Below are 554,105 nucleotides of genomic sequence, written 5' to 3'. Positions count from 1 at the left end.
GGAAAATCACACGAATGAAACTAGCAGATGTGGGGGAAAGATGGTATTGGACCCCACAGAAACCTCCACTCCCTCAAGGGATTGCAGAGCTCGGCAGGCAGGAGAGGGCACAGCTCTCTCTCTGACAGTTCTCTGAAGCCTACGCCACTCTCAGAATGTCGCTAAAAGCAAAATCGTCGTAATACAAGTACAAATGTTTTTGTTGTACCAAGGGAAAGCAATTTCATCGAGATAACTTATTTTTTTTTTAAATTTTGATACAAAAAGTTCTTCAGCAGGTTCATGGAAAATGCAATTGACAGGTAAGTGTAGGTTGGCACAACCACATTAATGCATCTGTTAGTCCCATACCCATAAGCATGGTTAAGTCCCTGCCGGCGTTCTTACTAGGATGTGGTAGTCCGGACTTCATGAGTACCCACGGACCTGAAGCTCACCCTACAGACCGGGTCAGCCAGCAGGGAAGATGGAGAGGACCATCAGCAGACCTCGGAGGGGAGAGACGTCTCATACCCCACCACGTACCCGTTTTTATTTGTTAAGTATCGACCATCGTTCCCAAGCAAAGGAGACCGAGGTCCACGCCCAGCCCAGGGGGCCACCTGCACAAGGAACAAGAAGCTTCAAGGCGGCTTGATTCTCCTTTTTTTCTAGGAATCACACCTAGTATCTTGCTTTATAAGAGGTGTGTGTGTCTTCCACACTTTTATTATTTTTTTCAAAGATTTATTCATTTTATTTGAAAGTCAGAGTTAAGAGAGAGGGGAAGAAATGAGAGCGAGGGGAGAGAGAGAGAGAGAAAGAGAGATCAGTCTTCCAATCACTAGTTCACTCTGCAAGTGGCTGCATTGGCCGGGGCTGGGCCAGGCCGAATCCAGGAGCTTCCTGTGGGTGCAGGGGTCCAAACACTTGAGCCATCTCCTACTGCTTTCCCAGGTGCTTATTAGCAAGCTGGATTGGAAGTGCAGCAGCCGGGATTTGAACCAGCGTCCATATGGGATGCCCGCGCCGCAGGCAGCAGTTTAACCTATTGCATCCAAACACCTGCCCCACACTTTTATTTTTATAAAAAACCATGGCCATGCTGGCACTGTGGCGTAGTGGGTAAAGCCACCGCCTGCACTGCCGGCATCCCATCTGGACACCGGTTCGAGTCTCGGCTAGTCCACTTCCAATCCAGCTCTCTGCTGTGGCCTGGGAAAGCAGTGGAAGATGGCCCAAGTCCTTGGGCCCTGCACCTGTCTGGGAGACCCAGAGGAAGCTTCTGGCTCCTGGCTTTGGATCGGCCCAGCTCTGGCTGTTGCGGCCATTTGGGGAGTGAACCAGCGGGTGGAAGACCTCTCTCTCTCTCTCTCTCTCTCTCTCTCTGCCTTTGCCTCTCTGTAACTCTGCCTTTCAAATAAATAAACAAATCTTAAAACAACAGCAACAACAACAACAAACCATGGCTACTGGGCTTCCCTAGAATAAAGAGCTGATAAGATTATCGCATTCCAGGCCTGAGGAGTTGGTATCTTGGGCAGGTCTGTTTTTATTGTTTTTATCACTTAGCCACAAACCCACCCCGGGAAAGTTTATTGTTGGAGTCACAGGACTTTGTGCTAACCCAAACCCTCCAGTCACCACCACCGAGGGAGCCCACTGGGTCCGAGGCTGCACCCGGGGCAGCCTGGCCACCCCCTGAGTTTAGGCGGAGTGTGGACAGCATGCTGCGGCTGTGGAAACACTGGGCGGTGAGTTTATAGGAAACACTGGGCAGTGAGTTTATAAGGGACGAAACGAGCCAGGAGATCTCTGCCCTGGTCCTGTATCTTGGTGCCGAGAAAGGTCAGCCCCTGTGCGGTGGAGACTAATCAGCTCGGCCCTGGCATAGGGAGCGAAGTGATTCTTCATTCTGACAGATCCTAAGACAGTGATATTAACACATGTGGCAAAAGAATGTGCTGGCCCCAAACAGAGTGGCCAGCTCGGAGAATGAAGCTGAGAGAAATTTATCACTTTATCAGCACCATCCAAAAGAGGAAGTGGATCCGGGGAACAGGGTAAAATGATTGCACTAGGGTTTTATGGGCACGTGGGTGGGAGAAACCCCAAACAACTCTGCTTCATCCACCCTGGCCACTTGGTCACCAAGGACCTCCTCACCTTCCCTGACACCAGCAAGTGGCCAGCACAGAAAGTGCCTAAGGAGACAGATCAGAAAAATCACTGCCACGAGTCACCTCCTCTCCCTCACTGCCCGCACCCCTGTAAGTTCTGTCGCCGGCAAATGCCAGCACCGAGAATTCTAGCCATGACTGGCCTGGAAAGGGTAAGAGAATTAATATTTCTTGAAGGACAATCCTTTGTCAGGTATTGCACTGATTTTTCTGTTCATTAATTTCAGTTCATTCTCTAACGCGCCTAAGGCAGGTATCATGATTTCAAGGTCATAAACCAAGACAGCGTGACTCAGAGAAGTCACAGTCGGTTTCTAAATGACAGAACCAGGAGTCTCTTCCAGCTCTCTCTGGCTCCACAGTGGCTCTTTCCATCATCCCTTCTGCCTGGATTCCACCAGCACAGCCTCTTTGTCATTTTCATTCCTGCTTTAATGCACTCTTCCTATGCCTCTGGGGGAAGGCTTAAGCCCTCTGCAGCCCCTGTGTTCCCCTTTGTGGGAAGGAAAAACAAGAGAGAGGGGTGGGGATGGCACAGAGCACAAAGCCCAGAGATAAGAAAAGCCCAGGGGAGAGGGAGATTAGGGCCCCTTAAGACTTGCCTATGGCTGGCGCCGCGGCTCACCAGGCTAATCCTCCGCCTGCGGCGCTGGCACCCCAGGTTCTAGTCCCGGTTGGAGCACCGGTTCTGTCCTGGTTGTTCCTCTTCCAGTCCAGCTCTCTGCTGTGGCCTGGGAGTGCAGGGCCCAGGTCCTTGGGCCCCTGCACCCGCAAGGGAGACCAGGAGGAAGCACCTGGCTCCTGGCTTCGCCATTTGGGGCATGAACCAAACTTTCCTACAAGTTGGGGATCCAACACCCACTTTTTTTTTTTTTAACAGGCAGAGTGGACAGTGAGAGAGAGAGACAGAGAGAAAGGTCTTCCTTTGCCGTTGGTTCATCCTCCAATGGCTGCTGCGGCCGGTGCACTGCGCTGATCTGATGGCAGGAGCCAGGTACTTCTCCTGGCCTCCCATGGGGTGCAGGGCCCAAGCACCTGGGCCATCCTCCACTGCACTCCCTGGCCACAGCAGAGAGCTGGCCTGGAAGAGGGGCAACCGGGACAGAATCCGGCGCCCCGACTGGGACTAGAACCCAGTGTGCTGGCGCTGCAGGCGGAAGATTAACCTAGTGAGCCGTGGCGCCGGCCCAACACCCACTTCTTAAGAAAAATCTACATCCCCAACGAAGGATGGGGGATGGGTGAGGTGGCAGGAGCTGGGGCCCCATGAGGTCTGTCTTTGTAACAGGTGCAAGGTCAAAGTGAAGTCTCCCTGAGAAGGCCAGGCAGAGTCCAGCCCGCAGCACGGCTGGCCTGGGGTCTTTCCCACACTCACACGTGGTGCACTGCAAATACTCCCCCTGCAGCAAACACGAGTGGGCAGCACAAACAACCCTTCCACGTCTTCCTCTGCTCTTTCTCCTACCAAGTCCTCTCCTCGACCAAGGCCCTCCTGAAATGCCCTCTTCTTGTGAGTGAAGGCATCAAAGCCGGAAAGATGAGGGAGGAGCGAGGGAGTGAACTCTGGGGGCACCCAAGTGGCCAGCAAAGAAATCAGCCACATTTCCTCCTGTGGTTCTGTCAGAACAGCACGGGCAGCTGGTCTACCCTGCACGTTAGTTCAAAAAGCGAAAGTGCTGGAAAAATGCAATACGTACACTTAAATCCCTTAAGCAATTGGCCTGCTACCCAAACACACCACAAAGCAGTGCTGCTGGTTTATAGAGAACCTCGTGGCAAAGCAGCCCTGCCCAGCCCAGGCATCTGCGGGGAAATGTGCAGGCAGCTGGGTGAGGTAATTTAATTTTCACCATATTTGTACATGGGGCATTTAAAGAATGTTCCGGAAGGTACCACGCTGTGTCAATATGATGCCATTTTTCCATTCCCTTTGGGGTTCACGGAAACAGAGAGAGAGAGAAACTCGCAAAAAGAAATGTAAAACTATGGGGACCCAGAAACCATTTTGGCATAGGAAGGTGTTTTTCTAATAGAACAAAGAGCACAAGCAAAATTGTGATGAAATCTATAAAAAAAATTCAGTTCTTTGAAACAAAATAGACATAAATGGTGCATGAACGGCCCCGCCCTGCTAGTGTAGGATCCAGATTCATTCAACGGACAAAAGGAAACCCAGGGAACGTGCAGTCAGGACACGGCTCCCAGCCCAAGTCTACACCAGGGATCCGTGGTCAGCGTCTTCACACACTCCACTCAACATCATTCACTCTTCCCAGCCTCGGATCCTCACGTACCCCTCAGTCTTCCGTACCTATCAGATCTTGCTGTCAAAAAGGGGCTGGCAGACTCACGCATGCCAGACTTAGGACTGAAATGGAAACTTGCCTCCCAGAGTCTCTGGCAGAGACAGCTCGTTCCCTGATAACATCCCTGATACCCAACTCCTTCAAATGAACACAACCCTAATTTTTGGCAAGGCATATGATTTCCCAGATGAATGTCTAAAAGCCTGTTGCAAGTCATGGAAATATTGCTGGGACTTGTGACATGCGTAATTGAAAAGTGAGGACACATCCCTTCCTGTCTTTCATTCTGATGCTTAGAACACGGATGTGATGGCTGGCGTTCTAGCAGCCGTCTTGCACCTGACTACATGCACGTGGTGCAACAGAGGAGACACACCTTGGAACCCTGATCCTGTAGGAGCTCGTCAGTGCCTTCCGTGGGCTTTGTTCACACAGAGAAACAAATGTCTACTAGTGTTGTAGCCAGTGTTTAGAAGCCTCTTACTCACATTAAAACCATTAGTGGCCGGCGCCGCGGCTCACTAGGCTAATCCTCCGCCTGCAGCGCAGCACCCCGGGTTCTAGTCGCAGTCAGGGCGCCGGATTCTGTCCCGGTTGCCCCTCTTCCAGGCCAGCTCTCTGCTGTGGCCAGGGAGTGCAGTGGAGGATGGCCCAAGTGCTTGGGCCCTGCACCTCATGCGAGACCAGGAGAAGCACCTGGCTCCTGGCTTGGAATCAGCGCGCTGTGCCGGCCGCAGTGGCCATTGGGGGGTGAACCAATGGAAAAGGAAGACCTTTCTCTCTGTCTCTCTCTCTCACTGTCCACTCTGCCTGTCCAAAAAACAAACAAACAAACAAACAAAAAAAAATAACAAAAAAACCAGTACTAACTGTGTTTAATCTCTATTTTATTAATGGTCTTTGGCTTAGCACAAATGAATTCTAATGGTAACAATTCAAATTTCATTTTTTTTGATGGGAGAATTTTTTTGAGGCAGTACCTATCTTGGGGACAAAATTGACTTATTAAGTATACACTTGATCCTGAAAATCAGAAATAAACCCTGGAGTCTACAAATACCAAACCCATGGTTCTCAAGAAATCGATTCACAACATATTATGAAAAAAATTACATCTGGGTTTCAAATTTTTGTTGTACCCAAATCATCTTTCATTTCCATATCCTCCAAGTATCTTGAAGTACCCTTGTATTTTTGTTTAAGAAAATAAAAACCAAGGCGCCACCCGTGGCCCAGGCGCTCGAGCCCAGTGGGGACACAGGTCTGGAAGGTTCCGGGGGACACGGGGCCCAGCTGGAAGTTGCGGGATCTGACAGTGTGGATGGGCCGAGTGGGTCAGCACGTGCACTGAGTTTTGAGGGTTTTGACCCTCGCAACTGGCTGCACCAAACCCAGGCCAGCAGCGAGATGTGACAATGAAGACGCCAGCCCTGGTAGAGCTCCGTGGAGCCTGGCTTGGGGCCGTCTCCATGCACCTGCCTTGCAGGGACAATCTGCTCTGCCCACGCCTTCCCCGAGGCCAGGGCTGGAACGACCCTGTGTGTGTGGTCACTCCATGGATTCTCCAGCGTGCCAAAGAACCAAGAACGACTCTGGACAGGAGCAAGTGTGGTGAGGGAAGAAGGAGAGGTTTTTGATGACTAAAACGGTTTCCGACACCGCAGGCTCCAGCACTCCTTTCTGACGGCTTTCATAGAAACAATGAGGTGGGGTCATTCAGAAAAATGAATGACAGTGGATGAGGAGACGAAAGAAAGCTCCGTGGGGAGGGGCAGGCTCCTGTTTCATAGAGGAGGGGTCTCAGAAGGCGCATGGGAGAATCGCGGTTAGGAACACACCCAGAACGGATATAAAAATTTGCACCAAAATAAAGCTACCTCTGGATTCCATTTTTCCACAGACTTTTTGAAGACCCCTGGTAGATACCATGCCACCCATAATTAAAGTATGCATCTGGTGCCTTCTATTGGAGACCAGTAATAACGGAAGTTATTTCCACGGTGACTTTTTAACGCTTGACGCTTCATCAGTAGACAGGTAACAGGTGTAGTCGTCGGTAAACAGACACACGTGACACAACTCCACAGCGGTGCTCACTTGTGTGGCCCTGTTATTTCCTTCTCTGTCATCGTATCACAATCATGTTGACTTTTTCTGCTTGGATTTGAGTCCCTGGGATGTTATCCCCTCCAGATATTATCAACAAAAATGTTATAGATTAAATAAAGAGAGAGCGAGTGAGAACAGCCTCTATTTTTCCCCGTTCTCTATAAGGAGCTAGGAGGCACGGGCGCTGCGCCGGCCTCTGATCTGGGCTGTGTGCGCCCGGGACCTCTCTTCTGTGAGTGCTGGCAGGAGACGGTGAGGCCAGAGGGTCCTGGCTGCTGCTGCTCGCCTTGGCCACCGCCCCACAGCCCCTGGTCATCACCGTGACAGCTGTTCTTTCCCGGGGCAGCCGCTGGGGCCAGGGCACACTTTGCCCAACCCCGGTGGATCCAGCCAGCCTCGCAGGCCCTCCCCCACGGGACTACACCACCACCAGATGTGCCTCCCCTCCCCACTGGGCACCTCTCCTGAGTGTCTCCCTTTCAATCATTCAAGCCCCTCCCCTCCGGTCCTTCAGCCACCTGGATAACAATTTAATTCTTAGCAGCATTTCAGATTAAACCCTCTCGGTTTAGATAACCAGTGTAGCCACCCTTGGAATACAATAAAATCTGTGCTATCAAGTTGGGTATTACTTCACCCTGCAATGCATACAAACGTGAAGAAATTCTTTCATGGCAGTTTAGGAATAAGAAGATTCTTCACATTCAGCCTGCAACTCATTCAGATCAGGGAGGACACATACACCATCGCCATGCCTCTTGAGAGGTAGAACATGCCGCTGTTTCCCCAGCCACTGATTGAATTAAACCATAAGGGGGAACCTGCTGTTGGAGGGCGCTGTGTCACTGTTGATCACCCAGTCATAAGGCCTTTTCTGCCACAGAGGGAGCCAAAGTCAAGCCTGCCTACTCATAGATGGAGGAGGAGGTGGAGTGGGGTGGGGGAGGGGGGAAGGCAGCTGGGCTGACTCCCTGCAGCTCCCTCTACCCACCACCTCCTGGGTGGCGCCTGAACCAGAGGCACCTGCAGCTAGCAGTGAGACTGGTGTGCCTTGACAAAAGGTCGTGTGAGAGCCACTGAGGCCTGGACATGGTGTGGTCCGAGAGAGGCAGGAGCAGTACTTGAGATAGGAAAAAAAAAATCACTTTTAGAAAAGCCATTTAGCCTGGATCTAAATGTTTGAGGGGATGTTGGTATGTCCAGGATTACTTTGAACAGCCAATAAAGAATTTCCCTTTCCTTGTGTCACCTTCACCGTGAAGAATTTTAAGCCAAGAAATACGTGTGGGGAGCAGCCCGGACTGGACTGAGTTACTGGAATTAAGACTTATTCTATGCATCTGCTCTCCCACAATATGGCGCTGGGAGAGAAGTAAACAGCTTCCGCACAGCTGCCTCCAGTTCAACCAATAAACTGTAGGACTTGCTCCTGATTGGAGAGCAGCGTACTCGGCGTGTGGGCAGCCGAGTTAGGATTGGCGGAGGAAGACTATAAAGGAGGAGAGAGACGGCATGCACCAGGAACATCTAAGGGGAACATCTAAGGGGAACACCTGTGCAGCCCCCGAGAAGAGCCGGCCGGCGGTGTGCCGCTCCCCTGCGGAAGTGGGGAATGTGGCCAGGGGGAACTGCCCTTCCACGGAGGTGGAAGGGATAGTAGCCAACCCGGGAAGAACCAGCAGCAAACCCGGGGAGGGCCGAGCAGACAGAAAGAACAGCGCAGGGTCCTGTGTCGTTCCTCCACGAAGAGGGGGAGCGACATAATGGTGCCGTGACTCGGATATGAAGCCTAGGCAGGGTTCAGTGTCGCTCCTCCACGAAAACGGGGAGCGACAATACGTTCTTTCACTTCCATCCAGTCTAAGTGTCGAGTGTGGCCATAATTGTCAACGGCGATGGAAAAGCTATGAAAACAAAAAGTGAGAGAACACACTCTCTTGCACTTCCAAGCAGAGCCTTCTACAAGGACATTTGATGTTGTTAAGGCTCATAACGCTGCCCTGAGAGAGCTATTATTAGACCAGGCTTGTAATTTTCTCTCTATATTGAGCATCCAAATCACAGACTACTCGGACTGAGCAGTCACGACTGCCACACAGGTGTGACCACGTCACTGTGCCACCACCATCTGCGGTGATGGAAGACGGATCAGGGAAGCCAGCATCCTAATCACAACAGAGGCCTATAATGTGTAGAAATCCCAAGGATGGGGGAAAGGTGGGGGAGACAGGCTGCTGACAGCCAGCAAGTCCTCCAAGGAGTTCCACATAGCCTTCTTCTTGCATCCAGCATGATTCTATTCCGCGAGAATAGCTCTATACCAACACCGCTTTCTCAACTTTAAAGCACTGGCTCACAGACCTACTCTGGTCAGCAGATAGGGTACTTTCAGTCTGCAAAGAATTGAGAATGGTTGAATCAGGTGCCACTGTTTTTAAATTGGGAGATGTCACATAAATTATTTGTTGTTGAAGAAGTGGAAGATCAGCCCTGCAGAGCCCGCATCTCCGTGTGGCAACACTGGGCCCCGGTCAGGGCTGAGTGCAAGCTGTGCCTCAGGCCTGCCAACCTGGCTTCACTCTGCCAAACTTGCCTGTCGGGGCCGGCGCTGTGGCTCAGAGGGTTAATGCCCTGGCTTTAAGTGCCAGCATCCCATATGGGTGCCGGTTCAAGACCCAGCTGCTCCACTTCCAATCCAGCTCTCTGCTATGGCCTGGGAAAGCAGTGGAGGATGGCCCGAGTCCTTGGGCCCCATACCCGCATGGGAGATCTGGAAGAAGCATCTGGCTCCTGGCTTTGGATTGGTGCAGCTCTAGCCATTGCGACCATCTGGGTCGCATCAGATGGAAGACCTCTCTCTCACTCTCTCTCTGCCTCTCCTCTCCCTGTGTAACTCTGACTTTCAAATAAATAAAGAAATCTTAAAAAAAAAAAAAGTTGTCTGTCAACCTGCATCATTAACTTATCCTTCAATCTTCAGGCTCAAAGGCATGCGAGTTTGTGAATTTCAGGGACCCTGGCTTGAAAGTGGCCTTCGTCCTTACAGCCCCTTAATGAAAGACATGAAAATCATTCCAAGGAATTAAGAATCCCAGCCATTCAGAAAATGAAAATCCATTTGAAGAGAGATATACTATCTTTTCTACAGGATATACTTATTTAAAATACAACATATTCATTAATAAAAGTATAGAAAGGAATCTTCCTAATGAAGGTAGGTTGGAGCTGAACTGCATAGTTCTAGGAGGGAGGGAAAAAATCCAAGGAGAAAAGAAAGAAAACAGTGACCCTAGACAGTCTGCATGTTATTAGGGTCCGAAGAGATGATACATGGAATTTCAGAGAGAGAGAAGAATCAAGCAGATTTAGGATAGGCAGAGAAGGGACAACAGAAGAAAACAAAGAAAAATAAAAAGGAAAGCACCAACAAATAAGAATTTTTTGTTGGTCATATGAACTCTCGGGGGCACTGCCATAATTACTTAATCATTGGGTGATACACTCAGAGCTACTGTTCTATTGAAGCCAGTGGACCTTGCTTTAACATGCAATGGCTCCTAGATGAGGAACAATAGATATATTATCCCAACTTAAGAATCAGTTGATAAAAAGAGTCATAGGCAAGCTATTGGCAGCATAAAGATTTACGACACTGGAGAATTACGTTTCCTTGTGGGGAACCCAGAATTGAGTGTACGGTTTCTTTCTGCCAAGCTGATTGTTTTGTTAGGAAGTACCAGCTAGAACCGGAAATGTATAAGAACAGCACAATTGCCTCTCAACCTAGAACAGGGTCTCCTATATCCACTGAATTTCTAATATTGAGGTATTACAGAGTAGGCTAGTTAAGAAGCCACTAGTTAAGATACCACTTGAGACACACACATCCTGTATCAGAGTGCCTGGGCTGAAGTCCTAACTCCTCTTCCAATTCCAGTTTCCTGATTGTTGGGCAGCAACAGGTGAGAGCTCAAGTGGTTGAGTCCCTGCCACCCACTTGGGAGACCCAGATGTACGTCCAGGTTCCAGGTGCCTTCCCAGTACAGCCCTGGCAACTGCAGGCATGTGGGGGAGTGAACCACAAATGGAAGGTCTCTTTTGTTTCTTTCCCTCTGCCTTTTAAATATAAAGAAGACAGCAAAGAACATTTTTTAAACATATGTATTATGATAAAAACATTGGGGGAGGGCAATCACAGATATCTAAGTTTTAGGACTCAGATTTAAAAAGAATATTGCAAATACGTGCACATGTTTTTCAGCCCCTTGCAGGAGACACGTTTGCACATGGTTCCCACCGTCTTCTCACTCTTGGCTTACTGTTGCTGGGGCAACACTCTTGGCACAGACTTCCAGGTCACAGGGTGGCAGTATCAAAAGCACAGTCACTGGACCAATGAGTCCAGGTGGAAACAAGCTCCATTGGAACACAGCTGCCCTTGAAGGGAGCTGTTGGCCCAGGAGGACTGGCATGAGCGATGGGCCTCACTGTATCCTGGGGGAATTTTTTAACCACATCCCCCCCTCGCTGTACAATGGCCTCAAAGTTGTGCCCTACCTCTGTCCACCTCCAGCAGGCCTGAGCCCCCTGGAGTCTGGCTGACTCTTAAATTGACCATCATTACCATTCATTATACACATCAACACCCTTTGTTAATAATGCTCGCCCCATCCAAAGCTGTATCTGGGGAGAGTCCTGGGGGCAGGGTGGGGGGAGAGAGCAGAGCACACAAGGCTGACTCTCTGCCATGGAGATGCATGAATGCGCCTCTATCTGCCAGCGTGCTCGCCACCACTTCCCTGGTGGTGACGCTGGAGACTTGGGAGTTCACATCCGCCCACAGGCTGAAGGCTGTTTCTCAACCTCCTATGTAAACAATTCATCAAAAAGCTATTGTCATTGCACTGGACAGCCCCAAATCTTGTAAACAAGGCCTTCTTTCACACACCATATGGTTGGAGGTCTCTAATGATTCAGAATCCTCTCTGCTACAACTTGGACTTCTCAGAAGAGCTTAGACAGGATATCCCCTGCTGGAGAAAACCACGACATCGTGTCACCCGGTGGATGCCGGTTTGGTGTCCCCAGAGCCTTAGCAAACCGTGCAATGTGGTGACAGCTCTTCACTGGAAAACCAGCATTGCTTAAACTTCTTGTGGTTTAAAATGTACTACAAGGGGCCCACGCTGTAGCGTAATAGGTTAAGCCTCTGCCTCTGGTGCTAGCATCCCATATGGGTGCCGGTTCAAGTCCCAGCTTCTCCTCTTCTGATCCAGCTCCCTGATAATGTGCCTGGGAAAGCAGCAGAAGATGGCTCAAGTGCTTGGGCCCCTGCACCCACATCGGAGACCTGGAAGAAGTTTCTGGCTCCTGGCTTCGGACTGGCCCAGCTCCAGCCATTGTGGCCATTTGGGGAGTGAACCAGCAGATGAAAGACCTCTCTTGCTGTCTCTCACTGTCTCTCCCTGTCTCTGTGTGTAACTCTGCCTCTCAAATAAATAAACAAAATATTTTTAAAAATGTACTAAAAGTCTCCTTCCAGCAATGCATCAGTCTTCACATAGCACGATACCATGGGTTCCTGTGTCCCTCTCTAGCACAGCTGATGGAACTCAGCTCCCATACACGGCCTCTGTATCAGACACCAGGCCCTCGTCTCCCAGTCCCGCTCCCTGTTCCCTTCGCTTCAAGCCTCTCTGCCCTGCTTCTATAGTTGCAAATCAACCTCTTACTAAAAGGAACTCACTAAATTGAGGGGGTGACGCAGCGGGGTCACTTTTCTTCTTGACAGATAACAAGTTCACGTTCCGTCTTGTCTTGAGGGTCTTCCTAGGAGCCCCAAATCTCGAGAAGAAATAACTACCACTGGCACCTCCAGACTGACTAGAACCCGTTTTGGAATCATCGAAAGTCTGGACAGAACATATCACGGACCAATCCAAGGAGGGACGTAGGTGTTGCAAACCAACCAGACAGAGACCTGCTCATGGGCTGAACGCACAGCTGTCAATAGCAACTTCTGTCTGTAAGACCTTTGCCCTCAGCCCCCTGAAGACTGCAGCAATGGGCTGACCCCTCACTCTGTGCTTTGCAAACAAGTGCTTTCTTCCACCAGCCTGGCATCAGGGACTGGATTTCTGTGCACTGGGCCTGGAGGCTCAGGTTTTGGAATTCTGCAACAGTGAGACCCCCCCAAACCACTGTGGCTCAGGAAGCAAATCCTTCCAGATTTTGCACGGTCCTCATCTGTGTCTCTTCTGCCTACACTTTGAGCTTCTTCCCTCTCTTCCCCTCTGCCTAGACTCCTTGTTTTGTATCTGCATATTTACATCAGAGAGAGTTTTTATGAACTATTTTCTTTAGAGAACCTGACTTTAATACACACTGTTCCTGGCCACTGACCACATTTCTTGTTAATGAGAGTGCTGTGTGCATAGCAACGGATTTTTTTTTTTCCTTCCTTTACTTGTGTTCTCAGGGCCACCATCAGGGTTCTCCAACAGCTGGGGCTGGAGGTTTAAATCTTTTCAGTTGGAATGAATCACTTACAGTTTGGATTTCAAGCTGAAAATGGATTTTCATTTTGTAGTCATTTCCTATATGGAGTCCTGCATTAAATGAATCCCCTGACAGCTTGTGCCGTGACACTTCCTGTGTAACCCAGTTTAATGTCCCCTGGCACTTGCAGCTCAGGGGCATTACTGTCCTGCATTAAATGGATCCCCTGACAGGCTGTGCCATGACACTTCCTGTGTAACCCCATTTAACGTCCCCTGGCATCTGTAGCTCAGGGGCATTACTCATGCCCAATGTATACACATCACACAAACACCAGCAAAGCCAAAGTGAATTTTGTAATATGCTGTACAAAGAGCATGCAGACATTGGAAAGGCTTCCTCTGACGCTCAGAAAGAAGAAATCCATTTCATTTTTATCCAAGGGTGAAGCTGAATATTTTGCCTCAAATGGGGTCTGATTTGGAACCTCTCCAGGTAGAAGAGGGTCATATACCAGGGTGAATGAGAGCATTGATGTGATGGAGTTGGCCCAAGACAGGGAGTCCATGCTGATATCCTGACTTTGTGCTCCTGATGAAGAAAGACACACAAAGTCGTCCAGCCTCAGAATTTGTCACTTGAGGGCTTGGGAAATGGCTGGGCTGAGCTGTCATCTGTGCCCAGACCTCAGGTTCCACTTGGTCTGCTGTTGCAGCTATGATGTAACTGCAGAAGTCCATGTTTTCCTAGATGGATGGCTTCCTCCTTCATTTCCTCATATCATGATTCTTTAAAATGTATCCCACCACCCAGATATCAAGAATCAATGTTTTTTTTCAGTCCTGATGGTGATGTTCTAACTGCATTTTAATCAAATTTTTATTGCGATAACTGTAGATTCAAATGCAATTGAAAGAAATATGAGGTCCTGTGAACTTTCTGTTTTCCCCAAGGGTAACATTTTGCAAAACTGTAGCATAATATCTTTATCAGAATATTGATGTTCAAGCTAAATCAGAATGAGCTAAATCAGAATCCCATTCTACTCGTACTTTGTTTATATTAAGCTCCCCACAATTTGCCAACATAGTTGAGATACTAAAAACTTCCAGTACCACACAGACCCCTTGTGTCAACTTTTTATAACCCACCACCCCTCCTCTGCCCCCACCTAAGTCCCCATACATTACTCCTGGAAAGCACTAGTCTTCCTCCACCCCATTTCTAAAATGTGGTCACTTCAAAATGGGACATAAATGAAAGCATACAGTGTGCAACATTCGAGGACTGCTTTCTTCCCCCTAGCAGAATCCCCTAGAGATTCACACAGTTGTTGTGTGGCTCAACACTTTGCTGCTTTTAATCGCTGAATAATATTCTGTGGTATGTACGAGGTCCTTCCAAAACTTCACGGAAAAGTGGAATTGAAAGCAGGAGTTTATTTTGTAATCTCTCTGTGCCTAGTTTCATCGTATGTTTAGTGTGGCAATAGCACTCACCTTGCAAGTCTATTGCAAGACTTAAAGTCAAGATGAGATTCTTAGCACAGCGGCACGGGATAATTCTGATATCTTAGTTGTAATTAGATGGCTTTATGATCTTTTTTCTTTCATTTTTTTTTATTTTTATTTTTTGACAGCCAGAGTGGACAGTGAGAGAGAGAGAGAGACAGAGAGAAAGGTCTTCCTTTGCCGTTGGTTCACCCTCCAATGGCCGCTGCGGCTGGCGTGTTGTGGCTGGGGCACCACACTGATCCGATGGCAGGAGCCAGGTGCTTCTCCTGGTCTCCCATGGGGTGCAGGGCCCAAGCACTTGGGCCATCCTCCACTGCCTTCCCGGGCCACAGCAGAGAGCTGGCCTGGAAGAGGGGCAACCGGGACAGAATCCTGCACCCCGACTGGGACTAGAACCCGGTGTGCCGGCGCCGCAAGGCGGAGGATTAGCCTATTGAGCCGCGGTGCCGGCCGTTTTCTTTCATATATTTTAATACATGGCCCAGTCAGATATCAACAGAATTGGGAGATTAACTACAGATTATTTAAAATCATTGTCCCTTAATAAGAGCAGATGCTTAGCATAGTTGAAAGCTGCCAGCTAGGACATCTGTGCCCCATTCCAGAGTATCTGGGTGGAAGTCCCAGTTCTGGTTCCTGTCTCCAGCTTCCTGCCAAGGCAGAGCCTGGGAGGCTATGGTCATGGTTCAAGTCGTTGGGACCCTGCCACCTATGTGGTTGACCTGGATTGAGTTTGAGGCTCCTGGCTTCAGCCATTGTGGGCATTTGGGGAGTGAAACCACGGATGGGAGTTCTCTGTCTCTTGAATAAATTTTTTTTAAAAAATGTGTTTTAATATTCTGAGTCAAAAGTTTTCATTCTCTAGCTAACTCAAAACACATTTTATTCGGATTTTAATATATTTCAACCTGTAGTAAGAAATACTGACAGTGATAAAAATTTTATTTGCTAAAACTATGAAATCAGTGTGAAATACTTAACCCTGCTGCCTCCCACTCCTCTAGCCCCTGCTAAGGCCTCTGGCCTCCCCTCCTGGTGAGGCCGCCACTGGAGCAGCTCCTGTCTGTGGCAGCACTCAACTCCCTACCGAGGGCCGGAGCAGATGTGGACAGAGATTGGCCTGGAGCAGAGCCCGGCTGTGGGCAGGCCTCTTTCTAAACCCTCTAAAGAGGCAAGCAGCACTTCTGCTCAGACTTCGGAAATAAAGCGAGAGAGAGAGAGGCCATACCAAGGCAGGAATGACAAAGCAAGCACACAGGACGCCCGAGGATGCGCACTTTGCTCAGCAGAAATAAACACTGGTTCAGAAGCTCCCTTGACCTTCATGGAATCTTGCGACTTTCATGAAAAGTAGGCGAGAGAACCCAATGCACCCAGCCTGTTGGCTAGGAACCCCCTCCCCCCCGCCCCGAGAAGAGGTAATCCCTGTGTTTCCCGGAGCCTGCCTGATCAGTTCTCCGTTCCCAGGCACAGGGTGCTGATAAGAAGCACCCCACTGTCTCAGGGGTACTTATTAAGCTTGGGAAAAGCAGTGGAGGATGGCCCAGGTGCTCGGGCCCCTGCAACCCATATGGGAGACCCGGAAGGAGCTCCTGGCTCTTGCCTTCAGCCACTGAGACCATCTGAGAAGTGGACCAACGGATGGAAGATTTGCATTCTTTCTCTCCCATCCATGCCCTGTGTAACTCTGACTTTCAAATAAATAAATAAATCTTAAAAATGAAAACAAAAAGACAACACATACATTTAGAATCTATCTTGTAAATATCAGGTGGAAAAATGACACAATTTTAGGCCACATGTCTTGACCTTTCTCACTTCATTGTAAAGCTCTAGTTGCAAAATTAACAATGAAATATATGGTTATATTAAAGATTAGTAAGCTGTTAGTGAGTTACAATTAAATTATTTTATTTGGGCAAAGAGTGTAATTTTAGCTAACACAGCATTCCTGTGCTATGCATCAATATTCTCGGTTGAGAACTTTATTTGCAAACGTCTTACCACCCACAAATGCAATGATGTTTAAGACAATTAAACACCACTTGACCTGATGTTTTTACATAGGAAATAGATTAACAGAAGAGGAAAACATGGTTTTAATTTTTGTCGACTTAAATGTCATGTGTTTCATATATACGATGGTGCACTTGGAACTGAACCGACAAAACAATCCAAGATTTATCTTCTTTTAATATTGCACCATCAGTGTGTTTGAGAGGAAATGCCATGAACTGATTCAAGTCATGTAAATAATTTTTTATCATACATTTACAATTTTAAAGTGAATCTTAATGTCTTTCACAAAATAAACAAAGCCATTTCCATCTTTTCAATGAATATATACATATATGTGCTTGAGAAGATTCTGGAGAATTTTATTAGTTATATTGATTATCTTCACACACACACAATGCTCCTCACACGTCTCTCTCTCCACATTCGCTCCACATCATGGGAATGCATTGGCAACCACTGCCATACTCTTCATTTAGCGTTGAGTCCATGCCAGGAAGCCAGTCCATTTAACACATTTTGCTCATGATAAGTTGGACTGAAACTAGGTCAGATGGTACTAATGAGAATGGTTGGCTGAGAATCTAACTGAAAACTGAGTTCTGTCTAAGTCTTTCCAGCTGCTTCCTTCTTTCATCATCTTCTATCCTCACACCTCTCGTTTGGTTCTAGTGCATTTCGCCGTCATTTGATGCAAAGAAGACTTGCAAGGTATCTTTTAATGGGAGGCGTCACCCAGTGGTGAGGCCGGGGTGAGAGAATGTTTTCTTTCGTCCCAACTTTCCAGCTGGATGCTCAGTCAGGGGCAGGAAGAAGACAGCAGCAGCAAAGGTGAAAGGCGCTGACACTGAAACCATTCATCACGCTTTCCCATAAATAAGTGCCTGTTAATAATCTGGCGGGAAAGAAACATGCTGCTCAGGTCACTCCTTGCATTCCCCTCTGCTCCCTTTCTCATCTCCTGTTCCTTCTGCATCTGAACACAGCTCCTTTGCCAGATGTTCTCACTCCTGTCTCCTTGCACCCTGTAGAACTGGATCACCGCAGAGGTGCTGCATTAACCCCTGGAGAAGTCTTCCTGCATGCAGCATTGAAGTGGCCGATTGTTCCTTGGGGGCGGGGGGGTGGCTGCAGGCACTCACATGCCTAATTCCGGGCAGGTGAGCTGATGTGTTCACCCTTTTGTGATGTTTCAACCCCCAGAGGTGAATGAACACATCCACTTCAGCCCCTCTAATCTGTCTTCTTCAGAGTCGTCGCTCTCAGCTCCCTGAACCTCCCCCGAGTGCCCCACGCTGTCAAGCTGCTCCCCACCGTGTTGACCAGAAGGCCCTCTTACCTTCTCACGCCCAGTCGCTGCCTTGGTCTCCATTCGCTCTTCCCTCCTCTCACCTCTCAGTTCCCCAGACAAGCCACGCCCCCTCACCTGGGAGAGTTGGCTGGGGGACTGGAAATGGCCGCTGGCTGGCCAGCCGGGCTTTGCTCTTCCCTGCCCCAAACCTTCCCTAAGACCTTTGTGTGGCTCTTGATCTGGTCCTGTGGGTCTCTGTTCAAATACAATCAATTCAGAGTGGGCTTTCCTTCCTACCTGCTCTTTCTCAAGTAATTTCTCTCTGTCTCTCTCTCTCTCACACACACACACACACACACACACGTGCATACATGGACTGCTGCTGACACCACCATGACAACTCTGTTCCATGACCTCACCGTTGTCTTCTTCATGGCACTTACAAATGTTTTGTTTTGTTGGTTTGTTTGCTTGGGTGGTCTTTGTCTCCTTTATGTGGGCATAAAATACAAGACACCGGAAGACGCTCACACTTGACCACTTCTCAGCACCCTGCCCAGTGCCAGGTGCACTGCAGGTGCTAAAAACACATAGTGAGCTGAGCCGGCTAATCCTCTGCCTGCGGCGCCGACACACCAGGTTCTAGTCCTGGTCGGGGCGCCAGATTCTGTCCCGGTTGCTCCTCTTCCAGTCCAGCTCTCTGCTGTGGCCCAGGAGGGCAGTGGAGATGGCCCAAGTGCTTGGGCCCCTGCACCCGCACGGGAGACCAGGAGGAAGCACCTGGCTCCTGGCTTCGGATCGGCGCAGCGCGATAGCCATAGTGGCCACTTGGGGGGTGAACCAAAGGAAAAAGGAAGACCTCTCTCTCTCTCTCTCTCTCTCTCTCTCTCTCTCTCACTGTCTAACTCTGCCTGTCAACACACAGTGAATATTGAATGAGCTGAGTGAGTTTAGCCTAATTTTGTATTAAAATATTAAGCAAAAATCAAGCTCATTACTTAAACAGAAGAATAGAAAAACCATAGAAGTCCTTTAGAAAGGACAGTTGAATAGCCAGTTGTGTGGTGTTTTCTCAAGCCTTCAGCAGACCTGAGCATCCAACTCTTTCATTCCTCAAGGAAGCAGTGCATGATGGTATTACAGCATCGGAACTGTAAGGGTGCTGAATCCAAGATAAGCGATGGGCCAGTGGAGGGCTGTGGGCTGCACCTCACCCCCAGGACTGTTCGTGAAGCCCTCAGCAAGCAGAACAGAAAGGCTGAGCTGCCCCAGGGAATGGAACTCAACAGGCACGACACGGGCAGCTGCGGGACTCCCTGGCCCTACGCACCAGGACGCTGCACAGGAAGAAAGCAGAACCACAGAGCTCCAGTGTAGGCACCGTGTTTGAGTGCTGAGGACTCACTTCTCCCTGCTAGCCTCTCTCGTCGGAAGACAGCCCCTGTGTCACAGGCACTTGAAGAGCAGTACTGAGGTCACGGGGCTTGAAATACAAATGTATGAGTTAGCGGGGAGGCATCGGGTCAGCACTCCTTGAACACGAGAACCAGAGTCAACGAATTCCGCAGGCCACATCTGGCCACCCAGCCACCTCTTTCTGTGAATAAAGTTTTCCAGAATACAGCTGCTCTTCTATGTGGGTGCATTTGTCTTTAATTGCTATGGCCCTACAGTGGCCCAGGGAATGGCCTTCAAGGCCGAAATTATTTATTATATTAACACAGATGAAAAAACACTCCAACCCCACGTATTAGGTCATGTAAATGAGACTCCATTTTAAAAACATAAAACATCCAATTATTAATCAATGTGCATTGATAAAACAGCACTCAATGCAACAGAATCCTGCCAAAGTCTGCCTGCTCTGGGCTCGATCAGTCTTCCTTTTAGTCTATTCTAAAATAAATGCTTGCTTACAGGCATTCGAACTGCAGGTTGCCATCGCTTCTGCCCTCGCGACACTGGTTCCTTCACCCACTCCCTGTCTGCTGCCCCAGCACGGGGTCTTCCTAGCGCCACACTTGAGCGCTGTGATATTTGGGCAATGTTCTCCCTGGGTCTCAGCCTCCCTGGGAACCCCCAGGGCTCCCCAGGAAGGGGGCTGTGGAATTGCTTACATTCTTGACCATTCTAGAACTGCAGGAACTCCTGAGAGTTTGGGAAGACGATTTAAAGTAACAGTACCCATCTGCTGAAATCAGGCGGACCCCGAGAAGCGACGGCTGTGTGAAGGTGCTGTTGTACCCAGGAACAGTGTGTAAGATTCAGAGCCTAAAACAAGCTGGGAAATGCAACGGATCAAAATGCTAGTTTACGATTTCAGACTCAGAAACGTGGATATTTCATGTCAGTGACAGCAACATGTGGAAGGGCTGGGAAATATTTTCCTTAGGAAATGTGGTTGGTTTTTTTTTTTTTTTTTAGGAGAAGCAGCGTAGGGGTGGGAGCCTAGTGACAGAGAGAGCTCCCATCTGCTTTTCTACTCTCCAAATACTGGCAACAGCTGGGGTTGGGCCAGGCAGGCGCCAGAAATTCAATTTAGGACTCCCACATGAAGGGCAGAGGCCCAACTTCTTGAGTCATTACCTGCTGCCTCCCAAGGTCCAGATTACCAGGCAGCTGGGGTCAGAAGCCAGGTACCCCGATTCGGGGCGTGGACACTGTCATCACTAGGCCACGTGCCTGCCCTGAGAAACATGCCAGTTGGATCATTTTCTGCCAATTCACAGGGATATGCAAGGACAGCCACTCTGATGGTCCTTCCACTCAGCACCGATTTTTCTCTGTAAATTGTAGTTGTGGAAAATCCGTGTTAAATAAGCTGCAGAGGAGATGCATACGGTTTCCTGGCAGAAATTTTGAGCAATGAGATATTCTCCCCTCCTCTTTCCATGTCTAGAACAGTGTCTTGAATGCAGTAAATATCAGTGAGTTATTGGACAAATAAGTTAACATTAAGTCCAAGTCACAATTCTGTACAAACGGGTTTGAAAAGTACATTTCTTAAGACTGGGATTATGATTCTCGAATAATTTTAACTATATTTTTGACTTTTGCTTATTATAGAATTATTGAAAATTAGGCTCCTGCCTAAGGAAATATTTGGGCACCATGTAGGAAAGAATCTCCGACTTGTTTCAAATTTTTGTACATGGTTCCACTGGCAAGTAGTCAGAGAAGGACTCACCTTGCATATTTGTCGTGAATACTTCACTACGTACAAGCCAACATCAATTGGCTTATTAAAATTAATGATGCCAATAATCCTAGACAAATAGATCTGTGGAACAGAATAGGGAGTCCACAAATACATGGCTACAAACACATGTGGTCAACTAATTTTCTACAAAGGTTCAAGACAACTCAATGAAGAGAGGAAAATATTTTTGATAAATGATAGTGGAATGACAGGAATCGTGAAGGGAGAAAATTATTACCAACTCCCCCACTGCAGCCACTCACAAAAACTAACTTAACATGGACTGGAGAGCTAAATAAAAATAAAGCTATAAAGTTCCTATAAGAAGCGTAAGAGAATATCTTTATACCTTGATATTTGTAAAGACTTCTTCGGAAAAAAAAGAGCATTAAATATAAAAGAGAAATGCATCAAACGAAATAGCCTCTAAGAAACTTCAGCTCTTTAAAAAAACTATAAAGAAAACTGGGAGTGGGAGGATTTGGTGCAGTGGTTAAAATGCCACTGGTGATGCCTACCTCCTTTATCAGATCAAAGCTCTCTGCTTTCCATCTAGCTTCCTGCTACTGCACACCCTGAGAGGCAGCAGATCATGGCACAAGTAGTCAGGTCCTTGACACCCACTTGGGGCCCCCAGGTTGAGTTCTTGGCTTCTGGCTTTGCCTTGGCCCAGTCCTGGCTTTTTCAAGCATTTGAAGTATGAACCAGTGGATGGAAACTCTTTCTCTCTCTGTTTCTATGTCTCTCTGCCTTTAAAATAAAAAGTAAAAGTAGATGAAAAGTAATTTTTAAAAAAGAAAATTAAAGGGTAAACTACAGATTGGAAATTTGTACGCAGGCGCTGTATCTGAAAAGGAACACATACATCTACACATATATCCATGTGCATATATATCTAGTTAAGACCTACACACACACACACACACACACACACATAACCCCCATAGTATAACACATAAAATAAGACAACTCAACTTTAAAAATGATCAAAAGTGTTAAGGATATTATTCACGGCAGAATGTGTATAGTCAAAAAGTACATGCAATAAAACTCTACAGAAAAATGAAAACAAACACCAGAGAGATATGGCAGTTACGCAACTACAATGGCTAAATAGAAAGACGGCCAACACAAGAGTTAGCAAAGATGTATGAGAGGAGGGCCGGCGCCGTGGCTCAATAGGCTAATCCTCCACCTTGCGGCGCCGGCACACCGGGTTCTAGTCCCGGTTGGGGCGCCGGATTCTGTCCCGGTCGCCCCTCTTCCAGGCCAGCTCTCTGCTATGGCCAGGGAGTGCAGTGGAGGATGGCCCAGGTGCTTGGGCCCTGCACCCCATGGGAGACCAGGAAAAGCACCTGGCTCCTGGCTCCTGCCAGGATCAGCGCGGTGCGCCGGCTGCAGCGGCGGCCATTGGAGGGTGAACCAACGGCAAAAGGAAGACCTTTCTCTCTGTCTCTCTCTCTCACTGTCCACTCTGCCTGTCAAAAAAAAAAAAAAAAAAAAAAAAAAAAAAAAAAAAAAAGATGTATGAGAGGAAACCAGAGCTCCCATACATAGCTGATGGGAATGTGGATGTTATCAATCTGAAGGCCTATTTGTTAATTTCTCACAAAGGTAAATGCACACCTACCCAGTGGTATGAACATTCCAAATAATTACTGAAGAGCAATGAAAAATGTTTCCATAGAAAGTCTAATGTGTTTATAGCAACTTTACACATAATGACAAAAAACTGAAAACAAATATACAGCAATAGGCTAAATAAAAAGAAAATTATGGCATATTAATACAATATGAAATTACTTCGGAAAGTTCATAGAAAATGAAATCAAAGATAAGTCTATTTTAGTGCAAAATGTCATTGCAAAAAAATCATTGTGTATGTGAGGTCTCCCAAAAGTTTGAAGAAAACACATATTATAAAAAACTACACATGGGGCCGGCGCCGCGGCTCACTAGGCTAATCCTCCGCCTTGCGGCGCCGGCACACCGGGTTCTAGTCCCGGTCGGGGCGCTGGATTCTGTTCCGGTTGCCCCTCTTCCAGGCCAGCTCTCTGCTGTGGCCAGGGAGTGCAGTGGAGGATGGCCCAGGTGCTTGGGCCCTGCATCCCATGGGAGACCAGGAAAAGCACCTGGCTCCTGGCTCCTGCCATCGGATCAGCGCGGTGCGCCGGCCGCAGCGCGCCAGCCGCGGCGGCCATTGGAGGGTGAACCAACAGCAAAGGAAGACCTTTCTCTCTGTCTCTCTCTCTCACTGTCCACTCTGCCTGTCAAAAAAAAAAAACAAAAAAAAACAAAAAAAAACAAAAAAAAACAAAAAAAAAACTACACATGGATTTCAATTTTTGCAACAAAATAATCTTGTTTTTTAACTTTATTTTTATGAATTTCTTGAAGTGACCTTATAGAGTCTTGTTTCATAATAAGAACCAAAAAGACTACTGATACACGTAACATCATAGATCCTGCTCGAAAATATGGTGCCAAAAAGTCAGAAACAAGATAATACATATAGTATATTTTGAATGATCTCATTTGGAAGAACCCCTAGAAGCAAAGCCGATCTGTGGTGACAGAACACAGATCAGCGGCTCCGTGGTGGGAAGTGCGTGGCTGGAGAAGTGCCTGCTCAGTCGGTGAATATGTTCTTATGTTGCTGTCTTGGGTGGTTATCCAGCCATAATCATTTGTCAAAACTCAACAGCTGCTTAAGATGGGTATATCTTAATCACCTGAATTACACATCACAATGTAAAAAAAAAAAATAAACAGAAAAAACTGAAATGCACAGACATACAATTAAGAGACACATCAACACAACAAGCCTATGTAAAAATGCTCAACTTCAAGAGTTATCCAGAAATGCCGATTATGACTACAGAGATGTATCATTTCACACTCATTATAGTTAGACATTCATCTTATTGCCAATCAATTTCACTCAGAGGTTTCAAGCCAAGATAAACAAAAACATGTAAGAGGGGTTATGCAACATCTGTCTTTCTGTGTCTGGCTTATTTTACTTGGTATCACGTCCTCACGTTCCATCTATGTTATCACTAAGAGCATGATCTTCTTACGGCTGAATAATGTTCCATGATTCATCTGTGTATCTAATCGCATACACATCCCTATACATGTGCTCTCATCATTTCTCTACCATTCATCTACTGATGCCACTCAGGTTGTTCCTGTATCTTCACTACTGTGAACAACGCTGCAGTGAAAGTGGGGTGCAGGTGGTCTCTTCATGCTGACTTCACTTCCTTTGGCTGCATGAAGTGGGATTGCTGGATTGTATGCTAGTTCTATCTTGAACTTTTGGAGGCAACTCCCTACTGTTTTGCACATGACTGAATCAGTTTAGTTTCTAACAGTGTCCCGGAGATCCCTTTTCTCCACACCCTTTTAAACACTTGTTATCTTATGTCTCTTTGATGACAGCCACTGTGATTCGACTGCATTTCCTTGATTGTCAGTGATGTTGAGCGTCTTCATACACCTGTTGGCCATTTAAGAATGGTGGTTACCAGGGACTGAGGCATGGAGGGAATATGAAACAACCTCAGAATCTCTGCTGAGCCAAAGAAGTCAGAAACGAGAATAGACATTGTGTGATCCTATTCACATAGGTTAACCTTTACTGTATTTATGGTTTGGTGATAGAAATCACCAAAGTTACAAGAAAGTTATAAGAAAACTTTCTAGGGTGATGGAGATGTCCCGTACCTTGACTGAAATGGCGTGTATAACTGCACGTGTTCATGAAACTCACTGATTTTAGGAACTTGAATTTAAGAATTCGAGACTGGCTTCATTTCACTCTATGTAGATTACATCCTAATTAATACTAATAACAGCAATATCCCAACCAAGTTAACTGAGAAACCATGACCTTTATTGCCGTTTTCCTTTTATGGATAATCTGAGTCATAAACATGTAATCCATTAGAACACTTAATTCATAGTTCACCTGTCATTACCAGCATTGCACAATGAAATAGAAATTTAGAATAGAAATATAGAAGTTTAGAATAGAAACAGAAGTTTAGAAATGGAAGTTTTTAACTTAAGGACCAATTGCATTTTTGGAAGATTTTTCCATAGCCAGGAAATATTTCATGTATATAGCTGAGAAGGACGTGGAAGAGACCAAGCATATCTGAAATGAGCAGTCGTTATTAGCTGAAATGAGAGGTTTAAGCTTTCGGAGCTGAGAGGCAACAGAGAAAGAACACATTTTCCGAAAGTCTTACCTTGAACCTTTGCTCTTTCTACGTTTATCCTGACATGCCAAGGCCCTCTGAGGATTCCGGGAGGGGCCTGGAGGCAACAGGGGCACAGGAGCTGGGAGCTCCCAGGGTCACATCCCCTCTGTTGGAGTCCCTATTGGTGTGTGAGGCTGCCTGGTAACAGAACCACAGCCCTGGTTGCCTGGCTGTATCCTGGCAACCTGTCAACAAAAGGGACGGAGGCTGAGTTCTCCAGGAACTGATGGGAAAAGTTGAGAACAAGGGCCAAAGGAATCAGCAGAAGAGGGAGAGTGCAGTCACCTGGAAGGTGACTCCAGGAGCTTTGCCAACGGACTGAGCACCTGAGGGGAGAGGCAGAGGGATTCAGGGCACAGCCTCTTAGTGTGGAAACGCCATGGGAACACAACCAGCTCTCAGGGAGCTGCAGTGCCAACGTCCACTGAGTAGCTTGTTGTTCTTTGTCTCGGGACGTAAGCGTACAACTACCTAGGAAGAAGAGCTTGTCCTCTCCCAGATCAGGGAGTCGGACATTCCCCTCGGCTCACAAAGGGTGCTCTACGTTTTTGTCTAAATCGCAAGAAACTTGAAGATATGGAAGTTACGCTGAGTTTATCTACCCAACACATCCTAAGGTGCAGAAAACACTTTTAAAAACTACAGTTAACAGTGGACACTATCTGAAGTGATCTTTTTTTTGTGTCTTATATTTAGAAATTCTTTGCAATTTTAAGAAAATTGTGGCATAATCCCACAGTGAAATGACCTGCAAGTGGTACAGTTCATCAAGCAAAAAGCTGACCAACTTTGTGAAAAGCGCACCCTCTATTGCTGGAATGAAAGAGAGGGGCTACAAAGTAGAACAAACCGTACGGTCTCATTCAGCTCTGTGTGTGTGTGTGTGTGTGTGTGTGCGTGGAACTGCAAGGACAGGAATCAACATGCTAGCAGTGGTGACTTATGCTTGGTGAGATCCAGGAACATTTTATTAAATATTCCTTAGGAGTAGGAAAAAGGGTAAATATTCCAAAACCCTGCCTCTCACCCGCAGAAATGGAGTTGAGACAGGGAAGTAAGTCGTGGGACTACTAATTCCGTTGAAGTGACTTCAAACCACACAGTCAGAAGACCCCACTTGACGATGAGTTCCAAACCCTAACTTGGCGCAATGCTCTAAAGATGAGCAGAAACGTCCACAGAAGTTCAGTATCTTGATAGTACTTGTACTATCACATAAAATATTTCTAATTCACATGCTTTTCTTTTGAAACCATACATAAGATACCATATAAAAATAATGATTGTCTAAGGTGACACAGGATGTCAAGTGACTAAATATCAAGATGAGAGCAAGAAAACTTGGCTTTACCTTAATGCATTAATCCTTTACACGAACTACACACTCTATTGGCCCTATTGTGAGCTATTTCTCTAAGGAAATTGCCCAATAAATACACACCATCCCAAATTATATTCAGTCCAGTGACTGGCTATTTGGGCCAGATGGCAGTACAGCCAGGAAATGCTGGCCTAGGACAGAATGACAGCCCTGGAAGACATCGCGAGAGCAGACAAGTCCACACTCAGATGGGGCAAAGACTTTTTTCTCCGGATGGCAGTGACTGCTCTGAGGAGGCCTGAGAGGGACAGGACTCCCAGAAGCAGTCAGCGCGTGGTGGCCAGCCGTGCATTCGCGCTGTCGCACTGTCATCGGCTGGTAGACAGTGGGGCATTCACGGCCTCGCGTTCCCATGGCGCGCGCCCAGCTGCCAGCTGCTTCCCCGCAGTCAGCAGCCCCGCTCTGGAAATCGGCTGCAGACGAGGCTTTGTTTTCTCCCAGATTCGGAACTCTCTTTCAGTTCCCGGGTTTGTGTTTTCAGCCTCAATTCCATCTTGGCAAAAGAGACCTTCCCAAGTTCATTCTCACTCCATTCTCTCTCTCTCTGTGCATCTCACTTTTAAAGGGACCGAAACTTCCAGGCTGTGTGTGTGTGTGAGCAAGCTCAGAAGGCTTCTTGGACATCAAATAGCTCTTACAACACACAGCCTTTTGATGATTTAAGTGTAAAGGAAGCAGAAACATATGGATTCTGTGCCCCATAAATCACACAACAATCTAAGAAATAACCCAGGGGGGATGTGCTCCGCACACTGTCCTGTTTGCACCCCACACGTCGGAAGAATTCTTGGAAGCCGATGAGTCCACAATACATGTTTCTAACATGTACGTATTCACATGTAAGTATTCTAACATGTAAGTGTTCATTCCTGTTTCTGACATGCGCAGGGGAAGCCCTTGATTTACCACAACAGCTAAACCACCCACATCTGTCCAGTGGGCAACCCGCAACCATTGTGAACCTGAAGATAAACACGTTCCTCCCTCTCTTTTGCCTCCAGACTCTCAGCTCCACCTCGGACCAAAAGCACTGACACAAGTGATCTGGTTTCTATTGCATCAGCTTTCCTCACCTAAAAAGAATTGCAAGTCATTTCAAGTCATGTGGTACCAATCACGTTGGTGTTCCCCGTGGGACGGCGCCAGCCTCCAGCCACCAGCCAGATCTGACCCCGTGGCAGCAGCCCCACCACAAGGAATTCTGGCTTATTTTCCCTTCATAAAACCACAGCTGTTGCGCCTGCCCTTGGCGTCCTCATGAAGGGTAAATCACGGTGATGTTTACAGAGCAGATGAAGCGCTTCTCCCTGCTTGTGACCACCCTCGTGTTTGTTCACTGATGCAAACCTCAGACCTGACTCCACTGGCCACTGATAACCTTTTTGAGATGGCTTTAATGGGGTAAGGGCTACATTCTGTGTGCAAGATTTTTTTTTTTTAATAGCAGCAGCAGGAATCCAAACAGGAAGTTTGTGAAGTCTGGCAAAATAAGCCCACAGGGTGCCTTTCTGTCTTCCACACAGCTAGTGTTGACCTCACTCTTATCACTTAGCTCAGAAGCAGCAAGGGCTAGCCACCAGATAGCTCTGATCCCAGATCCTTTACAGCCTGCAAGGGATCTGTGTTGGACAGACAGGGGCATTAAGAGACTTGCTCCCCACTGCGAGATGAATCCAAAGCAAATCTGAGATGGGGCTGAATGTCTCTCCGGAGCCCACTGCCTCCTGCACCTCTTGCTGCCTCACTGCCGTCTAGAACGTCCCAATCTCAGAAGAGAGGATTTTTTTTTTTCAAATCTGCATTTTGTCCTAAGGTCAACCTTTGTATCCTTTGAGTTTTACCTAAGGCACCGAATTTGAAAATGTCTAAACTGAAAACACTGCAAAACGTATCCTGTGGTAGATTAGAAAGGGAGACACAGTTTCGATACAAACTTTCAAAGCTTTAGAAAGAGGGGCTGGTGCTGTGGCGCAGCAAGTTAATCCAGGCTTGTGCTGCTGGCATCCCCTATCAGAGTGCGGAGTCCTGGCTGCTCTGTTTCCGGTCCAGCTCCCTGCCTACGCACCTGGGAAAGCAGCAGAGGATGGTCCAAGTGCATGGGCCCCTGCACCCCAGAGGGGACAGAGATCAGAATGGAGTCGCTGGCTCCTGGCTTTGGCCTGGCCCAGCCCTGGCTGCTGTGGCTATTTGAGAAGTGAACCAACAGATGGAAACTCTCCCTGTCTCTCTCTGCTAGTCAAATAAATAAATAAGTAAACAGATAAATAAAATTGCAAAAATACTTAGAAGGAGCTACTGAGGTTCATGTAACAGAGTCCCGCCCAACAGACCCCACAGCCTGGAGAAGTCCTTTTTTTTTGTTTTTTTGTTTTTTGTTTGTTTGTTTGTTTTTGTTTATTTGTTTGTTTTTGACAGGCAGAGTGGACAGTGAGAGAGAGAGACAGAGAGAAAGGTCTTCCTTTTGCCGTTGGTTCACCCTCCAATGGCCGCCACGGCCGGCATGCTGCAGCAGGCGCACCGCACTGATCCAAAGGCAGGAGCCAGGTGCTTCTCCTGGTCTCCCATGGGGTGCAGGGCCCAAGCACTTGGGCCATCCTCCACTGCACTCCCTGGCCACAGCAGAGAGCTGGCCTGGAAGAGGGGCAACCGGGACAGAATCCAGCGCCCCGACCGGGACTAGAACCCAGTGTGCCGGCGCCGCAAGGCGGAGGATTAGCCTAGTGAGCCGCGGCGCCGGCTCTGGAGAAGTCCTTGTACCTGGGACAAAGCTCCTCCACCTTGGTTTTCACCGTTGGCCCCCAACATGAAATTGTAACACCACAGAGATTCCCTGTCTCTGCTCACACACAGTGGTCCCTTGGTGGGCCACAAAACAATATGGCATCCGAGATTAAGTCACCCATGCCCCATCTCTCACTGCCTCCATGGGAGATGCACGCAGAGGGACATACATCCAAAGAGCTGACTTTGCTGGTTCAGATGATCTCATGGTCAAGTTGAGGCACACAACAGTGACCAGGTGGCTACTTGGTAACCATGATAACACTTCCCAAATTTCCTAGACAAAAAAGCATAGCAAATATTCCCTGAAGTGTGCTTAAAAGGAAAATGAATTTGTTTGAAAAGGGAGAAATAAATGTATTATATTTTCTATGCATTTGGGTGCTTTTATCACAGAGATAGAACACTTAGAGCTGAAGCAGATTTCAAAACAGCATCTAATCCAGCCAGCCTCCTTCAGGCAAAATTTGTTACTGGACTGATTTTTTAAAATTGGAGAGGGCTCTAAGCAGATGACACTAAGTTACTGTTATGTGGTACTCTATTTAAATTCAGAGTTCAATTAAAAATATTGTCATAGAATTCTCCAGCTTTGTCTTTGCCATTATACAAACATTGCTAAACAAACTGAAAGATTCCTTTCTTTTCATTTCACTGGACCAGGGGTGTTTCTTCAGTATTTTATCAAGTGTTCTACTGATAAGAAAATATTTTGTATATACTGTGTAGTAAAGTCTCCTATTCCAAGGACTTGAAATTCTGGGTTTTAAGTATTTGCTGCGGGTCTGCACAACTCATCATGATTCTGGCTTTTCCACCACCCTGGCAGCACCCACCCGGCTCTTGGACCTCTCTTCCCAACACCCCTGAGTCTGGACCGAACACTGCACTTGCAGAGAGCAGGAACTCAGAAGTGTGGGCCCACGAACCTGGGCATGTACTTTTTTTTGTTGTTCAAGGAGATAATAGGGAGGAGTTTTGTTAAGGATGACTAAAAGTCACAAGATGTTAAGGCCAGATTAGCACTTCGCTCAAGTTTTCTGTTTCATAGAATATAAACATTCTGACATTTCCCCCTCTCTTTAAAAGGCTTTGGCACAGGTCCCAAGACTTATGGCATGTGAACCACAAATATTTAATAAATGTTTAGTCATAGCTGATGATCCAAGGATTTCTGAAGCTGGTTTATGTTAGCGTGTTCATGGTTGATAACAATCTAATATTTTGCCTTTTCAAGTTCATTTATGAGGGGCATCTCAACCTCTTAATTAAAGACAGTAAGTTATATGGGAATCTCTTCTCTCTCTCATTCTTTATAGCAGTCTCAGAAGGGCAGGATGTTTCCTCTCTCTGGTAATTTGCTTTCCTGGTTACCCCCTCCTCTCTAACACCTTAACTTCCTCCTGTTCCACTGGTTTCTTTCCTGAACCTTCAAACACACTCAAGAGTCCTCTGGCTTAAAAGTGACCCGTGGCCCCCTCCTTTTCCTGTGAAAGAATGGTCTAAGCCATTGACTCCATCCACCTTCTCTCTCCCTTCACTTTAATTAGTTGATAAATTAGAGAAGTCCCGTCTGCTGTTTCACTTCCCAAATGCTCACAATGGCCAGGCCTGGAACTCAGTCCAAGTCTCCCAGGAAGGTAGTAGGAACCCAACCCTTTTACCTGCTGCATCCTGGGGTGCACACTAGCAGGAAGCTGGAATCAGGAGGCAGAGCTGGGATTTAAACTCAAGCATGGCACCGTCTTAGCTGCCGCTGCAGATGCCACTCTCCCTTCTACTGCCCCTCCTTCTGTCTTTGGCTTCCTGTCCTCTCCACTTTTTTTTTTTTTTTTTTTTTTTTTTTTTGACAGGCAGAGTGGACCGTGAGAGAGAGACAGAGAGAAAGGTCTTCCTTTGCGTTGGTTCACCCTCCAATGGCCGCTGTGGCTGGCACACTGCGCTGATCCGAAGGCAGGAGGCAGGTGCTTCTCCTGGTCTCCCATGGGGTGCAGGACCCAAGCACTTGGGCCATCCTCCACTGCACTCCCGGGCCACAGCAGAGAGCTGGCCTGGAAGAGGGGCAACCGGGACAGAATCCGGCACCCCGACTGGGACTAGAACCCAGAGTGCCAGCGCCGCTGGCGGAGGATTAGCCTAGTGAGCCACAGCGCCGGCCTTCCACTTCTTAAACATCGTCAGTTCCCTCCCCACCAACTCACCCACGGGTCCTCCAGGTTTCCACCACCTCCAGTGACCTTGGTACATGAACTGCTGCTGCCCTCCCACCCACTAGACATTCTCTCCTCCCGTAACTGCCCCATTGGTCGCAGGGGAACTTACCAGCTCCTCAGACGGCATCAGGACCGATGTCGCACAAACGACGCCTCCAGGGAGGAAGGAGCCCAGGTTTCCGGCGTGCTCCGGTCACCACGCAGAGTGCATGGCGGAGAGCTGGCAGCTGCTCAGAAGGGACTCGTCCGAGACTAGGAAGAACGAGCAGAGGCTATCCTCGTCCTGCGCCAAGCCTTGTGCTGCGCCATTTGCAATGAAGTTTCTGTCTCTCTTCACTTCCGAGTTCCCGCAGATCTTTGCTAGAGACACACACGAGGTTATAGCAACCGGATAGCGGGGCTCAGGGAGTCTGAGTTTATTTTCCTGGTGGAGCCTGCTCCTTGGCCTCTGGAGCCCTTCAGCTGACTGACAGAGAGACAGCACCATGTCCTGCTCACCCAGTTGGCTGCCTTTCATTCTGTAGGAACCAGAACTTTTTTTTTTTTAATCCATTTTTATTTATTTACTTTTCACTAGTTTGAAACCTTGGGAGGTACAGCATCACACAGGTTCTGTGTCCAGTGGCTTTCGCAGGAAGGTTGCTTCGGAAGTGGCCCGAACCGCACCACTGCTTCTCTGAGAACCAGTTCTCTTGCCTCGATGACTCTGGCCCTGCTAGGTTTGCCGCCAGGAGTCGCCAGGTTGCTGTTTGCTTTGCTCACATCAGCACGTCTCTTTCCCAAGGGGAATGCAGTTTCATCTCAAGCATAAGCCCCCTCAGCTGTAAGAAGCACTGGATGCTCTTCCAGACAGAGCTGCCTTTTCATAGCCATGTTCCCAGTTGGTCTCCACCAGCTCCGACGTGGCAGAAAGAGCCCAAAACAAAAGGTGACAGGGACGTCACCCCCCCACCCCTACCCGGGTCAGTGATTCCCAGCTGGTGGCCACCGCTCTACCCCCCAGAGACATCAGGCAGTGTCCGGAGAGATTGTGACAGTCACCAGTGTGGTGAGGGAATGGCCATTAGTGGGTTGAGGCCATGGGTGCTGCTAAGCACCCGGAAACGCACCACGTAGCGCTCCACAAACAGAATGGCCTGTTCTGGAACATCAGCAGGGCCACGGCTGAGCCTGCACTCGGGATGCCTGCGTGTGGACTGAGCTACGAGTGAGAACGCTTGCTTTCTAGAAGAGGCCGAGTCAGCAGGTCTTTCCAGACCCCTGGTACCTGACTAAGGGGTCCTGTGATACATGGACCTGCAGGCACAGAGAGGCTAACCAGGTCTTCATTTTTCTACTGACAAGAAGCAAGGACACCTTTGCACCGTACACACGGGCCCTGCCTGGCTCACTTCTCGGTCCGTGTGCTCTTGCTGAGTCACGTGCTCCAAGCAGGTGAGCTGCAGTCATTGGTTCTTAGGTGACTGAGGCTGACGTCACTCGTGCAGGGCAGAAGTCAACCAGAGAAACAGCCAGGGTGGAGGACGAGGCCCAGTCTCTCCCATGAAAACGGCAGTGGAGTGAGTAGGCGGGGATAAAGCTAGGGGCTGTCTGATGTGCGGCCAGTGCAGGCTCAGGTGGGGGCCAGAGTGAGTTATTTTATTTTTTATTTTTTGACAGGCAGAGTGGACCATGAGAGAGAGACAGAGAGAAAGGTCTTCCTTTGCCATTGGTTCACCCTCCAATGGCCCCCGTGGCCGGCGCGCTGCGGCTGGCGCACCGCGCTGATCCGATGGCAGGAGCCAGGTACTTCTCCTGGTCTCCCATGGGGTGCAGGGCCCAAGCACTTGGGCCATCCTCCACTGCACTCCCTGGCCACAGCAGAGAGCTGGCCTGGAAGAGGGGCAACCAGGACAGAATCTGGCGCCCCGACCAGGACTAGAACCCGGTGTGCCGGCGCCACAAGGCGGAGGATTAGCCTAGTGAGCCGCAGCGCCGGCCCAGAGTGAGTTATAAGCAAACAGGGAGAGAGGACAGTTGGGGGGTCAAGGGGCACCCCTTGACCTCAGTGATGACCTCAGTGAGGTGAACTTGACCATAACCAGATTCTACCCTTGCTGGGGCCTCCTTTGTTGCAACCTCTGGGCCCTCGATCTCCCAGCTTTGCTGTCCTGCAAGGCTTCCCCTTCCAGTACCTTCTTCCTCCCCCCCCCCAACCCCCGTGCTCTCTCTCTCCTAGCAGCGGTTCAATAACCAGCCACTGAGTTTTTAACTTGTCGGGGAGTAGGATACGTCTCACACCTCATGGTGTCATCATTAACGGTCTTTTATCTCTCCAGCATGAGGCTCAGATGGAAAATCTTATTTCTGTAACTGCAGAGTCACTGCTGTAAGAAATATTAGTTCTTCTGCAGTCTAAACTCTATTCCACCTGGTTTGAGAAAAGAGGCATAGGAGGGCAGTCCAGAGGGAGAAAATTAGCCTTCCAGCTTCAAGCAGAGCCAATGAAATACAGTCTTTCTCACTCTTTCGCTATTAGTAGTTCCTTGAATGGCAGATATATGCACACATGGTATGTATATTTCTATACATACATACACACACCACACACACTGCACACACATATATTAAAAACTGGAAAATGGAAAGTAAGTTCGACTCCCATCCCTGAATCACAGGGTCCCATTCTACGACCCGACCATCGACTTCTCTGAGCAGTCTCTTGTGGCAAGCTTCCGGAAGCTGGACACTGACAGCTGGACCCCTACGTGTGCCTGCTGCCTCCTGACCTCCAGGCCAATGCCCTGCCCATCCCTCTTTGCAGCCACCGCAGCTTCTATTGCCCAAGACGAGCCGTGACAAAACAGATGACACATCTGTGCTGCTGAAGGAAAATTCGGTGACTCAGATGCACACAGATTGTTCCATGCACCTTCATCCTCATGACCAGGTAACTCTGCCAAGGTTAAGTGGTGACATTCTGATTTACCAGGAGCCTGGATACAGCTCACAGCGGATGAGACACTAAAATTCAAATACCAAGAGGGGGAAAAAAACATATTTTCTTAAGGTTTTCAGTTTGATAATCATACTAAACATTGGCTCTGTTGAGAATACTGGTTTGCTTTTAGTTTAATGAATATTAACTGAAAAAAACAATAATATTTCCTCCCAAATCACCAATTAATCAGCAAATCTTTAAGTTTAAGATCAGGTTCCCCAGCATGTCTGAAATCTCTGTTTAGATCTCAGAGAAAAGTGTCCAAGGGCCTCTCTGTTTTCTCTGGCCAGAGGAAGCTGTACCCAATCCAGACTGTAGGTATAAAATGCAAATTCAGCCCCCAGTGGCTCTGCCATTTACAAGAACCTGCCTTTGAATAAAGGAGGGCTACATTTCCTTGGCTCCTCTGGAACCCTGCAAATAGGAACTCCAGGCCTCCTCAGCTTTTGTCCCACTGGGTTGCCTCAAAGTGGACAATTTTCACAAGTTTGCTTTGGCTCCCATGGCAGGGCTTTTTATTGAAACTCACAGTCGTTCCAATGGGCGGCTGCCTGCCAGCACATCTCTGTAGGGGCCTCCCTGCCAACGCGATGAGAACGACGTGCACCTGCCCTGTGCCAAGTGCTCTAAGGAGGGACCTGGCCCCGACCCTTTGCTCCCCCGAGTCTGACCACGGACACAGCTCCCCGTTCAATGACAGGGCATCCTGTTGGGTGTGTCTGCAGCATTTCTGAAGTCCATCAGCCATTTTTTTTTAAAAAGACTTACTTTGGGGCCAGCACTGTGGCTCAGTGGGTTAAAGCCCCGACCTTCAGTGCCAGAATCCCATAAGGGTGCTGGTTCGAGTCCCAGCTGCTACTCTTCTGATCCGGCTTCCTGCTAATGCACATGGGACAGCAGCAGAGTATGGCCCAAGTGTTTAAGCCCCTGCCCCCATGTGAGAGACCCAGAAAAAGCTCCTAGCTCCTGGCTTCAGCTTGGCCCAGCCCTGATCATTGTGGGCATTTAAGGTGTGAACCAGAGGATGGAAGACCTCTCTCTCTGTGTCTCGACCTCTCTCTGTAACTTTGTCTTTCAAATAAATGAAAAAAATAAATCTTTAGAAAAAACTTATTTTCATCTTTTGAAAGGCATAGTTGGGCCAGTGCCGTGGCTCACTTGGCTAATCCTCCGCCTGCAGCATCAGCACACCAGGTTCTAGTCCCGATCGGGGCGCCGGATTCTGTCCCAGTTGCTCCTCTTCCAGGCCAGCTCTCTGCTGTGGCCCAGGAGTGCAGTGGAGGATGGACCAGAACCTTGGGCCCTGCACTGGCGTGGGAGACCAGGGGGAAGTACCTGGCTTCAGATACCTGGCTTCAGATCGGCGCAGTGCGCCAGCCGCAGCGCACCGGCCGTAGTGGCCATTTTGGGGGTGAACCAACGGAAAAAAGGAAGACCTTTCTCTCTCTCTCTCTCACTGTCTAACTCTACCTGTCAAAAAAGAAAAGAGAAGAGAAGAGAAGAGAAGAGAAGAGAAGAGAAGAGAAGAGAAGAGAAGAGAAGAGAAGAGAAGAGAAGAGAAGAGAAGAAACGCATAGTTAAAAAGACAGAGAAGAGGGAGAGGCAGAGAGGGAGCGATCTTCCATCTGCTGGTTCACTCTCCGCAATGGCCGTTTCTAGCCTAAGCCAGAAACTTCCTCAGGGTCTCCCATGTGGGTGCAGGGATCCAAGCACTTGAGCCATTTTCTGTTGCTTTCTCAGGCACGTTAGCAAGGAGCTGGATTGAAGGTGGAGCAGCCGGGACTCGGAGGTGCCCATATGGGATGCCGGCATCACAGTTGGCCTCTTTACCTACCACTATGCCACAGGGCCGGCCCCCAGTCACCCATTTCTATATTGAAAACTTCTCTGCTTTTTCCCTGCAAAATGTTTCTGTTTTTCTGAGGTTACATCTAACTTGTTCTGTCACATCAAACCAGTAAGCCAACGATGAGCTGGGTGCACTGGGGAAATAAAGTAAGAAACTGAAGGGGAAAAAGTGAGATGGATGCCCCAGACTCACCCTTACAATGCCCCTGAATAACCAAGAGGAAAGCTCTCTCCTTGAGAAGGCTTCAAAGCAACAGTGCAGCTGCATTTATTTCTATTTGTATTTGCAGCTCAACGTCACATGAAAATCACTAGGACGGCCAGCCAAGATTGGCTTCAACTAGAGTTTTGTCCCAAGATTGAGCTGTGCCGTGCACCTTCCCTTATTTTATTATGTTTTTCCTACATGCCATCTTGCCCTTGAGTTGCACTACTTTGCATGATTGAAAGCTTGTTGTAACTTTCCCCTATGAAACTCCCAAGAGGTTGTCATGTACTGGCAGTCAACTTTGGAAAAGCACAATTCTCATGTTTAAAGTTGCAATGAAGTCCCCTAAGCGTCTGTTTTGTAGCAGTGTTTACAAACAGTCTTTTTAGTAGATTCCCCAACAAGGCCAGAGAACGAATGCATAGCAAGGGGAACAGTGTCCGTGAGAACAGATTTTATTAGCCGTTCTAGGGGAAAAGATTTCATACCAACCAGAACTGGAAAGAAACCTGTTATTTTACAGTCTTCACCTTCCCTTCAATTATGCCAGCTTTAGTGTTTTCCCTTGGGTCACATAGTGCTCTGAAAGCTCAAGATTATGAAAACAAGAGACCCTTCCAAAATCACATGGGTAAAACCTCAACCTGCTGTTAAAAATACTCCCAAGGAGGCCTGCCGCTTCCATGGGTTCTGTGAATTCAGTCACAACGGGCAGCTCAGAGCTGCAGAGAGCGTGCTCCTGTGTCAGTCTGTACTTGGAAAAATACCACGGGGTATCAGCATCCGGCGTTCAAGAGAGACAGAAGGCAACTTGCCGAGAATGGCAGAGTATACACCAGGATGTGCCTGGGTCTCAGATGATGGCATTATGAACCTGAAGTCAACTAATCGTGCGACTCCCTCCTTCCAGATTTCTTACTTCAATAGGATATAGCTTATGTCACCACTTGTCATTTTTTTTTCACTGCATGCAACCGAACAACTCTTAGATGTTACACAAACTAAGCTGCTCCATTCAGGAAGAGGCTTACAATCCAGCCAGCCCGGAGGCAAATCGCTTGCTCAATAAGCAGTCACCTGCAGAGCCGCTGGGCCTGGGAAGTGAGGAATCTAGGGCTGCAGAGCTTCTGGGAGCAGAGACCACTCCCCCTTGTGCTGCTGGAGAAACACTACTCTGAGAATTGTAGCAATTTGTTTTTTAACCTCTGCTACAAAAGTAGGGAAAAAGACAATGGAGAGAGGCAAAAGCTCTTCTATTTGCTTATTCTTGCCACCCACTCTCGGAAGTGAGACAAGTGCAGGGCCGGCACTGTGATGTAGAATGGTAAGCCTTCCCCTGCAGTGCCATGCATCCCAGGTGGGTGCCAGTTCAAGTCCTGGCTGCTCCACTTCTGATCCAGCTCCTTGCTAATGTGCCTGGGAAAGGCAGCAGGATGTGGCCCAAGTTGGGCCCTGTACCTATGTGGGAGACCTGGAAGAAGCTCTTGGTTTTGGCTTGACCCAGCCCTGGCCACTGGGGCTATCTGGGGAGTGAACCAGTGGATGGAGGATATTTTACTCTCTCCTTCTCTCTCTGTAACTCTGCCTTCCAAAGAAAGAAAGAAAGTTAAAAAAAAAAAAAAAAAAAAAAAAGAATTCTCCCACGTCTGAGTTCATGAAGTGAAATTAGCCCGTGAGACTCATTAGCACACTAAGACACATTCTGGAGTTTAATACTGAGGATACAGGTTGTAGCATCACAGTAAACAAATGTGCGTTATTTCAGGGAAGCATGGCACTTCTTATCCTAATACTTTGAACCTTTTTGCTTGATCTTAAGTATATTTTTATCCCCAAATGAACCCTGATCTTTCCAGTTCTTTCTAAATCTCTGGTAGTTTTCACTGGTCACCTCAGTTTTCTTACTATACTGGCTTACAATCTTACCTATGTGAAAAACAGCTGTAGCTTACATGAAAAACTCATGCCTCATTTCAACAGCCTGAATGCCAACAGTGCCAGTGAGATACGCAGCTTTGTGGTGTCACACATCAAGCTCCTTGTCACTTAAATCTTGTTTCTCCACCATCACGTGACTTCCATCTGATCATCTGGGGTGGCCATAGGGCTCCCACATCACAGCACTATTCCAACCACCCAGTAAGGGGCAAGAGGAAATGGAGGGGCTATTCCCCCAATAAAGAAGCAGGGCGGGGGCCCTTCAAAACCACGTGCTCAGGTAAAAGTCAAGTTGATCCTTAACTGATGAAGCGAAGGATGCATGAAGAAGACCAGTCCTGGCCACACTTGTCACTCACTTGTCTCACAAGGGCTGTGGTTGACCTTGCACAGCAGTGATGTGAAAAACAAAAACAAACAAAGAACCACCTAGCTCCTATCCTTTAGGAAAAACTGCAAGTGCTCACTTTCCATTGTGATCTAAGATCCTCCCTTTCGAATGAAGTTTTTCCCCCAGCAGAATCCCACAGTGGTTTGATTCTCGCTGCATTCACACTGACCCAATTCCATTTAGTTTAGGACTTTCTTAGACTTTGATCCACAAAAGGCTGATCGATACACTACAAAACAGCACCTTATCCAAGGGTTTGCAGGAGAGCGTCTGGCTTGGGCCTAAACAAGGATGACCCTAAGACATTGCCAAGTCTGAAGACCCGCTCCGCAGGGACCATCAGGTCTCCCTGTGGGAGGAGACCTCTGGCAGAGAGCTAAACTCTGGCAAGAAGGACTGAGGTACATTTGCTTATCCGGAGCACTGAGGGACAGGACACAGCTTCACGTCTGTCTGTCTCTCTCTGATCTAGCCACCAAGACCTCCTATTTGAACTCCAAGAAGACTGTAATTAAAAAAAATAAATAAAAACAAAAACAAATGGACTTCTGAAAGTCCATGGCATTGCCATGCTGGTGCTAAAAGGCGCCGTGGTTGCGTGAGGGGGCAGCTGGTGTTAACTGCAACAGTCAGAGCTCCTGGTTGAGGAATCATTGCCCATGGCGTACGGCATTGCCATTCTGGCTGAGCAACAACAGGTGCGGGGCCAGGAACGCTTCTGGGGTACATTACTGAAAGAGCTGCTGCTTTGCTCATTGCCATTGCCATGATGATCTGGAGCAGGAGAGAGGATCACAGTGGTCCACCGCAGCCATAGTTTTGGCTGCAAGACACAGCAGGAATTTCTAAGGAACTCTGAGGACTACTTGGGAAGAATTCGAGGGATGCTGGCTTTCTTACAATGCAGAGTGCAGCCAGGCGAATATGAATTTGTAAAACCCCACTTTCCCTCTTATTATTATTATTATGAGAATTTATTCTTCCTCATCCAGTTGTTCTGAAAATTCCACATTTTCCAGTGGCCACTGAATGGCTATGGCTCAGGGCATATCTAGTTGACCCCCTTTTCCCTGGTTAACGCTTCTACCCTGAAGAATCACATGTTACTCTCCTCCCCTTCTCATTGGCCAAAGCCAGCCCCAACTGAAGGAGGGTGGGGAATGATACTAGCAATCACACGCCCGGGAAGGGCGGGGACCAGAATACTTCTAAACAGCCAATAGCTCTAGTGCTTGAGTAGTGAATCGCAAATAGCCTATGAAAAGGCTGCAAATATTAGTTATGGTGGTTGCTGGAAGCGAGTCGGAAGTAAGCACTTACACCTAATTTTGGTGAAAACAGCTGCATTAATCACTGTTCTCCACACCTGGTGAAGTCCTCCCTGACTTCCTCAGATGCAGGGTCTGCCCACTTACGTGAGGCCTCGGAGGCAAAACGTCCAAGGGAAACTGTGACTCTGTTGGCTCACACGACACGGAGACATTGGCCGTGCAACAAAAGGATCACATTTGATGTGTAAAAGCAGTTATGTTTCAAAGGCATTTTCCTATTTCCTCTAGAATGACTACTGTGCATGGGGCTGTAACTAGGAAAAATTGTGCCTAGGATATGATCTGGAGGCATTTCATAATCTTGGAAGGTAACCCGTCTTTTCTCCTCTCCACCCCAGTTTCCCAATTCTTCCACAAACTTAATATCCACACCTAAGTTTTTATTTTCCGAGGAGAAATCCTTACTAGGAGCCATTTCTATTTCAAAATTCATAAACAAAACTTAACTCTACTGTGATCCATTCTTTAAGGACCTAACACTTTGCTAATCAGTATGAAAAATAGCTTACTGGGGCCGGGGCTGTGGCGTAGCAGGAAGGCCTGTGGAACCAGCATCCCATACAGCACCAGTTCGAGTCCCAGAGCCTCTGCTTCTGACCCAGCTCTCTGCTGTGGCCTGGGAAAGCAGTGGAAGATGGCCCAAGTCCTCGGGCCCCTGCGCCCCTGTGGGAGACCCGGAAGAAGCTCCTGGCTCCTGGCTTCTGATCGGCACAGCTTTGGCCATTGTGGCCATCTGGGGAGTGAACCAGTGGACGGAAGACTTCTCTTTCTCTCTCTCTCTCTCTCTCTCTCTCTCTCTCTCTGCCTCTGCCTTTCTGTGACTCTGCTTTTCACATAAATAAATAAATCTTTAAAAAATAAATAGCTTACTATAAAGCACTTATGCCTACAAGGAATTGAATGTATAATCCTTCCATTGCTACTTTATAAATTAACAATGGCTTTTTGTGCCTTAACCCAAAGGAAAAATAATTGGAATTTCACTGAACAGGAAAAAAATTTGGGGAAATCTCTGGGGATTCCCTCAAATCATTTCAGGTGTTGATATGACAGTTATAGACGTTCGCGATACTTTCCTGAAATTAAAATAACCTAAATCACACCACCCGATGCTATAAAAAGTGTATTTCAACTGACCCTCTGACAGACTGCCTTTGGGTACAACGAGAGGATTGGATTATCACCTTAATCACTAAATCAAGAATTGTGCATTAAGTACGATTGTTGTTGAATGTTCAGCAAAATGAAAGAGAAGCATACAAATGCTCTACATACAACCCCATCCAGGAACGCCAGCTTCTTTCAGCTCCTCCGGGAAATAGGCACTCCTCCACTTTCCCTATGGAAATTCCTCACCTATTAGGCTTCTTAGGGGCTGCTTCCGCCAAGAAGCCGTTCACGGCTCTGGGAGTGGAAGCTTCAGTTCCTACTGGGTGTCCCTGTGGGTCACTGACTTCCCCAAAGTACCAGTCACTGTGTAGATTGGCGTTCACCACCTATCACAAGGGAAGCTCCGTCAGCACCAACATGCGGCCTCCCAGGGAGCTGTGTCCTCCCACTCCCACGTGCACACTGCAGCCTAACCCTCAGGTCTTCGGAGCTGGGACTCTGGGTAGGTGATCCGGTCATGTGGGCAGAGTGCATGTGAATATGATTAGCACCCTTACCTAATGGGCCTAACAGAGCTCCCTTGCCTCTGCCACCACATGGGCAGACACCGTGAGATGTCAGCCAACCGCCATCCAGAAGAAGGCTCTCCTTAGAGTATGACACAGCTGGCACCCTGCTTCCTGACTTCTCATCGTCTCATTGCTTATAGTCCCCCAGTCCGTGGTGTTTGTTATAACAATCCCAAGAAACAAGGCACTCGGTCATTCTTGCCTACCTAGTATATTACTATATAACCTGATGGAATGATAAAAGGCCACATTTGACTAAATTAATATATTTAGCATTAAATAAACTTACCTTTCCTAACTATACTTACTGGTTTTATCCTTGCCTGATGCTAGGATTGCGAAATTTAACTATCATAGGAAAGCAATAATAAACAGCTATAGAGTTATGTACTTTTTTAATGTACATCTGGGTAGATTAATATTTATCTAGAAATAGAGAAACTATCTCACTATTAGGAAAAATAAAATATGTAAAGAGTCTTAAGCACGGAGAAGCCTAGCAGTTTTCTTTATCAAATATCAAGTGTATCCCAAACATTCATTAGAATGCTTACATTAATTCTAGTGTAATATCTGAATGGGAGAATATGTATTGAAGTGATAATTACAGAAAAATGAGGATTAGGTAGGCTATGTCACAACATGGAAGAATTTTATAATAAAACATTAACTGAGTGCAAACCAAGATACTATACTGCGTGCACATCATTCTTTTTTATTTTTTTTTTCCTTTTTAAGATTTATTCTTTACTTATTTGAAAGGTGGAGCTACAAATGAAGAGGGAAGAGACTCCAAGGGAGAGAACTTCCATCTGCCGGTTCACTCCCCAAACAGCCACAATGGTCAGAGCTGTGCCGGGTCAAAGCCAGGAGCCCAGAGCTTCTTCTGGGTCTCCCACACAGGTTCAAGGGGACAAGCACTTGGGCCATCTTTGGCTGCTTTCCCAGGCACATTAGCAGGGAGTGAGTATGGGATGCTGGCGTTGCAGGCAGAGGCTTAACCCACTATGACACAGCATTAGCCCCAGATATCATTCTTGGAACTCTGTGAAAACATACACATGACAAGAAATAATAACTGCTATACAATGGTAGATTATGGTTATTCTTTCTTGAGCTTACATTTTATTAACATGGCTGTTACTTTTACAATTAAAAGCCAATTAATCTATGACTAAGTAAGAGTTTGCCCAGCCATATGACTGAAAGCTTAAGAGGGCCCTGCTGTGGCATAGCAAGTAAAGCCGCCGCCTGCAGTGCTGGCATCCCACATGGGCACCAGTTTCAGTCCCGGCTGTTCCACTTCCCATTCAGCTCTCTGCTATGGCCTGGGAAAGCAGTATAAGATGGCCCAAGTTTTTGGGACCCTGAACCTGCATGGGAGACCAGGAAGAAGCTCCTGGCTCCTAGCTTCGAATGAGTGCAGCTCCAGCTGTCGTGGCCAACTGGGGAGTGAACCAGCAAATGGAAGACCTCTCTCTCTCTTTCTCTTTCTCTCTCTCTCTCTGCTCTCCTTCTCTCTCTGTGTAACCCCAACTTTCAAATAAATAAATAAAATATTTTTTTTAAAAAAAGCTTAAAAGATAAAATGGAGGCAGGTGTTGTGGCACAGTTGGTTAAGCCACCACATCCCATAATGGAGTGTCCAGTTCAAGTCCCAGTTACTCTGCTTCCAGTCTGACTTCCTGTTAATACACTTGGGAAGCAGCAAATGATGGCCCAAGTACTTGGGTCCCTGCCACCCACATGGAAGAGGCAGATGGAGATCTAGGCTCCCAACTTCATCCTGGCCCAGCCCCAGTTGTTGTGGGCAACTAGGGAGTGAACCAGCAGATGGAGATCTCTCTCAGTCTCTCCTTTCTCTGTCTGCCATTCAAACAAAAACAACAAAATTTTTTTTTTTTAATGCTAAGAATAGGAAGGAGTACTGGCTGAATCAAAGAGGAGATTCTCCTTAGTGGAATGAATTAACAGGGCGTAAACTGCTGGCAGGACAACAAAGGTTTCTTCTGTAGAACTCCTTTTGCCAAGCAGAACTCAGTCAACAGCACCGCTTCCCCAGCAGAGGCGCAGGCACACCTGGGAGGGCACAAAGCTGAGCACAACAGGAAACACTCTTAATTCTTCTGATCTCTGTAAACATAAATGCCACATTTTCATATGAAACACCCCAGGACTGGGTGCCAAACGCAGCAGAAATGTAAAGAGAGAACAAGCAAACCGCTTGGGAGCGTTCCAGAAAGGAAATATCATGTCAGGCCTTGGCTCAAAGCAGAAAGTCTTTTCATGAAAGGAAGTGTTCACAGCATCTATTAAATGCATACGCAATCACAAAAACAAAACAAATCTGCTTAAGATTCACATTTGTAATAAACATTTTCAAGAAAGGAATGTGGAAGAAAAATATATATTGTATTTGTAAAACAAAATCTACACTCTTAAGAAAGTAAAGCTTTGCCTGAAAGAATGGTCATGTTCTAGAACTTTCTCTGTAGCAATGGAAAATAACCATGGGTGGATATTTGGCCTAGCACTTAAGACACCTACATCCCATATCAGAGTGTCAGGGTTCGATTCCAGACCCTGGCTGTTCTCTCCAGCTTCCTGCTGATGCAGAATCTGGGAGGCAACAGATGATGGCGCAAATAATTGAGCTACTGTCACCAGAAGGGAGATATGTATTGAGTTCCTGGCTCCCAGATTTGACCCAATTCAGTGCAGGCCATTGTCAGCACTTGGGGAGTGAGCCAGTGGATGGGAGATAAGGAACAGATAACAAAAAAGATAGGAAAATAGAAGAGATGCTAAAAGAACCACAGAATATCAGCAAGATTCATGACATCACAATAGAAAAGGCATATTCTGTTCTTTGAGAGGATAGACAGGTGAAAATCAAGCACACAGCCTTATAGAATAAAATGTCAAACTTCCCCGAAAACGACTGACTGAAGAAAAACTATATAGCTGGAGTGTATCCCAAAGTGTAGTAACAGAAATTGAATATTTTAAAATCATGACTTGGATATACTAAACTGTTTGGCTACATTAAGAACTTATTTGTCAGGGGTGGCGCTGTGGTGCAGCGGGTTAGAGCCCAGTCTGCAGTGCAGGCATCCCATAAGGGCACTGGTTCAAGTCCTGGCTGCTCCACTTCCAGTCCAGCTCTCTGCTATGCCCTGGGAAAGCAGTGAAAGATGGCCCAAAGCCTTGGGCCCCTGCACCTGTGTGGGAGATTCAGAGGCAGCTCCTGGCTCCTGGCTGCGGATCAGCTCAGCTCTGGCCATTGCAGTCATTTGGGGAGTGAACCAGTGGAATGGAAGACCTCTCTCTCTCTCTCTCTGGTTCTACTTCTCTCTGTAATTGTCTTTCAAATAAATAAAATAATTCTTAAAAAAAAGAACTTATTTGTCAGATACTTGAATACTGAATCAAAAATCTATTAATTTGAACGTGAACACTGGCTTTAAATGAATGGGGAAACATACATTTAAAAGGGTATATTTGAAAAAGCAAGAGTGGTGGGTTACAGAACTCTAAAGCCTCAACTGAAAGTTGCTTTTTCCCTCTGACTTTCAATATTCGTGGCTGTTTCATTCATATAGACACCTACTTTAATGCATATTTAGCAAGTAGGAAGAGAAAAACTACTTCCATTGGGTAGAGAAATAGCTGCACTGGGAGACACACTTTACCAGATCTGTACAACTGGGAGAAAGTCTTCTACCAGTCAACACCGGGCAAGCTGGAGTCACACTGCAAAAGCCACATGGAGCCATGAGTTCTGCATGTGAATTAAATTCCATTAAATGCAATAGTTAATGCATGGGCTCAGTAGTCACATGTGACTGGTGGCTACCATATTACATAGTGCAGATTATAGAACACTTCCAGGAACACAAATGTCCTGCGTGATAATGTTGACCTGGGATGAGTTTGGGAGACACAGATGTTGCAGGAATCTTGGATTTTGTTCTGAGGACAGTAAAACTTTAAATTCTTATTTTTATTTGAGAGGTAGGTAGTCAGAACGGGATAGACAGACGGAGCTTCTATCCACTAGTTCACTCCCCAAGTGTCCACAATAGTCGGGGCTGGGCCAGGCTGAAGACAAGAGCCAGAATCTTGATTCAAGTCTCCCTCATCAGAGAAGGAATCGACTGCATGGGTTATCACTGCTGCCTCCCACGTCTATACTCGCAGGAAACTGGACTCTGAAGCCTGAGCTGGGTATCAGACCAAGGTGTTCCAACGTGGCATGTAAACTACTAAAACTACAAAGCAGCAGCAAGGGGAACTGAACACAGAGGCAAAGTTGCAGTGTAGGGAGAAGCCAGAACCCGAGCAGAACAGAGGGTCGATGGTTACAGAAATGCTTCGAGTATTTTTCAAACACAAACAGTAAATATTCATTGTGAGCTGCTTTGCCCCAAGCCACCCACGCCCTTGGTCACAAACTTTCAGGAACTTCCTGCATACACAACATGGTCCTGGGGTCTTTGGGGAGCAGGAGTCAGTGCCACAATCCACAGGGGAAATGCAGGATAGAGGTGAGAAATTCAAAAGAAGTCGGAACTTCTAATCAGAGGTCACCAGGAAAAAGAAAAATAAGACATCCCATCATCTTAGCCCAACATCCCCACTGGAAGAATCTCCAGACAGGTGTTGAAAGCAACTTTTATTTAAACTACTCAACAGTCACCCCCAGCCATTCCAGAATCATAGGTTACCTGTGCGTGCCAGAAATCATAAATTTCCATTCCCTTGCTTTTATTTCCTGAGAGACAACAAACATTTTGTTAAGGCATTAAGGAAAAAGAATCCAAATGCACTGCCTCCTACTTATCCAGCTCAGAAAAGGCTTAAGTTAAAAGGTCACAGAGGGGACCGGCATTGTGGCATGGTGGGCTAAGCCTCGGCTTGCTGTGCTGGCATCTCATACGGGTGCCGGTTCAAGTCCCAGTTACTCCACTTCCCATCCAGCTCTCTGCTATGGCCGGGGAAAGCAGTGGAAGATGGCCCAAGTGCTTGGGCCCCTGCACACACCTGGGAGACCAGGAAGAAGCTCCTGGTTCCTGGCTTTGGATCAGCACAGCTCCGGCCATTGGGGACACTTGGGGAGTGAACCAGTGGGTGGAAGACCTCTCTCTGTGTCTCTCCCTCTCTCTGTTACAGATGTAGCTCTGCCTCTCAAACAAATAAATGAATTTTTTTTAGATTATTTATTTATTTATTTGAGTGGTAGAGTTACTGACAGTGAGAGGGAGAGAGAGAGAAAGGTCTTCCATCTGTTGGCTCACTCCCCAGTGGCCACAATGGCTGGAGCTGTGCTGATCTGAAGCCAGGAGTCAGGTGCTTCTTCCTGGTCTCCCATGTGGGTGCAGGGGCTCAAGGACTTGGGCCATCTTCTACTGCTTTCCCAGGCCATAGCAGAGAGCTGGATTGGAAAAGGAGCACCCGGGACTGGAACCGGCACCCATACGGGATGCCGGCACTGCAGGTGGACGATTAACCTACTGTGCCACGGCACCAGCCCCAATAAATCTTCTTTTTAAAAAAGACACAGAGATAACTTTTATGAAGCGAAGAAGAGATGGATTGTGCAAATCCCCCTTGCTATATTGTATCTCTGCTGTTCTTGGCTGGGCAGAAATGTAAGGAATAGAAACAGCCTTTCTTGTAGGCGCACCAACCCAGGATGAGATAAAAGTTTGTCACGAGACTGCTGGATTGTCAAGACAAGAAAGGCCTTTTGCTTGCTGGGGAGGTCCACTCGTGACTGAAGGTTTTTAATCTTTGTTTTTCAAAGACCAATAACTGCTCCAGCTTACACAGGAATTTGGTGTTTATTTGTGGATTTTTTAAAAAAGCCATTTGGTTGCCCCTGCAAATAAAAAAGGCTTCCAAAAGTAAAGAATACCAGAATAGGCATGGCATTTCCTCCGCTGAGCATAACGGCTTCTTCAGAGCACACGCAGTGCGTAAACACCGGAGCCTCCCCGCCCCTCCAGTCACATCTGGGAACACGTCCGCCACTTGGGACAACCAGGGACCAACAACCACGCCCAAACTCGGGTGGGCACAGGTGCTTTAGCGCTGCCCCAGACCCCTCCCAGTTCCAGCAAGCGGGCTATTTCTGACTGGCCCCGGAGACTTCCAGTCACGCTGTGCCTTTGGCCTGGGGCAGGGCAAGCCACTGGCACGACAGGCAGGCAGCACAGTCATCGGCAGGGGCCGGCGTTACTGGCAGAGAGCGTGCCTGCTCCTATTGACTCTGCACACGGGGACGGCAGCCCACGATTTATTAAAAGCAATTGTGTGCTTCTTGGTCTAGCCAAACATTTGGTCATGTTACACAACTCCCTGCGACCCAAGGCAGGCGAACTCCTTTGAAGAGAAGCTTTCCCCCACGAGCCCGAGTTATCACGATTCTCTGAGCTCCACAACAAGGACCTTCTGGAATGCTCGCCGGCCACGCTTCACGCTCTGCCCTGGGAGGGGCGCCTCTGCTAAGTGTGTTGTACTTCCTTCAGTTCATTTAAGACCTGGCCCCCACCCCTCATTTCACTCCACATTCTTTCACGGCAAAGCCTTTGTTTATGTTTGTTTTTGTCAGAAATGCTGTTTTACACCAAGTAGCCCTTGCTCTATTTTTGCTAATTAAAAAATCTGTAAATTGAAATTTAGAGACAAGCACAAACTTCCGGCCTCTTATCAAATTGGTTCGGGCAGCCACGCGCCACTGTGATATTCTAGTGGCATGAGAGACGTTAAGTGAATTCTTTATTAGAATAGGGGGAGTAGGCAAGGCAAACCGAGCTTGGGTAGCTTCAGAGTAACTGTGAGAGGTAGCGGCCGAGGGGTCTACTGATCAGCCCAGGCCCTGCCGGCTGCTGTCTGGCTCCGTCATCATCAGGCCATACACCAGACCCCTTTTCCACTTCCTAACACCCGTATGTTAGGATCGTGTTGTTGTTCTGCACATAGGGCATTTTCCCTCTAGAAGGGATGGATCTGGGTTTTCCTCCAACTGGTGCTTTGCGTGTTCAGCTACTGGACACAGCAGCTAACACATGTCCAGGACTTTGTAGGTGAGTGGTTCTCAAATTCTACGTTAGTAAAATCTTCATCAAGTGACCCCTTGCTTGGAAGATCATGAAGTTTGGGAGAAGGGAACACCACCTACGTTTAAATACGCTAAAGAAAGTTCTGGAAAGCTGGAATGATTTGGCCTAACAGAACCTTGTAGGAGGGAGGTCACAGTTCTCAGCCTTGTCAAAAATCAGGTTAAGAGGAAATGCATAAATAAAGTGTCTCCAGCACATATATAACAAAAGGGGATTTTCCTTTTTCCCCATTCTTGAAGGTGGGTAGCATAGGTATTTTTAGTAAAACAGTCAGGAGGCTGTGTTATCAGAACAACACACCAACATCTATCTAAGCAAGAAACTATTTTTTTTTTATTTTTTTTTTATTTTTTGACAGGCAGAGTGGACAGTGAGAGAGAGAGAGAGAGACAGAGAGAGAAAAAGGTCTTCCTTTGCTGTTGGTTCACCCTCCAATGGCCGCCACGGCCGGCGCACCACGCTGATCCAATGGCAGGAGTCAGGTGCTTGTCCTGGTCTCCCATGCGGGTGCAGGGCCCAAGGACTTGGGCCATCCTCCACTGCACTCCCTGACCACAGCAGAGAGCTGGCCTGGAAGAGGGGCAACCGGGACAGAATCCGGCACCCCGACCGGGACTAGAACCCAGTGTGCCGGCGCCGCAAGGCGGAGGATTAGCCTAGTGAGCCGCGGCGCCAGCCTCTAAGCAAGAAACTATTACAATAACCAAAAGACTGAACATATCCACCATTTCAAAGTTTTCTAGTGCCTCCTTGTATCTCTCCCTCCTGCCCCTTCAACACCCCAGACAACCACTGACAACCTTCTGACTCTACAGGTTAGTTTGCATTTTGTGGAACTGAATATAATTGTAGTCACTCCCCGCGTGAATAATCTCTTTTGTTTGGCTTCCTGCATGTAGAATAATGTTTCTAAGTCTCGCCTTGTATCACCAACAGATCAGTTCTTTCCACTCCTGAGTATTATGCTGCTGTATGGACATGCCAAAACTAGTGTTCCTTTCACACGCTGATGGATACCTGGGTTCTTTCCAGTTTTTGGCCATCACCAGGAAAGCTGCGATGAACAGTTGTGTGTAAGCCTTTGAATGGCGTAGGCTTTCCTATCTCTTGGGTAAATGCCTAGGAACGGAAGGCGTATGCTAACCTTTTATCGAAACCCCAACACTGCTTTCCAAAAATAGTTGCATCATTTTATTTTGCCCACAGCAAGGTACGAGAGTTCATGTTTCTCCCCATCCTCGCCAACACTAGGTATGATTAGACCTCAAATTCCGGTTAGTCTAATAACCTTTCTGGAGATTCTTGCTGTGGTTTTGCTGGCATTTCTTTAATGACTGAGAATTTTTCACATGATCAGGTGCTCATTTACTTCTACTCATAAATCTTTTTGGTGAACAGTAAGTTTAAACATCCTTCCCATTTAAAAAATTTGATCGTTTAGGCATCATTGAATTTTGAGATACAAATGAATATATATTTTAGGTACAAGCCCTTTATCAGCTACACATTTTTCAAGTATATTTCCCAGATTTGTCTTCATTTTCATAAAAGTCTTTTGAAAAGTGGGTATTTTTAATTTCTTGGGTATAATTTATCCATTTTTTTGGTGTAGATCCTCTGCTTTTGGTGTGCATTGGTATCTCAGACAGCTTTGCCTAAACTAAAATCAAAAAGGTTTTCCCTCTGTTTTCTTCTGGGAATTTTATGATTCTAGGTTTTACATTGCATTAAACTCTTTAAGTGCTATGAGACAGGGGTTGAAATTTACTTGTGCTGCACAGGGGCATCTACTTGCCCCAGAAGCATCCGAGTTCCTTTTCCCACTAAGTCGCCCTTGCATCTTGTGGGACACGAACAGACCAGCAGAACCACGGGCAGAGTGTTTCTGGACTCCATTCACTTCCGCTGACTCATTTGTCTATCTTTAATATTATATTATATTATATTATATTATATTATATTATATTATATTATATTATATTTTCCTGTTTACCATAGCATTGTAAGTCTCCAAATCAGACAGAGTTGGTTTCCTGTCTTGTTCTTTTTTCAAAACTGTGGTGTTTATTTTAAGTCATTTTTATTTCCATATGATTTTAGAATCAGCTTATTAGTGTCTACAAAACAGCTTGGTGGACTTTTGCTTTGGATTAAGTGGAATCTATAGATTAACTGGGGAGTATTAACATTATAACAATATCCTAACATCTTAACATCTTCTGACCCATAAAAGCTCAATGCTCACCACTCATTTAAGTCTTCTTTAATTTTTCTGAGTGACGTTTTGTAGCTTCCAGTATATAGCTCTTTCATATTTTTTGTCAGAATTGTCCCTAACTATTTCACATTATATAAGGACATTGCAAGTGATATTTGTTACTTTCAGCTGCTGATTGATTATTGCTAGTACATAGGAGTATAGTTGATTTCTTATGCAAATTCAGTATCCTGTAATTTTGTTAAACTCACCTAACAGTTCTGCAAACCTTTTAGTAGCTACCCACATACATCCTGCAAAGATAATCATGCTGTGTATGACAGCATTGTTTCTTCCCTTCCATACTTGAAGCTTCTATTTATTTATAATTTTTGCTTTATTTAGCTGGCTAAATCCTCAACTAGAATGGTGAATGGATGTGAGAAGAATACATATGTTCATCTTAGTCTCTTGATCTCTGGGGAAAAACATTCAGTATTTTATCAAGAAATAAGATATTAGCAGTAGGGATTTTTTTTTTTTTTTGGTAGATCCTCATATCAAGTTGAAGAAGATTCCTATTGAACTTGGTATGATAAAAGATCTTTTCTTCCTGGCTTCGTTTTTAATGATGCATGAATATTGTGTTTTACAAGTACCTTTAGTATATCTACTGAGTTGATCATATACTGCTTGCTTTGTAGATATGGAATTTTAATTTTTTCCTTCTCTGCCTTCTATTGAATAAAGTAGATTTATGTTTCCATTTCAAAACTTTCATTTTATTTATTAGCTACAATTTTTGGTTTTGTTATTTTAGTGAGTTCTTTCAGGTTTTTGTCACAGTTTTTGCACAATTTGATTAAGATGAAACTGTGTGGTTTTGTTCATGTTTCTTGCGGTTGGGTTTACGTTTCTTGGATCTGTAATGTCATAGTTCTCGCTAAATTGGAAAAGTTTTCAGCCATTATTTCTGCAAATATTTTTTTTGTCTGACTCTCCTTCAGAGATTTGAATTATCTATCGGGCTGCTTGACAGTTTTCTATAGCTGTTTTACTATCACCTCATTTCATTTTTTATTTTTTAAACTTATAAAAAGGGAACAAATGTCATGCATTTAAAGCTTTTCCTGGGTTTTGGTAGTGTTTCCATTCCATGCAGTGTCTAATCTGCTCTCCTCTGACTCTCTTCTGGAAGAGCTGTGATTAGTCAATATCAGACATCCAGGATTTTTCAATCCTTGGAGTAGAGAATCTGTGAGGCGATAAAGTCCTTTTCTTGTTGATGCTGGCTTCTTCTCAGGAAATAACTTCTGTAAATAGTCTATAATTCCTCATAGTAAAAGCATACATTCTACTTGATTGGGAACTTTCTGGTTAAAGCTGTTGTATTGAGCTAATTCATCATTAAATACTCCCTTTTTTTCATTTAAAACAATGTACCAGGTTGAAAACATAGTCACCTAAGTTTTATGCTAAGAAAATCCTAGTGCTTTATTTATTTATTTATTTCTATGAGCGGTTCTGTCGAGATTCACTGTTTAATGCTCGTGTGAACTCAGGTCAGCTCCTATGTCAACTTATGCGCTTACTCTCCCCTTTTCCTTTAACATACTAAGGCTGACTAATACTTTTCAGATGTCCTCCAGCAAAGCAGTGCAGAGTATTTCTGGCTGAGAACTCTTCAGATCATAACCATGAACCTGGAAATAAAAACGGCCTTTGATGGGCAAAGCATGGGACTGAGGACTTTGCTCTTCAGACGATCATGGTAACTGGCTTTGACACCGCGTGGATGCGCTGTGTGAAGAACTGGATACGCTAAAGCACCTAAATATCCATCTCCATCTTCAGAACTCTAAGACTGACAGCGGAATTCTTCTGAGGAAATGTTCATGTTTACCTGATACACCCACCAGCAGAGTGCGCTGAAATGGTGATGAAATGGGAATCTTTGTGCGAGTGACCACAAGAGAGAGGTGGGCGTCTCCCCTCCCAACACAGGTCTTGTTTGCTCCCAAATCCCTGCTGATGGCAGATCAAAGGGAGCCTGTTTTAGACATTTCTCATGAATTTGCATTCCGATGTGAGTTTTATTTACTTGTGATTTTTCTGTACGTGAATATTCATTTTGCATTTCTTTCTACCTTGGTCCCAGAATCAAATGCTAGCTAACGGAAAAACATTCTGATTCAGTCTTTTTTTTTTTTTTTTTTTTTTGACAGGCAGAGTGGACAGCGTGAGAGAGAGACAGAGAGAAAGGTCTTCCTTTTCCATTGGTTCACCCCCCAAATGGCCGCTGTGGCCGGCGCACTGCAGTGATCCAAAGCCAGGAGCCAGGTGCTTCTCCTGGTCTCCCATGCGTGTGCAAGGCCCAAGCACTTGGGCCATCCTCCACTGCACTCCCGGGCCACAGCAGAGAGCTGGACTGGAAGAGGAGCAACCGGGACTAGAACCTGGGGTGCAGGAGCTGCAGGTGGAGGATTAGCCTATTGAGCCACGGCGCCGGCCAAGTCTGTTTTTAAATTGCATCTTTAGGGGCTGGCTCTGTGACATAGTAAGCTAAGCTTCCACCTGCGCCACCAGCATCCCATGTGGGCAAAGGCTCATGTTCCGGCTGTTCCTCTCCCCATCCAGGTCTCTGCTATGGTCTAGGAAAGCAGCAGACGATGGCCCAAGTGTTTGGGTCCCTGCACCTGCATGGGAGATCCAGAAGAAGCTCCTGGCTGCTGGCTTTGGATTGGCCCAGCCATTGCAGCCATTTGAGGAGTGAACCAGCAGATGGAAGACCTATCTCTCTACTCTCCCTCTGTCTATAAATCTACCTCTCAAAAAAAAATGAATAAATCTTTAAAAAATGCATCTTTAGTAGTAATAGAGACAGTGTCACTGGCCATAGGGCCCTTGTAGGATTCATAAAGACATGAATAGGAAAACAACAGGAAATAAAGTTATCTTATAAAGGCATGCCTACTGGGTCAAGGCCATATACAAGCAGAAGTCCCTCCTCATTCTGTTGGCTTTGTGGTATCGGTAGTTGAGGGAACGCTGGCTCCCCAGTGCTTCTGTCAATTCTCTTTGGAAAATACATACTGGAATGGCTTTCCTATTATAAAAGGAAATAATCATCCGTACACTCTTATGTCTGTACTGTAACGGGCCAAGGGCCCGGGTGTGTGTGTGTGTGTGTGTGTGGTGTGAGAGAGCTCATCTCAGTTCTGTTTCTCCAGGCATCTTCACCATTACAGGTGCCTTCAATCAGTTTGGATACCACCTACTGCTAGAAACGGGCCATCCAGACTCCACCGTGTGCCAATTCTAACCTTTCAGTTGCCTGCTCACGGGCAGTCCAGGCGTTCTTGCCAGCAGGAACTCTTACTTTGTACACATATCCTACAGTGTCAGCAACATGGAGGCCGACCAACTATAAGCCAACAAATGACAGGATTTTCTTGTAATCCTAACGCATTTTAAGTATCTTTGTTTACAAATGCATTCACACTCTAACGTAATTCTCAAAAATTGTTTCCACTGCCAAATCATATCAGGATTTATGAAAAAACAAAACCCAAAGTGACTACTTGAGTATATAAAATAAGTTTTTAAGGCTTTCTATCACTGGAAATCAAGTGTTCGCAATTCCACCATGAAGATGGTGGTAGCTGGAAAGTTTTCTCCTGATGGAAAAGTGGTTTTTTATTTCCATTAATAGCCTAGATCTAGTTCAATCAATCATCATTCATCAATATATCTGAAGATCAGTGATACACACACGAAGTAAAAAGAAAGGGGGAGGGGCTAAGGAGGAGCCTTAAATATCTCCCTGCTTGAGCTGAGCTTAGAGTTGACCTTACAAAGACACAATGATTGAGTGTGAAGTGTCATCTTCGGTCATATTTCTATTTGCCTACAATTATTGAATTCATGCCAACACCTATTTCTTCTGTAGAATTTGATATTTTCAAATGAATACTACCCAAGTGTATATGGATGCAATGACAGGCTGCCATTGACTTGCTTCACAAGAATCCAGCGGCAGGGAAGAGGAGTGGTGTGTACAGGGGAAATGAGGTTGCCCTGCCTGGTAACTGTGGAGCTCAGAGCAAACACACAGGGGCTTATTGTACCGTTCTGTCTACCTCCATGTACGCTTGAAATTTTCCATAATAGAAAGTTTTTCCCCATTCATTTTCTGTTGTTTACTTTAGGCATAATTATACTTATATTTCTAATTCCATTTTTGAAATGGAAAATAAAAGACCATTGAGGCAGAAGGTAGCCCATTAACATGAAATCAACCTTGCAGTGATGAGACCTTTCCCATGACCACCCTAACCATTATTTGTCACTCACTCACGTTGGTCCTCTTTACAAAAATTGCAGAAATTATTTTGGGAGTCATCGTCTCAGAGTTAACAACATTTACAGTATTTCTGCTCATTAATTCATTCAACAAAACCTGATACAGCATCTCCCAGGTTCCAGGAACAGCGTGATGGACACCAGGGTTATCTTTGTTGAGGGAACATGAACAAGTCTACTTACTTACTCCCTCTAAAACTTTAGTGAGAGAAACAGGCAATTATCAAGCCCATGACAGATTTTACTTATTTTCTTATTTGGAAGATCAAAGTCTCTGGCATCACTTAGTGAAAAATTATTGCATTTTGCTTTCTTATAAGAAAAATACTACTTATAGGAATAATATCATTTCTTATTCTGAGTATTTTAAAATTTATTGACTGCTATAACAAAGACATCATCAAACTGGGATAGATCAATCTGATAAATTTATTAGCTGCAGGAACTGTCCTAGTATCTAAAATATAAAGAAAATAAAAATATAAATTGTAAAATAATACAACGAAAAAATACTCAAAACTTGATGAGTGGCTATTTATCAAATATAAATACTCTGCTTATGGACTAATAAGTCAGCCTGTTCCTGTCTCATGGCTGTTGGCTGAAGGCATAGAACTGTCAATATAGACACAGGATTTCATTGTTCAAGGCAAAGCATACAGCCTGAGCCCGAAATTTATGTTGCTTCTCCCTGCCCCCAAATCCTACCAGCCCAACTCAACATGTTCAGACAGATTTGTTACACAGAGTGAGTTGACATCAAGTTCAAGAACACTGATCTTTGGGAACACACTGCTTTTATCACAAATAGTACGTAAACCCATTTTCTGTCCTGGCGAACATTCTTCCCTGACCTCTCAGAACAGACTGCAAGTTCAAGTATGTGCTGGACTGGAAACTGGGCCTAATGACATCTCAGTCATTCCCAACTCCAGCGTGCTAAGCTCTGTTATCTGCAGTTGCGGTTTTGTTTCAAAGGCTCTAGGCATCCAAGTCCCTAACTCAGTAACAATTTTTAAGCAGCATATAATTCAAAATTATACATAATTTCAAGGTACAATTTTTCACTCACAAACCAGCAATAAATTTTTGGTTCTTGAACTCACATTTTACTTGACGCTAAAAACTTAAAGTGATGGGGCCAGTGGTGTGGTGTAGTGGGTTAAACTGCTGCCTGCATCCCACTGGGGCGCCCGTTTGAGTCCCGGCTGCTCCTCTTTCAATCCAGTTCCCTGTTAATTTGCCTAGGAAAGAAGGAGATGGCGGCTCAAGTCCTTGGGCCCTTGCACCCACATAGGAGACCTGGCAGAAGCTCCTGGCTCCTGGCTTTGGCCAGGCCCAGCCCTAGCTGTTGTGGCCATTTGGGGAGTGAACCAGTGTGATGGAAGATCTCTCTGTCTCTCTGGATCTCTCTGTCTCTGTGAGTCTGTGTTTCAAATAAAATAAAATTTTAAAAAAAAAAAGTGAACCAAGTAAAAGTCAGTGATTCCCCGGTTATTTCAGGTTTAACACTCCGTCACCCTGGGCACCCCCTTCCCTGAAACTCTAGGATCTGTGACATGAGTGAGGAAGGGAAAGAAAGAGGCTCACGGCCTGGGCAGCCCAGGTCCTGGGCTGCCTTTTTGCTCCCTAGGCCCTGCCTGTCACATACACACAGGTCATATGCACGACTCCCTTAGGCCCGTGGTGCAGCCATGGGGACAAAGGGAAGAGCTCACAGTTAACCAATGAAAGTATTAACCTACCACACAAGGCTCATCCAAGGCTGCCTGATGACGAAAGGGGCCGGGGAGGGAGGTGAATAAGAATCCAAGTTCTGTCAAGTTGAAAGCCGCTCATCTGCAGACTCTTTCCCCTTCGGCACAAAGCCCAGCGTGGAGTGTATGTGGTCGCACACGTTTCAGGGTAAAGCAGAATCCAGAAAGCTCACGCCACTAACTATTGCCCACAGTGACCAGGAGGGGGCACCTAGCACAAATGAATGAATAATTGCGCCAACACCAGTTTTTATTTAAGGATTCCCTTTGATTGGACTACTGACATGTCACAAACTCTACAAATCGATTCATTTAATGTGTCCACCGAAAACTCTCTTTGATCCATGGATAATAGCAGTTACACACCCTTCTAGATGACCATCCCCTATGATGCAAGAGCCAACCATGACTGAGATGCTGATTCCCCATACAGAACACAGGAACACGTCCAGATGAACATGAAATAATTACGGAGGAAAGAAGCTATTGGGTTTTTTGTTTTGTTTTTTAAAGATTTCTTTATTTATTTGAAAGTCAAGAGTTACACAGAGAGAGGAGAGGCAGAGAGCGAGAGAGAGGTCTTCTATCCACTGGTTCACTCCCCAGTTGACCACAATGGCCAGAGCTGGGCTGATCCGAAGCCAGGAACCAGGAGCTTCTTCTGGGTCTCCCACATGGGTGCAGGGGCCCAAGGATTTGGGTCATCTTTTACTGCTTTCCCAGGCCACAGCAGAGAGCTGGATCGGAAGTGGAGCAGCCAGGACTCAAACCGGCACCCATATGGGATGCCAGCGCTACAGGCGGTGGCTTTACGTGCTATGCCACAGCACTGGCCCCAGGAGCTATTGTTACAGACAGTATCAACAACTAACACCTTATAGGAACCGAATGCACTGAGGTAATCCTTTTTTTTATTTGACAGGTAGAGTTATAGCGAATGAGAGAGAGAGACAGAGAGAAAGGTCTTCCTTCCGCTGGTTCACTCCCCAAATGGCTGCCACGGCCAGCGCTGCGCCAATTAGAAGCCAGGAGCCAGGTGCTTCCTCCTGGTCTCCCATGCGGGTGCAGGGCCCAAGCACTTGGGCCATCCTCCACTGCCCTCCCGGGCCACAGCAGAGAGCCAGACTGGAAGAGGAGCAACCGGGACAAGAATCCGGTGCCTATATGGGATGCCGGCACCGCAGGTGGAGGACTAATCAAGTGAGCCATGGAGCCGGCCCCTGAAGTACATCTTTTAGAAGAGGAGGAACTCATACATTTATAGAAATCTTTCTGTACAAAAAAGACTTCTGATATTTTCTCTTCTCTCTGGTGCTTACAAATAAATGTACATGGCTTGGTTCAGATTATAAATCAGACTCAGAAAGTCCACCTTTGAGCACTCTAACCATATTGTATCATAAATAAAATGGAAAATTTATTTCCCAGAAAAAAAAATGAAACCTGAATTCTACGTTTTTCCTTCCAGGCCTCGCACAGACATAAACAACAATAAATTGGCCAGCCACGTCCTTCAGGCATATAATTTTCTTTCTTCCTAATGTGGATACTCCCTGGGAAAATACAAATAACTTCTAATTTCAAAGCCCTTCAACACAAAAAGAAAGTAGGCCACTTTGACCAGAGCACAAAATAATCTTTTCCGGGAGGGCTCGAATGAGTACCTCATTATCCAAGGGACAAAAAATACATACCAAGATTTTTTTTGACTACTTTATTTTGTTTCATTCTCAAATAATTTTATAGCCATGGAAAATAACATATTGATGAACTGATTTTTCCCAAACCAAATCATGTCTTTTCATTTTAGTCTGAAAATGACTCCGCGTCTCTGGTATTTTAGAAAGAAGAAAACGGTGGCAGAGAACAGCCAAGAGTCTGGCGTGCAGGGCCCCTGCTGTTTTCTCCTTGAGACACCGAGTCAACCCCACAAAGCCGCCTGCGAATTCTAAACAGGACTGTTCTTCCAGCCGTAAAGAAATCCCTGGATCCAACAGATCGTGGTTTGATTGACATGACTGGAACTGGACCCAGCTCTGTCGGGATCCAATCACTTCCTCTGAGGAAGCCCACGGAGCTCTTGGCAGGAGCTCTCTTCGCATGTCATTAACGATCATACACAACACCATTAGCGGTGACCGCCAGGTGCCATGGGGGCTTCCACTGTCTCCCAGCGTAGTGTTCATTACCCATCTTTCCCAGGAGAAAAGGCTGAGGGGGTTCCAAAAAGAAACCATTCCCAAGTACAATGCAACTAGTGGCAAAGGCAGAATTGGCACCAGTCCCATCTGGCTCCTAAAACTTCTCTGTCTCCATTAGCCACACTACTCAAATGCATAAATTACTGGTGCTATTTTTTTTTTTTTTTTGACAGGCAGAGTGTACAGTGAGAGAGAGAGAGACAGAGAGAAAGGTCTTCCTTTTGCCGTTGGTTCACCCTCCAATGGCCGCCGCGACCGGCGCGCTGCGGCCGGCGCACCGCGCTGATCCGATGGCAGGAGCCAGGAGCCAGGTACTTCTCCTGGTCTCCCATGGGGTGCAGGGCCCAAGCACTTGGGCCATCCTCCACTGCACTCCCTGGCCACAGCAGAGGGCTGGCCTGGAAGAGGGGCAACCGGGACAGAATCCGGCGCCCCGACCGGGACTAGAACCCCGTGTGCCGGCGCCGCAGGCGGAGGATTAGCCTAGTGAGCCGCGGCGCCGGCCCGAATTACTGGTGCTATTAAAACGGCTATTTGAAAGGCAGAGTTACAGAAACAGAGGTCTCTCATCTGCTGGGTCACTCCCCAGATGACCACAAAGGCCAGGCTGGGCCATGCCCCAGCTAGGAGCCTGGAACTCCATCAGGGTCTCCAAATTGGGTGGCAGGGGCCCAAGTGCCCAGACCATCCTCTACTGCTTTCCCAAGTCCATTAGCAGGGAGCTGGATTGGAAGTGGAGCAGCTGGGACTCAAACTGGTGTTCTTTGGGAATGCCAGCGTTTCAGGCAGCCACCTGCCGGGAACAGCCCTGGCCCCCGTACAAATTATTTTTAACAACTGCAACTCTGAAACGTCACTGTCTCTTAATAGCCATAGCAACTTCTTTGCTACTTTTCTGTTTTTCAGTTTTGGATAGACAGTGGTTATAAAGCACTTTAATTTTTTAGTATCCCTAATAAGAATCCAAAATACTATGAATTATTACCATAAAAAGCATACATGGATTCCTAGAATAAGTATGCAGTACACCATACATTTGATGAGTTTCTTGCTAATATTAAGGCATTTTTTATACTTCCATATTTTACTTTGAATCTAAGTAAAACTCTTCTTGTGAGATATATCGCTTACTGATCTAATCATCAAGTTCTGAGAAAGTCATAGAAAGGGATTTCAAAAAGTTTGTGGGAAATGGAATTAGAAGGTGAAGTGAACTTCCCATGAATGTGTGGATGGTGCCCTTCTCCCTACAGTTATCTGTCATAAAATCCAGACTTCAGGGGATAAAGAGATTGTCTCTAAATGTCTATTCTTACACTACATTGAGTCTTTTGAAAGGCAGAGTTATGGAGAGATGGAGAGACAGGGAGAGGTCTTCCATGCACAGGTTCACTCTGCAAATGGCTGCAACAGCCAGGGTCGGGCCAGGCTGAAGCCAGGAGCTTCATCTGGGTCTCCCACTTGAGTGCAAGGGCCTAAGGACTTCAGCCATCTTCTCTGCTTTCCCAGGTGCATTAGCAGGAAGCCCGGTTGGAAGTGGAGCAGCCAGGACTCAAAACAGCCACAATGCCAGCTTTGAATCTCAGAGTTTTTCAAAACTGTTGTCTCGTACTTCATCAAGTTTGAAGTAAGTGACCCAACATACTTCAGAAACGCTAATGCTCATTTTAAAAAGATGAGGTACCTGGCCGGTGCCGCGGCTCACTAGGCTAATCCTCCGCCTTGCGGCGCCGGCACACCGGGTTCTAGTCCCGGTTGGGGCGCCGGATTCTGTCCTGGTTACCCCTCTTCCAGGCCAGCTCTCTGCTGTGGCCAGGGAGTGCAGTGGAGGATGGCCCAAGTGCTTGGGCCCTGCACCCCATGGGAGACCAGGATAAGTACCTGGCTCCTGCCTTCGGATCAGTGCGGTGCGCCGGCCACAGCGCACCGGCTGCGGCGGCCATTGGAGGGTGAACCAACGGCAAAGGAAGACCTTGCTCTCTGTCTCTCTTTCTCACTGTCTACTCTGCCTGTCAAAAAATAAAAATAAAAAAAATTAAAAAAATTAAAAAAAAGATGAGGTACCTAAAATCTCAGAAGCACACACAGTTCTCCTGGGTAGCCGTCAATGTTAAAACAACAGGTGAGGTTTCCCATGTGGTCTCTGACTTCTGGGGCCATTCCTTGCAGGCTCATTCAAGATCATCTGCACATTGGGGAAAACACCTAAAAGATGGGCAAATAGCAGAATTCCGAGGGCTCCACGCCACCTCTGACTACTCCGCCTCTGGCTGTCTCCCTCTCCCCAGTTTGTAGCGGGGGCCCCAGCGCAGCCGTGTGTCTGAAGCTCAAGTTGGGGGCCATCGTCGTGTGATCAGAGTGCTAACGCAGCCAAGCAGAGGCAGAGGCCAGGCATTCCTCGTGCAGGGAACTCCACAGAGTCCAGGGAAGCAGCAGGTGCACAGCCTATTGTTCAAGGCTCTGTGGCACAGTGGGTTGGGCCCTGCCAGCTACACTGGCATCCCATACGAACTCCAGTTTGAATCCCAGTGCTCTTCTTTGGATCCAGCTCCGGATAGCAGAAAGATGCCCCAAGGACTGGGGTCCCTGCACCCACCTGGGAAACCCAGATGCAGATCCAGGCTCCTGGCCATTTGGAGAGTGAACTAACAGATGGAAGATCTCTCTCTTTCTCTATAATTCTGCTTTTTAAACAAATAAATAAACTTAAAAAAAAAAAAACAGAAACATCCTTTCAAAAAAAAAAAAAAAAAGAAAGAAAGACTCTCAGGTCACACATTGGAGTACTTGGGTTCAGTTCCTGACTCCAGGTTTCTGGTAATGCAGACCCTGGGAGGCAGCAGTGATGGCTGGAGTGATGGAGTTTCTGCTGCCCATACAGCAGACCGGGTTTGTGGTTCTAGCTCTCTGCTTCAGCCCAGCTCTGGCTGGGAAAGAAATATATAGATATTAGTCAAAACTGAAATTTAAAAGATTACTTCGGTGCAAGAAAAAAATGGAAATCTATGCATATGACAGTTTTCAAGATTTTCTTGGGAAAATGTATATTAGGAAAAAAAAAAACTGTGCCTTCTAACCTCCTGGTGAGCCTCGTCTTCCATACAGACCTTGATCCAGGTCTGTGGGAAGGGGGTGTAGGGGTGTAACGTGGGATCCTGCACCTTCTCCACCCAATCCATGCACTTGATCTCTTCAAATAGCTCTTCAGAGCCTTCACAGAGGAGTCCCACTGCCTCGTCTGGTCCTGCCCACCCCAGCACTGCCCTCTATGGGACGGCTGTCCCAGGAGTGTGACAAGAGTCAGGGTGGCTGAGACCAGAGGAGGTGTGTGCCCTAGGAAGACTCTGCCCAGCCCCAGGTGGGGGTGGGGAGCAGCAGAGTGCATCCACTAGGCCTCTGTAGGGGGCACTGTTGCAGCCCCCGGTCCTGCCCTCCCTGGCTGTCTGAGGTTGGAAATCAATGTTCGGAGTTGTGACATTCGTAAAAGGAGAATGGCAGCTCCTACCACCTGGAACCCCAGCGAGTGCACACTTAGCATAGTGCTTGGCAAAAATAACTGCTGAGTTGTCTCAGTTTAACCGCCTCCTATTCTCTTTCATTTTTTAAGTGTCTGCTTTTGTTTTCCCAGTGACCAGCCAAACTGGTGACAGATACTCTCTTAGTATTGGCCACGCAATCACAAAAGAACCACCACACTCTAACCTGGGGAACTAGCTAGCTTATTCAAACAGACGAACATAATGATTCTGATTGTCTAGAAAAATTGGTTTCAGGAACAGCCCAGTTTTTATTAATTGGGTAATGCAGTGAAAACTTTAAAAATGATATGAATATCAATGTTTACCAGTTTAAAAATATTTTAAGCAATATTTTTGGGTTCACTATTTTGCAACCCAAAATAAAGGCACTTAAAAGAACAGCTATTTTATTTAGCCTCCCGTGAGAGTTACATTTTGTTGTTGTTGATAATCAGCTGAGTCACACTAAAGCAATAGTGCTGCTAATATGATTGTATACAGCAAAGATCCTAAGTCATTTTATTGCACAGGGTGTTAAGAGAAACAGAAATGAGCCCACACCCCAGCAGACAGAGCAGCATGTGACATGGTAAAACCATTTGTTTGTTTTCTCTTTCTGCCTCCTCATGATGTGCAAACATCACTGTCTTTTAATCACTACATACGATTCAAAGGAAAACAAATCTGGACAATGCAGGAGCAAGTTCAAAGGCATTGATGAATTACTGTTCCCTGGGGACACGCAGCAGCTAGACCCTGCCAAGGCCAGCTCTGACATCTCTCATAGAAGACAACATCACATCATCCATAAAACTGAAAGTTTTGTCATTGAAAGGAAAATCAAGTGAGATTCCAATCTCATTCTTTATGCTAAGAAGTATGCCATATTTTAAAACACACCAATGGAAACCATAAACACACTGAGAAGAAATCATGGGAAAGTATGCTAGAACTCTCAAAATAGGAAAGGCTTTCTTAAGCCTATTGGAAAAAACCAAGGGCCATTTACAAAATAAAAGTAACAAATTCATTCACATAAGGTTTAAGTAAAACTAAATTTCTGCCTGGAATAAAAGTACTATGAACAAATGAGAGCCGTATTTCAACACACCAGACAACTTCAAAACAGCCCATTCCATTAATACAGAATTAACTTGCGTAAATTAAATTGAAAGAGCTAACATTCCAGGAGACAAAAGGATGTGAACACTAAACAGGAATGGAAATATAAATCCTTTTGTACTTAAGAAAAGATGATCAAGTAATCCATAATAAAAGAAATGGAAGTAAAACTTTAAAAATTATGAATTTTCATTTATCTGGTTGATAAAGACCAAAATGCCTAACAATGCTTACTTAAGGATACAGAAAACAGGTGCTCATATACACTGCTGATCTGAGGGCAAACCCAAATACCCCTCTGGAGGACAGTTTGGGGCTAGAAAATTTAAAAATGTATATATCATTTTATTAAAAAATTAATTCTGGGGCTGGTGCTTTGCATCGTGGGTAGGATACCACTTGAGACACTGGCATCTGCTATCAGAGTGGGCAGGTTTAGTCCTGGATCCCATGGTTCCAGTTCCTGCAAAAGTGCACCCGGGAGGCAGTAGGTGATGACTCAGGTAACTGGGTCCCTGCCACTCACGTGGGAGACATGGATTGAGTTCCAAGCTTCTGGATTTGGCCTGATGCAGCCATGGCTGTTATGGCCATCTGGGGAATAAACCAGCAGATGGGAGTTTCTATCACCCATTTTCTGTTTCTGCCTTTCAAATAAACTGTAAAATGTTTTTAAAATTTTATTTCTAAGATGTTATCCTGCATTTGAGTATGAATTCAAAGCTATATATACAATAGCAAAATATTACAAACAACTTAAGTATATGTAACAAGCCTTGTAAAACACACACGCACACACACACACAAAATTCTACTCAGATGATGAACAATGGAGAAACTCAAGAAAACAAGACCACACTGCTCATACTAATGTGTGACGAACTCCAAGACAGGTAATTGAACATAGGGGAGTAAAGCTTAAGACACAACATTACAGTACTATATTTTTGTGTTTCAGGATAAGTATTTCAAAATATTTCTATATGAAGGATCTTGACAAAGTTGTTGGAAAGTGTGTATGATGAAAAAAACCAAACATACAGATTTTAAATGTTTTTGTACCAAAATGAACTTATCTCTTAATTCCATTTTCCATGAACTTTTTGAAGCATCCTTGTACAAATTTGTTAACATATAGATAGAAGCATACACAAGACATCGGTAGCAAATACCCAGGGCCAGCTGGTATCAGAGGGGTAAGGGTAAAATGGAAGCGTTTATCATTATGTACCCATTCACCACACTTTTTGAATATTACGCCATCTGGATGATTTATTTAACTTTTTTTTCTTTTTAAGAAAAGAGGCTTTACGGTTGAACAGATCTGTATCAAGTTCCATTGCTATCACTGTACGGATTACTTAATCTCATATTTCTTTTTTTTTAACTTTTATTTAATGAATATAAATTTCCAAAGTACGACTCATGGGTTACAATGGCTTCCCCCACATACCGTCCCTCCCACCCACCACCCTCCCCTTTCCCACTCCCTCTCCCCTTCCATTCACATCAAGATTCATTTTCGATTATCTTAATATACAGAAGATCAGCTTAGTATACATTAAGTAAGGATTTCAACAGTTTGCTCCCACACAGAAACATAAAGTGAAAAATAATAGATGATTTTTTTTAAATGATGATGAAATCAGATCAGACCTATTGTCATGTTTAATCCCAGTGAGAGTCAAGTTGGGAGTTGATAATTTCTTTTTTTTTTTTTTTTTTTTTTTTACAGAGGATCAGTTTAGTATGCATTAAGTAAAGATTTCAACAGTTTGCACCCCTATAGAAACACAAAGTGAAATATATTGTTTGAGTACTCGTTATAGCATTGAATCTCAATACACAGCACATTAAGGACAGAGATCCTACATGAGGAGTAAGTGCACAGTGACTCCTGTTGTTGACTTTACCAATTGACACTCCTGTCTATGGCATCAGTAGTCTCCCTATGCTTCTATGCGGAGGATAATGCCCCAAGCAGGCATTCGCTGAAGCACAAATCTTAAACAGCAGGAATGGCTCGCAACAGTGTATGTCAGCACATCGAGGCACGTAGGACACTTTGAGCAATGGCTTCCTAGCTGACATGACAGTAGTCTGTGCCACCCTGTACTCCCTCCCCTTTTCCTGTCAATCATATCTGGATGCGCCTGCGCAGAGCTGCCTTCCCGCCTCTCAACCTTTTAGTGGACCTGATGCTCCCTACTGAGAGCTGACATGGAACCCAGTTTTGCCTCCTGTAGTCAAGCCGGGTGGAAAGCTACAAGGGTACATGACCGTCTCCAACAAGCAGGGCTTGGCCCAGTTTCGCCTCTCTGTGCACAGGCTCACGTGCGCAGTCACCACTGATTAAGAGCTGATTGCATCTCCTAGCAGACCTCGGTTGGCTGGGAGCTGACTTCCAGCTCGTGTCTCGAGTGCTGTCTTCTACAACCCAGCCCTTCTTCTAAGTCCTCCCTCTAGGAGGCCAGCCGCTCCCCTGCAGCAAGACAGAGGGCGAGCTCTGTGGATCCTGTGCGCATCAGCCCTTCCCTTCACTCTTGAAAAGCAACATCGGCAGCGCTTTGGGGTTCAAACCATTTTCCTTCCAGGTGTGGCCCTGAGCCCCTCCGGTGCCTGGGATCAGATTCTGCTTAGGGGTCTGAAGGAAATCGCGCGATGGGATGAAACACAAGGCAAATTAGCATCCCAGGTAAGTAACTACAACAGCAGTAATCACTATAGGTCTCTAACATAAAGAACACGCACTCCTATCACTATAGGTCTCTAACATAAAGAACACGCACTCCTATCACTATAGGTCTCTAACATAAAGAACACGCACTCCCGTCAGTTGGGGCACCAGGAGGTCAAGGGAGGCAAATCTTTCCAAATCCTCCCAGGATCACTCCCCCAGTTCTTAGTCTTACTGTTTCCCCAAGTTAGGTTTGCACACAGGAAATCTGACGAGTCTGAATACCACCTATGTTGTAATTGAGCAAGCTGTAGGGTCAGACTCTGTGATTGATTTCTGGCTACATCAGCCCGGCAGCCACAAGAAAGGAGATTCTTTTAAGGCTAAAAAGTCCCTGGTTGCATGACCACACGGAGTAGATAATTTAAAGCCCTGAGTTTTCATGTCTTTTTTTAACCTCTCCAGTGGCAGCATCCAGTTTACCCCTATTCATCATGTCCTCGTGTCCTGGCCTTTAGCACTGAGTCTGGCAAAGCCACGTTTTCTATAGGCACTGCATCCCGAGACTCTCATCTGCAGCAGCCAAAGGTTACAATTATCCCGTCGGTGGGTGGTGAGTAGATCCTCACTTCCTGCAAACCCAAGCAAGTCCATTCGTTACCTCACCTACTCCCTCCAACATGACTGCCACTTGGGATTCAGATTAAATCCAGGAATTAGGTCCTTACAGAATCACAGACAGGGCTGGAGAACCATTCTGCACCACTGCCCGACATCGGAGCTGCTACCTGGACCACGTTTAGGCAAGTTGGGAGTCTGGAAGCCGTGCCTGGAACGGCTGCTCTGGTTCTGTGAAACGTAACCACAGCCTAGAGATTAGAAAGGGCAGCTCTGCGCTCCAGCACCATTCTGTACCTCCCGGGCTCCACGCCACACCCTGGACACCCACAAAGCCACCGCGTGGACCCTCCTGCAGTTCGTGCTCCTCAGCACAATCAGCAGTGATTACAGCAGAATGCGTCTTACTCTGGTTGAGAATTTTGCACGTTCTGTGTGATCCAGACTTTAGCTTTCCCAGCACTGCCATGCAGGAAGGCACACGAGGTGGGGGGACGGGCAGTGGCCCCTACAGTCTCAAAGCAACATTCTCACAAGTCAGAAGCAAATGACCTCACTTACTCTTGAATCTGTAGTCAGTGTGGCTCTCGGATGCCTTCTAGACATAAAATGTCAATAAGCTAACTTGTATTCTGAAATACGTGTCAGCACAAGTTTTTGCAACCGGTTTCCAATGAGTCGGGCCTGTACGGATTCTTGCGTTTCCTTCTCTGTGTGGTCAGCGGCTGAACCCTGTGCAAATTAACTTCTAGGGATTAACGACGGACAGACTGTCAGTATCCCTGAAACTAATGTTTACATTTAGTTAGAGAAGCTCTGGGGTGAAGTTTCATATGTCTCCATGAGAAGAGCAAGGATATATTTCAGATCTTATGGGTGCGACAGGGGAATGGTATCTTCCTGAGTGGTTCTGCATCTCGGTTTGCTTCTTTAAAAATGTGCTGATTTTTAAGTTTCCATTAATTGATGTAAAAGGCAAATTATGTCCTTCTGCAGTGTTTTTTCCCTAAAAATGATTACTACAGTGATTGACAAATGGCCTCACATATCTGCAACCATAAGCTGAGAGCTGACGTTGGTGTTTAATGTTTTAAAGTATGTTCTAACTCTTTTTAATTCTTTATGCTGATGGTTGAGTTTTAAAGAAAGATGGATGGATGGGGCTGGCACTGTGGCACAGCGGGTTAAAGCCCTGGCCTGAAGCACCGGCATCCATATGGGCGCCGGTTCTAGTCCTGGCTGCTCCTCTTCTGATCCAGCTCTCTGCTATGTCCTGGGAAAACAGTAGAAGATGGCCCAAGTCCTTGGGCCCCTGTGCCCACGTGGGAGACCCAGAAGAAACTCCTGGCTCCTGACTACAGATCAGCTCAGCTCCAGCCATTGTGGCCATCTGGGGAGTGAACCAGCGGATGGAAGACCTCTCTCTCTCTGTCTCTACCTCTCTCTGTAACTCTATCTTTTTTTTTTTTTTTTTTTTTTTTTTTTTATCTTTTATTTAATGAATATAAATTTCCAAAGTACGACTCATGGGTTACAATGGCTTCCCCCCCCATACCGTCCCTCCCACCAACAACCCTCCCCTTTCCCACTCCCTCTCCCCTTCCATTCACATCAAGATTCATTTTCGATTATCTTAATATACAGAAGATCAGCTTAGTATACCTTAAGTAAGTATTTCAACAGTTTGCTCCCACACAGAAACATAAAGTGAAAAATAATAGATGATTTTTTTAAAATGATGATGAAATCAGATCAGACCTATTGTCATGTTTAATCCCAGTGAGAGTCAAGTTGGGAATTGAAAATTTCTTTCTTTTTTTTTTTTTTTTTTTTTTTTTTTTTTTACAGAAGATCAGTTTAGTGTACATTAAGTAAAGATTTCAGTCGTTTGCACCCCCATAGAAACACAAAGTGAAATATACTGTTTGAGTACTCGTTATAGCATTAAGCCTCAGTGTACAGCACGTTAAGGACAGAGATCCTACATGAGGAGTAAGTGCACAGTGACTCCTGTTGTTGACTTTACCAATTGACACTCCTGTTTATGGCATCAGTAATCTCCCTATGCACCAGTTATGAGTTTCCAAGGTTATGGAAGCCCCTTGAGTTCTCCGACTCTTATCTTGTTTAGACACGGTCATAGTCAAATGCTCGGGCTGACTTGCCCCAATTGGTAGAGTTGGAAACATACCAGGGCATTCCAATTCAATCCCATCAAGGTGGCATGTGCCAATGCCATCTCACTACTCCAAGTGATCAATTTCAGTTCACAATTGATCATAATGAAAGGACTAAGAGTCAAAGGGAGCACATAAACAAGTCTAGTATCTGCTAACACCAACCGATAGAATAAATAAAGGGGAGAGTGATCCAACATGGGAAGTGAGATACTCAGCAGACTCATAGAATGGCGGATGTCCTAAATAGCACTCTGGCCTCAGAATCAGCCCTAAAGGCACTCGGATCTGGCTGAAAAGCCCATGAGAGTATTTCAGGCATGGAAAGCCAAGACACTCTGGCAAAAAGATCTCTGTGAGTGAGATCCCAGTGGAAAGAACAGGTCTTCAAAGAGGGAGGTGCCTTTCTCTGAAGGGAGGAGAGAACCTCCACTTTGACTATGACCGTGTCTGTAACTCTATCTTTAAAATAAATCTTAAAACAAAAAATGATGGATCGAGCAGTCACATGTGTGGTGGATTGGAATAAAAGGAGGAAACTCGAGCTATCCTAGTTGTTCTCAGAGTCTAATACATGTGCAGTAGTGAAAAAACTACTATAAATTTTTTTATTCGCATGCTTCTACATTTGGTCACATCCCTCCCAACAGCTTGGAGATGAAGCAACACACTCAAAAAAGACCTTTTCAAATTAACTTTTGTACTTAAGATACCCCACTTGCGATGTATCTGCTTCCATTTTTCTTCTGTGTTGCTACAAATTGATTCCACACGTCGCCGCTTTGGAAAGAATAACAAGGGCATTCGATTTTGAGGGAGATTCAAAGCCTGGATCTGGGCACTGTGGCTAAGAACTGTGCCTGGGTGCGCAGCTCTGGTTGGGCAAGGCTCCTGCGGCCCTCTGGTCCCTAAATTCACCTCATTCCAACCAGCTCTGTGGTTGGTTGCCATTCCCCCTGTGTTCTTAAACAACTGACACTCCCCAATCCACACACTTCTCAACAGGACTTGAGTTTGCACTTGCGTATTCAAAAGAATGCAGTTTACCAAATGGTAATTACTATGGCCTAAAAATAAAAGAAGCAGTAAGAGCAGGGGAAAAACAGAGACAACTGGCTAGGAGAAAGGGGAGTAAGCAGCATGGGTTAATACAATTCAGTGTTCAACGTGACGAAAACACACCCCCTGTGCGTCTTGGAGCTGCTAAGTGAACCCATGGATAAATCTCTCCTGCTAGCTGTGGACTTGAACTAACACATTGACTTTCCACCAGGCCGGAGTCCCCACCCAGATGCTCATTCCAGAGTTATAGTTATTGAGTCAAATGCCTTGGCCATTCTGAGAAAATTCCACAAGTAACAATTACTGTACTTGGCAGGAAGCGTGGTATACCCAGCTAGAATTTTATTTTCTATTGATTTAAAAATGCATTTCTAAAATATTTTTCAGATTTATTGCTACTTAGGAAAGTGTGTTATCAAAATATAAAGAGAAGGAAGAGATACAAGAAACAATTGGAGCAAACAGACAGTAATTTTCCACAAAAGTATACTATATAATGGTGATCCAAGTATTTCTGAGTCCTTGCCCCTAAATGGCCTATTCTCAAATAGTAAATACAAGCATTTGGAATCTTGACTAAGTTTCTTGGTGGGGAAAAATGCCTAAAAACACACAGTGTATTTTTTAATATAAGCCACATGCCTTAACATTCTTTGTGTGGATAACTTCTTACTCCTCATCTCTTCTTCATACTCAGATCAGTCCTCTAAGACAGTCCTCTGACTGCACCAATTTGCTCTCATCTTTCTACTTCCTTTTGCTAAAACCAGATCCTGATCAACAAGCAGTGTCCACGGACTGGCCCTGCTGCTGCAGCCCTCTGTCAAGATCACTCCACCTGTGCTTTCTCGTGGGAGGATTATCCCACCTCCCCGTCCTGCACGGAAAAGATAGAACCCGTGAGGACGTTCTCCCAGAGGAAGCAAACAAAGGGATGCAGGAGAATACGGATGTTTGCACATCTCCATTAGTTCTGCAAGCTCCTCTGTGGAGGGGAACAGTCTGTGTGCCCCGCCCACATGCATCAACTCCAACACGCTTTTCTTCTCCACCTGGGTAAGGCAGTCTTCCCAGAAGGGATCCTGAAGACTCCCCCATGTCTAACGCCCATCTGAGTTCCTCCCAGAAAATCGGAAAGACAACCTACCAATGCTCAAATTTTCATCCCCACCCACCCAACATCCCTACTTGTATCACATGAGGATGGAGGTAACACGGCAGACTGCTTGCTATTACTGGGCAGTGGCCACTAAAAGGTCTACACCCACATAACAGAGGCGGTGTGCTACAGGCCAAGCCATCTCAGCTTGGGGGAGTCTGAAAACCTCTCCTCCCCCAACAGGTGCTATAGGTGAATGAGTAGCGAAAAACTCAGTGAGGGTGGACAGTCCTCAACCTAAGCCACTGGAAGACAGTGGCCCCCAGGGTCAGAAAGCTCACGACAGAGCTCTGAACTCCAGGGCCCAAATCAGCCTGGCCTCAAATCTACTCCGGACTTGCCCGGGTCTGGGGTTTACACTCCTTTCCCTATAATGCCCTGGCAGGGGAGCTACGCCCACCTCCTGGTCCACCTTAGCCCAGGTTAGCTTTAGTGCAGAAATCCATGGAGATTCTGGAGGGCTATCATCGGGTGGAAAAGCCTGCGTCATGTCTTCTCAAGTCCAGTAACGTTCAGTAACTCCTTATGATCAATGCTTGCCTCAGGAGCTTGACCCAGGCCATCCTGAGCCTGACTCATCCTCTACTGCCCCCTGGAGGATGACTCACTGCACTCATTCTCTGCAGAGGGAAGCTGAGCTCTCGCCCACACAGGGGTAGGACCTTGATACAGCAATTTCAGCACCCTTCCTTCCTGCCATAGACTCACTCTAGAGAACTGCTCAAGTCCACGTTGGAAAGGAAAGTATTTTGTGGCTTTGAGCCTTCTTAGTCTCAGACATATATGAACATTTTCCTGTTTCCAAGGAGGTCTACTAAAGCTGTTTTAAGTCATTCACACGAACCACACCTAAAATTCCATTTTTTGGGTTCCTGGTGCGGCACCTCCCATGAATTTCTCAAATTCCCGGTAACAAGTGGCCTGGATCAGTAAATCCCAAACCCTTTGACTTCAAGTCTCCCAGGGAAAGCCACGTCCTGAGGACACGGGGTTTTTAGGAGGTGAGCAGGGACGTGAAGTTGACAAGACCAGGCCTACTATGATCTTCTTTGATCCTGGGAAGCATTACAAGAACTGAGAAAAATTCCAAGAAATTGGAAGCCCACTGAGCATGGAATAAAAAGCTCATGACCCGACAGCACCACTGAAATTCTCAGCCTCTCTAACAGGCGTCTCACACAAGGCTGCATCCTGCAGGCCACCATGGCGCATTCTGCCCTCTGGGCTGGCATTGTGCTTGGGGGCATCTCCCCAACACTGCACTGACTTCAGGTATTATTCCAAAAACACTGCTTACTGTGTTGGGACCATTTCCTCCTTTATAACTATGCTAGTCATCATCTAAGAAGCCTGGGATAAATGTCTGATTCTAGATATTATTAAACTTTAGGACCAAAATCTCCAAAAATTAGCCTCTGACATGTCACCCAAATGTAACTTGGGCTCTATATCAACCCAGAAGGATGTCAAAATTCAATAACCCATCAATCACCCTAACAGTGATTCAGCAATTAGAAATTTTATACAGAGTCTAGGAAAAATGCCAAAAAAGAGAATACATACTTAAGACACAGCCAGTTGTTTTTACAAGCTCTGTGGACATGACCCTCAGCACCCATCTCTAGCCAACATGAAACAAATAGTAATACTGAAGACAGATCTCCATCCTCACAAAATGTTATAGTCTAGTATCTTTTCTCTTTTTCTATTTCTTTCTTTTCATTTATTTATTTTTTAATTTGAGAAGCAGAGAGACAAAGGCAGAGAGAAAAGGGAGTGGAGAGAGAGATGTCTCATCCATGGTTCACTCCCCAAATGCTCACAAGGACTAGAGCTGGGCCAGGCAAAGCAGAAACAGTCCAAGGTTCTCACGTGGGTGGCGGGAACTCAATTACTTGAGCTGTCATCATTGCCTCCCAGGGTCTGCACTGGCAGGAAGCTGGAGTCAGGCGCTGGGGCTGGGATTCAAAGTCCCAAGCACTTTGAGATGGGACATGGGCGTCTTAATGGCTAGGCTTAATGCCTGTTCCTGGCATAACCTTTTAGAAATTAAGTTGAGGTGCAATCATGAAAAACATGATGGTATTTTAAAAAAAGGTTCATAGGGAAACAGAAACATAAGTCTATTTTTGGTAAGAATTTTTTTTAATTCCATGCATAGTTTTTCATAATTTGCATTTTCCACAAACTGAAGCTTTCCTTTTTTTAAAAAAAAAAAAAAAAGATGATTATGTATAATGTAATATATTGCAGCAGCATTTTATTTAATGGTCCCTTAGTATTATCAGGAAATTAAGTAAGTTTATTTATTTCCAGAAATAAGTGACTCAAGAATGTCCATTACTGATAAGGAAATGAGTAGATGGTATCCATTTTTTTCTCAGTAACCATTTTCTAGATAACTGATAGAGGGCCACAGGGTAGTAAGACATGCACTGATAAAGCTGTAATTTTATATTATGCAACTACAGTTGCTTATGGGGGGGTTGTTTCTTTTCTTTGAAAGCCTCTGATGGGGGCCGGTGCCGCGGCTCAATAGGCTAATCCTCCGCCTTGCAGCACCGGCACACCGGGTTCTAGTCCCGGTCGGGGTGCCGGATTCTGTCCCGGTTGCCCCTCTTCCAGGCCAGCTCTGCTGTGGCCCAGGAGTGCAGTAGAGGATGGCCCAAGTGCTTGGGCCCTGCACCCCATGGGAGACCAGGAAAAGCACCTGGCTCCTGCCATTGGATCAGCGCGGTGCGCCGGCCGCAGCACACCGGCCGCGGCGGCCATTGGAGGGTGAACCAACAGCAAAGGAAGACCTTTCTCTCTGTCTCTCTCTCTCACTGTCCACTCTGCCTGTCAAAAAAAAAAAAAAAAATCCTCTGATGGGACCACTTAGAAAAACAGTCAACCTACTTGATCGTGTGCACGAGTGTCAACACAAAGCATGTTGCAGCAGTTTGTGGATTTCCTCTGCAGTTGGCTTGCAAGATCACTAAGTGATCATTTTAGCGTTAGACACAGGAGAGTCTCACCATTCGGCCTGCAGTGGGAGCTGCTGTCAGCTGGGGCCCGTTTCTCCCAGAACAAGTCCCAGTCTTTGGACAAGCCCTAACTCCACCCCTAAGTGTGTGCTCCACCGCGGGAACCCAGGGACCCTGGAAGTGGGCGTTCAAGCATCTGGAAGTATTTCTTCTCATCTCCCTAACAATGCACCACCCAGAGACTGCTGAGAGACACGCAGACTATTCTCAACATGGGGCAGGTGGCAAAATAAGCAGTGCCCTAAGAAGATGTGCAGAATCGCTCAGTTAAATGAATTACTCAATTTGCAAATGACATTTCAATGACATAACCCTAAATCCATCTCCTCTACCATAAAACTGCTTTATTTGTGATTCAGTTACATTTATCCTTTTAAAAATAAGAGACATGTAGATTTTTAGGGCATGTAAATGGGAGGACCTGATGAAGGCAGGCTGGTGTGCTCAAGCGTTGGGCCAGATTCCCTGTTCAGCCCTGCCAAGGCCCTGTCATTTCAATGAGGTCGAGGTTCCTATTGCTCCAGCTCGAGAACTCTCTGGAGCAGACACTCTGCTATTCTGGTTGAATTACCCACTTTTCTCCCAATGACTAAATACTTAAGTTCCCGTGTTGAGACAGATGAAGTGACTTTGCACTTGGTCCACCACCGACTGAGAGCGAGTGTAATACATGTTTGTTGAACCCAGGATGGGCTATCTTTATGAGTACCACTTATTAACATGTATTAAGAACAGATATTATACCATGCCCATGGGCCACACATAGAGGAAGCAATCATTCCTGTACATGGAAATAAACAGCATGGGTGAATGTATCGCCAATGAAATCTATATCCCTGGCGAAACTGCAGTGTGGCCGCGAAGACAGAGGGTAGACGCGTAATTACAGACAAGGCCTGCCTGAGTGAGTGCACTATGCTATGTATGGGCAAAGCAGAAGGAACTGACCTTGTCTTGGGGGTAAGGGCAAGGCTCCAGGAAGAAATGACGTTGAAACTGAGACTTGGAGGATGAGACAAAGCTGGCCAGCAAAGAGTAAAGAGTGGCTTTCACAAAGGGAATGGCAGAAGCTAAGGCCCTGTGAGAAGAGGAACTGGCAGTGTGGTTTGGAGACTGCCGGGAGCTGTGGCTGTGGCATATGACCTGCAGAAGTAGGCAAGAGGAGGGCCCACTGAGGGTGGGGAACATTTTTTCTGCCAAGGGCCATTTGGATATTTATAACACCATCCACAGGCTATATAAAATGATCAGCTTAATAATCAGCCTGCTATCGATGTACTGAATTTTGAGTCCTGCCTAAAGTTGCATCCACAGGGCCAGAACAAATGATTTCGCGGGTCTTAAATGGCTCACAAGCCAGCATTCCCACCCTCGCTGCTGTATGAGTTGCTGATGTATGTTAAGGGCAATGAGATTCCCCTAAGTGGTCATGATGACAGAAAAGGCAAGGCTGGCTTTGTGTCTATGAAAAGACCCCCTGGCTGCAGTACGGAGTGTTTGAACCATGGGTGTGGGTGAATGTGGGGAAACTGGTGAGAGAGAGGGCTACTGCCTAAGGCACAGATGCTTGGTGACCTGGACAGGGGTTTTGGAATGGAGACAGGGAGAAGTAGAAGCACCCCAGACACGTAACGGAGGTACAGCGGGCCAGGTGTGGAAATGGAACAAATGGAGGGAGGACAGAGTGACCCAAGGCCTCCAACGGTCACTGGGATTATGGTTATGGAAACACTCAACAGTAAAGGGAATTATGATGGAGAAAAAGAATTAGTTTGGGACTCTTTATGTTAAAGATTTTGAATACAGGTACACACATATTTACATTTAACAATAATTTTAAAAGTATTTAAAATTTCACATTTTATTTAATGTTTAATTTTAAAAGTATTTCTTATTTTTCTATGAATAAATAATGACTACTTCCAAATGCATGAATACTGCCTCTGCCTCCTCCTATAAACCTGTTAGTGACTCTACGACAGGCTAAAATTATCGAAGGAGCCGGCACTGTGCTGTAGTGGTCTAAGCCTCTGCTTGCAGCACTGGCACTCCATATGGATGCCGGTTCATGTCCTGGCTGCTCCTCTTATGATCCAGCTCCCTGCTATGGCCTAGGAAAGCAGTGGAAAACGGCCCAAGTGCTTGGGCCCCTGCATTCATGTGGGACAACTGGAAGCAGCTCCTGATTCCTGGCTTCAGATCAGCCCAGCCCTGGCCATTGTGGCCATTTGGGGGCTGAACCAACAGATGGAAGACCTTTCTCTCTGTCTTTCCCTTTCTCTGTCTGTAAGTCTGTCAAATAAATACATAACAATCTTTAAAAAAATAAAACTATCTAAAATATAACACTTCATAGTTTTTTCTTCTTGAATTTGTTACGTGTCATCATAATTGATAAAGATTAAATAGTAAGTAAATATTTCTGGAAACATTTGGTTATTTCTAATATTTTGAAAATGTGAAAGAACTATTCCTGTTCTATTTAATACATATTTTTTGCAGTCAAAATTACCTTCCCCAATGAATGATCCATTCACAGATGGAATACTGCATGTATCACATCCACTTCTGAGACAAAGATATAGCTGAGGGAGCCCAGGTGATAAGAGCAGAAGAGTCACTCTTTAGCCCAAAGCACTATGAAACAGTAGCACGTGTATCACTTTAAGACACTAAATTTGGGACGGTTTGTTATACAGTAACAGTTAGCAATCATTACAACAGTCAGTAGATACGGAGCTGCTGCTCTTTTTTTTTTTTTTTTTTTTTTTTTTTTTTTTTTTTTTTTTTTGACAGGCAGAGTGGACAGTGAGAGAGAGAGACAGAGAGAAAGGTCTTCCTTTGCTGTTGGTTCACCCTCCAATGGCCGCCGCGGCCGGCGCACCGCGCTGATCCGATGGCAGGAGCCAGGAGCCAGGTGCTTTTCCTGGTCTCCCATGGGGTGCAGGGCCCAAGCACCTGGGCCGTCCTCCACTGCACTCCCTGGCCACAGCAGAGAGCTGGCCTGGAAGAGGGGCAACCGGGACAGAATCCGGCGCCCCGACCGGGACTAGAACCCGGTGTGCCGGCGCCGCAAGGTGGAGGATTAGCCTAGTGAGCCGCAGCGCCGGCCCAGAGCTGCTCTTTCATTACTTTCTTCTACAATTCTTGGTACAGAATCTTTCTTTGTAACTCTTGGTCTTCTCTTATTTACATCCACTAGGTCTCTTTTGCAGTCTCTTATTATTGGTCTTCTTAACTACTAATGAAGAAAAGTTGTTTTTAAATTTATTTTCATTTTGTTTGAAAAAGAAAGCGACATCTTCCAACTGCTGCTTCACTCCCCAGATACCTGCAGCCAGTGCTGAGCCAGGGCAAAGCTAGGAGCCAGGGTAACTCCACGTGAGTCTCCCTCAAGGGTGGCAGAGACTGGAGTACTTGAACTATCACCTGCAGCCTCCCAGGCGGTGCCTTAGCAGGGAGCTGGATCTGAAGCCCAGGAGCTAGGGTTCAAACCAGACACTCGTGAGTGGAAGTGGGCATTCCAAGAAACAGCTTACTTTCTGTGCCAAATACCTGTCCCCCAAGAAAAGTTTTTAAAAAGATATCTGGGGTCAGGCGCCATGGCTCACTTGGCTAACCCTCCACCTGTGGTGCTGGCATCCCATGTGGGCACCTGTTCTAGTCGCGCTGCCCTTCTTCCACTCCAGCTCTCTGCTGAGGCCTGAGAAGGCAGTGGAGGATGGTTCAAGTGCTTGGGCCCTGCACCCGCATGGGAGAGCAGGAAGAAGCTCCTGGCTCCTGGCTTCAGATCGGCCCAGCTCTGGGCCATCTAGGGAGTGAACCAATGGAAGGAAGACCTTTCTCTCTTTTCTTTCCCTCTCACTGTCTGTAACTCTGCCTCTCAAATAAATAAATGAAAATCTTAAAAAAAAAAAAAAAGAATTCTTTGAAAGGCAGAGTGAGAGAATGAGACAGAGTGAGAGAGCGAGAGAGATCTTCCATCTGCTGGTTCACTCTCCAAATAGCCACAGCATCCAGGTCGGGGCCAGGTCAAAACCAGAAGCCAGGAACTGCACCTGGGTCTCCCATACAAGTGACAAGCGCCCAAACACTCGGGTCATCCCCACGGCTTTCCCGAGCATATTAGCAGGGAGCTGGTTCAGAAGTGGAACAGCAGGGGTGTGTGTGGGTGGGGGCACTGAACCAGTCCTGTGATATTGGGTTCCCTCACCACAGTCAGTGGCTTAACCTGCTGTGCACAACACCACGCCACCACAGAAAAGCCTTTAAGAGCATCTACAGGGGCCAGCGTGGCGCAATGGGTTAAGGCTCACGCTGCAACTCTGGCATCCGTATTTGAGTGCTGTTTCCAGTCCCGGCTGCCCAGACTTAAGAATTTGGGCCCCTGCCACCCATATGGAAGACCAAGAACTTGGGGCCCTGCCACCCATGCAGGAGACCAGCGTGCAGTTCCTGGCTGCCGGCTTCCACCTGGCCTAGACCCGGCTTTTGCAGCCATTGCTGGGGTAAACCAGCAAATTGCTCTCTCTGTCTCTCCCTCCCTCTGCCTTTCAATTAAATAAAACAAATCCTTAAGATTATGTAAATTGAGTATCTATAAATCAGTTATATTTCTGTAAACTAGCAAGAAACAATAAAAAGATTAAATAATACCATTTACAGTAACTTTAAATTGCTTAGGAATAAACTTAACAAAAATAGAGAAGCTTTCTATACTGAACACTACAAAACATCCTTGAGAGAAGTTAAAGATGACCTGAACAAGTAGAGTGGCATACAACGCTCGTGAACTGTGTTGTTCATATGATTAAAACATAAATTGTCTCTAAATTGATATATGCATTCAGAGCCTCTATCAGAACTCCAAGCATTTTCAGAAAGAATTCAGGCTGATTCTAACACGTATACAGAAAGGCAAAGGACCCAAACCAGAATGCTTCTGGAAAAAATAAAAAGTTGGAAGACTTTCATGACCTGATTTCAAGACTTGCTATAGAGCTACAATCACCAACAATGTGGAACTGGCCAATAAAAACCAATAGAGCAGAAAAGAATATGCAGAAATAGACCCACACATACAAGGTAAATGGATTTTCAAAACATTTAAGAATATTTATTTATTTACTTGAAAAAAAATTGACCTGTGGGGAGGGAGATATTTCCTGTCCATTGTTTCGCTCTGCAAACACCCATATCCATCAGAGCTGGGGTGGGCTGAAGCCACAGACCTAGAACTCACTCCAGATCTCCCATGTGGGTGGCAGGGACCCAAGTACTTAAGCCATCACCTGCTGCCTCCCAGGATGGGCATTAGCGGGAAGCTGGATCTGAAGCGGAGTCAGGACTTGAACTCAGGCACTTTTTGCTCTGGGATGTACAAGTCCCAAGAGGAATCATACCGACTTCGTCAAATGCCTGCCCCTGGTTTTATTAAAGTGTCAAGCACATCTTTGAGAAAGAACACTCTTTCCAGCAAACACTGCTGGATCAACTACATATTCATGTGGGGAACAAGAAAAGTAAACCTGAACTTGTACTTTACAGCCCACACAAAAGTAGTTTGGAACATTAAGCTGTAACTGGAAAGTTTCCAGGAGAAAATCTTTCTATTGAGCTACAGAAAAACAATTTGTGATGCAAAACGACTAACCAGAAAGGAAAATGCAGTCATAAATTGGGTTTTTATCAAAAACATAAACTTTTGTTCTTCAAAAGACATCACCAAGAAAAATGAAAAAGGTAAATCCACAAATTTGAAAAAAAAATATTCTTAAAACATGTCTCATGTAAGTCTTGTATCCATAATGCATAGAAATCTCTTTTACCTCAATACAAACATAAATAAACACTGGGCAAAAGATTCAAACAGATATTTCACAGATGTGGAACACATGGTAAAAATGTCTCAGACATTAGCATTAAAGAAATGCAAATTAAAATGACAGTAAGATAGCACTTTCCACCCAAGGGTTAGCACTGAAAACACTGGAATGCCAGGGTTTGGCAAGGACCTGTAACAGCTGGAACTCTGGATGGGGCTGACGCAGATGTAAACAAGACACAACTACTTCTCACACTATGTAAGAGTTTCTCCTAAAGACTGTACTTGGTCCTACCCAAAAGTTGCAGGAGTTCTACCTCTATTTACCAGGAAGAAATGAAAACATATCCACAGAGTAACTTCTAGATGAACGCTCACAGCAGCTAAATATATAATAGCCCCAATCCAGGAAAATAAACAAAATGAAGCCAAAAAATGCCACATGAACAAATAAACACATCATAGTATGTTCATAGCATGAAATACCAATCAAGAAAAATCAAAGGACCACTGATTGAGCAATGGCATGGATGAATCTTGCAGACACAGTGCTGAGCAGAACAGATGTGAAAACAGGTCTACTGCATGTAGCCCATTAGGTGGAGGTCTGCAGCAGGCCAGACATGAGACAGTCAACACCATGGTTACCTGGGGGCAAGGGGACAGTGGGCTTCAGGGGGCTTGGCGGAACCGTGTGTGGACTTGGAATTCTGGGGGGACTATTCTGCTTCTTATTGGTGGTACTGTTTACAAAGGCAGGCACATTTCTTAGAATCCATCAGACTACAACTTCAAAGGCCATGCATCTCATTTTATATAAGCTATATCTCTGTAACATTGATTTACTTAAAAACCTGCCTCCCTTAAACTAAGAAAATGGGCACTGTAAGCAGCAAAGAGTATCCCTTTTTCCATGTTCATGGCAAAAGATTCTCTGCACATTGTGTGTGTCTATAGTCTTCCTCAACTTGGAAATTCATTCCAAGGCTTGGGTACCAACTGGTGACCGCGGCTACCATCATCTAACACCAGCATGTTTTTCTGCCAGATGCTTACAAACATTTTGTCTCTGCAACGACACTGCAAGATAGTTTTCATTCTGTTTTTGGTGGAGAAACTTGAGTAGGAGAATTGTTAAGTGATTCATCCAAAATTGTACCATCAGAAGTTAACAGCCAAAGACAGTCCATCTGTTTGCCTTACCCATATTATTTCTGTGACTTGTCATCTTCCCAGCTAACTTATCAATCACACTTACCCCAAAGCCATCTACCCACAGGCACTCGGTGAACCCTCCTTGCTAGCCCAGACTTTAATTGGCCTGTCCCAAATTTCCTTGTCATCTTTAGTGAGTCACTCAGCTTATTTTTTCCAGTAATCAAAGAAAGAAAAGAAGGCTCACCTTCTTTCTCCTCCATAGGCAAGACTTTGACACAGTGGTTTCTAACAGGATAGACCTGGCTTCACGGTGGAGTTCTGCCAACTTCTAACGGACCCTGCTGCTTAACCTTCCCAGGCGCCAGTTTGTTCTGCATGAAATCAAAGTATTGAGAACCACCACTCAGGGCGACTGTGAGAAAACATGAGCTCATGCATGCAAGCTGTCTGCGTCATGCAGCGAACATGGGAAATGACCAGTAAAAATGACGATTATTAATGAAAAGGCAGGTATTGTCCTGCGAGGGTGATGACGTTGCTTGCTTTTGTTCGTATTGCTAATTTATATCCTTTCTCTACCAGGGGTCCATTTAACAAATTTGAAAAGGCCCTCTGTATTCATCACAATTACTCAGGCACCAGAAATTCCTTTGCCATGCAGCATGTTGAGGCTATAATTCAATATTTTGTAATTGAATATTTTATTTCATATTTCCATTTAGTCAGTGCATTTGGTACTTTCCCAAACGCTACTGTGCTTGTATTAACCATTTGCAAAAGCGTAAGTAAAGCACTGAGAACCAAGCCGAAAGGCATGTCAGTGGCAGGCAAGCCTCCTGCTCCCCTAACAGCCTGCCATTCCTTTAGGAGACAGAGTTCCTACTTTTTTCGCCCTCTCTCTACCTTCTAGAAAAGATTACCATAAGCAATGAAACAAACAGTTGAAATGTAACAAAATAGGTAGAAGCCAGAGAAATCCATGCTCACTACAACCATAACAATGCTATAACTACCCGGGCCTGCTTTAAAAGACTTTCTTAGCCCTGCAATTCTTCCCAGGATAAGTTGTCATCTTCACACTGCTACATAATCAAGAAGGTGATGACAAAATGAGTCGTATTCTAATCCTAACCGAAGGAGAAAGAGCCGTGATTCTCAAAGCTGAATGTCAGACAAATAGAAAACAGGTTTTCAAGTTCATAATCCTCTCCAAAGCTTCCTTCCTCTCTGCCTCACTCCAAGTACACATCAGACCCGCAAATGTCCTGAGATCTATTTCACAGAAGAGACAGGAAGCAAAATCAAGCTGCAGAGAACTGCCTTTGGGTTGTCAGTCACGTCAGCTTGTTCCTTCTGATCCCAAGAGAAGGCAGTGCACCCTGGATGGAGTTCAGGCAGGGCGTGGCTGCCTCATGCCAAGACCGCAGCCAGAGGCAGGAGATGCCTGATTCGAGCAGAAACGCCCTCCGGAGCTACAGGGGAACTTCAAATGGTTCATGGTACAATGCAATTAAAAGATATTCTTATTAGCCGGCGCCGTGGCTCAATAGGCTAATCCTCCACCTGCGGCGCCGGCACACTGGGTTCTAGTCCCGGTTGGGGCACCGGATTCTGTCCCGGTTGCCCCTCTTCCAGGCCAGCTCTCTGCTATGGCCAGGGAGTGCAGTGGAGGATGGCCCAGGTGCTTGGGCCCTGCACCCCATGGGAGACCAGGAAAAGCACCTGGATCCTGGCTCCTGCCATCGGATCAGCGCGGTGCGCCGGCTGCAGCGGCGGCCATTGGAGGGTGATCCAACGGCAAAGGAAGACCTTTCTCTCTGTCTCTCTCTCTCACTGTCCACTCTGCCTGTCAAAAAAAAAAAAAAAAAAAGATATTCTTATTTTGTTCAAAAGTTTTTGAAATGCCTGCATAGCCTTCCACAATAAGCATTTTCCCTGAATGTTTTGAAGACTCCTCATATATGAGGATTTCACTTTTATTTGTTTGCATCAAAATAAATCTATGTTTTAATTCCATTTTCCCATGAACGTTGGAAATACTCTGGTCTATTCCACCATCTGAGAGGATCACGCCCAGGTTACATGAAGTTAACTTTCAGGGCACTGAATAGGGCAACTAAACCCAGAAAGAGGCAAGCAGCAGCAAGTAAGCCCATATGCAGACCTGGGAACGACTTCATTCTTGCACTGGACAACAGAAACGACCCTAGTGCACCCCATGGCAAGAACAACAGGTGCCTTTTTGGTCACTGGACTGTTGATCAGGTCCAATCAAACCACGTGAACTTCACTTGCAGGCGGTTTTGCCAACTGGCTGACCCGTTATTTTTGTGGTCAACATAACTAAATTATTTTCAACTCTGATTCACTGCATTTCAAAAGATCCATTCTCCCATCATAACATCACTTTTTCTTGTTTCCACTTTGCTACAGTGACTAACGTTCTTACCTTAATCACAATTAAATATGGGTTAAAACACTGTCCCATTCTTGGAGCTAAATTCCACTCTTCTATTTCCAACGTGGCCGAAGAAGATGCATACTCAAACCCAATATACTAAAATATTATTATTTCTGAAATTGTTCTAACCAGTGTGTTTACAGATTTTTTTTGTCGGTTCCTTTCTGACACACAGGCAAGTGTGTACCAACTGTCTACTTGTTATATTTAGGAGAACACCTGGAAGTAGCACGTGACAGAAGCCAAAGTGGGCAGAGAGGAACAGAAGCACACTGTTAACTTTAAGGCTTATTCACTCCCCTGCTCCCCTCTACTCTGAGAAAAATGACTTCGGGTTTGTATGTTCATCAAATTCTCTTCTGAGTCGCTTCTGAAAGTGTGTTCAGCATCTTCATTCGACTCTCACTTCTCTTGCGAGAGATGCTATACTTTCTCTGTTCTCACCTCCCCACCTCTAACTTTCCACCATCCACATGCTGTTCTCCGCCATGTATTCAGGCTACCAAATGGCACCTAAGCATCAGTCTCTACCAAAGATCGGTGCAAACGTCCCGAGCCCACAGCCAAGGAATTGGTGCTCAAACCGAGTCTTCTATGACATCGCTGCTCCAGCTTCGGCCATTCAGAGGTCCTGCTTTGCACTCTGGACTTGCTGCATAACTCCGCTTCCCACTCAGATGAAACAGCCCTCAAATATATATGCATCTAGCAACTGCTAGGAGCACAATATTATGACATGTTCATTCTTGGCGAAGACAGGCCACATATTGTAGTTTAAAGATTTGCTATCCATGGGCTAGAACCTCAAAAAAAAAAAAAAAAAGCATCATTCCATCTCTCTATACTACAAGGTTGCCACAAAAACAATGCCTCATGGCCCAGAGAAGACTCTGCCTTGGGTCAGATCCAGGCTGAAGGCTGGAGCTGCTTCCCCACTGTTGCTAGGATTGCAGTACTGGGGAGGAACTTGGTCTCTCCATCTTTCTGAAGAACAGTTTTGCCATCGACCCGAGAGCACAACGTGTGACCGGATTGTCTCCCACAGGGCTTGCAAACACTTTCTGTTGTCCCCAATGTGGTAGCCACATGGTTGCTTCCCAGCTGCCTGGGTCTTGGCCAGAGAGAGTTCTGAGGAAATGGAAGAGAGAGAAAATCAAGTGAGCTTTTCATTAGGATGTGTGACAAAGGGTTATGTGTTTTCTCACTGAGTATTTGTGATTAACAGAAAATGTGGCACATCCTTACTGTTGTAGGGAGCTATTTATACTCTGATAAGACATTTGTAAGGCTGTTCAAACAAATTTGAAAAAAACATGACCAAGCTCATTCAGCTCTATAATTTTAGTGCTCATGTGTGTAAATCATCATTAGGCATACTGCCCCTTAGAGCATAAATGTGTTCAAGAAATGTCGGTAAAACAAATGTATACTGAATTTTATTTGCATATAAAATGCCTCCAATGTCTTTTAAAGTCCAACTAAAGAAATTCTTTGATTAAAAATTAATAACCATAATGAAACAGAGGAGTGGACGGATTGAAAGTAGCTGGAATAGCTTGCCTATTCACAAGAAATCAGAAATTTTTAAAACTAGGAAAAATACTTTAGATTTGGGTCACTCCTTAAATCTCACGGATGACTCAGAACCAGAGAGAGTGAATCAGCTGTCCAAAGATACATTGCTTTTTTTTTTCCCCCTCCTAATGAGAGCACCAGGATAGAAAACAAGGGTGTTTTGACTTCTACCCTCCCATTAGGGGCTGCTTTGGTCTGCCACTCGGAGAGCATGACCCCCACAGCCGAGGTATTCCCTCAGGAACCTGTGGTCACCTAATGGCAGCTTTGGGTTCCCTCTTGGGTCCTTGGGTGCATACAGAGGCTTTTTCAGATGAGAGATAATTACACCCTGCCCCTTCCTGCCGCTCCTGTAATCTGGCCTGTCCATCCAATGATATACACCTGTTTCTTCTTTTCCACTCCGTCTTGCTTGGTGCCTTTGGAGAAACTGAGTAGCTATTTTAAGCCTAACAGCGTCTGCAAAATGACAGCTGAGGCTGTCTGAAGCCATCCTACAGAGACTTCCCCACAGGGACGTGATGTTGATGGGATCTGCTCTTGGACTGTTTTAAATCTTCACTATAGAAGCCACAGGTTTGCTAATCCACCGGCAAGCTTCCACGCGCTCTCTCTTGGTGATCAAGGATGTGTGTGGTCGCAGGCGAAGCAAATCTAACCGAAAAAGAGCGAAACCTCGCTCCCTGGACTTAGAATCGTGTGGCCGAGCCTTGGAGGGAACCAGCCACAACGGCTCACAGCTTCAGTCAGGGCTCTCAGGTGGCAGACAACCAAACTAACTCCGCTCATGCATTGGGACAATGGAAGAAAGCGCCAAAACCCAGGACACCGGCCTAAATCAGCGTGTGCGCCATAACCTGCCGCTTTTCCCGTAGCCAGAGGAGCAGCTCTTGGCCCTGGTGCCACTAGGTTCAGGTTCTCAGGGCCACTGCTGGGGGGTGGGTGGGTACGGTTCCCAGAGGAAAACACGTGTTCTTACAAGAAAAGGGAAATGGCTGAGTCGGCAGTCCAATCCACGGACGCCCCAAAACGTGGTCGCCAAGTATGCAAGACCCAGCATAACAGAGACAGGTGAATATGCGTGCACCTGTGTCCACAGCAGCTCCGTGAAGAGAGCGCTGAGCAGGCTGGTTCTCTCCAAGGCCGGTTTGGGGCGGTAGTTTTACACTGTGCCCTTCTGTACCAGTTTCTTTGAAACTGCGCGGGCCGGCCCCTGGGGGGTGTGAACGCCGGCTGGAGCGCCAAGCCTCACTTCTCAGGGTAAGCGAGGCCCCCTGCCACTCCTGCTGGCTGCTCTGGGCTGCCATCAGAACTCCACGCAACCCCTCCACGGGGCCTGGAGGACCAGTCCCTCTCCGGGGGACGCCTACACCCACTCCCAGGAAGCACCAGTGGCGACTCAAGTGTCCAGAATCCCACGTCAAGCCTTATCAGGGCTCGGGGGGGGGGGGGGGGTGCAGCCTGCGGCTCTCCCCTTCCGGAGCCTTCCCGGCAGGCCCCACGGAGAAAAGCCGGCGCTCACGCCAGCTCCAAGCGCACCCCCGGCCCTCATTTTTTGGCGGGGAGTTGGGGTTCTGCATAGTCTTGGCGCTGCCAGGCTTTGTTCCCTGTTAAAAAAAAAAATCTCGCTTTGGGTTATTAAAATAGTCGCCGTAGGAAACAGATTTGTCACCCGTTTCTCATGTTACCCACACTCCGAAAAACAGAATTCGATATCCAGGGGTGGATTGGAAGAGGGCGCCGCCCACCAGGGCAGGCGAGTGCGCGCGGGGCGGCCGGGCCGGACCCCGCTCCGGACGCGCGCGAGTTCCCGGCGGCCGCCCGCGCTCTCCCCGCCTCGCCAGGCCCGGTGACCTCATAGCATTTTTCTCCGTGCATACTTTGGCGGCGGCCCACCGCCTGGCTGCCGTCGCCTGTCTGAGCCTTTCAGAAATTCCTGCATGTTCGCCCCAGATAGAGCCGGGCGTCCCGGGCCGCGCGCGGCGCTCCGTGCTCTCCCCGAGCGCGCGCGCCCTGCAACGTGTCTGGGGGCGGGCGCGCGGGCGCGCGGGGCGGGCGGGGAGCTGTCCGCCGCGCACGTTTCCAATCGCATTACGTGAACAAATCGCCGAGGGCCGGCCGCGCCAGGACGGCTTGTGTAACTTTGCAAACGTGCCAGAAAGTTTAAAATCTCCCCTCCTTCCTCCGCTGCAGACGCTGCGCGCTCCCCGCCGCCTTCCAGAGGGACCGGTGGAGGCGAGAGCCACGCGCGCCACGTCCGGGCGGCCGCCTCGACTGCTCCAGGGGCCGCGGCGTCCCTTCGGCGCGGCTCGGTCGGGGACCGAGGGGCCCGCGCTGCGCCCCCCTCCCTGTGGAAGAGCGCCCCTCCCGCACGTGATCTGAGCCCCCATTTTTTTTTTCTTTTTTTTTTTAGTTTTATTTTCCGTTTTCTCCGAGCCGCGTCCTGGGGACGACCCCGTGCAGGGAGCGATGCTCTGCTCCTGGACGGTGCTCCTGCTCGGGCCGCTGCAGCTCTGCGCGCTCGTGTGCGGCGCCCCGCAGGCTGCGGGCCAGCAGCAGCCCCCGCGCGAGCCGCCGGCCGCCCCGGGCGCCTGGCGCCAGAGGATCCAATGGGAGAACAACGGGCAGGTGTTCAGCCTGCTGAGCCTGGGCGCCCAGTACCAGCCTCAGCGCCGTCGCGACGCGGGCGCCGCCGCCCCGGGGGCCCAGCGCGCCGCCGGCCCGCAGCAGCGCACGCCGGTGCTGCTGCTGCGAGACAACCGCACGGCCGCCGCCAGCCGCCCCCGGCCCGCCGGCCGCCACTGGTTCCAAGCCGGCTACGCGTCGCCTGGGGCCCGCGACGCCGGCGCCTCGCGCGCTGGCAACCGGACGGCGCAGGGCGAGCCCCCGGCGCTCAGTAACCTGCGGCCGCCCAGCCACGTGGACCGCATGGTGGGCGACGACCCGTACAACCCCTACAAGTACTCGGACGACAACCCCTATTACAACTACTACGACACGTACGAGAGGCCCCGGCCAGGGAGCAGGTACCGGCCCGGCTACGGCACCGGCTACTTCCAGTACGGTAAGCGCCCGCGCGCCCCGGCCCCGCGCCGTGCCCTCGACGTGGCTGCTGGGTGCGGCGGGCCCGGGGCCGCGCGGATGCGGTCCTCCGCCTCGCGCCTGGCCCCTGTGGCATCCTTTCCGCCTCGCTTCCCAGCCCCGCGCGCGCGCCCCCTCGGCCGCGCCCTGCAGCCCCCGCGGGCGCACGGCGTGGAGTAAGGCACCTGCGAGCACCCGAGCCGCCCCGGGGGTCCGCCGGCCTGCCTCACCGCGGCGTTTCTGTCGCCTGCTGGCGTCTAGGTCTCCCGGACCTGGTGCCCGACCCCTACTACATCCAGGCGTCCACGTACGTGCAGAAGATGTCCATGTACAACCTGAGATGCGCCGCCGAGGAGAACTGCCTGGCCAGGTACGGGCTGGGCTGGGGTCTCGGCGGCCCTGCCCCCCACGCCGGGGTTCCCCGCTGCTGCCGGGTCCCCACGGGGTCTGTTCCTGCAGACAGGACGCGACCTCTTGGGCAGATGCTGGCCTCCTGCACGGAGAGTTAAAGCTTTGATTTCTTTGCGTCCTGCCTTTCCAACCGCAGCGAGAACGCTTATCTGGGAGACTGGAAGCCCCATGTTACTTTTGTTTTCTCTCCGAGATCCTTAAACCTGGGAGCCGACTGTTTCCGATAAGCTAGTGTAAAACGACTCTGTGCTAATGCAGGAAACAGGACGGTAAACCAAGAGCTTGGGAATGCGCGCTTGAGAGAGTGGGGGCGAAATCTGCCACTGTGGCATCTCCTCATTGGTAAGGGCTGACTTTCCCTCTTTTGTCTGAGGCCACGGTTAACTTGGTTGTTTTGCTGTTCCTGCAGCCAAAAGGAGACCGTGAAGCAAGAGCTTTGTTTTCCCATCAGTTCTAAAATAAAACAGCCTTTTCTGGATGGGGCTTCTCGGCCTGTGTTGCTGAAAAGCCAGCAGAGGGAGCAATGCACGTTTCTGTGGGTGCCGTGCGAAAGTGCAGTGGAAAAGAAAGCCGTGGAGAGAGCTGAGCAGATGCACACGAAAGACAGCAGTGGGAACACCGTGGCCTGTGTGCATTTCCTCCACGTTGGCCCTTTGTGGTCTGGGGCTAAAGCCAGGGAAGAAGTTCAAGTTCATGTCCATTGCTGGGTCTTGCATCACTCACATCACCGAGCTCCTTAGGGTGTCACTTCAGTGCAGTCCCCTGGTTAAAAGTTACCACATTTAGTGATCCGAACTTGAACATTTCTTTTTTTAGTTATTTCACCGTTTTAGATCTCAGTTAACAATTTAAAAGAAATGTGTGGTTGCAGTTTGAATCGTTAGTTAGGTCTGGGTTTGGGTTTTCGTTTGGCAGACTTTGCGCTTCCGTGTCCCTTCTTCATGTTGGTAACCGATTTTACGTATACAGTTCACGTCGCACGTAGAGGCTTTTAGTGCTCCTTTTGTTATGTTTTCACTTTTTTAAAGTTCTGCCTGGATTTCTATCTTGTGTTTCATTCTCAAGTCGGCCTCTCAGAGCCCATGGGCGAGGTTTGTTGGGGGCAGGGAGGCTGTCACAGCGGGCAGTGGGCTTTGTTTGTGGTTCTGTGTCTGTAGCTCATAGGCTGTGACCCTGACCCCATATCTGCTTTCAAAATCGCAGTTCAGCGTACAGGGCAGACGTCCGAGACTATGACCACAGGGTGCTGCTCAGGTTCCCCCAACGAGTGAAAAACCAGGGCACGTCCGATTTCCTACCAAGCCGACCGAGATACTCCTGGGAGTGGCACAGCTGTCACCAGTAAGTGGACGGGCCTCCTGGGTCCTCTGGGGTTGCGTGTCCCTTTCTCAGGTGATTCTTGATGGGACAGACACGAGTCTTCTGTCTCACCCAGAGGGAGGACACTGCTGTCATGTAAATGTAGAATTTTGTTCTCTTTTAAATTTGACACAGCCAGAGGAGTTAATCCACCAGCTAGCTTTTCTTTTTTCTGTAGAACCAGAAAGCCCAAGCCCAGCCTCTCCACACTGGATAGGAGATGGCAGGTGCCTGCAGAACAGTTTGCTCTCGAACACACAGGAGTGCTTCCTTAAAACTGTCTACAGCAAAAATCACCTGCAGTTAGCACTAAAGAACGTTTTTTTTTAAATGAGTTATTTGGGGCCAGCACTGTGACACTGTAAGTTAAGCCGCTTCGGGCTTATGGACACTGGTTCAAATCCTCACTGCTCCACTTCTGATCCAGCTCCCTGCTAGGGTGCCTGGGAAAGCAGCAGAGGATGGCCAGAGTACTTGGGCCTTTGCATCCATGTGGAAGACCCAGAAGAAGCTCCTGGCTTTGGATCAGCGTACCAGTGGATTGGAAAACCTCTCTCTCTTCATCTCTCCCCTTCTCTGTGTAAAACTCTGCCTGTCAAATAAATAAACATATAAAAGATTTTTAAAATATTTATTTATATAATTGACAGGCAGAGTTAGGGAGAAGAAAGAGAGAGAGAATGAACGAACAGGAAGAGAGATATCTTCCATCTGCTAGGTCATACACCAAATGGCTTTAACAGCTAGGACTGGGCCAGGCCAAAGCCAGGAGCCTGGAACTGCATCTGGGACTCCCATGTGGGTGCAGGAACCCAGGCATTTGTGCCATCTTCCACTGCTTTCCCAGGTGCATTAGCAGGGAGCTGGAGCGGAAGTGGAGCAGCTGGGACTTGAACTGGTGCTTGTGTGGGATGCCGGCACTGCAGGTGATGGCTTAACCTGCTGCACCACAATGTCTGCCTCTTGGATGGCATTTAATAACAGCACATTTTGCAATCAAAAAGATGCAGAGACCGTTTTCAAAGATGTTGGTGATGTACTCTGATCCAAGAAGGAGCCTTCTTCTCTTTTGTAGAAAGTCTGTGTCCAACCCAGGGTGGTTCCTGTTCCGTCCTCAGTTTAAAGCTTTTCACATGCGGTCATGCAGTCATTGGCCCTGGAAATCCTGATGTGTGGCCTTCAGCTTCCTCTCTGAAAGTCAAGCCATCCCTCATCGTTTTCGTGCCAGGTGTGAGATGAACCACTCAGCACCTTCTACTTGATGAAATGAGCAAAGTAGCCCAGAGCCACCTAACTTGCGATCACATAAGGATATTTTATTTCTGAATATGTGCTCGTGCGATTGTAATAGCAGTGGTGCAGAAAACGTGCCATTGTTTCTCCTTTGCATTTCAGTAAGGACTTTAAATATCCAAGGGCTGTGTTTTATAAAATCTCAGCGACGGTCATGTGCTTCTTCGGTGGAGTGGAACATCAGTGGTGCAGCCAAGGCAGACCTAGTACAGGACACGCGCCAAGCTTCTCTGAAGCCCAGATAATTTATTGTCTGTCCTGTTAGCATTCAAAGATTAAACAGGGAGTAATGGAAAAGCAAGATACTCATGCTAACAAGTCTTTTCCCTGAGTAGTTAAGAAAGCTCACAATTCTGAAAGATATTTGCCCTTACGAGAAAAGTCCAGTGCAACACTCTAGGAAAACAAACTTCATCTCAGTTTTAATAAGAAACTTGGGAGGCAGCAGCGAAGTCCAATCCTTTGCTCACTGTTCCATCTCTGTGTGTCACTGACCCCGTCTCTTTGCTGTGTGGGACATTAGGCATTACCACAGCATGGATGAGTTCAGCCACTATGACCTGCTGGATGCCAACACCCAGAGGAGGGTGGCTGAAGGTCACAAAGCCAGCTTCTGTCTGGAGGACACCTCCTGTGACTATGGCTACCACCGGCGATTTGCATGTACTGCCCACACACAGGTAGGTGGGCCTCAGAGAGGGAGGCCAGTGCCTGCATTCTGTCACCTCTCTTTTATCCATTGTTTCATCTTCCACACTGCAAGCTGGACAGTAATTGGCAAAAGGGAAGCCGTGGGATGGGGACCCCGCTTACTTCTGAATTGTCTCCAGCTGTACATGGAGCTCTTGTTAATCACAGGAGATCAGTGTGGACTTTTGTTACGTTCCGCGATGCACAGCGGATGCTTGCCCTAAAAATGGGCGAGGTTTACAACATCTGCACTCAATCCATACTGAAATAGCTTGGGAAGTCACTGTAGCAGGCACACCCGTGTTTGTGCACCTGCAAAACCTTCCTCACTCCGTCTATTACGTTAAACATGCGGTAGTGCTTTGAGGTTAACAAGAGGAAATTTGTAGGGTTCCGAAAAGGTGCTTCAAAGAATTGTCTCTTTCAATAATGCAAATAAGAAGGATACAGTTTCTTCCTGCACACATATATTTAAACTACAGTATAATTGATGGCAGATGTTCTTTGGATGGCTATTTTAAAATACCGCTGAACTAAGCAGTTTCTGTGTCTTATAATTGGAAAATGTGTGTCCGTTAAGAGCCGTGTCAATATTTCCATATGCAACCCTAATTTGTTGAAGGACGTTATAATTTTACTGCAGCCCAAGTCTTGGCTAGAGGCAGTGAATGTATATGAGCCAGGGTGCAGAGGGATCTGCAGCTGTCATCTTGGGAAGCCATTTCCAGGCCTGTGGCAAGAGGCTTCTGGGTGACCTAAATATTGCCATCACTTCTTTCCCTAAGCTGGGAGCAGCACAGTAATGGGGAGGCGTGACACTCTCCAGCTCTGGAGCTGTACTTGTTCTGTAGGCAACAGGAGATGTCCCTGACCACGTCACATGCATTTGTGTGTAATTTCTTTTTCCTTCAGTGGTCTCTGGGGGTCCCCGACCACGTAGGGACCTGGAGTTTATTTTCCCCACTGAGAAAAGCAGGCACTGTGGACAGCTCTCTCTTTGCAGAGAGCGGCCTCTGGGACTTAGGTATAGTTGTCCTGCTCCTTCATTTTCTATGGTACCTTTCTCATCAGTGAGCCTCCATGTAAACCCTGTTGGACCTCTGTTCTCCAGGTTTTGCATTGTTAAGTGACTTGTGCTTCACCCACCCCCACCGGACCCTGTCTCTTGAACATGGACTCAAAGAAAAACACTGTCAGCTTAGATTAGTTTTACTATAATGCTGCTTAAATTTGTCTTTAAGTGTAAAGCGAGGTCTCATTTCTTTAAACTTTTATCTAACTCCTGTGTTCTTGGCCAACAACGTAAACTACTAAGTGTATACAAAACTAAACACAGTCACATCAGCCCTGTTAATATAATAAAAAGCTGTGTTTAGCTACAACTTCATAGCTGATTTAGAGAGCCGTGGTTAAGGTTCTGCATGTAATCTAGCTTCATATTTTTGACTTGGCCACATGAAATTCCCGTTTGCTTATTGGCCCCGGATCTCTCGCTTTCTGGTTTGCTGGTTCCGGTAATCAAAGCTTAGAGTTAATTCTGCCTGCCAGGGACTCCTAGAGGGCTGGTTTCAACATTCTTTCAAGCTCTCTAATTTGAAGATAGCATTATTTACACCTGCCTAAAAGCCTTATGCCAGCTCATCAGTCTTTTACAATGCCATGAGTGAACAGTGGGAGTAGCAGTAGAAATAGTTTAAGCGTACAGAATACCAGACTCAGCACCGTGTGCTGGAATCAGACGCTAAATTCTTCACTATGTACCGACTGCTCAGCAGGCTGGTAATGGCGGCACTGACAGTGGGATGTGTTTCTCACGGCCATGGCACTGACCTGTCGGGGTCGGCACAGGGCTTTCCCAACTCATCTCCCATCAGGATATAGCCAGGCCCACATTGGCACAGTGGGCAAAGATGCATTTGCTATCTCTGCTGACCAAGCTGGGCTTCGGCACCACAGTGTCCCTTCAGTGTGACAAGTTTGCTCAGTGATGGTGTGATTGACAGTGCAGAGAGGTGCAGCCCGTGTAGTACACCAAGAGTACAGGGGGTGGACCCTAACTGCCTACACCTGAAGCCAGCTCACCTACTTGTTAGCTGTGTATCCTTTGGTGAGTTATTTGACCCTAGTGTGCGTCAGTTTGCTTATCTACAAAACAGAGCCAAGGCCTCCTGTACTATTATGAATTGGATTTGTATATTTAGCATGTACAGAATTCTTCCCGGCTTAGTCACTGTTAGCTATGCAGTGATGCAATGTGCACTTGGCATCGGGAGCTCTGGTTAGATAGGTCCCTAGCATGATTGGAATGTGGGGCAGAAATGGGTAAGAGTCGTGCACGAGATCACTGGTGTTAGAGTAACAGCAACCAAGTTTTCAAGAGGGGCGGGGGGACGATTCTCTGGCAGGGGGACCTGGTGCCAAGTTACTAAGTGGCTTTTATTCCTGAACTGGCAATGTTCCAGAAGGTTCGTAGAGGCCCCCTTGTTCCCGGAAGGATGTGTTTATCCCTGGTGACTTCCGGCGCCTCTGGGAATCAGGGGTGCCACTGCTTACATGAGTGAGTCTTGCATCTCTTTTAGCTGGAGGTGAGGCAGATGAAAAGTAAGTATCGTTTTAGGTGAAACCCTTGTATGTAGGACTAAATTAAAACGCGATTTGCGGACGTGAACACATCCTCCACTGTTGTTGGACCACATGACGTCATTGAACGTTCTTATCCTGCTTGTTCAGGGGCTAAGTCCCGGCTGCTACGACACCTACGCTGCAGACATTGACTGCCAGTGGATCGATATCACAGACGTCCAGCCCGGCAACTACATTCTGAAGGTAGGACCTTTACCAACAGGCTGCAGGTTTCCATGGCAAACCGACAGACGCAGCTTCGCGTGTTAAATATCACAGACTTGGAAGTATTTATGCCTCCCCTAGAACTATTTGCAAACACTCCAGAATTGTGAGAAACATTTCCTGTTTCCCAGAACTTCAAGGGAGAACCTACAGAAGTCTCCTTCTGTCTTCTGTGTTAAACTCCTTCTCCCGAGTTTAACCTCACACTCACACTCCCCTCCCTGTTGGATTCAGTGGGGTCGCTTGTTAATAATTCCCCCATGATAGCCCTGTGGGAATAGACGGAGACTGGCAGGTCTTTAATGCCACTGCTGCTTCTGTTGTGCAGGTTAGCGTCAACCCCAGCTACCTGGTGCCCGAGTCGGACTACACCAACAACGTCGTGCGCTGCGACATCCGCTACACGGGCCACCACGCGTATGCCTCGGGCTGCACAATTTCACCGTAAGTCTTGTTTGCTCGGCATGGACATTTTAGCATGAAGATGCTTTAATGAAAGCCATGAAACCTAGACAGGTTCCCCAGCTTGCCCCTCTGTCCCACCCCGTCTCCTGGTGCTCCGTGGTTCCTGCCCGAGTTACACCTTCCCAGTAGGGAGAATGGATAGAGTGAGACAGACAACTCCACAGCTCTGCTTGGACACTGAGAGGCACCAGTGCCCCTGGCTCAGCAGGACGGAGGGGCAGAGCTAGCCTCAGCACGCACAGTCACCAAAGATTTCTCTTTCATCCCAAACCCCCGACAGTGATTTGCCGCACATGAACCTGCAGTGTGTGGACTTTGCCAGGTGCGCCTGAACTGCCTCGTGCAGGGTTTGCTCTCCAGCTGGGCACTACACCAGCCCGTGCCCTGGGGCCCAGGGTCCCATGCTCTCAGAGGGGCACCTTTCCTAACCCAACCAAAGTGCAGAGCCTGGGCTTCCCAAGTGTGACCGCAGCACTGCCCATGGGGAAGCCTCTGCCAGCCCGGGGCTGGTCCCGAGAAAATGCAGTGAGATGTGCTCTGTGGAAATGCACATGGCACAGAATGCCTGGCTTCTTTATGGACCACGTTATGTGGAGCTGGCCATGGCACACTAGCAATCCCCAGCACATCGGTGCAGTTTTAGGTAAGATAAATGGATTTGTTGTTTCTGGGTAATTCTCACAGTTCCTTCATGGACTCACTCAGTCTCCATCTGTCTGCTCACTCCTGCTCTCAGTTTTGTGCTACTTGTTTTTTGAGTTTTTTTTTTAAAGATTTTATTTATTTGAGAGCTAGAGCTACAGAGGAGCGGGGGAGAGGCAGAGGGAAAGTTTTTCCATCCTCGGGTTCACTTCCCAAATGGCCGCAAGGGTTGGAGCTGGGTCGATCCGAAGCCAGGAGCCAGGAACTTCTTCTGGGTCTCCCACCTGGTGCAGGGGCCCACGCACTTGGGCCATCTTCCACTGCTTTCCCAGGCCATAAGCAGAGAGCTGGATCGGAAGAGGAACAGCCAGAACAGTAACCTGTGTCCATATGGGATGCCGGTGCCACAGGTGGAGGTGTAACCTACAATGCCACAGCACCGGCCTCTTCAGTATTAGAACTACTGAGAGTGATGCAGAGATAACTGTGACTCCTGTGCTGCTGGCTCGGAGCCTCACTACAGTAATTCCAGTACCTCTCACATCTCCTTTGTGTCATGTTGGTTTCCTGCTCCACTCCCTGAGGGCTGAGACCTGGCCAGGTACCAGTGTGGCTCCTTGGAGAGCTCACTCTGCACTTAGTTATTAGGGAAGCTACCCTCTGTCTCCAGCAGTTTGGAATGTAAAAGATACACACACACACGCGTGCGCACACACACTCACAAGTATAACACACTAAAGTACAATGAGACCAGATGCACCTCTGCTGTACTGGGCTAAGTGACTTCCAGCTGTGATGCCAACCTCCCACAGGGAACAGGTCCAGAGAGGTGACTGTATGTCATTCTGCCTTTCAAATGAATAAATCATTTTTAAAAAGATTTTATTTATTTACTTGAGAGGCAGAGTTACAGAGGGAGAGACAGAGAGAAAGGTCTTCCATCCTCTGGTTCACTCCCCAAACGGTTACAAGGGCCAGAGTTGGGCCAGTTCAAAGCCAGGAGCCAGGATCTTCTTCTAGGTTTCCCACATGGGAGCATGGGCCCACGCACTTGGGCCATCTTCTGCTGCTCTCCCAGGTACATTAGCAGGGAGCTGGATCAGAAGTGGAGCAGCTGGGACTTGAACTGGAGCCCATATGGGATGCTGGCACAGCAGGTGGAGACTTGGCCTACTGCCCCAGTCCCCACAGTGCCTTCTTGTCATCAGTAGAATCCAGTGAATTGGATATTGCCAGTACTTTGAAAAAATAAGTTATGTTGTTATCCAGCATTATGATGATTCTACAAGGGGGATTCCTTCTATGACCACACACACGGAGTTGATATTTTCAACCGCACTTAAGCTGCAAGAGTGGTTGAGGCAGAGTGTTAACAAGAACATTAATTATATGAAAACAGGAGGAAGTGACATCACCCACACTTAGATTCACAAGATAATAAAATCAGGCTTCTGGGAATGCAAAGTCAAAGGAATCGCACAGAACCCTTGACGACAGAGGGAGACACCAACACTTGTCTCTTATTTTGACTTCCCTGGGGGCCTTCCTCACTGGGGATAGAGCTCAGGTGGAGGAGAGGTTTCTCCAGGCTGAGATTCAGGAGTGACTTAAGGATGGAGTCTGAACTGGGCCTTGAAGGCCGAGGACTGCGCTGGGGGTGGGTGGGGGGTGGGGGAGGATAAAGCAAGGCATGCCGGGAGGGGCAGGCTCCCAGCAGCAGGAGCTGGCAGCCGGGTGTTTGGAGAAGTTCAGTTCAGCCTAAGTTTTGTAGAGTTGGGCAAAACACAATGAAGAAATAAGCTGGGACCGAATCAGAGAGGGCCAACAGGTGTGAACTCTGTCCTGGAGGCAGCGAGTGATGGTGTGACCTGAGGCCATGCTGTCCACCTGACCACGCACAGGCCAGTGCGAGCTCCGCCTGCATCAGCCAGTGTGGAGGCAGCGACATGTCTGATCCCGGCACTAATAATACTCATTTTCGCAACTGTCACTCTCAGTTCACTGGTTGTTTTCCGTGCTGGTCAGGTATCTGATGGCTTTCTGTGGGTGTGGTTAAAACCACACAGGCAGTAGGTGTATTCCTGTACCGTTTCTCCTTGTTTCCCCAGGCCAGCTAGTCCCCATGTAGACTAGGAGAACAGAGATGCCTTCCGGTTCTCAGATGCTACGATGAGATTCGCTCCCCTCCCAGAATTTACTGTTGGGGAGGAGATGGTTTATGCTGTGGACTTAAGTGCATTCTCCCATCTGTAGTCGGGCCACAGTTTAAATCCAACAGCATTTGACAGACTGGCTCAGCTCCAGGTTCTGCCTACTCGGGCATCATTGTTCACCCAAAGCCATGCTGAACAAGGACCGCTGCAAAGCAGCGCGGGCAGCTTGGCTGGGCGCCCTGGGACATGGCACCCTTGCTCCAGGAAATGAGCTCAGCAGGTCCGGGCTGCTGGTCCCAGAAGCCCTGCTTTCCTCTCGATTGTTTCAGAGGTCGTTTCTGTGAAAACATCAAGAGCGTGGGCATCAGAGTTGTGTTCTGCTAACATAGCGACTTTCTTCAAATCATTATAAAAATCATGCATCCGCAGATGATCTCACCAGGTGACCGTTCTTAGGGGGAGGCAGATGGCCAGGTGAAGTTGTAAGAGGGGTGACTTTAAGTGTGGCTAGGGTACACATTGGTCATATCCAGTTAACCATCTGTCTAATTTCGTTTCCCTAATCCAGGTACTAGAAAGCCAGCCCCAACTCCCAACGGATAAATCAGTGCCTGGTGTTCTGAAGTGGGGAAAACGTAGATAAGCTTCAGTAGGATGATGTATTTTGAAAAAGGACGGAGATCAACAAGGGAATTTTTGTTGGGACCGCTTGACAACAAAGCACATAACTGGATTTTGAACATTTACATCAACATTATTTGGGAAGCTTCTAATATTATTCACAGTACGTCATGAAATAACACAACGTTTCAATTCTGTAGTTGCATACTTGGCTTTCTGAAAGAACCCCAAATTTCTTACGCTTCTTTTGTAATTATAAATAGTCACGGATGAGCCAAAATTACTTTGAACTGAAAAATGTTCTAAAGTGCTGGGACTTCAGTGGATCAGCCTGTTGACCGGCTGATGTATGTCCTAGCCTAGGTTAATTGAGAAATGATGCTCCTACCGCGTACGTCGACGCATTTGGTGCTGAGGAAGGAAGGAACACATTCCCATCGGTGTCAAGAAATGTTCTATATAGCAGAGAAATGGCAATATATGTATTCAGATAGTTATAGCCCTCTATCAAAGTTACGTTTACATTTTAAAATCCGTAGATAGTGTTCTTTCTGTCGAGTGCACGACCTCATCCTGACGGGGAGTGAACCGAGTAACGGGCCACCTGGCTCCCGTCAGGCGTTAAGTGATGCTGCCCTCACTGTTTCCCATGGGCAGAGGTCCTTGGGGTGGCATCCTTACAGTCACCCTCCTGGGGCCGATGGCACACGGAGAGCTGTGTAACTGGGAAGTCATTGTGATGACAGATGTGATGAATCGAGAGATACAGTGCCTCTCAGCATATCAAAGTCTTCACCGAACGAATCTCCTTGCTCACAGAAAAACCATACAGACGAGCCCCCCACACCACAGCTGTCTCTCAAATGCTTAAAAAATAATAATAATGGAAAACATCTGGGGATTTTCAAGTTTTTTTTTTTAATGTTCAGCTTTTAAAAAGAGAACTGCTAAAAATTATTAAATTATTCAGACTCAATGACAGTGTGTGTGCTGTGCTCTTAAGACGTCAAACCACGTTGTCCAGGAACCAGTCACACCTGTTTGTGTGTGTCTGGAAGATAGTCTGAATTAACAAAGCACGTGGCATTACCTACTAGGGATGATCAGCAAGGGGGAAAAATACTTTCTGTAACACCAAGGACTGTGCTGCATAATGAGACAGTTGTGATTTTGTTTTAAACTGTGAAGCCACGACAGAATCTGGAGATTTTTCTCTTTTGCCTAAATTCAAAAGATGTGTAAAGAATTCTAATCAGACTTTTAAGTGAATGGTGCTGAAGCAAACGTTTTTCCTACGTTAACAGGTCTTAAAGTCTCAAGGTATTTCCAGTGCCAGAACAGGGTAGGCAGAATTCTCAGAGAGACTTGGTATCCCGTCTTATTTGTCGCAAGAGTGGTCGAGTCGACACCAGTGATGAGCAGTGATGTACCCTCACTGGGTGCGTCCGTGGTGAGAACAGCCAGAGATGGACGGTCATGGGGGCAGTCAGCGGGACACCTGGTCCTCCTGGCCGGGGCACGTGCTTCCAGCAGAGAATACAGACAGCTAGTCTCTGAGCTGTGGGATGGCTTCTTTGATGGACCTCTTCGGCTTACATTGCTTCTTAGTTTTAAGATTGTAGAGTGCTCCTTTCAAATGATAATCTTTTCTAATAGAGGTATTTTATGTTATTTGCTTAAAAAAAAAAAAAGCAACCAAAAACTACTGTCAGTATTAATACTGAGCCAGACTGGTGTCTGCAGATATCACATCCATCTTTTCATTAAGATTCTTACCCTGTATTGAAATCTAGCCAACATCACAGCCTTTGGATCCATAGCAGAAGACACATTTATCACCATTCTTTGTACCTCTTATCTGTCCATCCATCATCATTTGAGGGTCTAATATATGCCAGACACACACATGCTAGGCATTGAGACGTAGAAAAGACGTGCTAACTTCTGTCAGTTTTCTTTAAATGTCATTATTACCCATAAAATTCATAGGAGTTTTACAAAAGCACATGTCTTTAACATTTTAGTTATTTTTCATAACCATTCTTCATTTAAAAATAAACATTGATCATCATATGCATCTATGTATTTGTAATAATTAAAAATGTGTTCGAAGGTCCCAAAGTATCTGCCCTTTAAATACAATGTGTACTGTTTCGTTGATCTTGAAAAAGGAGTTTTTCCAATTAGGAAATTAAAGTTTCTTGCGAATAAGCAAGAATAACCTAAGTGAACATTCCTCCTCCTGCCATTAGCCCAAATGTTCCCAGATAATTGGACATGCCGACTTCACATGTAACATTTTGGGGCCTCAAGGAGTCTTCCCTCCGAATAACTGCCAAATGCGGATAACACACAATGGGGCTGATTAATACAGAGCCCACTTCAGCCTAAACAAATTCTAAATAAAACTGCTGAACACAAAAAGTAAAACTGATATATGAAATCCTAAAAGTGAGAAGAGACTGGCTTTTGTACTCAAAGACTGTGGAGACACAGACAAATAGGAAAACAAGTCTGAGTCTCCCATATAGCTTGTTACCCAAACCTAACGAGATCTTGACCTCCGAAGGCTAGGATTCAGCCTCCCAACAATATGGTGACATAGTGAATACACAACTTGCCTATTTCCAGAAAAATCTTTATATTTTTATATAATAATTTTATTTACAATCTCTTCAGTAGGCATTATTTGTAATAACAAAGCTTTTTTTTTTTTTGCTCTTAGAAATCTTATAGGATAATTACACTTAGAAACATTCCCAAATTTCAGAGTCTAGAAGAAATGCAGTTTGTTAAAATTTCCCTATTACTCAGCGCTAATCTTTGGCAGATTACACTAAAATATCAAATTTCTGATCTGGTTGGGAGATACTATGTTTTACAAATAATTTGTTTTCATATTGATAGTATAACTGGTAACTAAAGGATACCCCTTTTCTATTTCATGACTTGAACTCATATTCACAATCAGTATATTCAATCAGATTTAAGTTTCATACCAGCTATTCCATGTCCTGGGCCACTTTTGTACACAAAGTATTTCATTTATCCTTCAATCTAAAATGGTGCTGAATTATTTCAACTTGAATGTAAAATGCATTAAGTCTTAGCTCATGGGAATATAAACATTTAATTAATATATAATTGCTTGCTTAATTGACATGTCATTTGTTATTATAATGTTTTTAATGAAAGTTTTTGTTTCTCCCAAATTTTTCAGGAATCCTATTTGTAGAACATTTGTAACTTTGAAGAGCTTTTATTTTAAATGCCCAGACACTGGCTTTATATTCATCCTTGCATTCTCATATTCTTTTATTATATGCCTATATTATGATTGCAAGACTATATAAAAATGCCTTGAATAAATGATTTCAAGTATCTATCATGGTCCTTTGTTCTTACATACAAATAAATTATCTGATTTCATTTTAGGTTACTATATTCAAGCCATGTAGATGGTTGGTGGTTTTGCTTAATTGCCATTTGTATTAACAAAATGTGTGATAGGATCACATGACAGATACAGTGAAGTAGATGCTGTCATACATGAAATTTTTTTTATTATTTAACAGGTAGAGTTATAGACAGTGAGAGAGACAGACAGAGAGAAAGGTCTTCCTTCCATTGGTTCACTCCCCAAATGGCTGCAACGGCTGGCACTGCACCGATCTGAAGCCAGGAGCCAGGTGCTTCTTCCTGGTCTCCGATGCGGGTGCAGGGCCCAAGCACATCCCCTACTGCAGAGAGCTGGACTGGAAGAGGAGCAACCGGGACTAGAACCAGCGCCCATATGGGATGCCGGAGCTGCAGGCGGATTAACCAAGTGAGCCATGGCACCGGCCCCGTCATGCATGAATTTATCCTCACTTTGGTCACTATCTGCAGCTACTTCCAAGGACACAGAGCAGGTGCTACAAGGTCACACTGCTTTGGTTAGGGTTTCCAAGGAGTCTATAGTGAAAACACTTTGATTTAGGGGACACAGTCAACCCTAGGTACAAATTATTTACATAAGAGAAAATGTTATCATTGTAATTCTCATTGAAATATGCAACAGATTAGCCTGGAAGTTAGCCAAACAGGCTTCCCACTGTGGCCAAGTGGTTTAGGGAGAAGCTTTGAAAAAATTAACTCACAAAAATAATTCACCCTTAAGGGGTGCTTGCAGTTAAAGCTGATGTAGACTTGAAACTGACAAGTTGCAGATTTGTGTCCTGTGACATCAGCGGTACTCAAAACCACTAATTTCTTGTTTTCACTCAACTGCTTAAGGCAAAACATCTGAATATACTTTTATCCCTTTTTAGCTTAAATGAGTACAATATAGTTTATGTACAATTAGGAGAATACTGATTTCCTAAAGCCAGGACAGTTATCTCTTGGTATTCCTGGGGTATTGGCTTCAGGATGCTCCATAAATGTTTAAACCCCTTCCAGGAATTTGTATTTGCCTATAACCTGTGCACATCTTCCTGTATACTTTAACTGTCTCTGCATGACTCATAGCACCTGATAGGATGTACACGATATGGAAACGTGCTACACGGTGTTGTTTAGGGCATGGTGACAGGGACAAAGTGCTACACATGCTCAGTACAGACAACAGTTTTCCATCTGCAGTGGGTTGAATCCTGGAATGCAGAAACATAGGATTCAGAGGGCCAAGGAATTCTAGTTTCACAAGAAACTTGACTCAAACCATGTTCTATTTCAGAAGGAAATACAGGCCCTTCCCATTTGTCCGACAGCTGGAAAGCTTGTAGGTGTCCCTTGTTAAACTCTTTTCTTTCCCGAAAAAGAAGAAGACACAAAAAAATGGAAAAATCTGCCATGTTCATGGATTGGAAGAATCAATATTATCAAAATGTCCATTCTCCTGAAAGCAATTTACAGGTTCAATGTGATACCGCTCAAAATGCCAAAGACATTCTTCACAGACCTAGAAAAAATGATGCTGAAATTCATATGGAGAAACAGGAGACTGCGAATAGCTAAAGCAATCCTTTACAATAAAAACAAAGCTGAAGGCATCACAATTCCAGACTTCAAGACATACTACAGGGCAGTTATAATCAAAACAGCCAGGTACTGATACAAAAACAGATGGGTAGACCAATGGAACAGAACAGAAACAACGGAAATCAAAAATCTATAACCAACTCATATTCAACAAAGGAGCTAAAACTAACCCCTGGAACAGGGACAGCCTCTTCAACAAATGGTGCTGGGAAAACTGGATGTCCACATGTTGGAGTATGAAATAAGACCCCTATCTTACACCTTATACAAAAATCCACTCAACATGGATTAAAGATCTAAATCTATGCCACGACACCATCAAATTAATTGAGAGCATAAGGGAACCCTTCAAGACTGTGGAACAGGCAAAGAATTCCTGGAGAAGACCCCAGGTAGTCAAAGCTAAAATGAACAATTGAGATTACCTCAAATTGACAAGTTTCTTTACAGCAAAAGACAGGAAAGTGAAGAGGCAACCAACATAATGGGAGAAATTATTTGCAAACTATACAACTGATAAAGGATTAACAACTAGAATCTATAAAATGATCAAGAAATTCCACAGCAACAAAACAACCCAATAAAAAGATGGGCCAAGGACCTTAACAGACATTTTTCAAAAGAGAAAATCCAAATGGCCGATAGACACATGACAAAATGCTCAGGATCTCTAGCCATCAGGGAAATGCAAATCAAAACTATAATGAGGTTTCACCTTACCCCAGTTAGAATGGCTCACATATAGAAATCAACTAAGAAGAGATGCTGGTGAGGATGTGGTGAAAAAGGGACACTAATCCACTGTTGGTAGGAATGAAAACTAGTAAAGCCACTATGGAAGACAGTTTGGAGATTCCTCAGAAACCTGAATATAGCCCTACCACATGACCCAGCCATCCCACTCCTTGGAATTTACCCAAAGGGAATTAAACTGCAAAAAAAGAGCTGTCTGCACCTCATTGTTTATTGCAGCTCAATTCACAATAGCTAAGACATGGAATCAACCTAAATGCCCATCAAGAGATGACTAGATAAAGCAATTATGGGATATGTACTCTATAGAATACTATATAGCAATAAAAAAAATGAAATCTGGTCACTTGCAACAAAATGGAGGAATTTGGAAAATATCATGCTGAGTGAAATAAGCCAGTCCCAGAGGGACAAATATCATATGTTCTCCCTGATCGGTGACAATGTAACTAAGCACCTAAAAGGAAACCTGTTGAAGTGAAATGGACACCATGAGAAACAGTGACTTGGTTAGCCCTTGTCTTGGCTGTTGAGGAACAACTTACTATTTTATTCCTTTTAATATTTTTTTGTTCCACTTAATACCACTGGTTGAACTCTTTTTTTTTTTTTTTTTTTTTTTTTTTGGACAGGCGGAGTTAGTGAGAGAGAGAGACATAGAGAAAGGTCTTCCTCCTGTTGGTTCGCCCCCCAAATGGCCACTACAGCTGGTGCACTGTGCCGATCCGAAGCCAGGAGCCAGGTGCCTCCTCCTGGTCTCGCATGCAGGTGCAGGACCCAAGCACTTGGGCCATCCTCCACTGCCTTCCCGGGCCACAGCAGAGAGCTGGACTGGAAGAGGAGCAACCGGGAAAAACCCTGTGTGCTGGCAAGGCAGGCAGAGGATTAGCCTAGTGAGCCGCGGCACCTGCCAGTTGAACTCTTTAATTAACACACAATTATTCTTAGGCATTTAAAACTAACTAAAAAGTGATCTCTGTTAAATATAAGAGTGGGAATAAGAGAGGGAGGAGATATACAGTTTGGCACATGCTCACTCGGACTTACCCTAATGGTAGAGCTAGAAATGTGCCAAGGGATTCCAATTCAATCCCATCAAGGTGGCATGTACCAATGCCATCTTACTTGTTAAAGTGATCAGTTTAAGCACATAATTGATAAAAATAAAAAAAGATAGGTTAAGTGTCAAAGATATTACATAAATAAGACCAGTGTCTGCAAATATTGAAGGATAGAATTAAAAGGGATAGAATGATCCTATGGGGGAAGCAGGATACACAACAGACTCATAGAATGGCAAATGCCCTAAACAGCACTCCGGCCTCAGAATCAGCCCTTAAGACATTCAGATCTGGCTAAAAGGCCCATGAGAGTTTTGCAGGCATGGAAAGCCAAGACACTGTGGGGAAAAAAAAAGAGAGAGAGAGAAAGGGAAAGAAAAAGAAAAAAATGACCTAAATGAAAGATCTCTGTGAGTGAGATCCCAGCAGAAAGAATGGGCCATCAAAGAAAGAGGTACCTTTGTCTGAAGGGAGAAAGGAACTTCCACTTTGATATGGCCTTGTCTAAATAAGATCAGGATTGGTGAACTCAAGAGGCTTCTATAGCCTCAGCAGCTCATGACAAGAGCCTTGGGTGATTACTGACGTCATAAATAAGAGTGTCAATTCTTGGCCGGCGCCGTGGCTCACTAGGCTAATCCTCCACCTAGCGGCGCCGGCACACCGGGTTCTAGTCCCGGTCGGGGCGCCGGATTCTGTCCCGGTTGCCCCTCTTCCAGGCCAGCCCTCTGCTGTGGCCAGGGAATGCAGTGGAGGATGGCCCAGGTGCTTGGGCCCTGCACCCCATGGGAGACCAGGAAAAGCACCTGGCTCCTGGCTCCTGCCATTGGATCAGCGCGGTGCGCCGGCCGCAGCGCGCCAGCCGCAGCGGCCATTGGAGGGTGAAGCAACGGCAAAAGGAAGACCTTTCTCTCTGTCTCTCTCTCTCACTGTCCACTCTGCCTGTAAAAAAAAAAAAAAAAAAAAAAGAGTGTCAATTCTTAAATCAACAATGGGAGTCACTGTGAACCTGCTCCCCATGTAGGATCTCTGTCCTGAATGTGTTATGAGAATTAACAGCAAAACTACTACTCAAACAGTACTCTATATTCTTGTGTGTCTGTGTTGGTGCAGTCTGTTGAAATCTTTACTTAGTATATACTAAGTTGATCTTCTGCATATAAAGATAATTGAAAATGAATCTTGATGAAGAATGGGATGGGAGAGGGAGTGGAAGATGGGATAGTTGCGGGTGGGAGGGAGGTTATGGGGGGAAAAGCCACTATAATTCAAAAATTGTACTTTGTAAATTTATATTTATTAAATAAAAAATTTTTTGAAAATCTTTTCTTTCCCACACTCAATTATTCATAACAGAATGAACCAAAAATGTATTTTATGGTTTCTTCATTTTCTACAAAAAGTTGATGGAAAACGCACCTTTTAATTTCTTTTTTTTTTTTTAACTTTTATTTAATGAATATAAATTTCCAAAGTACGACTTATGGATTACAATGGCTTCCCCCCCATACCGTCCCTCCCACCCACAACCCTCCCCTTTCCCACTCCCTGTCCCCTTCCATTCACATCAAGATTCATTTTCGATTATCTTAATATACAGATCAGCTTAGTATACCTTAAGTAAGGATTTCAACAGTTTGGTCCCACACAGAAACATAAAGTGAAAAATAATAGATGATTTTTTTTAATGATGATGAAATCAGATCAGACCTATTGTCATGTTTAATCCCAGTGAGAGTCAAGTTGGGAATTGATAATTTCTTTCTTTTTTTTTTTTTTTACAGAAGATCAGTTTAGTATGCATTAAGTAAAGATTTCAACAGTTTGCACCCCCATAGAAACACAAAGTGAAATATACTATTTGAGTACTCGTTATAGCATTAAATCTCAATGTACAGCACATTAAGGACAGAGATCCTACATGAGGAGTAAGTGCACAGTGACTCCTGTTGTTGACTTTACAAATTGACACTCCTGTTTATGGCATCAGTAATCTCCCTATGCTCCAGTCATGAGTTTCCAAGGCTATGGAAGCCCTCTGAGTTCTCCGACTCTTATCTTGTTTAGACAAGGTCATAGTCAAAGTGGAGGTTCTCTCCTCCCTTCAGAGAAAGGTACCTCCTTCTTTGAAGACCTATTCTTTCCACTGGGATCTCACTCACAGAGATCTTTTTGCCAGAGTGTCTTGGCTTTCCATGCCTGAAATACTCTCATGGGCTTTTCAGCCAGATCCGAGTGCCTTTAGGGCTGATTCTGAGGCCAGAGTGCTATTTAGGACATCCGCCATTCTATGAGTCTGCTGAGTATCTCACTTCCCATGTTGGATCACTCTCCCCTTTATTTATTCTATCGGTTAGTGTTAGCAGATACTAGGCTTGTTTATGTGCTCCCTTTGACTCTTAGTCCTTTCATTATGATCAATTGTGAACTGAAATTGATCACTTGGAATAGTGAGATGGCATTGGTACATGCCACCTTGATGGGATTGAATTGGAATCCTCTGGTATGTTTCTAACTCTACCATTTGGGGCAAGTCAGCTTGAGCATGTCCCAAATTATACATCTCTTCCCTCTCTTATTCCCACTCTTATGTTTAACAAGGATCAGATTTCAGTTAATTTTCAACACTTAAGAATAACTGTGTGATAATTACAGAATTAAACCAGTCATATTAAGTAGAACAGAAAAAAAAAAGAACTAAGAGGGATAATGTATTAAGTTGTCCATTAGCAGTCAGGGCTATGCTGATCAAGTCACCATTTCTCATAGTGTCCATTTCACTTCAGGAGGTTTCCTTTTTGGTGTTCAGTCAGTTGTCACCGATCAGGGAGAACATATGGTATTTGTCCCTTTGGGACTGGCTTACTTCACTCAGCATGATGTGTTCCAGATTCCTCCATTTTGTTGCAAATGACTGGATTTCATTGTTTCTTACTGCAGTATAGTATTCTAAAGAATACATATCCCATAATTTCTTTATCCAGTCTACCGTTGATGGGCATTTAGGTTGGTTCCAGGTCTTGGCTATTGTGAATTGTGCTGCAATAAACATTAGGGTGCAGACCACTTTTTTGTTTGCCAATTTAAACTCCTTTGGGTAAATTCCAAGGAGTGGGATGGCTGGGTCGAACGGTAGGGTTATCTTCAGGTTTCTGAGGAATCTCCAGACTGATTTCCATAGTGGCTTGACCAGTTTGCATTCCCACCAACAGTGGGTTAGTGTCCCTTTTTCCCCACATCCTCGCCAGCATCTGTTGTTGGTAGATTTCTGTATGTGAGCCATTCTAACCGGGGTGAGGTGAAACCTCATTGTGCTTTTGATTTGCATTTCCCTGATTGCTAGTGACCTTGAACATTTTTTCATGTGCCTGTTGGCCATTTGGATTTCCTCTTTTGAAAAACGTCTATTGAGGTCCTTGGCCCATCTCTTAAGTGGGTTGTTTGTTTTGTTTTTGTGGAGTTTCTTGATCTCTTTGTAGATTCTGGTTATTAACCCTTTATCTGTTGCATAGTTTGCAAATATTTTTTCCCATTCTGTTGGTTGTCTCTTCACTCTCCTGACTGTTTCTTTTGCAGTACAGAAACTTCTCAATTTGATGCAATCCCAATAGTTGATTTTGGCTTTGACTGCCTGTGCCTCCCGGGTCTTTTCCAGAAACTCTTTGCCTGTGCCAATATCTTGAAGGATTTCTCCAATGTTCTCTAATAACTTGATGGTGTCAGGATGTAGATTTAGGTCTTTAATCCACGTTGAGTGGATTTTTGTGTAAGGTGTAAGGTAGGGGCCTTTCTTCATGCTTCTGCACGTGGAAATCCAGTTTTCCCAGCACCATTTATTGAATAGACTGTCCTTGCTCCAGGAATTAGTTTTAGATCCTTGATCAAATATAAGTTGGCTGTAGATGTTTGGGTTGATTTCTGGTGTTTCAATTCTGTTCCATTGGTCTATCCATCTGTTTCTGTACCAGTACCATGCTTTTTGATTACAACTGCCCTGTAGTATGTCCTGAAATCTGGTATTGTGATGCCTCCGGCTTTGTTTTTGTTGTACAAGATTGCTTTAGCTATTCGAGGTCTCTTGTGCCTCCATATGAATTTCAGCATCATTTTTTTCTAGATCTGCGAAGAATGTCTTTGGTATCTCTCTTTTTTTATCTTTTATTTAATGAATATAAATTTCCAAAGTATGACTCCTGGGTTACAATGGCTTCCCCCCCCATACCGTCCCTCCCACCCACAACCCTCCCCTTTCCCACTCCCTCTCCCCTTCCATTCACATCAAGATTCATTTTCGATTATCTTAATATACAGAAGATCAGCTTAGTATACCTTAAGTAAGGATTTCAACAGTTTGGTCCCACACAGAAACATAAAGTGAAAAATAATAGATGATTTTTTTTAATGATGATGAAATCAGATCAGACCTATTGTCATGTTTAATCCCAGTGAGAGTCAAGTTGGGAATTGATAATTTCTTTTTCTTTCTTTTTTTTTTTTTTACAGAAGATCAGTTTAGTGTACATTAAGTAAAGATTTCAATCGTTTGCACCCCCATAGAAACACAAAGTGAAATATACTGTTTGAGTACTCGTTATAGCATTAAGCCTCAGTGTACAGCACATTAAGGACAGAGATCCTACATGAGGAGTAAGTGCACAGTGACTCCTGTTGTTGACTTTACAAATTGACACTCCTGTTTATGGCATCAGTAATCTCCCTATGCACCAGTCATGAGTTTCCAAGGCTATGGAAGCCCTCTGAGTTCTCCGACTCTTATCTTGTTTAGACAAGGTCATAGTCAAAGTGGAGGTTCTCTCCTCCCTTCAGAGAAAGGTACCTCCCTCTTTGAAGACCTGTTCTTTCCACTGGGATCTCACTCACAGAGATCTTTTTGCCAGAGTGTCTTGGCTTTCCATGCCTGAAATACTCTCATGGGCTTTTCAGCCAGATCCGAGTGCCTTTAGGGCTGATTCTGAGGCCAGAGTGCTATTTAGGACATCCGCCATTCTATGAGTCTGCTGAGTATCTCACTTCCCATGTTGGATCACTCTCCCCTTTATTTATTCTATCGGTTAGTGTTAGCAGATACTAGGCTTGTTTATGTGCTCCCTTTGACTCTTAGTCCTTTCATTATGATCAATTGTGAACTGAAATTGATCACTTGGAATAGTGAGATGGCATTGGTACATGCCACCTTGATGGGATTGAATTGGAATCCCCTGGTATGTTTCCAACTCTACCAATTGGGGCAAGTCAGCTTGAGCATGTCCCAAATTATACATCTCTTCCCTCTCTTATTCCCACTTTTATGTTTAACAGGGATCAGATTTCAGTTAATTTTCAACACTTAAGAATAACTGTGTGATAATTACAGAATTAAACCAGTCATATTAAGTAGAACAGACAAAAAAAATACTATGAGGGATAATGTATTAAGTTGTCCATTAGCAGTCAGGGCTATGCTGATCAAGTCACCATTTCTCATAGTGTCCATTTCACTTCAGGAGGTTTCCTTTTTGGTGTTCAGTCAGTTGTCACCGATCAGGGAGAACATATGGTATTTGTCCCTTTGGGACTGGCTTACTTCACTCAGCATGATGTGTTCCAGATTCCTCCATTTTGTTGCAAATGACTGGATTTCATTGTTTCTTACTGCGGTATAGTATTCTAAAGAATACATATCCCATAATTTCTTTATCCAGTCTACCGTTGATGGGCATTTAGGTTGGTTCCAGGTCTTGGCTATTGTGAATTGTGCTGCAATAAACATTAGGGTGCAGACCACTTTTTTGTTTGCCAATTTAAACTCCTTTGGGTAAATTCCAAGGAGTGGGATGGCTGGGTCGAACGGTAGGGTTATCTTCAGGTTTCTGAGGAATCTCCAGACTGATTTCCATAGTGGCTTGACCAGTTTGCATTCCCACCAACAGTGGGTTAGTGTCCCTTTTTCCCCACATCCTCGCCAGCATCTGTTGTTGGTAGATTTCTGTATGTGAGCCATTCTAACCGGGGTGAGGTGAAACCTCATTGTGCTTTTGATTTGCATTTCCCTGATTGCTAGTGACCTTGAACATTTTTTCATGTGCCTGTTGGCCATTTGGATTTCCTCTTTTGAAAAACGTCTATTGAGGTCCTTGGCCCATCTCTTAAGTGGGTTGTTTGTTTTGTTTTTGTGGAGTTTCTTGATCTCTTTGTAGATTCTGGTTATTAACCCTTTATCTGTTGCATAGTTTGCAAATATTTTTTCCCATTCTGTTGGTTGTCTCTTCACTCTCCTGACTGTTTCTTTTGCAGTACAGAAACTTCTCAATTTGATGCAATCCCAATAGTTGATTTTGGCTTTGACTGCCTGTGCCTCCCGGGTCTTTTCCAGAAACTCTTTGCCTGTGCCAATATCTTGAAGGATTTCTCCAATGTTCTCTAATAACTTGATGGTGTCAGGATGTAGATTTAGGTCTTTAATCCACGTTGAGTGGATTTTTGTGTAAGGTGTAAGGTAGGGGCCTTTCTTCATGCTTCTGCACGTGGAAATCCAGTTTTCCCAGCACCATTTATTGAATAGACTGTCCTTGCTCCAGGAATTAGTTTTAGATCCTTGATCAAATATAAGTTGGCTGTAGATGTTTGGGTTGATTTCTGGTGTTTCAATTCTGTTCCATTGGTCTATCCATCTGTTTCTGTACCAGTACCATGCTGTTTTGATTACAACTGCCCTGTAGTATGTCCTGAAGTCTGGTATTGTGATGCCTCCGGCTTTGTTTTTGTTGTACAAGATTGCTTTAGCTATTCGAGGTCTCTTGTGCCTCCATATGAATTTCAGCATCATTTTTTCTAGATCTGCGAAGGATGTCTTTGGTATCTTGATTGGGATTGCATTGAATGTATAAATTGCTTTTGGGAGAATGGACATTTTGATGATGTTGATTCTTCCAATCCATGAGCATGGAAGATTTTTCCATTTTTTGGTATCCTCTTCTATTTCTTTCTTTAAGGTTTTGTAATTTTCATCGTAGAGATCTTTAACGTCCTTGGTTAAGTTTATTCCAAGGTATTTGATTGTTTTTGTAGCTATTGTGAATGGGATTGATCTTAGCAGTTCTTTCTTAGTCATGGCGTTGCTTGTGTATACAAAGACTTGATTTTTGTGCATTGATTTTATATCCTGCCACTTTGCCAAACTCCTCTATGAGTTCCAATAGTCTCTTAGTAGAGTTCTTTGGATCCCCTAAGTAAAGAATCATATCGTCTGCAAAGAGGGATAGTTTGAATTCTTCCTTCTTGATTTGTATTCCTTTGATTTCTTTTTCTTGTCTGATGGCTCTGGCTAAAACTTCCAGGACTATGTTAAATAGAAGTGGTGAGAGTGGGCATCCCTGCCTGGTGCCAGATCTCAGTGGAAATGCTTCCAACTTTTCCCCATTCAATGGATGCTGGCTGTGGGTTTTTTATAAATTGCTTTGATTATATTGAGGAATGTTCCTTCTATACCCAATTTGCTTAGAGTTTTCATCATGAAAGGGTGTTGAATTTTATCGAATGCTTTCTCTGCATCAATTGAGATAATCATATGGTTTTTCTTTTGCAGTCTGTTAATGTGGTGAATCACATTGATTGATTTGCGAATGTTGAACCATCCCTGCATACCAGGGATGAATCCCACTTGGTCTGGGTGGATGATTTTCCTGATGTGTTGTTGTACTCTATTGGCCAGAATTTTATTGAGGATTTTTGCGTCTATGTTCATCAGGGATATTGGTCTGTAATTTTCTTTCAGTGCTGCATCTTTCTCTGGCTTAGGGATTAAGGTGATGCTGGCTTCATAGAAAGAATTTGGGAGGATTCCCTCTTTTTCGATTGTTCTGAATAGTTTGAGAAGAAATGGGATTAGTTCTTCTTTAAATGTCTGGTAGAATTCAGCAGTGAATCCATCTGGTCCTGGGCTTTTCTTTGTTGGGAGGGCCTTTATTACTGTTTCAATTTCTGTTTCAGTTATGGGTCTATTTAGGTTTTCTATGTCTTCATGTTTCAATTTTGGTAGATTGCATGTGTCCAGGAATCTATCCATTTCTGATAGGTTTTCCTGTTTGCTGGCATACAGGTCCTTGTAGTAATTTCTGATGATTCTTTTTATTTCTGTGGTGTCTGTTGTTACGTTTCCTTTTTCATCTCTGATTTTATTGATTTGGGTCTTTTCTCTTCTTTTTTTAGTTAGTTGGGCCAATGGGGTGTCAATTTTGTTTATTTTTTCAAAAAACCAGCTCTTCGCTTGGCTGATTTTTTGTAATTTTTTTTGGATTCAATCCTGTTAATTTCTTCTCTGGTTTTAATTATTTCTCTTCTCCTACTAGATTTGGGTTTGGTTTGCTGCAATTTTTCTAGGTCCTTGAGATGTGCTGAAAGCTCATTTATTTGGTACCTTTCCAATTTCTTGATATAGGCACCTATTGCTATAAATTTGCCTCTCAATACTGCTTTTGCTGTATCCCATAAGTTTTGATATGTTGTGTTGTTGTCTTCATTTACTTCCAGAAATTTTTTGATTTCTCTTTTGATTTCTTGAATGACCCATTGTTCATTCAGGAGCATGTTGTTCAATCTCCATGTGTTTGCATACTTTCTGGGGTTTCCTGAGTTGCTAATTTCCAGCTTCATTCCGCTGTGGTCTGAGAAGCTGCATGGTATGATTCTAATTCTTTTAAATTTGCTGAGACTTGCTTTATGGCCTAGTATGTGATCAATCCTAGAGAAGGTTCCATGCACTGCTGTGAAGAATGTGAAGTCTGTAGATGTAGGATTGAAAGTTCTGTAGATATCTGTTAGATCCATTTGGGCAATAGTGTCAATTAAATCTGCTGTTTCCTTGTTGATCCTCTGTCCGGATGATCTGTCTATTTCTGAGAGTGGAGTATTGAAGTCCCCCAGTACTATTGTATTGGAATCTAAATCTCCCTTTAAGTCCCTTAACATATCTTTTAAATAGACCGGTGCCCTGTAATTAGGTGCATATACATTTATAATAGTTACATCTTCCTGTTGAATTGAACCCTTAATCATTATATAGTGTCCCTCTTTGTCTCTCTTAACAGTTTTTGTTTTAAAGTTTATTTTGTCTGATATTAATATGGCTACACCTGCTTTTTTTTGGTTTCTGTTGGCATGGAATATCTTTTTCCAACCTTTCACTTTCAGTCTGCATGCATCTTTGTTAGAGAGATGTGTTTCTTGTAGGCAACAAATAGTTGGGTTGTGTCTTTGAGCCAATCAGCCAATCGGTGTCTTTTAACTGAAGAATTCAGACCATTAATGTTTAATGTGACTATTGATACATAGTGACTTTGCCCTGCCATTTTCCCGGAGATATTTTCTAGTATATGCTTTGAGCTTCCCATGCTCTTTTACTGGTAGGTGTTCTTCCTTTCCCTTCTTTCATATTGATGGCCGTGTTTCTGTGTTTCTGAGTGTAGCACATCTTTAAGTATCTTTTGTAGGGCCGGACGAGTGGCCACAAAGTCTTTCAATTTCTGTTTGCTATGAAAGGTCTTTATTTCACCTTCATTCACAAATGAGAGCTTGGCAGGATATAATATTCTGGGCTGGCAATTTTTCTCTCTTAGCACCTATGCTATGTCTCGCCATTCCCTCCTAGCCTGTAGTGTTTCTGATGAGAAGTCAGCTGTGAGTCTGATTGGAGATCCTCTGAGAGTAATCTGACGTTTCTCTCTTGCACATTTTAGGATCTTTTCTTTATGTTTCACTGTGGTAAGTTTAATTACCACGTGTCGTGGTGAGGATCTCTTTTGGTCATGTTTATTGGGGGTTCTATGAGCTTCCTGTACTAGGATGTCTCTGTCCTTCTCCAAACCTGGAAAGTTCTCTGCTAGTATCTCACTAAAAAGGCCTTCTAATCCTTTCTCTCTCTCCATGCCTTCAGGAACTCCTAGAACTCGAATGTTGGTTTTTTTAATAGTATCCTGTAGATTCCCAACAATATTTTTTAGATTTCTAATTTCCTCTTCTTATCTTTGGTTTGACTGTATGTTTTCCTGTGCTCTATCTTCTAAGTCCGATATTCTCTCTTCTGCTTCACCCATTCTGTTTTTAAGGCTTTCTAATGTGTTTGTCATTTGATCTATTGAGCTCTTCATTTCATTTTTATTTCTCTTCACTATCAAACTTTCCTGTTCTACTAGTTTCTGAGTTTCATTTTGATTCTTCCTTAAAATTTCATTTTCACGAGAGAGATTTTCAATCCTGTCCAATAAGGATTTCTGTAGTTCAAGGATTTGCTTTTGAAAACTTCTAAATGTTCTTATCATAAATTTTTTGAAATCTGTATCTTGCATTTCTTCTATCTCATCATCTTCATAATCTTGGTTTGGGGTATTTTGTTTATTTGGAGGCATCATAGTGTCATCATTGATCTTGTTCCCTCCATTTCTATGTTTGTTGCTTGGCATAGTTAATTCTTCTTTCGTCACTGTGCGTTTTTTTTTTTTTAATTTTTTTTTATTTTATACTATGTCCATGTTAAGTGGACTGCCTGTTGTTGGAGGAGCCTTGGAGGCTTGAGATGGGTGTGGCCTGAGAGCTCCGCTTGGTTCTTCCTGGTTACGGGTGTGCAACGGTGACACCCTCAGGTTATGCGTGGTAAATCTCTCTTTATTTATTCATTTATTTATTTATTTTATTCAGGGGGTAAGTAATACCGCATGGCACGGCTGTGCAGAATTGATGGTATTTAGCTTCCAGTCTCTGGCTTCTACCCAAAGAGTCTGTGTAGGCTCCTCTGGACTCCCACTGGGTTGCCTAGGCTACTGAATTGTAGTGACTCAGTTCCTTAGCTCTCCCCTGTTGATATGTAAATCCAGAGAGGGGGCCTGCTCTTTGTCTCTTGCGAATTCTTCAAGCCTTGCAGCCTTGCAACCTTTGTAAGGTTGGGGGAGAGAGAACCCCCAAGCTTTTTTTTTCCCTTCTTTCTGGTAGTGAGTCTGTTGCACTTTCCGGCCCCCCTCTAGATTCTGACCCTCGTTTCCCCGCCAATGTCTCGGGTTATTGAGCTCACCTCCCCTTCCAGCGCCGATGTGTGGACTCGGAGCCCTGGACGTCCCAATTCTCCCTGCTGGTGTCTGTGTGACATGCACTCCCCTTCCTGCACTGGCGCGCAGACCCTGCGGCTCCCGCGGCACCCGCGGCTCCCGCGGCTCGGCTTCCGTGCGGTGGGCGACCTTGTTCTCCCAGTAGGTCCTCCGATTCACAGCCACTAGATCCAGAAGAGTTTCCTCTGCAATATTTTCCTGGTTCTTTTTTCTGAGGCCACCATAACTCCCCTTTTATTAAGCTAAATTTTCCCGGACTATCAGTGCGCACCCTCACTATTCCGCCATCTTGGCTCTGCCCCCCCAAAAGAACATTCCTTTTAATTTCATTTTACACAAATTTTTGAAATACGCTTGCATATTTAAAATTATTTTATGCTCTAAAAAACTGCATGCTTAGAAGTTTCAAGGACAGTACAGTGCTTCTCACAGCAGTCAGGGAAAAACAGGTCTAGAAATGAAGGAATCGGAAGGATCCATGCATGTATAGTAGCCCTTCTCTTTCAGCTTCATGTCCCCATGGAAAATTCTAGAAATAAACAATTGACAAGTTTTAGATTGTGTGCTAAGCAGCATAAAGAAATCTTACTGCCTACCCTTAATTCACACAGTGTATTGTCTGTCTGCTTGTTAGCAGCCATGTGGCTATCAGATTGGCTTAACAAGAGTTCTAGACCACAAGAGTAGTGATGCTGGCCATTACGACACACTGAAGAAATGCTGTAAGGTGTCTGTGTCTCTCACAGACACACATACACACACATACACACACACACACACATCCCTAATTGCTTTTGCTAAAATTTCTAGTACAATGCTGAAGACTAGTGGTAAAAGTGGACATCCTTGTCTTGTTCCATATCTGAGGAGAACTGCTTTCAGCTTTCCCCATTAGTATGATACTGGCTGTTGGTTAGGCATATAGAGCCTTTATAATTTTGAGGTATGTTCCTTCCATACATTATTTGTGGAGTTTTTTTTTTTAAATAATGAAGGGGTGTTGAATCTTATCACATGCTTTCTCTGCATCTACTGATCCATGATTTTTGTTCTTCATTTTATTGATGTGATTTATGACAATTTATTGATTGTGAATATTGAATCGCCCCTGCATTTCTGCGATGAATTCGGTTGACTGTGATGTATGAGACACCAACAGAATGGGAAATAATATTTCCAAGCTACCTATCCAACAAACAATTAATACCTAGATTACTAACTCAAAACTCAAAAAAAAATCTATTTAAGAAATGGGCAAAGGACCTTCATAGAAAATTCTGAAAAGAAGTACAAATGGCCAACAAATACATGAAAAAATGCTCAACATCACTAGCCATCAGGGAAATGCAAATCAAAACCACAATATCACCTTTTTTTTGTCAGAATGGCTAACACGGAAAACAGAGAGTAACAAACACTGACGAAGATGTAGAGAAAAGGAACACATACACACTATTTGGAATGTAAATTAGTGCAGCCACTGTGGAAAACAGTGTGGAGATTTCCTTAAAAACTAGAAACAGATTTGCCATATGATCCAGCAATCCCACTACTGGGTATATACCCAAAAGACAGGAACACCTACCAAACAGATACCTCCACCACCATGCTTACAGCAGCACCGTTGGCAACCGCCAAACTTTGCAATCAACTAAGGTCATCAGATGAATGGATAAAGAAAATGTGGAATGTGTACACATTGGAGTGTTATTCAGCTATAAAAAGGAATTAAATTTTATCACTTGAGGTAAAATGGCACAACTGGAGGGCATGATGTTCCATGAAATAAGCCAGCCACAGAAAGACAATACCACATGTTCTCCCTTATATGTGCAAGCTAAAAATTTAAAAATCATTTAAAAAATGCCTATATGTATCAATAGTGCTGCAAATATAGTTGTGTAAAACTTTGTTATAAACCTGTGTCATACCAATGGTTAATCATGCTATACTATTACAGTTTTACTGATCTGTGTGATTACTTTAAAATTTTCTGTATATAGGTGAAATGGTCATTTTTCCATTCAGTTACTGTGTATAGCTGTTGTCTATATTCCCATTAAACTAGGGTCTTACTGCTTTTTACTTGTTACACTTATTTGCTGAAGCATTAGGCCTTTTTACTGTAATGTAAGTTTAAAGGATATTATTTCAGAAACTAAAAAAGAAAGGGAGAGAAATGGAAGGTATGAGCTAGAGAGGGGGAAGTAACCAGGGAAGAAGGAATAGAATATCATCATATTGTTAGAAGTGTATCTATGAACTGTATTGAATTTGTTAAGAACTAATTAAAAATTGAAATATTTTAGTTAAAATGTTTTAGAATTTTGAACGGACATGTCTTAGGCACACATTTTTAAGCAGTGTAGTGCTATTTTTCCATGCACGTACATAGCTTAAACCGATCATATCAGGCAAAATGTTGGGTCTGCATTGTACATTATTGAACCGATGTGTAACTTTTGAGTCTGGCTAATTTGGAGCCTGTATTACCAATCGGTCATTTTCAAACTAATGAGTTACATCGTTTCCACACAGTCAGCAGTAGATTCAATCATTTTAATGTATTAAAGTGATCTTTTTTAAAAAGAGGGATAATTATATGTTTAAAGAAATTTAAAGGCTCTACATTTGGGTTACTGCTATGGCTACGATGTGCAGGAAAACAGCAACCTGGTAGCTGTGACCACTTCATGTGCTTTTGGACTCTGATTTCCAGTGCAGGAATCTGACTTAGAGCTCGCGTACTCCTCAGAGGAACACAGAGGCTCATCACTAACCAAATTCTGGCTGTGTTTTCTATTTCTGTGAGGATAAAAATAATTCTCTTGGTTTCCTTGTTCCTGAGGATGGAACCCTTGTTGCCTTGACATTTCACACCTACACAGTGTGTTCACCAGAAACACAGTGGCTTCAAGCTGGAGCTCAGGCATGAGTGGCGCCAATGACAGCATTTTGTAGACTCAGTCGTGTACCAATGCCTGACCCATAGTTGCTGAAACTGTGGCTGCTCCAGTCACACGGGAGACACAAAGAAACCAGACACACCAGAGGTTGGCTGATGTCATTCGTGCAGAGTCAAATCATGGGGGCCTGTTGTGGTGTAACAGGTTTAAACCACCATTGCGATGCTGGCATCCCACATGGGTGCCTGTTCAAGTCCCAGCTGCTTCACTTCCCACCAAGCTTCCTGCTAAGGTGCCTGGGAAAGCAGCAGAAGATGGCCCAAGTGCTTGGGTCCCTGCACCCATGTGGGAGACCTGGAAGAAGCTCCTGTCTCCTGGCTTTGGCTTGGCCCAACCCCTGGCCCTTGTGGCCATTTGGGGGAAAAGAACCAGCGGATGGAAGACCTCTGTCTCTGTCTCTTCTCTCTCGGTCATTCTGCCTTTCAAACAAATAAAATAAATCTTAAAAGTAAGTCATCTACAGTGCTCATTGTTTGCATTTTCTTTTCTTTTTTCCTTCACTTCTCTCATAGCAGTGTTTGCATTTTTTTCACAATCCATTCTTTTCTCTTCCATTGTTTGTCTTTGTGCATTAGTGAAACACTCATTCTGTTTACTCAGAGGAATACTACTGAGTAATGGAGATGTGGGAAAAAACCACATATTCTCTCTCTGCATGGGTGAGTTTTACAATAGGAGATTCTTTCTACCTCAGTGCCATGACAACAAGCAGCTAGTCTGAGTGCTTAACCTCAAACAGTGGTCTCATTTGAATATGCTAGAAAAATTAAGAAATGTATTTTCCCCATAAGAATATTTTGGGTCTTCCCTCAAAATCAGTGCTTGCATTCTACTGCACTGCCTGTGCTGCACAGGTCACACAATCACAAATTTCTTATGAAAGCTAACATGTTCTTCTTATGGTACTTCTCAAAAAGTTGGTCCTTGCTGTCTTACGGGAGGCTGTATTTACAGAAACCAGGCCTCATACTATAGAGGTAGTTGATTTAATATTTCTAGATTAATCTTAAAACAATGACAGGGCCCGAATGCATCATGATAGGTATTATGTAGTCAATGAGTTTTTATCATGTTCTAGATATAGGGCTTTATGTAATGTACAAATTACCATGTTGTCATCACATAGCCATGAAGGAGGAGTTATTATTTTCTTCACTTTACAGATAGCTAAGAGGCTCTGAGAGTATAAGTTAACTATGAAGATAGAACAGATTCCAAGAAAATCCAACATCTTAGAATTTGTCTAAGTCCAATAAAATAATCAAGTACAAGATACAAAAGGACTTTCCTATGCTAGTAATAAGCTGTTAGGGAATACACTTTTTCTAAGATCCCATTTATAAGAGATCTAGTAATGTTGGCATGGGTTCATAGGAAGAAATCGTAAGATCACCAAATAGAAGAGCAGGGGCAGGTGTGTGGCCCGGTTGCTAAGACATTGCAGCCTGTACCAGAGTAGCTGGGTTAATAACCTGACTCTTGATCCTAACATGAGCTTCTGCTAATACAGCCCCGTGTTGGTTCAGGAGGCAGCAGTGTTGGTTCAGGAGTTTGAGTGCGCGCCGCCCATTGCGGGAGACCCACACCAGGTTCCTGGCTCTCATTTTCTGCTTCAGCTTTAGCCCAGCCCAGATGTTGGGGCATCTGGGGAGTAAACCAGAGGATGGAAGCTCTTTCTCTTTGGCTGTTCTACGAATAAAGTGTTGTCAATAAACCACGAATTAAATATTACCCTTCACACCTATCAAGAAGAAGAGGAGAGACTATGAATTTAATATGCTGCTTGACTACAAATTGCTATCACTTTTTCAAGAAAATCAATTAACAATATGTATCAAAAAGCCTTAAATCATCCCTCTTGGGCATTATGAAGGTACTTCAAAAAGTCTGTGGAAAACAGAATTGAAAAACAATTTGGGGCCAGCATCTGGCAAAGCAGTTCAGCTGCCACTTGTGACATCCTTGTTGGATTTCCTTTGCTCAAGACGGCACTCAGCGTCCGACCTGACTTCCTAATATTATGCACTTCCGAAGGCCGAACGTGACGACCCCAGCGCCTGGGCCCCTGCCACTCACCGGGACCAGCTCCCTGGCTCCCCCCACCGGCTCAGCCCTGCTACTGCAGGCATTTGGGGAGCGAAACGGCAAAAGGAAGATCTGTCTCCATTGCTGTCTCTCTGTTGCTCTGCCTTGCAAATAAATAATTTTTTTATAAAACTCCAAAGTTTATTTTGGTGCAAAAAATCTAAAATTCATATATACAAGGAGTCTTCAACAGTTCATGGAAAACGTATACTATGCAAAAAAACCTCACATGAACTTCAGGAGTTTTTGCATTAAAATCAACATTTTTAATTCTATTTTCCCGTGCACTTTGTGAAATGCTTTTTAGATGATACTTTGAGCAATGTAGCTCAATGAGAAACTCAACAAGTTTGATTTAGGGAGCCACACAACTGTGGGTGCTAGTAGGTCCCTCACATCTGCCTCACCCTGGAGGCCCAGGATATCTGTGGCAGTGACAAGAAGGGGCTCCATTCTATCAGTGGGATCCGCATTGTCCGTGGGATGCATCCACTGTAAAGTTACCCATCAGATTTTCAACTCATTGCAACAGTCGTCAGTAATCATTGCTTAGATCTACCATCAAAATTGGCGATTTTTAAAAATAGCTATCAGATGATTCCATAATGACCTAAATGTTTTTTCACCTTATTTCATTTTTTTTTTTGACAGCCAGAGTGGACAGTGAGAGAGAGAGAGACAGAGAGAAAGGTCTTCCTTTTGCCGTTGGTTCACCCTCCAATGGCCGCCGCGGCCGGCGCGCTGCGGCTGGCACACCGCGCTGATCTGATGGCAGGAGCCAGGTGCTTCTCCTGGTCTCCCATGGGGTGCAGGGCCCAAGCACCTGGGCCATCCTCCACTGCCCTCCCGGGCCACAGCAGAGAGCTGGCCTGGAAGAGGGGCAACCGGGACAGAATCCGGTGCCCCGACTGGGACTAGAACCTGGTGTGCCGGCGCTGCAAGGTGGAGGATTAGCCTAGTGAGCCACAGCCCCGGCCCTCTTATTTCATTTAGACTATTTCATTCATTAATGTACTTCATTCAATTAAATAACTCTTAACATGAAAATCCGATAACACCTTTTTTTCTTTCTGTTAGTAACCTGAGATGGTTTTGGAACCTCATGAAAGATATTCAAGGTGTTCTGCTCTTTCGCCAGAAAACCCAAGGGTTGTTTTTGGAGCTGTTTTTGTCATGTGCATGTGTATTTTTCTCCCATCATTCAAGTGTAATTTTAACCTTACACAAATGTTTTGTTGATGGGAAAATCTTGACCTAGAACATTTTCAAAGAGGCTAGTTACTGGAAAGACAAGAAAGCTGAGGACACTTGGCAAGGTGGTCGTCTTACAGGATTTACAGAACATTCTTCTTCCTCCGATTTTTCCATTTTCAATCTGATTTCTCAATGTCCTGTGCCCTACCTCCCGTTCAAAGCCTCCCTTGATCTGCCCTCAACTGCCCACTTCCCCAGTTTCCTTCCTCACCAGCTTCTGTGGTTCTCTCTTCCAACCACACCTCCCAGATCTTTCCCTTTGCACTGGCCTCCCCAGGAGTGAACAGCTTGCCCGGGAGCACACAGAGCTCTCCCTCCATGTTTGTGGGCATTTTTTTTAATAGATTCACATGTATCCATCTTGTCTTCTTAAGACTTGTAGCAGACAGCTACTGCTTCTTGGCTAATGCCCCATCCTCTCACGTTCTAAAAGAAATTAGTACTCCTTTCCTTTGGGAAAACACCTTGCCCACATGGAATTAATAATCATGATGTCCACCACCAAGCCATGAGTAGCTCCAGGTCCCAATCTACATAAAGTCCATGATGCTTCTTCCTTAAAATTTTAATTATACACAAAATGACTAAAAGTTTGACAATGGCAGCCAGCTGAGTATCTCAATAATTAGTAGCTAATACTTGCAGGAGTCTTCTCAAAGAACCAGAAGAATGTGTATAGAACTGGACTTCCAAATATGTCAAGGTGAGGTCCTAGGATGTATTTACTTATTAAGATTTACTTTTTACTTCATTTGAAAGACAGAGTTACAGACAGAAGTAGAGGGAGAGAGGTCTACCATCCGCTGGTTCATTCCCCAAATGGCTACAACGGCTGGAGCTGAGCCGATCTGAAGCCAGGAGCCAGGAGCCAGGAGTTTCTTCCAGGTCACTAACATGAATGTAGGGGCACAAGGACTCTCTCTGTTACTTTTCCAGGTGCATTAGCAGGGAGCTAGATCAGAAGTAGAGCAGGGGCCAGGGCAGTGGCATAGTGGGTAAAGCCACTGCCTGCAGTGCCAGCATCCCCTATGGGCACCGGTTCAAGTCCCGAATGTTCCACGTCTGATCCAGCTCTCTGCTATGGCCTGGGAAAGCAGCAGAAGATGGCCCGAGTCCTTGGGCCCCTGCACCCACGTGGGAGACCTGGAAGAAGTTCTTCGCTTCAGATCGGCGCAGCTCCCGCCATTTGCGGCCAAATGGGGAGTGAATGAGCCAATCAAAGACCCCTCTCTCTCTCTCTGTGCCTCTCCTTCTCCCTGTAATTCTGACTTTCAAATAAATAAATAAATAAAATCTATAGCATCACGGCGCCAGCCCCAATAAATAACTCTTTAAAAGAAAGAAAAAGGAGGGATGAGATGATATTGAAGATGAATTTTGCAGCAGCAGATCAGCTACATAATTTAAAAAAATAAAATGGGGCCGGTGCTGTGGCTCACTTGGTTAGTCCTCTGCCGGCGGTGCCAGCATTTCATATGAGCGCCAGGTTCTAGTCCCGATTGCTCCTCTTCCAGTCCAACTCTCTGCTGTGGCCTGGGTGGGCAGTGGAGGATGGCCCAAGTGCTTGGGCCCTGCACCTGCATGGGAGACCAGGAAGAAGCACCTGGCTCCTGGCTTCCAATTGGCGCAGCGCAGGTCATGGTGGCCATTTGGGGAGTCAATCAGCGGAAGGAAGACCTTTCTGTCTGTCTCTTTTTCTCACTGACTATAACTCTGTCAAAAAAAAAAAAAAAAAAAAAAAAAAAAAAAGAGGAGCAGCCAAGTCTCGAACTGGCTCTCCTATGAGATGTTGACACTTCTGGCTGGGGCTTTAACCCGCTGAGCCACAGCAACAGCCCCAATTCTGTTGTTGTCTGAGTATTTCTGACTCTCCCTTCTTTCCCACTTATACTCCATCAGTCTTTTTTCTATCCTCAGTTCATATCCAAGAACAAAGATTGAAAAAAATCTTAGCCCTGAGTTGCCAGGGAAGCCTTTACAGGCAGATTTTCTCTGCCTTACCAAGGACAAATGAAACTGGGAATGGGGAAGAGAGAGAAAATAGAGCGGGGAATCAAAGTGGAGGGGAGGAAGGCACAGAGGGAGCAGGGACAATCCTAGGAGAGGTCTGGAGCAGAGGGGAAGTTCTCCGCTTCTTCAACAGCCCTGGGCACCTGTGAGTTCTGCTGAAGCTCCAGGCAAAGGAACATGGACACCTTATGAAGAGGAGGGCATGCACAGATCTGATTCCGTACTCCTCGATGAAGTCAGAACAGACTCACCCAGGAAATCCCCCTACACAAGGGCCATGGTAGACCCGAAGTCGATTTTCTCTTTCCAATGAGTTGCATCTTTCCTATTCCTCTCATTTTTGGCTGAGCTGGTTTCAACACTCACAAGAGTGTGGACTGGAAATGGTCACAGCGGCCACCCCTGTCATTTTCTAACTTGCAAACCTTCCCCACCAAACCCAGACTGGCTGTTGGTCTAAGACACGCATGTCCGTGTTGAGCAGCTTTCTTTGTTTTCTGAGATTTTTAAATGCTCTGTACAGAAATGGACAGAGTTTCATAAATGTCTCTTGGTATTTTTACTGGGATGAAAAATTATTTGCATTGGTTTTATTGGAGTGATGTATTTAATCAAATTGAGTTCCTAAACCTAACAGCTTTAGAAATCGCCCATCTGTTTCTCTCTGTCTCCTAAATAAATAAAAATGTGTAGAATGTGGTGTTCTGCATTATTGTCATTTTCACATCTACGTTTAGACTGAGCTTCACAAAGATGTGGCTGTTAGGGCTGCACACGTATCCTGCAAATTCCAGTGTTGGAATCCTGAAATCCTAACCCCACCTGGTGGTGCTAAGGTGGGGATCTGTGGGGGTGGTCAGGTTGGGAAGGTGGAGCCCTCAGGAAGGGACTAGGGCCCTTAGGAGACCGGCCTGAGGGAGAAGCCGCCCCTTTTTCTGTGTAAGGACTCAGCAAGGAGGCACAGTCTCTCAGGACTGGGCCTTCCGCAGACACTGAGTCTGCCAGCACCTTCACTTTGGACGGCCCGTCCTTGAGCGCTGTAAGGAATACGCCCCTGGCACCCTAAGCCACCTGGTGTAGGGCATTTTGTCACAACAGCAGACAGAGCTGTGGACAGCAGAGCTTACCCAGACTCTCACTCAGCCATCACCACTGACCGACTGTGTGATCTTTACCAGCTCTGTAGACCCACACAGACCCTGGCGACAGAAAAGAAGGAAACCCTAGAACCCGCCACTGGGCAGAGACAGCGTAACTACCCAATGTGGAGAAGGGCAGGAACACAAGGGCAAGCTGTCTTTTCCTTTCAGCACAGAAATAAAGCCTAACAGAGATGACATGAGAGGGCTTCAAAAAGTCTGTGGAAAAGTGGAATTAAAAAAGTTCATTTAGGTGCAAAACAAATTTGCAATCTGTGCTTAGTTCTGTTGCATGAGCATCTTCAAGAGCCCTCTTAAGCCTGGATTCCATGTTTACTTTGGCACAAAAACAGTTGAAATACCATCTCCCATGAACTTCTTCAAGTGCGCTCACACGACCACACGAGGGAAAGGAATTGGAAAGAAGAAATACACCCACAAAAGGCAGTGAAGTAAATAGTGTCTAATGCATGAGTCCATGAGTCCAGACCCGGGGCCAAATCAGGGATATCCACTTTTTTCTACAGATAAAGTTAGCTGAACAGAGCCACTCCCACTTGTTTACATCTTATCTATAGCTGTTTCTGTGTACACACCAGAGACCCTGTGGCCTGCAACGCCCGGAACATTTGCTGTCGCTCCTGGTACAGAAAACATTTGCTGGTCTGTGTTCTAAAGCAATGGAGCATCGTGAAGTACAGCATAATAAGGACCATTGTAGAGAGGCTTCATTAAGAAATACAATTCTTTCAAACTGTAAAAGTCAGTGACATAAAAGTTACCTACAGCAAGGACAATGTGACCAACAGCAGACTTCTCAATAGAAACAAAGTCAGGAAACACTGAGATATTTTTATAGTAATGGAAGAAAATAATTATTGAGGTTTGTTACTCTACTTCACTATTATCATATATAATTTCCACTAAATTAAAGGCATTTTTTTACAAAGGGTTTTCCGCTAAAAGATCATCATTATAGAATGTTGCAAAATATGCATTTTAGAAAGTAGGAAAACATGGGGCCAGCACTGTGGAACACTGGGTTAAGCCACCACCTGCAGAGCTGGCATCCCGTATGGGCACTTGTTGGAGCCCCAGCTGCTCCACTTTCAATTCAGCACTCAGGTAATGTGCCTGGGAAAGCAGCAGAAGATGGCCCAAGTGCTTGGGCCCCTCCTCCCACATGGAAGACTGGGAAGAAAATTCTGGTTTTGGCATGGCCCAGCTCTGGCTGTTGCAGCCATTGGAGAGTCCACCAGCAGACGCAAAATCTGTCTCTCTCTCTCCCTCTAACACTGCCTTTCAAACAAATAAAATCTTAAAAAATAAAACAAAGTAGAATAATAATCCAATAACAGAAATAAATTCAGAGACAAGAACAGATGAAGAAACTGGTATAAATTTGTGAAAATCTTTAAACATATTGACTATGTATAGTATAAGGATAATATAAGGATAATGTCTAATTTGGAGGTGAAATTATAAGGAAGAATTAAAATATTTAAGTCCATGAGAGGGATAAAAAGCTGAGTCCTATACATTTTTGGGGGGTATGCAGAGTTATGAGATTAATTTATATTTTAAGAAAACACATGATTTATAATTAAAGGGTAATTACCAAAAGGAATTTCAAAATAACAGAGAGGGAAAACATTTGAAAAAGAGTAGAAAAATAAAAATAAAACAAACAAACAAACAACCAAAAAAAAAAAAACCAGTAGCTTTGAAATCCCTGTCTTGGAACTTAATGAAACATGATTAAAACAGCTCACAAAACAGAAAATGTACACCTCACTGAGACAAACTGTTAACTAAGTTAAAAAAAGGCAAGAAGTATAAATATGCAAAATAAGTAAAGAGTACAATAGCCCAAACTTGCAAAAGCAGTGTTAATAACCCAGAATTACACTGTGTGGCTCTGCAAATAAAATACAAGTTCAGACAAAAATCTAAATAGATAAATGGGTTATAGAAATTTAGAAAAATTTGTTAAAATGCACCAGACATATTTTTAAAGTTATCCCATTAATCCTTCAAAAATACAAAAAGACAAATCACCAGGCCCTCTTCACGGAGGCTTGCTGGCACATCAGTAAGAGGAGTCGATGTCAGTGTTGCATAGCAAACCACTCTAGGTCTGAAAGTCAATTGCATGGCTAAAACAAAGCTCTAGAAGCTGTTCTGTTAGGGACACAGCAGACAACAGAGTCTGCTTTGAACGCTGTTAGTTTATGTTTTGCTGGAGACACAGCCTTTCCAACAAGGCAGGAGAAAGGAGATAGTAAAATGATTACTACCGTTAGGTGATACAACTTTGAGCCTGGAAAAATCCAGGAGAAACAATGAGTGACTGTCTCGAACAGTGAGAGTTTGCAGGGTGGAAGAGAAAATCAGCGACACACAGAAGTTCTTTGCCGTCTCTCACATCAACAACAGGTTAGAAGGTGAAAGATCAGACTTCATTTGTAATAGGAACAAAATCAAATATTCTCTCTGGAAAAGAATCAAAGCCGAGAGATAAATGAGGATGTGGAAATGATGTGTGAGTCGAGGTAGGCAAAGGGCTAACTCCTTTCACAGATGAAGAGGTCTACCGACCGGTCACCAAAGACCAAGAGCACCAAATATCGACAGCAACAACAGCAGCTCACAGAGAGTAAACCACAAACAGCTATGCTGCCTGCTAATCCTGTGTTTTCTTAATTCAGTGACCTTGCTGTACTTTTCCTGGGGAAACAATTCATATCTTTCTCTCCATAATCAACCGTTCATCTCTCCCAAACTCATTTCCCACTGCTACTACTCAAGTCCAGGCCAACTTACATCTTAGGCTTATGTTAATATCTTCTTAACTAGTGACTAGTAAAAGCTATAGCTTTTCAATTGTATGAGTCATTGATAAACTGAATACACGCATATCACATCATATATACACACACATGCACACACATGCTTACATCATGTATATATACACACACACACACACACACATACTTACTGAAGCATTTACAGAGCAGTTAGTTTAAAAACAAACATACAATGAGCACTTATTATTATCAAGACTGTTCAAACTTGAATATGGAGATAGGCATTTTGTGTAGTGGTTAAGATGCCCCTTGGGACATTTGGATCCCATATCAGGGTGCCTGTGTTTGACTCCCAGTACAACTCCTGATTTCAGCTTCCTGCTAACATGCACCCTAGGAAACAGTAGGTGTTTGGGAGGCCCAGACTGGGTTTCCAGCTTCTAGATTTAGCCTGGCCCGGCCTCAGCTATTTGGGGGCATTTGGAGAATGAACCAGTGGATGGTGCATCTCTCCACTCCCCCACCACCACTGCTTTTCAAATAAATAAAAACAAATAAAAATATTTTTACAAAGCTGGAATATGATAGAGAAGAAAGCAAAGTCCCTGAATTCACTAAGCTTAGGTTCTGAATAGGAGTGACTGAGAGTCCTGGACTGATTGATGTCAGGTGATGTCAATCAAAGGAGAAAAGCAGAGGGAGGGGCATCAGCAGCTGACGTTTGAACAGAGACCTGCAGAGCTGAGAGAAGGAGCTCTAGGAGAACAGAAACTCAAGCAGTCAAGAAAGTAAATTCTGGGAATATTAACAATACAAGTATAGCGCTTAGTAAGATCTGGCCATAGCCCCTTTATCAAGGTGAGACCCGTTAGAAATTCAGCACTCACACCTGTTTCCCATGTGAGCCACACTGGTTCACATGTGAACCCCTAAAGTTCTGTCTGTGATGAGAGCTAAATTAGCCATTGAGTATTCATACCATGTTTAGTTTAAAAATAAACACAAAGAACCCTCTTTCCCCTCATTGACCCTCTAGATTTTGGCTCTCTTTACTGAAAAACATCCTTTTAATTTCATCCTGAAAACAACATGGAGAACGACTTTCTTTCAAAACAAGTTTTCCCTTGAAGAGAAACACATGTTCAGAGTACAAACAACATTCCAGTACCCAACTTAAGGCTACTTAATTTCTGCAGGATGATATCATACTGAGGCTACTGAATACGTTCCTTCCCTACCATTTGTTGTTAAATTCTGCAGTTTTGGCCCATTTGCAGATGCAGACCCATCATTTTATGCAGCTAATTAGAGGACAACAAAAAGTATGTTTGACATACAAATACCTCTCAGTTTACAGGTAATTCCTATCAATAATAAAAAATAATAGACCTACTCAATTCTCAATTTTATAAAATGAAATTCAACAGCTGGTTCCAAGTTGTATTTACAAAGATTTTAGGGAAGACAGCAAAGGTAAGCAAGGCTGCTGGTTTTCTAATTAAAGCCATAAGAGGGGGCTGGCACAGTGGCTCACTTGGTTAATCCTCCGCCGGCATCCCATATGGGCGCCGGGTTCTAGTCTTGGTTGCCCCTCTTCCAGTCCAGCTCTCTACTGTGGCCCGGGAGGGCAGTGGAGGATGGCCCAAGTGCTTGGGCCCCTGTACCCGCATGAGAGACCAGGAAGAGGCACCTGGCTCCCGGCTTCGGATCGGTGCAGCGCTGGCTGTAGCGGCCATTTGGGGAGTGAACCAGCGGAAGGAAGACCTTTCTCTCTGACTCTCTCTCTCTTAGTATTATGTTAAGTAGACAACCAGAAATAGAGAGTCTAGGAACATTTCTGTGATTATACCGTGATATTCCTTAGTTTAAGATTTATTTATCTGAAAGGCAGAGTGACAGAAGCAGAGCAGACACAGAAACATCTCCCACCCACTGCTTCACTCCCTAAATGGCTGAAATAGGTGGGGCTGGTCCAGGCTGAAGCCAGAAACCAGCAACTCCATCCAGGTCTCCCACATGGGCAGCAGGGGCCCAAGGACTTGGGTCATCTTGCGCTGCTTTTCCAGGAACAGTAGCAGGAGGCTGGATTGGAAGCACAGCAACCCAGACTCAAACAAGCACTTTACATGGGGCGCTGGCATTACAAACAGCAGCTCACCCTATGGGGCATGGTGCTGGCCTCTGTATGTTAAGATTTCAATGAATAAAGAAACAATGACCCAAGTGCTTAAAAGCAGCATTACAATAATATTCATTTTGGAAAAACAAATAGAATAATGAGATTCTAATCACATATCAGAAATGTATTTGAACAGCCCTAACAGATAAACACTAACACATAAACCCCCAGAGTCCCAGTGGTTTATCCAAATGCTCACTGTTTCTCCTTCATGTACACCTCAACAGGTGGCTCCACAGGGATGGGAGGATCTGCTCCGCGTAATCCTTCAGACCCAGGCAAACAGAAACTTCCACATCCTCAAATTCCGTTAGGCAAGGTCGCCCAGGATATCCACAGCTAGCTGGAGAATGGGGAGAAATGTGGAAGACTGCCTGGAAGGTTTCGTGCGGCAGGTGAAAGTCATGCCATCATCTGTGCCCATATGCAGCTGGCCGGCATTTCCCAAAGAGGCTGGGGAACGTAATTCAGCCAGGTGCCCAAGGAAACAGATTGAACTAATACTCAGCCAGCGTCTAACAGAGCATTTCTTTCTGGTTCCCAAACACCCTACCAAGCTTTAGAACATACCTTCGGGCCGGCGCCGCGGCTCACTAGGCTAATCCTCCACCTTGCGGTGCCGGCACACCGGGTTCTAGTCCCGGTCGGAGCGCCGGATTCTGTCCCGGTTGCCCCTCTTCCAGGCCAGCTCTCTGCTGTGGCCAGGGAGTGCAGTGGAGGATGGCCCAAGTGCTTGGGCCCTGCACCCGCATGGGAGACCAGGAGAAGCACCTGGCTCCTGCCTTTGGATCAGCACGGTGCGCCGGCCACGGCGGCCATTGGAGGGTGAACCAACGGCAAAGGAAGACCTTTCTCTCTGTCTCTCTCTCTCACTGTCCACTCTGCCTGTCAAAAAAGAAAAAAGAACATACTTTCGTATTCTCCAAGTGAGGCCCTTGGAAACTCTCTCCAGTTACTGTAAACCAGCTCAGAGGCCCAGTAAAAGTGTATGGGAGGCTCAGAGAAGGCGGGGGTGTACATAGTCATGAACGAACACTCTGGCTGGCTTTTGAATCTGGAAGCAACGGCATTTCCTTGATTTAACGTTTGCTCTCTGGAGGAACTCTCCTCACCCTTCTTAGAAGCGCTGGATCCATCCTCTTGGAGGTTCTCTGTCCATGATTACCATAAGTAACATCTGAAATCAGTGGTGCAGAGTGCACCATTTTTTGACAGCTTTTGTGCCATACCTCTTCCCTGAGCAATCTGGGAAGACTTCTTAATGATACAAAGTTCAAAGGCTGCTCAAGTATAGTCTTGCAGTTCCTTGGGCATTACAAATAAATACATTTTTGTTTTTGAGAAAGGGGTCTATTCAATCACATATGCTATTAGCATTTCCCATTTTTTTCATAAATAAATTTCTTATGCTTGTTTTGTTTTTTTCCTCTCATTTGCCACCATGCCTTAAAGCCACAGTGTGTAGGACCAAGTTCCATGCCCTGACTCTCTGCTGGTGCCATATGTCTTATGGGACATTTGTGCATATCTTACCATTTCTGATTGGAAGCAGTGAGGTTTCCACCCTCTTGCTTTTTGCTTGCAAATTAACAAATGATTGCCACAGACCATCTCTCCCTGTTTTTATTTCTATCACCTTGATAAATGCAGAGAGAGAGAGAGAGACAGAAAGAGAAATAGCCGATTCTCAACATCAGTGTTTCATTTTGGAATCTCCTCCTGTAGAGCCATGGCTCAGTAGGTTGTGTCACTGTGTGAAACACATTTCTCATTTTCTAGCCCTGGATAGTAATTTTCACCCCAGTCCTCTTCTAGACCATGTATCTGGGCTGTGTTTTTCCAACTTCACTCCTCTCACATCCCCTCCATTCTCTTTTTTCTTTACTTTTGCTCTCCTCCTCCTCAGCAGCATTTCTCTTCCGGCACAATTTTTCCTTTAGAATATTGCTACATGTACTCTATTTCACAAAAACACACCAGATTCTCATTGTTTATTACAAGAGATGCTCGTTTGGTCACTTAAAATTCAATGTATTAAGTGCATGACAGCCCCTTGCAATCATTTAGACTGATAATTTTTCCTGCATGCTAAATGGGGGCATCTAATCCAACCCAAGGAGTTGGCACCCAGGTGAGAGACAACAGAACAGGAGACAGAAGAAAAGTTATGTCCAGGCTTTCACGTGGCTTAGATGGTTTTCATCCATAACCCACACAAAAAACTGAGTAATTCTTAAGTTACGTGATTCAAACCTAACTTCAAGAAGGTTGAGAAATGTACATTAGTTGTGTACTAACTGGTTTAAATGATTTGCCAATATCAGCCAGAATACACAGAGGTAAATTCTAGATCAAGAGCTAAGTTTAAACAGAAACCTAGTAACATACTAGAAGAAAATAGAGAATTGTATGGGGATGCCGGAACTCTACAGGGTGTGGGAATTCACCCTACTTGGCAAGCTTACAAGTCAGCCTGCCACAGTTTCCTGGACAGCTGGCATGAGACGGAGATGCTGCATCAGACATAAGGAACTTTATTACTCATGGCAGAAACCACAGACTGTGACCATGATGCTTGTGGGGTTCCCGAGGACCACTGCGAGGCTTGATGAATCAGTGGAGTGAGTCACAGGACTTGGAGAGGTTGTGGTACTCACAGAGAGGTTACAAACTTCCGGATGCCCTATCTTCCAGTGCAGTGGGGTGGACACTCTATGGTGTGTGACAGCACAAGCAATGTTGCTGACTTGGGAGGCTCACCTGGACTTCAGTACCCATGTACCCATGGTGTTTTTAGGGGGTCAGTGGCTTGGACATGAATGGCTTGCTTGCCTGACCTGTTCCTGAGACTGTAGTTCCCCAGAGCACAGAGAGATACTCACCATAGACCACTTTGTTCATTAAAGTGTCCGATCAAAATAGAACCAGAGGGCTGAAGGTCTCACACGTATACAAAAACACTCTTATCAGACGAACTTAGTTCAGAATGCATCTCCCAGGAGCTGCCCAAGAACCACTCAGGAGACGGGCGTATCTTGGGAATGTGAAGTTGGAGCAACCCAGGCCTGCCGAGTTAGCCCTTTCCTGTGCACCCATGCTCTCCCAGTCCCAGAGGGCTCTTGTTAAATACCTGCACATACAGTAGACTGCACTGCAGAGAGGAACTCTGAACTCCCCTGATGTCTGTCTTGGTGGAGCCGTCACTCATCCTTCAAGACTGCTCAGTGAAAATACAACCCTGAGCAGGGAGCTGGGAGAAGAGCGAAAATGGCCTTGCATTCTTGGCATAACCAGCGGAACCTGCAGGAACGCTCAAGGTTACGGCATGCTACCTTTTCCTGCAAGGGTAGGCTCTTGTAAGCAAGGTATAAGCACAGATGGAAAAGTTAGGCTGGAAACCTGAAGATAACCCTACCGTTTGACACAGCCATCCCACTCCTTGGAATTTACCCAAAGGATTTTTTTTTTTTTTTTGACAGGCAGAGTGGACAGTGAGAGAGAGACAGAGAGAAAGGTCTTCCTTTGCCGTTGGTTCACCCTCCAATGGCTGCCACTGGCGCGCTGCAGCCGGCGCACCGCGCTATGATGGCAAGAGCCAGGTACTTCCCCTGGTCTCCCATGGGGTGCAGGGCCCAAGCACTTGGGCCATCCTCCACTGCCCTCCCTGGCCACAGCAGAGAGCTGGCCTGGAAGAGGGGCAACTGGGAAAGCATCCGGCACCCTGACTGGGACTAGAACCCGGTGTGCAGGTGCTGCAAGGTGGAGGATTAGCCTAGTGAGCCGCGGCGCCGGCCTACCCAAAGGAATTTAAATTGGCAAACAAAAAAGCGGTCTGCACCCTAATGTTTATTGCAGCACAATTCACAATAGCCAAGACCTGGAACCAACCTAAATGCCCATCAATGGTAGACTGGATAAAGAAATTATAAGATATGTTCTCTTTAGAATACTATATTGCAGTAAAAAACAATGAAATCCAGTCATTTGCAACAAAATGGAGGAATCTGGAAAACATCATGCTGAGTGAAATAAGCCAGTCCCAAAGGGACAAATATCATATGTTCTCCCTGATCGGTGACAACTGACTGAGCACCAAAAAGGAAACCTGTTGAAGTGAAATGGACACTATGAGAAATGGTGACTTGATCAGCATAGCCCTGACTGTTAATGAACAACTTAATACATTATCCCTCTTAGTATTTTTTTTTTGTCTGTTCTACTTAATATGACTGGTTTAATTCTGTAATTAACACACAGTTATTCTTAAGTGTTAAAATTTAACTGAAATCTGATCCCTGTTAAATATAAGAGTGGGAATAAGAGAGGGAAGAGATGTACAATTTGGGACATGCTCAAACTGACTTGCCCCAAATGGTAAATTAGAAACATACCAGGGGATTCCAATTCAATCCCATCAAGGTGGCATGTACCAATGCCATCTCACTAGTCCAAGTGATCAATTTCAGTTCACAATTGATCATAATGAAAGGACTAAGAGTCAAAGGGATCACATAAACAAGTCTAGTGCCTGCTAATACTAACCGATAGAATAAATAAAGGGGAGAGCGATCCAACATGGGAAGCAAGATACACAGCAGACTCATAGAATGGCAGATGTCCTAAACAGCACTCTGACCTCAGAATCAGCCCTAAAGGCATTCTGATCCGGCTGAAAAGCCCATGAGAGTATTTCAGGCATGGAAAGCCAAGACACTCTGGCAAAAAACAAAAAACAAAAAACAAAAAAAAAAAAAAAAAAAAAAAAAAACAACCAAACAAAAAAAACCCAAACAAAACAAAAAAACAAAAAAACTAACCTAAATGAAAGATCTCTGTGAGTGAGATCCCAGTGGAAAGAACAGGTCTTCAAAGAAGGAGGTGCCTTTCTCTGAAGGGAGGAGAGAACTTCCACTTTGACTATGACCTTGTCTAAATAAGATAAGAGTCGGAGAACTCAAAAGGCTTCCATAGCCTTGGAAACTCATGACTGGAGCATAGGGAGATTACTGATGCCATAGACAGGAGTGTCAATTTGTAAAGTCAACAACAGGAGTCACTGTGCACTTACTCCTCATGTAGGATCTCTGTCCTTAATGTGCTGTACATTGAGATTCAATGCTATAACGAGTACTCAAACAGTGTATTTCACTCTGTGTTTCTATGTGGGTGCAAACTGTTGAAATCTTTACTTAATGTATACTAAACTGATCTTCTGTATATATAGAAAATTGAAAATGAATCTTGATATGAATGGAAGGGGAGAGAGAGCGGGAAAGGGGAGGGAGGGAAGTCATGGGGCGGGGGGAGCCAATGTAGTCCATAAGCTGTACTTTGGAAATCTATATTCATTAAATAAAAGTTAAAAAAAAAAAAAAAGAAAAGTTAGGCTGATGAATTTGATTACATAAAACCACTTCTAGGCCAGCGCTGCAGCTCAATAGGCTAATCCTCCACCCAGCGGCACCGGCACACCGGGTTCTAGTCCTGGTCGGGGCACTGGATTCTTTCCCGGTTGCCCCTCTTCCAGGCCAGCTCTCTGCTGTGGCCCGGGAAGGCAGTGGAGGATGGCCCAAGTGTTTGGGCCCTGCACTCCATGGGAGACCAGGAGAAGCACCTGGCCCCTGCCTTCAGATCAGCGTGGTATGCCGGCCGCAGTGCGCCAGCCATGGTGGCCATTGGAGGGTGAACCAACGGCAAAGGAAGACCTTTTTCTCTGTCTCTCTCTCTCACTATCCACTCTGCCTGTCAAATAAATAAATAAATAAATAAATAAAACCACTTCTATAACCCAAGAAGAACTGTAAAAATGAAGCTGGTAATGTAGAACCTAGGAAGCGGGAAAGATTGTTACTCTCACTCTGAGGATTCTAAGTGGACTCACAACAATGTTCTCGCTATTCTCAAAACCATCAGCAATGAGGTTGTGGGGATACCAGGCAGCTAGAGACATAGGGAAGTATAGGCAGCTCCCTGGAGTGACAAGATGTGAGCACAGGCTCGCTTGCGATGGCACAGGAGGGATATGGGATTGCACAAAGGTGAGAAGAGTATTGAGCTGAACTGAATGTGGGCTGACTTGAGCTGCAGTTAGGGGAGTTGTGTCCACTCCTAGGCTCATGGGGATGAGTCTGCTAGGCAGTCAGGACAGGAGACAGAGCAGCTAACAGACACCTCCTCCTGTGCAGGCCTGAACAAGCAGGGGCTGCAGCTGCAGGGAAAACACACATTTCCACCAGAACCCTTCGTCCATACTGGAGAAAAGATCCTTAAGGCACAGGAAGGACATCAACAGTCGTCAAGGAGAAAGCAGGCGAAGACTCACTGTGGCTTGGGACAGGGTAACAGAAAAAGAGCAATCCTGTTTCGCTGGAAGGGGCAGAAAGCTATTCGCGACCAGGCCATAAGATGGTCTAACTGGAAGAGGGGCAAGGAACTCTCCCAGAAGATTCCCCAAGGTAAGGTTCTAGCTGTCACAGGAAGTGACAGGACCACCGAGAAAGCCACAATCTCAAGATCTAGCCACGATTCATTAAGCACCAGTATCACAGGAAAAGTTTGGAATGTCAAAAAGCTCATTTTTTTCCCATAAATCCTTTTGTGAGAAATCTGCTAGTAGATGAAGTGCATCCAAACAAAAGATGATGAGAAACTTTATCAATTAAGCATTTAATATGCTTAATCTAGAATTAAAAGTAAGGTACAGACAGAAGAATAGACGTTGTATGATCACGCTCTATGCTATGTGCTATGTACTGCAATAAGTCAAAGATTGTGAATGGGAGGAGTAGGGAGATGGGAAAAGGAAAGTATATCACACATTAAATGGTATTTAGGCAACAAATGAAAGTTAATGATGCCATTAAAGACAGACAATATAGATAATGAATAAAAACATAGGGGACTGAGGTATCTAAGGAAGAGCACAAGAGGACGACTAGAACAGAAGCAGAAACCTTCCTAAACACCAAACATATCATTGATTTAAAAAGAACACAGAAAATCTATTATTAACAGAAACAGACTAAATATAATAAATATATTTACACACAAGATAATCTGACAGTTAAAAGGAAACATATTCATCTTCTCAGTGGATGCAAAAGGGCTTACTTTGCTTATTAAACGTTCAAACACTCTCAATTTGGTTCATAAAGAAGCAAATCTATACTCTGTTTAAGAGAAACACTTAGAATGATTCAGAAAGGCTAAAAAATTAAGGGACAGTCAAAGGTATCCACAGAAATAGAAACAGTAAGAAAGCAGAGGCATCAACACGGATACCAAATAACATAGCAAGCAAATCATCGTAGGGAGAGATTTTCTACTATTCTCAATTCACTCGCAAAAATTAAATGAAAAAAAAAATAGCAAGGAAGAAAATTAAAAATTAAGACAACTAATTGGGAAACATATTTGTAATACATAAAATACCTAGTATCCCTAGAAGAAGTTGAAAAATCAGAGGAAGAAAGGTTAAAAACAAAAGGCCATCACCAAAGGAAAGATGGGTAAATGACATGAACAAATAATTTTAAAAAACTGATACAAAAGTGATCCTTAAACATGAAGAAAGTATGCACCTACAGCCACAGTAAGAGCAATGCATAGTCAAATTATACTGAGATACAACATGGCTCAACCATCCAATTTGCCAAAAATCCAAATGTAAAATACAGTACTATCATGGGGAATTTATGGGGACAATTGCCTCACTCATGTACTCCTACTGTCGAGGGAATACAAATTAGTACAAGCTACCTGATAGGGAATTTGGCAACTGTTTACAAAACACCACCTTCTGATCTAACATTCCCACTTCTAGGAATTTCTCTCAATGATATGCCCCCAACAATGTGAAAATACATTGTCTTTTCATATTTTCTTTGCAACAGTATTTGTTATGTCAGTATATGGAGGATAACCTATTTACTCACACATAGTGAGTGGCTGAACATTCTGATACATTTACCCAATGGGGGACTACACCTTTTTTTTTTTTTTTTTTTTTTTTTTGTACTCAGGAAGATCTCTATGATCAAATTAGTAGTAATAGGATATATTCTTAAATGATAAAAAAAGTTTACAAAATGTTTAGAGAATGCTTATTTTTGTGTAAGAAGGAAGGGGAAATATGAAAATAGATGTTTATTCATTTGGGCAAATGGAACACAAGACAGAGATACCAGAGATCCACGCAATTGACTATTTAGAGGGGATAGGTGGGAAGGAAGTAGAAAGAACAGAAACAAGGGAAAGGCAGCATTGCCCTCTTCTGAGTTTACTGTCTTAAAAACTCTGAAGTATGAGACATGGTAATGTCTTACATATATAAAGCAAATAAATGCAACTGAAGGAGGAAAAATTATATAAATACCATCAGAAACACTTGAACTATACTGCATTCAAATGAAGTACTACAAGGGAGGAGGGAAAAAATGACAACTATTATTTTTTAAACTGAGCTGTAACTCACATATGAAATATCCACCCTTTTGAAGTGCATAATTCTGTGGATTTTGTATGGTCACAAGATTTTATGATGAATGTTACTTGTTGAGGTGGATTCATTCTGAGGGGAGAAGCGTGGTGGAAGCAAGAGGCGCAGACTCATCACACAGACCCCAGGGAGCCGGGTGAAAGCAGGCCAGAGGCAAGCAGCCTGCAGACTCGTTTATTTCAGTTGGTACCACAGCTTATACAGCCAAGTCAGCCAATCTGGTCAAGGGGTGGTCTATGCCCTAACCAATCACAGCCTGTTGCCAGGCAGTATCTGAAGCCATCCAATCACAGCCTGTTGCCAGGCAGAGTATGTTGCCAGCAGCCATCTTGGCATGGCCTTCTCATTCCACCACAGTTACTACTCAGTTCCAGAACATTTACCTTTCAACAAAAAATGCCAGACCCAACAGCACAAACAATTCCTCTCTTTCCCAGCTCCTCACTACCACTTAATCTACATTAAGTCTCTATGAATTTACCTATTTGGGACATTTTATACACATGGAATCACATTGTTTGTTGTTCTTTATTGTTAGCACAATGTCCTACTCAAGACTCATCCATGTCGTGTTGTCTATCAATACTTCCTTTTTATAACTGAATAATATTTGATATTACTAATATCATAGTTTGATCCATCACCAGTTAAAGGACATCTGGACTGCTTCACCTTTCTAGATTTTATGAATGAGCCCACTATGGACATTCATGTGCAAGTTTTTATGTGAATGTTCTCAATTCTCTTGGGTATATATGAGTGGAAATTCTGGGTCACATATTTGCATATGCCCATGCTGGCATAGTTGGTGGTGTGCTACAGGTCTCTGAACATCTTTTTTACTTTCTTTCTGTTCCTTAATTAAACCAGATAATCTCTTCTATCATCTAAAAGTTTGCCAAATCTCTGCCTGCTTAAATCTACTGTTGTTGCATTTTTCATTTCAGTAATTTTATTTTTCAACTTCAGAATTTCTTTTTGGCTTTTTATAATTTGTCTCATTCCTGATATTCTTGACTTGGTAAGACAGTGTTCTCAGACTTGGTTTCCTTTGGCTCTTTGAATATATGTAAATTAACTTCTTTAATTTGAGTAAGTCCAAACATTGGGCTTCCTCAAAGTTTCTTCTGATTGAAAACCTCCCCTGAGTACAGGGCTCTTTTTGTGAATGTCCCGTTAATTAATAATACAATCTTGCAGTTCTTTAAATGAGATCCCCTCCAACCCTGGGCTTACTGTTATTGATGGTTTTTGTTGGTAAATACATGGTGACTTTTCTGAACTACTTTTGTGAAGTCTATATTCTTTGCTATTGATAGTCATTTAAGTTGGCTTATTTAGTTTAGCAGTATGCAAACTAACACTTGGACAGAAATTTCCTTGGATTTCTGGAATCAATACCTTTTCTGCTGAAGGGCTGTGTGTGTTAGGGTAGCTTTTAACTCTTAGGAAGCTGACAATCCTTCAGGCTTCTCTCATTTCTTGTACGGCACTTCAATTTCAGTTGTTAAGTGAGAGTTTAGAGGCTTCCTGGCACTTTCCTGTCCATTCACACAGTCCTATCAATGTGTGAGATCTTCCTGATTCCAAGAAGTATGTTTGAACTCATCAAAGTCCCTATGGATACTTGATTGTTCAGATTTCCTTGTAAGCTTTCTGGTTAACTTACTTATCCCAACTGTTACTGCTTGAGGCAGCCTGGATGTTAAACATTTGCATCTCATAATTTGGAAAGTTATCTCAGGGAAAAATCTTACTGCCCTGGTTAAGTCTGCCCCAGATTATATGAAAACAGCCTTGCGAGGGGGTTGTGCAATGAATGACCAGACAGGTCAAACAGTAACAACCACCTGTGTCTCTGAGGAGCTCCAGTTCCATCTGCTCTCCTCCAGGGCTGCCAGGCTGCAGGTTTTCCACTGTGGTTGTGAGTGGTTTGTTTCCAAGGCTAACAGGCACCAGGGGAGCAAAGATGGAAACAGGGCTTAAGATGTCACAACAATCAAGATGCAGACATTTTTCCTTAAAAAAAAAACAAACTTTCTGAATTGCTGCAAGTCTTTAAATCTAGAGTGCTGAAAAAATATATTTTGACAGTTTGGACAATTTTCTTATGCTTTTACAGACACATTTTCAGGATGTCCTTCCTCCATCTTTTGTTTGTTTGTTTTGCTGTTCTGACATACCCAGGCAAGTTTCAAACAATTCTGAGATCATACACCTTCACATTAAAGAAGAACTCTAAGCAAATACTAAACTTAGTTTAAAAAGTTAACTTGTTTTACAGAGGCATCACATCACAATTCTAAAACTAATTTCTATATACTTTAGTGTTGAGCAAATACGTAAATCTATTGTGGATATCATGAACCAGCTTTCTCAGAGGTAAAGAATAGATCAGAAGACACAAGCTTAAAGAATCTCCCACGGGTGAAATTAAGCACAATATGAACTTCAAAATAAATACTGAAAAACTTAAAATTTATGACCATGGTAAAGTAACAGGGATTGTGGATTTGACCTTCTATATTAAACAACCAGAAAACTGAACAAAAGACATAAACAATGGTATTCAAGTGATGGGCAACAGGCCATACCTAAGTGAAGGAAAACAATGAGTGCTATACAAACAAGTGCAATCAGTTCACAGCCTGCAGAGATTTCGCACCACACTGAGAGTGGAAGGAAGCCCACGTGATTTACAGAACTGGAGAGACAAGAGTTCAGAGTTCAGTTCAATGTGACTAATTTGTGAGGCAAAATGCTGGAGAATAAGGAGAGGAACACAAAAAGAGAATGTGCTTTGGAACGTGTAACAGGGTCCCCTTGAGTGTTTGGTAGACTGATCTCCGCAATGCACATAAAGAACCTACCCAGGCCAGGGAAGAAAAACAAAGCGCTTACGGACTCAGACATGGATTGCTTTTACCAGCCACACAGATTTCCTAGTAGACAAACTATCAGGAGGAATGCTTACAATGGTAATGCCTCAGTAATGGGGCCAACTGAACCCCAGACCAGGGGTTTTCAACATCAGTATTATTAATCTGGGGCTGGAATTTTTGGTTTTGGTGGTACTCTAGACAGCAGAGCAGTATCCTGGGCCTGTATCTGTGTGTAGCCAGCTCTGTTTCCCCTAGTGACAATGCAGAATAACTCTTGATGCTGCCAAATGTTCACTGTGGGGCAAAACTGCCCTAAGTTCAGAACCACTGTCCTCGACTAAATGGTTGTTTTGGACTCATGCTAACAAACCATGGTGCTGTGAAAGACCACCCTGATTAAGTAACTTCACTGCATCCCAGAAACAAGTCCAACCGTTCTTTGCATACCAAAACCTAGAAACCAAGATATATAACTTTCCTTCTAACTCTTTAACTGGATCAACCCTCCTGCAGTTGGGGTAAGAAGGCTTGGGCAGACTTTTCTGTCTGAAGGGCAGCATCCTCAGGGTCTGTTAGGCACAGAAACATTTCCTTCCACTTTGTCAGTCTGAAATTACATCAACCAAAACAAAAAAGTAAAATTTTGCATTCAACACACAGAATGGCTTTCCTATTGTGTATCTTGAACTCCATTCTTCTAATTATCTAAATTCTTGAACTCCTTTTTTTTTTTTTTTTTTTTTTTTGACAGGCAGTGGACAGTGAGAGAGACAGAGAGGAAAGGTCTTCCTTTTGTGTTGGTTCACCCTCCAATGGCCGCCACGGCTGGCGTACCGCGCTGATCCGAAGGCAGGAGCCAGGTGTTTCTCCTGGTCTTCCATAGGGTGCAGGGCCCAAGGACCTGGGCCATCCTCCACTGCACTCCCTGGCCACAGCAGAGAGCTGGCCTGGAAGAGGGGCAACTGGAACAGAATTCGGCGCCCTGACCAGGACTAGAACCCGGTGTGCCGGTGCCGCTAGGCAGAGGATTAGCCTATTGAACCACGGTGCTGGCCTAAATTCTTGAACTCTTAAAATAGATAGAAATGACTCTAAAGAACTTGTGAAGCCTGGTTAATCAGATGGACTTTTGTGCCATTAACCTGCAGGATATGTTAAATTTACTTATTTTACAGTTTTAATCTATTTATATTTTTTATTTATTTGAAAGGCAGGACCGAGAGAGGCATAGATAGAGATCTTCTGTTCACTGGTTCACTCCCCTAATGTCCACAACAGCTGGTGCTGGGAAAAGCCTAAGAGCCTGGATCTGAATCACAGGGGTGGCAGAGACCCAACAACTTAAGGGATCACCTCTTGCCTCCCAGGGTGCACATGAGCGAAAAGCTGGAATCAGAAACAAGGCCAAGACTTGAACTTGGGTTCTCTGATGTCCAAGTGACATCCTAACTGCTGCAGAAAATGCTCACCACAAAAGATTATATTTAGTTAGCATTACTTAGTTAACCAAGAACCTTCACATTTCTCCTACAGTAGGAAAAAAAAAGTTGAAATTGGAAGGGCTTTTAAAAACCCTGTGCTTCGGGCCAGTGCCATGGCTCACTTGGCTAATCCTCCGGCTGCGGTGCCGGCACCCCGGGTTCTAGTCCCGGTTGGGGTGCCGGGTACTAGTTCCGGTTGCCCCTCTTTCAGTCCAGCTCTCTGCTGTGGTCCAGGAGTGCAGTGGAGGATGGCCCAAGTGCTTGGGCCCCTGCACCTGCATGGGAGACCGGGAGGAAGCACCCGGCTCCTGGCTTCGGATCAGCGCAGCGCCAGCTGTAGCGGTCATTAGGGGAGTAAACCAACGGAAGGAAGACCTTTCTCGCTGTATCTCTCTCACTGTCTATAACTCTACCTGTCTAATAAAAACAAAACAAAACAAAACCCTGTTCTTCGCTTAAATAGCAGCACTATGGTGTATAAAGTAGCCCCTCCTCAGGGAGTCACCTCATGACCTCTCTGCTGAGCCATTGGTAGAGAGACTCTTTCAGTCCTACCTATTTCAGAAGTTCTTACAAATTATAACCTTACAATTCCTCAAAAAAGGTTATAAGTACACTGTCAAATAACTAGATATTATAGATTCTTGATTTAATAGAAATATTTCTAAGCAGTGAAATACACAAGTAAAATGGATTAGTTACGTTGCAATATTTAAAAAATTTGCCTAAATAATAGAAATATAATTAATAAATCCCAAATTGTTATAGAAAACTATATAAAAGTAATATGCCTATTATTTATTATTTGCACATTCATACTTTAGTTTTGTTAACTTTTAACAAGAGTGATGTATTTTAAATAGATCTGATTTCCTCATATTTTCCAATATTATTTTAAATGTATCCCAATATTTATTTTTAAGCCAAAAACGAGTTAAGCCAGTGACATACACTTCATATAAGCACAAATGACAAAATCTGGAGTCACTATAATCCCAAAATTCTTTTATACAGGAAACAGTCTGGGGCATGTTATTAAAAGTTAATCTAAGTATACACCTGATTTATGAAACATAATTTTAATTCAAGAAAGAAAAAGACAAATATATTATATACCTCCAAAGAGGCATTAAAATTCATTTAAATAGGCTAGTTAAAAAAGAATTTTAGAACGAAAGTTCACAAGAAGAGGTACTGATCAATCATCAAATGTAATTTTTTTCCCCTGAAACACAGCGATTTTCGACTGCTGTTCTTTTCGCCTCCTGCTTGCCTCCCACGAAGGATGAAGTGGCAGCTGCAGTGACTGTTTTGTATTTCCCAGTCCTTTGTGTGCACTCTTATTAAACTGACTCTTGATCTGGGGTTCGCTTGGTGGGAAATCTAGAAAGAGAAGGCAAAAATAATTTTAAAATAATACTCAAGAGAAACATACTTTGTCTTCTTCAAAATAAGTTTAAAGGAAGAAATCTTATTTTTCTTAAATGCAACACTTCACAATTTAAAACCAAAACCCAAGAGAAAACAGTTTGAACTCAAGCTGACATATTAACAGTAAATTTTGGGAAATAGAGAAGGATGCTTCAGTAAGTCTGTAGAAAATACTTATTATAAAAATGCTATGCATGGATTATAAAATTTTTTCTAACAAAACAAACATGGTTTAATTCCACTTCTCACAAACTTTCTGTAGTCCATTTGTACTTGTTATCCCTGTTATAGACATTTATTGAGTACTACACTGTGATATTATTCACAATGGCATAAACAAAGAAAACAGTTTACCATCCTGTATTTTCAAAAGAATATCACTAGATTATGATATCTGTGTACAGACAAGGTACAGCCATAAAATTCAGGTCTTTTTGTTTGTTTGTTTTTGACAGGCAGAGTGGACAGTGAGAGAGACAGAGAGAAAGGTCTTCCTTTTCTGTTGGTTCACCCCGCAATGGCCGCTCCAGCAGTACGCTGCGGCCAGAGCACCATGCCAATCCACAGCCAGAGTCCGGTGCTTCCTCCTGGTCTCCCATGCGGGTGCAGGGCCCAAGCACTTGGGTCTTCCTCCACTGCTTTCCCGGGCTACAGCAGAGAGCTGGACTGGAAGAGGAGTGACCGGGACAGAATCTGGCACCCCGACCGGCACTAGAACCTGGGGTGCCGGCGCCGCAGGTGGAAGACTGGCCTAGTGAGCCGTGGTGCCGGCCATAAATTCAGGTCTTAAAATAGAGTATCTGACAATGCTAAGTTTATTTATTTTAAAATTATTAATTGATTTCATTCCCACCTGTTAACTGAACCAGTGGAAGGCCCTACTTGCATTCCACTGCTGTAAGCCAGTGCATAATCCCCAGTACATACTGTGCTAGTCCATGCTGTGGTGCCATAATCCCCATTGGCAGCCAAGCCCACCAAGCAAGATCTGGGCAAGGTGCTGTCCAACCCTATAGTTTTAGGGCCATGGCAATTGGTGTCACAAGCTCCAGTGTCATCCATGCTTATCCAGTAGTACTTAAGAATGTGCCCCTCTGTGCCATCCCAAACCCCAGTGTAACTGACATTCAACTCTGGGGGTCTGAGGGCACACACCTTTGGAAGCCCCTGTTACTAAAGTCACACCACTATTTCCTGGAAATAGTTAAATGTTGCAGATAAGACAACTGCAGTAATCTAGACAACTATAGCACTTCTGGGTTTACCTAGAACCAAATCCAAGGCAAACACCCAATTGACAGACCACTTTCTATTTAAACGGAAATCTTTTCCAATGAAGTTTACTCCATTAAGAATTGGCTGTTACACTAAATGTGTAGACATCAGATCTATAGGGACACAGGAAACTGGTAGCTTTGGGATCGCAAGGAGGGAAGGCCTACACTTCCGGGAATGGAGAGGCCTACTTCCAGGGAAGAAAGTCCTTGTCAAGGTCCCTGCGGGTGCCTAAAGGTCAGAGGAGCAGACCCGCCTCAACCTTTAACCCCCATGTCCTGAATTTATAAAAGGAGCTCTCCCAATCTCTGACATGTGACTTTCCCGGCCGCTGCTCTGTTGGGGCCGTGGAACCTCGCCCAGGAGCAGAACCCCAATAAAAGCCTGTGAATTAATTGATTCGTCTGCCTGGGAAGATCTGTTACGCGCCAGACACCTTGCAGATGGTGCTGAAACCCGGGAGCTGAGGTTGACGCCTCCCCTTTCTGGGTTCGAGGCCCCCTCACTCCTTGAACCTGTCTGGTGCCCCAGGCTGACTACGGACCACGCTCGACCAACTGTAAGTAACTCCTCCCTTGTTCTCCCTCCCTCCTCTGGGTTGGCCCAGTATCTGCGATCCCCAGCTAGCTCTCCGGCCGGACAGAGACCTCCAAATCGTGTGCACGTGGGCTCTGTTCTCTGCTATTTAGCTTCCCAGCGGCTGTTGGAGATGTCCTGCCACTGGCTTGGCCCCGTAGAGGACTGACCTCTAATCCGTCTGCTGAAGTCCGGGACAGGGGACGCCTTGACCAAATTTCAGTAGATCCGGGCTACCGGGGAGACCGATCTGGCCGATCTTGAGGGTGGGATTCAAAATGCCCCCTGGCCTGCCTGCTAAAAAACTTGAAGGAACTGGGACTGGCCCAGGACCTACGGAGTAAACGCCTAATCTTCTACTCCACCCAGGCATGGCCTAATTACCTTGAGAATTTCTGCCGCAGGGAGAGAAAATGGTCAGAGGTCTCATATGTCCAGGCTTTCTGTAACCTCCGCTCCCATCCTACTCCCTTCTCCCTTACTTTCCTCTCTGCCTGCTCCACAGCCCAGGTCTTGCTGGCCACGATCGGGCCCCCACCTCCTAAGGATGCCTCTTCTGTGTTACTGCCAAAGTCTTGACTCACCTGAGTTCCTGGGGACCCCACAGCTAGCCAGGAACCTCCCACCCCCATATGAGCATTCTTCCGCCCTGCCCCACCCCATGTCCTGCCTCTCCCCTCGGCCATTGCTGGAAGCCAGGTAGCCACATGGCCCAACCACCAGTGTCAAGCTCCCCACCCCCATCCTAATGGGATTTGCTGCTCCTGCTTCCCTGGCCGCCCTCTGGCAAAGTTTTAAAAGGACCTGTTCCTGAACACGTGGCTTTCTAGCCTCCTCGTCTGGTCTCCTTCCTTTGAATCTAAGATCACTACCTTTGAAAATACTGCTTTGTAACTTGCTGAACTTATTTTTGTAATTTATTTTAACAGGTTTCCAGGTAATCAGTACTCAATGAACCAACAATGGGTAATTAGTACTTGTTTTAGATGAATGCAATTTTAATTTTAATTTAATTCAGATAGCGATATTTAATATCAGCATCTTAAGTCATTTAGGTGTAACTGCTAATTTATTGTAAACTCTTGTATACTCAGCATGTTAAATTTGTGTTAAAAATGTTATAGAAATGTGCATTTGGTAAGGAAGGTTAAAAGGAAAGAGTTATTTTGAATAAAGAAAGGACAAGGTTTGTAAGATTGACTTCCTCCCTGATGGCTAGTTTACTCTAGACTGGAATGGAAATGATGGAATGTTTCAAGTAAGTTGAAGAGGGTGTATGGAAGTCACAGAAGGTTACGGAAGAAATCTTGGATCTTAATGAGAAAGCCACAGAGGCCTAAAGAGTTAAATGTTCTGTAAAATCCTACAGATGCTTTCAAAAATGCTATGTGAAGTAAGCAAGTACCTCTTGTTGAGTTTACAATAAGTTTATAATTTTAAACGAGACAACTTAAAGTCTTTTGTCATCACCGTTTTACATATCAGATTTGCTGCTCATAAAACTAAAGTGTTGTTGGTTCTGTGTTTAGCTGTCCTCCTACAGGTTCTGATGGACTTTTTCCAGCCACTTCTGTTGTATTCAGTACTTTGGGATGGTGCTGTAAACAGATGAAGCCAATAATCTATTATAGGTACCAACTGAAAGTATGGTTAGCTGAGGTTACTAAGAGCACAAAGTAATTCGAATCAATTGGTAAATTAAAAAACAGTTAAAGAGTTTAAAAAGCTAGTATTGAAACTGCTATTTGTTATCTAATGATTGAAACTGCTTTCTAAATTTTCATTTGATATTGCTATTGTCAGTAAGTGATCTGGGACTTGAGCACCCCCTTCACTTGCATCCTCTGGTCTGCTTTAACAAAAACCAGGAGGAAGAGAAAGCCAGGTATCAGAAATGTGAAGACAGGTGGCAGGCCTATTAACAGCTGTCGTGTACAGTGATCTGCCCTCAAGGAGACCCAACAGGCCAGTCCACTGCAGTGGCTTTCAATGTGGCAAGCCTGGGCTTTAGCAGAAGTCAGCTTATGAAGAGCCCTGGCAGCTCTGCCAGCAAAGAGTTGCATCACTGGAAATGGAACTGCCCGGGAGTCGAAGGACTTCAGGTCAGAGCCACAGACCTTGCTGGCTCTAAGCTGAAAAGCCCTTCACTCAGCCCAGCTTCCAAAGTGACCACCGCAGCTGAGGGGATAGCCAAGTAGGGTCAGCAACATTGCAGGCAGAACTGTAAATTTCCCGTTAGTTGCCACCTGCCTTTACCTGGCCAGCTCTCCTCCCAGGCCAGATAGGTAATGGAAGTCAACAGGGTGCCTTCCCCAAGGAGGTTCACACCTCCCCTAGGTTGTACCCTATGTGAAGAGACAGGTCTGGGCCTCTTAACTTATAAGGCCTAAAGCCCACCAGATTATTATCAAGCCCCTTCTGTCAGGTTCTTTTTGCCTCTCAATCAGAAAACTTAGTTGACTCTACTCCCAACCTGTGTTGTACTGATGGTGTTCTCCCTCACTTAATGTTGTATGATTATTCAGAATTTCTCTACAGACAAACCCCTCTACCTGCGAAAGTTGAGTGGCCTTACTCCTGGTCTCAGCTGGGATCAGATTTAAACCACGTTCATCAAACCATCCTCACAAGGGTCCAGAGACCCCCCTCATTTCCTCTCCTCTATGAAATCCTTTCATTACCTGGTTAATGCCACTCTTAGGATCATTGGTTGCTATTCTCACTCTGACTTGTATACTACAGTGTCTGTTTAAGTGTTTACAGCAGGTGATAATGGAATGAACCAAGGCCTTCAGCAACCAGGTGGTCAACCAGATGCTTCTCCATCCATACATGCCTGCCCCTGTGGAGCCCCAAGATACCCTCAGCAGACCCCTGTAGACGACGTCCCCAGTCAGCAGGAAGTAGCCAGAGACTCACTGTCGCCCCCTTTCCTATCATCAAAAGGTCGGGATGGTAGCTTTGGGATCCGCAAGGAGGGAAGGCCTATACTTCCGGGAATGGAGAGGCCTACTTCCGGGGAAGAAAATCCTTGTCAAGGTCCCTGCAGGTGCCTAAAGGTCAACCAATGAGGAGCAGACCCGCCTCAACCTTTAACCCCCATGCCCTGAATCTATAAAAGGAGCTTTCCCAATCTCTGACATGCGACTTTCCCGGCCCCTGCTCTGTTATTCTGTTGGGACTGGGGAACCTCGCCCGGGAGTGGAACCCCAATAAAAGCCTGTGAATTAATTGATTCGTCTGCCTGGGAAGATTTGTTATGCGCTGGACACCTTGCAGAAACATGAACAGTTCTCCAGAAACAGATCTTGATCTGAAGGCAATCTATGAAATGCCCGAAAAAGAATTCAAAGTAATGATTCTAAGGAAACTCAATGAGATGCAATAAAATAGATAGACAATTCAAAGAAATGAAGAAAACAAGGCATGGCAATAAGGGGAAATTCAACATAGAGATATAAATTATTAAAAAGAGCCAATGAGAAATTTTAGAGCTAAAAACCTGAATCAAAAAATACAATTAAGAACTTCAATAACAGAATCTGACAAAGCAGAATTTCTGACTCTGAAGACAAGTCTTTTGAGGTAACCCATCCTTTCAATGGCTTAATAGCTGAAAATTTCCCAACTCTCAAAGGAGATATAGACAGCCATATCCATGAAGTTTGAATGATCCAATCCATACTTAACCAAAACCAAAACTCCCTAAAACAAAAAGCAAAAAAACCAAAACACATTTTCACCAAGGCATAATACGGTTAAACTTTTAAGTCAAGGAAAAGGTGAAAAGCCTAAAGACAGTGAGAAAAAAGTTAAGGAAAATCTATTAGACAAACAGCAGACTTCTAGGTAGAAACCTTACATGCCAAAAGAAAATGGGGTAATATATTCAAGATGTTTAAAGAAAAATGTGCCACCCAAATTGAAAGAAAAAAAATCTGCCAACCAAAAATACTATATCCAGCAAAATTATCATTTAGACGTGAATGGGAAATAAAGACTGCCCAGACAAACAAAAACTGAGGAACTTCATTACAACCAGACCAAGTTCTACAAGAAATGTTTAAGGTAATCTGTGGTGGAATGAGAAGGTCATGCCAAGATGGCCGCAGGCAACGGCAACTGGCAATGGGCTATGATTGGATGGTTTTGGAAACCACGTGACAGTGGAGCCTGCCTGGCAACAGGCTGTGTTTGGATGGTTTTGGAAACTGCCTGGCAACAGGGTGTAATTGGTTAGGGCATAGACCGCCCTGTGATCGGATTGGCTGCCTTGGTTATATAAGCTATTGTAGCAACTGAAATAAACGAGTCTGCAGGCTGCTTGCCTCAGGCCTGCCTTCACCTGACTCCCGGGGTCTGTGTGGTGACTCCCGGGGTCTGTGTGGTGACTCCACGCCTCTTGCCCCCACCACACTCTTCCTCTCAGAACAAATCCACTTCAACAGGAATCCGATATAAGAAATAAAAGATCCTGTAAGTATCAATATTAACTCTGAATGTAAATGGATTAAATTCCCCAAACAAAAGATACAGGTTAGCTGACTAGATTAAAAACAAGACTCATCTACATGCTACCTACAAGAAACTCACTTCACAAATAAAGATACACCAAGGCTGAAACTGAAGGGTTGGAAAAAGATATTCTACTCAAACAGAAATCATAAGTCAGCAGAATTAAATTATACTTCTTTCAGATAAAACAAATTTAAAATGCTTAGTTATTTTCATCAACCTGAAAGAAAGAGAGGAGAGAAGAATATAGATACATACAGAGAATGAGAGAGCTTACATCTATTGGTTTACTCCTCAAATGGCCCTGATGGACACAGCTGGCCCAGGCTGGTGCTCTGAGCCCAGAACTCTCTCCAGTTGGATTTCCAACATGGGTGGCAGGGCCACAGTCACTTCAGTTACTATCTGTTGCCTCTTAGTATGCATTAGGAGGAAGCTGGATTGGAAGTAGAGTACCTAGAATGCAAACTGGCACTACAATATGGGATGCAGATATCCCAATCAGTGGCCTAATCCACGGTGCAACAATGCTTGACCTCAGATAAAAAAATTTTAAATAAAACAACTGTCAAAAAAAACACAAAGGTCATCACATGCTGATAAAAGGTCGGATTTATCAAAAAGATATATCAATTATAAATATATATATGTACCCAATATCAGACCACTAAAATATATAATGGAAATATTATTAGATCTCAAGGGAGAGACAGATTCCTACATAGTAACAGTTGGAGATTTCAACACTCCACTGTTATCAACAGATGCATTACATAAGGCAAAAAACAGACACATCAGAGTTGAACCGTATTACAGACCAAGCATACCTAATGGAAATTTATAGAGCATTTCATCCAATAGCTGCACAAAAGACTTTCTGATCAGTACATGGAACATTTTCCAGGACAGCCCATATTTTAGGCCACAAACCAAGTCTAAATAAAGTAAAAAAACCAACCAACCAAACAAAAAACACCCTGAAATCATACCACATATCTTCTCAAACAATGGAATAAAACTGGAAATCGACAATAAGAACAACAAGAAAATTTACAAACACATAAAAACATGCTCTTGAATGACCAAATGATCACTGAAGAAATTACAAAGAAAACAAATTCTTGAAATGGAAATGAAAACATTATCAAAATTTATGGGATACAGCAAATGCAGTATTAACAGAAAAGTTTACTGCCACACATGCATACATAATAATAGAAGTATTTCAAATAAACAATCTAATGATGCTCCTTAAGGACTTAGGAGTCAAGAAATAATAAGCATCACTTTCAAAATAAATTCATTTGAAACTACAAGAAATACAAAAGATCAACAAAACAAAAAACTGGATTTTACAAAAAGAAAAAACAAACTTTAAACCAGATTACACAACAAAGCTGGAAAAAATAAATAACATCAGTGATGACAAATGAGACATTACAACTGACACCACAGAAATACAAAGGATCAGAAGAACCTACTATAAATAACTATAGAAAATTAGAAAACTGAAGAAATAGATATTCTTATACACACACAACTTAAGCAAGACTGTATCAAGATTAGAGAGTAACCAAATTGAAGCAGCAATTAAAAGTCTCCTATTAAAGAAATGCCAATGGCTTTAGAGGTTGACATGCACAAAACATTTAAAGAACTATTCAGTACTTCTCAAGCTGTTCCCAAAACAGAAGGATCTGCCAGCTCACCAAAACCAAATGGACATGAGAACAAAAGAAAACTACACCAAATATCCTTGATGAACATGGATGCAATATTCTCAACAAAATATTAGCAAATGAAATCCAACAGCACATCAAAAAGAACACTATGATCACATGGGCTTCATCCCAGGGGTGTGATGATGACTGAACATTCCCAAATCACTAAATGTCATAAATCACATCAACAGAATGAAAAAATGAAAACTACATTAGCACCTTAATAGATGCAAAAAAGGCATTTGGTAAAATTCAACATCTCCCCATGATAAAAATTCTCCCCCAATTAGGTTCAGAAAGAATATATCTCAAAATAACAAAGGTTATGTATGACAGGCCAGCACTCAATAACATACTGAATGGGAAAAAGCTGGAAGCATTTCTCCCCAAATCTGGCACAAGACAAGGGTGACTCCTTTCACCACTCTTATGCAATATACTACTGGAAGTCTTAGCAAGGGCAACTAGGGAAACAAAAGAAACAAAGGGCAAGCAAACTGGAAAGGAGAAAGTCAAAATATCCAAGATTACAGATGACATGGCTTTATTCATGCAAAACCTAAATACCCCACCGAAAGAGGGGAAAAATTTCTACAACAAACATTATAAAACATTATGAAAGAAATCAGAGGACACACAAAAAATGCAGATATTTCATCATTATGGATTAAAGAGTTGATTGCCAAAATATATGTAAAACCAAAGCAATCTACAGATCAAATGTAATTCTCTTCAAAATAGCATATTCTTTACAGAAATAGAAAAAAAAATTCTAAAATCGATTTGGAACCACAAAGGACCCATAATAGCCAAAACAATTTAAGTAAATGCTGCTGCTGCTACTAAAATAAATGAAAAAAGCTGGAAGAATCACAATACTTGATAACAAGGCATATTACAAAGCTACAGTAATTAAAACAGCAGGGTACTAGTATAAAAACTGACATATAGATCAATGCAACAGAATACAGAATGGAGAAATTAATCTAGATACATAGAGTCAACAGATTCTTTTGACAAAGGAGAGTCTCTTTCAATAAACAGCGTCGGCAAAACTGGATACACACATGTATTCAAATGAAATTAGGGTGGGTGTGCGGTCTAGTGGCTGAGCTACCAGTTGGGACATCTGCATCCCTACTGGACTACCTGGGTTTGAGTCCTGGCTACACTTTGAATTTCTGCCTCATGTTAATATGCACCATGGGAGGCAACAGGTAGTGGTTTAAGGGGTCCCTGACATCCACGGGGGGACTCATCATCAATTCTGTTGCTGGCTTTGGCACAAGACAAGGCCCTCTGCAGGGATTTGTTGGACTGAGCCAGTGGCTGGGAGCTCTCTGCTTGTCAGTCTCTCTCATTTATTCTCTCTGTGTCTCAAATAAATAAATTTAAAAAATAAAATTAGATCCCCAACTCTCACCATAAATGAAAGTCAACTCAGATGGAGTTGAAACTATGAAGCTGATAGAAGAAACCATAGGTCAAACATTTCACAACACTGTTGTAGGCTACAATTTTCTGGATACAATTCCAAAAGCACAGGCACCAAAAGCAAAATTAGTTAAATGGGGGTGCATGAATTAAGACGCTTCTACACAACAAAGGAAAAAAGAGTGACAAGACAACTGTCAGAATAGGCAAAAAAATTGTACATTATTTACCCAACAAAGGATTACTATGCAGAAAACATTATGAACTCAAAAATTAAACACCAAAAAACAAAACAAAACAAAACAAAACAAAACTCCAGTAAAAAAAATGGTCAAAAGGTCAGAATAGATATTTCTCAGAAGAAGGAATACAAATGGCCAACAAATATATGAAAAAAAAGGTTCTGTTTCACTAGCTATAAGGGAAATGCAACTCAAAATCAAAATGAGATGTTCTCATCCTTGCTTGAACGGATACTACCAAAAAGACAAAAAATAACAAATGCTGGTGAGGATACCAAGAAAGGGAAACTCTTATGAACCGTTGGCGGGAATATAAATGAGGATAGTCACCATGCAAAACAGCGAGGAGATTCCTACATGCAGCAAAATATATTCACAGCAAATGAAACCACTTTTTCAAGAAGATACCTGCACCATCACTTTCACTGCAGCACTACTTACAACAGCCAAGGTGTCTATCAACCGATGAATGAATACATAAAGTGTGTGAAATATGGTTCAGCCATGGAAAAGAATGAAATCCTGTCATCTGAAGCAAAAAAAGGATGGAACCCAGACAAATACTACATATGTCCCCCATACACGTGGAAAGCTGAAACCACTCATTCTGAAGGCATTGTAGTAAATACTACAGGCTGGGAGAAGGGGCTGGAGGGAGGATTTATAGAGAATGAGTAAGCTCCTACTGTTATATGGTATACCAGAGTGTCTACAGTTCACAAGTAGCTACTGTGTATTCTTGGAGCAAATGTAAGAGAGGAGCTCAATTTATCTGATCACAAAGTAATAACAACTGAGGGGAACGCTAATTATCCTTATTTGATCAATACCTATTGTACATATGCATTAAATTTGTCACAATGTGTGTCATATAGATATACAATTATTGTTACTCAAATTTTTTTAATGTTAAAAAAAGATTTGTCTATTATTGGCTACCTGTGACAAGAGACAGGGGAAAAAAGAAAAGAGTTCAGGAAAGAAGTGGCCAGCTGTAGTAGGTATTTGGAATGCAACATTTAGAGAAGCCATGGTTACTCAATAGTGCAAGGCAGAAAAAGACTTACAGAGTCATAAAGACTCAGCTTTGGAGCAAGATTAACGGTATGACTTTGCCATCCAAACCTGAGAGTCTCAATGCAGCAGCTGCTGAATGAGAATGGAGGTGGGAAAAATCTAACAATACAACTCAACATAAATAAAGCAGGTTCGTGAACCAGCTCAAATAAAGAATTCTCAGTGCTGTTACGAGCTCAATACTGCCCTAACAGAACAGAGGACAGCAATCTACCAAGTTTTTGAGGAAGTATATAGTTAAAGAAGTTACCCCTTGGAGTGGAAAAACTCTCCAAGAGAACAATATCCTCAATGCCTAAGATTTGCACCTGTGACCTGGGGCAAATCTCCCAAAGATCATTCAAGGCCCACTTCAAATACAGTCATGGAACAAAGATTCTCCCAAGAAGGGAATCAAGGACCACAGACAATGAATAGGAAATTCTTCTCAGAGCCAGCATGATCCCTGCGTAGCAGAATTTCATGTACTAATCTGTTGTATGTCTTCCAGTTTTCCCTCAACTGGGTGCCTGCTGTGCCACTGCATACCTGGCAGCACTGGGGCACACAGCTTCCTTGTAACCTAAAGGTCACACGAGTAGGGTCCGATGAAGGCACTGCTTCACCATCACCCTGCACTCTGAGCGGGATGCAGGAGCACAGCGTGACCCTGGCTGGCTTCCGTGGGAAGGGGTAAGTGCACTGTCTGCGTGGGAGGAAAGGTGAGATGAGCATGTGGTGACAGAGTTACATGTTCAAGAAATTCCACTTCTAGATACACGGTTAGGCTGCATTTGTTAGTTCCTCTGTGACCAGATGCAGTCATGAGATTTAGAAAGAAGCACCAAAAGATGGAAAGGAGCCGGGTCCTTGATGACTATGTGCAGCAGAGCCCCTCTTCACAGTGGTCTCTGATGTTAGTAAGAAATAAAACATTCCTTATGTGAAGCCTGTGAAGTCTGGAATTGTGTAACAAGTCAGCATACCCAAATATATTCTACTCTGATTTGTTATGAATTATTGGAAAACACTTACACTCCTCTTAACCCTCAGGATAATATACTTGTTACTGAGTATTTAATGGCATACCAGACTAACATTTAATAATTTGCTTAAACAATGTGCTAATTAATTTATGACAAACATTAAAAATCCTACTGAGGGTCACATGATGACAGTTTCCATTTCTGATGGTATAAATTTCATCAGACCATGAAGCAACCCTAACTTTGCACCCTTCCACTTTGGCACACTGCTCAGTTGCCCACGGATGTTGGGCAGCCAAATACGTACCTGGGGTTCTGCTTTTGGGAGCCTGTTCTCTGTAGCTGCTAAAAGAAGAAAAACACCATTATGACTTCCAAAAGATAGATAAAACTCTCTGATTTTAAGAAGATAAAGTAATAAAATTAAGATAAAACTGATTCAGAGGACCGTATCATACTCCCTCATCTCACAAGCTATCATCAGTAAGATAATCAAGAAAACCTGAGGCTTTTCTTTCACCCCATCGAGATCTGCCAGACTCCAATATTGACACAGACACATGAAGGACTCCTGTCACATTCTCACAGGGACTTCTGTGCATAACTAAAAATCTTTCGTGTTGCTTACCTTGTCTTTGCTCTTACACACTAACCAGATTAAGAATTTCAAAAATCCTCTCACAGGGAGAATGAGTCATAAAACACAAAAATTTAGACATATTTCAGGGAAAGGGAAAAAAACTATTATGTTATTGTCAAATAAAGAAAAAAATGAAACCTTGTTGAGGCAGATTTGAGATGAAAGTAAATATTTTAATTATTTTCAAGGCTCCAACGATGACTTTATGCCTTTTCCATAGTCATCTTTGGAAAATTTCTAAATCACATTTTTGTAAACCACAAAAGACCACCCCTGATCTATAAACACAGAAAAAACAGCTTACTGAATAAAACAGCTGTTACTAAAGAAACTGGATAACCATGCTCTTCACCCTAAAATGTGAAGAAATTCTCCATTTGATTAGAATTATAAATGAACTTGAACTTATCAATTTACACCATAACAGCTGTGAATGTAGCAGCTCACAGCACAGAGGGCGGCACCAACAGCACCGAACACAAAGCAGTGTGGGTAAGCTCGGAGGTCGGGCCAGCAGCCTCACACTCTGAAAGGAAACTGCAGAGTCAAATGATTGATGTTTTCAGTAATGGTCCTGGGTCATCGAGCAAAAATATCATTTTAAAGTTTTTCATCAAAAATTAACTTGCGTTTCAAAATTTTGATAACTGAAGGAATAAAAATTCGGCTTATTATTTGGCTATCACATCTCATTTTCAGAGTGGCTATATACATGCAATACTCACAGGTGTATCTGTTTTATTATCCAACTATCAGGATGGAGAGGAACAAGTCTAAAAATAGGAGGAGTTGTGCAAACTTGAATTAGGCATGAGGCAGTCCCTTCCCTCAGCATTAGGAAATGTAAACGTTTTATAGCTTTCAAAAAATTAAGAATTAATAATAACTTCAGAACAGAAAAACACATTTACCTTCTAGAGCTTTTGGATCCAGATAAAGAGTGGAAAAACACTGACTCCAACTTCCTGGCTTCTGCACTTGGCGTGTTCTTGTCATTTCTCCTATCCCCATGGGCTTCGTGTGTATCCTCCCTGGGCAACACTTTCTGGGCAGGCCTGAGCTCCTTCACGGGAGCATGGCTGCTACCTTCCTTCTTCCGTGTGCGTCGGACCTTCCCAATGAAGAAGTCATCACCACTGTCACTGTCCTCAGACAGGGAAGACTGTCTGTAAAACCTTTCTTCTGTGCTGTCGTCAAAATACTCCTTCTCCTCCTCCTGCGATTCTTCCCCATCACTGGTGTCACCAGGCGGGCTTTCAGACACTTTCTTCTGTTTGGCTGGACGTAACGCTGTCGTTTTCGGGTTGGCAGGTGTCTTCAGGGATTCAAGAGGAACTGAAGAATCCTTTTCTGGAGGCTTTGACGGAGAGTGGGGAACGTCCACTGCTTTGGGTCCACGTTTCATCTTGGCTATTTTTTCTGTTGAGTTAGTTCCTTGTTTCTTTGCCAGGGAACTGGCTTCTTCTTTTTGTTCACTGGTGATAGCTCCTTCTTGCTGTGACTTACTTGCACCATCTTTTGAACACAAAGCATCCTGAGAATGCTTTTCTTCAGAAGCGTTTTTTGATGATTCAACTGTAGCAACTTTTTGTCTCGCATCTTTAAAGGCCTGGACAGCAGCTGCAAGAGTAACAGTACGTGAGTGGTTTTGGATGGAAACACATACAGCATCAGGGTGTCAGGGCAGTACTTTAAAAGGACTTTTATTAAACACGCACATGGGTTAGCATTCACAAAGCACTCTGTTAACGTCTTAAAAACCAAAGTTACAAAATATGCTCAGATGGAGCCATTTGAAACTGCAAAAATGAAAAGAAAAATCATTCTTTTTTCATGTCTTGGACTTAAAAAGTCATTGCATGCAAATAAATAACAAAAAAATGACAATGAATTTCTGTAATAATGATGTATCAAATATTATAAGTTGTGCTTTTAGACAAAAATAAAATAACTTGGAACAAAAGCAAAATAAATTCTAAAAATTTATTTCAAAATACATACACATAAATAAAAATTATGTCATGAAATGTACAATCAGAAGTAATGAGCTATATGAAAATTCAGAAAACCAAATGCATTCAAATTTTATTATGTATATACTATACATAAAATATATACTTATATATTATATTTTACATATGTTAATATCAGAATTTAGGGAAAAAACAAATTTAGTTTTTTGCTGACATGATACAATTTTAGGCACATTCCCAAAGAAATTTTAAAGTAACATTTATAAAGGAAAGTATTTTCAAGAGTTACAAGAACCATATAAATATTTAAAATAAGTCAATATTTACCCAAAACCACAAACCTAAGTGCTTAGTAAACATCACTTCCAGGTCACTTATTTCATACCTTTCAGCACATCGATTTTTTTCTTCAGGAGAGGGTGCACTGCTAGTCTGGCAATTGCCCTTTCAGTCGCAGTAGAATCTGGCTGCATATTGCAAATAAATGAGAATAAAAATAATGCGGCACTATTAGAAGAGATAACAACCACTGTGTTTTCACAAGGGAATTTGCAAATACTCTCATTAGACAAGTTAACTATATAATTCATGTTAAAGATAAGGATCACGCTGACAAAAATATTACTGCTTTTGAGCAACCACAATGATTATATAATCAATTAATAACAGATACTCTTTAGATACTTGGAAGTTTCCAGGATTATGCTATGTATCATCTGTGGGATATATATTTTTAAAAAGAAACACAGCATCAGATTTCAAACAACTTAAATATTTAATTCTGAAGATTAAATTATCCATGCCACTCTCCTTTGCATCGTGTTCTCCCACTGCCGATATTCTCTATCAGTCACAATGGTGTTTAAAAATGTAATAAGATCACACAATTTCCATATCTATTCTTCTTCTTTTCCTAGAAAAAATTTTATTCATTTATTTGAAAGGCAGAGTTACAGAAAGAGATATATAGGAAGAGAGACAGAGAGAGAAACAGATCTAGAGATCTTCCATCCATGAATTCTATCTCAAAATGGTTGCAAGGCTAGGACTTGGGTCTGAACGAAGCCGGAAGCTTCGAACACCATGTGGGTCCCCACATGGTGGCAGGGGCCTGAGTTCTTGGGCCACCTTCTGCTGTCGCCCAGGAACTCTAGCAGGAGCTGACTGGAAGCAGAGCAGCTGGGACTCGAACTGGTGCTCCTACAGGATGCCCGCGTCGCGTTGCTGGCTTAACCTGCTGCACACATGCTGGTCCTGCACCTGTTCTTCTTCTGGCTTTACTGCCTTCTAATGTTTAGGTATCCCATTGCAAGCTCTTCTCTAGTTGGAAAATTCCACTCCCAAACATATACAGCTGATCATCTCACTGTATTCAGGTCTCTGCTCAAATGTTACCTCTCCTAGAACAACACTTTCTTCCGCTCTCCATTTACTTCACATCACTTAGCACTGCATGGTGGAGCATATGTTTTCATCTCTGTTACGGAGGGGTTTGTTTATCTTCTTGCTACAGATTTAGTACCTAGAAGACTGACTGGAAATGGGAAGTACTCAGTAAACACTTGAAGCAAGTGAATCAATTTCACTAGCGTGTGAAGAGCAGAGCTACTAGTATGTCTTACAAGGCTAAAATATTTTCTCTTGCTTTTTACAGAAAAAAAGGTGGGATGCCTGTTATAAATTACATGCAAGTAGAATCCTTGGTTGGGGTAAACTAAAATATTATAAAGGTAAAAAGAAAAAAATTTAAGAAGGACCATGATGCTTACAAATTTAGTATGACAGATTTTTGTTTCTAGATTACGAGGTGATAATAGTAAATGTGTATTCATTTCAAAGGTAATCTTTGGGCCAGTGCTGTGGTGTACAGCTGCTGCCTGCAGTGCCGGCATCTCATATGGGAGCTGGTTCATGTCCTGGCTGCTCCACTTCCGATCCAGCTCTCTGCTAAGGCCTGGGAAAGCAGTGGAAGATGGCTCAAGTGCTTGGGCCCCTGCACTTGTGTGGGAGATCCAGAGGAAGCTCCTGGCTCCAGGCTTTGGATGAGCGCAGCTTCAGTCATTGCAGCCAATTGGGGAGTGAACCAGTGAATGGAAGACTCCCCCTCCTGCCGCCTCTCCTCTCTCTGTGTAACTCTGCCTTTTAAATAAATAAATAAATCTTTAAATAAAAAAGGTAATCCTCAATATATGACTATCCAGATAAAACTGAAATAGCTTTTCATGAGATGAGTTAGTCTTGTATGCTTCAGGTAAGAAGTTCTGGGAATGCTAAACAGACTGTGACACTGAATGTGTTCAAGAACACATAAATGCTGTTCCCAAACTGTTACAATCTTTGCTGAGCTGGGGTATTTTTCTTTCTACAGCTAGCTATCTTTCCATCTTATTTATGAACAGCAGATGTAACATGGTCATATCTAGTACTGACTGGCTACTTACCATTTTGTTAATAACCATTTTATCACTGATTTGGTAATTAATTTCATTCACTAAATACTATTTAAAAAAAAGCTTCAGGGTTAATATCTACAATTCTATAATTATATGGCAATTTAATGTATGATGATGTTCTCATTTCTTATATACTCTTAGGCCTCCTGTCTATGTTTTTAGGTTCAATCTTTGTGAAGGAGTTCTCTGGAAAGAATACTGGGTTAATAAGAAGTGAGATTGATTTTAAAAGGACAACTGTGTTACATAAACCTAGGAATGTGGTTCTCGCTATAGTTGTCATACTGGAGTTGAGCATTTTATGTAGCAGCAATGAGCTCAATGAAGATCAAGAGAGCTTGGATCTACAACATACATAGGAGTATTAAATTTGAGTAGTTATGCAGAATTACATATACCATAGCTTACAGTTGTCTAATTATATGCAATTCATGTAAGACAAATAGGTTAATCCTACTAGTAAATAAAAATAATACATATTCTATTAATAAGCACTTTGTTAACAGGACAGTTACTTTTAAGTAAGATATACTTTATGATGCTGTATACTTCAGCAGCTAATATTTAATAAGCATGTGACTTATTCAGGAAAACAATGAAGTGTGGACATTTGACTTCTTATAATCAGTCTGCATCAGAAAACATATCTTGCGCCTCTGAGGGAGTTTTGAATAGGTATAAATACAAAATTTAATTTGTATCATGAAGGAACAGCCATATCCTCAGGGCAGGCTAAGAAAAACATTGCTTCAAACGTAGAAATACAACTCTGTATAAGTACGATGGGTTGAAAATAGATGGCTTCTCAAGCTCTTACTCATTTAGCTGAGACTCTATTCAACAAAAATGTGTCTGGTAGGTAAGGGCTGTGCCTACTTTGTACAAAAATGATACTTGTGCATATACATTTCAAACCATACTAGTCCTTCTAATCCTCACAAACTGGAAATTTTGAAAGTTGGTTTCCCACAACGTGGCCAAACTTCTGAGAGAATGAACTACTCCTGTTACATAGGGATACGAAAAATGTCAAGAATACCTAGCAATATACCAAAAAACAATACAGATATAATATGGAATATTTGCTGAGTGAAGGTGCACATAGCATTTAAATTTGGGGCAAAATAAACAGAAACATGAGGGGATGAAGTATATCATCTTAATCTAATTTATTCATGACTTTGAAGGGGGAGACTATAATACATTATTGGAACATCTGCTCTGAAACAGCTATTTATTACAGAAACTAAATAAACAAGGGCCAGTGATGGTAAGTAGTAAGTAACCTGCCTAAGGGCAGGAAGCTAGTGACAAGGCCACACTAGCCGAAATGCAGAAAATGCCCGATGTTCAAGCCTCTTCCCTTCGTTAAACAGGAATATGAGCAGAGGGTGAGTTCACCACTGACAAGGAGCACACTATTAACCACTTCTCAGCAATGTATCCAAGTTGTCAACTCAGAAGGAAAACGCAGAAGATGTTCTTAAGGAGTAAATATAATACTATTACTATATTACCAAATAAGTTGTTATAATAATTAGAATCAATGCTTCCACTGAATTGAAAATTATTTACTCAAGGCATTCATAAACATCAAAATTCATTGTACAAGAAAAGTCTGGCCGGCCGCAGCACACCGGCTGCGGCGGCCATTGGAGGGTGACCCAACGGCAAAAGGAAGACCTTTCTCTCTGTCTCTCTCACTGTCTACTCTGCCTGTCAAAAAAAAAAAAAAAAAAAAAAAAAAAAAAGAAAAGTCTGGTCCTTAAAATTCCTTATACTTATCTACTAATTATTTATTAATATTTGTTCCTAATGGCTTTTTAATGATTTGTAAATCTGAACTGCTTACAATCCTGAGAGTAGAAAAAAGTACTATAATGGGGGAAAACTAGTATTAATATACACATGAACAATATGCTTTATAAACACTAAGGATTCAATTTTCTATTCTTAAAAGAACACTGAAAAATGTTATACGTACTTTTTAATTACTTGTTTTAAATAAAGCTTCAGTTAAAAATACCAATTTTGGGGTCCAAGTTGTAGTACTGTGGGTTAAGCCGTTGCCTGCAATGCTGGCATTCCATATGGGCACTGGTTCGAGCCCTAGAGGCTCCACTTCCAACCCAAATCCCTGCTTACGTGTTTGGGAAAGCAGCTGAAGATGGCCTAAGTGCCTGGGCCCCTGCTACCCACATGGGAGCCCCAGATAAAGTCCCAGGGTCCTAGTTTTGGCCTGGCCCAGTCTTGACCACTGTGGCCATTTGCAGAATAAGCCATCAGGATGGAAGACTTCTCTTTCTGTGTCTCTCCCTTTGTCTGTAAACACACTTAAAAAAATTATCAATTATAGCAATATACATAACTTCTTAATTCTTTCTATGTAAAAATCTAACAATTTTAAGCCTTTAACTTTAATCTTAAGAAAGCAGTTTTTATTTCAAGCCTTTAATTTTATTAAGAATTTTACTCCTAAAAAATCATTAACTATTTATTTATTTATCTGACAGGTAGAGTTACAGACAGTGAGAGAGAGAGGCAGAGAGATCAGGACCAGTCTAGGATTCTGAATAACTCCTCTTCCCAACTATTAGAGATAACTGTCTCTAATCTTTGTGATTCATCCCCAAATGTTTTCTCACAGTATAAACTGTGTAAAGCCCCCTTCAAATGTGTCAGTAAAGGAATTACATATAAGCACAAGAGAAAGAGAGGGGCTCAGGTGCAGTCCTTTGGCAGTGTCTGGGCTCTGCCGCATTGAGATGTCTGCATGGAGTTTCAGGCACTGAGTTAAGTACAGAATGAGTAGGGCAGAACCCGTGAGATGGTCTTCAAGTCTTTTTCCCATCTAATTTTTCTCCTGCTCATCACCCTTACCCACTTCCTCACTCTCTGTATTTACTGAGCCCTTTAGATGGAAAGGCATTGTCCTACACATGAGGATACACTGGCCATCTTTTGAGGCTCGCAGTATCACCCTAATGTAAAATGTACAAACTTCACAGAAAGCACACGGAATGCCACGGAGATAGGCAAAAGGAATACAAATATATTGATACATTTTTAAATTTAAATAAATTTATTTTGAAGCTTTTGAAAAAGGCTACCAAGTAGTCTCTTCAAACAAACAGCTTTTACACCTGCATGAAAAAGTCTTCACAATATTGAGAGGTATGAAGGAAACCACAGCTTTCCTTATTTAAAGCTGACATAATGTTTGCCATGGAAGACTGTCAGGAAATTGTGGTTTTCACACACCTCCAGTTTCTTCCATTTCAAATAAATTAAATAAAAAAATGGAAAACACCTCATCTTTTAATGGGAAAATTTTATTTTGGCTTATGTGTATTTATTGTGAGCACAAAAGCTTTTGGTCTTCAATTTTGAACATAATTTTGAGGATGCACCTCTGAATGTACACAGTAGACTAAAAATGACAAAGATCTCTTACATGCGATGTGAATTTTTGAAATCTTTTCTAAAACCAGCTCTAAATGAACTGGTAAAAGTAGAACACTAGCAGCAATACTTTAAAGTCAACTAACACTGCTAAATTAAAAGCTTAAAGTAGATAAATGAAGTGTTTTCTATAGAAGGGAAAAAGAACTATACTTTCCTATATTCTGTCTAATGAATGCTCCTATGTCAGATAAAATTCAAAAAAAAATGAAAAACTGACACATAAAAATGCAAGTTCATATGGAAATCAAATAGGTTTTGTTAAGTTAGGTTTTTTAAATAATTTCTTTCAAGATTTATTTATTTATTGGAAGACCTTTCTGTCTCTCTCACTGTATAATCCTGTCAAAAAAAAAAATTATTTATTTGAAAGGCAGAGCTACAGAGAGGCAGAGAGAGAGAGAGACAGAGTGGTCTTCCACCTGCTGGTTCACTCCCCAGATGGCCGCAACGGCCAGAGCTGAGCTGATCTGAGGCCAGGTGCCAGGAGCTTCCATTAGGTCTCCCATGTGGATGCAGAGGCCTAAGGACTTGGGCCATCTTCTAGCGCTTTTCCAGGCCATAGCAGAGAGCTGGATCGAAGTGGGGCAGCCGGGTCTCGAACGGGCGCCCATATGGAATGCCAGCACTGTAGGTGGCAGCTTTACCCACTATGCCACAGCACTAGGTCTGGTAACTTAGGTTTTGACACCCACACAGGTAAGCACTATATGTGAACATCACTGTGAAGCAAGGTAAGTAAGCCAAAATAAACCACTCTCAAATGAAAAAAATTAACTTAAAAAATAAAGAAAAACACAACACAGAAGTAGCATGACAACTTAATTAAAGAGCTTTTCCTGACACTTACCACTATTTAGATAGTGTAATTTGGTACTGGTGGTAGTGGTAGTGGGAAGCGGGAGGTGGCAGTAGGAGGAGCTGAATGAGTGCCGGGGAAGAATTACAGAAAAGAGTAAGATAGGGTGCTCCATCTGGTTTCTAGAAGAAAAACGGAAAACACTGAGGACTACAACTCAGTCCAGCGTAACCTCTTCTGAGAGATCATGAAGCTTATCACTGTTATTAATGCAAGCAGCACTACTTCCATCAGTCTGATCTGAAAGAATAGGAAATGGACAAGGATTGGGCAAAGCGATCCTCTCAGGACTGTGGTCATTTACATACAACAACGGGCATGGTCATTTGAACCATCTGTGGCTTCCTATTTGAAGGAACATCAAGAATGCATGCATCCATCCTAAGAAAAAACAGAAGGCGTCCTGTCAGCCCTGAATGAATTGGCCCAAAGAATTAAAGTTTTAAGAAAAGTTGTAAGGTCCAGTGATCCATATACATCTAGATTTTACTTAGTTTTAGAGTGACTATTTAATTCTTGGAATTATTTATAGACATGGTGCTTGTTCAAATAATATGGTACAATTATTTGATAGCATGAAGACTGCTAGGAGACAGAAAGAAATAATGTAGACTAGGGCAAAAAATCAGTAAAAGTAAAAACAGGAAACAGAAAAATCAGGTAAAGCCTGCACTCAAGTGACATTGTCTTAGGTAGACAGACATAAACCAAGTGGGCACAACGAAAATGGGGAAACAGTAAATAAGAAGCAGGAGCGACAAACACAAACAACGGAAGCTCTGGAGAAAAGTGCTGACTGTGCCACATGATACAGCATTAAGTCTCAGTCAGCTCTTTCAATTTCTTTGAACTCCATTAGCCTCATCTTTAAAGAGGTAAAAAAAGAATTCTTTCACAAAATGAACACAGACATTAAATGAATTATTCAGGAAAATGATCTGTTAAGAATAGACTGCTATTTGTAACTAACAAGGCTAAGAGACTAATAGTTATATAACACATGAAATACTATATTAACATACTTTAATGACCTTGGAGAGGCGAGATCATAGCAAAGCAAAACTTGTAAATGTTATAAGAACATTTTTCAGTAGCAATCCTGGAGTTCAGTGAGGAAAACAGTAACCGGCTTCTTGATAAGTTTTTTCTTCAGTGAAGAAAGTGACACGGAAAAAGTAAACAATACAAATGAGGTACTTTTCAAAAATCAAACAAAATTATTTTCAGATATACCTTTTTGCAGACTTTTTCAAAGTTGATATCATCACCAAGAGCAGATTTAGTTACTACATCAGGTTTCAATTCCTATAAAACAAAGTAATTTTAGTTAGGAGTCTGATTTTAAACTGTCATTATTATGAATTAAATAAGTTCCTTCCCAAGTTGTGCTCTAAGCAACGAAACCCGGTCATTTGCAACAAGATGGAGGAATTTGGAAAACATCATGCTGAGTGAATTAAGCCAGTCCCAAAGGGACAAATATCATATGTTCTCCCTGATTGGCAACAACTAACTGAGCACCAAAGGAGAAACTTGTTGAAATGAAATGGACACTATGAGAAACAGTGACTTGATCAGCTCTTGTCCTGACAGTTGATGTACAATGTAATACTTTATCTATTTTAGTATTTTTTTTGTTCTAGTACCATTGATTGAACTCTTTAATTAACACACAATTATTCTTAGGTGTTTAAATTTTAACTGAAAGTGATCCCTGTTAGGAATTTGGAAAACATTATGCTGAGTGAAATAAGCCAGTCCCAAAGGGACAAATACCACTTGTTCTCCTTGATAGGTGACAACTAACTGAGCACCAAGAAGGAAACCTGTTAAAGTGAAATGAACACTATGAGAAATGGTGACTTGATCAGCCCTCACCCTGACTGTTGATGAGCAACTTGATATGTTATCCCTCTTAGTATTTTTTGTTTGTTTGTTCTACTTAATACTTTTGGTTGAATACTGTAATCAATACACAATTCTTCTTAAGGGCTGAAACTTAACTGAAAAGTGATCGCTGTTAAATATAAGAGTGGGAATAAGAGAGGGAAGAGATGTGCAATTCGGGACAGGCTCAAGCTGACTTACCTCAAACGGTAGAGTTAGAAACATACCAGGGGATTCCAATTCAATCCCATCAAGGTGGCATGTACCAATGCCATCTCACTAGTCCCAGTGATCAATTTCTGTTCACAATTGATCATAATGATAGGACTAAGAGCCAAAGGGATTACATAAACAAGAATAGTGTCTGCAAATACTAGCTGATAGAATAAAAAAGGGAGAGAACGATCCAACATGGGAAGTGAGATACACAGCAGACCCATAGAATGGCAGATGTCCTAAACAGCACTCTGGCCTCAGAATCAGCCCTTAAGGCATGCAGATCCGGCTGAAAAGCCCATGAGAGTATTTCAGGCATGGAAAGCCAAGACACTCTGGGGGGGGAAAAAAAAACAAACAAACAAACAAACAAACAAAAAACACCTAAATGAAAGATCTCCGCGAATGAGATCCCAGTGGAAAGAACGGGTCATCAAAGAAGGAGGTACCTTTCTCTGAAGGGAGGAGAGAACTTCCACTTTGACCATGGCCTTGGCTAAATATGATCAGAGTCGGTGAACTCAGGGGGCTTCCATAGCCTTGGCAGCTCATGACAAGAGCCTAGGTTGATTACTGATGCCATAAACAAGAGTGTCAATTTGTTAAGTCAACAACAGGAGTCACTGTGCACTTACTCCTCATGTAGGATCTCTGTCCTTAGTGTGCTGTACATTGAGATTTAATGCTATAATTAGTACTCAAACAGTATTTTTCACTTTATGTTTCTGTGTGGGAGCAAACTGTTGAAATCTTTACTTAGTGTATGCTAAACTGATCTTCTGTATATAAAGAGAATTGAAAATGAATCTTGATGTGAATGGAAGGGGAGAGGGAGTAGGAAAGGGGAGGGTTACGGGTGGGAGGGACGTTATGGGGGGGAAGCCCTTGTAAGCCATAAGCTGTACTTTGGAAATTTATATTCATTAAATAAAAGTTAAAAAAAAAAAAAGAAACCTGATATGAAATAAAATTCTAACTTTTGTAAAACTGTAACTTCTACCATTACAAGAAATCACAATACTACTAAAAAGCCACAGTAAATGACTTAAAGAACTAATCTTCCTAAGAACATCAAAGTAAGTACAGAATACTGTTTTCAAGGAACTCAGTACCAGTGACAGTAACCCAAGGACTTTATAACCCAAACAGCTCTTCAAATAACCAAATCTATAGAAAAATAGTTCTGAATTTGAAAATATTCAGAGAATAGTGTATACATGTGCCTCTCTAGAGAAATCCTTTAAATGAAGAGTTTGAACCAGCAAGAGATACCTTTGATAAAAGAACTGATACTGAATATTTATTTGTACAGCAAGCATTAAAATAAATGTGGAAGTATAGAAGAAAGGACAGTACACAACGTTATGTTTTGACTAAACAGAAAAAAATGCAACTGAAAAAAAGGAGAGGAGACGGGGAAAGGCAGAGTACAATCGCTGACTATTGTCTAGGTTTAAGTAAACAGGCAGTAGTCAAATGATACCATTTAAGATGGACAGACTAGAAAATAAAAGATTACATAAGAAAATGGAAAAGTACTTTTGAGGGCACTATAGGAGCTATAAATACAACTGTAACCACGGAACACAAATACAGGCCTTTCTAAACACCAAAAGAGTTTTTTTTTTTTTTTTAAATCACAAAGCTACATCAAGTGGAGAAAAAAACAGTAAATACAGGATTGAATCCTCAGTAATTAGAATATAAAATATAACCAAATTAAGAGCATCAAGAATTTAACTTAATGTCAATTAGTTTAATGTGCTTATTAAAGAAGAACATTTTCAAATCGGATAACAAAGCAAAAACTAATTTTATACTGAACAACATACTCTTATAAATAAGAGATGAATTAAGAACATCGTATTTTAAAATGCTAAGACAGAGGGATTGCAAAGATACTCCAGGCAAGTGGGAATAATTAGAAAGCAAGGAATGAGATCATATATCGCATAAAAAATTAAGGAAGAGAAAAATGTTTAAACAACATAAAGAAAATAACATGACAATCTACATATCAAATGAAACACAGCAACTAATTATATAAGGCAGAAACTACAAAACACTACTAACAAAAGACTCTTCAGAAAGTTTAAAATATTAAAAAAAAATTGTGAGAGGCCAGCATTGTGGCATCATGGGTAACGTGACACTGGCATCTCATACATGTGCGGTTGGAGTTCCAGATGCTCCATCCCTTCCAGCTCCCTGCCACTGTACCTGGGAAAACAGCAGATGGCTCAAGAGGGCTGGCCCCAGCCACCCAAGACCTCAAAGAAGCTCCTGCTTCCTGGCTTCAGATCAGCCCAGCCCTGGCTGTTGCAGCCATTTGGGGAGTGAACCAGCGGACTGAAGATTGATTCATTCTCTCCCTCCCTCCCTATAAACTCTGCTTTCAAATAAATAAATCTTATAAAAAGAACAACCAAAGATGTTTGTACAAGGGCAAAATTGCCTAACACATTTCTCAGAACATATCCCTATTGTTAAGTGATGCATGACTATAGTTAATAAAGTAAATCTGTCTTTTGTATTTATGTAGAATATATACACAAATAGTACAAACTGTATCTTTTCAAATACACAAGACATATTTTCAAAACCTGCAGTCTATTAAAATAATCCAAATCTCATCAGGCTGGGTATATTTAAAAATACCTTATTTATCACTATTTGCTACTAGAAAGGCAAATTCACAACAGCTACAAAATAAACATAAGAATAAATCTAACCAAGGAAATTATAGAGCACTACAAGGAAAACTGTAAAACACTTCTAAAAGAAATTAAAGAGGATGCCAAGAAATGGGGAGACAAGCTGTGCTCACAGATTCCAAGAATTAATACTACTAAAGTATTCTTACTGAGCAGAGTGATCTGCAGATTGCTAACAAACGCAATCAAAATACCAAGACAGGAGCTGGTGCTATGGCATGGCCGCCTAAGGTGCTGCCATCTTATGTGGGCCCCAATTCCTGTCCCTGCTGCTCCTCTTCTCATCCAGCTCTCCGCTAATGGCCTGAGAAGGCAGTGGAAGATGGCCCACGTGTTTCAGCTCCTGATTCTGTGTGGGAGACCTAGAAGCTCATGGCTCTTGGTTTTGGATTGGCCCAGCTCTGGTCGATGTAGCCATTTGAGGAGTGAACCAACAAATGAAGACCTTTCTCTTTCTTTCTCTCTGTAATCCTACCTCTCAAATAAATAAATAATTTTAAAAAAAGGACATTCTTTATAGAAATAGAAAAAACAAAATTCACATGGAACCACAAAAGTCCTAAAATATCCAAGGCAATCCGGCAATCCCATGCAAAAAGAACAAAGCTGGAGGCGTAACAACACTTGATCTTAAAACATAACACACAGCTATAATAACCAAACAGCACAGTAGTGCAAGAAATTATAGCCGAATGGAATAGAATAGAGGACTTGGAAGTTAATCCATGCACTCATATCCAACCAATTTTCAAAACAGGTGTCAAGAATATACACAGCAGAAAGGACAACAGTTTCACTAAATGGTGCCCGAACAACCTGGATTACACACATATGCAAAAACATGTAAAGTATATCCCTATCTCTCACCATATACAAAAATAAACTAAAAATGAATAAAATATCTAAGTGTACAATCTAGAATTATGCAACTGCTAGAAGAAAACATAGGGGAAACATTTTAAGAGATGGGTATAGGCATAAAGAATTTTTAGAAAAATACCGAGTTTATTTTGGGAGATCCAAGATGGCGGATAGGGAGGGAGCTTACTGCTCTAGTCTAAGGGAAGATAGATTAAAAAAAGTGGAAAGAGTACAGTTTCAGGGAAGAGTTCGGGAGAAAATGGCAGAAGAAACTCCATGCAAATTAGAGGGAGACTGTGGACCTATGTGGAGGGTGTAGATGTGTACAACTCAGGACCCCAGGAGCCAAGAGTCTCTGCACCAGTTTTGGAGAATTAGGTGAGACTGGACTGCAGCAGCCTAAGCCACTGGTGATAAAGCTGTGAGAAGAGCCTGGCGCGAGTCTGGCTTAGAGCCCTGTGGAGGACAGTGTACCTGCAAATCTAGAGGATATAAAAAGGGGCAGGTTTCTCTCCCTGACCATGCTGCACCGGCATCCTGAAACAAGCAGAGAGAGGGTGGGTGCCATTTTGGACATACGTAACTTCTGTGCCAGCTCATTTCTGCTGCCCAGCAACCTGACACGTGGAGAGCCTGAGTCTGGTTGGGAGAACTGACAGGGGACTGGGTGCTCGTAACTGTGGGAGCCTTGTGTGCCAGGACTGTAAAAACACTGTGGCTGCATGGGAAGGTACAGGGTATGGCTGGGACTTCGGGCAGTCACTGTGGGCAGCTCTACATGCTTGGGGTTCCCTGATTCCCTGGTGAGGGTCATTGCTGTGGGATCCATGCTTACACTGAGGACCTACACAGACCCTTTGTGTGGTTATTGTGGCAACATGAACGAATATGGTACCCACTGGGGCTAGTGCCTAGGCACTGGTCTCCACTGAGGAGAGGGGGCACGTGTAAGACTACACCAACAGAGCAGAACAAACACCCCTTCTGATTTACCACGCCCAACCTGGGTGTTACCTTGATGAAGGGTGTTACCCTTCAGCCTGGAGCACTGAACAGAGCTCCCTGACCACACCCAGCACACTCCTCTGAATATTCACTGAAAAAGCAGATACTCCTCTGAGCCACAGAGGCACAGTCCACCGATAAAAACCATCACAGAGAAAACACAAAACAAAAAAAGAAACCAACAAGTATCTCCACAAATGCCTAATAATAAATACAGCAACTAAAGAAACAAGAATAAGGAAGACAACATGGTGACTCCAAAAGAACACAACACTTCAATACTAGAATGTGAAGACAAAGGGACTGAAGAAATGCCAGAAAAGGAATTCATAGGATGAATGAGAAGCAAATCCACAAACTAATGAAATACATAAATGACATGAAATAAAATTTCTCCCATGAAATTAAGATTTTTTTTTACTTTATTATTATTATTTTGGTTCACCCTCCAATGGCTGCCGCGGGTGGCGCGCTGAGGCCGGCGCGCCACAGTGATCCGAAGCCAGGAGCCAGGTGCTTATCCTGGTCTCCCATGAGGGTGCAGGGCCCAAGCACTTAGGCCATCCTCCACTGCGCTCCTGGGCCACAGCAGAGAGCTGGCCTGGAAGAGGAGCAACCGGGACAGAATCCGGCCCCCCGACCGGGACTAGAACCCGGTGTGCTGGCGCTGCTAGGCGGAGGATTAGCCTATTGAGCTGTGGCGCCGGCTGACAAAGAACTTCTAAGATCCATCCCATTCACAATAGCTACAAAAATAATCAAATACTTTGGAATAAATTTAACTAAGGATGTCAAAGATCTCTATGATGACAATTACAAAACATTAAAGAAAGAAACAGAAGATACAAAAAAAAGGAAAAATCTTCCATGTTCATGGATTGGAAGAATCAATATCAAAATGTCCATACTACTGAAAGCAATTTACAGATTCAATGTGATACCAATCAGAATACCAAAGACATTCTTCTCAGATATAGAAAAAATGATGCTGAAATTCATACGGAAACATAATAGACCCCAAATAGCTATAGCAATCTTATACAACAGAAACAAAGCTAGAGGCATCACAATACCAGATTTCAAGACATACTACAGGGCAGTTATAATCAAAACAGCCTAATATTGGTACAAAAACAGATGGATAGACCAATGGAACAGAAAAGAAATGCCAGAAATCAATCTGTGTGTCTACAACCAGCTTATCTTTGACTAAGAGCTAAAACAAATTCTTGAAGCAAAGACAGTCTCTTCAACCAATGGTGCTGGGAAAACTGGGTCTCCACATGAAGAAGTATGAAGCAAGACCCCTACCCTCACACGTTACACAAAAATCCACTCAAAATGGTTTAGTAAAGCCCTAACTCTATTACCTGATACCGTCAAATTATTATAGACCATTGGGGGACCCCTGCAAGACACTGGCATAGGCAAAGATCTTAGAAAAGACCCCAGAGGTACAGACAATCAAAGCCAAAATCAACAAATGGTATTATATCAAATTGAGAAGCTCTGTACTACAAAAGAAACAGCAAAGTGGAGAGTCAACAGACAGAATAGGAGGAATTTTCAAACTGTGTAACTGATAAAGGATTAATAACCAAAGTGTATAAAGAGATCAGGAAACTCAGAAACAAGGCGAACAACCCAGGTAGCAAATGGGCAAAGGACTTAAACAGGCATTTTTCAAAGTGGAAATCCAAATGGCCAACAGACACATGAAAAAAATCTCAGGATCACTAGCTGTCAGGTAAATGCAAATGAAAACCACCATGAGGTTTCATCTCACCCCCAAGAGACTGGGAATAGGAGAAGGAGGAAGAGGGGTGGAGGGCAGGTACAGCAGGAAGTATCACCATGTTCCTAAAGTTGTAATTATGAAATGCATGAAGTTCGCATTCCTTAAATAAAAGGCTTCTGGAGGGAAAAAAAGAAAAAATACCAAAAGCACAGGTACCAAACGCAAAAACAGACATACGATATTACATCAAACTAAGAAGATTCTATACGGCAAATTAAACAATTAACACAGTGAAAAGACAACTACAGAGTGGGAGAAATTTTTTTTTTAAGATTTATTTATTGATTCGAAAGTCAGAGTTACACAGGGCGAGAAAGAGGGCCCAAGGACTTGGACCATCTTCTTCTGCTTTCCCAGCCATAATAGAGAGCTGGATAGAAGTGGAGCAGCCTGGCAGGTGCTGCGGCTCACTAGGCTAATCCTCTGCCTGCGGTGCTGGCACCCCGGGTTCTAGTCCCGACTGGGGCGTGGATCTGTTCTGATTGCTCCTCTTCCAGGCCAGCTCTCTGCTGTGGCCCAGGAGGGCAGTGGAGGATGCCCCAAGTCCTTGGGCCCCGTACCCCATGGGAGACCAGGAGGAAACAACTTTAGGAACATGGTAATACTTCCTGCTGACCTCTCTCTCTTGTCTCTCTCTCTCACTGTCCACTCTGCCTGTCAAAAAAAAAAAAAAAAAAAAAAGCCGGCGTCGCGGCTCAATAGGCTAATCCTCCACCTAGCGGCGCCGGCACACCGGGTTCTAGTCCCGGTCGGGGCGCCAGATTCTGTCCCGGTTGGCCCTATTCCAGGCCAGCTCTCTGCTGTGGCCCAGGAGTGCAGTGGAGGATGGCCCAAGTGCTTGGGCCCTGCACCCCATGGGAGACCAGGAGAAGCACCTGGCTCCTGCCTTCGGATTAGTGCGGTGCGCCGGCCGCAGCGCGCCAGCCGTGGTGGCCATTGGAGGGTGAACCAACGGCAAAGGAAGACCTTTCTGTCTCTCTCTCTCTCTCTCACTGTCCACTCTTCCTGTCAAAAAAAAAAAAAAAAAAAAGTGGAGCAGCCAGGAGTTGAACTGGTGCCCATATGGGATGCTGGCACTGCAGGTGGAGGCTCTACCCCCTATGTCACAGTGCCCACCGCAAGAAAATATTTCCTAACAAATCATCTGACAAGGGATTAATATCCAGAATATATAAAGGAACTCAAACAGTTCAACATCAAAAACCAAATGACCTGATTAAAAATGAGCAAATGTTCTTTCTCTCAAGAACATAAACTAATGACAAAGAAATACATGTAAAAAAGGGTCACCATAACTAATCACAATGAAAGTGCAAATCAAAATTCCAAGGAGGTATCTTCTCACTGCAGACAGAATGATTAATGTCAAAAACATGAAAATTAACAAATGTTGGGGAGAATGCACAGGAAATGAAACTCTTATACACTGCTGGCAGAAATGTAAATTAACACAGCAGCTAAGGAAAACAGTTGGGAAGTTTCTTTTCAAGCTGAAAACTGGACCACTATATGTTCTAGCAACTCTACAACTGGAAATGAAGTCACTGTATCGGAGACACTTGGACTCCCATGTTTATTGCAGCATTATTACTTTAGGTAAGGGACAGCATCAGCTGAGGTATCTATAGATTGACGAAAGGATAAAGAAAATGTATTACATATACACATGGACTATTATTCAGCTTTAAATAAAGAATAAAATCCTGGGCAGACAATGTGGCATGGTTGATTAAGTCAACTTGTTCTAAACAAGGACTCGTGTTTGCTTTTCATACTACCAAAGCTACAAATGTACTCAGATAGTTTTCTCATCCTCAGTCTCAGAATCTATACTCCACGGTGTATTCCATTTAGAGGTATTAGGCTAACTTGTTAGCTTGTGAACAGGGTTATATCTGAGACCCTTCACATATCTTGACATACAGTACTGCTAACAGTCCAACAGATTCTGTCTCATACAAAAATGGACACATAATATGTACACATATTTATGTGATACAGTGTGGTAATGTAATGATGCATGTATACTACCTGTAGTGATCAAATGAGATACCAAATACTTGTATTTCTGTACATTTGGAACCTTCAAACTCTTCTATGGTCATTTTCTTACACTACAAAAGGGTGGGACCAATTCCTCCTAACTATATTTTGGTTCCTGTTTTGCAACTTCTTATGTTCTCCCCAACCCCACTCCCCACTCTTCCTCACCTCTAGTGGCTACTCTTCTAGACTACTTCTATGATATCAACTTTTAAAGCTTTCACCTGAAAGAGAACATGTGATGTTTCTTTCTGTGCCTGGTTTATTTCACTTACCATAATGTCTTCCAGTTCCACACACATCGCTGCAAATGACAGTATTTTTTGGAAAGGTTTATTCATTTATTTCAAAGGCACAGGGAGAGAGAGAGGGAGGGGAAGGAGAGAGAGGGAGAAAGAGAGAGAGAGATTTCATTCCCTGGTTCACTCTCCAAATGCCTGAAACAGCCAGAGAGCACAGTCAGGCTGAAACAGGAGCCAGGAACTCCATCTGGAGCTTCCGCATGGGTGGCAGGAGAGCAAGTACTACAGCCATTATCCACTGCCTCCCAGGAGCATTAGAAGAAAACTGGACAAGAACCAGAGTTACTGGACTTTAAGTGGCAATCTGATGCAAGATGTTGCGGTCCCAAGTGGCAGCTTAACCCGCTGTGCACTACACCTACTCAAGGACTTCATTCATTTTTATGGCTGAATAATATTTCACTGTGTATATGTGCCACATTTTCTTTATCCATTCATGCAGCCATGGGGAGTTCAGTTGATTCCATGTCTTAGCTAAAGTAAACAGTGCTGTAATAAATATGGGCGTGTAAGTATCTCTTCAAAATAATGATTGAAAAAGGCTTTTTCCTAAGGAAAATCTCACTGTGATCCCCCTACATCTACTCCTGCATTCTCTACTTCAGTACACACACTCCACCCTCTCCTGCTCTGAGTACTCAGCTGAGGGTCATCTGACACTCTTGAACCTCTTCATTAAGTCTGGTATGCTCCACCCCTTTCTGCTTTCTCTTCTGTATTGTCTGCTGAACTTGTTCCCTCCTTTGGATTACTGTTACCCTGCCGCTGGGATCAGGATTCCATTCTGGACTGCATGCACTGTAACGGCCTAACAGGTTTCCTGCCTCCAGGACCAGTCACTACAAGGCCCATTGTATCACTGTCTTACAGGCAGAATGTGACTTCTTACTGGACCTCAATACTATTAGTTTGCACTAACACAGTGATATACTTCCTCTAGGAGTCTTACACTCCATCCATTAAGCTTTGCATTGAATTGTATGAATACATTTACTATTCACTCAACTCAGCATCTTCAGTAAATTGTTTCTTAAAAGTGTCTAGAGCACCTTCTTCTAACTGGCTGCCCGCCTTTCCCATTCCTTTCCCTGCCAATCAAAATCTATGCTTCAATCTTGGTTGCTAAATACCTCTGAAATGGAGCAGGGCTTCTTAGAGAAAAGGTTGAACACATGTATGAGGAAGGAAAAGTGTTAAGCCATGCAATGCTTTCTTATGCCAAAAGTTACTACTGGGGTTCAACACAGTCTCGAAAATAAAGTCACATCAGCTTGGCAAAAAGGGGCTGCCCACTGGCCAAATTTGGGTGTTAAAATGAATAACAGCAATGAATCATAACCACACTGACCGTATAATTTCTTGTTGGAAGCAGGACCCATCTGAGAAGGAAATGAGGCACTACTAATAAATATGTTGGGGCAAGTGGTGAATCCCAGGGTAGTCTGTGGGAAAGTGGGCTGTATGATCACCCTCATTCCAACACCAAGCAATACTTACTATCTCCAAATGCTCTCTTTTCTGAAACCCATTTCATTGGCTTTTGTCTCCATTTCCCCAAAAATCCCATTCTTTTAAGTCACCGACCATCTCCACATGGCTAAATCTAATGCACAAACCTCAGTATTCCTCTTATTTAATCTATCAGAAACATCTGACTCTTCTTGGCCTATTATCAACTCTTAACATGTCAATTCCTGCTTTCTCCTTGATATACTTTCCCCATTGGAATTATAGGACACCCTTAGTTTTGGTTCCTCCTTACAGATCTCCCCTAGAACTCCAGACTTCCATATCCAACCATCTACCACAGTGTCACTCCTCATTCTTCCTACTCTGCTCTGTTTTTCCCCACAGCATATCATCTCCTGACATGCAAACTTACTTATTATGTTGCCTCTCCAGCTCCATAAAATACAAATTATAAAAGATCAAGAATCTTTGTCCATTGTTTCCCCTCTAGACTAAGTACCTAGAAAATTACAAGGCATTTGTGCTCAATGTGCTCAATAATACTTATTCCAAAAGATGGACACTGGAGATATTTTTACTTGTTGGGTATTTTAAACTGTTATACTGAAAAATCTCAGTTATTCCAGTACTGAGTATTTCATAAAGCAGATTTGTCATTGAATGCTGCTCCTGTTCAGGACCTATGGCAGACAAAGACACAGATGGTAGAGAGGGGGTTGGGTAAGTTAAGGGATAGTGTGGGAGGAAGCGAGAGGGAGAAAGGAGCTCCTACTCATTGGTTCACTCCTCAAATGCCCTTAACAGCCTGTGCTAGGCCAGGCCACAGCCAGGAGCCAGGGACTCCATCTGGATTGCCCACATGTATGGCAAGAACACAAGTACTCGGGCCATCATCTGCTGCCTCCCAGGTATCCTAGTAGGAAGCCGGACAGGAAGTGGAGGAGCCAGAACCCCAATATGAGATGTGGGAGTCCCAAGCAGCAGCTTAACCTGCTGCATCAACACTGGCCAAAATTCAGATTCTTAAACACGAAATGGAAAGTGAGTGAACAGCAAAGAAGCAGCTATTAAGTAGCAGATCAGAAAAAGAACCTAAAAACCTCAGAAACAACTTTAATAGCTTCATTTTGTTTAGAACAAATGAATGGCACTATGCTATAAATTCTTTAAAACCTATTTACAGATATGCATATTTATATCTGAACCACATTACTAAGGGCTTTCTATTTTTTTTTATCTTTTATTTAATGAATATAAATTTCCAAAGTACGACTCATGTGTTACAATGGCTTCCCCCCCCATACCGTCCCTCCCACCCACAACCCTCCCCTTTCCCACTCCCTCTCCCCTTCCATTCACATCAAGATTCATTTTCGATTATCTTAATATACAGAAGATCAGCTTAGTATACCTTAAGTAAGTATTTCAACAGTTTGCTCCCACACAGAAACATAAAGTGAAAAATAATAGATGATTTTTTTTAAATGATGATGAAATCAGATCAGACCTATTGTCATGTTTAATCCCAGTGAGAGTCAAGTTGGGAATTGATAATTTCTTTTTTTTCTTTTTTTTTTTTTTTTTACGAAGATCAGTTTAGTGTACATTAAGTAAAGATTTCAATCGTTTGCACCCCCATAGAAACACAAAGTGAAATATACTGTTTGAGTACTCGTTATAGCATTGAATCTCAATGTACAGCACGTTAAGGACAGAGATCCTACATGAGGAGTAAGTGCACAGTGACTCCTGTTGTTGACTTTACAAATTGACACTCCTGTTTATGGCATCAGTAATCTCCCTATGCACCAGTTATGAGTTTCCAAGGCTATGGAAGCCCCTTGAGTTCTCCGACTCTTATCTTGTTTAGACACGGTCATAGTCAAAGTGGAGGTTCTCTCCTCCCTTCAAGAAAGGCACCTCCCTCTTTGAAGACCTGATCTTTCCACTGGGATCTCACTCACAGAGATCTTTTTGCCAGAGTGTCTTGGCTTTCCATGCCTGAAATACTCTCATGGGACTAAGGGCTTTCTATGTGTAGCACACCAGGCATTATGTAAAAGATAACCAAAACAAGAGAGTTTACTTTTTGAAATAAAACACAAACAATCTGATATGGTAACACAAAGGAAAATCTGTTAAGTTCAAAATTGTATGTGCACAGAAATGAAGTAAGTGGTATAATTTCTGTTTGGTGCAGAAGTTCACAATGGTGAGAATAGTAAGATACCCAAACTACTAGGGGAGTGTTCTCACACTGTGCAAAACTCCCACTCGTATGATCAATCCCAGGCATAATTCCATGTACACATACTTCCTATACTTTGCACAACAAAACCACCATTTCAGAGGTTGGTTAAGACTATGGCAATGATTCACTCGTTTTATAAGAAAATGTGGGAGGTGGTGGTAAATGCTGCCTGGTTATCAGATCAAACCGTAGAAACTGAAATGCAGGAATGCCCAAGGAATACATAAGGGATATAACATTGACCGTAGCATGTGGACAGAAAGGAGGATGGAAGATAAAGTTGCTCAGGATCAGAGGGATCAACAGATTAAAAAAAGCTTTTAGTTCTCCTGAGGAATTAGCCCCAATCTGGCAGACAAGAGGAAGCCAATTTGGGTTCTTGAGCAGGAGAGAGATATAATAAAACAAAGTCAGTTTACTACTAGGACATTTTACTGGTGTCAGGTTTTTGCTGGCAGCCAGTTAAAGAATTACTAAATGTCTACAAATAGTACTGTCTCACTTTAGTTCCAAGTTGAGTTTCATGTCAAAAGTTGAATCTTCACATTCTAGAAACTAAACTGAATGTATTTTCAACTATAGTTGTTTTCATCAATTTGTGAAAACAATCACTCTTAGCAAAAGCTAAAGAAATATTTGTATAATTCAACAGTTCAAGAATATGCATTTCATTCAAAAACAGGCATTAAGCATAAACTCAAATAATTTAGTCAAGTAAAGCTCCAAAACCTCTTTACACTATCAGTCCTATCTCTCACGGCAGCAATGTTTTTAGAAATTAGGGTCAGGGGCTGGTGCTGTGGCGTAACAGGTAAAGCCACTGCCTGCAGTGCCAGCATCCCATGTGGGCACCGGCTCAAGTCCCAGCTGCTCCACTTCTGATCCAGCTCTCTGCTATGGCCTGGGAAAGCAGTAGAAGATGGCCCAAGTCCTTGGGCCCCTGCACCCACGTTGGGGACCTGGAAGAAGCTCCTGGCTCCTGGCTTCAGAAAAGCACAGCTCTGGCCATTGGGGCCATCTGGGGAGTGAACCAGCAGATGGAAGACCTCTCTATCTCTCTCTCTCGCAGTCTCTGCCTCTACCTCTCTGTGACTCTACCTTTGAAATAAATAAATAAAATCTTAAAAAAAAAAAGAAATTAAAATAGTTGCTTAACCAAAGTGATTAAACAGGAACACATTTTTATGCCAAAGAAAAACATCTAAACTGTTCTTAGGACATAAAATTTCTTGCCTCTGTCATGCTCAAAGAGGTAGCAGAGAAAAATGAGATGCAGTAATGACATCAGTCTGAGGAGTCTACTGCACGCTTCTACATTCTAAGGATTTAGTCATGACTGGCTGTTTCATTCTGGAGGTTCCCTTCTAACAAGATGGCTGGCCTTGTGCAGAAGTTTGTTTTTGAAGAGGATTCCAAACAGTTTTTAAAGGGCATAGTTTTGTGGCAAACTTATAAGGAGTAAAAGTCACATTATTTTTATATGTCCTCTCAAGACAGCATGTTAAGAATAAAAATAATCAATGAGAGTGTATTGTTCAGCCTTTTGTTACCACAGTGAAATACCTTAACCAACGAACCTTGTAACGAGAAAAGGTTAACTGAGCTCTGGAGGTTCAAGTCTAAGATGGGTGGCTCCACTGGTTTGTGATGAGAGTGGTGGATGACAGTGGTGGAGTGCACAGAGAGGAAGAATCACAGGGCCAGAGAGGAAAGAGTGAGTGAGCTCACATTTGGGCTTTATAATAACCAGAACAAGAATGACCTTTGGAGGTTACATTCCAAAGACGTAAAGACCCCCGACTAAATCCTACATGCTGAAGTTTCCACCACTCTCAACAGTGGCAACCTCGGGATGAAACCTTTAACACAAGGGCTTCTGGGCACACCTGATCTCCAAACTAAGCAGGAGGTGAGTGGTGTAACGCTTATTATTGGTTATTGAGCACTATATCAAAGAAAGAGAGGGTAAAGTTAGCTTGATATGAACTTCTATTAGTCTTTGGCTCCTATAAATTTCTGAGTTTAGGAAGTTTATATATAAATACACATACATACAAACACATATATAGATTTATGGACAGTGAGTGAACACATGGTTATACACATACATACACATATATATACATCTGTATGTCATATGTAAGTTTAGATCTTCTTAACTCCAAAGAATTCAAAGAGGGGAAGAGAGGAAATAAAATTGTAAGTTTAATAAAAAATTATATACATCTATGGAGCATTTTCTCCTCCACAGTGAATTACCTAGGAAATTCATCAGAAGGCTGCTCTGGAATTAAGTCAGGGGACTTCGAAAAGCTCATGGCCAAATGGAATTAGAAGAGAAGTTTATTCTGGTGCAAAAACATTTTGAAACCAGATATGTAATAGTTTTTCAAAAGCTCATGGGAAATGTGTATGATAAAAAAACTATGCCGAGATTTAATTATTTTGTACCAAAATAAACTTATCTTTGAATTCTATTTTTCCACAAACTTATTAGGTGACCAAGGGAGTGTTTCCCTGTAATCTGAGATCATAGCCAAGACACAGGGATGTACTAAAAGGGAGAGGAGGACGTGTTAAAAGGGAGTGGTTTTAAGTGAAAGAGCCAGGGCACTTTTCACCTGCTTGCCACCACCGCTCTGATTCCATCAGCCTCTCCCCTACAGGCTGAAAGCCTGCAGCAGTCTTTTTCAAGGGCACAAGATTAGTAACGTTGATACTCCTTTCTTACCAGCATTCACATACGTTATGTCTATGGAATCTCTATCATGTTACACTCAAACCCACCTAAAACATAGCACCATATCTGGTGAGGACTGATTTGTTTTTTTGGAAACAAAGTCACTGCTATTAATTCTTGGCCCCAAGGGAGTTAACTATTCTCGTATTTAACTTCCAGACATTACTTCTAAGTACCAAACACACACATCAAATTCTTTGTATATGATCAGGTATTCCCTATAATTATATCAAATTTAAACACAACTTACTTAAGGTAATGCTATTTGACTAAATATTTTCAATTTTGAGTTAACAGTGATCTTTAAAAATCACAATGCAAAAGCACATAATTACTTTATTCCTAACAAACTACAGACTTACTACTTGTGAGAGGGGTTAGCCTACTAAAGTGTTGAGAAGATGTGCTGTCGAATTATATTTGGATCAAATTATAGTCTTGTTATGCTCTAATAGTGAAATTGTGGGAAATAAACAAAAACTTCTTAAACTCTCACTTTCTGTATCAGTAAACTGGGGCTACACAGACCCTTGCAGAGCCACCAAGAAGACTGGAGGTAACATGACGGTGCTCCAAGAAGTCTGCGGGAAAGCAGCATTCAAAGGTAATTCTGCTTTGTATAAGAAATCTTGAAGTCTATGCAGCTTCTGCGTAACAAGCATTTTTAGCAACTTTTCGAAGATTCCCCTGCACCCATGGTCGTGAAAATGGATTTGGACCGCTATACACATCTTTTAATTTAACTCTCTATACTGGACATTTTGAAGCACCCTCAAAAAACAGTAGAGCCTCAGTAACTAATAATTGAAATCATAAAATTGTACATGAGCAATGCTCTTACATGAGAGGATGAGCTACCTTGTGCTATGAATTATATGTACTTTGAAGATGTGAAGTCTACTGCATAAATCAAAAGCCTTGCTGTCTAACTGGAATTCAACTAGAGAACATCAGGGAAACAGGTAAATTAGAAACATCAAAATTGTGATGAAGCTGCCCAGTTTTCAGTGCAGCCTTCCGTAATTACTTACTCAAGTAATCTCCTGCTTTTAAAAATTTTAAAACGTCCATAATAACTTATCCTGTTTTAAAAACTGGGCAAACTAGGTGCTCTCTGATACTACAATCTTTCATGCTGCCTACTGCATTCCTTTCTAGAAAACAAATGGTTACTCAAAAATCCTTTGATAAAAGATAAAAAATGGCTCAGAAATAGCCTCCCCTTCTATTTCAGCCATGACCTTCGACCCTTCACTCTCCATTTACTCTATATTCCAGCTATGGCATTAATTCACTGAGAAAAATGCATGCTGGGTCTCCGTTGTGTGCTACAATTAATGCACCGGGCACTGAGACAAGGAAGACATACAGAAATAACTTTAGTATAATCGAGCACTGAGCGGCACTTCCCAGTCATGCTATGCCCTTACACACATGTATGCTTAGTTTTTGGTGTGCTCTGCTGACCTGCAATACCTGTTCTCAACAAGAATCATATTTATTCTTCCAATTCCAACACAGAGTTCCCCACTCTTTGAAATCTGGTTCCAACATGTCTTAGATTATAACACCAGGATGGTGGTATGCACCATAGAAAGACTTGGAGGCTCGTTTCCAGTAGAAGAGTGTATTAATTGTGAGCAAAAAGAGAAATGTATTCACCTCCACCTACAGACTTTAAATTAAAATGTACTGAATACACCTGAATATACAACATACAATTTGTAATAGCTGTTCTGGAAATTTCTAACCTTTTTGATCTTGCCTCTTATGGTTGCAAAATCTATTAGTAACAAAAAGATAAATAAACATCAAAAAATTGTGATAAGTAGAAGAAAAACTGTTAAGTATAACAAAACCTTCGAGTTGTATTTTAATATATCAAATTTCAACAGAAATCAGGATTTCTTTTCTTTTCTTTTTTTTTTTTTTGGACAGGCAGAGTTACACAGTGAGAAAGAGAGAGAGAGAGAGAGAGGGGTCCTCCTTTTCTGTTGGTTCACCCCCTCAAATGGCCACTACGGCCGGTGCGCTGTGCCGATCTGAAGCCAGAAGCCAGGGGCTTCCTCCTGGTCTCCCATGTGGGTGCAGGGCCCAAGCACCTGGGGCATCCTCCACTGCACTCCCGGGCCACAGGAGAGAGTACAGAAATCAGGAATTTAAAAAGTAAGGCTTACCCTCCCTACTCTACTCATACAAAAAACTGAAATACCTAATGAAGGGTTTGGTTAGTCTTTATAGACAAAAAGGTGAGAATAAAAGCTAACTATACATTTCATTGTAAACTGCTAAGAAGCATTATGAACTTAAGTTATTAACCTCTTTGGAAACATTTTTTATCTCTTAGAAGACTACATAGTTTACAAAATTTGGTTGACAGGTAGAGAATCAGAATAAAATCCTTCTATTCAAGAAGGCAAACATAACTAAATTTCTCTCACAAACACAAAATAGTAATTCTAAACACTAACATTAGTTCTGACACACAGAAAGGCAAAAATACATGATTTCCATTAGCAACAGGAATCTAACAAAGTGAGATGTGTTCAAGTTAACGAAAATAAATGTTTGAAACTAATTTGTCTCCTCTGAATCCCCAACTGAGAAAATATCCGGCTGAAAAATAAAAGAATATCGCATTTTGCAAGACCAGTGATTCACTGATCTTACTGCTGCTTTCCCTAGGCCCCTGGTCTCCCGTGGCGTTTCCAACAAATATGTTGTAATATCTACCTCTTTTCTCAGGCACCACATTATTTCATACTGGAATTATGATACTAGTATTGGTTGTCCAAAATTTTTGAATTAATAGCTGAAAAGTGCTTTGGATACTTGCACAGTTATTAGGAAATATCCTGCCAAGGTTGAAAGTTCAAATTTCCAGAATTACAAAACACACACACACACAAGATCAAATCAAAACAAAACAAAAAGAAATAAAAAATATTATGAGCAAAACGCTCCTGTGATACAGCTTTCCTACTTCCTACTCCCAATCTTGTTGACACACCCTGTAGCCTTTGAAGTAGGCTTGCCCAGATGAAGCTACTCCAGAATCAGGTTTTTTTCTCCAAAATTAGGTGGGTATTATGACTCAGTAAATGGTAATAGCATTTTCATCATTTCTGCCAAGCAAAGACCTGTAACTTGTCCTGTTTTCAAATAGAATCAAGCAGGTCTGAACAGTAGACGGATACCACTTTTACAAGGGTACTTCAGAAAGTCTCTGGGAAAAATGACTTAAAAGGTAAGGTTATTTTGATGCAAAGAATTTTGAAATCCATATGGATTCATCTTTAAACTTTTCTCCACACACTTTTTGAAGTACCCATGTGTTTATCAAATCTACTCTTATTTACAAGAATATTTTAACCCCTATTAGACTTTATCAACTTGGTAAAGAATGAAAATCATGACACTTGCATATAAAAATGCGGTACCACTAAAGGTTCCAGAGCAAGACCTAGTCAAAATCTGGATTTAAAGCTTCAGAAGCCACATGCCACGAATCCAACTGGTATTTCAATGTGATGATCTGTTTTGAAATGTTGTTGCCTGAGTGTGAAGAGAGCACTATATACTGATCTTTAAAAATACCACTAAGATTTCCTGTTTATCCTTTCAGAGGTCATAAGCTGAGGACAGAAGGCTATTAAAACAAGGCATCTTGCTCTGCTTTTAGAAGCAAGAAAATTTCTGCCTGTTAAAATTAAATTAGAAGTTACATGACCTTTGGGCACTGCCAGGATGATGAAGATCCTTTCTATTCTTCTGATCCTGACAGTTAATACTAAACACTGAGAAACAAAATTCTCTGGGCATACATTCTTCCTAGTAACAGTTCAGTAGTATTCCATTTACCTCCAGACCCTCAGAAGTCTTAATATTGTAAACATTCCAACAAAATTTTGCATTAAAAGTCATATAGCCAAGTAGGCAGGCTGTACAGACACACTGCTAAGTGTTGGGACAATGAATTGAGTAAAACAATCCCTTATGTTAAATAAAAGTTCTCTCTGGGACAATGCTGTGGCATAGTAGGGTAAACTTCTGGCTATAGCACCAGCATCCCATACCGGAGCTGGTTCATGTCCTGGCTGCTCCTGTTCCAATCCAGCTATCTTCTTACAGTCTGGGAAAGCAGTGGAAGATGGCCCAAGTGCCTGGGTCCCTGCACCTGTGTGGGAGACCTGGAAGAAGCTCCCAGCTCCTGGATTCAGATCAGCTCAGCTCCAGTGGTTGCAGTCATCGGGGGAGTCAACCAGCAGATGGAAGACCTTTCTCTCTGTCTCTCCCTCTCTCTGTAATTCTGCCTCTCAAATAAATAAATATCTTTAAAAAAAAAAATTCTCTCTTGGGGTCCCAATTGTGACAGAGCAGGTTAGGCAGCCACCTTGGAATTTGGCCTTCCATGTAAGTGCTGGCTCATGTCCTGGCAGGTCCACTTCCAAACTAGCTCCCTCCTAATGCACCTGGGAAAGCAATGAATGACGGGCCTAAGTACTTGGACTCCTGCCACCCACCTGGGAGACCTGGATGGAGCTTATGGCTCCTGCTTCAGCCTAGCTCAGCCCTGGGCCATTGGGACCATATTGGTAGTGAACCAGTGGAAGGAAGATCTCTCTCTCTGTCTCTTTGTGTCTCTCTTTCTCTCTGTAACTCTGCCTCTAAAATAAATAAATAAAACTTAAAAAAGTTCTCAAAAGCAGGAGTGACATGCAAGCAAAGTGCTAATCAATATGATAACAACAATACATCAGGGAAAATGAGCTGTAGAGAATAGATGTTTTCTTTTGAGGTCACAGTGGTGGTACCAAAGAAAAGGTTCTTAGAGTTAGAAACGTAAGAAATTAGGTGGGAAAAAAAGCAAGGATTCATTCAGGTAGGAAGGATGTACTAAGTTTAAAAGAAAAGCACGAAACAGATGGCTATGTTTGAAGCCAGCGTAACTAACATAAAACATGTAGCACATGTAGAAGAAACAGGCACAAGGAACAGGAAGTTAGAGGAGAAATCACACAGCGCCTTATGAGCCATGTTTCAGACTGACAGGAAAGAAACATGGCTCTGGAAACAACTGCAGCCCTTAAAGACACAGTTAAACATCTTTTTTTTTTTTTTTTACAGGTAAGTGTGGGGAGCAACTGGGAGCAACTCGGACTAGACTAAGTTACTGGAATTAAGACTTATTCTATGCATCTGCTCTCCCACAATATGGCGCTGGGAGAGGAGGAAACAGCTTCTACACAGCTGCCTCCAGTTCAACCAATAAGCAGCAGGACCTGCTCCTGATTGGAGGAGAGCAGCGTACTCGGCGTGTGGGTAGCAGAGTTGGGATTGGTGGAAGAGGACTATAAAGGAGGAGAGAGACAACATGCACCGGGAACATCTAAGGGCAACACCTGTGCAGCCCCCGAGAGCGCCGGCCGGTGGTGTGCCGCTCCCCCGCGGAAGTGGGGAAAGTGGCAGGGGGAACCGCCCTTCCACGGAGGTGGAAGGGACGGTAGCCAACCCGGGAAGAACCAGCAGCAAACCCGGGGAGGGCCGAGCAGACGAAAGAACAACGCAGGGTTTAGTGTCGTTCCTCCACGAAGACGGGGAGCGACATAATGGTGCCGTGACTCGGATATGAAGCCTAGGCAGGGTTTAGTGTCGTTCCTCCATGAAGAGGGGGAGCGACAGGTAAGAAACAGGGTTAGAGAGGAAAAAGGAGAAAAAGCATGTCTGACATGCTTATGACACATGAGCTACAACAAAAACTATTTTGATCTTAGAAGTATCATTCTGCAAAGCAATCTAGATCACAGAAAAACTTTAAGTTGATAGATTTATCCATAACCATGCTCTAATAGTGGGTTTACACTTTGGGAATAAAATCGCCAATTTTGCAAACACTACCACCACCTCAATTCACCACCCTCTTCTTGAAACTGTTTCTTCACTTGGATTCCAGATGCCATACTTCTTGTTCTCAGAACTGGTTATAGTTTTTTACTGTCTTTTCTTTCTTTCTCATTTCCCTTAGACTCAGTTTTACAGTGACTCTGGGCCCTCGCATTCAGAGACTAACAGGTAACACGATTACTCACTTCTCAACTGAAGACCGTCAAACAGGGTCACACTACAGAAAAAGCCCTGTCTGAGGGCCCTGGAGATGAAACGGAAGCACAGAAACTGTGAGGGAGCACAAGCTCAAAGGAGTGAGGACGATGGAAAGCTACACAGGCTTCCTCCAGCTTTTCAGAGTTCAGCCTGAGGCCAACAGCGAGGGTCAGGAGCAGTGGCAGAGGTGCTGGAAGACTGAGACCGGGATACCCCGTCCCCTGAGTGAGCAGGGGACACCCAGAAGGGAAGCAGGGTGGGGATCTCTAGACCTGAAGCGCTCCTGCAGGGAACAGGTTCACAGCACCTTACCAAAAGACAAAGGACGTGGCCGGCGCCGCGGCTCACTAGGCTAATCCTCAGCCTTGCGGCGCCGGCACACCAGGTTCTAGTCCCGGTTGGGGCACCGGATTCTGTCCCGGTTGCCCCTCTTCCAGGCCAGCTCTCTGCTGTGGCCCGGGAGTGCAGTGGAGGATGGCCCAAGTGCTTGGGCCCTGCACCCCATGGGAGACCAGGAGAAGCACCTGGCTCCTGCCATCGGATCAGCGTGGTGTGCTGGCCGCGGCGGCCATTGGAGGGTGAACCAACGGCAATGGAAGACCTTTCTCTCTGTCTCTCTCTCTCACTGTCCACTCTGCCTGTCAAAAAAAAAAAAAAAAAAAAAAAAAAACACACACAACAAAGACAAAGGACGTAAACTGAGACAGATTTAAAGCCTAGCCAAGAAAATTAATGAAAAAAAAAAAAAAAAACTTTTTCTAGGGAAAATTTACCACATCCAGAATCTCTACAACTCAATCTTCACAAAGACCAGGGTACAATCCATAATTACCCAACATATGAGAAACAATGGAAAAAGAACCTTTGTCTTCTCCATGGGCAAAAAATGGCTATCATCACCTATTTCAATGATGCTTAAAAAATAAAATTCCTCCTAATGAATGAGAGTCTCACCAAAAAAATAATTCCTGCAGGGAAACAGAGCAAGAATGTCTTAGTGGAACATCAATCACTGTGAGAAAGACCACAGGATGCTCAGTCTCCTCAAAGAATCTTTTCACAGATTCTAAATAATTACAAATGGCAAAAGGTACCTCAACAATGGAGAAATCCAAGGGCACCATTTCGTGCAAGTGACCGAGAGTCGGCATCACAGTGACATGATGCATCATTATTTTTATATTACAGCTTTTCTACAGGTCTGCAATACTTTCCAAAACATTTGTAGGAAAAACATAAAGGCAGTATTATTATTAAAGCTTATGAAACTTAAAAAAAAAAGAAGGGGGGGGAGGGTAAAAGACTATTGCAGATCTAGGAAGGAAGGGTTCAGGCAGCCTTCCTGGGAGCTGAAGGAGCCAGAAGGGGCCTCGGGGCAAGGGAGGTGATGCAGTCTAATCCGCTCGCTACCAGGCCCACCAGAGCCCTCCTGGCAGTCGGCAAAAGGGCCTGAGCTGAAGTATGCCCCTAGTAGATGCTCCAAGGGGCAGGCACATGGCACACTGCGAATCTAGGGATTTCTGAAGCACGGCACTCCAGACATCAGCAAGTAAGGGACCAAACCTAGGGCTATGGGATGGAGAGTTTGGAAAGCTAAACACTCCCCTGCCATGCAGTAAGGACCAGACTTCCTCATCTGGAAGCTCTCTGGGCCACAAGTACATGTCTGATGTGGAAAGAGTAGGCTGGGAATCAGTCCCAGATCTCAACCTGACTCATCCGTGCTTTCTGACTGCTTGTACCTTTCAAATTATTAATAAGGCAGCATTCCAGGTATCACTATCAGTCTGACTTGAAAATATGATCCTTTGTATCGATTCACAAATAAAAAACTGTCAGAAGCAATTATAGTTAAAGATTAGTAATACATTTAACACAACTAATTGGTAGAGTAAGTGAATGAAATGTTAATTTGACACAGCTAATTAACACAGTATACTTAAAGGATATAATAACACATCTTTTATTAATCCTATGGAGATTTTCTTTTCAAGCATTCACAGAAAAAACTTAGCCAAATCACAGAATGTGAAATTATGCACACACACACTCTTCAGTAAATTTTAAAAAGCATATATAAACTGAAATATTGTAAAAAGAAGAAAGAGACACAGGTAACTATGCTTAGCTATGAGGAATTAAAGGATCAGAGAGCAAATCACACATCTGGGCCATTTTTCCTCTAGAGGGCAGGTATCATGCCTGTTAAATGATCTCATCCAGTCTTCAGAAGAGTGAATCTTGTCTTCCTGAGGCAGGACAGTGAAGAGCTAACACCATTAGCTCTATGTTCAGTTCAGGAGTCTCCACTTAATTACTTGTCCTTGGGCAAGCTGCTTAACTTCCCTAAGTTCCAGTTTCCTATTCTATAAGAAGAGATAATGAGGATATTTAGCTCACGAGAATGTGAGTTTAAACACAGAATATGGTATCTGGCCCACAGTAAAGGCTCAGTAAAAGCTACTTATTACCTTCAATATGGAGGAAGGCATTTCTTCCACATTTTGAGTCATTTCAGTGTGTGCTTTAATTTTATAATCTCTTTCTCCAGCTAGGAATCTGCAAATGCTGATAAATTATTTAGCTTTCAAAGAGAAATAAATTGTGTCAGAAACCAGCATTTATATTAATATCAAAGTTACAACTAGGAATACTAAAGGCATCAAAGACTTGGGATTCATACATCACAGTCTATAAAATTAGAACCCATGATTTTATAGTATCATAAAGATCAGGTCATTTTTCTTTCTTGGCCAGGAAAAACAAACTCTCATTTCTAAAAATATCTCAGGTTTTCTTCATGTCATCTTGTAACAAAATACCCTATTATCATAGACAGCAAGTATAGGACAGTATGTCATGAATAAGACTATAAAAATCCAGTGGTATATGAGCCAAAGGAAAAATTCCTCCAGAGAAAAAAATGAATAAGTAGAGCTTTTTCTCCAAATTTAATTAAGACTGTCAGTCGACTGTTTTGTAACTATTTCTTTGATACTCCCACATATATGATAAACACTTCCCTAGAAAACGGTAAATAACCTTTCAGTTAAGAGTAATGCTATATATATTTACTTCTTTTAGCAAAAAAAACAATTTTGTGGGGAAAAAAAAAACCAAACCATCAATATGGAATGAAATTTGCCACTTAAGAAAAGTAAACATACAGTCTTCCTAGTTCCCTTTATATTCTGGTTTTTATATTTAAATTGAATTCCGCTTTAAATGAGATTACAAAAGACGCTGAAGTCATACTACCCAACCTAGACCACTGTAACCACTGTCACAAATTCAAGGAACACATATACTATATATTTTATGAATTCAAAGAATATTCAGACTATATATTTTAGCTTTCTCTGAGGCAATAATTCCACAGCGGCCTTCTATAATCACAGGGAAAAGTATACAAGCAAAAAAACACAAACAAACCAAAAAACAAAAAAAAATAAACAAAGAAATTAGGCTAATGGCACAATAATCTTATAAGCTTATGAACTTTAATCATTAAATGTGATTTCCTTTTGCTCATTAAGAACAGAAAACATGCTTTACATATAGCTTGGACAGGCCTTGCTAATTTACTAAATCAAATTTGTTATTGAGGGTTACAAAAGGGAAGTATTTCAAAGATTAATGAGTACCTTTTATGCTTAAACTCTTCACAAACTACATATAAGCTTATTAGATACACTGCATTCTTTCCATTGTTAAAATAAAACCAGCAATTACATAGTAGCTCATGGCCTCTGAATAATGTTAATACAAAAATGACTTTGAACAATTATAGGGAAAAATTTAGCTAGGTAATGTAATTCCTTAAGGATCTTGGTTAAGAGAAAGTGAAAGAGATGAAAATAAGTAATGCTATCTTCTAAGCTAAAGTCCCTTAAGATTTGATTTCTCATAGGAATATCATGAGGAAAAAGTTACATTAAAAAATTCTAAATATGCTAGCAAAAGGGAAACAAGTAACAATGAAAAATCAAATATACAGCATTTTTTTCTTCATGAATGACTGGATAAAAGGGAGATTATAATTTTGAGAATACAAAAGATGCATCACTAGCAGTACATGAACTTTGGAGTCTTATCAGAGGAGGTGAGACATACAGAAGGAACAAATATAAAACACATTCCACATCCAAAAGGCATTTCATTCATCTATTTTCATTCAAATCAACGGAGATAACTTTGTCCTGTCAATTACTTTATCAACTTCCTGTAAAAGTTAGAAACTAGTATGAGAAGCTTTGATAATCTAGTTCAATTAAAATTGTTAGAGAATTCTCCTCTTTTATCTAACTCAAAACTTCGAAGTTATACCAAAACATAATAGTCAAACATATGTGCAAAATGACCCTGCATTTAAGATAATTGCTGGTACCAAATGTTGTTTTTTAAGTTCTGCAATAAAACAGTCTTCCAGACATTTAATGGTATGTCATTTGGTAAATGAAAGTTTCCACAAAGTAACAGCAGTGAGAAGACCTAAAAATTATGCTAGTGAAGAGTCTGGCTGAAGAAAAGAAAAATTTGGATCTCGTTGGCGCAACACTAATTTTGTTTTATTTTAAGTTACTACAGAACTGAATAAAATGCTGACACCACCACATAAAAATTTATTGAGTTGGCAATAGGCAAAGCATGATGTCAGCCACCAATATCACCCCATCCACATTCCCAAATAACGTGAACATCTTAATTCTTGAACTTAATTTAGACTTCATGCCTAAAGTTACAGTAAAAATAAAAATCTTAGGCATGAGGCGTTATTAAACATAGATGAGTTTAGCTTGGCAGAGTTTTAACTTAAATTGGTCTAGCACTTTAAGAAGTTCAGTTAAAAACATGGAAAAAAAGCAAGCTTAACCATATTACAATTTTCTAAGCATGCTTGCTACATTCTTTACCAGTCGTGGGCAGCTCTCAGGAATATTCAAGTAAGTAATAACATACACACACAGGCAGACACACTTACTTTCATGGCATGGATTTCTTCAAGCAATCGCTGTGCTCGTCTTTGGTTTTTCAAGAGTGCATCTTCGCTACCCCTGCAGGAAATACATTACAATATGTAGCTGGGCAAAGTATCAATTTTAGACTCCAATTGCAATGAAGGTTTTCATCTCATTTAGAAAAGTATAATAAATGTCTAAAGAACAAACACCCCACCATCCTGCACTACCCTCTGCAACTGCACCTCGATTTCCAAAACAAATCCAACTGCCTAGAACTGCAAAAGGTAAGCATTTAGCTGGCACCGCACTGATGGCTATTAGCACTAAAATTCTGCATTCCCTAGCCCCTTAATGGGAAGGTCAGCAACACTTTTTCTCAATGAATCATACACTGTATTTCATATAACATAAGCTTTCATATAACATAAGCAAAATTAAAAGTTGCATGGATATCTTACTAAATGAAAATTTGCTCTCTGAGGATGTTAAATATCTGATTATATCACAGAAAGGGGCTATCTTTCAAAACATTTATGAAGTGACAGGAAATTAATAAGAAACAAAACACATTTAAAGATTTTCTAAAATATCCATACTTAAATGCTAAGAACTATAAATAAAAAACTTTTCCACAGGGGGCCGGTGCCGTGGCTCACTTGGTTAATCCTCCACCTGAGGCACAAGCATCCCATATGGGCACCAGGTTCTAGTCCTGGTTGCTGCTCTTCCAGCCCAGCTCTCTGCTGTGGCCCGGGAAGGCAGTGGAGGATGGCCCAAGTCCTTGGGTCCTGCACCCGCATGGGAGACCAGGAGGAAGCACCTGGCTCCTGGCTTCAGATTGGCGCAGTTCCGGCTGTAGTGGCCATTTGGGGAGTGAACCAATGGAAGGAAGACCTTTCTCTCTGTCTCTCTCTCTCACTGTCTAACTCTATCTGTCAAATAAAAAAAAAAATCTTTTCCACTAATACTACTGATGCTGACAATACAAAAATACTTTTTTCAAAAAATTACATGGAACACAATAGTCTGATAAATAAATACTTCCAAAATGTATTGAATACTTCAAGTTACTTAGCAAGTCAATGAAAAAAGTGCTAAAAAATCTTAAGTGATATTACTCGATTTTTAAAGCTATATCAACATCTTAAAATAACTTCCAACACCATAAAAAATATAAATAATCCCAAAGGAATTTCATTCTGAAAAGACCAAATAGAGAATTTGGAAAAAAAAAAAAAAAAGCAGAATAATTCATCATCAAATATCTTAGGTGAATAAGGTCCAAACCATAAAAGGACATGCTGACACAGCGCATTCTATCTCACTCAGATCATTTCTACATAACACAAAGTGCCCAGTGAGTAAGGTATTTAATTACTCTCCTAGATCCCACCATCGAATTTTGTAAATACTGAATAAGAACAAATTGTGACATTTTATTAGTCACAGGATAGTTATTTTAAATTACTAACTTTTTTGACTTCAGCCTGCCAACACTCCTGACAAGTTTTCGGATAACCAACACTCGGATTCTCTTCACTTCTTTTCTCATCTTCACAACCTTCGAGAAATAAAGCCAGAATTAGAAAGGTACTACATCGAAGAACAAGAACTTTATAATGAGTCTGAACATCACAGATTTAGACTAACACTTTATTCACAGTTTGATGAATTCAAAACTTCTTCCATAAACAGTAAAAGAATAAGTCAACAGTCTAAAAATGTGTCAGAGGGCTTGAGAGGAGTTATGAGTTTTTTAAAAAGCCACAGCGTTCCCAGTAACAGGTATTTTCCTGGCACATGCACACCTCACTGGGCTGCAACATAACAAACTGTGAAGCGCCTGAGATCACAGTGTCACACTCACCTTTGTATCCTTGCTGCTTACAAAGAGCCATTAATGGCACAGACATAATTTACTGAATGAGTGTTTGAATCGACAAAAGGAAATTTGTGAAAGTAATTTCATTTACTTAGGAAGCACTCTGCACTTAATGTTTCTAATAAATTACATCCAGCCTAATTTCAAAAAAAATTCTACAAACATTAGAATAATTATTTGTGTACATGTGTGACTGCAGAGACATACACACTCACTTTAAATCATCTCATTAGAGAACAAATGCAGAACTCTAAAGAATACAAAATGGACTAATAGGCCAAAACATGTAAGTAATCTAGATATAAAGAACGATGTGTTGCAACAGTACAGTATTCAGTACAACGCCATGTCATCACTGAGTTTGTTTTGTCTATCATGGTTAGGAGTCATACATAATATAATTACTTCTGGGATGTCCTTTCCCTCTCCACTCTAGGGACTACACAAAATTCAGTTCCAATTTAGTGTTTCTTATAAAACTGAATGACTTGTTCAGAGATAAACATTCCACTCACTCCACAATATACTTATATGTTGTTATTAAAGTATCTATCTTATTCTGTTGTCACTAATTGCTAATGTGGCTGCCTTTTTTTTTCTTTCTTTCTATAGCTTGTGAGCTCCCACGGATTAGGAGACTTAAAATACTGCATTTATTTGGTGTTTTCTATGTTTACAAGAGTGCCTGGAATTCTTCTTGCTAAACAATAAAAATAGCAACATCATCCTGTTTCTTCAAGGCACTTGAATTTGGCTGTAACACATTTTCTTCCTCTTCTTTAATATATTTCACCTTAATATCATTCACCTCCTTTTTCACTGAAGATATTAGCCACCAGCTTACACTTTCTTTCCATCATGAGTTTTCTCCATCATTCTGGATGGCTTCCATGTCTACTTGGATAATCCATTCAATATTATATCATCACTTCTTGACTTCTTTTCTAATGACCTCATCTGTTCCCTCTCAGCCACTCACTTCCATCGTCACACTGCCGACCTTGTCATCACTCATAAGAAATTCCATTTCTAAAACCATTAATTCAAATATTCCACTCTGTGATCACAGCTTCTCCTAGCAGCTTGACTTCATCAGGCCCACCAGTCCACTGATCCCTATCCTATTTCTTCAATGATCTGTCCTCCTCTTTTTAGTTTTTCTCCTATCCAATTTAGGTAAATAATCAACAGCTACCAACACCTTAAACTTCTATCCCTTGGTCAGTAAAACCTTAATACTGAATCAAAAGAACATTGCTAGTTCTTTATGACCATGCCTCCAATAGCCAAGGGATCCTCTCAAAACAATCTATGTACTATAAACTCAACATATTTAACCTCCAATGGAAATCCACTCCTCCCAGAAATCCTATCCTATTTTGTCCATCAATTTACAATGGTTATTTTAAACTTTTGCCCACTATCCTAAACTTTTGTCTGCTTCACCTCCTCTCTATTCCAGTTTCATGGAGAAAATAAACATCAGCCAGGAACCATCATCTTTTGACTATTATGAGTGCAGATTTACTTGTATCATCCACCCTCTATCAGAAAGGTTACAGTATAAGAAACACTTCTACACATACCTGAGGTTAGGGACACCTCCTCTTCTTCCTTCTTAGAACATTACCAAGATCATCCTTCTACCTCAGCATATTTGCCTCTCTCTCAAACGCATTTATTTCCCACTGATTTCTAAACATGCTTGAGTCATTTTCACCAAAGACAAATGAAAACACCGTCACTACACAGTGTGATACAAGGACTCTGTTTTACAGTCCTCAGAATCAAGCTTTTAGAAAGAGATGCCTAAGCTCACTATTCCATGTCTGCATCTCACACAATTCCAGCTGGATTTCATTCTCATCAGTTCACTACAAGCTGTCACTAAGGACACCAGGGGCTTCCCCAAAATCCTTGAATCCAGTAAGGATTTTTTTTAAGACTTTATTTTACCTGAAATCTTTGTAGCATTTCATACTGCTAACCACTTCTTCCTTGAAACACACTCCTCTTGGTTCCCATGATGGAACAGCCTCCTGGTTTTCCTCTTTAGCCATCATCCTGTCTTAAGATTCAACTACCTCTACCCAGCTTTAAAATTTTGATGAATTCATGGAGCAGTCCCTGAATTCTTGTTTTTTTTTTTTTTTTTTTTTTTTTTAAGATTTATTTATTTATTTGAAAGAGTTACACAGAGAGAGGAGAGGCAGAGAGAGAAAGAGGTCTTCCATCTGCTGGTTCACTCCCTAGTTAGCCACAACGGCCGGAGCTGCGCCGATCCGAGGCCAGGAGCCAAGAGCTTCTTCTGGGTCTCCCATGTGGGTGCAGGGGCCCAAGGACTTGGGCCATCTTGTACTGCCTTCCCAGGCCATAGCAGAGAGCTGGATCAGAGGAGGAGCAGCCGGGACTAGAACGGGCACCCATGTGGGACGCCGGCATTCAGGCCAGGGTGTTAACCTGCTGTGCCACAGCCCCGTACCCCCCAACCCCGAATTCATTTAACAATAAATGCTTTTTAGTCTTAAGTGATCTTATGTGTGCAGACTGTTTTAATTTGCCAACTAAATAAAGATGACTCAAAACATTTTTACCTTTAGCTAACATCTCTCCTTTCAGATCCAGCCCTAAATATGCAAGTAGTTTGCTTAGCATTTCTTTCAGATGTGTACACAATAACCTCAAATTCACAATTGAACCCATGTTCATCACCTGAACTTGAAGCTTTAGATAACTCTTAAATATCTCACAATGAATCCTTAAATCTTAATTTTATCTCCTAATTATCTTTCAAACTCTAACTTTTTTAAAAAAGATTTATTTATTAATTTGAAAGGCAGAGTTAAAGAGAGGCAGAGGCAGATGCAGAGAGAGGTCTTCCATCTAATGGTTCACTCCTCAAATGGCTGCAAAGCTGGAGCTGAGCTGATCTGAAGCCAGGAGGTTCTTCCGGGTCTCTTGGGTGGTTACAGGGCCCCAAACACTCGGACCACCTTCTACTGCTTTCCTAGGCCATAGCAGATAGCTGGATTGGAAGTGGAGCAGCCAGAACTGAAACCAGTGCCCATATGGGCTGCCAGCATTGCAGATGATGGCTCTACCTGTTAAGCCACAGTGCTGGTCCCAATGTTTGTCTTTTCTTTCTTCCCCAGGGCCCCTTTTTGGCCTCTTAGCAATCTTGGATGAATTACTGTTTGGCCGCTGCGGCCGGCGCACCACGCTGATCTGAAGGCAGGAGCCAGGTGCTTCTCCTGGTCTCCCATGGGGTGCAGGGCCCAAGCACCTGGGCCATCCTCCACTGCACTCCCAGGCCATAGCAGAGAGCTGGCCTGGAAGGGGGGCAACCAGGACAGAATCCGGCACCCCGACTGGGACTAGAACTCGGTGTGCCGGCGCCGCTAGGCGGAGGATTAGCCTATTGTCTTCAGTGGTTTCCATCTGCGTTTAGGATGGCCACATGGGGTCTTATTTTAGTCCTCACCATACTCACATTCATGGAAAACATTCATACCTGCCCTCTCCTCAGACAGGGGATGCTCTGCCTTCCCAGGTTAGCTTGTTCACATCTGCTGACCTTAATTTCGGCTCAACTCTCATTCCTCAGGAGTCTTTGCTGGCCTCTCTGATATGGTAACAAATTCCCCATGACAGAGGCCGCGTGTGGCACAGTGAGCTAAGCTGCTGCATGAAATGCAGACATCCCACACTGGAGTGCTGGTTAGAGTCCTGGCTGCTCCTTTTCAGATCTAGGTCCCTGCTAATGTGCCTGGGAAAGCAAGTACATGGGTCCCTGCCACCCAAGTGGAAGACTCACATGGAACTCCGGGATCTTTTTTAGCTTGGACCAACCCTGGCATTTACAGCCATTGTGGAGTGAACCAAAAATCTCTCCCTTTTTCTTGTTGCCCGCCCCCACCCCCATCACTCTCCTCTACAAATAAATAAATCTTAAAAAAAAATTCTTACCATAAGCACTTATGACTACCCCAGTGCCTCTAGGATTTACTGAGTTTTAATTTTATTGTTACCATGATTATACCTACTTTGTCTTGTCAGTAGGCAAATTCCATGAGGGTCAAGTATCTGGCTTTACTTCACAATGCATTTCAAAACCTAAGATACTACATAGCAGACAGTTACGTGTTCAGTAAATACTTGTTAAATAAATGACTAGAAATATCATCAAGCAATACTGACTTATTCATTCCCCACTTTAAATGGATACTGTATTAAAAGATGCAGAGTTAATCAGGTTCTTTCCCACTAGACACATTAGGAATTTTGGAATTTATTTTAAAGTTAGACCCATTTAGAAAAAAAAATACTTTCCATAAGTGAAAAGCCATTTAACAAGGGTTAAGTGAACAAAACTGCTACAATTTATAAGCAGAACTATAATAGGCTTTTGTTATAGTTTTTAAAAATCAGTCATAAACTAATAGCAAGTGCTATATTATACTTCAAGATATTTTAGCAAATGTTTCTAACTGCTGAATTTTGCAGGTGTAGGAGGTGGCAACATATCATATACTAACCATTGTTAACCAAAATGAACTAATAAATTACAGTGGACAAAGTTGGACTTTGGTTACATTCCAATCATGGGAAAGTTAGTCTCCAATTTTAAAGTTCCAACGTAAGAAGTCTTATGTTTGTCATTACTGGATAACGAAATTCCAAAAGCAAAAAGAATGCCTCATACACTGAGACTTATGCCAATATCAAAATATACTTTTCTAACATTAACTTTCTCAATATTTATGTCCAGGCAGTTTTAAAATTGAAAAGTTCAATGTATAAAGAAAAGTATATTCACATCCTGTAAGAATGACATTAAAATTTTAATTTTCTTACAGGTAAGTATGCCAAACTTTCAGTTTTGTTTTCGTAAAGCTGATGACCAGTAGCCTTTTAGCTAGAATTTAAAAGGTTGTCAATTCATTTTCCACCCAGAACTATGAAGATGGTTGACAGACAAGCCAGAAGTCAACAAATAGGCCTAAAACAACCAATACTGTTAGAAACGCACTGCAGTGCTTAAAGGCAATACATTTTGGTAAATTCTCCATCCTAAAGCAAGCAGAATTTTCACTGCTAGAAGTGTTAAAGGGGGATGATGCTGTTTGAGCAGAAAGTAAAGAGGCTAAATTGAAAAAGGAGGAAACAGAGGCATAATAAAGGAAATGAAATATGCTGGCAGATGTCGCTCCCCCTCTTCGTGGAGGAGCAACACTAAGCCCTGCCTAGGCTTCATATCCGAGTCACGGCACCATTATGTCGCTCCCCCTCTTCGTCGAGGAACGACACAGGACCCTGCGCTGTTCTTCTGTCTGCTCGGCCCTCCCCGGGTTTGTTGCTGGTTCTTCCCGGGTTGGCTACCGACCCTTCCACCTCCGTGGAAGGGCAGTTCCCCCTGCCACATTCCCCACTTCCGCAGGGGAGCGGCACACCGCCAGCCGGCTCTCTCGGGGGCTGCACAGGCGCTCCCCTTAGATGTTCCCCTTAGATGTTCCTAGTGCATGCCGTCTCTCTCCTCCTTTATAGTCCTCCTCTGCCAATCCCAACTCGGCTGCCCACACGCCGAGTACGCTGCTCTCCTCCAATCAGGAGCAAGTCCTACAGTTTATTGGCTGAACTGGAGGCAGCTGTGTAGAAGCTGTTTTCTTCTCTCCCAGCGCCATATTGTGGGAGAGCAGATGCATAGAATAAGTCTTAATTCCAGTAACTTAGTCTAGTCCAAATTGCTCCCCACAGATCCCCCTTTCTTTTTATTTTTTGGCGTTGATACGCGCCTGTCTTCGGTGTCCCGCGGCACACACTCTGCTCTGCTTGCTAGAGTTGCCTCAGGTTCTTACAAGTCCTATCAATCAGGCAAACCGAATCCAAGCCTTCTCATTGCCGTATTGTGGGGGAGACTTATTAGTGTTGGTTTGTGCCTATCTTCGGTGACCTGCAGCTCATACTCTGGTCGAGCTGCCTGCTGGTGCTTACCGCCTTACTAATCAGGCAGACCGAATCCAAGCTCTCTCATTGCTGTGTTGTGGGGAGGCCTTATTGATGTTAATTCGTGCCTGTCTTCGGTGACCTGCGGCGCATAAGCTGCTAGCCGCCCGCAGGTGCTCATCGCCTCACTAATCAGGCAGACCGAATCCAAGCCTTCTCATTGCAGTGTTGTGGGGAGGCCTTATTGATGTTAATTCGTGCCTGTCTTCGGTGACCTGCGGCGCATAAGCTGCTAGCCGCCCGCAGGTGCTCATCGCCTCACTAATCAGGCAGACCGAATCCAAGCCTTCTCATTGCAGTATTGTGGGGAGGCCTTTCTATTTCTCTACTTCTCTATCTCCGGGCATTCCTATTTCTCCCATTTTACTTCTGTCTGCCAACATTCCTATTTCTCTCATTTTACTTCTAAACTTCTGTTTCTCTTATCCCCGCGGCTTCCCGGCGCCCGCCCCGAGGCTGCCTCTCGGCGGCTTTCCGGCTCTGAGCCGCTTCAGCCCGCGCCTCTCTCATCTGCGCGGCTCGGCTTTGCGCGCACACTCCGCGGTCTCGCACTTAGCCCAGCGTTCCCTATCTACTTGTGCCCCGCACGCTCTCTCTGCGCGCGGCAGCCTCCACGAGTCACACAGCGTAGCTCACGTCTCCGCCACTAGCATTCAATCCAAGTTCCCCGAGCTAGCCTGGCGAATTCAACCCAGCTCACGTCTCCGCCCCACGATTTGGCTTCCCGTCCTTTGCTCCCCGGGCTAATCAGACGGATCCCAATCTGGCTTACGTTTCTGCTTCTGGTTTCAACTTTTTGCCCCCTATTCCCGGGCTAACTTGAGAATCCCAAAGTGGCTTTCGTCTCCGCCTCGGCCTGCCCCCCGCGGCTTCAATTTCCCTAACATTTTTCTCTACCCGGTATGTTTCCCCAAGCTTTCCTCCAACAATATTCCTCCCTCATTTCTCCTGGCTTCTCCCCACAGTCCGCATCTGAGTCTGTTTGTTCTAGCTTTCACTTTCGCTTTCGACCTTAGAGATTTCTCCCAGCTTTCTCCTGTAGTCCGTATCTGAGTCTATGCCTAGGCTTTCAATAGCTTCTTCCGGCACCTTTTTCGTCCGGCTTTTCCCTAGGCTGTTTGCTAGTCTCTCTCTCCGATATTTTCCCATTTCTTCCCGTTTCTTCCCTCCTAAGTTTCCTATCCGTCCTAGGTTTCCTATCCGAGTCACGGCACCATTATGTCGCTCCCCCTCTTCGTGGAGGAGCAACACTAAGCCCTGCCTAGGCTTCATATCCGAGTCACGGCACCATTATGTCGCTCCCCCTCTTCGTGGAGGAACGACACAGGACCCTGCGCTGTTCTGTCTGCTCGGCCCTCCCCGGGTTTGTTGCTGGTTCTTCCCGGGTTGGCTACCGACCCTTCCACCTCCGTGGAAGGGCAGTTCCCCCTGCCACATTCCCCACTTCCGCAGGGGAGCGGCACACCGCCAGCCGGCTCTCTCGGGGGCTGCACAGGCGCTCCCCTTAGATGTTCCCCTTAGATGTTCCCCTTAGATGTTCCTAGTGCATGCCGTCTCTCTCCTCCTTTATAGTCCTCCTCTGCCAATCCCAACTCGGCTGCCCACACGCCGAGTACGCTGCTCTCCTCCAATCAGGAGCAAGTCCTACAGTTTATTGGCTGAACTGGAGGCAGCTGTGTAGAAGCTGTTTTCTTCTCTCCCAGCGCCATATTGTGGGAGAGCAGATGCATAGAATAAGTCTTAATTCCAGTAACTTAGTCTAGTCCAAATTGCTCCCCACAGGCAGACAAGAAACAAAAAGAAAGGGAAGTAGCAGGAAAGAGTTTGAATACAGAAATTGAAGGAAATATCTGCAGGTTCTTCACTACCAAGAATGATAAATCCAAACAGCACAAGAATGGGATTAAGATCATTTGTAAGAGCTGAAGTAGAAGAATTACTGACTTATACAAAGAGGATATATGAGGGTATTTCAAAAAATTCATGGAAACTGGAATTAAAAGTTTAGTTTATGGGACTGGTACTGTGGCATAGTGGGTAAAGCCAGGAGCTTCTTCTGGGTCTTCCAGGTGGATGGCAGAGGCCCAGAGACTTGGGCCACCTTCTGCTGCATCCCGAGGTACATCAGCAGGGAGCTAAATCAGAAGTAGAGCAGCTGGGAATCAAACTGGTGCTCATATGGGATGTTAGCGCTGCAGGCGGCAGCTTAACCTGCTGTACCACAGTGCCAGACCCCTACACTATTTAAAGCAGCTTCTCATAAATGCTGACAATTAGGTGTCACCTAGAATATAGGCATACAGAAGTCCTCAAATAATTCTGGAAAATCTGAACGGAGTCAATAAGGCAACCTGGATCACCTCTTGGATAAACAATATAAAAATATGATCATGAATCACAGGGATAGGTGCAGCACAGCCCAGCACTGGATCATGCAACTAGAACTCCTTTGGAGTTCCATATTCCAAGCATCCAATATGATGAGCAGACAGGAAAATAAGGTTTTACAATGTGAGCATTACTTCCTACATTATATATTTCTAAATAATTAGCGTTCTTACTTTCGACGCCTCAAGTTATGCTTAACGTGAATGTGTTTCTGAGAGACTGAGTTATACTTGTGAGGTAATAATGATAGCAAGTGTGAGATACACAAAGGTAGTAGCGGACAGCAGTCAACCACTAACAAAATTACATGCTACTTTGACTTGACTCTTGGCTAGTTATTTGCTTGCCACTCACACAGCAACTGCTGGGGCCTGTGTTGTGGCATAGCGGGTAAGGGCACCACCTGTGATGCTGGCATCCCATATGGGCACCGGTTTGAGTCCTGGATTCTCCACTTCCGATCCAGTTCCCTGGGCCTCTGCACTCATGTGGGAGACCTGGAAGAAGCTCTTGGCTTAAGGGTTTGGTCTGGCCCAGGTTTGGCTATTGTGGCCATTTGGGGAGTGAACCAGCAGATGCAATCAATATTTCTCTCTCTGTCTCTCTATAACTTTGATTTTCAAATACATAAAAGTAAACCTTAAAAAAAAAAGCAACTGTCTATAAAAACACTGACTTGGTCATGTATTTGAATTAGTATGTAACCAACACTTGTTGTTCTAAGCAAAATCTCAGTTTATCTCTGTGTTAGAATAATTATTCATCTATCTCACTGGCAAATACACATACAAAAAAATGACAACATATTCTGCTCAGAAGCTGAGAGGAAATCAGCACTCATTTATACATTGCTGATAGAAATGGCAAATTAATATGCTCCTTTTGGAGAAAAATTTAGCAAAGTCTAACAAAACTCCTAGGAATTTACCCAGAAGACATACCTCCAACAATACAGGGCATGCACAAGATTATTCATTGCAGCATTCATACGAAATGTTGTGTAAGAGACAAAACATTATATGTGTACTATATATACATGTATACACATATATATCTGTATACATAATTACATATATACCTTGAAAATATTTGGAGAAAAAAATTAACTCACAGAATGATACATATGACAGAACATATGCAAAGATTAACAATGTACAACATAATATTATATACATTGGATACATATACATTAATGTTATAATTATAAAACATGAGTACAGATAAAAATATACACACCAGCATAACAGTGGACTTAAAGGTGGATGGGAGTAAACATTACAAATGGCAAAACACATTTGCTGGGGCCAGCGCTGTGGCCCAGTGAGTTAGGGCCCTCGTCCACGGTGCCCACATCCTGCTGGCGCACATGGGAGAGCAACAGATGATGGCCTGGGTGCTTGGGCCCTGCATCCATGTGGGAGTCCTGGAGGAAGCTCCTGGCTCCTGGCTTCAGCATGGCCCAGCCCAGGTCATTGCAGCCATCTGTGGAGTGAGTCCAAGGGTGGAGGATCGATCTCTCTCTCTCTCTCCCCCCAACCTGTGTCTCTGTCTCTGTCTCTACCTCTGTCTGTTAACTCTGCCTTTCAAATGAATAAAAATAAATCTTTTAAAAAAAATCACATTCACTAAATATAGGAAGTGTATTACAAGAACATTTGTTAATGTTTGAAATATTTCATAATTCACAAATTAACGATGGCTTTGCAAAGAATCAAACTTGGCCATGTGAATGGTAACTTATTAAACATTTTATTTCTGATCAGTCACAATTTAAAAAGTCTAGAATGCTTCATGATTATATACAACTTAACCATTACTGAGCAGATGCTGCCACCTAGCCAAACTTCCCAGAACAGTTCAACAACCAAACTGGTTCTTTTGTGGACAGACCCTGATTTACTGTTTCATAAAATACTAGGAAGGGGTGGGCACTGTGCTGCACCAAGTTAAGCTGCCACATGGGATGCTTGCATCCCATACTGCACTGCCTGAGTTCCAGCTGCTCCAGTTCTGATCCAGCTTCCTGCTAATGCATGCTGGGAGGTAGCAGATGATGGCCTAAGGGATCGGACCAGTCATCCAGGCAGGAGCCCTGATGCAGTTCTGAGTTCTAAGCTTCAGCCTGGCTCAGACTTGGCTGTTGTAAGCATCTAGGGAGTGAACCAGCGTGTAGAAGATACTTCTGTTTCTCTGACTTTTAGGTACATGAAATTATGTTTTAAAAGTACTATGTACCCAATTATGACACTGGAGTTTCCTAACTTCATAAGCATATGCAAATAATTAGACATATGTCCTTGACATCCTTCTCATTTACAGTATTGGGAAAAATAATTTTTTCTTGCATTTTAATTTCTATCTCGATTGTCATTCCATTTGTACATAAGGGATATGTTCTAAGAATCCTAGTGAATGCCTGAAACTGTGGATAGTACTGATTCCTACGTACACAAGTGGTTTTTTTCAGGTACATGTACATACATATATATGAAAAAGTTCAATTTATAAATTAAACACAGTAAAATATCAATTAAAATAATAAATAAAAAAGAATATATACAATGATGTATTCTGACAAAAGTGTAGCTTTAAGGGCAATTAATATGAAAAATAAGTGTTCCTAGAATGCAATATGATGCCACAAGAGTCAATCTGTTATCCAGAACAGCTGCTAACTGATTGTGGAGTAGGTAGTATACACAGCATGGATAAGTGGTCCTGGGCAACACGGTGCAAGATTTTGACAACCTACTCAGAACAGTGTACAACTGTAAAGTTATGAACTGCTAATTTCTGCAATTTTCCACTTAATACTTTTATAGTGTAGTTAACTGTAGGGAACTAAAAACACAGAAAGCAAAACCACGGATAAGTGGAGGGCAGACTACGGCACTATCTTAAAGAAACACCAAGAAATTATTTTAAAAATTTTCCTTTCACTTTATCTGAAAGGCCAAGAGTCAGAAAGAGAAATCTTCTATCTGCTGGTTCACTCCCCAGCCAATGCTGGCTGTGGGCAGCCACAGGTAGTCACTCCCTTTGTTTACACTTAAACATATGAATGGAGACTTCCCCAGCACAGACAATCAAGCTAGGGAGATTCCAGGAAGAGGTAGGAAGAACCTAAACCTCTCACAAGAGATAATATAGATAATCAGTCACACCTGAAACCTGCATTTATCACCTAAGTGTTTTATTGTAAACTTAAGAGCCTTTTTGATATGTAAATCTTTTGTGCTCCTTATTGTAAACAACTGGTCATGTTTAAATACTACTGGATTTGTTGAATAAAGGAGCCTTGATCAGGACTTGTCTTGGCTCCATTCTTTGCGTCCTTGTCCCTGCATTCCCACTCTCTGTTTCAGGAAAACCCAGTTCACTGTGCCGCAGGCCGGCACAGCTGGCAACAGTCAGGGCACAGGAACCTGGAACTCAATTCAGGTCTCCATGTGGGTAGCAGAGAGCCATGTACTTGAAACATCACCTGCTGTCTCCCAAGGTGCACGTTAGCAGGAAGCTGGATCACAAGAGGAGCCAGGACTCACAGCAGGCATTCCAATACGGGATGCAGGCATCTTGAACAGTGGCTCAAGCACTACACCAATAGCCTGCCCTGAAAGCAATTTTTTTTTTTTTTTTTTTTTTTTGACAAGCAGAGTGGATAGTGAGAGCGAGAGACAGAGAAATAGGTCTTCCTTTGCCGTTGGTTCACCCTCCAATGGCTGCCGTGGCCGGTGCGCTGCGGCCGGTGCACCACGCTGATCCGAAGCTAGGAGCCGGGTACTTGTCCTGGTCTCCCATGGGGTGCAGGGCCCAAGGACCTGGGCCATCCTCCACTGCACTCCCTGGCCACAGCAGAGAACTGACCTGGAAGAGGGCCAACCGGGACAGAATCCGGCACCCCGACCGGGACTAGGACCCGGTGTGATGGCGCCGCAAGGCGGAGGATTAGCCTAGTGAGCCGCGGCACAGGCTTGAAAGCAATTTTCTAAGAAGCTTATGGCTAACTTACTATCAAAGAATCAAACCATATCACTCTTATACAAAGGCCTTTGGCTTGACTATGGAATTAAAGTATGTCATCAGATTACTTTGCTTCCTAATCCTGATTTTACATATCATTGCTGTGCAAAGAAACAGATGGCTACGGCCAGTCCAGATCCAGGTTTGCAAATTGTTTATTCCTAAATGCAATGGCACTGTGGTTTCAACTATGCTTCCTTGCTTTTCCAGTTCTAATGGAAAAGGAGTAAAAAAGTAAACATGTAGGATATAATTTGAACATCAGCTGATGCATTCATTTCCAAGTATATATTGACTTTGTATCTGTAGGCAAGGTACTGTGCTAGGGGTGAGGGAAGATGCTGTAGTAAAACACTTACTCCTTTCAAGATTCACTTGGGTACGGAGGAAGATAAAACATTTGATAAATAACCATAAGGTGAAGTCGAAAGGGAAACTTTTTAAAAAAGATTTATTTATGAATATGAAATACAGAGATACAGAGAGAGAAGGGGAGAGAAGGAGGGAGGGGGGGAAGGAGAGAGGGAGGGAGAAAGAGAGAGACAGAGAGAGAGATCGATCTTCCATCCTCTGGTTCACTCCCAAAATGACTGCAATGGCTAGTGCTGGAGCCAGGAGCCAGTAGCTTCTTCCAGGTCTCCCAGGTGAGTGCAGGAGCCCGGCTTGGGTCATCTTTCACTGCTTTCCCAGGCACATCAGCGGGAGCTGGATAAAAAGTGCAGCACTCAGGACTCCAACCAGCACCCATGTGGGATGCTGTCACTGCAGCTGGAGATTTAACCTTCTACGCCACAGTGCTGGCCCTAAAAGGGGAAGTTTTACTTAACAAGAATAAATGTGTTTTCAGACACCTGAAGCAAGAATAATTTTATATATCAGCCAGGCCTCATCCTTGGGAAGTTTTGTATAATATGATTATTAAGGACAAAAAACATTGAAAGTCAACATAAAATAATGAATGGGTGTCACTGCAGGCAGGCTTTTATTTTCAGAAAAGATATTCTGGGAAGTTAAATGTTTTGTAATTTAACTACCAAAAAGTAGCCCAATATTTTTAAAAGTCTTAATTAAGGCCGGCGCCGCGGCTCACTAGGCTAATCTTCCGCCTTGCGGCGCCGGCACACCGGGTTCTAGTCCCGGTCGGGTTGCCAGATTCTGTCCCGGTTGCCCCTCTTCCAGGCCAGCTCTCTGCTGTGGCCCGGGAGTGCAGTGGAGGATGGCCCAGGTACTTGGGCCCTGCACCTGCATGGGAGACCAGGAGAAGCACCTGGCTCCTGCCATCGGATCAGCGCGGTGCGCCGGCCGCAGCGCACCGGCCAGAGCAGCCATTGGGGGGTGAACCAATGGCAAAGGAAGACCTTTCTCTCTGTCTCACTATCCACTCTGCCTGTCAAAAAAAAGAAAAAAAAAAAAGTCTTAATTAAGGATAATGAAGCACAGATTTCTAAAAAGTAAACCACAGTTCTGAATCCTGATATCCCTAAGATAATACTAGAGATATAGATATAAACCCTCTATGAATCTGATGGAGCCCATGGATTCTCTTTCCCAGAGACAAACACATAAAATAAATTTACCCACAATTCTGGCAGTAACAGAAACTTTGAAATATATCCTGGAATCCCACTTCAGAACTAATTTAAGATTTGAAGAATATAAAGATGATGCGTCTTGTTATTCATTCAACACATAAATATTCGGGATATAATGTGAGCGGAATTCTGTCAGGAGCTGGAGTTAAGAACTCACTCAGACACCTGCACACACAGATCACTACCACAAGTGCTGAAAAGAATTAAATGGTGCAACAACATTTGAAAACAACAGTCGAAAGCGAAGAATTGTTTCTCAAACCTCATGACAAACAGACCAAAGAGAGGAAAAGGAGTTCAAGACCCAAGGAGCAGCAGGTGACAGGATCTGTGGGAGCTATGACTGGAGGCAGAGTGGAAGCGCAGAAGGGGTCAGAGAGCGCGCCTGTGGACCGGCTACACCACACGCAACAGAAGTCAGCACACGGGCTTTAACAGAGGCGACCCGGTCAGACTCAGGTTTAGAAGAGAGCGCCCCAGCAGTGCTTTGGGGATCAGCCTGAAGTCTGAGGAGTCAGTGTAAAGTGGTCGGCAGGGCATCACAGCAGTTCTGGTGAGAGAGAAGTCGGGAGGGGCAGCAAGGAGAGAAGTAGTGGAAATATACAAACGACCCCTTTCAGCTTCATTTCCACTTTGGAGAAGTCAATGCATTTCTTCTGCCCAGTTTCTGCTAATTTCCATTAGCTACTTTCTAGTAATGACATCAGTTTTTTACCTGTAATGTTCATGCACTTTTTATTCCTGGTTGCTTCCATTCTCTTTGGTATTTTTCCAATTTTGAATGTAGATAACTTACATGCTTTTCTCTTCGTAGATTTTTCCTTGTTAATTTTAAATTATAAACCCCACATAACCTCTACATTTTTTTCTATTTTATTTCCTCTATATTAGAATATATCCTACTTCAATGGGGATGTGATAACTTCAACTACCCAGCAAACGTTTATAGGATGTGTATGTTACAGGAAATAGAAACACAGGGAGCCAGAAACAGGTAAATACAAGTTTTCAGAGTAGAAAACACTCTGACTGCACAAAGACACTCACATTACGCACACTAAGGTGGTTTAGCAAAGGCTTCTTGTAGGTCAATTTTTTAAATTTTCATTTTCCTTAAAACGCAGATGGTCAGAGAGACAGACATCTTCCATCTACTGGTTCAGTCCCCAAAAGCTCTCAACAGGCTGTACTTCCACCCAGGTCGCCCACATATGTGGCAGGGACACAAATACTCGAGCCACCGCCTCCTGCCGCTCAGAGTGTGCGTGAGCAGAGCGCAGCAGGCAGGCACTGACCCGGGATACAGGCGTCCCACGAGGCAGCCTAGCTGCTCTTCACGAGGCCTGGGAATGACCTAAGTGCAAAAAGAGAAAAGCTTCCCGTGGCCGATTCCCGGCCGTGAACACCGCCACAGTTATTTTAACATTGGGCAGGGGAACTCCGTAGCATTTCCTGTGAATTACCAACAAAATCAGATTTAAGATCCTTTTCACCTCATAGGCAATATTAACGGAGAACAGTGCACCCGATAGTTCCTGGCAAAAACAAAGAAGGGGTTAACCCATGCTTAGCAATCGGCACTGAGCGCCCTGACTTCGCCTCGGTACAGCCTGGTCTCTGCTCCGCACTGGAGTCAATTCCTTGACCCGCAGTCGGGCAGCGCAGCACTGCGCTTCCTCTCGCCACTCTGTTACGCAGGACCCGCCCGTGCCCAAGCCCCCACTACCCACCCCTCCCGCCTGCACTGGTCCCTACCTGCCTCGGGCTGCGAGACCGAGGACTACCGTCGCCGAGCCTCCTCTGCACGGCTAGGCTTTGGGGGGACAGGGGGGCGCACCTCAAGCCCTATTCTGCATCACAGGTGCGCGCTGCCCAAGCGAGGGACACAGAGAGAGGGCAGCCGGGGAGGGAGAGCAGGTACACACAGCTCTTTTCCGGAGCGCTGCTGTGAACGCGGCCCAGACGCGACATCGCCGCGGGAACAGACGAAGCAGCGAGTGTAGACGTCTCGCCCACGACGCGCGCCCCGAGCCCCTTCCCTCCGACAGCAGAGCGGCGGGCGGCGCGCACCGTGCATTCGGCACACCTCAGCCTTCACGGCCACCTCGCAAGCTCTGCTGCGCAGAGGGCACCGCAGGCGCGGGGCAGTCCGTCATCTGCTCCAAGTCCCGCGGACAGAAGCCCACGAGACAGACCTATCGCCGGGGTTAGTCACCTGGACACCGTGCAGTTCCGGGACCCCTCGGGGCCCCCGAAAAACGCCTCCAGCCTCCATCTCCACCCCCCCCCCCCGGCCCACCTCCAGACCGCGCGTGGCTAGGGCCGAGGAACCCCGCGGGATTTAAGACACGGTCGCTTACCTCGTTATTCAGGTTCAGAGCTCCCGGCTGAGCCATGGTAGCCCCAGGAAGAGGACCGGCGGCCGCCAGCATGCGAGGGCCGTTCGCAAAACTGCGCCTGCGTCGCCACGCCCCCCAACGGCGGCCTCTTTGGCCCAAAACTCGCTCGTGCTCTGCGCGCGCTGAAGCCCGGATGAAAGGCACGCGGCTGTGGGAGGAGCAAGAACGGACCTGAGAGGGAACAACTTCCGGCGCCGAGCCCGACGCGCTGCGTTAGCCGTTCCCGGAAACCAGCGGGAGCTGGCGGCTGGATGTGTGTGGAATCTTGTAGATTATCTTTTTCCTTTTTTAAAAAAAGATTGATTGATTTGAAAGGCATAATTAGAGAGCGGGAGGGAGGGAAAGAGAGAGAAATCTTCCATCTACTGCTTCACGCCCCAAATGGCTGCAAGGGCCGGAGCTGGGCCAGGCTGGAGCCAGGAGCCAGGAGCTGCTGCAGCGTTTCCCGCGTGCGGTCGTGTGCTCCCGCTTTCCCAGGCCCATTAGCAGGGAGCCGGGCGGGACTCCAGCACTGGGCACGTGGGCTGCCGGCACCACAGGTGGTGGCTTAACCCTCCCTCGCCGCGCGGACCCCAACTCGCAGCGTTTTTATCTGCTATTTAATGTGCTGGCCGCTGGAGTACAGGGATACGGGGGCTTGATGCAGACCCTCCGAGTGCCGCGAGACCGCCGCGGGGCAGCCCAAGCTGGTGTGGGGGGGATGCGAGCCAGACGCCACGGGCCGGGGGGCGCTGTGGGCGGCAGAGCTCGCGTGGCCCCCTTGTCCCCCTTCACGCAGAAAATTCAGATTCAGAACCCAGCCCCAGCCAGGCCGTGTTGCCAGCTCACAATACGCCAACTCCTGACTCCGCGTAGAGCAGCTCAGGTGTGTGTGTGCTTTGACAACTGTGGCTCGGCGCGTGCTTTGAGCACAGGTGGACTAACTGCCACATTCTTGCCCTTCTTTTCCCTCTTTGCCATCGCTGGATGATACAGTGAATTGTAATCATCGCGTTTGTGTGCCGCCCCTCGTTAAAGCTGAGCTCCTAGAGTGTAGGAACCGGTTCACTTCAGGTGCGTAGTAGGAGTTCTGCATAGTCGGACACAGTATAGAATGTCGGTGACCGTTAGTGGAGAGCTTGAAGGGAGAAAGATCTGACGCAGGAGGAAGCTATCACTGTGGTCCCTTAAGCTCCAGAAAACATGAATACAGAGTTTGTCAGGGTAGACGTGGTGGTGCACGGAGTTAGGGACGCTTGAGATTGCTGCATCCATGTTGGAGTTGCTGGGATGGGGCCACCCCCACGGTTCTGATACAGCTTCCTGCTGTTGTGCCTGGGGGCTGTCAAATGATGTCCCAGGTACATGGCTTCCTGCCACGCACGTGGGGGATCAGGATGGAGTTCTAGGCTCCTGCGGTTCACCTGGACCAGCCCTGCTTTTGTGAGCATCTGAGGTGTGAACGAGTAGGTCATTCAGTGAATGAAAGGCCTCTCTCTCTCTCTCTCTTCCCCGCTCTCCTTCTCCCTCTCTCTTTCCCTCCCTTAGAATAAGTAAAAACTCTTTAGAAAATTGCCAGTGGTTCTGCTCTTTTTTGTCTTTTAAAGATTTTTTATTTGTTTGAAAGAGTTACAGAGATGAGGGGAGAGACGGAGCGAGAGATCGTCCACCCCCTAGTTTACTCCTCAGATGACCACAGTGGCTGAGTCTGGGCCAGGCTGAAGCCAGGAGCCACGAATTTCTTGCAGGTCTCCCAGGTGGGTAGCAGGGCCCCAAGCATGTGTGCTGTCTGTCATTGCTTTTCCCAGGCTGTTAGCAGGGAGCTGGATCAGAAGTGGAGCTGCTGGTTCTTGCACTGGCACCCATGTGGGATGCTGGCATTGCAGGGGGCAGCTTTACCATCTGTGCTGCAACACCTGTGCCGCCAGTGGCTCTTAGAAGCTTTGCAACCTTTTGACCACCCCTCTTTCTCTCCAGCGCCTCCATTTCAAAGCCAGTTGCATGCATCAGCATTGCTTTCCTCCATTTTTTTAGCTCAGACTAAAAAAATGCTTGTGTTGTATGCTTGCCCTGCCACATCTGTTTTCTTGGGCACTTCTTTTCAAGATCAGGTCAAGTTCCTTTCATCTTTTTAAGAATTCTTTCCATGTCCCCCAACAAAAGTTAACAGATCTAATTTGAAACTCAGTGTATACTGTCAGTTCTTTTCCTTATAAGTTTTGAACAAAATTGAATGCTCTTGTTTGTAGGGACTAATATTTTCCCATCTTCACAATATTAATATGAAGTCACTTGTTCCAGGCATACAAACTCAAAGTCAACCCACCCCTCTGTTTTCATGCTGCCATCTCAAAAATTATTTTTTTGTCTACAGTGTGACTCTGTTCTCCTGCTCTCATTAAGTTATACACATTTCCACATGCTTATCTTAATGAGGCTGTAAGATTCTATAGAAAATAAAACACAAAACTGGACCTGGATCAAGTAAATGTTGTCAGAAAAATGAAACCACAAAGCTCTAATCATCAGATATAACTAGCTGGAGACCATTTAGTCATGTAGTACAGTCCTCCAGTTAGTCAAACTAAGAGCCAGCAGACACATTCAGTAGGGGCTCAAGCTTTAGGTGTCAGCCCTCAGATCCCTTTGGATTTGTCTGCATGGGCTGACAACAGAATATCCCAGACTTGGTAGCTTCCACAGAGGGATTTATCCCCACAGTTCTGCAGGCTAGAAGTCTTAAGATTTAGATGCCATCTGGGTTCTCTTGGTTTCCAGCTGGTTTGCCTTCTTGTGGCTGCATCCTCACACGACTTTTCCTCTGTGCACATGTGGCGGGGAGAGAGCCTCCAGAGTCTTCCTACTCTTAGAAGGGTACCAACCTGTTGGATTAGAGTCTCTTCACTGTGACCTCATTTAACCTCAGTTACCTCTCTAAAGTCTCATCTCCATACACCATTGCATGGAAAGTTAAGGCTTCAACCCATGAATCTGGGAAGAGGGACCTCTGTAACACTCAACTTTCTTCAACAAAATTCTTACCCTGATTACCTCAAAGAAAATAATTTGTTCCCCATCAAATGCTTGAACACTACCATTTTTATAAATTTTCACTATTCATAAGTGGCATTCATACGTTTATAGTTGCAACTGAATAACTATTAGAAATTAGAATGGAATAAAATAAATCCTTATGCTTCTATATATTTCTATATGCATATATATAGAGAGAAATGCTTTTGACAAAATTTGAAAGACAATTTAGTTGTGGAAAGGAAGAATTTTATTTTTAAAAAATATTTATTTTATTTATATGAAAGAGTTACAGAGAGAGGTAGAGACAGAGAGAAAGAGGTCTTCCATCCACTGGTTCACTCCCCAAGAGACTTAAACCGGCTCCCACATGGGATGCCAGAGATGCAGGCCGGGCCTTTAACCTACTGTGCTACAGTGTTGGCCCTGGAAAGAAAGTCTTGTCTTGTCTTTTTTTTTTTTCTTGACAGGCAGAGTTAGACTATGAGAGAGAGAGACAGAGAAAAAGGTCTTCCTTCTGTTGGTTCACCCCCCAAATGGCTGCTACGGCTGGCGCACTGCGCTGATCCGAAGCTAGGAGCCAGGTGCTTTCTCCTGGTACCCCATGTGGGCACAGGGCCCAAGCACTTGGGCCATCCTCCACTGCTTTCCTGGGCTACAGCAGAGAAATGGACTGCAAGAGGAGCAACCGGGACCAAATAAGGCGCCCCAACCGGGACTAGAACCCAGGGTGCCAGCACCGCAGGCAGAGGATTAACCAAGTGAGCCACGGCGCTGGCCAAGGAAAGAAAGTACTTTCAACAAATTGTTGTACCATTGGATAGCTATATGCAAACAAACCACCAGTGACTAAAAACCCCACTTTGGCTCTGATCTCACAAGAAATTCAAAAGCCTTAAAATGGTTCACATACTTAAATGTAAAACTTAAAACTTCTAAATGATAAAAATAGTCAAAAGCTTTGTGACCACTAGGCAAAAAAGATTTGGATATCTGACCAAAAGCAAAATCCATATAGAGATACATTTACAAATTGGATTGATCCAACAATAAAACTTCCGTTCCTCAAAAGATACTGTTAGGAGAAGAGAGGAAACTCACATGGAGAGAAAATTTTGCAACTCAAAAAGAACTGTTATCTAGAGTATTTAAAAACTCTTTAGACTCTGTTGTTTGTAAATAACCAACCCAATAAAAATATCCAAAATGTATGAGCAGATGTTTCCCTTATAATGATATATGGAGAGTAATAACGACATGGAAACATATTCAGCATCACTAGTCCTTAGGGAACTGAAATTTAAAACCACAACATGCTACTGTAACTCATGTATTGGAGTGTCTGAAAGTCAGTATAATCATGCCAAGAGCTAGCTGGGGTGTGGAGCAACTAGAACACTCGAACATTTCTGGTGGGAAAGATGAATGGTACATGGCCGGCGCTGCGGCTCACTAGGCTAATCCTCCACCTAGCGGTGCCGGCACACCGGGTTCTAGTCCCGGTCGGGTTGCCGGATTCTGTCCCGGTTGCCCCTCTTCCAGGCCAGCTCTCTGCTGTGGCCCGGGAAGGCAGTGGAGGATGGCCCAAGTGTTTGGGCCCTGCACCTGCATGGGAGCCCAGTAGAAGCACCTGGCTCCTGCCTTCGGATCCGTGTGGTGCGCTGGCCGCAGCGCGCCAGCCGTGGTGGCCATTGGAGGGTGAACCAACGGCAAAAGGAAGACCTTTCTCTCTGTCTCTCTCACTGTCCATTCTGCCTGTCAAAAAAAAAAAAAAAAAAAAAAGATGAATGGTACAACCACTTTAGAAACAATATGGAACTTTTTAAGAAGTTATTTATCCACCACCCTTATGAGATAAGATTTTCCTCCTAGGTCAGTAGAGAAATAGAAGTATGTGTCTATACAAAGACATCTGCACAAGTGTTCAGTGCAGCTTTACCCTTGATATCTAAAATGCACAGTTCAAAATTCCAAAAATTCCATTCAATAAGCAAATTAAATTACTCTGCTACACACACACACACACACACACACACTACCCAGCAAATTAAAAGGGAATCACAATGCTATAATATGTATGCATAGCAGAACAGTTATGCTGAGAGTCCAGATAAAAAGATGACATACTCTGCTCTATTTACATGAAATTTAATTATTTAAACTTATAGGAAACCCACACTAATGAGTAAGTATACTGACAAAAATAGATCAGTGGTTGTTTCAGAAGGTGGGGACGTAGAGATGAAGGACTGGAGGAAGAAATGGCCAAAATTCTCCAGGAAGCTTTGGAGGTGATTTCACATGTTCTTTATTTTGGTGATGCTCTCACAGTGACTCTGTGTCACAGTATGTTAAACTGCGTGGTTTAAACATGTGTGCAGTTTGCTGTGCCTACTGTACTCAGTAAAGCTGTGAAGTTTAATATGCTTTCCATTTGCTGCAATTGGGCAGCGTAAGGGTCCAGAACGAATGCAGACATTTGAAGTCTGAACCAGAAGTCTTATTCTAATGATACTAAGAAGTGTGGGAACTTAATAAAGCTATGGTCTTTGGGATATGGGTGCAGCAGGCCATCCTTGGGCCACTGGCTATGTGCCCACGGAAGGTAGTCTTTATGAGAGGGTTGATTGTAAACCTGAGTTGGACCTGCCCTAAATGCCTTCTTCCTGAGTCACCACGTGCTGCTCCCTCTCCCTGCTTTCTACCGTTGCCACTAGGAAACTGATGGGATCCATTTGATCTCCATCTGTGAAGCTCCAACATTTTCTTCCAAAATAAACCTCCTTCCGTCAAAAGCAGCTTGTCATAGGTGACTAATACACTATTGAACTTTGCAGTTGTATTTCTTTTTTTTTTTTAAAGATTTTATTTATTTATTTGAGAGGTAGAGTTACAGACAGTGTGAAGGAGAGACAGAGGGAAATGTCTTCCTTTGGCTGGTTTAATCCCTAAATGGCGTCAACAGCCGGAGCTGCACTGATCCGAAGCCAGGAGCCAGGTGCTTCTTCCGGGTCTCCCACGTGGGTGCAGGGGCCCAAGCACTTGGGCCATCTTTCACTGCTTTCCCAGGCCATAGGAGAGAGCTGGATCAGAAGAGGAGCAACCGGGACTAGAACCGGTGCTCATATGGGATGCTGGCGCTTCAGGCCAGGGCTTTAACTCGCTGCGCCACAATGCCAGCTCCTGCAGTTGTATTTCTAGAAAAATGCCAGTTATATAGTACAAGCTAATGGTACATGTACAAAGCTACTCATCATAAAAAAGTTTGCTGTGACCAAAGATTGGAGGACACTTGTCCATCAACACATAACTGATTAAATAAAGAACCTGTTAAACAGAATAGTCAGACACTTATTTACTGGCTTGGAGTCTTTTCATGATATGTTGTATGATGAATCCAATGGCATTACACTATATATTCTATTGTTTTTGGATGAAGAATAATTGTAGACACACTCCATTTAACTTGTTTATACAGCATAGTTGTTCTTGAGAGGGGGAAGTCAGTGGCTAGGGACTTAAGTAAACCCTTCCGTGTTTTCTTTTGTACCTTTTGAATTTTGTATCATGTATTTGTGTTAGCTTTTAAATCAAGTCAAATTTAAAATACATTCTCATGGATTTTTTGCATTTGTGCATAGAATATGTTCTCTCATTTCTATACGTTATATATATACATATATATATATAAAATTTCGGGGAGTATATTTGTTATCCAATTACTTTTCCAAGTTTTTTTAAGGGGAGTAATGTTTTCTCAGTTTGCAATTTTTAAAAAATTATTTGACAGGTAGAATTAGTGAGAGAGAGAGACAGAGAGAAAGGTCTTCCTTCTGTTGGTTCACCCCCCCCCCCCCCCCCCGCAAATGGCCACGAAGGCCAGAGCTGAGCCAATCCGAAGCCAGGAGCCAGGTGCTTCCTCTTGGTCTCCCATGCGGGTGCAGGAGCCAACCACTTGAGCCATCCTCCACTGCCCTCCCAGGCCACAGCAGAGAGCTGGACTGGAGGAGGAGCAACCGGGACTAGAACCCAGAACCCATATGGGATGCCGGCACCGAAGGCAGAGGACTAACCAAGTGAGCCATGGTGCCGGCCCCAGTTTGCAATTTTTTACAAGAAAGATATTTGCCTCTCCTTTTCAGTATCTTTGACATTACATTTCATTGTATTATTATATGTGCCAGAACTGCCAAAATAAATATTAAGTATGAACAGTTAATGAGTATCCCTAGCTTGTTTCTGATTTTAATTGAAGTGATTTTAACATTTTCACCACTTGAAATGATATTTGGTGTTTTTTATGACAGTTTAATCAAACTCATAGGATTTTTTTTTTTTAAATTTGTGGTTTATTATCTGAAAATCATGGAGGGGGGGAGGGGAGGCAGAGGGGAGGGAGAGGGAAATTGAGAGGGAAAGGGAGATCTGCCATCCACTGGTTCAGTCTCCAGAGGATCACAACGACCAGGGCTGAGCCAGGCCAAAGCCAGGAGCTTCATCTGGGTCTCCTATATGGGTGCAGGGACCCAAACACTTGGGCCATCTTCTGCTGCCTTTCTCAGACCATTAGCAGGGAGCTGGATTGGAAGTGGAACAGGCAAAACAGTAATTGGTGCCCATATGGGATGCTAGCATTGCAGGCGGTAGCTTTACCAACTATGCCACAATGCTGGCTTCCAGGTAGTTTATTTGTCTAGAGGTTTTGGTATGGGTAGAAGTGGTTGCTGGACTTTTTCATTTACCTTTTAAATTTCGATATATTTGAGCATACTGTTTTTTTTTTTTTTCCTTTAGGGCGTTTCCCTCCATGTAACTGTGTTTTAATTCTCATTGTTGTTAGAAAGTTATGGAGCCTCACTCAAGAGGTGGTTGTAACTACATTTTTCGCTTTTGCTTGAATTAGTGGATAAAACAGGAGCTATTATTGAGAATCCTGCTATATTTTAAAGCCTGCCATTTACAGTCTTCGCTCAATTCAGAACAGATCGCAGCACAGCTGGATGGAACATCCACAGTCCAGAACCACTGCTGCAGTTAGTATTTCTGGCTCTGCACTTCCAAGCCTGTATCCCCTGGGTGGCAGTGTTGTTCTCCAAATTGCAGATTGCAATTGAAATTGAAGATGTTGAAGAATGCACCCTAAATAAGTGTCATGTGTTAGCACTTTTGAGGTAGAAGGAAAATAGATGGATCTACCATGTCTTATATTTCTTTAATGCTTAGATTAACCCCTTAATGTTTGGGATTTTGATTTTTTTTTTATCTTTTATTTAATGAATATAAATTTCCAAAGTACGACTCATGGGTTACAATGGCTTCCCCCCCCATACCGTCCCTCCCACCAACAACCCTCCCCTTTCCCACTCCCTCTCCCCTTCCGTTCACATCAAGATTCATTTTCGATTATCTTAATATACAGAAGATCAGCTTAGTATACCTTAAGTAAGTATTTCAACAGTTTGCTCCCACACAGAAACATAAAGTGAAAAATAATAGATGATTTTTTTTAAATGATGATGAAATCAGATCAGACCTATTGTCATGTTTAATCCCAGTGAGAGTCAAGTTGGGAATTGAAAATTTCTTTCTTTTTTTTTTTTTTTTTTTTTTACAGAAGATCAGTTTAGTGTACATTAAGTAAAGATTTCAGTCGTTTGCACCCCCATAGAAACACAAAGTGAAATATACTGTTTGAGTACTCATTATAGCATTAAGCCTCAGTGTACAGCACGTTAAGGACCGAGATCCTACATGAGGAGTAAGTGCACAGTGACTCCTGTTGTTGACTTTACCAATTGACACTCCTGTTTATGGCATCAGTAATCTCCCTATGCACCAGTCATGAGTTTCCAAGGCTATGGAAGCCCCTTGAGTTCTCCGACTCTTATCTTGTTTAGACACGGTCATAGTCAAAGTGGAGGTTCTCTCCTCCCTTCAGAGAAAGGCACCTCCCTCTTTGAAGACCTGTTCTTTCCACTGGGATCTCACTCACAGAGATCTTTTTGCCAGAGTGTCTTGGCTTTCCATGCCTGAAATACTCTCATGGGCTTTTCAGCCAGATCCGAGTGCCTTTAGGGCTGATTCTGAGGCCAGAGTGCTATTTAGGACATCCGCCATTCTATGAGTCTGCTGAGTGTCTCACTTCCCATGTTGGATCACTCTCCCCTTTATTTATTCTATCGGTTAGTGTTAGCAGATACTAGACTTGTTTATGTGCTCCCTTTGACTCTTAGTCCTTTCATTATGATCAATTGTGAACTGAAATTGATCACTTGGAGTAGTGAGATGGCATTGGCACATGCCACCTTGATGGGATTGAATTGGAATCCCCTGGTATGTTTCCAACTCTACCAATTGGGGCAAGTCAGCCCGAGCATGTCCCAAATTATACATCTCTTCCCTCTCTTATTCCCACTCTTATGTTTAACAGGGATCACATTTCGGTTAATTTTCAACACTTAAGAATAACTGTGTGATAATTACAGAATTAAACCAGTCATATTAAGTAGAACAGACAAAAAAAAAATACTATGAGGGATAATGTATTAAGTTGTCCATTAGCAGTCAGAGCTATGCTGATCAAGTCACCATTTCTCATAGTGTCCATTTCACTTCAGGAGGTTTCCTTTTTGGTGTTGAGTCAGTTGTCACCGATCAGGGAGAACATATGGTATTTGTCCCTTTGGGACTGGCTTACTTCACTCAGCATGATGTGTTCCAGATTCCTCCATTTTGTTGCAAATGACTGGATTTCGTTGTTTCTTACTGCGGTATAGTACTCTAAAGAATACATATCCCATAATTTCTTTATCCAGTCTACCGTTGATGGGCATTTAGGTTGGTTCCAGGTCTTGGCTATTGTGAATTGTGCTGCAATAAACATTAGGGTGCAGACCGCTTTTTTGTTTAGCAATTTAAACTCCTTTGGGTAAATTCCAAGGAGTGGGATGGCTGGGTCGAACGGTAGGGTTATATTCAGGTTTCTGAGGAATCTCCAGACTGATTTCCATAGTGGCTTGACCAGTTTGCATTCCCACCAACAGTGGGTTAGTGTCCCTTTTTCCCCACATCCTCGCCAGCATCTGTTGTTGGTAGATTTCTGTATGTGAGCCATTCTAACCGGGGTGAGGTGAAACCTCATTGTGGTTTTGATTTGCATTTCCCTGATTGCTAGTGACCTTGAACATTTTTTCATGTGCCTGTTGGCCATTTGGATTTCCTCTTTTGAAAAATGTCTATTGAAGTCCTTGGCCCATCTCTTAAGTGGGTTGTTGGTTTTGTTTTTGTGGAGTTTCTTGATCTCTTTGTAGATTCTGGTTATTAACCCTTTATCTGTTGCATAGTTTGCAAATATTTTTTCCCATTCTGTCGGTTGTCTCTTCACTCTCCTGACTGTTTCTTTTGCAGTACAGAAACTTCTCAATTTGATGCAATCCCAATAGTTGATTTTGGCTTTGACTGTCTGTGCCTCCCGGGTCTTTTCCAGAAATTCTTTGCCTGTGCCAATATCTTGAAGGGTTTCTCCAATGTTCTCTAATAACTTAATGGTGTCAGGACGAAGATTTAGGTCTTTAATCCACGTTGAGTGGATTTTTGTGTAAGGTGTAAGGTAGGGGTCTTGCTTCATGCTTCTGCACGTGGAAATCCAGTTTTCCCAGCACCATTTATTGAATAGACTGTCCTTGCTCCAGGAATTAGTTTTAGATCCTTGATCAAATATAAGTTGGCTGTAGATGTTTGGGTTGATTTCTGGTGTTTCAATTCTGTTCCATTGGTCTATCCATCTGTTTCTGTACCAGTACCATGCTGTTTTGATTACAACTGCCCTGTAGTATGTCCTGAAGTCTGGTATTGTGATGCCTCCGGCTTTGTTTTTGTTGTACAAGATTGCTTTAGCTATTCGAGGTCTCTTGTGCCTCCATATGAATTTCAGCATCATTTTTTCTAGATCTGCGAAGAATGTCTTTGGTATCTTGATTGGGATTGCATTGAATCTATAAATTGCTTTTGGGAGAATGGACATTTTGATGATGTTGATTCTTCCAATCCATGAGCATGGAAGATTTTTCCATTTTTTGGTATCCTCTTCTATTTCTTTCTTTAAGGTTTTGTAATTTTCATCGTAGAGATCTTTAACGTCCTTGGTTAAGTTTATTCCAAGGTATTTGATTGTTTTTGTAGCTATTGTGAATGGGATTGACCTTAGCAGCTCTTTCTCAGTCATGGCATTGCTTGTGTATACAAAGGCTGTTGATTTTTGTGCATTGATTTTATATCCTGCCACTTTGCCAAACTCCTCTATGAGTTCCAATAGTCTCTTAGTAGAGTTCTTTGGATCCTCTAAGTAAAGAATCATATCGTCTGCAAAGAGGGATAGTTTGACTTCTTCCTTCTTGATTTGTATTCCTTTGATTTCTTTTTCTTGTCTGATGGCTCTGGCTAAAACTTCCAGAACTATGTTAAATAGCAGTGGTGAGAGTGGGCATCCCTGCCTGGTGCCAGATTTCAGTGGAAATGCTTCCAACTTTTCCCCATTCAATAGGATGCTGGCTGTGGGTTTTTTATAAATTGCTTTGATTATATTGAGGAATGTTCCTTCTATACCCAATTTGCTTAGAGTTTTCATCATGAAAGGGTGTTGAATTTTATCAAATGCTTTCTCTGCATCAATTGAGATAATCATATGGTTTTTCTTCTGCAGTCTGTTAATGTGGTGAATCACATTGATTGATTTGCGAATGTTGAACCATCCCTGCATACCAGGGATGAATCCCACTTGGTCTGGGTGGATGATTTTCCTGATGTGTTGTTGTATTCTATTGGCCAGAATTTTATTGAGGATTTTTGCGTCTATGTTCATCAGGGATATTGGTCTGTAATTTTCTTTCAGTGCTGCATCTTTCTCTGGCTTAGGGATTAAGGTGATGCTGGCTTCATAGAAAGAATTTGGGAGGATTCCCTCTTTTTCGATTGTTCTGAATAGTTTGAGAAGAAATGGGATTAGTTCTTCTTTAAATGTCTGGTAGAATTCAGCGGTGAATCCATCTGGTCCTGGGCTTTTCTTTGTTGGGAGGGCCTTTATTACTGTTTCAATTTCTGTCTCAGTTATGGGTCTATTTAGGTTTTCGATGTCTTCATGGTTCAATTTAGGTAGGTTGCATGTGTCCAGGAATCTATCCATTTCTGATAGGTTTTCCTGTTTGCTGGCGTACAGGTCCTTGTAGTAATTTCTGATGATTCTTTTTATTTCTGTGGTGTCTGTTGTTACGTTTCCTTTTTCATCTCTGATTTTATTGATTTGGGTCTTTTCTCTTCTTTTTTTAGTTAGTTGGGCCAATGGGGTGTCAATTTTGTTTATTTTTTCAAAAAACCTGCTTCTCGCTTGGCTGATTTTTTGTAATGTTTTTTTGGATTCAATCCTATTAATTTCTTCTCTGGTTTTAATTATTTCTCTTCTCCTACTAGATTTGGGTTTGGTTTGCTGCAGTTTTTCTAGGTCCTTGAGGTGCGCTGAAAGCTCATTTATTTGGTACCTTTCCAATTTCTTGGTATAGGCACCTATTGCTATAAATTTGCCTCTCAATACTGCTTTTGCTGTATCCCATAAGTTTTGATATGTTGTGTTGTTGTCTTCATTTACTTCCAGAAAGTTTTTGATTTCTCTTTTGATTTCTTGAATGACCCAGTGTTCATTCAGGAGCATGTTGTTCAGTCTCCATGTGTTTGCATACTTTCTGGGGTTTCCTGAGTTGCTAATTTCCAGCTTCATCCCGCTGTGGTCTGAGAAGCTGCATGGTATGATTCTAATTCTTTTAAATTTGCTGAGACTTGCTTTATGGCCTAGTATGTGGTCAATCCTAGAGAAGGTTCCATGCGCTGCTGAGAAGAATGTGAAGTCTGTAGATGTAGGGTTGAAAGTTCTGTAGATATCTGTTAGATCCATTTGGGCTATAGTGTCATTTAAATCTGCTGTTTCCTTGTTGATCTTCTGTCCGGATGATCTGTCTATTTCTGAGAGTGGAGTATTGAAGTCCCCCAGTACTATTGTATTGGAATCTAAATCTCCCTTTAAGTCCCTTAACATATCTTTTAAATAGACCGGTGCCCTGTAATTAGGTGCATATACATTTATAATAGTTACATCTTCCTGTTGAATTGAACCCTTAATCATTATATAGTGTCCCTCTTTGTCTCTCTTAACAGTTTTTGTATTAAAGTTTATTTTGTCTGATATTAATATGGCTACACCTGCTTTTTTTTGGTTTCTGTTGGCATGGAATATCTTTTTCCAACCTTTCACTTTCAGTCTGCATGCCTCTTTGTTAGAGAGATGTGTTTCTTGTAGGCAACAAATAGTTGGGTTGTGTTCTGTGAGCCAGTCAGCTAAACGGTGTCTTTTAACTGAAGAATTCAGACCATTAATGTTCAATGTGACTATTGATACGTAGTGACTTTGCCCTGCCATTTTCCCGGAAATATTTTCTAGTATATGCTTTGAGCTTCCCATGCTCTTTTACTGGTAGGTGTTCTTCCCTTCCCTTCTTTCATATTGATGGCCGTGTTTCTGTGTTTCTGAGTGTAGCACATCTTTAAGTATCTTTTGCAGGGCCAGACGAGTGGCCACAAAGTCTTTCAATTTCTGTTTGCTATGAAAGGTCTTTATTTCATCTTCATTCACAAATGAGAGCTTGGCAGGATATAATATTCTGGGCTGGCAATTTTTCTCTCTTAGCACCTGTGCTATGTCTCGCCATTCCCTCCTAGCTTGTAGGGTTTCTGATGAGAAGTCAGCTGTGAGTCTGATTGGAGATCCTCTGAGAGTAATCTGACGTTTCTCTCTTGCACATTTTAGGATCTTTTCTTTATGTTTCACTGTGGTAAGTTTAATTACCACGTGTCGTGGTGAGGATCTCTTTTGGTCATGTTTATTGGGGGTTCTATGAGCTTCCTGTACTAGGATATCTCTGTCCTTCTCCAAACCTGGAAAGTTCTCTGCTAGTATCTCACTAAAAAGGCCTTCCAATCCTTTCTCTCTCTCCATGCCTTCAGGAACTCCTAGAACTCAAATGTTGGTTTTTTTGATAGTATCCTGTAGATTCCCAACAATATTTTTTAGGTTTCTAATTTCCTCTTCTTTTCTTTGGTTTGACTGTATGTTTTCCTGTGCTCTATCTTCTAAGTCCGATATTCTCTCTTCTGCTTCACCCATTCTGTTTTTAAGGCTCTCTAATGTGTTTGTCATTTGATCTATTGAGCTCTTCATTTCATTTTGATTTCTCTTCACTATAACACTTTCCTGTTCTACTAGTTTCTGAGTTTCATTTTGACTCTTCCTTAAAATTTCGTTTTCACGAGAGAGATTTTCAATCTTGTCCATTAAGGATTTCTGTAGTTCAAGGATTTGCTTTTGAAAACTTCTAAATGTTCTTATCATAAATTTTTTGAAATCCGTATCTTGCATTTCTTCTATCTCATCATCTTCATACTCTTGGCTTGGGGTGTTTTGCTTATTTGGAGGCATCATAGTGTCATCGTTGATCTTGCTCCCTCTATTTCTGTGTTTGTTACTCGGCATAGTTAATTCTTCTTGAGTCACTGTGCGTTTTTTTTTTTTTTTTTTTTTTTTTTTTTTTTTTTTTTTATACTGTGTCCGTGTTAAGTGGACTGCCTGCTGTTGGAGGAGCCTTGGAGGCTTGAGATGGGTGCGGCCTGAGAGCTCTGCCTGGTTCTTCCAGGTTAAGGGTGTGCAAAGGTGACACCCTCAGGTTATGCGTGGTAAATCTCTCTCTTTTTATTTATTTATTTATTTTATTTATTCAGGGGGTAAGTAACACCGCAGGGCACGGCTGTGCAGAATTGATGGTATTTAGCTTCCAGTCTTTGGCTCCTCTGGACTCCCACTGGGTTGCCTAGGCTACTGAATTGTAGTGACTCAGTTCCTTAGCTCTCCCCCATTGATATGTAAATCCAGAGCGCAGGCCTGCTCTTTGTCTCTTGGGTATTCTAGCCTTGCAGCCTTGTAACCTTTGCAAGGTTAGGGGGAAGAGAAACCCCGAAGCTTTTTTTTTTCCTTCTTTCCGGTAGTGAGTTTGCTGCACTTTCCGGCCCCCCTCTAGATTCTGACCCCCGTTTCCCCACCAATGTCTCGGGTTATTGAGCTCACCTCCCCTTCCAGCGCCGATGTGTGGAGCGTCCCAAGTCTCCCCGCTGTTGTCTGTGTGGCATGCACTCCCCTTCGGATTTTGATTTTTGAGTTGCTAAGTGATAATAAGCCCTCTAATGGATTTATTTAAGATTCAGTGTTTTTATGTATAACACATTAAAGAATGTAACTAGCCATTGTATAGGGGGGAGATAATTGGTAATTCACTAAGTAAATCTTTATTAAGTCAATCCTCTCATAGATTATATTTTACCTAAATTTGACTTGCATTTTCATGGATTGTCTTGATTAGATGTGTTATTTCATAGCTCTAGGAAATCTAAAGAAAAGTGCTAATGTAGGAGTTTAGATCTTAAAATTTTGATATATCTGGTTTGTCATACAGCTATATTTTACAAAATTTGAGGTGATGGAGCTGCTATCACCTACAGGGCTTTGGCTCTGGCACCAGACTATCTGATGTTAAATTCCAGTTCTGCACCTAAATAGCCCTGTGCCCTTGGGCAAATTATGTAGGTTGTCTTTGCCAAGATTTTTTTTATTTGTAAAATTGGGAATGATGATATGTCTCATAGGACGGTTGTGATGATTAAATGAGAACACGATGTCAACTTCTTGATAAATACTTAACTGTCCATAATTTAGGCTGTTATTATTTTCATTATCACAGTTGATCTTGCCATTAACTTTATGAGATAGACATGGTACAAATTAGAGATTCATGTCTTATGAATAACAAACAGGCCTAAGGTCATGAGTAGTAAGTGGTAAACCAAGTCTCTTGGTATAAAATCACTGGTGGCAGCTTTGTAACAGCTTTATGATATGGGTTTACATATTAAATTAATAATTTGTGACTAAAAAGCCATTTTTTCCCATTCGCTTAATTGTTAATTAATTGTTCAATAAATATTGAGCTAATACACTTTGTAAACTATAAATCTCTTTATATGTATGATTTGTTTCTTTTAATTATTTTCCAGTCAGCCCAAGATAGGCTCAAGATTATTGTCACAAAGTTTATAATAATTTAAAGCTAAGAGTAGAAAATCTCACTTAAACACAGTTCAGATTTCTTCAACATACTGATTGACTTCGATCTATTTTAATAAATGTTTCTGAAAAATCTATTTTGCAATGCATTGTACTAGGTTCAGTAGGAGTTTCAAAAATAATGAAGGCATTGCTAATGTCCTGTGGACTTACCAAGCAGTAACTTTCATAATTCTCACATTAAGACAGACTGCCACAGAGAGAGTACAAAATATCAGTAGAGTTTTACATGTAGTAAGAGAGCAATTTGACTGTAAGTCTTCCTAGAAGAGATTGGATTTGGGTACAGCTTTGAAGGAAAGGTGGCACTCCAGTAACTAGAGTGGAGGGGCCACTGTTGTGGTACAGGGGACAAGCCATGGCCTGTGACATTGGCATCCTGTATCACAGTACCTGTTCATGTCCTAGGTGCTCACTTCCAACCCAGCTTGCTGCTAATGTGCCTGGGAGGGCAGCAGATGAATGCCCAACTACTGGGTTCCCTGCCACCCTTGTGGGAGACTGGGATGATGTTCCTAGCTCCTGGCTTCAGCCTGGCACAGACCTGGCTATTTCAGCCATTTGGGGCATGAAGCAGCAGATAGAAAACCTCTTTCTTTTTCTCTCTCCCTCTCTCTCTCTCCCCTGCTCCCTCTCCCTCTCTCAATCTTGCTCTGCCTTTCAGATAAATAAAATAAATAAACAAATAAATGATCTTAAAAATATAAGAATCTATGGAGTAGAGAGAAAATTCACAGCAGAGGAAATAAGTGAAATATAAGAACTGTATCAAAAGATGATCTATTTGATACACTGAATAGAGTTTCTATAAGAGTTTTAATAAACTCTAAAAATTCCCAAAAATGTTGATAGGCATAAAAATTAAAATGTTTTGCATTTCTTCAGTATACCTTCCATCCATATCCCCACCTAAAAATGGGAAATTTTTTAAAGAGGGAGCAGTGTTTTGAGCCCACCACCGCAATCCCTAAATCATTTCAGTAGACAGGAAGAATGGGTTTCAAATACGTGGGGATTCATGGATCTGTAAATGAGTAATTTAAAAGGGAATTTTGCTTGATGAAAACTTGAGAGACACTAAAGTGAGTGGAGTAAAAACCTGTTCAGAGGAAATATTTTCAATTTGTATGTAACTATCAAGGGGCAAGAGTTTTATAGCAAACATTGTGGGCCACTTATCCATTAAAACCAAGAGAGTGGTAGCTGGTGCAGTTAAAATTGGCAGGTCACTTGGCCTGTCACTGAAGGAATCGAATGCTGTTTCTTTGATAAAAGTAGAGTTTGATGGAGAAGCTTTCTTGCTTTTCCAAATTCATAGTCAGTCACTAGCTCTGCTTCATCACGTTCCAGCTCTCCGTTGGTAACTTTCCCTGTTGCCGCTGCACTGGAGCTCACTTAGAAAGGTCACCAGTGATCTCCCAGGTACTCGGCTGAGAGCTCCAGGTACAATATCTCCATCCCGGTCCTCTGCAGGGTTGATTTGCTTGAATGTGCTGGTTGAGCCCGTGATCCCCTTCTCTCTGAGTTAGAAGCTTTGCCAGACAGTGGGCACTCCGTCCCAGACATTTCCCCCACTTGATGCTAGCCACAGGGATTCAAAGAACGACTCGGCCCAAAATGTCAATCATGCTGAGGCTGGAAATCCTTGATGTGTGTTCAAGCTTCTGAGAACCGACTGTGAACAGTGCGAGGAGCCACTGAGGCCTGGTCTTTGGGAGAGGCCAGTTGCTGAGGCAGTGAGAGCAAAGCCTTCCTGTTCAGGGAATTTAAAATCAATACTGTGCTCACCACAGGTCTGTGTACTTCTGTTATCACCATGAACAAGCCATTTTGACAAAAAAGCATTGATAAAGTTCTCCTCTTGCCTCGAGACTTAACATGGCTGACCACATTGTCAGTGAGTTTTCTTAAACAAAACTCATCGTAATGTCCCTCCCACCCCTAAAATCCTTCACGGAGTTTTTCACTGATTTTCAGAAGCAAAACCAAACCTCTTTGCATGGATCTATGGTTTGGATGTGGTTTGTCCACAAAGATTTGCGTGGACACAGTGTGGTGGTGTTGAGGGGTCAGAACCTTGAATAGTTGTGCCTTATTGGAAGATAATTGGGTCACTGGGGACACACTCCTATAAGGAATTAGCATAGTTCTCCCGAGGGGACAGTCAGTTTCCTTGAGAGTGTCTAATCCTTTTGCATGCAGCTGGTTCCCTACGGTCTTTTCCTCTGCCTTGTTGTGAATCAGCCAGGTGTCTCTCACTGGAATACTGATGACATGACTCTCCAGTCACTGTTGAACCAAGTAAACCTTGAGTTTACAAGGGACTCAGCCTCAGGCACTTTGTTACAGCAATGGGAGGTGGACTAGCTCTTCAGCTTTTTGTCTTTACTGACATCTCCAAATTCAAGGCACTTCAAAATTTTATCAACATTGAAAATTTTGCATCATTTCCTGTGATATCCCTTATTGAATATGCCATTGTAGGTACTAATTCTTGACATGAAACACTTTTTTTTAAAGAGAGAGAGAGAGAGAGAGAGAGAGAGAGAGAAAGAGGTTCACTCTCTAAATGCCTGCAACAGCTGGGGATGGGCCAACCTGAAACAAGAACTAGGAATTCCATCTGGGTCTCCCACATGGGTGGCAGAATCCTCTGCTGGTGAACTAGCCAGAGGCTGGATTAGAAGTAGAAGAGCAGGGACTTGAACCAGTGCTGCCAGATGGGATAGGGGTGTCCCAGTCAGTAGCTTAATCTTCTGCACCACAACACTTGCCCTGGAATGCCTCTTTGATACCTCATTGCTCATCTTTGCCCAGGAGTCCATCCGCCAAGTTTTGTTTTTATTCTTATCCTTTATACCTTAACTCAGGTGTCACTCCACCCCAACCCTACAAACAAGTTGTGGTGACCCTGGGTGAGTTCGTGATACTCCTATATTCATGGCATATTTTCATCATTGATCACTGCAAAGTTTGTTATTTTGCTTATGTACTTCCTCTTTTCACCCCTACTTCTCACAATCCCTATGGTAGCTAATTATTTTATTGTATTTAATATGTATTTTGGGGGGGGCAACAGTTTTGCAAAATGTGGATTTATCTGATTGTGTTTGAAATTGTTCACTGATCATGATGTTGCATGACTATGTTACTGTGTAATTGTGTCATACTTGTAATTGTTCATGTTGTATAGTTTCCATTTTACCTATCTTCTATTTTAGTGTTTGATGCCCATTCCTGCCATCATAAATAATATATACCCATATATATGTCCACTTAGGATATTTGTAAGAATATATTGTAGGGTTTTTTGCCACTAAATGCTTAACAACCTGCTCTTAGTGGATGAAAATTATTTGTGTGTTCATTATAAACTATATAGTACATGATTTATAATTAATATTAAAACAAATAGTACTTTTTATTGTAAATTCATAGACCAAATCTTGGAAGACATTTCATTGATTTTTCCTGAAGTGTTTTATTCATGGCCAAATTATGGTTTCAATTGATGAATGAGCTTACTTTTGCCATGAATATTAACTGATATTTTCATATAGATTAATGAGTAAAGCAGTGAAAATCATGAAGACGTATGTTGAAACTGCGTTTGTTCATGGGTGACCTGAGCAACTTCTTGGCTGATAGTTTTCAAGTACTGGAAGAACATCATACTCTTTATAAGAAAAAAAGATACACTAAACTTCCTTTTTTGTGATTTTAATTTATTCATTTACATTCTACTGGGTTTTACACATTTTTGATTTACATGCAGTAATTGTACATATCTTTAGGATACAGTGTGATATTTCAACACATGTATACAGTGGGTAATGATCAAAGCAGAGTGATTAGCTTTTCAGTTTCCTCATCATTGCTTTATGTTTGAAGGGAATGAGCTTCCCTCTTCCAGTTCTTCATAAAACATATAATAAGTAAACTTTTTTAGAGTTTGCATGAATATTACTTTTTTCCCAAAGAAACCTTTTATTAAATGAGTACAAATTTCTTAAGTACAACTTTAAGAATATAGTAATTCTTCCCACCATGCCTGCCCTCCCACCTCAACTCTGACCCCACCTCCTCCTCCCTCTCCCACTCCCATTCTTCGTTCTCCATTAAGGAAAAATTATTGTTCCTCTATAGTCAAGACAAGGGCTGTTCAACTCATTGCTTCTCAAAGTGTCAATTTCACTTCTACAGATTGCCTTTTAGGTGCTCTGTTAGTTATCACAGATCAGAAAGAACATATGATATTTTTCTCTCTAAGACTGGCTTATTTCGCTAAATATGGTGTTTTCCAGATTCATCAGTTTTGTTGCAAATGACCAGATTTCATTTTTTGTAATGCTGTGCAATATTCCATGTTGCACATACCATATACTTTCTTTATCCAGTCTTTAGTTGATGGGCATTTAGATGGATTCCATGTCTTATCTATTATGAATTGGGCTGCAATAAACATGGGGGTGCAGATAACTCTTTTATTTGTTGATTTCATTTCCCATGGGTAAATTCCCAGTAGTGAGATGGCTGGATTATATGGTAGGTTTATATTCAGATTTCTGAGGTGTCTCCAAACTGATTTCCATAATGGTTTTGCCAGTTTACATTCCCACCAACAGTGGATTAGGGTACCTTTTTCCCCACATCCTTGCCAGCATTTGTTGTTTGTTGATTTCTATATGAAAGCCATTCTTACTGGGGCGAGGCAAGACCTCATTGTGGTATTGATTTGCATTTCTCTGATGCCTAGTGATCATGAGCATTTTTTTATGTGTCTGTTGGCCATTTGGATTTTCTCTTTTGAAAAATGTCTGTTTAAATCCTTTGCCCATTTCTTAACTGGGTTATTCATTTGGTGTTGCTGAGTTTCTTGATCTCTTTAAACATTCTGGTTATTAATCCTTTATCGGTTGCATTGTTTGCAAATAAGTTCTCCCATTCTGTCAGTTGCCTCTTCACTCTCCTGAGTGACTCTTTTGCAGTATAGAAACCTCTCAACTTAATGTAATTCTATTTGTTGATTATGGCTTTGATTGCCTGTGCCTCTGGGGTCATTTCCAGGAATTCTTTGCCTGTGCCGTTGTCTTACAGGGTTTACCCAATGTTCTCTAATAATTTTATGGTGTCAGGTCGGAGATTTGGGTCTTTAATCCTTTTTGAAAGGATTTTTGTGTAAGGAAGGGTCCTGCTTCATACTTCTGCATGTAGAAATCCAGTTTTCCCAGCATCATGTGTTAAAGAGACTGTCCTTGTTCCAGGGATTTATCATAGTTTCTTGGTCAAATTTAATTTTGGTTGTTGATGCTTGGATTGATTTCTGGCATTTCTATTCTGTTCCAATGGCCTATCCATCTGTCTTTGTTCCAGTACCAGGCTATTTTGATTAGAACTGTCTTGCAGTATGTCTTGAAATCTGGTATTGTGATGCCTCCTGCTTTGTTTTTTTGAGGATTTTTGCATCTGTTTTCATCGAGGAAATTGGTTTGTAGTTTTCTTTCTCTGTTACATCTTTTCTGGGTTTAGGAATTAAGCTGATGCTGGCTTCATAGAAAGAATTTGGGAGGATTCCCTCCCTTTTAATTGTTTTGAATAACTTAAGAAGTTTAGTTAGTTCTTTAAATGTTGGTAGAATTTTCAGCGGTGAAACCATCTGGTCCTGGGCTTTTCTTTGTTGGTAGGGTCTTTATTACTGAATCCATTTCCATCTTGGTAATAATATAATGAGTCTGTTGAGGTTTTCTATGTCTTCATAGCTCAATTTACGTAAGTTGTATGTGTCCAGGAATCTCCATTTCTTCTAGATTCCACAGTTGTTGGTATACAGTTCTTTGTAGTAATTTCTGATGATTGTTTTTATTTCTGTGGTGTCTGTTGTCACATTTCCTTCTTCACCTCTAATTTATTTATTTGGGCCGTCTCTCTCCTTTTTTTGTTTAGTTGGGCCAATGGTGTATCAATTTTGTTTATTTTTTCAAAAAACCAGCTCTTCATTTTGCTGATCTTTTGTATTTTTTGTTTTAATTTTGTTGATTTCTTCTCTAATTTTAATTATTTCTTTTCTTTTGCTGGTTTTGGGTTTGGTTTGCTGTTGTTTTTCTCTGTCCTTGGGATGCATTGATAGCTCATATTTGGTGCCTTTCCAATTTCTTGATGTAGGTACCAGTTGCTATAAACTTTCCTCTAACACTGCTTTTGCTGTATCTCATAAGTTTTGTTGTAGTGTCATTTTCATTTGCTTCCAGAAATTTTTTTATTTCTCTTTTGATTTCTTCTGTGACTCGCTGTTCATTCAGGAGCATGTTGTTCAGTCTCCATGTGTTTGCATGTGCTCTAGAGATCCATGAGATGCTGATTTCCAGCTTTATTGTATTGTGGTCCAAGAAGATGCATGGTATGATTTTGATTTTTTTGAATCTGCTGAGACTTGTCTTATGGCCTAGCATGTGGTCAGTCCTAGAGAAGGTTCCATGTACTGGTGAGAAAAATATGTATTCTGCAACTGTGGGATGAATGTTGTATAGATATCTATTAAGTCCATTTGGTCTATAGTGATGACTAAATGCTATTTCCTTGCTGATTTTCTGTCTGGTTAATTGCTTAAAGTGGAGAATTGAAGCCCCCATTGCTACTATGTTTGAGTCTATATCTCCCTTTAGATCCCTTAACATTTCTTTTAAACAACCAGGTGCCCGTAATTAGGTGCCTATATGTTTATATTAATCACCTCTTCCTGTTGCATTGACTTGTTAATCATTACATAATGTTCTTATTTGTCTCTTTTAACAGGTTTTGTGTTAAAGTCTATTTTGTCTGATATTAGGATGGCTATACTAGCTCTTTTTGGTTTCTGTTAGTATGGGATATCTTTTTCCATTCTTTCACTTTCTGTCTGTGTGTATCCTGGTTGGTGAGATGTGTTTCTTGTAGGCAGCAAATAGTTACATTTTGTTTTTTAATCTGTTCAGCAAGTCTTTGTCTTTTAACTGGAGAGTTAAGGCCATTTACATTCCAGGTGACTGCTGATAAGTAACGACCCTGATATTTTCTTGTAAATATTCCTTTTTTTTTTATTTTGGATTTCCTTTGTACTTTTCCTGGGAGATTTCCTTCCTTAACCTTCTTCCATAGTGATGAGCATGTTTCTGTGTTTCTGTGTGTAGCACATCCTTAAGCATCTTCTGTAGGCCTGGTGAGTGGTGACAAATTCTTTCAGCTTCTGTTTGTTATGGAAGGTCTTTATTTCACCTTTGTTCATAAATGATAGCTTTTTAGGGTTTGGTATTCTGGGTTGATAATTTTTTTTTCTGTTAAGACTTGGAATATATTTCACCATTCTCTCTGAGCCTGTAAAGTTGAGAAGTCCGCTGTGAGTCTAATTGGAGATCTTCTGAAAGGAATCTGGCGGTTTCTGTTGTGCACATTTTAGAATCTTTTCTTTATGTTTTACTATGGAGAGTTTGACTACAATGTCTCGTCATGAAATTGGAGTTCTGCGTGCTTCTTGTACTTTGATTTCCCTTTCTCCAAATTGGGGAAATTTTTTGTTATTTTACTAAAATGTCCTTCTGTTCCCTTCTCTCTTTCCACACCCTCAGGAACTCCTAGAACCCATATGCTGGGTCGTTTGATAGTATCCTGTAGATTCTCAACAGTGTTTTTTAGTTTTCTAATTTCTTCTTCTTGTGTTTGGTCTGACTGTGTAATTTCCTGTGCTTTGTCTTCTAAGTCAGATATTCTTTCTTATGCTTCACTGATTCTATTGTTAAGGCTTTCTACTCTATTTTCTAACTTCTACTTAATTCTTCATTTCCAGGTTTCATTTTGATTTCTCTTTAAGATCTCAGTTTTTTGGGAGAAAATTTCTTTCATGTCATGTATGGATTTCATTAGTTTATGTATCTGCTTCTGATTAATTCTAAGTAATCATATGGTCAATTTTTTGAACTCCATTTTTGGCATTTCTTCAATCATATCTTTGCAATCTAGTATTGAATTGCTCTGTCCTTTTGGGAGTGTCACATGGTCTTCTTTATTCTTGTTTCTTGGGTTGGTGCGTTTGTTATTTGGCATTTTTGGAGGTATTCATTGGTTTCTTCTTTTTTTCCCCCTGTGTTGGCGTTTATCTTTGGACTATGTCTGAGTAGATTAGTAGAGTGTCTACTTTCAAGGAATATCTAGAGGTGTGTTGTGGGTGTGGTTAGGGATCTCTGTTCAGTGCTCCAGTGTGAGGGCATGTCTTAGGTGACACACCCAGTTTTAGCATGGTAAATCTCTCTCTCTTTTTCTCTCTCTTTTTTTTTTTAATTAGAGGGGAAGGTTTCTTATCTGTTGATGTAGACTCAACTGAGCTCCTGTCCTCGAATGAGACCAGTGCCTAGCCCTAGCCCCAGTGAGTATACTATTTGTCTACTCTGCCACAAGGATCACACATTAGGATATGTGCAGTCCTCAGTGTAAGCTCAGATTCCCTAGCAGTGTCTTTTGCCAAGTAACTAGGGAGCCCTGATTGTGTGGAGCTTGCCACACTGACTGCCCAAAGTCCAAGCCACACCCTGAGTCCTCTCTCACAGCCTTAGTATTTTCACAGTCTTGGTACACAAGCCTCCCACAGTCATGAGCACCCAGCCACCTGTCTGTTCTCCCTACCAGAGTCAGGAGTCTCTGCTTAGCTGGTTGCTGGGCATGGACACAAGCTGGCAGAGCTGTTATGTATATCCAAAACGATGCCTCCTGTAAGCTTGTTACAGGATGCCTTTGCAGGGTGATTGGGGAGAGAGAAAATGTGCCTCCCCCCTTTTTTCCTCTAGTTTGGTGGGTACACTATCCTCCACGGGGCTCCAAGCCAGATTCCCTCTAGGCTCCTCCTGCAGCTTTTTCACCAGTGGCTTGGACTGCTGCAGTCTGGTCACACCTCACTCTAACGCTGGTGCAGAGGCTCTTGGCTGCTGGGGTCCTAAGTTGTGTGTGTCCTTGCCCTCCACATAGGTGCACTGTGTTCCTCCAATTTATGTAGAGTTTCTTCTGCTGTTTTCTCTCTAACTCTTCCCTGAGATGGCATTCTTTCTGCTTTTTTTAAAACTATCTTCTGCTAGACTCGAGCAGCAAGCTCCCTCCCTACTCTGCCATATTAATCTAATCTATAAGTAAACTTCTTTACTAACATTTTCTTCTTCACTGCCTAAGTCTAGAGTCAATCAATAAAATAATAAAGAGGTCCTTTATTTTGATCTTTGATGATGTCTGTGGTGTAAATGTTCCCACCATTACCTGTTTCAGGCTATGAAAGTTAAGTCACAGAGTGGGAAAAGCAGGAGATGTAATCAACAATGTGCTATTTTGTAGAATATATAATATGATCAAAAAAGACATCATTCTAAGACGTACATACTAATATGATTAGTAAAAGAATTAATTTGATTTTCTTTTTTTTTAAACTTTTATTTAATGAATATAAATTTCCAAAGTACACCTTATGGGTTACAATGGCTTCCCCCCCATAACGTCCCTCCCACCTGCAACCCTCCCCTTTCCCACTCCCTCTCCCCTTCCATTCACATCAAGATTCATTTTCGTTTCTCTTTATATACCGAAGATCAGTTTAGCATACATTAAGTAAAGATTTCAACAGTTTGCTCCCACACAGAAACATAAAGTGAAAACTACTGTTTGAGTACTAGTTATAGCATTAAATCTCAATGTATAGCACACTAAGGACAGAGATCCTACATGAGGAGTAAGTGCACAGTGACTTCTGTTATTGACTTAACAAATTGACACTCTTGTTGATGGCATCAGTGATCACCCTAGGCTCTTGTCATGAGCTGCCAAGGCTATGGAAGCCCCCTGAGTTCACCGACTCTGATCATATTTAGACAAGGCCATGGTCAAAGTGGAAGTTCTCTCTTTTGCAGCAAATGGATGCAACTAGAGACCATTATGCTTAGTTAGTTATGCCAGTCCCAAAAGAACAATTAGCATACATTTTCTCTGATATGTGGTCCTTAATATAGAATACATAGAGTATTAGTTAATATAGAATACAAAAAGCTTACAATGTATAATAATACAACAGACATCTTAAGATTTGATTATTGTTTAGAGCCTTTGTCTATATTCTTGTGGAACAGTGGTTTTTCTAATTTTTACTTGTTGAACAGTATGGCTAGTGGTGCATTAAGCCTTTGATTATACAGTAATTTGAAATTGTGCTATTGCAAAAATTAAAGGAAATTGATACATTTCTAAAGTGTAAAATTTGTATTTATTTATTGTATTTATTTATTCATTGTGCAGAGAGAGAGAGAGGAAAAGACAGATGAACACAAATGGAGAACTCAGATCAATAGGTTCACTCCACAAATGTCAGCAATATTCTGGGCTGCCTTGGGACTGAAACTGGGAGCTAAAAATTAATCCAGGTAGCAGGAAAACATTACTTTAGCCATCATTGATGCCTCCTAGGGTGTGCATTAATAGGGAACTGGAGTCAGGAGCCAGACCTGAGTATTGAACTTTGGTACTTTGATGTGGGAATGCAGGCATCTTACCCAGTTTTTATCTCTAGCCTAAATGCATACTCCAGTTTTTGCTCATAACAGATATATTTTACTACACAAAGTCTAAAGTCTGCCATTCAAGGTCCTTGGCATTTTAGTGCATTTTAACATTGCCATTTCCCTTCATACCAATCCTAATAGTCCTCATGCATGATCTACAACCAATATTTCCTATCATGAACTTTCACTGGTCTGTATTATTTCCCAAATGAAGTCTTAAAATTGTATGACCGTTAATGCACTTGTTAAATGCTTGTGCTCCCTATGAAGCTTTAACATTAGTGTCATCAGGAACTCCCGTCTAGTTTTTCCTCATCATTCTTTCTATCATCTAGTATTGTATCCAGGCTATTAACATAGAATTCTAGGCAAATTTTGCTCTTTGTAATTATGTAATGGGTATATTGTGGAATGAGTTCCTGGTAAAATTGAAGATATTATCAATAGACAATAGCAAAGTCATATTTTTTGTTTATATAAAGAGAACAGATTTTGTGCATCCCATAGGTAAAGTTCTGAGAAGACAACTACAGTTCCCCCACTCCTCTGCTTCCCTGCCAATTCCTTCTCTTCCTCTCCTCTCTTTATCAGTTTTTGCAAAGATATTCTTTTCTTAAAAGATTTATTTATTTTATTCGAAAGTCAGAGTTACACAGAGAGAGAAGGAGAGGCAGAGAAAGAGAGAGAGAAACAAAGAGACACAGAGAGAGAAAGAGAGAGAGAGAGATGTCTTCGATCTGCTGGTTCACTCCCCAACTGGCCACAATGGCTGAAGCTGTGCAAATCTGAAGCCAGGAGCCAGGAGCTTCCTCTGGGTCTCCCACCTGGGTGCAGAGGCCCAAGGACTTGGGCCATCATCAACAGCTTTCCCTAGGTCATAGCAGAGAGCTGGATCGGAAGTGGAGCAGCCAGGTCTCAAACCGTCACCCATATGGGATGCTGGTACTGCAGGCGGTGGCCTTACCCATTACACCACAGCACCGGCCCAAATGAAGATATACTTTTAGTTCACTAAATATCATAAACTTAGTTCACTACTAATTGTAATATTCAACAAGTAAAAGTAGAAAGACCACAGTTCCACAGGACTATAAACTTGAGCTAAAAATGGCAGTTATGTTGCAAAGTGACCATTTCATTCCTATGCATTGTATTCTATATTAGCTGCCACATATCATAGAAAACATATGATATTTGTGTTTTTGAGAGTGGCTTATTTCACTAAGCATGATCATTAGCAGCTTCATCCAGTTTGTTGAAAAAGACAAAATTTCATCTTTTTTATGGCTGAGTAGTATTCCTTAGTAAATATGTATCATATTTTCTTTATCCAGTTGTCTGTTAATGGACATCTGGGTTGCTTCCATGTCTTAGCTATTATGAATTGAGCTGCAATAAACATGGGGGTACAGATAACTCTTTCATATGCTGATTTCATTTCCTTTGAATAAATTCCCAAGAGTGGGATAGCTGGGTCATATAGTAGATCTATTTTCAGATGTCTGAGGAAACTCCATACTGTCTTCCATAATGGTTTTGCATTTTCATTCCCACCAGTAGTGGATTAGGGTACGTATTTCCCCACATCCTCACCACCATACTTTTTTTTAAATTGATTTTTGGATGATAGTCATTTTAATTGGGGTGACGTTAAACCTCATTGTGGCTTTTATTTACATTTACCTGATGGCTAATGGTCCTGAGCATTTATTTTCATGTGTTTGTTGGCCATTTGAATTTTGTCCTTTGAAAAATGTCTGTTAATGTCCTTTTCTCATTTCTTGAGTGGATTATTTCTTTTGTTTTTGAGTTTCTTGAGCTCTTTATGGATTCTGGGTTATTAATCCTTTATCAGTTGTGCAGTTTGCAAATATTTTCTCCCATTCTGTCAGATGCCTCTTCACTCTGCTGAGGGTTTGAGTGTTGACTTTGCAGTGCAGAGGCTTCTTAGCTTGATGTAATCCCATTTGTCTGCTTTTCCTTTGATTATCTGTGCTTCTGGGATCTTTTGCAAGAACTATTTGCTTATACCACTGTCTTGCAGAGTTTCCCCAATGTTCTCTTCTGGTAATTTTGTGGTATCAGGTCATAAATCTATATTTTTGATCCATTTCAAGTTGATATTTTGTAAAAGGTGTTAAGGCAGGGGTCTTGTTTCATTGTTGGCATGTGGAGACCCAATTTTCCCAGCACCTTTTGTTGAAGAGACTGTCCTTTCTCCAGGGATTGAATTTAGTTCCTTTGTCAAAGATTGGTTGGCTGTAGATGCATGGGTTGGTTTCTGGGTTTCTATTCTGTTCCATTGGTCTACATATCTATTTACATATCTTTGTTTTAAGGGAAGGGTTTATTATCAGGTGGAGGAAGCCTGACAAGGCTGGGAGGAGAGGACAGCAGAGTAAGAGAGAGGAATCACGAGAGGAGGCAAGTGTGCAGGGGCCAGGGAAGTAGGAGCAGTGAATCCCATTAGGGTGGAGCTGGAACTGACACCTGTGGTTAGGCCATCTGTTCACCTGGCTTCTAGCAATGGTGGCAGGGCCACCAATGGTGGCTAGAGCCTAGGATGGTGTCTGAGACATAGATTGTGTCACAGATAAGACCTGTGCCTTTTTACTAACATTCTCCCTTTTTGTTTTTTATAAAGCAGGTGTTGTATGGGATTACATTGGCCCCAAAATTCCAGGAGGCATAGAGGGACAATGATCTGTCATTATAGCTACTTCCTTCTGACGTGGAGCGGTGAGTTACTCTCCGCTGGCGGGGGGTGATGTCTTAAGCCTTGATCTGGGTGAGGAGCCAAGTATATCCCTGTAGCAGCATTTGGTTGACAGCCTGGTGGGTGAAGGCTTTGGTTTGTTCCCTTATCATCTCCTGTAAATGCTTAAACAGAAAAGACAGATTAAAGGCCAGAGTGAGACTAGCAGCCAATGGTCCTAGGAGTGGCATTATCCAAGTAATGAGGATTTTATAAAAGAGAGGAAATGAGGGGGTCTCTGGACCCTAGTGAAGACTGTTAGATGGATGTGGTTTTATGTAGCCTGATTGGTTAACATAACAACCACGCTGTTAAGGCCGTCTGTCCCATAGTACCATGCCTGTTAGTGAGGTGATTTGGTTTTGGAGCCCTCAGATGGCATCAGCTGAGGTCTCAGTGGACCTAGTGACCTCCTCTTGTAGCTGGTGGGGTTGTTTTGGACTTAGTTGGTCGAGATAACATTGTGGCCCAAAGCTGTTCCTTAGGTCACTACTGAGGAGAGTCTACATATCTATTTTTGTGCCAGTATCAGGCTGTTTGCATTATGATTACCCTGAGTATATCTTGAAATTTGGTATTACGATGCCTCCAGCTTTGCTTTTGTTGTCTAAGATAGCTGTAGCTATTCGGGGTCTCTTGTGTTTCCATATGAATTTTAGCATCATTTATTCTAGATCTGAAAAGAATGTCATTGGGACTTACTGAGATTACATTAAATCTGTAAATTGCTTTTGGTAGTATGGACATTTTGATGATATTAATTCTTTCAATCCATTTTTCCATTTTTTGTGTCTTGGTCTATTTCTTTAGTGTTTTGTAATTTTCATCATAGAGCTGCTCTTCCACCTCCTTTAAATTTATTCCAAGATATTTATTTTTTTGTAGCTATTGTGAATAGGACTGATCTTCAAGTTCTTTATCAGTCATGGCATTATCTTTGTGTACAAATGCTATTGCTTTTTGTGTGTTGATCTTTTATTCTGCAACTTTACCAAACTGTCTTGTGAGTTCCAATAGTCTCTAAGTGGAGTCTTTTGGTTCCTGATTCTATGTATAGAATCAGGAAATCTTCTAACAAGGATAATCAGACTTCCTCCTTTCTAATTTGTATCCCTTTGATTTATTTTTCATTTCTAATGGCTCTGGCTAGAACTTCGAGGATTATACTGAATAGCAGTGGTGAACCATGGGCCTTTTTGTTTGGTTCCAAATCTTAGTGGGGATGCTTCCAACTTTCCCCATTTAATATGATGCTGGCTATGGGTTTGTTGTATATTGACTTGATTGTGTTGAATAATATTCCTTCTATATTCAGTTTGCTTAAGGTTTTTATCATGAAAGGATGTTGTATTTTATCAAATGCTTTATCTGCATCTATTGAGATAACCATATGGTTTTTATTCCTTAATTTAGTAATGTGATATATCACATTTATTTATTTGCACATGTTGCTGCATCTCTGAATATGTGGGACAAATCCCACATGTTCTGGGTGAATGATCTTTCTAATGTTTTGGATTCTGTTAGGTACTATTTTGTTGAGGATTTTTTGCTTCTGTGTTCATTAGGTGATGCTGGCCTCATAAAAGGAATATTAGAGGATTCCCTCCTTTCAATTATTTTGAATAGTTTGAGAAGAATTGGAATTAGTTATTTAAAAGTCTGGTAGAATTCAGCGACGAAACCATCCAGTCCTGGGCTTTTCTTTGTTGAGAGAGTCTTTATTACTGATTCAATCTCCGTTTTGGTTATTGGTCTTTTTTAGGTTTCCTATATCTTCATGACTCAATTTTGGTAGATTGTATGTGTCCAGGAATCTATCCATTTATTCTGGATTTTCCAATTTGTTGGCATATAGCTGTTTGCAGTAATTCCTGATTGTTCTTTTTATTACTGTGGTATCCTTTTTTATCTCTGATTTTATTGATTTGGGTCTTTGTCAGTTTGAGCCCCAGAGCCTCGATAGGTTGAGTATGGGGGTACCTCACGATCCTAAGTGGGTGCCTATCCCCCTGCCAACCCTCCTGGCCAGACTCAAAGTCAGTCGGAACATGGACTTTTCCCTCTGATAAAATCCCTTTGCCGCATGGGCGAGAGCCGCCACAGCCTCTACTGGCATTAAGATGGCGCCCTTTCCCTGCTGTCACTGGGTGCCTTTGTGGGGAGAAGTGCGCTGCTTTTTCACTGGATTGGGAGGGCCCAGGCCAGACTCAAAGTCAGCTTGTTCTGCTAGGTCCTTCCCCAGACAGTATCAGCAGTGGCACAGGCTGCTGCAGTCTGCTCTCACCTCACTCTCAGAAGCTGGCATCTCCTCCAGACCCCATCTTTGGGAGTTGTGGGCGATGTCCCTGCTGGCTGCTCTGCTGTCCTCACTATCCATGCTGCTCCACAGCGTCTGTCTGCTCTGCAACCTTCTCTCCACCTACCCCTGGGAATTGCTTCTCTCTCTCTCTCTCTCTCTCTCTCTCTCTCTCTCTCTCTCTTTCTCCCCCAACTCCTTTTATCCAGACTTTCTTAATATTAAGACTATTATTAATAATTATAAGATGAACAAAATGCTACATTAGCATAAGCATACAGACACGTTGAGAGACAGATTAAATGAATTCTTATAAAAAGCAGAATGCAGATATTATAAAATGACTCTGAGTTAAACTGGTTTTTTAATTCATCGTTAAAGAGATCTGAAAATAAAAATTCTAAATTGATGTTCTGACACCTTTCCAAGATTGAAGAAGCTAAAATTTGAGTAGACTGCGTGCAGCCTAGAGAATTTTTAATGAGATTTAAAAGCCACAGCATGTGAATAAGAATGCTTCTAGGTCTTGTACTAACATTAGAACTTCTGAGGCCTCTGGCTCCAAGAGAGTCACTTCATCTTTCAGCTCAGAACTGCTCCCTGCAAGGCCAGGGTGCAGATGGATCCTCTGCATAGACTGTGTAATTCAACAAGATAAAAAGTGCAGCAGCTCCTCTCCGCTCCCGCACACTTTACAGGCTTGTGTCAGATTTCTCTTTGACAAATCAGAGGTCTGGTCTCAGTCCAACTCCTTAAATGAGGAAGGTTATCATCATTATGATCTGTTTAAAAGAAGTATTGATCAAGGGTAATTCAATGTGTTCCCTACTTTCTGTTTCTGCTTTGTCTATTTAAAAGACTGAAGTCAAGGGACAGGCATTTCTGCAGTGGTGATGTTATTTGGTACACCTGCAACCCACCTCCGAGGGCAAGGTTTCAGTCCCAGCAGTGCTTCTGACACCAGATTTCTGCTAATGCACACCCTGGGAAGCTGCCGTTGATGACGCAAGTACTTGACTTTCCTATCACTCATGTGGTCGACCTGGCTTTGGCCTGACCCACCTCTGGCTATTACAAGCATTTGGGGAGGGAACCAAAGGATAGGAGAGCTCTTTCTCTGTATCTCTGTCATTCAAATCAAACAAAAACAAATATGTAGAAAAAACGACAAAAGCCCCACAAATCTAGGCCAATGAAACATCAGTATTCAGCACACATTGACTTACCTCTTTGCCCACCAAACTGTTTTTATGTTTTATTGTCTCCCTCCATATCTTACTTCTATTGATTCCATGTTTTCAATCCTCTGAAATATTGATTTCAGACTCCTTCCTTTAGTGTAAAATAGCCTACATAGATAATTCTATAATGGCTGTGGCTGCGGTTAATAGTCTCTTCCATGACTTGTTCTCCTCATGTGGTGTTTTTGGAGAATAATTGATTCTTTTTCTTACAACTAGGGCAGCTTGAAATATATTCAGCCACCCAGAACATAGATATAGTTTAGCTCCCTGCACAGATAGGTTGTCTGCCTTAATAACTTTGGATACTTTAAAGAGATGTAAGTGAAACTGTTGGTGCAACTTGTGTGGTGGCGCCTGTCCTCTTTCCCGCTGACAGCAATGCTGATTCACTGGCAGGAACTTCAGCACCGCTTCAGAGCATACAGATGAAAGCTCGGATGCACTCTGAAGTCAGCGTTTCGGAAGCGCTTACATCCCTAATTATGCCATTAAAATGTTGTACCAACTGTGGACTTGGCTTGGATTATAAAATAAAAAACAAAAATAAAGCAAAAATTGTTGTGTTTAATTACCTTTTTTTGCAACATTTGGGAAAACCTAATTTCCTCTAACATATGAAAACAGTATTTTAAAAAATGATTTACTCTATTTGAAAGGCAGAGTGATGGGGGGAGGGGGACAGTGAAGAACATAGAGAAAGAGAAAGAGAGAGATTGTCCATCTGCTGATTCACTTCCCAAATGGCTGCAAATATTTTAAAAACTTTTTGTTGATTTGCCTATACCCTTTGTCACTTTCCTTCCTATGCAGTTATATGTCCATTCTAAGTAAGTTGGTATGGTTTGGTGGAGGTAATATTATAATGCATCAAATTTATATGATATGCAAATAAAGAGAATATCCATCTCCTTTCCCCCTCCCACTTAATCCTTCCCTGGGACCCATTGGTTCTCATACCTTCCCTAGCCGAAAAGACAGAACTCACTCAGAGCAGAACATAGTCCCAACTGTTGCAGGCATTTGGGAAATGAAACAGCAGATGGGAAATTTTCTCTCTCTCTCTCTCTCTTTCTCTCTCTTTAAATTGTCTTGTTTTGAAATGTGATTAATAGTGCCTCTAAGGTTAGAGAGAAACATCTCAACTAGGTGTTTCTCCCTGAATCTACCATATAATAGAACATGGCCTTAATATCTTTATAGTAGTCATAAATTTATTTTTTCCTGTTGTTATCTTCCATTTAATGCTTTTACTTCTGTGTTGTACAGCTGGAGAGTATTTCAAATTGTGTTTCTGAAAAAAAGTTTTTTAGAGTATGATTGGCATTTAAAAAGCTGTACTTATCAAACTTACAGCACTTGATGGTTTTGAGATAGGTGACCTATGAAATCTTCACCATTACCTAGCCATACGCATATCCATCACTCAAAAGTTTCCTCCCAGGGGCTGGTGCTGTGGCTTAGTAGGCTAAAACTCCAGCTGCGGTGCTGGTATCCTATGTGGGTGCTAATTTGTGTCCTGGCTGCTCCTCTTCCAATCCAGCTCTCTGCTAATAGCCTGGGAAAGCAGTGGAGGATGTGCAGGAACTTGGGCAACCAAGTGGGAATGTGGGAAACCCTGAAGTAGCTCCTGGGTCCTGGCTTCGGATTGGCCCAGCTCCGGCCATTGCATCTACTTGGGGAGTGAACCAGTGAACCAGACCTTTCTCTGTGACTCTGTAACTCTGCCTCTCAAATAAATAAATAAAATATTTTAAAAAGTTTCTTCCCACCTCCTTATTTATATTGTTGTTGTTTTGTGGTACAAACACTATAAACAGAAGGTCTATACCCTCATGGTGTTCTTAAGTATGTGAGAGACTGTCAGCTATAGGCACTGTGATGTGCCATACAGCTCTAGGACTCACTCATCCTGTGTAACAAATGCATTGTCCTCTGACTGATAACTTCCCACTTACACCTTTCCCCCAGGCCCTGGAAACCATCACTGCACTCTTTACTTCATGATTAAGACTATTTTAGATTCATTATGCAAATCCATCATGTAGTATTATCCTGTGTCTGGCTTACCTCATGGTTTACAGGTTCATCTGTGTAGTTGTCTTCCTTTTTAAGGATGTTAGCATTTCCTGACATACACACCACATTGTCTTTATTTGCTCATCCAGCGATAGATGTTTGATTGTTTCCATATCTTGGCTAATGTGAGTAATGCTCCATTGAATTTGCGAGGGTAGATATCTTTTCAAGATCTGATTTCAATTCCTTTGGATTTATACTCAGTATTGGGATTGTTGGATAATATGGTAATTCTATTTTTAATTTTTTAAGGAAACTGCATACTTTTTTTTTTGGTGGTCTAATCATTGTATTCCCACCAACAGTGTACAATGCTTCCTTTTTTTTTTTTTTTTTTTTTTTTTTTTTTTTTTTGACAGGCAGAGTGGACAGTGAGAGAGAGAGACAGAGAGAAAGGTCTTCCTTTGCCGTTGGTTCACCCTCCAATGGCCGCCGCGGCTGGTGTGCTGCAGACAGCACACCGCGCTGATCTGATGGCAGGAGCCAGGAGGAGCCAGGTACTTCTCCTGGTCTCCCATGGGGTGCAGGTCCCAAGCACTTGGGCCATCCTCCACTGCACTCCCGGGCCACAGCAGACAGCTGGCCTGGAAGAGGGGCAACCGGGACAGAATCCGGCACCCCGACCGGGACTAGAACCCGGTGTGCCGGCGTCGCAAGGCGGAGGATTAGCCTAGTGAGCCGCGGCGCCGGCCTGTTTCCCTTTTCTTAACATCCTGATGAAGAATGTTTTTTCAAAAAATATATGTAATGTGCACCTTACTAGGTATGAGATGATATCTCATCATGGTTTCAATTTGCTTTCTTCTGGTTGTTAATGACATTGAACACCTTTAAAAATACTATTTGTGTTTTCTTTGAATAAATGTCTATTCAAATCTTTTACCTTTTTGTTTTCATTTGAGTTATTTGTCCTTTAATTATTGAATTTTAGGAGTCCTTTATATATTTTTTGGAAATGGATTAGAATTAAAGTAAGACCTGAATTCATAAAATTAGTAGAAGGAAGCCGAGTGGAAACATTCCTTGACATGAGCCTTGTCTATAATTTCTTGGATATCATATTAAAGACAAAGCTAATTAAAGCAAAAATATGCAAATGGGAGTACATTAAACTAAAAATTTTCAGCATAGCAAAGGAAACAATCAACAGGATTAAGTTAACCCATGGAAGTGATGAAATATTTGAAAACCATACTTTTTTTTTCTACTTTGTAACAGTTTAAGAAGATTTGGTATTAATTCTTCTTTCAATGTTTGGTAGAATTCTCCTGTGCAGCAATTAGTTCTGGGCTTTTCTTTGTTGGAAAGTTTTGGGTTAAAGATTCAATCTCATTTGTTTTCTGTCTGTTCGGGCTTTCTTTTTATTCTTCATTCTATCTTGATCCATTATGTATTTCTGAGAATTTAACTCTTTCTCCCATGTTGTCTGATTTAATGACATGTTCATAGTAATCTGCTGTGATCTTTTGTTATTTCTGTGGTATCAATTGTAATATCTCCTCTTTTCAATTTATGATTTTATTTATTTTTTCCTTTTTTTATTAGTCTAGCTAAGAGTGTGTCGATTTTATTTATCTTTTTAAAAAACCAGCCGCTGATTTGTTGATTTTTTTTCCAATTTTCTCTTTCATTTATATCTGTTCTATCTTTATTTCCTTTCTTCTGCTTTGTTATCAACTTTTTGAGTTTAAAAATTATTTTATGGTTATATTTTTCACTTTAACTTCTCTTTAAATTATCTTTAAGCACTAAAGATAATTTCAAATCCTATGATGTCATTTTGTTTGTCCTTTAATCCTTGTGCTTCTTGTGATTTGCATGCTAAATCAGATTCTGATTTTTTAGAATAAAAATGCTGCCTTGGTACTGTGTGCTCTTGTGAGTAATTATTGCTTAGATCCATCTTAGTGGTTTGAAAATGATGATTTAAAAAAATATTTACTTATTGATTTTTATTTAAAAGACATGAAGACAAATAGAGACAGGCTGATAGACATGGAGAGAAAGATCTTCCATCTGCTGGTTTTCTCCCCAGATACCTACCATAGCCAGGGCTGGGCCAGACCGAAGCCAAGAGCCTAGGTACTCAATCCATTTAGCCCATGTGAGTGGTAGAGATCCGACTACCTGGGCTATCACCCGCTGCCTCTGAAGGTGCACATTAGCATTAGCAGGAAGCTATAATTGGAGGCGGAGCCAGGACCCAGACCCAGGTACTCTGACACAGAACGAGGGAATCCCAGCAGGCATCTTAATTGATGTGTCAACATCTATCGCCAAATCTCATCTTTTTTTTTTTTTTTTTTTTTTTTTTTTTGACATTTAGGAGTTGTCTTCCTTTTGTAAAGAGGACTGTTCACTTTTAAACTACTTGGTTTCCTTTGGCTACAGTTGATAGTATAGGTGTGTTGAATACTTGACAACCTTTATCAATTTAAAAAATAACTTGACTTCCTAGCATGCTCCAAAATTAACTACCATGATTTCTTTTTCTAAAAAAATGAACACTTTAGCTCTACCTCTCTCTGTAACTCTGTCTTTGAAATAAATAAAATGAATTTTTTTAAAAAAATGGATACCTGTTTTGGAAAACAATTACTAGTATCCAGAAATTAAGTACTTTGATACTAATTTGGAAACAGAAGAAACTGTAAGAGTATCAGTCCCTTTCAGTTGACTAAGAACAAAAGTAATCTATATCATGTGTATCTCTGTCCCACCAGATTAGAGGAGTGAATCAGTGGATGAAAGATCTCTATCTTTCTTTTTCTCCTGCTCCCTGTTGTTCCACCTTGCATATTAATAAGTAAACAAATCATTTTTAAAAAGAGGCCTCATTACTACTTTCCTTTTTCTCCTTTCCTAGATTTAGTTCTGACAAATTGAAAACTTACTGCTCCTTGATGGTTTCATCTTTTCTAGGAGGAAAACAAGGGGATAGGAACCAGAATTCTAGGGAGAAAAGCATGCAGACAGAGAGCTGCAGGACTTCTTTTTTATTTAATAAATGTGAATTTACAAAGTGCAACTTCTGCATTGTTGTGGCTTTTCCCCCCGACCTCCCTCCCGCAGCCCTCCCATCTCCCACTCCCTCTCCCATCCCGCTCTTCATCAGGTTTTTTCAATTAACTTTATTTTTTATTTTTTTTGATTTCAAACTTTTATTTAATGAATATAAATTTCCAAAGTACAGCTTATGGATTACAATGGCTTCCCCCACCCCCATAACGTCCCTCCCACCCGCAACCCTCCCCTTTCCCACTCCCTCTCCCCTTCCATTCACATCAAGATTCATTTTTGATTCTCTTTATATACAGAGGATCAGTTTAGCATACATTAAGTAAAGATTTCAACAGTTTGCTCCCACACAGAAACATAAAGTGAAAAATACTGTTTGAGTACTAGTTATAGCATTAAATCTCAATGTATAGCACACTAAGGACAAAGATCCTACATGAGGAGTAAGTGCACAGTGACTCCTGTTGTTGACTTAACAAATTGACACTCTTGTTTATGGCCTCAGTAATCACCCTAGGCTCTTGTCATGAGCTGCCAAGGCTATGGAAGCCCCCTGAGTTACAGAAGATCAACTTAGTATATATTAAGCAAAGATTTCAACAGACTAGTAGTTTTATCGTTAACTCTCATAGTAAAACACATTAAGGACAGAGATCCTATGTGGGGAGCATGTGCACAGTGACTCCCATTGTTGATTTAACAATTGACACTCTTATTTATGACGTCAGTAATCACCCGAAGCTCTTATCATGAGCTCTCAAGGCTATGGAAGCCCCTTGAGTTCACCAACTCTGAACTTGTTTAGTCAAGGCCGTATCACAGGGGAGGTTCCTTCCTCCCTTCAGAGAAAGGTTCCTCCTTCTTTGATGGCCCGTTCTTTCTGCTGGGGTCTTGTTCACCGAGATCTTTCATTCAGGTTGTTTTTGCCACAGTGTCTTGGCTTTCCATGCCTGTGAGACTCTCATGGGCCTTTTAGCCAGATCTGAATGCCCCAAGGGTTGATTCTGAGGCCGAGTGCTGTTTAGGGCCTTTGCCATGCTATGAGTCTGCTGTGTGGCTGCAGGACTTCTGTTGACCCACTTCTAGGTGGGAATCACACAGCCATCAAGGTGATGCCGAGTTTTTCGTGGAGCCTACAGTTAGTCTGTGATTTGATCAGATTTACTGGTTTCTCAGTAAAGGAACATCCAAAGAGGGAGAACTAACTGCTTTAACATCCAACACAAGTAAAACAAACAGGAATCCCAGGGAAACGTGTTCAAGAGATGACTGCTGATTTAGAACTTGGAGGAGGAGGGAGAAATGTCTGATTTCCATAGGCTCGAGGATGAAAGGAAGAGTATGATCAACGATACACACAAGGGCCCAAGATAATTGCTCTGAAAGTGCTGGGGAGTCCAAGAGGCATCTTCACTGAGCTGTCAACACAAGGCTGCAAAAAAGGACTTCGAAAGAAGAAATTCTGACATGCTGAAATGTTCCCTCTCTAACTGATTCTTGGGCTGACTTTGTTTTTCAGATTTTGAAGAGGTGGTTGATTATGTTTGATTATGTGCTGCTTTAGCAGATGAATTATACTTTTATCGGAATAGAAATCGTGTTTCATTGGAGCTGCTACAATTTTTGCTGTTTCAAGACACAAGAGGCTGTTAATTCTACTAGTGCCTAAATTAGGCAATCATAAATAATAACTTCTTATCAGGAATCCTAGATGGAAGGATAACAGTTGTTATGTTACCAACTACTTGCTGTATTTTTAAGTTAGTTTATTTATTTTAGAGATAAACACCATTAATTTACATTATAATCTAAGGCTTAATGCTCCACTAAGGAGTTTAACAAACAAAAATAAAAAGACTGTAGTTGGGTAGGAATATACGCAAAGGCTAAAAATAATAATCAAATGAAATGTCAATTTCACTTATATATAGTAAAGTTTAATATATCGCAGATCATTAAAACTATAGTAGTATATCAATTTGTTTGACAAAGATTTAAGACAGTGCAGGGCTACAGTTGGACTAGACATGAAAGAGCTTGCTAGAATCTCTGAAAAGTGCCCCAGTCTTATTATCTTGCTTGTAGCTGAAAAAGAACTATATCTTACCCAGCATATATCCAGTCATTAATATCAAAAACACTAATAATGAAGTAAACCAAAACAAAAATTAAAAAAAAAATAACCCTGCAAATTCTTTAGAGACCAAAGAGGGTAAGAGGGTACTTCAAAAGGCTTCTGGAAATGAAATTAAAAGACAGCTTGTTGTGGTGCAAAAAGCTTGAAATTTGTGCATAGTGTTTTGTCATATTAAGCACTTTCCACGGGCTTTTTGAAGACCCTCTCACAGTAGCAAAGCCAAAGCAGTAAGTAGAAATCATGGAGATGTTTTATAAGACATTTTGCTTTATGTGAGTGTGGGGAGCAACTGGGAGCAACTTGGACTAGACTAAGTTACTGGAATTAAGACTTATTCTATGCATCTGCTCTCCCACAATATGGCGCTGAGAGGGAGAAACAGCTTCTACACAGCTGCCTCCAGTTCAACCAATAAACTGTAGGACCTACTCCTGATTGGAGGAGAGCAGCGTACTTGGCGTGTGGGTAGCAGAGTTGGGATTGGCGGAAGAGGACTATAAAGGAGGAGAGAGACAACATGCATCAGGAACATCTATCTGAAGGAACACCTGTGCAGCCCCCGAGAGAGCTGGCCGGCGGTGTGCCGCTCCCCCGCGGAAGTGGGGAAAGTGGCAGGGGGCACCGCCCTTCCACGGAGGTGGAAGGGACGGTAGCCAACCCGGGAAGAACCAGCAGCAAACCCGGGGAGGGCCGAGCAGACAAAAGAACAGCGCAGGGTCCTGTGTCGTTCCTCCACAAAGAGGGGGAGCGACATAATGGTGCCGTAACTCGGATAGGAAACCTAGGAGGGAAGAAGCGGGAAGAAGCAGGAAAATACCAGAGAGAGAGACTAGCAAAGAGCCTAGGGAAAAGCCGGACGGAAAAGGTGCCGGAAGAAGCTATTGAAAGCCTAGGCATAGACTCGGATACGGACTGTGGGAAAGAAGTTAGGATTTAAAGTGAAAGCAAGAAGAAATTTAGACTCAGATACGGACTGCAGGTTGAAAGTGAAAGTGAAACCTAGAAGAAACTTAGACTCAGATACGGACTGTGGGGAGAAGCCAGGAGAAGTGAGAGGGGAATATTGTTGGAAGAAAAGTTAGGAAACATACCGGGTAGAGAAAAATGTTAGGGAAATTGAAGCCGCGGGGGCAGGCCGAGGCGGAGACGTAAGCTACCTTGGGATTCGTTGAGTCAGCCCGGGGAACAAAAGGCGAAAATCTGGAACCAGAGGCAGAGACGTGGGACGCCAGGTTGGAATCTGTCAGATTAGCCCAGGGAGCAAAAGACGGGAAGCCAACCCGGGGGGCGCAGACGTGAGCCAGGTTGAATTCGCCAGGTTAGCCCGGGGAACTTAGATTAAATACCGGTGGCGGAAACGTAAGCTACGCTGTGTGATTCGCAGAAGCTGCCGCGCGCAGAGAGAGCGCAGAGCACTAACGGGGAGAGCGCACGGGGCACTAATAGAACGCGGGGCTGGCGCTAATAGAACGCGGGGCTGGCGCGAAGGGCGTGGAGACTGCGAAGGGCGTGGAGACCGCGGAGCACGTGAAGCCAAGCTGCGCAGAGCCGGGAGCCCGCCGCAGGGCGGGCGCCGGGAAGCTGCGCAGATGAGAGAAGCGCCGGCTGAAGCGGCGCAAAGCCGGGAAGCCGCCATGGGGCGGCGAGGCGCCGAGAAGCAGCCTCAGGGTGTGCGCCGGGAAGCCGCGGAGATAAGAGAAACAGAAGTTTAGAAGTAAAATGAGAGAAATAGGAATGCTGGTAGATAGAAGTAAAATAGGAGAAATAGGAATGCCCGGAGATAGAGAAATAGAGAAAAATAAGGCCTCCCCACAACATGGCAATGAGAGAGCTTGGATTCGGTCTGCCTGATTAGTAAGACGATAAGCACCTGCTGGCGGCTAGCAGCTTACCCGCTGCAGGTCACCAAAGACAGGCACATTATCAACACCAATAAGTCTCCTCACAATACGGCAATGAGAAGGCTTGGATTCGGTCTGCCTGATTGATAGGGCTTGTAAGCACCTGCAGGCAGTTCTAGCAGAGCAGAGCATGCGCTGCAGGGCACCGAACACAGGCACGTATCAGCGCCCAAAAACCTCCTCACAACATGGCGAAGAGAGGACCCGGATTTGGTTTGCCTGATTGGTAGGGCTTGTAAGCACCTGTGGGCAACTCTAGCAAGCAGAGCAGAGTGTGTGCCACGGGGCACGTATCAACGCCAAAAATAAAAAGAAAGGGGGATCTGTGGGGAGCAACTGGGAGCAACTCGGACTAGACTAAGTTACTGGAATTAAGACTTATTCTATGCATCTGCTCTCCCACAATATGGCGCTGAGAGGGAGAAACAGCTTCTACACAGCTGCCTCCAGTTCAACCAATAAACTGTAGGACCTACTCCTGATTGGAGGAGAGCAGCGTACTTGGCGTGTGGGTAGCAGAGTTGGGATTGGCGGAAGAGGACTATAAAGGAGGAGAGAGACAACATGCATCAGGAACATCTATCTGAAGGAACACCTGTGCAGCCCCCGAGAGAGCTGGCCGGCGGTGTGCCGCTCCCCCGCGGAAGGTGGAAGGGACGGTAGCCAACCCGGGAAGAACCAGCAGCAAACCCGGGGAGGGCCGAGCAGACAAAAGAACAGCGCAGGGTCCTGTGTCATTCCTCTACGAAGAGGGGGAGCGACAGTGAGAACACTGTGTCTTTAGAGCAGATACTCTGTTAAATCTACACACTGACAAGTGATTTAAGAAATATCAGCTGTGATAATAAGTTCTAATAAGTGGTAATGTTCTAGCATTAATGATTTTATATACACACAGCCTAGAATAGAATTCTGTATCTAAACAAGTGAAATGGATTCAGGAACTCAGCAGAATGTGGAATCTGTAATGTGTAGTAATTTCATGCCCCAAACAAAGAAACTGCAAGCTAGAATTTTAGATTTTAGCTCATAATTAAGATTTTCTCAAGATATTTTCCTTAACAAAGTAAAAGAAATGTGACTTCTTTTAAAAAAATGTGATTTTTTTGGTTTGTTTTCAGGAAGTGAGGATTTCATTTCCACGTGGTTGTGTTTAACACACACACACACACACACACACAAACCCTCATAGAACTCATCTTTAGTAACAAGTGATCTTACCTAGGTCCGCAAATCAGAGCTTTATTGCTCTCAGACTATTGAAATATGATATTCAACAAAAAATGCATTTTTAAATGAAGAGTTTCCTATGACCATGAATATTTAGTGCCTTTACTAGGTTTTAGTGCATTCTTTAAAAAACTTTTTCTTTATACAAGGGGAACAAATTTCCTGTATTTCATATATACGGTTTTAAGAGCATAGTGATACTTCCCACCCTTCCTCCCACTCCCTCCTCACCCTTCATCTCTCATTTTTTTTAAGTTTTATAATGACATACTTTTAATTTACTTCATAATCACAAGCTGAACCCTGAGCTAAATAAAGAATTCAACAAGTAGGAAGTAGAGAAACTCTGTTCTTCCAGAGTATAGACAAGGGCTATATACAGTATTCAAATCTCAAAATGTAAATTTCTCTCATATAGATTACTCTTTTTTTGTACTCCATATATTAGTTACCACGAATTGTGGAAAATGTATGATATTTGTCCTTTTGGGCCTGGCTTTAGTGCATTCTTAATTGACTCTGTGTTGAGATTTTAAAAAAGGCACGCTTGTGGAATAAAGGAGCCATGTGAGTCCTGTTTGTTTGCTTTGTAGCTTTCTTATGGAAGAGTTTTGTTTTGTTTTGTTTTTCCCTCCATGGCCCTTGCACTGCTGAGCCTGTAATTAGACTAACTCCTCTTTTTGTTTATTTGTTTCTCTTATTTTGTTATCTGCAACACTTTATGTTCTTCCTCCCCAACAGCACCCAGCCTTGAAACTTGGGCCACTAGACTTTGTTACTTCTGTCCTTGTCATTCGGGTCAACCACCCTCATTTCTTAAGTACTTAAGTATTCCTCACTATTACTTTATCCAGTACAACAAATACACAATCAGATGGTTTCTGTAATCATGGAGATTCCAGTAAACAATCTTCCATTCCCTGCCATGGCTGCTTGACTCCTTCCCTTTCCTCCACTGACCTCATGTTTCCTTCTCTCCGAACCAGCCACTCTCAGACACGTTGCTTTCATTTCTTCACCATCACGGAAAGGTGGAAAAAATTCAGTCAAGCACAGGCATGTCTGCAATGTGGATTCTGCCATTCATGTTTCATTATGTTTGCTTTACAATATTATCCATCTATGCGTCTTCTTCCTGAATGTCCCTCTGTCCGTTGTTGACCCATCTTACTTTAGGAGCATTTCAAATGAAACTGCAGATGTCATTAAGCTTCTTCCTTAATATTTCAGAATGAATGTCATTAATTAGAGTTTAATATTTATTTATAATATTTACAGTGGTAATTTTCTCTGATATAATTATTTGTATAATTTTCTATTAAAGTTACAACATGTGTATTTGTACAGTTACAAGTATAATATATATGCAGTGTCATTCTTTCTGTAGCACACATGTATATACACATACTTAATTAGATGCATGCCCTATTTTGCCACTGTTCTATGACCCACTTGAGGTCACACATAATGATTTGCTAATTTATGCTTTCGAAGGCTAGTCTGGGAGCATTTAGAAGGTGGCAAATAAATGTTAATTGAATGAATAAGAGATCTTCTCACAGTAGCAGTAATCTGATAATACAGTTATTCCCACTGAGTCACTGAAATGAAATTAGATTTCTTCCACTCATCAGGCAGGGGATAACGCCAGGCTGTCTGGACGCTTATTCTGAGCTTACAGATAATACAGACTTTTTCTGAAACACTTCTTTCCTTACATTTCATTACATCCTAAAGAAGTGAGAAAAATTGAAATTTACTACAAAAGGCATAATGCTTAACTGCTTCTTCAGAATAATGTGCCTATAGCTATAATCACATTTATTTTCAACTAGGGTTAGATAGAGCTTAATATTTTTACTATTTTAATGTGTGCCAAGAATATTCATGGTTGCGGTGTCTTAGTACAGAAAAGCTTCCAGATTGTGTTGTATTTTAGAGCTTTAACAAAGTTATTTTGTATATGACAGAAAGGTATAACCAAGGAATAAAATGTTCACATCAAATCTTGCTGAGTTAAAGGAATCAGATGTTTAATAAACTGGATGCAAGTGACACGGGTTTTACATGTCTGTGGTGATTTTCCATGGCTGTCTGGAGAGTACGTAATACTGATGACATTGTTGTTAATAAGAAAGTTGGGACCGTATAATGTACTACCCTTCGGACTGTGTAACTGCACGCTTTATCCCTCTCGCTAAGAGCATCAGGCAGCCTGCTTGCTGAGACACGTGTGAGTGCTCTGATGGGACACCAGCCCGCAAGCCACACAAGGAGCACGTGGTGTGAATGTGAAGTTGTACTGTACCAGAATGTCCCTCACAACACAAACGTGATCATAAAACCATCTGTTTCATAATCAGCTGGCAAAGTACATCTGGTGTGGCTACACTGGCTCACCAAATTGTTCCTAAATGTGTTTGAAAAACATCGAGTGAATACCGAGAGTCTTCTAGTTGAGAGTGAAATGCCCTGAGGGTTTCCTTTAGTGCCTTTACTGAGTCCATCCTTGTGTTTCTTAATTAAGCTCCCTCATTAAGCATGCAACTGTTCCCATTAAAAACATATGTTGATCAAACGAGTGACTCAAGGACTCAGGTGAACAGTGGCTTTCAATTTAGTTTGTAAGTTGACTCTAATTTCATCTCCACTGAATTATTTCTTCTATTAAAAGAAAACACAACATCACTAGGGCCCTTATTTCAGTTGTAATTTCAGACACAACGTGACTGTTTAGTCAGAGAAAACGGTGAAGCATAAAGTGGTGGATAAACATGCAGCACTCAGTGGGTTCTCGCAGACATAAACAGTCTGTACGTAAACCTTTACTACCCCTGCCATCAGAGAATTTGTAGCGTCTTTAATAAGATACTGTTTCTGGCTATTCAGAAATTTTCTGTTAAGCAAAAGAAAGTTCTTGTTTGGACTAACTGAAAAAATACAAGGAAAATTTATTCACATTGGGATATTTTTTTAAAAAAGATTTATTTATTTGTTTGAAAGGCAGGGTTACAGAGAGACAGAGGCAGAGAGAAGGGGAGAGAGATGATCCATCTGCTGGTTCACTCCCCAAATGGCTGCAATGGCTGGAGCTGGGCCAGTCCAAAGCCAGGAGCCAGGAGCTTCCTCTGGGTCGTGCATGCAGGTGCACAGGTGCAAGGACTGGGGCCATCTAGTACTGTTCTCCCAGGCCATAGCAGACAGCAGGATCGGAGGTGGAGCAGCTGGGTCTCGAACTGGCATCCATTAGGGATGCTGGCATTGCAGGCACCGGCTTCGCCTGCTACACCACAGCTCCGGCCATATTGGGTATTTTAATTAATTTGTGGACTATGGGTCTTACAACCTTCATCCTGTGAGATATGGCACATTTGCTTCCTTAGGATTTACATTTGTGTGTATCAGCAGTCCAGTCTTTTTCCTTCTGCTGCCCTGGGGAGGTAAAAAGGATTGTTCCCACTGGACTATTGCAGCATCATTAAGCATGATGCTTAAAACACATTTGTCGTGTTACCCTGTGTTGGTGACAGCATATGCAGAGGACAGTGTTCTTGGTAGATACGCTATTATTTAATATTCTGAAACATTTTAGGAGAATTTAATGATATATATTTATCTTTAAAATGTCATTGTTTCAGAAATTTCATTTTTGCAAATATGTATGCATAGTTTTATATAATCAGGTTTTAAAATTGAACTCTAATCTTGTTCATAAATTCTGAAGAATTAGAAACAAAAGAACTACTTCTCAGTAAGGGATAAGATACAAAATTATGTACTATTTACATTCAACATCTTGTTAAAATAAACTCGGCGTTATTAAATGCTTACACATGCCTAAGCACAAATGAAACATTCAGAAACATAAAACACAACGAATAATCTGTCTGTATGCTTTAAACATCTCATCTGTTTTCTTAGTTTGGGCTTAGATTGTGGGAGAACTTTATTTTTCTACATTGTCCCATCATGCTTAAATAGTTTACAGCAAGAACACATGACTCCTGCAAACTGACAGATATTTTACACAAATGAACAATTTCAGTGGTCAATATGTGAAATGATATCAATTCCTTTATCCTGTTATCCCTGCATACCATGATTGCTAACCTTTGCATTTCATATGACTTTATTTTTATAATCAACAATAACATTTAGAAAATCTTGAATGGAAAAAGGAAGTTAAAGTGTTATTTCGGCCGGCGCCGCGGCTCACTAGGCTCATCCTCAGCCTTGCGGCGCCGGCACACTGGGTTCTAGTCCCGGTTGGGGCACCGGATTCTGTCCCGGTTGCCCCTCTTCCAGGCCAGCTCTCTGCTGTGGCCTGGGAGTGCAGTGGAGGATGGCCCAAGTGCTTGGGCCCTACACCCCATGGGAGACCAGGAGAAGCACCTGGCTCCTGCCGTCGGATCAGCGCGGTGCACTGGCGCAGTGCGCCAGCCGTGTCGGCCATTGGAGGGTGAACCAACGGCAAAAGGAAGACCTTTCTCTCTGTCTCTCTCTCTCTCTGTCCACTCTGCCTGTCAAAAAAAAAAAAAGTATTATTTCAAGAGTGTGAAGTTATTTAGGTAATCATTCTCCCAGATTGAAAAATAGTTCTCTTTTTGTACGCTACATAGTTGTTTAGATAAATACAATACATAAAAAACTGTCAGAATGTCTGAAGAGCTTTGTGACATATGAATACTAATGGTTATTTTCAGAATGAGAAACGATGCTAGGATTGTGGGTGATATTCACATTTCACCTGTTATAGATAAAAGTGTAAGCAGCCTATTCAGTAAGACAAAAGTACATGCCTTATCTGTAATAAAAAAAAAAACTGCAGATCATCTCCATTTATTCTGCAATAAATATTAAGTTAAAAAGTAAAGGCGTACTGGAAAAGCAGTGGAAGATGGCCCAAGACTTTGGGCCCATGCACCCATATGGGAGACCTAGAAGAAGCTCCTGGCTTCTGGCTTCGGATTGGCCCAGCTCCAGCAGTTGGGGCCGTTTAGGGAGTGAACCAGTGGAATGGAGACCTCTCTCTCTGTATAACTCTCTGCCTTTCAAATAAATAAGTAAATATTTTTAAACAATGTGAAGGCATAAGCAAAAAAATTTAGTTAAGACTGATAATACTCTGTTGTGAGGACATTTTATTAGGTTACTGAAATGAAATGCTGAGTTCTGAATTGCAGGACTGCCTTGGTTAGACTGGGATGGGTGGAGCTCCCAGAGCTTGAAGGCTGGCCTAGTGGGAGCTGGGCAGTCTAAACAAATCCCCGCTAGCTGTGGGACAATACATAGACTTTGGACTGATCTTGACGTGAAGAGCAGAGACCCTGAATTGTGATTCTGTTTTTCTTCAGAATACCACTGGTGGGGCCATCATTGGTAAAGTCATTATGGAAAACATTGCGGTTCCTCAGAAAACTACAAGTAAGACCACCACATGATTCAGCCATGTCACCCTCCGGCGGCTTCTGCACTCCCATGTTTCTTGCTGTACTGTTCACAGCAGTCAACAAATGGAAACCATCTAAGCAGGATAAGAAAACGTGGTACATGGGACACAATGGGGTACTAGTCAGCCACCAAAAAATGGAAAAGTCACTCACAATAGCATGAGTGGAACTGGAGGTCTTTCTGAAGTGAAATGAACCAAGAACAGAAAGACTCATATCACACCATCTCATATGTGGAATCCAAATGGCCGTTCTCAAATCAGAGGCTGGGGAGAGAAAGTGGGAGGGAGGGATCTGGAGAGGTTATTCAGCAGGTGCTCAACTATGGCTAGATAGGAGGGATAAGTTCTGATGCTCCATTACATCGTGGGTGACTACAGATAACGATAGTGCACTGTGTAGTTTTCTAAAGGAAAAATAGAAGAGAGAAAATATTTTGAATATTTTCACCATAGAGAAATGATAAATGGAGAGTAGATATTTTTACTCTAGACATTACACAGTGGATACATGTATCAGCACATCACATGGAAACCCACAAATGTGTACAATTTTATATGTCAGTTAAAAGTTATTTTAAAAAAGTACAGTGAAGCAATGCTGTTCCAGATGTTCATAATTTAATTTTTAGATATTTATGTGTTTTAAAGAGCACATAGACTTTCTATTCCAAAACAGCTCGATTATGTTTTGGTTGCAACATCAAACTTTCCAAAGAACTTGAATCTCAAATCATACAATCATCTGATGATTGCTTTACAAATACAAGGAATGTTGCTAGGGTTGTGGTGAAAAGAAGTTTAGATTTCCACTGTGTTTAAGTCATTCACTCTTTTGGAAGTGTTGGTAGAACTCATTGTCACTACTCTTAAGGGGCTGATACATTAAAATTCTATAACGGTCAGATGAGGAGACTTTGTTAACGTGACATGTGAGTTGGATAGGAAGGATTCTGAATATTTGTGACAGTTGTGGGAGATCCAATAAACAGAGCACAAAGAAAGACACATAAGTGGGATTTCAAGAGAGACAGGAAAAGAAATTTTACCTTTGCGTACTTTTAATCCAGTGTGATACTAGGCACCGTCTGTCCCTGCTTTATTTAATCCACACAGCCACTCTGTAAGGTGAGTTAGCCTTGCCCAGGTGGTCTTCCTGTGCATATATACTTCCCCTTTTCTCCTGTGTAGTTCTCAACTCAAGTTCCTGGGTGGGGACTGGAAGTAGTTAGTCTAGCAGAGGGTCTTCAGAGCAAAGAAGTGGGAGATAACTCTGAACACCTTTGTTATCTTCAGTGTTTTATTTTATTTCTGGGATAAACTTGAACTTTAGTCCAGAGATATTGTAGTCAAATAGGTAAGATTGTCTGTTTTTGCTAAAGTAATAAGTAATTGGAGTCCCTAGGGAAAAGTTAAACAGTAGGAGAATGGAGAATAAAAGGATCTCATTAACATACTAGAATGTGGCAATAATATTTCTTCGGCATTTCATATGTATCCTCAGGAGCTAATCAGTTATGTCCTGTGAAGCTGTCTGGATGAAGGACATCTCTGCTTTTTCAGAAAATAGAGGGCAGTGATGAAATGCGTGAAAGCTAAATGTAAATGGTGAAACATTTACTACCTGCCTTATTTATTTACAGTGTATTGTTTTCTCAATTTCACCAGCAAAGGAACTGTAACTTGATATAGGCTCCAGGGATAGAGGATCAGATAAAAAAAATTGTTTCAGAATCAGCAGTAGTGTGGTTACAGAACCACATACTGTTCAAATGGCAACCTCTTGTTACTGTATTCACCTCTCCAGAGGATGAAAAGGGAGCAAAGCTTGGATAAAGGATGATAATAGTAGTCACAAATAATAGGATTTTGTATTAATCAAGAACAGTCATCACATTGGTCAAGGAACATCATTCTAAGCACTCAATTTGCTTTATTTCACCCTCAAAACGGCCTTCTAAGGGTGGTGACACTAATGTCTTTAAGAAAAACAAACAACTTTTCCAGTAGTTTCAGAACTGAAGCACAGTGAGCTTCTGAAGTTTACTGAGACTTGTCCCCTGCTGAACCAATGCTGCACTGCTACTGTGAACTGGGACCTTCTGGCCAGAGCCAGACTCTGACGTACCACATTCTAGGATGTCAGAAGAAATCCAGCCCTGCTACCTTTAGGGTGTAAAAGACTGCCTAATTCTGCTTTTCTGCAGCACACAGAGAATAGATGATAATCATAACAAAGGAATATCAATTATACTTAAAGAAAGAAAGAGTATACTTAGAGCATCTGATATTTGACTTTTTGGGCATAAAATCATGAGCATTTGTACTTCTTTTGATATATAATTCTGCTTGTAAATTGAAAAATATTACATTTTTATAGTAATTGGTCAGTAACTATTTTCAGTGTCTCTTATTTAAGTGCCTGATGCTTCTCTGACTGGGAGGAAGAAGAAAAAGGCATATTTCTACTGTCAGACAGAGATTGGCGTTAGGAGTCTGTTCTATTGAGAGGTGATTACACCAAGGCAGCTAACTAACAGCAGGACTCATCCAAAGAAAAAAAGTAATCATAGTTTCAAAAAATCTTTTCACAAAAATAATCTTTTAATTTTAAGTTCATGAAATTTTTGAAGCCTCCCTTATTTCCTCCTTCAGAAATTTGTTATTTTCCTTTAGTTTTTAAATTTGTCCTGTATATGATCACTTATCTGTTTTGTAACAATAAGAAAATATATTTTAAATCACTTAATATATGGAGATCTTTAAGATAAACACCCATTATATTCTTTTTCTTAATCATAAAGAAAATATTTTGAATCACAATCAGAATTTTTGTGCTTTCATTTATAATTATGGTGGCGCATAAAATAACTTCTGTGAAATCATGTGCATGCCAAACTAACTTATCATAATCTAATAAAGACTCTTGAATGAGCCATTATGTCATGGCATATGAACAAGGACTTTTCTTGTTTTTTGCAATAGTACAGACTGGGATTAAGGGAAGGTTTTCTGATCTCTGGGTGAAAGAGGTGGAGATTGAGCAACTACCATTATGTCCAGGATATTTTAATGGTAAGAATAGTGAAACAGTTTTTTGACCCAGGTCCTAACCCAGGTCAAAAAGGGAGGGCTGCTATCACAGTAAAGTTTAGTGAAAGAATGTAATCGCCGTGTGGCAGATACCATGCTAGACACAAAAAACAGTGTTGTGCTAAATCATGCCTGCGTGAGTATCTGATATAAATTTAGCATTCTGGCCAGCATCGCAGCTCACTAGGCTAATCCTCAGCCTTGCAGCGCCGGCACACCGGGTTCTAGTCCCGGTCAGGGCGCCGGATTCTGTCCCGGTTGCCCCTCTTCCAGGCCAGCTCTCTGCTGTGGCCAGGGAGTGCAGTGGAGGATGGCCCAAGTGCTTGGGCCCTGCACCCCATGGGAGACCAGGAGAAGCACCTGGCTCCTGCCATCGGATCAGCGCGGTGCGCCAGCCGCAGCGCGCCAGCCGTGTCGGCCATTGGAGGGTGAACCAATGGCAAAGGAAGACCTTTCTCTCTCTCTCTCTCTCCCTGTCCACTCTGCCTGTCAAAAAATAAAAAAATAAATAAATAAAAATAAAAAAAATTTAGCATTGTTTAAGAGCTAGTTTACTATTTGTTTTTGGAAGTAAAAATATGTATTTTCCCAAAACCGTAATTCCATTCAAATAGATGTAGCTAAGTATAAATTTAAATAGTTTTTCTTATTTGTTCAATAGTACATAATTCAGAAAAATGTATCTACTAATGAGTATTTAATGTTTTGAAAATCTGGCATATAGGAGAGATAGTATACTCCTAATGCAGGAACAGTAGGGAAGGAAGTAGAGCTCAGCTCTTTTTTGCAAATATTGACTTGTTTCTATGTCATTGCACCACTCAAAGTGCCAAGAACCCTAAAGTTTCTATTTGTCTTCATATTGTAAGTTTGTATATTTTTATGTATTAATCAAATAACAATCACAGTGAAGGATAGAAAGCACTGTTTTTGGAGGTTAATAAAATTTGGTAGCAAAACTAGATATAGTGATAGGACATTATAGGCCAATTCCAATGATGAATATACAGAGCAAAAGTCTTCAATAATATATTGTCCAATTGGATTAAAACATTTCACTTATCTCACAATCATACAGTAAAACCAATAAAACTACAGGTAATTTGAATACATAAAACTGGATCAAGTTAATATAGCTATATCCATATGTATATATATATATATGTATATAATTCAATCCAAGAATTAGAGAATGTTTCAAGCATACGTAGAAAATGTTAAAATAGCTCATATTTCATACAGTCATAAAATCAACCTCATTAAATTCCTGCTCATTGGTAGCAGCCTGCTAATCTATACTAGAATAAATTTCTTTCCAGGTTGCTATTAATGTGCTTTTTAGAAGGGTTTCTACAATATTTAGAATTTATTATTTATGAAAAATGATTTTTATTGGGCTGGCACCGCAGCTCACTAGGCTAATCCTCTGCCTGTGGCACTGCTGGCACCCCGGGTTCTAGTCCCGGTTGGGGTGCCGGTTCTGTCCCGGTTGCCCCTCTTCCAGTCCAGCTCTCTGCTGTGGCCCGGGAAGGCAGTGGAGGATGGCCCAGGTGCTTGGGTCCTATACCCGCATGGGAGACCAGGAGGAAGCACCTGCCTCCTGGCTTTGGATCAGTGCAGTGCGCCGGCCGTAGCGGCCATTTGGGTGGTGAACTAACAGAAAAGGAAGACCTTTCTCTCTGTCTCTCTCTCTCACCGTCTAACTCTGCCTGTCAAAAAAAAAAAAAAAAAAAAAAGATTTTTATTTATGAGAGAGAGAGAGTTACAGTGCTCTCATTTGCTGAATCATTCTCTGGATGCCCACAGAGACCATAGCTGGGCAAGACAGAAGCTGAGAGCCAGGAACTCAGTCTGTGTCTCTACTGGATGCAAAATCCCAAGTACTTAAGTCATCTCCTGAGGCCTCCCGGGGTGCACATTTGCAGGAAGCTGCAACCTGGAGCAAGGTGGGACTGTTACCTCAGTGCTCCATTATGGGGTGCAGGTGTCCAAAGTGGCATTTTAACCAGTATGCCAAGCTCCTTCCTCAAGGGTATCTATAATCTTAAATTCCTATATTAGGATGGAAGGTGGACTTAAACTTAGTATGCATATTATCTCGGGATTCTTATATTCAAATCTTAAGTAATAGAATCACAGAATAAAATTAAAGGTAATATAAGGAAGAAAATAATAGAGGTATCAGAAAATAGTAAGCACATAGTAAAGTCAATGCAGTCAAAAGTTTATTTGAATAATTTTAAAAATAGATTGTACTAGTGAAAACACAAGAAAAAATAACAGCTATGAGAAAAGAGACGGAATTCAGATCATGCGGAGTTGGAGAGATCCAGCTTACTGAATTTAAACTGGCGGTGTATTAGTTATTTTTGGTGTATAGTTTTCCCCATGAAAGAAATATATAAATAATTCTTCATGTACTGCATTACCTAGTTTATCTAAATCTCTCCTTTCTTTTTATATTCTTAAATATGTAATTATAAAACTATATAAAATTATAAAATATATAATTATATATAAGTATATAAATATATAAAAATTATAAAAATTCACAAGAACTTTAAAATATTGTGACATACAAAGCAGATGGTGAGTTTTGTTAGTAATTTTTTAATTGATCTTACTCAAATTTGACCAGTACAATCATATAAACACTTTATATTTTGTTGATGGCATTGCTAACTGTTGTTATATTCTTGAAAATCAACTTCGTAGTATTTCTAAAGAATTCTTTCAAAACTCACATTCAAAACTACACAGAATTATTAAGAAATTTTCTTTAAGTAGTGAGATTATGGGATTTGAGATTATGTTAGAAATTTTCTGTAAATGAGCATTTATATAATAATAAGAAAAAATAAACCATCAAGCTGTCAATGTAATCAACATGAAAAAGGCTAAAGAAAAAACTATGAATAACTCCTTAGTTGAAGAAAAGTGCTTAATCAAGTTCAAAATCTATAGATGATGATGAGTTCTTGGAAAACTAGAATTGGAAAAGAAGATTTCCCAAGCTGCTCCACTTCCAATCAAGCTCCCTGCAAATGCCCCTGAGAAAGCAGTACAGGATGGCCCCAGCACTTAGGTCCCTGTCCCCTCATCAGAGGCCCAGATGAAACTCCTGGCTTCTGACTTTCGCCTGGCCCAACCCTGGCCATTGTGGGTGTCTGGGGAGTGAAACAGCAGATGGAAGAACTCCTCTTTCCCTCTCTCTGTGTAAATCTGTCATTTAAATAAATAAATAAATCTTAAAAGGAGAACAGAAAATTTCCCAATATGATTAAAAGATATGCACCAAAAATCTACAGCACACATAATAATGGAAATATAGGGTAGTACAAAATAGCAAGCAAACCCAGGGTGAGGGGAGAGCAAGGCTTGAAAGCAGAAGACAGTTTATTTCCAAATGACCCATAATCATTTACACTGAAAAATATAAAGAGTCAAAGTAACAGTAGAATAAATACAGTACTTTTTAAAAAAGATGTAAACACAGTGTGAGGCATATTGTTACATACTGTTATATCTGCCACATCTTATCTAATAGCGAGAAACAATTGGAAAGTATTACATTGAGAACAAAACAAGAGATGGGTGGTGTTTCAGACACAGGCTAAGGTGCTACCTGGAATGCCCTCCTACCCCATCAGAATCCTGGGTTCCTGCCTGCTCTGCCTTGTGCTCCGGATTCCTGTGGTTTGCACCCTGCGAGGCAGCAGGTTATGGCTCCAGGACTTAGGTCCTTGACACCCACGTGGGAGACCCAGACTGCGTTCTTGACTCCTGGGCTCTGGCATGGCCCAGCCCCAGCTGTGTGGGCATTTGGAGAGCAAACCAGAAAATGGAAGATCTCTGTCAGTTTGCCTCTGTTTCTTTGATTTCCTTTTCTTTCCAATGCATAAAAATTAGAAAAGAAAAATTTTGAGAAGAGAGTAGAAACCAAGATTATATAGTTTCTAAGAATTAATAAGGAAATATAAATTTTATATGGAGAATCTGGAAACTGATTAAATTTTATAAGCTATGAAACATGAAATCAAAGTAAAAGTCTGTGGTCTTATAAGTTGGTGTGAATGTATGGATTACTATAGAGGGAAAAAAAGAGGGAATATGGCAAGCAAGATGAGAAAAATTGAACAGGATCCCTATTTTACTTCATCATGAAAAATAAATTTGAAACAGATTAAAATTCTAAATATGACATATAAAACTATAACATTACTGGAAAGACACATCAGGGAATATTTGGGGATGGGAAAATAATTTGTTAAAGAAAACTCAAAGCAAAACAATAATTTACCACAAAGTAAATCTAAACAGAGGTTAGCAGGAATCAAAGAGTGGTAAAAAGTTTATGTTTAATGAAATACTGCCTATCAGTAAGATGTCCAGAGTTACTTAAACAATAGGCAAGGATTATGAGGACACAGCTTATGGAAGGGAAAAACCAAAGAGCTAATGAGTATTTTTAGCATCAATGGCAACCAGAAAATGCAAATTAAAATGCAACAAATGATCACTGCACATCTGTCTGGTTAACAACAATGAAGAGGTCAAACAAAATCAAAGGGTTGTTAGGATGCATGCAAATGGACTCTACAAATAACTGGTTAAGTTTAAGTGTGTGCAATCGCTTTTGAGAGTGAGAGTGACAGAGAGTGAGAGTGACTGGGCTGTAAGTGGAGGGAGGAAATCTGTGCCTGCTGCACAGAATCGTCACTTTGGTGTTGCACTTCAGTCCCTGAGATGCCCTCTCACAAGCGTGTGACAAGGCTGATGAAGCCTGCTGCTGCTCAGCTGTTGGAGAGGTAGATGTGCCAGGCACATACCTTGGGGTGGAAAGTACAGGACAGCAGGAGTAAACTCAGCTTGTGTAGCCACCTAGATATCAAGAAACACAAGTTGAGTGGAACAAGAGGGGATTTATGGGATACCATTATTTTAAGCAATCACAGATAACACCATGATGGTTCATAGCTAAGTGTGTTTGCAACTAAACTCCCGGAAGTTTGATTGACAGGAATAAGTGAGCGGTGCAGGGAATAATTCATGACGATGTACTATGACAAGAAGCACAAAACTGAGGAGGCCCTATCAGAATCAGTGGACCTCAGGGTGGTCGTGAGTGGTGCACTAAGATGACTGAAATTAGAAATAAACTGAACAAGGTGCGGGGAGGGGACCAAGGGGGCACAACGTGAGAACCATGAACAAATACTTAGAATAAACCATCAGAATGGTACGAATGCGTACGCAGTGGAAACCCCACTTTTGTGATTTGAAGACAGGTAAAGCTTTTGTCTACCATCTCCCTGGGTGGGGTAGAAAAGGGCAGGGGCAGGGCAGTGGACTTCTTACTATGCCTGCTGTGCGTGGTGCTGTGGGACTCTGACAACGATGCTTAGGGCCTTGGGCAGTCCTCTCACCGCTCTGCCAGTCTCTTACTGCCTGGGTCTCACTGGGGGTTTGTTTGATTTCTTATAATCAGACCTAAGTGCCTGAAACTCAGCGCTAATTTGTCTCTCAGGTGCTGTTTGTCACGGTTTGTACAACAAAGCTCTTTGAAGTATAATCTAGTATCTTTGGGTTACCCGTGAAGTAATTTCCACTTAGCCCTCCCCATTACCAGGGTGTGGCTGAGTCTGTACTTCTCAGTCTTATGTTAGCTCTTCCTGTGCTGCCTGCCACAGCCCCACAGTGTGCTGATTGAGACATCATTGTAAAGTGCACATGTTTAAGGGTGGAATTATGTATGTGGTATTTGCTTCTAAATTATGATGCTATTGACCTTTGATATCAAACTGCTTGTGTTTGGAATACTTTAGTGTAATTTCATTTATAGTATTTGCAATTTTTTTTCTGAAAATATAGCTGGAAGTGGAAAGCTACATTCAAAGTGCAAACAAAAGAAGCAAGCCCTCGCCCTGACTATTGATGAACAACTTACTATGTTATCCCTCTTAGTATTTTTTTTTGTTTGTTCTACTTAATACTTTTGGTTGAGTACTGTAATCAATACACAATTCTTCTTAAGTGCTAAAACTTAACTGAAAAGTGATTGCTGTTAAATATAAGAGTGGGAATAAGAGAGGGAAGAAATGTGCAATTCGGGTCATGCTCAAGCTGACTTACCTCAAACAGTAGAGTTAGAAACATACCAGGGGATTCCAATTCAATCCCATCAAGGTGGCATGTACCAATGCCATCTCACTAGTCCCAGTGATCAATTTCTGTTCACAATTGATCAGAATGATAGGACTAAGAACCAAAGGGATCACATAAACAAGACTAGTGTCTGCAAATACTAGCTGATAGAATCAAAAAGGGAGAGAATGATCCAACATGGGAAGTGAGATACACAGCAGACCCATAGAATGGCAAATGTCCTAACAGCACTCTGGCCTCATAATCAGCCCTTAAGGCATGCAGATCTGGCTGAAAAGCCCATGAGAGTATTTCAGGCATGAAAAGCCAAGACACTCTGGGGGGAAAAAAAATCTACATGAAAGATCTCTGCGAGTGAGATCCCAGTGGAAAGAACGGGTCATCAAAGAAGGAGGTACCTTTCTCTGAAGGGAGGAGAGAACTTTCACTCTGACCATGGCCTTGTCTAATGATCAGAGTTGGTGAACCCAGGGGGCTTCCATAGCCTTGGCAGCTCATGACAAGAGCCTAGGGTGATTACTGAGGCCATAAACAAGAGTGTCAATTTGTAAAGTCAACACCAGGAGTCACTGTGCACTTACTCCTCATGTAGGATCTCTGTACTTAGTGTGCTGTACATTGAGATTTAATGCTATAACTAGTACTCAAACAGTATTTTTCACTTTATGTTTCTGTGTGGGATCAAACTGTTGAAATCTTTACTTAATGTATGCTAAACTGATCTTCTGTATATAAAGAGCATTGAAAATGAATCTTGATGTGAATGGAAGGGGAGAGGGAGTGGGAAAGGGGAGGGTTGCGGGTGGGAGGGACGTTATGGGGGGGAAGCCATTGTAATCCATATGCTGTACTTTGGAAATTTATATTCATTAAATAAAAGTTAAAAAAAAATAAGCAAGTCACCTTTTAACAAAAGAAATGCTTTCTTTCCCCCCAGTTAGCACACAACACACACACTCAGACATACACACAGATTCACACAATCCGAGGGGGCTTAGGGTGCTCAAAGTTCAAAACTCTTCTGTGTTCACAAATCTTCATTCTCCTTTTCATCTGTCAAATGGAACTTGCTTTTCCTCTAATTTTCTGCCCTATTACTATGTGGCATTAGGAATAGAATGTATCTACTTTCCATTTTGCTAATTTTTTAAAAACATCATTCCTAATATTTCTGGCTGAAATAAATTTCCAGAAAGGCTTTTAAGAAAGCATTTACAGAGCCTTCCGGGTCCTTGGTATTTATTGCCCTTATGAGTAAAGCACATATCTGAGTGGAAGAAAAATCTATAAATATTCTGCATTATTTAAAATACAGCACATTTCACTTCTTGCCTCGGTTTGTAGAAGTTAACGTTTATAATGTCACATTTAATAAAACATTAGCTTTGAGATATGCCTGACGATATCAGCCTTTAATAATGGAATGAAATTATTGCTTTCTCAGACTTCAATAACAACCTCAAATTAGTTACAGTAATTTAGGTTGGCCTAATTCTGGTGCTTCTTGTGAGACTATAGTCTACTTTCAGTGATCTTAAAGCTACATTACATTTTTTAAACCCTAGTAATTCTTCTAGAATTTTTAATTTATATTTTGCCTTGCCTATATATTATCCTTCCTGTTATTTAATGTATTTTGATAAAATTATTCTGTTGACAAAAACACAACAAAACCTAAAAACTGTTGTATCCTTGTCCAAACAACAGTGTCAAAGTTTTGATGTACGAGTATTATGTTTTGATATACACTTAATGAGTACATTACCATTAAAAGTGATTGTCTGTGTACCGAGCAAAGCATCTTGATTTCAAGTGTAGCACATTTTGAGAATTATTGGACAATGCTATGGATTATGAGGAAATGAAGTGCTCTCTGCCCTTAACCTTTGAACATGTTCCAATGAATGTCTCCATCTTCCATGTGAAATAAAACCGATGCTACTCCAATCTGCTAAAAGGACCAGAGGTGGAATCTTAACTTTCAGTGCGTGGAACCATCCTCTGGTTCACTCCTCATGTAGCCTCAATGGCTACGCGGAGCCAGGACGAAGCCAGGAGCCAGGAGCTTCTTATGAGTCTCCCACGTGGTAGAGGGACACAAACACTTGGGCCATCCTCTGCTGCTTTCCCAGGTGCATTAGCAGGGAGCTGGATCAGAAGGGGGGCGGCCAATATTTGAATTAGCGCCCATACGGGATGCCGGCACTGCAGGTGGCGGCTTTATCCGCCCCCTCCAGTGGCTCTTAATGATCCATTTCTGTCGATGCTGGGAGAGGCAGGTAAATGGGATCCTGTACAAACAACCTAGGCTGTGTCCTCTCATAACTGCTAAATTTACACCCAGATAAGTTCAGAAGTTCTCGGGAGGATAATGATGAACAGCAAATTTGAAAAAAAAAATCTGTAAGTTAGAGTGTCCAGGAAAGCCCACAGGAAGTGCTGTGTATGATTGAAGGAGTTCAGAATGCATTGAGCATCATCAAACTTAGAAAGTACGATGCTAAACTATGCAGTGTTTTGAACTTGTTAAAGATTTTGCTGAGATTTGATTTTATGAGTGTGGTAGTGTCTTTTCTGCTTTAATTATATATGTCAACAATTTAGAAATTAATTTTTAGTAATTATCATATGCATCTGTTTTAATAAAGCTTTCTCGTTCTTTAAAATGAGTGAGTTTGGGGGGTCTGCCTTGCGGCATAGTGGGTAAAGCTGCTGCCTGCAACACTGGCAGCCCACATGGGCAATGGTTCATGTCCCGACAGCTCCACTTCTAATCCATCTCCCTGCTGGTGGTCTAAGAAGGTAGTGGAAGATGGCCTAAGTGCTGGGCTTCTGCCACCCACATGGAAGACCAGCATGAAGCTCTTGGATCCTGGCTCTGGCCTGGCCCAGTCCTGGTTTTGAGGGCAACTGGGGAGTGAACCAATGGATGGAGGATTTCTCTCTCTCCCTCTTTCTCTCTTTCTCTGTAACCCTTACTTTCAAATAAATAAATAAATAAATAAATAAATAAATAGATATTTAAAATTTTTTGGTGAGATTGGATGGAAAAGTTTCCTCTGACCTTTGGTACAGGATGTACATGAGTCTGGCATAAATTGAGTGTAATACTCTGGAGAGTTAGCTGAATTCAAGTTCAAGGTTTAACAGAGGTTTGCTCAATGAAGCAAGCATATTCTTTGTGCAGTTCATGAATTTCATTCTCTGTTTTCACTCTAATTTAAGACAAATGAAATTTTGAAGGGTAAGATGTTCTTTACTCAAGCACTATAAGCTTTAAGAGTGCAAATTCATCAAGGAGACCTCAGAAGGTTTCAGATTTTGCCATTAATCAAGTCAAAAAGTCCTTTTGTAAGTTCAGTTTTCTCAAATATGAAATGCAGGTAATAATAGCACGTACTTAATTTCATTGTTGAAGGGATTAAATGAGATGATTTTCATAAAGTTCTTAGCATAATGCTTGGGATTAGGAAGTATTTCATAAACAGCAGCTATTATTTTATTTGTAAAAAGATTTATTTATTTAAAAGGCAGACAGAGAGATAGAGAAACAGGTATTTCATCCACTGGTTCATTTCTCAATGTTTGTAACAGTCAGGTCTGTGCCAGGCTGAAGCCAAGAGCCAGGAACTCCATCCTGGTCTCCAACATAGGTAGCAGGGGTCCAAGTACTTGGGCCATCATCTGCTGCCTTTTCAGGTTCATTAGCAGGAAGCTGGATCAGAAGTGGAACAGTCAAGATTTGAACCAAAATTCTAATATTGGATTCTGGTATTGCAAATGGTTGCTTAATCTACATTGCCACAAAACCAGCTATAGCAGCAGCTATTATTTTAAATAACAGTATAAAATTAATGATGAAAATGAAAAAAAAATCCAAATTGATTACATGATTGATGAATACATAAAAGTTGTGTATAGATACTTAATTAAGGATTCACGGTTGTGGTTATCATTACTATATTGAAAAATATGCACCAGCAATGAGTCAAAAGCATTATAACTTTTAATCAAGCTCCCTTATAGGGAAGCCAGGAAGCTAGCTATCAGACCTGTGGAAGCTCTCTGTAATGTGTAAAGTGTAATCCTTTACAGAAGATCAGTTTAGTGTACATTAAGTAAAGATTTCAGTCGTTTGCACCCCCATAGAAACACAAAGTGAAATATACTGTTTGAGTACTCGTTATAGCATTAAGCCTCAGTGTACAGCACGTTAAGGACAGGGATCCTACATGAGGAGTAAGTGCACAGTGACTCCTGTTGTTGACTTTACCAATTGACACTCCTGTTTATGGCATCAGTAATCTCCCTATGCACCAGTTATGAGTTTCCAAGGCTATGGAAGCCCCTTGAGTTCTCCGACTCTTATCTTGTTTAGACACGGTCATAGTCAAAGTGGAGGTTCTCTCCTCCCTTCAGAGAAAGGCACCTCCCTCTTTGAAGACCTGTTCTTTCCACTGGGATCTCACTCACAGAGATCTTTTTGCCAGAGTGTCTTGGCTTTCCATGCCTGAAATACTCTCATGGGCTTTTCAGCCAGATCCGAGTGCCTTTAGGGCTGATTCTGAGGCCAGAGTGCTATTTAGGACATCCGCCATTCTATGAGTCTGCTGAGTATCTCACTTCCCATGTTGGATCACTCTCCCCTTTATTTATTCTATCGGTTGGTGTTAGCAGATACTAGACTTGTTTATGTGCTCCCTTTGACTCTTAGTCCTTTCATTATGATCAATTGTGAACTGAAATTGATCACTTGGAGTAGTGAGATGGCATTGGCACATGCCACCTTGATGGGCTTGAATTGGAATCCCCTGGTATGTTTCCAACTCTACCAATTGGGGCAAGTCAGCCAGAGCATGCCCCAAATTATACATCTCTTCCCTCTCTTATTCCCACTCTTATGTTTACTTAATGTACACTAAACTGATCTTCTGTAAAAAAAAAAAAAAGAAAGAAAGAAATTATCAATTCCCAACTTGACTCTCACTGGGATTAAACATGACAATAGGTCTGATCTGATTTCATCATCATTTAAAAAAAATCATCTATTATTTTTCACTTTATGTTTCTGTGTGGGAGCAAACTGTTGAAATCCTTACTTAATGTATACTAAGCTGATCTTCTGTATATTAAGATAATCGAAAATGAATCTTGATGTGAATGGAAGGGGAGAGGGAGTGGGAAAGGGGAGGGTTGTGGGTGGGAGGGTCGGTATGGGGGGGGAAGCCATTGTAACACATGAGTCGTACTTTGGAAATTTATATTCATTAAATAAAAGATAAAAAAAAAGTGTAATCCTTTGACAATTGCTCAGAATAGGAAAAGATGCACTTTCTATTTTGAAATTGATGCCCTGGGTTTCTTCAGGTGACAAGCAAGCGCTATTAGAGCTGCACTGCTCAATTAACTTCTGCTGTAATGTGCTGACTCACTGTATTCAGATCTGCTCATTCTTGACCTTTTCTCTTTGCATACTTGTCTATAATCAGATTTGTTGCCTTTGTACCTCGCCTCAAATTTATACTTGCCCTGAGCTGTCCCAAATCTTAGAGAAAATTATATTTAAAACCCAAAATCTTAGAGAAAATTATATTTAAAATCTAACTCATGTATTTTTTCTGATAAACTGTAAGAAACAAATATGAAGCAATGAAAATAAATAACTGGCAATATAGGTAGTGCATAAGGTACAGGAGTGATGGAAAATGAAGATGTCTCTGTATGGATGATCTTTCAGAGGCTTCCCAGATGGTGGCATCTACTGTACTTTTCTGCTGCTCTACAGAACTGCCTTGATTGTAAAAATGAAAACATCTTGGTAGAGCATTTTATCTTTTTCTTTCTCTTTATGCACTGCCTTTCTTGAATTTATAAAACCTACCTAACTTTTAGAACAGTGGTCTTCAACATGCTAACTGTTTTGTAGAGGAGGAGGAGGAGGAGGGGGAGGGGGAGGGGGAGGGGGAGGGGGAGGGGGAGGGGGAGGAGGAGAAACCCAGAGTCTCCCACAGGACTAGCAGAGGTCCCAGTACTTGGGTCACCATATGCTGCCTCCCAGGCACATTAGCAGGAACCTGAGTAAGAAGCAGAGGTGAAACTCAGTCCCATGCACTCTGACATGGGATGTGGGTGTCCCAAATAGCAACATAATCTGTTGTACGCAATGCTCATTGCACTCTAATATCTCAGTGAGTCCAAGAGTAATTCCAGTGAATAGTGAAAGCAATATTAGAACCAAAACTCTTTATACATTCCTCCATTTAAATTCACTTGTTGAACTCAAAGCAGTCACAGATATTGTGTTAAGTGATGAAAGTAGCATTAGGAATAACACATAGTTGATACTCTCAAAGAGTCCTTACCCAGGATTAGGGATGGATACACAAAAGCAGTGATGGTGTAGTTTGATGAGAGTTATGCCCTGCTCGGCATGGGGAACACAGGGAGGACCACTAGAGCTCTCTGGGCAGCTTCCAGGAGGAGCTGTTGATTGACTGTCAGCTAACTAAATTAAGAGCCATCCAGACACTGAACAGGAGGCAAGAACATTCTAACATGTGCAAATGTGTGAAGGCGGAGATAGGCATAGCAAAAGGTTCAGAGAAATTAAATATTTTTTAAAGATTTATTTTATTTATTTAAAAGACGGAGTTACAAAGAGAGGGCTTTAGATTGTCCCAGCTCCAACCGTTGTGGCCATCTGGGGAGTGAACCAGCAGAAAGAAGACCTCTCTCTCTCTCCTCTCTCTCTTTCTGCCTCTCCTCTCTCTGTGTAACTGTGACTTTAAAATAAATAAATAAATCTTTTTTTAAAAATAAAACAAAATGGCAGGGTCAACACAATTCAGGAAAGAACAGGAACCCACTGTGGTTGCTGGGATCATGTGGTGAGAACTCATCGTGAGTTTGATTGGAAATAACTCAGTTCATCTGTCTTCTGCCTTCATGTCTCTTTACTCAGTGGTCAACTTCCTGAGAGAGAAAATCTGATTGCTCTGCTGTGAGTCATGTTGTTATACCTTGGAGAAGGCCAGCAGGGACAGCATGACTTACGGTTCTAATAGATCCACACAGAATAGGAAGGTGGTTTTCCAACGGAAGAGTGGGATGCTACTAACTAAAATGCAGGGGAGAAATGGTGGGCAGTTAAGAACAATAGTTCTCACGGCCTCTTTCAGTTGAAAACAAAGTGGTCACACCCCTTGCTAATGTAATTTTATATTATTTTATGACATTATTATACATATTTTTAAATCTTTAAGTATTTGGTGATTATTCATAAATAAACCACCACTTTCTGAAGGTTGTTGAATGTGACAGGATCGAAAACCAATGCCTAGCTTGTGTTTCTTTGTTTAAGGCAACATGACCAACTCCGCGTCTTATGGTTTCCGTTGTCCTGTCCAGCGGTCCTACCAATTGGTAGCTGGGAATGGAAATGTAATTTTCACGTGTGTCCCTCTTCATAATCTCCAAAACAATCTTACAAATCAAATGCAAACAAAACTAAAAGAGAACAAAAGCTTTATTTAAAATCACGGTGACAGATGATGTTGTTTGCATAAATTGAATCATTGCTCAAAATATAAATATGAAACCAACTGCTACAAGACAGCTTCTTTCAAGCTTGGCATGCTTACGCTACCATATGCTCAGACACTGCAAAGTGTCCTCTGCTTTTCTTCACTGCAACAGCTCCATAACCGTTCTTTTGAGAGTGCTCAGTGCTCTCCACCTAAGCTTCATTCATCGTGAGAATAGGATTCGTACACTGAGTCTACATCTGTGCTTTTGTCATTAGCCTCAACCATTAAAGTGAACTGTAGAATCTCAATGTGATAGGAGAGACAAATGCGACAGGTGATGAAGAGACAAAGTGACAGTCAGGTATAAGGCAGATATCCAGAATGTGCTCACGTATGAAAGCTTAGACTCTTACAAAAACGAGCATATCAAATATGAAAAATTCTCTTGAGTAGAACTCACATAGTATAAGTGCGCAACACTGCTGCGGGTCATGCGGTTGTGACGCAGGGAAGGATGGAGGCAGAGGATGATGATTGCCTTGGGCAGCACATGTGTTGCAGCTCGGCTCAGCTCTCCTTGCTCTCTCTGACGTAGGTCGGCTTCAGCAGGTGTTACTGAATGCAAACACCACTCACCAAGCTTCCTTTTTCTCTTACAGAGTTATTTTTATCAGGTGAAGAAGAATGAGACATGTCATCTCTTTTATACAATAATTTACTCTTTAGTATTTGTCGATCCAGTGCAGGGAACTATTGCTTTTCCAAATTAAAGAAATAGAGTGATTCCTTTGTAGCAGAAGGTGGTTATATGACATTCACCTGCAGTAGATCTTTTTTCACACGTGGATAGTTCTCAAACAAGTGTTGTTAATAAAAATTATTTTAAATTTGAACTTTGTATAAAGTAGCATCTTGATTGGAGGTAATTGAATACCCAGCTACCCATTAAGAAATATACTGTCTCGTTTTCAGGGTTGTTGATTGGAGAAGAAGAAAACATAATGGCTAATTTTAAACAGTACATTAATTCTAGGTGTCTGTTGATCTTGCCAGAAGTGCCAACAGTTGGTGGTGGTGGTATGGGATAGGTTCCCCCTAATCTCCCCACTGTGAATGGACTTAGAGTCTAAATAAAAATAGTGCATTTACTATGAAATTGTAGTTTCAAGACAAGTCCCCAAGTTATATCCAGCCATACTGCTGTATTTCCACACAGAAATTCTGGAACTGCTGTGAACATTAACTCCTACTCATGTAGGAAGGGAGATAGCTGAGAGGGAGAGGCGCTGAGAATTCCCTACACCTGCCCCAGCTTTGCCTGCCCTGCAGTCCCTTGGGCACCACTCAAATCCAGTGCTTTTCCTAACAGACTGCAGCTGCTGGGGCTTCCCTGCCTCAGAACTGGCCCCGCTAGAACTATCCAACACAGCTGCCGTCTGTGTCTCCCGGGTGACCTTTAGTCATTATAATGCCATTATAATAAAATTACCCCAGCTGACAGCACCACTCTCCTTACTCATCCGATGCATGGCAGTTGCATTTCCAAGAAAGGACAAAGACATGGGCAGTACTCAAAGCCTGCTCTCAAGCTCGACCCTCTGTGAACATTCCATCAGACCTCGGCCCTAGACACCACCCCCATGCCTCCGGAACATATGGAAGAATGGCCCAGAACCTTCTGAAATGCAGCTCATTCTCTTCTGAGCTTCCCACATTCATTTCTGAGTGTGTATTCTTGCTCTAAATAAATCTTGCTTCTCTGCTTTCTCGCCTTAGATTTCTTCCTTAATTGAGAGATGAACCTGGGTCAAACCTAGCCACAGCTACCCAAAAACATCTCATAGACCCTCAAGAAAAGCTGGTTGGAAGGGTTTGAGGCAGGGAAGACCCAGAGAACTAACACATACTTCAAGGTGCTGTGAACTTTGCCCTTTTAGAGTATTGACTTATTTCTACTCTATTTGAAAATGTCTAGTATTGATAAAAGGAATAAAAAGGGAAGAGAATTTGAGATATAGAAATGAGATATAATCTCTACAGTGTAAACAAAATAAACCCAAATAAATTTATTTAGAAGCACCTTAGAAAATATAGGACATTTAGGAAAGCACTTTAATGAAATGGCAGAAAATTACAAGTTTACAAGTTGTCTCTCACATGGACAGGAATTTATACTTCCTGTACTCAGAGCTAATAATCCCAATTTGCCAAAGGTCAGTTTTCAACATGGAAAAACCACATTCATTTAATGATTTTTTTCTCATTCAGCTAGATTAAACATTTACTGAATACAAACTGGATGGATTTGCACAAGGTATTGTCAGGGAGAAAAATGGTGAATAAAACATAAAGGTTGCAGATAAGGCAGGTGCACACATCTTCATGACATTACTGCAATGCACCTCCTGTCTGAGAACTACTCTAGCATAGGAATGAAGAATTGCCTGTGGGAGGTAAGATGGGGAGATGAGTACTGCATTTCCAGGTACTGGAAATACAGACTGAGAAACAGAGTCCAAGACTTTGCTCTCATGAGGCTTACTGTTTCTGGAAGGTACAGAATTAGACAAGTAATGCAAATAATCAATTACACCTGCGATGAGCACAGGATACGAGAAACACAGGTTTTAGGGGAGTTTGGAATCGAGGTCCTCAGCTGTTCCTGATTTCACAACAGGCTTTCCTGGGGAGGAGGAGGAAGGTGAGCAGAGATGTGGACGAGCCAAGGGGACTGGCACGATTGGTTTATGGCACAGCTGAGGAGGCTGGCACACAAGGTAGTGGATGGGTTCAGTGGACATGGCAAGGGAAGGAGGGATTTGCAAGACTGCTGCAGGGCCAGTCTAATTGGAGCTATGGTACACAACTTGAAGAGGAGCAGTGAGGAGTGTGGAAGATGGGGAAGAGGAGCAGTGGGGGAGTGTGGAGAAGCTGAGGACGAGCAGTGGGGAGTGGGGGGAGGTGAGGAGGAGCAGTCTGGAGTGGGGAGGAGGTGAGGAGGAGCAGTGGGGAGTGGGGGAAGGTGAGGAGGAGCAGTGGGGAGTGGGGAGGAGGTGAGGAGGAGCAGTGGGGAGTGGGGGGAGGTGAGGAGCAGTGGGGAGTGGGGGGCAGGCGAGGAGGAGCAGTGGGGAGTGGGGGGCAGGCGAGGAGGAGCAGTGGGGAGTGGGGAGGAGGTGAGGAGGAGCAGTGGGGAGTGGGGGGAGGTGAGGAGCAGTGGGGAGTGGGGGGCAGGCGAGGAGGAGCAGTGGGGAGTGGGGAGGAGGCGAGGAGGAGCAGTGGGGAGTGGGGAGGAGGTGAGGAGGAGCAGTGGGGAGTGGGGGGCAGGTGAGGAGGAGCAGTGAGGGATTGGGGAGGAGGTGAGGAGGAGCAGTGGGGAGTGGGGGGAGGTGAGGAGCAGTGGGGAGTGGGGGGCAGGCGAGGAGGAGCAGTCTGGAGTGGGGAGGAGGTGAGGAGGAGCAGTGGGGAGTGGGGGAAGGTGAGGAGGAGCAGTGGGGAGTGGGGAGGAGGTGAGGAGGAGCAGTGGGGAGTGGGGGGAGGTGAGGAGCAGTGGGGAGTGGGGGGCAGGCGAGGAGGAGCAGTGGGGAGTGGGGGGCAGGCGAGGAGGAGCAGTGGGGAGTGGGGAGGAGGTGAGGAGGAGCAGTGGGGAGTGGGGGGAGGTGAGGAGCAGTGGGGAGTGGGGGGCAGGCGAGGAGGAGCAGTGGGGAGTGGGGGGCAGGCGAGGAGGAGCAGTGGGGAGGAGGTGAGGAGGAGCAGTGGGGAGTGGGGAGGAGGTGAGGAGGAGCAGTGGAGAGTGGGGGGCAGGCGAGGAGGAGCAGTGAGGGATTGGGGAGGAGGTGAGGAGGAGCAGTGGGGAGTGGGGGGAGGTGAGGAGCAGTGGGGAGTGGGGGGCAGGCGAGGAGGAGCAGTGAGGGATTGGGGAGGAGGTGAGGAGGAGCAGAGGGGAGTGGGGAGGAGGTGAGGAGGAGCAGAGGGGAGTGGGGAGGAGGTGAGGAGGAGCAGTGGGGAATGGGGGGAAGGTGAGGAGGAGCAGTGGGGAGTGGGAGGAGGTGAGGAGGAGCAGTGGGGAGTGGGAGGAGGTGAGGAGGAGCAGTGGGGAGTGGGGGGAGGTGAGGAGGAGCAGTGGGGAGTGGGGGGAGGTGAGGAGGAGCAGTGGGGAGTGGGGGGCAGGCGAGGAGGAGCAGTGGGGAGTGGGAGGAGGTGAGGAAGAGCAGTGGGGAGTGGGAGGAGGTGAGGAAGAGCAGTGGGGAGTGGGAGGAGGTGAGGAGGAGCAGTGGGGAGTGGGGGGAGGTGAGGAGGAGCAGTGGGGAGTGGGGGGCAGGCGAGGAGGAGCAGTGGGGAGTGGGAGGAGGTGAGGAAGAGCAGTGGGGAGTGGGAGGAGGTGAGGAGGAGCAGTGGGGAGTGGGGGGAGGTGAGGAGGAGCAGTGGGGAGTGGGAGGAGGTGAGGAAGAGCAGTGGGGAGTGGGAGGAGGTGAGGAGGAGCAGTGGGGAGTGGGAGGAGGTGAGGAGGAGCAGTGGGGAGTGGGAGGAGGTGAGGAGGAGCAGTGGGGAGTAGGAGAAGTTGAGGTCAGATCACAGTGTGGTCTTGATTCTTGCCTTAATAAGTATCAAAGTGCTTGGACCTTATCTCGAGTATTTTTTGGGAACTGTTGAATCTGAGCAGACGGTATAAGCAGAAGCTAGACAAAGAAAGACAACTCTCTTGGGTATGTGCTTGATGCATTTGCACAGGGAGGAATCGGAGTTAGGTAAGTTGCACTGGACGCTGTCCGTGGAGCTGAGAGCAGTCTGATTTTGAGCAGCTCCTGTGTTCGTGGAAGCAGGACTAGAGTCAGAAGTAAGAGCAAAGGAGGTGGCAACGCTGACCGGGAGGCTTTGGATGTGGTGGCTGTTTGGTGCCTGTGTCAGGATTGGAGAACACAAGAGAAAGAGCAAGCTTTTGGTCGACACATGAACTTCAGCTGCTAACCACTTACTTTTAGAGAACAGGGACACTGCATCGATAGAATGAACCCATTTGTGTGACAGATTAAATTTAATACAAATCAACAAACAAATGGAGTTTTTCTTTTAAATGTGCTTGTTTGAGTGGATTATAAATTATCTTCATGTAGAAACTGTATTAAATTTTAAAACTTTTCCCTTATGTTTTTCTCATTTCTCAATACTGTTAGCATTCTAAGGCTGTTGGAGAGGTAGGGAAAAATACTTAGAAAAGGCTGCTTATTTTGTGCTTCTTGCCACATAGCCTGCAGCCTCCCGGCTGCCTTCTGGGGAGCCCTGGCAGCCGGTTGGACCCTATGAGTCGTGGGCCGGGCCAAACCAGGTAACTCAGCATATCCCTTAACGAGGCATCTTCAGAAATTTGCAGATGCTTCTTTATTGTCTTTCCAGAAACTTGATTTGCAACCCCAGCCAATCTCTAAGTGATTATTTAATTCATTTTTAAAAGAAGAAAGGGTGGAGCAATCCCACTCTTCGCTAGGGTAAGCAGCCAGGTTGAACCAATTCCAATCCCTTCCGACTTCCAGGACTCACACAGCACGTCTGGCGAGTCCACAGTTGCTTTTTATTTGCTTGTTCTTGGAAATCTTGTTCTGCTTACCCAGCTCTGGGAATGGAGTCAACATGTTCACCCACTCGGAATTCGCATTTCATCTCTACTTGTGGAAATGGCTTGGTGGATGGGAACATTTTTGCTGGCTGGAGTTCGAGCCATAATGTTGCAACTATCCTAGAAAACACACTTGATTGTGATCTTTTGGTGCTAGGGAAAGTAAATGATTGGAAGCAGGGGGTAGATTGGTGTGTTCTCACTTGCAAGACCTCTGTCTGTCCCCCAGAAGAGCAAATGACTCTAGATACGGTGGGAGTAGCTTTGGGAGTGGGGCGTTGACTGAAACAGAGCTGCCTTTGCAGCTGCTTAGATTCCGAGGACATCATCCTTTCAGAGAAAAAGCACAACTGCTTGCTACCATGACTTGAAGCTCAGTGCTCAGTTTTACACTCCAGTAAACCTGCTTTTAAATTGAGGTGTCCACCCTCTGATGCACTGGCACCAGCAGCGTAAAGGCAGCCAACTAAATAAGACCAAGTCTGTGTTACTGTCTCTGCTGTTTATCTGGAGACGGCACGGATGGAATCACGCATATTGGTGGACACCAGGATGAGGTCAGCAGGACAACTTGTCTAATTGTTCCTGTGCATGAACTTAACCTGTGCCCTGCTCTCGCCTGCCAGACACCAAACCTCTTCTGTGAATTCAGTGTAACGACCATGCACCACCAGACTGAGGACGTCCCTCATGTGGTAGACTTGTGGTAGACATGGGGTTTTCCATTCATGCAAGTGCCTCAAACCCTTCTGATGACAAGCTGAAAAATGAAAGGGCTCAAAATAGGAAACTTACAGGAGAATTTTTTAGACTGGAAAGCAGCTGAAAGATCATTTCTCAAGACATAGTAGTTTTAAGTAATCTTCAGGGAATGTGAATTGGATTGGAATTTGGGAAAAAGTAACATGATGTATTAAGTCAGTAAGGGGTTCGGAGGCTGAGCACACACAAACTCTGTGCTTCTCCCAGCATCAGAGTTGGCTTATTTTGCTCTCTACAATGCGACACAGAAAGGTGTGTATTATGTAAAAAACGGGTTTCTCAATTGGCACTGGCAGATCTTGATAAAAGAATATGCCCAATTTGGTTTGTTTTACCATGATGTGAGGCTCTGCTTCTTTGACAATGTCATGCTTTCCTATCTTACCAAAATATACTTTCTGTCTGATGTCCTATAATCTAAAACATACTAAAACATATAATCCAAAGTGGAAGACTGAAAAAAAATTCTTAGATTTTACCTTTTGTTTCTGCCACAAACAACGTGGGAAGAACTGCACTGAGAAATGTGTTTGTGCCGAGTGTCCTATAATGACATGTTAGGCCGAGAGCATTTGGTGAGTGCTTCCTGTCTAATAAGAGATATCAAAAGAGGAAAAAATTCACCCGAAAAGCTGGCTGAAAATTTCTTATCTCTTTTTTAAAATGGCACCCTCCAGTTTTGTCGCTCCCCCTCTTCGTGGAGGAACGACACAGGACCCTGCGCTGTTCTTTCTGTCTGCTCGGCCCTCCCCGGGTTTGCTGCTGGTTCTTCCCGGGTTGGCTACTATCCCTTCCACCTCCGTGGAAGGGCAGTTCCCCCTGGCCGCATTCCCCACTTCCGCAGGGGAGCGGCACACCGCCGGCCGGTTCTCTCGGGGGCTGCACGGGTTCCCTTAGATGTTCCCCATAGATGTTCCTGGTGCATGCCGTCTCTCTCCTCCTTTATAGTCCTTCTCTGCCAATCCCAACTCGGCTGAGTACGCTGCTCTCCAATCAGGAGCAAGTCCTACAGTTAATTGGTTGAACTGGAGGCAGCTGTGCGGAAGCTGTTTACTTCTCTCCCAGCGCCATATTGTGGGAGAGCAGATGCATAGAATAAGTCCTAATTCGAGTAACTTAGTCTGGTCCGGATTGCTCCCCACAGATCCCCCTTTCTTTTTATTTTTTAGCGTTGATACGCGCCTGTCCTCGGTGTCCCGCGGCACACACTCTGCTCTACTTGCTAGAGCCGCCACAGGCTCTTACAAGTCCTATCAATCAGGAAAACCGAATCCGGGTCCTCTCTTCGCCATTGTGAGGAGGTTTTTAGGCGCTGATGCATGCCTGTGTTCGGTGCCCTGCAGCGCATGCTCTGCTCTGCCCGCAGGGGCTTACAAAACCTATCAGGCAAACCGAATCCAAGCCTTCTCATTGCCTTATTGTGGGGGAGACTTATTAGTGTTGGTTCGTGCCTATCTTCGGTGACCTGCAGCTCATACTCTGGTCGAGCTTTGCTGGCGCTTACCGCCTTAAATCAGGCAGACCGAATCCAAGCCTTCTAATTGGCATGTTGAGGGGAGGCCTTATTTTTCTCTATTTCTCTATCTCCGGGCATTCCTACCTCTCCCATTTCACTTCTATCTTCCAGCATTCCCATTTCTCTTTTACTTCACTTCCAAACTTCTGTTTCTCTTATCCCTGCGGCTTTCCGGCACCTCGCCCCGCCGGCGGGTTCCCGGCTCTGCGCCGCTTCAGCCCGCGCGCCTCTCTGCGCGGCTTCCCGGCTTTGCGCGGTCCGCGGTCTCCACGCTTAACCCTTTCGCGTCTGAACCACGGCCTACGCCAGCGTTCCCTATCTATTCACGCCCCGTGCTCTCTCTGCACGCGGCGGCTTCCGCGAGTAACACGGCGTAGCTTGCGTCTCCGCCACTAGGATTCAATCTAAGTTCCCCGGGCTAGCCTGGCGAATTCAACCCAGCGTACGTCTCCGCCCCACGGTTTGGCTTCCCGTCCTTTGCTCCCCGGGCTAATCAGACGGATCCCAATCTGGCTTACGTCTCAGCTTCTGGTTTCAACTTTTCGCCCCCTATTCCCGGGCTAACTTGAGAACCCCAAAGTGGCTTTCGTTTCCGCCTCGGCCTGCCCCCCGCGGCTTCAATTTCCCTAACATTTTTCTCTACCCGGTATGTTTCCCCAAGCTTTCCTCCAACGATATTCCTCCCTCATTTCTCCTGGCCTCTCCCCACAGTCCGCGTCCGAGTCTGTTTGTTCTAGCTTTCACTTTCGCTTTCGACCTTAGAGATTTCTCCCAGCTTCCCCCCGTAGTCCGAATCCGAGTCTATGCCTAGGCTTTCAATAGCTTCTTCCGGCTCCTTTTTCGTCCGGCTTTTCCCTAGGCTGTTTGCTAGTTTCTCTCTCCGGTATTTTCCCATTTCTTCCCGTTTCTTCCCTCCTAAGTTTCATATCCGTCCTAGGTTTCCTATCCGAGTCACGGCACCATTATGTCGCTCCCCCTCTTCGTGGAGGAACGACACAGGACCCTGCGCTGTTCTTTCTGTCTGCTCGGCCCTCCCCGGGTTTGCTGCTGGTTCTTCCCGGGTTGGCTACTATCCCTTCCACCTCCGTGGAAGGGCAGTTCCCCCTGGCCGCATTCCCCACTTCCGCAGGGGAGCGGCACACCGCCGGCCGGTTCTCTCGGGGGCTGCACGGGTTCCCTTAGATGTTCCCCATAGATGTTCCTGGTGCATGCCGTCTCTCTCCTCCTTTATAGTCCTTCTCTGCCAATCCCAACTCGGCTGAGTACGCTGCTCTCCAATCAGGAGCAAGTCCTACAGTTAATTGGTTGAACTGGAGGCAGCTGTGCGGAAGCTGTTTACTTCTCTCCCAGCGCCATATTGTGGGAGAGCAGATGCATAGAATAAGTCCTAATTCGAGTAACTTAGTCTGGTCCGGATTGCTCCCCACACAGTTTAGTAGAATTCAAATAAAATTTTTATTTCTATGCATTTCCTTCTTTTCACAGGTGCCTCTTAGTCTTGAGACAGTTTTTGTACTGTGCAATTCAGAAAATCATGCAGCAAGGCTTCTTTATGAAGGCAAATTGCTGCCATGGCTTGCCAGGCAATAGATTAAAAAGGACTTTATATTTGAAAGATCATATAGCATATAAAGCCACAAGTGATTAACAGTTAAGCCTTCAAAATAAAATATCCATAGGTATTAACATGCTAATAAAAGTGAGAAATCATTCACTACTTGGAAAGTTGACTGTCTCTGTCTCTTTCTTGGAGTAAGGCTAATTCTAAAGGGTTGTAGTCTTCCTGCTGTGTGCACATAATTAGCAGTAATGGGAATTAGACGAGCACTCTTAGTGCAAGCTCATCCTTGTTTTAAGTTGTGCTTGTCAAGAGGGGCTCTAAAGTGAAATGTGCTGTTAATGCTTCAGTGCCTTACGGACATATGGCAGGCTTTTAGCAAAGTGGCACCCTGGGAGGGTATTTGCTTATTTTTCCTAAGTGGTGCTGAGACTCACAGCACCCTCTCTCTCCCAGTGCCTACTGGAAGGTACTAAGAAAAACGAGTGACTGGATTTATGTCCTAACAGAGATTTCTCATTCATCATCAATTAGCATAGTATGAACCTTCTTAATTGAGGGTTAGTTCGTGCACTATCGATCCATAGGATTCCTGTGCTATGTAGGAAGAAGAGTGTGACTGAAACTTTTGTGACTTGTTCAGCTATGTTTCAGTGTTGTTTTGTTTAATGTTTATCATGTACTTTTGAGGCAAGAATTATACCCAGTTCTTAAATGAGGAAACAAAATGGTTTTGCAATAATAACACCAGTGAGTGACAGACTTGTCATTCAACCCCAGATCTGTGAAAATACACTCTGTTCACTCTGTGTGCTGCTCAGAGCTCTTAACTGTTCTTACTTTGTGCATCTCCTCACCTGGAGGAAACAAAAGTTTGTGAGCCCTATGCCATGATTCTCCCACGTGTTACAAAACAGTCATCCTCTGAAAAAGAATTGCACTGTGCTAATTGTGCAGTTACCAGTTGATTGTCTGTTTTCTCTGAAAGCTCAATGAGGATATTGGATCGGGTGTAAAGCCTGTTCCTGGCAAATCCTACTATTTTTTTTGACTTCAGTATCCATGTCCAGTTTCCTTACTTGAAGTGTTTGCTGGTTTTTAAAATATTTTCTCTGTGTGCTTTTATATTTGTGTATTTCAAAGTACTATTTAAAACCTTTTTAAACTTATTTGAAAGAGAGAGAGAGAGAGATCCATCTTCCATTTGCTAGTTCATTCTGCACCTGTCCTCAGCTGTCTAGACTGGGCCAAGTCAGTGCCAGGATCCAGGAACTCAGTCCTGGTCACCCACATGAATGGCAGGGAACACCTACCTGAATCATTGCCTGCTGCCTGTCAGGGTGACAATCAGTAGGAAAATGGAATTGGAAGTAGACCTGTAGCCCAAATTTAGGCACACCAACATAGCATGTAGGCGTCTCAAGTAGCATTTTAACCACTACACCAAGCACCTGCCCCAAGTGTTGGCTTCTTTTTTGACAGGCAGAGTGGACAGTGAGAGAGAGAGACAGAGAGAAATGTCTTCCTTTACCGTTGGTTCACCCTCCAATGGCCGCCGCGGCCAGCGCTCTGTGGCTGGCGCATCATGCTGATCCGAAGGCAGGAGCCAGGTGCTTCTCCTGGTCTCCCATGCGGGTGCAGGGACCAAGGACTTGGGCCATCCTCCACTGCACTCCCGGGCCATAGCAGAGAGCTGGCCTGGAAGAGGGGCAACTGGGACAGAATCCGGTGCCCTGACCAGGACTAGAACCCAGTGTGCCGGCGCCGCAAGGCGGAGGATTAGCCTAGTGAGCTGCGGTGCCGACCCAAAGTGTTGGCTTTTAAGCACCTCAACATAAATATCTTTATTATATACAAATTAGTAAACTAATATTGCTGGACAGTAGCATCATCTAGGACTGCTCTACTTCTAAAATATCAAATCCTAACAGAAGTACTACAGGATGCTAGTTACCTATTCTCAATGTCCTCTCTTCACCTGCGTAGTGTGCACAGCAATCCAGAAAAAAGACTGTTGTTTTTCTAGCCTTTGTTACAGTTTGTTTTAGTAAAATGGTTCTGTTATGGTCACTAAGATGTAAGCAAAAGCTTGTGTAAAATTTTACTTCAAAGGAATTGAAGGGAGCAATTGTTTTTCTTCTTGTTGTTGGTTTGGAAAAAAAGTGCTACCTCAAACTCTGGAGTCCATTAGCAGGAAGCTATGGGTGGAACAAGACAGGACGGTAAAGAGGCTGTTTCCTGAATCTCTGAAGTGTAAGAATACCGTGGACTGCCTACTGGTAGATTTGCATTCCAGGAGAGAAGGACAAACTTAGATTTTCTTCAGGCCACTAGGAGTTTATTTCCTCAAGTTCAGCCCAAGTTGAACCTGATCCATGAACGCTCGGATTCCATGATGTGCTGCCTATGCCATTCCTAGACAGCTTGGCACCCACGGCTAACCCCAGCAGCAGCTCTTTGCCCGGCTCTGCAGCTGCTGCTTCAAGTAAAACCAAAGACTGTCAGCGCGGCCCTAGCCCAGCAATCTGGGGCTTTCCGTGGATTTGCTGGAGCATTCCTCATACTTGGAAGTTATCCTGTTACCTCACTGTCGTTTGTCTAGGATGATAACCTTTCCATGGCTTGTTGGAAAACTCTGTCTCTTGAATGCCTTATGTCAGTTTACATCATCCGTGAATAGTGGGTGGTTTACTCAGACAGAAGGGCACCTTGACTGAAGACCATTTCCTCCCACCTGGTCGCTTCCTGGTCAGGCTCCCTGGTGTTCAAAATTTATATTTCCTGTATTTACAAAAATATCTTTGACCAGGTCTTTGGCATTTCTAATGTGTCAGTTAAATGGTATGTGGGTCTTACTGATGCTAACAGAAGAGCAGCCTATATGAGAGGCCTTCAGAAAACTCGAGGAAATGCACATTATTTTAAAATTGCATTTTCCTCAAGCATTTTGACATATCTGCACATACCGTCTAGTATTTTTGGAGGGATGATTGTAGTGGTAAGAAAATGTTGAAGGATTTTTCACATATAATGTTCTGCATTTGCACTTCTATATGACAGGCCTTCCCCCGTTTTTTTCCTTAAGAAACTGATACATTTAAATTGGCCCACTGAAATATGACTGCCAACTTTGAAAATGCATACTCCCAATTTGATTTCATTTTGTTATATATAATGTCAGGTTATTCCTATTCAGTTGGAGGGAAAATTAATTTAATTTCGAGTAACACTAATATCTAACACAGTATTACTGAAGACAAAATTCCTATCAAAAGTATCTATCAGTAACTATTTGTGAAACCTCTTGTTTGAAGAAAGGAATCAAGACAGTGGCAGATTCTTTGCAAACTGCTGAAACCTGCGCATCTTTGCTATAAATGATACTTTTTAAAAATAGTGTATGAACAGATAGTATAAATATGGAAATTCTTCCTGAATTTAAGTTATTAAGACTTCATAAAATTTGATAAAAATTTTTGAGAGGTTCAGCCAAATCTCTTAAGCAGTAGACTTATTTATATAATTTTAAAGTTATTTTTCTTCTGCCTTCTCTACTATCAGAGTTTAGTAATAGGTGATTAAGCATACTGTGGAAGATTCCCTAAATAAGATGTTGATTTCATCAACCATTATTAATAGTCATGACAGTATATTTTGATATATACCAGTATTAGTATTCTAGAAATACAGTTCAGATCACATTTCTACAGATGAGAAATAGTAGGCTGCCAGTGGGATTCTTGAGGTCATGCTTGCTGCTAATGCCAAAGCTGGCACTGAAATACAGATCTTTTTTATTTCTAACAGCCATCAGCTTTTTTCCTTTTCCTACTACGCTGATCAAAGTCGTTTAATATAAAACAAAGTAGTTCCAAGGGGGACATTGGGAGGCTGGCCATGAAGGAGGAACAAGTATTTAAAAATAATGAGAATTTATCAAAATCAGTAAAGATATGAAACAGTCTTGTCCATGTGTAAGTCACCATTTTATTTATTATTCATTTATTTTTGAGAGGGAGAGGGAGGGAGAGGGGGAGAGGAAGGGGGGGAGAGGGAGAGAGAGGGGGGAGAGAGAGGGGTGGGGAGAGAGGGGGGAGGGGGAGAGAGTTCTAGGCAGAATACTACAGAAATGGTGGGCAACATGATATATTTGTTTGTAAACATGAAATTAAAGACACTTGCCAATGAGAAGAATTTTACTTTTCTCCAAAACCAATTTGTGATTTTCTGGGTTGATTTCACCCAAATTCCACAACACTTTGTCTGGATATGGCTGGATCATACCAGAAATATCCAGTGCGGTTGTGGCTAACTCAATGCCAGATCTTAATACAGCCTCTGTGTTTGTTTGTGTTTTCTGGACATTATCCATGGACTTCACGGTTTGGAATGAATTTTAGCATGTCACATTTTGTTGTGGGAGAAGAGGGGGGAAGGGGGGAGAGGGAGAGGGAGGGGGAAAGGAGAGGTAGGGAGAGGGAGAAGGAGGGGGGAAGGAGAGGGGGGAGAGGGAGAGGGAGAGAGAGAGAGATGGATGTCTTCCATCTGCTGGTTCACTCCCCAGATGCCTGTAACAGCTAGGAATGGACCAGGATGAGGCTAGGAACCAGGAAATTCACCTAGGTCTCCCCTGTAGGTGGCAGAGACCCACCCAAATACTTGAGCTATCACCTGATGCCTCCCAGGTGTGCATTAGCAGGAAGCTGGAATTGGAAGTGGAGCTGAGATACTCTGATATGGAATGCAGGCATCTCAAGCAGCAGTATGGTAACCACCGTGCCAAATGTCCTTCCTTAAATTGGCATTTTTGCTTCAAGAGTAATTTGATATAGTCAAACTACATACTGCAGGATTCCCATCTACCCCACCACCAGTTTTTTCTGTTTTTGGCATCTTACATTGAATATATTTCAGGAGCCAGTACTGATACATTTGTATGCACTAAAGTCCACAGTCACATGATACCACCTAGGGATGACATAAAGTCATCTTTCCTTGCACTCCTCTGGCAGTGACAGTTTCTCAGACATTTCTGAACCTGGTAACTGTGACACTTTTGAAGAGTGCAGGTTGGTTATTTTGTAGACTGTCACCAGGTTGGGATTTCTGATGTGCTTCTCATTATTGAATGGAGATTATGGTGCATTGGTAGGAAAACCATGAAGTTAAAGTCCATGCTCACCAAGTCATATCAAGATCACAAGCTGTTGGCATGATTGGTTCCTGCTGATGTTCAGCTTGATCACCTGCTTGGGGTGGTGTTTGTCAGGTGTCACCACTGAGAAGTTTGCATGCCGTGCCCTTTGGAAGCTTGTCAGCACATGCAGGCCACATGTGAAGAGTGAGGAGGTACACTCCATTTTAATGGCACAGTGTCTATACAAATTGTTTGGATTTTTATGCACAGGAAATTTATCTATTCTTTTCCATGAATTAATTTAGATCATGTACTTACATCAGCATGGACTTAAGGTTATTTGTTGTACGCTCTGGGTCGTGATGTAACAGAACTTTGCTTGTTGTGTTGTTTAAATTGCTTTAATTTTGACCGCTGGCAGCTCCTGCACTTGGCTTCTGTGTCCCTTCAACATTTTCCCATCATTGCATACTCTGAGGTTGTCTTGTGCATTTCCTGCTCTGGTCTTTGAGTTAGGCATTTCCCAGGCAATCCCTGATTGCCTTTATTGGAGCAACATGCTAGAAACCTCTAGCTGGATGCCAGGTTTGCTGTTTGTTCCCATCATGTTGTTGCATCTGAGCCCTATCAATCCCAAGCAAGGAAGTACAGGCTTATTTAAAAGTATGGCAATGTTTTGTTTATTTTCATTGCTGAAGAACAGTCCTTCGTTAATGTGCTACAAATTATTTATCTAGTGAAATATTGATAGTCATTTGTGTTATTCCTAGTTTCTTTTGTACTAAGAACATTCTAGTATGTATAATCTTATGTATCTTTTGGTAGACACACATACACAACTCTTTGAAGTACATCCCTAAGAGGGAGTTGCTGTTTATATGTTCTGTTTTAGTCTGTATCATAAAAGAATTTTCCAGAATGCTTGTTGCTGACATTTGGCCATTTCTGTCTTTTAAGATTGTCATTCTGACAGCCATGCAGGTGGAAATCATTGTAGTTTGAACTTGCATTCCCTTGGGAACAAATGGGTCACGTATGTTTTTGTTTGTTGACGTTTTAGATATCTCATTATGTGAAGTGCCTATTCATGTTATTTCCCCATTAAAAATGAGCTGTCTTTTTCTTATTGATTTCTAGAAGTTATTTACGTGGTTTGCACATACATCTTTCCCCATCTGTGATCTTGGGAAGCTGGCCCGAGAGTGAGAAATACGAAAAGTTCCTTAGCTAATTAGACCTTCAAAAAAAAAAAAAAAAGTGGAGGGAGCAGAATTTCACAGTGGGTAGACCTGGGGGAGGTTTTGGAGTATGATGCCCACCTGACAAATTTCTGCTAGCTCCCTAGAAAACTGAAGCAAAGATTATGTAGTGGCAGAATGGACTCTGTAATTGTGTTAAATCATTAGGTAGCAAAATCTCAAGATGCTTATGGGCTACTACTTTCTTAGCGTGTCACCCTGAAAATGGGATGAACTTGACTCACTTTCCTTGAAGCTCCGAGAGTCCTTTCTTGAAGGGAATGCTTATCTCTGTATGTGTCACAGGATCCTCCGGAGGTGTGTCTACCACAAATATCTTTTTGTACTCTGTGACTAGGATTATTTTTAATATTCACTTGTATTTTTTGATAAAATATGTTCTTAATTTTTAAAAAAGATTTATTTATTTATTTGAAAGGCGGAGTTACAGAGAGGGAGAGAGAGAGAGAGAAAGAGTAAGTGAGTGAGTGAGCACGCACTTCCATCCACTGGTTCACTCTCCAGTTGGCCCCAATTGCTGGAGCTGTGCCGATCTGAAGCCAGGAGCTTCTTCCAGGTTTCTCATGTGGGTGCAGGGGCCCAAGGAGTTGGGCCATCTTCTACTGCTTTCCTGGGCCATAGCAGAGAGCTGGATCAGAAGTGGAGCAGCCAGGACTTAAACTGTCGCCCATATGGGATTTCGGTATTACAGGTGGAGGCTGTACCTGCTACGCCACAGTGCTGGCCCTGGGTTCTTAAATTTAACAGAATTTAATTTATTAGAACTTTTATTTATTAAAGTTCTATTTGATTTTTTAAGGATAATGGAGGTTTATCTTCATGCTACTTAATGGAGGTATTGTTCCAGCTTTTACATTAAGATCTGCATATCAGCAGGAAATCATGTATGTCAATAGAGGTAAGTAGGAAATAATATCTAACTCTCTACTCCCTATCTATTGCTATTCTATCTCTTGATATGGCTTTAGACATAGGTAGACATCCAGTTAATCCACTCAGCACCTGTTTTTGCTCTACTACTCTTCTGTGACATCCTCGTCATTAATAAAGCCCAGGCCATAGCAGAGAGCTGGATCAGAAGTGGAGCAGCCAGGTCTCGAACCAGTGCCCGTAAGGGATGCCGGCGCTTCAGGCCAGGGTGTTAACCTGCTGTGCCAATTTTTTTGTCCCCCCCCATTGAAATCTTTATAATAAGCCTGTAACCTCTAATATCATCTATGCTTCCTTTATTTACATCTTCCTTTATATCAGTGTATCACTGTTTTATAGAGTGACACATCTTTGATTAGATTTGTTCCTGGCATTTGATAGTTCCAATGCTATTGTAAAAGTAAATTTTCATATTAATTGTTATTAAGAAATATTTTATATTTATTTATTTAAAAGCAGAGAGATGGGCAGGAAATAGAGAAAAATAGAGAATGAGAGGAAGATTTTTCATCCACTGAGTGATTTCCCTGTGGCCATGGATGGGTGAGGCCGAAGCCAGGAGTGAGGAACTCCAGCTGGGTCTTCCAGGAAGATGGCAGTGGTCAAGCACTTGGATCATGATCCACGGCTTTCCCAGGCACGTTAGCAGGGAGCTGGACCAGAAGTGAAGCAGCTGGGATTTGAACTTAGCATGCTGATTTGGGATGCTGGCATCACCAACAGTGGCAACAGTGACCCTGAATGATGTTTAAAATATTAACTTTCTAATCCATAGCTGTTGTAAATTTTATATTTTTTTAAAGATTTATTTATTTATTTTAAAGTCAGAGTTATACAGAGAAAGGAGAGGCAGAGAGAGAGAGGTCTTCCTCTGATGGTTCACTCCCCAGATGGCCACAATGGCTGGAGCTGCACTGATCCAAAGCCAGGAGCCAGGAGCTTCTTCCAGGTCTCCCATGGGCCATCTTCTACTGCTTTCCAAGGCCATCGCAGAGAGTTGGATTGGAAGTGGAGCAGCCGGGTCTCGAATATCAGCGCCCATATGGGATGCTGGCACTTTAGGCCAGGGTGTTAACCTGCTGCACTACAGCACTGGCCTCTGTAAATTTTATATACTTCTAAAAGCTACTTTATAGGTTCTTTTATTTTTATTATTATTTTTTTAATTTGGAAAGGCAGGGAATCAGAGACAGAGATCTTCCATCTACTCATTTACTTCCCAAATGTCACAACAGCCAGGCTGGGCCAGCTTGAGACCTGAAGTCTGAAACTGAGTCTGGGTCTTCCACAGCGATAGCAAGGCCCCTTGTACTCACCTGCTGCCTCCCAGGGTACACACAGCAAGAAGCTAGAGTTGGAAGTGGAGCCAGGACTCTAAACAGAAACTCTGATGTGGGCATCCCATGTGGTGTCTTAACTGTTGAACCAAAATAATATTCCCAGCAAATTATTTAGATTTGTATGTGTATAAATCTTGGGTCTATTTGTGAATAACTGCAGATTTTATTTCTCCATTTATTTTTACTATATTATTGCAAGTTGTAACTTTGACATATAAAGTACTATAATCACACTCAATCTCAATTTCTAGGGAGAACGTTTTCAGTATTTTCCTGTTAAGTACACTGTAGATTTATTTATTTATTTTGCTTTTTAAAGACTCATTTTTTATTTGAAAGAGTTACAGAGAGAGGGAAGGAGAGAGGGAGGGAGATCTCCCATCCACTGGTTCATTCCCCAAGTAGTCAAAATGACCAAGGCTGATCCAGGCCAAAGCCAGGAGCCAGGGGCTAATAGCTTCTCCTATGACTATTTTTGTTTTTTTCTTATTTTTTTTAGAGTCTCCTTGTCATACTAACTGTAGTCTTCTTTTCCTTTTTTTTTTTTTAAAGGTTTTATTTGAGAAGTGGAGTTACAGACAGCGAGACAGAGAGACAGAAAGAAAGGTCTCCCTTCTGTTAATCCACTCCCAGATGGCTGCAGTGGCCAGAGCTGCACCGATCAGGAGCCAGGAGCTTCTTCCCGGTCTTCCATGTAGGTTCAGGGGCCCAGGGACATGGACCATCTTCCATTGCTTTCCCAGGTCATAGCAGAGAGCTAGATTGCAAGAGGGGCAGCTGGGACTAGAACCCGGCACCCATATGGGATGCCAGCACTGCAGGTGGAGGACTAACCTATTGCACTACAGAGCCGGCCCCTGTGGTCTTTCTCTTCATCTGATTTTTTTTTTTTTTGCCATGTGTGAGTATTGAAATAGGATGTCATGTAATCTTCTTACAGTATTAATATTGTGGTATACTGATTCTCAAAGTTGTCATGGTAGTTTTAATATATATATATTAAATATATATTTTAATATATATTTATATATATTATTATATATATATTTATATATATATAAATATAATATATTATATATTTATATATATTATTATTATATATATTTATATATATTAATATATATATTTTAAATATAAATATGTATATATATCTTGCTAAATTTGGTTTGCTAATATTTCTACCTGTGTTGCTGGGGGTGATTTGTTGTATAAAATTCTTTTCCTGACATGGCCTACAGGGATTGACATCACAGTGTTGCCAGTGTTGTAAACTCGGTGGTCCTTTCTGTGTTCTAGAAGTAACTGCATATGACACGCATGATTCTTTCTCAGAAGTTCTGTCACAGTTCCTCAGTGCTGCTATCTGTGCCTGGAACTTTCTCTGTGGGAAAGTGTTTATAGATTGAATTATTTTGTATACACAGGACAGTTCAGATGTTGCACTTTTCCTTAAATCAACCTTTGTAAATTCAACATGTATGAATTTGGTCGTCTCATTCTAAATCATACTTGCTGCCATAAATTCCTGTGTCCACTCACATCATACATTATCCAAAATAACTCTTTGAAGTTTTTAGAATTAGTTGGTACTCTTTTCTAGTCTCCCAAGTCCATATTTTCACATTTTGCACTTTCTGGGTCACTGCATTTGGGATTACTAGAAGGAAAATCAGCATCTCACTCAGAACTTTTTATCCTAAAGAACCCATATCGTGAATTGTGAAAGTTCAGATTCATGATTTACTCCAATATTGAATGGGACAGTAAATCCTCAGTAACATATACAAAAGTACAAGAGAATATGCAATGTATGTGTATAGACATAGGAGGAGAGAAGGAAGCACAAAGCCTCTGAGAAACTAATTCATGTGGGAATAAATGCTTCCCATGAAAATTTCTCATCATTTTAATACCCTTCAACTTTTAATCTAAATTTTAAAAATGTGGGAACAGTATAAATAGATTGATACTGTAGGAATCACCAATGTTTTTGGTTCATTCCTTTTACCTAAGTGTTTTTTAGTATGCCACAAATACCACTAGTGAGTGGGCTGCTTATTAAAGCAAACTCCTCAGTCCATCCTACACCTGCTAAGGTAGTTATCTTGGGGTAAGGCCCAGAAAACTATCCTTTGTAACCTGCTCTCTAGGGGAATCCTAACCACTGGAGCTTGAGAACCACTTCTTTGGATTAACCACTTGCTGATAAAGCCTCAGCAGTGTGGATTTCACCCCAGTTCAAAGCTGCACAAACACATACAAGTACTTAATAAGATTTTCTTCTGCAGAGAAAGAACAGTCTCTAAACTGAGCTGAAATCTAGCCAGCCAGTTCTAGAGAAAGATGAGTGCCTATCACTAGCAGAGACGTTCGTGCAGCTGCGGTTGTGTGATGTCTTCTCAGACATTTCTATAATCCAGTTTAAAGTTGTATATTGAAATTGTCTATCCAGCTCCAGCCTCTATTTGGTTGAGTAAAGTCCTTATTTTAAGTGTTTTTTTTTTTTTTTTTCAGATAAAAGATTGCCTGGATAAACTGTGCTAAACTGAGCCATTAGAAATCAAAGCTGGCAGTGATAGAGGTCCAGATGTTCAAAAGGAAACAAAATTACAGTTTGTCACCTTCCAGTCTGTATCAAACAATGGCCTTTACAGCTGGGGGACGGCTCACACATGGATATTTGGAATGCATCTTCCTAATAAGTAATCAAGCTTCCTTTCGACATATTGGTGTTTGCTGAGTTGTCTGCCAATGTTTCAATATTTTGAATCTGAAACAGTAGCATACATGATACTAGAAGAACACAAACATGCTTTCTGCTTTGTTTCTTAAATAACTCTCTGAAAAGATAGTAGAATTTCTGGTCATAGTTTCACATGATGGGGAATTAGCAGCTACTAACCTGAGTGCTATGTGGAATTGATCAGTGGATCTTTCCTATGTGACCATGTGTGTGGGTTCTCACTCTGCTGTATCATGTCTTGTGCTCCTACACATTGCCCAGGGCAGAACAATGTAATGAATTTATTTATGTTTCCTATTAACTTCTCGAAGTGTAGTTCAAAAAGCTCTTGGAAACTGGAATCAGAAGATGTTTATTTTGGTGCAAAATATGTTTGAAATTAGTAAGCACCTTTCTCATAATAAGGGATCTTCAAACAGTTGGTGGAAATACTTACTTAGTGCACACACCAGCTGGCTGGAGCGCTATGAAGCACTGGATGGTGTGAGGCTGACAAGGAAAGGCCTTGCTCCCGGCTGGGTTTAGCTCAGGCAGGAGGATAAGAGGTTGGCTGCGTGGGTGTGGTTTGTTAAAGACAAATAACTTGACCTGAAATTTATGTAATGCTCCCAAGTGATTTCTCTGCATTTGGTCTAGCAAGTCTTTCATTTTGCTTCTGTGTTAGAATCGGAAAAGCAGAAGTAATTTAATTCTACTACACAAGGAAACATTACTGAATACTAGATTTAAATTGTGTAACATGCAGAAACACACACAATGCCTGTATGTTCCTCTCTATATATCTACTTAGTAGTGCCCTTCTGATTTCAAAATATATTTTTTAAAGATTTATTTTATTGAAAGTGAGAGTTACACAGAGAGAGAAGAGGCAGAGCGAGAGAGGTCTTCCATCTGATGGTTCACTCCCCAGCTGACTGCAACGGCTGAAGCTGCGCCGATCCGAAGCCAGGACCCAGGAGCTTCTTCCAGGTCTCCCATGTGGGAACAGGGGCTCAAGGACTTGGGCCATCTTCTACTGCTTTCCTAGGCCACAGCAGAGAGCTGGACAGGAATTGGAGGAGCCAGCTCTTGAACCAGCGCCCATATGGGATGCCGGCACTTCAGGCCAGGGCGTTAACCTACTGCACCACAGTGCCAGCCCCCTCAAAAATATTTCAAACTGAAGATATAAATCTGGTGTCTTAAAAATGTAGCTGTTCAAGCACTCTGGCCTCAGAATCAGCCTTTAAGGCATTCGGATCTGGCTGAAGAGCCCATGAGAGTATTTTAGGCATGGACCTAAATGAAAGATCTCTGCTAGTGAGATCCCAGTAGAAAGAATGGGCCATCAAAGAAGGAGGTACCTTTCTCTGAAGGGAGGAGAGAACTTCCACTTTGACTATGACCTTGTCTAAATAATATTGAAGTCAGTGAACTCAAGAGGCTTCCATAGCCTTGGCAACTCATGACAAGAGCCTAAGGAGATTACACGCCATAAACCAGAGTGTCAATTTGTTAAGTCAACAACAGGAGTCACTGTGCACTTACTCCTCATGTAGGATCTCTGTCCTTAATGTGTTGTCCAATGTGAATTAATGCTATAACTAGTACTAAAACAGTATTTTATACTTTATGTTCTGTGCGGGTGCAAACTGTTGAAATCTTTATATACACTAAATTGATCTTCTGTATATAAAGATAATTGAAAATGAATCTTGATGTGAAAGGAATGGGAGAGGGAGCGGGAGATGGGAGGGTTGCAGGTAGGAGGGAAGTTATGGTGGGGGGAAAGCCATTGTAATCCATAAACTGTACTTTGGAAATTTATATTTACTAAATAAAAGTTAAAAAATAAACCATCAGATTGAAGATCCTAAAAAAATGTAGCTGTTCATATTACAAAGTGTTGAATATCCTGAGTAAAATAACTTGCTTGGAGAACAACTGCAGGAAACCTTTGCCTTTAGGAGGAGGTATGAGAACTTCATGCTGTAATCACTTTTGATTTCATAAAAAAGGAAGTCAAATTTTAAAATGGTAGATATTTCAGTTTAATTCCCAGTTGTAAATATATGCAGATAAAATCCACAGTGCCGTTTTACTTCACCCTATTTAGAATGGCTATCATCCAAAAATCAAAATACTGATGAGGATGTGGGGGAAAAAGGCACACTAATCCATTGTTGGTGGGAATGTAAAGTAGTACACCATTATGGAATACAGTGTAGAGATTTCTCAGAAATCTAAAAATAGATCTACCATGTGACCCAGGCGTATCATTCTTGGGAATTTACCCAAAGGAAGCAAAATTAGATTATAAAGGCACCCCGGGTTCTAGTCCCAGTTGGGGTGCCAGTTCTGTCCCGGTTGCTCCTCTTCCAGTCCAGCTCTCTGCTGTGGTCTAGGAAGGCAGTGGAGGATGGCCCAAGTGCTTGGGCCCTGCACCAGCGTGGGAGACCAGCAGGAAGCACCTGGCTCTTGGCTTTGGATCGGCGCAGCATGCTGGCCGTAGCAGCCACTTGGGGAGTGAACCAATGGAAGGAAGACCTTTCTCTATGTCTCTCTCTCTCTCACTGTCTAACTCTGCCTGTCAAAAAAATAAATTAGAATGCTAAAAAGAATAAAATAGTAAGCTGTTCCTTGACAGGACAAGGGCTGATCAAGTTATTGCTTCTCCTAGTGTCAGTTTCACCTCTACAGGTTTCCTTTTAGGTGCTCAGCTGGTTGTCACAGATCAAGGAGAGCATATAATATTTTTCCCTTTGGGATTGACTTATTTCACTCAACATGATGTTGTAAATGACCAGATTTCATTTTTTACTGCTGTGTAGTATTCCACAGAGTACATATCCCATAATTTCTTTATCCAGTCTTCTGTTGATGGGTATTTAGGTTGATTCCATGTCTTAGCTAATGTGAATTGAGCTGCGATAAACATGGTGGTGCAGACAGCTCTTTTATTTGCTGATTTAATTCCCCTTGGGTAAATTCTGAGGGGTAGGATGGCTGGGTCATATGGTAGGGCTATATTCAGATTTCTCTGGTATTTCCAAACTGTCTTCCAAAGTGGCTTTACCAGTTTGCATTCCAGCCAACAGTGGATTAGTATACCTTTTCCCCCCACATCCTCACCAGCACTTGTTGTTAACTTCTGTATGAGATCCATTCTAGCCAGGGTGTCGTTTGGATTTGCATTTCTCTGATGGCTAGTGACCATGAACATTTTTTCATGTGTCTATTGGCCGTTTGGATTTCCTCTTTTGAAAAATGTTTAATTCCTTGGCCCATCTCTTAAGTGGGTTGTTTGTTTTGTTGTTGTGGAGTTTCTTGACCTCTTTGGATTCTGGTTATTTATCCTTTATCAGTTGCATAATTTGCAAATAATGTCTCCTTTTCTGTCAGTTGCCTCTTCACTTTCCTGACTGTCTGTATTGCAGTACAGAAGTGCCTCAAGTTGAAGCAATCCCATTTGGGTGCTTGTAACATGCACAAACACACACAATCCCTGCATGTTCCTCTCTGTATCTATTTATTAGTGTCCTCTGTTTTCAAAAATATTTTAAAATGAATATAAAAATCTGGTGTCTTAAAAATGTAGCCATTCATATTACAATGTGTTAAACATCCTGAGTAAAATAACTTGCATGGAGAACAACTGCAGAGAACCTTTGCCTTTAGGAGGTGGTATGAGAAACTCATGCCATAATCACTTTTGATTTCATAAAAAAGAAGTTACATTTTAAAGTGATAGATATTTTTTGAAAATCCTAGTTGAGAGGCTGGTGCTATGGCGCAGTGGGCTAAAGCCATGGCCTGAAGCGCCAGCATCCCACATGGGTGCCTGTTCTAGTCCCGGCTGCTCCTCTTCCAATCCAGCTCTCTGCTATGGCCTTGGAAAGCAATAGAAGATGGCCCAAGTCCTTGGGCTCCTGCACCTACATGGGAGACCTGGAAGAAGCTCTTGGCTTCTGGCTTCGTATTGGTGTAGCTCCGGCCGTGTGGCTATCTGGGGAGTGAACCAGTGGCTGGAAGACCTCTCTCTCTGTCTCTACCTCTCTCTGTAACTGTGTCTTTCAAGTAAATAAATAAATCTTAAAAAAGAAAATCCTAATTGAAAATATATGCAAATAAAATCCACAATGAGGTTTTACTTCACCCTGGTTAGAATGACTATCATCCAAAAATCAAAAAATAGTAAGTGCTGGAAAGGAAAAAAAGGCACCCTAATCTGTTGGTGGGAATGTATAGTAGTACACCATTAAGGAGGACAGCGCAGAGATTTCCCAGAGATCTGAAAATAGATCCAGTCATCCCACTCTTGGGAATTTACCCGAAGGAAATGAAATCAGTATATGAAAGAGTTATTTGTGCCCCTATGTTTATAGCAGCTTAATTCACAGTAGCTAAGATGCAGAATCAACCCAGAAGTGCATCAACTGATGACTAGATAAGGAAAATGTGTCCCATTTACACTATGGAGTACTACTTAGCTGTAAAAGAGAATGAAATCCTGTCTTTTGCAGCAAAATGGCTGGGACTGGGAACCTTTATGCTTAGTTAAATAGGCCTGTCCCCAAAAGGCAAATACCATAGTTTTCTCTGATATGTGGTAGTTAATATAGAGTAAAAATATATAAAAATGGAACTGCTGTCTTATGATTGGACTGTTATTTATAGTCTATGTTCTCATGAAATAGTTCCTTTTTTACTTGTGGAAAATGATGCTTAGTGGTACATTAAGACTATGTAAAGCAAATTGAAAGCATGTTACTGCAACAAAATTAAAGGGGGAATAAAAGAAAGAATGGAGAGATTTTGAGGGAGGAAGAAAGGAGATAAGTATGGTTATCTTAGAATTGTTTCTATGAAATGCATGAAATCTATTCATGTTAGATTAATAAACATTTTCATTGACAAAAATAAAGGCCAAGAAAACTAAACAAAATATCTAATATAAATTTTTTGATTTAAAAATATGTTACTGTCAATGTGAAAAACTTCAGAAAATCTCTTAAATAGTGTAGTAAACTGCAAAGAATATTTGAGAAACTTTTCAGTAAAGTAATATCAGTTTTATTAGAAAATACAATCTATTTTTATTTTCTCATGCGTTTTTTATATTTAAAAGTTACTCAAAAGCAAGAGTACTCTTTTAGATTTTAATTTATTTGAGAGGTAGTGTTACAGAAAGAGAGAGGAAGAGGAAGAGAGAAAGGTCTTTCATCCTCTAGCTGACTCCCCAAATGGTGGCAATGGCTGGAGCTGAGCTGATCCAAAGCTGGGGCCAGGAGCCAAGAGCTTCCTCTGGATTTCTCACGTGGGTACAGTGGTCCAAGCACTTGGGTCATCTTCCATTGTTTTTCCAGGCCATTAGCAGAGAGCTGGATCAGAAGATGAGCAGCCAGCACATGAACTGGCATTCATATGGGATGCTGGTACCACAGGTGAAGGCTTAGACTTCTAAACCACAGCACTGGCCCCGAATTCTTGTTACATAAAGCATATGAATCGATGATAAATGGATGCTTTTAATACTTGTTCTAATTACACAATGATTGTTCAAGGCCTCAGTGAAAAATAGGTATGTTACCCCTATTTAGGTATGCAAAAATAACCAAGTGACCATTGTAGAACTCCCTCATTGCAAATGTTTTTGAATATTGTCTATGAAAGCAGTCAGTTTAGGGTATGATAGAAAATAGTAACCAGTGTGATTGTTTAATATTTGTCCACAAAATCTATATTTTGATGCTATATTAATATATTGTGAATTAAATGTGTTGGATATTTTATAACTCAATGAATCATTTAACCTAGAAAGGAATTAAAGTTACTTATCCTTCCATAATCTTGTTACATACTCTGTGTGTCTTTTCAAAATACGCGAAAGGAGGGGCTATCTCAGCAGATCATAAAAATTTCATCGGGTCCCTAGCAGGACCGTGAGGAGGCATTCACTGTATGCTGTAGTCACTCTCTTCACCGCTGGTCGTGGAGGTGTGGGTGAGGCAGCATTAGGGATGTTCTTTGTCTTGAGGAGGCATGTGTAATTATTATGAGCCTCTTTGATCCATGACTTTCTGCTCAACACTTTAATGACAATTGCCCTCTCTTGGTCCAGGCAGTGGCCTAAAGCAGTCAGATCCCTTTTCTGTACTTCAGGGACCCATTCCTCACCATGCATTATTCATTTCAAGCATGTTAATGTCACTGGGAGACAGAATTTCTGGCTTGTGCAATAAAAGATTTTAAAAGAGGTATGGTTAATTACTTACTGACCATTCCCTGGTGTACTTTTCCATATGGCCTTTTCTGGTATATAAGGGACAAGAAGTCATCAGGGCAAAGTCATTGCAGAACTTTTTATATTAAAACTTTAATGTATCAGTGCCCTGGGCACTGGCTAATTCAAGTTTTTTAGTTACAGAACCTGTGCAAATGATTCAGCATCTAGTGCTTCGCAGCAAACCACTTATTTTAGTTCTACCTCTGTCTCTGAAATTAAACACAGCATGATCTCCCAAGTACTTCAACTGTGTGGGTCAGCGACCTTGAAAAGAAATCTGTAAGCAGATTCCTGTGCCCTCATGGGAAACATCATCAAACTTTAAACCACAGCCATGGGACTGATCTTGCAATGATGAAAATCCAAAGTATGGCTGCTAGAAAGAATGTTGTAACTTTTTTTTTTAACTTTTATTTAATGAATATAAATTTCCAAAGTACGATTTATGGATTACAATGGCTTCCCCCACATACCGTCCCTCCCACCCACTACCCTCCCCTTTCCCACTCCCTCTCCCCTTCCATTCACATCAAGATTCATTTTCGATTATCTTAATATACAGAAGATCAGCTTAGTATACATTAAGTAAGGATTTCAACAGTTTGCTCCCACACAGAAACATAAAGTGAAAAATAATAGATGATTTTTTTTAAACGGTGATGAAATCAGATCAGACCTATTGTCATGTTTAATCCCAGTGAGAGTCAAGTTGGGAGTTGATAATTTTTTTTTTTTTTTACAGAGGATCAGTTTAGTATACATTAAGTAAAGATTTCAATCGTTTGCACCCCCATAGAAACACAAAGTGAAATATATTGGTTGGGTACTCATTATAGCATTAAATCTCAATACACAGCACATTAAGGACAGAGATCCTACATGAGGAGTAAGTGCACAGTGACTCCTGTTGTTGACTTTACCAATTGACACTCCTGTCTATGGCATCAGTAATCTCCCTATGCTCCAGTCATGAGTTTCCAAGGCTATGGAAGCCCTCTGAGTTCTCCGATTCTTATCTTGTTTAGACAAGGTCATAGTCAAAGTGGAGGTTCTCTCCTCCCTTCAGAGAAAGGTTCCTCCTTCCTTGAAGACCTGTTCTTTCCACTGGGATCTCACTCACAGAGGTCTTTTGCCAGAGTGTCTTGGCTTTCCATGCCTGAAATACTCTCATGGGCTTTTCAGCCAGATCCGAATGCCTTTAGGGCTGATTCTGAGGCCAGAGTGCTATTTAGGACATCTGCCATTCTATGAGTCTGCTGAGCACCTCACTTCCCATGTTGGATCACTCTCCCGTTTATTTATTCCATCGGTTAGTGTTAGCAGGTACTAGACTTGTTTATGTGCTCCCTTTGACTCTTAGTCCTTTCATTATGATCAATTGTGAACTGAAATTGATCACTTGGACTAGTGAGATGGCATTGGTACATGCCACCTTGATGGGATTGAATTGGAATCCCCTGGTATGTTTTTAACTCTACCATTTGGGGCAAGTCAGCTTGAGCATGTCCCAAATTATACATCTCTTCCCTCTCTTATTCCCACTCTTATGTTTAACAGGGATCACATTTCAGTTAATTTTCAACACTTAAGAATAACTGTGTATTAATTACAGAATTAAACCAGTAGTATTAAGTAGAACAGACAAAAAAACTACTAAGAGGGATAATGTATTAAGTTGTTCATTAACAGTCAGGGCTATGCTGATCAAGCCACCGTTTCCCATAGTGTCCACCTCACTCCAACAGGTTTCCCTCTTGGTGTTCAGTCAGTTGTCACCGATCAGGGAGAACATATGGTAATTGTCCCTTTGGGATTGGCTTATTTCACTCAGCATGATGTGTTCCAGATTCCTCCATTTTGTTGCAAATGACTGGATTTCGTTGTTTCTTACTGCGGTATAGTATTCTAAAGAGTACATATCCCATAATTTCTTTATCCAGTCTATCGTTGATGGGCATTTAGGTTGGTTCCAGGTCTTAGCTATTGTGAATTGAGCTGCAATAAACATTAGGGTGCAGACTGCTTTTTTGTTTGCCAATTTAAATTCCTTTGGGTAAATTCCAAGGAGTGGGATGGCTGGGTCGAATGGTAGGGTTATCTTCAGGTTTCTGAGGAATCTCCAGACTGACTTCCATAGTGGCTTGACCAGTTTGCATTCCCACCAACAGTGGGTTAGTGTCCCTTTTTCCCCACATCCTCGCCAGCATCTGTTGTTGGTAGATTTCTGCATGTGAGCCATTCTAACCGGGGTGAGGTGAAACCTCATTGTGGTTTTGATTTGCATTTCCCTGATTGCTAATGATCTTGAACATTTTTTCATGTGCCTGTTGGCCATTTGGATTTCCTCTTTTGAAAAATGTCTATTGAGGTCCTTGGCCCATCTCTTAATTGGGTTGTTGGTTTTGTTTTTGTGGAGTTTCTTGATCTCTTTGTAGATTCTGGTTATTAACCCTTTATCTGTTGCATAGTTTGCAAATATTTTTTCCCATTCTGTCGGTTGTCTCTTCACTCTCCTGACTGTTTCTTTTGCAGTACAGAAACTTCTCAATTTGATGCAATCCCAATAGTTGATTTTGGCTTTGACTGCCTGTGCCTCCCGGGTCTTTTCCAGAAATTCTTTGCCTGTGCCAATATCTTGAAGGGTTTCTCCAATGTTCTCTAGTAACTTGATGGTGTCAGGTCATAGATTTAGGTCTTTAATCCATGTTGAGTGGATTTTTGTGTAAGGTGTAAGGTAGGGGTCTTGCTTCATGATTCTGCACGTGGAAATCCAGTTTTCCCAGCACCATTTATTGAATACACTGTCCTTGCTCCAGGAATTGGTTTTAGATCCTTGATCAAATATAAGTTGGCTGTAGATGTTTGGGTTGATTTCTGGTGTTTCAATTCTGTTCCATTGGTCTATCCATCTGTTTCTGTACCAGTACCATGCTGTTTTGATTACAACTGCCCTGTAGTATGTCCTGAAATCTGGTATTGTGATGCCTCCGGCTTTGTTTTTGTTGTACAAGATTGCTTTAGCTATTCGAGGTCTCTTGTGCCTCCATATAAATTTCAGCACCAATTTTTCCAGATCTGAGAAGAAGGTCTTCGGTATCTTGATTGGTATTGCATTGAATTTATAAATTGCTTTTGGGAGAATGGACATTTTGATGATATGGATTCTTCCAATCCATGAGCATGGAAGATTTTTCCATTTCTTGGTATCCTCTTCTATTTCTTTCTTTAAGGTTTTTAATTTTCATCGTAGAGATCTTTAACATCCTTGGTTAAGTTTATTCCAAGGTATTTGATTGTTTTTGAGAATGTTGTAACTTTTATTTCACTTTTAGACTCTAGAGAAATCTAGAAAAAGCAAATGGTGCTATGCCTTTTCTAATTATGAAGAGATATCCTAACATGCTCCTAGAGTGACAAATGCCTGTTTTGATACAAGCCTTGTCACCACTTGCAGAAATTACGGCAGTAAATAATGAGAGTGAGCAATCTAGTTCTGAAACATCCACATCAGAGGAGGTTGGAAGTGAAAATCCCACTGAATGACTGGGCTGTGAACTTGGCATTAAGTTGCACGTGCATCGCACCTGCTTTTCTTGTTTCATTGCTGTGTTCATTTGAGAGTAGACTTGAGTGCCCTTGGAAATCTGGTCTCAAGCTTCTTTCATACTACAACTTGGTCCCAACATTTCATACTCAAATATTAGAACTAGTAATTACTTAAAAGTTATTTTGAGAAATAATTTATTTTAGAGTAAGGAAAGTCAACATGATTTAGTTAAGGTTATAGTTCAGTTTCTGTGCTTTAATTCTGTTAAAACAGTTCTTTATTTTTAAATAAAGAAGTTAATATATATCATTTAGTGTCTCTGAATGAGTATTAAGGGAACTCTGAATGGGTATTAAAACCACAGGTTTACTTTTTCTCTATTGAAATTTAGAGGGCCGGTGCTGCGGCTCACTAGGCTAATCCTCCACCTGCGGCGCCGGCACACCAGTTCTAGTCCAGGTCTGGGCACCGGATTCTGTCCAGGCTGCCCCTCTTCCAGTCCAGCTCTCTGCTGTGGCCCGGGAGTGCAGTGGAGGATGGCCTAAGTGCTTGGGCCCTGCACCCGCATGGGAGACCAGGAGAAGCACCTGGCTCCTGGCTTTGGATCAACATGGTGCGTTGGCCACAGCATGCTGCTGGAGCGGCCATTGGAGGGTGAACCAACGGCAAAGGAAGACCTTTCTCTCTGTCTCTCTCTCACTGTCCACTCTGCCTGTCAAAAAAAAAAAATTAGAAATGTTTGTCCTCACTAGGTTTAAGAACATAATTACTAAGGAAGTGGTAAGCAACATAATGTATTTGTAGAAATCTGGTATCATTTCAATACAAATGTGAGATGCATTTTAGTTGCATAATTTCCTTATGCATTAGTGAAGTTGATTTGCCATTCAAGAGGGAATTAATGCTTGGAAAAAGATTTCATCAGGATTACACTTGTTATTTGGTCTTACATTTTTATGATGCTTAATGATAACATTATCTTAAATGAAAAGAAGACAAACTGCAGCCATTATTTTATAAAAATGTTATTTTGCATATTGTCATTATAGAATGAGAAGTCTGGCAGGAGAAAGGCAGAAAAAAGAAATTCACCATGTTACTAATGAAATAAAAACACTTGCCAAGAAATCCAAGCCAAGTCCAACTCAGCAGTGATTAATTAGCAATTATAATTTTAGAGCTATTAAGACAACAGTGTGAACTGGTTTGCTTTCATTACAGTCCCAAGGAGGGACTGAAGCCCATTCTGTCAGCAGACGCATCACTCCACTGAGTGGTGTTGTGGAGTGCAGATCAGGAGAGCCGGGTCTGTGCTGGAGCTTCACCAGTGATTTTTGCAGAGCTCCTGTTTGTCTAACAAATTCATTAGCTTTGGATAACCTTGGAATTCTTTTTTTTTTTTTTTTTTTTGACAGGCAGAGTGGACAGTGAGAGAGAGAGACAGAGAGAAAGGTCTTCCTTTTGCCGATGGTTCACCCTCCAATGGCCGCCGCGGCCGGCGCGCTGCGGCCGGCGCACCACGCTGATCCAATGGCAGGAGCCAGGAGCCAGGAGCCAGGTGCTTTTCCTGGTCTCCCATGGGGTGCAGGGCCCAAGCACCTGGGCCATCCTCCACTGCACTCCCTGGCCACATCAGAGGGCTGGCCTGGAAGAGGGGCAACCGGGACAGAATCCGGCGCCCCAACCGGGACTAGAACCCGGTGTGCCGGCGCCGCAAGGCAGAGGATTAGCCTAGTGAGCCGCGGCGCCGGCCAACCTTGGAATTCTTGAGAGCCTCTTTCTTGTAGAGATTTTGATGGTCAATGAATTGTTTAAGAGGCTGCTTGGTAAGTTTGAAAAACAATACTTTGCATGTTTTAATGGTTTTGCTAGGAATACAGTCAAGAACTGAGATATGTCATTATTGTGACATTTCAGTAGTTTGACACACACTGGAGGAATTGTTGAAAAGGATCAAAATTTCTGTTTTTTCAATGTTTAAAACTTAACCCAGTATTTTTCACAATTCTCACTTTTTATTCTACCCTTTTACATGTTTTCCCTGTGCATACTTCACTTTCTGGAGTTTCAGCTATCACTCAACGCTTAATATCTCAGAAGTCTGTCTACAGGCAGGCCTGTCTGCTTAGCAGCAAGTTCCACTTCTATCTGCCAAGTGAATCTTTCCAAGTAAGTATCCCACAGGCACCTCAAGCCTGCTAAATCTTCAAAGGAACTCTGTTAACCTTCTGAGTAAACACTCACTCAGAAGCTCGTTCTGCAGGCTAGAAATTTGAAGCACATAGCTGTGTCAAAGCATCTCCAAAGTCGCAGACCTCAGACATGTTTGGAAACCACCACTCTTCTCCCTCTACACCCCTTGCACCTTTGCCCGTGTCCTCATTGACTGGATGACGGTTCCAGCTTAACGGCACTGAAAAGACCCACGAGGAGGCAGGAGGTCGTGGACAAGGTGGATGTTGGAAGACTCAGCTCTGCCCCTTACTAGCTGTGCTTACTGGTTGTAGACTGCTTAAATTTGTTGATGATTAGTCTAGTCAATGTGTTAGGCCAAATAGGTATTTTAAGGTTGTTTTAAATAGTAAAAGTGATGCAAATAAAGTTCTTAGTACAATACGTGCTTTGTGGTGCAGCTGGCCATGGTGGACTGACAGTATGTTCATGATTGTTCCGTGAGTCTGGCAGTGGTAGCTAGAGTTATCTTTAGCTTGAGTGGCCTTTTCAGCATTGCTTAATTTCTCCTTCAGTCTTAGGCCTTGGCAAGTTTCTTTCTAGGTTAAACACCTTCAGAATCTCTAGTCACTCGAAGTTGAGGGAATTAAGGCCCTTATTCATGTGCATGCTAAGCTTCAGGTTCTAAAAGGACTTCACACTACCTCTGGAGACAGATGCACTGCTCACCATTGTGGTAACCACACAACACCATGTCCCTTGGTCTGATTTGTTATGGTTTTCCTGTCTGCATTGCCCTTTGCTTCCCAACAAACCTCCAGGCCTAAGGATTTTATGTGTTGCGAAGCCTTCCCTTAACTCCCACAATGCATGACGTTTAGAAGGAATTGCTTCCTGCTCTGTGATCTTTCATTATTTGTTTACACAACTAATGATAGTAATGATTGATGACTTTTATCATATTACAGTCTTCCAAGGGTTTTAAGTGGGTGAACTTTATTGTTTTTAATTTTGTGTTTATTCATTTGAAAGGGGGAGGATAAGGGGAGAGAGAAGTCGTTCATCTGCTGATTGATTCCACAGATACCAGAGTCTCAGTCTGGATCTCGTATGTGGATGCAAAGGACCCTATATGTGCATCAGTAGGAGACGGGAGTCAGGAGAAGAGCCAGGACTTGAACCCAGGCACTCTGATAGGGGGTGCGGGTGTTCCAAGTGACATTCTAACTGCCCTGGCAAATGCTTACTCCTCTGAACTTTTTATATGGATACTTTATAGGAAAGTACTATGATTATTCAACACTTTACATATAAGAAACCTGGCACAGAGTATGTTTAAGGTCGAAGCTAGTTGGTGGTGGAGTCAGACCTTGAACCAGGGAGTCTGCCTTCTGTGCCTATGAGATTATGACACTCCATGGACTGACATGACCCAGTCTATTCCTTAACTTTTTAAAATTTTTAAAATTTTTTTTTTATTTTTTGACAGGCAGAGTAGACAATGAGAGAGAGAGAGAGAGACAGAGAGAAAGGTCTTCCTTTGCCATTGGTTCACCCTCCAATGGCTGCCGTGGCCGGTGCATCGCACTGATCTGAAGCCAGGAGCCAGGTGCTTCTCCTGGTCTCCCATGCGGGTGCAGGGCCCAAGGACTTGGGCCATCCTCCACTGCACTCCCGGGCCATAGCAGAGAGCTGGCCTGGAAGAGGGGAACCGGGACAGAATCCGGTGCCCCGACCGGGATTAGAACCCGGTGTGCCGGCGTCGCAAGGCGGAGGATTAGCCTAGTGAGCTGCGGCGCCGGCCTATTCCTTAATTTTAATCGAAGACTGCAGCCCTGTGTTGTATATGCATTCATTTTGACAATAACAAGCACACTTAGGGGCAATTAGGATATGTGCCCTGTAGGACCAGTAGATGATAGCTGTTTGCAAATGATTTTCATTGTTAAAGGGCTTCTGAGAGAATAATTATCCATAATACCTCACAGTCAATTTCTATTACTTAGGGAGAGATTATTCATTTTTGTTCCTTGTTTTCTTTTGCCATTTACTGACTTCACTTCTACCCTGTCATTTCTGCTTTTTGTTATTTATTTTCTTATTAGGATGTCCAATAGAAAATGAAGAAAAAGGAGATGAATTTGAATCATTTAGTTTTTCTTTGTTGGCTGTTGGAGTAGGGAAAGGTACACCTATTGTTCAGCACACTATCTGGGACTGTAGGATAAAATATTGTACATATACTTATTTTTCATTATCAATAACCAAAATTGTTTCAAAATTTATGACTCATATACTGAAATCTATGTGCTAGGTTCTCTGGGCTATCTTATAGATACTGTAATATCTACTACCAAACATAGAAAGGGTGAGATTTAGCTTACATTTTTGACTTTTATAGCAATTCAATATGAGAAATTTCCAAAAGTAATTTTTATAAAATATATTAATTAACTTTGCCATGTGCATAAATACATTTCCATAAAAATTCTGGGTTTGGGAAACTTTGCTTCATTTTTCGTTGGCTAAGTATATCCAAACTCCTTTTTTTGGCATTTACAGTCTTCCCCTTTCTTCTTCATACTTTATTTCTATTGCAGGTTCTAAACTCTTCCCTGAGAGCCTCCTTCTGACCCCACTGGGGTGGCTGCCAGGCACAAGGCATGCATATGCCTCAGGTCCTTAGCTGTCATCCCACCTGCTGGGTGCCCTGCCTCTTGTCTCTGTTCTGAGTTTTCTAATTTTGAGGCCCAACGAAGTATAGTATCTTGGCAAGCATGTCTGGAGAATTGCCCTGTTCCTTTCTGCCCCTTTGCTACGAACTCCTGCAATGCTACCAGATACACTGATGAATTGCATTTTATCTCCTTTCCTGTCTGCCATGTCTCACTTACTGGTTTTATATCATAGTGGTAATATAATCTGGCAGTTACCAGTTGTGTTTGAAAGTCAAGAACAGCACTAACATTTTAATAGCCCTAGTTCCAGGAGCTGACCTTACAAAAGAGGTTTCGGGGGTTAGAGAGACTCAGACACTTGCTGTAGGTTTCACAGTTTGTGAGTGCTGGAGCCACTACAGTTCATCATGCTTTGCCTGGACACCAAAGATCATGTCTCATGTGTATCTTGTGGGGTCATTGTGAAGCATCGTGAGATAAAGCTCATCTCCCTACATGCATAAAGGCTACCCCTATCATCTGTTGATAACCATACTGTTCCTTAAGGTATAAAGAAAAAGTACAAAGTACATGAGTGATGAGCAATAAATATACCAAGTTGAGTCTTCATTATTTGCATAAGCTAATTTATGTGTATTGATGGTTAAATGACATGATTAATACCATAATTTTATAACTTACTAATAACTATGTTATTGTAAACAGAAGCAGCACTTTAAAAAAAGATTTATTTATTTATTTGAAAGAGTTAGAGAGGCAGAGGCAGAGAGAGAGAGAGAGAGAGGGCTTCCATCCACTGGTTCACTCCCCAAATGGCTGCAACAGGTGGAGCTTGGCTGATCTGAAGCCAAGAGCTTCTTACAGGTCTCTCATGCAACTGCAGGGTCCCAAGCACTTGGGCCATCTTCCATTGCTTTCCCAGGCCATAGCCAAGAGTTGGATCGGAAGTGGAGCAGCTGGGATATGAACTGGAACCCATATGGGATGCCCACACTGCAGGTGGCAGCTTTACCCGTGGCACTGTGCTGACCCCAGGAGTAGCAATTTTTAACAGTAGTGGTCATTTAGATCATGATCATATTACAGGAAAATTGTTTTATTAAATTTATGTTTTTAAAATATCACAATTATACATATTTATGGGATTTCAATATATGTAAGCAATGTATATTAATCAGATTTTAGTAGTTAGCTCATTGATCACCTCAAGCATTTACTGTTTCTTTGTGGTGAGAACTTTAACTACTCTCTTCTAGTTATTTTGAAATGTGCAATATATTATTGTTAACTATAGTTTCCTTTCTGTGCAATAGAACACTACAATTTGTTCCTATTATCTGTAAAATTGTACTCATGGTATCACCTCACCCCACCTCTGAGATCAGCTTTTGAAACTTTTTGTTGCCAAATTGATTTTATTGGCTTATTCCCCGGTTTTGGACATGAACAGCAAGCAGTCCTGTAGTGCAACTTTTTTTTTCTTGTTGCCTTTCAGGTTTTGGGGATGTTCAGTTTGAAAGGTGGGCTATTATTGATGATTTTCTCCAATTTTCAATAATAACTTCAGCAGTCCATGGTATCTAAATTAATGGGGAAAGGCTTGTAAAATGTTGGCCAGTTATCTCAATATTATTTCTGAATATGAACATATACAGCTATATTTAGATTCCTATATCCAGTGCTTACCTTTGCTGATGGCTTTGTTGATATGATTGACCTTTTAAACAGAGATTGGCAACTGTACGACTAAAATCTTGTCATGTGCAGGCTTTAATTCTGACTTTAAACTTACTGCTGTTTTGAAGGTACCTACTGAAATAATGCTCTGCTTTATGGTAATGTAATGATTCTTGACACCCTTCTTTTCTTTGACAGACAGCCTGGAATATTTTCAGTTTGTCTAATATGTCTAATACAAATCTATTCATGTCTCAGTGGGTGGGCACCGTCAAAGAATGAAATAGTGGTGAATGCCAGCAGTGCTGCTTCTGTTAATAAAGATTTTGGAGAAAAATTGGACTCAAACAGCAGGGGCAGATACTTTTCCTTGTTTCTTTTGAAATCTGCCAAGCTGTTTTCATTGCTACACTTGAGGTTTTGTCAAAAAGTTAAATGCTTAGTTATTCTAACATGAGTTCAATGAGATCTGTTCACTCAGGGCATTCTACCTGGTTATGTTTAACCAGAACTCCTCTTCACTAGCGATCTCTGAAATACAGGGTTTGTTGAGCTGTTATAGATGCTAACCATGAAAGGGACCAAGTCCTGGGTTAAGACTCTGGAGACTACTGATAGCAAAGCAAAGCTGCTTTATTTTTATTTTTATCGGTGAGATAATGTTTGTAAGACCAGGGCTAAGAGAACGCAGATTTGGGAAAGGGAGGCATCAGTTGTTTACCTTGCTGCTGTGGATAAGAAGGGCAGAGTCATACAAAGTGGGGAGTTTTTGAAGAGGAGGGAAATCCATAAGGAGAAGTATTTGCTGCTTCTGGACTGGTTGGGGTTTGGAGTCCAGAAAGTCTGCATGGAAGCAGGACCTACGTCATACAAAGGCCCAAACTGCCACACTAAGAATTCAGACTCATTATGTAGATATTAGAAGGCACTAATGGGTGAATGAGAATGTGAATTAGAGCTGCATTTTTAGAAATAAAATACTGGCAACAGTGTGGGGTGATGGGCACGTGAAGAACCATTGAAGGCTCTCGGGCTGGTTAAGAGGTGTTTGAGCTGACCGCTTGGTGAGGCGTTGTGTTGTGATCCAGACAGCTGGGATAGGAGTGAAGCACTGGCTCTGCTGTACTGTGCTCCACAGTAAGCTACTGTCACATTTATCATGAGTGATGGCACTACCAGGGATCACAGAGAATCTCTGCATTCTTCATAAGATGGCAGATAATCTTGTCTTTCTCATGGGAAGCAAACGGATGAGACAAGCTGATTTTTTTCCTCACAGGCAAAGCTTGAGGTGTATCTTTCTTGGTCTATTTTTGGTTGCTGTGATAGACTACCCAAGACTGGGTCATTTACACAGAAAGAGGTTTATTTTGGCTCAGAGTTCCAGTCCATCTCCTCTGCTTCTAGTGAAGACCTCATGGCAGAAGATGGGTGTAAAAGAGGAGGGAGAGAGGTGACAGGTGATTGCTAACAACCACCCTTGCAGAGCACTTCCATGGTTCTACCTTAACCCTTTCATAAGGACGGAGATCCCAAGATCAGACAGCTCTTAAATCACCTGCTCTCTCTCAGTGCTGTTACATCGACCATTAGATCACCAAAGTTTTGACAAGGACAAATGACTTGCAATCACAGCAGAATCTTTCCACAGAAAGGGTAATTATATGCAGCACAATAAGGGAATATTAGATGTAATGCTTGGGAAATTTCTTTGAGAAGTATTTCTTGCTATTGCCTTTCTATCTGAAAACTGAGATGGTCTTTTCTCTCCGTGCTCTAAATGAACTGAGACCATTAAACCTGCTTGAAATGTTTTAAGAAGGTTGGAATTAAATTGTCACCAAGAATATAAATATCTGTCCAGGAAGGCAGTAAAAACTGAAAACTCACCGCTTTGGGAGAAAGTTAGAGGCAGGCAAAAATAGTCTGTTATATAGCAAGCACTGTCTTGGATAAGAAATAAAGTCATAGTGCAAATTCTTTTGGATTTTCTTCTATTATTTGGTACCCGGAAATTTTCAACACACTCAAAAAAAAAATTCAGTTCTGATGTTGAAGAGAATTTACAATTTTGTCAAAAAGTGTAACATTTCTTATTGTCAGGTATGTGTGTTTTTTCCCTGATTTAAGGTGATATGTTGTTTATTTTGGTAAAACAGAGTATCTAGAAACTTTGAAGTAGCAACCTAATTTGAAAAAAAAAAAGCAATACTTCAAAATTCTATTTTATTTTGATGTGAAATGTTCTTTGCTACATAACAGTCTTAAATTTTCTGTTGTTTCAGTGGAAAATTAAGAGTATATGTTTTTGTGTTTAGTCAAGTATAATGAAGTAGAGGTGTAATTATCACTCATAGTAAATAGTCTATAAATTGGACATTTACCAAATTAGCCTTTTTAAAATAAAATGGAATTAATGTCTTACACAAACTTTGTTATCTCCTGCTGCATGCTTTTTTTTCTGTCTTCATTAAGTTTTGGGTATACTTGCTGTATTTTTTCCAGTCTCCTGCTATAAGGTCAGTTTTTTCTTTTTCTTGGATCATTGAGGACTTCATCCAGTATTGTCAGGTTTGTCTCAATAAATTGTGTGACCTCTACCCCAACAGTGCAATTATTCACTTAAATTAAAAGGCATTTTTATGTATTTTTGAAGATTTATTATTTTTATTTATTTGGAAGGCAGAGAGTACGATTCCATTGACAGGTTCATTCCCCAAATGATCTCCATGATCAAGACTGGGCTGGGCTGAAGCCAGGAGCAAGGAACTCTGTCCTGGTCCCTGACATGGATGTCAGGGGACCAGATGTCTAGATTGTCATCCACCATTTTCCCAGATGAATTAACAGGGAGCTGGATTAGAAGAGTAGCAACCAAGGCCCCAACAGACTCGCTGATGTGGGATACCGGAATCATAAGCAGCAGCTTAATCTGCTATTCCACAATACCAGCCCCAGCATTTTTATTAATATCTTAAATCACTTCAAGTTATACCAGCACAGTCATAAAAATATCGACAGAACATATTTTAAATTTTGCCTTAGTTAACAGCACTGCATTGCTTATATTTCAGCTGTTTCACCAGAGACTTAAAATGCTAAAGAAAAATGAAGTCCTGTTTGTCTAGCTGGGAGATTTTAATTGCTAATGACAAATTTGTTTAATTTGTCTAAATAAGAACCCTTGAATTAGTCTCTTGAATAGCTACATAGTCGGCGGCACTAGGCACTCACTCTGTCGTGGATGTTAGTGTGGTAGAAATACGGTATTTCTTATGTTGTGGGTTGTGTGGAAACTAAGATGACTTTACTGATGAACATAATGCTCTGATAGTTTTGATGTGAAACTGTGCTGAGAATCTTACTGAACATCATACGAGATTAAAAGAAAAAAAAATGTGTGCTTTAAGTGTGGGTATGTAGGGTGTCAATGCACAAAAGAGAAGCTTGGAACTTTTTCTCAATCTATGATCAACACCTCTTTTCAAAGAATTTGTGAAACACAAAAGCATGAAAACAACAGTTCTTTGCATTTTTTTCCCCTCTTCATTATCAATGGCTCTGGGCTGTTCACATTTTTAAGTAAGCGTCTGTGTTAGCCAGATTGCTGTTACTTTAACTGAAATACTTGAGGGGAGCTTCATGGGAAGGAGGTTTACTTCATCGTACCAGGTAAAATGTCACAGTTCAGGATTCAGGAGCACCTTCAGTCTGAGTCTGGCAGAGGCTGGCATTTGCAGTACAGGTGTAGAGGATGGATCCCACGAACAGCCAGAAAAGAAAGATGGGAGCAAGGCTACACTGGGCTTCAGTGACTAGCCTTCTTACACAAACTACCTTCTGGGCCTGGTGCTGTCATGCACTGGGTTAAGGCGTGGCCTACAGCACTGCCATCCCATACGAGAGCTAGTTCTAATACTGGCTGCTCCACTACCAATCCAGCTCCCTGCTAGTGGCCTTGGAAAAGCAGTAGAAGAATGCCCAAGCGCGTGGGCCCCTGCACTCATGTAGGAGACCTGAAAAAGTTCCTACTTTCAGGCTGGCCCATCCTCAGCTGTTGTGGCCTTTGGCTGAGTGAACCAGTGGATGGAAGACCTTTCTCCGTCTGTAACTCTGCCTTTCAAATAAATGAATAAATATTAAAAAAAAACTACCTTTTGAGGGCACATCCCACCAACCTGATCTATCAGATGCTGTAACTAGATCAAGTCTCTTGTTCATCAGCCCTTCATATTCAGATCTCGGAGTTTAAATGTATGCATAGGATTTGGGAGCCAAGTCCCATTGAATCTCTAACAGCCTGTGAATCGGGTAGCGGCTGACACTGTTGGTGTGTGTCATTCAGTTGTGTACCAACAGCACGGTTAGATCATCACCCTCTCCAGGCAGAGCCTGTGCTGTGCTGGTCTTTGAGTTGTCATGCTGGACAGCACCTGCTCTGTGACAAAGGAGAGGCTCTGTTTGTTTGAATCAATGAGAAAGTAATTGAATTAGGAAGTAGTAAATGAGCACATGTTCAGTGGAACTCTGGTCCAGAGAGAATTAAGAAAATAATTGATGTCAAGCAAAATAATGTTACTCACATCAAACATCCAGCCATGTTTTAAAAATGGTCTTTTAATAATCTTCAACTACTTGTGTAATATTTGAATAGCTCAAAGAAGGAAATAATTATATGAAACACTTATCAGGAACTGAACAGTGTTCTACGCTCCTCTCTGTCCCATATTGCCTGTGTACTCACTGAGAGACTGTAGAACTATTATTGTCTGTATTGTACAAGAGAGGGCCAGGGCTGATTGGAGAACAGTGAACCTGGTTAAGGTTGCTCAGCTAGTTATTAGGACAATTGGGAGGCAAATGGGAATTGTTTGATTCTAGGCCCGTGTCTTAATCCATGTGTCCTCTTAGAGCAGGATAAGCACATGGGTGTAATGTACAGGTGTTAGTAGGGAAGAAAAACATACACTGTACTTGACCTGGGATTGAACCTTATAAAGACAGTGGCACAGGTATTCAATAAATGCTTTCTTGCTGGAGTATGATATGAAGATCATTAATAGCCTTGGCCTGTTAAACTATTCTGTGTTCAAGTCTATAAGCTTTCTCATGCCATGACCCCTTTGACGGAAGGTCTGTTCAGATCTTGGGTTATGTTACAGCATGGATTCTGCAGTAAGTTTCTTTTTTTTTTTTTTTTTTGACAGGCAGAGTGGACAGTGAGAGAGAGAGACAGAGAGAAAGGTCTTCCTTTGCCGTTGGTTCACCCTCCAATGGCCGCTGCGGCTGGCACGCTGCGGCCGGCGCACCACGCTGATCCAATGGCAGGAGCCAGGAGCCAGGTGCTTTTTCCTGGTCTCCCGTGGGGTGCAGGGCCCAAGCACTTGGGCCATCCTCCACTGCACTCCCTGGCCACAGCAGAGAGCTGGCCTGGAAGAGGGGCAACTGGGACAGAATCCGGCGCCCCAACCGGGACTAGAACCCGGTGTGCCGGCGCCGCAAGGCGGAGGATTAGCCTAGTGAGCCGTGGCGCCGGCCAGAGTTTTATGTTTCTCTGTATGGTATTCACAGTCAACTAAGTGAGCCACGTGTGTTTTCTAATGATGATGCAATTTAGAGTTAACTTGATCTTTTAAAAAAGTAATTAGGTCAAGAATCAGAATTCCTAGGACTTGGTAGGATTTTTATAACATTATATAAGAAAATGACTTCTTTAAAAGCAATGGTACTTAATGATTTCTTGAAATTTTAACTTGTATGTGTGTTTGGGGTGGGGGGAAGAGAGAGAGAAAGGGAGGTATAGAGAGTTGGAGACAGAGAGAGCCCCCATCTGCTGGTACTTTCCCCATATACCCACAACGTTCAGGGTTGGGTCACAATTAGGGTGGGGAGCCAGGGACACTACTGAGATCTTCCCTATGGGTGGCAGGAGCCCAGTTCGTTGAACCATCACTGCTGCCTCTCAGGGCCTGCATTGGAGGGAAGCTGGAGTCAGCAGCTGGAGCTGGGTGTTGAATACAGGCGCTGTGAGGTGGGATGTGGGTGACAGCATCTAGGCTAACTACCTGCTGTGAAGTTTGAGTTCTTACAAGTCTGATGGAATTTAGGATCTCTTTAAACAAAGAATTCTCCTTAAAAATTTCATTTCAACTAAATATTCTTCAAAGTCATCCAGGGAGCTACTTCTAGCCAGGTGTTAGCAGTTTGCCTTGGCTGTGTTTCTCAGTTTGCACATCACCAACATTTGGAGGGGCTCCTTTGTTGTGCAGACCTGTCCTTTGCACTGTAGGGTGTTAAACGGAATTCCAGACTTGTACGTACTAGATGCTAGTACCCCTTTCTCCCAGATGTGTCCCTCAAAAATGTCTCCAGATGTGCCAGATGTCCCCAAAATGGGAAAACTGCCCGAATGGAGACCAGATGTGTGTTAGTATGTAAGGACATATTTAAGCTAGGTGATACCTGAGATGTGGGAAATAGGAACCGAAGAGAGACAGAACCTAGAATGTAAGTCACGAACTTCCTGTCAAGTAAAGACCAGAAGGCAGTACAGTGTAACATACAATCGAAGTTTTCACAGTACCAGAAGCTTTGGAACACTTAAATCGTTGGATATTGCAGGGTGGAGTTAAGAAGACAGACACATGTAGAAGCAGGCAAGTCGCGTATTTACGTCTAGCCACTTGATGACAGCATCATGTGTCACGCTAAATAAAACCTGTTGACTCGAATTTTATTGCTTTTCCAATTTGTGTGTATTTATTTGTTTTGGTTTTAGAATTAAGGCTGTAAGCATAAGCTCTAAGCGTAAGGAGGTTGTATTTGGTTTTGTGTTGATACATATTTAATAAACATAAATACAAATACTTTGGCAATGCAGGAACACCTAAAGTATTTTTATTCTACTGAAAAGAGTTGCTGCATTTCTGACAGCAGGGAGGCACAGAATTGGGGGTTCCTGAGACAAGGCCAAGGGAGGAGCAGGGGGTCAACAGAAGAATGGTACCTTGAGAGATTTGGGGAAAAGTTGACTTTGGTGCTGAATTTCTACAGCAGCATTCATTCATAACAAATACACAGAAATAAAAATCAACATTCTCAAATTTTAATTAACCTAGAAAATGACAGAGACTACTGGCTGAATAATTCTATATTTTGCTTTTGACAAAAATTGTTTATGAGCACACTATGGTCTGTGTGAAATGTCACATGGAAGGCGTGGCTGTCCATACAGGGTAATTTCTTTTTCTTTTTCTCTTTCGTTTTCTTTCGTTTTCTTTCCCTTTCTTTTCCCTCCCTCCCTCCCTCTCTTCCCGCAGAGTTAGAGAGAGAGAGAGAAAGGTCTTTCTTCCGTTGGTTCACCCCACAAATGGCCGCTATGGCCAGTGCACTGCGCCGATCTGAAGCCCGGAGCCAGGTGCTTCCTCCTAGTCTCCCATGTGGGTGCAGGGCCCAAGGACTTGGGCCATCCTCCACTGCCCTCCCGGGCCACAGCAGAGAACTGGACCGGAAGAGGAGCAACCGGAACAGAATCTGGTACCCCAACCGGGACTAGAACCTGGGGTGCCGGCACCGCAGGCAGAGGATTAGCCTAGTGAGCCGCTGCACCGGCCCATGAAGGATAATTTCAATCTAAATCCTCACTGAGGACATGGGATGGAGGGGTACGATTAGATGAGCAATCAGAAGACTTTGACGATGGACTGGGTCACGTTGCACAGATGCTGTGTGACGCCCTGTGGCTTTCAGGAAGTGGAGCATCTTGTATGCTGCAGAGAAGGCCCCTTTGTCTGTGGGGCTCACATGCTCCTCCTTGTGTTCTTTGCACCTGCGTGGAGATTCTCGGGGACTCCACTTCCTTTGCTGCTGCTTCCTGTCACTCTGGTACCTTGGAGGATGTTTTGGAATAGCAGTTGTTGAAGCAAAGCAGTGAAATACATGGCAATTGGTTATGATTTCAATAATTGAAGTGAAATAGCCAGAAACTCCTTACCATACCTGTTTCTCTCCAACCCCAATTTCTCAAGCTCCGGAATGACTGGAGATTGTGTTATGCCTGAGGCTGTAGGGCATAGGACATCCGTGGAGAGCAATCAGGGACTGAACAAGATTTTCTAGACTCCTGGGGGAAAGCACTTTGTTTTAACCTGAGTGACATGGGATTACTGGCTGCTGTCCTTCCAAGCCCTCATCCAGCAACAGAGCAGACAGGGACAGAGAGACTTGAGCCTTAGTTCCTATCTAGGAAGCAGTAGGAATTTGGGGGACTAACAAGAAGAAACTTGGAAGAAGGAACTTTCTGAAGACACAATTTTGGAGAGCACTGAAAAGTTCTCTCTCCCTTTAGAAGGAGTGGAGCCTTCGGTTATTTCATGTCTCCGTGGCATTGGAGGCTGTCAGAAAATTTATGAGTATGGTCATTTTGAATTTCTAAAAAGGCATGATAAAAATCCAAGCAATGAATTAGACCAAAATGTCACTACATCATTAGGATGACCTTCTGGTAATTAGGATCAGTCCTGTCTTCAAAAAAGCTAGAAAATTCAGGATGTGTTTTGAGATGTAGCCTTTTGGGAAGAAGTATTCTTTGGTACTTCCTTTGGCATAAGTAACACAAAGCCTAGCAAAAGAACACTGTTTATGCAGGAAGCTTTCTCTGTCACTGTATCAGCTCTAATATGTAGTTCTGGTGCTTTGATATTTGAAGAAGGAAATCCTCTAAATGACTTGTATTTTGGAAGCAATCCACTGAAGCGTATAAATGAAGGAGCAGCATTATTTGATAGACAAATTTGAGCCACCATTTATAATGTCAGACTCCAGTGAGATAAAGGAAAAATGCAAGCCGAGTTCCTAACAGGCACAGCTGTCTTGTAAACTGCTGACGCGTTTGATGACACAGCTTGTACTGTGCTTGTTAAGGAGACAGGAGAAGAGAAAACAGGAATTGAGACATTACCTTTTGAAACAGGAACAGAGATGTTACCTTCTGAGACTTGATAAGCTCAGTTGACACCAGGGTTTGGGTGTATTCTTGATTATCTTTGAGAAAGTTGAGCATGATTTGATGTCTTCCAGAAAACTGCTATCCCAGGAGGTACACTGAAGTGGTTTACACGTGGATATATTTTTTTTAAATTGCAAATTGCAGAAACTGTTCGTCTGAAAAGTGATGTAACAGATTGTCTGTTTGCTGTCTCTTAAACGTGTGTATATCATATAAGGAAATAGGCCATCATGCTTATTTCAAAATTGCATTTTAAAATTCTTTTACTTTCTGGATAAATATAGTTCTGTATGGATAATAAGTTATAAAGTTGAATAACTTACAAATTATTTCCCTTAAACTATTTCTTATTAGAAATAGAGGTGATTTCTACACAAAATGTCTTTTAGGTATTGTTTCTCAAGGAAGAATTCTAAAAAGATAATGCTAATGAAAACGGCCATTGCAAGTTGCAATTTCTGGCATCAGAGAAGAATGTTTTTTACGTCTTTGATCTGGACTAGGAGCTGCTGCTTCACTGAGTGCAGAGAACCTGCACTCGGCCTGTGGCTGGTTATGAGTGCTTACGCACTTCTGAGCACTGCAGCTAATGCTCTTGCTATGTGTGTCTTCCGTTTACAGACTGCAGCGACTGTATTGCCACACTCTGTCTTTACACCCAGGACATCTGGAAATATGTTCTGTAGTTGAGTTTTGAGACATGCTTCCTTTCTTCCCCACTCCTCTGCACTTTCGTTCTTTCCTTCTCATTCTAGGAAGGTATTACTTCTCCATCAGGAGCAGAATTAATTTTGTCTTTAATTTTGTGTCTCAGATGAGAATGAAGTTTAATTTCCAGCTGAAACATCTTTCATGGAAACTTAAAATGCTAAGGAAATACGTTAATAATTTCAGCCAGAGAAGGAGTTACTGCTTCTATGACCTTGGTATACATTCCTTGCACAACTGTTTGCTGTAGGTCTGCAGTGTGCACAGGGCACAGTGTACCGTCCCATTCATTTATTGATTAGAAATCACCTCTGCCTTCCCGCAGGAGTACTCAATATTTAGCTCAATTAGAATTATGCAGAAATGTCAAAAGCTATTTTTAGAGCCAAGAATTCTCTCTCCAAGACAGGTAAAAGTTAAGGGGGAGACCAATGTGTAGAAATGCAGAAGATGATTTTCATGGGAAATATCAAGTGGCGTGGGAATGGGCGTTTAACCTCGCCAGTGATGCAGGACCTGGCTTGGATTCCCAGCTCTGGCGCTTGCTCGCAGTTTCCTGCTAATGCAGACATAGGGAGGTAACAAGTAATTGGGTTCCACCACCCACAAAGAGACCAAGATTGAGTTCCTGGTTCCTGCCTTTACCTTGGTCCACTCCTGGTCACTGTGGGCATTTGATGAGTAAACCAGTGGGTTGGGGTGCCTTTGCCTCTTAAATAACAAAAAATTAAGCATGATAGATTATATATTTAAACTCTTTCTCAGCTCAGGGAGCAGCTTATCACTGACTATCCTCTCTTAACAAACCATCCTCATCTTATTATGGCCTGCTTCTTCCAGGCCTGCTTGGTCACTCCTACCCAGAACATGAACTGGATGGCTTTACTCATCTCTTAGACCATTCCTGAGTAGAGTAAAAGCTTTCTAACAATTTTTTAAAAAGATTTATTTATTTCACTTATTTGAAAGGCAGTTAGAGAAAAAGAGATCTTCCACCTGCTGGTTCACTCCCCGTTATTTGTAATAGTAACAGCTGGGGCTGGCTCAGACTGAAGCCAGGATCCAGAAATTCCAACTGTGTATGACACATGGGTAGCAGGGGCCTGGGTACCTTGGTTATTGGCTGCTGCCTTCCCAAGTGCATTAGCAGGGAGCCGTATCAGGAGTGGAGTGGTTGGGACTTGAACCAGCATCTGTTATGGTATGCAGATGTCCCAAGTGGCAGCTTAATCCACTGCACCACAATGCCAGCAGCCCATCGAGTAAAATCTTTATTGATTGCTTTTGTCCTGGCAGTAGGAAGTCTGCAGTCAGTCTTGTTAGCCTGGGTCCTGGGTGGGTTGCACTAGGGTAAGCCGTGACAATTGGGAGGACCCTAAACTGTAAATCACCATATCTACCCCCTTTTTGGGTTCCTTGTGCTGAACTCCAGGCCATGGGTTCACTGATACTCTGCCTTACTTGTCCGCTAGCCAGGGAGCGTACTTGCAGCCGCTTCCTTCCTGGCTGACTTACTCTTTTGAAGGAACAGATAGGTTAGTAAGAACAGCACAACTGCTCATGGAAGAGGGAAGCTCCTGCTGTTTGTTTTCCTTCCAGTGTGCATTCCTCCCTGCAGGGTACCTCCCTGGATGCTAAGTCTAAAAATTAGGCGAGGATAAAATCAATCATAACTGATGCTAGCAATGCCTACTACAGCCCATGAAGGAAGATTAACTTCCACACAAATTACACCTGAACCTGTTGTGTTTTTTTACAAGCATGAGTTATTTAATGTACAAGATATTCTGCTAGTAGAGTACACTGAAAATTCAATGTATGTTTTCAAAAGTTATCTTAAGGAATGACATTGTAACATTTTAAATGTATGAAGCCCTTGTTAAAAAGGAGGTTTACGGGGTCTGGCATTGTGGCACAGTGTTAAGCTGCCACTTGCAGTGCCAGCATCCAGTATGGGTGCTGGTTCAAGTTCTGGCTGCTACTCTATCAATCCAGCTCCCTCTTAATGCACATGGGAAAGCAGTGGAAGATGGCCCAAGTCCTCGTGTCCTTGCACTCATGTGGGAGGCCTGGATAGAGTTCCAGGCTCCTGACTTAAATCTGGCCCAGCCCCAGCTGTCGTAGCCTTTTGGGGAGTAAAAATTTCTCTCTCTTGGCCCCTCTGAAATGCTTTCAACTAAATAAATAAAATTTTTAAAACTGTTTTAAAGGTAAAGATTTATAGTATCTGCTTGAATTGATCTGTTTTTTATTTTCACATGAATAAAGGAAGAGTGGCTAACATATTAGGACATAATGATATTGGGAGATTTTCCAGTTAAATTTGTCAACGGTTATTTGCCTCTTCAGCATGTTGTTTGGCTGCTCGTTCTTCTGTTGGGATGAGCATCCTGTCACACTTGTGAGAGGGCTTATTTCAGTAAGTTGCGTCCGTTTTTTTATCATTTGGTGCAACTGTGATGCCAACTAGGTCAAAACTATTGATTTTTACTATTAGGCAAACCAGACATTTTATAGAGACCTTCCTCCTTTTATTATTCTGCTAAGTTCTATTCCCTTTCAACCACTTGGTAGGTTCTGTGTATTCCCTGTCATCATGGGTGGTAAGCATCAGGTAGGGGGAACAGTTCAGTTACCAAGACTGTAGAAAAAACATCTAAGAGTTTGCTCTTTTTTTCCCTCTAATGATAATTCTGCAATATCATCTCAAGTGTTGGATTCTGTTGCAGAGGAGATGGTAGAATTGTCAGACGAGAAGAACCTAGGTGAAAAAATAAGCAACAACAACCAGAAAGACATTTTCAGTTTATTTATCTGATTTTAGCTACTGTTTATGGCAATAACCATCTGGTGCTCTTGCCCAGTTTTTGGCTTCCTGTGCCATAAATTTCAGGAATATACCATGAAAGAAAGTAATAATACTGAATTATCCTGCATTAAATGACAGTATACACAATGTTGTTGGAAGATATGAGATTAAAGAGATTATAATGCTAAATATAGTAAGTTAACACTTGAATTTTTAAAAATAAATTTGAAATGCTGAGTGATACATGGGGGGAGTGAGGGAGGGAGGGAGGGAGGGAGAGAGAGAGAGAGAGAGAGAGAGAGAGAGAGAGATCTTCCATCTGCTGCTTCATTCCCTGAATGCCTCCTGCAGCCAGGGCTCTACGCTGGTCTGAAGCCAGGGGTCAGAAACCCCTACCGGGTCTCTCACATGGGTGGCAGGAACTCAAATTCATGGACCATCTGTTGCCTCCCAGGCACCCTAGCAGAATGGTGGATTGGAAGTAGAGTAGTCAGGACATGAACCACATTGATAGGGAATATGGGCATCCTGAGTGGCAACTGGAATATAACCAGACTTCTTCCAAGGCAGTAGAATATTCATAATCCATGTCCAGCTCCATTGCTTTCAATGACAAATTCTTCATAGAAATGCTTTGGATCAATCTGTATTCAGTTGAAAGCAATTCCGGAACATTCAGAACATTGCTCTCAAATCTTTCCTGCCAACAAAGCAGCTCATAGAAAAATGCACTATTGATTTAAACCTAAAAAGTTATTAAGTAGAAGCTGTGATTATGTAAAATAATATATTTTTTAAAAATTAATGCAACAAAATGCTAAATTTTAAGTTATTGAAATAGTATTTCAACCTATGACTTACTGAAACGTAGGCCTTCTTTTGACAGGGGACATGGTGTGGAGATGCCTTACAAGAAGAAAGAAATCCAAGCTTGGAATGAAAGCAGCAGATTCACATGAAGTCCCTATGAAATCTCTGTAAGTACACATGGGAGCTCAAGAGTGTGCTGACTTGCTAGGGTGACTGCTTTTAAAGGGCACACACACAGATGGGGACATGATATGAAATACCAAGGAATCTTTCTAGTAACTGCTCATAGAGAACGGTGGCACACAGCAATGATCTAAAACAGTTACCACCCTGTCCCACTGCTTGTTGTTGTGAGAACTTGACTATCATTGACCTGGATCAATTTATAAGATATCCCATGGGTGGTAAGACAAAGGGGTTAGATGTCCAAGCATGCAATGGATAGGTAACATGATTCCTTACACATCCTTCTGAATTCCATAGTTAACTTCTACAACTGGAAACTTCAAAATAAAAACCACCACCTACCATTTCCTGCCTTAACAAATGATACACAGGGTGTAAGGAAGACTGTCAACCATGCTACCTACCCTGCCCCAGGTAGCTGGCAGTCACCCGAAATCCACAGTCACGGTGAAAGTGACTGATAGGTGGACTGATAATTGCAAAGTGAAATTTTCTGCAAGTGGATGATAAGTGGAAGAACGCAGTTGCTAGAAATTGGCACTTGCTTTTTTTCCTAAGCCCTTTAGTGTGCCTCTCAAGAGATGGCTTATTTTGGACATTTCACAAAAGAACTCTAGCAAGAAAAAAAAACTGTAGAAAGCTTGGAATCAATTTGCTGACCTGAAAGCCAGAACAAAAATTATATTTTCAAAAGAATTGGGACTATATCCATTCACATAATCTTCGATCTTTCTGAATGTGAGTTAGCTGAACCAGTTGTGATTGACAAAAAACATGTAAAATGAAAGACAATCCCAGTGAGCTTGAATATCATGTGTGTCACAAACCCCTCAGTGTGAATGAGAAAAAAAATAGACTTAAAATTTATGAACAGAAAAAATTGTTTCTCTTGCCTTCAAGATAAATGTTAATTCATATTTAAAGACGATGGATCTTATGGAGTTCTAGATTTTTAGCTTCCTTGTTGTGTCTTGAACAGTTGTGTTTTATAGAAGTGGTTAACATCAGTTGCGGATGGCCTAGTAGTTACTGCGTTGTAGTGGATAAAGAAGGTTGCAGGGAAATGCTGACAATTGAGGTAACCCTTAAAGAGAATTCAGGAATTAAATTGGAAAAGAAAAAAAAAATGTAGTGGAGAGGAATGTCAACTTACTTTTTGAGACTTTGTGTATTTCTAAAATGTTTTTGCTTCAATTAATTGTGTTTTGAGTGCAATAAATCACATGAATAGCTCAGATTTGTGGGTGAAAACAACATCTTTGCTTGTTTTCCAAGTAATCAACTGGTATCTTTACTTATCATGGTATCCTATGGTAAGAAGAAAGAGACCAAGAGGTATCTTCTTAAAATTTTCCTGTGCACTTCAGGACATTTGCTCCCTTTCATGACTAAGCTGTTTGAACAGTCTGTTGAACCTTAACTTATCCTATTAACTAAGGAGCCTGAAATCCATTACAAGGAGGGCAGGTCACCTTTGTTAAGTCAAAGAGTTTCATAAATTATTTTCATTACAGATTAATGGGCTGTGAAGATCCAAATCCTTTGACGAGTTGAGCATGTTGTAGTCTGTATACCAAGGTGCCGCTGGGAAATTACAAGTTGTTTTCACGCTTCAGCCAGGGGAATCAATTCAGACTCCAGCAAAGAGCCAGCAGCGTCTTCTGACCAGATGTTTGGTGAGCATCCATGCCGAGCATCATTATTTTATTTTTTATAAGAGCATGAATATTATGCTTATAATACCTACAATACTTGTTATAATCTACCTTTTTTGGCCATATTCCACTTGTCATTGCTTAGTAGGTGTGATAAATGCCTTACACACTTTAATTTAGTACTTTTCAGAACTGTGTGAGGAACATGAGAAAAGTAAGGCTTAAAAGCACACTCCAGAATGTACTAGAAGTAACCCAACAGGTAAGTGCAGAAGTCAGAATTCAAACTTGTACCTCTGTTGTGGCACAGAGGGTTAAGCCTCTGCCTGCAAAACCATGTGTCACTTCCTGTCCTGGCTGTTCCACTTCCTATCCAGCTTCCTGCTAATGTACCTGGAAAAGCAGCAGAAGATCACCCAAATAATTGCCACCTGTCCCCATATGGGAGACCTGATGGAATTCCTGGCTCCTGGCTTCAGCTTGACCATCACCAGCCATGATAGCCATCTGGGGAATGAACCAATGGATGGAGGATCTCTCTTTCTCTCTCTGTGTCTCTCCCCTCCAGTCCCCTCGTTCTGCCTTTGAAGTAAATAAAATATTTAAAGAATTCAAACTAGAGCAGTTTGATCAAAACCTGCATTTTAAATCCCTGGTGCGCCGGCGCCGCCGCTCACTAGGCTAATCCTCCACCTTGCGGCGCCGGCACACCGGGTTCTAGTCCCGGTCAGGGCACAGGATTCTGTCCCAGTTGCCCCTCTTCCAGGCCAGCTCTCTGCTGTGGCCAGGGAGTGCAGTGGAGGATGGCCCAAGTGCTTGGGCCCTGCACCCCATGGGAGACCAGGAGAAGCACCTGGCTCCTGCCATCGGATCAGCGCAGTGCGCGGGCCGCAGCGCGCCAGCTACGGCGGCCATTGGAGGGTGAACCAATGGCAAAGGAAGACCTTTCTCTCTGTCTCTCTCTCTCTCTCATTGTCTACTCTGCCTGTCAAAAAAAAAAAAAAAAATCCATGGTGCATCAATTGGATATAGTTATCTTCCCCATGTCACATGGCAAGTACCTTAGCCAAGATGGTTTACTAAACGTGGCAGCTTAATAAACAAAAAATATTTTGGAAATATGAGGGTTGGTTCACAGAATTTATAAGCAGAGCTGAAGGATCTGCAATGGCATAAGATCCATTTCTCTTTTTGTGTTTGTATTATGGTAGATGCTGAAGTTTTACACATACTATTTTATACCTGCAAAAATTCTCCTGATGAGCTGCTGCTATTTCTTTGGACAGCTGTGATAACTAAGACACAGTGAGTGAGCTGACATATCCTAGTGGGTGGTTAATTGATTGCATAGGAAGGACTAGATCATAGCCTTCCAGACATGTATACCATGCTCTCTGAATGCACTTGGGCTCTAAAAAGCCAAACTGTGTCAGAATTTCTATAATTTGTACAGCCTTTATCATTTAAATAATCAGGCAGGCTAATGGAGATATTAATTAATACTTTTTAAAGAGAAAACATGTTTGATATTTGCGATTCTCATATGCCTCAGATTTTCTTTTGAATATTAACATGATTTGAAGCCAAAGAACAACATGTATAATCCATCTACATCTCATTCGAGAGCTATATGCTAGTGGCAAATAAAAGTTTATCTTCAGTAAAATGGATTTTATTAACTCTTAGAAAAGCATTTTAATGAAAGCCTTTTTTAACATAATTTGGAACACTCATGTTTGGTCTTTAGCAGATATACAAGAAAGGCCCTTTGGATTAAAAAAAATACTCAGTATTCTTTCCTGAAATGTTGTGTAGCTATGCTAAAGGTGGAGCTATTGATTAATTTCTGTGATAGAGAACTTTTGTCTTTTACTATGCAAATAATTTCAGACACACAGCTTTCCAAATTGGTTGTGTTATCCACAAGAGGGTGTCATAACATTAGCAACCAACGAGTTGAGCTTGCAAGTGGAATCAACTTGGCAAGTCGAGTTGAAAATGCCAAGTGCCCATGCATAAAGATAATTACTCCTCAACCTGTGGTTTTGCACAAAATATACTAGGGAAAATGTATTGTTCAACTCAATTTGATTAACTTTCTTTGTTGCAGATTTGTATTTATTTATGTTAATACTACAGTGGAATACTCGGTTCATTAAGTTCTAATTTAGCTAAAATAGAGAGGAAAACTGTTTTCCTTGCAAATCACAACAGATTTTCAAGAGGCACAATAGCTGAACTTTTTACGATGTACCTTTTATGGTGTGTCAGCAGAAGCACACTTCAGAACATAAAGCTTTTATCCTGTTTTAAAAGCCTCTATGATAGTTTGATGTTGAAATCAGAGATGGTGATAGCTAGCTAATCCTGCACCTAACTACATTTCAGATCTGCTTGTGGGAAGGTGTGTGTGTGTGTAGTTTAATACTACATTGATTTCTTCTGTCAAAAACCAATATTTAGTCCCAATACCCTGAGACATCTCTGGCTGTAACTCTCATTACCACTGACTTTTAAACACATGTGGAGACTTCGTAATATCCGTTGTAGAGAGAGACTGGATGCATTATGTTGCCCTTAAGAGAGGCTGAACAACACAACAACAAAAGCAACGTATGATGTTCAGCAGAACAGTCACAACTTACAGCACCCTTTGAACACTAACTTATACGAAAGCTAGGATTTCCCTGAATTGAAAATAGTACCACATATACTAAAACTGGAATGATACAGAGAAGATCAGCATGGTCCCTGTGCAAAAATGACATGCAAATTCGTGAAGTGTTCCATTAAAAAAAAGTGTTTGTTATCTCCACTTCTACCAGATCAAGGGTTACTTGAAAGTTTGCTTTTTGTTGCCTTGTTAATTTGGTGGGGGAACAAGTAGCACTTTTATTTTTTTGTGATAGTATTTCTATTTATTTTATTTGACACATATTGTGCATAGGACATGATTTTTGATAGCCATGCACACACACACATATACACATGCATTGTGAAATAGCTAAATCAAACTAATTAACATATCCATTATCTCAAATACCTCTCGTTTTCTGATGTGAGAGCATTTCACAATCTTCTCTCTTGGCAATTTTCACATGTACAGTACATTATTACCTATAGTCACTATGTTGTACAATAATTCTCTTGAACTTAATTCTCCTAAACTGAAACTTTTTGCCCTTTGACTGATGTCACTCAGTGGATTGTTTTCTTTGCTGTTCAAAGCAGACAAAAATTGTTTGAAGTAATCGCCCTTTTTCTCTTTTTGCTTTTGTGTTTTGGGGTCATATCCCCCTCAAAAAATCATTACTAAAAGTGTTACAGGGAGTTTTTGATACCTTCTATATTTTCATTTTAAAACAGAAAATTTATATAAAATCATATTACTGTGTCAGAGGTCAAGAAAGATATATATCAAATTGCAATATATAAAAACCTTTAATAAGTTATATGCATTAGTAGCACACATGTTAATTCTATAGCGTTTTGGAAATAAATCTGGTAAAATCTGCTAAAGTAAACATATACATATTATCAAAACGTGTGTCATTTTCAGAAATTATACTACAGAAATAAAACTAGCATTCTATAGGAGGCTTATACAATGATATTTCCTCCACTATATATATAACTAGACAATTAAAATTCTATTAGTGAGGTGAGAATCCATCAAATAAAACACATGATTGAGTAGCTGTGGGGCCACGTCATGGTACGTTGTTCAGCCAGTGAGAGTGAGCTAAATCTACAATGCTGTACACATTGTCCTGAGCAAATTCACACTTTGCATTGTTGAAAGGTAAAAGTAAGGAATTTATAATAAGATCCCCTTTTACAAATAGTAGAAAAATCTTTTCTGTTTACAATACATATGAACCTGCATATGCCTATATGTTTTTGTATGATTAAGTTGTCGTGGAAGAATACATGTTAATTAAGAAGGGATCTTTGCCGAAGACTTTCACAGCCACATTCCTCAAAAGCCAGATTCTGAATAGATACTGTCATCGGAGCAGTTTTAGGGAGCACATGACTTGGCCTTAGCGTCAGCCATGGAAGGGAGATGAAAGGAGGTGGATTAGGCTGAGGGAGAGGCTGGTCAGAATAAAGGTCTCAGTCATCCCCAGGAGGACCTCTGAAGCTAAAGGATCCCCGCATTGTCATTCCACACTGGAGTAACGGGAGTGTTGCACCCTGTGTTCTCTGCATGCCCTGTTTCTCCCAACTGCACGTTAACTGGTCATTGCTTGAGGACTGCCCCCAGGAAGGAAGTGTGACGGTGTTGTCTGCAGCCCTCTGCAGCAGAGGGGGATCCCGAGACGGGGGGATCCAACAGTCAGCTACCTTCCCAGGAAATGAATGAATAAGCTCTTTAGTCCTGAGAGGAGTGAGGAAATCTACTTGGCACACCATAACAGTCCCTGAAGAACTGGGTGAAGAATTATGTGCTGGAAATGGGGGAAGAGAGGATGAGATAGTCAAATGAAAAAAAGTCACAAGCGATAGAATAAAAGCATTGAACAAGGTGGCTAATATGCATCAATACACAAGTGCCGGGAGAATAGCAATGCTATGAAAAATCATAAAATTATACATGGACAAATCTCTTTGATAATTAATGTGCACATAATCTCAAATACTTGCCATTTCATAACCCAGTTTTCTGGGTCATCCTTACTTTTTAAGGTGCCACCTTTTCTTTTGCAATACCAACACAAACAGAAGTGTTCAGTAAGAGCTGAAAAGTAAGACTAAATATTCTTTTGAAAGTAATAAATGGCAGATGCAGGAAGTACATTATTCCATACACTTTGTATTATTTTGGCTATGGTAACTGCATTTACACTGAGATGCTGTATTTGAAGGAAACATGTCTTGGGTACGCAGATAAGCCTGTAACACGCCATGCTTGAATGTACAATAAGAATGGCTCTGGATTTCTGTAGCTAGACTATGCATACAGCTTTGTAGTTTGATTCACTTATTTAATAGCTATCATATGCCAAGTAATTTATTAGTCTGGGAACAAGAAACAAAGCACAAAGTGATTCAGAGCCTTTATATTGCAGACCAACAAGTCAACAGGCAATCGCACTGATGAGGGCTGTGCTCTAGATGGATACAGTCCTAGGAGAGCTCAAATGGTTGCCCAAACACAAACTATAATGGGGCAAGTTGAGGATGTGGGGTGGATGTGAGGGCAGGTGAACAGTATGGAGGATGAGCCGAGAGTAATAAGGCCACACCCAGGACACTGTAAGTCATGCAATGTGTTGTAATTGAGATGTAAACTCTGGATTGTGACGAAGGCAAGAGGATCATGCAGGAGAATGAGACAGAGACAAGACCTCATTCACAGGAGACAAAGAGAATCTAATAAACAGTTAACAGGACGGGGCAGGAGAGAAAAGGGTGGACATTTGCTCCCTGGGACAACACAGGACCTGGAAGCAGAGAGCGGCATTACAGCAGGCACTGCTGCTGCAGAGGGCACTGTGCCCTTGAAGTGACTGGCAAGAGGGAGCTGGGAGAACAAGTACAGGACCGGGTCACAAGACAGGGGAACCTGCTCTTGAGGCCCCGTAGGTCAGATCTGGAGAGCAGATTGAGCAGTGGGGAGGCAGGGAGACAACACAGGGGCCCTGACAATAACCGGGGCCTGGGAGAGCCATCCTGGTGTTTGTGCTAGGCTGCTGGCAGATGGAGGTAGAGTGGACGCAAACCTACACACCCTGCTGATGGTTTGGACATGCAAGCTGAGGGGGAGAGAATTACTGAGCATGGTTATTAGGTCTCTGAGTACACGAGAGGCATTGTGTGAAGAGGCTTTCTTTCCTTTCCCGACTTCATTTCCATGAACTCCCTCCTCAAGCCCTCACTGATGGCAGTGAACACTTCATCTATGCTTGACCGGCTTTTCTGCTTTTCATAATGTGCTTACCTTGTCTAACTCTCTCAGTCATTACGTGTCTGCCAACTTCCATTCCGGAATTCCCTCTCCTGTTCACACAGTGTGTTGCTTTTTCCTAACTCCCTCTACCTTGGAAGCAGGCCAGTGTCAAATGGAAGTAGCAGGCAACCGATTACATGTTTGCTGTCATTAAAATTGCTTCCGAGTGGTGACAGTGAAATTTCCAGTTACAGTCCCCATCTGTCTCTATGTTGCTTAGGTATTTTCTCCCTAATTCCCCTCCGGCTAGCAAAGCAAATTCAGTCTTTTGCCCCTTCAAGGTATTTAAAAATAAAGTAGCTAGAAATAGTGTGATTCTTCTTCAAACTTTTAAGCTATTCAAATATATTTTGTACTTGTGTATAAATAAAATGTCTGAAACAGGTCTTTCAAACATGTTTTTCTCTTACAGCATTGAATAGACTCTCCCAAACTCATGTCAACAAAAGAGAATATAAAAGATCATGGAAGGCCTTCATTAATTTGTGTGGACATTGCTCAATTATAGAATAACTTTTTTCCAATATGGCCATATGAATCCGGTAGCATGCATATCTCATAGGTGACATACATAGAGTACTAACAACCAAGAAATTGAACCCAGGTACTGCTAACATTTGTAACATTTGCTGTGCCAATTAATATGATGGAAAGTTCATCTAGTAAGATTTTTATATGAGTATATGCCAATCGTGACTTTAGCTGGATTCGTAAATCATAGACTTGAAGATTAAGCGTGAAGTTCACATTCTCTGGTGGAAAGGAAACATGTGGCACTCAGCTCTTCAGTTCAGGAATTCTATGTGGATTTGATCTTCATTCTTTCCCTTGGAAGGCAAAAATCACACAGTGGAAATCCTCAGAACCTGGGATTGAAACCCTAAGTTCTGAGTCTGGTTCAGCCATCAGCTAAGTGTGTGGCTTATGAGGTTCAGCTTCTACCTAAGTAAGGAGGAAGTAACAGTCTCATTTAGAGAGTTATTATAAGAAATATATAATATGTACAAATGTAACTTATCAATTGTACAATGCTAATATATTACAAAATATTAGTATCATTATTGAACTTTAAACAGGGACAAAGCCCCTAATTCTAGTTTCCTTGCATTCACAATTTGCTTTCTTTATTACTGCCTTAATAACTGAGAGATTCTTTTTAAAAGTGGGAAATGCCTGACAAAGTTCAGAAAACAATCTTTGGAATGATACTATTAACAGAGAAGTCAATTTTCTCCCTTAGTGAATATGTAGATAATCCTTGTTTTGCATGCTAGGGCAGAACCATAAAAATGTTCTTTCAAACTTAAACCATGAAAGTGATCCTCATAGTCAATGGGGAAGATTGTAGATGTTGTGTGACCCTTGAACATTTTTATTGAAACATTAAACACTTGGTTACTATTGGTTATAAACTCAAAGAAGAGTGAAAAAATTGTAAATTATAAAACCAATGTTTAGTTAGTCTACTGTTAATAAAACATTTGAGGCGCTGGCACTGTGGCGCAGTGGGTTAGGGCCCTGGCCTGAAGCACTGGCATCCCATATGGGCACTGGTTCTAGTTCTGGCTGCTCCTCTTCTGATCCAGCTCTTTGCTGTGGCCTGGGATAGCAGTGGAAGATGGCCCGGGTCATTGGGCCCCTGCACCCATGTGGGAGACCCGGAAGAAGCTCCTGGCTCCTGGCTTCAGATGGGCGCAGCTCTGGCCGTCGCGGCCATCTGGGGAGTGAACCAGCAGATGGAAGACCTCTCTCTCTGTCTCTACCTTTCTCTGTAACTCTGTCTTTCAAATAAATAAATCTTTTAAAAAATAAAACATTTGAATATTGAAAGTTAAGGTTTTATTTCTCTGAAAAATAAAGTGTGGAGTATTTTGAACAGTGCTTGCTTTTTTCTTCTCATAATGTAACATACCATATGGAGCCAACAGCATCTTTTTATACATTTTGGCGAATTGTCATACTCCTTCCTATATTTGGATCTATTTCCAAAATCTTATCCTTTGTACTTTCAACGTTGTAAAATTTCTCCAAGAATTTCTACAGTGCGAAGCTTTTCATTGCCATTGCTTCTCTGGGATAGCTTCATCCTTTTCATCATAACTGCATGTTTAGGTCAGTAGATTTCTCTAAAAATAGCCAATTTTACCCCTAGTGCTGTTACTTTCCATTTCTTGGCTGCTTATTCATCTTTTGGTTGATTCCCTTTTGGACTATTTTTTTTTTATAAAATTTTACCTGGGCTTAGTACTGGGAAACACAGAGGTAACACAACTATATGTTCCATTTCTTGGAGATAAACTGAAATAACAGATACACAAGGACCAGTCATTTCAGACCCTGAAGGGTCTACTATCTATGGAGTGATCGTGGATCAAAGAACTTTCTTCAAAATCCATTCTTTGTCAAGCTTACTCATGAAAAAGATACTTGGAGAACTGGAATGCAAACTGTGTTGTTAGGGTACTGTTCTTATTAAACTATACTGTAGTAACTCAAGTTATCCATATTGGGTCAGTGCAAGATATGGACTGCCTGTATATTTAATCAGTGACTAAGGAAAGAGCAAATAAAAAGGCAATTAAAGTTCCCTTCCTATTACTCTTATAGCTGGGTATTTGGATCATTTCTTAATGTGAGAATGCATTACAGTGAAATGCAGTATGTGTGTACCATTTGTAAGTGAATAAGATTAAGAGCAGCTTTTACTTACTTGCTGTATTTAAATTTTATTCTTTTTTAAAGTATTTATTTAATTTGAAAGTGTTACAGAGAAGGAGAAGCAGAGGCAGAGACAGAGAGAGAGAGTGAGATCTTCAGTTCACTGGTTCACTCTCCAAATGGCCACATTTGGAGACGGGTCTCCCACATCTGTACAAGGGCCCAAGGATTTGGGGCAACTTTACCTGCTTTCCCAGGCACATTAGCAGAGAGATGGATTGGAAATAGAGCAGCTGGGATTTGAACCAGCACCAGTGTAGGGCACTGGCACTGCACGTGATGGATTTACCTGCTACACTAATGCCATACCCTAAATTTTATTCTTGAATACTTTTATTTCTTGATAAAGTAGCTGAAAAGTAGCTGCAAAAGGCTAATAAGTGAAAGTTTTACTGGTGCTCCTTTACCAAATTACCAGATAGTTTTCATTGACAGCAACTGACATTATTCTTCCAGAGTCCATGCATATACAAGCGAAAATATTCACTAACACACTCATATGATTTTCTCCTTTCTTGACAGAAATTCTCAGCAGTTAAGATTTATTAAGCAGCCACTATGCATTAGACAATGTGTTGAACTTTATATGCATTATCTCATTTAGTTCCCACAGTGAACTTTGAAGTAGGTGATTATTACAATACAAGAAAATTAACCTCCGAGAACTTAACTTCTTTTTCCAAAATTGCACCATCAGTGTGTGGTAGAACAGCTTTTCTCAACTAGATGATCTGTTTTCTCAAAAGCAGGCTCTGAAGGAATGGGTTATACTGCCTAGGATCCATATATAGGTCATGCTATAGCATTTGGGTAGTCTAAATGCTGTTAGTCTAGTGCCAGTTAATGGTACTGGAAATTCTTTCTGCTATTGCAGTCTGTGAAAATATATGATGCTTAAGGCATTTGACAGAGACTAAGGTATCTTCAGAAGCATTAGGAATCCTCTTAGGAAATGTTTGGCTACCATCTTTCCATGCTGGGAAATCAGCCAGCATGCTTGGAAGGAGCCCAACCCTGGCTGCGTGCCTGCATTCTGTTCTCGGGAATGGCCAGGCAGTCCCTGTCTCTGTTGGGCATGGGAACCCTGTGTGGTACTCAGTATGTGTGCATTCACACACAAAGTCATCCAGTATACCTATTAAGTGTCTTAATCTCATACAGTACCGATAAAAAGTTAGGACAACAGGTGACACAGCCCAAAGCCTGTGCACTCTTTTGATTTCATAAATTGAGTGATGCTTTAGAGTTGACACTTAGCAGACTGTTGTAAGCCGAGGTAGTACACTTGCTAGTTCTGGCTAGCTGTTGTGTCTGCTTTCTGGATGTCCCTTCCCTAAACACATCTCTTGGTGAAGTCTTGGATGGTGTGAAGGCAGATTGTCCAATGAAAGCACCTGTGCTGCGTACCTCTCACTGCCTTTTGTCATAGAGGAGGTGCTGAACTTTTCTTTTGCCTTTAATCTGAGTGTGAAAAGCTTGAAGTTGAAGTTCAAATTTTTTAAGTCAAGTTACACACTATCTGTTTAAGGAGGTCTTGGCATGTATTTTAAGTGCTTCTCTTCAGTCCTTTTAAATGAACTGCACAAAATCTGATTGACAATTGAATGTGAAGGATCATGCTTTGTAGAATCTCCTAGTATTAGAGGAATGTGCTATTTTCCTGAAAATCTGAAGGTCTTGGATCTTGGCATTGCTGGGTCTTTTGTTTTCAAGAGTAATAAAACCTACCATGATATCTGGAGTTTGGAGTCATTTCTTTTTGCACATTCAATTTTTGTTTAAAAATCCACCCTCTCTTTGCTTTATTTTAGGTATGTGTTTTGTAAACTGAAAGCTTTTGTCTTGGTTTTAAATGTTAGGCATAGGGTAGAGATATTTCTCATTTATAAAATTGCTTATATTTACTTATTTAATAATGGTATCTTATATTTAAAGTTGAATCAAATAACTCTATATGCAGAGAGCCATACCTTAATGGATGATTTTATTTGCTTCTTTTCTCAGAGGTGTGAGTTCAGCCAATGTAAGCAGTGTGCGCTCTTCTCAGTTTAGTTTAAGTCCCTTCTTCCCTCTGTGTGCAAGCTGGCTTGGGAATAGATACCCTTCTGGATCATACTGGGTTCTTTATCTTGTACTCCAGAAGCAGCAGAAGGGAGCTGTCTCTGTCTCTTGTCTCCCCTGGCCCCAAATAAAAATATTCCAAGTGAAAGAGGTATCAGGGCAGAGAATGTTGTGGTAATGCCTATGACCTTGACTTTCCCTCCAAATTAGAAGCGAAGTCATTAAACATCACGGAGTTTTAAAGAAGTCAAAAGATCTGATTTATACTCACAAAGAAACACATTGGCTGCTTTGTGGAGAAATAATGGCATGTGCTCAAGTGTAGAAGCAGATAGACCTGTTATAAATGTGACATAAAATGTAATAATTCAGGCAGAAGTGAGAGTTTATAGCATAATTGGCAATGATAAAGGTTATAAGCAGTGGTTAAGACTCAGGACCTGCTTTGAGGGAGGTCTTGAGAGAATCTGCTAAGGGACTAGGCTACTGGATGGATGACAGTAGTCAAGAACTGACCCATAGAAACTGGTAGAATGGAGTTTCCCTTACAGAGAGAACATCTCGGGTGAACAGGTAGTCATATGGTTTTGAAGGCATTAATATGCAATGTCAGGGGAAATATCAGTTTTTTTTTGAAAAAACTTATATTTGATCAAGGATCTAAAACTAATTCCTGGAGCAAGGACAGTGTATTCAATAAATGGTGCTGAGAAAATTGGATTTCCACGTGCAGAATCATGAAGCAAGACCCCTACCTTACACCTTACACAAAAATCCACTCAACATGGATTAAAGACCTAAATCTACGACCTGACACCATCAAGTTACTAGAGAACATTGGAGAAACCCTTCAAGATATTGGCACAGGCAAAGAATTTCTGGAAAAGACCCGGGAGGCACAGGCAGTCAAAGCCAAAATCAACTATTGGGATTGCATCAAATTGAGAAGTTTCTGTACTGCAAAAGAAACAGGAGAGTGAAGAGACAACCGACAGAATGGGAAAAAATATTTGCAAACTATGCAACAGATAAAGGGTTAATAACCAGAATCTACAAAGAGATCAAGAAACTCCACAAAAACAAAACAAACAGCCCACTTAAGAGATGGGCCAAGGACCTCAACAGACATTTTTCAAAAGAGGAAATCCAAATGGCCAACAGGCACATGAAAAAATGTTCAAGGTCACTAGCAATCAGGGAAATGCAAATCAAAACCACAATGAGATTTCACCTCACCCCAGTTAGAATGGCTCACATGCAGAAATCTACCAACAACAGATGCTGGCGAGAATGTGGGGAAAAAGGGACACTAACCCACTGTTGGTGGGAATGCAAACTGGTCAAGCCACTATGGAAGTCAGTCTGGAGATTCCTCAGAAACCTGAATATAACCCTACCGTTCGACCCAGCCATCCCACTTCTTGGAATTTACCCAAAGGAATTTAAATTGGCAAACAAAAAAGAGGACTGCACCCTAATGTTTATTGCAGCTCAATTCACAATAGCTAAGACCTGGAACCAACCTAAATGCCCATCAACGATAGACTGGATAAAGAAATTATGGGATATGTACTCTTTAGAATACTATACCGCAGTAAGAAACAACGAAATCCAGTCATTTGCAACAAAATGGAGGAATCTGGAACACATCATGCTGAGTGAAATAAGCCAGTCCCAAAGGGACAAATACCATATGTTCTCCCTGATCGGTGACGACTGACTGAACACCAAGAGGGAAACCTGTTGGAGTGAGGTGGACACTATGGGAAACGGTGACTTGATCAGCATAGCCCTGACTGTTAATGAACAACTTAATACATTATCCCTCTTAGTAGTTTTTTTTATCTGTTCTACTTAATATGACTGGTTTAGTTCTGTAATTGATGCACAGTTATTCTTAAGTGTTAAAAATTAACTGAAATGTGATCCCTGTTGAACATGGGTGTGGGAATGGGAGAGGGAAGAGATGTATAATTTGGGAGATGCTCAGGCTGACTTGCCCCAAGTGGTGGAGTTGGAAGCATACCAGGGAATTCCAATTCAATCCCATTGAGGTGGCATGTACCAATGCCATCTCACTGTTCCAGGTGATCAATTTCAGTTCACAGTTGGTCATGGTGGAGGGACTGGGAGTCAAGGGGAGCACATAGACAAGTCTGGTACCTGCTAACGCTAACCGATGGAGTAAATAAAGGGGAGAGTGATCCAACATGGGAAGTGAGGTGCTCAGCAGACTCATAGAATGGCAGATGTCCTGGATAGCACTCTGGCCTCAGAATCAGCCCTGAGGGCATTCGGAGCTGGCTGAGGGGCTCATGAGAGTATTTCGGGCATGGAAAGCCAAGACACTCTGGCAAAAGATCTCTGCGAGTGAGATCCCAGTGGAAAGAACAGATCTTCAAGGAAGGAGGTACCTTTCTCTGAAGGGAGGAGAGAACCTCCACTTTGACTATGACCTTGTCTAAACAAGATAAGAGTCGGAGAACTCAGAGGGCTTCCATAGCCTTGGAAACTCATGACTGGAGCATAGGGGGATTACTGATGCCATAGACAGGAGTGTTAATTGGTAAAGTCAACAACAGGAGTCACTGTGCACTTACTCCTCATGTGGGATCTCTGTCCTTAATGTGCTGTACATTGAGATTTAATGCTATAACGAGTACTCAAACAATATATTTCACTTTGTGTTTCTATGGGGGTGCAAACTGTTGAAATCCTTACTTAATGCATACTAAACTGATCCTCTGTAAAAAAAAAAAAAAAGAAATTATCAATTCCCAACTTGACTCTCACTGGGATTAAACATGACAATAGGTCTGCTCTGATTTCATCATCATTAAAAAAATCATCTATTATTTTTCACTTTATGTTTCTGTGTGGGAGCAAACTGTTGAAATCCATACTTGATGTATACTAAGCTGATCTTCTGTATATTAAGATAATCGAAAATGAATCTTGATGTGAATGGAAGGGGAGAGGGAGTGGGAAAGGGGAGGGTTGTGGGTGGGAAGGACGGTATGGGGGGGAAGCCATTGTAATCCATAAGTCGTACTTTGGAAATTTATATTCATTTAATAAAAGTTTAAAAAAAATAAAAAAAAATGTAATCTGGAGTTCAAAAATGTGGTTAAGTAAGCTATAGAAATGTGACTTTTCAGCAAATATATATATCTAAATAAAAGTCCCTGGACTGCATGAAACCTTTAGACTGCAAGTAGAGATAATGAAGGGAAGTTTAGATGTGAAGACTGGGCTCTGGGCAGTCCAATATTTAAAGGTCACTAAGACACACTAAGATTCAAAATGGTGACTAAAATACACTGTGGTATGCGTGTACTGGGAGAAAGACCAGACCAGTACTGCCAGCCAGTTGAGTCACAGGAAAGCTGAGAAATGACCTTTGTCTTGATCAACATGACATTCACTGATGACCTTGAAAGAAAGGGGAACAATATGCTGATGTGGTAGTGAGCGCACGCTAGCCTGGGAGATGGCAAGAAAGAGCTGAGTAAAAAGTGGAGAAGAGAGAAAACAGCACTTTTTTTCAAGATGTCTGGTTGTTAGAGGAAGATCAGTAGAGGCTGGCAGCTTTGAATTTCATGGAAGGAGTGCAAGTGCCTTGATGGTACATTTTTAAAGATGGGGAGAAAATAACACGATGTTTGTATCCTCTTAAGAACCAACCAATGGACAGGAAAAGATTGATACAAGACAGAGGATTACTGTAGGGTTGACTCCTCTGTGTCCTTGACCGTGGGGCTAAGTGGGCATTTGAGGGCAATGTGGAAATTTGGTTTTAGTAGGCAATACTGATGCCTCAACCACTGCAGCTGGACAAAGAGCTTAGTAAGTGAACACCCATGCAAGTATAAAATTAATTCAGTGATGGAAAAGGATGACTTTCTCCTGTGATTACTCCTCAGTAAAGTAAGAGGATTATCAACTGATACTGGGAGGGAGAGATTTGGGGATTTGAGGAGAAAGGAGAATCTGTAAAATAATCATCTAGGAAGTGGCTATTGAATGCTTTTGACAGCAACACAGAATAGGAAATATCACTATTTAGACTGTAAGGACGTGAGAACACACACACACGCGCACGAAAATTTTCAATAGATAATATCCATACCTTACTTAATTTCACTTCAAAGCAATTCTATTTTACTCACAAAAGGTAGACAGTGACTCAGTGAATAATTTCATGACACACTAATGGCTTGCAATGTATAGTTTGAAAAACAGTTATCTAGAAAAATTGAAGAGGAAATTTCCTAAGGAAATGTAATAGGATTCCTTTGTAGCAGAACAGGCTCACAGAGGAGAGACTGTGAGATGGATTTGCATAATCAAAGTGAGAATCATTATGCTCCCCCTCCATCATTCCTCCTGGTGAGATCCCTATTTATTCTCAAATGCCCTCTATTCCAGTAATTCAGATCCCAGACACATCACTTGTCCTCCCATACCTTGTTTCTGTAATTCCTTTCATTCAGTTGCCTGCACAATTTGAATGATGCTGCCTCTGACCTCACCACAGCATCTCTTTGTTTCTATTTTCCTTGGACTCCCCGTATCTCAAGTCTTTATTGTTTTTCTCTCCATATTATATTTTGGCTTGCTTTTCTTAGTATGAAAATAATGGCTGTCTATGATAAGAAATTCATTTTGAAAAGACAAAGTAAATATCAAACACAATCTATTTAAGAGATTGTCCACCTTTACTTGTTGGCATAAATGCTTCCCATGTTCTTAATTCACGTGTAATTTTCTCTGTAAGAATACAGAACTGTAATGAATCCATCCTAAAATACTGCTCATTTTTCAGGTAACACATCATGAATTTCTGCCCATATCACAGCCTGACAACATCGCATTTGACAACAGCTGCAGAAAGTGGTTCCAGGTATGGTACTTTAACCTGGCACAGTCACACTGTGCTTCTCTGGTTCTGCAAGGCAGCATCATAATTTGCCAAGGGTCCAAGGCACTGCGCTCTGCAGTGCCTCATTACTGAGTTTGTTCTAAACCTACTCTTGTGTGGGTCCTCCCAGTCCTGACCAGACCGGTGCTTAGGCAGGTCCATTTCCCGGAGACTCAAGGCTCCTCTGACCAGTGACTGGCTGGCAATCTCCCTGACTGCCGCTCTGCGCAGAGCCACACACAACTCTCCTTCCTTCCTTCCTTCCTTCCCTGCGGACCGGAAGTCCCTGAGGTAGGAAGGTTCTCCCTGCTTCTCCAACAGTCTTCATGTTTCCTGTTTCCTCTGAAGTTTCCACATTTAATCCCAACTTTAGTATCTTTGTCTTAAGGGAACCAAAATAATGCAAACATTTGGGTTGGTCCTGGATTCTTATTCTGCACAACCAGCTAAAGCTTCCACTTGCTCAGTTTTAGCGCGGCAGTCTCATGCCAAGTACCCTTGAAGGCACTGCCTTTGGCCACTGAATTACCTTGCCCCTTTCCCCCGTATTTTCTCCCCTCCACCTTATGCCCCCCAGCCCATCTCTCTGACCACCAACAGTGCTCTAGTCTAATCCAATGGCTGGCCACCACGTATTCTCCACTTACCTCACCTCTACCCCTTTAAAGAAAACATTTTCCCAGAGAATTCCTCCTTCATTCTGTATCCTTTGTTGATTTTCTACCCCAATGTTCTGTCCCATGAATTTTAAAGACCACAGAAAGGTGTCTTATGCATGTTTTCACTCATTCGGTAGATTAAAAAGCTGGCTACAGAGCCCACTGTTACAGTGTACAGATTTTGGAATCATACAAACTTTGTAGTTTTTCACTCTTAAAAAAAAAAAAAAACCAAACAAACAAACACTGAGATTGCCTACGTCTGGGAAACACTGAGCTCAACACATAGTTAAGCTTTCCCCATTTGTTCTTCACATGCAAGACGTCCCAGAGCCCTTAAGATGCTAATACATACTGGGACTTTCCAAGGCCAGCACTGATTATCTGATGTAGTTTATCCCAAATTTAATTGCTTACAAAACCTTTTAAAAAACAAACCATCTCCAGACATTGCTGTTCCTTGGAACACACTGGGAAGAGGTATCCGTTGTCACAGAATTGTGCATGTGTGTAGTTTCACAGTGCTACTTCTATTCTTCAGTTCTGTATCATTATAGCTGTTTGTGTATTCATCTTCGACACTTTCCCATCTTAGATTTTTGAAGGAGAGGTTGAAAATAGGAGTCACTTTTTGAACTGAAAATCATGGAATTTTAGTGTTAGTTCATGGTCTGAGATACTGTTTGGCGACTGGAGAAAGTCTGCATCCACAGCAAACGTCTTTTGTTTTGTTTCTGCAATCCTTTTCATACCATCTTATCCTGGAGTATCATTTGGGCTGAGAAAATGAGTGTCTTGATGCTGGCCAAAATCCCTTGTTAACATGGTGCTAAACGGATTTTCTCTAGGAATCTCTTCACTGGGGGACAGTGTAACAGGCGGAGAATACAGAGTTGGAGGCGAGGTGTAAGGGGGCGAGAAAGCAGGAGACAGCTGGCTCTGGGTCTCGGGAACAGTGGGCCGTGGGGAAGGCAGCGTGGGTTTAGTTGTGCTTGGTTTCGTTTCCAAGGGTGTGTTTATCAAAAAGGTACTCGGCCAGGCCGGCCTCCGGGGCCCCCATCCTGACGAGGTTGTGCACGTGGTCCCCCAGTTCCTTGATGGACTTCACCTGCTCATGCAGGTAGTGGGTTTCCAGGAAGTCGCACAGGTGCGGGTCCCCTCTGTCCGAGGCCAGCGAGTGCAGCTCCAGCAGGGCCTGGTTCACCTCCTTCTCCAGCCGCAGGGCGCACTCCATGGCTTGCAGCCCGCCTCCCCAGTCGTCCCGCTCCGGCTTCCTCACGGCCTGCAGGCAGATCCGGCCCCCGCGCTGGTTCTGCAGCCTCATCAGCTTCTCCGCGTGCTCCGTCTCCTCGCGGGACTGGCGGAGGAAGTACCTCGCGAAGTTGTGCAAGGCCACGTCGTCTCGGGAGAAGTAGTAGGCCATGGACAAGTACACGTAGGAGGCGTAGAGCTCCAGGTTGATCTGGCGGTTGACGGCGGCCTCGGAGTCCGGGTGGAAGTTCTGGCGCACCCGCGAGGAGTGCCCGGCCGAGGCCACTGCGGCCAGCGGGCGGCGGGGGGCCACCGGCCGGGGACCCAGGGGCCGCCGTGGGGCCCAGCGCGGCGGGAGCGCGCAGGCACGGCGGGCGGGGCGCAGGGACAGCAGCGAGGGGCCCGCGTGCTTGGAGATGCGCCAGAGCCAGGACAGCATGGCCGCCCAGGGCCCTAGCGCGGCCAGAACGCGGCCCTAGGCGACGGCAGGTGCGTCACACGCCCCTTCGCTTCCAGAGGCGCGGCGCGGGGTTCCAGGCGCCCGCCAGCGGGGCCGGCTGGTTTCCCATTTCACCAGGGACAGACGTGCGTTCCCTGGAGGAGGCCCTGGTGCTCAGAGAGAGGGAGCCTTCAGTCCACATCCTACCCCGCCCGCCCCGAATCATTCCTGTCCCCATCCCCCCGGCTCCGACTTGTTCCTGTCCAGACGGGGGCCCCCATCAGAGCCGCCGCCATCAGTGCAGGTGAGGGCAGAGGCCTGCCTCTGAGAGGGGCGCCTAGGACCACACCAGAGGTACCGTCTTCAAGAGTGGAAGTGAACTTGATGTAGCTTCCCTGTCTTGTAAACGCAGAGATGTACAAACGGTATTTTTTAAAAAGGACAACTCGAACAGAGTAATGTTCAAAATATCATTTAGTCTTTTTTTTAAAAAAAGATTTATCTATTTATGTGAAAGTTACACAGAGAGAAGGAGAGGCAGAGAGAGACAGAAAATATTTATTTATTTGAAAGAGTTACACACACAGAGAGAGAGAGAGGCCTTCCACCTGCTGGTTCACTCCCCAATTGGCCCCAATGGCTGGAGCTACACAGATCCAAAGCCAGGGGCCAGGAGCTTCTTCCAGGTCTCCCACTCGGGTGCAAGGGCCCAAGGGCTTGGGCCATCTTCTGCTTTCCCAGGCCACAGCAGAGAGCTGGACCAGAAGTGGAGCAGCCAGGCCTCGAAGCGGCCTTGTGGGATGTGGATTCTGCAGGCAGCTGCTTTACCCGCTATGCCACAGCCCCTCATTTAGTCTTAAATGCATACAGGGCATTGAGAAAATGAAGATGATCTCACTAAAGAGAGACGTCCCTGATTCTTCCTCTATACAGAGATTAGACACTTAAAATGTTGATGGGGATTCTCACAGATTAAAGAAATACTAATGAAAAATATGTAGTACAGGCACACAGGTGAAAATGTATACATTTTAATAGCTTCCTGGAGGAATGGTTGGCATCACAACACATCCTCAAGGTGTACCATTTGATGGTTTTTGACATAGGCGTCTGTGAGACCAGTGAAGGAGACAGCGAAGACGTCCATCCCCAATCAGAGCTGGTTCCTGCCTCCTCTGTGTTTTGTTTGCCCTCCCTTCCGCCTCTCTGCCCCATCCCATCCCAGGCAACTACTGACTTGCTTTTCCTCCATCTGTAGATTCGTTAGGTTACACTTTGCAAAATTCCACGTGAATAAAATCAGCAGTGCGTATACCTTTTGTCTGGTTTCTCTCACTTAGAGTTATTTTGTGATTCATCTGTGTTATGGCCTGCAGTGATAATGCCTCTTGTTGTTGAGTAGTATTAGGTCGCATGGGTGTAACCTTTTGTTTATCTGTTGATTGGCATTTGATTTGTTCACAGTAGGTGGCTTTGAAGCTGTTGGGGACACTCCTGTAGAAGTATGTGGTCTCCTGCTGAGTGGCTGGACCATAGAGTAAGGCCATGTTTACCTTTTTAGGAAAGTTCTCAAGTGTTTTTGAGAGTGCTTGTGGCATTTTACGTTCCCATCAGTGATGCATGAGAGTTGAAGTCCATTCATGTCCTTGCTCACTCGTGCTGTGATCAGTCACTCAATTGTAACGTGCACATTTTAGCCTCAGTTGTGCTAATAGGTGCGTACTAGTGTTTCATTGTTTTTAATCTGCATTCCTATAGTGATTTATGGTACTGAGTGTGTTTTACATAGTGCCAACTATGTTTCTTTGGTGAAGTGTATTCAAGTCTTCTACCCATTTATGTGTATGAACATTTGTTATCTTACGGTTGTTTGGTTACTTAGGGTTAATATCTATGTCTTTGATATTAGTAGCATTACTCTCAGGTAGTCTGCATTATGTGTATATTATCTTCTCTGTTTTACTCTTCTGTGTTTTCTTGGATAAGTCAGCTTACCTTTCTAAGATAGTTTCCGCGGCTGTAAATTCAGGATAGTATTTACTGCCTATGGGTGATTGAAACAATTGTATAAGGGAATATATGTGGAGAATGTATCACAGTGTTTGAGGCAGAATAAGCACACAGAATATCCCCTAATAGTTTTTATTGGATACTTTTTATTTAATTATTAAAAATGCACCATTTTACATATTCAGTAAGCAGGTATTGCTATCAAATATTGAAAAACCTATTCAGCTTACACAGAATGTTTTAGATGTATTATATTGTTGCTATCATGTATGGGTAGTGAGGTAGAAATTTCTTCATTATATGAGAATGTCAAACTTGTAGTTTTATAGTAAGCTCCATACTCTCAAATAATTTTCTTAAAGTGCACTATAAATGATAGTAGATGCGTAAGTTCTGTTTGCACTTCAGGTCTGCTAATAGAATGTGATTGATATTCACCATGCAGTTTCTCACTAATTTTCACTTTTTTGAACCCATCTTTGCTTTTGTTTTCCCTAAAATTTCTCTTCCTAAAATATAACTCCCTGAAGAAAGGTTATGAAAATGATTGTTAGAGCCACGTTAAGTGTTGACTGCTACAGCTAGTGTTTTAGGAAAATTGATGCTCTTCACATAAATGCCTATCCCAGAAGTAATAAAATGCATAGATATAAAACCAATGCAGCACATGGAATGTGATGCAAAACAGTGCCATAAAACACAGTTCACATTTAAGAATCCAGTTAATTTTCTCAAAAAAATGGTTCCACCTCCCACAGCAAAGTTTGTCACACAATTTTCTAGACCTTGAAAATGTGAAAATGTGTTTGGTGTTATGCTTATCCTGTGGGCATTCTGATATTTGGTGTTTATAGTAAAATTAATGTCTAACAAAATACAGACCTAGACTGTTGTTCCCGGCTGTGCACAACTCATTTCTTCCTTAGCTTTGGTGACTCTGTCTCTTCGTTGGCACACCCTCAACTTTCATGCTTCTTTGGGCTTCGCTCTGCTTCTTTCCTCTTCTCTCATCTTGAAGTCATCTTTCCAACTTGCGTTCAGTCCACATGAGATTCATATCATTCCTTGAAGTGCTATAAAATATATTACTTTTTCTGTAGTGCCTTATATGGTTTCATTCAGAATTAATCACTACCTTTTATTCCTGGTTTCAAAGTGCTGTGTTTATATCCAGTGGATATCATTTCTGGCATTTTTATATATGCGTAAGTGTATGTGTGCATGTGTGTGTGTGCATGTGTGTATCTGTCCTCTAAGCACAGAGCTTATTATTTTATTCATCTTTAAATTCCCAGACCTAGCACCATGCTTGACATACACTGAGAAATAAACACAAATAAAATGCTTTTCAAATACCCAAATGAATTGGGATAGAAATTCTTATTTCATATGGAATATCAAATTAACCTAATACACTTTTATAAAGTTTATGAGAAGTATTTAGATATTAAATTGAGCAGAAAATCTCTGTACTTTGGTGGTTTCAGTCTCCAAAGGAATAAAAATATTTACTATTTTTTCCTTCATAGATATATCAAGCGAGAATTTATTTTACATGTGAAAATACTTTGCCAATTGGAAATTAAAGAACTATGTGAATGTAGATTGCTCTTCTGAAGCCATTTTTGATTTATGCGACCTGTAGATCTCACTGTACTATTTTTCTTTAAAGCGTTTCATTTTAAAATCAGATGCTCTTTAGAATTTACATATGTTACAAAATTAATGCTGAAGTGTTAAATTAATAGATGCGTGCAGCGTAAATAAATAAGGAGAAGAAAAGATGGAAAGTAACTCTGCTTCTTTACATTAGCATTTGTAATGAAGACATTTTTCTCCTTTTCTCATTTCTTGTCATTCTCCTCCATAGGAAAGCCAGTCACAAAGCACCACGCCATTTTGATTACTGATCCTGCTCCCTTCTAGAATAAGTTGCTGTCAGAAGCCCGGGATGGCAGGAAGCTGGGATGGGGTAGGTCCATTGATCACTGTGGATTATGCGCTTGCTGTTAGCAGAGTATTTGAGGGTTTTAAATAAGGAATAGAAGGTTTTATCTTGATAAAGGAAAACTGTATAATGTATGTTTTGTTGTGCTGAGTATTATCATTGGGAGATCTCTCAGGATTCTAAAGGGAGTAATTGGAATCAACTATGGAGTTTTTTTTTAAAACCTTATTCTGGAATCTATTTGAAACTGGGAAACTTTTTAGGTCACTTGATAAATGAATCAGAATCAAACTCCTGAGCACAGTACTTGCTAACTCCACAACTGGAAGTCCAGTGAGCTCTATTTTTATCATTTTATTCATCCAGAGTTGGAGGTTCACGGTGCATTAATGCCATCTTTACCTTGGAAGAGCTACTGAGACAACACTGGACTCCTAAAACCAGACCACTGCTCCAGCCACTGGCTACCTCCTACAGGGCACTCTTTTGCTCATCAGATGTATTAACTCAGTTGCATCATTCTAGAATGGTGTGCTGTGTAATGTTCAGATGAGCTAGGTGTCTGGATTTAGTGTGACAGGGCAGGCAGGTCAGCACACGTCTGGAGCAGGATTGTGAACATACACTGTCACCTGTCCTGGGTGGACGTGAACTGCCTCAGGTGCTCTATTCTGAAGGATATTGCACTTAATAAGTGGTCCCAGATCAAAAGCCACATACAATGAACTTGAGGTTCAGTTGGTTTGCTTTAGTGAAGAAGCCAAGCCCCAAACAACAGCTCTACCTAGGATACTGTTTCCATAAGTCCAGTATGCTTTTCATGATTGTTTTTGTTGTTGCTGTTCAGAGACTAGATTGGTGAATTGGCTCAGTTGAGACTTTGGGGGATGACATTAATCTTTTTGGGGATGACATTAACCTGCCACCCTAACTGGGACATGGTACCCACTGGTTCCAGGAACACTGGTGATGGGAAGTTTCAGGGATTTCTTCTTGCCCTTCATGTGACAGTTCTTACTTTACCTGTCAAGGAATCAATGTGACTGTTCTGGAAATTGTGAGGGTTCTGGGACCTGTCTATCCCAATTATGCATTCAGGAACCGAGATGATGACAGGTGGGTAGATCCTAGGATATCCTGGCCCCACAATGAGATACGCTGGGGTGGGATTTTATTAGTTACATGACTTCCATATGCACTTAATGTAACAGTGGGGCCATGATGGTGTTTTGGGTCTATGAATATGGGTGACAATTACACTCTGTATCCAGCAGTCTTTAATAGTCTGGATAATTTTATTTCCTTTTTTTAACTTTTATTTAATGAATATAGATTTCCAAAGTACACCTTATGGGTTACAATGGCTTCCCCCACCCCCACCCCCGATGACTTCCCTCCCACCCGCAACCCTCCCCTTTCCCGCTCTCTCTCCCCTTCCATTCATATCAAGATTCATTTTCAATTTTCTATATATACAGAAGATCAGTTTAGTATACATTAAGTAAAGATTTCAACAGTTTGCACCCACATAGAAACACAAAGTGAAATATACTGTTTGAGTACTCGTTATAGCATTAAATCTCAATGTACAGCACATTAAGGACAAAGATCCTACATGAGGAGTAAGTGCACAGTGACTCCTGTTGTTGACTTTACAAATTGACACTCCTGTTTGTGGCATCAGTAATCTCCCTATGCTCCAGTCATGAGTTTCCAAGGCTATGGAAGCCCCTTGAGTTCTCCGACTCTTATCTTGTTTAGACACGGTCATAGTCAAAGTGGAGGTTCTCTCCTCCCTTCAGAGAAAGGTACCTCCTTCTTTGAAGACCGGTTCTTTCCACTGGGATCTCACTCACAGAGATCTTTCATTTAGGTTTCTTTTTTTTTTTTTTTTTGCCAGAGTGTTTTGGCTTTCCATGCCTGAAATACTCTCATGGGCTTTTCAGCCGGATCCGAATGCCTTTAGGGCTGATTCTGAGGCCAGAGTGCTGTTTAGGACATCTGCCATTCTATGAGTCTACTGTGTATCTCGCTTCCCGTGTTGGATCGCTCTCCCCTTTATTTATTCTATCAGTTAGTATTAGCAGGTACTAGACTTGTTTATGTGCTCCCTTTGACTCTTAGTCCTTTCATTATGATCGATTGTGAACTGAAATTAATCACTTGGACTAGTGAGATGGCATTGGTACATGCCACCTTGATGGGATTGAATTGGAATCCCCTGGTATGTTTCTAACTCTACCATTTGGGGCAAGTCAGCTTGAACATGTCCCAAATTGTACATCTCTTCCCTCTCTTATTCCCACTCTTATGTTTAACAGGGATCACATTTCAGTTAAATTTCAACACTTAAGAATAACTGTGTATTAATTATAGAATTAAACCAGTCATATTAAGTAGAACAGACAAAAAAAGAATACTAAGAGGGATAATGTACTAAGTTGTTCATTAACAGTCAGGGCTATGCTGATCAAGTCACCGTTTCTCATAGTGTCCATTTCACTTCAACAGGTTTCCTTTTTGGTGTCCAGTCAGTTGTCACTGATCAGGGAGAACATATGATATTTGTCCCTCTGGGACTGGCTTATTTCACTCAGTATGATGTGTTCCAGATTCCTCCATTTTGTTGCAAATGACTGGATTTCATTGTTTTTTTACTGCGGTATAGTATTCTAAAGAGTACATATCCCATAATTTCTTTATCCAGTCTACTGTGAATGGGCATTTAGGTTGGTTCCAGGTCTTGGCTATTGTGAATTGTGCTGCAATAAACATTAGGGTGCAGACTGCTTTTTGTTTGCCAATTTAAATTCCTTTGGGTAAATTCCAAGGAGTGGGATGGCTGGGTTGAACGGTAGGGTTATCTTCAGGTTTCTGAGGAATCTCCAGACTGACTTCCATAGTGGCTTGACCAGTTTGCATTCCCACCAACAGTGGGTTAGTGTCCCTTTTTCCCCACATCCTCGCCAGCATCTGTTGTTGGTAGATTTCTGTATGTGAGCCATTCTAACCGGGGTGAGGTGAAACCTCATTGTGGTTTTGATTTGCATTTCCCTGATTGCTAGTGATCTTGAACATTTTTTCATGTGCCTGTTGGCCATTTGGATTTCCTCTTTTGAAAAATGTCTATTGAGGTCCTTGGCCCATCTCTTAAGTGGGTTGTTGGTTTTGTTTTTGTGGAGTTTCTTGATCTCTTTGTAGATTCTGGTTATCAACCCTTTATCTGTTGCATAGTTTGCAAATATTTTTTCCCATTCTGTCGGTTGTCTCTTCACTCTCCTGACTGTTTCTTTTGCAGTACAGAAACTTCTCAATTTGATGCAATCCCAATAGTTGATTTTGGCTTTGACTGCCTGTGCCTCCCGGGTCTTTTCCAGAAACTCTTTGCCTGTGCCAGTATCTTAAAGGGTTTCTCCAATGTTCTCTAGTAACTTGATGGTGTCAGGTCGTAGATTTAGGTCTTTAATCCATGTTGAGTGGATTTTTGTGTAAGGTGTAAGTTAGGGGTCTTGCTTCATGATTCTGCACATGGAAATCCAGTTTTCCCAGCACCATTTATTGAATAGACTGTCCTTGCTCCAGGAATTGGTTTTAGATCCTTGATCAAATATAAGTTGGCTGTAGATGTTTGGGTTGATTTCTGGTGTTTCAGTTCTGTTCCATTGGTCTATCCATCTGTTTCTGTACCAGTACCATTGCTGTTTTGATTACAACTGCCCTGTAGTATGTCCTGAAATCTGGTATTGTGATGCCTCCGGCTTTGTTTTTGTTGTACAAGATTGCTTTAGCTATTTGAGGTCTCTTGTGCCTCCGTATGAATTTCAGCATCATTTTTTCCTAGATCTGAGAAGAATGTCTTTGGTATCTTGATTGGTATTGCATTGAATCTATAAATTGCTTTTGGGAGAATGGACATTTTGATGATGTTGTTTCTTCCAATCCATGAGCATGGAAGATTTTTCCATTTCTTGGTATCCTCTTCTATTTCTTTCTTTGATTTTGTAATTCTCATTGTAGAGATCTTTAACGTCCTTGGTTAAGTTTATTCCAAGGTATTTGATTGTTTTTGTAGCTAATGTGAATGGGATTGGTCTTGGCAGTTCTTTCTCAGCCGTGGCATTGCTTGTGTATACAAAGGCTGTTGATTTTTGTGTACTGATTTTATATCCTGCCACTTTGCCAAACTCCTCTATGAGTTCTAATAGTCTCTTAGTAGAGTTCTTTGGATCCTCTAAGTAAAGAATCATATTGTCTGCAAAGAGGGATAGTTTGACTTCTTCCTTCTCAATTTGTATTCCTTTAATTTCTTTTTCTTGTCTGATGGCTCTGGCGAAAACTTCCAGAACTATGTTAAATAGCAGTGGTGAGAGTGGGCATCCCTGTCTGGTGCTAGATCTCAGTGGAAATGCTTCCAACTTTTCCCCATTCAATAGGATGCTGGCCGTGGGTTTTTCATAAATTGCTTTGATTATATTGAGGAATGTTCCTTCTATACCCAATTTGCTTAGAGTTTTCATCATGAAAGGGTGTTGAATTTTATCGAATGCTTTCTCTGCATCAATTGAGATAAACATATGGTTTTTCTTCTGCAGTCTGTTAATGTGGTGAATCACATTGATTGATTTGTGAATGTTGAACCATCCCTGCATACCAGGGATAAATCCCACTTGTTCTGGGTGGATCATTTTTCTGATGTGTTGTTGTATTCTATTGGCGAGAATTTTATTGAGGATTTTTGCATCTATGTTCATCAGGGATAGTGGCCTATAATTTTCTTCCAGTGCTGCATCTTTCTCTGGCTTAGGGATTAAGGTGATGCTGGCTTCATAGAAAGAATTTGGGAGGATTCCCTCTTTTTCGATTGTTCTGAATAGTTTGAGAAGAAATGGGATTAGTTCTTCTTTAAATGTCTGGTAGAATTCAGCAGTGAATCCATCTGGTCCTGGGCTTTTCTTTGTTGGGAGGGCCTTTATTACTGTTTCAATTTCTGTTTCAGTTATGGGTCTATTTAGGTTTTCTATGTCTTCATGGTTCAATTTAGGTAGATTGCATGTGTCCAGAAATCTATCCATTTCTGATAGATTTTCCTGTTTGCTGGCATACAAGTCCTTGTAGTAATTTCTGATGATTCTTTTTATTTCTGTGGTTTCTGTTGTTATGTTTCCTTTTTCATCTCTGATTTTATTGATTTGGGTCTTTTCTCTTCTTTTTTTAGTTAGTTGGGCCAATGGGGTGTCAATTTTGTTTATTTTTTCAAAAACCCAGCTTCTCGCTTGGCTGATTTTTTGTAGTGTTTTTTTTTGGATTCAATCCTGTTAATTTCTTTTCTGATTTTAATTATTTTTCTTCTCCTACTAGATTTGGGTCTGGTTTGCTGCACGTTTTCTAGGTCCTTGAGATGCGCTGAAAGCTCATTTATTTGGTACCTTTCCAATTTCTTGATATAGGCACCTATTGCTATAAATTTGCCTCTCAATACTGCTTTTGCTGTATCCCATAAGTTTTGATATGTTGTGTTGTTGTCTTCATTTACTGTCAGAAAGTTTTTGATTTTTCTTTTGATTTCTTGAATGACCCAGTGTTCATTCAGGAGCATGTTGTTCAGTCTCCATGTGTTTGCATACTTTCTAGGGTTTCCTGAGTTGCTAATTTCCAGCTTCATTCCGCTGTGGGCTGAGAAGCTGCATGGTATGATTCTAATTTTTTTAAATTTGCTGAGACTTGCTTTATGGCCTAGTATGTGATCAATCCTAGAGAAGGTTCCATGCACTGTTGAGGAGAATGTAAAGTCTTTAGATGTAGGATTGAAAGTTCTGTAGATATCTGTTAGATCCATTTGGGCAATAGTGTCGATTAAATCTGATGTCTCCTTGTTGATCTTCTGTCCGGATGACCTGTCTATTTCTGAGAGTGGAGTATTGAAGTCCCCCAGTACTATTGTATTGGAATCTAAGTCTCCCTTTAAGTCCCTTAACATATCTTTTAAATAGACCGGTGCCCTGTAATTAGGTGCATATACATTTATAATAGTTAACATCTTCCTGTTGAATTGAACCCTTAATCATTATATAGTGCCCCTCTTTGTCTCTCTTAACCGTTTTTGTATTAAAGTTTATTTTGTCTGATATTAATATGGCTACACCTGCTTTTTTTTGGTTTCTGTTGGCATGGAATATCTTTTTCCAACCTTTCACTTTCAGTCTGCATGCCTCTTTGTTAGAGAGATGTGTTTCTTGTAGGCAACAAATAGTTGGGTTTTGTTCCTTAAGCCAATCAGCCAATCGGTGTCTTTTAACTGAAGAGTTAAGTCCATTAACGTTTAATGTGACTATTGATACATAGTGACTTTGCCCTGCCATTTTCCTGGGATATTTTCTAGTATATGCTTTGAGCTTCCCATGCTCTTTTACTGGTAGGTGTTCTTCCTTTCCCTTCTTTCATATTGATGGCCGTGTTTCTGTGTTTCTGAGTGTAACACATCTTTAAGTATCTTTTGCAGGGCCGGACGATTAGCGGCAAAGTCTTTCAATTTCTGTTTGCTATGAAAGATCTTTATTTCACCTTCATTCACAAATGAGAGCTTAGCAGGATATAATATTCTGGGCTGGCAATTTCTCTCTCTTAGCACCTGTGCTATGTCTCGCCATTCCCTCCTAGCCTGTAGTGTTTCTGATGAGAAGTCTGCTGTGAGTCTGATTGGAGATCCTCTGAGAGTAATCTGACGTTTCTCTCTTGCACATTTTAGGATCTTTTCTTTATGTTTCACTGTGGAGAGTTTAATTACCACGTGTCGTGGTGAGGATCTCTTTTGGTCATGTTTATTGGGGGTTCTATGAGCTTCCTGTACTAGGATGTCTCTGTCCTTCTCCAAACCCGGAAAGTTCTCTGTTAGTATCTCACTAAAAAGGCCTTCTAATCCTTTCTCTCTCTCCATGCCTTCAGGAACTCCTAGAACCCGAATGTTGGTTTTTTTAATAGTATCCTGTAGATTCCCAACAATATTTTTTAGATTTCTAATTTCCTCTTCTTTTCTTTGGTTTGACTGTATCCTTTCCTGTTCTCTGTCTTCTAAGTCCGATATTCTCTCTTCTGCTTCACCCATTCTGTTTTTAAGGCTCTCTAATGTGTTTGTCATTTGATCTATTGAGCTCTTCATTTCATTTTGATTTCTCTTCACTATCACACTTTCCTTTCTACTAGTTTCTGCGTTTCATTTTGATTCTTCCTTAAAATTTCATTTTCATGAGAGAGATTTTCAATCTTGTCCAATAAGGATTTCTGTAGTTCAAGGATTTGCTTTTGAATACTTCTAAATGTTCTTATCATAAATTTTTTGAAATCCGTATCTTGCATTTCTTCTATTTCATCATCTTCATAATCTTGGCTTGGGGTATTTTGTTTATTTGGATGCATCATAGTGTCATCGTTGATCTTGTTCCCTCGATTTTTTTTTATACTATGTCTGTATTAAGTGGACTGCCTGCTGTTGGAGGAGCCTTGGAGGCTTGCAATGGGTGTTTCCTGAGAGCTCTGCTTGGTTCTTCCTGGTTACGGGTGTGCAAAGGTGACACCCTCAGGTTATGCGTGGTAAATCTCTCTTTATTTATTTATTTATTTTATTTTATTTTATTTTTTATTCAGGATGTAAGTAATACTGCATGGCTGAGCAGAATTGATGGTATTTAGCTTCCGATCTCTGGATCTCTGGCTTCTACCCAAAGAGTCTGTGCCAGCTCAGTTTCCTGCGGACTCGCACTGGGTTGCCTATGCTACTGAATTGTAGCCTTAGCTCTCCCCTTTTGTTATGTATATCCCAAGTGGGGCCTGCTCTTTGTCTCTTGCTCGCCTTTGCGAGGTTGTCGGAGAGAGAAACTTGTCTGTACCAGTACCCCTCCACCCTTTTTTTTTTTTCTTTCTCTCCTGTAGTCAGTCTGGTGAACTTTCTCGCTTCAAAGCCTGCTTCCCTCTAAATTCTGTCCGCTGTTTCCCCGCCAGTGTCTCCGGTTTCTGAGCTCACCTCCCCTTCCAGCGCTGATGTGTGGACTCGGAGCCCTGGGCGTCCCTCCTCTCCCTGCTGGTGTCTGTGTCACATCCACTCCCCTTCCCGCACTGGCGCGCAGACCCTGCGGCTCCCGCGGCTCGGCTTCTGCGCAGTGGGCGACCTTGCTCTCCTAGTAGGTCCTCCCGAGTCACAGCCACTAGATCCGGAAGAGTTTCCTCTGCAATTTTTTTCCTGATCCTTTTTCTGAGGCTACCGTAACTCCACTTTTATTAAACTAAATTTTCCCGGACTATCGGTGCGTGCCCTCACTATTCTGCCATCTTGGCTCCGCCCCCCCAATTTTCTTATTTTCTGAATATATGATTACCAAAGCAAATGTCCACACATTTCTTTGGGTGAAAGAATGATGGAATTAAAACTGCACCTACTTGTTATATTACAAGATCCTTCTACAAGGAGGCATAATTTCTCTTTCCGTCAATGGGTTTGGGTTTGAGAACTGGCTCACATCTGGAAACTGGACAGTTGACCATAACTTTCATTAAGGTTGGCTTCATCCTCTCTGTTTCTCTTTTTAGTATCAAGTCTGTCTGTATCAAGTCCTCATTTGTCTTCCTTGTAGTAATACTGTAAGGCAAGTCAGTGCCTCCTAACAGCTGTTTGAATCTTTCTGTCATCATGATGATTCCTCCATGCCTCTGGTGGTTAGATGTAGTTATCTGTTCTTTGCTACACTGGGATCCTGTGCTTCCACTGGTAGTAGGGACCCAGTTCTCTAGCAACACCTTTCATAGTTAGTCTTGGCCTACACTACTGATCTTTTGAATTGTTGGTGGCTCCCCCATATTCACACTTTCTGGGCCTGGTGTACACAGCATCCTACAGCCTTCCCAAGAATGTGGGAACTTGTGGATTATTGGATGTTACATAATAGATCCGTTCTAGCTGCTCCCTTCCTGAACCTTTCCTTAGTATTGAGGAAGAAGAAGTCAGATTCACTTTCTGCACAGACATTTCTATATCTTCCTCATTTAACATGGAGTTCCATTGTTTCCCCAAGATTCTAAATGGCCATCTCCAGTATGCATTAATGTTTGCTCTAAGCTCCCTGTCAGGGCATTCAATCTTGAGTCATCAGGAAGCCCCCATATTAACAAAATTCTGCCTGACCCAATCTGCATTCCAACCTCTTCACACTCCCTATAGCCTAATCCTCCCAGGATTCAGTCCAAGTATTCTCTCTCAGGCTATGCCAGTACATACTGGTTTTATGGCTTCATTAGAATCTAATAATCTCTGTGTTTGGAAATAAGGCTTTTACAGATATAATGAAAGTGAAATGAGGTCCTATTAGATTAGGATATTTAATAACCCAATGATTAGTGGCTTTGTTGGAATACGAAATTTAAGCAGGTACATAGATGTGTGGTACAGAAGGCTCTGTGAGGTTGGGGCAGAGACTGTAGGGCTATATGTAAGGATAAGCCAAGGATCACCAAGCATTGTTGCAACCTCCCAAAGCTAGAAGAGGCAAGATTCTTCCCTAGAGTCTTTGAGGAAAGTATGTCCTTGCTGATTCATTCATTGTGAACTTCTTTAGGATCCAGAACAGTGAGAGAACACATTTCTATTACATTTAAATCTTTGGGTTTCTATTATTTTCTATTATTTTGTTATTAGAACTCTTAAGAAGCTAATAAAGCAGCAGGAAAAGGAGATAAGGACCAGTTTTTGGTGAGGGTGAGCATTGTCCTGCCTGGTACCTGCCTCTGTAAATGTTTCTGCAGAGACCGTAGACAACGGGGAGTATACGCAAGCCACCCAGGTCTCTGGGAAATCTGGCAGTGGGTGAATTTGAGCACACCTCATCCACTTGTTCCCATCCCAGGTCTTAGTCTTTATCTATCAGTGCCCTGATTTTGGTGTGAGCCATGAATTTAGCTTTCAGTGAAATTATCCTACTTTTCCAATCAGATATTGTGCTTTGTCTTCTTCTCAGGCTGCCATATGACTCAACAAAACGTGTTTGAAAATTTCTTCTCTAGGGGTCCAGATGATAAACATTTCAGGCTTTGCTGCAGTTACTCAACTCTGTTGTTGTGCCTTGAAAGCAGCCACAGACTATGTGTAAATGAATAAGTACGGTGATGTTTTAATAAAATTTTATTTACAAAAACAATAGTGGAACAGATTTGGCTCAGAAACTGGAGTTTGCTGACTCCAGCTCTGGGAGATGAAGGCCTCTTTACATGCCGCCATGGAGCATTTGTGATGTTTATATGATTAAGCTGGTAATTAACTCCACTGAGCTTGTCATTTTCTCTTTTTAACACATCCGTAATGTCCAGCCAAAGGCAATCAGTTCCACATTTGCCCCCATAACCCTCAATCAAGAAAGATAATGCACAAGCCAGGGCAACTCCTTCTATTTCTGTGTGTGCAGATTACATAAGTGAAAATCTTAGTAATTGCAGCACTACAGCATTCAAGGTACTGTTGTCCACCACTCATCACCAGTGTTGGGGAGGAGGGCGGTCCATATCAGCAAATGACCCAGTTCCTCAATAGCATCTTAGATATGTGAGTGTTTTGGTTTTGGTTGTATTCCTAAGCAAACCTTGAAAAAAAGGTTCATTCACATGTGAGTTACTAAAGAAATGCTGCTAGGGGAAACCAATAAGAATTCAGAGGAAGCGTGAAAAGGTGCAGCAGTAAGGGGTATGGTTTCATCCAAATCCAATACAGATGAGGCTGATTTTATTGGTGTACCACCTGCGCTGTCACATGGTGCCCCACTCTCAGAAGAGTCCTGTGCTTGGTGTAGTGCTCAGTTTCTGTTCTTAAAAAACTTCGTAGCTTTGTCTTTGAGTTTGTGTTTTGGAAGTGAAGTTTGATGAGACAGCGGCACATGTGCATGAGCAGAGGAGACATGCACAGTTTGCATGCTTGTTATCCCTTGCCCAGCGTTCACATTTCCAGTTGCCCAGCAGCACAGGATTTTGATGGGGGTGTAGCAAGACTCAAAGCAGAAGCAAAGTAAGTGCGTATGCCTGAGTACATGGGGATGCCAACAGGCCTAAGAGGCCATGCTTTCCTTTCAAAACAGAACTTGCTTGGAATGCAGAAAAATATGTCTTAAGCACCCAGTGCCAAAAATGTAAGGGTAAGTGATACACAGATAGAGTGAAAGAAACTTGGAATTTAGGAATGCTGTAGATTCATGACAAAGTAGTAGAGCCACATATAATCATGTAAAGTCAGCACCTCACATCAAATAAAGGAGAAGAATTAATGCCTGCCTTGTAAGAAGATTGGATGTGAATATGGTCTCAAAACAGATTCAGGGAGAAAGACTCTATGCAGAAAAAGTAGTCTTTTTTTCTCTGGGAAACTCGGAAGTAAGAAGATGCACTGACATTTGGAGCAGAAAGAATATAGATGAGACTTCAGTGGTGCTGGATTCCATTATGGACATTACACACATAAATATACACAAACCCATACATGTGCGCATACACATGTGCACGCTTTGTACCTTAGTAGAGAACAGGTTTGAAGTACTGGTAGAGGTTTAAGACTTTTATCTACCTCTACAGAGTTTAATAGTATATATATCCTTGCTTATTGTAGTATGTTGTGTTAAAAATATTATGAAGTAATAGAAGTTCATAAAACCTACGTGTGCTGACTTTTATGCATGCTAGGAGGTGGTGTTTATGTTCTAAAACTCCACAAGGATGCTGCTCCCACCAGTTGGTTTTCCAATTGTCAGTCAAGTTACATAGCACATAGTTCATGGATTGGGCTAAACCAATGGCAATTTAAGACTGTAAGTGTGTTCTTTGTAATCTATTTTGCTTGCTATTTTTTACATCTTTTATTATTAGCTCACAAATAAATATATTCTTAAGTACATTTTGTTGTTAAGGAGGATGAGATACCAAAGATTTTATGTCAGTAAACCTTTTTGATAAACCAGTCATTCAAAGATAAATGTCACAGGAACTAATTGGTAGGTACAGTCTAAAAAAAAAAGATGATCTCAAAGAAAGCAACTATATAATGGAGGTTACCTGAGGCTGGGGAAGGAAGTGGGGCAGGAGGGGGGGAAAAGTTGTGTGACAGGTACTAGTAGTACCTAGATAGGAGGAAGACGTTCTGGGATTCTGGAGCACAGTAGGATGACTGTAGACAATGTACTGGTATTTCCTTATATATGAAACAAAATCTAGAAGATAGGGTTTTGGATATTTTCTCTATAAAAGAAATATTACACTTTTGAAAGGATAAAAATATTTACCCTGATTGGACATTATACAATGCATCCATGTGAGAAAATATATATTGTCTCATAAATATGTATAATTTTTATGTCAAAATTTTTAAATACTTCAAAAAAGGATTTTACACAATGCAGAGATAACATTTTGGTAATTGTTGTTTAATTTTACTGCTTTGGAAGCATTCTCTGATTTAAAACAAGTGCTAATGATGCAGCATTCTCCAAGCCTTCTCCAGTGACCATGAGGAAGCCGAGTGCCTGTATACAGTAAGTATTATTTAAATTTCACTGAAGGCATTCTCTGACTGAATCATCACGAAAACCCTATGTAGCAGGAGTTAGCATTCCCAATTTTACTCTTTATAAATTATAGGGAATATTTAGCTCATATATATTTAACTCATTTTATACTATCTGAATCTAGGAGAATTTTTCTAACAATTCAGTTTAAATAAGTGTAAGAGGGATATTTTAGATGTACAATAACATGCAAATGCCATCTTTACTGATAACAATGATTTCAGGAAATACTATAATGAGAAATGTTATATTTTTCTTATTTCACAAATGAAGAAGCCATGTAATATTGAGCACTGTCAAACATTTATATGTTGACAGTGACAGTGATGCTTCAGAATAGTATTTGCTCATTATATCATCTGATAGTGATATATTTTCCAAAATAATTAATGACTGGCATATTAGAATTCAGTAAAATCGATGGACATTGGTGCTTACTCAGTGACACAGGAAGGGTGATAGCGTTTCTCGCAGAGTCAAACAGAATAAAATACTGTTTTTTTTTTACTAAGGAGGTGGCTACCAACAGAACCATCCTAGCTGAAACTTGAAATATTGATGTAGAATCTGTCAATGTAGGATAAAATGAAAATGTCAAAGGTATCAATGATTTTATTTGTTTAGGGTGTTTACAATTGTCATTTGGATTTTTAGAATAGTCAGCCACTCAATTAACCAGTCTGCTAATACCATATAGAGACCACCATAACTTATACTAGTATGTGAATTCTGTGTGAATCGATTAAGGGGAGAGAAAGCATGAATCCTGTTTTCAAGAATCTTATACAAAACCCATAATTTAGCAGTCTCACTTTGAGAAAATTATCATATGAAAAAATGTGATAAAGTCTTCATAAATAGTTAACCTTATTGCAGGGCTAATACAAAAATTTAAAAACCTGAAGATAAACTGTCAATGGAGCATTGATCAAACATATACAATGGAGTACCATGCGGTCCCTTAATGGAAGGGAAGCAGTTCTCTTTGTGTTGATATTGGAACATGTCCTTAAAGTATTCTCATGGGACAAGCAATGTGTGAGTGTTTGTGAGATCCTGTATTTGGAGGCTACAGAAGGGTCAACATGTGAGTGTATGCATGCACACAAGGAAATAGCACTGAATAAAAACAATGTTAGAAAGTATTGACGCCAAGCTGTCAATCATGGTAACTTCTAAACATTGCAGCTGAATGGTCTGGCGGGAGAGGAAAAGGTGGATTTCTCTTTTGCTACTTTAATGTGTTATATGTTTTTACATAGTGTGATTTATGGCGATTTTGATTAGATTACTTTTCAGTATATTTTAAATTAAAAACATGAAAGAAGCAGCTTTGGAAGAGGCCAGATAATCACAAATGTGGGGAAAGAAATCTCCCTACACAAGCTATTGACTTCAGTTGCCTATCTGTTGAGAGTAGCTGAATGGTGGTGCTGTCAGTGGGAGAAATGTAGGGATGACGAAAGGAAATTGCAATTTCTGGAGATGAAGGGAGAAACTGAAGTAGCAACCCAGGTTAGGAAACACTAGTGGAGAATGGAGATAGAGAAGTATGTGTAAGAGTCCCAGCATGTGTGCTTGCTGAAAGGGAAATGATAATTTGTACTAACTGGAATCCCTAACTGCAACCAAGAGCTGTTGTCTGGTCATGGGTATTGCCATGGTTTTAATATTAAACCACATTAAAGAATATGATTCAATATTTTACCAGATATTAACTGGGTGCACTTAGATATGACTTACTGTGTAGAGAAGAAAACAAAACAAAGGTTTTTCTTTGTATCTTTTTTTTGAGGTAAAAATAATAATACAAATTTCGGTCCAATAGTTTTACAAAAAATTCTTGTTGCCTTTGAGCATGAATAATATTTATGTCCAAACTCTGCAACAAATGAGAGCTTTGTGGCTCATTTAATCATAAGCCCAAAGCTAAATTGTGAACTTATCTTTATGATATAGAAAAATGTTGTTATCAAACTTCTCATTCATTAAATTGATGGCATGCACTCATATATGCTGACTGGAAAACCTAAAATAAATGAAATATAGAGATGTTTTAGGATAGTGTATATAGGACATTTTTGAGATTGCCCCTTATCACCTAATAATTCTTTCTATAACTTTAAGAATTAGTCATTTTTATGTAACTACTTTTTAAATTAACTATTTTCCCCCACCTGCATAAAATGGGATTTTACTGCTTTGCATTTAGTAAGCACCCGTGAGTATTTACAGCTTATAGCCCAATCTAACACAGAAAATATATGGCTGAAGCAAGCATGTTATAAAGGTGTTCTAGTTCTCTTGTTTCTATTGCAGATAAAATAGTTCATTAGGACAAGACCAATCACAAAGATTGTTGGACTTTCTTTGTGATAGAATTCACAATTGCATTGTCTTTGTTATTCCATGAATATTATCTTGAAATCTGCTAAACCTTAATCTCCTTGGTTTAACTAGATTGTAGGGATTTACCTTAGTCTATTTTATGTTGCCATAACAAAATACCACAGACTGGGAAATTTACAAGGACCAGACATTTATTGTCTCACTGTTCTAGTGCCTGGAACATCCAATTTTCAGGTACTGGCATCTGATGAGGGTCCTCTTGCTGTATCTCAGTGTGATGGAAGCACTGTGGTAGATTGACAAAAAGCAAATGAGCAAGAGGACCAAGAGCAGGGTGAACACACTTGGGATGATGGTATTCTTGAAAGTGGGGACATCAAGACATATATACCACTTAATGGTTGCACTTACCAGCCTGTCACAATGGTAGTTAAATTTCAACATGAGTCTTAAGGAGAAAATTCAAATGATAGCATCCCACCCCTGGCCGTCCAAAACTCATGTCCTGCTTACACACCATACTCATTCATTCTGCTCCAGTGACACAGAGAGTCTTAACTTTTTCAGAATCAACTTGAAAGTCCAAAGTTCAGGATCTCATCTAAATCATATATGATGAGACATTATTCTGTCATGATTCATCTTGAAGCAAACTCCTTCTAGCTGTTAGCCTGTAAAATCAAAATAAAATAACTACTTCCAAAATACAATAGTGGGGCAGACACAGGGTGGACATTTCCATTTCAAAAGGAGGAAATAGGTCATAAAAATTGAGTAATTAGACTCTAAAATGTCTAGGACCTAAACAGGACAAACAACATTACATTGTAAGTTTCCAGAATTGTCTTTCGTGCCATGTCCTATCTATATTCTAGACACACTGAGCATGGAATGTGCTCCGAGCCATCCTCACACCCATGACTTTGCTGTACTCAGGTCTCAGGGAAAAAAGTTTTGTGTTTGCATCTCTCCCAAGTTGTCACTGAATGCCGGCAGCTCTGTGGTTGTGAGGGCGCCATGCTTCCACTGGGCCCGATCAGTATGCGTTACAGTTGCCCTGATTCCATAGCCACTTTCTGGATAGTCTCCCAGGCTGTCTCAGGCATCCTTTGAAATCTAAGTGCAGGTGGCCATGTTTCAGTAGTTTGCCAGTTCTGTGCACCCACAGAATTGGCACCATTTGTGTACCAACATGCTAACTAATTATGCCTTTCAGAGCATTGGCTTTAACTGGGTCTTCTTGAGCCACCACTGGGACAGCTGTGAGATGTCGCACTGGAATCAGGGAACAGAGACTTGAAGAGGCCCTCAACAGTGAGCCATTTTTGCCCTCAAGGCGCTCCCTTCCCTCAGCCATCTCTGATATGCCTTCAGGATCATCTGTCCATTGTCTTGAACAGCACCTGGCTTCTTTCTATCCATACTCATCCTCTTACTGAATGGCCAACTGGACTCACCCTTGCTTTTGTCTCCTAAATATGCTTTTTCATTCTTTACATGGCCAGGCTGAGAATTTTCCATATCTTTCTTAAAAGGGAAGCATAATATAAATTTCATCTTTAAATTGTTTCTTTTTTCTTAAATTTTACCATATATACTTTTTTTAAAAAGTTCATTTATTTGAAATGCAGAGATACATAGAGAGAAGAGGAGGCAGAGAAAGAGGGGGGAGGGAGGGGGGGAGAGAGAGAGAGAGCTTGCATTTGTTGGTTCACTCCCCAGATGGCCTTAATGGCTGGAGCTGGGCCGATCCAAAGCCAGGATCCAGGAACTTCTTCAAGTTCTCCCATGAGGGTTCAGGGGCCCAAGTACTTGGACCATCTTCCACTGCCTTCCCAGGCAAATTAACAGGGAACTAAATGGAAAGTGGAGCAGCCAAGACTAGAACATGTGCCAATTTGTGATGCCGGCACTGTAGGCGGTGGCTTGACCTTCTGTGCCGTAGCACAGATCCCTATTTTGCCATATACACTTAAAAAAAGCCATAAAGCACCATGAGTGGTTTTCTGCATGATTTTTCTTATACCACAAATCACAGTGGAGCACTATTGAGCTCTGCCTTCCACAAAATTCTTGGGCACATGCACAATTCAGTAAAGTTTTCTGCTATTTTATGATAAACATAGCTTTTAGTCCAGTTTTCAGTAGCATTTTTCTCACTCCTCTGTGATATCTCAGCAGAATTGCATTTCATCTATATTTCTAAGAGGCTGATGCAACTACTTAAGTAACACTTAAGAAGTTTTAGACTTTTCCTGAAGGTCTCCTATTTTACCTAGCCCTCACCAGAATCACCTTTAATACTTTGTTCAGAGCAATGCAGTTTTTCCAGAATTCATTTAAAAAATGTCCTTGCCGCAGGGCACAGAGGGTCAAGCCACCACCTACGATGCCAGCATCACATATGACCACCAGTTTGAGATCCCACTGCTTTACTTCCACTCCAGCTTCCTGTTAATGCACCTGGTGAAGCAATAAAGCATGGCCCAAGTACTCCAAATGCTTGGGCCCCTACCATCCATGTAGGAGGACCAGATGGGGTTCCTGGCTACTAGTTTTGGCCTGGCCCAGTGCCAGCTATTGCAACTCTTTGGGGAGTAAACCAGCAGATGGAAGATACTCTCTTACATCTTAGTGTTTGTGTGTGTGTGTATATATATATATAAATCTTAGTGTGTGTACATATATACACACACACAAAGTGCCCTTTGTGCTTTGGTAAAAGTATATTTAAGCATTTCTGCAGGATAACGCTGTTTCATTATTCTTCACAGCATTTGTAAGTCTGAATAGACAATGTGTGTGAGCATATGTGAGTATGGAAGCATTTCTATTAGCAATTCTTATGTGAGCCAGTATTGTCATTTATGAATAACCTCTAAATTTGGAATGCTATATTCTGCTTATATATTGAAAATAGGGTATTAAAGTTATTTTCATGTATGTAAAATAATCTGTTTTACAGTATTTGCAACATGAATCTTATGTGATTGCTAGAGATATTTTAAAATGGCATTCTTGAAAGTGATGAATCATTTCAACAGGGTCTTCTGAAAAGCCTTGAGATTTTAGTGCTATGCAGTGTGATTATTTGCAGATATGTGTGTTCATTGGTATCTGTCTTCCATCACATCTGATAGTTTCAATTTAGGGCCAATTGCAGGCGAGAGTCAGGGCAGCGAGACACGCTCTGCAAAGATTTAGTTCTGCAACCATGACATCCTTTGAAATACACACAGGCCACAGGGTTGCCCTGACTCTTCCTATTTCAAAAAAATAAATGGAAAGGACCCAGTGTGATTCTGATTCTTAGATATCATTATTTCTCAAGAAAGAGACACAAAACTGTAACATCCTAATGCAGAAAGTATAAACAAAGCCCTCTAGGTAACTGTGAAGGGGCAGCAGTAGTGATTCGTTTTTGCAGCTGAAGTGTAAATCCAGATGATGATTCTCCAGAGGGTTATATGGAGGATTTCAAGCAGGTTTGAATAGGACTTTTTAGCTTGAGAATAATGAATTGGGCAGCAGCTGTATTGAGCAGCAGTTGTATTTAAGATGCACAGGTCAAAACTACTTGATAGATAATCAATTTTTCTCCTTTTTATTGTAAAAAACAGTAAGCGAATGATAGGTCTTCAATGAATCAACTTTTCCACATTTTTAACATTTTAGTCCATGTCTATTGAATTGTATAACTCCCTTCTGTTGATCCAGAAAAACATTCTTGGTAAACTACAACAGAACTCAGGCTTCAGAATTCGGTTTGTTTTTTAAACTTGGATTTATTAATATGGTAAGAGAAGATTTCACAATCTTATTTCCACATAATGACTGATAACTTTATTGGATCAGTAGAGATTATGTTTGAAGGTGATTTTAAATAGAGTACAAAGTTCAAATTTGTTTCTTACAATGTCAAAAATGGCCCACCTTGGGAGAGAAAGCTAACTTTACATGTAAGAATAAATTATATTTAAAAGTGTTTATTGAAGTCCTCAGTACACTAGGTGCAAACAATGAAATTAACCAGATAGCATGTTGTTAGAGAATATTTGAGTCAATGTCGTGTATAGTAAATGATTGTTGGTTAAGCAGAACTGCACTACCTAAAACATCCTCTTCTAGGAAAAGGGTGTCAGTGCACTACTGAGAGGCGGCCTCCACCTTCACCCCAGACCCCTGCCCCTACATTCACATCCTTGTGTGATCTCCTTCCCTTAAATGGGAGCTGGACTTCTGGATTCACTATTGAATAAAACAGTGCCAGGGTTGTGGAATGCCACTTACAAGATGTGATTTAAAAAAAAAAACACAAAAGACGATGGCCTTCATTTTTGCTGTTTTCTTGCTCTCTCTTGGATCAGGTACTCCGGGTGAAAGCAAGTTGCTATGTTGTGAGGCAGACCTTCGAGGGGAGCTAAGTGGGTGAGCATGGATGCACTTCTCGTGAGGCCTGTCAGTCATCAGACGATTCACCTTGCAAGTGCATCCTTGACCATCTGGCTGAGCTACACTCAAGAGTTCTGGTCCACAGGAACTGGGAGCTAATATTTACTATTTTCAGCTAATAATTTTTTCAGTGATCCATAACTAATATACCATAATTATTACTTTATTAACTAGTATTAGTTCAGCGAACCCCCTATCATTTCATATTTTAAAGGATATAATTTTGACATGCTTTCTTACTAAAAACAACATGAATTGGATTATGTAGATCTTCTACATAGTATTTTGTTTATTTGTATTACATGTCACTGGACTTTATTTAGGGATAAATTATGTTTTAAAAAGGTAGGGAAATCATGTTCTATAGACCATGATTGATTTCTGAATTTAGGCACACTTACAGTTAGGAAGGGAAAGGTGAAAAACATAAAATGGAAATAATAAAATGATAAGATTCATTTATTTTAGAAGTCTATTCTCTGCCGGCGCCACGGCTCAATAGGCTAATCCTCTGCCTGCGGCGCTGGCACCCCGGGTTCTAGTCCCCGTTGGGGAGCCGGATTCTGTACCAGTTGCCTCTCTGCTGTGGCCCGGAAATGCAGTGGAGGATGGCCCAAGTCCTTGGGCCCTGCACCCGCATGGGAGACCAGGAGAAGCACCTGGCTCCTGACTTCGGATCAGCGCGGTGTGCCGGCCGCAGCGCACCGGCCGCGGCGGCCATTGGAGGGTGAACCAACAGCAAAGGAAGACCTTTCTCTCTGTCTCTCTCTCTCACTGTCCACTCTGCCTGTCAAAAAAAAAAGTCTATTCTCCCCTTTGATTGTTTTTATCATCTTTGTATATCTCTCAGTTTAAAACTAATTTTGTATAGTTATTTTTTAAAAGCTTTATTTGTTTGAAATACTTAGTGACAGAGAGACAGAGAAGAGGGATGAGGGAGAAGAGAGGGAAGGACAGAGGACAATGAGAGAGCTCTTTCATCTGGAGGTGGACTCCCCAATGGCCCCAGCAGCAGGGCTGGGCCAGGCTGATGCCAGGAGCTGGGGACTCCAGCTAGGTCTCTCTGTGGGTGGCGAGAACTCCAGTACTGCAGTCACCGTCCACTGCTTCCCAGCTACATCAGCCTGGAGCTGGATCAGAAGCAGAGTAGCTGGGCCTCAGTGTAGCACTCTGAAATGAGGTGGGCAGCTCACCCCACCGCACCACAATGCCTGCCCCCTTGTGTAGCTATTTATATCCTATAGTAGTCTGTGTTGTTTATATACTACATGGGACTTGTCTCAGTGGCTCCTGTATAGCCTTTCTGAGGACAAGTAGATGGGATAGAAATATATTTCCAGATATGTTCTACTTAGGACAGGGATTGTAGGCATGTGAATATTTTACGTAGAATCATTCTGCCCCTAACAAAAACAGAGGAAATCAAGCATTTGTAATACTCCTGAGTGTACATATCAGTTTACAAAATGGAAACAAAAAGCAAAAAACCCGACTATGTTAGTGTGCACAGGCGATCTCAAAGCACTTTTTCAGAATAAATTTCCCATTTCTTACGCAATTCCTAAAGAAGGCAACAACTGTTACCTTAATGAAAAATATGCCCCAAATTTAAATCTCTGTCCATAAAGCAAATTGTCATAACATAGTTCAGGAAGGATCCAGCAACATAAACATTTGCTTGCCTCCCTTCCTCAACATCCAGAAAACACCCAAACCACAGTGCTGGTTTTCTTTGGATCCTGCAGCCGCCACATTCCTAAACAGATCTTTGGTTTTCCAGTGGTTGCCAGTCCTCCCTGGTTAGGTCTCTGTTTCCAAAACTAAAGCAGAGGCTTGCCTTCCTTGAAATGTAGGTCAAAATATAAATCTAGGAATTTAGACATTTTTGTCCTGGGAGAATGTGGGGCATTTTGGACTAAAGAGTAGACAAAGCAAATATTCTTGGTGTTCTGGTTACAGCCCACCCTGAACACGGCAGGTCTGCTAGCCAGCGTTCCAGTGGCTGTCTGTGGCTGTCTGAAAACTGGTCCAACCACTACTGCTGCGTGGTGACTGTCTTAAAGTGATGTTAACTACAAAGCATCCGTCAGCTGCTCTGTCATCACCTTTTTTTTTTTTTTTTTCCAGTACGTTGTTCCGGGTGTTGGGCTAAATTTCATACTCTCCTTCCATTGCTATCAAGGTTTTAGTTCGCAAGGAAGCACTCCTTTGGAAGAGTATCTTGCAACCTTGGCTAATCAAGGTTTTTTGTTTGTTTGTTTGTTTGTTTGTTTGTTTTGACAGGCAGAGTTAGATTATGAGAGAGACAGAGAGAAAGGTCTTCCTTCCGTTGGTTCACCCCCCAAATGGCCACTACGGCTGGCGCGCTGCCGCCGATCCGAAGCCAGGAGCCAGGTGCTTCTCCTGGTCTCCCATGCGGGTGCAGGGCCCAAGCAGTTGGGCCATCCTCCACTGCACTCCCTGGCCACTGAAGAGAGCTGGCCTGGAAGAGGGGCAACCGGGACAGAGTCCGGCGCCCTGACCGGGAAGAGGATTAGCCTAGTGAGCCACGGCGCCAGCCCAGGCTAGTCAAGTTTGCAAGCACACCAGAGTGCTCCACCTGTCTTCCTGCAGGAGAACGGGAGAATCTGAAATGTGTTCTCACTCTTCCTCTCTTCTGGTCGGAGGATGCTCTTGTGAAGAGACAGCTGAATACGTGATTAACTTTCCTTGTGATGTAAAGAAATAATTTGACGTCGTCATCATGCTCTGTGTTGCATTCCTGCCTCCTCGCAGAGCTGCTGCCTCTTTCTCCTGTGTCATCTCACTAAATGACATGCGTCTTGTGGACACGGAGGACAGGGAGGGGCCCACGCTGTCACTGGGAGCCATGATAAGGCTGAACTTGCAGCATTTGTTGCTTTAAAAATATTGCCATTTAAATATATTTTGCTGCTTCAAAAACATTTGTCTTCTTTTTTGAGAAAAATCTGAACTGTTGAAGGGATGTCAGATGTGCGGAGTCACCTTGGTTTTGAGTGAGCTTTGCTCAGTTTAATATCTAAAGTTCAAGAAAGTTCCTTTGACCATTAGTATAATTCATCACTGAATTTGGGATGTTACAGAACTGTTTGATAACCTGAGGCTAGTGTACAGTTCTTCAGGTTCTTTAAGAATACCAAAGGAGTCCAGGTTGACAGAGGTCCTCTGAGACTAGTGGAACCATCTTCTAGGATTGAGCATCTCACAGTTACAGAACTCTGAAGAAGGACTGGGATTTTAGGATTATCTTAGGACATCCTTTGCAATTAGAGAATGGAACATAAACTTAGCAAAGATAAGATGGTTTTCTTGATGGAAGTCCTGTAAAGAATAACCTTTCATAACTCTGGAAACCCTATTATGTGAGTGTTTCTAAATGGAGGGAAGACAGTGCCCAGAGAGTTGCTGGTTTCAGCTTAAAGTTTATAGAAAATATAAAAGTTGATGATATTATTTTATACATCAGGGTCTTTTTAGTTAAGCACATTTTCTGGCAGTGGCATGGATCATGTTTTCTGCACAGATTCTGTGGATACACTTTTCCTCTTAGGAAACTTTGATAACATAGTCTATAAACTAACCTGTAGTGATTTTCTGGGATGTAGTAACAATGGCAATTTGCCAAAAGCACATTTTAATTAAAGAAGCATCAGTCGATGCTTTGTAAAGCAAATATAAGCAAAATACTGCTTCAGGAATCTTGTCTCTCCTCTATTTGGTGATGGTACAAGAAAATATCAACATTCTCAATAGACACCTATAGTTTCGTATGTATGTATTCTTCATTTTAGATTTGTGGAAGTCAAATATATTAATAAATTGATAACAAAAATGAAAGAAAACTTTAACTTGATACTTAGCAGTGACAATAAAATTTTGAGGAATATGTGTGAAAATGGCAAATCACAAGTAGACAAAATGGGATGCTATATCTTGGTCAACAGTTGTTAATGATAAAATCTTGCTTCTGAAAGGGCTCACTGTTATATTTTAAAAAGCATAGTAATTTGGTGTCAAGTCTTCAAGTTTATTGGCTTACAAACTGTATGTGAATATTGATAATGAATATTCACTTTATACATTTTTTCTCTGCCAAATTATTAGGATTATTATGTCTCCCTGGGACAAGAAAAATGTCTATTATAAAATGAAAATGACTAAGCCAGTCACAAGGGTTCTGTGTAGCAAGACAAGCTGAATAAAATTGTGATATCACTTTGTGGTCATAGGTGATGCGTCTTAAGTGGTTTCCTCACTCAGCCAGTCTGAAAAGTGTTTCAAAGAAAATTTGTGGGCGCTGTCACCTTTCTGGAAAGTGTAGGATGTATCAGTTTGCTTATCTCAAGGAAGCCCACTCTCCTCATCTGTGTCTGGCTTGCAAGGAGCATGCTCTTTACAGCTCCCGGACCATGGACAGCAAAGGACGAGGCTTGGCTCTGCTGTTTCCTGCTAAAGGTCATTTGTGAGGCTTGTCATTTCTGTCTCTGGGGATCCTCTTTCTTGGGTGACAGTTCTGTTATGGCAAGTATGCATGTCATGGGTCAAGATTAGAGATATAAATCAAATTGACATAAGCCCAATTCAAAACTGACTCAACAGAAGTTGAATTAAAAAAAGGAGCAGTCTGAGATTGATTGTGACCCTTTGAAGCTGTTTAAACAGAAAGGTTTAGGACTAGTGCAACATTTGGGGATATTTTTAGTGGAGGTTGTGTGACATGCCCATAGATCATGTGTGTTTCTAGGAAACTTAACCACAATTCAAATCCCTCCTCCACTGCAGTTTTCTTTTTAAAATTGCTCATGACAGCTGTTGCAGTGACTTCTTCTTAAATTTACCCTTAGGTATATATTCAGAATATTCAATATCTTGGATGAAAAATTCTACTGTTGATCTTATTTAAAAATATTGACCTTATAATATATCCCTATTTCGTAGATATCTTCTAATGTCATATTTTTAACCTTACATATAATCAGTGTCCAGGAAGAGAAGGTAACCTTTCAAATATAAGGTTTTAACATCTCAAATGTGCCTACACTCCCTGAATAAATCATTCTTCCAGTAGAATCTCTCCAGTGGATAAAGGCATGCTCTTATATTATCGGATATCACTCTAGGCCATTGTAGACTACAATGCTGAGATTGCTGTTTTCCTATAAATGATTAAGTGCTGTGTTAATAGCGATATTTTTAGCTCTCGAGGCCATTTCCTAGAAGCCAGTGATGAATATGGGCTTAGAAAAATTTTGTTCCTCTGGTATATGCTGAATTATAATTTGGAGGATTACTAGTACATGGCCACACTCAACAATTCAGCCTCACTCTTTATCATTAAACTGGGGGAAATCTGGGTTTTCTCACTTACCATACATCAAATACTTTAATGTTCCTAGACAGCAACATTCTGGGGAGAATTTCTATTACCTTTAGTTCTTCAAAAGGTACAGAAGATATGAAGATGGAGAAAAGGTGAGTTCTTGGGGAAAACATCTGTGCACATTTCAAAGGAGACCTTCGCATGCTGCCTGCTGTACTTTGATTTCACTTGAAAAGCCACTGCCTAGGGCTGCTTCTGCCCTGGCTGGATGCCAATTCCTCTTTGTCCCTCTTTTTTTTTTTTTCTTTTTAGGGTGAAAGATCTATTAGATAAGAGGTATGTGATAGTGAAAAGAAGATTGGAGTAAATGTTATGGAAGTCATACCAATTGTAGATGTGAAACTTTGGAAAATTTAGCTTTTCTCAGGTACAGTTTTCTGGTGCAGAGTGGCAGTTAAAATAGCAACTGGTAAAATATTATCAATCTGTGATTTTTAAGTGAGAGAACTGCAAAGCACCACCTGTCACTTTGCCTCCCCTTGACTTGATTCACAGTCAATATTCTACAGAATTATTTTCTTATCACCTCGTTGGCTTTTTTCTTTTCTCTCTCACTCACGGTTCAGGGTTCAGTGACCTGCTCAGACACCTTGGTAGATACTCTGCCTCACCTGCCTCCCCTCAGCCCTCCCCAAGGTACACCTTCAGGAAGAATGCCAGTTCACCCATGGTTCTGCTTGAGACATACTCTGGCTCTGGGAATGTGCCCTGTGCACAGATGGACCAATCAGCAGTGCTGTAGAGTTGACTCCCTTGGGGTCACCTGATCAATGAAGGCTAGGAACCAGTGGAAATACCCCAGATTCCTGACCCAATGTGACACAACTGCAGGGAAGTGTTGTATGTTATCACCCAGAGAATCTCCAGTAGGAAGATGGTCCATTCAACCACAGAGTGTTTATTAGCTTTCTTCCTTTCCTTCCATGCCCAGTAGCCTCACTGCACTTCTTGCAGTGCCATCCAAAATAACTCCTTGCATCAAAACCCTTATCTTGGGCTCTGTGTTTGGGGAAAATGCTGTTGTTCTTGTGATGTGCTTCTCCCTGCTTCTGTGATAGCACCTCTGGTTTGTATTTTATGTCATCCTAGTCTCATGTGTCAATCAGTATCTTCTGTCTTTACCTCTACGTTAGCATTGGGTGTGTAATGGTATTGAAAGAGAGAGAAAAGCAGAAACACTTATTACGTGACTCCTGACTGGGACTTAAAGGACACCTATAATCACTTCCTTCTCATTTATGTTAGACATTTTTCAAAGAAGTGAGTCATTAAAGCTTATGTTGACTTAATAGTAGGGAATTAGAATCTACCTCTTTATGGGAGGAGTCTCAATCATTCTGAATATGTTCTGAAGCAATCATACTTGTGCTTTGATGAAACGCTCAGAGTGAGTGACATATCTCTTGCTATCTTTTAGAGAACTTTTCAAGCAGCAGCTAGGACTTTAAATAAATTCTTTCTTGTCATTTCCTTATCATGGATACAGTCCTGCATGAAGTGTCCCACAAGGTACACAGTCAGTTCCCTTTGTGATAAGGCTTCAGCCCACCTCTATCAATCTCAAGTTGCAACTATTGTTAGAGTGTTTTCTTCCGCATTAGTCTTTTTTTTATTGATGTCCTCTGCAAATTTGCAAACATACAAATACCATGCTTTTTGATATTTTTCCTTACTCCAGTTGGATTTTTTTATTTGAAATGCCTTCCTTATCTTCTCTGCCTGTCAGATCGCATCGAGGATTCAGGTTCGCCTCCTGATTTGGAGCTAAGACAAGAGAGTATGGTGTCCATCGCTCTGTGACTGTGTCTATCTAATTGGACCCAAACAATAGGTTTATACTGAATTAGCAAGTCTAAATCAAAGAAATCTTGGCTTCTAACTTTATAACTCCTGCAGCATACATCTCATATCCTTCACTGCTCCGTACCCGTGACAGTTTGAATTCTGAGGAACAACATGGTGTCATAGAGACGGTAAGCTTAGACATCAGGTCAACCTCAGTTTGGTTTTCTGCAGTGCCATTTATCACCTGTGTGGCCATGGGAACATCATTTAATTACCTAATCTTTGTCATATAGGCACATCAGTGTCTGTCTTTGGCAGTCATTGAGAAGGTTTACTGTAATACCTATGTAACATAGTATTTTATGGGATAGAATTGGAGACTTGATATTCAAGCATGTGAGGATAAGTATCATCTCACTCTTCCTGCTATAAAGTGTCTTCAAATTGAGTATGATCATTTTAGTGGGTTTAACTGCCCTTAAAAAATGAAAAATAATAGAGTGGAATGAGTGGAATTGAAAATATCAAATTTCAATGGACACAGATGGAGTTTATCTTAGTTTTTTTTACATGCATGCATCTGTATCAGGATTAAAAGTGTTGTTTTCTGGTTGAAAGTTGTGGCATTTGAGGGTCATCTGTTATGCATAGACCTTTCCTCATTAATAGTCACAGGACTTTGGGGTTACTTAACTAAGTAGTTAAATTATTTGGATTGCTATTACAGGAGGCTCTGGTCCCCATTAAAAGAACTTATAAGTGTTCATTATTTGGGTTTCTGATACAGCTCTGTCTGATGAACTAGAGTTGTAGGAATGAGGAAATGAAAGTATAGGGACTGAGGGACTGTAGAAATGAGAAAACTGACTGAGTTGTGCAGGAGAATCCCATAGGAGTCCCAAAAGAATTACAGAGCACTGCTAACCCAAAAGAAAGAGAAAAAGCAAAACCAAAATGGAGTTACTTCGCTAAGGCCACTAAGCACCAGGTACTGCCCAGAGCATCTTGTCAGAACAGACACAGGTGGTGAGGCCTGATAAGGACTGGGGACATTACATCATAAGAAGAAGCCAACCAGCTGACTACTGTATTACTTCACCCTCACCACTGCACCACGATTGGTCACACCCAGACACCAACATCTGGTCGATGACACCCAAAAAGATGAGCTTGTAACTGGTGACACAGCAGGCACCTTCACCGCCCACCTACCCTAGGGAGGGGATAAACAGACAAGCCTCGCCACTGCTCTTCCTCCCCTTAGGGGACCATGGCTCAGTGCCAGTGAAACTCTGCCCAAGTCTTCATCGACTGAAGCTCTGCTCACCACTATGCTGGAGCCACCTCGCCTGGATGTCCCCGCTGCTGCCAGAGCTGACATCGGAGCGGACCGGAGCTCTCATCAGGTGACCTCTCCAACCCTTCACCTTGCTGTCCATCTTGGAACTCCGAGTCTGTTGCCCAGAGTGCAGGCATCCCAGGACTCCTGCCTGTAAGTGACTGCTGTGAGATCCGTCTCTCTGAGTGGTAACGGAGACTTTGCACTCTGGACTTTGAAGTTTTCGTGACCGAGATAATGAACCTTGAGAAGGCAGCTTTCATATTACATTCTTAACATGAGTGTTTAGATTGGCTATGGTTTTGTGCTTTTATGCCTTGTATGTGTTATACTTATGACCATTGCTGGATATTTCTGGAAATCGCCTTACTCCTAGATGTGTTATGACCTGTGGATGAATGACATATTGAGTGGTATAGTCCTTTAGGTGTGTGCCTTGAATATATATCTTGAGTGGTGTTGATCATTGAATAATAAATTATGTTGAAAAGACTATCGCGATTCTGTGTGATTCTTCCCTGTGCTCCAATTCATCGCATTAGCCTTGTCGAGCTGTGTTACAAGTAACGCTTGTGACAAGTTGATAAAATGGAGTACTAATCTTTCCTGTAGGGGAGCTAACACACACATCCACATCTGGTCCACACTGTCAATTGCTGAGGCTAAGTACTTGCTGACTGGTTCTTTCATGTCACCTCAGTGCTTTGTAAAAGAGAAGCTGTGTGTGTGCATGTGTGTGGTGTGCACATGTGTGCGTGTGTTTTTCCCTTATTTTATGTACTTGTCGATCTTATGAGAATAGCAAATAATATATGTGTGAGGTAATTGTATACATTATCTCAATATATATGCAATGCATACAGATTTCAAAACATGTACACATCTCTACAATTTTTAATTGAAATGTTAAAAAAAAGAACTATCACACAAACCAAAATGTAAAGCCACCAAAATAAAAAGCTGAAAATTGGAGTTTTTTTTTAAAGATTTAAAAGCAAGGTTTATTAGAGTTAAAGACATCCATCCAGAGTGGCAGTTGAGAGGGTCTGTGTGAGGAGCAAATCCCAAAGGACCCTGTGGGCTGGGGTTTTAAGTACAATTTCCAAGGGGCGGGGGGACTTGACTATCAGATCGCTATTCAGTAAGTAGGAGGGGACAAAACCCATCAGAAGGCCTAACGTACAGTCCTTTGTCCTGTCTGGCTTGCTCAAGATAGAACAAAACACCATCCACAAGGGTGGGATAGGCAACTTGTTTTCACAATAAACTGTGATCAGCACTCCCTGGCTCTTCTCAGGGTAAATTTGGAGATTCCTGAGGAAGGAAGGTGGATATTTTGTTCTTGCTAAATATAGTTTTGGGGGTGCCACTGTATTACTGTTGTGAGCATGAAGATAATGGAATTTACTGCCAGGTTTAATAACAAATATTTACAGAACGCCCACCACGTCTGAACACTGCATTGGGCCTGTACTATTTTTGTGGTCCATCTGAAAACACCAGCTATAAAATTGTCTCCTGGAGCTCAGTGTTAGAACCCATTTGTTAAAATGAAATTTTGTCTCCTTGGGGATATTAGACACACACTTTGATTGCAAAGTAGGTAGATTGTACTTTCCCTAGATTGTGACCTCTGTGAAGACAGAAGCTGTGTTAATCTAAATTCTCATTCCCAGAGTGGTTAATACAACGCTATTTCCTGTATAGGTGCTCAACAGCTGTGGAAAATAATAGTGTAGACAGTGGCTAGGCACTGTTTTAAGACCGTGTTTCTAAAATCCCTTTGTTTCCCCTGCAGCGTTTTAAAACCTCCTCTTAATTTTCAAGTGGGTCTCTGGATGGAAGTTAAGTTGGGAAATCATTTATTTTTTACATGTACGTTTTATGTATAAATTTTTTATTTGATAGTCTCTTTAGATATGTATCATAGTTTTAAAAACTATGAATAAAATTCAGTAGTAATCTCTTTAGCCTCCAGTTTTCAGCTTTTTATTTTGGTGGCTTTACATTTTGGTTCGTGTGATAATTCTTTTTTTTAACATTTCAATTAAAAATTGTAGAGATGTGTACAATGTGTTTTGAAATTTGTATACATTGTATTGTTATGCCCAGTTCAGTTGTCCCCAAAGACCACCGAAGAGCCGATACCGCTGTAAAGCACACGAGAGAGGTTTGTTGCAGGTCTGGCCTGGTCTCTAAATCAACACCAACACAGCGGGTCTGAATTGAGAGCCCCGACCCTTCAGTTGACAGGGTTTTTATAGGGTTTTCAGAGACATTCTATACATCATGGTTCCATTTAGCAAATCATCTCATCCCGCGGGAAATTCAAAGGACATCTCTTAGAATTGATTAGTGCATCCAGTGGCGGGAACGGACCTAGTAAAGGTGGTTGGATGGCTTGGGGGTTGATGCCTTTTGAATTGATTGGCTGAAGCATAGGGTCTGAGCTGATGAGGTATATGTGCCGACCTGCAGGGTCTCAGGAAGCTATCAATCACTTTATCTGCCCTGAGAAGACACCAGGAACTCTGGGTATTTCTCTGTTATCTGTTAATTGGCTGTTGCTAGGAGAGTTTATTGCAAGGGGAGTTCATTTATTTACTTTTAGGAGCTTCTGGCTCAGGGTTCAGGGCCTGGTCAGGCCCAAGTTACAAGATGGAGGCCTAATTTAAAATAGTTACACCTTGATCCAGGCTCAGGTCTCACAGTATATATATTGAGATAATGTATACATTACTTCACACATATATTATTTGCTATTCTCATAAGATCGACAAGTATATAAAATAACAGAAATGTACATTTTTTTTTTAAAGGGAACTGTCGCTACCCGTCTTCATGGAGGAACGACACAGGACCCTGCGCTGTTCTTTTGTCTGCTCGGCCCTCCCCGGGTTTGCTGCTGGTTCTTCCCGGGTTGGCTGCTGTCCCTTCCACCTCCGTGGAAGGGCGGTTCCCCCTGGCCACTTTCCCCACTTCCGCGGGGGAGCGGCACACCGCCGGCCGGCTCTCTTGGGGGCTGCACAGGTGTTCCCCTTAGATGTTCCTCTTAGATGTTCCTGGTGCATGTTGTCTCTCTCCTCCTTTATAGTCCTCTTCACCAATCCCAACTCTGCTACCCACACGCCGAGTACGCTGCTCTCCTCCAATCAGGAGCAGGTCCTGCTGTTTATTGGTTGAACTGGAGGCAGCTGTGTAGAAGCTGTTTCTCCCTTCTCAGCGCCATATTGTGGGAGAGCAGATGCATAGAATAAGTCTTAATTCCAGTAACTTAGTCTAGTCCGAGTTGCTCCCCACAGATCCCCCTTTCTTTTTATTTTTGGTGTTGATACGCGCCTATTTTCGGTGCCCCGCAGCACACACTCTGCTCTGCTTGCTAGAGTTGCCCACAGGTGCTTACAAGCCCTATCAGTCAGGCAAACCGAATCCGGGTCCTCTCTTCGCCATGTTGTGAGGAGGTTTTTAGGCGCTGATGCGTGCCTGTGTTCGGTGCCCTGCAGCGCATGCTCTGCTCTGCTAGAACTGCCTGCAGGTGCTTACAAGCCCTAGCAATCAGGCAAACCGAATCCAAGCCTTCTCATTGCCATCTTGTGGGGAGACTTATTGGTGTTGATAACGTGCCTGTCTTCGGTGACCTGCAGCGGGTAAGCTGCTAGCCGCCAGCAGGTACTTATCGTCTAATCAGGCAGACCGAATCCAAGCTCTCTCATTGCCATGTTGTGGGGAGGCCTTTTTTTTCTCTATTTCTCTATTGCCGGGCATTCCTATCTCTCCTATTTTACTTCTATCTGCCAGCATTCCTATTTCTCTCATTTTACTTCTAAACTTCTGTTTCTCTTATCCCTGTGGCTTCCCGGCGCCTGCCCCGAGGCTGCTTCTCGGCGGCTTCCCGGCTCTGAGCCGCTTCAACCTGCGCTTCTCTCATCTGCACGGCTTCCCGGCGCCCACCCTGCGGCGGGCTCCCGGCTCTGCGCGGCTCGGCTTCGCGCGCACACTCCGCGGTCTCCACGCCCTTCGCGCCCGCACCACGGCCTCGCGCCAGCCCCGCGTTCCCTATCTATTCACGCCCCGTGCTCTCTCTGCACGTGGCGGCTTCCGCGAATCACACAGCGTAGCTTATGTTTCCGCCACCACCGGCATTCTGTCCAAGTTCCCCGGACTAACCTGGCGAATTCCAACCTGGCGGCCCACGTCTCTGCCTCTGGTTCCAGATTTTCGCCTTTTGCTCCCCGGGCTGACTTGAAGAATTCCAAGCTGGCTTACGTCTCCGCCTCGGCCTGCACTCGCGGCTTCATCCTCCCTAACATTTTTCTCTACCCGGTATGTTTCCCTAAGTTTTCTTCCAACAATATTCCTCCCTCATTTCTCCTGGCTTCTCCCCACAGTCCATATCCAAATCTGTTTGTTCTAGCTTTCACTTTCTCTTTTGACTTTAGAGATTTCTCCCAGCTTCCCCCCATAGTCCGTATCTGAGTCTATGCCTAGGCTTTCAATAGCTTCTTCCGGCACCTTTTTCGTCTGGCTTTTCCCTAGGCTGTTTGCTAGTCTCTCTCTCCGATATTTTCCCACTTCTTCCCGTTTCTTCCCTCCTAAGTTTCCTATCCGAGTCACGGCACCATTATGTTGCTCCCCCTCTTCATGGAGGAGCGACACTGAACCCTGCCTAGGCTTCATATCCAAGTCACGGCACCATTATGTCGCTCCCCGTCTTCGTGGAGGAACGACACAGGACCCTGCGCTGTTCTTTTGTCTGCTCGGCCCTCCCCGGGTTTGCTGCTGGTTCTTCCCGGGTTGGCTGCTGTCCCTTCCACCTCCGTGGAAGGGCGGTTCCCCCTGGCCACTTTCCCCACTTCCGCGGGGGAGCGGCACACTGCCGGCCGGCTCTCTTGGGGGCTGCACAGGTGTTCCCCTTAGATGTTCCTCTTAGATGTTCCTGGTGCATGTTGTCTCTCTCCTCCTTTATAGTCCTCTTCACCAATCCCAACTCTGCTACCCACACGCCGAGTACGCTGCTCTCCTCCAATCAGGAGCAGGTCCTGCTGTTTATTGGTTGAACTGGAGGCAGCTGTGTAGAAGCTGTTTCTCCCTTCTCAGCGCCATATTGTGGGAGAGCAGATGCACAGAATAAGTCTTAATTCCAGTAACTTAGTCTAGTCCGAGTTGCTCCCCACAGGGAACCAATTTTTTTTTTTTTTTTGACAGGCAGAGTTAGACAGTAAGAGAGAGAGAGAGAGACAGAGAGAAAGGTCTTCCTTCCATTGGTTCACTCCCAAAATGGCTGCTACTGCCAGCGCGCTGCGACCACCCGAAGCCAGGAGCCAGGTGCTTTCTCCTGGTCTCCCATGCGGGTGCAGGGCCCAAGAACTAGGGCCATCCTCCACTGCCTTCCTGGGCCACAGCAGAGAGCTGGACTGGAAGAGGAGTAACTGGGACTAGTACCCAGAACCCCAACCAGGACTAGAGCCCCGGGGTGCCGGCGCCGCTGGCGGAGGATTAGCCTAGTGATCCGCGGCACCGGCTGGTCACTAGTTTTAAATAGACATTTCTCAAAAGAAAACACAAATGACTAATGGGCAGATGAAAAACTGCTTAAAATAACTAGTCATCAACGATATAAAAACCAAAACCACAATAAAATGTCTCCTCACACCAGTTAGAATGCTTATGATCAAAATCATGGAAAATAACAAGTGCTGATGAGGATGCAGAGAAAAGTGAACACTTGGGCATTGTTGATGGGACTTAGAGCTAGTACAACCACTTGGGAAGACAGAATGCAGGTGCCTTAAAAAGCTAAAACTAGGATGGACTGTGGTACACTCCAGCCATCCCCCTCCTAGGTATATTTTTACAAAGGAAATGAAATCAGTCTCTTGGACAGACTTCTGCATCCCCATGTTTATAGCAGCATTTCTTGCAAAATGAATGTGGGCTTTGTGTAAGAAGAAAAGGACATGGGTCTCCAGTCGAAAAAAAAAAAAAAAGGCTGAGATGCCTCTGAACTTGCTACAGAGTAGAACTCATCGTTTTGCTGAATTTATAACACGTTGAGAGGTGCATGACTTTGAATCAGAAACTATAATTTGCTTTTAGCAGTTGCACATTCCCTGGAGTCTACAAGTATTTGAGGCAAGATAGCAAAAGTTGACACAATTCATGTAATATAGGGAAACTATTGAATACGAGCCATTAAATTTATATTGAATTGTGTCTTACATTTAAAAGTTGTGAATAGTAAAAAGTAAATAAATGTGGCAAGGAAGATATATGTATAAAGGCATATTATGAGTGAATTTTGAGCATTTTTTGTCATTTATAAACAGCCTTTAGCAACATGCCTTCAATGACAAAAATGCAAAATAACTATTTTAAATAATCTTGAGGCAAGAACCACACAGTGTGGTGTGTGTGTGTGTGTGTATATATATATATATAAAAATATGTATATTTTCCCCATCCTCCTACAAATTTATTACTGAGTCAGATATTTTTCAGGTGGTTGAATAGATTTTCATTCCGTTTTTGTTGTTACTGTTTTTTTTCCTAACCATTATTTTTATGAGAGCAAAGATAAAAGTTAGCAACAAGAAATGGTAGAATTTTGCATCCAGAATGGACATTTTTACAGATTGGAAACTAAAAGAAAAATTATATGAACAAGTGGGATATGTGGTGGATATAATTATTTGATAGGTGGTAATAGTCCCTCCTGCACTGTTATCTGAAAACACTTGAAAAGATAATCATTTAATGTGTCAGTGTAGCTGTTATGAATTGTCATGTTTATTTAATTTTTTGAATAATTTTTATTAATATAAGCTGAATAAACTTCATGTATTTCATTTATACAGATCTAGAAGCATAATGATACCACCCTCACTCCCTCCTTTCTTTCTTATTCCTTTAATTTTTGCAGTGACATACATTCAATTTATTTTATGATCATAAGCTTAACTCTTCACTATATAAAGAATTCAACAAATAGTAAGAAGATAAAAACACTTCCTCAACAGTAGAGATAAAAAGGTTGTAAACAATAACCAAATGTCAAGATATCGATTTTGCTCATATGCGTTACATTTGTTTGTACTCGAATAGCTACCACAGGCTGGGACAACATAGGTTTGTCTTTTTGGGACTAGCTTATTGCACTAAGTATATTGGTTTCCTGTTGGATCCATTTTGTTGCAAAATACAGGATTTCATTCTTTTACAGTTGAGTAATTTTCCATAGTGTATATATACCACATTTTCCTTATCCATTCATTGGTCGATGGATGTCCAGATCAGTTCCATATCACAACTGTTGTGAATTGAGCTGCAGTAAACATGGGGGTACAAACCACTCCTTCATGAGCTGTGGATTCAAGGACCAGATCTAGGACATCTTCCAGAAGCTCAACAGCAACACCAGGTGGCTTTGTTGTCTGCTACAGTGCCTTTCTTTGTGCTCGAGGTGACCAAGAACTTCATGGGGGACTCCATCTGGATAGCTGACCCTGGAGGGTATCCACCAGTTCTACATCAACGTGGAACGCGAGGAGTGGAAGCTGGACACACTCTGTGACTTGTACGAAAGCCTGACCATAACCCAGACTGTCTTCTTCGTCAGTACTCGAAGGAAGGTCGGTTGGCTCACTGAGAAGATGCATGCCCGGGACTTCACCGTCTCTGGCACGCAGGGAGATTCGGACCCAAAGGAGTGAGACGTGAGCATGAGGGAGCTCCGTTCCGGCTCCAGCAGAGAACTGATTACCGCTGACCTGCTGCTCAGAGGCGCTGTGCAGCGAGTTTCTTTAGTCATCAACTGTGACCTTCCCACCGACAGGGAAAACTAGGCTCACAGAACTGGCCATGGCGGACGCTTCGGTCCTAAAGGTGTGGCTATTAACATGGTGACAGAAGACAAGCGGGCTCCTCGAGACATCGGGACCTGCTCCAACACCTCCTTTGAGGAGATGCCCCTCAATGTTGCTCACCTCATCTGGGAGGGGGGGGCTGTCCTGCCACCTAGCCCCAGCTAGGTCCTGGGGGGCTGTGGAATCGTGGGGGAGGGGAGGGGAGGGAGCCAAGGGATGGACATCTTGTCATTTTTTTTCTTCTTTGAGTAAATGTCACTTTTTGAGGCAAAAGAAGGAACTGTGACCATTTTAGAAACCCTTTTCTTTGGGGCAGGCTCTTGCCCCAGGCACCGTCTCCTCCCCCCGCCCCCCTTGCAAAAGAAAAAGAAAAAACCCTAATCCATTTCCCTAACCTAGTTACCTCCAGGTCCCAGAGGCTCTCCCACCCCAGCTGAATTCCTCTGACTTCATTCAGAGGCCGAGACAAGTCACTCAAGCTCACCTGCCGGACCAAACATGCAGCCGAGAGTGAGCTTGCCCAGTGATTGAACCCAGCTGGGGGAGCAGGGGAGCGAAAATGGTAGCCTTGATTTGTATGGTATTCATTGACTCAGGAAGCAAACACGAAACTCTGAATACAATGACTTGGAAACTGCCAAGAAAGACTTTGACTTGTCCAGCATGTCAATTTATTATTTTTTTCTGTCCCCGGACAGAGTTTTTTCACCTTATGGCTCAGACTCTTTAGAAATTCAGCCTTTATTGCCAGATGGCTGTCTATATGAATTTTTTTAAAAAGTATGCAAACGTTTATATAAATACACTTTGTCTTTTGTTTTTGGCATGCATCAGTTCAAAAATGCAAGTTTCATACATTAGCTTAATTTAAGCTTTCCACAAATCAAGAATTTCCATTTAAGTATTTCCCACAAGATGTAGTTCACTGAAGGAAAAACTAGATTTTCTTTCTCATTGAAAGTGCCAATTATATGGCTATAATTTAATCTCATGATGCTTTTATTATACTTGAAGGATTATTACAAAGTATAACTTAACACAGTTGACTCAAATGCAAAAAAAATGCTGACTGCATCAACTACTCAGTTCTGTGATTATAGGTGAAGTTAGAGACTGCCTGTAAATGCATCATTATGGCTATATTCAGTAAATCTTCACACACACAGGTGGCAAGCTATAAGAAATAAATTAAATAATGCATAGTACCTCTGACATTGCAATTGTTAGTAAATAAATTACGACTGTTACTGAAATTATTAGTGTAATTATAGATGTTATAAAGATAAGTGCTGGGTAAAAATCTCTGCTTGATCCATCAGCAAACATTTACATTTGTGTCATCTCTTTTTTTCCTCTTCTATCAAAATTCAATTATACTTTGGATTCCTTTGAGGCTTAGTTGAGTGAGCTGTCAAATATGTGCTGAGGAATTAATGCATTACATGATTCACTATTAAGATAAACAGAGTGTTTTGAGGGGCAGGTGGATTTCTAGATATTTGAAACAACATAGAATGTGGTTATCAGAGCAAATTTTTAATGTCTTTAAATCACATAAAAATAACAAATGCTCTCTCATTTCATGCATAACACCCCAAAGAGCAATATATTCTAATCACTCTGCCTTAAAACCATGCAACTGCTGTCCCATTTGGCTGTTCTTGATCGTCTCTGTTCTCTAAAATGTTTTTTTTTTCTTTTATACTCTTCATTTCCTACAATATATGTTCCTTGGTCACTCCTGTTTTTATTTCATTCATGTATGCCACTGTAGTTAACCTGAAGCATAATATAGGGTTTAGGAAAAGGCAGTTTAAAAACTTCTCCTGAAGGCTGGCATAGAATTTCTTTCAACTTAGGAGGAATCGTAGTTAAATATTCCGCAGTTCTATTAAAGTAGGATTCAGTTAGTCATGTACATTTCTATTTTTAGTATTTGATGTATCCTACTCTATTTTGCGTGAGTGGATTGTATTATGAAAGACCTGTAAGTACATTAACATAAAGCAAGGGAAAGCAGAATATTTACGGGCTTGTTTGATAATATTTTCCAGAATGAGGTTAAACATTAGAACAAACAGAAGATTGTTTCATTAGAGAATTATGCAACATTTTGTCTTTTCATTTTTTAAAAATATTTTTATTTGAATGACAGAGTTACAGAGAGAGGTAGAGAGAGAGAGAGAGAGGTCTTCCATCTACTGTTTACTCCCGAAATGGATAAAAAGGCCAGAGCTAAGCATCCAAAGCCAGGAGCCAGGAGTTTCTTCCACGTCTCCCACGTGAGTGCAGGGGCCCAAGGACTTGGGCCATCCTCCACTGCTTTCCCAGGCACATTTAGCAGGGAGCTGTATCAGAAGTGGAGCAGCCGGGACTCGAACCGGCTCCCATGTGGGATGCTGGCACTGCAGGTGGCGGCTTTACCCACTACGCCACAGTACTGGCCCCCAAAATTTTGTCTTTTAAAATGCTGTATTCATTTCTTGTCTTAAATACTAGAACAGTGAATTATATTGTAATTTGTGCTAATTACAATTTGAAAAAGTTGATTATCTGAATTCATTTTTGTAAAAATGCAGTGATTGCTAATATGCTTTAAAATGAGTATCCAGTAAACCTGGAAGTGAGAGAGATCACAAATAGTCAGAAGACACCTCAGAGTGGAATGGGGAGGACAACCAGAGAAGTTTCATCCATAGAAGGGAAGGTGGAAATCCGAAGAAACATTAGTGGAAAGGCTGAAGGGCTGGGAAGGTGTCAGATTTGTAGATTGCAAGTTCTCTATGACTCAGCCAGAAGGAGTGATTCTTTGCAGCAAGGCAGTGTTTCTGAGATCAGTCCGTGGTTCCTCACTCATTTTGAGTGGCTGAGCTGATGAAGATAAACACTTGACAGTAAGCAAACATTTGCCAAGGCGCTCAGGTTCACAGTTGAAATATTTCCAGGGAGGGCAGTTCATGAATCCCGACTAAGAACCTCTTGCATAGGAGAGCAAACTTTCTAAGAACTAAACCCACTGGAAAGTGACATACCCTGCTGAGTGCCCCATTATAGAAAGAAGACATGTAGACTGGAGTGAAGACTTTATCATCTGCCTCAGATCTCACAGAATTACTTGTTTAGTTAATCACTGAGTGAATCTTCTTCAGTCAGTACTGTTGCTTGATAATGTGTGTATGTGCGTTTTACAAAAGGAAATACCTGCTACTCAGTTTGTTGAATCCTCCTTGAAGTATTTCAAACCAGAGTAAATGAATACCTTCAGCAAAGCAAAACTGCATGCAGACAAATGCATTGATAATGAGAGTCCTTATCAAAGTCCTTTTGAAATAATGAGTATCGAATGTGTTACGTCCATCATCACTGCAGACAACAGCATTTTACTGAGCATTTCATTTATTTACATTTTTTCAATTTTTAAAATTTAAAGATAAGTTTCATAAAATCTCTGTATGTGGTGATTTCTCTGAAAATTCTGCTATCTGGCTTACTAGGGAATTTAGGAGACCTTGATGGGTTTGAGGATGATTTCCTAGTGGAGCGGGGATAGGCATTTCAAAGCTTCCAGCTCATGAAGAGAATATGCACTTTTCCCAGATACAGTATGAAAGCCAAACTTCTGCCAGGGCCTTTAAATGATTGAATTGAGTATAGGTTCCCAGACAGTCAGAGAACCATTCACTGCCAATTTACTCTGCATTTTATGAGGGACTATAAGGTAGGGGGTGTGGTCCTTGGCCCAGGAGTGAAAGCATCCCAGTACAAATGCAGATTCATGGTCCTCACCTCAGCCTCCTCAGATTGTCTGGGGATGGGATTGAGACACTGTTTAAAGAGATTCTTACTTAGACTGATGTTTGAGTACTTGACATTAGTGGGCTTTGGGGTCAGGCAACTGTGCATTTTACTCTTGATTGCTTTTTTTAAAGATTTATTTATTTTATTTGAAAGTCAGAGTTACACAGAGAGAGGAGAGGTAGAGAGAGAGAGAGAGGTCTTCCATCCAATGGTTCACTCCCCAATTGGCAGCAATGGCCGGAGCTGCACCGATCCGCAGCCAGGAGCCAGGAGCTCCCTCCAGGTCTCCCACGTGGGTGCAGGGGCCTAAGGACTTGGGTTATCTTCTGCTTTCCCAGGTCATAGCAGAGAGCTGGATCGGAAGTGGAGCAGCTGGGTTTCAAACGGGCACCCATGTGGGATGCCAGCACTTCAGGCCAGGGCGTTAACCCGCTGCACCACAGTGCCGGCCCCTACTCTTGATTTCTTTATTAATTATTTTCTTTTCTATATGAGACTACATTTATCTGTGCCTCAGTTTACTTGTCTATAAAGCAGGGATAATAATATAAAGATAACGATTATCAGAGGATTAGAGATAACATATAACATTAAAAGAGCCGGCGCCGCGGCTCACTAGGCTAATCCTCCACCTTGCGGCGCCGGCACACCGGGTTCTAGTCCCGGTCGGGGAGCCGGATTCTGTCCCGGTTGCCCCTCTTCCAGGCCAGCTCTCTGCTGTGGCCCGGGAGGGCAATGGAGGATGGCCCAAGTGCTTGGGCCCTGCACCCCATGGAAGACCAGGAGAAGCACCTGGCTCCTGCCATCAGATCAGCGCGGTGCGCCGGCCGCAGCGCACCGGCCATTAGGGGGTGAACCAACGGCAAAAGGAAGACCTTTTTCTCTGTCTCTCTCTCTCACTGTCCACTCTGCCTGTCAAAAAAAAGAAAAAAAAACATTAAAAGAATACCACCAGAATATGAGATAGTACCCAGTGAGTAATTTTTTTCATATTGGGGTAATTATATGCATTATAATTAGAATATCTAATCCATTTCAAGATAAGTGACTTGTATATATCTGCTCTCAATTCTCACAGCAACCTTACTTGATACATATTTTTTGAAATTTTTGTTTTTATTATTTATCTGATAGAGAAATGGGAGGAGAAGAGAGAGAGCTCGCACTTCCACTTACTGTCCTATTACTCAAATGCCTGTAATGGTCTGGGCTGGGCCCGGGCTGGAGCCAGAAGCTGGCGCTTGATCCAGGTCTCCCAGTCCTGGCAGGGACCCAGCTGAGCCTCTCAGGGTCTGCGTTTGCAGGGAGCTGGAACCGGGAACTGGACCTGGGAATCGAAGCCAGGCAGTCGAGCGTGGAACACAGGCATCTGAACCACTGGGCCACATTCCTGCTCTGGTGTTGTGATGGAGGAAGACGCTCTGGTCTAGGGTAGTGACTCTGCAGCTAGACAAGCCGCACATTCTGAAGGATTTTAGTGATAAATGTTTGCATTGTTTTTGCAATTTTTAACGAAAGGTAATGGTAGAGTACAATTTGTCATTAATGTTGATCCACAAATTGATGTATCTCCCAGTTCACTCAGTCAGTAGTTTGTTCATTGTTTTACCAGTAAGCAGTTTGGCTTGTTAAAGTCACTTCATTGGGGCTGGTGCTGTGGCACAGCAGGTTAATGCCCTGGCCTGAAGCGCCGGCATCCCATATTGGCACTGGTTCTCCCATGTGGGAGACCCGGAAGAAGCTCCTGGCTCCTGGCTCCGAATCCCGTATGGGCACCGGCACAAGACCCGCCTGCTCTACTTCCAATCCAGCTCTCTGCTACGACCTGGGAAAGCAGTGGAAGATGGCCCTAGTCCTTGGGTCCCTGCACCCCTGTGGGAGACCCAGAAGAAGCTCCTGGCTCCGGATTGGTGCAGCTCCAGCCGTTGCGGCCAACTGGGGAGTGAACCATTGGATGGAAGATCTCTCTCTCTCTGCTTCTCCTTCTCTCTCTGTGTAACTCTGACTTTCAAATAAATAAATTTAAAAAACAAAAAAGTCACTTCAACAGCTTTAAGCTGTTTTTGGTGCTGTTCTAAGTTAAAATACCAGACGTTTCATCAACTGCATCCATTTAATCATTTTTATTTCTGATTTAAATAGGGCAGCTTTTGTGCATTACTTCTTCTGTGTCATGTGAACTGAACCTAGGTTAAATTACATACTTGCGGCCTAACTATCATTTCCAATGTCAATATACTCCAACCTAGAAAGTTCCCAGACTGTCTGGTTCCTTATTGCACACTGAAGGATAATATATTTTCTTGAGAAAAATGTCCTGAAATCATTTCCTTTTAAAGGGAAAATAAAGGCTGAATTGAGTTCAAGGCAAATAAATATGTAAAATATTCTGTCTGGACTGGGTCATGCACTTTTGAAGTGAAATACTTACATGGTATTGCTGTGAATTGAAAATCGGCGTCCTCTGACCTGGCAGGCTGTGAGCGCTTTTAATCAGCACTGCTACCCTCGCGGCGGATAGTGAAGACTCCCGCAGTCGTTATTGTTTTAGATTCCCAACTTTTCTCCTTACCTCTCTGATGGAACTACTGCCAGCTCCGCGGGGGTATACCTTGCATAGCCTCAACTATTCCTCTGATCAAGACGAGAGCATGTATTCATTTCCTTGTTCTGAGTTATGTAGAAAGTTGAAATTTCTGGCTAAGGGATCTTTTGTTAGCCAAGAACTGAGTGAACAAGAGTATTTTATTTTATTTTTTAAAAAAAGATTTATATTTTTATTTGAAAGTCAGAGTTACACACAGAGAGGAGAGGCAGAGAGAGAGAGAGAGAGAGAGAAGGAGGGAGGTGTTCCATCTGCTGGTTCACTCCCAAACTGACAACCACAGCCGGAGCTGTGCCAATCCAGAACCAGGGGCCAGGAGCTTCTTTCCAGGTCTCCCATGTAGGTGCAAGGGTCCAAGGACCTGGGCCATCTTTTACTGTTTTTCAGACCATAGCAGAGAGCTGGATTGGAAGTGGAATAGCCGGGACTTAAACCAGCTCCCCTATGGGATGCTGGCACTGCAGGTGGTGACTTTACCCACTATGCCATAGTGCCAGCCTCAAACAAGGGTATTTTATAACAAATGTATTCTATTAAACCGGACGGTTGAAATGGAAGCACATTTTTAGAACAAATCACTTCATACTATAGTACTATCAATTAGCAAATATTTTCTTCTGTTCTTAGTTGAAACAGCAAGCATATAACTACTGTAATAGTCAAAATGAACATCATTTATGTTTTTTAAAATACTTGATAGACACTCATTAACTTTCTGAAGGTTTACGTTTGTTTTCTGTCACTCCCCGTCTTCGTGGAGGAACGACACAGGACCCTGCGCTGTTCTTTTGTCTGCTCGGCCCTCCCCAGGTTTGCTGCTGGTTCTTCCCGGGTTGGCTACTGACCCTTCCACCTCCGTGGAAGGGCGGTTCCCCCTGCCACATTCCCCACTTCCGCGGGGGAGCGGCACACCGCTGGCCGGCTCTCTCAGGGGCTGCACAGGTGTTCCTTCAGATAGATGTTCCCCTTAGATGTTCCTGGTGCATGCCGTCTCTCTCCTCCCTTATAGTCCTCTTCCGCCAATCCCAACTCTGCTACCCACACGCCGAGTACGCTGCTCTCCTCCAATCAGGAGCAGGATCAGCTCCTGGAGGTCATCACTCAAGTTGGCAAGAGGCAGCTGTGTAGAAGCTGTTTTCTCCTCTCCCAGCGCCATATTGTGGGAGAGCAGATGCATAGAATAAGTCTTAATTCCAGTAACTCAGTCCAGTCCGGGTTGCTCCCCACAGATCCCCCTTTCTTTTTATTTTTTGGCGTTGATACACGCCTGTCTTCGGTGCCCCGTGGCACACACTCTGCTCTGCTTGCTAGAGTTGCCCACAGGTGCTTACAAGTCCTATCAATCAGGCAAACCGAATCCGTGTCCTCTCTTCGCCATGTTGTGAGGAGGTTTTTAGGCGCCGATGCGTGCCTGAGTTCGGTGACCTGCAGCTCATACTCTGGTTGAGCTGCCTGCTGGTGCTTATCGCCTTACTAATCAGGCAGACCGAATCCAAGCCTTCTCATTGCGGTATTGTGGGGAGAGTTATTGGTGTTGATTTGTGCCTGTCTTCGGTGACCTGCGGCGCATAAGCTGCTAGCCGCCCGCAGGTGCTCACCACCTCCCTAATCAGGCAGACTGAATCCAAGCTCTCTCATTGCAGTGCGTGTTGTGGGGAGGCCTTATTTTTCTCTATTTCTTTATCTCCGGGCATTCCTATTTCTCCTATTTTACTTCTATCTACCAGCATTCCTATTTCTCTCATTTTACTTCTAAACTTCTGTTTCTCTTATCCCTGCGGCTTCCCGGCGCCCGCCCCAAGGCTGCTTCTCGGTGGCTTCCCGGCTCTGAGCCGCTTCAGCCTGCGCTTCTCTCATCTGCGCGGCTTCCCGGCTTCACGCGCGCACTCCGCGGTCTCCGCGCCCCTTCGCGTCCGCACCACGGCCTCGCGCCAGCCCCGCGTTCCCTATCTATTCACGCCCCGTGCTCTCTCTGCACGTGGCGGCTTCCGCGAATCACACAGCCCCAGCTCACGTTTCCGCCACTAGTATTCAATCTAAGTTCCCCGGGCTAACCTGGCGAATTCAACCTGGCTCATGTCGCGCCTTTTGGTCTGGCTTCCCGTCCTTTGCTCCCTGGGCTAATCTGACGGATTCCAACCTGGCGGCCCACGTCTCTGCCTCTGGTTCCAGATTTTTGCCTTTTGCCCCCCGGGCTGACTTAAAGAATTCCAAACTGGCTTACGTCTCTGCCTCGGCCTGCCCCCCGAGGCTTCAATTTCCCTAACATTTTTCTCTACCCGGTATGTTTCCCTAAGTTTTCTTCCAACAATATTCCTCCCTCATTTCTCCTGGCTTCTCCCCACAGTCTGTATCCTTCGCTTTCAATCTCCTAACTTCCCTGCCATAGTCCATATCCGAGTCTAAGTTTCTTCTTGCTTTCACTTTAAATCCTAACTTCTTTCCCACAGTTCGTATTCGAGTCTATGCCTAGGCTTTCAATAGCTTCTGCCGGCACCTTTTCCGTCCGGCTTTCCCCTAGGCTCTTTGCTAGTCTCTCTCTCTGGTATTTTCCACTTCTTCCCGTTTCTTCCCTCCTAAGTTTCCTATCCGAGTCACGGCACCATTATGTCGCTCCCCGTCTTCGTGGAGGAACGACACAGGACCCTGCGCTGTTCTTTTGTCTGCTCGGCCCTCCCCAGGTTTGCTGCTGGTTCTTCCCGGGTTGGCTACCGACCCTTCCACCTCCGTGGAAGGGCGGTTCCCCCTGCCACATTCCCCACTTCCGCGGGGGAGCGGTACACCGCCGGCCAGCTCTCTCAGGGGCTGCACAGGTGTTCCTTCAGATAGATGTTCCCCTTAGATGTTCCTGGTGCATGCCGTCTCTCTCCTCCTTTATTGTCCTCTTCCGCCAATCCTAACTCGGCTGCCCACACACCGAGTACGCTGCTCTCCTCCAATCAGGAGCAGGATCAGCTCCTGGAGGTCATCACTCAAGTTGGCAAGAGGCAGCTGTGTAGAAGCTGTTTTCTCCTCTCCCAGCGCCATATTGTGGGAGAGCAGATGCATAGAATAAGTCTTAATTCCAGTAACTCAGTCCAGTCCGGGTTGCTCCCCACAGTTTTCCTCGTATAACCTTTAAGCATAATCTTTTTCTAAATGCAATTTTGATTTTCATTACGAAGAGGATCTTTGTTCTCAATATTTGTCCAAACATACTAATTATCTCTATTTATAAATTAAATATGACTTTCCTTGTTGGCTTTTACTATTTATATTTGGAGTGGATTTTTTCATATTTAACTTTTCAAAGAATGATGTTTATGATATTTTTCAGATGGCATTGATCTACCTGGTAAAAATTAGTTATGTACACATTGTTTCCTATTCTTGTTTTTATCACTGAGCTTAGGAATTGGAATATTCGTATAGAAGTCTCAGACAAGGAGATACATTAATTGAAGTAGCAGGTGGATGTTTGTAGATAAACAGTTGAATTCAGGAAGGGGAGAAAGCAAAAAGAAAAGGTCAAGGAGAGAGAATAGGGGTGAATAGAAAATCAAACTCACGACCTGTTGGAGTCAAGGAGGTGATGTGAAGCTTCTTCTGTGTGCACTGGCAGCTTTACTTTAATCAAGAAGTGATTTCCTTCTATTACTGCCAGTGTCAACCTCATGTAGTGAAGGCTTTTAAAATATGAGCCACGCGTGTGGAGCTCTTCTGTCTCACGTTTTAGGGATGTCATTGCTCCTGGTAATGATCGTCCTGCTTTTGTAATGGAAACTGCCCAAGATTTTCGTTTAACAGGAACTAAATATTTAACAAATATTTATCCAAAGCACACACATGAGTAAGTTTTTCTAAGAAATTATTTATGGCTTGGCTTTTTAAATGAAGATACAGAAGCTCTTATTATTTATTTAATTATGACAATTTTTAAAAAGATTCATTTATTTGTTTGAAAGGCAGAGTAACACAGGGAAAAACATGGATAGATGGAGAGGGACAGAGATAGGGACAGATCTGCAGTCTGCTGGTCCACTCCCCTACTGGCCACCATGGGCAGCAGAAGTGGAACAGTTGGGACTGCAACCAGCACCCATAAGGGATGCTGGCAGTGCAGCCAGCCGCTTAACCCACTGTGCCACAGCACAGGCTGGCAGTTATAAAAATTTACCATGAAATACACATTGGTTTGTTATATTGGCAAATAAATATTACTATCTTGTTCTTTAGTATCTTCTTTAGTATCCACATCTACAAAACAATACCAAATTTCTGAGTGTTTAAAGCAGTTCTAAAAATAAATGTGATGCTTATCCTCTGAAAATCTTGTTTTTCACTTGCCTGTTGAATGGATTATAAAATAGACTTCAAAGCTGTGTTTGGGAAGCATTGTTTTTACCTTTTCTAGGAAGCAACTGTGTGTTAGTAGTGCATAGTGAAAAAGTAAATGAAATTTTGGACAGTAGAGCTTTACATTTGAAATGAATATTTAGAAGCCATTATAGGTAAACATTTTAATCATTTTAACTGGGATACAATTCAGATGTTCAAAATACTTTCTCTGAAGGGAGGAGAGAAGTTCCACTTTGACTATGGCCCCGTCTAAATAAGGTCAGAATTTGTGAACTCAAGAGGCTTCCATAGCCTTGGCAGCTCATGACAAGAGCCTCGGGTGATCACTGACGTCATAAATAAGAGCGTCAATTGTTAACAACAGGAATCACTGTGCACTTACTCCCCATGTAGGGTCTCTGTCCTCAATGTGTTATACTATGAGAATAAACGGTAAAACTAGTCTTCAAACATTACTTTATACTTTGTGTTTCTGTGTGGGTGCAAACTGTTGAAATCTTTACTTAGTGTATACTAAGTTTATCTTCTGTTTATAAAGGTAATTAAAAATGATTCTTAATGAAGAATGGGAAGGAGAGGGAGTAGGAGATGGGATGGTTTGCAGGTCGGAGGGTGGTTATAGGGGGAAAAACCACTATACTCCAAAAGTTGTACTTTGGAAATTTATATTTATTAAATAAAAGTTTTCTAAAAAGAAAAAAAATACTTTTGAAAGGAATCAATATAAGAAAGTACAGATAGACCTAAATTAGCAAATATTTATTAAGTGTCACAATTTCTCTGTTAGATGGAGTGAAAATAATCCCAAGATTGTTTCCTGCTTGGAATTTCAACATAGAGTTGAATAACCAAGACACAAAAAGTGTTTACCAATGGAGGCCTATTAAGTTCAATGCAATAGTCAGTGAGACACCACACGATGGTACTTTCATTGCCAGATGAGGTAAAAATTTTAAGAATTCAGAAGTGGAAAATGTTGCTCTTGAAATGTAGTGGTCCGAGGAAGTTTCACAAAAGAATGGATGGCCAGGCCATTTAGGGAGTTGAGTTTCCCTAGAGGGCGATAGACGGGTGACCCAGCTTTCCCACATTAATTGAAAGGAAATGGCAGCGTTCTGATAGTGCCCCTCATGGAGTTCTCCTGGGCTTATTTCATAGATGTCAGCAGTGGTCAATGAATTCTTGAAGTTCCCTTGCCACAGCCTTTGCAGTGACTGGCTCTCCAGCATGAGTGTCTTAGGCTCAGAAATCAGTTAATCTGACTTTCCAGGAATCCTGGTAGAGGAGAAATTTCTAGAAGTTAGAGATTTAAATGCAGGGAGGGGAAGCTAAAATTTATTTTCTGTTTATTCTTGAGGTTCAAGTAGACATTAAAGTCAATCGGTTTCTTGATAAAAGCCCTGTTTCTTGGAACTGCCCACTTAAGTGCTGACAAGGCTCTCAGACCTAGTTCCTCTGCAGGAAGTGCAGTGGTGTAGGTATCTCGAGAACTCCCGCACTGATGTGAGTGCTGTGAAGACAGTGGACATATCTGAAACTAGTGACTACTCACTATTTCCGAATTGCTTTCTGAGTTTGAAAATGCCATGAGCAGTGACTCTATAATCTTTGGTCTATCTACAGGTCAGAATTTTGCTAATGCTGCTAGAATATATGATAGTCTAGTGTCTGAGTGTACAAACTGTTGGGTTTTAACTATTGGCATGTTTTATGTGTTAGATAGATAAATGTGAAATGATTGCATGTCAGGAAATAATAGAAGTAGTTTAATGTATACATTGCTCAAGCTAGGGAAATTTCCCCCATGTGATTATAAAAGAACATTTTTCAAGTTTTTGTCTTTATCTTTAGTCTCAATAGCTCCAGATGCAATTCAAGTCTGTTATGTTTTTTATTGATTTGAAAAAAAAAACTTTTATAGCTGTTGGAGGCAAATGTGTTTTCTGTGCGTAAGTAAACCTATTTATTTGCTATTTCACATATGTTCTTGTGACATTTGCAGTTATTTTACAGTTAGCTTTGCTTGACTGGCCCTAGAATCTCTGACTACTCATATTCTTGCCAGGGAATGAGCTGCCTTGGGTTGTTGCTCATGGCAATTTCATGGTAAAACACAAACCAGTGTGATGTTTAATGACTGATTATGTACATACTACACATCAGGAAATAAACTACAAGGAATAAGATTGAAATACAAGCATAACCCTAGATAAGAATTTAAAATATTTTGGGATTAAAGCTTAGCTGTTATCCATTGTACTAGTTCCAGCTTGATTTGTAAATAATAGGATATCACCTGAAGAGCATCTCTCCCTACTCCTAAACCCCTTTGTGATTTCAAAATGCCATTAAAATTCCTTCAGTTAAAAAAAAAACATTCAAAATCATCATTTTCGTCTGAATATTTGCCGAATTGCCTTGAAATCCTGTCTTCCCAGTATTGCTTCTTTTTACAGGATCAGAAAGCAACTGGACCATCTGCCCTAGTAATAACCAGCCCCTACACACACATACACAACCTACTCTCTGAACTTCCTTTCCCTTCAACATCTGCCAAGCACACCAACCAAGTCTCCAACTTTCCCGACTCCACATGGGTGTCCTAAAATTCACTTCAGTTCTGACGCCAACTAGAGTTAACACAGGGTTAGGAGTAAGCCCACAAAACAGCCCCGGCTTCAGACATCCCCCTACATTGAGATTCCCATGACCTCCGTCTCAGGTTCAATGCTCTGTTAGAGTGACTCTTGGGACTCAGCGACATATACAAGTATGACCGATTACAGTTCAGCAACAGGCAGATGGAAGACACACATGGTGAAGAGTCTATCGGAAGGGACTCCAGCTTCCATACCCACTCACCCTTCAAGCACCTCCCTGTAATCACCATGTCGGAAGTTCTTGGAACCCAATATTTTAGGAGGGGGTTTCCTGACAGCACAGTTGATTCAAACTCCATCACCCTCCATTTCCTAGGGTGAGCCTCAAAGTTCCGACCATCTAATCAATCTTGCCTTGGTTTTTCTGGTGACTAGCCCCACTCCAAAGCTATTTAAAGGTTCACCAAGACTCATACTGGGGACAAAGATAAGATAGCTATTTCTCATTGTATCACATCTTCCATGATTAAAAGAAAATGTGCAAGGATTGCTTCTGGTCCCATGTGTGCCAACACATCCATAATATACGGGACTTCCTTCTTATTCATCGAGTCACAGCACTGACAACCAAATGCCTCTAGTGTTGATTCTGCCTGTGTTCTCTTTTACTCATTCTCAATACCAGATTTGCAACAGGTTGCAACCCAGCCATCCTTTGTATCTTCCATTAATACATTATTTTGGATAGAGCACTTTCCCAATATGGTTTGAGTGGATTCTAAAATAAACAACATACATATTAAAATTTTTTTATATTTTCTTTTATTTATTTATTTATTTTTTATTTAGTAAATATAAATTTTCAAAGTACAGTTAATGGATTGCAATGGCTTCCCCCCCATAATTTCCCTCCCACTCAAACCCCTCCCACCTCCCACTCCCTCTCCCATTCCATCCACATCAAGATTCATTTTCAATTATCTTTATATACAGAAGATCAATTCAGTATATATTAAGTAAAGATTTCATCAGTTTGAAGTTTTTAATACCTTTTCATGTTAGTAAGCATGAAAAAATCATGCCAACAGACTTATGAAAATTGGATGCCACTTACATGGCAAGCAGAATGCTAGGTTTTATCTTTGCATTCTCGTTCTTGCCGTACTACAGGATTTGTCTCGCTTTACTCATTGTATACTGAAGGTCAAACAGCTTAATTACTTGCCCATAGATACTGAGCTGAGGTTGTGACTATCTGTGATGTACTGTTTCCCATGTCAGAAACTTTCTAAGTGTTCTCCATAAATAATAAGTGAATTTTTACAAAACCAAACACAGTTGGGATCTTTACAGTGATATTTTTTCAGCCTTATTTCATGACTTCTCAAGAACATCTATATCTTCCCCTTTCTCTACTTCATAGACTTTTTTTTTTTATCTTTTATTTAATGAATATAAATTTCCAAAGTACGTCTCATGGGTTACAATGGCTTTCCCCCCCATACCGTCCCTCCCACCCACCACCCTCCCCTTTCCCACTCCCTCTCCCCTTCCATTCACATCAAGATTCATTTTCGATTATCTTAGTATACAGAAGATCAGCTTAGTATACCTTAAGTAAGGATTTCAACAGTTTGTTCCCACACAGAAACATAAAGTGAAAAATAATAGATGATTTTTTTAAATGATGATGAAATCAGATCAGACCTATTGTCATGTTTAATCCCAGTGAGAGTCAAGTTGGGAATTGATAGTTTCTTTTCTTTTTCTTTTTTTTTTTTTTAACAGAAGATCAGTTTAGTGTACATTAAGTAAAGATTTCAACAGTTTGCACCCCCATAGAAACACAAAGTGAAATATACTGTTTGAGTACTCGTTATAGCATTAAGCCTCAGTGTACAGCACATTAAGGACAGAGATCCTACATGAGGAGTAAGTGCACAGTGACTCCTGTTGTTGACTTTACAAATTGACACTCCTGTTTATGGCATCAGTAATCTCCCTATGCACCAGTCATGAGTTTCCAAGGCTATGGAAGCCCCTTGAGTTCTCCGACTCTTATCTTGTTTAGACACGGTCATAGTCAAAGTGGAGGTTCTCTCCTCCCTTCAGAGAAAGGCACCTCCCTCTTTGAAGACCCGTTCTTTCCACTGGGATCTCACTCACAGAGATCTTTTTGCCAGAGTGTCTTGGCTTTCCATGCCTGAAATACTCTCATGGGCTTTTCAGCCAGATCCGAGTGCCTTTAGGGCTGATTCTGAGGCCAGAGTGCTATTTAGGACATCTGCCATTCTATGAGTCTGCTGAGTATCTCACTTCCCATGTTGGATCACTCTCCCCTTTATTTATTCTATCGGTTAGTGTTAGCAGATACTAGACTTGTTTATGTGCTCCCTTTGACTCTTAGTCCTTTCATTATGATCAATTGTGAACTGAAATTGATCACTTGGAATAGTGAGATGGCATTGGCACATGCCACCTTGATGGGATTGAATTGGAATCCCCTAGTATGTTTCCAACTCTACCAATTGGGGCAAGTCAGCCCGAGCATGCCCCAAATTATACATCTCTTCCCTCTCTTATTCCCACTTTTATGTTTAACAGGGATCACATTTCAGTTAATTTTCAACACTTAAGAATAACTGTGTGATAATTACAGAATTAAACCAGTCATATTAAGTAGAACAGACAAAAAAAAATACTATGAGGGATAATGTATTAAGTTGTCCATTAGCAGTCAGGGCTATGCTGATCAAGTCACCATTTCTCATAGTGTCCATTTCACTTCAGGAGGTTTCCTTTTTGGTGTTCAGTCAGTTGTCACCGATCAGGGAGAACATATGGTATTTGTCCCTTTGGGGGAGGCATCACAATACCAGATTTCAGGACATACTACAGGGCAGTTGTAATCAAAACAGCATGGTACTGGTACAGAAACAGATGGATAGACCAATGGAACAGAATTGAAACACCAGAAATCAACCCAAACATCTACAGCCAACTTATATTTGATCAAGGATCTAAAACTAATTCCTGGAGCAAGGACAGTCTATTCAATAAATGGTGCTGGGAAAACTGGATTTCCACGTGCAGAAGCATGAAGCAAGACCCCTACCTTACACCTTACACAAAAATCCACTCAACGTGGATTAAAGACCTAAATCTACGTCCTGACACCATTAAGTTATTAGAGAACATTGGAGAAACCCTTCAAGATATTGGCACAGGCAAAGAATTTTTGGAAAAGACCCGGGAGGCACAGACAGTCAAAGCCAAAATCAACTATTGGGATTGCATCAAATTGAGAAGTTTCTTTACTGCAAAAGAAACAGTCAGGAGAGTGAAGAGACAACCGACAGAATGGGAAAAAATATTTGCAAACTATGCAACAGATAAAGGGTTAATAACCAGAATCTACAAAGAGATCAAGAAACTCCACAAAAACAAAACCAACAACCCACTTAAGAGATGGGCCAAGGACTTCAATAGACATTTTTCAAAAGAGGAAATCCAAATGGCCAACAGGCACATGAAAAAATGTTCAAGGTCACTAGCAATCAGGGAAATGCAAATCAAAAGCACAATGAGGTTTCACCTCACCCCGGTTAGAATGGCTCACATACAGAAATCTACCAACAACAGATGCTGGCGAGGATGTGGGGAAAAAGGGACACTAACCCACTGTTGGTGGGAATGCAAACTGGTTAAGCCACTATGGAAATCAGTCTGGAGATTCCTCAGAAACCTGAATATAACCCTACCGTTCGACCCAGCCATCCCACTCCTTGGAATTTACCCAAAGGAGTTTAAATTGATAAAGAAAAAAGCGGTCTGCACCCTAATGTTTATTGCAGCACAATTCACAATAGCCAAGACCTGGAACCAACCTAAATGCCCATCAATGGTAGACTGGATAAAGAAATTATGGGATATGTATTCTTTAGAATACTATACCGCAGTAAGAAACAACGAAATCCAGTCATTTGCAACAAAATGGAGGAATCTGGAACACTTCATAGACTTTTTTTAAAAAATTTTTTTTTGACAGGCAGAGTGGACAGTGAGAGAGAGAGAGAGAGAAAGGTCTTCCTTTGCCGTTGGTTCACCCTCCAATGGCCACCGCGGCCAGTGCGCTGTGGTCGGTGCACCGCGCTGACCCGATGGCAGGAGCCAGGTACTTCTCCTGGTCTCCCATGCGGGTGCAGGGCCCAAGCACTTGGGCCATCCTCCACTGCACTCCCTGGCCACAGCAGAGAGCTGGCCTGGAAGAGGGGCAACTGGGACCGAATCCGGCACCCCGACCGGGACTGGAACCCGGTGTGCCGGCGCCGCAAGGCGGAGGATTAGCCTAGTGAGCCGCGGCGCCGGCCTAGACTTTTCCTTTATATTTCTGCTTCAGGATTATTTTTTTTTTTATTGTTTTACAAGATGTGGGTCTTACATAGTATTACACTGGAAACTTACATTTATTAGTTATTGTCTCCTAAATTTCAAGAAGGAAAGAACGTTGACACCACATATGCCCCTTTATATCTGAATGCAAAGTGAGAAAATACAGAAGTGAATATATATATATATATGCTTCAATTTTATTTCTTGAGGTTTTATTTCTTATTTAATCAGTATCTTTTCAGTGGTTTTTGTTTTTTTTAGAAAAATTACAGATATGCTGTAATTTTTAAAAATTAAAATCGTTAAAAAAACCATTGCAACATGTTTAATTCCAGTCCTCTATCCAGGTGGGAAAATGTACTCTTTGTGTCTTTTGTTGATCAGTAGTGCCAGAATTTCGACACCAGATGTGCTATTAATTGATGATGGTAGCTACTTGTGCAAGAGGTGTTGGCAAACTGGTTACTGATCAATGTGGTACAATGTTATTGACAAATTTCAGAGTCTGTAGTCTGACATGCATACACTCTGCATATAAATGAAGAAGAATGCTCACGTTTCATACAAAATTCTTTTCTGAGTTGTCCTGTTTTGCATAAATCTGATTAAAATTACATAGCTGTTGCTGTTCAATTGAGAAATTAGTGTTCATAATTCATCTGACTGCATTTTGGTTCCCAGTTTAATCCCAGGAGTAACTGAGGCATCTCATACATTTCTCATCTTTATTGTCTTTTTAAAAATTCTATACAATATTATTGTAATATAATATTCATAAATCTATGGTTATATCACATAATTAAGATATGATAACATGAAGTAGCAAAAGTTTAACAAAAATGCAGAATTTTTGTGGTGTTAAAGAAGATTAATGGTATTTTATCACCTGATTTACTCAGCCATAATTTTGGCATTAATACCATCTCTACAGTTTTTCTCTGTCTCTGTGGAATACTTCATCACCTAACATCTGAGCTCAGAATATCTCGCAGATGAGCGTGACAGAGTGTGCAGTGAGAGGAAATGGATGGAGAGGTGAACGATCGTGCTGCAGTGCCCCCCCCCCCCCCGCCATCCACTCCTTTGGGAGTCTCATCTGCTGCCCTACAACTTGTGCAGAGTGTGAAGTTCTAGGGCCTTTATTTGTGACAGTGTTTAAACCGTAAACATTAAAATATAATCATTTCAAGTTCAGGTGATTGATTTGCACTGAAATGCCAACAGCACTTAGGTCATTGTAAGGTAAAGGATTCCCACCTCCACTGGCTTTTTCCTGGTAGTGCTTTGGGTTCAGTTTCATTAGTCTGTGGTCCAACTGCTGTGTAGGGTCTGTGATCCGGCAGGCTTTTCCTTCAGCGGTGGTGTGTTTCCTCTGCTCAGAGTCGACATATTTCATTATTTGTAGAGCATCTTTACTGTCATTTCACTGTGAGGTTTGGAGGCAATAAAGGAAAAGGCTTAGAATTTTGAACCTAAAAAATTCCTTTTAGGTTTTTTGATAAAAGAAAGATAATGGCAGTTTTGAGGAGTGTTTTTTAGTCCCGCTAAATTAATACATTAATTTTCCCATCTGTCCAATTCTCCATTCATTAATTATTTATTCCATAAGTATTGATTTTTTTACATACATGAAGTAGAAAAATTATGTTTGTGTGTGTATGTATATATATATATAGATATATAAATGGCACTGTTTTAGGAATAGTTAAGGTGGAGAACAAGAGAGAAAGGAGCTGGCTCATGTACCATTAGGAAAGTCATTAAGTATTAATGATTTAATTACAGTTGTAATAGATTCGACAGCATTCAATAAGAAACCTAATCTAATCTGGAGGTGAGCGGAGATTTCTTAAAATAAAATGTGTGTTATCTTCTAAAGGTGAATGGATGGATATTTTAAAGAAGTAATTCAGGGAGAAATAATTTATGCTGAAGAAATAGTATTGAAAGAAGTCCCCATTATCCCTGGGAGTCAGTGCATTCGATATCCTTCTGCCGGGCAACCTGGGCTCCTGACTTGTTTTTCTCTGTTTGTTTAACTGTGTGCTCAAGAAACTGGTGTCGAGATGTTAACAGGCAAGATTCTAATATCTATTCTGCACACTAAGCTCTGTGTTTTCTGAAAGTCACTTCATTTCTTAATGACCTGATGCTCTGTCAAAATGGGTATATTATTCTAATTACTGCAAGAATTTTAGAGAATAATTATAATGAGATAACAACAATAATCAAGAAACATGTAAATGTTTATGTATTTAACTGAAACTCCTTACTACTGGTATTTAACTGTGCAGAAATTACAACCGTGCCAATTGCTCCTTTTAGTGTTATTAAAAAGGCAGAAACATATTTAATTCTAATAACACAAAGGATGATTAGGCAAATTATGTCACATCAATTTAGTAGAAAATTATTTAGCTATTAAAATGAGTAGCTGTGATAACCATATAGGAGCTTGGAAAACCATATTCTAAAAGTAACAAAAATCAGCAGATTTTAAATTTGCTTGATACTAGAATTACAAATATGCAACATATTTTAAATTATTTAAATGCCTTAAAAATTTCTAAAAGTGAAAATAACAGTTGTGTTCTTATGGTGGCTTCTTACTTTCCTTTTTCCAAAAGATTCTTTGAGGTTATTAGCAAAATTTAGAGGGAAAGAGTGACAGTATAGCTATAAAAATTTTCCCCTTTTGTATTTTGAGGATTAATAAAGCACTTGTGAAGATCTTTGGGCTAGACAAAGCAATTTAGAGAGGCAGAATTACAGAGAGGGAGAGACAGAGAAGAAAGTTCTTCCATCCACTGATTCGCTCCCAAAATGGCCGCGATACTCAGAGCTGGGCCAATCCAAAGCCAGAAGCCAGGAGCCAGGAGCTGCTTCCAGGTCTCCCACATGAGTGCAGGGGTCCAAGCACTTGGGGCATCCTCCACTGCTCTCCCAGGCCTTCAGCAGAGAGCTGGATCGGAAGTGGAGCAGCCGGGACATCAACTGGCGCTCTTATTGGATGCTGGCACTGCAGGTGGAGCCTTCACCTACTATGCCAAAGCACCAGCCCTGCTAAAGCAATTTTTAGATCGCAACAGTACTTTATACTTTATGTGTCTGTGTGGTTGCAAACCGTTGAAATCTTTACTTAGTATAGAGTTGATCTTCTCTGTATAAAAAAAGTTAAAAAATCTTAATGAAGAATGGGATGAGAGAGGGAATAGGAGATGGGATGGTTTGTAGGTGGGAGGGTAGTTATGGGGGGGAAGAACCACTATAACCCAAAAGTTGTACTTTCAAAATTTATATTTATTAAATAAAAGTTTTCTATAAAAATAAAAAAATAAAAAACACTTATTGAACTCACATATACAGATTTATACCCAAAACTAGTGTATCTACTACAAACATTGTGATAGCAGATCATCTTAAAAATTTGGTATCTTTTTTCCATAAACATAGACATTTAGTTTCAAATATAGCTAGCATGTGGGTATGGCTTACATAAAATGTATGCATTTGTATAAATACATTTTAACATGTCTTAAGAAAAAAAGAAGATCTTCGTGGACAGCATAATTTTTGTGTTCCAAATACAGAAGATGATGCAAGGTGAGATAAAGTGACCAGATAGTTCTCTGCACGCCCTAAATTCAGTCCTCTGAATATCATCTCTTTGGGCCTTAAGCCTATTTGTCTTTAATAGTTTTCTACTAAAATATAAATGGTCCTGGGATGGTAACTCCTTAAGGCATTATTGGCTCATACCATTGAAGATGCCTGTTGGCTGAACACATAATTCTGCGACAAAAAGATAGGAGAGATCCTAGGGTAGAAATGGAGATGCAGAGCCCGAGGTGGAGCGCAGAGAGTAGGAACTGCGTGGTATGTGGGGCACTGCCCAAGAATTATTATTTTTTTTTTTTTTATTTTTTGACAGGCAGAGTGGACAGTGAGAGAGAGAGACAGAGAGAAAGGTCTTCCTTTGCCGTTGGTTCACCCTCCAATGGCCGCCGCTGCAGCCGGCGCACCGCGCTGATCCTGGCAGGAGCCAGGAGCCAGGTGCTTTTTCCTGGTCTCCCATGGGGTGCAGGGCCCAAGCACCTGGGCCATCCTCCACTGCACTCCCTGGCCATAGCAGAGAGCTGGCCTGGAAGAGGGGCAACCGGGACAGAATCCGGCGCCCCAACCGGGACTAGAACCCGGTGTGCCGGCGCCGCAAGGTGGAGGATTAGCCTATTGAGCCACGGCGCCGGCTCAAGAATTATTAACCCAATTAACAGCTTTGCCTTAGTGTTAGTCCCATATTTGTGTTTGCTTCTAAACATACCGATACCGTTCTGCGTGTCAGTGTGTTAGATATCAATCATGTTGTTTCTTTTCAGTGTACACCTGGGGGACACAGGGAGACATTTATATTTGGAAAGAAGTCTAAATGATATACTGGAGTTGGAGAGAATACCTTTTAGCAGAAAATCAAAATCCTGTGCAAACACCTCTCTGTTGTGGTAATGCTGTGGTTCAGCAGAGATGTCACTGTTGGGTCTCGAATTTGGCTCCAAGTCTTCAAGAAGCAAAAGAAGTAAATGAAGACATGGCTTATTAAGCATTTCTGATTATAAAAGTAAGCAGAAGAGTCATGCTGGTTTGACTAGAGTCAAGGCATGTGATTTATTTCAATTGCAAAACATTTATTCCTGGGAAGGGGAGCTGTTTTATAAAATTTGCGCCCGCACTTTTGTTTTTATACAAAGTGGGTGACCAACTGGAGTGCCCAAGTTCTGCACAATGCAAGGATTTTCCTTCACCACGGACTTGTAAGCCTCCCTTGAGTTACAGTAGTATGACCACTGCTGATTTTTCACTTGCACACACATGGTAAACAGAGGCCTCTCTGAACCAAGTTAAGGCTTTTCTCCTTTGATCAGCTGGTTGTAAAAGACTCCCATGGTCACTGATGTGAAGCGAGGGAGAGTGCCTGCTGCAAGAAGAATGGCAGAGTGCCCTGTGCTACATGCTCATGCACTTTGCCCATGATGTCTTATGCCTGAGCGAGATCCCAGACACACCATGTACTTTGTTGGCTCACTTAATTCATGTAACTTTGTGGGTCTCATAACGGGTTGATATGGTCACGTGCTCACTTAGTGTCCCATGGACAAGCTTTCTTTGTCAGAAATTGTTTTCCAAAAAGCATATAATTTCAGGTACAGATGGCATGACATTGCTGGAGACATCTAATAGTTTGCATTGTGATTCTCCCATTGGAGCGTTCCATAAATTCCATGCAGGATCTTTCCCATAAAACCTCTTCCAACCTGGTGTCTGCACTTTCCTTTGCCCACGCAGCTGAGCTGCTTATGTGGCAGCTTGGTTGTTTGCTGGGGACTTTCTTCTGAGTGTTATACAAAGCCTTTAGGGTCCCATTCTTTCAAAATAAGGGCTCTTTGTTGGCAGAACAGATCTGCCTTTATTGGGAGTGTAACCTTCTTTGGCCTTAGGCTACTCCAACTATTAAGTCTTAACACAGGGTCTTTAACTTTCTTTGCCCTTATGCAAGTGATTAGTGATGCTTTGTGACTTACCAGGGAAGTCTTCTGTGTTCACATTTAAGTATCAGCTGGTGACTAGCCCCCTGTGCTTTTCTTTATCTTCTCTTAGAACTTCAATTGTCCTTAGTAATTATCATCACCATTGCATTATCTTCTCAGGTACCCTTTGCCTCTTATTTCCCAAATACTTGACCACCTGATATATCTTCTTCCATGAGCAAACAATCCCAATTTTGTGCTGGTGAGAGCTGACAGTTTCAACAATAGGATTGGCACTTGTGCCAGGGCCTGTAGTGCTCTCTCACCTGGCAGTAACTGAGGTCCTGATTGCCGGTTGGTGGCAAGTGACCCAGTTTCAAACATTCATTTTGTGCTTTCTTTCTTAGACTGCCCTTATGTCTGCTGTTCTAAGTGTGTTCCTTGAGAAGCATAGTCTGAGATGTAGCTTTAGTACTTTCTCTCCGACTCTGCCTAAGATCAGCTTAGCCTTCCTTTCTCATTCATGGATTTCCATCTTCCTAATTGCAAGATTGTGGTGTTACAAGTTTCTCTGTGAGTACTTTAACCACAGAGAGCTCCCAGACTACTGAGCTGAAACCCAAGGTAGATATTTAAAATATTATAATGGAAACCAATTAGTTGATTAATTGAAAGAACAAATTTTGTCAGTGCAAGCTGACATGTGCATACTTTCCCACCCACAGAATGACAGAACTAGTTGCCTTAATGTAACTACCAACTTCATGGTAATTAGAAACATAAATGCAGGCTCCTGTCATAAAGATTTCAGCAAGCTGTTACAATTCATAGACATTCTCCTATCTTTCTTACCCACTGGGACTTATTATAGGTTCTGTCTGGACATAGGCAGTATGGCCGAGTTGGTTCTATTTATAGGTTAAAAAGTTGTATTCATTAGAAAAAAATGACTGAAAGTGCATGTGGCTATCTCTGGTCCCTAACTGAATGGTTGAGAGAATCACTTACAAGCTTACTTATTTCCCACAAGTAATGTAAGCATTAATTATGATGGTACCCATAAAACATTTGGAGCACTTAAGTGATACATGGTATGATGAGTAAGAATGCTATTTTTGATAGAAGAAGATGTCCTGTTTACCTGGGCCCCTGCTACCCATGTGGGAGACCAGACAGAGGCCTTAGCTCTTGGCTTTGGTCTGGCCCAGCTCCAGCTGTGGCGGCCATTTGGGGAGTGAACCTGTGGATGGAAAATCTCTCTCTCTCCATCTCTCGCTCTCTTTGTCACTCTGCCTTCCAAGGAAAACAAATTTTAAGAAATAAAAAGAGGGGCCAGTGCTGTGGCACAGTGGGTTAACAGCCAGGCCTGAAGTGCCAGCATCCCATATGTGCGCTGGTTCGAGTCCCGGCTGCTCTACTTCCAATCCAGCTCTCTGCTATGGCCTGGGAAAGCAGTAGAGGATGGCCCAAGTCCTTGGGCCCCTGCACGGAAGATCTCTCTCTCTCTCTCTCGCTACCTCTCTACCTCTCCTTTCTCTGTGCAACTCTGACTTTCAAATAAATAAAAATCTTTAAAAAAAAAAAAGAAATAAAAAGAATATACTGTCCTTAACGTCTCTATTCTTCAGGGCTGTGGCTGGTGAATTCAGAGCAAATCAAGAATCAATACTGAGGCCGGCGCTGCGGCTCACTAGGCTAATCCTCCATCTGTGGCGCTGGCACCCGGGTTCTAGTCCCATTGGGGCGCTGGATTCTGTCCCGGTTGCTCCTCTTCCAGTCTAGCTCTCTGCTGTGGCCCGGGAGTGCAGTAGAGGATGGCCCAGGTCCTTGGGCCCTGCACCTGCATGGGAGACCAGGAGGAAGCACCTGGCTCCTGGCTTCGGATAGGTGCACGGTGGCAACGTGCTGGCTGTAGCGGCCACTTGGGGGATGAACCAATGGAAAAAGGAAGACCTTTCTCTGTCTCTCTCTCTCACTGTCTAACTCTGCCTGTCAAAAAAAAAAAATAAAAATAAAAAAAAAGAAAAAGAATTAATGCTGAAAATATAAAAGTGGTTAATCGGAACAGACCATTATACACAGATTTGATGTGGCAATCATTGTGCAATGGAGACACAATTTGTCCTGAGTAATTCCAGGTCCTTTTCATGTAGTTATTCCCCCAATTTGTCACTCAGTGATATTTTTTCAAAAACGTCCTTAAAATTATGTTCCTGGTAGCAGGCATTTTGTATAGCAGTTAAAATGATGATGATCTGTTCCTGATCCTAATTCTGCCCAGTAGGCAATGCACACCCTGGGTGGCTGCAGGTGACGGCTCAGGTAATGAGGTCCCTTGCATCTACATGGGAGACCCAGATTACTTCCAGTCAAAGAAACCTGGGCTTAGGAAGCCCTGAATCGTATAAAAGGATTCTCTCGGCCATCTGTTCAACTTTTGTTCTCAAAGGAGGTGGTACGCTTATTATTTTGCTCAGAAAACAAAACACACACTTTATTTGAGTGGGATGATACCTTTCATCAAGACTTTTTCTATATTTGCCTCCTTGAAAAGATAGCATGAGGCAAAAATTGTCAATGCCTTTCCATCAAATATCTAGAAATACAACCTAGAAGTCCCAGCTCTTTTTCTTTCTTCATCCATTTGCTCAGTTGTTTCTTTGCTTAATCACTGAATTGTTTTGATTGATTTTCAGCAGTCAAGTTACTTTCCTATAAATAAGGTAGTATTTACTTACAGACTAGAAGGCCGTGGCTGACTCTTCCAATTATACACATTGATGGAGTTTGTAAATTCTTCTGTTGTAAAGTTTGGGAACAGACAATGGGACAGTTCATGTTAGTATCCATCTGCTCACACCACAGCAACTTTCAAGTCTGACAATGTGTGTGTTGCTCCACCCACGCCACACACGGTACTGCCAAGACCCCGCCTTCCTTGAGGATAGAGGCTATACCTTCCTAATGTGTGTTTTTTTTTTCATTTTTCACATAGATGCATATGTAAAAATGATTTATTCATCTTGCAAATAAATAGAATAGTTTCTTCCAAAGTATCTTCTGCACAGCACTCGTATCTGAATGGACACTCAGTGCAGATTCCCTTTCTGTAGATTACAAGTGCTGAGATTGTTTTAAATCACTACGAATTAGTATCTATTGACAAAGTATTTTGCTTTTCTTTATCATATAGAATAATTCTGGGGAAAAATCAAAGAAAAGAGAAAATTATCATCATCAGTTATGGAATATTTTAGGAGAAAACTATCTTGCCATATTAATTAAAGATGTAAAACTCTTTTAAAATGCAGAATTTAAATGTGGCATCCATAAAATGATGGTCCCTTTTCATGTTACTCGGTGCTGCCAACTCAAAGTTCACCATTGCGGTGACTCAGCTACTCCTCATTGTAGATCATCACCCAAAACCCTTGCTCTTTGGGATTAGACGGGTCCAGATGACTATTGAAGTATCTTCACACTGGGTCTCCATTTCCTTCCTGTGTTCTCAGATACTCCCCAAATGCTATTATTTTTGTGGGATGGGTGGAGGAAAGTCTTTCTTGCTATAGGCAGGGAAAAATCGAAGGTTTGTCCTTTCAGCTCTCCCTGCTCCTGTCTACCTTGCTGAATTCTCCTTAATGCACCTGTGCTTGATGACGCTCCTTTTCAGAAAGCATGAAGTGAGAGACAATCTCTCCTTCTGTCTGCGTTTTCTGTTCATGAGACCGTCAGCCTTTGTATGACTTTCTCCACATGTGAAAACCTTGCTCATGCTAAGTTGGATCTAGGTGATGGATAGACTAGCATAGCTTATTAATTTGAATAAAGGTAAGCTGGAGACATTCAATAGAAGCCATCTATTGCATGGCATGGGACTTCTCCTTTTAGCTTTATTATACTTGCAGTGAAGCAGCTTTAACTCTTGGACAGCAAGACTCATGCCCCATTGAGTCGCAGAATCATCACTCAAGTAAGTGTTTGGCTTACCAAGGAGAGGGGAGTGATCTTGATTAAAATGAGCAGTGTGCAAGGGAAGTGTACATCTTTCCTATTTCTGGAGCTTCTGACATGGAGTTATTGATTATCCTAACAAAGAGGAAAGTAGCTGAGAATTCATTGTACTCAGAACTCATTACTATCTTTTTATTGAAACTATTTAAATAAATAATTTGAGTCTTGGATTGACTATAAAATTGACATCTGCCATAATTCCCCAGGAAGCAAATCCATCATTAATGTTCCGCTTTATAAATGCATTTTTAATGGTACTATAATAGCATTCTAACTGTTCCAAAGATATTTTGTGGTGAAGCAGCCATCTTTTGGTGAAAGTAGAATGTGAATTCTGAATTCTCAAAGGGTGCCTAATCCAGAAAGCAACACACTCCCCCATCTCAAACTCTGTTTATTGTTTGTCCGCTAATCCCATATCTACAAGGATGCTGATTGGTCCTTCCAGTTTTCCTAAGGAATCAACCCATTCAGGTATTGCTGTTAGCGACTGCATCTTTTACTAAGAATCTCACAGGGAAGATATATAAGGCAGTAAATTTCAGTCCCCACAGGAAACTGTTGAAAAGAATACGCTGTTCCTCCCCACAGTGTTATCAGGGAGACTCTTTGATATCCTCATGCAGTGCTCATATGTTCTCATTACTGCTGCATTTAAGATTTTACCTCCAATGCATTCAAACCCCTTTCTCCTTCCTGAATCTCTGTCCAACTCTTAACTACATTTCTCTTTTCCCAGCTCACTTCATTCAGGCAGACTGATGTTCTTCACACCCACAGAAGCCACACTCCTCAAATATAGGAACTAAATAGAGAAACACAAGGTTATTTTCAAATGCAGTTAGTCTTAAAGTCATGCTACTGTGTGTGGACCAGTATGCCCACTCTAAATCAACCCTGAATGCGCGTTTATGGCTTCAACTGCTAGAAGCACTGAAGACTCAACGTGCACGGAGTTACTCCTACGTGTCAATGATAGATTAGAGAGGAGCACTGGTGAGCATTTTAAAATCCATCAGTATTTCGCGTGAACTTAACTTAATTTTGATTTCTGTTTATTCGAATGTTTGAGACTCTATTATGGGGGAAATACAAAATCACATTTAAAATATACATTATTACTACATAAATGAATTGGAACGATTCAAACAGAGTCATAGCTATCACTAGCTTATTATTACAAGGTAATACCTGAGGACATTAGGAAAATGATCAGAAAGAGTTAGACTCAAATCCTGGTAATATGTTTCCATTGGCACCTACGCTGTGCCTAACAGATGCTGATATGCTACGGCATGATACCGACTATATAACTCCAGCTCTGTGCACTTTGAGTGGGGAGAGATGGGCATTCACTTTATGTACATGATGAGCCCTTAGCAGAGATGAAATTAAAATTTTTAGGACAATGATTATTACATAGTGATGTGATTCTATTTTTTGGAAATAGGTTCTTACTGTATGGTTTTTTTCAGAGAAAGGAATTACTTCAATTTATAAAAAATGGCAACAGCTCCTGGTTTCAGATCGGCACAGCTCCAGCCCTTGCAGCCAACTCGGGAGTGAGCTATTGAATGGAGGACCTCTCTCTCTCTCTCTGCCTCTCCTCTCTGACTTTCAAATAAATAAATAAATCTTTTAAAAAATAGCAACAGAATGACAACAGTTGCTTTTGAAGTCATTTGCTATTTCTAAATGTGCTTCTTGCCTTTACAATGAATTATTCTTCATTACTGCAGTCAGTTAACTCTCTTATATTATTTTAAAGATTGATTTATTTATTTTGAAAATCAGGGTTACACAGAGAAAAGGACACACACACACACACATACACACAGAGAGAGAGAGGGAGGGAGGAAGGTAGGTCTTAAATTCACTGTTTCACTCCCCCGATGGCTACAATAGCTAATGCTGGAGAGGCTGAAGCCAGGAGCTTCATCTGGGTCTCCCACATCAGTGCCAGGGGCCCAAACACTCGGACCATCTTTTGCTGCTTTTCCCAGGCCATTAGGAGAGAGAAGGATTGGAAGTGGAGCTGTTGGACCTGAACTGGTGCCCTTATGAATTGTCAGCATTGTAGGTGATGGTGTTACCCACTATGGCACACCACTGACCCTAACTCCCCTTTATTTTAATGTTCTTTTACTATTTGTATCATTTGCAAAAACTCCTGAAATTGTTGAGCTACTAGATTCTTTATGATACTGTACATTAAGTATTGGTTCTGAATAGTATTTAGTAAATACAGCATCTGTTAGGATGCAGAAAGCACTCATGCACTTAAAGCTCACTGGCTGTCTTCTACACGCCAAGCACTGTTCTAGACTCTGAAAGTACAACACAGCACCTACTATTATAAGCTTATGCTTTAGAATGGATAAAATAATCATGTGAATCCATATTAGGTAGTAAATGGTATGATGGAAATAAAACAGCAAAGGACAAGGTGAAAGGTCTGTTTTTTTAGGTAAGGAGGGAATGACTGCTTAGAAGAGGAGATGCAAGATGAATAGAGACCTCTGAGAAGTGAAAGGGTGCCATCAAGGTGGCATGTACCAATGCTATCTTGCTAGTCCAAGTGATCAGTTCCAGTTCACAACTGATCACACTGATAGGTCTAAGAGTCAAAGGGATCGCATAAACAAGACTAGTGTCTGCTAATACTGATAGAATTAAAAAGGAGAGAACGATCCAACATGGAAAGTGGGATACACAGTAGACTCGTAGAATGGCAGATGTCCTAAATAGCACTCTGGCCTCAGAATCAGCCCTTAAGGCATTTGGATTCAGCTAAAAAGCCCATGAGAGTATAGAGTATTTCATGGAAAGCCAAGACACTGTGGCAAACAAACAAATCAAAACCCTAAATGAAAGATCTTTGCGAGTGAGATCCCAGTGGAAAGAACGGGCCATCAAAGAAGGAGGTACCTTTCTCTGAAGGGAGGAGAGAACTTCCACTTTGACTATGACCTTGTCTAAATAAGATCGGAGTCGGTGAACTAAAAAAGCTCTTGTCATGAGTTGCCAAGGCTATGGAAACCTTTTGAGTTTGCCAACTTCGATCTTATTCCGACAGGGTCATAGTCAAAGTGGAAGTTCTCTCCTCCCTTCAGAGAAAGGTACCTCCTTCTTTGATGGCCCGTTCTTTCCACTGGGATCTCACTCGCAAAGATCTTTCATTTAGGTGTTTTTTTAACAAGAGTGTCAATTTGTTAAGTCAACAATAGGAGTCACTGTGCACTTACTCCTCATGTAAGATCCCTGTCCTTAATGTGTTGTTGAATGTGAATTAATGCTATAACTAGTACTCAAACAGTACTTTACACTTTATGTTCTGTGTGGGTACAAACTGTAGAAATCCTAACTTAGTATATACTAAATTGATCTTCTGTATATAAAGTTAGTTGAAAATGAATCTTGGTATGAATGGAATGGGAGAGGGAGCAGGAGATGGGAGGGTTGCGGGTGGGAGGGAAGTTATGGGAGGGGAGCCACTGTAATCCATAAACTGTACTTTGGAAATTTATATTTATTAAATAAAAGTTAAAAAAAGGAAGTGAAAGAGTGAACCCAGTGACTGCCTTGAAGAAGAGTGTTCCCCACTGGAGGAGGAGCAAGGGTAAAATCCCCAGGGAATGTGCTTTTTGGCTTCTTGGAATGGATGGCGGTTAGAGTTTGGCAAGCAGGGGGTTCACAGAATAGACCCATAAGTTTACAGGGACCAGATCACGTACAGCTGTGTAGGTCAGAGTTTGGATTTTAAGTGTTGAGGGAAGCTGTAGGAAGATTTTGTGCATAGGAATTAAATTACCTTACTTTTTAAATAGACACCTTGGCGTCTCTGTGATCTGTCAGCTGAAGAAGAGTAAGAGTCCATTGCAGTTATCCATGTGAGAACTAATAAGCACCTGGGGGTGGGACAGTATTATCATACAGGGTAGGAATTGGTTACATGCTAGATACACATTGAGGAGAAGGATCAACCGTAAGATGGTAAGCAAGAGACACAGGATTCGGGGAAAACCCTGGGATTTTTGCTCTGGACAAGTGGGTACATAGTAGCGTCTTTTATGACCTGGACATCGCAGTGGATATTGGTATCATTTTATTAAATAGAGAAAAATTTAAAATGAGAACATCTCGGGGCAAATCAAGGAAGAGATTTTGTGTGTTACATGTGTTATGCCTGTTGAATATCAAAGAGGGGATACCAAATTAGCCTTTTGTTCATACAGGGATGGAGCACAGTGGAGAAATTAATGCCAGATATTTTAAAAAAATCAAGTTACCCCTGTATAGATTGCTTCTAACACCACAGGAATGAGTGGCATCACAAACGGAACAAGCACAGGGAGAGAAGAGATGAACAAGGGAGTTTGAACACTAAGCCTGGGGGTCAAGGAGGCCATGTAGAAAGAGAATCCAGGTGGTGTGGAGCCCAGGAGGTCATTTGAAGAAGCTGTTTCAAGAAGGAGAGTAATTGTGCTAAAAGCACCCAGAGATGGAGGAAGATGCTGGGTGTGGGAGTCGTAAGTGACCATGGATTTCACAGCCTGGAGACAAGTGTGAGCTTCCTAAGTGCTCTAAGTGAGGTGGTGACCACGAAGGATTACTTTGGACAGTGGGAGGAGAGGAAGTGCAAAAAGCAGCTGTTAACCATGAGAAGAGTTTTGCTGTGGAGGAAGGAAGAGAAATAAATAAGGAGCTGGTATGGATAAGGAGTCAAGAATGCTTGCTTATTTGCCTTTCTGGAAGAACAGTTTTGTGGCGTGTTTGTAGGGTGATGGCACAGGAGGGGTGATCAGTTGCAGAACAGAAGCCCTTGAAAAGGTGAGAGTCAGAGCCTTTGCAGAAGTGGAGGGGTTGACTTCCAACCCCCGTGGTGGAATTAAGCACTCAGTGTGTGGATAGAGTTGCTGTCAGGTTGGAAGTTTTAGGATTGGAAAGATACAGGAATCCTTTCCTAATTGTTTATATTTCAATATTAGCTGTTGTCACCTCTGCTAAGAGGAGGGAGAATTGAGAAGGTAGAAGAGACAGGAGAAGGCGAGAAATAATCCAACTGAAGAGAGGCTGTGAATTGCTGGGGAAATAGAATGGGATGGAAGAGCAGCATCGAGTGAGGGCAGCATGCTTGAGGAGTGTGGTCATTAACTGAAGTCAGCGTGATTTGTGCTGCCATGGTCAACTATGCAGGCTCAGAGCAAGCACAGGCTCAGATTTAATCTCAGCTGGAGTTTGCCTTGGTGAGTCTGAAATATAAAACAGGTCCAGGGGCGTCGAGGGTGAAGGAGAGCGACTAGAGTGATGGATCGTGGACCTTCGTGTGTGAGGTGAGAACAACGGCAAGAATGCAGTTAAAAGGCAAGAAAATCAGCGGCACTCATAGACATTTGGAGGAACTGTATTTTCTATGCTGGGCTATTTTATTATTATTTATGCGTTGTAAATAATGATGTAGACACTCCATCAAGCAAATAACTGAAGTTCTTCCTGATAATATGTTAATTATAAAGTCCTGGTTATTCTTTTGTTTAACAAGCAAAGATGGGCCAGCGCTGTGGCTTAGAAGGTTAAGCCTCATCTTGCAGTGGCTGCATCCCATATGGGCACTGGTTCCCGTCCAGGCTGCTGTACTTCCAGTACAGCTCCCTGCTAATGCATCTGCGAAAGCAGCGAAGATGGCCCAGGTACTTGGGCCCCTGCACCCATGTGGGAGACCTTGCTCCTGGCTTCAGCCTTGCCCAGCCAAACTTGAAATTACAATGAACTTGAAACTCTTTTCTTACTTCTTTGTTTTTTCATTGCATCTTCTTATTTCTCTCCTTTTCCCTCTCTGCTCCCCTCTCTCTTTGTTGTTAAGGATTTATTTATTTATTTGAGAGGCAGAGTTACAAATAGAGGGAGAGACAAAGAGAGAGATCTTCTGCCTGCTGGTTCACTCCTCAAATGGCCGCAAGGGCTGGAAGCTGGGCCAATCTGAAGCCAGGAGCCAGGAGCTTCTTCTGGGTCTCTCACTTGGATGTAGGGATCCAAGCACTTGAGCCATCTTTCACTGCTTTCCCAGGCCATTTTGTGGGGAGCTGGATCAGAAATGGGGCAACTGGAACTCGAACTGGTGTCCAGGTGGGATGCTGACACTGCAGGCAGAGGCTTAACTATGCCACAGTGATGGCCCCTTGGTTCCCTCTTTTTTTTTTTTTTTTTTTTTTTTTTTACAGGCAGAGTAGACAGTGAGAGAGACAGAGAGAAAGGTCTTCCTTTGCCCTTGGTTCACCCTCTAATGGCCGCCGCGGCTGGTGCACCGCGCTGATCTGAAGGCAGGAGCCAGGTGCTTCTGGTCTCCCATGGGGTGCAGGGCCCAAGCACTTGGCCATCCTCCACTGCACTCCCTGGCCACAGCAGAGAGCTGGCCTGGAAGAGGGGCAATCGGGACAGAATCCGGCGCCCCAACCGGGACTAGAACCCAGTGTGCCGGCGCCACTAGGCGGAGCATTAGCCTATTGAGCTGCAGCGCCGGCGGTTCCCTCTTTTCAACGTGTGCCTCAGTGGTGGCCCAGCCACAGCTGGTGTAACAGATACATCCTAAAATATAGTGTTCGCATATTAAGGAGTTTGTTTTCTCATGCAAAATAAAAAATTTCAGGGTAAATAGTCTAGGGTTTTGGGAGAAGTTTATTTATGAAAGATATACTGAAGGTAAGGAACAAAGAAAGAGAAGCAATTTTTTTTACAGAAACCTGCCTGTTTAAGCTTTAAAAAACAGGCAGAGGTTGGAAGAAGGACAGAAAGTTTGACAATTTCTGAGCTCAGTTAAAAGTCATTTTAAATTAGTCTTCTACATAATGTTTAATGTATGGATATGTATTTTAGCACAGTGTGTCACACTATTATAGTTTGTATTCATATTTATTTATTTTATTCTTTGAGAGGCAGAGAAAAGCAAAGACAGAGAGAGAGTACACTCCCATCTGTTGGTTCACTGCAAATGCCTGCAATAGACAGGGCTGGGCACTGGAAACTCAATCCAGTCCTCTTAAGTGGGTGGCAGAGAGCCAGCCCCTTGACCCATCACCTACTGCCTCCCAGGATCTGCATTAGCAGGAAGCTGGAGTCAGGAGTTGGAGCCATTTCTTGGACCCACACACTCTGGTGTGAGATGCAGGTGTCTTAACTGGTATCCTAACTACTAGACCAAATGCTAGCCCAGTAAATTTCCAATTTTTACTTTTTTGTGTGGGGATTGTGGGAATATCTGCTGTTGGACACGATCTTGTTAAATATTTTAAGACTACACTCCATTTTCTTTCTGGTGTCATTCAAACATTTCGATTGTTTAATAAAAATCAGGTGGCTGGGGCAGGTGCTGCAGTTTAGTATGTTAAACCTCCCCCTCTGGCACTGACATCCCATATGGGTACTGGTGTGTGTCCCAGTTGCTCCATTTTCTTTCCTTTTTTATAGAAAACTTTTATTTAATAAATAAAAATTTCATAGGTACTACTTTTGGATTATAGCAGTTCTTCCCCCCATACTTGCCTTCGCACCTCAGCTGCTCCACTTCTGATCCAGCTCTCTGCTATGGCCTGGAAAAGCAGTAGAAGATGGCCTGAGGAGAAGAGTAAAATTATCATTGGGTGTGAACAACACTTTTTATTTCATTTCCTTGATTGCTAATTATCTTCTATTTATGGACCTTGACTCCTTGTCATTTGTATTTACTGTGCCTTTTCTTTCCTTCTGGGCTGTGCCTCCTTTTACTAGTTAACAATCAGTGTCACAGGTCAGCTCATCACCCTGGTGTCCAGAGACCCAGGATTCTAACACGTGCTCACAAGGTCAGTTGGGCAGTAAGATTGTCTTATGTAACAGAATGTAGATTTGTTGTAAAACTAGATTATTGTAATTCTTGCCAGGGAATTTAGAGTGAAAAAAAACATTTTGATTTTTGTTTTAATCTTGATTCATGGAGGTGACTTGAACTTCTGGAAGGAGCAGCCTGCTGACGTGATCAATTGCTGGCGCTGTGCTGTCACATCTGAGCGGGGTGTAATTTCCTGCGGTTCTACTCCGTTTTGATGAGGCAAAAAGTGTCCCTGCTACATGAAACTCAGGTTTAAAAGATCTAACATCTGTGGAGGAAGATATAAAAACAGTTTTGTGTTTTTTTTTTGGGGGGGAGAGAGAATGTTTTGAAGATGAGGACCTGAATTTATGGCACTCAGCTTAGCTGTGTGACACTGTGCTGCAGCTCCTGCCTCAGCCTAGGGCTCCCGTATGCAAGACTCTGTGTGAGTCTGTGCTCAGTATGGTGCCACACAGCCCTCCGTGTGGAGTTTCCGAAAGTCACACAAATTGGTGTATTTTGTAGCACAAATTGATTAAAAACTTTTGATTCTTTGGAGAGAGGACTACTGCCGTGCTCTTTTATTATTTGGCAAAATAATCATGTTTTGTTCTTTTATTTATTAGGGAAAAACTGATAATGTATCAGTTCATGTTTCTCCTATCTAAAGGCTCATAAATAGGATGAAGGAATAACCACTAAACATTGCATTTTATACAAATGTGTGTTCCTAGCAACTCTGCTTCTCAAAGGAAGATTTTATAAACAGTATCAAAATGAAGTATGCTGTATTCATGCAGAATAAAAACTAAATAGCTATCATATCCAGTTCAATATATTTTTTATAATTGAATCATTTCTTCATCCCTAACAGCAGTCATAAAATTATCCTCAGTGAAGCAGCAGGATTTACCTGTTGTAGTGTTCAATCAGGATAGCATGCTCTATCCCCTGTGCTGCTCAACCATCAGAGATACTCAGGCAGAAGCATCCTTGGAACATGGAGTAATAAATATTTTATAAGCTTCTACACTGGAAAAGTTCACAACCTATGGTCTCTAGTAGCTTGGGAATCTGTGGATTTGTATGCATAATTTTGTATATATACATATTTTCAGTAGAGAAAAATAAAGCTTTCATAAAATCATCAAAAAACCCTTGCCTTTTAAAACATATTAATAGCTACTATGGCTGCAAAACTAAGAAATAATTTCTTTTGGGGTTGTTTGATTCTACACACTAGAATCAAATACACTCTCAGCCAAGCAGCATCTCAGTGGTAGGTATGAGAAAGTGAAGGATGGCACGGCCCTGGCTTCACAGTGTTTCATTTCCAAGGAGGAAGAAGGATATGAAAAAGTAAACAAATAGGAGATCTACATCATATCCATCATATGGCTCAACTGTACCCCTTCCAAATTAATGGGTTAAAGTCCTAACCACCAGCACCCAGAATATAACTATTTGGAGCTCAGGTCTTTAAGAGGTAACCAATTCAGAGTGGGGATATTAGGGTGGTACTCAGTCCAATATGACTGATGTCCTTATACAACGTGAGGGCGTGTGTACATGCAGAATGGACAGCTTGTTAAGACACAGGGATATGATACTCCTCTACAGCTCAAGGAGAGAGGGCTCAGAAGAAACCATCCCTGCCTGTACCCTGAACTTGATTTTCAACCTCTAGAACTATAAGAGAATGAACTGCTGTTGTTTAACCCACCAGTGTGTGGCACTTTCTTGTGGGAGACAGAGCTTCCATCAGGGTTATGTGGGAATGGAAATCACAAAGTAATAAAAGTAGAATAGATGGAAGGAAGGCTCTGAGGTTGTTGGAGGTGATAGTGTTTGACTAGAGAAGCCAGAGAAGATCTGTCTGAAGAAATGATATATTGATATGAATGAATCATGCCAAACGCAAGTAGCCACACGCTTGGCAGACTCCACTGAGTTGTGATACCCTCAAAGAACTGAAAAGAGGCCAATGTGACACATAGAAGAAGAAAACAAGACAGCAGATTCAGACAACGCTGGCGAGGTGAGCTGAAATCTGGTTCTTGGATTTTGGAGATCTGTAAAATGTGAGGACAAAAGGCCAAGTCCAGAGACCATGCTTCTGCTCCTTTCTCACATTTGGAATACGTAGGACAAACCTTCAGGAGTGACACAGTCTCAGACGTGAGGCAGAAACTTTGCTGAGTGGAGCACCTGCAGGCTCCTCCTGAAATGGGAACAATAATAAAAATCATACTGAGAATTTGACAGGTTTCATCAGCCAAATAGCATATTTGCTGTCCATCGCAACTTGATTACCTTTGAAGGAGACAGAAAATAGAGTACCATCTGGAAGCAGCACAGAATAAAAATCGATTCAGGGAAGCACAGAACAGAGTCATGCAAACACTAAATTAGGTACTTCGTGCTGAAAGGCATGTTCCTGAGATTGTGCTTATGATATCACGAAGTAAATAGTTTAAAAAGAAGAAAAAGAAAAACATGACCAAAAAAATGTCCGCCCATCACCTCAACTCCCACATGGACAGAAATAGACAAACAGTGGGGAAAAAAAAAATTTCATACCTAGGAATACCTTTAGGTTTCAAAGCATGTCTCAGAACAGGCATACCAAATGTTGTCAGGTTTTCAAAAGAAGTGAAATTTGTACCGAAATTATATATCAACTATACAAAGGAAATAAGCTATGAAGGTATTCCTTGTCTCCCTTGCTTGTCTCTGAAGTGCATGATAAATATCACCTCTCACTCCTAATCTTCTAATAGCCTACTGAAACTATCTCTGTGGGGAAGCTCTCAACCACTGGACAGAGGGCATTTTAATCTTTTCCCTCTCTGTCCATGTGACATTTCTTGCCGTCAGCCTAAGGCCTCTGTCTACCTAAATAGGGTCAGGGAGAGGATCAACAGCTTATCACAGCAAGAGCAGAAAGAGAAAAAAGATAACCCATTTCTCTTAGAAATAAGACAACAGGCTTGAAAGCCCAGCTTTATTAGAAGAAAATGGTGTTGTAATTTCATTTATCTGCCATTCTGGAAGGAAGATAAAGGCTTAATGGTCTTAATAATTATTTTATTTTAGGCAGGTGCTGTCCAAATAGCAGAATATGGCAAAGTTTCAGTATTGGCAGAAACAGGTACTGAAACACATGGCCTGGTGTCCTGTCTCATGTCAAAGTTCCAGAAAGGAACTATGTTGGAAAGGTTGAAGAAAATTTTTGATTGTAGAAGGCAATTGTCTGTAACCCATAAGTAGCCATATCAAAGTCAACTGACTGATATAAACTGAGGCAAAGGCCACTGGGTTTCCATGTGATATTGTATATAGAAGTCCAGAGGTTTCCACATGCTTTGTGGATTCATGCAAGAGACCTGAGCTGAGAGTCAGGAGACCCGGCCTAGGGAATCTCCATCAGCAAAACGAACAGAAATACCGAAGTAAAAACTTAAGAGAGGGAGGAGAAAGAAGTGTAGGAGTGAGGAAGGGTGGGCAGGGAGTATTGGAAGAATCACTGTGTTCCTAAACTTGCACTTATGAAATGCATGAAGTTTGTATGCCTTAAATAAAAGGTTTCTGGGTTAAAAAAAAAAAAAAAAAACTTAGAGGCTCATAGACTGGGTTAGGGAGTTAATTATGCCACCAGGAGTCTAGGGCATCTAGGAAAGACCTGGGGAACACCTAGACACATCATAAAAAGAGACATGTTATCATCAGTCAGGTAGTAACCAAGACGGATGCTAGCAGCAGAGATCAATAATGTTCCAGAAGATTCTGTGCAAGTGTTGGAACCCTGCCTGCCCTGCCCTCCATCATCATCACCATGGGGGCCACATGCCCGAGCCTCCCCCATATGTGGAATGTGGGAGAGGGTAGAATTTCAAGACAGAGCATTTACCTTAGAGATTCTTTCATTTTTACATTAGACTGGACTACCAGTTTGGAGTTAAATCGTTGGATGTCATCTCTATAAACATTTTTCAGCAATACAGTTTCACAAGGAAAATCCAACCAATTAAGAAAAAGTAGTGCCTCTATTTCCTCTGTCCTCTAAGTAAATTTGTGAACCTAGCAAACAATAGACTAAAAACATCCAAGTTTTAAAACAAGACTCTTTCTTTTGAGAATGTTAATTTAAGTGCTAAAAATGCTAGTGTTCCTTTTTCTAAATGTACTTGGCTAACCTATCTTCAAAACCAATTCACATGAACACATCGTATCTGTAAAATGCCAGGAGGGGAAGGTTACAGCAGGTCTTTACAGCTTGATGGACATGTAAATTTTTTTCAGGGGTTGTTTCCCTAGCATCCATAGTGTTGATAAACAGTTTTTAGCTAGAAGACCTCTCTGCTTCCTTTATCTCAAAGCATCTTTAGTGTTTTTTGAGGATGGGCTGGAATGGGAAAATGATGTTCCCAAATCTACAGCAAAATTCAACACATTAAGTTACCTTTCACTTGGTTAAATGAGATTTAGTCACAAAATCCTCATACAAATTACACCTTTTGTAATAAACCTTAAGTGGACATAGATTGAATTCATTTAGGTGCTTTAAAAGACGTTCCCCGCCGGTGCCGCGGTTGAATAGGCTAATCCTCCACCTTGCGGCGCCTGCACCCCAGGTTCTAGTCCCGGTCAGGGCGCCGGATTCTGTCCCGGTTGCCCCTCTTCCAGGCCAGCTCTCTGCTGTGGCCCTGGAAGGCAGTGGAGGATGGCCCAAGTGCTTGGGCCCTGCACCTGCATGGGAGACCAGAAGAAGCACCTGGCTCCTGGCTTTGGATCAGCGCTGTGTGCTGGCCGAAGCGCGCTGGCTGCAGTGGCCACTGGAAGATGAACGAACGGAAAAAGGAAGACCTTTCTCTGTCTCTCTCTCTCTGCTCACTGTCCACTCTGCCTGTCAAAAAAAAAAAAAAAAAAGTTCCCTTTCTCTAAGTTTGTAAATTTATAAATTTCAATCTTTTCTCTCTGTGTGTGTATGTTTCCCTCTCTCCTTGTCATATATAATCTCTTATTATTTTTCTAATTGGAACCCTGATTTTATCTTGTAGACATAGGAACACTCCCATAGGCAGACAGGGTTGACTTAGACTTCCAATTCTTTTATATCCAATTTTAAAAGAAGTTTTTCATGATGACAAAAGACAACTATAAGAACTTTTATGTATAAATGGCACAGTTTAGTATTAGGAAAATGTATGCTGTGTGCAATGCCACTCGTATAACCACATTTCATATTGGCATTCCTTGTGGTTAAAAGACCTTACAATGAGTAAAAACAAGCACTAAGTATTTGTTCATTTTTCAAAGCAATACCTTCTTTTGAAGTTACACTGTGATGCCTGAATGGATAAGAAACCTCAAGAAGTGACAGACACAGGAATGCCTTCAAAAGCGCTGCTTAGTGTATTCTCCCTTTTAGAGACAGTGCTTTTCTGTAATTTCATTCACTGTTGCACTTACATAAGCTAACTTGGTTCTTGTAGTTCTGATTGTCTTCTTTATTATCAAGCTATCAGACTTATGTTAGTTTTACCTATAAATTTTTTTTAATTTCTTTATATTTTTTATTTAGTAAATATAAATTTTCAAAGTATAGTTAATGGATTACAATGGCTTCCCCCCCCCCATAATTTCCCTCCCACTCACACCTCTCCCATCTCCCACTCCCTCTCCATTCACATCAAGATTCATTTTCAATTCTCTTTATATACAGATCAATCCAGTATATATTAAGTAAACATTTCATCAGTTTGCACCCACACAGAAACACAGAGTGTAAAATACTGTTTCAGTACTAGTTATAGCATTACTTCACATGGACAACACACTAAGGACAGATCCCACATGAGGAGTAAGTACACAGTGACTCCTGTTGTTGACTTAACAATTTGACACTCTTGTTTATGCCGTCAATAATATCCCTAGGCTCTAGTCATGAGTTGCCAAGGCTATGGAAGCCCCCTGAGTTCGCTGACTTCGATCTTATTCCGACAGGGTCATAGTCAAAGTGAAAGTTCTCTCCTCCCTTCAGAGAAAGGTACCTCCTTCTTTGATGGCCCCATTCTTTCCACTGGGATCTCACTTGCAGAGATCTTTCATTTAGGTCTTCTTTTTTTTTTTTTTTTTTTTTTTTTTTTTTTTTTTTGCCAAGTGTCTTGGCTTTCCATGCCTAAAATACTCTCATGGACTCTTCAGCCAGATCCGAATGCCTTAAGGGCTGATTCTGAGGCCAGAGTGCTATTTAGGACATCTGCCATTCTATTAGTCTGCTGTGTATCCCACTTCCCATGATGGATCGTTCTCTCCCTTTTTGATTCTATCAGCTAGTATTAGCAGACACTAAACTTGTTTCTGTGATCCCTTTGACTCTTAGACCTATCAGTGTGATCAATTGTGAACTGAAATTGTTCACTTGGACTAGTGAGATGGCATTGGTACATGCCACCTTGATGGGATTGTATTGGGATCCCCTGGCATGATTCACCTCACCCTGGTTAGAATGGCTCACATTCAGAAATCTACCAACAACAGATGCTGGAGAGGATGTAGGGAAAAAGGGACACTAACCCACTGTTGGTGGGAATGCAAATTGGTTAAGCCACTATGGAAGTCAGTCTGGAGATTCCTCAGAAACCTGAATATAACCCTACCATTCAACCCAGCCATACCACTACTTGGAATTTACCCAAAGGAAATGAAATTGGCAAACAAGCAAGCTGTCTGTACCTTAATGTTTATTGCAGCTCAATTCACAATAGCTAAGACCTGGAACCAACCCAAATGCCCATCAACAGTAGACTGGATAAAGAAATTATGGGACATGTACTCTATAGAATACTATACAGCAGTCAAAAACAACGAAATCCGGTCATTTGCAACGAGATGGAGGAATCTGGAAGACATCATGCTGAGTGAATTAAGCCAGTCCCAAAGGGACAAATATCATATGTTCTCCCTGATCGGCGACAACTAACTGAGCAGCAAAGGGGAAACCTCTTGAAGTGAAATGGACACTATGAGAAACAGTGACTTGATCAGCTCTTGTCCTGACTGTTGATGTACAATGTAATACTTTATCCATTTTAGTATTTTCTCTTTGTTTTGTTCTAGTACTATTGGTTGAATTCTGTGATTAAGACACAATTATTCTTAGGTGTTTAAATTTTAACTGAAAAGTGATCCTTGTTAAATATAAGAGTGGGAATAAGAGAGGGAGGAGATGTACAATTTGGGACATGCTCAATCGGACTTGCCCCAAACTTGGTGGAGTTTTACCTATAAATTTTTAAAATAAGGAGTTTTCAAAATGATTTACTTAAACCAATTAGTATGTAACATGTTGATCATTCAGTTTGATGAAGTAAAGAGGCAACAGACAATGGTCCTGGGTTGTTAGCCAAACAGATCTGACCAGCAGCTTCCTTTGCCCAATGGTCAAAGTGGATTTCACCTCCCAGTCCATTAGTAAGCCCATGAATATGTGGCCAAGTCTTTGAATTTATTCGCGAGACCTCGAAAGGGTTGGCTATAACACAAGTCAAAAGAAACAATGCTTTTCTCACTTAGCCTCTCCATTCCAAGCTTGTCTTTATATAATGCTCAACAGTAAAAGGAACTGAACACTCTAATTCCTAATTCCTGGAGCCTGTGAATGTCATCTTATTTGGGAAAAGTGTCCTCTGCAGATGCAATTGAGGGAAGGACCTGGAAGAGGAGGAAAATGCTGGATTATCCAGGTCAGTGCAGTGACAGCAGCACAGGGAGTGGAGACACACGCAGGACAAGGCCCAGGAGGCCATGTGATCACAGAGGCAGACGGAAGTCACGTGGCTGTAAGCCAAGGAGCTTCCACAGCCACCAGATAATGGACTAAGAAGGAATGTTTTCTCTCCAAGAGCCTACCACAACATAATTCAGGTTTTGGTCTCCAGAGTGGTAAGAAAATAAATTGCCACTCGGTTTCTGGGCATTTGTTTCAGGAAACAACTACAGGTATATTGCCTGAGATTTATTTATAGCTAGGGCAGCCAGCAATGAGGACCCCTCCCTTACATGACCTCCCAGTGCCCTTGGATCAGGGTTGCACTCAGGGAGCCCGGGCTGCCGTCCAAGTCGTTGGCTTGCCGAGGTTTTCTGGCCCCACTCGTATTTCTCTCCTAGGGTTATCACTGGATTCGTGTTCCCTCCTTATTTGGTCTTGTTGGTAAAATAGTAGCAGGTGCTGTTTTCAGTGATTTATCTTCCGGTGACACCTGAAAAGGCAAAGGGAACATCCCCCAGCTTCCTGGAAGACCGGTTCATAAAATCTGTCGGTGAATGTTATTAAATGTATTAATTTGTGCTATTCTGACCTCTTTCCATCTGATTTTACCTTTCATTTCCAACCCCTAATCCCATCAAGTGGACAACTTCAATAACAGGACGTATAACTTCTGATTTGATCTTCTCATAAGTTGATTCCTTTATTTGTTTCAATACATAATAGTGACCCAAATCCTATCCATTAATATGCAGGTAAATAGAAACCAGGATATGAAGTTTTCCAGGGAATCCCATACAAAGTAATTAAGATAAACGTGGTGGTTCTTCCAAGCAGGAAGAACCACAGATAAACGCTATCCAGATGGAAAAGTTCCTGTGGAAAGCTGTTTACGAGACATGGCCTAAGATCCACAGCGAGTGCTCATTTCCTAGAAGCTGTTAACCACACGTTATTCCATTAACAAACCCGGTCATTTATCGCTTGATAAAGGCCCCAGTCACCCCACCACCAAGTACTTCTTCCTCGTATGCCCCGCATGGTGCACATTTTGAAAAGACTATGAACTTACTTACTTCATGGGATACAAGAAAAAGTCTTTGGAACACATCGGATTTCAATTAGTTTGTTTATATTTGGTTTGGGTCGGGAAGAACAGAGCAATTTTCACCAATCTAATCTCATTAATCTCCACGTTATCTGTCTGAGAGAGAAAAGCCACAAAGCAGGCTATTTGTTTTCTGCTCAGTGAATTCTTGTGTCACTCTCCTTGCAGTTTAATGAACAGTGTCTGCAAAACCTCAGAGTGCTTGAAGTGTTTGTTTCAGCAAATACTATGTTCGCAGGAGCACACATCATTACAGAAGTCTTTGCCAGGAAACTTCTCTTGTGATATACCGTCCCTTTTCATCCACCGTGCAGGGGAAGGTCAGATGAAAGCACTTTTGTCATTGCTGCAGTCCTCACCTGGTTATAAAGCACTGAAGTATGGCGAAGAATTTAAATTCTTGAAGAGCCTTTTTAAATGCTAGGTTTATTTCCAGAAAAGCTTGACTTTTTATTTTTCATTAAAGTATAATACAGATATTTTGAACGTAAATATGATATGCAGATCAGAGATATTTCACAAATTGCGTGGATTCATGTTGGAGGTGCCCGACTAAAGAAAGAGACCATTACCAGTCCCCAGAGGCATCGCAGCAGCACAAAGATGCCCACGTGCCCTCCTGACCCCTCCTCCTCGCTCTCTGTAAGCTGAATCCCACCACCACAGGTTAAGTTTTTATAACCCTACATCATACAAGCAGAATAGATAGCATACCCTTTTTTGTGTATGTCTTAGGTTCAACATTCTGTTTGTCAAATCCTCCCATACTGTGTGATGTTAATGGTCACTGACTTATTTGATACCATTCTGCACATATCCATTATGGTATTGATGAACATTGAGGTGGTGCAAATCTGGTACCATTACAAATAGTGTTTGGATTGTGGTGGAATGAGAAGGCCATGCCAAGATGGCCACTGGCAAGCGAGCGTCAGTTACTCAGGAATGGCTTCAAAACCCACCTGGCAACAGAGCCTGTCTGGCACAGGCTGTGATTGGATGGCTTTGGAAACCACATGGCAATGGAGCCTGCCTAGCAACAGGTTATGATTGGATGGCTTCAGATACTGCTTGGCAACAGGCTGTGATTGGTTAGGGCATAGACCGCCCCTTGACCGGATTGGCTACCTTGGCTATATAAGCTGTTGTACCAACTGAAATAAATGAGTCTGCAGGCTGCTCACCCCTGGCCCGCTTTCACCTGACTCCTGGGGTCTGTGTGGTGACTCCGTGCCTCTTGCCCCCACCACGGTCCTCCTCTCAGAATGAATCCACAGAAACATTGGTTCAAATCTGGTGCCATTACAAATAGTGTTTGGATGAAATTCTTGTACATTTTTGGATGAAAATATGTATCTGTTTCTGTTAGATATTTGCCTGGAAATGAAATATCTGGGTTAGGGTTAATGTATGTAAGGATAAAAATGATGCCTTAAAAAAAATGACCTAAATGAAAGATCTCTGCGAGTGAGATCCCAGTGGAAAGAACGGGCCATCAAAGAAGGAGGTACCTTTCTCTGAAGGGAGGAGAGAACTTCCACTCTGACTACAACCTTGCCTAAATATGATCAGAGTCGGTGAACTCAAAAGGCTTCCATAGCCTTGGCAACTCATGACAAGAGCCTAGGGTGATTACTGACACTATAAACAAGAGTGTCAATTTGTTAAGTCAACAACAGGAGTCACTGTGCACTTACTCCTCATGTAGGATCTCTGTCCTTAGTGTGCTGTACATTGAGATTTAATGCTATAACTAGTACTCAAACAGTATTTTTCACTTTGTGTTTCTGTGTGGGTGCAAACTGTTGAAATCTTTACTTAATGTATGCTAAACTGATCTTCTGCATATAAAGAGAATTGAAAATGAATCTTGATGTGAATGGAAGGGGATAGGGAGCGGGAAAGGGGAGGGTTGTGGGTGGGAGGGAAGTCATGGGGGGGGGGAGTCATTGTAATCCATAAGCTGTACTTTGGAAATTTATATTCATTAAATAAAAGTTAAAAAAAATGATGCCTTACAAATTTTATGGTAAGAATGTGATATCCTGGGGATTGGTATTTTAGCATAGCAGGCTAAAACTCTGCCTGCAGAGCTGGCATCACATATGGGTGCCAGTTCATGTTCTGCCTGCTCCTCTTCCAGTCCAGCTCTCTGCTGTGGCCTGCAAAAGCAGTAGAAGATGGCCCAAATGCTTGGGCCCCTGCACCCGCGTGGGAGACCCAGAAGAACTTCCCAGCTCCTGGCTTCAGATCATTTTGGGGAGTGAATCGGAGGATATAAGACCTTTCTCTCTGTCTCTTCCTCTCGCTGTCTGCAATTCTACCTCTCAAATAAATAAAAAAATATTTTTTAAAAAATGGGATACACTGGGACCAGCATTGTGGCTCAGCAGGTAAAGCCGCTGCCTGTGACACTGGCATCCCACATGGGCACTGGTGGCGTCCTGGCCGGTCCACTGCTGGTCCAGCTCCAGCCTGAGGAAAGGAGCAGAAGGTGGTGCTAGTGCATGGGCCCCTGACACCCATGTTGGGGACCTGGAAGAAGCTCCTGGCTTTGACCTGGTTACTGCTGCCATTTGGGGAGTAAACAGACGGACGGAAGATCTCTGTGTCTCCTTCTCTTTGTAACTTAGTCAAATAAATAATCTTAAAAAACAAAAGAAGAATGGGATATGCTACCTTGAGTATCATTGAGGACCTACCACTGGAGTCATAGAGGCAGAGATCCTATACATATTATACATATCATAAAACTGATTTTCCATAAACTTCGTAAAGTGCTCTTTTATATGCAAATTTAGTGAGTCGCAGAAAATTTATAAATTATTTGTACCAGTTTTCACTCTCAGCTGCACTTTAGTATTTCATTTGTTTCACAAACTTGCTGACACTTGCTATTGTCTTCAATTTCAGACATTCTGGTAGAAATACAGTGGTACAGCATTGTGCTTTCACAGGCATTTCCTCCCCAAGTTGAGGCATGTTAATTGGTATTTTAATTGGATATAGATGTGTTTCTGTATCATTGCCTATATTTAGTTATTGTTCAAGTATTTTGCCCATTTTCCCACTGAGTCACAATCTTTTTTTTCTCTTTAATTTACAGGAGTTTTTTTTTTTTTTATAAATGATGAATATAAATACTTTCCAGAAAAAAGTATTATAAATATTTTACCCCACTCTGGGTCCACCTTTTCATTCCCATATAAGAAAAAATTTCCCTCTACCTCCTGAGGATTCAGTAGCTCAGTCTGGGAAATAAACTGGCAACAGGAAGATCAGCAGAGAAGAAAATATAGAAATATATTATGTGTGCAGGAAGAAAACAGGCGAGAAAAGCGAGTACCCCAGAAACTTCTGGGATAAAATAAATAAGCTTGTATATCTTCTACATGGGGGAGCAAAGAGGGAATTCAGACAACTTAGGGGACTGCAAATGGCTGGGGCAAGGTGAATGCGTCTTAGAAGGTTAAATGGCAACCTGTTACAAGTTTTTCTGAGTATGGGGTCAACATCCAGTATCCCCTCCTGTGGTAAGAGTTACTCTCTGGTTTGTAAAATTTAGAGAAGGTGGGAGAATCAATGGCGACTGCGTTTCTTTGGGAGCATCTGTCCCTGAGCGGGTAAGGAGTCCCTCAGAAAGCTTCTCCGTGCACCTGCTGTCCCCAGGAGTCTGCAGTTCAAAGCAATCAGTGAATCAAAGTGGGATATTTTGGTGTAGCATTTCCTAAACTCCTCTTCCTCAGTGCCATCCTTTGATGAACAGAAATTCCTAATTTCACTATAGATGTATTTATAAATTTTCAATCCTTTGATGGACACTATTTAGTGTAGAACTTAAGGAATCTCGGCCTACAAAGAATCATGAAGATGCTCTCCTGTGTGTGTGCTTTCGATGATCAGTGACTTGCCTTTTGCATTTCGACAGCAATCCGCTTGGAATTGATTTTTGTGTGTGGTATGAGATAAAATAAAGATACACTTTTTCCTTTAGGTTATGCAATCTATCAAACTCCATTTATTGGAATTTCATCCTTTGATTCCTACTCTACTTTCAAGATTATTTTTCATGAAAGTTGAGCAAGTGTCACAGTAGAATCTTTAAAACAAACTTATCTATAATCACAACTTCAAATCTTATTTTGGAAACATAAATCAGTTTATATACAATACATTATATTGTTGAGTAAGCATAAACTTTCAGAACGGGAAATGATTTTAAAATGGGGAGATTTGATGTCTTATTTGTTATTTAAAAGATAGCAATGATTTTTGGTAGTGATCACTATTACTGATTTGCCCACAACTCCTTTGTCCTGAGGCACAGTCTATCCTGAGGATATCATGAGAACAGGTGTTTGCATAGGTTTCACAGAGGAGTTCCAGAGGGCAATGCCCTGCCCTTCAACATGCACTCGCGTCTGCTTTCTCTCGTACGTCACCTGTTCAAACAGCCACTGCTTTCACAATACATTCGCATTTCCTCCTTATGAAAATGATGTCTGAATCCCATATCTGAGAGCCTGGCTGGAGACAAACGATTCCTCTGCTCTGATCCAGTTCCCTACAAATGCATCTAGGAAGGCGGCAGATGATTGCTCAGTACTTGGGTTCCTTCCACCTGTGGGAGATCAGGATGGGTTCCTGGCTCATGGTTTCAGCCTGGCACAACCCTTGCTGTTAAGTGAGCCAGTAGATGAAATCAATCTCTCTCAATCTCTCTCTCTCTTTCTCTCTCTCTCTCTCTCTCTCTCTCTCCATTTCAAGTAAGAAAAATAAATCTTTTTTGACAAAATGACCTTTAGCAACATTTGCCCTAGCCCTGTCAGTGAGAATCTAGCCAGCATTTACTAAATATTTATTATGTGCAGAGCATTAGGGACTTACTTTTTTTTTTTTTAACTTGACAGAGTTATAGACAGTGAGTGAGAGAGACAGAGAGAAAAGTCTTCCTTCCGTTGGTTCACTCCCCAAACAGCTGCCACGGCCGGTGCTGCGCTGATCCAAAGCCAGGAACCACACGCTTCCTCCTGGTCTCCTACGTGGGTGTAGGGCCCCAAGCACTTGGGCCATCCTCCACTGCTTCCCCAGGGCATAGCAGAGAGCTGGGCTGGAAGTGGAGTAGCTGGGACATGAACTGCCGTCCATATGGGATGCCAGTGCCGCAGGCAGTGGCTTTACCCACTACGCCATAGCGCCAGCCCCCCACTAAGCAAACTTTAGCTAAGATTCTTTCCTTCCTTTAGGCCCCTTAACTTTGATCTCCCCTCAGCTTATGTCGCTGGAAAGCCCCTTCTGAGAATAGGCGACCAGCCAGCAAGGCTCTCTGCTCTACTTTGGGGTCAAATCACCCTCTCGTTCCACTCCCCAATGCTTCTTTACCCCCTCCCATAAAAGAAAAACCTTTTCTGCCATTTTTGAGATTTTATCTCTTAGGTCAGGCTTTCTTCCTGTTTTCATTGTTCCCTACCCCTTACTGCAAGAATCTTTTAAAATAAAGCTCCCCTTAGCTAAGTCTGAATTTAATCTTTATTTTATAAGTCTTTGTAATGACAAACTTATTTTTATACAGCTTGAAGACAAAAATGCAATATATGGATTTAGTAATAAAATATGTGGACTTGGTTTCCACTACTCTTTCTTGACTTTTGTATGAGCCAAAAATTAGAAAATAAAGACCACTTGAAGCATTGGTTTACTTCATCCTATTTTTGATAAACTCAAATCTTGGCAGCCACTGCTGCCCATTGTAGAGAATGCTTTGGCATTTTAGAACACATACGATTGCTTATTCTTTAGACTGTTCCAAATTAATATTATATGCTGAAATGTAACTGAGAACTTGTGTGGGCTAAGTAAAATAGATTGGCTTGATACTGACTACTGATGACATTCTCTTATTTCAGAGATTTGAATTTGGTAAAAATCCAAGACATTGTTGGAAAGTTGCTAATGTATTAGAAAAAAAGTTTATGAACTCTAAAAAACTTTGGGTATTTTTTTAGTATGAATATGGATCATTTGTGTCTGATATTTGAAACTTCAAAACTGGTAGAGGTTGGCACACTTTCTCCTGTAAAAAAGCAGGAAGTTCAGAGACCCTAAAGACCACACTCAGGGTTAGTGATTCACTAAAGTGATCCACAGAAGTCAGAAAAGCTTTTATATTCATGGTTTCAGTTTATTAGAGCAATGCAATGCAGATTAAAGTCAGCAAAGGCCTAATGTGCATAGGAGGGAGTTCAGGGGAAACCACGACCAAGCGCCTCCCGTTGTGGCCTCCAGAGCAGTTGTATGGATAGTGTCAGGTTACTGCAGCAGCAATGTGTGATGACATGTAGGAAGCAGTACTAGCCAGTGAAACTCTGCTACACACACACACATATATATATATTTAGAGATTTTTTTTATTTATTTGAGAGGCAGAGTTACAGACAGAGAGAGAGGGAGACACAGAGAGGTCTTCCATCCGCTGGTTCACTCTCCAGATCTGAAGCCCAGAGCCAGGAGCTTCTTCTGGGGTGCCCACACGGTTGCAGCACCCCCCCCCCCCCAGTCTTCTACTGCTTTCCCAGGCCATAGCTGAGAGCTGGATTGGAAGCAGTGAGCCGCGCTCACATGGATGCTGGCATCACAGGCGAAGGCTCAGTGTATTATGCCACAGCGCTGGCTCCTCTCCTCCCAATGTCCTCTCGGCACTCAAGAGGTCACACTGAAACCGTGTGATCTAGGGACTTCACCGTAGTCACATTGTCAGTGTAGACTACCTGTCATTCCCAAGGCCCCGTACAGACAAAAGCATTCTCATCTCCGTGCAGGAAATCCCAAAGGCTTAGCGGTTATTCCCAAGAGTGGGTCAAATGTGAGACCCTTCTTGGGAATACATAGAATTTGAACACTCAGAGCTGGGTTGATACTGTTTCTGTGATGGGTCAGCTAGTGAATATCTTTGGCCTTGCTGGCTCCTGACCGCAGTCATAGCTACTCAGTTCTGAGGCTTCTATGCAGACGCAGCTATATACAGTACACAAATGAATGAACAGGATTGTGTCCCAATAAAGTTTTACTTACAAAACCAGGTGTGCAGGAACAGATTTGGCAGGCAGGCAGTAGTTTGCCGACTCCTGGCCTAGAGTATGCATCATTGAATTGTAAGCTGGGTTTGGGGATTGAGATCTATTGCTTGGGTAACCTTGCTTTATCTTCATTTGTTTGCATGAAGATGAAAGATAAAATACTCTAAGGAATTAGATCTATCATAATGAGCTACTAGCAGACTTTAAACAATTTTAGTCTCTCTTGATGAATTTGAAGCCATACATCTGTTATATGCATTCTTAATGACAACCTGTCTCATATTTGTATACGTGTTTATGTTTTTCTATTTAAACTGTGAAATCTAAAATGAGGCTAAAAGGGGAATTACAACATTTCTAGGTGAAAATTCATATTGTTTGTAGTAAAAGAGGATATTGAGGTTTTTAATTAATGTGGGAATACAGATAAACACATCACATAGACTATTTACTTCTTTGAGGAACACTTGTTTTCATTTTCTACCATGAATGAATCAGGATTTCTGGCCCAGTATAAGATATAGAATGTTAAAAATAATAGTTTTCATTGTTGTTTAATTGAGATTTTCAGATTATAAGCCTTCAAAGGAAAACACATCACTTTGTTTTATTTGCTAGATAGAACTGAGAAATCATGCTCTGAAAATACTCAATTGTTTCTAAGTAGAGAAGATGTGGTTTTACAGGTGAGAAGCTGTGTCTGATGGAAACAGACTGAAAGTGTTCAAAAGTCTGGCTTTGGGGAGGATGACCAGAGTTGGAATCTCAGCTCCTAGCCAAATTACACTGTTGTTGGGGTTTGTGAAAGAGTACGTTTAAATCAAGTGTCATGATTGAAAGTCCATGGTGCACATGTCATTATAACTGAGACTGAGTATGTATTATGGAAGAGGTGCCTTGCAAGAGGACCTTGCATGCATTTTCTCGTTTAGTCTTCTGATCGACCCAGTGAAGCAGCCTCTGTCATCATTTCATTTACAATTTAGTTTTACACTTTGGCCGATCAGAAGTTGGGCCAACGGGCTGGTGTTGTGCCATAGTGGGTAAAGCTGCAGGCCTGAGACTCTGGCCTCCCATATGGGCAATGGGCAATGGTTTGAGTACCGGCTGCTCCACTTCCAATCTGCACCCTCGTAAAATCCTGGGAAAGGCAGTAGAAGACGGCCCAAGTGTTTGGGTCCCTGCCACCCATGCAGGAGAACAGCAGATGCTCCTGTAGACATCTGGGGAGAAAACCAGCACATGAAAGATCTCTCCCTCTCTCTCTCTGTAACTCTGACTTTCAAATAATTAAATAAATGAATAAATAAATAAGTATATAAATAAATCTTAAAAAAACAGGCAAACAAAAATAAGTTGAGCCAGTCCATCAGTCTTCTGGTCATAGAGCAGTCAGCTAAGAACTTGATTATCTCTGCCTAACTCCCAAACTTACGCTCCTAAACCACAGTCCCAGAACAGAGAGAGAGAGAACGGGCATACCCATCAGTTGGTTCAGTACCCCAGCGTTCACAATATCTAGGGCTGAGTCAAGGCCAGCGACAGGAGCCAGGTGGCAGGAACCCAATTATCTGAGCCATCATTTCTGTCTTACGGGGTTTACACTGGTACTAGGGATTGAGCTCAGGCACTTTGATATGGAATACGGATATCCCAGTAGCGAGGCTAAGCTTCTGCTCTTAGATCCAGAATTCTTCGTTCCTCACAATTTAGTGGACTAGAGCTGTCACCTCCCTCTGGACTAGTAAGAATTAAAATGTGATTTCTTTATCACTGTTAATTTAGATCTTTATTCTCAGGTGATCCTAATCTTAACTAAGATACATGGCATTACGTATATTAATATGTGCACACCTGCATTCTCACACAAGGCCCTGATGGTTTCCAGAGAGGTCATTCACTCAGCAGGATTGTACTGTTTGTGAAACAGTCTTACATGTGTGTTAGTGGCTCACTTAAACTTTATGGAGAATTTCCTATTCCTGACAAAACTCTGGCACTGCTGGTCTCAGCACGTGTGAAGAGAGTGTGGCAGGTGGTGACTGTGGGAAGCCAGTTTACAGTCCTGACTTTCCAGTAGCCTTGTTCTCATGCTCTCTTGTGAACCTCGGTAGTGCTGTAATGTCTCCTGAGTCACAGTCGGTAAATTTCAATTATTCTTTCAGTTGCTTGAATTGACTTGCATAATGTTTTAAATTGCGTGGGTGAAACAATCATTTGACAGAGATGACTTGGCAGTTCTATAAACGGATACTCAGAAGTCAATGCTTTGGGCAGAAAATGTAATCTAAGCTTTGGGCGGGCAGAAAATATCATAAACAAGCCAGTCCATAGGTGCAAAACATTATATGTTAATACCATCAGACTTATAGAAAAAGGTTAGCACTGTACTGATTAAATTAAACCTGTGAGGCATTCCCAGTACCACCCTTGGGTTACAGTATTGCTTCAGAGAAGATAGGGCTGGAAAAGTGATAGTTGGATTGCTCTGTGTCACTTGCCACCATTGCTTATGCTATATTGTGTATATCCTTAAGCACATGGTGAACTCAACAGAACATGTTCTTTCTTAAAGCAAGCAAATACAATTGAGTGAAATCCAATTTCTGTTAAAACCATGAGAGAAAAGACACACTGGCCCTTAAAAATAACATGCAGATTCATGGAGACTTTTGACAATGAGTGTGTTATTGTTTCTGTTTTAGATCAAGGTTCTTGTCTTTGTAGACTCACTGTTGCGGATATTTCCGTAGCTATTTATATTTGCCTATTTTATATTGACTTACCCATATGCCTCACACATTTTGTTATAGTCACTGCATGTATTTCCATCTCTCTAAATTTAGTAAGAGTGTTCTTTGAAAGGAAAGGTTGTGTTATCTGTATTCTTCAGTCAAAGAGCAGAAATAGCACATGGTGGATGATTACATTGTTGAAGGAAATGGAGAGGTACGTGAGTGGATGAGCGAGCAGATAAATTTCTGAGTGAAGATGGAGAACACTCTGCATTTACCTTCAGCTGTGGGAAAGGTGGTGGTGACCTGGTGGGCTTTTGTCTGTTGACCTCACTGGCAAATCTGAAGAATGTGGAAAAGTGCCCCCCCCCATAACAATGTAAGTTCTGGGATTTTTAAAGTTGTTTATTTGTGTATGGGATAGATATTTATCAAGCTCAAGTTATCTGGAGCTTTCTTTTAGCTAGTTGAATCCTTCTTGAAGCTAAATGAAGGTGATAGTACAAACCCCCTATCTTTATTTAGTACACAGACCACAGCTGCCTTTATGAAAATGTCAGGCGGGGGCCGTGTGTTGGTCTCCTTGATGTAACCTAACCTGCTCCAGCGCATTGGTGGTAGCTGCCTGGACCCAGGTTGGGGAAGATCCTAAAGCCTCTGCCTCTGCTGTGTACCTTTACGTGGTTTTCCTGTTTGCATGGATGCAGGGGAAGCAAGCAGAGGGTACCATCCTTCACAGAAAATGTTTTCAGAATATATCATACGGTATGTTTTTGAATAGTAAAAGCCTCTTTTTCTTTTCTTCCCTGAGCAATGGCTGCTGTTTAATTCTTGAGTTTCCATTGTTGATTCCCAAGGTGAATAGAATTAAGCATCAGTCGTGTCTCTTTCATCTTGCTTGTATTTGCGCATGATATTATCCAGTTATTATAAACCTAAAAAGTTATTTATAAACCTAAAAACTCCTCTGTCTACTCTAGAAAATGAATGGGAAAAATAGTACCTATCTCATAAGAATTTTGTGATAATTAAAATAAAAGTCTAAAGTGCTTCTTAGTAAGATCTCAATAATATTAGCTTTACTTTTATTTCCATAGCAATGTTTGGAGGTTTTAAGGCAAAAAACTGAATCTTTACTACTAAATGCATCTCTGGCTTTTTTTTTTCCCTTTGATGACAATGCCTCTAGAAGCAAGCAATTTCATGCAGAGAATTGCTGGAAGAGCGAACCTCGATATAGACAAAAAATACATTGGAAAATGTCTGTGAGAGATGAGCCTTCTCTACAAGTGTTTTGGAGACGTGAACTAGAAGTTAAGAAATTCCTGAGCTTTGAGGTGATAAATTCACGAGCCTGAATGGGTTTTGTAATATGTTAAAAATTAAAGCAGAGCCAGATCCTGGCTCTACCTGAGTGCTTACGTCGGGTGTGCAGCCAGCAGCCGTGGTCAGGTAGCCGAGCCTTTCTTCATAATCAGGTTAGCGGTGGTGGGAAAAGAGCTGCCTCTGGGTCTTCATCATCGACAGTGGCATTCCAAATCAGTTTAGATGAGTGAGGCTTTTCCTGTAGAAATGGAATAATGGGACACAATATACAGTTGTCTTAACCTTTGATTGATTTGCATTCTTTAATAGATCCTGAAGGCAAATCCTCTGCTAAAGAAAATTTCTCTACCAAAACATGTTTTTGAATATCCAAAATTATGTTCTGTAGAGAACATGTTAGATAAATATGTATTTTCTCTGAAAGGTGATAGTAAGAAATATGGTTAAATGCATTGTGTCATTTGCCTAATGAGATGTTATAAAGCCAGGAAAAGATAATTATTCAGATGAGGCATCAACATGGTAAAACTGTAAACTTAAAATGTTAAATTGAAAAACAGAGTGAAGCAATGAATATTAAACCTGAACATAAGTACATACAATATATGCATAGACAAACATTATGTGCCCGCCTATAAATCTTACTATAGGTACTGTGTTAAAATAGAAGGATATATAATAGTGATTTTTCCCTCAATTTAAAAACACTCCAAAGTCAATGAAGATGATATTTGGTAATTTTTGTTTTATTTAAAAATTATAAGATGAAAGGAAAAGTGGGCCCCATAAACTTCCTGCTACAAGTATATGCTATATAAAAAAATGACTCAAAACTTGAAAACTTCAAAAAGTTAATAGAAATGGAATTAAAGGATGTTTATTTTGGTGCAAACAATGTTTAAATCCATACAGTTCTTCTATAATGTTCATTCTGTTGAACATTTTGCAGATCTCTCATATTTGAATATTGTTTGTGCTTTTATTCTCAAATGTTGATATGCACTTTATTACCTACTGTGTGCCAAGCACTATGCTGAACATGAAGGGTATAAAAATAAAACTATATCATCTTGGCTTTTAATAGAGTGTCTGTTATTCTAAAAATAGTGTGTTCTCAATAGAATGTGAGTTCTCTGTCCCTAATTGAAGTAGAAAGTTTTAGGTTCTGATGTTCACTTTCTGAAACAAATATTCTGGCACACTCAGATATTCATAGCCTACCTGAAATCAAGTGGCAGTATGGCTAGATAGAAGCCTGGAATATAGTGAGTTGTGTGAACAAACAAATCCTTTTTTTTTCAGGAGAAGTAAATTTTTCTTACTCAGGATAACATTGGGTATATGACTGAATATGAACTCAGGGCACTAAAGAGTCAGAAATTAGAAAATTTTTATGAAGAAATATGAAATTAAAGATAAACAAATCCGATTCCTATTTATGCAGTGTGTTAGAACTCCCCAATGGGGCCCGGCACCATGGCTCACTTTGGTAATCCTCCATCCTTATGACACCGGCATCCCATATGGGCACCAGGGATTGCTCCTCTTCCAGTCCAGCTCTCTGCTGTGGCCTGGGGGGCAGTGGAGGATGGCCCAAGTGCTTGGGCCCTGCACCTGCATGGGAGACCGGGAGGAGGTGTCTGGCTCCTGGCTTCAGATTGGTTCAGCACTGGCTGTAGCGGCCATTTGGGGAGTGAACCAACGGAAGGAAGACCTTTCTCTCTCTCTCTCTCTCTCTCTCTCTCTCTCTCTCTTTCACTGTATGTAACTCTACCTGTCAAATAAAAAAAGAACTCTCTAATGAAACAAGAACAGTAAGAAGGATGGGTGGATGGATGGATGGGTGAATGGATGGGTGGGTGGGTGAGTGGAAGGATAGATGGGTGAATGGATGGATGGATGGATAGATAGCTGGATGGACAGATGGATCAATATATGAATGGACAGGCAGCTACATGGATAGATAGACATATAAGTCTGCATAAGGTTTATTATGGGAGTGAGTTCATTTAACTGTGCAAGAAGTCCCACAATCTGTTTTCTGCAAGTTGGAAAATGAGGAAAGGTGCTGTTTGTTCCAGTCCGAGTCTGAAGGCCTGAGAACAAAGAGCTCCAAAGTTTGGGGTGAAAGTTGAATTTCCCAGCCTAAAAGGAGAAAAGAAACCTAAAAGGCAGCGACGGTGGAGGGGAGAGAGGGAGGGAGTGAGGGAGAGGGAGGAGAGAGAGAGAGAGAGAGAGAGAAAGAGAGAGAGAATCAATGAATTTGTAGTGCTTCTGACTTTCTGCTCTGTTCTAGTTCTTAGTGGATTAAATGGTGTCTGCCCACACTGGTGAGAGTATATCATTATTCAGTCTGTTCTAGAAATATCCTTTCTCAGAGACACACCCAGAGATGTGTTGCCAGCTATGTGGGCATGTCCAACCCACTCAATTTGTCACACGAAATTAGCCATCACTCTCAACATAACTGAAGGACAACAATTTTCTCTTGAAATTCTGAAAATTTTGCCTGTCTAATCAAATACAAATTACTGTAATCATATCCTAGATCTTGGGTGAGTTGAATTTCTGGTTTCTCTTGAATTCCCCGAACATGTTGTTCTCCACCTTGCATTTGGCAGTGGAAAGACTTTTGTTCCCTTTTCTTCCTTTTCGCTTCCCACTTCCCCTTCTTCTCCTCTTTTTTTTCCCCCTTATTCTCATCCCAGTTTTAAGAACTAATTGTTTAGTGTTGCTTCAAGAAGATATAATTTGAAAAACAAAGTATTTCTAATTCATGTTTTTGTTTTTCAGCCTCAGTCCTAATTCTGGGCCTTAGTTCTAGGAGAATGTGAGACTAGATATACCAAATGATATTCTCTCTGTGTGTGTGTGTGTGTGATATTTTTAAGAACCCTAAATAGTCATGAGCATAGACACTCCTTGAAATTCATGAAGAGTCTCTTCCAAGACCTTTTGTAGACACTAAAATCTGTGAATACTCAAATGCCATATATAATAAACTAGCATTGGATTTGCATACAGACTGTGCAATCCCTAGTTTATCGATAAAGCCTAACACAACGTAAACCCCATATAAACAGTTGTTATATACACTGGATTATTTAGGGAGTAATGGAAAGAAAAAAGTCTATATGTGTTCACTACAGAAACAATTTTTATTTTCAAATATTTTTGATCCATAGTTGGCTGAATTCATGAGTACAGAACCAGTTATTATGAGAGTTGAATGTTATTATCTGTTACATGTGATTTTTTAACCTATATTGTGTAACTTAATAAAATTTTTCAACTTGTGAACCAATATTATTTGGCAGTGCAGAGAAGTTATAATTTAGAGATATATTAGGTAAATTACTATTTTTGAACTTTTTTGGAATTCTCAAAACTAGCAATGCATATCCAGATGTCAAACAGATAGACAGACGTAAACTGTAGGCTTCAGAGGGTATTTTAGATGATTCGTACTAAAAACACGTGTGCTCTTCCAGTGTGTAGCCCAGTGGCTTTGCAAATGAGAAATTGATTCCAGTGTAGATGGGTCCTGCTCTGTGGGGTAAACTAATCATGATGCTTCTTTGATGTTGCTCTAATGTGGAATTCTCAGACTCTGACCCCCAGAAACAGGGATGGCACAAGCAATGGCTTCCAAGACTCTTTGGGAGCAGAGGCACAAGGCAAGGAATGATAAAGAACTCTTGTTCTAATTTCCCCCTCCATGGGGAAGCCAGTGTGTATGTTCAACAGGACTAACACGGTTGTGTTAAAAACAGTACAGCTTCAAACTGCTTGTTGGTTACACCAGTCTGTCGGTTCTCTTGGCTTACCAGTGTCTGGTCATTTCAGGAGTCTGTGGAGCCTCCACTTCACAGCACAACAGCGTTCAGTTACCCCAGCCAGGGTGGTAGCCTGGCTGCGAGTTTTGTTTCATCCTAGGACTTTCTTCTCACTGTTGGGCCCTGTCGCCAAAGGGAGCTCTTTCTGGTCAGTTATTTCCTGTGAGTTGAGTGCTTCAGTTCCTTGCATTTTTTAAAAAGATTTACTCATTAATTTTTTAAAAACATTTTATTTATTTATTTGAGAGGTAGAATTATAGACAGAGAGAGGGAGGGACAGGTAGAAAGATCTTCCATCCACTGGTCCACTTCCCAAATGGCTGCAACAGCTGGAGCTGGGCCAATCTGAAGCTAGGAGCCAGGAGCTTCTTCCAGGTCTCCCACATGGGTGCAGAAGTCCAAGGACTTGGGACATCCTCCCCTGTTTCCCAGGTGCATTAGCAGGGAGTTGTTGGAGGAGGAGCAGCCAGGACACAAACTGACGCCCATATCGGATTGCCGGCACCACAAGTGGAGGCTTAGCTTACTATGCCACAGCATAGTTTGTTTACTTGAGAGGCAGAGTTATAGATAGAAAGGGAGAGGTAGAGGGAGAGGGAAAGGGGGAAGAAGAGGGAGAGGGGGAGGGACAAAGAGAAAGAGAGAGAGAGATTCTTCCACCAGCTGATTGACTCCTCAAATGGCTGCAACATGGCTAAAGCCAGGAGCCAGGGGCTTCACCAGGGTCTCCTTTATCCTGGGGCCAAAGCACTTGGGCCGTCTTCTGCCACTTTCCCAGGCATGTTAGCAGGGCGCTGGATTGGAAATAGAGCAGCTGTGGATCGAACTGGTGCCCGTATGGAATGCCAGCATCACAGGCAATGACTTGACCAGCTATGCGAAAACAGTGCACTATCTCTTCAGTTTTACTGATTGTCTTGTATTTAACTGCTAACAGAGTGGATACACTTCCTGGAAATTTATATACAATTCTCAGACTGGTTGCAGCTCTTTCCAGTGGACATCTGTTGCTATTTCCTGTGAGAGTCTTCATTGTTTCTCCCACCTTTCTCCTCTACAAATGTTGATAATGCATAGCTGATAACTTTTCTTTCCTTTTTCTAATTGCTACGCTGAGGATTTTATATATGATTTTCTTTTTTTTTTTTTTTTAAATTACTACCTCCTGACTTGTACTATATAGGTATAGGTATAGGTATGGAATAGGCCTTAGGTACCAGAAGTCAGTACACAATGCGATGTGATATCTATATAGTTGAATTTCTATTCACCTGAAAGCACCCTTCCAAAAATATATTGCGGGTGTTCCCTTTACTCTCAGTCTTCAGGAAGGTATGCCTATAACTAGATTCCCAGAACAAGTTATATGGAGCCGAAAGGCTAAAAAACCCACATGTGATTCATTAAGAACTTCTTAAATATCTAGCTGTATTGTCATCCCACTGAGGTAGTTTTATTCACAAGAGAGTATTTCATGGTGGTTTAAAGGTAGAGCACGGGGCAGAGTTGTGGCACAGTAGGTCAAGTGACTGCTCATGACTCTGGCATCCCATATCAGGTCACTGGTTCCAGCCCCAGCTGCTCTGTTTCTGATCTAGCTCCCTGCAAATGCACTTGGAAAGGCAGCAGATGATGGCTCAAGTGCTTGGAACCCTGCAACCCATGTGGGAGGCGCAGATGGAGTTCCTGGCTCCTGGTTTTGGCCTGACCCAGCCCTGCCTGTTGTGCCCATTTGGTGAGGGAACCAATGCATAGAATCTTGCTCTCTCTTTCTCCTCAGTCTCTACTCTGCCTTTCAAATAAATTAATTAATCAATTAAAACAAAAGGTAGGGTAATTGCTCTTCAAATGGCAATACAGCTGAACCTACTATTTTATATAGCAATTTCCAAGATGTAAGTTCTTTTATCTTTTGCTCCTTTATAGGGACTTGCATGATTTGCTTTGCTTCTTGATATATTTCATTCAATCATCTAATGTCTGTGACACACACAAAATGTATACTTCCATAAAAATTTATAGTATTGTTCTGTATTTTTAAGACTTCCATAAATGGAAGCACACTACACATTTTCTTTTCCAGTTGCCTCATTGCCTTGATATTTTATTTTCAAAATTCATTCATTTTTATGTTCATTAAATTTAGCTGTTGTGTAGAATTACAAAAGTTCTATTGTTTATTTATTCATTTTTCTAATAATGGATGTTACATTGTATTTCCTATATTTGCTATCTGATGAACGTACCCATGATTTTCTCTAAGGCATTTACCTGAAAATCTAAGATATGCACATTTTCAAATTTATTACATTTCACTGTCCAGATATTTCATTACTTTGAACTGCAATCAATAAGAATTTTTGGTTACCCATTGTTTCAAATTTGATTGGAGCTGTTATTTCCCATTATAATATGTTTGAAATGCCATCTCACTGGTGCAAGGTGTCTTCCCAGGCAGATGAATCAATTAATTCACAGGCTTTTATTGGGGTTCCGCTCCCGGTCGAGGTTCCACAGCCCCAACAGAGCAACAGTGTGGGGGCCGGGGAAGTCGCGTGTCAGAGATTGGGAGAGCTCCTTTTCTAGATTCAGGGCATGGGGGTTAAAGGTTGAGGCGGGTCTGATCCTCATTGGTTGACCTTTAGGCACCCGCAGGACCTTGACAAGGACTTTTCTTCCCTGGAAGTACAGGGAGGGACTCTCCATTCCCGGAAGTGTAGACCTTCCCTCCTTGCGGATCCCAAAGCTACCATCCCGACCTTTTGATGATAGAAAAGGGGGTGACGATGAGTCTCTCTGGCTACTTCCTGCTGACTGGAGACGTCGTCCACAGGGGCCCGCTGGGGGTATCTTGGGGCTCCGCAGGGTCAGGCATGTATGGATGGAGAAGCATCTGGTTGACTGCCTGGTTGCTCAAGGCCTTGGTTCATTCCATTATCACCTGCTGTAAACACTTAAACAGACAATGTAGTATACAAGTCATGGTGAGAATAGCAACCAATGATCCTAAGAGTGGCATTAACCAAGTAATGAGAGGATTTCATAGAGGAGAGGAAATGAGGTGGTCTCTGGACCCTTGTGAGGATGGTTTGATGGACGTGGTTTAAATCTGATCCCAGCCGAGACCAGGAGAAAGGCCACTCAGCTTTTGCAGGTAGAGGGGTTTGTCTGTAGAGAAATTCTGAATAATCACACAAATTAAGTGGAGGAGAGGATCATCAATACACACAGAGCCACTGATGGTTAGAGTAGAAGTTATTATTACAAAGGAAGGTGCTGTCTAAGCCACAAATAAGTTATCGATTGAGAGACAAATAGAACTTGACAGAAGGGGCTTGATAATAACCTAGTGGGCTTTAGGCCTTCCTCCACCTGCGGCGCTAGCACACCGGGTTTTAGTCCCGATCGGAGCGCCGGATTCTGTCCCGTTTTTTTTTTTTTTTTTTTTTTTTAAGATTCATTTATTTATTTGAAAGTCAGAGTTACACACAGAGAGAAGGAGAGGTAGAGAGAGAGAGGTCTATCCACTGGTTTGCTCTCCAATTGCCCGCAATGGCTGGGACTTCACCAATCTGAAACCAGGAGCCAGGAACAACTTCTGGGTCTCCCACGTGGGTGTAGGGGCCCCAAGGACTTAGGCCATCTTCTACTGCTTTCTCAGGCCATAGCAGAGAGCTGGATGGGAAGTCCAGCAGCCAGGACGGGAACCAGCACTCATACAGGATGCCGGCACTGCAGGTGGTGGCTTTACCAGCTATGCCAGAATGCTGGCCCCTCTCACTGTTGTTTTAATTTGCATTATCCTGTTTAATAATGAGGTTAGTCATCTTTTCTGTATGTTTACTAAAACTCAAATTTCCTCTTTTGTGAAATGCATGCATGTTTATAATTTTTTCATATTTTCTATGTAGTTGCTTGTTTTTTCCTTACAGATTAGCAGGAATTTTTGTTGGTTTTAAAGTTTGTTTTTTTATGTTTCTTGAATATTAAAATATAGTGGATTTTGGTGTAAGCTGAAGACATCAGAAAACATGACTCCCGAAACATTTCAGTACGCAAATCACAAACTAGATACAATTACACCCTTGCTACTCTTGCTTTTAGGTAGGTTTTAGATAAATTGAAATGCAAAATACAAGTCTACCATCTGATGAGTTTTAGCAGATGCAAACTCCTGTGTAACAGAAGCTTCTATCAGATATAGAACTTATCATCATCCCAGAAAGTTTCCTCAGACTCTACACTCACAGAAGTCACCATTTGTTCTGAATTTATTTTCACTATGGTTTTCCAGTTTTAGGACTTCATATAAATGGACCCGTAGAATTTGTACCTAATCGTGAAAAGTTTCTTTCCCTTGCCATCATTTCGAGATTTATTCATGTTGTGTGTTCTGAGAATTAGTTTTATCATCAAGTGTTATTCTTTTGTGTGGATAAATCACAACTTTTTCATCCATCTTCCTGTTGATGGATATCTGTATTTTTTCAAGTCTGGAGTTATAATGATTGAAGGTGTTAAAATGATTTGGTACAGTGCTTTTTTGAAAATATGGTTTCATACCTCTGGAGTAAATACCTAGAAGTGGAATTTATGGGTTACAGGATAGATGTATATTTCATTTATAAAAATCTGTCACGTACTCTCTTAAAGTGTGTGTGTCATTTTGCATTCCCAGCAGCAGTGTGTGAGCATTCCAGTAACTTCACAACCTGGCCACCATTTGGTATTCAGTCCTCTGGTCTTTGTAGTGAATTCACATTCTAGCTTGGATTTTAATTTTCTGATATCTAATTATGTTAAGCAATTCTTTATGTGCTCATGAGCTACTCATAAACTTTTCCTGAATGTAAGATATCGTTTTCTTTTACTTGTTGACTTCCATAGTAACAGAAATGAGTAACAGGGATTATTTCTTTGTCTAGATACCAGTATTTTTGTTAGAGCTTTTCTGAAAGTATTTTCTCAGTGTCTGTGCTTTCTTAGTAGAGCCTTGATGAACAGAATTTCTCAGTATTAATGAGGACAAATTTATCTTTTTATATTATTATTTTTATTATCTAAGGAACATTTCTGAACTCCGATTTATGAGTATATTTTCACATGTCTCCTTCTAAAAGTTTAATGACTATAACTTTTACATTAAGCTTCATAATTTATTTTGGATTAATTTGGGGATAAGGTCTGATGTAGGGCTCACAGATAATTTTTATGTGATGTGTTTGTAGTGTTTGGTATTAGGGTTGGCTGGCCTCATAGAAAGAGTCAGAAAGTGTGTTACTTTATTATCTATCATCTAAAAGACCCTCTGTAGCACTGCTGTCTCCTCACCAAATGCTAGACAGAATTCACTGTGGGGTTACACTGTAGGTTTTCTTTTCTTTTTAAGTGTTTCTTTTTCAGCCATGACATTGTCTGTGTATACAAGGGCTATTGATTTTTGTGTATTGATTTTACATTCTTCCACTTTACCAAACTCTTTTATGAGTTCCAATGGTCTCTTAGTGTAGTCTTTTGGATCCCCTATATGTAGAATCATGTCATCTGCAAATAGGGATAGTTTGACTTCCTGCTTTCCAATTTGTATTCCTTTGACTCCTTTTTCTTGCTTACTGGCTCTGGCTAAAACTTCCAGGACTATATTGAATAGCAGTGGTCAGAGTGGGCTTTGTTGCCTGGATCAGCCCCATTCACAATGGCTCCAAAAAATTAAATACCTTGGAATAAATTTAACCAAAGATGTCAAAGGTCTCTACAATGAAAATTATAAAATACTAAAGAAGGAAATAGAAGAAGACATTAAAAAATGGAAAAATCTTGCATGTTCATAGATTGGAAGAATCAACATTATCAGAATGCCCATACTACCAAAAGCAATTTACAAATTCAATGTGATCCCAATAAAAATATCAACAACATTCTTCACTGATCTAGAAAAAATGATGCTAAAATTCATATGGAAACACAAAAAACCCTGAATAGCTAAAGCAATCTTATACAACATAAACAAAGCCAGCAGTATCACAATACTTGATTTCAAGAAATACTACTGGGAAGTTATAATCAAAATAGCCTGGTATTGGTACAAAAACCGACTTGTAGACCAAATCGAACAGAATAGAAACTCTAGAAATCAATTCATGCATCTACAGCCAATTTATTCTTGATAAAAGAGCTAACATCAATCTCTGGAGAAAGGGCAATCTCTTCAACAAATGGCACTGGGTAAATTGGATCTCTACGTGCAGAAGTATGAACTAGACCCATACCTCACACGTTACACAAAAATTCACTCAAAATGGGTCAAAGACCTAAATTTATAACATGATACCATCAAATCACTAGAGAACATTGGGCACACTCTGCAAGACATTGGCATAGGCAAAGACTTCTTGGAAAAGACCCCAAGCACAGACAATCAAAACCAAAGTTGACAAGTGGGAGTACTTCAAATTGAGAAGCTTTTGCAAAGCAAAAGAAACACTCAGCAAAGTGAAGAGGCAAAGGACAGAATGGGAGAAAATATTTGCAAACTATACAACTGATAAAGGGTTGACATCTATAATCTATAAAGAGCTCAAGAAACTCAACAACAAAACAAACAATCCAGTTAAGAAATAGGCAAAGGACTTGAACAGACATTTTTCAAAAGAGGAAATTCAAATGGCCAACAGAAACTTGGGAAAATGCTCAGGATAACTAGCCATCAGGGAAATGCATATCAAAACCACAGTGAGTTTTCACCTCACTACAGTTAGAATGGTTCTCATACAGAAATCAACAAACAACAAATGCTGGTGAACACATTTTTCAAAAGAGGAAATCCAAATGGCCAACAGGCACATGAAAAAATGTTCAAGGTCACTAGCAATCAGGGAAATGCAAATCAAAACCACAATGAGGTTTCACCTCACCCCGGTTAGAATGGCTCACATACAGAAATCTACCAACAACAGATGCTGGCGAGGATGTGGGGAAAAAGGGACACTAACCCACTGTTGGTGGGAATGCAAACTGGTTAAGCCACTATGGAAATCAGTCTGGAGATTCCTCAGAAACCTGAATATAACCCTACCATTCGACCCAGCCATCCCACTCCTTGGAATTTACCCAAAGGAGTTTAAATTGATAAACAAAAAAGCGGTCTGCACCCTAATGTTTATTGCAGCACAATTCACAATAGCCAAGACCTGGAACCAACCTAAATGCCCATCAACGGTAGACTGGATAAAGAAATTATGGGATATGTATTCTTTAGAGTACTATACCGCAGTAAGAAACAACGAAATCCAGTCATTTGCAACAAAATGGAGGAATCTGGAACACATCATGCTGAGTGAAGTAAGCCAGTCCCAAAGGGACAAATACCATATGTTCTCCCTGATCGGTGACAACTGACTCAACACCAAAAAGGAAACCTCCTGAAGTGAAATGGACACTATGAGAAATGGTGACTTGATCAGCATAGCCCTGACTGCTAATGGACAACTTAATACATTATCCCTCATAGTATTTTTTTTTTGTCTGTTCTACTTAATATGACTGGTTTAATTCTGTAATTATCACACAGTTATTCTTAAGTGTTGAAAATTAACTGAAATGTGATCCCTGTTAAACATAAGAGTGGGAATAAGAGAGGGAAGAGATGTATAATTTGGGGCATGCTCGGGCTGACTTGCCCCAATTGGTAGAGTTGGAAACATACCAGGGGATTCCAATTCAATCCCATCAAGGTGGCATGTGCCAACGCCATCTCACTACTCCAAGTGATCAATTTCAGTTCACAATTGATCATAATGAAAGGACTAAGAGTCAAAGGGAGCACATAAACAAGTCTAGTATCTGCTAACACCAACCGATAGAATAAATAAAGGGGAGAGTGATCCAACATGGGAAGTGAGATACTCAGCAGACTCATAGAATGGCGGATGTCCTAAATAGCACTCTGGCCTCAGAATCAGCCCTAAAGGCACTCGGATCTGGCTGAAAAGCCCATGAGAGTATTTCAGGCATGGAAAGCCAAGACACTCTGGCAAAAAGATCTCTGTGAGTGAGATCCCAGTGGAAAGAACAGGTCTTCAAAGAGGGAGGTGCCTTTCTCTGAAGGGAGGAGAGAACCTCCACTTTGACTATGACCGTGTCTAAACAAGATAAGAGTCGGAGAACTCAAGGGGCTTCCATAGCCTTGGAAACTCATAACTGGTGCATAGGGAGATTACTGATGCCATAAACAGGAGTGTCAATTTGTAAAGTCAACAACAGGAGTCACTGTGCACTTACTCCTCATGTAGGATCTCTGTCCTTAACGTGCTGTACACTGAGGCTTAATGCTATAACGAGTACTCAAACAGTATATTTCACTTTGTGTTTCTATGGGGGTGCAAACGACTGAAATCTTTACTTAATGTACACTAAACTGATCTTCTGTAAAAAAAAAAAAAAAAAAAAAAAAAAAAAAGAAAGAAATTATCAACTCCCAACTTGACTCTCACTGGGATTAAACATGATAATAGGTCTGATCTGATTTCATCATCATTTAAAAAAAATCATCTATTATTTTTCACTTTATGTTTCTGTGTGGGAGCAAACTGTTGAAATCCTTACTTAAGGTATACTAAGCTGATCTTCTGTATATTAAGATAATCGAAAATGAATCTTGATGTGAATGGAAGGGGAGAGGGAGTGGGAAAGGGGAGGGTTGTGGGTGGGAGGGACGGTATGGGGGGGGAAGCCATTGTAACACATGAGTCATACTTTGGAAATTTATATTCATTAAATAAAAGATAAAAAAAAAAGACATGGGGAAAAATGTACCCTGGTTCACTGTTGATGGGGTGTAGACTGGTGCAGCCACTGTGGAAGCCAGTATGGAGATACCTCATAAATCTGAATATAGACCTATCATATGATCCAGCCAGCTCCCTCCTGGGAATTTACTCAAGCCAACAGAAATCACTATGTTATAGAGTTATCTCTACCCTCATGTTTATTGTGGCACAATTCACAATTTATATGGAGTACCAGTCAGCTGTAAAAAAAATGATATCATGTGTTTTGCAGCAAGATGGATGTGGCTGGAAACCATTATACTTAGTGAAATAAGCCATCCCAAAAAGAGAGATATCATATTTTCCCTGATCTGAGGTAACTAACAGAGTACCTGAAATGTAATGTATTGGAGTGAAATTGACATTCTGAGATTCAATGATTGTTTACAGCCCTTGTCTCTTCTGTTGAGCGATGCTGGGTTTTTTTCTTGTCTCTTTGTAGTATTTGTTGAACTCTTACTTAGTGTTAGTAAGGTTAACTATAGGTCATTAAATAAACTGAAAGGGGCTGGCGCCGTGGCTCACTTGGTTAATCCTCCACCTGCGGCACCGGCATCCAATATGGGCACCGGGTTCTAGTCCTGGTTGCTTCTCTTCCAGTCCAGCTCTCTGCTGTGGCCCAGGAGGGCAGTGGAGGATGGCCCAAGTGCTTGTGCCCTGCACCCACATGGGAGACCAGGAAGAGGCACCTGGCTCCTGGCTTCGGAGAAGCATAGTTCTGGCTGTAGTGGCCATTTGGGGAGTGAACCAATGGAAGGAAGACCTTTCACTCTGTCTCTCTCTCTCTCACACTAACTCTGTCTGTCAAATAAAAAATTAAAAATGAAAAATCAACTGAAAATAGATCTTTGTAAAAATTAAAAGTGGGAATGTTAGAAGGAGGAGGTGGAAGGGTTGGACTGTGGACAGGAGGGAGGTTGGGGGAGATGTGTAACTATGTTCCTAAATCTGTATATATGAAACTTATATAACTTAAAGAAAATTTTTAAAAATTTATTTGTATATTTTATTTATTTGAAAGGACAGACATAGGGCAAACACACAAACATACATACACACACAGTGTGTGTGGCAGAGGGATCTCTGATCTACTTCACTGGTTTGCTCCCCAAGTTCCCACAGTAACCAAGCTGGCTAGTCCAAAGCCAGGAGCCCAGAACTCAACTAACAAATCTCTCAGGGAGGCAGAGACCGAAGTACTTAAGCCATCACTGCTATCTCCTGGGCCACACATTATCAGCAAGTTGGATTGGAAGTAGAACCAGGATTCTAACCAAGTACTCTGATATGGGATGCAGGCATCCCAAGCATCATCTTGTTCACTGTGCCAAATGCTTACCCCTACACAAGAGATTTTCATGCTAAGATTTTGATAACAGATTTCATTTATTTAATAGAATACTTAGAATACTTCTCAGTTTCTTTTCTTTCTTCTTTTTCTTTTCTTTCTTTTTTTTTTTCTTTCTGTAAGTTTTGTTTTTCCAGAAAATTGTACACTTAACTAGGTTGTGGAATTTTTAAACATACAATTGTTCATAATATTTGAAAGGTTTATTCAGCATTCTTTTTTAAAGATTTATTTATTTATTTGAAAGTCAGAGTTACACAGAGAGAGATAGGGAGAGGTCTTCCATCCAATGGTTGACGCCCCAGAGGGCTGCAATGGCTGGAGCTGCGCCAATCCGAAGCCAGGAGACAGGAGCTTCCTCCATGTCTCCCATGAGGGTGCTGGGGCCCAAGGACTTGGCCCATATTCTACTGTTCTCCCAGGCCATAGCAGAGAGCTGGATCAGAAGTGGAGCAGCCGGGTCTCAAACTGGTCCCCATACAGGATGGTGGCACTTCAGGCCAGGGCTTTAACCCACTGCGCCACAGCGCCGGCCCCTCCAGTGTTATTCTTATGGTAGTGGCTGAGGGTTATTTTCTTATCCAGGGAGATCATAGCATTCTTATCTGGTAGAGCTAATTAACCCCTTTCATAGAGACTTCCTAGTATATCTTTTATTTTAAAGGTTTTATTTGTTTATTTGAAAGTCAGAGCCACACAGAGAGAGAAGGAGAGGCAGAGAGAGAGAGAGAGAGGTCCTTCATCCATTGGCTCACTCCCCAAGTTGGCTGCAATGGCTGGAGCTGCGCTGATCAGAAGCCAGGAGCCAGGAGCCTCCTCTGGGTCTCCCATGCGGTGCAGGGGCCCAAGGACTTGAGCCATCCTCCACTGCTTTCCAAGGCCATATCAGAGAGCCAGATTGGAAGTGGAGTAGCTGGTCTCGAACTGGCACCCATATGGGAAGCTGGCACTGCAGGCGGTGGCTCAACCTGCTACTATTCTTGCGATTAGGCTAGACATTGTCATTATTCCACATACAACATAAAATTACTACTCTGTTATTTCTGGTGGATGGAATATTGTTTTTAAAGACATTGAATAGGATATATCCCATGAACACCAGGAATTGCTACTATGTATTGAGCAAGAGATGAGAACAAAATGGAACTAATTTAAGAGAAATCTAGGGGAAAGCCTTTAAATGACAAATTTAAATGGCTGGATTTTATCCTGCAGTTTTCTGGAGGATACTAAATGCTGTTAGCATTAAAAAACAGCAGTAAGCCTTTGCTGAAGAGTAATTACGTTGGTAATAGAACAGAAAGTGAGACAGAGTGTTCAGCTAGAAACAGAAAAAGAACAATTAATAGAGTCTAGTATTTCATATTTCATTTTTCTTTACTACAAGTGTAACTCAAGATATTCTATATAACATTCAGGTAAGGACCACTAAGTAGTAATAAGTTAGTATTCACAGTAATCATCTAAACAAGTGTCATCTGTTTTTAGCTTCATGGGTTTTGCTGTTGGTGTCTTACAAAGAGCATTTTGTATAAACCAATGCCACAAAGATTTGTTCCTAGCTTTTCATTCAGATGTCTATATCTATATCGTATCTAGTGTACGTGCATCTAGATGTGTTTAGGCTCTATGCTTATCTCTGTGGCCCATGTTTACCTTAAGCTAATTTCTTTGAGGTCTGTTGTGTGCGTTGATGCCCAGTTGTCTAGCACCATGTGTTGAAAAGACCCTTTCTCCCTTGAACTGAACATTTGTCAAAAATCAATTGAAAAGGTACACAGGAGTCTATTTCTGGAGTCTGTTTACTTTTCCAGTGATGTGCTAATCTGTATTTTTCTCCAGAATCCCACTGCACTGATTAATATAGCTTTGTCTTGATTCTTGAAATCTAGTGGTATAAGTTTATCCACTTTATTTTCCTTCTTCAGAGTTGTCTTGGTGCTTCTACTATATTTATCTTTCCATATAATAACTAGCTTTTAAATTTCTGCTAAAATGCTGCTGATTTTTTAACTGTAATTATTAAATCTATGTAAGGTTCTCTGACATTGCTGCTTCTTCATTATTAAATGTTAAAATCCAGGAACACAGTACATGTGCTTATAATACATTTCATTAACAATATTACTTTTTAGAGTCCTTTAATCAATATTTTATAGTTTTCAGTATGTGAATCTTACACACATTTTATTATTTTTAAATAAATAAAATCAGAATATTCAGATTATTTTAAAAAATAAAAGAGAGTGGAACTCATCTGCTAGGGACAGTGTGTGAAGTAAAGCAGCTCTGAGGGCCCGCCAGGGAAAGCTGAGGTGAAAACCCAGCAGGAACAGTTCACCAAGGCTGCTGGTACCCAGTTGGGAGCTATGCAAACGGACTGGAGTGAGAGTAGACTGGGTGACAGGCAGTGCCAGAACAGCCTCTGACTGTAGTACAACAGGCAGGCTCTGAGGGACAGCAGTGGCACCGAGCTGTGTGCAGCAGGCCGGGAGATTATTAGGACAGTGCCCGTTGAAGACAGCTGATTGCTATTTGTACAAGCTTGAATGTATTTAAAAATGAACTTTCTATTTGAAACAGAAAATAGGCAATATAATTGGTGAATTGTGCCAAACAATTATCCTGCATTACAAAACTGAACAAACTGTCTTACATAATAAAAAGCTAAAAGTATGCCCCCACATAAGGAAAATATTAATTATGATCTTTTGGCTCAAAATTCTTAACTCAGCTCTCCTGTATTTGCTTTTCATCTTGGCACCATTGTCAAATGCCAATTTTCTGGATTCATTTATACTTGATAAACTGTTTTCTAAAATATGTAATAAAGCATTTGTTTGATTCCTCTTCAGTCATATCTTCTAGAGACATAGAAAAATAGTAAAATATCATTTTTGTTTGTGTTTGGCTAACATGATAGCAATTTTAATTCTATTTCAGTGTACAAATGCTTTTTATTAAAATATAGCTTTAGTATAATACATTCATATATGCTAATATTTTGATATTGTCACCGGCTTCTTACGATTTTTCTAAAAGTGGTGCCAACAATAATGGGTTATCTCTAAAGGCATGAAATAGTCCAAAGCCAATAAATTACTAGTTCATAGGGCGAAAGATGGGGATTAAGTGGAACATGGTATAGGAAGGCTAAAAGGCCACCACAAAGCACACCAAACACCAGAGTAAGGGAAAATTTACTGCTGGAGGGAGAGAGTGAAAGCAGGCCTTGTTATAGGCTTGCAGGGATGAGTGGGTAGGAGCAGCGAATACCCTTAGAGTGGGGTGGAGTTGATGCTTGTGGTCCAGCCATTTGGTCACCTGACTCCTAGTAAGCCAGGCTGGGCCCTGGAGAGGCTGAGCTGATTGTACAAGGTGACGACTGAGCCAGAGTACAATAGACTTGATTGATTCAAGACTGACCACAGGTTGGCTGTGTCTGCATTCTGTACATGTGGACTATGACAAAGGGACAGGTAGAAGCTATGGCTGGATTGAAAGTCATAGATTCTAGAATAAGTTAATAATTTTGTTAGAGTATGAGCCCTAGTGTTTCCTAATGGAGTAACTTACTGAACTACTTCATGTCTGTTTTCTATAAAAAATAGAGTAAAAAATAATGCTAGCCTTAGGGGACTGCTATGAGAATTGAATTAGAATTTAAATGAGAATTGTTTAGCCAATTCCTTGCATTGCAGTAAGTACTCACAAAAGTTGGTTACTATTATTGAGAAGAAAAGGAATGTCTTACTTCAGTGCCATACATTTTTGAGCCCCTCCTGGGTGACTCCTTAGGAATATTGAGCTTTAGAGATGTTGAATATTGCATAAGATATTGACAGTGAGAGATCTATGGACAAACATAATTTGAGGCTTTCTCAGAGAAATCATATGCCTACCATACTAATGGATCTTATAACAGCCTTATAATCTCATCAAATTTTGTGTATGCAGAAACACCATGGAACTCAATTATTTTTAATGAAATTTGCAGTTTCTTAGAACATAAATCATGAACAAGCATTTTAAAATTAAGGCTGCCTTGTAGATTGTCAGAATACTACTCCACACTGACTCAGATTTATCAAATCTGTTCATTACATCTTTTTTCTTTTAATTAAAAGGTGGTAGGTAGTTAATCATACTATGAATTGTATACTCTGTCAGTTCTATCAAAGTCTTTCATGTAAGAAACAGAAACAATTTCCTGATTAAAGATTTTGTTTTTATTACATTGGCACCATATCCATTTATCAAATTAAGTATCACAAAGGGAAGAATATTTGGTGGGCTGAATGATTGTCTGAAAACATGATGGATCATGATTTAGCAGCAAGTGAACTCTTAGGAATTACTTTAGTGCTGGTGTCCAAAGACCAGCAAATGAGGGGGATAAATGAAAAGGCCCCACTGATTAAATAAGCATTCAAGAAAACAAAAGTACTAGCATCCCAAGCTTAACTCACTAGGGCATTATGACCACCTGCCCTGCTCTGATTCCATTTGTATGAAATATCCATAGCATTTTCAGTAAATAAATAAATAAACAATCATTAAAAAATAAGAGAAAGTGTCTGCACTCCCTTCCTTCGGTACGCTTCCCAAATGCCCACCACAGCCAGTGGGCCAGGGCAGGACGCTGTAGCGGGAACCCAGGGATTCATTTCAGGTCTTTCATGTGAATGGCAAGAAATGAGTTACTTTGCCATCACTGCTGCCTCTGAGTCTGCTTTAGAAGGATGTTGGAGTCGGGAACTGAAGGCAGTTAGCAAATCCAGGTATTCAAATACTGAATGTGGATGTCCTATTTGGTCTCTTACCACTAGGCCAAATACTTACCCCTTAAAGAAGTTCTATACCAAGTACTTAAGTTCTTCCTCCACATACAGTGTGCATAGAAGGGAGGCTGTTTAAAAACAACCTTTTAAGTACATATTGTGTTTCCTCAGTAAGGTTATACATACCATAAAATCAGCAAGCTCAATGTATCTACAACTTAACTGAGAAAAGTAGTATATTCAAAAATTAGGTGACTTTGGGTAAATGGCTGATGTTCCAAGATTATATGTTCTTAAACTTCTATTTGTCTACCTAGCTAGCTATGTCTAATAGCAGGAAGTATATATCCCAGGCAATGAATTGGTATGAACTAAGCTAGGAATGGTAGGCCTATATATGGTTTCTGTAGGAGTAGTATATAGACTAGTTTAGATGGAATGGACAGTTGGCAGGAATGGGTAGAGAGCTTCAAAGTAGGATGTGGCACATATTGCTAAATGCTTTAAAAAAACAATAAAGACATACAACATAATCCTGCAGAAAAAGTAGAATTATTGCATATTTTTGAGAAAGAATGTAGCATATGCAATGCATTTCTTTTTGTTATACTTCATCTCATAACAGTGTTTAAAATAAACCGGGTGTGAAAGGGAGTAGAGACCACAAAGCTAGCTAAGATTGTTTTATGAGCAGTAGAAATACTGCAGAATGGATAGACGCAAGCAGTGTGGGTTTCCAAAGTGCAGGTATGACCTTCTTCATCATACAATATACAATAGATGCTTGATAATTTCTAATAAAAAAACTTGCATAGTGATTATGTGTTAGGAGGAATGGAGAGGGAAGCCAAAAGCAATTCCAAATTTTTGAGCCTAAGAAATTGGAAATCATATTGACATAAATAGGTTTATCTGTGGGGGAATCTGATTTGGGAAAAGGCTACAAATTCTCTTTTGTATATTTTCAGGTTTGTCTAGAGAAAGGTCAGTGATCAATCCATATTTTGAATTAAATAAAAAATCAACATACACACCAAACAATGGAGAGGATTCTTTGAAAAAAAAAATACTTATCAAACTGGTCTATTTTAGAAATGGCATGTGTTTTAGCTAGAAAAGGCATCACTTACTTCAAGTGATGATAGTTGCCGAACATGCATTGATCGTGTGACTCTTGGTTAGACAGACTATTTTACTTAAGTTCTTAATAAAATGGTAGCAACCAAAGGTTCCAATAATGCTACTTGTTTCATAAGAATTGGGGGTTTGAAGATGTGTAATAGAGCAGCTTTAATAACTGTAAATCAATAGAATGATGCCATTTTAGAAAATAAGATGCTAGTCACTAAGATAGGAGACAGATGTGCAGCAGCCGAACATTAACCAAGCACACATTTGTAAGTAAACAGACGTGACCAGGACAAATGGCTTGGACAAACAAACTTTGTTTGGGGATGTACCTTAACAATTACCTGTTACCCAGCACAACTCAGCATCTGTTTGTGTACCTCTGGAGAGAGGAATTGAGTCATTGCCTAGAGGAGAGAGCCATTCTGATGGAGGAGCTCTCTGAGGACCTCACACATAGAAACAGTAATTCAGTTAGTTCCTTATTAAGTCATTTATAACATCAAGAATGATCTCCCACTGCTAAACAATGTATTGTTCAAGAGTCAGTGTCAGTCTAATTTCCCAAGATTCCAAGTGGCCTGAACTGTAACAAAAATAAAGAAGTGGAAAGCATTTTTGTGTCTGGTTTAGGAATATTAAAGCTCCAAGCACTGGGTTAACTGATTGATGAGCTGATAAATTCATTCTGAGTATAAAGGTACCCCATTATCATTTTCTTTAGATTTTTTTAAAGTATTGTTTTTTAAAAAGACTTTATTTATTTGAAAGAGTGAGAGTGAGAGCAAGACAGAGGGAGAGACAGAGACAGAGACAGACAGAGAAGGGTATCTTCCATCAACTAGTCCATTTCCAAATGACTGCCACAGCCAGGGCTTGCCCAAGGCCAAATCCGGGAGCCAGATATTCCATCTGTGTCTCTCATGCAGATGAGAGGAACAAAACTACTTGAACCTTTACCTGTTGTCTCGCCATGGCATGCATTAACAAGAGGCTGCGTGGCAAATGGAGTGAGGACTCAAACCCAGAAACTCCAATATGGGATGTGGGCATCCCAGGCACCTCTCAAGTTCTGTGCCCAAATCTATACTCTTTTTAAAGAACACATATCTTTCTCTTACTTTTTTCCTAAGGAAATAACTATATAAGCCCATGGAAATAGCAAAATGGTTTATTTTAAGAGTGATAACATTTCATCCACGTACTTCAAGATGTGTTCTATAGTGATAGGTTGACTGAATGAATGGAGAAGGTGACTCTAAATATCATTTGTTTTCTGAAGACAAGAAATGCCTTTCTCTGACACTGGTCATCTGTCCTGAACTCTACACTGTATATTTAAGTGTAACCTACATCCCCACTTGAATGCCTAATAAATGTGTCAAGCTTATGGATAAGACAGAACTCTCAGTTTCCTCCTCCAAACCTGTCCCTCTCCCTTTTGTCCCTGGCTTTTTCAAGTCTAAACCTTTGGAGGCATCATTACTTTATATATTCCTTTCAAATACTTGACTGAATCATCAAATGCCCTGGTTGCTCCTTAGAACTGTGACTTGAATCTGAATAGAATTTTCCATTTTATTGCCATCACAGCAACTTCATATCTCCCTTAAAATACAGCAAAATGTTCTTGTTTCCACTGTTGCCTAAACATTCCATTTCCATATAATAATAAAAAATTTCTCAAATATATTAAACTGAAAAATCACCACTTGCACAACAATCACTCTGAGTCTCCATTTGCAAATAGTGAAAACCAATCCTTGGTCATTCTATCAGCCAGTCTTTGAGACGCACCTTACTCATCTCTACTTCACTGGTATTCATTCCTTTGTGTAGTGCATTCCCATGCTAGATTAAGCTAACCTGTATAACCATTAAAATAGTGTTGAGGTTACAGAACATGGCTTCTAGGCTCTGTCATAGAAGCCACTGCATTTTACACTGTGTCCTTCTAGGATCACTTGCTGTAGAGGAAGACACCTGCCATGCCATCATGATGCTCAAGCAGCCCCATGGAGAGGACTGTGTAATGAACAATGAGACTTTCTGCCCTTAGCCAGCAAGAGGCTTGGTTTTCCTGAGAACAGCCAGCTGAGGCATCCTGGAAGCTTAGCTTCCAAGCTTGGTCAAGCCTTCAAATAAATAAAACTCTCCCAGACATCATGATGGTAATCTCATGAGCAAATCTGAGCCAGAGACATTTAGCGACGCTGCCACCAAATTTCTGACTCATAAAACAATGTGAAACAATCAATGCTGATTGTGGTTTTTAAGCATGTACAAATTTAAGACATAAGCAACAGTTGGTGATTATTTTATGTTTTCAAATATTTCTACCATACTCTTCAAAAAGCATTGAAAACATTTTTTAAAGATTTATTTATTTGAAAAAAAATGGAAGAAGGACTGAGACAGAGGCAGAGACAGAGACAGAGACAGAGGCAGATAGATCTTCTTTCCACTGGTTTACTCCTCAAATAGCTGCAACAGTCATGACAGGCCAGGCAGAAGCCAGGAACTACAAGTTACATCCTAGTCTCTCACATGGGTGGCAGAGGCCCAAGTACTTGGGCTGTCTCCTATTGTTTTCCCAAGCACATCATCAGGAAAATGGATGAGAAGTAGAGCATCCAGGATTTGAGCTGGCACCTTATTTGGGATGCCAGCACTGAAAGCAATGGTTTAGCACACTGTTCTGCAATGTCAGACCCTGACAATTTTTTGATTGAAAATAAATGTACATACTTAATGTGGTAAAGTATGATATGCCATTATGTGGAAACAGTGTGTATTGATTAAACCGGGGTAATTGGTGTTTCCTTCTCTGTCATTGCTTTATGATTGGAGCCTTAGATATCCTTCTAATATTTGAATTATATTCCATTGTGTATTTATGCCACCTTTACTTCATTCATCAATTAATGGAAACCTTGGTTGATGCCATATCTTGGCTATTGTGAATAATGCTGCAATAAACATGATGGTGCAGGCATCTCTTCAATATAATAATTTCAATTCTTTTGCATATATAAGTGGTAGTGGGATTGCATAAAGCCAAAATATATTTGAAAAAATGCTCAGTGTCACTGCCGTCAGGGAAATGCAAATCAAAACAACAATGAGATATCACCTCACTCCAGTGAGAATGGCTATTGTCAAAAAGACAAAAAGTAATTCATGCTGCAGAGGATACAGGGAAAGGGGAACATTTATACACAGTGGATGAGAATGCAAATGAGCACACCTACTGTGGGAACCAGTATGCAGACTCCTTAATAAACTAGAAATAGACCTACCACAGCATATATTATGACAAGCATTGTAAAAGTAAATATGGATAAATTGGGGAATTCGAGGGAGAGTTTAGAGAACCAAGTTCAAGACTACTCAGCCGGGAGCCACTTCCCAGCCATGCTGCAGAACTGGTCCCCTGAGGACAGTATCATGGCTTTCACTGCCATTGATGGATGCTGTTGTTCCAGGAGACTGGTACTGACCTCACTGTGCTCCTCCGCAGGAGCTTGGTGTCCCCACAATTGCATCACAAGCTAAGAGAGCTTCTTGTAGTTCTTGTGACTGCCACTGCTTCGTTGGAAGCGGGACAGATTTTGCTTTGTAGAGTGTGAGGTATAGGCTTTTTTTCCCATCTAAGTTCTCAGGGAGAAAAACGTCTCCCTCACATGCAGTCTGCACGTGTGACAGCGGTCAGGCACTTGTCAGAAGGAGCACATTTGGCGGTGGTGTCTCCTTATTTCAATTAGAATGCTTGCAACTCCTCCCTGAGACGTGCGGACTGCACAGCTGGGCTGTGATCTCTTCGTCTAACTTCATCTTTCACCATTGTCCTCCGTGCTCACTACGCTCTGTTGGAACTCTGATTCTTCCCACATGCAGACCTGTTGCTTATCTCTGTGCCACTGCACTCACTCCTTCCGTTCTGAGCAGAACGCTGTTCCCTGACACTTTTAGCTCCCTCGCTGGATCCTCCTTCATCCTCAGAGTCCACGTTACCTTCCCTGAGAATACCCTGAGAGGTATTTTCTGATCAGCATAGGTACCTTGTGGCCACTCCCCATTCTCTTGCTCATTTTTCTAACTTATGTTATTCTATTTTCTGAAGTTATTCTGTTATTACTCTATTGGTTACTGTCTTAATGTTGGTCATCGATCCTTGGATGTCAGTTTCTCGTGAGTAGAGTTCATTCTTTCTAAATGTTGTGTCCCCAGTGGCTAGCATATTGTCTTGAACCTAATATGCTATCAAGAAGTATTAATTAAATAAATGGTTCATTGGATAAATGAATAAGTAAGAGTAATTATGCCTCCTCTTTACATTGTGATGTTTAAATATATGTAGATAATGAGAAGATAACAGTGGTCCATGTGATCCTTTTGTTGAAAAAGCTCTTTGAAGCAGTAATGAACACTGTTGAATAGACTCATGTGCATCACAGAAATATTTACTCTTGAAATAAACATGCTGTTGTTTCCTTCCCTGGGTCCTGTTTCTGTTTACCTTTCTCATTTCCTTGTCAGACCTGAGATTTTCCAGTCATGTGATGTGGGTGGCATTGACCTCACACAAGCACCTAACCACAGCTGGCTAATCAAAGAGACTACATCGAGGTTGACTAGGGAACCCAGTGGTTTCTCTGGAAGCATGTCCACGATTTTGAGGGGAGACTGAAAGAAGAGAGCATAGATTTGCTCACTGCCTTAGGTTTTAAGTGAAAAAGCGGGTGAATCTTGTTGAAATTGAAGCTGATCTGAGAACACAACACGTCCAGGTTTGGATAAAATCTGTAATATGGAAAAGAGTGGGAGTCAGAACAAAACTGAATGTACTGGAATGATTGGGCAACTATGATGGTGAAATTTATTTACCTGAGCCACTGAATGTGTTGTTACTCAATGCTGTCATCCAAAGGCAATATGCTTGTTACAAAATCAAATGTGAATGAGATTTCCTGTTCATACAGTGTCTTATAAACCCTAGGTTTTTTTTAAAGTTTTTAAAAATTTTTAACAGACATAAACATTATACGTACTTATGGGGTACCAAGTGATGTTTCAGTACGTGTATATTTCGTTTAATGTCTAATCAGGATAAATAGATTTATCTCTTCAAACATTTGTCATTTTTATCGTGAAAACATAGAACAATCTTATCTTTTAGTATTTTTGATAGAAAAATGAATATAATGTTAATGTCCTATATGTTTCTTGGTTAAAAAAAAGCTAAAGGATTTGTTTAGATCACTTTATAAACGAATTGGAACCAGATTTTACATTTATTAGTCATGTGTTAACCTTTCTTCCCTGTGTTAGAAATGAACTTTCATAATTTAGTGGGATAAATGGGAAATAATCTGACAGCTAATTTTATAGTTAAAATAAAGTATCATAGTGGTTGTTTCTGTGAGCTTGGAGACAATTTAAATGAATCATGGTGATTTTATGTTCACAGTAAAGCACAGAGACAGGTTTATTCCTTGATCAAGTTATATTTATTATCACCAAATTCAGTGTGTGTGCCAAAGCAGTCAGCCAAAGAATGGCGATGTTTCAAACGCAAAGACCCAGTCACCCTCACCTTCTAAATTGTTGTATATACACAGACGCAGTTCATCAGACTTTCTGAATTATAATGCTAAGGGAGATTTTCTTTCTTATAACTTCAAAAAGAAATAATTTTGAATAGCTTTGGTTTGATGATGCATTATCACCCTATACAATCACTATGAATGTAGCTTGTATATACACATATGTGTGTACATAATCATTTTATACATACGTGCAAAGGTATTTCATAAAGTTTATGAAAAGTGAAGCAAAGACATTTATTTTGGTGCAAAAAATTGAAATCCATGCTTAAAAGAGATCTGCAAAAAGTTCATGGAAGATAAAATGAAAAAATTAGGCCTGGAGGTAAATTTTTTTGAAGTTTTATTTCTTTGAAAGGCAGAATGAGAGAGAGAGAGAGACAGAGAGACAGAAAGAGACAGAGAAATGGAGAGAGAAAAAGAGAATCTTCCACCTGCTTGTTCACTTCCCACATGGCCACAACAAGCAGGTCTGGGCTCATCTTGATCTCACAAGAGTGGCAGGAGTCCAGCTACCTGGGCCATGTTCTGCTGCCTTCCAAGGTGAACCAGTAGAAATCTGGATTGGAAACAGGATATTTGGGATGTATCCTGGCATTCCTATATATATGGTACCAGTGTCGTAAGTGGTGGTTTAACCTAATGTGCCACAGCAACAGCCCTGCAGTGAAAGTCTTTTCACATCAAAATGAGCATATATTTTAATTCCATTTCTCATGGATTTCTTTAAATGCTCTTGGCATATAAAATACACAGTTACAGGAGGTATAGTATTTCTCTATAATGGCAGATTTATTTGGAACTAAGCTATTTTCTAAATGATTTTCTTCTACAAATGCACATACATTGTCCTTATATAACTGTTCTCCTAGAAATACTCATTTACATAAATCTAATTTTTGATGCAAGTTGGTTGAATAATGAGGCACTGTATTTGAAATACAGAAAAGATACCAAGGTAAACTATAATGAAATAGTTCAATGAAACATTTGACAATTATTCTGCAACAAAATTAGACTGAGAGATAATGTATAAAATAAATTCATTCAAGTAATATTTGGGAAATCTATGGCTAATTTTGAACAAGATAGAAAAATTATAATGATACAAATACTGTGTTTGATTGAAAAAATTTTTGAATGACTGTTAAGGTACAGAAATTGTGGGAGATTTTTATTTTCAAAGTGTTTCCTACAATACTACTACCAGCTTCAAATTTAATTATTGTTGTTAATAGAATTGATAACATTTCCAAGGAAAACTGTACAAAGAAAACTTGTATTTTTACTCCAAAAATTTCTTAACAAGGTTTTAGAGTTCTCCCATACATTAAAAAAAAAAAGTGAATCCATAGGCTGGGGGTTTGGCATAGCTCTTAAGGTGCCACTTGGGATGCCCGTATCCCGTATCAGCATGTCTGGTTTGTTTCTTTCATCTTCTGCTTCCGATCCAGTTTTTTGCTAACGCACAGCCTGAGAGGCAGCATTGACGGCCTAAGTACTTAGCTCTGCGCCACCCACACGGGACATCTAGATGGAGCTGCTGGCTTCTGGCTCTGACCCAGCTGTTGCAGCCATTTGGGGGAGTAAACCAGCAGACGGAGGATTTGTCTGTCTCTCTGCCTTTCAAATAAAATGAAAATAAATAAATAAATAAATGTAGAAACCAATATACCTCACTATTTCTGGAAGGCTATCATTTCATGGTTGGATAGGTTTAATCATATCAGAGTAATCTAGATAGACGGGCTGCATGGATTTGTTATCCACTGACAGCAACCCAGGCCATCCTTGGCTGCACTGAACGTTCCAGCCGCTGTCTTAGCTGTTCCACACTCTTCTGTTGATGTTTTTGAGTCTCTCTAAAGAGAATGCAACTGCTGGTCCCCAGAAATTAATATTTAAAATCTTTAAAATGATTTAATCTACCTCAACTCCATCTTTCAAATCAGTAGTTAGATAATCTGCTTCTAGTGACAATCTGTAGATGAAGAGAAACTTCAAGCTTTTTAGAGAATTTTTAGTGTAGTATAATCAATATTTTTTTAAGAGGAAAAAAAACTCATAGCTGATTTTTTTGAAAAGATTTATTTATTTATTTATTTGAAAGTCTGAGTTACACAGAGAGAGGAGAGGCAGAGAGTGAAGATATCTTCCATCTGCTGGTTCACTCCTCAGTTGGCCGCAATGGCCAGAGCTGTGCCGATCCGAAGCCAGGAGCCAGGAGCTTCTTCCAGGACTCCCACATGGGTGCAGGGACCCAAGAATTTGGACCATCTCCTACTGCTTTCGCAGGCCACAGCAGAGAGCTGGATCAGAAGTGGAGCAGCCGGGACTTGAACTGGCGCCCATATGGGATGCTGGTGCTTCAGGCCAGGGCATTAACCCACTGCGCCACAGTGCCCCTCCCTTTTAAAGATTTATTCTGCTTTCTTATGGTACACATCCTTCCACAGATATTCTATAACCATTTTCATATGCATTTGTTTATACGTGTGAGTATATGAGTATCTGTTAGATAAACCTTATAGTGGAATTTTTAGTTCAAGAAATGTTTGTCAGGAAAAGTTAGGTTCCATTGCAGTAAACATTCCAGAGTCTGCGTCTTAAGACAACAAAAGTTTAATAGTGATTCATGCCAGGCCAGTGTGGTAGCATAGAAAGTTAAGCCTCCGCCTGCAGTGCCAGCATCCCATGAGGGCACCAGTTCAATTTCAGCTGCTCCACTTCTGATGCAGCTCCCTGCTAATATGGCTGGGAAAGCAGCAGAAGATGGCCCAAGTCGTTGGACCCCTGCACCCATGTGGGAGACCTGGAAGAAGCTCCTGGCTCCTGGCATTCTCCTGGCCCAGTTCTAGCTGTTGTTGCCATTTAGAGAGTGAACCAGTGGATGGAAGATTCTGTGTGTGTATGTGTGTGTGTGTGTGTGTGTGTCTGCCTTTCAAATAAGTAAATAAATAAATCTTAAGAAAAAAAAAAGAATGACTCATGTTACTTTTTCATCCACAGTCATTTGAGATGTTTACCTTGTCCAGATTAATAAATTAGACAATAGCTGGAATATTGGTGGTCAAGGTGATATATAGTGTTCTTGATTACTTGCAGATTATATATTTGAGAAATTACCTACCTACTAAAATTTTTTCAACTCCAATTCAGTACTCAATAGTTTTGTGATAATTCTTAATATGTACAGATCAACCAAAAAAAAAAAAGTTGTTCAACAGTGCTCATTTTGAATAAGATTTTCTACATTCTTATTTTAGCTTTCATGCTGTCGAAGATTTAGTTAAAGTTTTTCACATCTAGTGCTTTTTGTTGTTCATGTGCATTTTAAATGGCCCGGGTGGACATTTGGCATAGTAATTAAGAAGCTCCCACATCAGAGTGCACTTGTCACCTGACACTGCTCCTGCACACTCTAGCAAGCAGCAAGGGATGGCTCCGCACTTGGGTCCCTGCCACCCATTTGGGAGACCTGCATTGAATTCCTGGCCTTGCAGGGAATTGAAGAGTGAACCAATGCTTGGAGATCTTGATCTCTCTTGTTTTCTCTCTCGCTGTCTCTGTCTCTCCTCTATGCCTTTCAAATAAATTAAGTAAATTTTAAATTCTCAAAAATTATAAAACACCCCAGACGCCATCTTGAGCTCTGGCCCCCATCACCACCTTGCACAGTTAGCTTCAGTCCTAAGACCCATGGCCCAACCACAGGTGTCAGCTACACCCCACCCTACTGGGGTTTGCTGCTCCTGCTTCCCCGCACCCTGGCAAAGGCATAACAGGGTCTGCTTGCAGCACACCTGCTCTCTTTCTCTTGATCCCTCTCTTATTCTCTCGCCCCCTGAATCCAATAGCACATTAAAAAGATTACACACTACGATCAAGAGAAATTTATTCTAGGAATTCAAGCATGATTCAACATATGCAAATCAATAAACATAGTATATCACGTCAACAGAATGAAGGACAAAAACTATTTGATTTTCTCCATAGATGCAGAAAAATATTTGACAAATCTATGTTGTTACAGCCAAGTGATTTATAAAAATGTACATATTTGAGACACACACACACACACACATGGTGGGATTGGGGGTGAGAAAGAGAAAGAAAGAAGCATGGAGATTGAAAGAGACTGAATTTCTCTTTACTGGTTTGCTAATGGCCAGGACTGTTGTAGGCTCAAATCAGAAGCTGCACACTCAATCCAGGTCTCCCATGCGGTGGTAGAAACTGAGTTACGTGAGCTATCAGCGCTGCCTTCGGCTGTCACACTTCCTCTGTGTTTGCAGGATGCTGGAATGAGGAGCCGGAGATGGAACTCAAGCTAGGTACTCTGGTATTATTCATCCATCCATGGAACAGAATGGAGTCCTGTCATTTGAGGCACTGTGGATGAATGTAGTGAAATGTCAGAAAGATGAATATTCTATATTCTCACTCTTATGGGGAAACTAAAAAGGTTGGTAGTGAAAGTTGACTGAGCCTGGGAAGGCTGGTTAGGGAGAAGAAAATGAGTAGTAGATGAGTATAGGGGTGCAGATGGATAGGAGAAATAACCTGTGTGTTCTATATCTCAGGAGGGTAACTATGGGCAACAGCAATGAACTGCATATTTCAAAATAGTTAGTAGGGGGGATTTGAATCTTACTAATGCATAGAAGAGATCTATAGGTGGGAAAATGTATTCCATGATCTGATTATTACACATTATTTGCAGACTGAAATATCACACCATATCCCATAAATATGGACTAGATAGAAAAATTTTAAAAATTAAATCAAGTATTGTTAGTTGAGGTAAATGTTGTGACTGATAACTGCTAGGAATCTACTACTGTCCTTTTCATAAGAGCAATGGTTTAGCAATGCTAATTCATTGTTGAAGAGAATTATAGAGTCAGTTACTGCTTGCAGTAACTTGCATTTTCCCTTAAAGTCCAGAAGTGACATATCATTTTTTCTTCACACCTTGCATTGTTCAAAGTAAGGAGCAAGTCCGCTTCTGACTTCAAAGGGATAGGGGAGAATATTTTCCCATAGGGCATACAACCATATGTTGGTAAATTGCAATGCACCTACCAAAAGTTGCTTGGAATAACCATATTTCCTCCGAGCACTGATTGTGAGTTCTTGTTTCCCCTCATAGTCATTCTCTGACATTAGTAAGCTGTTAAATTAGGTCAAAAATCAACAAACAACAGATGCTGGTGAGGATGTGGGGAAAAAGGCACACTAATCCACTGTTGGTGGGAATGCAAACTGGTAAAGCCACTATGGAAGACAGTTTGGAGATACTTCAGAAATCTGAATATAGCCCCACCATACAACCCAGCCATCATACGCCTTGGAATTTACCCAAAGGAAATTAAATTGGCAAATAAAAGAACTATCTGTACCTCCATGTTTATTGCAGCTCAATTCACAATAGCTATGACAATAGCTAATCAACCTAAATGCCCATCAACAAAAGACTGGATAAAGAAATTATGGGATATGTACTCTATGGAATACTACACGGCAGCAAAAAAAAAAAAATGAAATCTGGTCATTTGCAACAAAATCGAGGAATCTGGAAAGCATCATGCTGAGTTAAATAAGCCAGTCCCAAAGGGACAAATATCATATGTTTTTTCTGATCAGTGACAACTAACTGAGCACCTAAAAGGAAAACTGTAGAAGTGAAACACACACTATTAGAAGCAATGACTTGATCAGCCCTTGTCCTGACTGTCAAGAAACAGCTTATTATTTTATTCTTTTTAGTATTTTATTTTCCTACTTAATACTGTTGGTTGAACTCTTTACTCAACATAGAATTATTCTTAGCTTTTTAAATCCAATTAAAAATTGATCCCTGTTAAAAATAAGAGTGGGAATAAGAAAGGGAGGAGATGTACAGTTTGGCATATGTTCCCTCAGACGTACCCCTAAGGGTAAGGCTAAAACTTGACATGGGACTCCATATCCCATTAAGTTGGCAGGTACCAATGCCACCGACTAGTTAAAATGATCAGTTTAAGTTTGTAACTGATCATAAAGATAGGATGAAGTGTCAAAGGGATCACATAAATAAGACCAAGTGTCTGTTAGTAATAATTGATAGACTTAAAAGGAGGGGACAGTCCAACATGGGAAGCAGGCCACTCAGCAGACTCATAGAATGACAGATGGCCTAACCAGCACTCTGGCCTCAGAATCAGCCCTTAAGGCATTCAGATCTGGCTAAAGAGCCCATGAGAGTATCTCAGGCATGGAGAGCCAAGACACTGGAAAAAAAAAAAAGAACTATATGAAAGATCTCTGTGAGTGAGATCCCAGTGGAAAGAATGGGCCATCAGAGAAGGAGGTACCTTTCTCTGAAGAAAGGAGAGAACTTCCACTTTATGACCTTGCCTAAATAAGGTTGGAGTTTGTGACCTCAAGAGGCTTCCATAGCCTTGACAGCTCATGACGAGAGCCTAGGGTGATTACTGATGCCATAAATAAGAGTGTCAATTTGTTAAGTCAACAACAGGAGTCACTGTGCACTTACTCCTCATATAGGATCTCTGTCCTTAATGTGCTGTACATTGTGATTTAATGCTATAACTAGTACTCAAACAGTATTTTACATTTTGTGTTTCTGTATGGGTGCAAACTATTGAAAGCTTTACTTAATATATGCTAAATTGATCTTCTGTATATAAAGATAATTGAAAATGAATCTTGATGTGAATAGAAGGGAGAGGGAGCGGGAGAGGGGAGGGTTGCAGGTGGGAGGGAAGTTATGGGGGCAAAGCCATTGTAATCCATATTCTGTACTTTGGAAATTTATATTCATTAAATAAAAGTTTAAAATAAATAAATAAATAGTGTCAATTGTTAAATCAACAACAGGAGTCACTATGCACTTACTCCCCGTGTAGGTCCTCTGTCCTTAATGTGTTGTACTATGAGAATTAACAGTAAAACTAGTCTTCAGACAGTACTTTTTACTTTGTGTGTCTGCGTGGGTGCAAACTGTTAAAATCTCTACTTAGTATGGGGTTGATCTTCTGTATTTAAAGATAATTAAAAATTAATCTTAATGAAGAATGGGATGGGAGAGGGTGTAGGAGGTGGGACAGGAGTGGGGCAGGTAGAGGGGGAAGAACTGCTATAATTCAAAAGTTGTACCTATGAACTTTATATTTATTAAATAAAAGCTTTTTATAAAAAATGAGGATATTAATGCACCTTCCTATGAGGTTATTGTGAGCATTAGATGTTGAGGTGGATTCGTTCTGAGAATAGGAGCATGGTGGGTGCAAGAGGTGTGGCGTCACCACACAGACCCTGGGAGTCAGGTACAAGCAGGCCAGAGGCGAGCAGCCTGCAGACTCATTTATTTCAGTTGGTACAGCGGCTTAAATAGCCAAGGCAGCCAATCAAATCAAGGGGCAGTCTATGCCCTAACGAATCACAGCCTATTGCCAGGCAGTTTCAAATCCATCCAATCACAGCCTGTTGCCAGGCAGGCTGCATTGCCAGGTGGGTTTCGAAGCCATTCCTGAGTAACTGACGCTTGCTTGCCAGAGGCCATCTTGGCATGGCCTTCTCATTCCACCACAATTAGATGCATTAATTCTGGTAAATTATAGGAGTGCCCAATACATGGTAATTATAAATGTTAGAAATTATGAATTTTTATTATCGATAATACAATAAAAGCTTTTCTTATTTTGCTTTACTTGGAAAAAATAAGTGGGAATAACATTTTGACATAAAAAAGTAAAGTAATATGAATACAGCATAGACTTCAATTAAAAAAAAAAAAAGTAGGCCAAGAAATGTCTTTCTTTTTGTGCAGGCTGTGTAACTCCCTATAAGTACACTACTGACTACAGAGAAATACTACTGTGCCTTTGAATTTCCTCTGAGGAATTTTTTTCTCCATTGTCATTTCTTCAGGTTTATTGGTTTGCTTGTATGGCTGTATGGCTATCAAGCATGGGGGATATTAGGAAAAGACAAAAAGAAGACTGTCTGAATTTATATGTATACTTGTTTGTTTTACCTAAGAGAATGGCCTTTTAAAGGGTAGTGAGCATGTTTTGAGTAATACATTTGAGATGTGGTTGTCTGTATGAGTCAGTGAAAGACGGTTACAGAAAAAGATTCTAGCCTTGATGGCTCTTTAATAGATGAAGATAATGTAAATATTCATTTAAGAAACTCTAGTCCAGAGGAGAAAGTGGTTCCAACATCAATGCTTATTCTCTAGACAAGGATCAGAAACCTCCCTTGCTTGTTCATCCTAACAATTACTGGCTGAAATATATCAAACTTCTTTTAGTGTTTGAATGCCTTTATTGTATTTGATATTATAAAAAATGTACTTTATGTGTTTTGAGGCTGTATTATTCACTGTGCAGAATTTAAAAATTCTATATCATTATGGTGCATTTAATCTCTTTACTTCAATGTTATTGTTTTAAGGTCCTTTTTTGTTTGATAGTTTTAGTGTTTTCATGTAATAACTTATTCCATTATTTGAGTTTTAATTTTCCATAAGTTTATCTTTTTAGTGCATCACAAAGTATATATGAATTTGACACTCTTCAGCTTTTCACCAGAACATCAGTTTTGTTTCCATGTCATGTACTTGCTAACACACTGAAGTTAATTCTACCATCATTGCTGGCTTCGTTCCCTCTCTGCTAAGCTACAGAGGATACAGAGAGCCTCGAGAGAAGCTCCCTTCGTTTGGAGCAGTATGGGAGAAAGTGTTCCTCTCTGCCTCCATGCGGCAAGCCTTGCCAAGAAAATTCTTTTTTATACTTAGCAGGGGTGGTTGACTTCAGGGGACCCGAGACGCATCCACCCCTTCCTTAGGTGAACTGGGTGTAGGGTGTAGGTGGCTACTTGGCATCCGCTCTGGTTCTCAGCCAAAGCCAAAGTAGAAAGGTTATCACTGCAGACTCCTTTGGCACGAATTCCTGCAGAATGTGTTGATATCCCTAATTTTTTTATAGTATTGTACTTTTAAAGATTTGCACAGGCTTCTGTATTTCAATTGATATTATTTGCATAAATTGAATTTCAGACTTTTTTTTTCCTATTAAGACTATAACATATATTTTATACACTGTGCCCGAAGAGAGTAGGTCTGATTCCATTAAAAATTACAAACCTCTAGTTCAAGGCCATCCTAAAGATTATGTTAATAGAATGAACTTTAGATTTGTTGAAGTTCAGCTAGAAATTTATAACTGCAGTTTCAAAGAGTCAGTTGGCAATAAAACTTCCTCCTAAATTCTAGAATGGAAAAGATTATTTCCCTCACAAATTAGCTACTCCATGCCAAAGGCCATATAATTTGGTCCAATGGGACTTTCAAACTTGTGATTGCTGTCCCACCTCTTGTGTACCAGCATTACAACACTTTTTTAAAAAAAAATTACTTTATTTGAAAGGCAGAGTTTAAAGAGAGAGACGGAGAGAAAGAGACAGACAGAGACAAAGAGATCTTCTATCTGCTGATTTACTTCCTAAATGGCCGCAATGGCTAGAGCTGAGCCAGTCTGAAGCCAGGAGCCTGGAGCTTCTTTTGGATCTACCATGTGAGTGGCAGAGGCTCAAGGACGTGGGCCATCTTCTGCTGGTCTCCCAGGCACATTAGCAGGCAGCTGGATCAGAAGTGGAACAGCCAGGACTCAAATTTCAGGTGACTGCTTAACCCACTAAGCCACAACACCAACCCCAACAACACATTTTCATACAAGGGTCAAAACAATGAGCTGGGGACTATATTTTAAATGTTTATGCATGCATCTCTCTCTCTCTCTCTCTCTCTCTCTCTCTCTCTCTCCTGCTCCATTCCTTACTTAGATATACTTTAAATGTAATGTCAACTTCTTGCGGTGGTTTTCTCTTTGAATGCTTTTGAGTGATTCGTAGCTGTGAGATAATTTCTAGCAACATTAATATAGAAGTTCGTCCATGGAGGTATATTCAATGAGTAGTAAACACAAAAGGAAAGCTATCTCTTTCTGATGGAGCCGAAAATTTCTTCAATTTTATGTGGCATTAATGTTTACTTTTAAGTCTTGCTGGAATCAACATCTGTTTGCAGATTGTTGGTGTCGCTCCCTTGCCCACAAAGGAACGACATTGCTCGCTGCTTCTCGGCCTTCAGTAGGCTTTATTTAAACAGGATAGAAAGAGAAACCCTTGAGCAAGGGGAGCTCCGAAAGAAAGGGGAAGCTCCCGTTACTATTTCACGAACGGCTTATATAGTATATCATTGCAGAAGCATGTAAGCAAGCTTAGTCCATACTACAGTCCATGCGGCGGTGCTCCAATCAGGTGCCTGATCACGCACAGTCCATGCGCTCCTTGTCCAACCATAAAGGTGATCACGTGCCTTCATCCAATCAAGCTCCTGGTCACGTAGCAGGCGACTCCGGTGCTAACAACAAGCTTCCACCTGGTGTTTTCTCAGCCTTGGTCAGTGGGAAAAGAAGTACGGGAAGCCCCAAGGCCATAGTTGTTTTGACTGTAGCCTGGGGCTATAGAACGGTCCTGATATCACAGCTCAACAGAAACCATAAACATCCACACAGCAGTAACTATTGCAAACGGTCAGCAAGCTAAGCCTTGGCATGTGGGCCCAGGGCCGGCTCATGGGTCCCCACAGTTGGTACCCAGTAAGCATTGCTGTGATTGTACTTGGGCAGCAGAAGAGTTCTGGCATTATTTTTGGAATATGTGGATGAGTGTGGTAGCCTACCACTGTGGGCTGATTTTTTTTTTTTTTTTTTTTTTTTGGACAGGCAGAGTTAGACAGAGAGAGAGAGACAGAGAGAAGAAAGGTCTTCCTTCCATTGGTTCACCCCACAAATGGCTGCCACGGCTGGCGCTGCACCCATCTGAAGCCAGGAGCCAGGTGCTTCTTCCGGGTCTCTCATGCGGGTGCAGGGGCCCAAGCACTTGGGCCATCCTCCACTGCCTTCCCGGGCCACAGCAGAGAGCTGGACTGGAAGAGCAAACGGGACTAGAACCCGGCACCCATATGGGATGCTGGCGCCGCAGGCAGAGGATTAGCCAAGTGAGCCACGGTGCCAGCCCCTGTGGGCTGATCTTGTTTCATTTTCTGTTCTCCAAAGAAGATGAGCTTATCAAACAGATTCCCTGATGTTTCTAAGCTAAAGTAGTTTATATTGCCAAGCTTATATTGATCCTTTGCACTTCTTCCATTTCTGACAATCTTTGTCACTTTTAATGGCTTCTCATAGCCCTGGGGGAGGTGGACACACAACTCTCTTCAACCTGAAAATTGCTAGCTAAGCAGATGGACGGCAAACTGCAGGCTGGATATTAGGTTTTTATGGATTTTTTTTCCCTTTAGTATACACCAAATTGGCCAGAGATCAAGAAAAGGCGCTTCTCAAATTCATGCCTCGACATTTGAATTTGTGGCAGAAGGAAGAGTGAGGCGGCCTCTGTGACACCAAACATGCAGTAATGTTTGTTCTGCTTATTTCCACAGCATGGCTGAGTGGAGAGAGACTTAAGGACTCTGAAAGCTTTCTTTTAAAATTAAAAAAGAAAGTCAAATGGAAAGGTTAATTTTCTCTTCACAAGCTTCCTAACTTCATTCTGACATAACACTGTCTTATCTCTCTAGAAGTTTCCAGACAAAATGTCAGTGAACATTCTTTTCTTTGTTATGCACATCTCCATGGACAATTAGCATTTGGAAACAACTTTAAAATGTTTTTATTTATAAAGGATCTGTAAGTTCATCAACTGTTCTTTTTCCTTTATATTTTCTCACTTGTATTCAATTGGTAGGCGAATTACTTGTCCAAAATTGCTAGATAATTTGTTCAAGGTCACACAAAGAACCTGCAAGGGATTCTGATTAGTAGTGTATTGTCTTCTTTTGTTTTTCACCCCATTACTTTTGATGTTGGATTTTTTTACTTTTGTCAATATTGTTTTAATTGTTAGCAGTAAACATCTCAATCTTGTGGCATAACAGAAAAAACTTAATCTGTGCCTAAAGTGGTCTTGTGTTTGCATTTTATCTCCAGTATTTGCTGTCTGTGTCCCTTAACTAACCCTAGACTCAGATTCCAATGTGTAAAATGGGGATAACAACATTAAAGTTTGATTGTTCTTATTATGTTAGAGAAAATTTATTTTAATGTCCATTAAGTCATAGGCTCCCAATAAATAGTATATTATTCTCATCAATCTATACTCTTCATACTGTTGTATGATACCTCCAGTGAGCTGTATTACCAGTGACATGAGTGAGGAAGATATGTACAGGGCAGAAAAATAATCAAGGGAATGCCTTACCTTCAGAAAGACCTTGGCAAGGGTGTTAAAGTGTCCAGTGAACTCTGTGAGAAGATCCTTTTAGATTCTAGTGAGCGGCTGTGAGTGTGAAGGGTACGGCTGGATAAACAGGATGACGTGACTGATGTAGGTACAGGGGATGTTCAAAGAAGGGTGCTAATCTGGGTCACCAGTTCATTCACAGTGAGTGCTTGGTAAAGCTAGTGCTAGGGTTCTGTACACAGCTCTAATTCTATGAGGAAAGAAGGAAGCTAACGAGGAAACCAATGCAGAAACCACGTTTCTCAAAATGTTTCAACGTGGAATGAAGAGAATGCAAAATACTGGACTACAGAGACCACACCGGCATTCTGAGCTCATTCCTAGTGTAACAGATCCTGGGCTGTTGACAACAAGATCTTTCCATCTAGGGGTGGTGGGAGGGAGGTCTGAGAATCCAGACCTAAAGACAATCCAGCAACAATCTGCCCAGGAGTCAGGAAGGCATCTGAGGCTACAGATGCCAACCCCGTGGAACAGTTCTCTGAGGGTCTGAGGATGACAGGGGCTGATGGAAAGGGGAGGAGACGGGGGCAAAGCATGCTTGTGACAGCTCCTGGCCCCTGGCTGCAGACCAGTGCAGCTCCAGAATGGCGGCCATCTGGGGAGTGAACCAGAGGACGGAAGACTGACCTCTCTCTCTCTCTCTCTCTCTCTAGCTCTGACTTTCCAGTGAATGGATAAATCTTTAAAAAGAAAAAGTAGCCGAGGGAAAATTTACAATTTCAAGTTTTCAAAGTAAATTCTCTAAGAAAAGGGTGGGCAGGAGCTCATGGTCAGGAATACAGCTGCGCAGTTCAGCGAAGCTGAGGGAGCATTCAGGCTGTCTTGCTCAATATATACGGTACAGCTTTTGAGTTTTGTAATGCATATTTGTTTCCAGTGAGTTGGTGACCCTCACAGATGGCTAGAGGGCAATGAATATTCTAATTTCCACAAGAGGTTATAAATACTAAAATATATTGCTATTACACTGTTAAAAATAAGCCTGTGTTACAATTTAAGAAGAAAGAAAGGACAGAAGAATGAGAAAGCTTTTTGTCAAGGGAAAGACAGACTCAGCGTGTGATTGGTAACTGAGGGTCACAGAGTGTTTCAAGCGTGGGAGCCCACAGGTCTCTGCACCATGAGCAGTGGACAGTGAACCATGCACTGTGCAAAAGCAATGGCACTGCCTTTTGTCAGAAATAAAAAGAAGAAAAATTCTTAAAACATAACTGAAATACAATTTAAAAAGAAATATTAAAAATTTACCAAGAAAAATCTTGCGGTGGAGGTTATGGATACCAAAACAAAGGGGATTATTTTGTTGTTACCTTTTACTTAAGGTTTCCTTGTAAATCTTTTTGAATTTCTGATAGTGCTATCTGCATTTAGCATTTGTGAAAAGAAAGAAAAGTTCATGGAAGGAAGGAATTGGGGAACTAAGATAATCTCCATATCAAGATAGGAGAAAGAACGCGATTTCATATTGTGAATTGAAAGTATTATCAGATTTGCATGCATGCAAGGTAACAGGAAAGGAACTATGACAGTCGTGCAGAATTTCACACAACTTTTGTAAAATAAAACGTAACTCCTCGAGAAATGCAAGAAAAATGCACCCCCCCCCCCCCCCCCCCGCACCTTGCAACTGTCTCCTCTACTTCTGAAGAAAGTGTGTAAGTTCACCTCGAGGTCTAGGTCTGCAGCTGCCCCGGTCTCAACAGCTTGGCGCTTCCGTGAGACCACGTGGCTGGAGCTTTCCTGGGCCCGTGTGCCTCCAAGGAGACGCCTCCGAGGAGGAAGTGGGCCGAGCAGATGCCTCCTGCCTTTTACTGTTTCCTGACAAGGCGAAGGCCAAGCTGGGCTGTGCCGCGTACGTACCAGATCGGGGGCTCTCCCCATGCTGCAGGTGGGACTGCGGGCAGCGGCAGCCTTCCGGTCCCTGAACCCCCTGCAAAGACGAAGCACTCTGCACACTCAGCTAGTATTTCCCCCGGTTCAAACCTGAGAGAGGAGCACGCGTCTGTGAAGTGGCTTCTGATTGGCCGTTGGGACTGACTCTCTTTCCCAGGCCAGCAGTGGGGCTGCAGAACCACAAAGCCTCCCGGCGAAGCCAACAGTCGCCTTCCGCTATGGGCTTCTGTCCGCCTTCCGGGGCCACCTGCCTCCCCACCCTCGATGGAACCCCTTAGAAGGGAGCCTCAGTACTGACCTCAAATGTGGCTTGCTGCAGGAATGTGTGGCCGGCATCCACGAGGGGGCGCTCTAGGCCTGAGCTGCATGCCCTGGAGTCCCCTGCGGTGGGTGTGGGGCAAACACCTTTCCTCCATGCGCCTAGGATGAGGAAAGTGACACAGCCTAAATTCCAGTATCATCTCAGAGGCAGTGATAGTGATTGTGATCATTATTAAAAAAAAAAAAAGTATTTATTTATTTATTTGTTTGAAAGGCAGAGTTACAGAGAGGCAGGGGTTGGGGGGTGGGTTCTTCCCCCAAGTGGCTGCAACAGCTGGAGCTGGGGCAGTGTGAAGCCAGGAGCCTAAAGCTTCTTCTGGGTCTCCCATGTAAGTTCAGGGGTGCAAGGGCTTGGGCCATCTTCCATTGCTTTCCCAGGCCATAGCAAAGAGCTATATTGAAATTGGAGCAGCCAGGACTTGAACCAGCACCCATGTGGGATGCCGGCAATGCAGGTGGCGGTTCTACCCGCTACATCACAGAGCTGGCCCCTGTTATCATTATTTTTTAATTTACTGCAAAAAAAATTTACTCAGATATCTCATTGTCCTCAAAGACAAATGTTGAGAATGAGAACACTCACTCAACAGATTTTTTTTGTAATGTATTTTTATTTTCTGGGTGAATGTTGTGTTCCAAGGAACTGATTTTGTAAATATTCTAATGACTTTCTGACAACTTTTTTTAATGTCAAAACAAGAAATATTTTCATTTACTATATTATATTCTTTCCTCCAGAGAACTTATTTTTGTGTAACTTTAGTTTCAGCGAAATTGATTATATTTAAACTGCCTGAAACTCAAGAGATTCATTTTAATTTACCATTTTGGCTATCTCGTTTCATGAATAAGATTTACCTTTACCATTAATGAACTCGTCTTCTGTTGCAAGTAAGGTGTTATTCATGAAACACACTCCAGTGCCGTCAGAACCCCTTCCCTTTGCCGCAGAGGGGAAGAAATTCTGTGGTATTTTTTTTATCGGTTATAATCACCTGTCTGAAATTTCTCAGTTTAGTAGACTGCCAATGTCATTCATCAAGGTAGCTATATGAAAGGTATTTTTCATTTAACATTTTCCCCAATTTTAAAACTAGACCAGTGTTTGAAGTAAAATAAATTCTCAAACTGAAGCACAAACACCATCTCAGTCAGTCCCATCTGCTTGCTGATCCTTTATGCGTTCATTTGGTCAGTCTACAACAGCAACAACACCTCTGTACTTTTCAGTTTCCTTCAGGTCAGTCTACAACAGCAACAACACCTCTGTACTTTTCAGTTTCCTTCACGTAAATTTCTGACATTTGCGCAAGGAAACATTCCAGTTGTGTTCAATTGGTGCCCATTACATTTGATACCTTGTTTCTCTTGTATATATAAGAGCTGTGATTACGTGTTTTTTGTTCAACAAAATTTTTAGGAGGTGTTTTGCTGGAACTGCAGAAAAAGTATTCAAGTTTGGTGTGATGAGCAATAGAAGCTTTATCCATTTGCTAAACTGGAAGGAAATCAGAGCGTCTAGGACTCTATGTTTTCTGAAATTACTACTGCGCATATAGGAGAGAATATGCCACCCACGAACACAAGGGTTTGTTGAACTAAGACGATTCAGAAGCAGCAGATGCAGGAAAGCTCTCTATACTCTCTGTCTGAAAACAGAACATAGACAGAAGATATCCTGGCACCCTTCTGCTGGGGAGAATGGAGGTGAAACGCTCAAGACCATTTCAGACTCCTTATCGGTCTGGAGATGGTACCAGAAGAATGTGCATTAACAAACTTTGCTAACTAGCTTTAGCTGCCACTTTTGCCTTCCCCCAAGTGGTCACACCAGGATTCTCAAAGACATTTCCCTTTGTCTTGTCACCTCTATAAAATGTACCATCCTTTGATGAAGAGGCTACATTAGCAGGAATTCAAAGCACCTCTGAGAATGAGCCATCCTCTCTAAGTCTACCTCTGTTTTTCCCTTGTTAGTCAGTCTGCTTAGAGAGGCTCTTCCCAACTAATTTCCTAGATTTCATTTTGTTCTATAATGTTTCCCCATTGAAATAACACACAATTACACATTTTTACTATTTATACACCACACACACACACACACACTCACCCCAAAGAATTCCCATTTTTTTAAACTATGCTAATGTCTGAGTCACAGCACACAGTGCATTTGAGCTAGTTCTTATGGTAGTTTCTGTGATCACCTTGAATTTGCATGGTGTTTCGATGAATAGAAGACTTTGTTGGCTGAAAAAGAGACATTTCCATGATCTGGTTTTTTTTCCAAATGTGGATAGAACAGGCATCTGATTGTCTGTGTCTTACCTGCCCCCAAACACAAAATATTGAAAAAGAGGTTTTGACTGCATGACTAAAGATAAATGACATAAAGAACATCCTTGCTACATGATAATAGATTATCACTGGTACAGTCACCAAGAATATCATTTAAAATGAAGATAAGAATATACAAGGAACTCAATCCAATGGCAAAAAAATTCTAGAAGTTAATCAATTTAAATATAAACAGACATTTCTCAAAGGGAGACATACAAAGGACCAATAGGTACATGAAAAAATGTTCAACATCACTAATCATCAGGGAAATGGCAAACTAAAACTACACTGAGGCTGTCACCTCACTCCTGATGTACTGGCTATCTTCAATAAACAAGATAACAATTGTTGGTATGGACTTGGAGAAAAGGAATGCCTATCCACTTTTGGTGGGATGTATGCAGGTTTCTCAAATAACTAAAAATAGACCTATATATGATCCAGCAGTCTCACTGCTGGGTATTTCCAAGCAAAATGAAATCACTCTGTCAAAGAGACATCTGCACTCCAATAATTAAACTCAGCACTATGCACAATAACCAAGAAGTGGAAATGGATTAAGTGTCCATTCACTGATGAATGGGTATAGAAAATGCATTATGTGTTCACAATGAGATATTATTGAACCATAAAAAGGACTCTTGTCATTAGCAACAACATGAATGGAAGAGGAGGTCACTGTGTTAATTGATATCAGCCAAACAGAGAAAGACAAATGTTGCATGACCTCACTCATATGTGGAATCTAAGATGAAGATGATCTCATAGAAGTCAAATTATAACTGTGGTTATCAGAAGCTGCAGAAGGAAGGGGAGAGAGAAGAATGGGGAAGGTTAACTAATGGGTACTAGTTACAGGTATGTAGGAGTAAGAAGTCTGGGGTTCTATGCATAGTAGGGCAACTATAGACAATGTTAATGTACTATGTAATTCTGTATAAAAATTTTAAAAAAACCTAGAAGACAGGATTTTGAATGTATTTGTCATAAAGAAGTGTTAAATGTTTGAGAAGCTAGATGGATCAACTCTGATGGGACGTTTAACAATATTTACATTCTCAAAACATCACATGGCACCTCATAAATATGTTCCATTTTTAAAAAGTGTAAATAAAACTTCTTTGTGATTAATGAAAAGTATTTAATTTGGATTCTATGTTGAAAATTAAAGCAAAGATATTTACTGTACGTATAATAAAAACTGGTCCCAATTCTTATGGACTTTACCCTGATTTTACTGACCAATTTGTAAGGTGGATGATAGACTACTAATTCCTGTATTTAATCCTTAACTTCTGTCATGTGATCGGGAGCAAACAGAGTTTTATAAATTTTCCTGAAGTCCACTTCTCATACTTTGATATTTGAATCGTTCTCCTTGGAAACAGCCTTCCTTTTACCACTCTTGTTGATTTCATTTTTAGCTAGGTGGTTTCACTTGCTTAGATCTTTATTTGTTAAGAGTTTTGATAAGACCAATATCACTTCCAACTTTAACTGTATGCAGTCTTTGACAAGAGTTATGACTTTGCATTTTAATTCAATTTTAGAACTTGGTGTTTGGAAGACTCAGTTATCTATGAAAGAATTCCTGAGGAAGAATTCGATGAGATCAGATAATGTACGCATTAGAGATAAGCCACAGAGGTATGTTTGGATGGACATTGCAGTTTTACAGATATCCAGTTAACTGACTGATATTTTCAAGTTCTGCAACTGCAAAGGCTGTGTAATGAACACACCATGTAATTGGCAATCTTAGAACTTTAAAAAAGCCACCAGAACAGTAAATCTACTTCCTGTAGTGATGATAATTAAATAACTGCAGTACAGCATAAATTCTACCAGCAGCTGTCAAGCAAGATTTATTTGGCCTGCTTTATTGCCTTTTATCTGTAATTATGGTTTTAATTAGTTTATAAGGGATGATAGCTCCCATTACTATCATCGCTTCTTTTGAGCTCTTTAGCTTTAAATTGCAATTGTTTACCAAACCAAAATATTCATTTCAGCATGTAAAATATCTAGTGTTGAATGATGTTCTGAAACTTTTAAAAAAGTCTACAATGTGGCCCATTTTGCTTCATTTAAAACCTATCATTAAATTATGACATATTGTATAACATTAACTGCTGGCCATGCTATAACGATTTCGAAAATATACATGGACACGGGCAACTTCAGAAAAACTAGGTGGCAGGGAAGTTGTTTCACTTTAGAAGAAAAAGGACAATACTCAGGAATAAGTAATTTCAATATTAACTGTCTTTTTAAAATCACTGATGTGATATGTAGGTTTTAGAACAAATGGTACTATCTATTTTTCCTAAAACAGTATCTTACCAATGTGATTTCTTCTTCCAGGTGATTTCTTAATACATCTAAACAAATAAAAATTTATTTTAGCACATTTAGGCTAAGTGTTACATCAGATGTGATGGGAAATCAAAGTGCCCATGTAAATGACAGCCAAAATAAAACTAAACAAACATCCTGGATTAGTTATGAAGGCTAGCTCCAGGTCAATACCTGGAATGGCTGCATAGACGGATCTGTCCCTCTGCCCTTTGCTTACGAAAATGCTGGGCTCATTTAGCAGGCAGCGATCACCTGAAAGTCACAGTTTTACCTTGCTTTCCTGAGAAACCTCTCTTATTCACATCTGCTCTCTATGTATAAAGACAGCCGTAAACAGAAGACAAAGTTAGATGTTGATTCTGATGACCAGCGTGTCCGTGAAGTGAAAACTAGTGGCTGTAGGATTCCTCTGTAACACGTTTTTTTTGTTTGTTTGTTTTTTTTTTTTTTTTTTTTTTTTGACAGGCAGAGTGGACAGTGAGAGAGAGAGACAGAGAGAAAGGTCTTCCTTTGCCGTTGGTTCACCCTCCAATGGCCGCTGTGGCTGGCGCGCTGCACTGATCCGATGGCAGGAGCCAGGTGCTTCTCCTGGTCTCCCATGGGGTGCAGGGCCCAAGCACCTGGGCCATCCTCCACTGCACTCCCTGGCCACAGCAGAGAGCTGGCCTGGAAGAGGGGCAACCGGGACAGAATCCGGCGCCCCGACCGGGACTAGAACCCGGTGTGCTGGCGCCGCTAGGCGGAGGATTAGCCTAGTGAGCCGTGGCGCCGGCTCCTCTGTAACACGTTTTAAAAACTTTTTAATAGAAGTGAGACGTCTACTCATCACCTCAAGTTTAGTTTCTCTTTCTCTCTCTCTTGCTTGTTTACTTGCTCTCCCAAACCTGTGTTCCCAGGCACTGTGCTTCCATGTGTCACCTGTTGGACAGAGAACCTTAATGGGATTACCTAAATGTCATACATACATGTCCAGATTGAGGTGACTGAAATCCTTATCCACACCTCAGGGCATGAAAGTCTAGTCTTACAGAAACTTTCCCCCTTCCAGTGTCGTAGAGGACTTCTCGGGAATTCTTGTCCCGCCATGGAGTCCTGGCAGTCACCGGCCACTGCAGACAGAGATGGACCTGTCCCTGCCAGGGTCACAGCTGTCTCCATAGCTGGTTGCCTGCTGCCGTTCTGAGGCAAACTCCTCCCCTTAGCATGGCACATCTTTCTCTTGGGTTGGTGCACAGTTTCTCATTTACTCACAAGGGAAGTGGACATAAGGCCAATCCTTTTAATTCCAATACAGAAAGACTGGGGGAAAAGGAAAGGAGTTCTGGTAAAAATTATGGCTATTTGCAGACACCACTACAATCCAAGCCGAGGAGCCTCCCCAGGGCCACTTTGGCTCAGTTGCTGGCCTGATGCTGCCCAGCAGGAGCGATTTCAACCCCCCAAAGTATTTAGCATCTTGTCAGGAACGTTTTTCTTTTTCTTTTTGGCAGATCATTGACAAACTCTCCACTCTTCTCATTTAAAATCTCACTCCCCTTATGGCTGGTGGGGGTATCAGTGGTCTGTTTTTGTGCTGCCATCAGACCACCCGCTGAAGCTGAGCCATTCAGCATCCTCTGCAGCCACCCGTGAGCCGTCGCCCGGTGCGAGCCCGCGTGGATCACCAGCCGGTGTGTCTTTTCTGTGGGTCTTCCCTGTCTCCGCTCCCAGTTCCCTGCAGGTTCACTTCTTGATGGAGAACATAGACATACAGTTGTCTGAAAAGAAGCAGTAATACCGAGGGGGCTGTCTAAGAAAAGTCCCTGAATGAAACCGGATCTAATCACTGTATAACAAACTGAAATACCCTGAAATTCATATTCCTCTTCATGCTGTTTTTCATTGTAGCACTCATCACTCTCTAGCATAGACTGTGTATTGATTATATTGTTTATTGTCTTTTTCACTCACTGAAGAGTAAGATTTTTAAGGATGGGGATTTTTTGGTTTCCTGTTTTTATGCCAGTACCCATAACAGTGACTGACTCACACTAGATACTCATTAAATATTTGTTGAATGCAGATTGAAAGACATTATCGCTGGTGCAGTGGCTCACTAGGCTAATCCTCGGCCTGTGGCGCCGGCACACCGGGTTCTAGTCCCGGTCGGGGCGCCGGATTCTGTCCCGGTTGCCCCTCTTCCAGGCCAGCTCTCTGCTGTGGCCCGGGAGTGCAGTGGAGGATGGCCCAAGTGCTTGGGCTCTGCACCCCATGGGAGACCAGGAGAAGCACCTGGCTTCTGGCTTCAGATCAGTGCGGTGCACCGGACGCAGTGCGCAGGCCGTGGCAGCCATTGGAGGGTGAACCAATGGTAAAGGAAGACCTTTCTCTCTGTCTCTCTCTCTCACTGTCCACTCTGCCTGTCAAAAAAAAAAAAAAAAAAAAAAGGACATTGTCACAGTTGCAAAAGAATATAACTTGACCTTGTTCTTAATGTGAGTTTAACTCTATTAGAATGCATTCTGATACAGTATAGAAAAAGAAAGGAAACACAGAGAGATTTCAAGCCTGCTCTGAAGGATGAATTATGACTGAGTCGTTCTTGGGCTTCAGACGGGGTAGTCTGCCATGGAACTCTGTGACCTAGAGCCAAGTGATAGCAGCACTCACATCTATCTTGTGTGAATCAACTTACAGACAGCGACTTACTGAAATAAATCTCCTCATATTCATTCCCAGAAAAGTATAGCCAGATATATCTTTTCATATAAGTGGGTAAGAATTCAAATCTCAATTGGGGAATGCCTTTTTAATAATTTTCTTATTTTATTACTTCTAAGTTACTCAGTGATTTACAGAGTCTGTTGCTTAGAACAGTGGATCCTGATGTGGGGTTTAACAACAAGGACTTAGGGGACTGCGTAGACAAGAGTAATAACAAGGAGAAATCTTTGTGTATAGTTTGAATACAAAAGAAATGTTTACTTGATTGATGAAGTAGGAGAAAACAAACTCAGATCAATAGCAACACAAAGACTTAGACATTTTAGAACAGAAATATATCTTAGACATTGAAAAGATTTCAAAAGTTTTCAGAGAATAAAAATGGATTTTGCAGGCCAGAAATTCCAAAGAAATGGTAGCCTGAGAAATGAAGTTCTTTATTTTAACTACAAATGGAAGCAGAATTGTGATGATGAATATACTGTAAAACTTCTAAAGTTTCTGCTATATTTACAGAGAACTCTGGTAATTTACAATTGAAGTCACATGTAGACCAATCAAAAGGAGTAACATAATCTAAGACAAGGGGTAAAAGAGCAACACTCATAGCTATAAGAATTATCTAAAAGGGGGAATCCAAAATGAAGCAAAATCTTAATAAAAATATAAAGAAAATTTCAAGAGTTTCAAAGACACATTTGGAACAAAACAAGCAACATGTGTCAGATCATTTGCTTATGAGAAAGTGAGCATAAAGTAATCACAGAGAAAGAAAAAATATGTAATTCCAATAATGGAATTCTCATAATTCTCTGTGTTGTTAAGGATAGTGAAAGATGTACAACAACCATGATTTCAGTATTTCTGAAGTCTAAGAAAAGTGAAAGCAGGTATAACTTCAGTACTGAGGAAGGGGGTGGTTGGAGAAGAGCAGGATCCACTGGGAAGAGATAACATGATGATTTTAGGAGAAGATTTTGCTTAAGTTGAGGCATTTTACTACAAAGAGAACAAGAGAAAGATCTCATAAAGTGAGTAACGGCCAAGTAAAGTCCTTGCATTCGCTTCCTGTGGTTTCTACTCTTAGGTTAAATATTTTCCATATAAATCCATGTTGTCTTGGTATGCAGAACCATTTTATCAACACTTGAAAGTTTATTTCCTTCTAACAAAATATACTTTACATTATTGTATTCACCACAGCAAATGAGTCCTGCAATAGTTATAAAACCATACTCACTGCCTTAATTACTCCATGTTGATGGTATTGACTACCTTAGGGAGTGAGATTTCCTTCCTGTGTGAACTTGGAGTGCTGCTTCATGGTTAAGTAGTGCTGTACAGTGAGATACTGTGACAGCAATGAGTTATGATGCTAAGGACTTAAGGGGAAAACCAGGACTGTTCCTATGGGGCAGACATCTTTGCCAGACTGTGTGAACTAGAAGGTTCTTGGATTTTCCCTGGAAGGATTTGGGAGGTGGTGTCCAGAGCATGGGAATGATGCCTTGCCTTTACGGAATGTGAGCTTTGCAGTTCACATTAATTTGAGCTGCAAGAACAGTGAGGTGTGAATTAGTTTGCTCTCCCAAGTGAAAAGCCATTAATAGTATTAACATTTGTAGTTGTTGGTTATTTGCCATATCTTTATTTCTCCCAAAGTTTTATAATATTTAACTAAAAGATCAAGTTAACTATCATTTGTGCTCCAAACTTACTTTCTATCCAGAGAAAACAAAGCCATATTCCAACGTTATTTACAGCACAGGCTGTATTTCAGTATAATTTCGGATTTTGTGATATGTCTCTCAAAAATCGTATCTCGGGTGAATGCAGGACAGAGAACGTCCCAGATAGCGCCATCCACTGAGCTTCGATCGACTGTTCCATGAAGCTTTAGGTCACTTAAGATTACAACGTTCGAGACTTTCTATTCACCCTTTAAGGTCATTACTTTGTTGTTCCTAAGAAAATTCTCCAGTCGGGCAAATTGCTCTCATGACCTGTCGTTGGTGTCTTGTGTAGTGTGTTGTTTGATTCAGTCGCCCCGAGATGGTGTACAGCATTGAAGCAAGGTTCTCTTTCTTTTGTTTTGATTTGATTCTGTGAAAGCCATTAGTGTGTATCACTCGGCTAAGATTCTTGTTATGAAATTAGATCTCTTTACTGTGCTTATATGTGTTCTAAGGCACACAGTTAACTGGAAGGCTAATAACGGTTACAACTTTGTTAGGGAGCAAGGTGGTTAGTAAACAGAAGAAAAGGAGAGTGTGAATCCAAATGTAGTTTGGTTAGGACTTGTGCAGCAATTGCTGTTGTGAGTGTTCCTCATGGGTTAAACCAAGGCTTAGGCTCAAAGGTACGTCTGAGCATCTCCCTCTGCTAATGGTTTTCCCTTCATTTAATAGACAACAGAAGCCTAGGCAGTTGTTGTGATGGCATTTAATTTATTGGCTTCAAAATGTAGCCAGAATTATATTGGCAATTGGCCCCAAACAAAATATTCAGATTTTAATTTATTATTTTAATTTTGTAAAGCTTATGAAAGAAATTTTAACTGATAAGGGTTAATTAGGGGATGCAATTATATTTGTACATTTTCTGTAGGTATTAAAAGAAAATAACGTGTGAAGGCATAGGATGCTCTTTGTTGTGAAAGAGGGGAAAGACGGTGGGGAGCGGGTTCTGATGCCAGGGCCGAGGTGGAGGTAGGAACTGTAAACCCGTGTTGGAGCTGCACCACTGGCTTCCTGACTGACCTTGCAGGACGCCAGCTCCACACGAGACCAGGCCATGACTGCACTCTGTGTCCCTGAACCTAGGCTCAGTTTGCGAGTCCATCGCATTAGCTACCTTCAAGAGGGGTGTGAGGGACACTCTCCCCTAAGATTCCTCTGAGAGGAGCAGCTTCTTGCAAAGCTACCGAGGACCACGAAGGACCAAGCAGTGGAGGCTGTGGGTTCCTTTTCAGATATTTTCCTCCCTAGAACTGAGTTCTACAAACAGAGCAGTGGCACAGCATAGTCGCTGTCTCGGGCAGAAACCCAAGAGACAACTCCATTCGGTTCCTCCCCTTACGGCTAGGGCACCCCTGCTGGGCAGAATGGAGGCTGGGCTGTCTCAAGGTCCTCAGGGGTTGGCAGCATTCCACGCTGTCTACTTAGACTTCTTTGCCCTTAAGTTGAGCGCTGGTCTCTAATCTCTGCATCTGAGGCCAATATGTCAAAATTGGTATGACACTGATATGCCACAAGGATAGTGGAATTAAGGAGAATGTGTCTTTTAAGATGTTTCACTGATGGGCCTTTATTTGTGGCTCTTAGACTTTCATAGACTTAACCAGCAGATGTGAAAAGAAGTATAATAAGAATGCAGACTTATTCTTTCTTTATACTGATGCCACAGCAGGGGAAATGGAATTAATTAAATATGGATTAAGGAAGGAATATCTATTAGGGTCCAAATAAAAATTCCTTGATTCTCCTTTGAGTAATGAGGCAGAGAAATATGGGAGAGCATTAGGATTGTGGGAGCAAGGACATGTCTGCTGTTCTAATTCCCTTGGGGGAAAATAGTCTATTTGTCCATGATGTCAAATCTTGTATAAATTGAATCACATTTGATTTAGTCCTACATATTTTCACTATTAACCTACAGTACTAGCACCTTTTCTTAGTTCTCTAAATGGATGTCTTTACATATAGTATACTCTGCCACAGGAGCCTCAGAACAGATGAAAAATTCCAGTTCCTGGAGATGTAGTGTTTAAATTAAACTAGTAGGGGCAGGTCTAACTAGATTTCTAAACCACGTTGAAAAATAAGCAGCAGAAGAGAATACAAAAATAAACTGTTGCTTTGGAAATCTTGTTTGTTTGTTTTTTAAATAAAGAAGCCCAGAGTGTTCTCGAGGAGTTCCTAGGCAGAAAGGTGTTTCCTTGTATAGGACCTAGAGAAAGACTGCAGAGCTGACAGGGACTACCGGAAAAACAAAAATAGGACGGGTTGTAGGGACTTTATTTTGTGTCAGAAATGCTAGTACACCTAGACAATTATCAATGGCCTTTCTGCTTAATGAGTTGTGAAAAAAAACTTTCCTAGCATTTTCAGAGACGGTGAGTCATTTTATTCACATCAAACACATGGCTGCTTAAAGCGACCCTGAACCATGAAAGGAGCCATCATTGGAAAACAAAGTGAAAAGTTAGGTAGTGAACAATAGACCCTGTAAATGATGGGGGCCAAATGGTTACCTTGAAAAGACCATCACAGGCAGAGGGAAAATCTTGGGAACTGACTTTATAGCTCCCGGGCGGGGGGGGGAGGGGGGGCACACTAGATCTGGGGAAGAGAAGACACTTCCCTTGAGTTTTGTCTGAATTCCACAGGGATTCCTGAACGAAATCCAATGCTATTTTGTATCTGAAGTGTGGGGCTGTTTGCTGCACAGCAGTGAGTAACCCCAACCCCAGACTGTGTCTCTTCAGCCTTAGTTTCTCTGATATCCTGATAAACCTTCTACTTCAACTCCATGGCAGGGCCGAATATTCATTCACATTGTACACTCAACAAGTGACAAACCAGTGCTTACTCTAACCCACCAGAAGGATAGAAGCTTACGTTTCATCTCCAAAGGAGCGTTGTGTAGGGGATTTTTTTTTTTTTGTACAACTTACTGATATGTCTTTAAACTCAAGAAATCACCACTGACCCACTCATGGAACTCTGGTTGGCAAGTAACATGGTGAAATTCTGAGAAATGGTGGAATCTTTAAGAGGTGATTAGGTTTTCACGGATCTCATCCCCTTTCTCCTGGAACTGGATTTTTACCTTCAGAGCAGATTGTTATAAATGAGGCTGCCCTCTGAAGTACCTGCTTGTCCTCCTGCTTTTTTGTTGCATTGCGAAGCCACACAGGGCCATTGATAAATGCAGCCATCTTGGTCTTCCAGCCGCCAAAACCACGGTTGGAAAGCTTCATCCATTACCCAGTTTTTAGTATTCTTTTATAGCAGCAGATAACGAAGAAGGCCTTGCTCAAGGATGTTGCACTGGGTAGCCATTCAGATTTTCCCTCTGAAGTATTAAACCCATCGCTCCTGGGCCAACACTTCAAATGCAGGGCACTCGAAAAGCTGAATTTGGTACCATTCCTCTGTGTGCATTGCACTTAATGTCTATCTACTTGAATTACTGTTTCAATTGTTTATTGATCTTCCAGTGATTCTGCTGGACTACCATATCCTTGGGGACAAAAAAGGAGCTTGGCCTTTATCTATATTGCTGTCGCTTATTACATCACTGGCATGTGCTATGTCCCTTACATGTCTAGGTGAAATGAAAAGTGTCCCATTCTTCGACTTCTTAGCATATAAACTCTTTGCTGGGTTGAGTTTCCCTCATTTAGTGACTTTGCTGCCATAGGTAATTAATGGAGATTTTCCTTAAGAATAAAGAAGAAACAAGACAATAATAAAGGTGCATTAAATCACTGTGATGTGATATTTAGGGCTCCACACTGCTGAATAGCTTTTATGGTAATGCAAGTTTAATTATCAATATATATTGAGGAAAAATAAGTGAACAAAGATGTTATTTAGATTTCACAGCATTTTTATTTGTCTCCTCAATGATTAAAATTGGCATATCGCTTCTTGGCCTTTTGGCTAAGATTAAGTATAAAATTGGCATAAACAGCTCTGCCAGTATAATGCAAAAGGTATTTCCCCCATTAATTATAGAGACATCTTTTTCTCAGCATTAGAACTACTTATAATATTTCCATTTTAAAAAATAGAAATTTAAAAGAGGAGAAAGCAATTAACAATTCAGTTCTGGGTTAATTTTCTCAGAAGGCAGATTTCCTAAACATATGTATACTTGATTATGTAATTTATGGTTGATACTGGATGTCACTGGATATTGGCTGTACATTTTTCTTTTAATAGAGAAATGAATGTCAAATTTAGAAATCTGTTGAAATATAAAATCTTGGGTAGAAAGCTAGATAAGACTTTGATCTAGAAATGAGGGAAAATGAAAAGTCTTATATCTCTGTTTCTTTAGGCATTTAAATAATCCAAGATCATGTTCATGTGTAGGAGTGTCCTAGGGCAAATGCAGAGGAAGAATCCATGGAAAAGGTCAGGACCATGTGTTTGGGAGTTGTTGGATGCTTGGTGGGGTCCTGCTAGCAAAAGGCTTAATAGTGAACCCTGTGGTAGATGACTCAGAACTAAGATTTTTTTTTTTTTTTTGACAGGCAGAGTGGATAGTGAGAGAGAGAGAGACAGAGAGAAAGGTCTTCCTTTTGCCGTTGGTTCACCCTCCAATGGCCGCCACGGCTGGCGCGCTGCGGCCGGCGCACCGCGCTGATCCGATGGCAGGAGCCAGGTACTTCTCCTGGTCTCCCATGGGGTGCAGGGCCCAAGTACTTGGGCCATCCTCCACTGCACTCCCTGGCTACAGCAGAGAGCTGGCCTGGAAGAGGGGCAACCGGGACAGAATCCGGCGCCCCGACCGGGACTAGAACCTGGTGTGCCGGCGCCGCTAGGCGGAGGATTAGCCTAGTGAGCCACAGCGCCGGCCACTAAGATTCTTTATACTGTAAAAATAGGGTAGAATTTGCTCTTTTTGCCTTAATTACTCCTGATAAATCCCTGCTTCCTCCTCCCCCCGCCCGCACCAACAGGTAGGTAATAATTCTTGTGTCCACAGACCCAGGAGTCCCATCTTTTGCTTTGAGGTGGGACAGGAATTTGAGGCTGTGTGTGATAAGAATAGAACTTTGCCTCCAGAGCACCAGGAACGCAGTAAATCCTGCATAAGGCACAGATAACCCGCCAGGTCCTCAACTCTAAGAAAATCAAATCAGAATATCCAGTAGTGTTCTTCCAGAATATCTCGTGGTGTTCCTGGAAGGAGCTGAGAGATACACAGGTAGTATTGTATGGGAACAGGAAGCCTCACTCACAACGGGGAGAAATAGGTGCCAGCCTCTCCTATCCATAATGGTTGCTGCAGCAGGAGTCACACAGGGTGAAGAGGTGCCAAGCCCTTAAATAGGGACAGGTCAGGGGGCCAAGGAGGGGGCAGGAGGGGACTCCTGGACTCTGGCAGCCCAATTCTGCAAGTAGGGTGGCCCTCCCTAGCACCGACCTGCCCCACAGGGCCCTTCCAGGATCAGTTACCATGGTGCTGTGCTGTCTTTCATGTCTTTCTTGTTCTACATCATATTTTTCTAACTTTTATTTATTAAATATCATAAGCATGCTTATGTGATAATGGAGTTGATAATTCCAGTATTTTAAGTCTGTGTGTGTCTAGTGCTGTGATTGTGTTCATTAAGCATATGAGTGTCTTATGATTTTTTAGAAAGTATTCTAAAGAAAATGATAGTGAGAATTCTCAGATGGTTAAATTGAAGCTGGATCCCTTTAGAGCGGATTTACATTTGCTTCTGCCAAGCATTTGAAAATATTCCTCTCCAACTACGGCCACTTTACTCTAATTCTCAACGTGGAGTTTTTAAGGCTTGCTGGGGCTTATTGTGGATTTAGGATGCACATTTACCGGAGGGTCTACTTTAATGTAGCAAATCCTTGGGCGGGTTTTTCCTCCCTTGGGCCGGTTGGTGGTTTTCAAGGGAGAGCATTTTCCTCGCAGCACCTCGCTCCCCTGTACCTGTGTTTCCAAGAGTCCTCTCCTGTGATGTCGCCCGCTTTTGCACTGGAGATTCTCCAGGTGTGGGGAGACTCTGGACTCTTCTCATCTTTAGGCACTGCGAGGCCAAGACAAATCAAATCGTGATTATTCAGCTGGCAACTGTCCTTAAGGGGAGTGCCAGTGTGAGGCTCTGGTTCTGCTCTGAACTTTATGGAATAGGGACTGGCAAATGTTTCTGTCAAAGGCCGTATGGTCATTATTTTAGGATCTTAAGGCCACATTTTTGCAGGCCACCTAGTTTCTGTCACATACTCCTTTTTATTTGTTCTTCGACTTTTTTCTTTTAATCGTTTAAAACTGTAAGAAACATTCTTATCTCTGGAGACATCAGACTCAAGCTGTGGGTAGATGTAGCCCACTGCCTGCAGGCTTGTGCTCAAGGTTTCTACATTCTTTTCTCACTTAATTATTGGCCTCTAAGATGCATCAGAGTTCACTGATGTAGGTGGAAGGCTATAAAATACAGTTTTCTCTGGCACTGTCATTGTTTTCTGTTGTAATGTCAGGGTGCTCAGTAGGCTGAGGATTTTTACAGTCTATAAATATTTATTTAGATTACCGCTCACACTTGGCATTTTCTATTCTTACCATGCTTCCCTTTGCACACCCTCTCTGGCACAACCTTCTCTCTGTTGCAAATAGAACCTTCAGCTGTCGGTCTGTATTTGATCAAAGTTTTGCAATATGTGTTCTTTTTTTTTTTTTAAATAAAGGTAGGTTTGCTGTGTATGCAGTTGTATGTTCACTTTTATTTTCTCAACTCTTTGAAGACACAGTGGATTTCATCGTATTTACCCTGCATAGGATTTTAGTCAAGGCTTAGGTAGTGTTTAAATTAGCCATGAGAAAATGTCAGCTGTTCTCTCTCTGAATGATCTAACCTCCATCCTGCACTTGCTCCTCCTGGGCCTCCAGCTGGACACACATGCAGGACTGTGTTAGTCCTGGCCATGTTCTCTCACTCTTCTGCTTTCTCTTTCATTCTCTCCCTCCGTCTCTCTGTTTCTATCTCTTTCTCCCTGCCTTCCTCCCTCCCGCACTGGGTTTCTGGCAGCTTCATCTACGCTATTTCTATTTCCAGCTTGCCCTGTTGCTTATTATTCTGTTGTTTAACTAATCTATTGTATATATTTTCATTTCTGTGAGTTTTCTTATGTTTTTACTATTCTGATTCATTTCAGGGATGACCTCTTATTATTGTTCGTGTTGGGTTTCTCATTCCTGTCTTTGAAAACCTTAAACATGCTGGGTTGTGATCAGCTTCCATGTGATGATAACAGCTAAAGAATTTGAAGGCCTATGAGGGACCTTTCAAAAGATTCCCAGAAAATGTATATTATGAAAAAATCATGCATGAATTTCAAACTTTGTTTAACAGTGAAATAAACTCATCTTTTATTTCTTTTTTTCTATGAATTTCTTGAAGTTCACTCACATTTGTGTTATTGGTTGTTTTATTCTATCTGATGGCACCTTGTTTCTTGTTTTGTAGTTGGATAGTCAACAGATTTTGCTTGAATGTTGCTTGTGGTGGTTCAGTGGGGTGGGGCTTTTGCCAGTTGCTTGAGGTCTTACCCAATCCAGGAGAGCTGGTCCAAACTACTTTGCTTGTTATACGAGGGTGTTTAAAGCACATTGGCGTGACCGCATGCCATCCCTGCATACAGTCCTGCTTTAAAAAAAAAAATTGACCTACTTGCATTTATTTGAAAGGCAAAAAGAGTTAAAGCAAGAGAGAGAGAGATAAAAAGAGACGGAGAGATAGAGCTTCCATTTTCTGGTTCACTCTCAAAATGTGAACTACAGCTGGCAATAAGCGGGGCCAAAGCCAAGAGCGGAGAATTCAATGGGGGGTCCCATATGGGTGGGATCCAGGTACCTGAGCCATCACCTGCCGCCCTCCAGAGAACACATGAAGACAAACCTAGAATCAGAAGCAGAGCCAGCACTCAAAAACATGCGTTTTGCTTGGAAAGTGTGTGTCCCTCGTGGCATGTTAGCTGCTGAGGCAAATGCCTGCCCTGGTCTTGCTGCTGGAGTCAGATTCTCTGCTGAAAAGCTCTTCATCCCTGCATCTGCATCCTTTGCCAGGGGCTGCTCATTCTTCTAGCTTACGTTCTACAGAGGCAGAAGCTTTGAGGCTGTTCCCTGTCCAGGTTCACCGTTAACTTTTTTGAAAGCTTTGCTTTACTATAAATCAACACACATCTCCAGGTGATGCTGTCGCCAGTGATTTCTGTGCCTGCTTTGTTTTTGGTCTCTAGAAGTTTCCTTTTGTTCTTTTCTATTTTTATAGCTATTCTTTCCAAATGGACAACTCAGGTTTTCTCTGGCATATTTAGATATTTGGGAGCATGAGAATTTTCATGAGTAGAAAAATCTTAAGTCTGTAATTTTATTTTTTACCTTCAGAAAAGACAAAATTCTTAAGTAAGTTCTAAGTCTTTATTGAGGTCAGTTACTACTATTATAATCTTACAGGAATTACTTAGACTTACAACCTGAGTTTGCTTATTGGCTATAAATTCGAGTTTTAAGAGTATAATCTTACAGTACTGTGAGTTGGTGTATGTAAGGCAGTATATTGACAAATATGAGGGCTCCAAAATTTCTGGAAGAATAGAATCAAGATAAATTTATTTTGGTGAGTTCCCCCCATCCGAAAACACAATGAAACCCACACAAAATTTTTCATATTACATATTTTTCTTGAACTGCTGGTATGCACTAATTTCAAAAATATTTTTACACCAAAATTATATCTTGTTTTTCCATTTTCCTTAAACCTTTTCAAGTATTCTTGTACTTTTCAAAACTGTGATACCCTATCCAAACATTAGGTCGTATTGTTATTATTATTATTATTACTTTATCAGCATGCCTCAATCAGTCTCTCTAAACCAAAAACTAGAACTAATTCATAATCACAAATTTCAAAAGTTTCTGATACAGAAAAATAAATGTGTTCCTCCAGGGACCATAGGAAAATCAGTACCTTTTTTTTTTTTTTCTGGAAATGAAACAAAGGCAAAAACACAGCCACAATCAAAATAAGATAGGATGTGTTTAGCATTTAGAAAAATTAGTTTAAGCAAATAAAACCAGCAGTTATGTGATAATGCTACTGTTAACTCTGCTGATGTTCAAGGGAAGAAAAACAATAAATTAAAAAAAACCCTTATTCCTAAGTCAAAGTAAAACACGAATGTAGACTTTCTTAACAGAAAATGCTATTTTGCCAAATAAGCTGCAATTAAATTTTCATAAATAGCTTAATGCACAATGTATTAATTATTGTCAGCATATTGTTCGATGCAATAGTCATTTACTTACACAACTTCAGACACTTGCACTAATGCTTTTAAAAGCATAGTCTATGTTTTAATTCTTTCCTGCATTAGGTTTGCATGTAATTTTAAATTATAATTATTTGGGTTACTGACAGCATTGCATTGTGTCTCTGAGAATCTGATTTATTTGCCTGTAAGAGAACTTACAACTTCAGCTTTTGGCAAGAGCAGGCTTTTCATTTAAATCGCTGAAAGTCAGTTTCATCTGATCAGGAAAATGTTTTGTTTCACCCTCTCACTTTTACATTTGGGGCTTCTTTGGGAAATATTGTTGTAATGCACATTTATTGTTTTGGCTTTTTTTATGGTAAAGAACCAAAACAGCTAATATCAGTGCCAGAAAGATTGCAATCAACTTAATTGCATGATAATTTATTTTGATTGGGTAAGTTTATGTAACTGATGACAAGAAAAATAGACTCCACTTTCAAAGAGCAAATCCAAAACAAGTCATTCTGAATCAGAATGCAACTTGAAATGTATTTGAAACATTTCTACTTATCTACTTTTCGGAAGGTTTTTTTTGAAAAAATTTTTTTTTTTTTTGCATTCTTGAAACATGAAAAGAAACAGCTCACACTATCTAAACATTTGATAATGCTGACTTATTTAGGCATCTCCCATGATCCTGTGTTTCTGTTTACAAGAGATGAGGAAGCAAAGCCCATAGTTTAACTGGTACACATCACTTAGTAGAAGGTAAAGTCAGCATTTGATGTTGCAGTCTTCTTTTTACTCAGTATTTTTTCCAAGAAAATCTTTTGAAAATTAATTTTTTATTTCCTGTTCAAATTGATGAAATATTTTGTCATTTCCTAATTCTTGAAAGACTGATCTTAAAATTATTTCAATTTATTTGAAAGCTTAAATACATTTTCCTGATGTTATTTCAGTAGATTTAATTAAGCGAAATGAAGAATTCACAGCAACTTAAAACAGAAAGTTTTTGGGCCAACCCTGTGGCATAGTGGGCTAAGCCTCAGCCTGTGGTGCCAGCATCCCATATGGATGCCATTTCATCCCGATGGCTGCTCTTCCAGTCCAGCTCTCTGCATATGGCCTGGGAAGGCAGTAGAATACGGCACAAGTGCTTGGGCCCCTGCGCCTGTGTGGGAGACCCAGGAGAAGCGCCTGGCTCCTGACTTCAGATCAGCTCAGCTCTGGCCACTGCTGTCATTTGGGGAGTGAACCAGTGGATGGAGATCTTTCGTTCTGTCTCTCCCCCTCTCTGTCTGTAGCTCTACCTGTCAAATAAATAAAATCTTCTTTTTAAAGATATTTTTGTTCTTAGGGACAACAGGGGAACGCGTTCCCATCAAGAAGTCCTGCCTGGTCTCCACAGCTCCTCTCCAGCACAAATAATTTGCTGTCTCTCTAAGAGCTTTGCTGTAACAGCTGTAATATGTCCGTTCAGTGCCACTCAGCTTCAGACAGTGTTATTGATGATAGGTCCCTCGCTTCCCTTTTCTTAGACAATTTACCTTAAAAAATCCAATTGTGAATTTTCTCCCTGCCTTTTTGGGATGTAAATCTTATTCCAGCCTCTTGCAAGTTTTACAACCCTTAGAATGCATTTCTCAAGGACCTGGGAGCCAACCCTTTGAAATTAAATCATCAAGAAAGATAGAGCCCCTGTCCTCCACTCCAGTCTCTGTAAGAGCCTTTTAGCCGACACAGATGGTCTCATCCCTTTGAAAAACTCCCGCAGTCCCAGTGTCCTCTTCCCTGATGGCTCATCCAAGCATTAAAACCCCTCCTGCATTCTGTTCATCAAAGTTGAGTCCAAGTTCTCTACCTGGTGGCTGTCCTCTTGACCCCTCTGCTATTTTCTTGAATGAAGTCTTCCTTGTCATTTTTAGTATGTGTTTGTGAAATTTTTCCTATCCAATTTCTAAATATCCTTCCACACACTGGAAATTTAAAGGAAGTTCCAGGGACAGACTTTAAAGGAAGTTTTATATAAATTGCTGACTTTCTGGATTGCTCCATATTTTAATTTTTTAGTTATTATCTTAGCTAGTGCTGATGATTTTTCCTGGATGTAACTTAGCCTCAAGCGACTCAGAGGAAAAATACAATTTAAGTACAATACAGAAAATTACAATATGTTTCCAAGCTGGAAAAAGGCACTCCTCAACTTTTGTCAAATTGAATAAGTATGTATGTCAGGGTTCATTCAGAAAATCTTAACTGCTCAGGCGCCAGACACTTTTATAAGTGCAGAGTTTTCTAAGAGGAAGCAAGTAAGACAATTTCTCTGACCTCAGGAGGTTTGCATCCTATTCAGATATTGAATACCAAACAAAATAAGGCACTTCCTTTAATTATGAACAAAATTCTTTTTTCTTAAAAAGATTGATTTATTTATTTGAGGGGTAGAGTTATAGATGGAGAGGAGAGACAGAGAAAGAGAGATCTTCCATTTGCTGGTTTGCTCCCCAAATGGCTGCAACGGCCAGAGATGGGCCTATCTGAAGCCAGGAGCTAGAAGTTTCTTCTGAGTCTCCCACGTGGGTGCAGAGGCCTAAGGACTTGGGCCATCTTCCACTGCTTTCCCAGGCCATAGCAGAGAGCTGGATCAGAAGAGGAGCAGCGGGGACTAACGTCCATATGGGATGCGGGCACCACAGGTGGAAGCATAGTGTAGCATACCACAGGGTGGCCCTTGAATAAAATTCTTTTTTTTTTTTAATTTATTTGACAGATAGAGTTATAGACAGTGAGAGAGAGACAGAGAGAAAGGCCTTCCTTCCATTTGTTCACTCCCCAAATGGCCGCTATGGCTGGCGCTGCGCCAAACCAAAGCCAGGAGCCAGGTGCTTCTTCCTGGTCTCCCATGTGGGTGCAGGGGCCAAGAACTTGGGCCATCCTCCACTGCCTTCCTGGGCCACAGCAGAGGTCTGGACTGGAAGAGGAGCAACCGGGACTAGAACCAGCGCCCATATGGGATGCCGGTGCTGCAGATGGAGAATTAACCCAGTGAGCACGGCGCCGGTCCCCAGCCTTGAATAAAATTCTAAACTGAAAGTGATGGGCATTGGATTATAGAGCATTTAAGATGCATTGGAAAATAAATGCAAATAGGATTTGGTTTCCCATTTCAGTGCTCTCTCTGCATTATCCTCTTCCTTCGTGTTTTCCACTAGCAAACACTTTGTGCCTTGTGACACTCAGTTCTGGCTGGACGTGATTTGCCCTAAGGGAAGCAGAATGCTGAAGTAAATCTCACATTTCAGAAGGGTTGTTGAGGTCACAGACACACTCGCACGCATAGCACCCTAGGCAGATAAAGAATTCTTTATGGGACAAGCAAAATTAATAGTAGAGAGTTCGTACAAAAGTCAGCTTCTTTTAATCCATGCTATTTTCTTGATAATATCCTACTCAGTATAGAAAACATCCCTGAAGATCACTATTTTTGCATTGCATGATGCTTCTCTGGCTTGCTTTAGGACACCCCGTTCATCTCAATGCTCTTGTATTTTTGTATTGTGATGAAATAATTTTGTCAAGTCAACAATGCTGTTTATTTCCATGTCTATCCTAAAGCTAATACATACTCGTGACAAAATATATTACAGTCTGAACATTTATATTTTTGTATTTGTGCCACACAATTTCTAGGTCCCATTCCAGAGAATTTGTTTCTGTGACTTCATGGTGTACTTTTAAACTGTTGTAATTAGAAGAGGCTCAGTAATTTGCTTACGAGAATTCAGTAACGAGAAAGGACAAGTCTGAAGCTAATTGTTTCTCAGGAAGGCAATCTATTTCCGAGTTGAACTCTGTGCTAAACAACGTTGTTCTGCCATAAGCTTTAAATTAGATCTTGGGACCAACAAGAAAGTTAGGACCTATTGATTTTCTCAGTTACTAATTTACTCAGGATTATCTTAGTCTCTACAGCACTCTGCTATTTTAATTTACTTATCAAAACTCATGATAATCAACTTTCTTCCACTGGACAAACTACAGAGTAATTGTTTCTAATCAGATGCTATTGTACTGCAAAGAAATACAACTCATAGCACCCTGGCTGGTCCTTTCACACAAACAACAAGTAAAACAGCTCTTAACCCAATCAGTATTTCAGTTTCTTAAATTGTAATTGGACATATACAGAAGCCATTGCTTTGCACACTTTGACACCCATTGTCACTCTGTTTTTTCTTTGTTTCATCATGTGTCTGTATTTCTGTGTGTACCACACAGCAGTAATGGTTAAAAAACATTGGAAGTCAAGGGCCTGGCATTGTGGCCTGGCAGGGTAAGCAGCGACCTGTGACATTGGCACCCAGGACTGGAGCACCAGCTGGAGTCTCAGCTGCTCTGCTTCTGATCCAGCTCCCTGTTAACGCGCCTGGCGAAGCAGCAGAAGATTGGCAAGTGCGCGGGTGCCTGCACCCACATGGGAACCAGGATGCAGTCCCTGGCTCCTGGCTTCCACCTGGCCCAGCCCCAGCTGTTATCTCCGTTTGGGAACAGAAGATCTGTTTGTCTCTATTGATCCCTCTCTCTCTGTCCCTCTGCCTTTATAATAAAGAAAATCTTCTAAAATGAAAGTTGGAGACTATCATATTGCGCACTGTGTTTGTGTAAGTATCCATGAACGAAGGCCACAACCTTTACCCAAGTATTTAAATCTCTTAGCCTCCTGTCGCGATTGCAGCAGTTGTTTTTTTTTAACTTTTTGTGGACATTTAACCTATTTGTCTTCTGTATCTATCCATTTTTCCAAATAAACTCACACATTCCTTTTTTTTTTTTTTTATAAAGACATTGATTTATTTTAAAAGTAAAGCTATAGGGACATCTTCCCTTTGATTCACTCCCTATGTGGCTGCAATGGCCATTGCTGGCAGGGGCCCCAGCACTTGGGCCATCTTTCACTACTATCCCAGGCATATTAGCAGGGGTTTGCATCAGAGGTGGAGCAACCTGGATGCTCACTGGTGCCCATATGGGATGCCCGTGTTGCAGGCAGCAGCCTAACCAGTTATGGTGCATTGTTGGCTCCTGCTCACAGATTTTTGGGATTTTAACTTTCACATCCAATGGGTTACACACCCGTCTATGTATCTTTGAGCTTTCTTAAATCTCAGTTGTACAAGATTATGATTAGTAAAGAAAATAGCAATGAAGACATCCTGTGTCTACAAGCTGTATTTATACAAGCTGAAAAACACATCCATGTGTATTGTTTTATTTTACCAATGAACTACATTGGGGTTGGTGGGGAAGATGGCTTGCCATCTAATAAGATACCAAAATCTTGCTTCAAGACTCTAATTGACAAAATGACCACCATTCCTCTTCCTACTCCATTACTCCTAAGAGCAGAGTCCGGGTAGACGCTGCTTCCTTCTCTTCCTTTCACTTGCTGTCGGAATGGCTGTTGTTTGACTACGATGGCTCTTGACTTGGAACCTTCTGTACTTCCGTATCTCTTGCCTGTTTTTGTGCTTTATCCTTGCAGAGCTAACTCACTCTGAAAACCTCCAGATGGTTTCCTTGACTCTGGGATTTTCTCTCATGCTACATATGGAATCCAGCCATTCATCTAAACAGAATTGCAGCAGCAGGCAGGCTCAACGAAAATCACTGTCCACTTGCCTTTGCATAGACACAAACCTCCTGGGCATCTGAGGACTTTTATTCTCTGACTCTGTCTTGCATTTCTCACTTTACTGCCTTTCACTCTGTCCCCACATGGCCTCTTCCTTGATAGTTGAATTTGACTCTTTAGTGTTGTTCCTGTGTACTTCATTCCAACACCTGGCCCGTGGCCTGTGGTGTCTGACCCACTTATCAAAGTGGCCCCTTTCTGTTCTTCCTATCTACTCTTACCCACACCTTAACACTGGAGCCTTATCCCACTTTCTCAAATCCTTCTGGCCCACTTTGATCTGAATGTCTCCCAGAACTCAAGTGTTGAAAGTTAACCCTCAATGCGACAGTATTAAGAGGTGGAAATTTTAGGAGGTAATCAATGGGATTAATAACTTTATAAAAGCTTTGCATGTGCCATGTGAAGACATGGCAACCAGGTACCGTCTTGGCAGCAGAGACTGGTGCCTCACTGTACCCCAAATCTAATGGAACCTGGTTCTCAGGCTTGGCAGCTTCCTTGATTGTGAAGAAACAAATTTCTGTTCCTTGTAAATTAACCGGTCTCAGGTATTTTCTTATAGCAGCTTCAAAGAAAACAAGGCATGGCTCAACTTAGCTAATCATCCAGATTCCTATTTTTTTTAACTTTTATTTAGTAAATATAAATTTCCAAAGTACAGCTTATGGAGTACAATGGCTTCCTCCCCCCATAACTTTCCTCCCACCCCAACCCTCCCATCTCTCACTCCCTCTCCCCTTCCATTCACATCAAGATTCATTTTCAATTCTCTTTATATACAGAGGACCAGTTTAGTATATATTAAGTAAAGATTTCAACAGTTTGCACCCACATAGAAACATAAAGTGAAAAATACTGTTTGAGTACTAGTTATAGCATTAAATCACAATGTACAGTACATTAAGGACAGAGATCCTACATGGGGAGTAAGTACACAGTGACTCCTGTTATTGACTTAACAAATTGACACTCTTGTTTATGGCGTCAGTAATCCTAATTTTTTCAGTGTAGAGGTTAGCACTTCCTTGTTTTCCATTGTTGCTACCTAACTACACTTAAAGAATGTACTGTAAATACTGTTCTTTCCTGGAAAATGTGAACCATCTGAAGTGGATGTTTTGCAAAGCTAGATTCCATGTTTTTTAAGGCAGCAAGGAAAATGCTTACACCTTTATTTTCTTTTTGCCTGAGCTGCTATAAGGAAACTCATACTGGCCTCCAACAATGAGAGCTCTGTATTTGGTTTATCTTTCCCATGGGTTCGTGGTGACTGGGCACCTTTCCTCCTTAGACTAACCATTGACTTGACGCCCTAAAGGCAGGCATCATGGCAGACTGTGGGTGAAGGCTCTGTCGTTGAGCATGCCATATTACACAGCACAACATGACTTACTCAGAGGGGCCAGTGTATCCGCCAGTCTCAGTGGAACGGCTTGTTATCTGGTTGAATAACTATTACAACAAGGGTTCCGGGCACATATGCTTCTCTGAGATGACTCCTGGTCATTTCAGTGGCTCAGATGGACATCAGTCCTCATATGTGAGATCACTATCCAAATCACAAAACTATAATGCAAACCTTCTTTGCAGCACTTGGTCTCTGAAAATGGCATGAAATTGGAAACTATCGAATGTGTTTTCCTGTAAACTTTTCATTAAATAACAGAATATTCTAGTATCTTGCCAATGGGTAGTTGGATGTTGGGGTTCTGAGAGGATGTTTACCTCCTCAAAACACTTAATAGTGCTGTTTTGCCAGTAGATTGTCCACTCTCACCCTTCCTTCACACTAAGTTACTGATTTACTTCTCCATCATTGTAGCTGGCAGCATAGTTGCCTACTGTCCTCATTAATATTCTACCCAGGGCTGGCGCTGTGGCATTAGCAGGTAAAGCTGCTGCCTGCAGTGCCGGCATTCCATATGGGTACCGGTTTGAGTCCTGGCTGCTCCACTTCTGATCCAGCTCTCTGCTATGGCCAGGGAAAGCAGTAGAAGATGGCCCAAGTCCTTGGGCCCCTGCACACACGTGGGAGACCTGGAAGAAGCTCCTGGCTCCTGGCTTTGGATCAGCACAGCTTTGGCTGTTGCAGCCAATTGGGGAGTGAACCAGCTGATAGAAAACCTCTCTTTCTGTCTCTGTCTGTCTCTCTCTCTCTCTGCCTCTTCTTTTCTCTGTGTGTAACTCTGACTTCCAAACAAATAAATAAAGCTTTAAAAAAATTCTGCCCACAAGGATGAGACAAACTACTTCCCTTTTGATAACTCCTGTGACCTCAGCCATCTTTCCTGAAGCTTTTCTCTTTCCTGTAGCCCTCAGCAAATGACATGATTTATGTAACCCGCATTTGGAAGGGGATGGTATCTCACCTTAGGAAATGACCTTTTATGTGCTGTGTGTGTTGGGGAGGATGGTGTGCTGCAGTCGCTGGTGGGACTTTGCTTCATGCACACTGATTTCTTCTTGCATTCCTTTGATATGACAAGGAACCAGCTGAACTCTGCCTCTAGTGACTGTTCCAGTCTAGTCTGTTTCATCTTGAGTATACGGTGTTGTTTATACAGGCACACTGCCTTCAAAAGAACAGAAATGCAATGGATGTGACTATTGCCACACAGAAATGTTCAAGTAAATTGTTCCAGAAAGGATTTGTGATTTACTCCCATAGCCCCAGAAAATAATCTTTTTTTTAAAATATTGATTGTTTTTTGCAAGGCGGGGTTATGAGGGGTGCGGGGAGGAAGAGAGAGACAGACAGAATATCTTCCATCTACTAGTTCACTCCCCATATAGCCATAGTGGTTGGAGATGGATCAGGCTGAAGCCAGGAGCCCAGAGCTTCTTCCAGGTCTCCCTTGTGGGTGCAGGGGACCAAACGCTTGGGCCATCCTCTTCTGCTTTCCCAGGTGCATCTGCAGGGAATCTGCATTTGAAGTGGAGCAGTCAGGACTCAAAGGAGCACCCATCCAGGATGAGGGCATCGCAGGAGGCATTTAAAGCTTTACCCGCTATGGCACACCGCTGTCCCGGGGAGATAATCTTCACAGAGTGGAAGAGTGTATGTTTACTGAATATAACTATATACATCAAAAGATGAAGCGGATTTTATCTGTGATACCTGAAACTTTCTAATTGTACAGAAAAGTCCTGCAGATAATTATTATAGTTAATTAATGGTGGATATAATAGGACACTTTGGAGAGCAATTAGCCATATGAGAGCAGAAGAAACAAAATACAATTGGAGTGCTGCCACTGTAATTATTCAAGATTGTTGTACAGAGCACTTAAATAGATTGGACATTTAAGATGACCCTGTATCAACACAAGCAAGGCACTGGTGCCTACTGTAGTATTTTTAAAATACTCCTTTTAGTTAAGATTTATTTAAAACTTGAGGAAACTCTAATAGTGTGTTGCAAATGTAAAAATGTTAGCCAAGTCTATATGTTGCCAAAAAGAAATTAGTGAAAACTTTATTTAAAAGTTTTATAAAAAGAATTGGAGTTTCATCTAGAGAACAGGAATTTAGAGAATTTCACTTTTGGTTTTTAACATCGATGTGTGTCTGTGTGTGTGTGTCTGTGTTCTCCTTTGTTGGTAATGACTCCTATGACCTCAGTTATGACTCCTATGAGCTCAGTTTCTCTTTCATGCAGCACTCAAGAAATTACACTCAGCTTGAGATATATGGCTAAATTAGGTAGCAGTGGAAACCTCTTGCTTTTAGATTATTTATGTAACCCAAATTTGATGGGTTACTATCTTCACATCTTCATCACTTTAGCTGTCAAAAGATATGTGTATTCATTAAGATTAATATACTATACAGAAATGTGAGACACACTGTTTTTTTCACTGTGACGACTTTTTTCCTGTGACCTTAATTACATATCTTGTTATATATATGCACATTTATAGCTTGAAGAAAATTTCTTAGTTTTGAAAAACAGCAAATATGCAAATAGTGTGTTCAAAAATGAACTTTTTATTGGCTAAAGTAACATTATTATGGAAGAATGGAAAAAATTATGATGAGAATTGACTGACATCTGGTTGTACACCAAGGTTAATATTTACTATTTTTTAAGATTTATTTTTTAATTTATTTGAAAGGCAAAGTTACAAAGAGGCAGAGGCAGAGAAAGAGAGAGAGAGAGAAAGAGAGAGAGAGGTCTTCCATCCACTGGTTCACTCCCCAGGTGGCCGCAATGGCTGGAGTTGCAGCAATCTGAAGCCAGGAGCCAGGAGCTTTCTTCCAGGTCTCCCACACTGGTGCAGGTATGCAAGGACTTGCGCCATTTTCCACTGATTTCCCAGGCCATATCAGAGAGCTGGATTGGAAATGGAGTGGCCAGGTCTCGAACCAGCACCCATATGGGATGCTGGCACGGCAGGTGGTGGCTTTACCTGCTAGGCCACAATGCCAGCCCTAATATTTACTATTGCTATGCTGGAAGAGTTGTTTTCTTTTAGAATTATTTTTCAAACTGTGACTCACTTTTAATTTACAGGAAAAGACAAAGTAAAAATGTAGTGTAGTTAATTAAGGAAATAGAGAAACAATGCATCTGATTATTTTTGGCACATGGTAGCCTTTATATGATTTCCAAACAAAAGAATTGTGTATGCTATAAAAAAAAACACACATTAAAACAGAGCCAGTTAGCATATTCCACCATCACTCATCACTGCTTCATTGCTTCATCAATATAGAAAACCCTGTAAGTAACGGCACGTTTGATGGAAAAACAATGAGTGCATTTGTGGTGACACTAAGCCTGCTGTGCTGCTTCAGTTAGGATTAAGTTAGGGAAACAATGTGCAGTAGGTATCGCAAGAAAGAAACACTGCAAGGAAATGGGAAATTATTTATGTTATTGGAAATAAGGAGAAAATAAAGGTCGAATACAGTGAGCCAGGAAATGTAGGTGCTGCAGGAAATAGTGGCGAATGACCTGAGCTGTCTCTATCGCCAAAGCTGACAATGCACAGAGGAACGTGCAGACTGTGCACGTCTTGACATCTGCCGAAGCTCCCCATGCACCTGTCTGGTGCTGCCAGTCCTTCATGTTCTTCACATACAGCAGTTTACAAGCCTTGAGTAGAGGATGGATAGATTTTGGCCACTCCACCACAACTGTCCACTCATCCATTTGTGCTTAACAAATGGGTTCTATGTGGTGGGCCTATGGAGTAACAGTTAGGCACTCCTTATGGGAGACCCTGAGATCCAGTCCAGTGTATGTTTCTCATCCAGCTTCTTGCTGTTAGTGCATGCTGGGAAGCAGCAGATGGTGACCCAAATGCTTGGATCCCTGCCACCCACATGGGAGACTCAGAGTTCCAGGTACCTGGCTGTGGCCTGGTCCACCCCTAGTTCTTGTAGACATCTGGGGAGTGAATCCAAATGAACTCTTTTTCTTTCCTTCTGTCTCTGTTACTGTATCTTTCAAATAAATAAACCGTATTTTCATTTTTTAAGCGTGGTTTACACCTTGCATAACGGAAATTTTATATCCACTGGCCAGTGTTTTCCCCCTTTCACCCTCTTCCTCACTTCCAGAAAGCAACAATCTACTGTCTTCTAACATATTCATCATCTCAGCTACCTTCCTCCACCTCCTTCTTTCCCTCTTTCTTCTCTCTCTTTCACGTACACTCACAACACTTAAGATTTTTCTTCTTAGCAAATTTCATGGATACGATACAATATTATTAACTGCAGTCAGCATTATGAACTTAAGATTTCCAGAACTCATTCATCTTGTGTATCTGTATCATGATTATCATCAAAAAGTCCAAATGTAGCAATTGCTGGATGATGTGGAGAAGGGAGATTTTTGTAAATTATTGAGGGGAATATAAATTGGTGCAGTTTTATGGAAAACAGTGTGTAGACTCCCTCTAAAATTAGACATAGAGGTACCACATGATCCAGCAGTCACTCTTCTCAATTTATGTCCAAAGGAAAGGGATCTATATCTCAAAGGGAAGTCTGTACTCCCATCCATGTTAATTGCAGCATTACTCACAAGGGCCCAGATACAAAAACAATCCAAATGCCCACTGACGGATGATTGAATAAAGATATTACGACATGCATGTGTATATATATTGTGTATGTGTGTTTACTTTAAAATGTTCATGGAATAATGGAATTAAAAGATAATGCACATTTTCCATGAAAATTTTTAAGAAAAATACAATAGAATATTTTTTCGGCCTTGAAAAAGAATAAAATCCTACCATTTGCAAAAACACAGATGAACTTTGAGGTCATTATGCTAAGTAAAATGAGCCAAATATAGAAAGACAAAGATTACATGACCTCACTTAGATGTGGTACCTAAGTTATTTAACTCTTAACAGCCTTGATTATGATGATGCTGTCACAAACACATATTATGCATCAAAGCATTGAAGTGCACACTTTAAATATATTCTGTTCCTACTTGTAAACAAAATATATAAAAATTAGATATCACCTGTGGAGTTCACATCATCTTTCATGTTCTTGATGTAGTTGGTAAAAACATTTTAAGTACAATTTGTGTGAAGCATAATGTAATACAAATTTTTGACCAGATGGTTTTGTAACTATAATATTTATTTTTTAAGATTAAATAACTGACATATTAAAAGCTACCCCAAGTGTCTTAAAATTTGAATAAAGAGCATAATTCAACATAGGAGGTAAGGAAGAAAATTAACTGAATAATCAATATTTCCTAAGGCCATTGTTATTAAGTTGGACCAACACTGATTAATTTTGTCCTTTTGAAATTGTTATAACTGTCATTTGAGGATTGACTCTATGCCAAAAACTAGTTTAAATTGTTACATGTATTATTTAATTTTTCCAAATAACCACACTTTGAGGCATTTTAATACACTCACTTTACAGGTGGGGATACTTAGACATGTCAAAGTTAAAAAGCTGGCTGAAGGTCATAGTAAATAGCTAAGCTGAGACCCACAGTCACTTCTGTCTGACTCGACAGCCTGTGCAATGAACCATTGCCCCTGTACAATGCTGTCCTTATACCAAATGCCAGGTGACTGGAGGGTGCAGAGCTGTCCATGAGATTCACCTTGCTCATTTACTGTTTGAGAACTTCTGTCCTTCTCCCATCCTGTATGAGTTTTCTGGTGACTCTGTGGGCCAGAAAACGGGACAGGGTGAGAGAAAGGAGGGTGCGGTGACAGGAAATCAGACTTCAGAGCCGAGAACCAAATGGCGATATTCTTCTCTTTATCTTCTCTGGCAGCAGCTGTTGACTTGTTCTGTTAGCCCAGTGATAAGTGAGAAATAGAGGCCATGTGGGCTGGTTCTCCCACTCAGTGTCGTGTAAGGTAGGCTGGGAGACAGACTCAGGGGAGGGACTAAGAGAAGAGCTTATTGTTTGAGGAGGTGAAACCACAGGGCACAGACATGAGACCTATTTTACGATGTATACTGCAATTAAGACAATTTTTCTGTGCTCCAGGAGAAAAGTCACTTTTTATTAAATACTACACAGAGCACATCTTAAATAGTTAAAGTTAATAACACACTAGAGAATCTTTGGAAATGTCACTTAGCTCATTCTCTGAATGTAAAGGTTAGAAACCATTTCAGGAAACAGGGTCACATGTTTTAAATAACTTCTCTTTTTCATTTAAGCTGCTATAAATTTGTGAATATAATTCATTGTTTTTCATTAAGGAGTAATACCAAGAGAAAAAACTAACAGATTAAATAAGAGGTTTAACATCGTAGAGGAGGCAAGAGGCCAGACCTGCATATCTTTCTAGACTTGGTAAGGTCTCTGTTCTTGTGCTATTCAATATTACAATTGTTTAAATAGCCAGAGTGTCAGCTTGGATTTAAATTAATTAAAAATAAACACAATCATAAATTTAGTTCTTTACTAGGAGTCAAAAAAAAAAAAAAAGAAACCCAAAATCATCTCAAAAATAATAGTGACAAGCAGTTTAGAGCAGTCTGCTATGTCAAGGAACATTTCTTAATTAACCCTACCCTTTGTGTTAGAGATTATGTGTCAAATATCCTTGAGATAAATTCTTCTACATATATTTATTTCCAATTGTTTAATAACTAAAATATTGCTACACTGCCTTCCTTTAACTAAGGCAAACCACACGGAAGATCTGTGAACATCTACCCTTTAACCTATCCATCCATCTAATAATTTACCCCCCATCCCCCATCTGTCTATCATTTGAGTTCCTATTTACCTTTTGCAAAGTGTAAAAAGTAAGCAGTAATGATAATGGATCATATTATGTATACTGTTTAAATATTGGCAGTTGAAAGAACTCAACACTGTAGAAGTATCTCTGTAAACATTACCAAATTGTCAATGTCATTGAATATTTGAGGGCACTTCAAAAAGTTCATGATAAAATAAAATTAAATCATAATCTTACTTCGGTACAATTTTTAAAGTATATATATATATATTTACATATATAATATTTCAAGATGATAGCTGAGTAAGACACTTCAGGGACAGTTTCCCCACAGACACCAATTAGAACAGCTACTCACACACCAAGTCACCTTCACAAAAGCTTTGGAAGCCAAATGACATACCACCATGCCTAGCTTTGGTATTTGATAGTAACAGCAGTCATGCTGAAGACAGTGAGGAAAAGAGTTGCCTACATCACTACTCCCATAATGCACTGCAAAGAGATGCATCCACTTGGGGGAGGGAGAGGGAATTACATCCAGTTTTTTTTTTTTTTTTAAGATTTATTTATTTATTTCAAAGTCAGAGTTACACAGAGAGAGAAGGAGAGACAGAGAGGTCTTCCATCCATTGGTTCACTTCCCAGTTGGCTACAATGGACGGAGCTGCACCTATCTGAAGCCAGGAGCCAGGAACTTCTTTCAGGTCTCCCATGCAGGCGCAGGGGCCCAAGGGCTTGGGCCATCTGCTACTGCCTTTCCAGGCCACAGCAGAAAGCTGGATTGGAAGTGGAGCAGCTGGATCTTGAATCGGTGCCCAGATGGGATACCAGCGCTGCAGGTAATGAATGGCTTTACCTGCTACACCATAGCGGCAGCCCCACATCCAGCTCTTCGAGCTGGATCTCATTCATACCAACTGTAAGAAAATTCAGAGTTGAATAGGGCACTATGGCCTCTGGCCCCACATCTATAACTGTAGGCAGAATATTTGGACACTCCTTAGCTATCAGGCTAGGAGATCACCTCCACTAAATATCTTCCAAACTCCAGCAGAAAGAGGAACAAGACTCCAGCAACTGTGGGATGTGGCATGGGAGGGAGTTTAGGGCACGGCTTGGAGTTTAGAGCTGGGCTGCTCCATATGACTCAGTAGTTGACAAAGCCCAAGGGAACTTTCTTCTACCCCCAGATCAGTGCTTGCGGACAGTGTCTCTAGACTCAGCCTGACAGGACCCAAGCTACAAAGGACAGGCTAATTTTGGTGTGTATCACTGCCCACTTCACATGGCCCTGATGTTCACCTCTGAGACTTCAAAGGGCCCAAGGCCTGTGACACCCAAGTGTGATCCAATCTGGTACTAGTCTGGGCAGCCAAGAGTCTACCTTTAGCATCTTTCCTTCAAATTTGGGCAGAGAGCAAGGAACCACAGGACTCTGTCTTGTGACTCAGTGCTAGGCTGGTGAAGCCTGACATTGGGCAGTTCTTACAGTCTGTGTCCCTAAGCCAGTGCCAGTGGATGGAGTCCCTAGACATGCTCAATATCAGGAGGAAATCTGTGTTCTGCTGGGATGGACATGTTTTGGCATGTATTACCCTCAGCTTCATGTGGGCCTGGTGTGTCCTAGAGCCTGATGACTGTGAAATCCATATTGCATTTGCCTGGCTTGCAGAGGGGCTACCTCTATCACTCATACTCCCATCTTGGGCATACAGCAAAGAATCAAAGGGTTGTTTTGGGATTCAGTGTCAGGGCCGGTGCTGTGGCACAGTGGGTTAATGCCCTGGCCTGAAGCGCCAGCATCCAATATGGGTACCAGTTCTAGTCCCAGCTGCTCCTCTTCTGATCTAGCTCTCTGCTGTGGCCTGGGAAAGCAGTGGAAGATGGCCCAAGTCCTTGGGCCCCTGCTCCCATGTGGGAGACCCTGAAGAAGCTCCTGGCTCCTAGCTTCTTATTGCTGCAGCTCCAGCCATTGCAGCTAACTGGGGAGTGAACCAATGGATAGAAGACCTCTCTCTCTCTCTCTCTCTCTCTCTCTCTCTCTCTCTCTCTTTGCCTCTTCTCTCTCTGTGTAACTCTGACTTTCAGATTCCATGTCAAGCTGGTAAAACCTAACACTGAGTACATCCTAACAGTTCCTGTCTATAGTCCAATGCTTACAGATGGAGCTCTGGGCCTGCTTTGTGCCAAGTGAAGTTCTGTGGCCCCAGTTGATCAGTCCTGTGCTCTAAGCATAATCACCAGAGGCTACCTGGAGCAGCAGTGGTCAGTGAGTCTACACCAGCAGCAGAGAGAACATAGTAGAATAGACTTCCTAATACCCAGAAGAGCTGTAGGCTGTCAGTGTGATCTAGCATCAGGATGTTGGTCACCACAGGGGCTTGTAGAGACATACTGCACCTCTTTTAGAAGTTTGCCAAGACCATCTGTAACAGTACACTGAGAGTGGGTGTGGACAAATCTGAGCTTGAAGAGTATTATAGGACTCAAATGGTGAAAACACACCAGTACTCAACCTCTTAAAAACCTTGAGTTCATGCATCATCTAGAGCTAATACAACAGAAATGTCTGCAGGATCATAGAAAATAAACATGCTGCTTAGAATTTCTGGAAGGACAACTACAAACAAAAGCAGATTACTACAATTAATTCCTTCAATGTGCTGAAACATCTTCCACTAAGCATGGGACACATCCATTGAGCCATGGCTTTGATTAAGGAAGAAAATAAGAATTGAAATTGAGACCATATAAGAATTAAAATTTTGAAATGTTTAGATGAAAATTTCAAACTAGGTTTTTTAAGGAAACTCAACAAACTTCAGGAGAACAGAGAAATTATTTAATTCTTTAACAGAGAGACTAGACAGAGAGATAAAAATAACTAAAATAAATCAAACAGAACCCCTTAAATCAAAAAGTACACCAACCACTATTAAAACATGGTTAGGAGACCAGATCACACAGAAAAATCAGTGAGCTGTAAGATAGGGTATTTGAAAATACACAGTTGAGAAGAAAAAAAGCTAAAAGATTCCAGAGGGATGAAGAAAGCCTAGGGAAACTTTGGGACAGTATGAAATGTTTGAGTTTCTGGTGTTCATGAGTGGTTTGAGAATGCAAATGGGGTAGAAAGTGTATTCAAAGAGCTAAAAATAGAAAACATCTAAACCAACAATTTAACTACCAGGAACAGAAAGGGCAAAGGCCACCAGCCATATTCAATCCAATCAAGTCTACTGAAGACGTCTAAACAAATTCTCCATGGTGAAAGATAAAAGAGGACTTTCAAAGCTGCAAAAGAAAAGAAAGAAAATGTAAAATGGCTGCAGTTTACTGATAATACACTTCCTAACAGTAACCTTCCAGGCCAGGAGGAAGCTGAATGATACTTTCCTAGTACTGGAGAAGAATAGTACCAGCTAAGAATGCTGTACTGGCAAAGCTATCCCTCAAATATCAAAGAGAGATAAAGACATTCCAAAACAGGAGCTGGAAGAGTTTATCACCACTAGAGAAATGCTAAAGGGAGTTCTTCAAACTGCAAATGAGTAGGAAGAAGATCTCAGAAGGTAGAAAACTCACTTATAAGAATAAGTATATAAACAAATTCAAGATTCTGCAATATTTTAAACATGAAGCATAAAACATGCATGTCTTTATTGTGAAAACTAGAAGCAAAAACAAAATAATAACTATCAAAATATTAAGAGAGGCAATATAGAAAGAGGTAAACTAGAATCTCAAAAATTCAAAATGAGGAGAGAAATGGAGTGCAAGTGTGGAGTTCTTTATTAGTATTTATTATCTCATTTTTTTTGTTTCTTTTCTTTATAATTGGTGTTAAGCTCCAATGATTTCAAAATAGCTGATGTAACTCAAAAGCATTTTTGTAAGCTTCAAGGTAATCAGAAAGGAAATAGTCTATAATTGGTGTTCTAAAAATAATAAGCAAAGAATGAAAGCAGAATACTAGAGAAGCATCACAGAGCACAAAGGAAGATTTTCAGAGAGAAGAAGCAGCAGTAATGAACTACAAAAAATTCTGCAAAAAAGTCAAAATTACAGTAATAAGAAATTACCTGTCAATAATTACTTCAGTTTAAATGGATCAACTTTTCCTGCTAAAAAACAAGTGACTTAATGGATTTAAAATAAAAAATCAAGTGTATACCATTTAAAATGATAGTAAATATATACTGTTTATAAGAAAGTTATTTCATCTCTAAGAACACAAGTCAACTGAAAGTAAAAGAACATAATAAGATATTCCATGCAAGTAGAATTTAAAAGAGAGCAGGAATAGCTATGTTTCTATTAGATAAAATATTTCTTAAATCAAAAGCAGTAGCACGTCTTTTTGTTATGTAACAAAATGTTCAATCTGGCCAGAGGAAATAAAATTTATAAGTATAAATGTGCCTAATATCAGAACACCCGAATACATAAAGCCAATATTAATAGACATAAAGGAAGAGAGAGGGAGATATTCCATTGTAGTAAAAGTGGGGATTTCAGTAGCACACTCTGAGAAATGGGTAGATCTTCCAGCAGAAAATCAACCAATAAACAATGGAGTTAAATTTCACCCTGGATCAGGTGGACCCAACAGATGTCCACGCACCATCCTACACACAGGTGCAAAATACACATGCTTCTCAATGGCACCTGCAAAACAGAGCTGATGAAGATGCTTGAGCATGCTATTTTTTTGTTTTTGTTTACAGCTGAAGCTATGATTTTCAACCAGTTGAAGGGAAGATGATCTAATTCAATAATATTTGTCAAGTGTTGGAGCCGGCGCCGTGGCTCAATAGGCTAATCCTCCACCTTGCGGCGCCGGCACACCGGGTTCTAGTCCCGGTTGGGGCGCCGGATTCTGTCCCGGTTGCCCCTCTTCCAGGCCAGCTCTCTGCTATGGCCAGGGAGTGCAGTGGAGGATGGCCCAGGTGCTTGGGCCCTGCACCCCATGGGAGACCAGGAAAAGCACCTGGCTCCTGGCTCCTGCCAGGATCAGCGCGGTGCGCCGGCTGCAGCGGCGGCCATTGGAGGGTGAACCAACGGCAAAGGAAGACCTTTCTCTCTCTGTCTCTCTCTCTCACTGTCCACTCTGCCTGTCAAAAAAAAAAAAAAAAAAAAAAATATTTGTCAAGTGTTGGTTGTGTGCCAAACATTGTGCTTGATGCTAGGAATTAAGAAAATACCTGTGATTTCTATGGAAAGATAGATGTGTAGACTGATAACACAGTAGTTTTAAGAGTTGTTACTGAGGTGCAACAGGGTGTGAAAATAACACAAAGCAGAATATTTAACCCCAAGCTGGCCGTTCTTACACAGCTCTCTGAGTGAGTGGAATTAGCTAAATGGATACGAATATTTCATAAATTCCAAATCCCATGCCATAATTAAAAACAGTTTTGTGTGTTTAGAAGAAAGAATATCTCTATGGCAAGGGTAGAAAATGAGGGTAAAAAGACAAGGTAAATGTTCTCATGAATTCTAGACTTTATCCTAATGGCACTCTGGAGCCATTGGTTTTATGCCAAGCAAAGAGATAATGATATTGAAATTTCTCAATAAGACATCTTGATTATTGAAACATAACTCACATACAGAAAAGTACACATACACTAAAATTACAGCTCAATAAATAGCCTAAAGTGAACACTACTCAGACCAAGAAATTCAGCTAATACTTACATTCCAGAAGCTCTTTCAGTTACCAACTTGCTCTTCTCTCCAAAGGTAACCCCCATTCTGACTTCAAATGTTAAAAATTGCCTGCTTTCTAAGGCATTTTACAAACTGAATCATTCCTTATCCATTTGTATGTGTGTGATTCTTGCAGACCTTTTGTGTGTGTGTGTGTGTGTGTGTGTGTGCGAGATTCAATCTTTCGCTGTGGCACTGATGCTTGTTAATTTTCTTCCTAGTACTCCATCCCATAGTGACATTTCACCACAATCCACAACTGATTAAGCCTTCCAATTGCTGGCAGACATTAGCATTTTCCAGCCTGGTAGTGTTACAAATAATGCTGCTATGAAAATTACTTGACTGTGGGTCATGGAAATGTATTTCTGTTTGTTACAAATCTAAGAGTGGAATTGTTGGATCATTTTCAAATTCACTGTGTCTTGCCAAAGAGTTTCCAAAAGTCATTGTGTCAATTTGCATTGATATTTTCATTAGTAGTGCATAAGATTCTAATTCTTCACCATATAATATTGTCAGGGTGCCTGGGTGGGGTGTGTGTTTATATTTGAATTATGTAGTAGTATTCAATTGAAGTTTTAATTTTTAATTTTTTAATTCTTTGATCAGCAACAACCTTGAGCCATCTTTAAGATGCTCATTGATTGATTGGCTCTTTTCGTCAATAAAGTAACTGTTTAAATTTCTTGCCCATTTAAAAAAAATCCTTGTCTTCCTTTCCTTCTCAATTAATTAGCAATCTTTATTATGCAGTTAATATGGGAATTTTATCAATTGTATGTATTGTAAATTTAAGAGTCATATTGTTTTTATCATTTTCTATATCTTTGATGAAAGAAATGATTAACATCAATGTAGTCTGGTTTACCCATCTTCTTTGTGTCAGAGCATTTTATTTCCTGTTTGTGATTTCCATGCCACAAGGTCAAAAAGATAATGTTATCTTGACCTTTCACATATATAGCATCCATTCCAATTTATTTGTGTATATTGTGGAGTGGAGGGCATGCTTTTCTTTTCTTTTTTATTAACCTTTTAGGTTTCCCTTGTCCTGGTGTGGTTGACAGGAAGGCTCCCTTTCACCTCTACTTTATAGTGCGAGTTAATCTAAAGCAAGTGTCCGTTTCATGGGATTCTAGATGTGGACTATCTATCCAGTTGAGTTGGCCTTTTTGTCTCTGCTTGTACCAGTATCACACTTCCATAATTATTATAACAATAATTCTTGTTATGTTGAATTCCTGCTTTATTCTTGTCTATTTTTCATCTTTTGTATGTCTTTTAGTTTTAGGATCATCTTATTAATTCCTACCTCACCAAATACTTTTTAAGGATTCTGTTAGCATAGCATTGAAGCTGTGCACTAATTTGGAAACTCTTACAGTCCACAAATGTGATATTTCCCCTCCTTTATTCAGATAATCTTTACCTTCTCCTGGCAAAGTTTTATATTTTTCTGTTGCAAAGATTTTGCACATGTAATGTTTGATCTGTTCTTTGGTATTTTATGTTTTTTAATGCTATGATAAGTGATATTATTTTAAAGATGTAGTTTTAATTTGCCAGTACAAAGAATAGAACTGATATTTTTATTGACTTTTTATTCAGAACGATTGTAAAACTTCCTGATTCTCTAATTCTTGAATGGCTAGAATTTGGATATTCTACATGTGATCTTCAAATAATGATAATTTTACTTCTTTTCGTTTAAATTATAAACAGGCTTTTGTTTTCACATTATAACGCTGGCTAGGGAGACTTGTACAGTGACATTGACTATCTTTGTCATATAGCCAGAATCTGAAGAAATCTTAAACATGGTCACTCTAAACTTTTAGCAGCAATCTATCAGATTGATGTTAGTGTTTTCCCCTTTATTTCTACTTTGTTAACAGCTTTTGTGATTACTGGATATCAAATTTTGTAAAATACTTTCCCATTAACTATTAAGAAGATTTTTCTGTTAATGTGGCAAATCTATCAATTACCTTTAAAAACATAAAATCAGCTTTTCATTCCTCAATAAGAAAAACTAGGTCATGTTGTATCATTTTTTGTGTCACTGTGTTTGGTTTACTAATACTTTGTAAAATTCACACTTGTGTTAAAGAGTAGAATTATGCTGTAATTTTAATTTTCTTTTATTCTGATATCTTTTTTTTTTTTTTTTGACAGGCAGAGTTAGACAGAGAGAGAGAGAGACTGAGAGACTGAGAGAAAGATCTTCCTTCCATTGGTTCAACCCCAAAATGACTGCTACGGCTGGCACGCAGCGCCGATCGGAAGCCAGGAGCCAGGTGCTTCTCCTGGTCTCCCATGCAGGTGCAGGGCCCAAGCACTTGGGCCAACCTCCACTGCACTCCCGGGCCGCAGCAGAGAGCTGGCCTGGAAGAGGGGCAACCGGGACAGAATCCGGTGCCCCGACTGGGACTAGAACCCGGTGTGCTGGCGCTGCAGGCGGAGGAGTGAGCCGCGGCGCTGGCTTTTTTCTGATATCTTAAGGTTTTATATTCTGGCCTCATTAAACATTTTTTTTCATCCAAAATTTATTTATTTATTTGAAAGTCAAAGTTCCACAGAGAGAGAAGGAGAGGGAGAGACAGAGAGGCCTTCCATCCGCTGGTTTACTCCCCAGTTGGCCGCAACAGCAGGAACTGCGCTGATCCACAGCCAGGAGCCAGGAGCCAGGAGCCTCCTCTAGGTCTCCCATGTGGGTGCAGGTGCCCAAGGACCTGAGCCATATTCTACGTCTTTCCCAGGTCATAGCAGAGAGCTGGATCAGTAGTGGAGCGGCCGGAACATGAACTGGTGCCGACATGGGATGCCAGCACTGCAGGCAGTGACCCTACCTCCTCCGCCACAGTGCTGGCCCCCTCATTAAATATTTTAGGAATTGTCCTTTATTTTCATTCTGAAAGATGCTGTATATAATTAAATATTGGGAAGAATTTACCAGTGAAGTCACGTAATCTTGTACCATTTTTTTGTATTATATATGTGTAAATGTGTATGTAAGTGGGATGGGACTTTGGTAAGTTATGGATTTCATCATTTTAAGTAGTTAATAAGGAGACTGATGCGGTGGTGCAGTGGATTAAGTTGCTGCCTGTGACATGGGCATCCCATGTGAATGCCAGTTTGAGTCCCGGCTGCTCTGCTTCACAACCAGCTCTCTGCTAATATGCCTGTAGGACCCCAAAAGCGGTGTCCTCTTGTGACGACCCCAGAAACACAGACTCCAGACCAGACGATGCAATAGAACAGGAGGTAATTTTATTTCATTTGCGCAAATGGGCCCTCTACTGCTACAAGCAGCAAGCAAGCGAGAGGAGCCCCGAGCAGCTATATTCCACAGCTTTTAAAAGGCAAAACCACAAAATTAACATACTATAGACTGGCGTAAGTTCATTGGATAATTTTCAGTAGCGGGCCTTGTATGGCAGTCTAAAAGTGGTAATGTCGGTGGAAAAGTACTAGGTCAAAGGGATACATTAGGGGAGGGGGTTTCTAGGAGAGAGGAATAGGTTGCTACGTGCCTTGTAGCTTTCTTAGTTAACCTTGAGCAAGCGTAGGGAAGGGGCTTATCTACAAGGCAGGTGTTCTGTGTATCTCTGGTTAGTAGCTGACTGCTTTCTCTGTGAACCGGTTTACTCCCCATTTTCCAAGGCCGTCTCTGGAACGGTTTGTCTCAGGAGTTTTATTTTATTTTTTTTTTAAAAGGCTATTTTTATGGTGGCTCACAGCCGCTTCTTTCATGCCGAGGAAGATGACCCAAGTTCTTGGGCCACTGCCACCCATGTGGAAGGCTTGGGTAAAGCTCCTAGCTTCATGCTGCCCAGATTTGGCTGTTGTGGCCATTTGGGAAGTGAACCAGTAAATGAAACATCTTGCTCTCTCTCTCTCTTTCTCTCTGTCACTCTGCCTATCAAATAAATAAAAATAAATCTTAAAAAAATAGCTATTCAATTTTTTGTCTTATTCCATTTTGAAGAGTGTCTGATTTTCTGGGAATTTTTCCATTTTACTTCTAATTTCAACTTTGTCTCATTAAGCTAGTCATAATATAACATTTTTAAAAGCATTTGTTTATTTATTTGAAAGGCAAAGTAATGGAGAGAATGAGAGAAAGACAGAGATTGTTTTGCATGCTAGTTCACTTTTCCAAATTCCTGCAACAGGCAGGGCTCAGCCAGGGTAAGGCCAGGAGCCAGGAACTCTGTCGAGGTCTCCCATGTGGGTGAAGGGACCCAAGAATTTGGGATACCATCTGCGGACTCCCAGGTGCATCAGCAGGGGCTGAATCATAAGTGGAAGGCCAGAACTTGCACTCACTGCTATGGAATGCATGAGTCCCAAGTTCAGCCTAATCCGCAGTGATACAATGCCCACACCGTCATCCTTTTAAGATCAGTGGAATGTGCCAAATCTTTTTAGCTCTTGATGTTCATTACTTGATTGGGTCTCTGTCTCTGTAACTCTCTCCCCCTTCTCAGAGTCAGACTTCTTAATAAGCTAAGGGTTTTTCAACTATGTAATACTTTTCAAAGAAACAACTTTTATTCTTTGTCCTCTGTATTGTTTGTTTCTTTTCTCAACCTAATTATCTTTCTTACATTTTCTTGTATTTACTTTGCTGATTATTTTCTTCTTAAATTATTGATTGAAATGCATTTCTTGTTTTCTGATATGCAACATAGCTGCATATTTTTCCTTTTAAGTCTAGCTTTAGCTATAGTTGGCAAATTTCAATGTATCATATTTTTAATACCAGTTAAATATTTCATAATTTCTGTTATAATTTCCTCCTTCAGGAATTAATTATTTAGTAATAGATTACTATTTAATTTAAATAGCACATAGAGATTTTGCATCAGTTTTGTTATTGACCTATAATTGAATTCCACTATGATATGAGTATATGCTCTGTGTATTTTTATATACAAAGAATGTGTTTAGACTTGTTTTATGATTAAGATTCTTAATATATGATTATTTCTGACTTTCCTATGCTTTCTTCCTTAGCCTCTCTAGTCACTTCGTTCCTAGCCTAGCATCAGTTCCATTTATTTAATGGATTTACTACTACTTGTATGTGTACATGTGAATACATGTGTGTATCTGGCTCTGTGTGCATGTTCTGTGACTTTACCAGTGCTTTCTGTTCCTGTCATGGGTCTCTGAGCAAACAGACATTGAAACAATGTTTGGTGAATGAATGAACCAATGGGAAGTTCTAGAGGTGGTTAAAATCCTGGGTATAGACAAAAGATCTTAGAGCAACTCTGTGACATGCATAGGGATAAGCACTAGAATTCCAAAGTATAGGCAGTCAGAACACTCAAGGGCAATGTAGGCGACTGAGAGAGTGACTTGAGGGATAAAAGAGAAATTAGAACAGTCACATCCCATGTGTATTACAGGAGAAGAAAATGGCACAAGTCAGGAGTCAACTTCCCAAGTTGTGGGAAGGTCAAGAATGACAAAAGCTGATTCACGAGTGTTTGATTTGGGAAGGAGCATGGTAATAACAGGGGTGAAGACAGAGTAGGTGTTGTGGAAGCTAGACTTGTGCAGATTTAACATGGATGTGATATAGTTTATTTGTATATTATCTACATTTTTATATTATTAATAATAGAATTCTCATATTTCACTCTGAACTCTACATGGACTAGTTATTAAATTTGACAGCTGGAAAGGCCTTGGTTTACCTTTTCTTTTTGATAGAGATAGGGGCTGAAACCTGAAGTTGAAGGCACAAAACAGGACCCTCACACCTTATTTTCATCCCAATACTCTGGGACCAGTTATGTATAATTTTCCTGTTCTGAGAAGGAAGCACAACGTTAGACGCAGAGAAGGGCAAGGTTAGCCTCACAAAACACAGTAGCTTACTCTGTTGGGTTGTGTGGCATTTGAGTTTCTTTTTTTTTACATGAGCACTGCTCTCTAAGGGCCTTCTTAATAGCCTGTGCACTTGGAGGGATGGATATGCAGAGTTCATAGCATACTGGAAAGGTTAAGTTATCTAAATGCCAGTTGTTGACAAAGTAAAATGGAAAACACAAATTGAATGACAAGGTAGAATATTGTGGTTGTGTTCTTGTCTCGGGTCAGAGAAAAACATTAAAAAAAAATAATCAAAGTTGCCAGGTGGCGGCACAGGGGTTCTGAGTTTTGGGTGTGATTTGAACTAGAGGGAAAGAAAATGATGTTTGGTGGGTACTTGTTCTATTGAGCACTTTAAGAATGCAAGTAACTTAGTCCTTGCAAGTCTTGGAGTACACATTATAGTGATTATCTTTTTTTCCAGGATCCAGAGAGATTGCGGTAGTTTGTTTAAGACCTCATAGCAGGTAAGCACAGTCCTGGAATGTGAGCATGCTGAGCCTGCCCCTCCAGACTGCCTCTCATCCACTGCGTCACAGGCAGGCAGGGAAAGGAAGCTGGGTTTTCCTTACTGGAACCTGTAGAGCCGTGAGATCTGTGTTCACATAGAGCAGCAAGCTCTGTGCTTGTGTTTGCCGTGGACACACTGTAGCCTTGTGCACAACTACTTTGAGAAACTGTGCAAGTCTCCTCTCATTCCGGGTAGTTTGTAATTTAAATCAATATGCTGCATGCTTGAAAAGTCTTACAAGACAGACAGTTAAGCTCCATTTAATTCTACTTTGCCATTATGTCCCAAATTTACCTAACCATGTCATGTCTGCTTTTCTTATGAAATCTATTACTTTAAGCTGATTTTGTGTCTTATGGAGGTTAGTGAAAAATGGTGCTCCACACTGGTTGGTGTTACAATCAACCTAAGGGCATTTAATGAACAGCAAAGATAAATTTCAGCCAGGTTTTTATAAGGGCTTTACTGCTGGTGACTTGATATGCACCTCTTGCACAGTTCAGGAAATAGGAGTAATAATATGCCTGGGATATTTTCTAATTTGCTTTACTGGAGTCATCAAGCCTTGGGGCCAAACACATAATAAATGGTTAGAATTCCATAATTTTGAAAGACTGCTTTAAAACACGACAGGAGGGAACCTATGAAACCAGCTTTGATATCTGAAATTCACACATGTACGCCTGGAAATAGAACTTTGGAGGTAGAATTGAGATTACCATTCATGTCTGGTTCCTGGTTTGCATGCTGGGTGGCATTAAGTATCATTGTGCATAATCTTTAATAGCAAATCCGACTTTGTTGAAAAATTTCACACTGGGGATGAGAGGGATTTAACTTTAAAAACAGATGAGCAGGGAAACCTGACTTGCTATGGTGGGAAAGTGTTGTTATTTCCAGAACCCCTGCAAACACCCTGTTCCTTGAATTACCTAAAAACAATTTAAATTCAATCAGATAATGTGATGAAGTGTTTGGTGAGCTGTGGCTAACTCCTGCTTACATCCAATTGGGTTTTGAACGTGATCTGCTTAAAGGAGGATTGTGTGACTGCGTGAAACGTTTTTGAAGAGGAAGGGCAGAGTATTGTTGTATATGTCTGCACCTAATATCACTTAGTTATTATCTTTCTTGTGGTTTCTTTCTACTTGTGTATGAAGATACTTCAAAAAGTTTGTGGAAAAATGTATAGTATGAAAAATCTTCGTATGGATTTCAATTGTTTTTGCAACAAAATAAATGCTTTCTTAAATTTCATTTCCCACAAACTTTCTGAAGCCCCTCATATTTCCAATGTTCTACTATCGCTCTCCACCAAAGAATCACAATTTGAATAATGTGCTTAACTGGGAAAGAGAGTGAGAGCAAGAGAAACAGAAAGGGGGCAGGAGAGAAATTTGGAGGTGGGAGGTGGTACTCCAGAATTAAAGCTATATTTCAGAAAGGGCAGACATTAAAGAGTAAATAGTATATGGGTTAGGAGAAGCAATAAACAGTTTATTCATTTTGGTTTTTTATTTGTTTGTAGTAACTGGTTTCAGTTGCATATTAAAGTTGTGTGTAAAATTATGACACCCCACCTGGGTACTCAGAATATGGACTTAAATCTATACATGATAAGATTTGCCTAAAATACTTAGCTTAAATATCATTAAGTGTATTTTCATCTCTTTTGTTTTTATATATGTTTGCATGTTTCTATTACATAAACATTAAAATTTATTACATGAATTAGATTTTTATAAAGACTGGCTGATTTAAACAGGCTAAGTGATAGCTAGAGAAGAGAAGAGGGAGGGGAGAGGTATCTTACTCATGCTGGTTCACTCTCCTCATGTCTGTAACACTTGGGTTGGCCCTGGGGCTGGGTCTGGCTAAAGTCAGGAGTCCGGAACTCCATCCATAATTTCCCACATTGATGATGGGAACCCAGGTACTTCACAAGTATGTTAGCAGGAAGCTGAATCAGAAGTGGAGTAGCTGGAACTCAAACCTGCACTCTGATATGGGATGTGGGCCTCTCAAGCAGTGGCTTAGCCCACTGTGACACAATACCTACCCAAATGGATTACTTTATAAGGGTTCAAACTTTCAGTTATTTTATAAGTGGACAGAAAAACTTCATATAGAGGCAGGAAACATCTCCAAAGAATAATGTATTGCAACAGAACAAGAGAAAATACATTGATTTCCGTTTGTGGTTAATAGGATTTACCTGAGACTTCTTAAAATTTTTAATTGCTTTAAAATATTTATTTGTTTATTTATTTGAAAGGCAGAGTTACAGAGAGGCAGAGACAGAAAGAGAGACAAAGAGAGAGAGAAAGGGAGGTCTTCCATCTGCTGATTCACTCCCCAGATGGAAGCAACCACAGGAGCTGAGCCAATCTGAAGCCAGGAGCTAGAGGCATCTTTTGGGTCTCCCGTGTGGGTGCAGGGCCTAAGGACTTGAGCCATCTTCTACTGCTTTCCCAGGCCAGAGCAGAGCGCTGGATCGGAAGAGGAGCAGCTGGGACTCAAACCTGTGCCCATATGAGATGCCAGAATTGTAGGCAGTGGCTTTATCCTCTACGCCACAGCACTGGCCCCCAAAATTTTTAGTTTTTAACAGGTTCATTATAGTTCATAGATATAATCCCAATATAATAATGTTTCCTTCACCCTTATTTCCTCCCCCCTCCCTCTCTCTCATCCTCCCTCCCTCTCTCTGCTTTCCCAATTTTCTCTAAATCTTTACAAAGGAGCAAAAAAAAAAAAAAAAAGATAAATAGTTGCAGAATATATACTTGGGCATACAATTGTATTCATAGTCTGTCATAGTGTGGAAGGTAATATTTTTTTCAATAAAGGGATCATATCTGAAAGTAAGTTAGCCGTAAACCGCTGGGTTCTCCATCTTGTTTCCTTGACTTTTCCCTCCTAGCTCAGATGGCTTGTCCACACAAATGCCTGAGATATTTAAGGATTAGTTTTTCTCAGTAGCATCACTGCGATATGGGAAATGGGATGGGCATAACTTTTTCTTAACCTGGTTGATACAGGGCTTGACAAATTAAGATAATTTTCGCAGCTTTTGAGCTCGGGAGGGAAGGTTCCGTGGTTGAACTGGGAGCTATGTAAAGAGGGGGTGTGTTTGTTTTATTCTTCTTTTGTCCCAATCCACTTGATAGTAACAGGGTGGCCCATGAATAATGAGGTATGCAGAGAGAGAATTGCCAAGAAAATGCATGCATTTAAGTTTCATACTTCTACATTACTTTTACTGATCATCTTAATGCTGTTTTTTAAGGGATAATAGAAATGTTAACAGGTAAATCTTCGCTGCTTAATTTCAGTGATAGAATGAGGACTGCAAACAGATGAGACCACTTCCTAAGGCCCTTCAGTGCAGAACAAAGTCTTTGCAGGTCACTTCAGATCTTTTAACCTCAACTTTTCAGAACATCATAACAATCATTACAGTGCATAGTTGAGTTATGGCATTATTCTTTGGGAGTTAAACTTTCCAATATATGGGAGCATGACTTAGCATCTGTGTGACTTACTGGACCACAGACAATGGAGCAAAACTTTGTTTCATGTTCATGGTAGTATAATAAAAAGTAATAATAGCAGAGTATATACTTGGGCAACCTATTGTTGTATTCATAGTCTGTAATAAGTGTGGATGGTAATATTTTTTCAACAAATGGATCAATAGAGTCCTCTGAAAACATATCCATAAGCTGCTGAGTTCGCCACCTTGTTTCCTTGACTTTTCCCTCCTAGCTCAAATCTCTTGTCCACACAAATGACTTTGAAGTCAATACTTTTAGTTCTGCTCTGTTTTAGAAACATTGAGTACATTGGGCTTTTCATTAACAAAGTAGATTACAAAATATAATAAAGTGGTATCACTAGCTTTTGATCATCTGCAGAATCAAAGCTCTAGACACTGAGCTGGAACCTAAGAAATTTATCACCTACCTCCTTTTATAAATCCCATAACAATGTCCTGTCATACGAAAATGCATTATCATTTTATACATGAAGGAACATTTGCAAAACTAAGATAATCTTCTCCCAAATAGGTAACTGGTAATTATTGGATCATCTGGGTTTTGAATGCAGCTCTGAGAGTCTGTGCTATGCTATTTCTATTATACTGTGCTTATTTCCCATAGCCACTTTGAAAATAATCTATAGGAATCAATCATTTTATTCAACCCACAGAAAGTATTTAATCATAATGCATGTAATTACAACATTATCATAACAAATTTAATGAATAAACAAAATTTCCATATAATATAAACAGTACTTGTTCTATTCTGCTTGTGAAAATTTAATGAGTTATAAATCTAAACACAACTGAAGGCTAAGGAATATTAATTTCTACAAGGTAGTATGGAAATGTTTTAAACATTGTTTGTCTATGCCATAGAATTAACATGGACTAGCCCTGTAGATAAGCACCATTGTACTAGTCTAGACATTTTAGGCCTAGCTGTATTTATCTGCTTACTTTCCTGAATATGAATCCCCCAATTGCATATTTTTGAAAACTGGACTCCTTCTTCACGGTTGAGCTCCAAGCTCCCATGCTAGGTGCAAGATGGACAAATAGTCTGTGGTCTGTCATCTTGTAGTTTACTGTCTAAGAGAAATGCAGATATTAAATCAACATTGTGTGCTATTTGTGTGCATGCATCTATATATCTATGCATACATTTTCATACATATACACTTGTATATGTGAGTATGCTCACTTATATGTGTATATATTTGTATACATACACACATATGCATATTTGCAAAGCCATGACTGAAGAATGCATACAAACATACATGACTGTAGAATGCATATATCCATGACTAAAGAATGCATGAATATATGTATGACTAGAAACACATAATCCATGACTAAATAATGCAGGCATACACACACGGTGAAACAAATGTATGCATATATCCATTACAAAGAATGCATAATGCATCCACAATTAAAGAATGCATGTAATATGTATATATATAGTGAGTGACTTTGCATTAATAAATAAATTGGATATAAAGTGTGACTGTAAAACATTCACATGATGATTTCATACAGAGCCTAGAGAGTCAGGAGAAGAAGAAAAAAATGCAAAAAAAAAAAAAAAGAAAATTCTAATGAATTAACTCAGTCACAAGACACAGAGGAGATGCTGAGCTCTGGTGAACTATCACATTCAGTGAGAGTTCATGTAGAACCTAAGCCAGGCAAAAGGAGTAACTCTCCATGTTGAAAAGCACAGGAAATCCAGAAGGAAAGGAAAAGATTAAAACTCATGCAGCGAAGCCCTGCTGGAGAGGGATTCCAGGCTCAAGGCCAGCCACCATCTCTGTTCCCATCAAAGATCAAATCCAGCCAGCCCAAATCACTTGACGAGTTAACTTTTGAATCTTTTCCAGAGAATGTATCACAGAAATTAGAGGTGAGGGTAGTGAGGTCATCTCCAGCAAGTTCTCAGTTGAAAGCCACATTTCAGGAGTCTGAGCAGGACGAGGAATGTTGCCGGATGGTTATCCACAAGGACGCACCTGATAAGCCAAGTGTGAGCCAGTTCAGAAGGTTCTGCAGGTCACCCTGGAGGCAGAGAGTGCCCTCGATGGACCAGACTGTGGTTATGGTGCCTTTCACCAGCAGCACTGGTTGGATGGAAAGATCGTAGCTGTGAAGAGGACTGAAATTCTTCCATCCTGGGACTCATCTGTGCATTTGTACTGGGACATGAGTATTCCCCTGTCCTTGGATGTCTAATCTACACTGAGACATTGCTCCCACCAGCCAGCTCCATGGGAAGGCATCCCAGCTCAGCTAGTGTTACACGGGTTTCTATATCCATTCCCGTCCCAAGATGAAGTATAAGGGTCAGTATAGACCTCTGACTTGTTGTGTCCTGTGGCAATGTATTTATGAGAATCTCGTGGTTAATATAAGGATTTTAAAAAGTGTGTTATGATGTAGTCTTATAATCAAGGTTTGCCATTTTGGAAGTTTGTTTCTGGAGCAAGATATACTAAACTTCTCTCTTGTTGAGATTTTGGAAAGTAAAATTAAGATGTTGATCTAAGTAATATAATAAAAACTCTGTAATATAGACATTAACTAAAGAATACATGCATACATCTGTTGCTAAAATATGTGGACACATGTATACATGCGTGGCTAAAGAATGCATACATAAATGTTCCTTTTTCTTCCATTTGTCAGTTAGTGACAGTCAATCCAGACTGAGTCCTTTGTCTATGTGGGCACATTTCTGCTCAGTTTACACGGGAACTAAGCGCAGCATTTGTTGCCATCTCTCGTCTCAGAGGGTATTCCAGTGCTTCTTTGCTCTACTGACTGACAGGTCAGGAAAAGTATATATTCTAATCAGACTGTTGTTCGTTGTCAGACATCGATTGGGGATTGTATTTTTTGTTTTGATCTGTTAATAAAGATTATACCTTCCAGTAGAAGCAGGAAACGATTTTCTGCTATCTGAAGACATGCAGTCTATATATTCTGAATGAATGAAGCTTTCTTTGCAGCCTTCTCATTACAGATTGTCTTGTATAATTTAGATTAATCCTAGCCCATCTGGATTGATCACATTCTTATTCTCAAAATTACCTAGATCGTGATAGGGAAACTTGGCCAATGTAATAAATAAATTAGCTAAACACAAATAATGTTACATATTTGGGTTAGAGGCAGAACATATTGACCTGTCAGCATTATTTGGGATTAATAATTAGATTTACAATTTGTACGTGCTTTTCATGGGGTCTAGGGGTTTCTTTTTCTAAAAAAAATTATTTGAGATGCAGACACGTCATATTATATGTATTTTTTAAAATAAGTTGAGAGAGAGAGAGCGAGCGAGAGAGAGAGAATGCTCCAACTTGCTTGCTTACTCTCTAAATGCCTGCAATGGGCTGTGGCTGGGCTGAGCTGGGCTAGGCTAGGCTGAAGCCAGATAGAGAAACTCAATCCAATTTTCCCATGTGGATAGCAGAGACTCAAATGCTTGAACCATCCCTGATAGCTCCCATGATCCACATTAGCAGGAAGCTGGAGTGAGGAACTAGAACCAGATATTGAGCCCGTGTACCTAATACAGGGTGTAGAGGTCTTAATGGGTGCCTTAACCACTAGGCTAAATGCCCTACCCAACTCTGGGGGTTTCAATGATTATGGATGGTGCTTTATCATAAGAAAAATATATGTATACATTGTCTTTGCCCTGGGTTTCTGGTCTGGAACTTCTAAAAGTCTTGGAGTTTCCTGAGTTATAAGAATGACTTACATGGTAATGAGATGACTCTTGCTTGAGGCCCCCAAGATAGCTTTAGAATAGGGGCTGAATAGCGGGGTAGTAAACCACGTGGCTTGAGGATTGGAACTTTCAGCCCCATCCCAGCCTCCATAGAAGGGAGAAGGGTTGGAGCCTGGACTATGAACAAAGAGATTCTGAGAGCTTCCAGCTGAACATATTGACACATTGGAAGCCTGGGAAAACCACATGGAAGTTCTGCACCCAACTCCCATATATTGTACTGCACGTCTCACCTATTTGTCTGTTCCTTAGTTAAATTTTTATAATAAATCTTTAATAGTAACTGTATAGAACCTTTGGAGGTTTTCTGAGTCACTCCAGGCAGTTATTCAAACTGATTGGAGTCGTGGTTACTCCCAAATTTGTAGTCAGCTGGGAAGAGTGTGGGTAAAATGGATACCCTGTTTATAGTTGATATTTAAAGTCAGGATTGTACCCTTCACCCATGAGCTTTTCACTAATTCTGAAAGCTGCAGAATTGGATTGAATTGTTGGACACCCAAATAAAGTTGGAGAATCGGTTGTTGATGTTGTAAAACATTCCACAGATGGTCACATAGGTGGAATGTGCCTCACATTGTGTCCCGGACCAGCTCCTTATAAAAGAACTCAGTATCCACTAATAATAATATTTAGGACTTCCTTGTGCCACAGGACTTTATAGGTCCTGTAAGTCCCAGATGTGAGAGGACAGGGATCAACTCATGACCTTGGGTCTCTTTCATCGTATGTTCTTCTCTTGCCATCGGTGTACTTATTATTCCGTGAGTACATTGTCTCTTCGACCTATGAATCTTTTCAGCAGTTGAACACTTGAGGTGATTAATACATTATTTATGCAGAATTTTACACCATTCTTCACTAGCATTCTCAGTCATTTTAGTAGACTAGTAGATGAAGGGACAATTCAGGCATTAAAAACTCATCTTGTCAAGGGAATAACCTCAATAGCTCCACATATTCAATTTTAATTGCTAATATTGGTAGCAGTGAAAAAAAATTGGCTTTTCCATGAAAATTTCCCTAAAAGAGTGAATTTCTCTAATAAAATTTGATACCTATAAAAAGAGTGAGGAATAAAAACAGTGTATATGTATTATTTTCAATCAGTCATTTGTATTTATTAGTCTCTCTAAAACTCATTTCATTACTAATTACTTTATACTTGTCTATTCATTTCATAAACTATTTTAATCACACACAAAATTTTGATATTCTCATAAATTCTTAATGGATTTTAGTCATATGATATATTTATCACATTCATTCATGTTCCTGTACAAGTGTAAAATCTACATTTGATTATTTCTCAAATTTTATGAATATACATAATTTTACCAGAACATTGATAATCTCATATACTAAATATTTTATGAAGGTTAATAATATATGTGTGCATAAGTAAATAGTGAAATGAAGTATTATCTTAGGACTTAAAAATACCACAATCAACCACAATTGCATTATTGTGATAGTTAAAACTAGAGTAAAATGAGTAAGTGCTTTATTTACTGGTAATGGAATAACATTGAAGAATAAGCAGTAATATATCATCAGTGATTAATTTTTCAAGTGCTTAATTTGAAGAATTAAATAAATCAGTTAATTCATGATGAAAAGTTTGTTTTTAGTGCTATACTTCAACACAACTGTTTCTGACGGTCTCATTCGAATTTTAGTGACTGTAGCCCAGGCAGGCTGTGCGTGGCAGATAAACTCAAGCAATCACTTTGCAACAAGCAATTTTATATTTTCAGACGTTCCATGGGCAATCTTCTCCTTTTGACAGACAGTCATTCTCTCCCATAATCACCCGCATATGATGAGAAATGAAGCAGCTGCCCAAGTTCTTATTACAACTGGAATGAAGAACTCCCCCAAAGCACTAAGTTAAAAGGAGAAAAGGGGGAAATCACACGGCCTTTTGTGAACTATTGGATTCCTTCCCCACTGGCTGTGATTTATCTACCTCCAGTCTTTGAAAAATGATATATTTGCATGTAATTTTTGGAGTCATAAATTACCTAGGGACAGGGTTTCATAGTTTCCTTGGGGCAGGTCCAATTCCTATTTGCTTGCTTTCTGCATAATTTACCAATGGAAATATATAAAATTATTTGGTCCTGTTATAGCTTAAATGGACTTGATAATTTACATGGCATCAATATAATAAAAATAACCTTTTTTCTCCAGAGGATACTGTCACCAATGTATTTTTTAAAGATTTATTTATTTGAGAGACAGAGTTACAGAGAGAGAGAGAGATAGAGACTGAGAGAGGTCTTTCATCTGCTGGTTCACTCTACAGATGGCTGCCATGGCCAGAGCTGAGCTGATCCAAATCTAAGAGCCAGGAGCCTCTTCTGGGTTTCCCATGTGGGTGCAGAGGATCAAGCACTTGGGCCATCTTCCACTGCTTTCCCAGACCAACAACAGGGAGCTGGATCAGAAGTGGAACAGCCTGGACTTGAACTAGCACCCATATGGTTAAGCATCACAGGCGGATGCTTAACCTACTACACCACAGCGCCGGCCACAGTGGACATTTTTTAAATGATGTAGTCAGTTAGCTGGCTTAGAATAGAAGGTAGTGTGCTAGAGCAGAATTGGGTGTCCTCTTCATTTGAGTTTTGATGACTCGAGTAAGGAATATGATTTCATCACCCTTTAGCTGGGTGGATGTAGCCTAAGCAACTGGTTTCTCCGAGCTCTGGCACCTTCATATACAAAGTGAGGTCAACAGTCTCTCTTCTCTTCTGTGCATCTTCTAAGATGACTGTACAGATAAATGCATCCAGTGAACACCCTTCATGATACCATTCCTCATGCTCTTGGTATTGTTTTCCTTTGGTTTTACACTAATCTATGGAAGAATTTTTTTTGGGCTTTTGAGTTATAGTTAAGGATATAGTTGCTTAACCCCATTGTCAGTACTGAATTTTCTGTTCTTGGAAATAATCTATTGCTAATACTCTGTCTTTAAGATTAATACATAGAGTGCCACCTGTCCAACAATGATCACAAACTATATGTTTCACTTTAAGAATATATTTACATGCCACACACACACACATACATACATTTGTCTAATCGAGATAGGAGTTCTGAGCATCAACTTTGTTTTCTTTCTCCAAGGACTTGGGCCACCTTCCAGTGCTTTCCCAGGTGCATTAGAAGGGAGCTGGATCAGAAGTGGCATAGCCAGGACTTAAACTAGCATCCATATGGAAAGCTGTTGCTGCAGGCCATGGCTTAACCCGCTGTGCCACAGCGCCAGCCCAACTTTCAGTTGTTAAACTATTAGGGAGATTGAAAGATGGCTTTCTCTTAACTCCTCAAATATATGTGACTAATGCCAAGTTTAGAGATGACTGTTAGCAAGGGTGATGAGGATGTATGGAATTCCTTAGATAATTACACTTTTCTTGATTAGTAACTAATAATGTGTGTGTGTGTGTGTGTGTGTGTGTGAGCGTGCTGCAAGTTTGGAGAGGAACAAAAGGATGTTTCAATAAAAAGGACTCTGAAATTTTGGTGGGTGGGGTAGAAAAGAAAGGTAGGAATGAAGTGCCCTCAACTAAGGACCAGCAGCCCGATGTTCACACTGGAGTCCAGCTAAATAACTCAATTATATCACTTACTCTCCCTGTGTGTCATTTCCTTGTCCGAAGATCTATTTTAAGAAAATGCTTCGATCTGGAACATTTGAAGGAAGCAGAAAAGGGGAAGGTGAGATTTTAGTTCTCCTTTTGAATTGAATTAGATCTTGTGGATACTTTGCTTCTAATAGAAGGGTTAAATTTGAGTGTTTTGCATTGAGGAATAGGTTGACTACTGCATTCAGAGCTATTCACCAAAGTCAGTGAAAAATTACATGGTGTTCGTTTTTCTAAAAGTAAACCCCAAAGTTTTCCCTGGTAATTTTTAGGCTCTCTTTGTTTTAAATGGTTGAGTCCTTTGATGACTATAATGCTTACAAGATGCACACTTAAATATTCAAGTTTGTCTAAAAGGATGGGAAAACAGTATAAGCACATTCTAATAATATGTTCAGGACAAATAATATTATCAAAAATAAAGAGAAGTATTTCATAATGACCAAGGATTCAGTTCATAAGGAAGATTTATCATAGTATGTGTTCACCTAAAAACTGAACTTTGGCCGGCGCCGCGGCTCACTAGGCTAATCCTCCGCCTTGTGGCGCCGGCACACCGGGTTCTAGTCCCGGTCGGGGCGCCGGATTCTGTCCCAGTTGCCCCTCTTCCAGGCCAGCTCTCTGCTGTGGCCAGGGAGTGCAGTGGAGGATGGCCCAAGTGCTTGGGCCCTGCACCCCATGGGAGACCAGGATAAGTACCTGGCTCCTGCCATCGGATCAGCGTGGTGCGCCGGCTGCAGCATGCTGGCCGCAGTGGCCATTGGAGGGTGAACCAACGGCAAAAGGAAGACCTTTCTCTCTGTCTCTCTCTTTCACTGTCCACTCTGCCTGTCAAAAAATTAAAAAAAAAAACTGAACTTCAATATATATGTGGCAAAGAAATACAAAAATTGTAAAAAGAAATAGACACATCCATGACTGTGGTTGATGAGAGCAACAGTTCTCTCCTCCTGACTGTGAAATAGAAAATCTGTAAGAATAGAAAAGGCTTTACTCATATTAATTGACTTGTTCTAATTGATAGTAATAGGGCATCTCATCCAACAACTACAGTAAGTGGATTTTGTTAGTGTGGGTGATGCATCCATCAAGATAGTGGTTGACAGACAATATTTCCTTTGTAGTTTAGGAGACCACTATACTCACAGTAAAAGTTTATTTCCAAATTATTTAGCTTAGAGAAATTCAACATCGCTGAAGTAAGCCAACGTTAACAGTCCTCCAAGCAAGTGCAGTGTACAGTTGGTGAATAAAGTTGCCTTTTGAGACTATTCTTGACTTAACCTCAACTGATACTATATGCAGTGAGTTGTTTCTCAGTTGTACATAAATTGGTAGGCTAAATTAAGTATATTTTCTGACATTTTTGAGGCTTAAAATGATTGCTGAAGAGTGATTAGTAGAGTGAAAACTATTTAAAAGGAAAATCCTGCAACTCCTCCTTACATATTCAGAACACTAGGGGCTGGTGCTGTGGCACAGTAGGTTAATCCTCCGCCTGCGGTGCCAGCATCTCATATGGGCGCCAATTCTAGTCCCAGCTGCTCTTCTTCTGATTCAGCCCTCTGCTAGGGCCTGGGAAAGCAGTAGGGATGGCCCCTGCACCTGCATGGGAGACTCAGAAGAAGCTCCTGGCTCCTGGCTCCAGATTAGCTCATCTCTGGCCATTGTGGCTATTTGGGGAGTGAACCAGTGATGGAAGACCTTTCTCTCTGTCTTTCTATTTCACTGTCTGTAACTCTACCTCTCAAATAAATAAATAAAATTGTTTCAAAAATTCAAAACACTATTCGCCAAAAATCATCCACCTTCCCTGGATGTTCTTACCTTTATGACTGAATCTAAACCCCCAGTCATAAGATGTCACGATTGGGATCCAGGAAAAGCAAATCATTTGTTTCATCTTCAGATTACCCCTTTTCTGTTAAAATACCTAATTTGTAGGTTAGAATGCATCAGAGGTTTCTCATTTCATGGAAGGAAAAACTGTAATAGGTGTCAGTTAACAACATTCAGGTCTTGATATCCACGTTTTTCCTTCCTTCACAAAGGACATGGCATAGTGATGTCTAGTAATATATTCACTGTGTGCTCAGTTTCACTGTTTCAGAAAATTCAGACCTCACTGAAAATATATAGAATTGAAATGCAAATGCAGGAAAGTGGAACTTACAAGAATGACAAAAGGTTTTGGTCTTTTAAACATTGGAATTTCAACATCTTTTAAAGATAACAGTATTTCTTGGTCTCATGAATTCTTGGAATTCTCTACGTACTTCCAGTATTTTAAATTCTCTCTTTTTTTGTACTGTAGTAGTGGATTGCAGTTAAGTTTATATGCTGATATCAGCAAATTTTCCCATAAAAATGATTAGGAATTCTACTTGGGAAATTTCCTACCAGTGATGTGATGATAACCAGTGGTACATCTGGTGTTATGTATGTATTAGCCTTGGTAATACATGGTTTTGAAAATGTCCTTTCTTCATCCACCCTCTATTCGCTCATCCCTTTTCTTTTCTATGTTCAGCTCAATTCTTTTCAGGCAATAGTCCTCTATGTGTTGGAGGTAGGTTTATTTACTTATTTATTTATTTTAAGTACTCCGTTTGTGCTGTCCTTTTTCTGCAGTAAGCATCTTCCCCCGACTCGCCTTAATTTCATTTAATCTTCAGGGTTGTTTTGCTTGTTACTATTGCTGTTGTAATTTTGTTTGAATGAACATTCATACAATGTAGTAACTTTATGCTTTATTATATTTGTACTTGAAAATGCACTCATGGTAATTGCTTTTGTGACAAATACATGTGACAGCCACAGCATTTCCCAGAAACAAGATGTCAGTTCAAAGAAGTTTGTATTCAATTTCGAAAAGTTTTTATTTTATGTATGTATCAGAAAATTGATTTCACAATTCCAGGGGAAACTATTTTGCAACTGGTGGTTTTATTACAGTTTTGGGAATGTGTGGATTGATTTTATCTGTATTAAAATTATTCTGTAAGTTTGTTAAACATTCATAATTTCCACTTAGTTTTAAAAACCTCTTTTCAATTAAATTGCTGCTGTTCTAGGGTTAGGCTGATGTATTACATTTATTTGTTTTTACACTGTGCTTTATAAAGTCCAGTCTTATTACCTTTGTCATCCACAAAATCTAATATACACCCATCTCTTTGCATTCCCCTGTATATGATGACTTATGGTAGTTTAAAATTTCACTTTTGAATGGAAGGCATCTTCTTTTTTTTTTAATTTTTGACAGGCAGAGTGGACAGAGAGAGAGAGAGAGAGAGAAAGGTCTTCCTTTACTGTTGGTTCACCCTCCAATGGCCACTGTGGCTGGTGCACTGCGGCTGGCGCACTGCACTGATCCGAAGCCGGGAGGCAGGTGCTTCTCCTGGTCTCCTATGTGGGTGCAGGGCCCAAGCACCTGGGCCATCCTCCACTGCACTCCCGGGCCACAGCAGAGAGCTGGCCTGGAAGAGGGGCAACTGGGACAGAATCCGGTGCCCCGACCGGGACTAGAACCCGGGGTGCCGGTGCCACAAGGTGGAGGATTAGCCTAGTGAGCCATGGCACCAGCCAGTAAGGCATCTTCTTAGGTAAAGCAACATGAACAATAACACTCATTTATGCTAACACTCATTTATCTACTCATGAGAAAACCCAGATCACGTAAAACATAACTGATCAGTTGATTAAATTATTTTCTAATCAGGTCCTGTTTATAGATATGATCTATAATTTACACATATGCTTTTACAAATAGGTTTTCCATTCAGAGTTTAGTTTTATTTTTGTTGTTGTTGTTGTTTAATGCTAGTTAACTGTTGATTACATCATGTTTCAGCCTGTCCAAGAAATCCTGGTGTGGATAAATGTTTACTAAGCTTCCCTGCTGTATTCAATCAACAGAACTGATTTTGTTGCTGTGGGTTTATACCTGGTGGTCTCTATCTGATCAGGCTTTATTAGTCAACACGAATTTCTCCAAAATTATGGGCACAGGCTAGAGAGGCTAAATTAAGAATCATTTTCCTATAACCTTGGCATGTAGAACATGAGGTGGCTGGGATAGTATTCTCGGATCTCATTGAACAGTATGGGGTGGAAGAATCAGAATTCAGGGGAAATTTCACCAACAAGTCATTTTGCACAAAGGAACAAATGAAAGATATTGTGCAGCAGTCAAATCCGAAGCTTTTTATCCTGGTAAATTTGACATAATACCAAAGTACTGTGGAAATTAACTGTCTGGCTATCATGCAACAATCAAAAAATAACAAATGCTGATGGTGATGTGGGGAAAAAGGTGCCTTAACACACTGCTGGTAGGAATGTAAACTCATTCAACCATTATGGAAGACAGTACAGACATTCCTCAGAAACCTGAAAATAGATTTACCATATGACCTGGCTCTTGGGAATTTACCCAAAAGAAATGAAATCAGCACATGAAAGTTATCTGTACTCCCATGTTCATAGCAGCTCAAGTCACAATAGCTAAGATGTGGTCTCAACCCAGATATCTATCAACCAACAACTGGATAAAGAAAATGTGATGTGTGTGTATGTGTGTGTGTGTGTGTGTGTGTGTGTGTGTGAATTATGATGGAATTTCACTCAGCCATAAGAAAGAATGAAATATTGTCTTGCACAACAAAATTGTTGCAACTGGAGATCTTTATGGTTAGTGAAATAAGTCAGTCCCAAAAAGACAAATATAATATGTTTTCTCTGATATGTGGTAACAAATATACAGACTACAAAAAATGTAATGTATGAGTGAAATTGACATTTTGAGATTTGTTTATTGCCTATACTCCTGAGGAAAAAGTGTTTTCTACTTAGTACTTGCTGAATTCTTTATTTAGTGGAGGATTAAACTTGTGAGTGTAAAGTAAGTTGAAAGTTTGTCACTGAGGAATTAAAAGAAAAATAAAACAGGCAGGAGCATAGAGTGTGGGAGCAAGGGAAGGAGGGTCATGTGAGAAGTATCACTATGTTATTAAAACTGTATATATGAAATACATGAAATTTGTTCCCTTTGTATAAACAACATTCTCTATATATTTGTGTGTGTGTGTGTGTGTGTGTATCTATCATCTATCTATCTATCTAAATTACCTGTCAGTTACAGTGTGTGCACAGGCACATCTTTGTTCCTATAATTAGAGCCTCCTTTATGCCACAGTGAACCAGAGACGTAGTGAGAGCATGATGAAGTTGTTTCTTAACCAGTTCCTATTTTTCTTTAGCAAACATCTGGTACAGCAAGGGCAGCACTCTTTCAAAGGTTATCGAGAAAAAGATATTCAACCTAGAATCTACCCAAGAAAGTTTAAGAACCTTGGAGAGAGGAGCGGAGGAATGCAAGAAAGAGCTGATGATCAGGCAGCAGACAGATTTTACTACCGAACCAGAAATTTTTCAGCAAACATGACCACAGTACTGAGAAAACTGAAAAACTATATATCCTTTCTGTGGGAAGAAAGAGCCAAGAAGTGGAAGGAATCAAAGAATGGTGCAATAACATAAACAGAAGAAAAGTGAGCTGGTATCCCTTAAAAGTTTCATGGAGGAGAAAATAAACCCTCTGCAGAATATAAAACCACGGTGGACTCAGCCCAAACCAGCAAGTACAGCAATACCAATATCAAAGGCAGGTCAAAGAGAATATAGCAAAACTGAATGGAAACAAGCGGTTAAACAATTTAAAAGAAAGTTGCAGCTGTAGAAGTTCAAGGTAATCCAATGTTGCTATAATCACCCTAATAAAGAAAGCAAAAAAATAAACAAACAGGAAAACAATTTAAATCTATCAGTAGCTATAGGTAGATTGTTTAAAGATGTATACACATTATTGTGTTCACATGTTTAAATCTGCCTAGAACATGCCACCTGCCTTTACCTGGTCAGCTCTCCTCCCAGGCCAGCTCGGTAATGGAGGTTCACACCCCATGTGAAAAGATAGAAAAGTCTGGGACTCACCACTTACAAGGCTTAAAGCTCACCTGATTATCAAGCCCTTCTGCCAGTTTCTATTTGCCTCTCAATCAGAGAACTTAGTCGTGATTTAGACAGCAGCTCTTAGGTTCCCCAATAATGACTCTGTCTTTTGTTCTAGACCCTATCTAGCCCATCTGGGGCCCTACTCTAACAGCAATGGATCTTCTCCTGACCTGTGGGTACTGATGGTCCTCTCTCTCCCCCACTTAATGTTGTATGATCGTTCAGAATTTCTCTACAGACAAACCCCTCTACCTGTAAAAGTTGAGTGGCCTTTCTCCCAGTCTTGTTTGGGATCAGCTTTAAACCACGTCCATCAAACAGTCTTCACAAGGGTCCAGAGACTGCCCCCTGCCCCCCATGAAATCTTCTCATTACCTGGTTAATGCCACTCTTAGGATCTTGGTTGCTCTTCTCACCTGTCTTTTATACTACCGTGTCTGCTTAACTCTTTGTAGGAGTTGTTAATGGAATGAACCAAGGCCCTCAGCAACCAAGCGGTCATCCAAATGCTGCTACAGGGATGTACTCGGCTCCCCACCCAGGAGACAGCGGCTTGAGACATCACCCCATGGCAGCAGAGTACCTTATCACCCCATGGCAGCAGGAAGCAGCTCTAAAGACAGACCATCGTCCCTTTACCCCTCCTGGACTTTTGGGGCTAATGTAATCCCATACAACTCCTGCTTTATAAAAAACAAAAGGGGAGAATGTTAGTAACATGGTGCAGTCTTATCCTAGGCTCTAGCCCCCACCGCCATTGCTGGAGGCCAGGTAGCCACATGGCCCAACCATCAGTGTCAGCCCCACCCCCATCCTAATGGGATTCGCTGCTCCTACTTCCCTGCCCATCCCCGGCAAAGGTTTTTTTTTTTTTTTTTTTTTTTTTTTTTTTTTTTTTTTTTAACTTTTATTTAATGAATATAAATTTCCAAAGTATGGCTTATGGATTACAATGGCTTCCCCCCAATAACGTCCCTCCCACCCGCAACCCTCCCCTTTCCCACTCCCTCTCCCCAGCAGAGTTTTAAATGGACCTGTTCCTGAACTCTTGGCTCGCTCGCTTGCTCTATCTATCTATCTATCTATCTATCTATCTATCTCCCTCTCTCTTTCTTTCTCTCTCTCTGTCTCCAGATCTCTGTCTCTGTCTCTCTCTTTTACACTCTCCTTCTCCCTCTTTTTCCTTCTTTGCCCTTCCCTCCGGTTTGTCAGGTTTCCCCCAATAAACTCTTTCCCTTAAAAAAAAAAAAAATAAAATAAAATAAAATAAAATAAAAAAATAGATCTGCCTAAATCTGAAGGCTGCAAGGGCACACTTCCGACCCAGAAGCACTGAATAATGAATACATAAACAGAAATGCTGGCGAGAAAGCTGAGCTGGTAATTCTTCAGCTGCAGATGAAAGTGATATCGAAGTCCTTAAGGGAAAAGAATATGACCCAGTAATTGAGTTTCAAGCAAGGAAGCAAATCTCCTAAGTTATAGGTTCCATAAATCCTTAGTGAATGTGAAAAAAAAGAAAAAGACAGACAATACTGGATAACAAAATCACTCGTCTGCTAGTGACATTGATGGAACACCGGGATCACTTGAGAGTCTGAGTTGGCATCATCTCTGTTACCAGCTAAATGGCATCTCCAAATATATGTTGAGATTGTAACTCCCAGTACCAGTAAATGTGACCATATTTGGAAATAGGGCATTTTAAGATATCATAAAGTTAAGACGAGTTAGGTTAGGCAGCATGAATCTTAATTCAGACTAGTGTCCTAATAAAGTTAAGGGGCCTGCACTGGCACAGTACATTAAGCCTCTCTGCCTGTGGTACTGGCATCTCATAGGGGTGTTGATTCTTGTCTCGCTGCTCCTCTCCCAATCCAGCTCTCTGCTTATAGCCTGGGAAAGCAGTAGAAAATGGCCCCAGTGCTTGGGCCCCTGCACCTGCATGGGAAACCTGGCAGAAACTCCTGGCTTTAGATGGGTGCAGCTCTGGCCATTGCGACCATTTGGGGAGTCAACCAGCTGATGGAAGGCTGTCTTGCTCTCTTTCTCACTGTCCATAACTCTACCTCCCAAATAAATAAATAAAATCTTTTTTAAAAAAATAAAGTCATGTTATGATGTGTTGAACTGGTGTCCTAGGAAGTAGTGAGAAATGTGGGCACGGAAACATGCATGGAAAATGCAAAGTGATGAAGGAGGCAGAGCACATCGCGATGCAGCTGCGGGCTAAGAACACCACGGACTGTGGCTGCCACAGGAGGAGATGAGTAGTGATTTTCTCTGGAGTTTCAGAGGGAGTGTGGTCCTGCTGACACTTTTTTTTTTAATTTAAAGATTTATTTTATTTATTTTGAAAGAGTTACAGAGAGAGGTAGAGACAGAGACAGAAAGAGAGGCCTTCCACTCGCTAGTTCACTCCCCAGAAGATTACAATGGCTGGAGCTGAGCTGATCCAAAGCCAGGAATCAAGAGCTTCTTCCAGGTCTCCCGTGTGGGTACAGGGTCCCAAGCACTTGAGCCATCCTCTGCTGCTTTCCCAGGTATATTGGGAGCTGGATTGGAAATAGAGAAGCCGGAACTCAAACCAGTGCCCATGTGGGATGCCAGCACTGCAGGCAGTGTTTTAATCCAGTGTGCCACAGGGCCGCTCCCCCTGCTGACACTTTAATTGAAACTTCTAGTCTCCAGAATAGCAGAATATATTATTTTGCACGTCTGGAGATGAAGTTTCAGATGGAAGTGTCAGCAGTAACAACACACTACAATCTTGGTACTGGAAAGGGGAGCACCGCTGTAATGGATAGGTAAGTATGGGAAGTAGAGTTGAATGGGCACTGTCTTGGAAGTATTTGAGGAGCCTGATGATAGGAACACAAATTGTCCTGAAGAGATGGCAGGTAGAAATACAGATGTGAGCATTGAGTCCCACAAGACACGGAGAGATGGGAGGTAGATGCATAGAAGATTCTATCATCTTGAGAATGCATAGATCACCCTAAGCAGAATGCTAATTCAGATCGAGTCACCCTGGAGTATGGTGGACCCTTCATGCCATCTGACTGGTGACCTTCTAAGAGGAGACAGAGACACACAGAGAGAAAGCGACGTGACAACAGGGGCGAAGAATGGGGCGACGTGGCGACAAACCAAGAAATGCCTTGGGTTGATGGCCGCTACCAGGAGCGGGGAAGAAACACGAGAAGCTTCTGCCGAGCACCTGGCATGCCTTGGTTGTAGACTTCTAGCTACCAGGATCGTGAAAGAATCAAGTTCTTTGGCCAAAGCAATTGTTTATAGAAATCTGCTATGGCAGCCCAGGTCTTCCATTCTCCTGGCTTATTCCCACATGGCCATTGGCTGGGCCAGGCTGAGGCTAAGAGACACAGGGGCGTCAGGAGCCCAAGCACTTGAACCACCTGCTGCCTTCCAGGTTGCGTCAGCAGGAAGCGGATCAGAAGCAGAATACCTGAGACTTAAACAGGGAGGTGATTATCCTGGGCTGTAGCTTATCCCACTGTGCTACAATGCCCACCAGGGTGCCTGTAACCAAGCCACTTTTTGGAATTTCACTTCCAAAACTTACAAAACCAAGGCCAACATCGTGCTTTAATATGAGATGTGAGTTTACATTACCTTCATGATGAAATAAAATATAAAATGCTTCCAGTGCAATTGCCATTAGCAGGGTTGAGCAAATCTATAAACAAATGCTTTGGGGGACAGCTTCACAATCCGGAGGACAAGGTCAGGGAATGCCTACAGATGGGGACCAAGCATCTTAGCAGCTGTGGGTGAAGGATGACTCCAGAGCCTAACATAAGAAAATTTAAGCCGGCGCCGTGGCTCAATAGGCTAATCCTCCACCTTGCGGCGCCGGCACACCGGGTTCTAGTCCCGGTTGGGGCGCCGGATTCTGTCCCGGTTGCCCCTCTTCCAGGCCAGCTCTCTGCTATGGCCAGGGAGTGCAGTGGAGGATGGCCCAGGTGCTTGGGCCCTGCACCCCATGGGAGACCAGGAAAAGCACCTGGCTCCTGGCTCCTGCCAGGATCAGCGCGGTGCGCCGGCTGCAGCGGCGGCCATTGGAGGGTGAACCAACGGCAAAGGAAGACCTTTCTCTCTCTGTCTCTCTCTCTCACTGTCCACTCTGCCTGTCAAAAAAAAAAAAAAAAAAAAAAAAAATTTAAAATGATGAAGTTAAAGAGCAGGTATGAAATTGACCAAATACAATAAAATAACCAAATTAAGGAAGAGAAATGATAAGCACTTATGAATAACCAAAACATAATTTATTAAAATAGAATTGTAGTTTGTAAAAATTAGCACTTAGTGTTAAATCATCCATTAGGTCAGACATAGAAAAAATATTAAACTATAAGCTAAGAGCTAAGGGAACCCTCAAAATTGCAACACATACACCTACACACACGGATACCCAAGTCCCCAGAGGGTGAGGGACATGGGAAGATGTTGATACAAATGCTTAATTACTAGAGGAACAAGTTCTGGATGTTTTTTGTACATCATGAGTGATGATGGATGTATTCATTAATTTGATTTTGATCATCATAATAAAATGCACATGTATACCGAATCATCAAAGATCCTTTGAATATATGAAATCTTCATAAAATATGTAATCTTTGTCAACTTAACATCTTTATGCATTCAAAACATTGTGAAAAATGATTAACACACAAAATGTAGGATATTAAATAGAAGATAATTTAAAAGCAAGGGAGAAAGACAATTTATTAAAGCTTCATTAGGTTGACAGAAAATTTCAAATTAGCAAAGATAAATGCAAAAAGATAAGGGACTGTCTTCTAAGTAGTGAGAGAAAATATTTATCGATTTATAATTCTAACCCAGCTAAAATACCAGTGAAGCAGAAAAGTGGAATTAGGATCATATTCTGATGAAGGGTGACTTACCTTTTACTAAAATTTGTGGAATGTGCACTTCGGTAAGAAAGGAATTGAACTCAGAAAATATTTGAATGTTATTTTTATGATACAAGGGTGTGGGGAGCAACTCGGACTAGACTGTTACTCGAATTAAGACTTATTCTATGCATCTGCTCTCCCACAATATGGCGCTGGGAGAGGAGTGAACAGCTTCTACACAGCTGCCTTTCACCAACTTGAGTGATGACCTGCAGGAGCTGATCCTGCTCCTGATTGGAGGAGAGCAGCGTACTCGGCGTGTGGGTAGCAGAGTTGGGATTGGTGGAAGAGGACTATAAAGGAGGAGAGAGACAACATGCACCAGGAACATCTACCTGAGGAACATCTGAGCAGCCCCCGAGCGAGCCGGCCGGCGGTGTACGCTCCCCCGCGGAAGTGGGGAAAGTGGCAGGGGGAACCGCCCTTCCACGGAGGTGGAAGGGACGGTAGCCAACCCGGGAAGGACCAGCAGCAAACCCGGGAAGGGCTGAGCAGACAAAAGAACAGTGCAGGGTCCTGTGTCGTTCCTCCGCGAAGAGGGGGGGCTACACAAGGGTGAGAAACGGAATGTGAAAGAATTTGGAAAAATTTATAAATTTTGAACAGAATTTGATAAAATTCCAAATTTATTTCTGGTAAATAATTTAAACTAAATAAGAGTGCGTATATACTTGCTGATCACCACAGAAAAGATGCATCTTCACCCGAAAGGCAGAAACTTGCTAAATGATGAAAATCTAGGGGAATGTAAACTGGCACAGCCACTGTGGAAGACAGTATGCAGGTACCTCAGAAATCTGAATATAGAGCTACCATAATACCCAGCCTTCCCACTCCTGGGAACTGACCCAAGGGAAATGAAATCAGCATATGAAAGAGCTATCTGCACTCCTATGTTTATTGCAGCTTAGTTCACAATAGCTAAGACATGGAATCAACCCAGATGTCCATCAACTGAAGATTGGATAAAAAATTATGGGATATGTACACCATGGAATACAACACAGTGGTAAAAAAAATTATATCCTGTTGTTTGCAACAAAATGGATGAAACTGGAAAACATACTTAGTGAAAAAAGTTAGTTTCAGAAGGCCAAATACCATATGTTCTCCCTCCTGATCTGTGGTAACTAATAGAGCACTTAAAAATTAATCAATGATTTTGAACAACCTTTGTCTGGATTGTTGAGGAAGTTTTTTTTTTTTCATATTACTTGTTGAATTCTTTACTTAGTATAGACTTAATATTCTGTGTATAAAGTTAATTGAAAATAGATCTTGGTAAAAAAATAAGAATGGGAATAGGAGAGGGAGGAGAAAGAAGGGTGGGAGTGCAGGTGGGAGGGTGGGCAGGGTGAGAAGAATCACCATCTTCCTAAAGTTATATTCATGAAATGCATGAAGTTTGTATACCTTAAACAAAAGATTTCTGAGGAAAAACAAAGAAAATCTAACATGCACTGACTAACATCAGGAAAATCACAAAGACACAACCTCTATTGGTGCTAAGTATTACAGTGTCATAAAAATATAAGCATGAGGACTGAGAAGGGAAAATGTTATTATTTGTTGACCGTATAATTATCTACTTGGAAGATCCCAGAGAGACAATTAAAATCAAGCATGAGAAAACAAGAACTGTTCAATAAATTTACTATGAACAAAATGAACATTTCAAGGTCTTTCTCCACAGGAGGAAAAAAAATGAACATAAAGAAATGATAGCTACATGTTTACTTAAGAAGAATGAATAAGACCTGTATGAGGAAATATTTAAAATTCATTACCAAAAGGCAATATTTTTAATGAATGGAAGCTGATATTTTATATTTAGAGGAAGAGTTTAATATAAAAATGCCAATTATTCATACACTAGACTACTATTTCATCACCACCACAGTTTAATACCAATTCCATTTTTCTAATTGAGAAAACTGTAATGAATTTTATTTGGAGAAATTTTTCTTTCTTAATCAAATGTGAAATTTTTTTATCTACTATTTTTTATTAGCTTCCTTTTTTGTTTTTTTTTAACTTTTATTTAATGAATATAAATTTCCAAAGTACAGAATATGTATTACAATGGCTTCCCCCCCATAACGTCCCTCCCACCCGCAACCCTCCCCTTATCCACTCCCTCTCCCCTTCCATTCACATCAAGATTCATTTTCCATTCTCTTTATATACAGAAGATCAGTAAGCATACATTAAGTAAAGATTTCAACAGTTTGCTCCCACACAGAAACATAAAGTGAAAAATACTGTTTGAGTACTAGTTATAGCATTAAATCTCAATGTACAGCACACTAAGGACAAAGATCCTACATGAGGAGTAAGTGCCCAGTGACTCCTGTTGTTGACTTAACAAATTGACACTCTTGTTTATGGCCTCAGTAATCACCCTAGGCTCTTGTCATGAGCTGCCAAGGCTATGGAAGCCCCCTGAGTTCACCGACTCTGATCATATTTAGACAAGGCCATGGTCAAAGTGGAAGTTCTCTCCTCCCTTCAGA

General features: G+C 42.0%; 3 protein-coding genes, 1 long non-coding RNA gene, 1 other non-coding gene and 1 pseudogene across 6 annotated transcripts; 4 read left to right on the top strand and 2 right to left on the bottom strand.

The window, feature by feature from the left end:
• The first annotated feature begins 88,592 nt into the window (after positions 1-88,592).
• Positions 88,593-103,073, top strand: LOX (lysyl oxidase). 2 transcript variants are annotated; one of them, XM_008254949.3, is made up of 7 exons: positions 88,593-89,192; positions 89,471-89,579; positions 90,824-90,961; positions 92,796-92,952; positions 95,693-95,788; positions 96,138-96,253; positions 99,638-103,073. In XM_008254949.3, exons 1-7 carry the CDS (start codon positions 88,598-88,600, stop codon positions 99,642-99,644), a joined length of 1,218 nt encoding a protein of 405 aa, XP_008253171.1. In that variant the 5' UTR covers positions 88,593-88,597; the 3' UTR covers positions 99,645-103,073. The 2 variants fall into 2 exon arrangements, with proteins under 2 accessions (XP_008253171.1, XP_002710192.1); XM_002710146.4 differs by lacking the exon at positions 99,638-103,073 and having other exon boundaries at positions 96,138-96,257.
• A 42,738-nt stretch (positions 103,074-145,811) lies between these two features.
• On the bottom strand, positions 145,812-214,296 carry SRFBP1 (serum response factor binding protein 1). Its single transcript, XM_008254947.4, has 8 exons — positions 214,144-214,296; positions 197,368-197,456; positions 195,916-195,988; positions 168,779-168,850; positions 161,157-161,238; positions 159,710-160,418; positions 158,466-158,503; positions 145,812-146,305 (listed from the first exon to the last, which is right to left on the bottom strand). Exons 1-8 carry the CDS (start codon positions 214,213-214,215, stop codon positions 146,121-146,123), a joined length of 1,320 nt encoding a protein of 439 aa, XP_008253169.2. The 5' UTR covers positions 214,216-214,296; the 3' UTR covers positions 145,812-146,120.
• Positions 214,297-214,455: 159 nt separating this feature from the next.
• On the top strand, positions 214,456-538,160 carry LOC103347854 (arginyl-tRNA--protein transferase 1). The gene is made up of 7 exons (XR_011389658.1): positions 214,456-215,235; positions 330,471-330,561; positions 332,095-332,256; positions 347,793-350,541; positions 354,118-354,219; positions 489,105-489,201; positions 529,546-538,160. It is a non-coding gene; the product is annotated as an arginyl-tRNA--protein transferase 1 (long non-coding RNA).
• Positions 334,928-335,031, top strand: LOC127490837 (U6 spliceosomal RNA). Its single transcript, XR_007919232.1, has one exon. It is a non-coding gene; the product is annotated as a U6 spliceosomal RNA (small nuclear RNA).
• FTMT (ferritin mitochondrial) lies at positions 348,925-350,278 on the bottom strand. Its single transcript, XM_008254945.4, has one exon. The coding sequence runs from the start codon at positions 350,235-350,237 to the stop codon at positions 349,530-349,532; it is 708 nt and encodes a 235-aa protein (XP_008253167.3). The 5' UTR covers positions 350,238-350,278; the 3' UTR covers positions 348,925-349,529.
• Positions 386,559-390,311, top strand: LOC138850049 (eukaryotic initiation factor 4A-I-like; annotated as a pseudogene).
• Positions 538,161-554,105: the final 15,945 nt, after the last annotated feature.

This window comes from Oryctolagus cuniculus, chromosome 6 (assembly GCF_964237555.1).
Source record: "Oryctolagus cuniculus chromosome 6, mOryCun1.1, whole genome shotgun sequence".
Lineage (NCBI taxonomy): Eukaryota > Metazoa > Chordata > Mammalia > Lagomorpha > Leporidae > Oryctolagus > Oryctolagus cuniculus.
This window is presented reverse-complemented; position numbering and strand designations above follow the sequence as displayed.

Coding starts and splice junctions, on each gene's coding strand:
- LOX (XM_008254949.3), top strand. CDS start 88,598: ATGCTCTGCTCCTGGACGGTGCTCCTGCTCGGGCCGCTGCAGCTCTGC. Junction 89,580..90,823: donor GAGGAGAACTGCCTGGCCAG/GTACGGGCTGGG, acceptor TCAAAATCGCAG/TTCAGCGTACAGGGCAGACG. Junction 90,962..92,795: donor GAGTGGCACAGCTGTCACCA/GTAAGTGGACGG, acceptor GTGGGACATTAG/GCATTACCACAGCATGGATG.
- SRFBP1 (XM_008254947.4), bottom strand. CDS start 214,215: ATGCTGGCGGCCGCCGGTCCTCTTCCTGGGGCTACCATGGCTCAGCCG. Junction 197,457..214,143: donor CTCTGAACCTGAATAACGAG/GTAAGCGACCGT, acceptor TATTTCTCGAAG/GTTGTGAAGATGAGAAAAGA. Junction 161,239..168,778: donor TTGAAAAAGTCTGCAAAAAG/GTATATCTGAAA, acceptor TGCAATATGCAG/CCAGATTCTACTGCGACTGA.
- FTMT (XM_008254945.4), bottom strand. CDS start 350,237: ATGCTGTCCTGGCTCTGGCGCATCTCCAAGCACGCGGGCCCCTCGCTG.